The following is a 529,720-nucleotide window of genomic DNA, read 5'->3' on the forward strand; positions in this document are numbered from 1 at the left end:
ACTTGTTTAAGCACAGAAGGCAACAGGGAATCGTTAGAATGACTCATAAGGCATAGGATACCAATATTGAAATAAAAATGAGTTTTTCCAATTTCTATGTTTCAAGCAGTAATTCTGCAACATCTAGGACTGCTTTATGAAGCACAATCTTTTTCTTTAATAAGGAGATAATAGAAAACAAGTTAGCTGGGCTTGAGAGAACAAACAGTGTTTCTCCTGGCGGGCTGGGGATCATAAACATTTTTTTGACAAGGATTTAGAGAAAGCACTGGCTGGATGAGGTCATATAACAGAAGCTGGTCTTCCTAACCCCAAATATATATCTGATGTGATGATTCTACACTTTGGGAGGTGTCAGCAAAAAAACCTCTTGGGTTCTTTTTGTTACTGCTTTGACAGCAACTAGTGTCTTGAGACACTAGGAAAGAAAAAGTGAGCCTGACAGGATAGGAATGAATTGCCTCCATGACAGAAAGAAACTGCTGTGTGTAAGGAGGTAATACACCAACTGCAGGAGGGTGAAGATAAATAAGAATGTATATGAGGACAATATCTTTTCTATATTGAGTGTCTAAGGGCATTAGTCTTCCTTATATTTTTTCCTCTTGGCTCCTACTTTCTTCCTGCCACGAAGTATACTTTTTTCAAGTTTGAATGTTTGTTGTTTAAGTAGGTTTTATTATGTATATATTCATTGTACTATGTCTTTTTCACCATTTTGCATATAAAACCCATGTTGAAAAATCTCTCTTAATCCCACATCTTTCAATGCCCCTGAGAGGTTTTTAAATGGATGACATGGACATAAATCCTTCACTTATGCAACCTAAGGGAGGCCTCAGAAAGCCTGAGCTGCTCTAAACTCCACAGAAAGCAATATTATATGTCTAGAGGTTGACCTGAAAGGATCTCTTATCACCCTGTACTTGTGGGCTTGGATTTTAATGCCTTGGATTGAAAGCTTATTTTGTGATACTGCTTGGTTTCTTTAGCTCTGCAAGTGATGAGAAGAAAAAGGGAAAATACTGGTATCATTGAAGTCTGTTGGTATTTTGAAGGTGTCAAGTTGTTAGCTGGGAAGCATGAGTTCAAGAAGGTACTGTTCAAGTCATTAACAATGACTATGGTTAAGATTATTTCCATGCTTTTTTGATGCATTTGTGGTAATTTTGATTTTCCTCATTAGCTTGTTCTTCACCATGGCTTCTGCTTTGATACTCCTAAACCTTAACTCTATAAACCAGATTAATTTTGCATTAGCAATTTACCTTTGACTTGTGAATGAAATTATTTAATTGCTTTGTGATTCAGCCAGAAAATAAGAAAACAGAGATGAGAGTAGATAGAATAGAAACTTTCAAACATAGACTTGTATTTTAAAGATTGTTTATTTACAGAAATAGAAGACAAATGTGAAATATGGGGTAAAAGAGATGATACATCACTGATGTAGAGCAGTGATAGCCTAGAAAAAAGTGAAAATATCTTTGATCCTATTTTCCTGATCTCTGTAGTAACATGTCCTAAAAGCAACTTGTCTAAGACTCCTTGGGCTGTTTTCTGGCAGCAGATTTCATAAAAACATGAGCAGAAAATTGAATTAAAGTTTGATTTTTGCCATTGTGTAGAGAAAAACAAACCTCAGTTGTAAATAGGACCGCATATTTCTCAAATACAATATGGAAAAAATCTTTTTAGGCATTTTATGCCATTGATCAAAAAGAATGAGTGATGTTGGAGAAGGAAGGAAGAGCAGAACAAACAGGTTCTGTATGGGTGTGCATGCCCTCAGTAGCTCTGTCAGTCACATTTGTTCAATCTGATCTGAAGAAAATAAACCTATTAAACTCTCAGTGGTAAGAGTAATTTTTCCGATCCTTAGGTGAACAGCAAATGCATACCTGCCAGGGAAACTGGACAGTCCGTCACAGCAAGAGCAGCAAATTTGCGCAAGTCAGAAACCCAACATGGTTTCTCCCTGGACTTCAGAGCCAGATTTCTCTGACATCTCTCCCCAAGCTAGAAATTATTCAGACATTAAATGTGAAGAAGAAAATGAACTTATCATACTTTGAAGTCTTTTGGGCCCCTCTTCTCCTCGCTGTCAAGAATCAGTGACATCCTACCATCTCTCACCTATGCCTGCGTAATTAACAGATACCTTTCTTTTCAAGATAGGCCTATCATCGTGCCATGTCAATGCCTTTCTTTCCTTTTCCTTTTCTTTTTCTTTTTCCTTTTTTTTCTTTTTCTTTTTCTTCTTTTTCTTTTTCTTTTTCTTTTTCTTTTTCTTTTTCTTTTTCTTTTTCTTTTTCTTTTTTTTCTTTTTTTCTTTTTTCTTTCTTTTTCTTTTTCTTTTTTTCTTTTTCTTTTTCTTTTTTTCTTTTTCTTTTCTTTTTCTTTTCTTTCTTTCTTTCTTTCTTTCTTTCTTTCTTTCTTTCTTCCTTCCTTCCTTCCTTGCTTCCTTCCTTCCTTTCTTCCTTTCCTTTCTTTCCTTTCTTTCCTTCTTTCTTTCTCATGGTTTTTCCCTCTAATTTTTTTTTGACAGGGAGAATATCTTTATGGTTTAGTATTAATAGCAGTTCAGATGAGCAGGAATAAGCACATGTTATTCAGAATGAGTGGCTTCACTCAGACACCATTGCATTGGTTGGCATACTCATTACAATCTGAAAATTACCTTCACTCATATAACTGTGTCATTGAAATCATAGCATCTAAGCTAATAACAAAAACCTACAGAACAGATTAGTCTTACATTCTCTTCACCCTTTGGTCAAATAGCCACAATAAACAGCATCTTGTGCTAAATGTGCCACTTACGATCTTTGTACATTTTCCTTGTTCCCTCTCTGGCTGTGTTTTTCTTGTCTTTTTCTGTTTGAACTCTGTCAACACTGAAGAAAAAGAACATCTCAATCTGAACCACCAAAGCTGAGGAAGGGCATTGAAGCAAGACTTCATCACCTATGAACTGTGAGGGATGTACACTGCATACTTAATAGCACCTGCAAAGCATCAGATAGATCACCTCCATGGCAAGGGCTGTACAAACATGTTATAAAGGAAGAGAGTCCCTTTCCCACAGAAGGTTCAGCTGAAAGTCTCCTTGTTCACTTTCCTATGCCCACTCCAATTACTACTACTACTCTTGTTCCTATTCCCTGTTGACTTTCCACTCTTCTCAGGCTCCTTATGAAAAGGAAATGATCCTTTCAGACAACTTTGTTCTATCTCTTGCTCCATTTCAAGTGCCTCAGGATGGATCCAGAATGTTTTGTTCAGGCATCGCTACGGCAGACCTCAGCTGGAACAGGGAGAGCATGGTGCGGGGAAATGTCTCTGTGGGATCTCGTGTAGCTTGTGTCACCTTCTGAAAGTTAAAGTAAATAAGGAACAAACAATTAACGTGTGATCATGTAATAAGCCAAAAAAACAAAGAAATCAAGAAACAGGATACAGGTTAGATAATCAGGGAAGAGGCAGCACGTAGGTTTTACCTGCAATTTTAATCATATTTTGATGGCTGTGAGTAAAAACATAGACAAACTCTGCCCATAATTCATGCAAGATGCAATTGGTGCAGCAATGAAAACTAAGTTAATTTTTCTTTTCCTCAGAAAGGACATAATTATTAATGAGTGCTTTTAGCAATGAAACCCCTTTTGGTCTCGTTGAGTAGAATTGCTTTGGAATTGCAACTTTGCACCTTGCAAAAAACAGTGAAGGAATTAATTTTGACAAACTTGCTCAGTACCTCAGTGTGGAAATTTTGGAGGATAACACACATTGATGTTTTTAGTGGTAAAAATTTCTAATCAGTTATTTAAACCCAAAGCTAGCAGCCAAAACCTCCAGCTTTCAGGAAGCGAAAGAAAGAGCTGGAGGCTTGGTTTTGGGCTTACAAATGCTTTTCCGTTGAGATTATTGGGGGGGAAGTAGAAAAGTATTTTAAGGATTTGAGCCTTTGCTGGTTTGCTGTTTTTATGCTAAATTCTGGGAACTACATTAAAAACATGATGAGTTTACTGACTGCTGGAAATATTTCACACTAACATGTGAGTGAACAAATGCTCACAGTGAACATACTACCTCATGTGGTCCATTTATATTTATATTGTCAAAGGCAGTACAGCTTTAATCTGTCGTCTTTAGTCTTCATCTCCTTGATCCCCAAGATGGGCCACTGACAATAGTCTCCACGTCAGAGTAAAATCTCTGCAGAGAACAGACTTGGAAGTAGAAGACAGTGTGATTTAGCATGCAGAATGACCCAGGTGATGGATTCAGCAGGAATACTTTGCAGCAAGGAACAAGAACATCAACCAGCTCATGCTGAGGTACTGTGATATCACAGCAATGTACAAAAAGAGAACAGACAGTGGGACAAGAGGGGATTTAATAGATGATTCTCTTAACTACTTATGCTAGCTTCAGAACTCTTTAGGATGAAGGTATCACAGAATAAGAATATTCTGATTTCAAAGGGACCCAAAAGGATCATCAAGTCCAAGTCTGGAGCAAATGGCCCATACAGGGAATGAACCAACAACCTTGGCATCATTAGCACGATGCTCTAACCAACTCACCTAATCTCTGTGTGGTAATCTAGCTGTATGTATACTATAAATTCAGAAAAATTGTTTTTTGGAGATTTCTAGTGTACATTCAATTTTCTCCTTTTATTTTCCTGCATGAAGAAAAGCTGATAAGGAACATTTTTTCCAGGAATTAAAGACACTTGAAGGCTTAAGAAAAAATATCAGAATTAAAATATAATATAAAATCTTTGTACAAAATAAACATATATTTTAGCTATTTTTTCCATTTCACTGTTCACAGTTCATTTCTGTAGAACTAGGAGCTAGTATGTTCGTGAGTAAATTTTTTTGTTTTCCTAAGATCACAAATATTCTTTTGAAGAAGTTGTGTTCCTGTTGCTAGACTCCAAGTCCTTCACATATACCTGCTGTTCAGATACCTGTAAATTTGGTTTTCTAAACGTGTTTATTGTGTGGAACTGAATATGTCATCAAGTGTCTCTTTCAGTAAAATGATGGTTTTGACTGAGCCTGCTTTTCCCACTGTTTTTTGGTGCACTATGATGCTCATCTTTGCAAGCACAGCATGTATCACTATGGCATCATCCATTGGGGAAAAAGAAAAAAAGGCAGCAGGAAAAATTGTACTTCAGTCAATAGCTTTGACTGGGAACCTTTGGCATATTGGAAAGAAGTTCTTGGCATACCAGTGCATCTGTAAAGGAAAACAGCCTGACTCACAAAACAAGGATGTTGTATGCTACCTATTGGTCTGTTCTAGGTAAAATTATATTGAAATATAATTCTGAATATCAAATTTTGAAGAGTCATCAAAAGAAATACACTTACCTTCTGTCTAATTACTTGATAGGCAGCGGGAAATTGGATGAAAGTTCTTTTAAAAGAATTTCCATTCTGTGTTGCCATGCTAGAACTGAAAAGAAGCTTTAAAAGTGATTCTTATCTCTTTGATAAAAGGAAGTTGATTGCGACTTGTCATATATTGTCCCAAGCTCAGTATTGTGACTTCTGTGCTAAGAAAAGCAGTGTCTTGATGGTAGCACTTTTAGCTATCAAGAGAAAGAATAATTTATTGACTGCATAGAAATCAAACCTTAAAGAACAGTTCCAGTTTAAAGCCTTACTGGCTTTGGGAGCAGCTCCCTGGTAATGCTTATAGTACTGCTTTAACCTTTAAAAGCTGCTTTAAACCTTTTAAAGTCAGATTGAGTCAAGTGCTTCAGAATATATTTTAGAGAAAAATACTACTTAGGCAAAGGAATGAAAAAGATGCAATTAAGTTAACAGTAAGTCTTCTATCTGGAACTTCTTTTTTTTTATTTTTGGGAACTGTAAGATTGTAGAGGAGTTGACTTGCTCAATTCTTATTCCCTCCAGTTCTCCTCTAAAATTAGAAATAAGAAGTGGAATATGCCAATTGATGCTTCTGATAAAGTAGGGAAACATTGAATTTTATATAGAGGCACAGACAGATTTAAACTTTGAAGATAGCAGCAATCCTTCTGTTATTGGAGGAGCAACTTGTCTCAGGGCCTTAATTCTGTAGTATTTCTTGCCCTGTACTATCAGTGGGGGAATTCGAGAGTCCTTAGTAATAACCTCAGCTCCGCTGTAGCTCTTTCTCGGGGGGAAGCCACACTGTGACTTTTCTGACAACTCAAAGAGTGTAGCAGAGGGTGAGTTTCACAGCTGCTGCTGCACCATAAATATACTGTATTACTCTGTTGATGGGATACTCTTCCAGTAAGGTAAGAACTAATCTTGGTGTTTAAATACCACTGTCACCTGAAGAATATATAAAAGTCTGTGGATAATGGACATAGCTTAGGAACTAATAGAGTAATGTATACAACCAGCAGTTCTTACATTTTTGTGTATGGAAGCTGATATTTTATTAATTGTAGTGAAAATTACAGATTTTGCAGTCTTGTCTGAAGCAAGAAACAAAGGCCTTAAGCTAAATCAAGAGGTCTTCTGAAGATTTTGGCAGTACATTTCTACTAAAACAACTAAATGCAGTTAATTGGCAAACACATGCAGCCATAGCAAGAAACTTTGTAATCAGTCTCATGCTTAGGGGATGAACTGCTGCTGTGGGGCAGGCTCCAGAGCACAGAATCACACAGCATGTGTATTCACTGTATTCACAGCACATTGCTTTTTTTTTTTTTTTCACAAGGCCTTTGCATAAGTTGTGCTTTTGGGAGGAGGTGAACCTGTTTTGTACAAGCACACTGTGCTTTGTCTTAATCATAATTTTGCATTCTGTTCATGGGAGAGTATGTGGAGTAAATCTGAGGAATATGTGCAGTAGCTTTTTGAGAAATAGAAGATATGAAAGGATTGACTGTCTCCAAATTACTTTCATAGCACCACTTAAAATGCTGAGTCATCACTCAGACAGCATTTAAGTACCCAATACTTCTCAGCAGAAAATTGAGAGAAACTTATATGTCTGTGTCAACTGAAACTTTTATTGCCAACATGTAACATCTATTGACAGATCTTTGCAAGAAAGTAATCCATGAACAATACTTGATTTCCGCTGATCCTGGCCTGAAGTGCTACACTACTTTTATTGTCAAGCCTTATGATTAGAGAGTAAGTGAAGTAGCAGGTCCGAAAATGGCCTTTTTATTAAGGAGTCAGAGAGACTAGGAAATTGTGAAGGGGTTTTCTCATAGAAAATATCAACTTCAGCAAAGAGTGAAAATAATGATGATCCTGAAGTATCACAAGGATAATTTAAAGTAGTTGCACTGGAAGTCTGTGTCCTCTTCCATTGGGAGTCATCTTCCCCAGATTATTTCCCTCTTTCCTCTTTCCAGTGTCTCAGGACCAGAGAACATATTCTATAGAAGAGAGTGGGTACACTGAAACAGTTGAACTAAAACTCTTCTGTAGCACAGTAACAGTTTATTCAATTCTGCTATGAGTTTGGATGCTCTATTTTTTGGCAAAGCCTTTGGAAAGCAGATGCTTTCATATTTTGCTTCAAAGCATTTCCACAGAACATTTTTCCTTCCTTTATTAGAAAGTGACAAGTATGCTAAATTTGTTATCAGAATTTACTTTATTCAGAACATAATTTACTCTTTGCCTTAAATTTCATTTTAAAATGCTATATTTTCTGGGTTAAATTTCTATTTCATCTTAACTTTATTTTCTGGCTTACATTCCTCAAGCTGATCCATTTTATACACAAAATGTCTATCTGGTTAGATATTCCTATTTATATAATTGTAAAAAATAATGGCAGATGGAATCCTCTTGCTGTTTGCAAACAACAATGTTTGACGACGAATGCACAACATTGTCATCCAAAATTGCTGTTTATGGTGAACTGCAGCCTGTAATAAGAACTTGCTGTGTATGTTGAACAGTACCCCAGATTTCTGTAAAATGCTTCAATAAACTTGTCATGCAGATTTCTCTCCCTCCAGGAAAAGACAACTTAATGCCTCCTCTATGTTTACCTCTGTTTTGGATTTATCAGTGGAGGCATGCATGTCTATATACACGCTAGAAGATTTTTATGAATTGCAGAGTTATTGTTATTTCCCCTCATACACAGAGTAAAAAGCTCCTTTCAGCCTGACTGAATTTTAATTCCATTTCAGAGACTAACAGAACAGGAAAGCATCAGTCAGACTCTGAGAGATCATGTTGTGGGTGTCCTGTATAATCTGTGTGGCTGTGGGTGGCACAGTCTAGACTTAAGTAACCCTTAGAACAACCTGATTTGTCTCCCATAATCTTGCTTTTAGTGTTTGGAGGATTTTATCAACTCCAAACTCCTCAGGATAGAGCTTTCCGTGCTGTGCATGCACCTCCAGCTGTTTGTATCCAGCAATTTTTTGTGAAAGCTTCAGACCAACATGGCACAGTTATTTATAAGATGATGATTAGAGAAAAATATGTTTAGTTCACTTGAAAGAATAAATCTGAAAATATTTTTAAGAACTACCAGCAGCGTTCTTTCCTTCTTTCAATCCACCAAACCCCATGTTTTAGTGCCAGCACTTGAGGTGGTGAATCATTACCTGCAAATGTTCTCTTTATTTCCATAAAAACAACCCACTTTTAGCCATGTCAAAAGCCTCCGAAAAAGACTTTTTGAGCATGAGCCAATAAGCTTTTTCATCAGGCACCAAATTTCTCCAGATACGATGAGCATTCATTACACCCTGGCCTATTTGATAATATTTGCTTTTATGACCACACTGGTTCAAACTATCCAGTCTTGTTATGACAAAGTGTGGCCCAGATATTTGAGCCCTGGTGGGGGTGGGGAGCTGAGGTGGAAGCAGCTTTCAACATTGTGGGTTAAAATGTCTTCTTTTCCAAGCATTCCACCCTTTAGCCCTAAGGAGGAAGAGATACAGAGGACGTGTGAGCTCAACCTACAAGATTGTGGTGGAGGTAGGAGTGGTGTGTAAGGGTGCTAGGGCAGAAACATGAAGATACTGGGAACTGGAGATGAAAAGAGAGGAGTGGCATGGTTACAGAGGTAAGATGATATGAATTAGATGCCCACTGCATAGAGAAGCTAAAGCTGAGCTTTTGTGTAAATTTAATTATTTGTTTCTATTTTTTTCTCCTCACTGTAATGATCATTGAAATGCATGATGGTGTCCTGAACACTTATTTTACATAACAGCAGCCTCTTATTCATCTCCTACTCCAATTAGAGGCAGTTTCAGTCTCTTGAGGACATCTCTAGAAATTTCCTTTTCAGCAGCAGAACACTTCTTTCATGTCACCTAACAGCTTATTCCTTGGACAATAAGCTGAGCCAGAATTGCATCACTTGGTAGCATATTTTGAGCTCACCTGCTCTGTCCAGGAAAGTAGGAAGAAAGTATTCTGAACATCAATATTGATAGTTTAGTTTCCTTTGTGGGAATGTGGGGTCAGCTAGGATTTTTTTTCATTGAAACTGTTAAGTATGTTTCTAATTTCATGCCAAAGGTGCTGTTTCCTTCTTGGCTTAAATGGATATACATTTCTTTATTATACAGAGAAAGACTGCACTGTACAGACTACTTCCCTAAAACATCATCTCTTCCATGTCTTTCTGCTAATTTTGTGAGGTTGTTCTTTCCATGTTTGGAATGTATCCAAGTCTGTGTGCATTTCTGCTATATTTGGCAGGGGAGATGAGAAGAGGTTGTGCCCTCTGTGTAAGTGACCAGCTGGATCTCTGCCAGAACGAGGAACTGACCTAGAGCTTATGTCTCAGAATTAAAGGGAAAGCAGGGACAGGTGACAGAATGGATGAGGCCCTCTATGGACAGAGAGGAGCAGACACAATCACAAGCCTTGGTCCTCATGGGGGACTTCAACCACCTCAATATCTGTTGGAGGGACAACAGGGCAGGGCATAAGCAAAGGGAGGATCTTGGAAGATTTTGATCCTAACTTCCTTCTCCAAGTGAGTCAGGAGACAACAAGGAAGGGTACTCTGCTGGACTTTATTCTTAACAACAAGGGGCTGGTGGGGAATGTAGTCCTCCAAGGCAGCCTTGTTTGCAGTGACTATGAAATTATGGAATTGAAGGTGCTTAGAGCAGCAAGGAGGGCACACAACAAGTTTTGGCCTCATTTTCTTGGTAAAGTACCATGGAATACAGCACTGTAGAGAAGAAGAGCCAAAGAAAGCTGGTTAATATTCAAGGATCACTTCCTCAGAGCTCAGGAGCAATGCATCCCAAGGAAAAAGAACTCAGGTATAAAAAGGTCTGCTTAGATGAGCACGGAGCTCCTGAAAAACTTCAAACATAGAAAGAAAGCTTACAGAGGGTGGAAGCCAGGAGAAGTAGCCTGGGTGGAATGCAGAGAGATTGTCCAAAGAGACAAGGATTGTGTTAGGAAAGTTAAAGATTCTATAGAATTAAACCTGCCCAAGGAGGTCAAGGGCAAAAAGAAAAGCTTCAAGATGTATGTTGGTGATAACAAGAAGAATAGGGAAATGAGGGGCCTCTCTGGAGGGAAACAAGAGACCTGGTTACCCAGGATAAGGAGTAGCTTGAGGTACTCAATGACTTTTTTGTCCCTGTCTCCACCAGCAAATATTCCAGCCCAGCAAATATTGCCCAAGATGCAGAAGGAAGAGGAAGGAACTGGAAGAATGAAGAACTCCTACTGTAGGAGAAGATCAGATTTGAGAAGATCTAAGGAACCTTAGAAAACCTTTCAAAATATCTACAGTGCAAAACTATAGGACCTGTTGAGATGCATCTCTGGGTCCTGAGGGAACTGTCAGGTAAGTACCTAAACTACTATCCATCCTATTTGAGAAGTTGTGGCAGTCTGGTGAAGTTCCTATTGAGTGGAAAAGGGGAAACATAACCTCCATTTTAAGAAGAGAAAAAAGGAAGACCAAGTGAACTACAGGCCAGCCAATTTCTTCTCTGTGACTTACAAGGTCATGGAGCAGATCCTCCTGGAATATAAGCTAAGACATATTGAAAGCAAAGAAATTGTGACAGCAAACATGACTTCACTAAGGGCAAGTCATGCTTGACAAATTTGTTGGCCTTCTAGGACGGAACTACAACATTGTGGGATCAGGTGTGAGAGACTGGAATATTAATGATTCAAACAGCCATTTGCAAAAGCAGAGGTGCTTTTCTGATGTGCAAGGTCACAACCCAGGTGCAGAGGAGGTGCATGCCTAGCTCTGGAGGTTACAAGCTGGGTTTTGAGCCGGATAGGGCACATTTTTATCACACTCGATGAAAAGCAGATCCTGCAAGGTGGGATGGTGTTTTTTATCATGTCAATGTCCTTCCTTACACTATTGGCTTAGCTGTAAAACTCTCCCCCACCCCTGGAAGGTCACATTCACACACAACATTCACATTCATGCATAGGCCTGAGGGTATCCATCCTTTCTGAGGGAGCATAACTGGCTCAGCATGCTGATGTGAGAGGCAGGTCATAAATCATTAAAAATGCCCAAAGTGCCCCCAGAGTCATTTCTGGGGCCTTCCACCAGAGGACTGCATGTGATCCATGGTGTTGCAACAGATTCACAGTGCTGCAAAAGACAGGGTAAAACTCCGCTGACAGGGGAGGTGCTTGTGCATTCCACCTAAACCTAAATGATTGAACTTTGTGTTTCATGGCTTTCCCCCACGCCCCACGGAGCAAGATTGTGACCATCACTTTGACAGACAGCAAAACTGCAAATTGACCAGACATCAAATCTTGTTGCTGGATCCATGAGTGATGATATCTTTATACTCTTATCCTTTTTTCTCTTTCCTTTCCATCACAACCAAATAGTTCTAATATGAATCTCACCTATATCTATCTTTAGGAACATCCATCCTTCAGTGTCATTTCCCTCTAATCTGCCCCAAGGGGTCTATTAACAAAGGCTCTAGTTATCCTTCCCTTCAAGGGCAGGTCGTGACATAAAGGAAAGACAACTGATGTCATCAGAAACAGAGAGGGACTTCTTACCAAGGCCTGTAGTGATAGGTCAAGGGGTAATTGCTTTAAATTAAAATTTGATTTTGATTAGATATTAGGAAGAAATTCTTCACTCAAGGCACTTGTAACCCAGAGAAGTTGTGAACTTGTGTTTCTGTGTCTGTCCCTGGCAGTGTTCAAGGCTAGGTTGGAAGGGGCCTTGTGCAACATGGGCTCATGGAAGGTGTCTCTGTCCATGGCAGGGGGATGGAACTAGCTGATATTTAATGCCCCTTCTAACTCAAACCATTCTATAATTCAACGATCCCTTGTTAGGAACTGTCAGCTTTATTTACTTGCATATATCATTCTTCTGTCAACTTCTTTATTCATTTTTTAGAGCCCCTCTAAGCATTCCTTAGCTGGATTTGGTTTGGTTTTTTCACCTGGTACCTGCTTTTTCCTTGGTTCTTTATGAAGGAAAGAATTCATCTATCCATGTTTCTATCCAGTGCCTGAAGCAAAGCAAAATCTCCTGCTGTCTTGATTCTTTCACACTGCATTTTTGAGTCTGTAGTGGCTTGCAGTCTGAGCCTGCTTCTGCACCTTTTCATTTAACTTGAGCATTTTCACTGGTCTTATTTGTTCTTCTCTGTCTCCTGGTATTTCCAGTGCATGTATATTGACTACCACAAAATACATTTTTCTCCTCCTTTGACTGCTTCTTTTGACTAGTTCTGTGTGTGGTTTTCTTTATGTGTCCCATTTTCAAGACCACATTGCTAGGGAAATAGTGTTCCTATAATATCCATTGGCAACATTCATTCTCTTATTTAACCTTAAACACTGAGCTTAAAAAGCCAATGAGATTCTAATTTGTCTCCAGATGAAATGAGGAAACTGCTCTGGAAATGGTAAACCAAATTATTTTGATGTTTGTATCTTGAACTAAAAATTTAATATTGTGATTTTTTTCCTTCCCATGCAATTTCTCTGCAGATGTATCTTATGTACAGATTGTTGGTGTGCAAATGGCCAAAGTGGAAAGACCCATTTTTATTGAAAAGTCTATTATGATATTTTTTTATTAAATTTTACATTTATTATTTATATAAATGGTGTTCTCTGTTGTATTAGCTTTTCTTTCCAAGTCCTTCCACATCTAGTAAGGAGAAACTTTTCCTTAAGAAGTTGTAGTATAGACTTTGATGAAATTCTGCAGGGTATTTCACTAAAGATGTTAATTGACAAATATACATCAGGTTGTTAGCAGTGCTACAACAATCCTGTGAAAAGGCTTTATTTTGTTCCGCTTAAGAATACATCCTTATTGTGAGAATATTGTGAGTGTTGCTGCTTGGCATCAATGTAATCAAAATACTGATCAATTATTTCTTTTCTGTTTGTTAAAAAATGTGCAAGTTCTTCAAATGAAAAAATATATTGAATTCCTTTCTTTTCACAGGATTATGAATGGTTTGTATTGAAAAGGATCTTTAAAGGCCATCTAGTCAAAGTTAATCTAGTCCAGGTCATGGACTCCTTCAGTCACATCAGATTTCTCAGAGCTCTGTCCAAGCTGACCTTGAATGTTTCAGGGATGGGGCATCTATAACCTCTCTTGGAAATCTGTTATGCCCTAGTTAAATTGGAAATGCATGTTCCTAGGACAATAAGCAACCATTAAAAAACCAACAAAATGAAGAGAGCAGGTCTTCTGCAGGTACATGATGGATGGTATATCACTGTTCTATCATTCTCCTCCTTTACTTTCAGCCTTCATACAAATATAGTGTGGTGGTGTTCACAGGGGTCCCAGGATGAGGGAAGAGATGAGAATCTTGACTCCATGTTTCAGAAGGCTGATTTATTATTTTATGATATATATTATATTAAAAGAAAATGATATATTAAAACTATACTAAAAGAATAGAAGAAAGGATTTCCTCAGAAGGCTAGCAAGCATTATAAGGAATGGAATGATAATAAAATCTTGTGACTGACCAGAGAGTCTGAGACAGCTGGACTGTGATTGTCCATTAATTAAAAACAACCACATGAGACCAATCAAAGATCCACCTGTCGCATTCCACAGCAGCAGATAATTATTGTTTACCTTTAGTTTCTGAGGCCTCTCAGCTTCTCAGGAGGAAAATCCTAACAAAAGGTTTTTTTATAAAATATGTCTGTGACAATATAGTCTGCCACATCAGCTTCCTCTAGCCACAGGATATTGTCATTACCACATTACATTTCCTCTAGTTAAGTTCCTTCTCACAATATAGGTACAGAGAAGGATAAGAAAGAAATCTAATCACTTATAGAATGGGCTAGACAACATATTGAAAGGGATTAAATTGCATAATCCCCACATTAATTAGGGGAAGTTGATTTGAGGATTGAAGCAGCATCTTCTCATCTGGTATCTAGCTCATCTCATTACCAGATGAGAAATTCTGAAATTATAACAGCACTAGAGCCAGAAAGTGGAAATATGTTGCTAGAGTCCTTGAGGATGTGGAGGTTATCCAATAGAGGGCTCTGGTTAGGATATAACAAGGCTAACTGGGTTTCCTTGCAGGCACCTTCCTGGCCTGACATTTCTCTGGTATAAGGGATAGGGCAGAGCCAGAGGATGCAAGGACCTGTTATTGAGCCCACTGTTGGCACAAGGGTTCAGCACACGTTTCCTTGGCAGCTACAGATAGAGCTACAGAGAGTGCTGAGGCTTTGACAAGCTTGTAGGTAAAATGTGTTGGCCTGGCTTTTGTTCTGGCAACCTCTAAATGTCACAGCCAGCTGTGCTGGGCTTGAAATGTATGTGTGTAGGCATGGATGTCCAGGTCAATGTGCTTCCAGGAATTCTGAGGGCAACAGCTCTATTGGAGGCACAGTTCTGTTTTGTTCACTATTTCTAACACTCATCCTCCAAGCTTCCAGATAGCCTAGTTAAACATGTATATGGATCTCAGTGGTTGCATTGGAACTGTAAAGGCACTGTGCACATTTGTATTTCCTGACCTTTGCTGCTCAAATATACAACCAAGCCCATAAATTTGATTATTCTTTATGTAGAAGTATGCACTATATGCTTCTGTCTACTTTCCTTCAGCACTGGTGCAATGAACAAGACCCAAAATTCTACTGACCAAATCTTATCTAAAAAACAAAACAAAAAAAAAAAAAAAAAGAAATTGAACATAAACTTTAGGACTGAGGTGGTATCTTTACAGTTAATAAAAATTTTCTGTGCCAAGTGCCTAGTTTTCATAAACTTTAGGTTTCGTTTCTGTTCTATAATTTTATATATTTATAAAAAGATGTGCAGAGGTAAAATACTTTAACCCTTAGTTTGAATTTTAAAATAGCTTGATTTTGAAAAATGCAAGTAACTTGATAATGAAATTAGGGTTTGGGGAGAGGGTTGTTTGTTTCTGGGGGTGTTGGTTTCTGCTTTTGTTTCTGGGGTTGTTTTTTGGTTGGTCAGTTGGATTTTTCATTTTGCTTTGCTTAGTTACCTGCTGCCAAATACTAGTGTCATTTCTTAGATTTCAAAAAAAATAACAAACTTGTGGTCATTTTAACTTTGTATAGTAGGAAAAATTTCACTTGGAGGGCATATGTCTACCACTTGGCTCAATTAGATTCGAACAGACACAGCAATTCATAATTCCTGGAGGGAAAGCAACTTCTGTTTCAATAACACGGATTCAAAGAGTTTCCAAAACGATGTCCAAAGGCATGAAATATGTTTCATTTAAATCTTAAACCTTGTTCATAATCGAGTAAAATCTGTAAGAGAGTTTTTTTACTCTGATTTCTTAGATTTCTTTTCCCCTTCAGTGGGCTTTAAATATCTGTTAACAATAAATTATATCTTTGTGACCCAGCAAGAGCTAAGGTCTTTGGAAATACAGTGAATGCATGTGCATCCATGTGTGTTTTTGTGTGCACAAGTGGTTGCAATGACTGGATTGAGACTGCATGAATAGGTAAGACCCTATTTGCCAGCTCTTTGACAAAAAACATCAAGGCCATGTTTGCCTTGTGCAATGCAATATCTTAGCTAAGGTGACTCAGTTGCTCCTAATGAGGATGCCTGTGTTGGTCTCTCCATTAGAAAACATCCTCAACAGCCTTCTCAGTGAGAGCTGCCAGACTCAATGCTGATGTCCAAAGTGATCAACCTTTACCATTTTTCTGCACTGCTTGAACTGGAAGCTGGCAGCCCTGCATCTTGCCTGAAATCCAGAGACCTGTGTGATTTCACAAACAGCCCTAATGTGGGGAGGAACTGGGTGTAGTCTCCTCAGATTTTATTCAATATCCTTTTTGGCCATCACCCAGAAGTTGAGATATCTTGTGTCTCTTGCTACTGAACTTGCAACTCTCCCTTCTCTTCTCTACCTGCGGGTTCCTATGGATTCCCAATCAACATGGAGAGACAATGTTTACTGTTAAAGGTCAAAAAAATAGATGAGTGGCCTGGCTACAGGAACTTCTTCAGAAAATTCCCAGATTTGTGATTTTTTTCAAGATCTAGTCCTTTAAAAATTTACTCCTCAACATCCTTCTGCTGTCACAAACCACTGAAAGACTGGAATCTGCTGTTTTTTCTGGGCAACAAAAGCTACTCTGGACCTCACCTCATTTTTCATTTTAAATGACGTAGTCACTGGAAGCCAGAAGAAGCATAAACTCCTTGAAGAGATGTGCAAAAAATATTTTATTTTTTTAAGCTAAACTTTGCAGTGACAGTTCAGAAAGGCCTTAAGCTGCCTTGTAAGAACCCATCTCTTCTGCAGAAAATGATGACAAGGGACTTGCTTTTTAAAAGGTCAGATCTTAGGGATGAGAGATACAGTATTGTGTGAGATAGAGAGCCGTGACATCCAGGAGGCACTAGGATTAATGCATTCTACATCATGACTCATAATAATCATATTTAGTGTAAATGGTAAATACATTTTCTCCTCAGAGCTTGTGCCACAATTTGATATAAGCTTTTCACTTGGGGAATATGGTGTCAGAGTCAGAATTTGGAGAGTTTAAAGGCTTCTGACAACTTTCAGTTTGGAAATCAGTAACAAGAGACCTAAAAACAGTGATGTTAAAACCATAGTAAGAGATAGCTTAACCTTTTGATTTTGAAATGTTGACATTCATTTTATTTTTTATATAAGCTTACACAATTTTATACATAGAAAACAATAAACTCCTAAAATATAAACTCCTGTGAAATATAACTCTCATGCTAAGAATTCAAGATACTTTTTTTCCTTAGGAAAATAATAAACAAAGAATACAAAGATATTAAATGTTCCTCCATCTTCTGTTGGTGTTACTCTGCTAAATGATAACCTTAAAAAGATCTGCTTTTGACATCAGCATGAATTTTTTGACAAGAAGACCAGAAATAAGATACTTCTGGGCTTTTTTCAAACAAATAAAGTGCAAGCTACAGCCTACCTGAATTCTAATGAAAGCATGAATGCATAGAACTATAACCTTTCCTCTGTACCAGGATGCCTGAAAACTACAGCCCAAATCTTCAATTAATATGTACATGCTTATGCACAGCTCCATGCGCCACTAGTTTGCAGAGTTGCCAATGCGCAATAAGCTGAGAGTGTCATGACATTTAATATCAATATTAAAATATCAGTTCACTGAGAACCTGGGTTTTCTTAGAAATAAACAAATGAGCTTTTTGTTATAGAGAAGAATTGAGAATTAAGACTCTAAAAGTCACAGCATTCAGGGCACAGATTGAAGACATTTCTGCAGCCATATAAGCATCTATTTTCTCATCTCTTAACACCAACCTTTGATGAGATTAAATAAAAATTGAGGACTGCTTTGGAGATCCAGTACTTGACTTCTATTTTCAAAATAAGGCAGTGTTGAATTGGTATTAGCACTTGCCTAATCTTTTTTTTCAGATCCATAGAAGTTCTCATGTAATTTCTTTAGTCAGTGCTCATTTTTGTGCTGCTCATGTCACATATAGCCAGCCTCCCACCTGAGTTATGCATTTCAGGGACCACATGTATGTGTGTAGTATTCCTTTGAAATCTGCCCTAAGCCAGAAGGGAATCTTGATGAAGCCCTAATTAATCCAGATGTCAAAGTAGGTCTGACTGTAGGCTAATTACAAATGCTGTTTGCATATTTGTTGAAAGCTATCAAAATGACTGAGTTTCTTTTTTGTGTTTATTAAATTGTGCTCAACAAGTTCTTCTGCAAATTTTCTCCAATGGTTTGGGCTTTCTCTTCAGTCTTTTCTTTTGCATTCTATTGTTTAGAGAAGTCTTTCATCACATTCTTGTGGCTTATTTAAATTTTTTAAATTCAAGTTCTGTTTTGGATGTTATACTTCTGTAACATTCTTGACATGGTGAGTGATGGGACCTGTAAGCAAAGCTCTCCTCTGTCATGTAAAAATGCTTTCCTAGGGCCAGGTTGACTTCTGGAATTTATTGTGTGTGCACAGCCTTCTAAGGCATGTGAATGGCCTTATGAGATTATTCTCTAATTACAACCTGCTTGACAGAATACAAGCTAGTGATCAGGAGCTGCCTACTGTAAGATGACTTTTCACTGCTGGAGTAGAAGGAGATGAATGTAAATGAGAACTATTGCAGTACATTTATGGATAGATTCAATGATTTTTCTTTTTTATTTCATCTAGTATTAATAACCTTCTACCACTAATGTAACCTACTGAGAAGAAAATGTAGGCATAGAGTTTATTTGCTTGATGTGTCATGTTTGTGGTATTATAGAACTGAGTGCTAGCTCCAGGCTCTACAGAAATAAGTGATTCATACTAAACAAGTTCTGTCTGTGCCTTGGTATTGAGGGAAATAATACTTTTCATAATTAAAAAAAAATGTAGGGGCATGGTAGTACCTGGATAAATACTTGACTAACTACCTGCAGGAAAAATTTGTGTGCAAAGCAAGGTTAGCCCTTTCCTTAATACTAGCACACTGCCTTGCATAGCCCACTGCTTGGAATGACAATACAGGTGTCTCTCAGTGTAGCTGGCATTTCAGGTGTGTCTTTAGGAATTTCTAATGCTGAATAATCACAACCTGCAAATGGATATTTAGTGCTCTTCAAGACCAGAATGTATGACCCTAATTTGCCAAAGAAAATGCACTTGGATGTTTTTGTTGGATTAGGTGTTAACTTCTTACGTACTTGAAATTAACAGCTTGAAAGTGCTTACAAATGAAAAGCCAGTTTTTGACCCAGTTATTCCAACTGGTACAAGGTTGCTTATGTGGCTAATTAGCCTGAAGCTGACATTGTTGTCTGTGAGCCTGATATAAGATAGCATTTATTAAAGAAAAACTGTAATTTTATTTCATTGGAACTAGTAGTTTAAGTGCCTCTATAAAAAAGAAGAGCTTTCTTTGCTGAAATGTGTCTTTAAATTACAATTTTTTTATAGGATACAAATAGCCCAGAGAATACTGTTTGGTCATCAGGTCCTTTGTGAATTTTATCTAAATTCTTGATCAAGATACCAAAACTGGTAAAGAAACCACCCCAGTAGCTCCTTCAGATTAATAATGAATCTACTTTATTCTGGGAAGAAAAACTGCAATGAGTGCAGAAGTTGAATTTCCGTACAGGGCAGACTAAATCTGTGAAGTTCAGTCATTTACACTCCCCTATTATCTGGTCTCTAAGCCATGAATTAATGAGCTCTCTTTAACTGAGACCACAGCAGTCCTCATGACGAAGTTCTCTGATGCCCCTTGGAAAAGAATACTTGTACTCTCTCAAGTAAGTCAGAATGAAAGAAATCTGCATTTCCTTTGTTCTTTGAAGTCTTGTAAGACTTCCATTTACAAAAATAAATCCTTCCAAAAAACCCACAAATTAAAATTCTTGTGAAGTAATTTAATATGTGGACTGCATAGATAATCTAAATAATGATAACAATTAATCTGTGTGTCCAACATATCATTCTTACAGCACTCATACGCTCAGGCTTGTTGAAAATTTTTTTCCAGGTTTATTTTAAATTACAGATAGGCAGTGAATGATGAAGGGAAAAACATTATGTTTAAATGTAGAATTTCTAAAAACTATGTTTAAACATAGAATTATGCCATGTCTATAATTTTTTAGGGTAAGAGGATAAAAGAGTAATTTTTCTGTTTTTGTTAAAATCATGTAAGCTACATATTTGAATACAGAAATATTAAAAGTTATTGTATATGTATTTACTGGGAAATGGAAAAAAAGCTGGGGATTCCTTGGATTTATGGTAAGAAAAATTAATGGGCTTTTTCTGTTTGACGGGGTGAGAGGTGGTCAAAGGCATATGGTAGGTGGAAGAACCTGTGAGGAGAGTTATATTATGAATAGTTCTTCTTTAATAGACAGTTCAGGTACCCCTTTGGGTGTTTGTTTCTTGGTTCTTGCTCAAGCAGTTCAAATTGTTTTAATTAGTTCCTGTCTTTTTTTCCTGTGTTTTGTGTAACAGTCAAAACTAATGACAAAAAAAAACTGTAGAAAAAGTGAAGAACTCATTTTGGATGGAGGCATGAGTTTTCTCTTTTTCCCTTCAGGGATAAACAGAGTGATGCTTCCAATTTTTGTAATATTTATGTAAATTTTTAAAAGGATGCTGTTCACGTTTCCTGAGACTATCCCAGCTTCCTTCCCTCAGCCACCCCAGCTCTGCAATTAATATGCTTTCAAAGTTGCTTCCAAACTGTACTGCTAAGTGCAATCAGATCTCTCTTGATTTTTATTTTTTTAGCTGAGCTGAAAACTGCAAACAACTTCTTTCTTAAGTGAAACAGAAAGGACCAGCTTCCTTATATATCTCTTTCTCTATGCACCAATGAAAGTGAGCATGTCTGTGTATGTCTGAGAGAGATTTCTTTTCTTGGAAAGCAGAGATATAGCCATACCTGCAGGGTAAGACATTTCTATCTTCAGAGTGGAATGAATGGACAGTGTCTTATAAAGGATCTTTTACTGCAAATAGGAAGTATGTCAGTAGCAAGGGGGGATGGGGCCTTAGGTATCTCCCTAGAGCCAGATGCTAACTATGGAGCACAGGATACCAGGTCTGCACCTTATGAAGGTCAGAGAACAGGGAGGGTGAAGGGACTGTGTTGTGGTGGTTAAAAATAGCCTTCCTAAATAAACAGATATCCCATGAGGCTTCATGGCAGCAGAAGAACAGAATCATGGCCCAGGGGCTCTGCAAGTTTTCATGTTGCAAATTAGTTTTGTACCATGTAGAAAGCAACCTCCCAAACACATAGTGTTGGTTAGAGCCATCTTGAGCCATCTCCCAGGTCTGCTGCTGCCTCTGACAAAATGACAGTCCCTCTTTCTGGGGAGAACTATTCAACAGCTTGGTGGGGAAGCGGGGCGAGGACCTTGGCTAAGGTGTGGCCCTGCCACCAGCTTCTAGCTCACTCGCCTTCTTCAATGAGGAACATTTGGCTAGTGGAAATTTAATTTTATTGCCATATAAAATAGATTTGGGTATTGTGAAGTAGAAAGATGGGCATTAAAACACCCAGCTTCCTCCCTTCACCCTCCCCTCACCCCATCCCAGCTCTGGGACTGCTGGAACCAGCTGTGTTCAGCATGGGGCAGCTCATCCCCTCTTTTCATGGACATCCCTGCAGCTGCCAAACCAGAACCTGAGCACCTGCACCCAGTAGACATATATAGCAGGGAAAAATGCATTAATGGGAATTCCCAAATCAAATGTGATAAGGAGGTATGTCAGAAATGCACAGCAGCATATACTGTGTTAAAGTAAATCCCTGAATGTTATAAGAAGATAACATTAAAATTTCAGGGCTGTTCCTGAGACGTCCCAGAGACTGACTGAGAAAAGCACATGAAGTGTTCCCTCATTAAAAATAAAAAGTCACTAATGATTGGCCTTATGTGATATGGCCAATGAAATAATTTGAAAATTGTTGCTTGATATACCTAATAAGTTAAACAAAAATACTTCTCTTGAAATTAAAAAAGGAAGTTCTTCAGACTACCTGAAGTCCAAAGTGATATAGAATGCTTATTAATGTAAAGCAATAATAAATTTTATTATTGGGCTTAATAAAATGTTGAAAGGAAAAAAAGGCACATAGTAAAGAAAATTAGCTAGGAGAACCTTTATGAAAAGGGCAATGGAATTGATAAAAAGATTCTGACTTATCTCCTCAGGAGAGCTCATCTGAAAGCCATTTGTCAAATAAGAACTAAAAAGGGATGTGATAAGGGATCCTAGATCTATTAAATCTGTCCTTTAGGATTTCTATACCTATTGTGTCATATCATGTCCAAATAAAGAGTGAACAAAATCGAATTTTAAAATGTGAAACTGCCGTTTATATAAAAAAATGCAATTACATTAGAGGAAGCAGTCTCAAATGGAGACTGAAAATACTTATGTTTTAATAAAACTTTCAGGAAGTTTGCTAAAATTTTAGAAACAAGAAGGCCTTTTAAAATCCTGTGGAAGTGACAGCATCTGATCCATTGGTTTGTTTTCAAACTCACAGCTGAAGTGTTCAATATGGATGCAAAACACCACTGGCACTGTTTGCCACTGAAATTCCATTTCATTGAAAGAAAAATGCATGTTTGAAATGGATGAATTTTGAAAACCCTGAGCCCACACTAAATCACACATGCTTGCATAACTGTAACTTTTATGACATTAAAATTCTAAGATCACAATTATGTTATGCAGTGTTTCTCTGCTGAAAAATGCTTTTCAGAAATCATGCAAGAAGTCCCAACTGATTTTTTTTAAAAATTGCTCAATTGTAAGATTGAAGATTCTAGTTTCCAATCAGTTCCATATGGATACAAATGTATGTATAGCTGGGCCTCTCATTGTCAGATTTCCCTTTAAGAGATATTAAAATATACTCTGTCTAAAGGAATGAAGATTAATGTGTGGTTTGTTGCTATAAATGAGCTAGCCTGTATCATAAGGGTGGAAGATCCAGATAACCTGTTATCCATGATGAATGGAGTGCTGCTCACAGGGTACTTGTTTTGTCATCGTAACTCATGAGAGGACTTTGACTATGTTGAGTGGCTATTTTTACTGTTTTGAGCTATTTTGAATGATATGAATTCTGCCTGACCTTAGAGCACAGAAAAAATATGCTTTGTATTTTTTCTGAGAAATTACATTGTGTGTCAAGACAGATTGAGGAAAACTTTAGCACATTTTGTGGTTTATTCATAAATACTGTGACCTTCAGAAAAATCACTTAATCTACCATCTAACTCTATTGCCCATTTTATAAATAGTAATTCTCAATTTTAAGAGCATTTTTGAGAACACAATCTATCAGTAGTTTCAAAAAGGATGAGATACAATGATGATAAGAGACGGAAAAATGGTAAGGTAAATATTGTTTAACTTCCTGCTCTTCTTGCTGGGTCATATTCTGTAGCTATAGAGGTGCTACTTGGAATATTCAACAAGAACACCTTAGTTCAAGGAAGTGATGTGGGTTTGTCATAGGAATTACCAGGCCAGTGTCTATAGTCTGTGATTTGACAGGACATTGGACTAGACTATCCTAAGTGTCCTTCATTTCAAAATTTAGTTGATGTTAGCAGTCTCAGCTGACAACTGAGCAAAGGCCTGTTAATATGTGAGATGAGATATATTCCACACAGCTTTTCTTACTTTGTATATGTTCTCCAGTTCTCCTGACCATTGCCTGGTAGAGAACAAAAAAGGAGGAATAAAATCAAGACAGACAGAATCATAGAACATCCTGAGCTGGAAGGAGCTCAGAAGAATCATTGGGCCCAACTCCTTGCCCTGCACAGAACGGCACCAAGAGTCACACCAGGTGCCCAAGAGTATGGTCCAAATTCTTTTTGAACTCTGTCAGGCTTGGTGCTGTGACCAGCTCCCTGGGGAACCTGTTCAGTTCCCAACCATTCTCTGGGGGAAGAAGCTTTTCCTTATATCCAAACTAAACCTCCACTTACACAACTTCTGGCCATTGCCTTGGAGCCTGTCACTAGTCACCAGAGAGAAGAGATCAGTCTCTGCCCCTCCTCTGCTTCTTATGAGGAAGCTGTAGACTGCAATGATATTTCCCTTCTGTTCTTTTCTCCAGGCTGAACAAGATAAGCGATCTCAGCCACTTCTTTTATGCCTTCCCCTCAAGGCCCTTCACCATCTTTGTTGCCCTCCTTTGGAAGCTCTCTAATAGCTTTAAATCCTTCTTATATTGTGGCACCCAAAACTGCTCCCAGGACTCAAGGTGAGGCCTCCCCAGCGCAGAGCAGGACAATCCCCTCCCTTTCCTGGCTGGTGATGCTGTGCCTGATGCACCCCAGGACACGCTTGGCCCTCCTGGCTTCCAGGGCACTGCTGACTCACATTTAACTTGCAATCAACCAGGACCCCCAGGTCCTTTTCCACGGTGCTGCTCTTCAGTGTCTCATTTCCCAGTCTGCCCCATCCCAGATGCAGAATCTGGAATCTGACCTTGTTAAACGTCATATGGTTGGTGCTTGCCCAGTCCTCTGATTTGTCCAGGTCTCTCTTTACGGTCTGTCTGCCTTCAGGAGGGTCAACAGCTTCTCCCAATGTTATATCATCTGCAAACTTACTTAGCATACTTTGGAGATCCAAGTCATTTATGAAGATCCTGAAGAGCAGAGGGCTGAGGATGGAGCCCTGCAGAACTCCACTAGTGACAGGTCACCAGTCCGATGTGACCCCATTGACCGTAACCCTTTGTGCCCAACCTGTGAGCCAGTTGCTCACCCACTGCATGATGTGTTTATCCATCTGTATGCTGGATATTTTTGTCCAGAAGGATCCTGTGAGGGACAATATCAAAAGCTTTACTGAAATCCATAACGATTACATAACTCGCTTTGGTTGATCAGCTAGGTGGGTTACATTTTCCCAAAAGAAAATTTAACAAGCAGGACTTTCCTCTCATGAAGCCATGCTGGGTGTGACTAATGACTGCATTGTTCTTCAGGTTTTTCAATACTTTCCAGAATAATTTTCTCCCTAATTTTGCCATGAGACTGACAGGCCCATATTTCCAAGCTCATCCTTTTTACCCTCCATGAAAACTGGGGCAACATTAACCAACTTCCAGCCAAATGGGATCTCTCCAAACTCCCAAAACTATTAAAAATCATTGAGGGAGACCTTGCAATGACATCAGGCAGCTCTTTGAGTATTCTTGGATGTATCCCATCAGGCCTGACAGGCTTGTAAGGGATGCAGCTGGAGCAGTAGATCTTGCACAAGTTCAGGGTCGACTGGGAGTTGATCATTCTCATAGGCAAGCTCAGGGCACTGAAACCTCCTTAGCCCATCGTTGGTGTTGAAAGCAGAGGCAAAGAAATCATTAAACATTTCTGTCTTGTCTATGTCCCCTTTTTTGAGGTGATAATCTTACTCCTGTATGAGACTGATGTCAATAGATTCTTTACTGGACTTTTTTAAGCCCTGGCTAAAACGTACCAAAGAAGTGTCACTAATTACACCAAACAAAGACTTTAATTGGATTTTCAAGCTTTAAACAATAGTATTGGATAGCTGACTTAACTACATGCCATCAAACTTTCCTTGTGCTAAAATAGGTGGAATATTGGAGGCTTAGCCTTAAGGTATTGTATTTGCTGTTAATGCTAAATTTATCATTCCAACAGCTTTTCTTAATTAGGAAACCTAAAGGATTTGTACTTTCTAGAAAGAAAAGAATACTACAACAATTCCTGTCACTGCATTTAAAATTCTAACTTAGAACAAATGTGAAATGGTGGAGAAATTAGATTAGTAGGAAAAGGCATAAACTTCTACACTTAGAATTATTCTAGAATCAGTCTTATTTCTGGATAATCAGAGAGAAGCATAACAACATATCAAAATGTACATCAACTCTACAGAAACAGCATACTGAATTATTAGGGGGGAAAAAAGGAAATGTTTTTATGTTTCCAACTGAAAGAGGAACAAAGTGCAGCAGAAGGTATCAGCACACACAATTCTATAAGTTGAATTCATCAAGCTTGATATCAACTGAACAAACTTTTTGAAAATATTTCATCATTTTGGTCAAGATTGAGATTTTCACAACTAGCACAGCTTTAACATGGAATTTTTCCATCTCTGTAAAAATACTTGGTTTTATATTGTTGAGGTAAAGGAGATGCAAAGTCCCTCAAAAGCAATTTCTTTGTAAAAGGTAAAAATGTGAACTCTTGCTTCTCTCCCATTTTCCTTCACTGGGAAAAATAGTGAGGAAAAGGGAAGAATCTCAGAAGAATCTCACCTGGTTCAAAACAAAAATTTTTTTCCTGGAAATGTCAAGCAAAACAATAAATCTTTTGTTTCATCTTACATTTTTGATAGAAAACATACTCTTTCTTTTCTATTTTGGTTTTTTTTTGGTGGTTTTTTTTTTGGTTTTTGGGGTTTTTTGCTTGCAATGATAAATTCTGCTCTATGGGGTAAAGGCTGTGGTTCACAAATCAGGAGCCAGAGGAGATGCAATAACAGAGATGTTGTGAAATGGAAATGGGCTTGAGCAGATCATTGCTGTTCCCTGAAAGCATAGAATTACTGGTAGTTCAAATTATTGGAACAAATATTCATATAAGAAATATGATGTTCTTTCCAGGAACCTATATTTAGAATAGAGACTACTGAAATGTCAGATGCAAAACCTATTAAAAGCCAAACATCTTCTTAAAATATTTTTTATATTTTTTCTAATACAAATCTGCAGTATTTTAAGGATCAACTTTCTCTTGTAAAAGGTCAGACTCCTGAGCTACACCTTTTCAACTGATATAAACAGATTTCATTCCACCAGCATAGATGAATTGAATCAACTGACATTTGGCTTTTTCTTAACCCCATAAAGCAAAGACTGCACAGGAGGAGATCAGGACAACTGGTTCTGTTTGAGGGAACCAAAGCCCTCAAAACTCATGTTAAGTGGGACTTAGGGCTTAGATCTCTTTCTTATGGCTGGATTTAATCAATAATAAGTGCCCACTTTGTAGTCCATGGCAAGAAGTAAAGGAGACTCAGGGATTTATCTTTTCCTAAAAAACATTAAAGAACTTTAAAAACTGGAAATGTCCTTACACTGGAGGTTAGATGAGTCTAAAGATGAGCAGAGTGCAAATTGTATTTCCCATAAAGACATGCAGACAAAATTATATACTTATTAAATAAATATGTAGTTCACTAAATAGTTTTAGTAGGGGTTTATATCTGGTTCTCAGCTGTCTGAAACCAATTTTTTTAGGATTACTACATTGTGGTTAGGGTTCTTTCTATCTTTGAAAGTTACTTTACACAGTGTCTAAATGGCTGAAATAACATGTTGGCTATGTTAATAAATATGATCATTAAAAAAATGTTATTATGTATATGAGAGTTAAATGTGCACAAAAAAATTTTCTTACATTTATAGATGTGTAGGCACACAGTTTGTGGTAACTGGGAGTGGGGATGAGGCTGAGCCTCATCCCTAATGGGCTACAGCTCTGCAGGACAGGTGAACAGCATTGAAGGTAATGAGACATAAGTTATTTTTCTTATGGTCACAGTATTTATTAATAAAGTGCACTGACCAATCACAAAAGGTTGGAGAGGACTGTAAGTCTCTGTCTGAAGCTTCCCTCACAATCGTCATGAAAGAGACAGAGATTGGGACCACTGAAGAAAAAGGACCCTTGTCTGAAATTCTAGTCTTGTTGGAGATAGTTGTTTGCCAAGGCCCTAAGGCCTGAGCACAGCCTCTGGCATTGCTAAGCTATTGTTCACAGGTGTGTTTGCTGTATGCTACACTGGGCCCAGTGAAAGGAAAAAGGGGGCACTCTGCCCTTTCTGCAGCAATGGCCCTGGAATTTCCCCACCGCTTGGCTGGGCTTTTCCTGAGGTAGTTTTTGGTGGTCCTCACAGAAGACCCCTCACCTGTTTTACAACCACCGTGACAGACATACTGAGATGGGAGAAGCCTCTCCATCACGGACTGAGACATGAAATCCCCATGTGAAAAGCGCCCCCCTCCTCTTTCCAAGGACTAGGACTGAAACCCCTCACCTGGGGGAGGTGTGTGGGGGAGGCAAGCTGACCAAAGCAAGATGGATGTTGCAGATGCGAGCAGTGGACCGAGAAGACAATGGTTCTCGCCCACTGCCAAGAACATGGACCCATGTACCCTTCTTCAAATACCTTTTTTCCCCCCAGAAATTACAATAGACTATTCTGTTCTACTTTTGATTCGATTTCAAGACTCATCCCCTTCCCCCATCAAAAAAGAGTATAATAGGAGTTCGAATGGACTGGAATCTCTGAGATCTTCCCTGACATGGCCTGGTGAACTCTATCAGCTGGACCTTGAAGGACTTCACTGGTTCTACATTTGGTAGCTATATATCTTCCTTTCTCTCTCTCCCTTTTTTTCCTTATTCTTCCCTTTCTCCCCAGTTCCTCCCCAACACATTTTGCTGTGGTCATTTCAATAAAGGTGCATTGGATTTTGATTATTACTGCAAATCCCTGTGCCATGACGGTTTTTGCACTCTGAGATCAATTCACGAACCATCATGAAACCCGTTCATAAGGATGGATCGTAACAAGGACACACAGGTGTAAGACATGTAAGATGAAGGGTTGGACTGAAGAATAAAAGGTTGGACTGAAGAACAATAAAGGGTAGATGCTTGAAGCCTTCTGAAGTGGTATTGCGCTGTATGGGCTGATGCTCTCTGATATTGGATGGTGATGCTCTATGTGTCGTGGCCATCTCAACTCCGATGTGCTGTGATATATGCTGTGGCACAAATGCAAGAGAAATCATTCAGAGTTTAAGCCCAAATCTTGACTATGCTGTTATTTTAACAGAAAAAGATACTTTGAGACCCATAGACAGGTTGAATCTAAAAGCATAGTGGAGTAGTATATGCTTTCGGTAGCAGATGAAATCTTAGATCTTGGTAAGCAGCTAGGAAGAATTTTGTGTTACTTAGATGCTTCTAATTTTTTACATATTTAATTTTCCTGAATAATATGTGCTCAAGCCCCAGAGTTTCTATGACCTTTCTAACTACAGTTTATTTCTTTATGCCAGATGGCTGGATGAGCATCAGGTTGTTTTTATTTTTATTCTATAAAAAAAATCCTAAGTGCAAGTAGTAAGAACTTAATAGCAGAAGGGCAAAACAGAGATTTGCTTATTTTTAATACAGCATTTTTGGTGTTTCTTGAAATTGTTTATGCTGATATAGATTTACAGGGAAAAAAATCAAGATGGTGCTAATACTACGTAGAAAAGTATTCTTTTTAATTGGCCTGCAGGCACTTTGGTCTTCAGAATTACGTACTTCTTACTGAGAGGACCATGCCTGTGCACTCTAGCTGTATAGAAAGCCCTTATAACACCACATAAACTATAGTAATGTATGATGAGTTTTTGAAACTGCATAATAATTTAGTGGCTCAGTAATTTTGATTGCTTTTGTTGCACCCTCATAATCCTTCAAAGGATCAGCCACCTAGGGCAATGACCTATTATTTTTATGGCACAGTTGATCCATTTTCAGTTCTGTGCACACTTCTGGAGCCCTACTCATTAATAAGCTGTATATAAAGGCTAAATTCAAATAGTGTTTGCAAAGTACCTTCTCATTTACAGCTGCTTCTGTAAATTTTTTCTATTTATGTTAATTACTGCGTATTTAAATTTGGAGAAACAGTCATACAAAAAGCACCGGCATTTTCCATTTTAGGTTAAAACTGTGGAGGCTTATTTGGATGCAGGATTTCTGATCAAGCTAAGATGAAAAATAAGCTGCATAACCCAGAAAAATTAGGTTTGTTGAAAAAAAATGCTCAATTCTTTCATCTAGAATGGGAGAGACAATTAATTAATTTGGGGCTGTTTCAGGTACTGTGAAGAGACAAGGCCACTGCATTGGAATTTGACAAAATTAGGAGTGGTGTGTTAACAGTCAAAGCAAGATTCTGCTAAATACAGGTTTTTGCATTTTTTCTCTTTTTTCACACTTTTCCTCATCATTTGCAGATCATTATATTTCTGCAATACTTAGCAGACAGGAGAGACAGAGGTAATGACAGTCCCTAAGTAGAACTAGCTGGAGGAAGAGCTGCAATTGCTTTTGGATTGCTGATTAGTGGAGGAGTTTTCCCTCTCAGATTTTTTCCTTCTATTCTTAAGTCTTCCTTATGTGAATGTAGCAAATAAAGGTGAAAAGCAAAAGTACAAGTGCTACCTTTTGAAGAATACAGCAGAACATCCAAAGGGAAATGCAGCTCTGCCTATAAAGTGGAGTCCTAAGCCAGTCATCCCTGAATTACACTGTTTTCTGTAGAGAAACCTAAGCTAAGTCCACCAGATGGATTTTAATAAAAACAGCCAAATGAGAATTATTTGGGTCTGTTCATACCTGTGTAAGATTATTTCACTCTGGTTATGTACTCTATGGCTGAGGAAGAGCCTGGAGTTTGTCTTTCAATATCACTGTTCTTTTATACTGTGGTCCCATTGAGAGGATGTATCTGTCTGATCTGACTGAGCTGGAGTTCCCTTTCCCCACAGCAGCCCTCACGCAGCTGTGCTTTGCACTTGTAGCTGGAAAGCTGATAACTCCCCAGTGTTTTGGCTGCTGCTGAGCAGTGTACACACAACATCAGCACTGTCTCTCCAATGATCTGCCCCCCACACCGCTCAGCCAGAGATGGACAAAATCTTGGGAGGGGACATAGGCAGGACAGCTGACCAAAACTAACCAAAGGGATATTCCACATTTTATTGTTCAGTAATAAAAGCTAAGAGAATGGGGAAGGGCCACTTTTTCCTGCGTTTGTCTCACAAAGCAACCACTAAGCATACTGAAGCCCTACTTCCCAGGAAGTAGCTGGACATCCCTGTTGATGGGAAATAGAGAATAAATATTTTGTTTTACTTTATTTCTGCTAATGACCTTTACTTTTCCTTCATAAAACTGTCTTTATCCTGACCAATGAAGGTTTTGGGTTTGTTTTTTGTTTTGTTTTTTTTTTTTTTATTTCCTGTTGCCCCTGTCCTACTGAGGAGGGGAATGAGGAAGAGGCTTGGTGGGCACCTGGTATCCAACCAAGGTCAACCCATCACAGAGGATGTTAATAAAGCAGCTATACTTTGATACTGTTCAGTGGGAAATCCTTGTAGCTCTGCAGACTTTGTCTCATTAATATTTCTCTAAGCCCTTCAGTCTGAAGGGCAGGTTGTGAACCTGCATCATTTCTCAAGAAAAGCCTTACCTAGTCCCAAGATTGACACCAAAGAGGTGGTATATGTTTCATTGATAGTCCACTGGCCTTTTCCCAACTTCTCTCCATTTATTCCTATTCAATATAAGGTATTGCTTACTCAACTTCTCCAAGCCTGGATGTTTACAATATGGCTGGTCCTTCTTTTTCTCCCTTGCAGGAATACACCATGTGGAAAAGTGGATATTAAGCTTTGTAGGTAAAATGCTACAAGTAGATATACTTAATAAGAAATGCTTGTTCCTTTGCATAAGTAATACCTTGCAATGTTACATTTTAGATGTGTAGCTCATTCAAACAATTCTAGTTCACTCTGTCTCAGCCTCTAATTTTTTCTTTTTTTTTTCCTTTTTTTTTTTTTTCCTGTAGACACATTAATAAATAACAGATCCATTCAGGTATCATAGGTTTTTAATGTAACCCTCTATAATCTACCCCCTAGATATATTTTGTACAAAATTGCTTTTGAGCTTAGCCCATCTTAACAGTGTGCATAGGAGAGAGCAATGATCTGAATGCTTTAAAAAAAGTTCACACCTCCACTCTTAATTCTTAGCCTTTATATGACATGTTTCTTCTGAAAGGTTCTCTGAAAGGTGCTGTACTATAATTAACTCTTTAGTCTGATAAATAGTTATTTTAGGGTTAAAAGCCTAGTGGTACATTTTTAAAAAGCATGCAAGCTGTTTAGAAACTCAGAATATTCTCCCCTTCTTTCCTCTGCCTCAAAGGGAATCTGTGGCCAAATTTTCACATGTATTTAGGCCTTTTACAAGACCAGCCTAGAGAAATTTCAAAAGCCAACTTAGGTGTCCCACATATGGTTGAAAATTAAGCTGGTTCCCTGAGGCTATTTTGTGCATGCTTGAACAGCTTTGAAAATTCAGACACAGGGCATTTAGTAGTTCAGTTTTCATCGACTTGCAATAAAACCTAAGCTGTTAAGAGCTAGAGATTCTGTTTTCCAAAATGAAGAATTTGAGAAAATAAATCAAATGGGTACTTCTGGAAGTTGTGTATTATGCATGAAGTGCTACAATGGATGGCAGGGACAGAAATAGCAGTGGCCAGGGACAGAGAAGGCAGCAGTACCAGGCTGCAATGACCTCTGGCAGTGAGGGAGGGGATGGGGACACAGCTGTGAGTGACCAGTTGTGCTCTGGCAGGAATTTTCCTTTGCAGGTATGGAATAAGGATTATGGTGGGGAACAGGGCAGCAGTGATGGTGAGGAGGAAGGAAGGGCAGGAGGTGGGTGAGTGTCTTGAGGAGACTAGCAAGTGGGGTGAGAAGGAGGCGTCTGAAATGCCAGAAACCCTGGAAGCAAGGCTAATGGGCTGAATAACCTCATAACAGGCCAAGATTATGAGCAGGTGAAGCCAGATGATTACCAGATCAATATAAAGAGGAAGAGGGAAAGGGCAAAATGGGGTGATGGGGATACACACAGCCTGGTGTCAAAAAGGAAATTAGTGAGCAAAGGTGGGAACCAAGGTGGCAAAGGATAGAGTGAAGGAAGAATCAAAGCCTGGAGATTAATATGTACCTAAAAGATTCCTTCCCCTCCGTGAGAAAATGCAGTAAAAGGTGAAGATGAGAGAAGCACTGGTTAAAAAGGACAACAGTGAAGCACTGCAGTTGAGGGGTGGGTGGTAAAGGGCAGGTTACTGTGTGGAAAGGGCTGGGTAAGGGAGGTCGTGGTGGCAAGGAGTACAGTGAGGAAAGGGCAGGGGCAGGGTGCAAGGGTAGGAAAGAGCAACAACAGTAGTACAACAAGCAGTAATATAAAATCACAGATTAAAGTCAGCTGTTTTGGGAGGAAATTGTACTGGGTCTGGATGGGATGGAGTTCATTTCTCCATATTTCTCAGCCTATACAATACTACATTTTGGCTTTGTGACTAAACCAGTGTTGGTAACACACCAATGTTTTTGCTATTGCTGAGCAATGTTTGCTCAGGTTTCATCTGTTTCCCACCTAGCCTTCCTCAATTCCTCACACTCCAGTGAGGTGGGAAAGAGATTGGAAGGAGACACAGTCAGGATAGTTGACCTAACTGGATGAAGATATATCCATACAACACAGCATCATGCTTACTAACAAAACAAGGGAGAGGAGGAGGGAAAAGAGTTCTCCAAGGTAACTATTGACTTAGAGGTTGGGTGGGCATCAGTCAGCATGTGGGAGGGGGTAAGTGATTGTTTTTGCATTCTTTTTTTTCCCCTGCTTCTTTCCCTTGCTTATAAAATTGTCTTTGCTTATTAACTTCATTTATTAACAGCATTAAACTTTCCTTATCTCTAGTTTTCGAGCTTCCATTCTTCTTGTACTCTTCTCTACCCCACTGGGACAGGAATAAGCAAGAAGCTGTGTGGGAGTTTTGCTGCTGGCTGGGGTCAACCCACCATGGAGTTGAATACTGCTGCCTGGAAAGGCACCAAAGGCAGGCAGCTAAGTCAGGAGCAGAAACAGCTATGGGAAGCAATAAAAGGCCAGCTGCATTACAGCTGCAAGCTTGTAGGCAAGGGGAGTTTTGAGTGCAGTCAGTAAGGAGAATGAGGAGGCTTGCTAGGAAATGAAGTAGCAATCATAGGCAGAAACTGCTGGTGACGTGATAAGAGCAAAGGTGCAGGCTGTGCAGCAACGGGAAAGATGCATGTCTGACAGGCTGGTAAGAGGAGGGGGACAAGGGTAAAAAGTGAGAAAGAACAAGGAAAAAGAGTAAATGGACAGCAGATGCAGCTTCTGGACAAGGAGAAAGCAGTCAACATTTGGGGCAACAACCTGAGGAGGAATGTACACAGCAGATCAAGGCTTGAGAGGACACACTTAGCTCAAGGTGCAAAGCAGAGGCAGGGGGCTGGCAACAGCAGGAGTCAACAAACACGCTCCGGAACAGAGATGGCAAACATGGTCCAACACGTAAACTGACCGTGGTCAGCAAGTCAGGTATTGAAATGATGTGATGAAGCCAGGAAGAAGCAGAGTAGGGAAATGGTGATATACCAGAAAGAAAAGGTTGAGAGTTCAAACCAGAAATGTTGCTTTCAAAAGCTGTAGGAAGGATGCTTACAAGTGCAGGAATCAAGCAGTGGCAAGAATAAGCTGGCAGGACAGGCAGTAAGACCCTGTAGCTAAGGAAAATGGTGAAGGCAAGCAAGAAAAGAAGGGGGGGATTGTTCTGTGTAAAGTTAGCCACAAGCAGCAATACATGCTAGTGGCATGGAAATGAGTCCATGAGGAGAGGTGGGATGTGCAGGGGCACAAAGTGGCAGGAAGAAGTGATGTCTTAAAGTTTAGCTTTTATATTTTTCAGATTAGTACTGCTTTAGTGTATAACTCTAAAACTCCTGTCAGCTTCTGTTCTCCCACTTTATTCAGAGAAAACAATTTCTCTCTAGGCCAGAAACTCAAGGACACCTCACTGTCTAAGGCCCTGACAAATGTAAACAGGGAATAAAGGGGGGGAGCAAACTTGGAGTATGTGACTTTGTTACCTGAAGCTGTAATTCAATAATTAACCTCTGATATGCAAATAGATAGAAGACCAAACTTCTATCTATCCAAAAAACTTGTGACTGTCATCTATCTTGGGTGCAAGATGCTCTGTGAGACTCCTGTGCCCCAGGTGTACCTTTTGAAGGCCTTTCAATGAGTACCTGCCTTTATCCTTTAACTCTGTCTAGCTTCTGTTCCAGGCATCAGACGAAGTAAATGGAGGAGGAGTTTGGTGAGTGGTAACAGGCAGCGAGTGAACAAGCATGATCAGCAGATGGGAAATGAAGAAGTTGTGAGCAAGGGCTGTCTGCAAACAAGGCAGCTACAGACAGGTGGAGACAAAATGAAGCAGCAAGAACAGGCAGGATGGCAAATGGCAATAAGTAATGGATTGGCAAGGTGATCTGAGAAAGGTACCTGGTTATTTGGGGAGCAAGAGCAAGCAGTAAGTGGAACAGTAAACAAAAATAGTGTGTGTAGAGAGCAAGTATGGCTGCTGGGAGAAGAGGAGGAGGAGAGGAAACAGTAGTAAATGGGGCTGGCCAGAACAAGCAGTGAATTACAGTAGCAAGGTGTATTGGAAAACAGAGGAGTTAGGAGAAGGGAAAGCAGAGGCAAGCAGAGAGGTGTTGAAGGTGAGTGGCAAAGAGCAGTACAAAGCTCTGGGACCATAGGGGACAGTGACAATGGGACAGGAAAACAGCACATGAAGCAGTAAAATGAGATTTTGAAGTGTTGAGGGAGAGACACTGAAGGGAATTAGGTAAGGGCACACTAGGAGAAATAGGGCAAGGCAGGGACTGATGAGGCTGCAAGAGACATTGAGGAAATGATGAACAGGAATAGAGGACAGAAAGAGAGAAGGAAGTGGTGGAGGTGTGGGGGTGAGCCCAGGAAGGGTAGGCAGAATTGAAGCAGGAGCTGTAGTAAGAGATGGCTGAAAGTGAGATGGAAGCAATGCCAGATGCTGTGAATGGGATGGGGTGCCACAGGTATTGACTGGCGCGGCCAGATGGAGAAAAAGGAAGTGCAAGTGGCAAGCCAGTGTATGCCAGTGGTGCATGGGGGAGGAGATAAGCAGGTGGGCTGAAGTAATAGGCAGGAGAACAAGTGAAACCGTGAAGGTGATGAGCAAAATACAACCCTGAGCCTTGCTGGTTGGAATTTATTGCACCTTGAAAATAATTGTATAGTATTGCACCTTGTACCTTTTCTGGACTTGCTTCCCCCCACCTGACTCTCTCCTGAAGGGGGTAGGACTGGACTCTTCCTCCTCTTTCCTCTCTGTGGCTTTAAATGGAAGAGGCATTTTTTTTTCATAATCATTGTCTGCACAAAATACAGGATTCTAAATGTACTGAAAACCATTCTTAGTACTGCTGAGTAACTCTGGGATGGTTATTAAAAGAAACCAAATCCTTGAACCTAAAGTCAGCATTTCTCCTTGTCTGTGTTAATGACCTGAGGTGCTGACCTTTCAGCTGTTGTCTCTGCCCTTTTGTTAAAGGGATTTGTTCAGGCATTTGCATGTTACAGCCCCAAAAAAAAACCCCTGTGCCAGCTTTCTGGATTGGAAAAACGTATAATCCGCTAAACAGGGCTCTAGCAGGCTGGCTGGAAATGGACATTGTCTAAATCTGGCTACTACGGTGTAAAAATATTTTGAAACTGGCTGTGACTGAAAAAGTAGTTGGATCTATTTTTTTATTGGCCTAGTTGGTTTCTTAATAGGGGATTAGGAATAATTTATTGCTTAAGTCAATGCTGTGTTTACTCACACATCAAGTGGGTAGTAAAAAGGATAGATGCAGCATTAGCAAAGGCCATATCAAGGATTTACAAATAAGGAAAAAAATGAGAAAAAAATCATTATCCGCTATTTATGTTTGCACCTGAAGTGACTCTGAAATTTTCAAATTGTTCTCATAGATCAGTTACATTCAATGGCAGATGCATATATTTTATTGCAAGAGGCAATTTCAGGATTTGTTTAAAGCCAAATCACAGTAAGCAAATATCAGCTTATCACACAATATCCTAAGGAGCAGCAGTGAGGGAGAAATCCAGTGGAGTTGACTCAGCCCTTTGTCTCTCTAAAGCAGATGAATTGCATGCTGTTTGCTGTGTGGCATGTTTCAAATGAAACATAGAGGAAAGAAAACATAGAGTAAATTCAACTTTGCCTCAAATCTATGGTCCATCTAAGGAACCCAGATGAAGTTTTCTATTAACAATTTAAAATGTCGGCCAAGTTCCTTTCTCTGCTCAGTGAGAAAGTGCTGCAGCGTCTATCTACACTGGGTACAGAAGCTGCCTGTGGTGACCATATACTTACTTTTGCTCCTCCTACATATTTTGGGGATAATCCGTGCCTAAACATCATTAAAAATGGAATATGGACCCAAGAGTCCTTCATCAGCAGTTCCCTTTTGGTCTCAGTTTGGTGCCAGGCCTGCTTGCTACTGCTCACCCATGGAAGGACTGATGGATTCTGGTCATGCCATGAATATGGTGTGTATAATTAAGCACGGGGGCTGCCTGTAGGGTAAGCGATTATAACACATTTATTTCCTGCATCAAAGAGAACTCACATTTAATTAGTTTTTCCCAAGTGAAACTGATACCATGAGGGACTTTCAGGGAACTAATTTCTGATTGTACCATTGCAAGTCAGGTTTCTTTGAAATACTTAAGAAAAAAGTTTATCAAATAAAATGCCAGGTTATTGCTGGGTTTATGTCACTCTCTGCATAAAAGTAGAAATGGGAAATTAGCTCATTTTCTTCATAATTTGCAAGCTTTACTGTTGATGCATCTCAGTTTTTAAAACCCTAAAAAGATTAAGGCATCTTTGCCCATGGAAGTGTAAGATAAAAGCATTTTGGGGAGGATGTCAGCACTAATGAAGTCTGGTCTCCTCTGGATTTGCATCCTCCATTTGTTTACCTTCCCCACAATAATAAAAATAATGTTAGATTTTCATTAAATTTCTTTAACAATTTGTCCCCTCTGCTAGCTGATATGAAGTATCATCAGAGTTCCCAACTACTGCTGAGTGCTGAGGTCATAGGACAATTCAGGTTTTCAGGAGTCCCAGCAGGTCTCTAGTCCAAATTTCTACTCAAACTGAGTTAACTATGCCATCAGACCAGCTCATTCAGAGCTTCTTCCTGCTGACAAGCAGCATCATGCTTGTGATGCAATCTGCTCATCAGTGCAGTTCTAATCTGGGTCTGTCTCCTCCTCCCAGCCTTTGATTTTTCCCAAAGCTGGTGAGGATGTGGTACAGGGGGCTGGAGGACATGCATTGCTGTGAGATCATCTAGAAACCCACCAATGGCAAAAGTCCCTCATGGGGATAAGGGAGAAAAGATGAACAGATAGGCAAGTCCGCACAAGCCACATGCATAAAAGCATCCTATTTCCCAGGTGTCCTATTTCCCAGGCATCCTATTTCCCAAGCTAAAATTACATCTGCAAGCACTGAACCTCTCCACAGAAACTCAGATAGAACCATAAAATTAATTTATATTGACAGTTTCTACATTCTGAAGAAGCATGTAGTTCCCAGTTCCTATTTTAGGAGCAATGTTAAGATAAAGTGAAGCTCTTCTGCCTTGCAGAAACTGCAGCTGGACGGAATGAGCTAAGAGTGTTTTAACATAAAGCGCAAAGGAACAGTGTCAGTCACCTCAATGATCTTTATTACTTCTGAAACAGCATTATTAGGATCAGTATCTCTCATTACTGTGTTTCCATCTGGCACCTCAAAAAAGTTGCTTGAAATAGATGAAATTACATCACTCTTTCAGTCTTGTACTACTGAGAAAAAAATATCATGTCAGGTCCATGTATGCTGGTTTTGCTTGAGGAGAAGTTTATTTTCTTCACAGTGGCTGATATGGGACTGTGTTTCTGATTTGTGCTGAACACAAGGTTGATAATATGGCAATATTTTTATTATTGCTGAGCAGGGCTTACACAGAGCCAAGTCCTTTTCTGCTTTTCGTACTGTCACACTGGCCAGGAAGCTCAGGGTGCATGGAAGATTGGGAGGAGACACAGCCAAGACAGGTGACCCAAACTGACCACACTGATACGACATCATGCTCAGTAAATAAAGTAGGGGGAAGAAGGAGGAAGGGGTAATGTTTGGACTGATGATGTTTGTCTTCCCAAGTAACCATTACATGTGATGAGACCTTGCTCTCTTGGAGATGGCTGGACACCTGCTGCAGATGGGAAGTAGTGAATTAATTCCTTGTTTTGCTCTGCTTCTGTACTTAGCTTTCTCTTTCCCTATTAAACTGTCTTTATCTCAACCCACAAGCTTTCACCTTTTACCCTTCTGATTCTCTTCCCAATCCCACCGGTAGGGGAGTGAGCAAGCAGACGTGGGGCTTGGCTGATTGCTGGATTAAATCATAACACCGTGTCAGGTCATTGCTCGATCTGGTTCTTGCAAGGTCTCTGCTGCTACTTCACCGATCCTGCTTGTGGAAAATCTTAGATACAGTTCGTCTGCCAGACCATGAGTTAAGGTATGATCCCAGCCAGGGTAAAAGTGCTCTACAAATAAGCAAACAAACCTGAGTCTCTAAGGAAAGATCAGCAATGTGCAAGTAAATATGAGCAAGATCAGCCAGAACTTTATTACAATTGGCTGAAATTGCAAAGGATTCAAATAAACATAAAAATAAACAAAATGCAGCTTAAAGAAAAACGCATAGGAGGACATTATGCTTGCACCAGGCTGTACTTTTGAAGAGGTTGTCATGCAATAACAAATGAAGTTGCAATGACAAGTAGGAATGGGATAGCAAATTGTTCTCAGATGCATCTAATCTAGCTATTTAGAGGATAAGCCATATAAATCCTTGTTGTGTCATCTAACCCTCCATTGTGCAACTACTATGATCAGGATGATGTTAAATGTCAAGGAATTTTTTCATACATTACATGATAGGATGACAGTTTACTTGAAAGGCTTCCAGATAAAAGGGACAGAAGACATGTTTCTTGATTCATGCTCAAATAATTTATTTAGCCCAGATGCATTGCTCAACTTACAGAACTACAGTGAATTAATTATGTGATACAAAACAAAGTACATGTGTGCATTTTCATGAAATGAGAAAAATCATGAAGCTGGTATAAAAAGCAACCCAAATCCAGAATATTTAGCTTTTTGAACCAGTTCTAGATCTATATAAGTTTTAAAACCACCTACAGAACAGAATGCCTGGGGAGAGATTTGAGTAACTTTTGGTAATGTCTAATTTTCCTAAATACTGTGGCTGTAAATCTCTGAAAGCCATTTATTGGCAAAGACTTTTGTTCAGAGACTTTTATATGAATGATGAATATATTGAATTAAACCAGCTAGAAGATTTTAGGACAAAGTCAAATTAGCTCCATTAGTCTAAAAAGTGGTTAAATTGAAAGAACTTTCTTATAAGCTTGGAGTAATAAGAGCTATTTAACAAATTCAGAAGCTATTATCTCTTAGAAATGTATGACTTGAATGTTTTGTAATGAATCTGTGAAACATCTAAGTTGAGTTCACAGCAGAATACACAGTTTCTATTTTACTCCTGTCTTTTTCTACTGCTTTTTCTCTTTTTAGAATGTGCAAAATTATTTAATTTCTAAATTAAGGTCTTTTTTTCTGAATGTGGCATCACCTTCTGCTTTTCCTGATAAAATGGGTTACTGCCTGGTACCCCTAAGGGCTAGATATGCTGGTGTCTTGTGTGTCTTGTCTTACTAGCAAATGATGTGGCTCTATTGCAGCTCTGATGTGGTATAATTAAAAATATTGCCTTCAGTGAATTACATGGGTTTTTCATTAGGAAGTCTTTTGAACTCCCAAATGATTTTGCAACTGGTGTCTGGTTTCAAGAGACCATTTTTATGTATTCACCAGCCTTTGAGCATGCAGAAATGTGGCAGGAACATATGTTACACTGAAGTCTCCGGGACTCCTAGTGTCCCCAAGTAAATGCTGCAAATGTGGTAGGAAATGATGAAGATGTTTTGCCCCACAACAACACATTATTATTATGGTTATTAACCTTTCTATGGCTGTTATTATTTAGAGGATCTTGAGGTTAGTGCTTGATCCCTAGTGGTAATTAGTTGTATCCCAGCCAATTGGTTTCAGACTGTAGATGAGAAGTAATAAATGCAGAGGCAAGACTATGACGTGAGCAAGCTGAGCAGAGAGGGGAGGTGGCAATAATTTCTGCGCACATCTTGGTGTGTAGGAATTTGAATTTTGGGTTTTTACATACCAAATCTTTGAATTGGTATGTAAAAACCCAATTTCATTGAAAGGTGACAGTGTCCCTTGCAGCATCCTTCTGGACAAGCTGTCCAGCTGAGATGAGCGAAGGGTTGTGGTGCATGGTCACATCTGCCTGGTGACCAGTGACCACAGCATCCCTCAGGGTGCAATTCTAGGGCCAGTTCTGTTCAATATTTGTATTGATGACCTGGATAAAGGAGCTGAATGCACAGTTAGTAATTCTGCAGAGGAAACTGAACTGGGAGGTACTGTTGGCTGTCTCAGGGGACAAAAGGCCTTGTAGGGGTATCTGGATAGATTGGAGTATTGGGCAATCACCAGTGGCATGAAATGTCAGATTCTGCACACCTGGGATGGAGTAACATCAGACATGAGACCAAACTGGGAGAGAAGTGACAGGAGAACAGCCCTGCAGGAAGGGATCTGGGGGTGCTGGCAGCAAGGAAGGCAAACCCCATCCTGGAGTTCATCAAACACAGCATCACCAGCTGTTCAAAAGAGGCAATTTTCCTGCTGTATTTAGCATTGGTGCAGCCTTGAGTACTGTGTGCAGTTCAATTTAAGAAGGATGGAAAGGTGCTTGAATGTATCCAGAGAAAGGCACCAAAGCTGGGGAAGGGGCTGGCAGGAATGTTCTCTGATGAGTGGCTAAGGGCACTGGGCTTGTCTAGTTTGGAGAGGAGGAAATTGAGGGGTGACGTCACTGCTCCCTACAGCTTCCTGAGAAGGGGAAGTGGTCTCTGAAGTGTCCCACCACCAGTGTCTGAAGAAGAGCACAGGAGCACTGAAGTTTAGTCCTGACAGGGTCCTGATGGTGCTCAAAGGCCTCAGTGGCTGGGACTGGCCTCCCCTGGGACCCCCAGCCCCACCACCTCCTGCCAAGGGCCCAGGAACGTGTCCCAGCTCTGCCTGGGACCTTCAGTCCCTGGCTGAGCCCTGCTGTGTGTGTGCCCATCTCTGCCCCTGTCTCCTGGGTGGGCCTGGGACCTGCACTGCAGAGCTGCTCTCAGGGGTGGAGCCCTCAGACCTGGTAAGACCTTGTCGTGCAGAGCTCTGGGTTTAACATGGCACAACTCTCCTTTTCCTCCCCCTCCTCCTTCTCCCTCTCCCTCTCCCTCTCCCTATCCCTCTATTCTCCTCTCCTTTCTTCTCAATCTTATCAGGTGATGAGAGTGAACTTGGAAGTTGATCAACAGCGATGTCTGATTTCTGTGGTTTCTAATTAAGGTCAGGATAGCTTAGGTTTGGCAGGTTGTTTGCTTTTGGGTGGTTGCATTGGTGGGGAATTTGCTGTTGGATGTTCTGTTGGTGTAGTGGCTGGGGACCTGATCTAGCAGCTTGCAGTCCCATTTATACCTGTGAAAAAAGAAAGAACACTCTCCATACCAAAGGCTTTATTATCAATATAAATGAAACATTACAGGCAAGTAATTTCATATCTAGCCAGGAGGTTTTGTGTATTTTTTCTCTTCTGAAGCTGGAGTTTCATTTAATAATAAGGGCTGTCACCTTTTTATCTGAAGTACCATACATTTTAAATATTAATTCATGCAGTTTTACTTTTAGCTTAAAATCAATCTTTGCTTTATGTTGTTGGGTATTTTTTATATATGTGAATCAGGTCCTAATATTCACATTAGGTTGTCTCAGTTGCTTGCATGATATTAAGAGTTGTCGTTTATATTCTGTTAGTCACCCTTGGCTGCTTTGTCTTCACTAGGCACAGACCAAGAACTTTCTCACACCAGAGGTGTCTCTGAGGGAGGGTCCAGGCTCTGCCAGACACGAATTGTTATTCTTCACTGCTTTCTAAATATGAGTTGAGGGAGGAGGGACAGAGGGAGGGAGGGAAGAGCTAAATGAGACAAGCAGTGGTCTGTGCAAAGCTGAGAGACATGAGAATCAGGATCAATTCCCAGGTATGCTACAGAATTAGTTCACAAGCTTTTTAAACCAGCTTTAGCTATGCTTACCAGGTAATTTGCAATGCTGTGGAAATGTTCCCAGGCTAGTTGGGCACCAAGAAGAGGGCTGTTATTCACACAGCACTCCATTTAAGCTACTTAACCCCCTTACTGACAAGCTGAGTATCTTCCAGGCTTGAGTATCCTCAGAGCTGCATTGTATTTGTAAACATTCCTATTCCATACTTCAGCCTTTTTCTATGAAATCCTCCTTTTCTCATCACACTTTTTTGATGAACTGCAAGGAGAGGTGCTATTTCTCATGCTATGTTTGGATGGCACCTAACAATGGATGTCATAATCTGTACCCAACAGTGTGATACAAATAAACAGAAGGAGTGACCTGCTATTATTTGCTTGTACTGCTCTATCAGACAGAGATAGCAAGTCAATTTTACACCCTTCAGAGTGAAAACATACGTAAGCCTGTGGGTAGAATGATAAGATTGTAGATTGGATTAATCTTTCAAGAAGGATAGCAGGATCTGTATCACCTATCAGACATCTCAAGTGGTCTGGATGAACTGTTTTGTTCCAGTAGTGAGACAAATTAAAGGAGAAAAAAAAGAAGGAAAACCAGACAGAATATCACTTAGTGAAACAGTGACCACCAGGAAACAACCCACTGGCTCTAGTTCTCTTTCCCCAGAGCACCTGGCTGGCCTGGAAGCCTTCCCATTAGCTGTCACAAGGTGCTGCAGGGGCCCATGTACCCGTGTGCCCAAGGAACCTCTGCAGTTTAGCATTTCTTAACAAAGGAAGAAGACAGGCTGTGCTGCCTTTACAGTGATTTCTGCCTCCAGCTTGCTAATGAGTGCTTTCCCTATTCCAAAAGCTACCTGGCTCCCTCTGTCTCTTTCTAGCAGTCTGCAGTTACTCTCATTGTTTTTCAAAGGATGCACTTTAGGTGAGAGAGTCAGATGCTGGTTCAGAAATTGCATGGCTGCCCACCCTGGCTGTCCTGCATCTTATCCTTCCCCGCTGTACTTGTGGGGCTACCTACCAAGTGTTTCACCACTACTGAATCACAAACACAATGATAAATAAAGCAGGAAGGGAAGAGATAAAGCACCTGCCTTCTTGTGTTGAGCCATACAGCCCAACAGCTGGTATAGCATATTCCCAGAAGCCAGCTACCTCTCCCAGCCATGGGAGAGTATGGCACTCTACACCTAGTATTCAGAGGCATGCTGGGGGTTTATTTACAGGATTTTGATCTTATTTTTGGCTCTTCTGAATCATAACCTGAATGCTGCTGTTATACTATGGATCCAAGGGTCACAAGGGCATGCTACAATTATGAAAGATTAATGAGATACTTCATTAACCTTTGCACTTTTGGCTGCTCAGAAATATCTCATCTGTGTTATTTTAAATAAGAAGGGGGGGAAATGTCTTATTAAAAGGAAGCAAAATACTTTGGTGTTTTTAGAACACTTTTATGCCAGAATTTAGCACTGGTTTTTTTTTTTTTTTGGTTTTTTGTTTTGTTTTTGTGGGGTTTTTTTTGTTTTGGTGGTTTTTTTGGTGGTTGTTTTTTTTTACTTCTCTCTCTGCTTGTACCTTCCACTGCTCTCCTTCCCCTGCTTTCTTCTTTCACTCCTGGCCTGCTCTCATATCACCCTGCAGAAAGCAATGATCTTCTCAGTGGTAGAGGGGCATCTCATCAAAAAACCACCCAAAATTCAGGGAAGTTTATACTCTCGTGACTGTGTTTTTTTCCTTTCATTTTGTGACAGTTTTCAAACACCTCCCATGATTTAATGGTGATTTTAGAGGCAAGTTTGTTGTATGTAAAAGGAGAAAGGTAACTTCCTATTCATGTAGCTGTTTTAAGACTACTCTAAAGAAGCATGAAAACAACTCTAAAACACATATCTAAGGAAAGGTTTTCTTTCTGAGATTAAGTATTCAAGACAGTTTTAAACTATGTTAGAAATTTGCTTCTGTGTTGTAGTGAAGAAAATGAGTAAATGAGAAAAATTGCAATAATTATAAGTTTGGTCAAGCCCCATTTTAATGTGTTCAGATTTTACATTAGATAACTCATTACCTAGCTCTTGGTTGGCTATTTTTTTTTTTTGTCATACTGTACTTTGAATTTTTATAGGAATTAGAATTCACTGAATTAAGCACTGTACACATTTTCCCACAGTGCTAAATTGCTTTTTGAGTCTCTTAAATCTCATTCAAGTCCAGTAAGCCTGAGATTCCTGAATCATTTAGGTTTTTTTAAAGCTTTCCTTTAGTTTATTCTCTTTAGGGGTTACAGCCCTAACTCCAAAAGCTAATAGTTTAATATCAGACAAGATAGTGAAATAATTTATGTGAGCTTGATTTCACGGAGGGGAAAAGTCAAAGACAGAGGAGAAAGTTTCATGCATCTATCTGTATCATGTAAAGCTAACATACGTATTTTCCTGTCCTTCTTTCTTTGTTAATTTTAAGTTTTAGTGGTTTGTCCATGTCCACGCTTGAATTGGACAATAGGCACCAGTCTGAGCTCTTGCTGCCACAGTCCCTGCTGATGAAATCTCAAGCCGGTCCACCTTATCTCCATAGTCACTTTACTGTCTGTGTTAAGGAAATATCCAACATCCTGTCCAAAGCAAGCTCTTTTACCTCTGTGAAACTGTGAACTTTGCCTTTTTATTTGTTTGTGGGATCCCCTATCTTCACTGGCATTGTGTCAATAAAGCATTTCACTTTTATGAGAATTGCTCTTTTTCCTCCTATGAAAAGGAAATGAAGGAGAAAACACTGGTGACCTGTGACTCCAGAATATGCTCAGTAATGAACCTGCTTCTTGATGGAGAGAGACAGGATTTTGAAAATGCTAAGGAACCCCTCCCAGAAGAACAGGATTTGCCACTGGATAGGCATTGGGTGTAAATCACTGTCCTTAAATCTCACACCTGTAATAAGCTCCTAGCCCATCCACTCTAATTCACCTGATGTTGAATTGTCACTTTCTAGAGGTTTTCTTTGAATTTTTAGTTTACTTTTAGACATAGAGGCTCTTCACTAAAAAACAACTTTCAACGCTGAAGTACCAGTTGGTGATACCTAGTTAAGATTGCATTACTTTCACCAAAGACAAGGTAAAATTCTGGCCTCACAGAAATTACTGCATAAAACTCCCATAAGAGAGGCTAAGATCTTGTCCCATAAGAACAGACAAAGGTCAAGAGCCCTTAGCAGCCTTTTCATTTGCTAAATGAAGGCCTAAATCCTTAATTTCATTCAAAATCTGCACCTATAGGTAGATTAGTAATTTAGCAAGTACCTAAAACATGCAACATTTTTTCTCCAGAATCCTGGGCTCTGGAGAAAGGCAAATGCAGTCAAACAGTAACAAATTATTTATAAATGAGCATCAGACCTTGTGTTGCCTTGCAAAGGCCTGCTTGGAAATGCCCATCAATCACCTTTAACTGGTGTGCCTAATCTCCCACTTCAATTTTAGGGCCTTTTTTCATCCTTTTTTTCCCATAAATATACCTTTTTTTTTTTCCTCCTCACAGAGGAACTGGTGAAGGTCAAACATCAGTCCCTCTTTTTATACTGGACAATTTAAAGCCTATAGCAATGAACTCTATATTGAACGCTTGTCTTAGTTCAAGATGTTTCTAACTTGGGCTTTTCACAAACTGTTATTGATCTCCGCCTCCAAACCAGTAAATCCTTTAGTGTAGTAATTCCATAAATACAGCAGAGTTGGGAAGGCTTTGAATCTTCATTTGATCAAAAAGTTCCAAATCTCTCAGATAACTCTGTAGCTCTCAGTGGCAACTTTGAGTTTTGAAGGTGTTCAATCATCTTTCCTTGGATACTAAATGAAATGCCTTGAGTTTATGTTTAATCTTTTGCTATGCTTCCATGACATCTGTCTTAAGTATATTGTCCTCAGGTGACTGTCAATTAAATACAGTTTGCATTTATCATTATAAGAAAAGGATTATCCACTTAATAAATTTAATTAACTCTTTTCCTCTTCTTTTAATTTATGGCCACAGACAGATATTTCAGGAGGATGGAGGGGGTAAAATAATTACCTGAGTCTGCTTAATGTTTTCCTGTGAAGTTCTTCAAAAACTAGTTCAGTAAGCTCTAATCTCTATTTATTTGGACTATTTAAAATAAAGCTCATTAGAATCTCCCTTGAAATATTTTGATTGGGTGACATTAGCTTTTTATGGACACAAAAAGAGGTGGCTGGCTACTAATTTAGATAAGGTCTGAAACTGAGTGACAAGTGTTCTTCTTCACTCCTTGTTCTTTAGCTGCTTGGCACTGTGGGAAAAGTAGCTGCCTCAACAACTATAGCTGGAGTTACTTCTTCAATTTGGTAATACATGTCTGTATTCTGTCTGTAATCTGCATATTTTTACTGGTAACACATTTGTTCTGCTACCTGGAGTATGTCCTTTCTTTGCTCTGTAAGGAGTGGAAACAATATTACAGAGATATGAAGATAAGGGTTTTTTTCCTGAAGAAATGAACTGTCATCATATTCAGAATATATCTCTTTTATTGCACATCTTTTTGTCATTCGCTAAAATAAATATTCAAAAACACACCATGCAAAAAATCTCCCAATGACGCACACAAATCAAAAACTCCTTACTCTATTAGGCATTAAAAACATCTATTCATTAGTGATACTAGTTTTATGGCTTTTATACCTTTCCCTATTTCTGAAGCCTCACCTGTGTTCAACAAAAAATATCTTTCTGTTTCTGTCCTGCAGAGACAATCTTATGCCTGTCTCTCTCTGCTCAATAGGCAGTGTCCTAATGTGAAAGATATAATCTGAGTAAAATTCAGAGGAGCTGTTTTTTAGTTTGAGTTTGACTTTGTAGTTTGCTGCTTCTGTTTCAGATTGGAGAAAGAATATTTGTGTCTCAAAGTTTGTCTTCCCATTATTTGTTAACCTTTTCCTTCCAGCCTTAATTTCACTATACATTAGCATATCACAGCTATGGCAAAACTACTACTGTCAAAAGAAGAATAACTGAAGACTTTTGAAAAAATAAAGGTGCCCTTGCAGGGCCCTAGATTTGAATTGTTTATCATTCCTTTGGATAAAACCATCGGGTTTTTGGTTTCATCTAATTCACTTCTGGCCCTATGCTTTTCCTTCTGATACTCCTGTAGTCTCCCAAGACTTTCTCTGATTTTAAGAAAGCAGTTTGTTGGCCAGATAAACAAGGCCACAACTGCACTTAGCTAAATCAAGGCCTCTTTATGATTTTTCAGTTTCTTCCCCAGGGGCTTTCACTTTAAAATTCCTCTCAGTTTATCAAACAATCCCTAATTGCTCTTTAGCATCCAGTTAAGCTTAATGCTTTGTATATTTTGTACTCAAACAAGAAAGTTTTGTTGATCATTTATGCTACTTATGAAGCTCTGCTTTTTCCCTTCCTCCTTATTCCCAAATGTGAGGTGAATACAACCCAGTGAAATTCTTTTATCACAAGCAATAAAGCCAGTGGTTATTAAATAGTAGTCTATCATTTGCATTGGCTTTGTTGCACTTTTAATGAAAAGCATGATAAAAGAAGTGCAGAGGAGCCCATAATAAATGTTTTAGGGTAGTAGTTCTGCCTCGTAAAGGTTTGCAAATCCCTGAGCTTGATCACAGGGAAAATGCAGCATTTTTGTTATGGTGCCATGTTGGGTCTGGCAAATGTTCACAATGCTTGAAAACAGTCATCAGTTGCTAAAATTTCTTTCAGGATATGCTTGTGTTTAATAAAAAAAAAAAATCCATCTCTTTGTCCAGTAACCATCCTTCCTCCCAATAAAAAGAAAGCATTGCTCTGTATTTTTCCTGTAAACTAAAGGAATATATACAAACACATACAATGTCTTAGGTTGCAAGATGTGGCTGGGGGTGTGTATTATATCCCCATCTGTTAGAGGTGAGGCAGTTATCTTCTGTTAATTGGGCAGTTTTTCTTTATCTCTCCCACAAACAATCCTCCCTCGGGGAGATATCATCTGTCAATGGGCCATTGAGTCTCACTCCATGACTGATAAAATTACATCATCCCACTGTGAGAGGCTCCGCCTCCAAATCTGAGATTTGGAACACCACAGGCAGCCTTTTCCCACTGGATTCCCAGAGAAGCAGCTTTCTTCTCCACTGGATTCCCTGAGGAAGACCAGGCCCATCTACACCACCACTGGACCTTCAGAAGAAAACTCCACCCTTCTACAGGATCACTGCTTCAACAGAACCCCATCTGCCACTCCAGGAGGACTGCAGCCACCATTTAATGGGACTGCTGCCAACATCCTGACCAACAGGGTGTCAGGTTGTGTTCTGACTCTGTCAGTATTTTGGGTTTTTGGTTTTTTTGTACTACTGCATTTATATTTTTGATTTTCCTCATAAAGAACTGTTATTCCTATTCCCATATCTTTGCCTGAGAGCCATTTAATTTCAAAATTCTAATAATTTTGAGGGAGGGAGTTTACATTTTTGATTTCAAGAGAGGCTTCTGCCTTCCTTAGCAGACACCTGTCTTTTCAAACCAAGACAGATTTATATAACAGGTACTTGGAATGTCAGGTTTAAGTCCTTTGAGCCGGCAAAATCTAGGCAGGGAAGGAGCCAGACTGTGCTTCCAAATTTTTTAAATATGTCATCACATTTGTGAAGGGCTGGTTTTGCACCAGGAAGACTAGCAGTAGAATTTAAAAGACTTGATCCAGTAAGCATAACAAAGGATGATTTGAAGGACTGCATTTATAGTAAACGCGGTGCTGTAAATCTGTATGCGCCAATGAAAGGTATGTGACCACCAGCTCTCAAACATTTTGCTTACATCCAGCACCCCCACCATGTTAATCTGATGGAACACATGCTCTTTTAAACCAGACAATGTGCCAGAAACTTACCAAAAAAAAAAAAAAGAAAGACTGGATAAAGTGGGTCAAATTTGACATTCATTTGGCAGATAACAACACCTGATGTTCATCTGTCTGTATTCAAAGGGCTGGCCATCTTGCAGTTCATCAGCATTCCTTTCGTTCAGGTTCTGCCTTATGAATTACTGCCTCTGAAGTTCCAGGTGAGTGCCTTCTTCCATTTCTTTTTACAAGGGAAAGGAGATACTCAAAATAGACTCACAAGGGATGAAAAGTAATTGGAAAATAGCGCCCCTCCTGAAACACTCCTACAGCTGTTTTAACCCAGAGTACATTTGGACAGTGCTCTACACCACATTTAGCTTACTTAATGTTTACGTGACGTGACTTCTTTTTTATTCTCTGCTTTTATATGGAACCTGGCACAAAGTGGAAACCCATTAACTCTTCTACACTAAAGAAACATACACAGAGCACAAAGAACAAGAAAATGAGAAGGTTCCCCCAGCTGACTTGCAGTCTGGCTAACACAGACTGAGACAGGGATAACAACCTGGGAAACTGATATGAGCCATAACTCATCAGAGAATACATAGACGAGAATCATAGAATAGTTAAGATTGGAAAAGACTTTCAAGATCACTGAATCCAATCTTTGACCAAATGCCACTATGCCCACTAAGCCATATCACCAAGTGCCACATCTACTCGTTTTTGAACACTTCCAAGCATAGTGACTCCACCACTTCTGAGGCTTAACCTCTCTTTCACTCAAGATATTTTTCAAAATATCCAACCTGAACCTTTCTTAGTGCAACTTAAAGGCCATTTTCCCTTGTCCTGTTGCTGGTTGCCTGTGAGAAAAGACCAAGCTCCAGCTTCCTACAACCTCCTTTTAGGCAGTTGTAGAGAGAGATAAGATCTCTCCTCATCCTCCTTCTGTCCAGGCTAAACATCCCCAGCTCCTTCAGCCTCTTGCCTGAGGACTTATGTTCCAGACTCTTCACCAGCTCTGTTGCCCTTCTTGGGATGCACTCCAGCACCTCAATGTCTTTCCTGTAGTGAGAGGCCCAGAACCTGAGATACTCAAGGTGTGGCCTCACCAGTGACAAGTACAGGGGAATGATCACTTCCCTGGTGTGGTGTTTGCTGGGTCCCCAGGATGAGATGAGAGATGAGGAATCTGGCTCCCTGTTCTCAGAAGGCTGATTTATTATTTTATGATATTATATTAAAGAATGGTATACTAAAACAATACTAAAGAAAGAGAAGGATACAGACAGAAGGCTTAACAAGAATGATAATGAAAGCTAGTGACTGACTCCTCAGAGTCCAACACAGTTGGCTGTGATTGGCCATGAAGTTAAAACAATTCACATGTTTGGATAAACACTCTCCAGACCACATTCCAGAGCAGCAAAACATGGAGAAGCTGAGGCTTCTCATCTTCCCAGGAGAAGAAATCCTGGCGAAGGGATTTTTCAGAAAATATGACAGTGACACCCTGGTCCTGCTGGCCACACTATTGCTGATAGAAGCCAGAATGCCATTGGCCTTCTCGGCCACCTGGGCACACACTGTCTCCTGTTGAGTCACTGTCAACCAGCAGCCCCAGGTCCCTTCCCTCTGGGCAGCTTCCCAACAATCACTCTTCCCCTAGCTTGTCATGCTGCTTGGGGTTGTTGTGATCTAAGTGCAGGATCTGGCAATTCACCTTATTGAACCAGATCCTTCTGTAGAGCCTTCCTGCCCTCCAGCAAATCAGCTTGGTGTTGTCTGTATGTATGGCTAAGCAATAAATGTACAGATATCAAGAGTAACTTTCTGAATGCAATCTATATGGAGACTGGTATGCATTTCAGTTTTGTTATAAAGCCACTGCATTTAAAGGTATTACTTAAACTACAGCATTGATAACTTCCTTGGTTTTGAAAATGGTGGACTTGTTATTCTGGACCTCATCTAATAAAGTTAAACTGTCCAAAAAACGGGCTTCCCTATTGAAGTTGAAGCTAGATATTTATTATTATTTCCCATGGAAAATGTCACTGGCAACAGAGGTATTCCTTCAATGTACTTCTATAAATTGGCTAGAGTTACAAAACTGTTTTGTCAAAGAGAAAAGATCTGTTGTCCTTTGACTTTCTTAAGTCTTGCATGGTGGCTTTTGATACATGGTCACATTAAGGCCCTGTGCTTTGTGCTACCAATATATTTTCAAAATTCAGTCAGTATGTCTTTATGTTTTGCACTTTCCTTTCAAAGTTAGATGCTGTGAACACCTCAGGTCTTGCAATTTCAAGGTTGCAGCCCTTAAAATTTACCCTCCTCAAAAAGTGTCTTGCCAAGTGTCAAAGATCTAGAGTTAGAAGTAAACAGAGTCGACAGGACTATTTAACTTCTATTCTTAGGTATTCCTCCTGTAATAATACAAGGATGACATAAAGAGATGACAGAATCCATTATCCATTTCCTTCCCTGACATAATTTAGCTAGTTAATAATTTAGCTAGACTGGTTTATCACTGAAAGAAATCAGCTATTTATTAATGTACTTTTATTGTTAATCTTGTGTTGAGTAAGCTGGTCCTCTGTCATTTTCCACTTTAGCCCTAGTGTTTTTTTTTAAATTTGCTAATTTCAGATGCAGTTTTTTGGAATGGTAGACCCCACATAAATATGAAGTCCCTTCAAACTTTGTGGTGAGTGGAGACTGAGAAGGAGAAATGAGATAATTGTGTGACTTTGTATGAACAGTGAGTCCACATAAACGGTTGTCCACAAATCTATAGAAAACAAGGATTTACTCTCTCTGATACTGAGATACTAGTTAAAATTTTTCTTTTCTCATGTCCATGTTCGTGACTGAGAGTAAGCTGCACTCACAATTAATCTTTTCCAGGTACATGCATGCTATCAAGCTGTTGTCTCTACACAATGCACACTTGGTTCTCCTAGCAGTCTGCACTGAACATATTTCTTCAGTCTTTTATTGCTTTAGTTGCCCTCATTGGTTTCTTTCTGATTTATTTCATATTTTGGGTCAAAGCCAGTGCTTTTGCACCAGCACCAACTTGACTTACAAAATAAATCTTGGCATAACAGAAACAGAGGTAATGGCAGCACCAGAGTGGTGTGTACAAATGCAGACCTGGCCTCGCAGAGTTGATGTAAAATAGTGCTTCTATTGCTCCCTTGGTTCCTCACTGGGTAATGCTACTGTTTATGCATTTCAAAACAGTAATCACCCCTTTTTGCAGCAGTAGCTGCACACTTCATGCTTGTCTGGAGTTAATGGGCTCAGGCTGTACTGGGATCTCTTGATTAAGCTTTGGTATGGTGAAACACTTCAGGTGTACTATGTCTGAGCCCCCAGTCTGCACAACAGAGCCTCTCTCCCCAGCAAAGCACCTTGAGCATATGGTTGGGGTTTTTTTCCTAGTGTTTGCTGCAGTTTAGCTGCCTCCTTGGCAGTTTAACTGCTCATCTTAGCGTGTCTTAGGCTATTTAGGCCAAACAGCCTAATCTGGTCGTCCACAGTTACATATTTAAAGCATTAACCAAGCACTAAACAAGTAGACTGACGTGTATTTGATTTTTTTTTTCCCGTCAGTTTGTTTAAAATCAGTAGGATTCCTGAGTGCTTGAGAAGTCTGAACATCACATCACTTTTGGGGCATATAAAGTTTAAGACTGAAACGTTGACATTATCAGAAAGTGGGATTTAGGAAAAGTAAGCTCCTCAGCTGCATGTCCCTGCAGGGGCAGTGGGAAAAGAGAACCTGAATGAAGCTAAAAACAGGGTACATCCATTCCTGTTTGTTTGCCATATGTTACACCACACTCAATCAACGTAGATGGAGAAAGGGCTACCACAGCTCAGCTACTTCTGAACATCAAGAAGAACTTGACTTTAGCAAAATTTCAATTATTACTGTGTTCCTGGTGTTCCAGAGAAGAGAAAAAGTGTTAATTGCTTCCCCCGGTTGGACTGATTAGACTTCTCTTATGTAACTGATAAAGTAATCTCTTACTTCCTAAGATAAGGACTATGTCTCTAGAAGGATGAGTCTACCTTTGCTGGAGCTTGCAAAGGTAGCTAATTCAAAGACACCACTCTAAGGTACAAGGATGCCAGTCTAAAGTTCAGCAGCAGTAATATGCTGACATAGTTATTCCTTACATTTTGTATTAATCATTCTATATTTAATGTAATTAACTGTCTGAATTATTTGTGGGTTTTCGTCATGACTGCCTATATACATATATTTATTTATTTATTTATATTTGTCATATAGCGCACACAGAGCAAAAACTGATTTGTTTATATGTGTGGTACATGCATAAAATCTTGCTTTTTTTACCTTGAAGGAATATAAGCAAGGTTCCACCACCCCAAACATTTTGTCTGGAAGTTTAGGTGGATGCTCCCCATGGTCTGCCTTTCCTTTAAAACAAACTTCCAGTCCAAACTGGATCTTCTGTGAGGTGTCACCTTTTGGCGATTCAGTGCAATTCTTCATGGATGGAATATTCCTGGTAAGCTGCAACTCCCATGGAGCTCAGCAGAGCAGAAATCTTCATTTTCTTGAAACCCCCAAATGTTTTCCATCTTCCAGGTACTGCTCATAAAAATATAGCTTTTTGTAAATGAAATGCAAGTCCTGGATAGAAGATAACTCAGGAGAGCCATAGACTAAGTTTTCAGTTACAGAATGTGCTTTTCTAGCACAATGTACCTTACAATCCATGGTCACTTTTTAAGCCGGTAATTAAACATTACTGTGAAGTATGTAAGAAGAATTATACTCATTTAACACATGCCTGAATGGAAACAAAACAAAGCAGTAGCTGGAAGTCCCCAGGAGAGCCAGAACACTGCATTCATTTCCAGCTCCTGTATCTTAGCCTCCTTCATAGCATCACATATTCTCTTCCAACTGCAATTTTCACAATTATTTCTCAGTAGATCAACTTTCTTTGAACTACAGCATTTGAGAAGATGTTTTAATTCATCTTCATCACCTCAACAAGCAAATGGTCATTGTCCTTGGAGACTGTTTCTCTGAAATTTCCGGTTTTGCCTTGGACTGTGACTTCAGGAACATGCTGGTGGCCCTGTAAAAGAGCCTGAAGCATTCAGCATTGTTGCATTGATAAAACAAGTTGGCTTCTCAGGACTGGTAAAGAAAAAGCCTTTGCAAAATAGTTCCTGGTGGTAACTAACTGTTCTATTATGCAAAATGCCTTGTCCCCAAATATTTGTTTTGTCTTAATTTTGCTCATGGCTCAGATATTTTATAATGCAGTAGGCTGCCTTTCAAGAAGAATCAACCTGGATTTTTTTCTTTCATATTTCTTTACCCTATGCTTTATAATACAATTCTACTATAGGCATCTGAAAATGTCTTCTGCTGATAAAGCTTTTTTTTTTTTTTTTGTAATTTTGTGGGACAGCTATTTTAATATAACACCTACTGTTAGAGGCTTGTTTATAAAAGAAAAAAATCATCATTAATTGTTAGAGCCTTGAACTAGAAGCTGTTCTTATCTGCATTACTGTAACACCCTCAGGTCTCTTAAGAGATCTTGCACTTGCCTTTGTATTACACTAAGATATTACAAACAGTAAGATGCCATTTACCATTCCTATCCCTGAAGAGCCCTCAACCTTCTTGTTAGTTGCCTGACTTGTATGCTCATTACTTTTTCTTCTTTCCCTCTCATCCATATGCAGTTTATTCTTCTTTCTACTTCGCTATTTTTACTCACAGGATTCATCCCTACCACGGAAGTGTTTGAAAACAGCAGTTATATTATTCTGGCACTGTACAAATACCACTGTGCCAACCTGAAATACTTACCGTTTAAGATATAGGCTTGCTTCTGGGGTGGGTTTATTTAAAGAGGGAATTGTGCCTGAATATGAATATGAATGGAGCTAGGCTAGTTTTATATTAGTTTCACTGTGAAAACAAACTGTCTTACTCAATCCTACATCTCTATTTACTTTCTCTTTATAGCCATGTAATTCCATACACTTTGACAAAAATGAATTATGTCTCATGCTAGCATTAACAATAAGAGGAATAAATGCAAACAACACATTATACAGGTAAACACTACAGGACACGGCCATTAGAGGATATACTGGAATGCAAATTGTATGCTTCAGATGCTGAAAAAAGATTGTAATGTGCCTGTGTTTGGTAATTTTTATTCTCCTCGATTTAGCCCAAAGTACCCAAGATGCTCGGTGGGTCTGTTACTATGAGATAGATTACACAACACAATTCCTTCAGTAGAAGGAAGCACTTGCCTCAATCTGTACGGGAGTCAATTTTATGCAGTTCAATTTGGATTTCAAAACAGTCTCCTACATGCAGAACATAAACACCCTCCCTCTTGTCTAGGTGGAGGCAGTAAAATGAGGCTCCTAATTCACACTGGGTGGTAGGAGGCATGCTGGAACAGGGACCCACTGCTGCAGTCTGTGCAAGAGGAGGGAGTCCCAGAAACCTGGGAAAATGGAGCAAAGCTGTTACAGTTAGTACTGTGAGTTTTGCAGTGGCTACACTGATAATTGTAACATTGGCCAATAAAAGCTGGCTTTGGTTTTGTCTCCTTATTTCCAGATTTTGCCTTTATTTCACTCTTTTTCTTTTATTATTCTCCCTACTCCAGGTTGGGGATTTTTTTTTTGTTTGGTTTGGTTTTTTTGTTTGTTTTTTTTTTATGGTCCTCATCAAGCAGCTGTTCCTAGTGTGGGCGCCTGATCACTTCTGCTTTTCATTTTCCATAGTCCCTCCAGGACTCTCATGTCATCAACACCTGTTTCTTACTCTTTTGGGTGGTTGCTAAAAGGCACATTAACCAGATCCTTCGGTGTCATCCACAGAAATTACCTATTTCTAAGGTAAACAAAGACTAAGACTCCAACTCTATTATCTTCCTTTTTGCCTTTCTTTCTTGTGTCTTTTGGCTTTGCTTTTTTTTTCCCCAGCCTCTTCCATCATAGGAGGGCAAAATACAAATGGTCCTTTTCTTTTAGATCAACTGTCAATTCTTACAAATAGTGTCCTCCCTTGCCAACCCACTAGCCATTCACCCACCAGCTAGTCAACAGCATCCTTAGTACCTGCTTTTATGGTGAGAACGTGCAAAAAAATTCTGCTCATAAAACAACTGTAAGCTTAACTTTTTGGCCTCTAATTTTTTTTTATTCTTTGCTGAAATGAAGAGAAATGGACCCTTCCTCTGATTTTGCCAGTAGTTACAGCCTGCAGTTTTTACCTCTGTAAAATTTCATTCTAGTTGGTGAGCTAGATTTAATTCTTACAGTTCACACTGCATTGGTCACTGCTCTAGTCCTCCTCTGAAGTGTCATTTTAGTACATGTAAGAAAGTCATAACTAATGCTATTGTTTTAACTGTAATTATTGGAATGTTTATTATTCAACATAGAAAATATACTCATTAGATGGGACTCATTCTCTAATAAGTATTTTTTGGCAAAGCTTTTCTTGGTGGGCAGTAGAGAAGGACTGAGTTGTTTATTTTTTTTTGAAAGCCTTGATAAGATGTTTAAAAAACCGTATGGAAAACAATACGAAATCTAAATCCCTCTATTTTTAATAGGCAGAAAATGCAATTAACCATATTTCCCTAGAGTAGCAATATAGCAGGCTCCAGCAGGTGTGTTACTATTGCAATATCAAAATAAAAAGTCTAGTCAGCCTTTCACTATAAAAATAAGTGAAATGCAGAGCAGATGCTGTAATAACCATTAATTTACATTCACCAACTATATTTGTTGTAAAAGTAGATGAGGACACTGGAAAAACAAGTTATTTTTGGCTCTTCCCAGCAATATCACAAGAAAACTACTGTAATGTGTTTAGCAGAGCAATGAATACATATTGGCCAAATTTATCTCTGCTATAACCCTGCAGAAATGTAGAATGAATTTAGTTCTAAATTTTACTTTGTGGAAGGAAAGATAAAATTAAAGGAGTTTATTGAACATCACCAGAAATTTTCCTGATCTGGTACTGAACCAACTTTGAAAAAATTCACAAGGAAACTATAATGATATGCAGCTTTTACCTAAATTTTACTCTTCAGAATTTACACTTGTAACTTTCTATTAGAAACAGAATTTAATGAGCTGTGTAATAACCTATATCCAGAGGAGCTCAAAAAGAAAGTAGCAATTCTCGGATGCTGATTTCTGCAAGACTTCTGTGCTTAGCACTGGGGTCTTTGTACTGATTTTACCATGCAGTTTGTCCCTGCAGAACCACAAGTAGATGTGGGCACATCTTTCACTGGGTGAAAGGGTCAAGAGTATCTCAACAGTATCTCAAGTTCTATGGTAGGTTTTGTGTGGGGATGCTCATACGGTGCTGTATATACAATTAAATGAACTTTGCCGTAGGTCAATTTATGCTATTTATTTCTTTTTAGAGATGAAAAGAAAAAGCTGAACCAGCCTTGCCAGTTTACTAGACGGGCTGAAAGTCCTCAGTATGAAGCATACTGTTCAAATACTGAAATAATTTGCCCCTAAACTCATAGAATTTGTGTCACTTTTGTCTGTTGTATAATATTTGACACCTCTTTCTACTAAAGGCAAAGGATAAGAAGCAGGGAAATAATTTCAAAATTATTGTCATTTTTCACAAAATGCTGTTATTGAACCTGAGTTTTGGCTTCTCTGCAAAGTTTTTTTTGTATTGAGACTACAATCTAACAGATAGTGGTTCTAACACATCAAGACATTTGCCTTTTTCTCTCTGATTGTTGTTCATGCAAGTGGGTGCTTATGATATTTTTTCTATATTTTACTGGTTTACAAATCAGATTTTTTTTTAAGCCCTATTATATCTCTGCCTCAGTTTTAAATGGAAAATGCATTAATGTTTTTTACTGGTGACTTGCTAGACCTGTAAACCACATCAGTGTTTACAGGCTAGTTATGAAGATATTGTTTCAGGCTAGTTATGAAGCCAAACTTTCAGGCTTTCCAGCAAAGCAAAGAAAGCCACACATTACATAAATCATCAGAGGTTCATTTTAGTAGAAAAATTTGTAGAGGCTTTTGTTTTGTTCCTCTGATTTTTCAATGAAAACAACTGAGAAAATTCACTTCAGATTTGCTGGTAAATTTAGTTCAAGGTGGACAATTTTCAGAGAGTAAAAAACATGCTTGAAGTCTTCTTTCCAGCTGAAAGTGTAACCATTGTGCTGCATCCTTATTTTAGTGAAAGAGCCAGTACTTGAGAGTTTCATGCTGAGCAAATTTGAACAAGGTGAGATAAGTGGTCAGACAGTGACTTTCAGTGAATCTCCCCCATCAAAGAAAGGATGAGGGGGGGAGAAGAGAAAAAAGAGGGGGATTCTCAAATGAAATGAGGAGAGGTATGATGGTTTGAGATGCTTTGGGAAAGAAAGACACCTTATGATAGAGACAGGGCAATAAAGGGAGAAGATGGCCTTTATGCATGTGTCACTTTTCAGTGGTCCTGTGTATGGTTCTGGCTTTAACTCTGACACAGAGGGATATTGAAACCTGACTGTGCTGATTTTACATTGCCAGCCGCTTTCCCTGGACTCCCTCCATTGTCAGTGGAAAGCAAGTATTTCTCTGGAGAGTAATTCAGAAAAGGAGCCTAATTTAGTTAAGCAAAATTCGTCTTTGGAGAATATCTACTTTTCTCCATTGCCTATGGAGGGCATCTAAATCTGGGTTTAAAGATAAATGGTGTGATTACTTTCTCTTTTCCTCAGCAGTTCTGTTCTGACTTTAAAGGTTCCAAGTAACTGGACCATGTGATGTTTCTTCTGGAGATCTGTCAGTGCTCAGATACACACAAGAAAATGCATTTCAGATGCCAGACTTGAAGGGCCTAAATTCTTAGACCAAATGCATTTAAAAGACATGGAATCCAAAAGTTGAATCTCCATTAACCAACTGGTATTGGACTTATAAAAAGGATACGGTCACAGGGTCTATAAACAGAGTACAGGATTGATCTTGACTGACTACACAGGGTGGAAAAAACACATATTACATTCTGGACAAGTATTTTATATCCAAGTTGCTATCTGGAAAGGAAACTCTTTATTTGCATTGAGGACACCACCACAGAATGATGTTTTCAAGAAAATGTCAGTTCAACAAAAGTTATGTCTACCTCAACAGGTAAACCAAGTAACTCAACTGTAAGGCAAGTAGATGTGTGGGATAAGATACTGAGCATCTTGAACCCATTGTGCTTGGTTCACAGTGTCAGTTTGTGGGGGGTAAAGGGGGTTGTTATTTGGACTAGCTTTAGTGCATCAGTTACCTTGAATGTGTGATGCACACACACACAAGCTACACAGGCAGCAGGAGAGAATGCATTTTATATTTTTGTCATTATTATTTTTATAGCACATTTTTGTCCCTTTTGCCTTTAATTTTGTTTACACATCTCATTTATTCTTCCTTACTTTCAGCTATTTTTATCATTATTTTGAAGTTAGTAGGACTTCAGAGGAAAACTCATGTAGCCACATGGACTCCACTACCCACTGGCCAACTGAGCAATTGTATCTTGACATGCCCAGTGTCTCCAGGCAGCATGAATTGTGAAAGAAACACCCTGAAGCTAAAATGTTTGCAGTATGCACTCCCTCTGATCCTGTACATACAGCATGAGAATCTCATGGCACATATGTGCTTTCAACTTCCAATTAACTTTGGGTATAGCAAAAAATAAATTCTCTTATGGTCTTGACTGACAGTATAACATAAAAGCACAACAAATGCCGCAAACTCCGCAAGATCTTGGCTGCGTTTTCAAGCATGGGTAATTAAGGACCTGCCCAACCTTATCCGGGGCACAATTCCAACAGTACTGTTCTCCTGCTGGCCTACTATTGCTATACTCAGGAGACCAAGCCCTGGAGGAATAATCATCAGCAGATTCCATTCAGGCATTTGCTGTCTCCCTAGATTCTCCAAAGGGTGGTGAGGTTCATATCTGTGTGGTTTTTAATGTGAACAGCAGACAGGGATTGGTGACCATCAAGAATATTTGAAAGACAATGAAGCACAATCTGGGTAGCACTTCAAGCAGGAGTGACCTGAAAGTAGGTCTTTCCAAACCATGCATTTTCCTTTAGAGCTGTTCTGTTCAGGTATGATGCATTTTAATTCGAATTTGGAAAGAGTACCAACAAAAATGCAGATAGGAAAGGGAAGAACAGTTTATTGGCCTTGCCTTAGGAGAGAACTTGCTGGAGAAATGCACATTCTCATTGCACTTGCTATGCCATTTATTAATATTGCAGCAGAGGATGGTACAACTGTAATCATTTGTGATTTCAATAATTTATATCAATACACAATTCATGAACTCTGTGTTTGCACATTGTAGCTGAGAATGCTACAGCTGAAGAGGATCTACTGAAAATGTAAGAGATGAGTATTTCTAATCATATACATGTTTTTTTCAATTCCCTGGAAGAACAAGACAGCTACAAAATGCAAAGATCCAGGTAATTACTGGTATTAAAACTGCTGAAAACTACATGAATGAATGCAGGTCATAAAACAACAGAAAATTACCTGTGAACCTGAGTGTTGAAAACAGTGTGTAAACATTGTATTTTTAGCTCTTGAGTCATCAGAGAGCACAAAACCATCTCTGTTCAAATGAAATCAGCAGCCGACCTTTCTTTTTTTGGATTGTGGTACATAAGTACCTGTGTTTATGTATTTGTGTCATGTGTATAAAATACTCAATTCTCTCTTTCTCTCTGTCTTCAAAAGACTCAGTTTCCAAAGCACAGTATATCAAAATGCCAATGGAAAACTTCCTAAGAACTTGTAGCAGTTTTTGGGCCGTAGAGTTCTCCACTGGATGTAAATGAGGCAATCTGATGTCATGAGAAGTAAGCATCAACTACCACATTGTAAATCTGAGTCTGAGGTGTATAGTGGTTCTTAATATCTTTTGGAGATAATAATGTGAGATGCATGAGATTTTTTTCTCCTCAGGTTTTTTTTGTTTGTTTTGTTTGGTTTTTTTTTTTTTTTTGTATGATTAGTGGTTTTTTTAAGTTTCAAAAATTTGGGCTGCTGGGGTGTTTTCTGATGAAAGGCCAGTTCTGTGGGCATTTAGAGGTACAGCAAAGCTGCTGTAAATGATGAGAAAAACACACAAAATAAAAGAATTAACTCTGCTGCTAAACTGTCAATTCATGGAGCCAATTATGCCTAGCAAGCACATAACTGTGTAGGAAAGCAGGGCAGATTCTCCTCTGCTGGCAGACCAGTTATATTTGAAATGACAATGTGTCATCTGTCACGCTCAGTGGCATGAGAGCTTTCTTTTCTGGACATAAAATGTAATCATTGCCAGAGATTGGAGCTTGGGCTTGGCTCTTAAATTTATTTATTTATGTTATTTGTCATTAAAAAAATGACAAATTGAGGCAAACATCTTCAAAAGAAAACTGATGACCAGATCAGAAACAATAGTTGAAACAAGATGAAGAGATTAGAGTGGTTTAGATTTCTTTTGAAGAAAGATCAGCTCACACTTTTCTACCTGTCAAAATTATTGATAGTTTAATTTGTAAGTCTTTTTGTGCCAACCTAATTTTCATTGATGACATGAAAACTTTATGACTCAAAAATTAGATTTCATTTTTATAGGTGATTTCAAAGAGAATTTTTAAATAAAACTTCAAAGCTCCTGTTCAACTGAATAATTCTTGCCTAAACTTTACTGTTTATAGTCATATGTTTGCATAGACATTGCAACCAGTTTTAACAAAATCAGATAATTTGGGCTGCTGTCATTTGAAATTAGCCTATTGCCACAATTACTCTTAAGAGTAGTAAAGGTGATAGTCAAAAACCCCCTACCATGCTTATTTTGCAGTCACCATAAATGGTAGTACAACAGCAGAAATTTTCAGAAAGTGGTGCTTCATGAGAAATGGAAATATCCTGCTGAATGTGCTTCCAGTTTTCCTTTCAATAGAGAAAAAACTTATTTATATATTTATATATAGCCCCAAGAATTATTTATTGTTTGAGTATGAAAAGTGTAATTCAGAAACATGGCAACAATGGGAAGTTCTAACTTTACATACATGTTTTTCATCCAAAAAGCTAAACTTTTCAATGCAGTCATCAAGGAAAAAGAAACTGAATAACTAAAGGATCATCTTCTTGTAGAGAAGAAAATAAAACACAGTCACAATTTTTTGTTTGATACAGCTCTGCCAAAAAAATAAAAAAGAAAGCAAAAAAATCCTGGTAGTATGTGTTGTAGAGAATCCTGTTTTATAATGCAGACACTATAAATTACAAAGACAAACAAAGAGATTCTCGTAATGTCCCTATCCAGATGAGCTGTGCTCTCATGATTAATCATGTCACCAGAAACTTGCGTAATCTGTAGCTGCCTGTCGTATTTATTTGTCTATTGGGCTATCAAATGTTCCCATTTCATTAAGTGCTTGCTCTCTACTGAGACGATACTTAATATTTTGAATCACTGTGGGCTTTTTCCAGGGCTCCATGCTCCAAAGCCTAGTAGAGCCATTTAGTTTCTGTTATTTACCAGGAAACGCTCACTGTCAGCAGCTCTCAAGTTCCCACATTAGGGCCTTTTCACCGGTGAGGACAAACTTCTGATCAGAAGGCCTTCATTAGAGGGCTATACTTTTTTCATTATATATGTTATTTGTAGGAGCTGTGTAAATAAGGCCAGACATTTTTTGGAAATGTAGATGTCCCCTTTCTCCCCATTGCACCTAGCATGTGCCAACTAACTGGCATCATGAGAATGTCCCTGCCCCAGGGGAAAAACTTTCTGTCTTGAAAGAAAGAAGGTTTCTGAGGGCAGTTCAGTCTATTTTTCTTCAGGGTATGGTACTTCCCAGAGGCAAGTTCACCATTCAAGCCCTCTGTAGTCAGGGGAGAGAAATATTTCCAGAGGGCAGATCTGAGCCACAGCTAGGCTTGATTGTCCTCCGGAAATGCCTCTATGTTTCTCCTGACTGTAGCAGGAGCCTAAGATGATCAAAGCTACAGCAGAGGTGTAGAGAAGTGGAGCAACCAAAAGGGTTTTGTTTGGCAGGAGAGCTGCCAGGTGGGGGTGCAGCAGCCTCTGATCAGACTTGTCATGAAGTGACGGGCAGTGAAGTTGCTCTGACTTAAAGAACAGGAAAGGAGAGGAACACACAGCTGGAAATTACTTTTAAAAACATTACTGAACACTAAAAAATGTGACTTGAAGGATAGAACAAATTGGACAAGTGCATCCTATGTTTCTACTCTTCATTCTTGCAGGTCAAAAATTATCAATCTCTAATTTTTGTGCAATTTCCTGGTAGCTGACATTTTCAGAGGAGAAAAATGACAGCTTTTAAGGAAGGAGAAGGGGAGTAGGGATGAAGAAGCCGAAGTTAAGAACATGACAGGTTCCAAGAGATATGGAAAGTGAGCAGTGGTACAGGAAGATTTGAAAGAGCAGAGGAGAATTGTGATCAAATTAATTTGATCAAATTTGATGAAGTTAATTAGTTTTTCAAACATGAATATGCACAGGATGCATGGTATGTGTATGCACATAAGAAGGACAGAATCAAGGAAAATAAAAACTGTCACCTCCCATGGCTGTATTAGTTGTACATAAACCATTCTCAGTGAGATAACCTGTTCTTAAAGCTCCCACTGATGAAGGACCCCCAGCCTTGCCTGGAAGTGTATTATGCTGTTTAACCATCACTATTTGCTCTCCTAACAGCTACTATAAATCTTACTTGCTGTAGTTCAGTTTCATTCATGTCCTATTCATTGTAGAGATAGAGAAACAGGACATGCTTCTCCTCTGTTCTACAGCCTGCTATGTATCAGAGCAGTTATGCTCTTAGCTCTATGGTGTGAAGCCTTTTCTCCTGTCTTTATAACCCCCTCTTGTCCAGATGTATTTCCTAGGCTTCTGCTATGCCCAGCTGTTCTCCATCTTTATTAACAAACATGCTCAAAACTGCCCAAAAACCTCCACTCAAGGGCATCTATCTCAGTTTGAGTGATCTGAAAATATGTCCCTATGCTGCCAGGCAGCACTTTCATTTCCATGTCTTCTTATTCATAATAGGAGACCACTATTGATTCACATCTTTAAAATCTACTTTAACATCCTTTTTTCCCCATGGTCAAGCACATAAAGTGCCGTCTTATGGGTGGAATTTGACTGTTCCTGGAAAACAATATCATCTATTTCTTGCCATGTAATTGCCTCAGGTTTTTTTTGTAATTCTGGTCCCAATCTCTTACTGCATTGCAGTTACATGCACCCTGAGCTCATCAGACAATGTAACAAACTTCTTCTCCATTTCATCATTCTTGGTACTTGGGCAAACACTGAGAGGGCCCAGAAAAAAACCCTGTAACACCCCTTGGTACAACTACATCAATAGCCAGCCAGTTTTTCTCTGACTCTTCTTTTCCAAATACTCTTGTGACCACTTTTGAGTACTTTCATCAGGAAGCAATGATGCATTTAGACATCTTTTTCCAGGATGCCCAGTTCATCCCCAGCTCTCATTTTTTGCTGCACTTCATAATGAACATTGATATTTGTACAGCTGCCTTCTATCTTCCTGGCTGGCGAATAGGGGCCTGATTATTTTCCAACAACTTTTGTAATTACCCTTGAAGAAGTAAATTGCTATCTATTATGTACAGTCCATCTGTCATTATGATAACTGTTCCTCTCTTCATAATATTTCCACGCTGGCTTTAACTGGCAAGCTTTTGTAGACTGGCGAAGATTTCATGAACTCTGTTGTCTGCGCTGTGAGGAACAAAGAACAAATTTCAAAGGTAGGAAGACAACACTAATGAGTATAGCTACTACTCACTTGCTATAAAGGTGTCTCTCATAATATGCTCTGGGTCTATGGCTTGTTTGGTTTCTAAAAATCTCTTTACTGATGCATGACATGAAGGAAAACTGGCTTTTCTAGCAAATGTTTTCTATACAGCCACCTTTATTTGTATGAAAAAGTAGTAAAGAGCTTTCACAAGGCAACTTCATACTCTTTCCTGGGCAAACCCCGTGTTCCTTTAGAGTGCCTCATTTCAGATTGCTGGCTGGAACAAAATTTTCTACTTGTGATGTTAGCTGGCATATTGTGTTTGCTCCCACCTTGGAATAAAATAAATTCTCTCAGGAAATATACTGCAAAAATTTTATTGAGGACAGTTTAGAAGAAAAATGCCTGGAAGTGTATTAAAGCATAAATCTTTTGATAGCACCTTATAACAAAGATCTGTTATTCAAGTTGCACAGATTTAAAATCTCAAGTAGGTTTGAAGGGTAGAGTTTGAGGAAATAATGTTCACATGTGTGCAGCATGGAACGTCATCACTAATAAAATTACATGCCTTATTTCTCCATAGAGTAGTCAGACTATAACAAATCCTTACAGAATGTACCTTCAAATTTGTTTTTTCAAAGTGTTAATTAAGCTTTCCTAAATTTTTGGGATGTCCTTTGGTTTGGTTTTGCTTGGAGTTTTGCCTTTTTTGTGTTTGGGGTGTTTTCTGGGTGGGAGGGGGAGGTCTGTTTTGTTGTTGTTGTTGATCTTGATTTTTTGCAGTTTGGTCTTAATTGTTTCCGAACAGGGGTAGGAAGCTTTGCCCAGAATTGTTATGTAGCTTTAGGTGAGAAATACAGCTTTAGCTGAGGTATATGACTAGAAGAGCTCTGTTAATATCCAGCTAAATCCATCAGAGCATTTCCATCTTCTGAAGTGGTAGCCTTGTATTTCTTTGCTTTTCAGTTTGCTCTAGCAATAAAAGAGATTAAAGTAGATTATTTTTTGAAGTATGGGAAAGTCTTCATTTTAGAGAGCATTTAGGCATTGCATTGATTATTTAGCAAACCATAGTTTGCCATTTGCACCTATCTCTGTCTACGCTCTGCAACAGAATTGACACTGCCTTGATGTGTACTTGCGATTGAGGTGCTGACAGTGTTTCCAAACTACAAGGGAACTCCTCATTCTAAGTCAGGGATGAGAACTACAGAAAATCACAGTGAAAATACATGTTGAGGAACCAAATCTTTGACAACATACTCATGAGGAACTCTGACTGCTCTTAGGCAGTTCCACTGTCCCTTTTGTAAAATGCAAGATTACTATTCCTCATAAACAGGGAGCTTCAGATTTAATAACTCTAGTCTGTGTGCATTTATACTAATTTTTACTTATTTTAAGTTGATCTAGTACTTTGGATTTTTTTTTTCATTTTTTAAACTAATACCAAATATCAAAGTAACTCCGTATGTTGTTCCAGATGCACCTTTTAGTGTATAGGTTTATAGGTGAATAGTGTACAGGTGTTTTATTGGTTTTTATAAGGTATTGAAATCTTTTGCATCTAGAGCATTCACTAGTTTGAAAGATCATTATTTGTTCAATATCAGTTGGTGCATAGCACAAGTTTCAGCGTTCACTGTTCTAGACAAGGAAGATGCATTTCAAAGAGACGTAGTTGATTAGGGACTTGGTGGAACCTATTTAGATTGATTTGGATGAGGAGACTTGACAGTTTTAAACAGATACCAAATTTCCTTATATTTTCTCACTACCACTATTCTCATGGTAACCAAGAACTCTTGACTCATAATGCTGCTCTGAGGGCCTTCCAGTTATTTTAAATCTACTACTACTTTGTAACTTTTCTCCTTTTCCTGTGAACATTGCAGATTTACACAGCACTTTCTTGACTTCCTTCCCCTTCAAGCACTTGTCTGAATTTTTCTCCAAAGGATTCACTTTCCTATACATGCCAGTTGCCCCACCTTTTATTGCATCAGAATTTCCCTAGGTTTTTGAAACACTGGATAAGTAAGTTCTAACTTTTTAAGAGGGGAAAAAAGGAATTGGCTCATGGAAATACATATAGAAAGCTCTTTTTGAAACCGGTTATTTGATTGTCCTCCTCCTTGGTGAGCAGAAGGGAGCTTTGGTGGTTGCAGACAAAAGTGGTGATATAACATTAGGCATGAAGACCAGACACAAAAGATTAACAGAGACAAAGCAAAGAACTGACAAGTTCTTTACTTATACTATATAGATTATTATGTCAAAAGTAATTCTATGGAGAAGCTTTAACAGATGTTTCCTTCTTTTTTTTTTTTCCCTAAGCAGTGAGAATCTTGTCTAAATCACTTAACAACTGATCAATTCATTGGAGTACAGACAAGAAGCTGAGTCTCCAGCTGAGTACCCTTATAGGCAGCTTCAGTGTTATTGCATTATTCAGATCCTCCTCTAGATCAAACTTTGAGTGCAGGTTTAATTAAAGGGTTAAATTCTGATTTGTTGCTGCTGGAAATTAAGGGTTGACTTAGTTGAACTTGTTTTAAATAGTCACTGAGCTTAGATTACAGCTTATGATCTGCTTACTATAGAAAGAGGTTTTAAAATATATTGGGACGAGAATTAATTCCTTTCCAGTAGTCTTTGGCAGTGGTATTAGCACTTTTAAGTAAACACTAATAAAATTCTAAGTTTAAGCCCACTTTTCATAAACATGTGGATATAACTTTCTGATGAGAAGTGTCTGTAGAAATTAATAATAAGTGGGAACTGGCAAAATTTGTCTTCATTTGAATGGTGTGATGGTCCAATTTACACAGCTTCAATCATAGGATACAAATGAACAGTGATTATAATTTATTCTCTCAGGAGCAATGGTGGTATGAAGGGCTTTGTCCAAAATAATCAGAGTGTTGGCTATAAACCAAGAAGAGGGAAAGAGCAACACATGGTGTTTTGCAGATTTAGATAGTAATATAGCTTCTGACTCTGAAAAGATCTGAAGTGAATGGATGAGAGGGAGAGTGGAAATGTTCTAATACCATCATTTCAGAAGACAAACAGCCAGGAGATCAGACTTCCTGGTATATGAATCTTTAAAACACAAACAACCATCTTCTGTCTCTTTTTTTTTTTTTTTTTTTTTTTTTATTGTGCTCGGGAGGATTAAACAGTACTTTCCAGCTTTTTCTCCATATGATTTAAACATGTCTGTTCCTGGACTATGTCAGAGATCTGTCCACTGATTATGTCCTGGTCATCTCATTTCAAAGGCAGAATTTAAAGCATAAAAGATTGGGTAAAGAGATTAACTGTTTCAATCCATTTCATATTGTTTGGTGGCTAGTTGCCCATTCACGTTATCTGAAGGGATTAATACTTGGAAGTGGTCTTGAAACTCCCACTAGATAGGCAAAGAAGTGTTTCATGATCCTGCAGAGCCAGTAGAGTTCCTGCTAGATGGTACTGTTAGTGACACTGCTCTACATACGCCCTGAATTTTCTTCTCAATCAGGCATCCAAAAGAAAAAGTAATAATGTGCTGTCAGCTGGAAGGTAGGAAATGAGCACAATGAAATTTGAGCTCTTTGTGAAGGGCTGCAGTTCCCTTGGATTGGCATCCATTTTTGTTGGTTGAGGTGGACTAATTGGGAAGTTTGATTTTTTTTTTAACTACCAAGAGTTTAGTGAAACAAGCATCACGTTTATTATACAGTAATCCAGTACAAGGTGCCCTATTTATGATTATAAAGAGTTCTTTACTTACTGGATTTTCCACACTGCAGCCCTCTGAGAGCCATCATCAGAGGAAGAGGATTTTCAATCATACTGAGGATCTTAATTTTTGTAACCATTCTAGGAAAGGCTCTGGGCAACTTTTATCCAGCCTGAGGTACTATACATTAAACAGTCTTGTGAACCCTGCAACTAATGAAGCCAGATTTCCTACTTCATTAAACTTACACTTTACTTCTCATTACTATTGCTCATTTTTCAAGTTAGCTCATTGTATTTATTATGTCCATCCCTCTACAGGAGTCACAGATGAAGTTACTGAAGAGGAGCTGTGTTTGCAACAGAAGAGGGAAAAAAGGCATATTATGAGCTACTTTCTTTGTTTTTAAAATCAAATTCAGTTACAGACAAACAAGAGACAGACTTCCTGGGCATCCCACCTGCTGCACTGCAGAGATAATGTGAATGACAGCCATTGTGATATCACCTTGGGGAACAGCTCCAAACAGCCAGTCTTTAATGGCTGTCTTATCTTCATACTGGCTGATTTATATATTAATCAATTATATATGGCATAAATTGTAGTCCAGTAAGAATTATTTGGGCTCTTTTAGGACAGGGAATATGACTTTTTTTGCAATCACTAGTAAAAGGCTACAGATTTATGTCGACCTGACAGCACAGGGTCTCAGGAATTAACCGGGTTTGCATTGGCCTAGGCTTGTTGTAGCTGGCTTAATGCTTGCCAGCAGGCACCTAAGTTGATGGGCTTCTGCTGTGAACCTCATGGACAGTGAAGAACTCACAGACCTCATTGTCCCTGTGCACACAACAGCAGCCCTTTGCTTAAGTGAGCCCATCGTGCAACTTCCAAACCTTGGCTGGGAGCTGATGAAGAATAAGACTGCGAGGAGAAAATGAACAAGATTAGTCCCAAGAAGACCTGAGGCTGAACAGGAACAAAATTCCACTGTTAAGGTCTTCCCAGCAAGAACTTCACTACTGATGTGACTTCCCACCATCACTGTGAGATGAGGGAGAGAGAAACAGTCAAGCTTAGAACTCAGAGGTTCTAAACAGTAAACAGGACTGGTATTTGTCCATTTTGTACAAAATATGTAACTGCACCATCAGTTTTTCTGTATAAATGACATCATTGTAGACTATTAGACTGCTAAAGCAATAACTGGAGTAAAAATTATTTCTTAGCTCAATTGGCAACATGCAAACTTATGCTCATAAGATTTTGATACTAAAAAATAACCCAAGAAAAGTAAATTTGATTTACAATATTTTGCTGAACTAACATATTTGGACTTGCCTTTTGTTCTGATTCTAACAAGCTAAAGCAAAACAAAGCTTAGTGCCTCACCCTCTGATTAGCTGAAATGAGACGTTACCCATGTCGTTACAAGGATAAATTGGTCTTTCCCTTTCTTCGACATTCCTTGTCAAAGCTTTCATTTACTAGGTCTCTGCCCTTCAGCCCCAAACTCCATTCTCTTTTACTTGGCTGAAATGCTAAAATTGTCTTTGTAATGATTGTAAATACTTAATAAATCTTTTCTTCCATACTGCAAAGCTCAGTAAGTGAGTAGGTCCAGGAGGACTCCCTGGTGTCTTTAACATGCGAGTCTTGATTTTCTTTTTGTCATCGTGTTTTTTATCATGAAACTGGAAGAAGTCTGTTTCACTCTCAACATTAATGAAAACTCAGCTGTAAATTCAGAAATTCCTAGGGATAACCAAATGCTCTTTTTCTTAACTTTCCCCATGATTTCATGTATACAGATCCTTTCTATTTACTTTCTGAAATTCTGAAAAGCATCTTTTCCTTTGAAAAAGAGACTAAAACATAATTTTAACCTTAGAAAAGTAGCACTGAGGTTGTTTCTTCATCTTGTATTATATGACTAGGGTTTCTGAATAACAGAGACTTTTTAAAATGTTTTCACAAATTACATTCCTGTAATTTGATTTGCTATTGAGGAAACATATTATGCTCTGATGGCAAGCTTGTATTCCAGTATACAAGATGCTTTTAAATTACCATAGGCATGACAGAAAGTATGACTATCCTTTCCTCTCCTCTCCTCCCCTCGAGTACAAAGAGCCATTTGAAAACAGAACGTAAAAAACTTGCCCCTCTCCTTGAGTACAAAGAGCCATTTGGAAATGGAAGGTAAGAACCTTGCCTGCGCCGCAGCTCATCTCCCTCAAATGGCTCTTCATACTCAAGGAGAGGAGACAGGCAAGGTTCTTACCTTCCATTTCCAAATGGCTCTTTGTACTTGAGGAGGAAAAGGTTCTTATGTTCCATTTTCAAATGGGTCTTCATACTCGAGGTGAGGAGAGGATAGAAGAGGCTCCCCTACCTCCTCAAAGTCCTTTTTATCCAGGTCCTTTTCCTCAATGTTTTCCCTAGGCAGCCAACCTACCCCTTTTTTCACACATATCTTTACTCTACTTTGGTAATTAATACACCTGTGACTTATCAGGGGCCAGGCTGCCTGTTAAGGTAATTAGAGTTCATCCAGTATTTTCTAGGTTTCTTCTTTTAAACAGATTCCTAGACAGTTTCCATCAGTAAAGGGCAATGCCGTGGAAAAATATTTGGTTTGGTTTTTTTTTTTTTTTTGGTTTGTGGGGTTTTTTTTGTTGTTGTTTGGGTTTTTTTGTTTTTTTTTTTTTTTCTTTCTTGTTGTTACATTATCAGGCAAAAGTCCATGACACATTTTCACAAGGACTGCTTTGGATGTGATAAACTTTAGTTTACAAACGACCATCTGCTAACATCAACTAACACATAAGTTCACCAAAATTACATTTTCCTTAGGTACTTATGCAGTTGCAAGCTGCCACAGCTTACTGTTAGATTTGGTCTTCCCATTTGACTTCTACTTCATAGAGGGAGAGAATACCCCTGAGCTCTGTGCCAGTAACTTTACCCATATCTTCCTTTTCCCAGCTGTGCTGTCAACCTTCTGTCTGTCCTTTATGGTTCATCAAGGCAGAGCCTTGATATGTGAATAATAATGTTGCTTTACTGATCTTTAGTGATTATATTCCCATCATATGGGGATACACATATGGGCTGACACATACTGAATCTCAGTTTGAAACATATTCCTCATTGATATTGGTATTTCATGGTGAGAAGCCTCTTAGCAATATTCCTGCAGTAGAAGCCAGGACAGGGCTTGGAACTGTTGGGGTAGGAGCTACTTCAGCTACGGACACTGGAATTAAAGCATCTGAAATGGCAGGGAGCTTGGAACTAGATGATTTTTGGAGTCCTTTCTGACACAAACCATTCTATGATTCTATGAAGTGGTGTCAAGCAAACGTGAATAATGTTGTGGCAAGCTGAGCACAGTTTCTTAAAGGGGAAGCTAGAAAAAGCAGGGGTTGGGCAGGAGCAAAAACGTGCTGCATGTTTCATCAAAGGCATGAGCAGCCCAGCTGCAAGTGGTAGTTTGTCTTAAAAGGTCTTAAGATACTTGGATGAATTTTCTAAGGTGACAAAGTGCCCACGGGAAGAATGTAATCAAGTGCAGCAAAAATCTCATAGGGTTCTAATTTGTATTAGGGGCTTGGAAAAGCTGAGTTTATGCTTCAAGTAAATGGCTATTATGGAGTGGTATAAAACTCCCAAACAACTGCCTTGGTAAGTTTGTTCTACTTTAAAGATATTTTCTAGAAATTGCTTTGTACATTTGTAAGACTGCATTGTTTTTTATGCATGGAGTAGCTTAAAGAACAGAAATACCTTTTTTCTTTTTTTTAATTTTAAGCATTTTTAGGTGAGCATTGTATGTATACTGCTTTTGCACCTTCTTAGACTGTATATATTCTTTATTAACGTATTTAAGATAGATCCAGGATCACAGATAACAAAACTGACATAGATATTTTACATTTGATGTGCATACCACTTTAAAATTAAGCTTATTAAAGATAATAGAATGATCCATTGGCAGGCCTTCAGCTGCAGACTAAGAGGTGACAGGCTATTTGGTGAACAATTTACTGAGTGTCTCACTTCCCCCTCCTCCTTAACCATGGGCATTGTAAGATCATTCTATTAGCCTTAATAGGTTTGCTTTCAAAGTGTTTTACTTGGAAGATTTAAACCTGAACTCCATCATATGTCAGCCTACAGCTAACTTAAGCAACAAAACTAAAAGAAGATGCAGCAAATTTATCTATGTGCATACTTATATGTATGTCCACAAGTAGCAGCATCTAAAACGTGTGAATAAATGACACACTGTGCCTTATGTAATGCTCTTTTGCTACAGGTCTTTCATTGTTCCATAGGGTGTCTTAGGATTTTTTTTTTCCCTCTCAATTAAAGAATAGTTAATAGCAGGCATCTCCAGCTAGGCATGCACTAGTTGAGAGAGGTTGTACAAATGAGAGAAGAGCTTGTTTTCTCCACATAACAACTCCAGTAGGTATATCTGAGGGCTGCCCTCTGTCCCAGCAGGATGTCCTTTTCTCTCCACCTGGGACCCAAGGACAGAATTAGCAAGCAAGTTGTAACAGATTTAGCCTTTGAGGAAAGGGCAGGCTCAGGCAGCTGTGTTCAGATTGGCGGGACAGAATTGCAGCCATTATCTTTTCTCTATTGCTGCCTTTTAAACAGCTCCTCAGACAGTACTGCCACTTTTATGGAACCTAACAAAGACACTGAAGCAGCTGGGTGCCTCCCACCATTTCCATTCCAGCATTCCTTCTAAGTGCCTCCCCCCCAGAATAACACTGGCCCTGACAGATTAAGGTCCTTTTAGGACTCAACATTTCTTCCCTTACTTTGATGACTTCCAACAATAACTCAGAGAGGTCAATACAGTAAATGTATGCAAATAAATGTAAATGTCAGTTATCAATGGCCATACTTTCCATCACCCTGGCAAGTCACCACCATGGAGAATCCCATACAGTCCTTGGCCAAACTCAGCTCAGACAAGGCAGAAGTGACAACAATGATTAGTGAACAGGACCTTGCCCTGTTCTTATCCTGAGCCACTATTCACCTTCTGATCTCTGCAGCCTTAAGGTCAACTTAAGGCTCAACTTAAGGCTCAGCTTTGCTGCATGCTCAAATGACTAATGGTAAATGTTATCCTTCGCAGTTTTACAAGACTGCTTCACTCCCATGGGACAGGGATGAGAACCTCATAAACCCCTGTGTGGAGCTACTGCAACTTGCTTTCTATCACTTAATGCACTGGACATGGCCAGTGACCCAGGACAGTATTCATCACACCTCACACTCACTCCAAGCACACAATACTCATTTTCCAAATGCTGCTTCCTTGGGTCACCTACTGAGAAAGCTGTTTGTAGAAGAGTCAACAAAACTCAGGGTAAAGACATCAAGGACTAAAAACACAGCCTTTTTTTAGTAGCATGCACCTACAAGAGAAATTAGACTGTGCTGGAGAAAAGATCCTGAGAGGAATCTGTGGAGTGGTTCTCCACATTGGCTGTAGCACACCACTAAGACAATGAAAGTTTCAGTAAGACAATGAATGTTCCTGTCCATGTCAGTCAAAAAAAAAGACAATTCTTCTAGGCAGAATAGAATGCAGCAAATAATTGGATTGTTCCTACTTAACTCTTCTTGTGCTGCCAGGTCACCACAGCCAAGGCCTCCCAGGAATTCCTTGCCAGGTTAGTCAGACAGCTTGCCTATCATCTCAAGAATCCACAGTATCCTGACCTGATGAAGTCAAGAATATAATCATAGGTATTAGCCTGCACAATCTCTGCTTACTGCTGTCCATAGTGTCTTGATAGCAGCTGATTTGATGCAAACATTTCTAAAAGTTATCACTTCAAGACACAATCCTCTTTCCAAAGTTTATTTTTCATCCATCTTCATGACAGAATATTGTTGATTATCATAATAAATCTTTTTCTCAATTTGTATGGAATTGATTCTTAAACAAATGCCATCTGTCTTGTCATTAGTAATACAAAATCATTTGTATTTGGCTGTTGATCCTAGGTTGATTTAAAAGTACGGGTATACCTGATTGATGCCATTCTATAGATGAGGCAACAAAGGCATAGAATGCTATGAGCTACATCTTTTTGAAGCTAAGTTAATTCCTAAGCCATTATATACACTACAGGCTATGGATCCATGGGGTTTGGTTGCGTCTACACTTACCAGTAGTAGAGAGAGGATTAAAACCCAAGTCTTCTGAATGCAGTGTCTTGCCTGGTGAGCCACAGGATTATTTCACTATTTTCTTCTGCTTTACTCTGTGGCCTAAAATAATTCATATGTTTTATCTCCAGCCTACTCTATACCATTTCATAAACAGATTGCACTTACATTATATTTTTTTAAAGTTTCATAATCTCTTCAGGACTTGAAACAAAACAAATGTGAAGTTGACTCCATTAATTGTTTCAGAACCTGGACTTAACGAGTATATGTGTTAGATTCTGTCTGCCTGTGTTTGCAGGTTTTTTTTTTCCCTCAATGACTGTACCTTTCAAATTGGTGTTTGAGTTTTGAGAAGGTTGTGAGGACTTACATTGCTGGCACAGGAGAACTGCAAGGATATAATGTCTATAATAAAGCATCCCATTTATCTACTTATGCCTGCGTTTCTTGAATTATCAAGCACTTAGGGATGTATAGACAATCAGACAGCTGAGTTAGCTAAACATTCTCAACCTTATTATTCTGCATAAATGCTGGAATAGGTACCAGAATGAACCATCCCAGCTTGCTAGTTTTAACTCTGGATTCCCTTTAGTATAAAGCTAAGCTGTGAGGAGAAGGAGAAAGTATTCTTAACATTTATGTGTTCCATGAATCCTGATTGCCAGACTTGTACAGACTGTTCTCTTTTAGCAATAAAATTAGCATAGCTGGAGGAACAAATGCCCCTTGCTTTACAAGCAGCTTGTTTCAGACATCACCTGGAGGGACTTCTGGAGGTACCTGGGTAGTTTTGATTCTACAAAATTTGCAATCAAAAGGCATCAGAATGCCAATTAATGAAATCTGCCATGGCCCTTGAACAGAACCTAAAGTACTTACAGTCAAGCACAGAGATATGATTCTTATTTTGATGAAAAATGTAAGAAGGGAGGGGGGAAAAAATAAAGCATTAAATGATCATGTCTGGCACTACCAGGCCTACTTTTGTCTGGGAGAGGCATTATGCTGTGAATTCTAGAAACATGTCCTGTCATTTTGCTGGACAAAGTCCCCAAATACCTCTAAATCTTTCAATCTCAATTAGATTAGTCTATCTGAAAGAAGGAAAAAAAATCTGAGAGCAACTAATGCTACTACAAGTTAGCCTCAGCAGTGTATCTGTACCGGGATACACAGAGATTGATCATCCTAAGGAAGAACAGCAAAAACTGCAGGCTTTAGCCCCGATGTGTAAATCCCCTAGCAATTCAACTTCCCTTTTCCTTCCTTGCTAAGTCCCAGGAGATGTTATGAGTAAATAAAAGCTGCTGCCCTCTTAATTACCCTTCAAGCCTTCCTACCTGATCAGTTTTAGTGGTGCTGAAAAGCAGTGCCAGTAACACCATAACTGTGTTCCACAGAAGCTGCCCAACTGACCACTTCTCAGCATAGTTTTCCTAAAGAAGAGGAAGCTATCTGGAGTCTGCTAGGAACAAGCTTTTATATATATAAATGTATATTGTAATATATATAAATTGCATTTTCTCTCTATGCGGTCCAGTCACCAAGCCTGTACAAACTTAGTGGATAACATCTCAGGTAAGGGGCATGACTGGCTACTTAGTTACCAGAGGAAGTTTAAAGGGTGTGAACGCTCCCTCAACCTTTCCTGCCTGTCATTCTGAAACTTTCCCTGTCAGACAGCCCCATCTGTCACTCAGGAACTACATCTGCTTGCCTGTTTATTTTCTCACTTGGGGTTGAGGTCACTTGCCCTCCCTTTAGCTAATCAGAGGAGACAGTAGTAATCAAAGCACAGTATCTGTGCTCCGGGGATGTCTTTTTTGAGTAGTCTCTCTGTACGCTGTTCTACAAACCTTGCAAAGTAATGTAGACATGTACAACCAGAGGAAAAGAACAGGGGAAAAGGTTTAGTTTGAGATCCAGCTAGAGGAAAAAAGTATTGCTCAATCTATATGCTACCTGGAAAAACAGGTGTAATACTTACTGAGGAATTTCTCATGTGTGACAAGAAAAATATCACCAAGTTTATTAAATGGTAGCCTTTCACAGGATAATTCAATGGATGTCCTAGCACAGATGTAAAGTGCAAAAAGGAGTTGAAAGTGCTTATTTTTCAAACCAGCAAATCAGCCTCCTGACTGCTCAGTACTCTTAAGGGACTATCCATAAGACAACATGCCAGTCTGCATGGAGTTATTAATTTTGCTCTCTACATTTCCTCTACTAGATACCTTTGTTAGGCTCTGATAAACAGTATTAAATAGTGTCAGGTCCTGCCTTCAAAATCAGTGCATTAGAGCATCTACTAAAGCTATTCCTGGGGAAAGGATTCTGAAAAAGAGCTTTATACTCTGGATGAGAGATTTCTATCTGAAGGAAAGAGCAGTGAAAGAACAACTGGGTTCAGGGAGAGAAAAAGTGTCTGCCTTGTTTGCCCTTTGCCTAATTGTGTAGTAGGCTGGCAGTTTGCCTTACCTTGCAGACCCTTGCTCATCTTGAAAAGATTTAAAGCACACTAGTACCAGCCTGGTCTCTCAAGACTGATTTCTCTCTGCAATGCTTTTGTGATGAATCATGCATTACTATGATTAGCAGAGAGAGGTACAATTACTTTTTTGCAGCCGTGGCTGGTAAAGGATTGCCTGGAAGCCCAGATGTGACAGAGGTGGAAAAAGCGTCTTCTGGGACATGAAGGGAATGGAGAGATGGAAACTGTTGCGTTTACAGTTAAAAAAATAAACAAAGAAAAAAGAAAAAAGAAATTGAAGGGGGAACAAGAGGAGAAAGACCTGTAAATGAACACTACCAGGAACAGGGCCCTGACTGAATTGGACCTTCTCTCCAAGCAAGTATGACTCTTCTCATGCATAAGAACCTGCTTATCAGCAACTCTTTGTAACAGATGGTACCCCCTCAAGAGCGATTTAAAAAAAAAAATTATGACAGCGACACGGAAAGATACTGAAGAAGAAAAACAAGCTATCCTGGAGAAGGTTTAATAGTATTACTAGGCAACTGAAAAGCGCCTGTCAAAATTGAAAGGAAGCAGGGTGGGGAGACAGAGTGGAAGAGAATATAATTAAGAAGAGGAGAGCATTGGCCAACTGCATGGTAGCCCCCACATGGTCTCCATTCTTGGAAAAGACAGCAAGCAGCTTCTTCCTAACGCTGTTTGTTTTTAACCAGCTTGAAGAAGGACACTGAGATGATACCAATGTCCTAAGAGCCTTTGAAGTTCAAGTCCTCAATGGAAGAGGAATTTTTAATTTTAAATGGCACAAAAGCGTAACATTTTTTATTTCTATAGTGTAAACAACAGTAATCTTTTGATGCTCTTAATATCTTTTCCTTTTTTCCCAATAATCTCTCATTTCTCTCATTGCCAAGGCATGAACGCCTCCAATACTTCTAAATTTTTATCAGTCTTTGTGGACCAGAATTGCTTATACAATATAGTCCCTTATAGGTGGCAGGGCAGCTTTTCTGAAAGGTCCAAGCAAAGGTTTGGTGCTTGTACTGTTAAACCAAAGGTGCACCCACAGTCAAAGTGGTAACCACAGAATCCTGGAATGGTATGGCTTGGAATGGACCTTCAAGGTCATCTAGACCATTTCAATCCCCCTTTGATGAGCAGGGACACCTTCTACTAGGCCAGGCTGCTCAGAGCCCCATCCAGCCTGGCCTTGAACTCTCTCAGAGCTGGGGCATCCACAACTGCTCTGGGCAACCTATTCCAGTGCCCCACCACACTGTAAATCCATAAAGGGTTTCTTCCTAATATCCAATCTAAACCTGCCCTGTTTCAGGTTGGAAGGAACCACTCCCCCTTGTCCTAAAAATGTGGCCCAAACTAGCCCACCACTGAAGTCACTCAAATCATGTTGATCTGAGTGTGAAGTTCAGACTAACAAGACGGACTGAGGAGTGGGCTGACATGTTGGTCCCATTTCCCTTCGATTTGACAGGAAACCCTCACTGACAGGAAACCACATAATTAGTAGGTTGGAAAATACCCCTGTGAGCATCCAGCCCACGGACCTCGCTGACGCTTTCTCCGGGATCAGGAGACCTTGTCCTCCCGTCTCGCCCCCACCCCGGGGCGCAGTGCACGTCCGGACAGCGGCACGGCGGCGCCGAGCGGGGCTCTGCGGAGTCCCCCGGCCGCTCCGAGCCGCGCTGCCGGGGCGGTGGACAGACGGACGGACAGACGGAAGGGATGGAGGGAAGGAGGAGGGAGACATGGAGGGAGGGAGCGGCGCTCCTCTGCTGCCCTCTGCTGCGGGGCCCCGCGACGCTGCGCTCCCTCCGGCTCCCGGGAGAGCTCAGCTCCGTGCGGCCGGGAGCCGAGAACGCCTATGGGGGCGAGGCCATGCCGCGCTGTCCCTGATGGAGCGGCTCAAGAGGGGTACCTGCGGGGACAAAGGCCGCTCCAGGAGGTGGAAATACATTATTGACACATTAGAGGGGTCAAAACTTGCCCCACTATGCTCCCAGAGCAAACTGGAATTTAGCAGTGTTGTCCATTTTATGCCTGAAGATGATTAACGCCCCAATTAAGAGTTCTGAGCGAGGAGAAACTACGACTTTGACAAGTTTTGTGATGTTATTGAAATGATATTAATTGAAACTTAAGCAGCACCTGGGAATGCCGCATCATTCTGGGCGAGCTGGAAGGGCACAGGCGGGGACAGCAGAGCCGGGATGCTGCCAGCCCTCCGGCACGGCATTCCCTGCATCCCGAGGGCGCCGGCACACAGGCGGCATGCGAAGCCATGAGCACTCATGGCAGTTTTTATTTCCCTCCAGTTTCCATGGGCTGAAAGCCATTTGAGGACTTTCCCTCCGAGCAAAGCGCTCGGTACAGCGCCGCAGGTACGCGAGGCTCTTCCCGGCCTCCCGAGCGTCGCTGTACCGGGGTCGGCACTGCTCAGGTGCCCAGGGAGCCTGGGTACTGCTCCGCTCGCTCCCTGTCCCCTCCCTGGCGCTGCTGTCCCCGTCCCTGTCCCTTCCCGCTCCTCTCTCCCGTTCCCGCCTCAGGCGCGCACCGGCGCTGCTGGGGACGGAGGCTTCCCTTAGCCCCGCCCCTTCAGCGCAGGCCCATAGGGCCCCTCCGCTGCCAATCAACGTGTCCAGCCTTTCCTTCCCGCTGCTGGCCGAGCAACGGATTGGGGCGGCCATCGATTCCCTCGGCTTGTCCTGCCGCCCCGGTGCCAGGCACATCCCAGTCCCGGTCCCAAGCATATCCCGGTGGCGGTGCCTGGTCCTGGTCCTGGCCGGGGGATGTAGGAGGACGCGCGGCCGAAGGTATCCGGGCAGCGCTGCCGCCTGCAAGGGCGGGCGCAGCCGCCGCCGCGGCCGTGTGGCTGTAGGCGTTCCCCGGGGAGACCGGGAAGGGGCACGGCTGCTCCCCGCCTGGCCCCCTGCCGCCGGTCCCGCCCGGTTCTCCGTGCCTTTGGCGTGTGCCTGCCCGTGCCGCGAGGCCATGGAGCGCGCGTTCACGCCGCTGGAATGCCTCCTGCCCGCCGGTACGGTACCTCCCGCCCCAGCGCGCCCGGCAGCCGAGGGAGGCAGGGAGGGAGGGAGGGGAGCGGGGCGGCCGCGCCTCCCGCCCCGAGCCTGCCTCCCGCCCCGACCCTGCCTCCGCCGCCCAGCCGAGACCCCCGAGCTGCGGAACAGCGCCGTGTGTCCGCCCCCCTCAGGCTGAGTGTTGGGCTCAGTACAGCGGTTTGGTACCGTGTTAACTCGCTCTGGAGTCCAAATTGTCATTTAAACCCCGAGCCCTCCGGGTTCAGTCGGTGCTTTCCGGTTTGCTGCCGCCTTTTCTCGGCTTGGCCGGGCAGAGCGCTGCGGTGTCGCCTGTATGTCCCCTATCTCCTGGCTGTCCCCTCGGGCAAGGGGTCCCCGGCTTGGCATCCATCCCCCGTGTGCCTTTGGCTCCCCGCCTTCTGCCCTGTGCTTTGCCCTAGAGCCACCCTTGCACCCTGCCTTGCCCTTCAGCTCTGCACCGCAGACCTCTGAGGTTTGTATTCAGGGTTTTCCCAAGGTATCCAACAGTACTGTGGTTTTGATACTATTCTTGAGACCCGAGAGGTGAGCTTTATTAATATGCATCATTAACCTTATTACGTGTCTAAAGGATGGAGCGCCTGTAATAAGCACAGACTTATCCAAGAGCTTGTACACATTTTGGAGTAGGCACCTCTTCTTCACTCTGTGTTTGCACAGAGTCTGATTCAGTAGGGTCCAATTTGTTGTTCAGTGACACAATTATAAACAGTAAATATTTTTATTTTTCTATAACGTGACTTTAAAGCTGCATAAAAATCTTCTTGGCATAGCAGCTGAATTCTAACTGACACTGCTCTTTTCTACTCTGTTGTGGCACAGACACCAGCTGCTGCATTGAGGTAACTGTTGTTATTTATTTACTAGTAAGATCTGTAGGAAGGGCAGAGTTTAACAGAATGCACACTTTCAACAATTCAGTAAATTTTTACAGCTAGCATTTTAAAAGCATGTTTAAATTCATTCCACTGTGATACATTTTTTTAAGTCATGCTTCGCTCTGATTCTTAAAAACTGCAGGATATGGTTAAAACTACTAACAGGTAAAGCTGCACTCAAGGTATTCTTGCCAGAAATGTGTATTTGACAGTGTGTGGATGTGGACTTTGAGACACACTGTTGCTTTGGGAGGAAAGAGGGAATGAACACGTAGGTGAGATTTTAATGGTGAACTTTGATTCATTGTGACATGATGTCCTCTTGTATACAATAAGTGATTATTAAGTATGTAATAAGGCCAAGCAAAAAGCTGCCTTTAGTTGATAAGAGGTCTGGAGGGCTTGCCCTTTGAGGACAAGCTGACAAAATTGGGCCTTTCAGACTGGAGAAGAGGTTGCTGTGAGGTTGTGTGGAGACCTCATAGCAAGTGCCCAGTATCTGAAGGGGCCTATGGGGAAGCCAGAGAGGAACTCTCCATCCAGAGCTGTAGTGATAGGACAAGGAGTAATGGGCTCAAATTCAAAGAGGAAAAATTTAGGTTATCAATATTAGGTAGAAATTCTTTACTGTGAGGGTGGTGAGACACTGGAACAGGTTGCCCAGAGAGGCTGTGGATGCCCCAACCCTGACACTGTTCAAGACCAGGTTGGAAAAGGCGTCGAGCAACCTGATTTAGTGGGTGGTCTCCCTATCCACAGCAGGGAAGATTGGAACTAGGTAATCTGTAAGGTCCATTCCAACCCCTTAACATCTTGTAATTCTATAAATATGTCCCTGTGGAAGTGCCAGCATTGCTGTTTGTATTGTAAGCTAGTTGGCTTTGGTAGACATTGCAGAATGATAGGGCTACCATATGTTGTCAGTTTCCAGGAGTTGCCTGTCTTTTTCTTTGGTTATGTCTGGTTGGATTTGAAGGTTGGAGATGTTTGTTCAGTTTTCTTGTGACCCATGGCCTTCTCATACCACAGGGTCCAGCTGGATGTAAAGAAGCCTGCTTCTCTGAAAGAAAAGTCTGCTGCTTGCCTACAGATCAGTTGGTTATACAGGCTGTGCCTGTAAAATGCACAGTGGTACTTCATCAGGATCCTTGTCATCATTACAGACATTCATTACCAACTGAATTAGCCTGCTCAAAGTATTCAATGCTGAGCAGATTTATTTGGCAATTCCACCGTTTAAACTCTGGTATCCTGCTTGGGGAACTCAGAAATAAGGTTTTCAAAATCGGATAGCTAAAATGAGCCTCCCAATTTCTTCTGGAGAAAGTAGCTGCCAGTAGTTCCTCCATAGGAAGGGATAGGATTAAATACCTATCCCAATGTTTGCTTCATTGGGATAGGTATTTAAGTGTCCAAATAGTATAAAGCTAGTCAATGAAGAGCATGGCACTTCTTAGAAGCTAAACATGAGCTTACAAAATAAACCCTTTTGATGCCATTGAAGCACTCTGGGCCTTGCCCCTTTCCTTCAATACTAGAAACAGTGTTGTGTATAGCAATGTGTGACTGTGTTTATGGTGGGGACACTGTGAAAGATTCATCAGCTGTGTTTGAAAATTATTAATTACTGTATTTCTCTTTTTGAAGTTGTTCAGAAATTACTCTCTTATTGATACAGGATGGAGTAAAACACTCTCAGGTTTTAGAACATTATAGTATTAGATACCCGAATTGGTATTTCAGGGCCATGTATGTTATAAAATTGACTCAAAACGAGCAATTTCCAATCAAAGAATTTATTAATTATTGAAGCAGTTATACTACGCAAGCAAAGGCTCAGCGCTGGGCGACAGGGGAGTCTCAGCTCCACCTACTGCCGCACCAACTAGTTTCTGATTCAGTCCTTTTATCCTCTCCATCCTTCAGGAGTCCATGTTATCTCGGAGTTCTCTGCGCCTGTGCTGGTTGTTGCTAGGGGTTCATCCTTCTGTCTCCTGGTGGTCGGTGATAAAAGGCTGCGGAGTCTTCCTCAGCCGCGTCTTCTTCACCCTATGTCTTTATTTGGTGACTTCTCCGTGGAAAATTACCAAAATCTTATGATTAACGCAATATGTGCCCTATCAAGTTTCAGCAAGCAAATATCCTGCCTTGCAGACTGTTTATCTCCCCCTGCCCCTTCCCCAGCTTTTCCCTGGTCGTTATCTCTGTGAGTTATCTGCTTGTACCATTTGTCAGCGGGAAAGGTTTCCCTGCTGGGTGTTAATCTGCCCCTGCCCTTTCCCCAGCCTTTCCCTGGTCGTTATTTCTGTTAGTTATCTGTTTGTACCATTTTCTGGGTGGGACTATGTGTGGGCTCCTGCAACCCCTTCCCTGGTATCCTTGTAGCTCATATCTCATGAAGTAGTACAGAAATAGTCAGCAGAGAACTCTTGTAACACACTGGTCTCTTTTTCGTGATGAACAAAATGTAGTCCTTCATCTCAATCCCCCCTTTGTTTTGATACTCAATTTTGTTCATCAAAAAGCTCTAATTCCCTTTTGCTAAGCTCCAGAGATTCTTCTGGATCATCCATCTTCAAGGTTTCGTATTTTGCTCGTATGAGCATAAGGTGAGCAGCTTCTAATCTGCCTTTTACAATGCTAATCAATTTATTAAAAATACAAGGGCCAAACGTGAGTCCCAATAGTAAGAGAAGTAGTGGACCCGCTATTGTTGATAATAAAGTTGTAAGCCAAGGAGAATAGTTAAACCAAGATTCATACCAGCTTTGGTGTTCTTCCCTTTCTCTTTGTCTTCTTTCTAGCCCCTCCCGTAGTTTTGCCATTGAGTCCCGTATAATTCCGCTCTTGTTTACATATGTGCAGCATTCTTCTCTTAAAGCAGCACATAGTCCTCCTTGTTGCAGGAATAATAGATTTAACCCCCTTCGATTTTGTAAGGCTACCTCTGCTAGGGAATCTAATGATTCTGTGAGGTCTTTGATGGAGGTTTCGATCCTCCTGAGGTCTTCATCTACAGAGGCTCTTAGTTCTTGGAATCCTCGGTGTTGCTGTATGAGTGAGGCTATTCCTGTTCCTGTCCCGGCTGCACCTATTCCTAGTAACATTGCTACAGTGAAGGTTGTGAATATTTCCCGTTTCACTATGTGGGGTCCTATATTTTGATATTGTTCATAAACGTACTCTACGGGGTGGTAAAGGACTCTGGGTACTATCAATACTTGAATACAAAAGTCACTGGATTCATTAAATCGGTCTATATTTATACATGGGGTGACTCCGAGAGTGTTACAGACCCATTTAGTATTTGCTGCTGGCAGTATCCAGCTGGCAGGTTTCTTAGGGTCACTCAGATTCCCCATAACCTGACATAGATGTCGTTTTTCCACTGGTACTCGTCCTATACATCTTCCTCTCCCCGTTACCCTTGCCAAGGTTATCCCTCTTGATTCTTCTCCTCCTTTTTCCATAGGCACCTAGCTGGGTTGGTCCCATTTACTCGTCTGCTTTTTGCTGTTACCCCTATGGCTTCATAGAACGGGGGGTTTACGGTGTAACACAGCCAACATTCCTTAGTTAGATTTGGATGGGTCTCATTCAGGACTAGGAAAGTGGCCTGTAATATTTTCCACAAGTCCCCTTCTCCTGGGTTTTCAGGTCCTCAGGTCAAATTAGTAAAGTTTTGCTTATACATTTCTGGAAGACTAGTGGTTGGGGCTGATTCTGATTAATTTCCATTATTTTCTCCTAGCGTTTGTTCTCCAGCTATCGCCTGGTTTGGTCCAATTGGTTCAGGGTCGTGTGGCACGGTTGTCTTTTGGATTATAAAGTGCCCCCCTCTGTCTGTCCCTGGTTCCCATAATCGGGCTCCCCACATTTTCCCTAATAACCAGACTTGGTCATGTGGTTTTGTCACATTAATGTAAATCATATTGCATGTTCCATCTAACCCTCCTTCTTTCTGGGTATATGTGGAAGTGGGCTGTGTACACCCGTATGGACCCCATCCAGTTCTGATAAACCCGTCCTCGTTCCCCCCCAAAGGAGCTTACTGATACACAGTCCCAATAAGCACAGTAAAAGTGTCCTGGATAGTTACAATACCCTTTTCCTGGGTTTGAGCTTGGACAAAAATAATATCCAAACTGATTTAAACATGGATTTACAGGTATTAAATCACACAAAGTACATAAAAAGCTGGGTGCGCCAGATGTGATTTTGGTCTGGATAACATACTGGTCTTCCCATCTAATCAGTGACCATTTGAAGGGTTGATGTGAATACCCTTCTGCCCCTGAACTTGTTACAATGCACCAGAAAAGAATTAAGGCTTGTAATTTGGGGCTGTCATTGTCGGAGCTCAGGTTAAATTTTACCTTTGGTTTCCCCAGTGGTGGGTTACCAATCCTGGGGCAGGACAGCCAACATTTCCTGTACATCCCATATGGGGGTCGAGGCTTCCGACGGACTCCACTGGTTATTACCTCTCTGCCTCGCCCGACGACTCGGTTGCTGCGAGCCTCGGGGTTTATCATCTTCTCGGCAGCAGAGGTATTCTTCAGGAGCCGGATAAACCTCCCATTTCCACTTTTTAGCACTGGCGGCCCAGTTATCAGCTTTTATTAATGAGAGGTCACGCCGCAAATTGGGGGCTTTCTTCTGACACACCACTTCCAGGATGTCCAGGAGAAAGGGGATCGGTTCGTTAGGGTGGTAGCAGAACCGATCAGGATTTACCCCTTTGGAAAAGGTTTCCCACCACTCGTCAGATCTAAGCTTTACCTCCTCCCGTAGCAACTCTGCTACTAAGAATGACAGAAGTTAGTCTCCTCTCTTTCTCATAGCACGGCATGCAAATTCCCCTAGGTGTTCTACCACTCCGACAATGAGACCACCAAGGTTCGTGACACAATTTATAGGAAAAGCATACAAGGGGGTGACAGTCACAATCTAACCAGTTACACTTTAACCTTATATCTTTGTTTTGTGTTTTTTCCCCCTTCCATGGGTGCCCTTTATGTTCTAATCTCGGGGACTTAAAGTAGGGCTTTCTTAACTCGTCCTCTAAGAGTTTGCAATATCCAAGAGCCTCCTGATTCCCTATTAGCTGGGTTTGGAGATAATGGTTATCTCCAACCCAGATTACTATCCAAATCATTTATCAGTTCGTTTCAGCTTTAATTTGGTTTCTCCCGGGAGACTGCAAACCTCCCAGCTGTGAGGGGGTTTTACCGGTCCTTTTATGCGACTAGCATGAGTCCATCCTTTTTCAGCGGTTCGTATGGCTGCTTCTGTGCTGAGGAGTACTTGGAACGGTCCTTCCCACCTTGGAGTCAAGGGGTTTTCTTTACAGTTTTGTGTTTGTTTTTTTGTTTTTTTTTTTTTTTTTTTGTTTTTTTTTTTTTTTTTTTTTTTTTTTTTTGTTTTTTGTTTTTTTGTTTTTTTTTTTTTTTTCACAAGCACCCAATCTCCTGGCTGTACCTGGTGTAAGATAAAATCTAAAGGAGGCCGTTGTGCTAACATACCTTTTTCCCATAATGCCTTTCTGTACTTTGTCAATTCCACCAAATATTTTTGTGTACATGTGTCATTAATGACAGGATGTTCGTTAGGATTTTCTAGGTTATACGGCATCCCATACATCATTTCAAAGGGTGATACCCCTAAATCAGCTCTAGGTCTTGTTCTTATATTTAGCAACGCTAGAGGAATACATTTAACCCAGGTCAAATTGGTTTCTGCTACCAGTTTGGTCAATTGCTTTTTTATTTCTCCATTCATTCGTTCAACTCGTCCAGAGCTCTGGGGATGCCAGGGGGCATGTTGTTCCCACCGTATGCCCAGAGCTGTTGCTAAGTTTTGGGTAATTTGGGAAATAAAATGCGGCCCTCTATCTGAGTCAATGACTTCTGGGACCCCGTATCTCGGGATTATCTCTTCCATCAATATTTTCGTAACTACTTTGGCTGTTTCTCTTACGGTTGGGAAGGCTTCCACAAAATGTGTTAGGTGGTCCACCAAGACCAATAAATATTTGGTTCTCCCTACTTTGGGGAGCTCGGTGAAATCTATCTGAATGTGGGAGAAAGGCCTTTTTGCTAGCGGTCAGCCTCCCTCCGGTAATTTTCTCAAAAAAATTTTTTTTTTTTTTTTTTTTTTTTTTTCCTATTTACTTGTAAGCAAATTAGGCATCCTCTGGTTACTTGTTTGGCAATGTCCCAGATTCCCACACTCACATACTTTGCAGCAAAATAATCTACCAGTCCCTGTGATCCCCAATGTGTTTTTTTTTTGTTGTTGTTTTTTTTTTTTTTTTTGTTGTTTGTTTGTTTTGTTGTTTTTTTTTTTTTTTTGATGTATCTTAGTCAGTAATCTATGTGCCGCATTTTGGTGGTCCCAATGGGGGTTCTGTAGGGGCCATTTAGTGTCCGCAGCCGGGCCTTGGACATGCTGCGTGTCCCAAATACGCATTCCTTCCCTTCTTATCATATTCCGTTCTTCAGTAGAGAACAGAATGCCCAAAATGGACTGCATTTCTTCCCAGGTATAGATGTTTGGTCCTAAGAACTGGTCGACCCTCTCGGCTACCCCAAAAGGGTCCTCTAATAAATGTCCCATGTCCTTCTTAAAGTCTCGTACATCTGCCGAACTCAAGGGGACAGTAATAAATCCTATACCCGCCTGTGGTCCACCCATAGGCATCTCCCGTAGAGGGAATAGCCCCGTCTCAACCCTACTGCGGCTCCTTATAATCGGGCCTTGGTAATCGGTTTGGTTAACCTCCCCTTGGTTACCCTCTTCATCATTGTTTGGTGCAGGTGGTTGTGGAGGTGGTGGGGCATTGGGTGCTAGCGGTGGGACATATGGGGGCGGTGCTATAATTAAGTCGCCCAAATGATTGTCCCTCTTCCCCTTTTTGTCCGGATCCCCTTTCCCTTCTCTTAATTGGAAAACATACACTTCGGGTCTTGCTACCCATATTTTGATATTTTGGCATAATCACTCTCCTCTTGCGAGAAGGGCTCTTTAGAATTTACCCATAGGTTCAAGTCCTGTCGAACCCAGTCTTCAGATGATCCAAACATGGGCCAAAAAAACTTTTTTTTTTTTTTTTTTTTTTTTTTTTTTTTTTTTTTTTTTTTTTTTTTTTGGAAATCTCTTTCCCACCCCATACTTCCATACAATGATGTATCATTCTGGCCCTATCCTTAGTCTCGGTCCCTGGGTAATGCTTCCAATTACTAAGCATAAATCCTAGGGGATTGTCCCTTGGAATGGGGGGGAGTTTCCCTTGGGTTGGGGTCTTGCTTTTCCCCTGCCCCATTCATCCGGAGTGCCTTCTTTCACTCTCAAATTCCTTTCACTTCCCCTTTTTCGTGGCCCGAGCCCTCGCGGGTCTGCAGGAACCGCACTACTCAAGGGTCCACACTCACTTGGAGAGTCCAGCTGCCGGCCCTCCTCTCATTCACACTTGTCCACCGCCACACTCCGGGATCCCAACCCCGCCCGAACGGATTCCCTTTTATACTTACGCGTCCTGCGTCTTCGTCCGGACTCCGTGCACAGATAATTAAGGGGTTCACCGGTATAATTTGTCCCGTTTGCTTACTAGTATATATTTTAGGGTCGTCGGTGAGAGTGGCGGAGGTTCTCCCAGAGGGGCCACCCAGAAAGCACTGGATGAGGCGCCCCCCACTCTGGGTAGATCCTACCCGATCCAAACTCTCATCCGAGTCACGGCACCAAATTGTTATAAAATTGACTCAAAACGAGCAATTTCCAATCAAAGAATTTATTAATTATTGAAGCAGTTATACTACGCAAGCAAAGGCTCAGCGCTGGGCGACAGGGGAGTCTCAGCTCCACCTACTGCCGCACCAACTAGTTTCTGATTCAGTCCTTTTATCCTCTCCATCCTTCAGGAGTCCATGTTATCTCGGAGTTCTCTGCGCCTGTGCTGGTTGTTGCTAGGGGTTCATCCTTCTGTCTCCTGGTGGTCGGTGATAAAAGGCTGCGGAGTCTTCCTCAGCTGCGTCTTCTTCACCCTATGTCTTTATTTGGTGACTTCTCCGTGGAAAATTACCAAAATCTTATGATTAACGCAATATGTGCCCTATCAAGTTTCAGCAAGCAAATATCCTGCCTTGCAGACTGTTTATCTCCCCCTGCCCCTTCCCCAGCTTTTCCCTGGTCGTTATCTCTGTGAGTTATCTGCTTGTACCATTTGTCAGCGGGAAAGGTTTCCCTGCTGGGTGTTAATCTGCCCCTGCCCTTTCCCCAGCCTTTCCCTGGTCGTTATTTCTGTTAGTTATCTGTTTGTACCATTTTCTGGGTGGGACTATGTGTGGGCTCCTGCAACCCCTTCCCTGGTATCCTTGTAGCTCATATCTCATGAAGTAGTACAGAAATAGTCAGCAGAGAACTCTTGTAACACACTGGTCTCTTTTTCGTGATGAACAAAATGTAGTCCTTCATCTCAATGTATGACTTGGTAATTTTAGTCAGTGTAGTTAGAATGAGTTCTTAGGTTGTACATCTCTCTCTATCTCACCTGATTGATGTTCAAGTAGTAGATATTTGAGAACTGCTGTGCTAACTAAAATGCTTAGGGACTTTGAACATTATTCAGTCAAACAGCTGGAGCACAGTTGAAATCACCATACTACAGTTAGAACACAGTGCTGTGGACTTTAGAAATATGTTGATTTTCTTAACATAGTTCAGAATGGGTAACAAGGTAGAATTTAAAGTGGGATTGAGTCTAAATTTATGTCTTGCACATTAAAAAAAATATTTTTAAAGGAAATCTTTAAAAAGTCTCACAGAAGGCTTCACCACAGAGATCTGTACGCTGAGTGAAAGGGTCAGGCAGAAGCTCCACAGGCTAGGCTCTTGTAGAAGGCTCATAGTGATGTCACACTACAGCCTGTGAGTTCATGACAAGAGTAGCTTTGTTTATCTGGAGCATCCTTTGACAGACTCGACATTTCCCTCCCGCTGTTTGTACCCTTCTCTTGCACTGTCATTGCCTCCTGCTGCTTGTCCCAGACTGTGCTGCAGGCACTTCTGCAGAGAGACAAGTGTTTCTAATTTATTATTTTAATACCATGAACTTTGGGAGCTGAGTGTGCTGTGCTTGTGACTGCTTAACAGTGGAAGTACTGTAGCATCCTCTAATAAGGTTGGCCCTGAATACCACTTGAGATTTTGAGAAGGGCAGAGTGCCAGTTTGCCAGGCTGTGTTTTCTCACAGGGAACGTTTTACATTGCCTGCCACAGCATGGCCTGGATTCTTGCTCATCTCCAGATGTGATTAATCGTTCCTTGCCTTGCCCAGTCCTTAAAGTGTGGCTCAGTATTGGTTTTATCAAGTGGAGTGATGCAGAAGGAGAGTATCTTCCTCAGTTTATAATCCAACAGCTCCCAATGTGAGTGTGTTGCCTTGTAGAGGTGGAGGGGCTGCAAAGAAGTGGCAAATCTTATTTATCCCTCTGCTCTCTTCTGTGCCTTGCTGAGGGTATGGTGGAGCTGAGCTTGCTCTGAGTGACAGGGAGCCTGTGCTACCAGTGAAAGTTGGTTTCCCTGTCCCCAGTTCTCCATGCCCTGAGTCAAATGCACTCCTGAACTACACTGTGTTCAGAAATGGTGGTTAAGATGTGGTTTGCTCAGAGGTGGGTGTGCTGCCTTTATCTCACTGAAGCAAGGTCATCTATATGCCATGAGAGACAGATCCACACAGGACAAAGACTGCTTCAGAATTATGGAGAAAATATATAGTCATCTCTTTGTGCAAAGGGACTATAAAATCCTGCATAGAATTTAAAGCAAAGAGAACAAGAGGAAGCAACAATATGCTCTGAATGCTCTTCCATCATTCTGCAAGCTTGATTGTCTCTTTCTTTATGTCTTCTGGAAATGTTACTGGCTGTAAACGAGTTACCTCTTAAAGGATTGTGATTGTATCACCATATTCCTTTTAAATGCCTGGAGCTGGAACTTCTTCCTTGATGTTCCCTTTTATCTGACACTAAGGATTCAAAGTTATTTTGTGAAACAGTGACATGTTTGCCATTCAGTGACTGACCTCCGGCTGGCTACACGTGCCAATGACTGTTTAAATGTCCCGTGGTATCTATGGTGCGTTATCTTGCCATCTAATTCACAAAACTCTGTGATAGAAATCAAGACAGTCGTGGGGCTAGAAAATCAACCTGGTGGTGGTCTCTATTAGTTTCTGAATATTAAAGGTGTATGGAAAAGGTGTGGAGTCCCAAACTATTGGATAGCTCTGCAATTTTGCAGGATTTGTGCCACACCTGTTGGGTCAGGCTAGTGAAGTTTTCAGATGAATCAGGTAATTCAAAAGCTGTTACTGAATTCACTTAAACTGAAAATGTGTTAACAGGGATGTCAGTTCTTCTAAGACTACTACTGGCATTCCTTAATAAAATCAGGAAGCACTTCCATATGGCTGTTACATTGTTCTGTCTTTTTAACTTAAATACTTTCAAAATGCTTTTTTATTTTTCTGTCAATGTTGCTGACCTACTCTTATTCTTCATTTCATTTAAGTAGCAACACCATTAATCTAGTCTAGTTACCTGAAACTCATTAGTTTGTTTTTGAAGTAGCTCTTAATATTCAGCTACTCAGACCCTGCTAATTGCTAATCTGCTGTGCTGGGTCAGCATTTGTTTTGTAAGTATTATTGTGTAGATTACTACAGGTGCACTTATGAGTGAAATATTACAGGCAGAATGGCATTTAAAAGACACATTCATTGTTAACCTCACCACTTTCTATCAGGTCTTTGCTTTCGCTCATGGAAAGCTTTTGGAGTTATTTATATATATATATATATATATGAATGCTTTCTGTGCAGGTGTGTTATTTGGAATGGGGTAACAAGGCATCTTTAACCATTTTAACAAGGCACATGTAACCATTGGAGCTAATAGGAAAATGAATAGATGTTTACTTATTTTTGACTTGGTTTTGTACACACACAGGGCCACCTTTTGAAACATGTTGACTTCAGTTGCTGTTTATGTGGATTCTCATGTTCTGCAGTGTCTGCACTGATAGTTCCATATCTTGCAGTCACGAATAGGGCATAGCTCTCTTTTGTGTGGGAATATGATGGTAGAGGGGTCTGAGGTCATCTCAAAAAACACAAAAAGCCAAAAAAGAAAAGAACAAACCAAAAACTAAAACAAAATCCACCTCCAGAAGGACCACAAATAAGCAGCCTAACAAAAAGAACCCCAAACTAACAAAAAATCTTCAAGACCTCATAGAGTATAAGAGCAATAATGATGTTACTGGAATTTCTGAGACAAAAACATTCATTACTGTTTGCCCAGATAGTAAAGCACCTGGATAAATTAAATTCCTTTTGGAAGGTCTTGTTATTTTCCATCAGCTGAGGCTTAAAGCTAGGGAATACACTAGCTGATCTCCTGTAGTCTTTTTTTTCTTCTTTTTTCTCATCTCTCTCTTTTTTTTTTTTTTTTCTTTTTTTCCCTCCTGTGATTTAAGGAGGTAAGGAGATGGGAAATCCATTTGTTCCAGTCATCCAATGTTCATGTTGTTTGTATCCAGTTCCATGTATGCAGGACCACTGAAAACCATTTAAACTTGTTAGTGTTACAAGAGCAAAATATTAATCTTAAGAAGGTACAGGTAGTCAAAGAGAATAGTGGACTTTCAGCTTGTGTTTCTCCTCTGCTGTATTCTCTCAGAGATATATTGCATGTCTCTCATCAGTCCTTAAAACACTACAGCAGTTTCACAGCACCTTCAGCATTATGCTATATCTGAAATCTGTGTGTATACATATATATATAAAAGTTAGTTATACTTTCTGGAAGTGGAAAACAGAAGAGATTTTGTTTGTTTTTTATCCTGTTTACAAAGCTCATCTAAGTTTGATTTAGGGAGAAATTGAATATGAAGCATAGAAATGAAGCGCTTTTTTTACTCAGGAGAAAACATAACACTGGTAGATTTCAGAGTTTTCAAGATCCAAAATAACAAATCCCAGGCATCCTTGTGCATTTGCTTTAGGTTTGGACATCCTGAGATATTAATCGAAGCTTAATCTTTGTAGAAAATAGGTGCATCAAGAATGAAACTTAAAATCAAAGTCTTAAAAAAAGCAAACAAAAAAAACCCAAGTAAAGAAGCCACCTGAAAACAAGTTAAAGGAATAGAAGTTTCTTTTCATTAGTCAGTTCCCATCCATTAGAAGCTTTCACTTCTACTGAGTTTTAGGTTTGGATGTAAACTCAGAGGTTAGGACCTTTGAGAACAATGCTGTTAACTTTGTCCAGGGAAATTACTAGTTACAAATGTAAACATTTTTTTTTTGTGTGTGACATAAAAATAACCATGCCAGTCAGAAAGTGCCATTGTTGAAAAATGTGGATAAAAGGAGGGGGGACACTTCTCTCCCTCTGCCTTCCAACCTAACAAAAACCCCAGCTTAGCAAATAAACCAACAAACCGCAGAACCAACCCACAAATAAAATCCCAACAACCCCCTAGTAGATCTTATCTAGTACAAAATGTAGTAAATCAACAGGAGAGAACTCAGATGTGTACAACCACTTTTTGTTACAGCACAGAACATTTCCTATCTCTGATTTCTACACAGAGAGGGGAATTTGCAGTGTGTCCAGCAAGGTTAATTAATTTGATCTATAGCCAAATAACTTCAAGATGGAAAAGAACTGAATATCAGTTGTCCCTTCCACCAGAGTATAGCTGAAATATAACCAGTTCTTCAGATTTTTGCCTTACATTTTTTCTGTAAAATATAGCTGTGGTGAATTAGATGTGAGTTTATGGAAACAGGTTCTCCATTCCATTCAGGTCTGACCTTAAACATGAGGAATATGATTAACAGTGTTTGTGTAGTATTGCCTTTGCAAAATTAAAAAGAGAATTGAGAATTTAAAGTTTTACAGGAATGTTCTGTTAGTTAAATTTTACATAGAGAGCACACTTAGTTGCTTTTGGATTGCTTTAAATTAAATCTATTGCTGTATATCCAACAGCAGTTGAAGCTGCTGGAAGGCTTTTCCTGTAATTTCCTAGCTTTGAATTTTATTTTGAATGGCAGTTGAATTTTCACAGTGCTAGTGCTGATTCTTTGTGGCTTATGTTGATAGATTGTCTGCCAGGCTTCCTCTCTGGCAGGACAGGAGCTGGAGGGATGCATGTGTTTATCAGGCCAATTGAAATAAATAGGAAGCTGGCCAGTGAATTCAGTAGGAGCAGAACCTGTACCCTCACCATTTATTTATTTATTCTATAGTTGTGACTGGTGGTGTGGGTTCTGTTTGGCTTTATTTCTTGTTTTCTCTTACTGTAGCTCTTTTTTTGTCGTCTATCCTTTACCCCAAATTATCTGGTCAACACTGATACTGGGTAACACAGCAATAAGTGAGTAGTTAAGAAGTATTTATATGTACAGTTTTTGACCAGATTGTTCAGTGTCTTTGGTGGTAAGAACTGTCTGTGTGTCTGACAGAAGGAAGTTGGCTTTACTGCCAAAGGAAAATATGTTGATGTTACAAAACACTGGGGATTCGACTAGAAAAGCTTTGACTTCCATGGCAGTGTCAGTAAGGATGCCTGTGGACTTGCTTGGTGCACACACAGCAAAGTTGCCAGGAAGGGCATTTTTTCTTCTATTTCTTGTTTTTCTTTTTTCCTCCACAGACACAATTCACAATTATGTATTCTTTATAAGCATAAATGAAAGAGGAGAACTCAAGCACCAGTATGGGTTGGGGGCTGACCTAGTAGAGAGCAGCTCTGCTGAGAAGGACCTGGGAGTCTTGGTGGATGACAGGTTGATGATGAGCCCTTGTGGCCAGGTGAGCCAATGGTTTTGTGGGGTGCATCAGGAACAATGTGCCCAGCAGGTCAGGGGAGCTGATCCTGCCCCTCTACTCAACCCCAGTGCTGTGTCCAGTTCTGGATCCACAGTACAAGAAAAACTGTACTACTATGGAACTACTTGTCCAGTGAAAGATGATCAGGGGTCTGAAATGTCTCTTAGGAGGAGAGACTGTGAGAGCTGGGCCTGTTTCATCTGAAGAAGAAACTAAGAGGGGATCTTATTAATGCATATAAATATCTCAAAGTGGGTTGCCAAGAGAATGATGCCAGACTCTTTTCAGTGGTCCCCAGTCGCAAAACAAAGAGCAATGGCCATAAACTAAAACACAAGTAGCATTGAGGGTGGCAGAAACCTGGAACAGGCTTCCTGCAGAGGTTGTGGAGTCTCCCCTCTGGAGACATTTAAATTGTGCCCGGATGAGTTCCTGTGTAACCTGCTCTAGGTGACCCTCCCTTGGCAGGAGGCTTGGCCTAAATGATCTCCAGAGGTCCATTCCAACCTTAACAATTCTGTGGTTCAGCTTTCATAGAAGAAGGGTGCTGGTATGTCAATGAAATCTGTGTATGAGATTTATTTACTTCTGTAATTATAGCTAATTTAAGTGTGGCAAGCAAAGCACTGATGCATAGACCAGAGCTAAGGCTAAAGGTCTAGTTTTTCAGGATGAGTTAAAAGGCTGTTGGTTTGAAACTGCACCTGGGCAGTTTTTCAGCAGGTGATGTGACTTAAATCACTCAAAACATTCCTGGGGTTGACATGTGCCACAGAGTAGCTGTGGAATAAGCATCAGTCTCCAGTTGCTCCATTTTGAGACTTTGTACTCTTGATGAGAGTTATGTACGGGGAAATCCTGGAGGCTGAAGTGAGGTTTATACCAGGGAATTTAACCTGTGCATCAGTAATGCTTACAATGCATCAAGATCTCTGTGTGCTTTAAATGTAACTGACAGCCTCTAATGCAGATACTTTGAGTTGGGTAACACATTCATTTCAGGAAATTAGTGTTCTACAAGCTGTAGAGGGTAAAGCACAGCCTTGTGAGTATAGCCTGTGTCCTCATATGGGCATTGTTTCCCTGTCCTCATTCTTTCCCTGTTCAGTTTATCGATATGCTTAATAAGCATCTAAGCAGTGTTTTGCCATACTGTAAATCCAAAAGAGAAAACATGTTAGAGGGCAGCTTGAGAGTCAAGCAGCTAAAGATCTGCTGCTTGGACACTTGGAGTGCCAGATGAAGTGGTGCAGTGTCTTAGCTGCTGCAGATGCCACAAAAATAGCTCTTGGGCAGTGTGTGATCACCTAATTTCACAATGAGTCAACCTGGGCACAGTGGAGGTGATTAAGCTCTGATATGAAAGTGTTTGTCTCCATATTGCCACTTCCTGCTACAAATGGAAAATTTGCCTTTCAAGTTTCCTAAAGAAGAGCTTGATTTATTATTAAAAAACACAGAAAGAAAGAAGGAAAGGGGACAATACTGAGGAAACATTTGTTAAGGGCAAGTTAATGTTTGGCTTTCTGGACTCTGCGCAGCAGTGTTCTTGAAAGGTACAGCCACAAGACTTTGCCTCAAACTGATGTAATGACTCTGCTGTCATGAGACCCCCTCTGGAGTACTGTGTCCAGCTCTGGTGACCCCAGAATGAGGACATGGATCTGCTGGAGGGCCACAAAGATGGTCAAGGGGTTGGAACACCTCCCCTATGAAAACAGGCTGAGAGACCTGGGATTGTACAGCCTGGAGCAGAGAAGGCTCTGGCACGCCTTTGAGCAACCTCTAAGCTTTCCAGTACTTCAGGGGGCCCTACAAGAGAGCTGGTGAGGGACTTTTGCCAAGGACATGTAATAAGACAAGGGGGAATGGTTTTAAAGTGAAAGAGGGTAAGTTTAGATTACATTTGAGGAGGAAACTTTTGACTGTGACAGTGGTGAGGCACTGGAATAAGATTCCCAAAAAAGTTACGAGTGCCCCATCCCTGGAGGTGTTCAAGGCTAGGTTGGATGAGGCTCTGAGTAACCTGGTCTAGTGGAATGTGTCCCTGCCCATTTCAGGAGGGCTGGAACTAGGTGATCTTTAAGGTCCTTCCAACCTCAACCCTTCTATGATATAATTTTTACTGCAGACTGGTGTTATCTTCAATTCTGTCTTCTTGAGATGCTGGTGTGTTCCTACTGTTATCAAGAGTGCTTTCCTATTAGCTCTGCTTTCTTTGCACAGGATCCACTGTGGGAGTGACATTTAGTACTGTATGCATGGGCTTTGAGCCTTTCTAATGACTTTGGTAACTATGAACAGAGGATTTAAATGGTCATTTTGTAGCTGTGGGAAATAAAATCACTGATACCAGATGTTCTTCCTTGAACTGACTTGTTGGTAGGGTTTTTGCTTGGAAACTATATCTCTTAGTTCTCTGTGCCTCTGTTTGCATTACTGTTCTTACGTACTGGTTAGCAGTAATGCTGCTGCTGTTTTTACCTGATTAATAGCAACAGGTTTTGTCACTTGACCTTGTGGAAGAGGTCTTTCTTATTTTCTCTTAGTCTGCTATCCTGTCATAAGATCAAAAATTAAAGAGTTTTGTTGGCACAAAAATTTAAGTCAGTAGGAAGTTTGATCCGCTATGTAATGTTTTTGCTGTGTTTCTGTGACCGTGTTTGTCTTTTATTTGTTTCTCCTTGCACCCACAGCTGCCATAGTTGTGTTGACAAAGCCCCGGGTGTACACCCAGTTACACAAAAAGCAGTTGCCACTTGGGAGGACAATAGCAGTGCTAGACAAAAGAAAAAAAAGATTCCCTTCCTTCAGTGTATACAACACTCCATGAGCAGGGTTTTCTGACAGCAACATGGACAGAGTGTGTTGCAACATGGACATGCTTGGCGTGTCTGCTTTCACTGCAGCAGGCTGTCTTCCCTGCTGATGAAGTGTGAAGTGTGTGTGAAATTATCTGTCAGTGTCTGGCGTCCCCAGAGAGGAGAGGGAGTGATGAGAGCTGGGTTGTGGCCTTGGGTACCACTCAGTGGCGGAGGCCATATGGTGCAGGAGAGGGGGCGCTTCCAAGGGGGTCACAGCAGATGTTTTGATGGCATACTTGTTGCCAAAAGCTTTGTGTCAGCCAGCTCCAGTAAGGGGGTGTTAGAGCTGTCCCAGGGGTGCACTTAAGGAGGAATGCTCCTTAGGTAACACAGTGTAGTCTGTTATTTGCATTAGATTTAGCTGTATTTTGTCAGGCAGACAAAGGTATTTATGAGATGCAGAGGTTGGACATAGGAGCCAAACAAATTCATACCTGAATCAGGTACTGATCTTTAACATGGGGAAGAATAACCAACCGTTTGATTGCTGTACCTAGAGCAACACTGATACAGAATCTGCCTAAGTCAGTTGCAACTCAGCTTGAAACCAGAATGAGTTTCAGGCTATCCTTTATACAAAAGGCTAAACTAGATTGTCACAGCAATCCTTTCTGGCCTCTTAGTCTATAAATTTGAAACACTTGGCCTGCCAAAGGAGAGACTTATTTTCCTTTCTCTTTAAGTAGAATGGACAGACTTGTGAGGAAAGACAGGAATGGGTATATCTGAGGATGGGTGTATCCTGCAGTATGGAGTATGAAGTGGCTAGTCATGTGAAACAGAGGAGGTGTTGGAGAATAAGGAGCAGATTTCAGAGCTCTTGCAATGCAATTCAGAAATTTAGAGGATGGTACTTCTTCCTTATATCTTGAGTAAATTGCATTTTTCAAATGGGAAAAAAAAAAAACTGAAACACCCAAAAACCCTGTAATATTTTGCTATTGTTCCTAAGTATCAAGAAGAAGTTACTGCAGTAAGATTTTACTACACACTGTGCTGAATTTACTGTTGGTTACTGTGAGCTATCAAAAGCTTTGAAATTATTTCCATAGAATCTATTCTTATTTATCTATAAATATTATAATTGTGAATCCCACAAGGAGAAAAAAAAAGCTTGAATTTAGACAGTGCAATGAATAGTTATGCTAAACTTATATAACATTATGCACAACTATTCTGTTTCTTGCTGGATTTACATTTCTTGAATACATTTGCTGAAATAAATAGCTGGTTTCCTTTGAGAGCGGAGTTGGAACTGAATAAATGTAAGGCCTCCATGTATTAACAAATGGGCTGAACTCTAAACCGGTGTAGTTATACAGCTCATATAATGTAAATTAGAAGAGTAGAGAGGAAATCTAAAGTTAATACATAGGAAGAGATAGTAATATTATGTGAGAGTTTATAAACTTCTAGTTTTGTAATCTTGTCCTTTGCTGTTTAGGTCTTTGCTTTTCTTCTTTTCCCCAAGCAGCAAATACATATGGAAAATGCACTTTTTATGATACAAATACAAGATGAAAGGAATTTTGTGACTTTTCTTGAGAGAAGGAGCCATGAAAAGAGGAGAATTTAGGAAGGAGATCCTGCTGTTCTATTCAGTGGGAGAACCTTTGCAGCTCACAGTGTATCTGTACAGAATTGTCCTATTCATAGTTTCCCCAAGAGCATACATAACAGACCTTGGAAATATACACCAATTATATTATGGTTGGGTAAGAAATGAATTTCAGCTATAGCAAAGATGGCTGGAGTTAGAAATTTGGGGAAAAACATGTAAGTAGCGGGAAGAAGCACTGGAATACATTATTTGAGAAGATGAAGCACTGGAATACATTATTTGAGAAGATGAAGTCCCTCTTGCTAGGAGCCTGTCCTTTTTCAAGGGTACATGGAGAAGAATGAAGTAGAATCAGATAGAGAACTGATTCTACTTAGGGGCAGAAGAATAAACCAAATGTACAAAACTTCAGTGTACAAAACTGTAGAAAACTGAGATGGGAATTTAAGAATTATATCTGTAGAGGTAGAGGCAGTTACCTATGTGCATATTGGTCTCAGAATGAGGACAGGACATTTCTGCACACAGTCTCACTCAGGTAATCAGACTGGCTTCACCTGGGCTGCTCAGACCAGCAGTATTTGTTCTTGTGGTCTATAGTGTTCATCCTGCAAATTAATGATGCTTTCCACTGCAGTACAGTAATAACATTTCTTTTTAGCTAAATCACAGCTGATGTCAAAAGTTGACAAATTTGTGAAAAGAGGTGTGAGGAGTGAAGCTCCCTAAGTTCTGAAGTAAGGAGCAAAAACTGGGTGTAGAAATTGCTATGAGTTTTCCAGATGGTGAAATCTGTCTCTGTAATTTCATTTGATCTGTTTCCATACTACTGATAATTGGCACTTGAATTTGTAGAGTTTGAGGGATTACCTTGAAAAAAACCCTGAACATTTTCAAATTCTTGTATATTATTAGTTTTTACAGATGATCTTTCATATTGATTAGAAACACAAGTGTGTTCTATAGGCTATGATTTCCTAGGAATGTGCTTTCTCTTGATGTCCAAAAGGGACTATAAATTTTCAAAAAAGAAAGCTTCTTTCAGATAATTGCTCCTAATTTTTTTTCAAAAGCTCTAATTATGTGTTTCTAAGGGTAAAAATCAGCAAAGGAATGCATCTGTAAAGAGTTTTTCTATTGTTTAATCTACTTTATAGTGAAAGAGTTAATATATTTAGTTTTCATGCATATCACTCTTGAGAAAAATTCTGCTGTCACTGTAGTTTCTATAGTCATTATCTCCAGCGAGAAAGTGTGTCTCAAGTCACAGGATTTCTGTTGAGTTGAGGTACATCAGTTATGGAATGTCTGCATCGTGTTCATCTGCTGCATTGGCAGATGGCTGAGGTGAGCATCTACCCTCTCTTCAGCTTTAAAAATCAGAATTGGTGGCAGCTTTGTCAAAACATGTCAGCATTTGAGGGGTGGTGTGCAACAAACCAGTGGCTCCACAACACATTCTTGGCACACAAACTGGGGCTTTGAAACAAGCTATATTCTTACTATACAGCTGGGGGTTTTGGTGGGAGTTTTTTCGTTTGTGTTTTTTAGTTGCTAAATACATAAAGTTTGAGCTACTAACCTGCAGCAGTTAGAGGAAGGGTGTGACACTGAAATGTTTTCATTGATACCTCACATCATGAGATGTGTGCTTTGCTTACATTGTGATTTTTGCTTAACCCTTTAATTTGTTTTGGTAGCTCTGGACAAGTCTGTGAAATGACAGTATTTAGTAACTCATAACAACTGCTTCATAAAAATTAAATGCTTAGAGATCACAAGAGGAGAGCAGGAGGCTGGGGAAGACTATTTTCTGGACTGTTATATCCTAAGTTCCTGGATAGTCTGAAGTAAGCTGATTCCCCTAGGGAAGGAAAGAGGGGTAGCAGTAGTGCTGGTTTTTCTGCTACTCTCTCACAGTAGGCTGTGATCATAGATGGCACAGAAGGTAACGGCAGAAAACTGAGGGAAGAAATGAAGCAAGATGTAGGAAAAAATATGAGTAATCTCTAATGACATGATGATTTGGATTTACTTGGTAGATGCCAAAAGCCATTCTTTTTATTAAGGAAAGACAACATCCTACCTGAGAGGACAAAGATGACATTTCGTTCTTTAGGGGCATAAAACTAGTTTTCCTGATTATTCCTGACGTCTTGTCATTCATGCTATAGGCTTCCTTAGAGGTTAGAAACAAATAGCCTATCTCTTGTGAGAGTGAAACAGGAATGGAATGTGTTAAAGGATTGAAATGTACTCACCTTGGCACCAAATCCTAAAATGATGGTGTTGGAATTCCTGAATAAGATGATGGGGAACAGTGTGAGATACGTAGGGTATGTTACAGAGGCAGACACAGTAAACTTCTCTGAACGTAATACAGAAAAGTCTCTATTAAGAAGGCATTTATATGCACCTAATACTTCTGAGGTTTAGGTTTAACTAGAAGGGTGAACTTTAAATGTATTATTGCTGTATTTTTTCACCCTCAAGTCCTCACAGGACATCTGTGGTAGAGGAGGTAGATGACAAAATGGTATTCCTGTCTTGAATGCTTTAAAATCTCATCTTGCAGAGAGCAATCTCCTGTCTGAGCCTGGCACTTCATGGTGTCTGCTCTACATGGAGGTGCCCAGAGCCTGTGCAGAGGCACAGCTTATACAGCACTGACAGCCAAAAAAGAGCAGTTAAAATAGCATAGGTATGGAAGAGGTATTTTGCAGATCATTACACATATATAGAAATTCAAAAGATAGCTGAAACAGTCTATGTTCTACAAACCTGATAATTCATTTTCATTTTTGACCTCCTAGTGCTTTACCACATTTTGTATGTATTAGGGAGGGTTTGTTCTGACACTACAGATGTGCATTCGGGTTCACTGTTTCTCAGCTACTAAGTACAAAGTTGTCATTTTTTTCTTCATAACCATGAAATTTGTTTTTCGCCTTAAACATTAATATTGCTGGTTATTCCACTTTTATGCAATTGTCTCTGGAAAAGACTTTTGTGTGCTGCACAAACAATTGCATTTTGTCAGTTTTTTCATGTGCAATTATCATGAACCTGAAGGTACATATGTTTCTTTCCCAAGTCCTATGATGCATAATGTTGGGTAAGCTTTTAACCTTGTTTTACCTTAGTTCCTCATCAACAAATTGGAGGCAATTATACTTTTTGAAATACTATGTTGAAAAGTTCTGAAGTTTAGCCAATAGTAAGGGCACTTTTTTTCCTTTCTTTTCATGTTCATGTCAATTGTGGGTTCTAATATAATACTGTTTGCTTAGAACCTAAAGGACATTCCTTAAATCCTTGCAGAAAGGGATGTCATTGCTATTTCTTAGATTAGATCTCTGCTTCTGACAGTTTGAATGCCATCATGAGAAACAAAGCAAATACAGTTCAACAGATGTGGTATAAAAAAATATACAGGTCCTACCAAGAGGTTTTTTTTGGCTTGTTTTTCTGAGATAGTCGGTTCATAACGTTGATTCGACTGCTGTTTTCAGTTCATGGTACAGCAGATTACAAAATCTCTGACAAAATCACAGAAAAAAAGTATTTTTAGGAAAGATCACTCAGAATATTATGATATTTAGGAGCTAAATTAAGAATTCTCTTCTTTCAGAGGTAATCTGACCATTGTGGAAATGCAGCAGACTGCTGATGGGCCTCTGGCATTTCATGACAACATTTATTTAAACCTAGAGCAAGCTCTGCTTTTTTAAGCAAAGCAAAGAGAAGAGATTCATTTGCTTTGGGGATTATACCACCAACCCATGACACAGTGCTAAATGTGATGTGTCTTTTCAAGTGACCTTTATCTTAACTTTAATATTTCATAACCTCTTTGGGGAAGCTGTTTTATCTGATTCTTTCATGTGTGAAAATTTACTTTACCATCCTTTAGCACCTTTTATGCTGTTTAAATGGATATTTATGTTACTACATTAATAATAGTGTTATGAACAGACCTGACTTTTTGGGTATTTAAAATGCTTTTACAATATTAGAACAGTACTTAGGCCATTTGTGTGATGAAAAATTCTGTCAATCACAAGTAAAGATGGGATCAGAGATGCTGAGATTAGAAATCCTTTTTTGAAAGTCATGAGTTTTAAATAATAAGTACTTTTCTTATTAAGTGTTCAGTTGCTGAGAGAGAATGCAGGAACAGCACCTGTAGCCTCTTTTGAAGGTCCAGACTCCCAGGCCTTTCAGAATGAGGCACTGTAGGTGGAAATAATTGGAAAATAACCTTGAAGGTTTCTGTGCCTATTTGAGTGTGAATGGATGTATGTCAGACCTAATTAGGCCTACTGAGAAAAACATAAATGTCAATCGTTTTTTACCAAATGCATCCAGCTTCTTTTGAGATTGTGAATGGGGTCCAGTGAGCATACAGCCTGCTTAATGTCACCTTTCTGTCTTAGGTCTTTAATTCTGTCCCCTGTGATAGATGGCATTTGATTTTTCTTGAAAACAAAGTCAAAGAACTTGAAAGCAGACATTGCCACTCCAGTGCTTGCTTAGCTGATGTGTCCACATATACCTTGACTAATGCAGACCATTCCATGAAAATGGTTGTAATTTTATCTCCCAGTGCTCCATAGGATTTAACTAAATCACAAAGCTCTGTTTCTTTTGTTGGAAACTTGCTAATCCCTCCTTGTGCCTTGTTTAACCTATTTTTTTATTCTATAGCTGTGATTTTATCAAATCCTTTTAGAAGTATGAAGTATGAATCCTTTTAGAAGCATGTCTGTTTTCAGCCATGATTGTATGTAAAGGATCTTTTTCCCTGAGTTACTTGGGGTGCAGCTATTGTGCACACTTGTATTAATCTTCTTGGCAAGTGAGTTACTGTGGCATTGCTGGGTCATCATTAAATATGTACTGTCTTTCAAATCTTTTCTCTCTGAGCGGGTTCTTAAGACATATTTCTAAAATTCCAGCTGTGTGCTCCTGTAGTTTGCTAGAAATAAGTACATTTCCCTGGGGAATTCCTTAAGAGCATACTAGGAATAAAAATGATATTGTCTAGAAGTGGCATCACTCAGTCTGTAGAGTCTCTGATTGTGCTGGCAAGGAAAGAATGCACCTTGGTTTTAAATTTATTTGGGGAATTTGGAGAGAAGTGGCAGTTTGATATTGCCCGCATGAGAAAGTTTTATTAAAAGGCATGAGCCCCACTGGGTAAGTAAACTTTTACAAATCCCTTTATGGACTCTATTTTGTTATGTGAAAGCAGCTTCATTCATCTTAAATGTGTCCCTAAGCAAAATAACTAAAAAAACCTCAACTAAAGTAAAACTGTTGGGAGCTGAAGAAAGAGTATCCATGCAGCTTTTTATCCAAATATAATTAAGTTGGTTTAAAATCATACCTTCCAGATATCTATTCAGCATTTTCTTGGAAATAGTCCCTTACTGGGACTGGACAAGTGAGGGGCAAGGCTTTAATTTTGCAATGCTAGCATTCATATCATCGAAATCAGAAGAAAAATCATAAAAGGTCTCATTTTGGCCCCAATTTTAATAATAGACTGAAATTTTGGTAACTGTTCACATGGCATGACTTGTTACTAGAAAACTTACGATTTGAGCAGTTCACTGACTCCCTGCTTTCACTGTCTCACTTCCTAGAGATCAGGCAGTCCATGGAACTAAGTTCTGTGCCTTGCAGTTCTCAAGATTCAACAAACATGTGGCCAGTGCTTGTAGCACTGCATGGTCTGGAGATTCCCCTGTACATTGTGCTTCTGCCACTAGAGTTTGGTAATGATTTGTATGTGATTGTCTGTGATTCAGATTAGCAAAGCAACTGTCACACTTCTGAGGGTTGAGACTTTACTCTTTGCAGACCTGGTCATTGAGAGTAAGTGTATAGGCTGGCTAATACACTTACTCATACAGAGTGTGTATAGGCTGGCTAATTGGAATTAAAAGGGTTTTATTAATTACTGGGAAAATGCTTATTCCTGTTCTCTTGAAAACACACTGTTCAACAGTCATTATTAAGCAGTTTTATTTTTTACAATGTTATACAGGTTTGCTTGATGTTATGTGGACAATGCCCTAAGTTTTTCAAAGGCTAAATTAGCAAGGGATGTTTCTGGATAACAGGAGAGGGTTTTGTTATCTGTTTGCATTTCTTGCATGTTCTGCAGTTAGAGAATGTTGCTTTTAGGATGCTCTGTTATTACTTTCTTTGTTGTTGCTCTCCTTATTTCTGAAAATTTTCCAAAGTCATTCCATATTATCTCATTATATTTTTCAGAGCATGAGGGATGCATTATTAAGACAGACTAGCAAACGGTATGTGAAAGGAATTAAAACCTGTATTTGCATTGAAATACATCCTGAAAAATGAGGCCTCTAGGATAGGGGAAATTAATCTGTAGACTAGTTCTTACTAAAAAGAATTCACATACTAGTTCCAAGACAACAGCTAGGATATTTGTAGTACAAACTGTGTAAAAGAGCAAAGGTGTAAGCACCAAGGGAAGGTGAGACGTTTGTGGTCAGCACCATGCTTAATAAATATGGCATGCAAATCCTTCACTGCCAGTCCATGCCTGTGGAATTGTGGCACCTGGTGAATCTGAGACATTTTTAAGGATAATATATAGTGAACTTTTCAAAAAGTGGGATGTTTTAACTAAAAGCATTGGAAATTCAAATGTGGCTAATAGATCTTTTAGGCTGAAATCATTGCAGGACATCCATGAACAAGACATTAGCAAGATGTCAGTACTGACAGAGAGGAGCCAGCAGCAGAGGGTAAGGACAGCATCATCATTGGATAATGATGCCAGTAGTGGGATTGTTCAAAAATGTTCAAAACAGTTCAAAACAGTAGGCTTTCAGACTTTTGAAAGTGAATAAGCAGTAAAGAAAAAAACAAGGAAATACTTGGAAAGCAAAATAAAAAATGGAGACAGGCTCATGAAAGATGGTGAGTGACTTCCATGAGGAACATGTCAGCATTGTTAACCTGAGTCTTGAAACCATTCAATTCTATGCTTCAAAAGCCCTCCTGAAACAAGGGGAGCAAAGTGTTAGTATGCAGTCCCACCTGGTGATGGCAGAGTAAGAAAGACTGTTTATTGCATACAATGTCTTTAAGTCTAAATCCCCTGTTGTTTTATCAGGTTATGTGAATTGAACAGAAATGTGTAAGCAGAATTAGACTTGGCTTCTGTCATGCTTCTGTAGTGTCAGAGAAGTATTTTGTGAAACAATACAAGCTAATAGCTATAGATTTCATTTGCTCCATTGTTGCATGTGCCTGCAACATTCCTTGGAGAAGAATCTTCCCTTTAAGCATTACAGATTCTTCAGAATGATTACCTGCATAGCACAGCTTACTGCTTTTTCAGTACTAACTCTGTTTGCAATTACACCCATGCCTTTTAGTTTTGTTTCTGGTGCCCATAAAATCTCTTTCTAGTCTTAAAAAATAGCAGACCAATCCATGCCTCGAAGGAGGACGGATATTTCATATTTTTAGCATGTGCAAAAATGATAAACTAACACACTCTTCAGATTCTTCATACGTGCTGTGGCTTTGGACAGATTGTTTGGATTTTGAGCCTGTGAACTCTTTAGGCCTTTTAATTTGTTCAATTTTATTTTCATATTCATATCTAAATTTTCATTTCACTTTTAATTAGTTTCATTATATTTGATGGCAAAATGTTGCTTTATCTTCACTGTTAATAGTCTAATTGTTTCTCTTGCCTTAAGTAATATCTCGTTAACTTTATAACCCATCTTTTACACATCATCTACAGAATTAATTTCCCATGCATGTAGTTGTATTATCTGCAGCATCTTTCCAAAAACTTTCTCAATTAGCATTTTTATTGTTGTATTGGTTTCTTGTCTGTAAGAATTAAGCTGAGAAGCCTGTTGATAAAATTTAATATCACTAGTTCATGGTCTTTCCAGACCTTTTTATTAAAAAATCTGGTTAATTCCCTGTTGGTGAAAGAGCTTAGCATTTATGTAGGTCTTAAAAAAAAAACCCCAAACAACACAACCTAGCAAAAAGCCAAAAAACCCCAACTGCCATGCAATAACTGAGTGCTGTTTTCTAAGTTGAAATTAAAATTGTCAATAAACTTTTGATGTGTGCAAACAACAGATGTGATTGGTAGTTTTACCGGAGAACTGGTGAGTGTGGTGATTGTTTCCCTTAAGAGAGTATTTTATAGCCCTTCTCTGTTGGTTACATTCATCAGAAAGAATTAGTCTGTGTAGACTGGAAACAGGTGTTGCAAGCATGTATGGTGTAGCTTTTAAAATACTCTTTAATATTTCCTTCCTTTCATTGAAATCATATTGCAGAAATATAATGAAGTTTTTGGCCATCTTCCTTTAACATCTTTAGTGGGAATATTGTTTTCTTCTGTGTGTGTGTGCAAAGCACACTGTAGGTTGTGACATGCTCCTTGGTTTTCCCATTGTTTTAGCAGTATGCCACCAAGGTCACCTGTGGATGTGGGAAGACTGGAGGCTCTTCTTGGGAGGTTCTGTGCTTCTGCACGGGGTCTAGTTCTGCCAGGAAAATTATGTTGTTGAAACATTTATTCACTACACTTTAAGCTCTTTGTTGTAAGTTATTTTGGGGGGGATGAAGCACTGAAAAGTCAAGTTATTAGTGCATTGCTTATTATATATGTGTCACAGATTTGGGTGAAGTAAAAACAAAAAAAAATTCCATTGAAAATGGTGCTTAGTGGAAATCTGAGGCTAAAAATACAACATATATTTTTTTTTAGAGGAGAAAAAGCAAACAAACCTCTAAAAAATGGTGGTTCCCTGTCACTCAGTAGATCCAAAGGAGCAGATTGTCTGCTCCTGTGGAGTTCTAGAAGATCAGGTCTGCCCCACTCCTAAAAGAAAGCTGCTGTACTCATTATGTGTCATTTTCAGAAGAGTAAGGTTACATAAGCATCTGTGTTCACAGATACCTTGTGCCTTTACTGTACATCTGGAGTTGAGAGAAGATTAATTTGTCCTGGAAAAATAGTCAAATCTTTAAAAGATGTCTTTGTCCTAAATTGGAACAAGAAGTTGAATTCTCAGAGATGTTCTTAAATTATAGTTAAGATCAACCAAAGCATTTTAATTTAAATTATTTAAATTATATATATTATTTTTTTTTTAATTTCAAATGTGACTGTTTAAGTTTGTGCTTTAAGTGAACTTTCTTTTTCAGTGAAATATATCACTTGGAGAATTATGAGCTAGGATATTTGAACAGCTTCAGAGATTTTGAAAGCAAATGTGTTTATCAAACCTCATCTTTCCTGTGAGCAGTTTTACTAATGACTATTCTGAGACAAAAAGATGAAGATGTTTTCTCAAAAATTGTCCCAGTTTGCTCTATCCTGCTGCATGTTTTTTTATTCTGTAAACTCAGATTTTATCATTCCACATGATAAAATAAATGTGCTTCTTACAGAAATATTTTAATTCCAATGTTCTTTAAATTTAATGTCTACTTGTATTTCTTTGTAAGACAACAAAACCATGACAGTCAAGGAAAGACTACTTGGATAAATAATACAAATCTTACATAAAATCTAAGCAGTAGTTTATACCTACACTTCAAAAAGGAAGGCAGAACAAGGTAAGGTAATTTAGATAGGCATACTTTTTATATTAATTTCCATATGTTTGCTGAACAATCCTGGCATACAGAAGATTATTGTGCATTGTAAATACATTATGGGGAATCTTAAGATGGAAGTGATTCTTTCAAACTATGTATAAAAGCTATTTTTTACTAATTAAGATGTGTCTAGTGACAGATTCTCACCTAATACACCTTGGTATTTTCCTATTCATTTTGCTATTGTTGTGCCCACTCATGCTAGCACCAGTTCTGTATTTCGTACCTTTCTTTTAAGGAGTGTAATCAGTTATTAAAGTATTTCAAATACAGGTATTGCAGCATAAATATAGCTAGGAGCTTGACTTTACATCATTGAACTTGATGAATGTTTTGTGTGCCACAGGGTTGGATAAAAGCTGAATCAGATCAGACCAAACTGACTGTATAGGGCAAACAGATGCAATTTTGCATGGCTAGATTTTTTTTTAAAAGTATAGGAATAGGTAATGATGACTATCAGTGGTGTGGAGTATTTCTATGCAACGAAATTAAATGCATTAGGAATTGAGCTTGGAAAAGAAAAGACAGGAAAAATATAGTAGAAGCCTATAAAATTATAAGAAAAACCAGGAACAAGTATTTTGTGTTTGTGGGGTTTTTGTTATTGTGTTGGTTTTTTTGTTGGGTTTTTTTTTTAATGCCAAAGCTCAGGGTATAATTTCAAACATGTTCCATGTTTATAGCAAAATAAATAATTTTTGTGCAGATTGCAATTAACTTGTACACGCTCACAGCCACAGATATGGGGACAATTAAAAGTATTAAGATTTTCAGAGAGATTAGAGAAATTTATGGAGAAATAAACAGCAGTTGCCGTTAAAAGCCTGGATGCAGCCTTTGGTTCAGTTCATTAAGTACTGGATGCTGAATAACAATAAATGTTGTTTCATGCATATACAATTTCTCTATACTTCCCAAGTTTGTTTGGTTTTTTTTTTTTTTTTTCAATACCTAGTATTAATTTCTAACAAACTAAAGGTAGAGGCTTAAGTGGAGGAGCAACAGTCTATGACTTCCTCATGAAGGGCAGAGGAGGGGCAGAGACTGATCTCTTCTCTCTGGTGACCAGTGACAGGACCTGAGGGAAGGGCCTGGAGTTGTGTCGGCAGAAGTTTAGGTTGGATGTTAGAAAAAGGTTTGCTTCCCCCAGAGGGTGGTTGGGCACTGGAACAGGCTCCCCAGGGAAGTGGTCACAGCACCAAGCCAGACAGAATTCAAGAAGAATTTGGAAAATGCCCTCAGGCACATGGTGTGACTCTTGGGGTTGTCCTGTGCAGGGCTGAGTTGGACTGTCCTTGTCCAGATATTCCATAATTTTATTATATTAATAAAATCCAATCAGAATAATTTTTGATGCAATGAAATGCACTATTTTTATCTGTTACTAGAACTGTATCACTGCTACTTTTTTTTTTTTGTCATCTGTAAATACACAGTATTTGAGGTCTTAAAGGTCTTTTGACTAGTACAGTCTTTCATATTGACCTCATTTCAGATGTTAAGTATCCCTTGTGGAACTAAAGCACATCTTATAGCAAGCTAAAGGACAGAGGACATTTTTCTCTGTGATGTTTTGTAAAGTCCTTGAGCTCCTTGCATGGAAATGCAGTATGATTATATTGATGGTGATTATGGCAAAGTGCTGAGGAAAATGATACAGGAAAGTGATTAGATTCTTCTCTGCCTTACCAAAAAAAAAGCCAACAAACCCCAAACCAACCAAAACTCAATGACTGTAGAGTTCTGAGTATTTTTTTATCACTTGAGAGGTGAAAACTGTGCAGAAACAAAGCAAATCTGGCTTGTAGTGTGTAGTGTAGAATTTTAACTTTCAAGAGTTCAGTATATTTGCAGAGTGCCTACTTCATTGCTTGAACTCAGAAAAAAATAAATCAAATAAACTCACTGCAACACAGAGAATTCTACTTATATTAAAAAAAAAAAAAAGAAGAAAGCTGTAATTATAGACATGTTAAAAAATAACAAGCTTATTTTGAGCCATGGAGCATTACAGTTTGTAATACAAATTTCCCAATAGAGTGGAGTGATAAAAACTTGTTTGATAACCAATCTTTCAGTAAAAACCAAGTAAATATACTCATAACTATGTGTCAACACTGTGCTTTAACTATGGAAAAAGCTGTATTGAGTGCAGATCTCGAGAGAATTCATGACAGAACATCATGTCCTCTTGGTTTAATTGTTGTTCAGAACTCCCAGAAATGACAGCTCGTGAAGTGTTCACCTGAACCATGGAATACAATATTGGGCCTTAAGAAAGAAACAAAACCGACTTTTGGGTTGTGTCTCTATAGTGGGACTGACACAATATATAGTTAATAAATGGTTATTCTTTTGCTCTCAATTTTGGAAAGTCTCTTGGCCTTGTGTCAAAAAGCAGATGGATTATTGAAGTCCAGCGCCTCACAAAGCCCAGTCTGCAGAGCTGGAACACAGGACATTTTCCAGAGTGACTGTTTGGTTTGGATTCAGATTCCCCTGATAGTTCTCATCATAGTACATATATTCTCAAGTGGGAGAAAAAAGAATTAAATTGCTTTTTTTTTTCCAGTATTAAATTATATAATGTTATACTGGATATGGATCAAGCAGTTTTGTACTTTGCAAATGCCATCTGTTGTGGGAACAAAAATACTACTAATGAAGATTTTAAATAATGTATTTCTCTGGATATGTGGTGGGTGCAACTTTTGCAATGACTGGATAAACTAGCAAGTAGAGGTAAGAGGAATGAAAAAGGTTGGCTGGGTCATCTAATGGCCAGCAAATTTCATCCCACACAATGTAATCCTCTTTTTGCTTTCAACTAGCTCTTAATTTTTATGTAACAGCAGGTGGATTTTGTCCTTTACTCTCCCCTATTTGGCTGATACTACAACAGGCCATTGTTCTAATAACGAGGAACTGTCTTCTAATTTCCCTTTTTATGGGCAATGCATACCAGTTCATTCATGTGTGAATATTTTTCTGCATGGAATCTTCCATAGGAGGTTTTCTGTCTTTGACACAAAATTTTTGATGTTTTCTGTGCACTGAATGCAACATTGGGTTGTATTTATCATTTATACAATGATGTATATTGTTGTATAAATGATAAATATCATTTATACAATGATGTTGTCTTTGTATGACTTGGAGGGATCTTGTGACCAGTTGGCATACTTACATACTTCTTGTTCTTTGGCAGTTCATCAGCTCCCAGGGTATAGCATGTTTTTTTATTACACCCCAGAAATGCATTTCTCATGCTTTTGGTGCTATTAAGTTTCATCCTATTTTTATTTTGTGCCACAAGGCTATGCATTAAATTCTATAAGGTGTCCATCTCTTTCTTTGCCTTCTAACTTAATCATTAGTAAACTTTGTATTATGCCGCAGTTATTAAAATATTAAGGTTAGTGCTAGCACTGATCCTTGAGGATCTATCCTACTAACCTTGTCTTCAATTTAGTACATTCCCTTTTGGAAAAAATCAATATCATTTGCTTATTAGCCAATTTCTTGTCTTATTTAGCCTTCTTCTTCTGGTCCTTTTTTTCTGTAGTTAAGTGTTAAAACCCAGAACAGATTTTATGGCATATTCCTTCTCCTGAAAACTAGTAAAGAAAATAATTAAAACACCCCTCAAAACATTTGTTCTGACATGATTTTCTTCAGTGAATTCATATTCACCAAAAATATGCTTGAGTTCTTCACTTGATAATGCTGTATTTCAAAAAATAACTGCAGACATCATTGGTAGATGCTTTTAAGTCTCCTTTATGATAATGCACTATTAGCTGTACAACTGAAGAAGTTCTCACAAGGTGATTTTCAGGCAGACAATTGCAAATTTTTTCTAGCTATGTAAATCAGGACTGACTCAATAGAAATCTGTGAACTTACTGTGTTGTAAATTGTATGAAACCAAAAAGAGTTTTTTAAATATAGTACTATCATGCTCAAGAAAAATTCCAGTTGAATAGCTTGATATTTCAGAATTGCTTTAGAATGCATTATCACTAATAATTACACAAGAATAACAACACATTGTATTTTGCCAGAGTTCTTCCTACTGGGTTACTGAAATTTTTACTATCAAAAATGTTGTGTATTTCATTATACCCAATGAAGTAGGTATTAGCTAGAGATAGTGGAGAATTTTTAGGTGAAAATGGAGTGTAATAATATAAAATAGTTTTGAAGGGAGCATAGTCTGAGGTGGAAGGTCAAAACTCCTGCCAGAACAAGAGAAGTGAGACTTGAATAATACGTAGATGAGTAATCCAGTCATTACTTGACAAGAGGGGTTTATTTATTTATACCCTGCAGAAGAGCTCCAAGAGACCCACACGGAGGATTGCGCAGTACTCACTGACACACGTGTCTTAACCTTTGCCTTGGCCAGGAGCCTCGCAGGAGCCTGCTTGTTGCCTGGGAGGCAGCTGAGCACATGTGGAGCTTTAAACATACCTCTGGTTTAGCTCTCCCTAGCCTTGGTACTGATAATGTGACAGATATTTTCCTGGGTTTTCTGAGTTGTGGTTCCTGAGCCTTTGTTTTGTATCTGCACATTTTGATCTAAAGTAGTTTGCAAATGGGTATCTGCTGTGTGTTTCTAAGTGACATAAACCACATAGATGTGTACTAGTTTTCTTTTGGGTTTGACTTTTATCCAAATATTTCTCTCCAAAACACTTCAGTCTTGGTCACAGAAATATAAGAAAGATATTGAACTATTAGAGAGGGTCCAAAGGAGAAAAACAAAGATGGTGACGGGCCTTGAAGGGAAGCCAGATGATGAGGGACTGAGATCACTTGGTCTGTTCAGCCTGGAGTAGACTGAGGGGACACCTCATTGCAGCTAAAACTTCCTTGTGAGAGGGAAAGGAGGGGCAGGCACTGATCTCTTCTCTGTGGTGACCAGTGACAGGCCCCAAGGCAATGACCTGAAATTGTGTCAGGGTAGGTTTAGGTTGGATGTTAGAAAAAAGTTCGTCCCCCAGAAGGTGTTTGGGCACTGGAACGGGCTCCCCAGGGAAGTGGTCACGGCACCAAGCCTGGCACAGTTCAAGAAGAATTTGGACGATACTCTTGGACACATGGTGTGGTTCTTGGGGATGGTCCCGTGCAGGGCCAGGAGTTGGACTCAGTCATCTTTGTGCGTCGTTTCCAACTCACTGTATTCTGTGAATCTGTGATTCTTTTCTACTAACTTTTCTACTTTTCAGTCTTTCTGGTTTCATACTCTTTTCCATGTAATTGCATACATTAAAGTCTCCTTCCTCATCCCAATGTAGGTAGTACTTGTCCTTCATATGAATTCTAAATGTTGCTTTTGTTTCAGTCAGTTTGCTATTTGTGTGATTTCTGCTCTCTTCACATCAGGTGCATTTGTATCTGGCTTTGATTAAGCAGACCTATTGAATAATTTCTTAAGATTCCTTCTGCCTTAATTCTCTAGTTCTGGAGTTTTTTTCTTCATACTTGAGCTTTTACATTAAGAAATTTGTTTCTAGGATTTTATTTTTGACTTTAATGTTTATGTCAATTGCTGTACAAATAAAAATGAAATTAAAATAGAAAATGTAAAGATATATATAAATATGTTTAAAGTAAAATTTCAAAAAAATTCAAGGAGAAAGAGGATACTTAGGAAAAGTTCATTAAGAAAGTCATAGATCCCAACATGTTATGGCTGTTTTAAGAAGAATGAGAAATTACAAAACTAAATTTTTTCTGTGTTGGTTCCCTTATGACAAAATGGAATTTAATTACAGAGGACATTTTCAGCTCATTCCCTGAAACTAAGGAGGTCACATCAGTGATATATTTAACTGACTAAGCTGAACCTTCTCTAATAGAAGGACTCTCTGCAGTGCCAAGGTATCACCTTGAAGTAAGACGCAGTGTTCACTGTCATCTGTTTCTATTACACTTTCCCCTACTTCAGTTATGGAAACAGCTTTACTTAAACAAGATTCAATTCTTTGTCATTAGAGTGAGTAAAACAAAGGGTCATGCCAGAGCAATTTAAAATCCAATAAAATTTTCTGAAAGAAAGAATAGCAACTTTGTTAATTTTGCAAGGGCAAAAAAAGTATTCTTCAGTGCTAGTTTTGTCAGCTGTTTCATATTGAGAACTAGAAATTGTTTCCTACTGAGAACTTTATCTTCAATAGTATCTTACCTCAATGCAACCAATCTCATTAGGAATACACCTTTTCTTTTTAAGCATACTGACTCAGCTTTGCTATGGCTCTTCAAATCATTCTCTGAAGCAAGATTTTCATGAAAGGCTTGTGAAGGATTTGCATTTAATCACTTCTTTTAATTAAAAGTCTCTCATCCTCCATCAGATTCTGTGAAGGATCAATAAATCACAGATATGTGAGGTTAAAAGTGGAGTCTTTTGCTGTATTTGGTACATGACTACCTTGTGGTGACTTAATCTGGAATATTGTTCAGTGCTTTGGATTAAAATAAATAAATTGAAATAAATACATAAAAGACTTAAGATGAGTAATTTTGTCTTATAATGGGTCAAGAGTATCCACACAATCCCTTCAACAGAGTAGATGTGAAGTCTGGTGCATTTTTTTTTTATTTAACACTTTAGAAATCCACTCTACCTGGGTTTTTGCCAAAGCCTATAGATGGTTTTATCAAAAATACTGTACATCAATGGTGTTTGTTCTGAGAACTGTCATATGAAACTAGATATCTCTGGGAAGATAGCAAAACAAACTGAAACTCATCTTACCATAAAACTTAGCTGCTAAGTACTTTCACTGGGACAAAATGCTTATGCTTAAGATCAAAATTTAGTCTGACTTAAGGAAGCACAACTCCTAATAACATTATCTGGATACTTGCCTGTTTCTCCTGTTTCTTCGGGGCTAATTTTTTTTTTTCCAAACTTAACAAATATTTTTTTTTCACTTTGAGCAAGTAAAAAGAAAAAAAAAACCACCTACATATTGGTGTGACTCAGAACTGCTGTGAAAAAATGTTACTCAAATGCTACTAGCTCCTGGAAAAGTTGGTTGAAATGTGAGGATGTGGTGAATGAATTGATGTAAATGCCTTAACTCAATATTATACTTCTTAATAACCTTATAGAATCTAAAATGAGGCTCTTTTTCTTCTTCCTTGTTTTTATTTTTTAAGTATCAAAAATTTATTGAAGCAAATTAAGAAAAAGGCCAAACTTAAATGGATCAGTAAGGAGAGAAGTAAAAAGAGCAATTTGCATTTGTAATAGGAGTATCTGTTTGATCCTTCAGAATCTAGTCTGTTTGAAACTGATTTAACACCTTCCTTTGCTAGAGGAATGTCAAAATGAAATTTAAATTACAAGATAATGCATTATTTTAGCTTCATACTACCTGCAAGAATAACAGAAATTCCTATTTTTTATTTTAAGAATTTTATTGCCAATCATAAATATTTTTGTCATCATTAAAAAATACCACCATAAGAGAATTAACAACTTCATGGAACATGTTAATTAAGCTTACTGTTAGTGCTGGTTTACACTCCTGTAGGTGAGAAGTATGTGTAAGTGTAAGGCTTTAAATTCAGTGAATGTATTTACAATTTGAATAACTTTTTAATGCAATTTTTTTCAGTACTCAAGTATTCAATATAGTCTGTTGAAGTAATTGAAAGAATTACAGCTGACTTCTGTGAATTAGGCATAAATTTCTCGGCAGTGTCTTTCAAAAGAAGCAAATATGACCTGTTCTTTTCAGTGTAGCTGTGCAGCTCATGTACCTGTCCCACTCAGGCTTGGGCAAGGAGGGAGAAATTAAGCCTGTGTTTAAAATTAAGGGTGTGCCTCAACTGTTTTTCCTTGCAAAAAACACTTCTCCTTTTCCAGAACCTGGACATTAAGGCATTCAGTAAAGAGTATTTATAGGTACTATAGATCTCTGTGCTATGTATTATTCTTACACTGTCAAAGAGATATTTCTTCCTAAAAGCATGTTTTGTTTGTATCCTTGTATAAAACTGGTTTTGTGCAACCTTGTTTTTTATAAATGTTTTTTTTTATTACAAATACTATTTCCCTTTTTTTCAGTAAAAAAAACTCTGCTTCATTTTGGATCCAGTCATATTGCAATTTGCATAATTGAAAGTAGGTTGATGACAAAGTGTGAATTGTATTCAGAAAACAAAAAAGTTAGCTTTTTGTACTATTTCCAAATACAGGGAAAAATACTTTGAGGTGTTCAAAATATATTGAAAACATGAAAAAAGCTCCAGTTTTTTGGAACTTGCAGTTACACAAGTATTCTGTAATAAAAGAATATGCAGTCTTTTACAATTAATTGATCATACATCATATTCATTTTCATTGCATTATGCTGCTAATGCATCTCTTCTATTACAAATGTGTATTATTTTTTATGATATTATAGGAGAAAGGAAAATATGTAGAGAGCTGTAAGCAAACAAAATTTATCCTTTTTGAAGGATAAAGGAAAGGTGGTGGAGTTAATTGTGTACAGTTCCAAGTAGCTTTAGAACTAGCAGGAGGAAATTAGATGTTGTGTGAAAACAGCATGAAATGTAATTCAGAGCAGCTGTCTAATTTATCAGCAAGAACAAAGTGCTCATGTTCTTAAACTACTCAATTACTCCATTCAACCTTCTTTGACCTGTTCAGCCTGGTAGTGTTTGCTTAAAGCTAAAAACTAAGGAAATTTTGCCAACCTTTTAAAATAAACTAAAAGAATCCCCATGAGCTTCCTTTACAATATTCTTGTATTAATTTTTGAATTTATATAACTCTTGCATTAATTTTTGAATTTATATGGCACAGAAGTCAGTCATCACCTCTTTAGAAGAGATGTATGACATTCTCTGCTTAACAGTGCAGAGTCAATAAACTTAAATTCTTTTGAGACTGATTTCAAAATATTGCCAAACTGATGGCATATAACACAAAGCTAGGGGATTCTTTGCTATGGGACACAAAACTGTGAAATCCTGAGATCCAAATTGTACTTTCCTGGTAGCCCATGGGATTGCTGTTATTCTGTGATTGTAATATTTCCTCATGCGCTGACCATAGCTCTGTTCGTACTGTTCTTCAGAACAATCTTTTAAACTCTTTTCATTCTACAATCTGTTTGGAAATCAAACAAAATATACAAACCAACTACAGAACAGATGTTCAACCAGAATAAAGCAGTGTAACAACACCAATTTTTAATCCTATACTCCAATTTACACTGTCAGTCTCATAAAACCCCATCAGCTGTTGTTGCAAATACAACAACATTTCTATTAAGAAGATAAATTACTCTTTGCATTTTAAGTTTTGCTAATATATTCTTTTTCAGTGTAGATAAGACACTTGCATCACAGAATCACAGAAGAGTTTAGCCTAAAAAGGATCACTGGAGATCCTGTGGTCCAGCCCTGTCGCTCAAGCTTGGCCACCTGTAGCCAGTGGCCCAGGACTATCTCCAGACATCTTTAGAGTATCTGCAAGGAGGGCTACTCCGCCACCTCCCTGGGCCACCTGTGCTGCAGTCCTCAGTCCCCCCACAGTGAAAAGGTATTTCCTGATATTCAGAGGGAATATCCTGTGTTTCAATTGTGTGCCAATTGCTTTTGGTCCTGCACTGGGCACCCAGAAGATTCTGTATATAGTTCTGGCAAAAATTGTTTACTGACAGAATTTGAAAATAGCAAACCTGGGTTATTATCCCTCTGATGAAAAGGACAATTGCTTCTGTAGAAAACTTGTGGATCGTTGGTAATGCTGATCACAGTGAAGCTCTTTGTTGTTTAACCTAAAAAAACTCTTTCAGATTAAATAATTTTTGCAACCAAAAGGTAAAAGGAGCTTCCACATCCTTTTTGTAATTCCCTGCTTTCAGCCTTTTTCCTCTGTGAATTAAAGATCTGTTTTGCAGTAGAGAAAGCAGATGAGAATTCTGTTGAACTGTCTGTTGTTACTATAGGACATGAAACAACACGATGCGTACACACCGCTGTTCTCAAGGTGAAAAAAGGGAAGTTTAATTTCTGATTCTAACATTTATAGGTTTTTAAAAGTGACAGTGGCTTGGAGGGTGAAAGTGCCACCTCTCCAATGATACTGGTCAAACCAACAGTCCATCAAATTTCTCCTCCTCCATAAAGGAATGCAAAACAATAAGTCATTTACAGAAAGTGTGTGAGAAAGTTCGTTACAAGAATGTAAACATCAGAAGGCCTAGTAAATCTTAAAAAATCAAGGCAATGATCTATTTCAGATATATTATTGATATTAGTAGTACAACTTATACATCTTTGGACACACTTTTGGGGCATTTTTACAGTCTTACTAAAATTAACTCGGCTCTGAAAGTAAATAGATATATTTGCCTCTCTAAGGCAAATCGAAACAGTGTAATGTTGCATATAGATAAAAAAGCCATACCTTGAAAATAGTTTTAGCCTTAAATCTACAATTAAGCCAAATTCTTTTGAAGACATTCACTAGGGGTTTTGAAAAAGGTACTGTCAAGTGAACTAGAGCTTGGATAGAACATTTACAGAAGCCATTTAATGTTTGTATGGTTCTGTAAGGCATGTTTCAAGGCACTTGTGATGTAGAAACTATTGTGGCACAAAATAAGCATGATGTATCTGTGTAGGTTATAGAGTGACTGTGTGACGGATCTCAAAATAGACCCATCTATATGAGTGCACCCTAAGAAATCTTGCAGGGTTTTATGTCTTGTCATATTTTGTCTGCAATGAAAGGAAATGCAAAATCATCACTAGGAATGATTATGGACACAAAGATTGATGGATTGGGAAATAGCAATGAAGAGTATAGAGTACAATGGTATCTGGATCTCTGGGTGAACTGCACAGACTCAGATAGGGTTAAGTGATTAAAATATAATCCAGTATAAATGTTATAAACAAAATTAATTCAGAGAGGGAAGACTTTGCAGTGGGAAACAATGGTTCTAGTGAATATGAATTCACAAATTTCTGTGGGAGAGCCTGTTTCTGTGCAAGGAAATCTTCTGCTACCTCTGCTTTTGCCTTCCAGTACTAAAATACCATGTCCAGTTCTGGTGTGCACTAATTGTCAAGGGTAGTGAGAAATAAGGCATCCTCCAAGATGTAGGAAGACTCAGAGCTATATTGGTTTATCTTTGTGAGAGAAGTTTGCAGGAGAACTTTGCTCACAGAGAGCATTTGGGGTCTAACAAAGGGATACCAAGAGAGAGTGTCAGTGTGAAGGGCAGTGTGTGGGTGTTAAAAGAGTTCCCCTCCCTCCCTCCAACTGGTGCCATGTTCCATCCTGAAACTTCCAAGTGCCTTCACCTTGCATCAAACTCAACTTTCTTGTCAGTGTCTTTGTGACCTTTTCTGATTCAACTCATGTTCCGTTGGCTTCCTAGGGACTCACCCACATTGCTGAACATTTTTACATCTGTTGAATCCTTTTTCATGCTTGGAGTGTCCTTCCTTGCCTAGCCAACCTCTCTGTCTCTGTGTTTTATTTTCAAGTACAGGTTGCTGCATGGGGACCTACCACATTATCAAGTGTAAAATAATGTGGAATAATGTAATTAAACTTTTTTAGGGGAGAACACTAATCTGTGCACTGGAACTTACCTTACTATGGTTACAATGGTTTAGACCCATAGTGCTTAGTATTGCACTAAATATTGATTTTTTTTGTTCACTCTGTATCCCATTGCATTGTTATATTTTCCAAGACACATGTTGTGCAAAGCTTTTAGTTTAGCCAAAGGTGCTCCTTGTGTATCCTGCTGGAGGTGCTGGGAGGCATCACACGGTCCTGAGGTTTAATGCAGGTGGTGGCATTAAGAAAAGTTTATCCTTACTTATGCCCCATTTGTGCATAATGTGAGAATTCTGAAAGTACATTGGTATCTTGGCTGGCCTAGGCTTGCTAGAAATCAATAAGGATTATGTTTTATAGGATAAAAAAGACAAATACCAGATTTCAAACATCCTAGAGTTCCTTAAGGCTGCTGCTTGAGTTGACCAAATCCCACAAATGAGCCTCAGCAGTTTGGTTCCAAACATTTCTTCCTTACTCTTGTTTTTTTGATTTTTTTGATTTTTTTTTTTTTTTTCATTTCAGTGGTTGTTGTTCTGGGGAGAGCCTGGGGGTTTTGTTTGAGTTTGTTTGTGGTTTGAGTTTTTTTCTCCAAAAACATTAGTAATTTTCTCTTATTTGTTTCCAAAACTTTCCTGGGTCATGTGTTCCAGTAGAGTTATATGGCATATTTTTGGGGACATGAATTATTTCTGTGCCCAAGTTCTACTTTGCTATAGGAAAAACACATAATCAATGGAAACACAGGAGAAACCTTTCTCTTGAAAATAGGCAGACGAGTCTCTATTTAGTCATCAGTTAATAATGCATGAGTTCTAATTTTAAATAAAAGCACATGGCAAATAATAGTAAAAAAATGTTTACATAATCTTTTAATGATGAGTAATGAGTAGCTTTAAGTAAGAAAATACTTTTTCTTGCAAATTATTTTTAGGTGCAGAATTTGAGGCAAATCTTGATTGCAAGCATTACTTCAAAATAAAAGCACCTCATTTTACCACAGTTTTTATGTAAGTGAAAATGACTGAGAAAGGTTTCAAGTCACCCTTGGTTCTCAAAAGTGCCTGTTGCTAAAGAGAGATCAGATTGGTGCCAGATGTGTGATACTTCCCAAGATTTGTAGAAGAGAGATGCTGGAGGACTGTGGGGAATGAGAAGGACCCCAGTGGGCTAGGAATTGTAGATGACAGAATTGGCTGCCTGAAGTGGGGTGTGAGATCGAATTAACGTTGTCATAGCAGTTCTATTTATAAGATATGTGTGATGAGGAAGGGTTGGTGGACTCAACCTTTGCTTATAAATACAGGTGGTTCATAAGTAAGTAAGGAATGGCCTGAAAGCAAAATAAAGTGAGTGTTTTGTTTTGTTTTGAAGATCAGGCTTGAAGGTCTTGCATTGGTTAGGGATGTAGTACACAAGTGTACAGTACATGTTAAAATAAATCAATTTGTTACTAGGACTTCAAGTGCCTGTTCAGAAAATTGATGATGTGCCTAAATCTGCATGTTTATGTAGCTGCATTGACCTGTGTTGTGAGAAAAATGTGGTTCTTCCTGCAGTCAGCTTATAATGCTGAATGGAAATGGAAGTGATCCCAGGGATAACTTGATCACAGATGTTTTTCCTTTGAATCTGGTTGTTATGCAACTGGTTTGAGATTATTTCTGTACAGCTTGGTTAGCAGTAGGTTGGACTTCCCCACCTGATTTTCCCTCAAAAAGACTTGGAAGGTGCAGTGTAAAGCTTCTGCCAGTATTTGTGTGTTGGCCATGGGAGCAGATCAGGCAGATAAGGTCAGCGATGTTTCTTAGCAGCTCTTTGCAGAGTAACTTTGTGATCTGTGCCTTTGTCATTGACGTGTTACACATTTGCCAAGTTTCTGAAATAACTGAAATGGCAAATAATTCTAGGCTCTGATATAGACCAGACCTGACTATCTAAGGTTCATCTGGTGCAACTGGCATGCCTGCATCAAGCCAGGATAGTTGTAACCTTTAATACATCTTAAAACAGTAAGAAAAGTTGTGAAAGCTGATTGGTTTTAATTAGAACTCTCAGTGGAGAATCAAGTGGCAGGAAAAATTTCCTTTTTGTAAAGTTATATTGAGTAGATCTGTCATCATCATAGAATTTTTAAAAGTCATTTCTTCTGGAAAATGGAATTTTGTTCCCATCAACAACCTTAGTATTCCCTTGCTGAGATAAAGAATGCACAAATAAAAGGTTCTGTGTCAAAAAGAGACCAGCCTGAGAATGGTGACCATTGACAGTAGTTATGAATACAGCTGAGTCATGATGTTTAGATGTTCGAGGCATTTGGTTAGAAACAGTAGGAGTAACATGCACTGTTCAAATGATTACTAGGGCTTTTTTCTTGTTTTTCTTTTCTATGTGCTTGACCAGCTGCTTGAGAAGTATGACATGAGCTTGTCTTGATAAGGTCTCTCAGAGTGTTTTTTTAATGATCAGGTAATTATTTTTTGTTTCATGCCCGTGTATGTTGCTAGCGTGATTCAGAGTATACAACAAGTGGCACTTTGTTTCAGTGCCTTGATCAGCCCTTCTCCTCTCTCCTTTTGGCTATTGGATCTAATTAGTGATCAGCTCTTCCAATCCAGAGCACCTGTTCTTGTGTTCTTGGGCAGTACCATTACAGTGAAACTCTGATCTTCACTGGAGCTTATAGCTGTTACTTTAAAACCAGTAATAATACAAAATGAATGTGCTAACTGTTTATCTTTTTTCCAAAAGGCTGTCCTTTCCTATTATCTTGGAATGCTTTTATTTTTTATATCCAAGTACTTTACTGTACAATTGCCATTCCTGTTTGCAAGTGTGTGACTTGTTAATGACCCCTCTGTCACTTAAGGACAGGGATAACAAGGTCACTGGGGAGAATAAAAATTAGAATGGAAAGTGTTCCTTGTGTGTGTTGTTTTGCTCACTGAAGTATCTCTCCTTTCTAATCTTTATTCTCCATAAATTGTAAATAACAGGATTTGACAGAAATATAGATTGCCTTACTACACAGTAATGAATGCTTTAAGAATCATGATCATTTGGAAAACTATGCCAAGAAGCAGAGAATTTTGTCTTCAGTCATCCAAAAATGTGCATTTCAGAGCTCATGTTCATCTTTGGCATCTATCAAGCAGCTTGCTGGAAGCAGCAGAGCTAGTAAACAAAGCACGTTGCAGTAAAATGGTCCCCCATGGGGAATAATTTAAAGTCATAGTGAAGTGTTGTTTTCAAAAGACATCAAATCACATTTCCACTGGAATATCAGACATAGTAAATGCATATGTGATGGAGAGTTCAGGTTAAAAAAGAATGCTGCTTCTGCACTCACTGTAAAGCTCAACAACTCACAATTATCTCTCTCTGTCACATATGACTCTGTAAGCCCAGTACTTCTGCCAGTTTGTAAGAACATTATTTAGGATGTGTCAATATCTTTATTTTATCTTCTATTATTTTTTTTTACCCATGTGTTTTATGCATGCAGAACCAGAGGCTAGTAAGTATGTGCTGGTTTATTGTCATTCCATCTGGGCTGGTTTTATGTATACAGTATGTCCATAATATTTTGATAGACAGGATACAAAAGCCTCTAATAAAAACACAGGGAATTGCTAGTAAAATTTCCTAAGGTTGGGGGCAGGGAGGAAGCTGGTGTTAATTTTGTTGATTTGACAGCTGTCTTCTGTTTCTGTGTATACCTGGAGATTGCATTTGCCCAGGCAGTGTGGGTCAAACCCAGGCAGTGGGTTACTTAAAAACCAGATTTCTGCCCAGAACCCTCTCCAAGAGTTGTTGCATTCTCTAAACCAAACTCTACAAAGACTTTGAGGTATACATACTTGAATGTGGCTTAGGAAAAGGATGGTTGTGGGGTAGGTTTTGCTCTTCCTCTCTCAAAGATTTTATTATATTTTCTCTTCTTGACATCTGCTTAGCAAAAGGAAAACTTTGGTATGGTGAGTGCATTAACTACTGTGAGCTTGACAGAAATATGAACAGGTCTTTGTATAGGAAATTTTGGAAAATAATGTTTAAGAAAATGTTTTGTGGATTCAGCAATCTTTCAGGCCAGCAACTTGCCAAATCCATCACCCTGCTAGCCACAGTTCTAAAGAATCTTACTGTTGGTAAGCTCTAATTAGCAGAATTTCCTGTTACTGCCTCATAGACTCTTCCAATGTGGAGAGGCCTGGAGGAAGTACTGCATAATGGGTAGGCCTAAATGTGGAAGTGAAGGCTGTCAGATTTGGAAGGAGAGAGCCTGAACCTTGTAGAATAAATGCTGCTGAAGTGCCATTTTGAGGTGTTAAGGGGAGATTTTGGCCGCGGGGCAGTTTTACATCTGTCCCTGTCTGTGGTCACCATGGTTGGTGGGGCTGGAGAGCAAAATCTAAATACACCTGAGTGTAATTGTGTAGCAGCTGGGTCTGAGCTGGCTCCCTGGGAATGCTGCTGGGCACCCAAAATGTCAATGTTTACAGCTTGGCTGTCAGTTGTGGGAATCTTTAAAATCAGAGAGTTTTGGGAAAGCTGTAAAAGGCAGGCCTCAGAGACAGCAGAACTGAGATTAGAGTTAAGCAGTAGCCATAAGATTTGTCATTAGAAAAGTTATAAAAGAAGTAGAAAAGTAAGGACAAATAGAACAATGGTCTGTGTATTAATTCTTGTCTAGAATAACTCCCTAAGTTACAGAAAAGTATATCTAGAAATATATTAAGAAGTTTTAAGCATAATAATGGAACTCTGTGTATAGTGTTTTAAGGCTTACAAGTAGGTATTGTGTTCAAAATAAGCAAGCATTATTTTAACAATAAGGTAGATGTGCTTATAGTGGTTGGATAGAACTACTGTCAATATGCTTTTGCTTTGAATGATTGATCAAAAACCTTCTGAAGTAAGTTGTAATATTAAGTTCTTTGTCTGCTGCCCGGGCTGTGAGCTGCTGGCATCTTCCCATTGTCATAACCACATAATGAGACTGATGCTAGAAGATAAACAGCTTGAGACATGTTCCCCAGCAGTCCTGTCCTATTTGTGTGTTTGTACATAGATTTCATTCACCTGGGACCCAAAAGGTAGAAAAGGTACCCAAAAGCCAGGTGCAGGTATCCAACTTGAGTAAAAACTGTTCCTGGTGTGGAAACAGCCATCTCAGCCAGGTGATGTCAGTGCCATTGTGCATTTAGTTAATTTAGTGACTTTGGTTTCGTTTGGTGGGGTTTGATTTGAAGATGCAGAGCAGATGAAATGGTACACTGCCATACCCAAGAAATTCCCTAACCCTACTCATCTGGAAATCAGCACTTTTTACCTTGTATTTACTTAACTGATCCAGCCTAATTCATTGTGCAAGCACCGCAGCAGGTTGGCTGCTTGGCTCACTGGTGACCTTGTAAACATTTCCTCTTCTAGGTAGTTGCCTAGCATCAAGTTTCCACTAGAGTGCTAGTGTTTTTCAATTTTTGGAGGTCAGAACATGTTATAAGCAATTTTTGTGTTGTCACTCAAGAATGTTGGATGGTTACTCAGTTCAGATCCAAATTATTTTGAAATTCATGGCTTTTGGATTTGAACTGGATATTCAAAAAGTGGAAACACATTTCAGGTTCCCTCATTTCTTTTATGATGATAGCATTTGGTGCCAAATGAGGCATTTTAATCTCTTATTTTAATGCTGAAGTTACGTGATTTTTTTTTCACATTCCACATCCGAGAAATAAGGTAATTAGAAGAAAATATTCATTTGTGTGTCTATAGAGGTATACTTAGCAGTCCGTTGAATTGTCATTTGAATTTCAAAATGCTTTGAGAAGTACAGGTTTACATTTATTAAAAAAACCCACAAACCCAAAACAAACCAAAACCAAAAAAGCCTCAGCAAGATTTTTGCAGAGCAAGCACCATATGTAGTTTTATTGTGTTGTATATGGTGGTGATTTTAGCTTTCTAAGGAATCGAGAGTTAGAAGTAAACCTTCATCTGCACTCTGCTGTTTTGTTTTTTCACCATTGAAACTTCATTGATTTTAAAACTACAGGTGTGAAACTTTCCTCATTAAATTGCATACTGCAGTTGATAGGGCACATCCATCTAAAACATTATCTCCTCTCTGGAAAATGAAAAAAAAAAAAAAAAGTAGTGTTGCTCACCGGTTTTATCTGATCATCATTACAGCAAAAAAGGAAGTAAGGGAAGGCATTCTCTTAGAATATATGAAACATAAGAATTTAACACATTTTTTAAAACAGTAATATTAAGGGAGACTGAAACTGGCTTTCAGTGGTTCTTAAACCTTTCAACTGCAGCTATGAAGGTAAGTCTAGTGTGTGAATTGTCTTTTTGGTACTGATTATTTCAATAAGCTTAAGGTGGTAAGACTGCATGCAGGGGGGAATATTGGGGTAGGATAAAGCTAAAAGTCAGCAGCATACCAGGGATGAAGAAAAGCTGGAAGAGAGACTGCAACATAAGAGCTGCTTTGCTGAAGCTTTTACTTGTTTTTGCCTCTTTGAAAGTGAAACACTTGTGGGCACGCTTCATATCTAGAATTTCTTTCACTAGTTTTTATCCTAATAGTCAAAACATGCTGTTCTTTTACTGTGGCCCAGGAAAATGGCATGAAGACGAAGTAAAGTTTGTGGCACAGACTTTCTTACTTGGCACATGGGGTGAAACTGTGGCCCTTTAGAAAATCAACAGAGAACTTCCAGCTGCGAGTTTAGAAGCTCCCCAAAGGGCTCGAACTTAGCAAGTCATTTGACCACTGTGGCAGTCCCTGGGATGGAGATTGTGTCCATTAAATTCAGGTTTGACAATACCTGGTTGTGCCAGTGAAATATTTATCTGGTTATGAGCCTCTTTCACCAGTCATGACTGCCAGCTTGGGTATGTCTCAGTGCTTCCTAATGTGGGGGGATAGAATGTAAGAAAATAAAGATAGTGCAGAAGGCAGTCTCACCCCTGAGGAGTTGCAGCTGTACTAATCACTAAAGATTAGGAACAGGCCTGTCCTTAGCATGCTACAGCTGTGTCTAGTAAGGATGAATGCTGTAAAAGAGTGGTTTAGCTAGTTGAGAAAGGGCTGGAGTTTGTTGGCTGTGCTGTGAAGAAGGAGTCAGTGCTGTGAGGAGATGCCCATGAGAAATCACCTGGAAGGTATGGAACTTTTGGAATACAATAACAACATCCTAAGTCCCCACAAATCATACTGGTGGTGCCTCAGACAGCAGTGTCAGTATCAATACCAGCAAATGTCATGTGCCTGATCATTGTGTGCTTAATTTTGGAAAGTTGCCCTAAATTTTGTAACCCCTTTCCTTTAGTTAGGGGTACCTGAAGATCTGTTTGATTTGACTTGTCATCACTAGACTTAAGAGTGTTTACACTTACCAATGTTTTTTAAAAGTGTTCTTCAAAGCAAAACTTAATGGCCCCTCATCTGATTTAAACCATTTTCCATCATTTTTGTAGGCATATGTTTTTTCTTCCATTAGTATCCTATTATTTGCCATAGCCAGACTGCCATAGGTAGCGCTTGCTGCATTGCAAGTGGTGCCTTTTGTGCATTACAATGCCTGTGATTATTAAAGAAAGTTTCTTTTCTTTAAATAAAGGCTTTGACTTTTTTATCAGATCTAAAGGCCATTAAGTTTTAAATGCCATTTGTTTTTCATTAAAAAGGCTTTTCTATTTTAAATCCTTGACTTATTTTTATTGGAAAAGTAATATTCATATTTTTAAAAAATTATTGGTGCTTAATCCATTAGCTAAATACAGAGCAGTAATCCCATATGGCAAAGTAGGGCTTGCTGGATGTGTGGGAGTGTGCACATGTGTGTATGTCCATGAATATTTTTATGCTTTCAGCCTTCTTTATTTTCCTGCTTTAACTTCTGCTTCCTCTAACTTTGTCCTGGTGCAGAAATTACGAATGCTGATTAAAGATTCATTTATATTCACATGCAAAACTAGAAAATCAACCCAGTCCTGATGGGACCAGTGTTCAGGCTTCTCTTCTTTCATCCTACCCATATTTAGAGGTGCTCCTTGAATATGCTGTCTAAAATAAAAACTTGCATTTGATACATGTTCCTCATCTGCATTTAGTTTTAATGCTGCCTCCTGTTTCAAAATCAGACAGATGAATCATCTGCTGGAGGCATATGAGCATTGTAGACAGGATCAAACTTGGAGTTTATCAGCTGTACCCTTGTTAGGTGTTGTCATGTTGGTCGATAGTGATCTTTGTTGTGGCTTTAGGGAGGCAGTGGGAGGTGGCATAAGAAGCCCAAGAGCTGTTAAGCTGGAGGAAATGTGTGTTCCCAGTACATCATGCTGACAGGAAACCTTGATTTGGTTGTCGTACAGTTATAGAGGAATTAAAGCAAAAGTTAACACAGAAGTACACTAAAACAACAGATCACCATTCTGCTGCTTCTCTGGTGATTTTTTTGTGCAGAGCTCAAGGCTCCCCTGCACCATCTTCCCTGATGTAATGAGTCCTGTGTATAGAAGACACTCCCAGGTGGGGGGCTCTGTAATGCCCTGGCTGGGGAGGGAAAATGCTTTCACTGAGATTGCCTCCTTTAAGAGTCACTCACTGTGCTATGTTGCAGAACTGATCAAGAGCTCTTGACACAGGTGGTCAAACTGCACATCTTTGGTTTTCTAAATATCATCCAAAGGTGCTGCTCTGCCTGCCACTATCATTGACACACATTCACCTGTTATAGTTTGACCAACTCTAGCTGTAGTCAAGGTGTGTTAGAGAGGTAAATGTGTAAATAAATGCTCCTAAACTCTCCAAAAACACAGCATACCAGGTATTTCCCTGGGAATAAATAAACATGAATCCATCATGGATTTATGCCTTTACACAAAACTGAAACAGAAGAGAGAACTGATGCAGCTGGGTTTTTTCTGACAAATTTGTATAGGCTTTTCTGTGATTACAAGAATGGAAAAAAATTATTCTGTTATTAAATTTAAATTATTTAATAGTTGTTTCGACCATTTGTTTATGAATTGCAAAATTTTGCAGGGGTGTCAACATCTGTGGCAAAATCGTGTTGTGCTATAACCCCAGTTTGGTATCTCCTGGTTTTTGCCCAACATATTATAGTTAGATCAAATCACTTCTCCTAACATATTATACTCTATATAAAACATCGTAAACTATTATTGCATTAAAAACATTTAACTTTTTTATTTTTGTTTTGACAGCTCACTTTTGTTTGTTTTTTTTCCCCTCATGTGTCCAAAATTGGTTGTCCTTACAAGTTTCATGTGTACAAGCTATTGCAGATTAATTTCAGTGGCAACTATTGTAATTTTTCTGTAATATACCAGTTTTTCAAATACTTAAGGTCTCTGTTTATTTAAATTTAAAAGCCTGCAAACATGTTTTTGGCTTAATCTCCTAAATGTGTTGGTATTCTTTCTTGGCCAACTGGTAGTTGGGAAAAAAAAATTGGAGTAGTTTTGATGAGAGATTCTTTTGACTTTATTGGCCTGGCTCTGAAATTAAGCAGCTTTTTGAAGAATAGATAATACTTTTAAGCTTGAAAATATTTCTATCTACCTGTTAGCCTTTTAGCCTGAATTTTTATCATTCCCATAATTCTAAAAAGAAAAAATACCATATTGCTCCCTTGTTTTTAGCCTTTAGTCTAATGGGAAATTGGAAATGTTAGTTTAAGTTTAACCTAAGTGACCAACTGATATTTGAGAATGAAATATACTAAAATTATTTCCGTTATCAGAAAAGATGTACTCAGTATTTTCCTGACTCCTTACCACAGAGAAGTGCTTTTCATGACAAATTTTAAAACCCATTGGTAAGGTTGTTGCCGTGTGCAGGAGCTGTTGTCCAAAGGAGGAATAATATTGAGTAAGAGAAACGTTATTGCAGGGAATCGGCATAAGGTATCTTTTGTCAACAAGAGAGAAGATTTTGATGCTAGTGGTTAAGGAGTTCTCTCCTGATTAAACTCCAGGCTGTCCACTGCTATGTATCTTCTTATTTCCTTTATTCTTCTGGACAGATGTAATTTCTTTTTTTTTTTTGTGTTTGAACACTCTGATGACATCTGTGATGTCCATCTCCCCATGGCTGCAGAAAGAAAGTTTATTTTAAGTGACTAGATCAATGTAAGGCAGAAAGTCTTTTTCTCTGCGTGAGAATAGGCACACAAGCCAGGAATATGTTATGTGTTCCTGGCTTGTGTGCCTGTTCTCATGCAGAAACCCTCCAATTTCAGATGGACTGTGTCTGGTTTTGCCACTGTGGATATTGGTGTAGTCTGAAGTTTACAATTTAGCTGGGAAGAAAACCCTGGGGACGTAATTTCAGAGTCTTAACTTATTCACTAGGTGATGCTGCTTCTCATACAAATTGCTACAAATCTCTGTACTTAGTGAGGCCAACTGTGAAATGAGAATAATAATGCTTATGCACCTTTATAAAGTGATTTTAAATCTACAAATGGAAATTTAAGTTCAAAGCATTATTATTATTAACCACATTTTCCAGATAGGGTAATGAAGAAGAGAGAAGTGTAGCTCCTTTTCTAAGTATCTTCTCCCCAAGTGTACTAACATGCTGACCAGGGTGTATTTGCTGTTCCTCTCTGGATCTGATAAACAGCTGATAAGGGTTATGTTTAGTCTGCATAAATTATGCTTTGAGATATTCAGCCATTATTTCCTCTAGATCTTGGCCCAAATGTTGTTTAAGTGCTCATCAGGATAGAAATACTTAAAATAAAAGTTTTTAAGGAAACTTAAATTATGTGCCACTAGACTGACTATTATATGATCATCAGTTCTATAAATTGAATTAATCTGTTAGTCCATGAAGCAGGTGGAGAAACCTTCCTCACGCAATCATATTACAAAAGTCATTAGATTAAGAAATAGTAATAAGCATGATACTGATTCAATCACCCTTAAAGGTTTAAGCCTTTAGGATTTGCATTTTTAAGGGTAACTCCTTTGCTGCAAAGTCCAGAAAATCACCTTAACTATGTGAAAGCTAATGGTTAGACTGTATGTGGGACTCTTTTCATAATGAAAGTGGCAACATTCATTCTGTACTGTCCAGTACTGTGAGGTTCAAGCCTTTGAAGCATGGTAATCATGTTAAATTTTAATTTCTGGCTGAAAGTACCAATATGACTCAGGTTGCACTAGGTTTTCTGACTGGGTTGGGTGCTCCCTAGAGCACTGATTTTGCAGAGGTTATGGTAGAAGATTATAACCACGGTTAAAATGGAAATAAATGTGTGATTCTTTTGGAATGGGTAATGTGGCTTTGAGATTTACATCTACACCTGCCCTACAGTGCTGTTTTGGTGGATTTTTTGGACTGTATCATTAGTGTCTCAGGCTGGGGATGCTGAATGCTAAGGATTTTTTAAAGGGGAGTGCTTAAATGGTGAGCTCTTGATAACTCTTTCTCTGTATCTTTCTGCCTGAAGCTGTGAGGATGTGTGAACAGCTGTGCACACTCAAAAGTCAAAGGGACTTTAGAAAACAAGATATTGAAAGAAGCTGGAGAGAAAGGCAGTTGTGTGCAAACATGTTGGAGGATCACAAAGAGCTCTGGTGGACTTGGATGGGGTAGCAGTGTAAGCACTAGAATGTGCTTTGAGGTCCACTTTAAATAGTCAAATAAACTAAAAGACATCAGGATGAAAATACTTTATGGTAGTCTTAATATTCACTTCAGGAGAAGTAGTAAAGTTATTTACAACACAATGTTGTGTATAAAGAACTTAAATTAGGTCTTGGTAGGAGATACTGCTTATTTAAAAAGAGATGTTCACTAAGGCAGTCATTATATTTTTCTACTGTATAGATTTATGGTTTTGAAATGGTTATGCCCCATAACTCATAATTAAGCTTGACAGTTTTAGCATTGAAATTGAAGTAGTTGGTTGAAAAGACAGTCTGCAAACAAGAGCCTCTCTTAATGGTCCCAGAGCTTGTGTTTGTTTACAGGCTTTAGTGTATTGTGAGAAAAGGAGGAAAGTAACAGTTCTCTTTAATTCTATATCATGTGCAGCATGTCAAAACAAGGGACTATAAACTAGCACAAGTGACTTAGAATAAAAGCAGTTATCATAGGCTTTGTGTAGTGAGTAAACCTACCAAACTTTTAGTGTGACAGGTATCTTATGGGAACAGTTTGTCTTAATGATTTGGAGGGTCTGCTTGAGTGAGTAGTCTCCTTACAGGCATGACCTATTTTTTGTAAGCTGATCTTTGCTGGATATGGTGTCCTGTTCTCCCAGACTACAGTGATCCCAGTAATGCTATCACACCATTTACTTGCAAACAGCTTTTCAATCTTGTTTAAAAGTTACATGAATGTTAAACAACTCTCGTTACAAAATTTTCAACATTAGGTAATTATTTTTTACCTGTGGAAGAAGCATCGATATTCTGATAGTGTTCTCTCTTTGTTTCTTTATCACCCCCTAGTTTTATTCCAAGAGACAGGTGTTAGTTCCTGATTTGAGTAAGCTTATTGTAGCTATTCAGTCCACAGAACTTTGACTTTAGGTCTTATTTTTCTGCCAGATGCAGCATAATGACATATTACAGAATAAAATGTGAAGAGGAACTTCATCCAGGTTACATAAAAATTCCTTACCTGACTGATAATGTAATGCAGTTTTCATCACCTTTGTGGTTTTTTGTCTTTCTTTTTGTTTATTTTACCTTGTTTTCTCCAAGTATAGATTTATCTATTTATAAAATATATACAGAGAGGTCTTAAAAATGTTTTGTTAGAAAAAGAAGCCAGAGGTGATAAAGTTGTAGAATGTCCTAAAACAGGCAGCAAAATGGAGCTGCCTTCATATGGTAAAAAAAAAAAAACAACTCTAGAAATAATAAAATTAAGCTCATGAAATCAGAAGACATAATTTTACGAGTGAAATGTTTTTGAATGTTGGGAGATTAAAGTCATTGTCTTTCCTTCCTATATCTGTTAAAAACTCTTTTTGTAATATAAGAAAACATTCCCCTCCTCATCAGTCTTTGCCATAATCTTACTCCAGAGGCCCAAACACCCTCCCACTGCCACCACTGCTTGTGTGGGCTGTTGTTAAAACCACCTGGAAAGCCTCTTTGCTTTTCTGAATCTTCTGGATGGCACTCTGGACCTCAAAGTACAAAATAACCTGCTTTGGGAAAACAGCAAGACTGAAAATGTGGTATAGGCACAAATGTCCTTTCTGACATGCACCTCAAAGGGGTTTGGGGTGTTGCAGAACCAGCTGTCTCAGCATGGATTTTCATGAAAGCATATGAGGCACAATCCTGGGAGTCAATGGGAATTGACTCATCAGTCTCATCTGTTATATCTGAGAAGTTAATAATTAATGTTACTTGGGTCACAATTTGCTCAACTTTTTTAAACTCGGTGAACTTACTAAATACGAAATCCAACCATCTCCAAAGTACATTGTAGCCTGGTTGAAGGCTTTGTGCTTTTAAATAAGTGCTTAATTAGTACACATGAGTCTGGGACAGTGGGAGATAGCATATTTCATTTGGATGGCTGAACTGAAGTAGGAAAAGAGAAGCCTGTAATTGTCCACACTGGAGTTTGGCCAGAAGCCATTTGTAATTTGTAATGTGTCTTATCAGATAAAGCTGAAGAGCGGAAAGGAACTTTTGTCTTTTCGTATTGACTCATTTGCTGCATAGGAGTGGGATCTTCCTACAGTCATCTAATGCCTGTTTTCCCCTTTCTGAAGATGGAACTTTGCTGTGTGCCTTCACAACATTTTACTGGAATTTAGCCCCTGGGCTATTCAGTGGATGCACACTGGACTTCTAATGATGGTGTCCTTGTCCTCAGCATGGTAGTGGGACTGTATATAAAGGGAAGAGGGAGAAATTTTATACAAAGTGTACAATCCATCAGTGTAAATGTACTAAGGAGGAATCAAGCTGAGTTTGGCAGTGGGAATACCATGAGAAGCGGGAAGACTGTAGCATCTAAAATCCTGCTCTGTTGGATTTGGACATTTTATGCTGTGTTGCAGAAAGCTATTCCCTCCTTTTATGACTGCTAGTGCCAAGTCTTCTGAAGATAGTTAGAAAACCACTCTTCTTGCCTGAAAATTATCCTGCAAAACCAGAGGTTACACTGTTCTCCGACAGCATGTCACACATTAGGGAGGAAGCAGTGGATATAATTCTGTAATACCATGGTGAAGTAATTGGGGGATGTATTCAAAGTGGAAAAGAGAGATTTGAATAAATTGGAGAACAAACTTTGTTTAGGTTAGTGGACTGCAGAATCAGACTTCCACAGGCTACTCATGTTTAACTGTTTTATGAAAATAGTCCCATCATATATTTCATTTTGTAGCAGGGAGGGAAGAATCTTCTTCCCCAAGAATGATGTCGTGTCTGGGGAGGAGAGCGCTGTCTTGACTGAATTTGGATGTGAATTCCCTCTTGATAGAGAGGGAACCTGAATGTGGGTCATCAGTCTCCTGAAGGCACACACTAACTTAATCCATGCTGATAAAAGGTACATCTCCTTCTCAGTTTTTAAAAACGAGATAGCTGACATTGTGAAGCAGGATCTAATAGGTATGCTCCAAAAACAGCTACTTGAAACGTGTGCTTCCAATGAGATCAGTGGAGGAATGTCTCGTTGGTGGATAGGAGTGGTGTTTTGACATCAAGAGAGGCATCAGGTTCTGTCAGCCTCTTAAAGAGCATCTTGGTGAAAATAGAATTCAGACTTTTATGTGCATAGGAGATGTTAGTGCCAGGAACTGAAGGCTCAGTGGAGTGCTTGGTAGCAGCAAGCAGGGGTTCTAAATGCTGTGCAGTCAGGCACTTTTGTGTTCCCATGGTTTGTACTCTTTGGTCAGTACTCCAATATGTGAATCATTAAATGCATATTACATTTTGTTTATCCTGTAGAAAATATCTAAAGATATCTGTTGACCATAGAAATGGCACTGTACTGTTCACTGAGCTGAATGTTTGCTGAAGGGGTTGTGCTTTGTACCTATTTGCCCAGAGAGACTACTGACATCTGTCTGCTCTGCCTTGTGATTCCTTTAAGTCACCTTGCCCTTGCTGTGTGGAGATTGAGCTGACAATATCGACTGCCAGGGGAGCTTGTATGCCTCGTTGTCTCCTTGGAATAGAGACATCCCAGATAACAAGTATTGTTAGTGTGATGTATTCAGACAGTGTTGATGCTGTGGTTTTAAAATGCATGGGGGGCATTACATTAGTCCTGGCTATTACAGAGCAAGAAAGTGAACACATATCTTTGGTTTTCATTTAAGGTTGGAACTTCCTTGAATAGTAATTATTGTTTAGATTTTCTCAAGATTTGCTTCATTTTTGCTTTGATGCAGATTTAAGATCCAGTCTAATGGTCTGTGCCTAGAAGTTTTAAATGCTGAAGTCAATTTTACCATAAGACTATCAATATTTTTATAGCAGGACTGTTTGTCTAATTCTTGTCTTATAAGGTCTTCCAACTGGTATCAAAAGGTGTCAAATGGGTTCTGTTTCAGATGATGGCTTGCCTGTGAATAACAAAGAAAAGCATTTAGTATTTTTTTATAATGTAGTTGCAGTGAAATTAATGCATTTTAAAAGTTCACCTTAAGTGTGAAAGTTGTGTCTGATTCTGCAGCCCTGGTGACTAGCCTTCCCATTCTGCACAAAATTGTCTTTCTTCCTGCTATTGCACTTCCTATTCATCACTTCAGCATCACTTAGCTATTTTTTCCATGCCACAGGATAAAACATGTCTGAATAATATTGTAGACCTCTACTTGTCTGTGCCTGTATCAGAAATCTCTCTTTGTTGGATTGTTGGATAATTTGAGTCCAATCTTGAAAACTGGAAGAGTGTAAGTGAACAGGCAATAATAGCTAAACCAACCACTGCTGCTTCCAGTTAATTCTGACCTTTGCTGTGCTTGGCTGGAAATGAAAGTCCAGATTGCATAAGGTGCAGAATGATGGGTATGGTCTGGCCACATCCCTCGAGACAAGCACAAGGGTGTGAGGCAAATCAAGCCAAAGGCCTTGCAGTGGCAAATGGTGCATCTGCCAGTGCGTGCCTTGAAAAGCCTGTTTTATGGTTTGTGTACATTGCTGCCCCCACAAAGTGACTGGTTACTCCACTGTGTTTATTTTCAAATGAGAGTTGGTAATGGGACACAAGCATCACTTCCATGTACATAATAGTAAGTGTGGTTAGGATTTCTATTTAAATAGTAAGTTCTCATGATTCAGTTGAGTTCTGTGTTGCCCTAGAGAGTTGAATGCTGCCATGAAGTTTCTTTGTGATGCTGGACGAGTTATCTAAAGCTGAAGATTCACTACTGGGAATTGTGTGACCTTATTCTGCTTGACCAGACTGAGATGTTTTACACATAAAGAGCAGAAGTCCCAAGTACTCAGAAATGCAGCTACAGACTATAGGACTTAAGATGAAAAGAAGCATCCCATCACACACTGAAATCAGAAATGCAGCTCTCACATTCTCCAGAGAAGCACCAGCATTAATTGACAAATTTCATTGCAAGGCATGGCACCCTTCTAGGCACAGTGGTTGATGATGTGGGTAAATTATCCCATGTGTATGGCCATGTTTGTAACTTATTGTGAGAAATTAGTTCGTTTGAATTCATCCACATAAATTCTTGTAGAGTGTTCTCCAGAGGGTAACACATTGCAGCTTTTCAATAAGACTGTTTGCACAAATCCCTTCTTCTCCCTACTCTTACTGGAATTTGCCTGGAGAATTAAGAGCTGCAAAATATTTAAAAATCAATAGAATTTACATGAAAAAATGAACACTAAGATGCATTGACAGGGATAACAGTGCCTTTGCACAAAAATCAGTTGTGTATGCATATTTGATTTATTCATTCAAGAAGTTTGAGAGCATGTTTGTAAGGTCTGTGATCCTTTTACATAATTTGTGCAGGTTTATTACTGGAGTTGCCACTGTTATGAGGAAAATTAAATGGCTTGTTTGGAGGCTTGGGATTCAGTGTGGAAAAAAGCAACTACACAATGTTTTATTAGCAGTGGCTATAATTAATACAGTAGTCTAAGCCTAAGTGTTTCTCTGAATTAAAGCTGACAACTACCTTTTCAGCAGGAGCACAGATGGAGGAAGTAGATTTTACTGACTTGAAGTTTTACCATTTTCAGAGTAGTAGTTCTGCAGGAGTTGTGAAAATTTTAAAATGTGAAATGTTTATATTTTAGAGTGTTGATTTGGTCTGCATAATGATCCTAGGAAATTATCCTTTTTTATATTCCTTGGTATTGCAGCAGAGCACTGGCTTTCCCCATGAAAGGAAGTAGTGTTGGAGGAAGTCTTGGTTCAAGAAAGAGAACAGCAGTATGAGGAGTCTTTTTTGTAGAAGGTGCACTATTTGTTCTGTTCAAAGTGAGGCTTTAGCCTAAAAGATAACCTTAGAAATAGCATCTTAGGGTTTGATGTTAAGTGCTTTTTCAGGAGTTTAAAATGCTATAAGTTTTGAGTTAAGTCCCCCTTACTCCTTCCATACATGATAGATAAAGGTGTCAGATTGGCTCTTAAATATAAAAATCTTAAGTTTAGAGCCAAATTTTGATGAGTATAAAATTAAAAAAGTGTCATGTAAGTTGAACTGATCTTGCAGCATAAAATATGAATAAAAATTCAGAAGCCAAAAGCCATGTGGCTATTGGCATATTTACATTAGTATTTTACTGTGGATCAAGAATATAATTTTGAAGCAAGTCACATGATCCTGCCTGTTTGCTGTGGTTTAATTCACGTTGCATGGTAGTTTTGGAATATGTAAACTAATTTCCTTTGGATAAAACTGTGCTGCAGGAGTGCACATAACCCTCTCCTACTGCTAATAGGTCTACAAAACCAGACTAAACTTAACCTGAAGTAGCCTCCCTCTCTTCCTTTCTCCCAGAACACGTGTGATGTGAATATCATACCTTCAGCACCAACAGTTTTGCTTTACAGACTGATTTTATTCTGCTATGCCACTTGCTGAGGTAGATCTACATACTACTCATAGTGAGCTACCAAAGATATTAACTGATAAAATCAGAATCTTGTCTTGTGAATCAGAAGCCAACTTTCAAGAAGTGCTATATCAGCAAGTAAATTAAGAATTGTATGTGTGTAGCAGGTAGGAAACTACGGTTGGGTTTTTCAATGTCTAAAAAGCAAAAAGCAAACAACCATGATGAAGAAAGCCTTTCAGGAAATGGGGAATACTCCTTAGTCTGACAGACCCACTCCCCCTTAGTTTCTACTCAGTAATTTACTTCATTCCTGGTGGTGAGATTGTTCCATTTGAGTATGTTTGAGAAGTGGATGGTAGCTCTTGAAAAAAGCCCTGAATTAAATGGTCCATTTCAATAAGAATTGTATCAGTTTTGAATTTACATTTGGAGACAGGTGCTTACTTGGCAGTAAAATGGTGTAGATTTGGTGCTCATTCCCCCAAACTCCTTTGTTTTAGTTTGAAAACCCCAAGTCTGAAAACCCACAGTAACCTTGCTCTGGTGATCTGTAGCAATAGCTGGATTGATTGTCACTGTGGTTTTGTTATGTTTGCTGGTTTCATGAACTGCTTTCTCAAGGGTTTATTATGATAGGCTCACAGTACATCTGACTTATGTGGAATTCTTAGAATCACAATTTTGGTGTTAATTCTTGTGCAGCTGAAGGAACGTCAACTGCCCAAAGAGCTGCCTCAGCCCTGTTTCTGTACGGTCTTATCAGTCAGTTTTGGAACTGTGAAAAACAGCCTTGTCCCTTCCTACATACTTGGCATTTAAGTAGGCAGTGACTGTTCATTTAAAATTAATCTGAGGGGTAGGAATTTTCTGAGTAAGTTATGGTACTGGAAACAATTTTTTTTGGGGGGGGGGGTTCATTTTTGTTAATTAGTTTTTTGTTTCATTGGGGGTTTTTGTTTGGCTATTTTTTGTGGGGTTTTGTTTTGGTGTGAGTTTTTTGGGGTTTTTTTTGCTGTTATGGTATATTTATGTATATCATAGTGCATCTGTAGACTGATGTGAGAGCAGAAACATAAGCAGGAAGTTTTCAGTAAGATCATTCAGAGCTTTTTCTCTCAGAAGCTGTTGTATATTTGGTTGTCCACCTATATGCTCAGGAATGTGTATAACTGCAGTGTCTTTTCAATGGATCTTGGTTAGTATCTTGGGTATTTAGATATATTTCTATCAGCACACAAATTTTCTGGAAACTTATAACCACCTTCCAACTTTTAGCTCTGCTCCTATACTACCTGTCTCTTTCCTACTTCTTCCTCAGCACTGAACCTCCTTCTTTGTTGATGTTTGATAGATAGGAAAGGAAAGGAATGGCTTCTCTTCAGGCAAACAGTAAAATGCAAATACCAAAGAAACAAACCCAAAACATTAATTGTTTAGTGGAAGCCACTTTCTGTGGCTGAAACTTTGAATTTGAAGTCATACTTTTTCAGCACCTTGAGGCATGCCTGTATCTTAGCACAGCATGTCCCCCCATTCTGTATTAGCACTTGCATCATGTCAGAAAGTCTGGGAATAGCAGTGATCTTTCCCAAAGGTCCTCTTGTTTGAAGCATTGAAAGTTTTTTCCCCACTTCAGAAAATTCAATACCAACATCCTTGCAGTATGCAGAAAAACTCTTTAGTGATATGATTCTAACACTGAAAGGAAGCAAAGTGGCATATATTAATTTATTGGCTACCAGAGAAAAGGTTGTCTTTAAAAATGTGTTTTTACCTATGCTTTGTGATGGACATACTGCCTTAAGACTGGCATGGGGCAAAGGGAATGAATTAAAAATGCATAATGATATTATAAGTATAAAATAGCTAGGTAAATACAATATAACAGGGAGAAGCCAAGAAGGCTTTTAGAATAGCAAATCTGTGCTCTAAAATATATTGGAATTGTTCAGAGTGAGTTACCATGTGGTAAAAAGTCATTGCATAGGCAGTGCATAGGCTATCAGGGAGGTTCACAACACTTTTGATAAAAGCCCTTTTCAAAGCAACAAAAGTTGCTTCTCATGCTTTGCATGAGAAGTTTCATCAAAGAAGTTCAGCTAAATAATTTTGGAAAGAAGAAAAAGAAAAAAAAAATCAGTAAGGATGAGGTGATGGTGCCAGTGTAGAAACTTGTAGGCATTGTTGATTGATTGATTGATGGACTGATTTGTAACTTAGGAAAAGTTTCCAACAGAAATAAAAGTGATCCAGTTTTATTCAAAGATTAGGATTTTTCCAAGTCTGCCAGAAGATTTTTTAGCTGTATTTTTTCATGTAACTGCCTGTTCACATAGTTGTGCCCATTTCATTCTTTCTCAGTAAGTTATGCCTGTAAGACTGCAAGGTTTATAAGCATCAAATAGAAAAACAAGAGGGGGGGGAGAATTTGGTTCCTTAAATGCAAGTAAAATTTCCTATAGTCATCCTCCTTTTCTGTAGGCCTGTACATCACAGGCCTTACTGTGTAGCTAATTCTTCTACAGGAGGACTTTGACCATGGGATGTGACTCCATTTGTTCTCTGTGTTGATGTAAATATCAAAAATAAGCTGCAGGTTTTGTAGGGAGAAGTTTATTCTTTTCTGCTTTTGCTGCAGATGGTTGAATTTGCTCAGGCTGCAAGAGCTGCAAAAGTACATAATGAAAGAGAAAATTATACTAAAAATGGAAGAAACTATGCAAGAGAGAAACTTATTCTGCCTTTAGGAAAAGGCTCACAAAAGCTTCTTCAGTGGAGATATCCATATCTGGGGATATTGCTGGTGATTTCTTGCTTACAGAAACCTCTTTCCCATTGGTCCAAACAGAGCACAATGTCACTAAGAGTTGGGTCAGGGTGCTAATTATCTTTGTGAAAAATAGATGGATAGACAGTCCCGGAGATAGATATGTCCTAATTTGTTGAGGGCTTTTAAAGATAAATGGCCTCAAAGTAGATTTGTTTTCAAATGAATAGCCAGTAGAGTGTTCAGAGCAGTGGCACAGTGAGCTCTCATAAGTTTTTCTCAGAGCGATTAATGTTGCAAATTCTGTCTGTTGACTGGGTGTTTGCCATTAGATGTCCCAATATATTAATAGTTTTTAGGGCAATGGTTGTAAATTATTGCAGCCCAATTTTATTACTGTTTTACATCTACTGAGGACTGAGCCTCGTGTGCAGCTTTGTATTAACTCTGCAGGCACCATTAAAATATTGACATTTAGGCTCATTTTGTCAGCATTAATCATACCATTAATCATAGCATTTTATCATGCCTTAATTGTATGAAATGACTGGTTTGAAATGACTGGAGTGTTCACTTCTCTAAAAGCAGGTGAAACAATAATTTCCATTTCTCTACTTTTTCAGCCCATAACTGCACTTTAAAAAACCCAAACAACAAAGTACCCCAAAGACGTACCCCCCCCGCCCCACCACCATCTCCTAACTGTGTGTGCTGTGGGCATCTACTTCTTGACTTCTTTGCAACAACTGAATATGTAAGACCCAGCATCTCTTATGGGCCTCACTGGAAGCTCTTAGAAGTGTCATCTCTGAAAATCAGCCTCTGAAATCTCAGTGTAGACACCTGCAGCCAGGTCTTGGCTTCAAAAATGTACCCTAATATATATATAAAAAGAGTACTTCTGATGGGCAAAAAAAAAAAGCTGCAATCATATGCTGAAATGGTTTAAGGGTTTAAAACAGGCACAGAAATGCCTTTTGTGATTCAGCAAGAATAGGCTTACAGCACCTGTGCCTGTTTTGTATTACTGTACCAGTAACAGAACCTGGGATATTTGCTGGCTCTTTCAATGGAGAGCATCACTAGATGATTATGTTTAATACAAGGAGTTGGCAGCCTTTCTCACTTAACAATCATTAGGAGATCTGCTGCTGAGGTCCCATTTTGTGAGGCAGCTGGAAATTGGCACTTAGTTTGAATGTATTGTTTTCTACCTTTCTCTTAAAGTTCAAGGACAAGGCAAAACTGCGCACAGAAAAAACTTTTCTCACTTTCCTTTGTTTACTTGGTCTTTCCACCTCTCTCTATGAAAATTTATTCTCCTATATGTACATGAATTAAGTGGAAGTGAGGTCAATGTCAGCAAAGATGGAAGCAGAAGGCTTGAGGGAAAGTATTTGAAAGCACCAGGCTATGATAATCATGTAGAATTTTCACTGGAGTAAAAATCATCTAGGTCTTTATTTCTATTTCTCCTCATAGTTATGAAGGAGGACAATACTGTTGCTTCTGTTTTAGGAAACTGAGGCCTCAAATGGGTCAGTGGGGAGGGAAACCCTAAATCACTCAAAGGGAAAGGGGCAGAAGAGGTAGAATAGTGGTATCCCAGTCTGATGACCTTCACTTTGTTCTCCTAATCACGCATTTAAATAATTATTTTAAAGACTGACCCTTCCAATTCCCATCCCTAAATATTCTTTCAACTTCAGCAGTTTGACCAGCTGTATTTTCCTTGATAACATGGTGTGGCTTAGGCCACAGGCTTCTACTGTAGCCTTCTGCCTCCTGTTATACTGGATCTTCTCAAAAGACTTTCTAGTGATAGAGGATTTCACTTTTCAATAACAGTGGCTTCACATGACCAAATATTATTCATTAACTTGATTGCCTAAGGATATCAAGCTCCAGGGGGAACTTGTATTCCTATATGATTGGCAAGATAATTAGGAAGTGAAATAATGCAAATCCCACTGCAGGCAGCTGTCAAAGATTTACGTATTTACTCTTTGAATTCAAAGTGTGTCATATCATACATCCTTTCTTTCTTTTAAGGCTTTTCTAACTGTAGGTTTATTATCGACCTTCAGCATGCATGTTTTGCAGGGACAGGAGGCTTTATGAGCTCAATCAAGTTGGGCTGGTAAATCCACTGAGGTTTTTAGTCTGCAGTATCACCTAGATAACACAGGCTAAAGTACACTTTTGCTTTTACTAGCTTTTGATTTTAAGTCCTGGGTCATGGCCTTTCATTCTTTATTTGTAGAATATCTACCGCAATTAAAGCTTATACATGATATGAAAACACAGGGAAGCCACTGATGGCAGCCAGAGTTCTGCATCCTCCAGGAGGGTGGAATATTGGGTATAGGTTAGATATCTTATATGGAGTCTCCTCCAGCCTTCCCCATTAACAGAGACCAGGGTAAGCTCATATCAGTAATTGCTGCATCCAGGCAGCAGTAGCAAGTGGGAGATTAAATGAGAGAGCTGTATAGATGTGGGGTCCTGTTGAGGATGGCCTTCAGTAAGTAAAGTCACTTATAAATTAATCATGTAGCAAAACCCTACCAAGTAAAAGGTATTTTATGAAGTTCTGACAGTTTCTCAATCTGACAGTGGTAAAACTTGAGAAGCAAGGATATTCATGGAGTTACTCTGATGTGGTTGGACTAAAATACATCTGGCAAAAATAAAATTTAAAAAAAGGACAAAAAAAATCAATATTATTGCTAATGAGAGCCAACATTTATCTTACAGGGAACCTGAAGTTTTGCCTTCTGATTCTGAACCAGCCTTTCAACAAAGGTCATTTCCATTGTCTGTGGAGCAGAGGTAATAATAACTTACATGCATCTTCATTTGGTTATTTTCTTAGCTGTTACCCAGTTTCATGTCTGTTGAATTGCAGTGTGGTGACTTCCTCTTTACTAGAGCAACCTTCTGGTGAGGGTGTGAACTGGCAGAGTATGTCCTTTGTTGCTGAATGCAGCAAATGAGCTGATCATGCAAATTCTGCATCCCTGCATTGCACACGTCAGAGGGAACTTTGTGCACTGATCTGTGTAAGACTGTAGCTTTTCAGAGGCTTCTTAGGAACAATCATTGTTTTGCTGACAAAGTGTAGCAGATCAATGGTGCATTTAAGAGTCTGGAAGTGAGCATTTCTTTAAAGGTCATCAGTGAAAAGTGTTAAATTTAATCAAAATAAAATGAACCGTGTAGATACTAAGTTGTGAAAGTGGTGGGGAATTTGTGTGCTTGTTAGAAATATGCAAATCAGATTTCACTACTCCTTTGTTAAATATGCACAGTGCTAATCATCATCTCTGGTATGATAGCTTCAGATTTGCTGACATTTTGTGGAGATAAGTAAATCTTTACAAGCTTGGAGCTATTAATTCCTCCATGCAGGAATGTAGTCCTTCAGAAGCTTTCTGAAAAGCCACAGGAACTGTCTCTAACTTATTCCCAGGATAGGAACCTTGCAGAGAGATTCCTCTTAACTGACTGGAGCAGATAGAGCTATTTGGTTGCACCACAGGCAGAAGGGCTGGCATGGGGTAGCTGTATAGTTAAAAGGAATTGAAATAAGGGATGAAGTGGGCAGGATATAATACTTAATTCCAGTAAACCCAAATTAGGTACCCATATAGCCAGAGGAGTTGTACAAGATGATTCAAAGCATCTGAACAGGTGCTGTATCCCAAACAGACTCACTTTCATTCACTCACTTTCAGACTCACTTCTTGCTGATCATTTGCATAATCAGCAAGTAAGTAGCAAGCACTCAGTGGAAGGGCTGTCCAGTTATTTTATAGATGTGATTCTACTTTTTTTTTTTTCATTTAAAAAGCTGCACTGAAACACCTGCTTTGTATTAAATAGAGAAGGAAACAAGGTGAAGCCTTTGATCTTATTTCTTTGTCCCACCTTTCCTGTTTTCAGGATTGGGGTTAAAAAAAGAGGCAGTAAACCAGACACGCACAGTTTCTGAATGGCAGTATTTAGTGTCTTGTAGTACCTTGCATGTGTTGCTTTAGTGCTGTATTTTGTTGATTAGACTTTTTTTTCTGTCTCTGTCCTTTTGAATTTTAAATCTTCCTCATTTGATCAAATCATGGGGCATAGTGTTCTTACTGTAACACTAATGAGCCTTTAAACTGTAGTGCTTCTGTAAAGAGTTGAAGTAAGAAGCTAAATAAAATCGAGTAGGCCAAAGACTGTCTAATTCAGAGCTACCTCAATGGGTTCCTGCTCTTTGAGCATAACTGTTTTGAAAGTGATCACTGGTGCTGTAAACAGTTTTCCAAAGAATTTGTGGGAAGAGCAGAAGTCCTAATTAAGCTATTAAGACTTTTGCTGGTAGATTACTTTAAGAAATAGGTGGATATTTTCTAAGTAAAATGACTGATGTAGGTGGTTAGATGGTAAACATGAAATGTTTTTCTTCAAAGCATCTCAGCTGCAGCAAACCTTAGTGAATCCAGGACAAGGTTTTGGTAATGCCTGGCTTACAGTGCTAGTGGACTGTGTCAGCAGTTTTCTGGATGCTGTTTCTGGAGGAGTGTTAACACAGGGATTGTTAGAGGACTAGGAGAACCTGGGGGTTTGATATGTGAACTGAAAGAAGTTCTGAAGGATTCATCCTTAGGAACAAAGCAGTATATGCTTGAGATATCATAAAGGGGAGATGAGGAGGAAATAATGGGGCTGTTAATCCACAGAATATTGCTAGCTACACAAACCTGGGGAGAAAAGGAGAGAAAAATGCAAAGGAAAAATAAGATAAAATATTGTCCCACTTCTCTGAGTTACAGGAATTTTGGGTTGTTATACTCAGTACAGAATGCTGAAATGTGTTATTTTCAAGTAGTTTGGGTCCTATTGTCCTGGTTTAGGGCAAATTTGGGAGGAAAACAAATGATACAAGCATCATAAAGTTACTCTATGACACCTATCAAAATAACTTCTTTTGTTAGTCCTGTCAGTTTACTGTCAAGTAAAAAGTGGTGTGATGTGAGATGTCCTAAGTTAAAAAAAAAAAATCACTAAGTGGCTATTCTAGGCTAAAATTATCCCAGGTGTAACTCCTCTTGACCTTGAGAAAGAGTGGTTACAGCTAATTAACCTTTGTCTTATTACACACATATATGAAATCTATTTTTACTGACATACTTTCTAAAGAACTATTTCAGTCAGTACAAGTTTGCATGAACTTCCTTCTTTGTGCTTTGTGAAGGACGCTGAAATCAGATTTCATCACTTCCAAGAGACCTCTTTTACTATTCTTGCCATACAAGCTGGATAAGTGACAACAGTGAAGGAGTACAAGCTAAGGACTATATGATTTTAGTCTGTTATATATCATTACTGTAATGAATCAGTCTAGATTATGTACACGTGTTTGGTACAGTCATGCAGTATTAGTGCTGTCCTAAAAGCAGGATGGATGAAATGCTGGAAAAGGGACAGTTTGCCAAAGCAGGATGAAGACTAATATGGCAGACAACACTGGTTGTTCCCTGAAGGATTTATTGGGCTGCATATAGTGAGAAGGGGAAAAACCAAATGGCAAGAGGAATTAAAGAGAATAGGTCGATGAAGGGGAACAGGAGGTGATGTGGAAAATGTGTCAAAGAGTCAGGACCCTGCTTTTCTCAAAGCTGCACACTTTTCTGTCTGTGAGTTTTCTATATGGAAGACTAGATCCAGTAGGTCTTACCTTAACAACACTGTCATGCATTCTAAATCTCTGCTTATGCAAAGTTTCTAGCTCCTGGTTTGAATCCTATTTAATAAAAAAAATATGGTGGTGAAAAAATCCAGTTTGAATTAGTCTCTGGGGCTACTTCTCAGGTGATTTCAAATGTAAATATATCTTTCACAGAATTGACTGTGAGTTGAAAGTCTGAAGCTGTCTTTATATTAAGTTTGAAAAGTACAAAAGCCCAGGTTTTAGTGGCTAAAAACAGAATGGGCTTTCTGGGGAGTAAATGAAAGTTCCTGAGACTTTGATTCTTCTTTTAAAAATCTCTTTAATCAGAAATGCAATGACTTACTTATGCCAAGAATTACAGCTGTGTCTAGTGTTCAGTGCTCTGACTTTTTGATGTCTCCCTAGGGAAGAGGCAGAATTATTGAAGTGCTGAGAAATCACCTCAGTGAAATTTATCTTTAAGTTCAGGATCTGAAAATTGTTTCTTGTTTCTGAAAACATTACCCCTACAAGCTACTCAAAGGATCCAAAATCTCCTTATGTCTCTGCTTTATGATAGGATGTTAAATGGCTGTACATTGCAGAGTGCTCTCCACTCTTAAATGTTGACAATGACAGCTCTAAAGAACAAGGAGTTATGCTCTGGAAAATAAGATTATTTAAAAAGTCAGAGTGAAATGACAACATTCTATAGCAACCTGATGATGTTGGGCTTTACAGTAGGAAAATGTCTCCATATGTATTTTTTAGTTCTCACAATGGTTGTCATACATTGGCCACTGTGCCTTCCTCAAAAGAATTGTGATTTCTTTCCACAAATAAATACTTTCCATGAAAGCTTTTCATCAAACAAAACATGTTGAACAACTTCAAATATCAGCCATTCTTACTACCAAATGTCTTTGGCTAATGTGTTAGAATAAGCTACCATCATCCCTTTGGAGCAGGCTGACTGAATCCTGACTTGTGGGAGGTGTGTTTAATGTTGGACAAGTCAATAGAAAGGAGACATCTATGAAACCAGGCTGCAAAAATATCCTTCAGGGGCACATCCCTAAACAGTCTCTTCCATAGACAGTTCTTTCCAGTGAAGGAATTTGGGGTCTATCTGCATCATCTTGTGCTGCTCTACAGACAGCATGACCAGCCACTCCATATGCATAGTATATGGGCATTTTATGACACCTTGTAGATCATGAAGAGGGAGGAGCTCCAGAAAGAGGAATGTTGCTCACCCTGGAGACTCCAGCTCTATATTGTGTGTGAGGTCTATGTAGTGAGATAACAGAAAGCACTCTTCTATGGCAGCAGTGTAGTAAGTCAAATCCAAAATCTGTTAAAGTGTCTTCAAATGGTATTTTCTTAGACTATTTATATTGTGATGGCTTATCCATAAACTGAGTTTTCTCTATCAATACCCATATTGCAACTGCTCAATCAAAGCAGCTGTTGCATTCCAAATCTTCTTTTGAATGTCAGGAAACTTTCCTGTCAAGGCCAACCTACTCTTTGGTGAAAATGCCAATAATGAATTGTTGGTCAGCACCTAGAGGTGACTGCATTACCAAATATCTCTCCTAACTAAACCATCAGATAAGAAAAGGTGCTGATTTGTATGCATGATTTCCAAGTCATCTATCTTTGAATGCCACATGCTGCCATACATTTTATGTTCCATATGCTTTTGTCTGCAGTGATTGATATTTTGAATGTCTTCAGTTGAGGTTTAAGAGGGAAATAAGATATAAGTAGCAATACAAAGTTCAGGTATCAGTTCAGATTTACAGAGGGGAAGGTAACAGATCATTTGGAACAGTTTTAATGTCTGAAGAAAAGATACTGTAGTTTAATAAGAGGAGGGGAAATAACCTGACTTTCCCTGGTACTGTTTTTTTCTTCTCTATGACTAACACCTTTTCCTTTAGTCTTTGGGGGTTGAACTCACCTACACTTCCAGAATTATTAGTATGTGCAGCCATTCACTTGCCCTTTTTTACCTGTCATCCAATGAGCTTGCCTTGTTGGCATATGGTGAGCTTTTTTCTCACCTTTTATTTTCATTTCTGGCTGAACTTGCTTGTAATATATCTCAAATTTGTACTGGACCCAGAATTGGCAGTTGGCATAAAACTTGAGGGAATTCAGAGCAGCTACTATTAATAAATAGGAAAATGTTCATAAAAATGGTGATTGGGATGTCGCATGGGCTTGTATGCTTTATTGCACTTTCTAGCAGGCATCCAGACTAGCAGTAACTCTTACTGCTGGCCTCAGCTAAACTACTCTGATCTACTGAGAACAGAGGGACTCTGCTCTATTAGACTTCTAAAATGTCAGTATGAAGTTCATTTTTCCACATTTGAATCAAAACAGGAATATAATTTCTAGTTTGTATTTAATAACTTAAATTTGATGTTCTGTGACACTTAATTTAGATTTAAACAACATTTTGTTATGGTGATGTGCCTGTTGTTGGATTGCATATGAGTTAGGCCCTTCAATTTCAGGGGTCCTTCAACTACAGGAATCTGAGAGAAGTTATTTGAAGTGTTCTTAAGGGTAGGGAATCTATGATATATTTTAGGAATGAGAAAATCTGGCCCTCTCTACGGCTGGCTAGTACCATGCTTTAAGCTTGGACATGAACCACAGAATCATTTGGAACAGACCTCTAAGATCATCAAGTCCAACCTTTGATTGATCACCACCTGGCACATGGCACTATGTGCCACATCCAGTTGTTTCTTGAACATCTCCAGGAACTGTGACCTTACTACTTCCCTAGGCAGCCCATTCCAGTATTTAACAACCCTTATAGTGAAGAAATTCCTTCTGATGTCCAGCCTGAACCTTCCCTGGAGCTGTCTGAGGTTACATCTCTTATCTGGTGACTTGTTACCTGGGGAAAGAGGCTGACCTTCATCTGGCTTCAACCTGCCTTCAGGCAGCTGTGAAGAGTGATGAGGTCTCCCCTGAGCCTCCTTTCCTCCAGGCTAAACAACCCCAGCTCCCTCAACTGCTCCTCACAGGGCTTGTGTTCCAGACCCTTCACCTGCCTTGTAGCCCTTCTCTGGACATGCTCCAGCACCTCAGTGTGTTTTGTTTTTTTTTAAAGAGACAAGCAAAACTGGACACAGGACTCAAGGTGTGAAGTAGGATCTGGATCTTAGGACATGCAGTAGTTTGTACTAGAAGGGATTTTGGGAAGAGAGCTTTTGTAGACTGTGCTTTGCCTATGACTCTGTATAAGCTTGATATCTATCAGATTTTCAGTGCTGAACTGGAAGCTTAAATTTTATCTTTAGAAAACCAAGGTTAAAACTCCAGAAATATGATAAAATTGCTCTATTTGTGACATATGTATTTTTAGTGCCTTTCTGGTTCAGAATTTGGGTTCTTGAGAGACGTAGCCTAGGTGTGTGGACAATTTAAAAGGTAAGTCTCGGTATTTTTGTGAGTTTTTAGCAAAGCTAAAGGCAAAGGTGAGGACAGAGCTGATCTTCTAGGCCTTTTGCATGGTTCAAGTCACCTCACCATAGTAGAAGCTGTGACAGAATGAGGTCTCTAGATAAATTTTGAGACACAGTCGACTGAATGTGCTCTGTTGTTGATTTTAGTTCTCTGTGAATCCAGCAGCAGGAAATTCTGATCTAAAATAATTTTATTTGTTTTATGGATTTGAGATTTTGTTTGAAAAAATTAAAAAAAAAAATAGAGTAATTAAAATTCCCCTCTGTGATGCTTTGAAAAACTAAACCCTGCTGAGCTGAAGTTCAGAGTAACAGAACAATAGAGAATTACTTTGAAGTACTAGTGAGAAGCATAACAGATGATTACAGCAAAAGGAAAAAATGGGAGGTTATTACAGTGCCTTTTCTATGAAGCCAGGATGCAAATCCCATTAGGGGAGTTCTATTGTTACAAGATTTGCTGTATGGAAGCCTTTGATAGCATCGTGCTATATATCTGGTTACCAGGATGTTTCCCAGAGGACTGTTGAAAGAAGGAACTTTGGAAAATACTGTCAGGAGAGTGCTTTGGAGCACCCCAAGCAGAAAGAGAAGCATAAGACAATAGGAAAAAAAGATTATTCATGGCTCATTTTGTTAGTGATTCAAGAAGAGCAATTGTCCTGGGAATGAACTTGAGGAGCAGAGGTGAATGCATGAGGTTAGCATAAGTAAGGCCTGTGTCAGAAAAGAGCAGATTTTTAATCCCATGAAAGGAACTCTTGGATTTTCGCTGCCTCAAGCTACACAGTGAAAAACATTGTTTCTCTGGGAGTTACTACAGGGCAAAAGTATTATTTTCACAGCTAGAGCTTAGCATGAATCCATTACTAGGGTGAAGTGTTAAGGTCATGTAAAATATGGATGTTATCTAGGGTTGTCTGTGTCAGGGTCTTCTCACTGGCTCTGATGGCCTTTGGATCAAACTATTGTGTTATAGTCTTCCTTTTTCTCTTACTCCTGGGTTGCCTTAGGGCAGACAAACCTTTTTTTAATAATAAGGAAATTTAAAAAAAAAAAAAAGGAAAACAAAAGCAAAAAAAAGTCCCAAGAAGCCTACAGTGGTACAAGTGGCTCACCTTGATCCAGTGGTGATTTCAAATGGTGACTGCTTTTAAAAGTGGATTTTTTCTTTTTAATTTGCCTGAGTCTTGCTGTATTTCCAGATTTTGAATTTTAGAAGTTTTTATTACTTTATTACCGTGACTGCAATTATGAGTAACTCAGCCAGTGAACAGTTTAACTCTTCTGTAATATGTTGAAATTATGCTAGTATTTATTAGCTACTTGACTGATGGAGTGTGCATCCTTCACTGTGTTCAGTGCCTGAAGGGACAGCAGTAGTTTGAGAATATGGATGTTGGATTGCTGGTTTTCTCATCTGAATGGTATACGTGCTGTCTTGCTCACCCATATTATCAAGTATTAAAATTGAACTGTAAAGTCATATAGTCATAAAATAGATATCTTTTCTGCTCTACTCATTGTCTCTTCTCTTTTGTAAAGTACGCTGTTTTGTTAAATTTCAGCATTATATAAATGTGTTACTAAAATAGTCTGTGCATTTACTTCTAGAAAACAGCATGGTAGGATTATTTTATTTAATGTGTAATTGGTTAGATGTTAGCCAAAAATGTAGCACATATAAATGGAATAAGTATTGTGGCTATTAACATAATTTTTTCTTGCAAGTTAACAATTCTTCATCTGATACTCTGAAAAGACAATGGCGATGTATATCAGCCTGTCTTTGGTTTCATCTACAGTGAATCACATTGGAACAGAAACAAAACATTGTCATAGGTTATTCATTGGGGAAAATTCCACTGACCTCAGAAATAATGGGGACAAACTATTATTTTTAGGGTTGTTTTATTATCATCTTCCATTGTTGGAAGCTATATGACTAGCACAGCCTGATGTATAAGCTCTTGACATCAATATTCCCTCAGTTACTTTGAATTAATTTGGTTCAGACCTCCATAAAATTCTTTCTTTAAAGAGGGCTTCCCTCTATTTTCACTGAAATAAAGCTTAATGTTAACTTGGATGTCCTGGATAAGGTGTAACCACAAGAATCAATGTTGGTTCAATGTCAGCATCATTAGCACAGAAATAATTTGGTACTTTGGAGTATGAGTATCATTCTGTTGGATTTTCTTTTGAAAAACCCCAGATCCTTCAAACCTTTGCTGCTTGTGTTCAGAGCCCAAGGTCTGGCTCATTGGGAGTTCTGTTTCTGGCAGTGGAGGTCATTAAGCAGGTAACTAAGTTTTTCCTTGTCTGAACATGCACTTGTCTTTCAAGCTTCTTGATGTTACCTACAACAAACCCTTAGCTTTAGGCCCTGGCTTCCAGATGCCCATAGTTGTCCATAGTATCACCTTGGTGTTTTGTGAGGTGTAATAAGATATGACTAATTGATTATCAGGTTAAACTGCATAGTAACAGAACAGCACATTTGAAATGTGTTTCTTTTGAGGGGGAAAAGAGAAAGAGGAGCTAATTTGACACTGCAAGTCTTTGGAGAGGCCCCAAATATTTTGAAGTGCAAGAATTGGAAAGGCTCAGAATGCCTTTAGACTGACCTATTTGGCAACATAAGTGTCCTAAGAAAGAACACAAACTTGTAACATGCTGTCACAATGACTTAAAATTAACTTGGGGATATGCTAATTCTGTACATTGCTAATAAACTTCAGATTTTTACAAAGAATTATGAGTAAGTTATTTAGCCTGTGAAAATACATGCTTCAACAAAACAACAAGCTCATGTTTTAGTACAGGATTAAGGTAGGTCCGTTTGATTTTGAAGTCCTTTGAGGTAAAAGGCAAAAATGGTGTTAGTGCAGTGTGGGCCCAAATCATACCAGAATTAAAATACTTTGATTATCTCCTGGTTTTGGATGCCTAAATTGCCAGCTTAAGTGGATTCTGGTTTCCTACCCTTCCCTTTTTACCCATCCAGGACTGGGAGGGAAGCTGAGCAGCTGAGACAGGCACATCTTAACAGCTTGGCCTATGTTTCATCTTGATTTAAAACCACTGAAAGCACTGAATGTTTGAACAGTCCACTTACTGTCTTGACAGCTAATCCAAGATAAAGAGAATGAGAATTATACCTTCTATTCCTAGGAGGATAAGTATTAAGTCCTTTATTCCTTACAGAGAGCATGACTATGAATAAACCTTTACAAAGCAGCAGTGCAGTAGAGTTTCTCATTCTTTAAAAACTTCCAAACCTGAACAATTTTAGCAGCCAGAAGAATTTTATAGATAAGACTGTATCACAAAAGTAGTGTAGAAATTATTTCTTTCTAATTTTTACAGTTATTTTCTTCCTATCCCAGTTTTAAGTAAATGTGAAAAATCACGTTCTCTGTGGGGGATGCTGCATTTGAAGGCCTCTCTGGGGTCATTCAGACTTAAATCTTTTCATTGCTAAAAAGATGTGCAGTAATTACAGATCTGGAACATGATTGCTGATGAGGTTTCAAGAGAAAGTGATTAATATCAGGAAAATGTGCTCAAGAAGTCACAACATTTGGTCATTGTCAAATGAATTGCCCTTAGCATGACATAGATCACGTGTCAACTCTGTTTAACTGAGCTGTGTAATCATTTTATATGCAAGGCTGTCTTAAGGTATCAAAAGGTGTATTTAAATTGCAGGAAAGGCTTTAGCCCATCAGAAGAAGCTTCTCTTGGCAGTAGTAGTATTACAAAGAACTTTGAGCAGGTTGAACCCTCTGAATATCTCACAGAACTGTCTGGTTTGGTTCACTTCCATGTTTATTCAGAGATTCAGTGACTGTGCTTTTTGGTTTGTCTTCCAAAATTGAATAACTGTTATAGAAGTTATGGTGGGAACAGAAAGTGAGAAAAGACATGGACAGAAGGAGAAGGTTGATCAACATGTCCAAGTACATAGAGAATTACTATGTAATCCATCATTTTTGGGGAAAATAAAAGGTCAGAACAAGTGGGATTGTAGCCAATTTTAATTCCTGATAATATTAACATATTAAGGAAGTAGACTGGTTCTTCAAATCTGGCTATACATTGTTCTTGGTGGTATTATATTAATAACTGTGATTTTATCAACTGTTTGGCAAAAGTCAGAGTTTCCCCTTTTTTTAAATTTATTTTTGTGAACGTGTCTTTCCCTTTGCTTCCTGAAGGAGCTAAGGAAACATAAGAGGGTGCATGAGGCATAGTAAATGTCCACTTAATCTCACACTGACAAGGTTTAAAGTTGCTTAAGTAGTAGTGAACTGGGTCCTCCAGTTATATCTCTCTTAACTTGGGATATTTAGCTGAAGTTTTAGTTTCCTAATATTTTCCTCAGTCAATGGACAGAGATCTGAGTTGTCTTCTGGATCACCATAGAAATTTAGATATATCTGCTAGGTACCTATAATTGAGGAGGTGTGGAGGCCTGAATAGGAGCCCAGATGTCAGGTTATTTTCTCTTTTTTCTTTTGCCAATGTAGTGCAAAAAAAGGAGGCAAGTAAATTCTGTGAGAGTCTATAGTTAGTCTGCTTTATTTAATCTCAGTGTTGTCTTCTACTCTCAAGTCTTTCCCATTAGCCATGTCAAACTTTCTTTCTCGATTTAGCAACAGGAGAGGGACAATAAGGGTAAGGCCCTGGAGACTGCAAAGCTATCATCTAATTCTGAACATGCTGTGGTTGTGGTTTTCCTTGACCACCTCTTTTTCTGTAGGCCTATGCACCTTTGTCAGAGAGCAACATTCTTATCAGGACTTTGTAAAACCCAGATACATATTAACGAGGCATCCAGAGCTGACCTTTTGTCTGGAAGGGAGATTGCTATTGCTCTTAGCAGTGATTTGTGAAGTCTGCTTTCCTTGGTGAATTTAGGATCTGTTTAGTGTTTAAGATTACTTCTAAATCATGCATTTAATTTTTATTGCTTTTTGTTTAGCTCTATAGATTTGAGTGAGTCTTAATGCATCACTCATATTTCATTAGTGACTATTATGCTTCACATCCTTTATATTCACCTTCTAGAAATGCTTTGGCAGCAGAGCTGACTATGCCAAAATGCATAAGAAAGGGTAGAAATAATAAATGCACTATCAATTTGGCTGACACAGTTCAACATTTTAAGTTTTGTTTGTGACCCACTGTTCATCTCTGGCAATTTGAATATACATATGCAGTGTCCTTTTTAAAAATGTGTGGGACAATAGGGAGGCTCTAGTGTTATTAGCATAATAAATCTTTACTAAAACAGTAAAGATCTTTTATATTGCAAGGGCATGCTGCTGCTGTTCTCTTTTAGATATTAAATTTAGAAGTGTGAAAAATTTGTTGAAGTCTGCTGCGAGTCTTAGCAGGGTTGTGGGGGGAGATTTTTTTTGTGGGGGTTTTGGGGTTTTTTGTTTGGCCTTTTTTTTTGTGTGTGAGGCCTTTTTTCTTTTGTGAGTGTGCTATCTTATCCTACTGGAACTGCTTATAATAGCATGAATAACTGCACACAGAACCTTTGTCCTTGCTGGTGCAGTAGCATTCAACTGTCTAGGCCACGCCTTTATGAAGGTTGTGCAGGATGCTGTAGTTGATAATGCATATTACTAGCCATTAAAGGTTGGGAAAAAGGATCTTGGAGACACTTCAGGGCAACAAATTGACATTTTTTATGTTGTATTTGTAGTAAAGAAGTATCCAGCTCCTTCCCAGGTCCAGAAGAATGGCGCAATCATTGCTCCAAACTGAATGCACTGCTAAAAAGAAATTATAAAAGATTTTGTTCCAAATGGTTTAGGCTGTTCAAAGCCTATTAATCTTCTTACTTCTAGTTTGTTTGTAATACTTTTCCTAGCATTGTATTATAAAAGAAGAATATCACTGTTTCCCATTAATTAGTATAGTGGTCTGAAGGGGGCCTAATGGTGTGTTTTCCTTTGCTCATAGACACAGTTGTTGAACCTGGAAATTAGGAACTTGTGTGAGTGTTGTTTTTTCTTACTGAAAGGGCAAAGCCACTGTAGACATTCAGATGCGAGGTAAAAGTCATTTTTAGACCCTAGTAGATACTGGATATTAGTGGATTTGATAATTTCATGCTGAAGTCTTAGGATCAGAGAATGGTAATAAATAATGCTCTCATTAGAGTCAAAACCCCTCTGATACAGACTGAAGAATTATGAGCTTTGGTTTAGGAAATGCCTCCATGTGAAAAGATCAAAAGTCATTTGATTCTGCCCCCTTGAAAGTTCAGTGATTTATTTTTCTACCATCAGTTAGGAGCTATTGGCCTTGCCCCAAGGAATCTAGAAAAAGTGGGATGTGGAAGTGGGACACAGATTTGCATGAGGGCACTGAGTCCTGACTTCTCTGTGGAAGAACTCCTCTCTCGGAACATGGAGCAGTGATTGTTTAGCTGTATGATTCTTTAGGTCACTTCAGAGATTTTTCAGTCTAGAGGTGTTTCTGGTTCTCATGTGATACCTCATTTTCTGTTTGGGATTCATTACCAGAATCAGAATTGTGTTTCAAATCATACTGCAAGTACTTAACCTGCATGTAGTATGTCTGAAATGCCAAATGTTTCCAAACACTGAGAGAAGCAGTGGAAAGGAGCATCTGGCACCACATTCAAGTTTGAAACATACATGTTCTGAGTAGCCAATACTGTGATGACATGTTACTGGGGTATCTTCCTGTTCACTCAGCATTTGAGATATTGTGCTAAAATAAACCAATTGCCACAGTGTCTACTAGGGACTGAAAACCAACCATTTGTTTACTTGTATTAAAGCAACATTTGTTCAGGATGTTGTTTCTGTCTATTGGTAATGCTGTAGCACAGGCTTATTTTGTTTAGAAAAGGCATTCTGAATCCATGCTAGAAGCAGCTGAGGGAGAAGCTGAATGTGAAGTTTGACACTGTATTTTCATGGCAAATGTATGACATTTGAGCATTCCAGGAGAAATGTTGAAGTATAGCTAAATATAAGGAATACTTTTTCAAAGTAGCCTGGAGAAGTTACGCCATTTAAAATTGACAAGTTCAATTGCCTTCAATTCTTTGGAAAATCCTACTCAAATCATGTAAAAAATACATGTTTATCTAATTGAGGTCCCCAGACTTCCTTTTCTTGATTTACAAGTGAAAGCTGAGAAAAGATCCTGTCATGCTAAGATGTGAGTATCCATATATAATGAGTCTTCTTTTTGTGCATGGTGGTTGTTGAGATCTGTTCAAGTAGTGATGATTATCAAAGCTTATGGTTTCAAGACTTATGTAGAGTGTTTGAGTGTGATGAGGAAAGAGGTCAAAAGCCTTCATCAGTTGTGAAGGTTGTGTATAGCTATGTGGTAGTCTTCTTTTTTGTATGAGTTATTTCTGTTCAGAAGATAGAGGTGGATAAATCTTCTTTGAGCCTCTGTTGGCAAAAAAAAAGACTGCAAGTCTGGTAACCAGCTTTTCTATGACTTCATTAAATCTTGGCTTGGTGCCTATCTCCTTAAAATATGGTGGGCTGTGGATGATGAGCTGGCATTCCATTCTGGATGTCAGCTTGTGTAGGAGCATGAATCACTAATTTGCATGATGGTAGAATCTCAGGTTTCCACAAAAATTCTCATCCAGACAAACCCCAAACAGCAACACCTTCCCAAGTAACACTTCCCTTGGATAAGAATTCTTTGGAGAAATGAAATAAAATGAATCCTGAATGTTAGGAGTAATTTCTCAATTTCAGCTTTATCTACCAACTTTCTGCTGGAGTTTAATAGATTAAAGTTCCAAATGAGTGTGAATCCCATTTAATTGCCCACTGATATTATTTGGACCGTAAGACTTATGAAATGGATTTTATTGACACGTTTGAAAGTTAACCCTTTCTCCTATGCTCCTGTGCCATAGATATCCTCTGAATGTACAGGCTTCAACCTTATCAAAATCTCTAATGTAAAAACTTTAAAAATGTAAACAAATACTGATGGCTTGGGCTGAAAATAAATTACATTTGTGTCACTCAGAATTTTAATTCTTTTCAGTAGGTTCATAAGGAAGTAATTAATCAACTAATGTTTGATACCAAGGTATTTATTCAGATATTTTACAGCATTTGCTTTTATTTGCGGCCTCAGGCACTTGAGACAGAAGTCCTGTTCTTACTCATGTCAAAAGTCGTTGATTCCTTGACTTCAGTCACAGTTTCAGAAAGAAGCAAATATCTCAGCTGCCTTCACTGCCCTTGCTAATAGATCTCATCACTCTCCAGTGCAGTAAAGTCTTTGTGTGAGTTATCCTTCCGTAGGAGAAGAAGGGAGACGTTTCCAATAGGATGAGCTGTCTATACAGCATTAATAAGACACTTTATTTCTTCCCTCCCTCACCCTACCTTCAAAGATGCTATAATGGAAAACAGATATGGTCAACTGCTTCAGCTGTTTCCCATTGTTTATCTGAAAGTTACATTTTTATATAAGTAGCTCATAAAAGAGTAATAAATTCTGATTTGCTAAAAGCCATCTGGTTAATGGATTGCTTCAGAACTATTTATAATAGGATCTATCTATGTAATTAACAGTTAAAGGCACAAGCAGTTTGTTTTATAAGATGCATATGGCCATTGTTTATTAATCCTTTGCAAGCAATGTGTGGCTGCATTTTAAATTCCAGGACAGATTTTGTTTAAAACAAGTGTAATATTGAGTTAATAATTTTAAATACCATTTATAGCTGTATCATGTCTCCAGAAATTATCTCCCTTCACCAGTGTGTGCTGTTCTGGAAGGCTTACACCTTGGATTTAAATCTAGTGGTTGAAACCAGCAGAACTTGATGAAGGCAGATGCAGCAATAGGGCCTGAATTTGGTCAACCAGGTGGTTTGTAGAATGCATGGGTGTAGGCCTCATCTTCCATTCAGTTGGAAGGACAGGCACACTATGAGAGCTCAAGACAGGGATACAAGAGGCAGTGGTTTGTTCTGATGTCTCTATTGATGTGCAGGGCTAAGTTGCAGGTAGATTTGGCAGCCTTTCACCAAGTTCAGCCTCACCTCTCCTGCTTGTTTTGGCATACTGTTGCTGCTCCTCAGGGACTCACATGGCACAGCCAGCCACATATGTCAAAAACTCTTAGGAACTACCACAGTGTTGCTGCTGATTGATAGGTTGTGTGTTACAAAGTGTCCCTCTGTCATGATTCAACCACTTTCATACCTTTAGAAATAAAATGAGAAGGACGTAAAGGTATCAAGTGGTTTTTATGTCCTTCTAGGTGATATTCAAACCTTTATTTGAGAGGTGGGATACCACACACTACTTCCTTGGGCTGTGCATCCTCTTTGTGGTGCTCAAAAGTCTCTTTCAACTTAAAATTATTTTCCTAAGTGTTTCTTTAAAAGTCCTCCAAAGATCCAGCAAAATAAAAATGCTTAGCTGATCTTGTGTGAAAAGAGAAAGACTGCAGACACACAGCAATTTCAGAGAAGCTGGCAGGAATTTTTAATGTGACTGAAAGTGTCTGAGTGACAAATTAGTAATAAAAATGTCACTAATTAGACTGTAGTAAAATCTTGATAATCAAAACTACTTGGGTGAGACTAAATATATTCAGATGACGGATAGGCCAGATAATGGGAATCAGCTGAACAGAGAGACAAGCTGGCAGCTTGTTACAAAGGGAGGCTTTAGAGACATAGTGGGTGTTTTGAATAAACAAGCACCTAATATAATTACAGAACATAGTCCAAAAGTAACAATGAAAGGATAGCTGGATGAAGAATTTTAAATAGTAGGGAAAACATCATGTCCCTTGAATGAAGGAGGACAGAGGCAGTGCTAGAATTTTATGGTTTTATTGAAACAAGTAAGCCTGGCTTAAACCAGATTGAAATCTGCTCTGTTCTATCAAAATGGGTCCTGTGTGCTCAAATTGGCCTTTTGGGTTTCCTATTCTGTAACCAGCACACATTCATGACATGGACATCAATAGGATTAGAGTCTGCAGAAGGATAAATTACCTCTTTAAGAGGGTTTGGGTTAGCTGGTTTCCTCAGGTAACAGGAGCTCTGTAGTAGGAACTGGTGACATACTCCTGGGGAAAGGGAGGGGACACAGGGAGGTTTACTTTGTTTACTTTATCCTTGAGCAGCTGGGTTAAGAAATTCATTTTAGTAGAAAATGTGCATGTCCACAGAATAAAGGAAGAATCCAATGTCAGTATCAGCTACTGTGTGAGAAAGAAAAAACCTTCAGCCTTAGAGGAATGTCTTTTAAGTAGGAGTTTTTGATTCATTGGTTGATAAGTTGAACTGACTTACAGGGATGCTGTGATCCTTAAACTCATTTGTTCTGCTGGTTCTTATGCTGCCTTTTTGTCGTTCTTACCATCCCTTCTCAGGTGAGATTGTGGGAGAAGTAGTACATTAAGTACCTAGTTTAGTGTTTTCATGTGAAGCAAATTTATGGTGCAGGGTGAAAGGGCCTTTGGTATGGAAAAGAAAACAACCTTGGGAAACAGTGCTATAGAACATGTAGGATAAAATGGCTCTGCTATGAATGTCAGCTTTTTGACTGAAGCTAGTAGCTTCTCAATCGCATGTCACCCATTAAAATGGATGCAAGTTTTAGTTTCAGCTTCAAGATAATGCTTACACCTTCCAGAAAATAAATTGCATTAAAACAACCTTATTTTTTTTTTTTCATAGCTGATCCAGCTTTGCCACACCATAGCAAGACTAAACACAAATGTGATTCCTTTTGTCTTTTCCAATTTGCTGCTGTAATCACTGTGATCCTGTACTGGTATTACCAAACTATCCCTTCTATGTTGCAGTGGGATCATTTGTGATGATGGTAATCACAAAGGACATTACTGCCACAGAAGCACTGTAAAATACCTATATTAAATAGGTATCTAAAATAAAAATTCTTTAAAATACCATTTTAAAACACCATTTGATTTGAAGCATCTGCATTATCTGTCCAGGGGTTTTTCGTGGTGAAGGGAGAGGCAGAAACATCTCCAGAAAGGTGGCTCAGAGTGCTGACACTAACATACTGACCCAACTCACCCTCTTGGGTAGTCTTTCTGATTGCTGTGCAGAGATTTTTAGGATCAGTTAGGCAGGATGAATCAGGGTCAGCATGTCTATTTGAACCTTTATTCCCCCTGATACTTGTAAGACCAGGTGTTTTTTTCCTGCTTGTCTTCCATCTGACACATAGACGTTTGCCAAGAGCATCTATTTTTACATCCCCTCCATGCCCTCAGCTTGGCTTCTGACAATGCAGCTCTTCCTCACACAGGGCCACCCTTTCATTTACATTATGCTTCATAAATAGTTAATACCTGGATACTTCAAGCTTCTCCCTGGAGAACCTTGCATTCACTCACCAAGAATTTACTCACAAATTGGTATCACGCTTGAGTAGTCAGTGGATGCTTAAACCAGAGGTGGCTGTGACTTCTGCTTAAGGTCAGATCCTTGCATCTTAATTGATAACTGGAGAAGAAGATGGGATTCATATTTAAATGGACTTCTCAGGAATGTAGTCAGCTTTTCAACTAGCTATTAGCTTCTCAGTCACTATGTCACTGTAAAGGGTATTTATTACAGTGGGTGTGAGTTTTAATGCCAGCTTTAAAATAATGCTTACACCTTCTATAAAGAAGCACAGTCTTGCTTCCAAAAATGAACAGATTTCCCACAGGGAAATCATGAGTGAACTAATTGGACTTTTATGGTTATCTTGTTGCAGTATATGCAACCATAATTTATGCAACCATAATTATTCCTGGATTTGCGTCTGCCTTTCCTCCATGATGAAGTGTGTGTAGATTATTTATACACCTGGATTAACTCAGTAAAACATTGAATGAGCTTGTCTGATGCCAATAGACAAAGGTCATTTTACACAAGAACACGGTGCTGGGGATTATGAAATATGGCTTGTTCAAGTAAAAGCTGATCAAACACAAAGAGTGCTGTGAGTGCTGTGATCAAACTTACACTTCAGTTCCCTCTTGCACCAGTCCTGCAATTTTCAATTTTAATGGGTGCTTGGGTGACTTCAGCAGCTTGTGAGTTGGAACACTGGCAAGTCAGAACCTGTGCAAGTGTTTAATCTAGCACTTCATATTCCTGCATTTGTAAAAAGTATTTCGGTAAAGGATATACACTGCATAGTGCAAACTCTTTTCCAGGAATCCACATATAATAAGGAGTGCAATAATTGCCTAGAAAATTTCTAATTGAAAACAATTTACCTGCTTACTAAGTCAGTGGTGCTCAAGATACCCAGTATTAAAAAAAATATATATTTCAATGGATAGAAATGTACGGTTTTCATTTATGTTTTCTCTTATGTCCATATTGTGGCAGGGTAGCATAAGGCTTTCTATACACTAGCAATCCTTATAGCCTTATACTTGTGGAATAGTCTTTTGTTGACCAGCTTTCTAAAGTGTTTCTTCCTTGGGTCCAAGTAATTTCCATTACTAAGCAATTTATAGCCATGGAAAATTTCTGCATATGTTTGTTTAAATCATCAACAGATAAGAAAATAGGTGAAACCCACATCTAAGATAAGGATCACAAGATACTTGGCTTTTAATGATAAGTTTCTCCAACCTGGAGATACTAATAATTTAGATACTTGTATTCTGGCTAGTGGTTGCTTAATGCCAGAAATAAATTTAAGTTATGAAAAGCCACTAGGCAATACATTAAAAGGTTCTTAATAACATCAAATAAAAGTTGCAATCTGAGACAGGCTAATGATAACTGAAATCAAGCAGGCTGTTAAGGAACCTAGCTGGTTTATTTACAGATACAGGACTTTTTCCTTAATTGATCATTGTTATTGAATCCCAGTGCAAAATGAGAAGGAAGTCTGGCAACATGGATATTTTTTTAAATAATGGATAACACTGTCTGATATATGTCTGTTAAAGAAAAGAAAAAAGAGATCCCCCCAAAGTTGGCTGCCCAGACACATTGCAGTTGTAGTAAAGCATTGGATTGATCCGGCCATAGCTCAGTGCAAAACTGAGCTATAATAAAATAGCCTGTTCCTGCTACGTCCATGTAAAGGTACATCACATAAGAGATATGTAATTATGCTGTTTTTCTTTCAAAATAAGTTTTGAATTGATTGATCAATTTATATTCATGTTGAGAGAGGGATAAAAGTATCAAAATAATAAGGTGCACTAGGCTTTGTGAATATAGGAGAAATAGGAGGAGTGGTGTTACCACGAGTTTCTCATCTAGTGTCTCACTGAAATTACAGCATAAGTTCTCAACTGGACACCAGAAAACCCATCTTGTACAAAACACATTGTCAGCTACATAAAAGAGATTTTAGAAGTTTTATTCCTTAAGAAAACAACAGCATTGAGTGGTTGCTGTTTTCCTTCCTCACTCTCCTCTGTAACAGCTAGCAACCAGCCCATCCTTTTTTTGTTGTTTTTCTCGAATGTGATACATGTTCACACCAGTATTGATGAAAATAAATAAAACAGCAGCAATGGCTGACCCTCCTTTAAAAAGATGGGATGAAAATCAATGTGTGCTAAGTGCAAGTGGATAGAGAGAGTGAAGTATTGTAATGAAGTTTTGAGTAACCTGACCAATGGCAGCAAAAACCCATAACAATCATGTGCATGTTCTCTTTAGAAGAAAAAGAAAGAAGAGGTCTGTGTTCCTGAGATGAAGTGGAAAGCTCCCTTTTAAAACCTCTCTAATCTAAAAGAAGGCTGATCTGTCTTTTAGGTTGTTTTATGGTCTCTGATCTCGTAAATTGTTGCTGGAAATAATTAAAACCCATAGCAGAAGATCATAATGGAAGTTAGGACACAATAACATAATAGAGTACAATGATGTAGGCTTTTAGATATTGTTGCATATTATTGTACATTACCTGATTGATTCTTCTCCATTCTGCAAAAGGCTTCCTTAGCAAAAATAAACCTTGTAGTGAAAAAAAAAAACAAAACAAAAAAGTCCCCTGATTGTATCCCTGATTACTTACTCCTTTTATTTCTAATTCTGTGACAAAAAGTGAAAATTAAAGTTAGGGTATAAAGCATGGAGGGCTGATGCCAATCTTGGCTTAGGAAATACCCTGATATGTGTGCACTGTTGTGCTTCTGTAGTTTAACTAAAACTGGGTAAACCCTTCATAGGAGGGGAATTGGCTTTTTCTTTTTTTTTTTTTTTTAATGCAAGAAGTTTTTCTATTCATGTGAAATCTGGAAGTGCTTTGTTTTAGATTCTACTACTAGTGAGCTACTATCATAGTAGAAAATACGGGATGCGGTTGGTCTCTGTCTCAGTTTTGTGTTTGCATTTATTCCGTGGGTTAAATTTTTTGGAGGGGAATCCAAGCAAGATTCCAAAGTTCATTAGTGGTTTGAATGTACAAGAGAAGAATGCTTGTGTGCTACCTGAAGATTTATTAATTACCAGTGTATATAAAAATAAAATCAACTTAATATGATTCTGTGCATAGTAGATAATTGCTCCTTTGGTCGTCATTTGATGGACAGGCCCTTAAAACTTGCCATTGCCTGCTGGAATGTCTCACATGAAAATTTTATACCCCCTCTTGGCTCACTTTCACTGTACTTTATTATTTTAAATGTGTTCTAGCACTTGCATTCAGTGGCTAAATTTGGCAGAAGCTGTATGAGTGTGTCATGAGAGAAGATCCTACACTCACAAAAGCAACTGGTTGTTCTCATTTGGACCCCTCAGAGCTATGGAGCAAGAGGGAATGGTACTCTGCCTGGATTTCCTGATGTTGTTGCTTTGAATGAAAAAGGCTTTGTGTGTTCCCGTATATAAAACCACGCATAACAAAACCAAGAAATAGCAGAAAATCTCACTTTTCTAATTCTTTCTACTCTGCTTCTAAAATGCCATCCTTTCAAGCTGTAAGTCTCAAGCAATGCAGTGAATGAGGAGATGTTACCTGGGATGATTTTTGGAGACTCCAGTGCAGATCAGTGGGGGAAGTGACTTCTAGAGTTGAGTGTTTTGCATTGCTAATGTTGTGTACCACTCTTTGCTCTGACCTTGCTGGCAGCCAAACCCAGAAGGAGCTCTTATCTTTCCTTCTCCTCCTTCAGTCTCCATTCTGAGTCTTCTCCACTTAAAATTATAATAGATTTTACTCCCTGTTGAGAATCTGTTGAAAGCAGCTAAAGCAGCTACAGCTGGAAATTTAACCTCTAAAGGATTTTTGATTCTCATGGGGCTGGCAAAGCTGTGTTTCACTAACAGGTATCATGCACCTGTATGTGTGCAGCAATAAGGCTGTCACTCCTGGGGGAGTTTTTCTTCTTTAAGACTCAGAAGAGAATAATCCCTTTAATATGTCCACCTTTTCCTGACAGAGTGGTGTAAGCCAAGCAGCAATGAGGCTGGACTTAAACACTGAGCAGCTAATATCATTACTAAAAGAGCATCATATTAGCCTACTAGTTTTCAAAAAGGTGCTGTGTCCCAGTGAGTATTAGAAATGTTACTGAGCCTTTAGAGGAAAACATCTGCTTATAGTGCCTGTATATATAGTGTTAAGAAAAAAACATGTTAGTAGATGTAGGTGTTGTGGAAGGTTTTTTTCAGATTCACTGAATAACATCTGCAAAATTGCAACTTTGTAGTATGGTAATTAATTTTATCAAAATTATGAAGATACTATCACACCTTCCAGACTCAAAACCATAGGAGAATTTCCAATCAAGATTTTTTTTTTCTTTCTTCCTTGCACTAAGACTCATTTACAGCATTTTGCCTGGTGAGAAGAGGATTTGAAAGTGGAGTATAAATCAAATGCTCCTCTTCTCTGGCAATGTAGAAGAGATGTTACAGGTGTGAGTAGGGTGTTTGTGAAAATGCAACTGCTTTTCAAATATCTTGGTTTAGCTTATGTGCATTTTATATATATATAAGTGAATGCTGAATGTATGTTATCAGTGTTATCACTGAATAGACTGAAACTCACAAGAATGACAAAACCTAATCTGCAATGAATAAACTCTTTTGAAATAAATATAGGGGTTGAAGGAGATAAATGGGAGGGAAAGGAAGTTGTTGTTTATCTACTAAACATGCCAAAGTGTATTACTGCAAGAATGACTCATGCTGGTTCTTCCTGCTTATTCTGGTAACTGAAGCAGCTAGCAGAGCATCATCTTTGGTTTTTTTGACCTTAATTAATTTGATTTCTTGGTAGCAGTGGAAAACATCTTAATAGTTCTTCACTAATGTTATTGAGTATTGAGGGCTCTAAGTGTTCTGAAAAAATAAGACAACCTAGACCTTAGAAATGAATGCTTAATATGCACAATATCAAAATATGCATTCATACATAAATTTATCGCGTTTTTTGCCAAAAGTAGGACTACAGTCAGTCTACTGACCATGCATGAAGCTCACCACTTCCAGCTGATCTTATCTACCATAACTTTAGTGGGCCATCTACATAAAATTGAGTACTTATTTCAGTAATACTGAGTTTGCTGGATTTTCTGTGGCTAAAGCAGGTGATTTATGCCTTTGCAATTTAAGGAGGCTAAATATCTTGTCAGTGGATATTTGTGTGCATAGTACACATTAAAGTTCATGGGAGTTTCCAAATTCATATTCAGCACATAAATTGATGGAGTGAGTTGTACAGTGTGCTAATACCCTATTGCTTCCACTTATGCTGTAATCTTCATGGGAACATCTTAATGGCTGTACAAAGGGACTAAATTCCAGTTGGCTATATAAAAAGCCAATGCTGAATAAGTGAGTATGAGATTTAATAGAAATGTAATGAATGACTCAGTCAATCTGATTTGTGTAGGAAGCAAGTTTAATAAATCTTGGATTTAAAAAATTCTGGCTCCCAGATGTGGTATTAACTCAAATAGTCAATTTTGCAGGAAATGCAACATAGAAAAGAAGGATTGAGAATACTATAAATGTTTCTCATGTGGCAGAAAACAACTTGTGTGAAGGTTCTCATTGTAAGAGGAGAAGATTACAAACATCTTCATCCCACTCCCAACTTAAGTATATGGCTGGATTAAGCTGGTTACCTGGTTCTTTACTGATGGCATCCACATAATCTCAGTTTGTAAATGGCATAAAAATGGTAACATCAGGAAATATGAGCATCTATGTAAATACTATATAGCATAGCTGATAACAGCAAACAGAAATTATAGCCTTTCTCTTCTAGAGGGAGTGCCCAAGTTTTCAGCTAGACACTAAATAAATAAGTAAATCCTAGCCAATTATGTAGTAAAATATGCGCAGGGATATAAGTAATAATCAATTCAAACCTCCTAGTTTGTGCCAAGCACTAAATTTTATTTACAACATATAAATATTAATAGTATAAATAGCATGGCACAATTAAAGCAAACATTTATATTGAGACTAAGACAGTGTATTTCTTTGTTAATGTTTATTTCAAGTATTAGATCTAGATTCTGCAATTCTGATTGTTTGAATGCTTTAATTGTAAAGTGCCTTGTATTTGCTTGTGTCTTCCATAATTCTATCAGAATTTTCATAATTATTTCTCATCATTCCTTTCAGAGGAATTTCAAGGGTCTTTTGTGGTTGCATGATAATGTTAAACAAGATCTGGTCATAAGCATTCAGTGGTATCAGTAATGTATGCAGAGTGAGCAACAAAAAGGCATATTCCTCCTTGTCTCCAGCTGGCAGTGTTCTAAGAATTTCTGATGCGAGAAGAGTCATATTTGGCAGTGCTCAGAAGATATTTCGGAACATACAAAGAACAAAGTGTTTGGCTTTAGTGGGGGGTATTGTGCTTTAGCTGAGATGTATTTCAGAGAAATTTTGTTTTTTGAACATGCACAGTAACCAATCTATCAAGTGCTTTCAACGAAGAGTGGATTCCAGTGGAACTGCAGTTCCATAAGAGTGAAGGTGACTGGCAATTTCTTACTTGAAACTGTACATAGGTTTGAAATGTGGGAGCATATTGGAATAATTGCCCTTCATCCTAATGCCAGTGATACACAAGGACATACTCAGTTTTTGCAGTTGACTTTGCCATTTATCTTTTGGATACAAGTTTTGCCAATATGTGAAGGCTGAGTGACAAGAAGAAGGATTCTGTGGTTACAGATGTTAGCATTGGATGTATAACAGGGTGTAAAATCCCTGATTATTTCTAAGATCAAACCGGGTGTATGATATTGAGGGAACCTAAAACTTGATTTCTTCTTTAATATTTTTTGAGGGACTATCAAAAGGGGTGTATAAAATTATCAGAGAAAAAGAGATGGGGTAGAGGGTAGAAAACATCAGCAATGAAATCAGGAAAGTTATGAAAACTCTCTCTAAGGCAGCTCCAATGCACAAAAAATGCCTGTCTTTGAAGATTTGGCTGTTTTTCTTGCAGTACTCAGGACAAAAGCAGAACTTGCATGTTCCTGCTGGTAAACAGCACACCTCGCACTCTTCTCATCAACACTTTCTATCCTTGAGGACAAAACCAGGGGCAAACATAGAGGAAATATTCATCTGGAAAAACTTGTATCTTTAAGGCTTCCTGTCCTTAGATGCAGAGAAACATGCTAATGATAGGAACAGATGGCTGTCTGCAGGAGAAAAAAATGGGTCTGAGATTAAAATGGGGACCTGGGGAAATTGACTGTATGTGTAGAGCAACCAGAGCAAACAGGCTGCATTTGTCTTGTTAAGCATCCACAGACCTTCCACCACAAGGTGCCTTGAGAGCTTGAAATGCTGTAGTGTTAGTATGAGCTTGCATATAGATGTAATTAGCATTTGTAGATCTCAGTAGTTAAGTGTAACAGCTGAATCTCTAGTTGGCATCTTGTCTTGTTTTATCCAGTTCACAAATACATTTTTCCTAAGTTATCGGCTTCTGCATTACTGGCTCTGATGTGGTCCTATTGAAGAGACAAATCTATCTGGGGAGCAAACATGCTCACTTGTCATGGTGGGTCAGGACACACTTCAGGCATGGACCCTGCCATTGGATGTAAAAGCATATATATAACCTGTTGGCAGCTTTTTATTCAATTTATTTATTTTCTTTCCCCACTACTGAGAATCTTTGAGTGATGGTACCCACTATGAAGGTTTGAGTGCTAGCTCTTTTTCACAGCTACTCCCCTGTCTGTCCCTGAATTTCTGCTGCTGAAAGAGCTAAAGATAGTAAAGCAAAGGTGCAAAAGGTGCAAGTCCCATGAAGAATATTTTCTTCATGCTTATATATATGTCTGTTACCATTTTTCTGTCTGGACATGGTATAAAAAATGATAGCACAGTATCTTATTATTTAATTTTAAGCAATAAGAGGACTGACTCCCCTGTCTCTCTGAAAGAGCTTTTTTAGTTCTGGATGCCAGCTCTGTCTTCCTTCTCTTCTGCTTTCCCCTGGCACAAAATTCATGTCATTCAGTATGGAGAAGAGAAGGCCTCTTTATAAGAGCAGATAGTGACTGGACAAGGGGCAAAGGTTTTAAATTAAAGAAGGCAGGTTTAGTTTAGATATTAGGAAGAAATGTTTTACTTGGAGGGTGGTGTAGCGCTGGAACAGTTTGTCCAGAGAAGTTGTGGGTGCCTCATCACTGAATCACAGAATCACAAGGTTGGAAGAGACCTTCAAGATCATAGAGTCCAACCCATGCCCTAACACCACCTCAACTAAACCATGGCACTGAGTACCACATCCAAGCTTTTTTTTAAGCACATCCAGGGTCGGTGACTCCACCACCTCCCCCGGGCAGATGATTCCAGTATTTATCATCTTTCCATAAAAAACTTCTTCCTAATATTCAGCCTATATTTCCTTTGATACAGCTTAAGACTGTGTCCTCTGGTTCTGTCAGCTGCTGCCTGAAGAAAGAGACCGACCCCCACCTGCCTACAACCATCTTTCAGGAAATTGTAGGGAGTTATAAGGTCACCCCTGAGTCTCCTTTTCTTCAGGCCAAACAACCTCAGCTCCCTCAGTCATGCCTCACCAGCCCCAGGACTTGTGTTCCAAGCCCCTCACCAGCCTCGTTGCCCTCCTCTGGACACACTCAAGTGTCTCAACATTCTTCCCAAACAGGGGGCCCAGAACTGGATACAGCACTCAAAGTGTGGCCTCACCAGTGCCAAGTGCAGGGGCAGAATGACCTCCCTGCTCCTGCTGGCCAACACTATTCCTGATACAGACCAGGATGCCACTGGCCTCCTTGGCCACCAGGGCTCACTGCTGGCTCATGTTCAGTCTGTTGTCACCCAGTACCCCCAGGTCCCTTTCTGCCTGGGCACTGTCCAGCCACACCATCCCCACCCTATAACACTGCAGGGGGTTATTGTGGCCAAAATGCAGGACTTGGCACTTGGACTTATTGAACTTCATCTTAGTGGTCTCTACCCATCCATCCAACTGTTCTAGGTCTCTCTGCAGAGCCTTCCTACCCTTCAACAGATCAACACATGCTCTCAGCTTAGTGTCATCCACAGATTTACTAATGAAAGACTCAATCCCCTCATCCATGTCATCAATGAGGATATTGAACAGAACTGTTCCCAGCACAGAGCCCTGAGGGACACCACTGGTGACTGGCCCCAGCTGGATGCAGCACTGTTCACCACCACTCTCTGGGCCTGGCCACCCAGCCAGTTCTTAACCCAGCAAGGAGTGCTCCTGTCCAAGCTGTGGCTGCCAGCTTTTCCAGGAGTGTGCTGTGGGAGACAGTGTCAAAGGCCTTGCTGAACTCCAAGTAGACAACATCCACAGCCTTTCACAGACCTCATCCACCAGGTGGGTCACTTGGTATAAGAGGAGATTGGGTTTGTCAAACACAACCTCCTAAACCCGTGCTGGCTGGGTGTGATACCCTGGCCATCCTGTAAGTGCTGTGTGATGATGCTCAGTATAAACTGCTCCATCACCTTCCTGGGTACTGAGGTCAGGCTAACTGGCCTAGAATTACCAGGATCCTCCTTCCCACCTTTTTTGTGAATGGGCATCACATTGGCCAGCTTCCAGTCATCTGGAACCTCACCAGCAAGCCAGGACTGTTGGTAAATGATGGAGGGCGGTTTCACAAGCTCATCTGCCAGCTCCCTCCTCACCCTGGGATGGATCCCATCTGGTGCCATAGATTTATGAACATAAACGGGAACATAACTGTAAGCGCTCAAGGCCGGGTTGGATAGGACTTTGAGCAATCTGATCTAGTGAAAGGTGTGCCTGCCCATGGCATGGGAGCTGGAACTAGAAGATCTTTAAGGTCCCTCTCAACCCCAACCATTCTATGATTTATTCAGCAACTCAGGTTAATGTCACTCGCCAAAAAAAGCCACCCCATATTTCATAAAAAGTAAGAAAACAAAATCTGCAACATACCATTAGGCTACCTTCACTTGATATATGAAGAGTAGGAAAAGGAAAAAAGTGCCAGTGTTTCAATCAATGATTTAGGTGGATGATATCTTCAAGAGGATCAGAGGACACTAAGTGCTCTGGCAATTGAGACAGAAAAGGCCCAGCTTTAACCTCCAAGTATGTGCTTTCACTTAGGAAACTGGAGGTGTCTGCTAGTGTTGATTAGGGAAGATGAGTACCTAGCAAGAAATTTTTAATAGCAAACTTTGAGTTGAGTGTCATTTTAAAAAATTAATAAAGGGGCAAGGGGAAGGTTTCATTAGCGATAAGAGATTATTACAAGCAGTCAGTTTTGAGAAAATGAGCTTCATTGAAGAGCAGGGTCTCAGCCTCTTGTATAAAATCAGGCTATGTTTGTTTTCTAGTTCCACACTTCTGCTCCTTTACCAACCTAAGCCCCCCTGAAACTTTCTGTACATGCTCTTTTTACTATTATCATTATCAAGAAAAGGGATACATGCTTTTAAAACATTCTATGATTTTCCAAGCTACTTCTCAAGGACCCACAGAAATCCAATAAGTCCTAATCAATAGAAATTACTAATAAATCAGAAGGTAGTTATGGTGACTATCTGTATGCTAATACCGTTTTTTAAATAAACTGGCAGAGCTGACTGCTGATTGGTCAAACCTTTTGGTGTGCTGGGAAGACTGTAGTTGTGTGTGATAGTTGTGAGCCTGTAGTTGTGAGCCAGCATAGCTATGCAATTAATAAACCTTGATCTGTAGTCTCACACATCTCTTTGGAGGCTCCTCCTTTTCCTTCATGTCCATTCTGCAGCACTGACAGGAGTCTGACGAGTCCTGGTTCCTGCTCTCCATTTCTGTTAGGGATCTGTTGAAGGTACTGAGATCAGAAGTCCAGAGGGCACAGTAACACAGAAGTATTGTATGACTAATTTGTAGCAAGTGGTAGTATATGTCAGGTAAATGCTGTCAGAGGATATACCTTGGGGGTGATGTGTTTTCAGTATCATTGCTGTGTGATATAAAGATATTAATTCCTGAGGCAGTCTCAAGTATCTGATTTCCTTCCTCCAGGAGAGCTTCAGCTGCTGTGGAGCTGGCTGGCTGGCCATGTCTGAAGTTTTGCTTTCAATTACATCTAAGGAAAAATTTGCTGGGCTTTTTTTTTCCCCTTAAATATTTGAGATATAAGTTTTTAAGAGGAAAATAAATATTCATGGTGTCTAGGTGAGTGTAATGACAAAAGCCGTATCACCTACAGCTTGGCTGCCAGTTTTTCCTCAGCTGACTAAACTTCAAAAGTAGGTTGCATATTTCTGCCACAGCCTTCTTCATGCACTTTTCATCATTTTGCTAGGAGGTAGCTTTACTAGTAGTCAAAGCAGTGTGCATTGGAGTGAGGGAGATAAATCAAACTGCTTCTAATTTCTCTCCCCAAGATTTGTGACTTTTGCTTTGGAGTATTTTGGGGGGAGTTTCTGTTCATTTGTATTTAAAGGGAAGATAGAAATCAACTTGACTGTTACTGTAGGTCTGAGGAGAAAGAAGCATCACCTTTGCTCATTTGGATCTGGAATGCTATTGCTGTGCAGAGATCAAAAGGAGAAGAGAGGCAGGAGCAGCAAGTGAAAAATGGCTTTTTGTTTTCAAAATAAGTTCGTAGCAAATAAGAGGTCCTGAACTGAAGGATTTTCAAAATAGCAAAATGGTCTTAAAGCTTCTATATTTTCTATTTCTTTAGCGTTGGCCTTGAGTGGTTGCTGCTGTCTGATAGCAGCTCAGAGCTCTGCATGGCTGGATCAATAAAACATACCCAATAATGTCTGAAACCTGCAAACAAAGCACTTTCACCTTTTCTATATCTTGGTTTCTTTTCAGGCATGTTGTTGTCCACTAGTACAGCATGTCATGAAACTTAGGAGCACTCAGGGGTGTATTGAGAGGCGAAGTTAGACCATGTTCAAACAACATGTGAAAACCTCAGGGATTTCTCTTAGGAAGAAAATTTACCAGAGACAGCTGGAAGAAGAGGGGATAGGAATCATAAAAGTAACCTTTTCTCTTTTTTCTTTGTCTTTTTTTCCACATTCCTTCATTTCCAGAAGAGAACAAGACAGTAGTTACTGGTCTCTGGGTTTGTAGCTCTGTTTCACTCACACCTGTGTCTTGTATTAGATGTGAAGTGTCACAGAAGAGCCAGAAGTTGGTTTGGTTTGGATAGCATTGGATTCAGGGGCCCTGAGGAGGATGAGAAGTAAAGTTTTGCAGCCTGTGTCATTCAGGTAATGTGGGAATGGTAATGTGTGACATCTATTCCTGATTGTCTCAGACAAAATCCTGCATTCACCTGGCAAGCAAACCCACAAATTCTCTATGCAGAGCACCACAAGATGCATCATCCTTCTGTATCTGAGGGGGTTAAAGGATGATGAGACTGAATATTGCAGTGATCCCTCAGTGACTCTGCCTCTCACAATGAAGACAGCAGTAAGCAGGTGTGCAGCTTATTTTTAGGATGGCCTAACACTTTGGTTGAAGCAGCCACCACTGCTTTCTTAGCAGCTGGGAGAATGTGTGACTGTGGCAGCACAGTCACTGTTAGGTGTAGCGTGGTATCACTCTCATGCAGGAGCAGCACTGAAGCTCTGGTGGCCAGCAGGTAGAAACTTCAAGTGTGAAAGGACCATCTGAATCTCTTTCTGACGGTTGCCTTGGGATACCACAGAATGAAATCAGAACTGGAATCTGTTCAGCCCCTGTGCTGCATTTGGTGTAGTACTAATCCTTCAAAAGCCTCTGGCCAATAAAAACTTGTTTATGGCATGGTATGTATAAAGGGTTTTTGCATATCTGTCGTTTCAGGGATAATTATTGCTACATAACAGTGCATATTAAATAACAATAAGTTGTTACTACTGCTTAGGATAGCTGCTTAAGTATTCTGAATTGGAAGGACAATAAAAGGTCGAGGTGTGAAATGACTTCCCTGGAGTCACACAGGCAATACAGCTGTAGAAGAGTAGCAGACTGTAGCTCAGTACTCTCAGTTTCATCCTCATGCTGTGAAAGCAAGCTCGTTATTCTTTGTGTTCCGATATTTTTTAAACAGGTATGGTCTGTCTAGTAAGGCTTTGATGGAAATGTGTATATTCCTTCTATTAATGTGTTAATTGTGATCAGTGTTCCAAGCTCATATGCACCGATTCTCCCAGGGTCACTCTGCTTATTTCCTGTAGGTGTTCTTGGCCTGGCTACAAACTTAAACTGTTTCTCACAAGGCAAAGCTGCTCTTCTCTGAGGTCTTCCTCCTCCTAATAACAACAAATTTTATTAATCATATTTTTATTGTACCCTTTGATTCAAGGAATTTGACAAGCAACCACACTTCTTTGAATAAGTTCTGTACCAATAGGGCTATTTTTGAACTACTTTACTGTATTATTTCCTATCATCATCTTACATTTACCTTTGATTTGGTTGTGGCCTGTTAGTGACAAAACAGATTGAGTGAAAGTTCACTACTAACTTAATTATCTTTTATTCAATCCACTGGATTACTGCAATAAATGCTGATTGTTATATCAGTTTCTTTCTAACGCTTTCTGCATTTGCACTGCAGATTGTCTGCTAAAATGTGCCAAAGTTTTTTTTTAGTTTGCTCTGAATATCTTGACTGCAGCATTCATGATTGAAACGATCCTTTAGAATTTACAATGTGGAGTTGCAATATTGGTCTTAGAGTGATAAAAGGGCTGCAGTCAGACAAGTGTTTCTACCTGAGGTTGGATGTCTCCTGTACTCCTTCTGCATGACCCTTATTATAGGAAATGTCCACATGTGCCTTCCAGCATTTTAAGCTGGAATCTCAAAAGGCTCTTGTTTAGAAGCTTAATTAAGATTTTGGTGCATAAATGAATGACAGTGTGATTCCTTCTCCCCCTGTTACCTGTTTATCTCAGCTTTGACCTCTGTGGATAGAAGGTGAATGTATTAAGTCTAAAACTGGTAAGAAGGTACCTGTATTCCTTTGTGGAGTAAACTTAGTTTTACTTAGTTTTGGATCTTAATTTTGCTCTTTTTTTAATCCTACGTGCTGCGCAAAGCCAACTTTCAGGTTTTTGTCCAAGTCATACTGTTTTCCCTTCTCATCTCAGCAACAAGAAGTGCTTTCCTTAACTCATGCTGTGATCTGTACTTGAGCTTCTGAGAAGCCTGACCTGACTGTGCTGGAGCACTTCAGACTAAAAGATTGACCCATGACTGAAAGTGGTTGAGAATCATGTATTTATTTATCCTCTCATGCTGTTGTCACAGTTGGCTTAATTTCTTACAGGAAGGTTAACTTGAAGTAAATTTTCTAGGTTGTACTGTCTGTGCCACAGCTCATGTTGTACTCATAAAAAGAGCAGTTTTCATTCCAATCTATTGATTTTGCATGTCCCTGATTTTCAGTGCTAGCAGCAGCTATGAAAAAACAGTGCATGAGGGTATGCCATGAAATGACCTCCAAGAGGGCTTTGGAAGTGGCAGCCTGACACTAAGTTTCTAAAGCTGTATTTAGGAACTTAACTACTTACACTTTGCTAGCAGAGAACGCTCTGTGGCTGTGTTAGGCTTAGCTGATTCTCAGAGCAAGTCTCCTCTGATGTGTTGTTTCAGGTGTGAATTTCAATGCTTGTAATCTGAGTGTTCCTTTAAAAGAGTTTTTATTACACCTGTACATTTTTTTAGTGTGCAGCCCTGAATGTTGCATGACCAACCTTTTTGCTTTTCAAGTGTCTTTTATAAATCATGGCACATTGATATACTGTCACATCAATAAATTAAGTTTAGGGACTAACCTAAATAAATGCCAAAATCATTAGCAGTTAATTAACCTTCTGTATTTCTCTCCAAATTGACTTTGGTTTAATTGACGACGTGGGTTCAGTTCACTTGCTCTGTGCTCATACAAACAAACAAAATGTTCATGACACAGAATTGAATGATGTGGCGGGGGAAGTGGGAAAGTGAGGAAAACAATGGAAAAGATGCATGACCACATCTCCATCAGAGAGTACCAGCAGCCAAATATTAACTGTGTGGCTGGGGCAGCAGAGCTGGGAAGGAGTGGGTGATGTTTGGGACTTAACTGTGCTTACCTTGCCCCTGGCACCCAGTAAGAATTCTTGTTGGGCTGGGTGGAAAAAGTTTCAGCTTACTAGGGTTTGTTTTGGAATTGTGGTTATATTTATTTACTTTTTCTAACAACAACAACAAACTTTGAGTTTCCAAAACAGGCATGATAGCTCATAAAATATTTGCTTTAAAGTCAGCAAGGAGCACTTGAAGCTATGTTCATTCATGTGTTTTTATTGAACTTAATAATAGATGATTTTTTTTTTATTCTTGTCCCTTGCTTCCAAATCACAGATGGAGAGCATAGTTCATCTAAGCTTGCTAGAGAGCATGAACATGACTTGGTGTTGCTTCTCTGGCATGACCTTAATTAAAGATGGCATTTGTTTGATGTGTAAGGCGAAGTGTGAAATGACTGTGGAACTGCTTAGATACTGGAGTGTTTTGTGCCCTCATCTGGGAACCTGTGCTGAGTACTCAGTCCCTGTGCTGGTGTGCTCTGGGCAATGTGTTAGTTGCAGACCACAGCAGAGGTCTCTGCCTACGTTGCCCCAAGGAGGATTCCACAAGGCTCTGTATTTGTGCAAGTGGTACTGATGTGAATGATTTTCGAGATCTGACCTGAATTTGACTTCATGGTGGTGGCAGTTTGTTAATGCTTTACTGCCAAATTAACCCTTTGGAGCTGTGCGCCTTTAAGCCAGTTCTGCTCCCTTGCATCATGGGAAAACCACAACTCCCTGGTTGTGACTGCTTTGTGTGGGATGATCTTTGTACTGATGGCTTAAAGTATTTTTTAATAACTTTTAAAAAACAGAATCACAGAATCATTAAAGTTGGAAAAGACATCTAAGATCATTGAGCCTAACTTTCTACCAATCCTCACTAATTTGTCAGTTAGTTATCAATTAGACCATGGCAGGAAGTACTGCTTCCAGTTGTTTTTTGAACAGCTCCAGGTGGTGACCCCACCACCTTCCTGAGCAATCCATTCCAATGTTTAACAACCCTTTCCATTACAAAGTTATTCCTGACGTCCAGCCTGAACCTTCCCTGGCAAAACTTGAGAATTATCATCCTGTCCTGTCATCCTGTTACCTGGGAGAAGAGACTGACCGTTACCTGTCTCCAGCCTGCTTTCAGGCAGCTGTAGGGAATGAGGTCTCCCCTGAGCCTTCTCTTCTCCAGGCCAAACAACCTCAGCTCCCTCGACTGCTCCTAGTAAGCCTTACCCCCCAGACCCTTCACCAGCTTTGTTGCCTTTCTCTGGACACATTCCAGCACCTCAATGTCTTTGTTGTAGTGAGGGGCCCAAAACTGAACACAGGGTTTGAGATGCAGCCTCACCAGTGCCAGGTACACGGGAACAATCTGGTTCTGGCCCTGCTCCTGCTATTGCTGATCCAGGCCCGGATGCCCTTGGCCTGCTTGGCCCCCTGGGCACACTGCTGGCTCATGTTCAGCTGCTGGTGACCAGCACCCCCTGGTCCTGCCCTGATGGATAGCTTTCCAGACACTGTGTGCAGTAGACTTTTAGCCTGGGGTTGTTGTGGGCAAAGTGTGGGCCCTGGCACTGGGCGGTGTTGAACCTCATACTGTTGGTCTTGGCCCATCAATCCAGCCTGTCCAAATCCCTCTGCAGATAGATACCCTGCAGCAGATTGACTTGCTGTCAGCCATGAATTTATACTTAACTCCCTCATCCAGATCATTGGTCAAGATATTAAACAGGACTATGCCCAATACAGATCCCTGGGGGACACCACTGATGCCTGGCCACCAACTGGATGCAGCACCATTTGCTGTGACTCTCTTGGCTGAGCCATCCAAGTGGTTTTAATCTGGCAGAGTGCACCCATCCAAACCATGGCGTGCCAGCTTCCCCTGGAGAATGTCATGGGATACAGTATCAAAGTTTCCTGAGGTCTAGTTAGACAACATCCACACCTTCCCCTCATGCACCAGGCAGGTCCCCTGGTCGTAAGAGGAGATCAGGATGCTCAGGCAAGGCTTTCCTAAACCTGTGTCTGATCTGAACCTGGGTCTGATCCCCTTTTTTACCTGTAAGTGCCATGTGCTCACACTCGAGATAATCTGTTCCATAACCTTCCCTGGCACCAAGGTCAGGCTGACAGGACAGTAGTTTCCTAGATGCCTCTTCCAGCCCCTCATTGGTGTCACAATGGGGAGTTTAACTACCCTGCTGAATATGTATGATTCAAAAATAATTGTCAGGAACACTGTTGAAAAAACAGATCTTTCACTTGAGAGCTTTGTTTTCCTTGTTTTGCTGCCTCATAAATAAATATTGCTATACTAATGTTCTTCAACTGGTTTAGCATAATCAATTACCTTGAATTTTGCCACAGTTAATAGCAAGATCCATATGCCTAAAAGATTAATCAAAATATTTCTGAAAGAATATTTGCTGTTGAAAAGGAGACTGTATTGACAATAAATATCTATCTCTGCTTCCACCAGAAGCTTATATAAAGATAGGTTTTTCTCTTGTTAGAAAGAATGCCTAAAATATTTTAACTTAGTGTATATGTATATACAATGTTAATATGCATAGAATCGATTTGTATGTACACATATAACGAAAAAATGCAGAACTTGGCTTGGTGTATTTTTTGTTTGTTTTTGTTGGTTTATTTAGCATACTCCCTAAAGATTCTATTTGAGTCAAAAGACTTACCCTCCCAAAGAAGGGGATATCAGAATTACAGTAGAAGGTTCCAGGAGAGAGGACAGTAAAACATGCTGCTAGATCTACATGAGCAATGAAAGAATAATTTCCTTTTTTTTTTTTGCTTGGACATTAATTTTTGACTGCTAAACTTGTCTGGATAATCCTGTTTCTTTTGGAATGGGTCTTTAGTAAAGTTCTCATTGATCTAGTTCTTAATATATGGGGTTTTTTTTATTTTCTTCCTTGAGATGCTCATAATAATGTCTTGGAAGCTGTGGTGGAAATTCTACACTTAAAACTCACAATAACTAACATGTTAAAGCTGTATATTTAAATCTATGGGAATTTGCTTGCTCAGTGACTATGCTAATAATAAATTATGTACATAAATGTACACACAGAGACTCTCACCTTACTCATTTCTCCTCACTTTTTCCCTTATCCCATTTTCTAAGTTGAGCATTCCTTGAGGGAATTGGCTTTGAGTGTTCTGCAGGACTGCTGGGAAGTGGATTTGTGTGTTAATTTTAGATGGGTTTAACCTTGCTTATAACTTTCCCTTCTGTGATGAGATTTCCTTTTATTAGTTAATGCTGACTTTGCTGCATTTGGACTGCATTCTCTGTCGCTCTTTATGAGTAGCAAAGTTACAACCACCATAAAAGCAAAGAGCAGGGAGGAAGAAGAGGTGGAATAAAGAATTTATTTTCATGTATTTGGGATCACCACATAACTCTCAAATGGTAGATGAAAGTGGGTTTTAATGGTTCCCCTTAAGTTGGGGGTAGGTAAAATATCCCAAACAAAAATAAAATTATTTACTTAGACTTCCTCTGTGTCTGTATTACTGTTGTTCTTTTTTCAGGCTAATGATTAAATGGTACCTTTTTATTTATTCAGATCTGATTAGCAGGAGTGAGATTTAAATATTTATTTTTCTTCTGTGTTAATAGTAGTTTGACAAGCTCTCTTGTCTTCAAGGTGAGCTGAATGTTATAGAGAAGAAGGGGAAATTCAGGGGAATCCCTTTGAAAACCAGGAGTACTACAGGGTTCACACATGGGTAATTTGAGGCTTGCAGTATATTTCTGTTGAATGGGGAGTAGGTGGAATTGGATTAACTCCCTTTCCTCCTTTATCCAATTATATCCCACCACTTGACCTAAGTAACAAACTCCATAGCTTTATCAGAAGAAAATGAGAATTTTGGTTAAAGTTTGATTCTGGCTGTTTCCTAGATATTACTGTTTAGTTTTGCATTCAAAAGATATGGAGTGTGTCCTTCAGTCTGTTTTTCATTGCTCAGTTTTAAGTTGAAAAGCAAAGGAGAGTTTCTGTAAGATAAATTATAGCACATATGATTTTATTTTCCAATTACTTTCACTTTTGTAATAATTTGCTTGTTTTTAAAGTATTTTACTTACCCAGCTCTCCTGAACTTGAGGTGCAGTATCCTTGTAATGCAGTTTAAAGACTGAAAAGAAATTGCTCAATTTGTAGTATCTTAAATATAACAAGAAAAATGCTCGTTCTTAAGCAGTGATTTCTGGTGCTTCTTGACTTCTGGCACTTATGTAGCCAAGTTATGACACCAGATTTAACACTTATGCAAGAAAAGCATTTGATTTATGTTAATATTGAGCAAAAGAGTATATGCTTGCTGAGAAGACTAGTGAATGTGTGCAGAAGGCACAGCTGATCTCAAGTAACTGATCTCAACTGAACGTAAATAACATAAAAACCTCACTAAAGAAGGATACCATGGGTGATATTAAAAGCCACACATGCTCAGATGTTCATATCATGAAGGGCATAGCAGCTTTTTGATACAGATTATCTATTCCCAGAAATAGAGTTGAGATAAACAATTTCTTTAATTGATATTTTAAGATTATTTTGTGGGGAAAAAAAATTATGTTGCTTTAGCCTCTTGTACCTTACTTGTCCTTCTGAAATTTATTAACGTGTCTTTTCAGGCTAGGCAGATATCTTGGGAGATACATATTTATGGACTTTTCAGCTGTCTTTTCACTGTTGGTTTGAACATTCTGTCTTTGTTAAAAAATCATTTGGACTTTGGTGCAATAACAGATGGTTTAAAAATGAGAGCGGAAGCCGTGCAGTATGAGCAAACAGTGCACATGTGCCTCCCGGCAGTGGGAATTTAAATAGCTGTGGCTGTATGGACTCACATGAGCTGAAGCTGAAACTTCTCTGTTCTAGCAGAGCCTTGGAAACTTCACACAACAAACTTGTAGGAGAATTAGCACAGTGCTGCTCACTTTATCATGGAGCTCCAATCAGATCAGGATATGGGCTAAGCAATGGACCATGTCACAAGAACATTAAAGGTCTCTTGGCCACCCACTAGGCACATTTCTGATACTTTGGCAATTACAGTAACAATGTCTAGTTTCTTTTCTAGGTATGCTTTGCTCTTTGATCACATCAAACTGACTGCTTCTAAAACAGTCCATTCTACTAGAGAAAAGGGGAGAAGAAAAATATTTTTAAATGACCAAACTACTAAAAAGAATGATTTAATATTGCCATGAAATAGTAAATAAAAACCCAGGTGGTGTAGTAATTACATATCTCTGAACAGAGATAGATGTTTCTCCCAGGAAAATTCTGGGAAGCTGTGTAGAAACTGTGGAAAACTTGGACTAAAGAATTCAAACAATTATTACCTCTCCTTCTGTAACCATTGTTTATAGATATGGCTCTCCAGACTGTACTATTCATAGTTCACCAATGGTGTGAGATGTTTCTGCTTTGAGACCAATCAAGTATCACCTCAGTGAGTCACATTATAAAAAGACCTGCTCTTTTCATTAAACACTTTTGCCTTCTGATCCACCTGAAGACTGGAGCCTTCTTTGCATCCTTGACTCAACAGCGTCAAGGTGCAAATTTAATATTCTTTAATACTTCAAGCAACAGTGTACTGAGCATATTGAACATTTTGAGTGATCCTTTCTTTCTCCTTGCACACATTATGATCTCTTTTTTTTCTTACATTGTTACTACATTTCCATACATTACCACAAACACTCCTCTAAAAGTCATGCCTTTTAAAACAGAAGCATTCAGTTTGAAAAAGTTTTTTGATTCTACTACTAAATATTTTGAAACAGATTTCCCTGAAACTTGTCTGTCAGAAGGATATTGTAACCAATATGTGCCTGTTATGTATAGAGATGACCATTTCTAAGCCCAAGAAAAATTAAATTTTAACAGGCCATGCAGTTCTCTCATCATTTAAAAACAAAAAAAAATTGGGAGACAGTAAAAATTCAATTTTTAAATAAAATTAATGCTTGTTTGGACTGTAATCACTAACTCAATGTTATGCTTTATGGGAAGTAAAACTTTTTACAACCTTATTCTTCCCTGACTGCAGTCTCTACAGGGTTTTCTTTCCCCCTCTAAAGCTGCTTCAGAGTGCAGGTTTATATAAGCAGCTGTTGTGTCTCCCCTGGTTCGGGTTGTATTTTCAGAGTTCGGGCTTGGCTTCTGCCTCCTAAGATGGATATAGCAGTCCAGTGCCCCATTCCCCAGGCCTGAGCACTTCTGCAGGGCTCTGCTGTGCCTGCACCCACCCCTGCTGTAGCTGCACACCTTCCTTGGGTCACAGACCAAGTACTGCTGGGGAAAACAACTGCAGGAGTGGAGCAATGAGCCCGTCACCTCCTGCCTCGCTGGTCACAGTCTGGGTGCAGCCCACAGCACAGTAAATAAGTTTGGCACCTTTTTTTCTGGTCACAGCTCAGGGTCTTTGCTGAACTGGCAAACAAGAGGTCTTGCTTGCACAGAGGAGCAGAAGGAGATGATGAGTTTCTTTCCCAGAGGTTGTATTTTATTAGATATTGTGCAGACATAAGAGAGTGCTGCTGCATTAGGGATTGGCATTAGCAACCTTCAGGTTGCTTCCAGTGGGTATTGTGTGTTTTATAGATATTATGTTATCCATTTTCTCTCTGCTTTGTCTGTCTTGTTTTTATTAAGGTAGTACCTGGAGAGGGTTGATGTGCCAGTCACTGTAAGCACAAAAAGTCTCAGGCCAAGCTCTTGTTCATATTAAATTGGTGGAGGTGAGGGTGGAAGAGAGAGAAGAGAGGAGTAAAAGATGTAGTAAGGTACTTTGCTTGCCTGATGCCCTGCAGTCTGGTTTGTTTTAGTGTCACTAACTACCACCACGGCCTGGTGGTATCAGCTCTGGTGGCAGTACCAGTGAAATAGTACCTCAGCGCCTCATTTGAAGAGGAGTAACTCATGTTTTCACCCTCCAAGTTCTTATACTACTCCCTGCAGGAAAACTCTGAGTGTGCTTCAGAGAGGGCGGCATAAAACCTTTGCTGTAGAAGTTGTTTCAGTTTGTTAAAGAAACAAAACAAAAAAAATATCCCCAAGTATGCTCCACATGCATCTTTAAAGGCATCCCTTGATGAAAAGCTCTTTTACTGGCTTCTTCCAGGCAATGGCTGGAAACCCCTTCTTGCTCAGTTTGCTCAGCAGTTCTGCTGATCTGCACCTTCTGCCAGGCTGACAGTGCAGGTACTCAGCACATTCACAGTTTGCCCCAGTGCCCGTTTCAGGTCTCTGCACAACCTTTGCTTACTATAGTCTCTATCTGCTTTCTAAGTATTCTTTTAAAACTAAGTTAGCACCTTTAGCAGTAGATTCTGGTGGTGGTGATAAGAGCAGTGACTTTTATATCTCTGGCTTGAAGCCATTTGGTGAAGTCAAGACCTTGTAGGATCTGTTCTTAGCAGCAGCAGCCCTCTTTTCAAAGTAAATCATGGCACTGTAGTTCTAGGAATCTCTGGACTATGAGTTAGTCTTTTTCTTGCCTTGTCATTATTTAAATACTTCTCTTGCCTTGTTAGACTTGTAGTAAAAGACTAGCTCTTAATTTAGTTGGCAGTTTCTTTGTAAAATGGCTCAATGCTGTAGCAGAAAATGGTTTTTTTTGTGTCAGTGGCAGCTGAAGGCTAATAGTTCAGGCATGAAAGAGTAGAAGGGAGAGACTACTTGACAGCAGGCTGAAAACCCTTCTGGAAAAAGCCTTCTCCTCTCATAGAGACATCAGCCTCTGTAATTTCTCTGTAGCGTGAAGAGAAACATATTACAAAATCCTAAAGGACTTGAAGAGGGTCAAAAATGGTGATCCCTAATATCAGCCAGTGGCTGATACAAGAGCTGAGCTGAGGTGTCTGCCTCTTGTTCTGTGCTGGATGTAACCCAGCTGACACTGCTCCCTAGAAGATGAAATATCCATAACCTGGAATGGCTGGACACTAGAGTGACAGGAATTTATGCATGAATTCATCCTTAGAAGGCCCACTGCAGGAACTTAAAGGGACAATTTAGGTAGTTTGCAGCTGGGCTTGGAGGATTAAACGAGGTGCTGCATAGAGTTCTGTTTGTACTGAGTAGCAGTAAACTCTTTAATGTGTCGAGAGGACTGAGCGCTCAGTAAGTGGAAAACTAAACATAAAGAATGCTGCTATGCAAGCTGTTACCTTAATAGTAAGAGTTTCCATGCTTTTTTTCAGGCAGGTGTATACTAGCAATCTGCTGTTTGATCATGTTTGCAGCCAAAACACTTAGCACAAGAGGAGTGCACAGCTACCAGCTGTCAGGAATGTGCATGTTCTTCCTGCGTACCATGAAGCATCTTTGCCTGCTTCTGTTCTTGTCTGTGTCCCAATAATTTACCAATTGCTGTGCCTTTGCCTTGCAGCGACACCTGCTGCCAAGGGCAGGCTTCACAGAAAGCTGCTTTGTGGCTCAAAGATGTCATTTGCTGCTCCACAGGTGATTGATTGCAAGTAGCTTTTCTAGACTGTATTCAAGTTCCCTATCTTCCTCCAGATTCTGGTGTTATTGCAAAGGAAAAAAAAATGCCCCTGAGGATACCAGTTTAAACCCACATGGTGTCATGTACCACCAGTCCCAAACTTAATGGCTATGGCTGCTTTTCACACCAGGTATTTGAGAATTTAATCTCTTTCTATGGAATCTACTGTGCAGGTGTGATGGGATGTGTCACTTCAGCATGTGGAAGTGTGTTGGTGCGCTTCAGAACCAGTACAGAATGCACTGTAAATTATACATCATTCTGCAACAGCAAATTAGGGGGTGTGTTTGGAAATGTACTCTCTGCAGTGAATTCAAGTAATTATGTGCCTAAAACCTGAATTTTGCTGAAGTACCAGTATTTGCTAACCACAGTCTTGATCCATTAGTAGGGGGATTGATCCATTAGTGAGGAGCATGATTTCCTGGCCTGTCTTTGATAACCTCCCTAATTCATATCTGGAACTGTTTGCAGCTTATAGCAGAAGGCAGATTTTATCAGATAAGGTGAGTCCTCTCTATTCCTTTTGTAAATCCCTGTTAGAGCTCATTTCTTCAATACCCTGACAAGAAATTGGAGTGTTAGGGCCAGCTAGAGGATGTTCAAGGTGATTCATCAGTGTGAAAGGTGAATAGAAACCAGTGATCCCACTTCTTAAACTGAGAAACAAATGTTAGGATGAGGTTGAGTGCTTTGGAAAATCATGTCAGTAAAGTATAGATATGTTTGAATATAAATATAACACTAATTCCCCATTTCTTTCTCCCTCCAAGCTGCTGTGGGACTCACTCTCTCAGGGTGCTGGTAGGCAAATGGAAAGACTGAAAGGAAAGAGATCCTAGAAGGAGGCCTCTTGAGTTTTATTTAGAAAGACATAGGTCTGTCAGCTGCAATCTTTTGTTCTTCCTGCAGGCAGATTTCCCAGTAGTTTGGTCAAAGATTGAGCAAGAATAATTGGACTGGACATGCTAACTCTAGTATATGGGCTCACAGGTATGCTCCAAATCAAATGAGTTTGTGCAAAAAAAAAATTAGCAGGATGTCTGCTGGCTAGGAATTGAAAATACACCAGGAGGGAAACTTCAGTGATATCCTCTCAGATGAGAGATTTTCTTAGTTTATAGTTTAGTGAAATATATTTTCCAGTGTCAAAATAGATAACGTATATCAGTAATAGAAAAATAACATTGTTTTTTTCAGCATGAATGTAATCCCAGCAGAGATGCACACACTGTACCATGCTAATAATACAATTCTACTTTAATACAAAGTAGAAATTTAATATCATTCCTCAGATGTTACAATTGCATTATCAAAAATGAATTTCAGCAAGAGCAAAATGACTGATGTTCCAAACATTATTATTAAAATTTGCAGCATATCTCTTATAGACTGCAACAGTAATTTAAAGGTTACCTTTAATTATTTGTTGTGGGGTTTTTAAATTTATTTTTCTGTGTGGTTACTTTTAAATATTTCTTCTTATATAAGCATTTCTTTCTTAGTATTCTTATGTTTTAACAGACCAATGGTTTCTTGGTTCTCTTATTTAGGTTTGGTTTTGGGTTTTTTTCCCCAAGCGCATATTGCATCATTTTACTGTTGAATGGGTGGTCATTCCTCTTTAGAAGAGGAGGGACTGGGAATGCCCTGGTGAATTCAGCTGTGTTAGGGAGCAAATGTTTCTTTAAAACATTGCTTGTTGTTTTCACTGTAGGTGAGAAAATGCACCCCTCATGCCTGGGAAGAAAAGAGATATAATTTGATTTCCTCCCTGTCCTGTTCTTTACTCTCAAACAACATAAATGCCTCCCTGGGGGCCAGTGGTTGTGTTCTCCCCCTGCAGAGGCTTTCCCATTGTTTTGTGTTGGCTGGGAGAGCAGCATCAGTGATGGCTCGGTGTGACCCTTGTCTGCTGCTGGAAGGAGGCAGCATCTTTGCACCAGGCATAGTATAGTGTGCAATTCCCTTCTCTCCAGTGGCACGGGAGCCATTCACATGGAGAGAGTGACAGCAGTGCTGTGTCTGCAGCTCCCTGGGCACAGACTCTCTCTCCAAGGCCTGTTTGCCTCCACTGAACCTGCCCAGGGTATGATACAGTCTTTGACCAACTGCTGGCATGGGAACAGCTTGGCTTGGAGCTCTCATCCTTGGTGGTGTGACAGGACAGTGCACGAGGTTACTGCATGTAGAGAGAAATAGCGTGACCCTTACCCCTTTTATTCTTGATTATGGTATAAGAACCTGTCTTCTTTGCTTTGTTTTCAGAATTTTTTTCTACAGAACCCCAGGAGGTCCATACTCTTCTGCTTACATTTTTTGCTTTTCTCTCACAATTGCTAAATTTTAAGTAAAGTAAACTATGTGGCTCATAAAGCAGATCCTGGAATAGAAGGCAGTGGGGATGAGGAACAGCAGTGGGGGCAGAACAGAGAGGGATGAGGACCAGCTGCATGCAGGAACCTCTCGAATTATGGCTTAAAGCAAATACTATTTCATGCCCCTCCAGGTAAGCCTTTTAAGAAGTTAGGTGTTGGGTTTACTAGAGGAGAAATTAATCACATGAACAAAACCTTCTTCAGTTAGTCACAGCTATTGATTATGGTTTGTGAAAAAGCATCAAATGTTTCTGAGACTGGGAAGCCAGCTGCAAAATCAAATTTCTGAGACGTCTTTTCTCTGCCAGGGGACTATTGAAAGGCTGTGACTTGATAGTACCCAGTTTTACCTGTGAACAACATAAATGAAAGAACCAGAATCTCTAGTTCTCCTTTTTAAACATTATTTTAGTTTATAAAGGTGGCAGTTTGGTCACCTTTTAATCTTTCAGAGAAATCATTGCATCTTTAAGCAAAAACCCACTTCAAATTGCAAAATCTATTAGAAGCTCTGGTGACTGTACCAAGGAGGTAGTGAAGAATTATGCAAATCTTCTTCTACACTAGCAAAACCATGCTTGATGCCTTTATGGTGTCTGTATAGCATCTTGTGAAGCACAGATTCAGAGGTGTCTTTGCAGGTCTGTGTGAGTGTTGTGTGTGAACTCAGGGCATTGCTGTTCCTGTTCCTTGCTAGGGAGAGCAGTGCCCCAGTGCTGGATGTTCAGCTCTGCACACAGAGAGCCATCTGCTACAGGGGCTTACTCAGGTATTGTCACATGAGTTAGAGCAATTCTTTCATCAAGCCTCTTATGAGAAAGAATCCTGCCTTTAACACACCGTGCTGAGCTTGGCTGGCTGAGCTTGACCTCGAGTGTCTTAGTTAATGCATGCCCAACAGAGACATTTGGAAGTAAACTAGTAAAAAGTAGTGAGAAAATAGATATTTTACATGAAAGTCCTTTCTTACACATACTAATATGTGTTTGTTGTAGAGTTAGATTTGGTTTGGAGTTTGTTTGTTTTTTATGTAGAGCAGTTGGATGTTTGTTTATTTGTTTTTAACTCTCTAATATTCAATATTTAAGGCTCAGGCCTGGTAATCCCCTTATATAGGGATGCTATCAGAGCCTCAGTCAAGAACTGATGAGCACAGAGAAAGAAAACTGGGTATCTGGAGAAGACAGGAGTTCTCCTCTTTTAAAGCAGGGACATAAGTGCCAGGTGAAAAGACTGACTTCTGTTTAATTCTTGTGCTTCAAAGCCCAGTAGGTAATGATACTGTAGGGTCACAAAAGATGAATCCAGATTAAGCAAGTAAAAATAAAATTTTATTAATTATTTTACCAGCTCTTCACTATCAATACTGATTTAAACAAGGCTGAGTGCAGGAACACACTACTTTAAATGAAAATGTTGTGTACTAATCTGGAATCTCCAGCACATCTGGCAGATAAGGTAGCATGGGATTGGTACAGTAATTCAAATCACATTTGAACATCCTGTCTTCTAATATTTTCTGTTCCTGATAATGAAGTGTTTAGTATGGACAGAGTTCATAAATTAAGTAGAGTATTGATATTCTTTTTGGCCAACACTTGGCTGATTTAAATAAGGATATATTAGATATACTTAGGACATTTTTATAAGCCATATTTCTTGGGAAAATTAAACAGGGTGATAATTTGCAATTAAACAGCAACATTGAAATGGAACACTTTTTATGGTAGTGCTCACAGCTGCTATATAGTTCTTGGATTCTTTTACACCACACCATTTTGAGAACAAAGAGCAGCAGATACAACATGCAATGTATTACCATTTGAACAAGGCTGTGTCCTGGGGTTTTGCTTGTTTGTTTCACAGGGAACATGTTCTAAAAGCAGACTTTCAGAGTAAGCTCAGGTGTGCTGAATCTAAGGTTTTGTTTATTGAACGCACAGGTTTCAACTACAAGGGGAAAATGGCCCCAAAGAAGAGGCCAATATTTCTGGTCAATAAGGATTAAGTGGTTTAGCTTATCCTCAGGGAATGGCAAAATGCTTCTGTATTGCCATCTATTTAAAATGCTAATATTTATTTATATAATACAGTTTGGTAGGAGGTAATTTAAACAAAACAAAGAATTCATACCTGATTTGCATGAATTCACTTCTGAACTGCAGACTTCAATATATGCTAAAATCCAGTCTCTTTTCTTCAAAGGAAAAATATTGACCAAAATGAGAGGCAAAAGTTCTTTGGTTTTGCACTTTTAGGCCAGTTTGTAACACATTGAAATGGAAGGCCTGGAGCAGTAACTGTATCATTTTGATAAAAGTCATGTGCAATTTACTGATTATCTTTGTAACTGCAAACTAGACATGGAAAAATCTGCTACTAAAATCACGTTTTGAATAGTTTATAACCCTGAACAGTCCCAAAGTTGGGGTCTGGAATACCTCCTGAGCCTCTACTTTTCCATTCACTCTATGCCCTTTTCCCTTTCTGAAGCCTTAAGGAACTGCCAGAGGACAAAAGCTGTTTCTACTTCATGCAGAGATCTATAAATTAATTACCTGTTTGCAGCCTTGCTATGAGGAGAGTTGTCACATAGAAGTTTATTCCCCCTGAGAAAATACACTCAGTTTTGTACAGTAAACTCTAGATTGCCTCCTACAAATATTTTTATTTGGAAAATTCGTGTTAAAAGTTCTTTTATAGCCTTAATAAAGAGAGAGTTTGAAATCAATGCACTTGTTTCTTCATCTCTTTATGAGCTGGGACATTACTGCTATGCCATCTTCATTCATAACCAGACTTTCCATATAGATGTTGATTATTTTCTTTTAAGGATGACAGCGTTGGTTTTGCATTTGGGATTTCACATCTGAATTCTTTTACATAACACATTTAGCATTCAGAAATGCAGCTTCTAGTCTGGTCTGAAGCTGATTCTGACAGTCCAAATGAGCTTTCTTTGTGTCTTGTGATGATTTAATATAGTATTTCATCAAGATAGCTAAAAACTTCCAAAAATTATTGTTGGTGCTGATTATTTCTTTTGAAAATTCTAATGCACACTTTCTATAATATTTTAAGAATGAAAATATCCTAATTTTTGCATCCTTTGGGGGCTTTCAACTATTTTATTAAATAACAAATAATGAAAGAAATGTGTTTAAGAAAATTATATTTTAGATCTGATCTTTTATATCAGTATGCTAGCTGACCTACTTTCTTGACTATTGGAAAACTTAGCTTAAAGGAAGTGCCTAACAAGAATATTATTTTAATTTTAGATCTGTTTTGTGTGGGAAGATGTTGGAGATCAGGATTAGTCTTGATGCAAGTAGCTAAAGCTCCTCTTTTCCTAAGAGGAGCCATACATTGTAGTATCTGTTCCTTTTCATCCTTTCAACTGCCAGTACTAGAGTAAAAGCAATGCAAATCCACTGCTTCCATGAAACCACTCTGATGTAGATTTCTGCAAATTCCAGGGCATATGTACTTGTAGTTATTCCAAATATGAAATAAAGTAGGTAAGATCAGGTCTTGTCATTTTACATTTCCAGTTTCTTCAAAGAAACTTCTACTGCAGCTTAGCACTGCCCAAATCTGGGAGTTAAGACAACAGAAAAGATGTGGGGGTCAGTCAGAAACAAGGGTGAAACTGTCAGAAGTTAAATAATAAGAGTGGGGGTTTGGCCATATCTTTGGATGGTGTTACAATTGTTTGCTTGAAAAATCTATTAAACAGTTATCTGTTAAAAGTAGGGAAAATTACTAGTACAAAAATGTATGTAGCATGAACACAGGTTATGTTATCAAGACATTAGAAAATAAAGATCAGTTCCACTTGCATTAGGAAAATATATCTACTATCCTTGTCTGGTTTCTTGTTTGTCCCTCTTTAAGATACTTAATTCCAAACAACTTTTAGATCAAGATTATTCTCTTGAATATTTTAAGTAAGTTTTCAAGTTGGTGTCAAAGCATGCTTGATTCATTGAGAAATTTATGCATTGTAATAGTCTAGTTATCTTTTAACAAAATTGGAGTTTCTGACTTTTATGAGCCCTGAAATTTCCTTGGCACACAAAAGTTTTTGTTAGACTATGATATAAAATGATTGTGTGGAAATCTATTCTGCACTCCAAGGAAAGATGTGTGTTTTATTAGCAGGAGAATTAATATATTTTGTGCAATTTAAATAAGTGTGTGATTAATTTTTTATGAGTTGCTGGCTACTGCAAATCCAATTTAGGCAAACAAAATTTGAAATATAAATGCATTACTTGAAAATATTTAATCATAGACATGAATATGAACTTATCATGCTCATTGCTTTACACTTGCAAGTTGGCTTGAATTATTAATGCATTTTGTTGAGGGGAAGCAGAAGAGACAGGTGCACTGATCTGGTTGTGATGAAGAGCATAAACTTGCTGGTTGCCAGCAGCAGTAGGAGACAATTTCTCCTTCTTCTTTGCTGTTTTAGCACAGCTGACCACCCTTTTCCAAATACTGCCTCCCTGCCTGCCCCACTTCCTTCTCATTCTGGGGTAGTGATTTCATGAAGTCTGTTATTGCTCATGCAATGCCAGATAAATAAAAAAAAAAGCTTGTTTTTTTTTTCTCCATGCAGCAAATGTAGATGTATAATCCTAATAAAGGTGATTATTTTTTTAGTCAGGTTCTTTTTCCATATAGGAATAGTCAGCTTGTTGCTAAAGTTTGTCTGATGACAGTGCTGACTGGCAATTAAAATTGCAAGCAGTTGGGGTATTCCATCATATTTGTAGCTGTTTGTTTTCCTTCTGTCAGAAATCAATGCTGCAGCAATGGAAAATAGGAAATGAAGAAATAAAAAGTTGCATTCAAAGCCTGAGGTCAATTATATTATTAAACAATATGATTTTAAAACTTCAGAAATAAAATCAATGTTGAAGCCTCTCCATTTCACTTGATAACCAGGAAATGGATGCAGAAAAAGCTAGCTGCACACTCTTGCAGCTACTTCACCTTCAATTATTATTATTTCAATGTAGATATTTGCTGTAGGTATAGGACCGTCATAGACAGGCTAGAGGAAATTTTTGTTAGTGAGGTGCATTGCAGTTGCAAAGCAATGAAAGCAGGTGTTGTTTGAAAGGCTGCCTGATGGGATGGATTGTGTCTGCAGCATTGTGTCTGTAGGGGTTTGATGTTTGAGACTTGCTTGATCCTTCATCAGCAATCAGGGCTTACAGAGGCAAGGTCTGCAAGCCAGGATGCAGCCCAACCCTGGGGCCAACATGTTGCACTACAGAAAGGGCTTGTGAATCTCTGGGGAGTTCCTGGTATCAGACCAGACTTCAATAAAATGCAAATATATGGCTGTAGAGAACTTGTATTCCTTCTCACTCTGGAAAATACAGATTTAAGGTCCCAGGTAGGACTTCCTGCTTTTGTTTCAGCAGCTCGATGGATTTGTGAGGATCTTACATTTGACAAGTTATTCTTTAAATACATTCAAAACAAATAGTGTATCAGGAAAAAAAGTCAGGATCAATATTATGCACTTCAGTGCATTTTCCCTTTTTTTTTTTTTTTTGTCTGTGCCCTAATAAGCGTTTTCTTACTGTTACCTAGTAATAATAGATGTGTGCTCAGGGCAAAAAGAAAAGCTGATTAAATGTTATATTATAGCTTTAGCTGTCGTTTTTTCAAAGAGAGAGCAAAAAAAAAGTAGAAAATAAAAAGAATAAACTTCTTCCTGATTCTTCCCCCAGTGGCATCAAGCCACATGGCCTTGTCATGAAAAGGTCACTTTGATTTTAATGGAAATTATGGCAGCAAGCACTTTATGTTTAAGCTCTCTCCTCCTGGTTTTCTCTGTGAGACAGCACAGGGCTGCTTTGCCTGTGGAGCCTGTTACAGCAGTGGGTGTAAAGCAGCTCAGTGAGTACCAGAGCTCTTGGGTCTGACAGAATGGGAGAATGACAGAAAAGAGAAGACACAATCATATCTTAAGTAAGGCTTGTAGGAATATTAAATCTAACTCCTGACAAGAGATTACTCCAAACCCAGCAGCCTTGAATATGAATCATCATAATGAACTCTGCATCGAAGTGCTCCTGAAGCCAGTGCAGAAGCTCACTTTTAGTAAAATCACAATTGCTCCCTTGCCTCTGTCTCTGACAGCACATTACTGCTACTATGTTTACTGGTACTCAAGGTTTTTTTTCTTGAATTTGTGGTTTTGGGTACATAGGATTTTATTTTTTAAGGGTTGCTCTGTTCTTTTTTTTTTTCCAAAAAATGAGCATTAAGATATAAGTTTTCCTAGAATTTTCTTTTAAAGTTTTCTTTTTTTTTTTTTTTTTTTGTGACTGTAACATGTTTGACTAAAATTCAGTGGTGGTTTTTTTTTTCTGTGGGAAAAATGGTTTCTTTTTCCAAGTGTTTAATTTCTGTGTGAACTTTTTAAAGAGAAGTGTTATCTGTGTGGCTTTAGCTCAATATTGAATCAATGCACTGGAAAAAGAATAGTGTTCCTAATTCATTCTCATATTGGTTTCTTCCTTGTCTTCTCATATTTAATTGTTTAATGGATCTTGCCTCTGCTTGGCTGAGATCTCTATGATGTTTACAGCTCAAAGCAGAGTCATTAAAGAAGCATAGCAGCTTTATAGGAAACATACAATTACTTTACCAAAAGTACAGTCATTTTACATATTGAGATCCAGGCTGGTCCATATGGGAGCATAGTTCCAGTGTTGGTGAGCCATTTGCCTCAGGACTAATGGCTACCTATGTTCTTTGATATAGATAGTTTTAGGAGTCATGGTTTAGGTATAAGAGATTTGTAGCTGGTGGATCTTTCTTGGATACACAAACAGTTTTAGAATAGCAACCCTCTGAGTGTGACACCTCAGAGCTCACATGCTCTCAAGTCTGTGATACTCAAAGAACTATCACTAACAATGAGGCCTGGGCTGATACTCCCACCCCACCTCCACACTCCTTCAGGTGCAGCCTTGCCTGCTGGCAAAGGGATTTGATGTTAGCATTTCACTGAACTCAAGGGGAATTTATGATAGGTACCTTTGCACAAATACAAAGGGGTGTATGCATCATTTTACCCGTGTGCCTCTGAATTGATTATAGTATAAATGTTACCATCTCAAATCTATCGTTAATCATTGTTATAATTGTAGGGAACATGATCAAATTGTTCTGTAAATATTAATTACTCAATGACTAAGTGCTGCAAAGCCCTTTTGCACCCTTATCATTGCATCCAGATCCTTTGCACCCTTACCCCCTCTAATATTCCCAGCTTCCATATAAATAATTTCAAATTGCTTCTAATGTGATCTTCTTTTGTATGCTTTCATCTTTGCAGCAAGTAGTAGAGTGAACTTTCTCACCAAACTATATGAAGTTGATGAATATGAATTGAATTTTCACAAATTCATATTAAACCCTGCTTTCACTAATGTCTTTGATAGTGTTTCTTTAAGTAGCCAAACCACTCATTTGCAGCTTTAACATAGACCTACTTTAAATAGCTAAAAAAGCCTCGTAGCAAGACCAATGTCCAACCATAAAGCAGATAACTCTTATGGACTGGTAGCTGATTTGCTAAACAGAGCTGCAGCTGACAGAAGAGGGATGTCTGCAATGCCCTGTAATTGAAGTGGAATAGCAGTTACAAACAGTCCTGATAACACAGGTGGAAACACGTGGGTGGGAGGCAATAGTTTGAGATGCAGTTTGATACCCTTTCTAGCAATCTGCAGCTGTACAAAGCCATGGGTTTGTTAAATTTATTTTTGCAGGTTCTGCAGGAAAAAGGAGAAAACGAGACAGCACATAAATACAGATTATGCATTTTGTTGTTGGTAACTGCTATTTTTTAGTAATACTGGGACAAATATGTGTTGGCCCTATGTATCAAGCCAAGCAAGCAATTCTCTGTGTATCTATCATTTATTTCACATATGTATTACTACCTGCACTCCAAGTCATTAATTAAGCGGAGTTCTCTTATGCGTAGATTTTGCTGGCAGGTTAATTATGGTTACCAGGCTACTGAATCAATAAAGGAATGAGGGAAAGAGATTGCATACCTATGTTGTGTGAAATTAGAAAAGGAACAGAGGGGCTATACTAAAGCAGTTTAAGGATAGTTGTCACAAGTTTGAATTTAAGCAAAAAAAAAAATTTATTTCAAGATAGGTTTGGATAAGAATAAATTTTAAATGCTAATTGGAAGGAATAATAGAATAGGAATAATAAGGTTATGCTTTTCTTTCCCAGGTATTGGTAATGTTTATAAATGTATTCCCTTTCTATGCACTCATCTTAGTCTGCAAGAGTTGCATCTCTTCTGTGGAGTCTTTTGTCCACCTGAATTTGCAGGGCTGTTGAATACAATAATATACTTGCTCCTTTTCTGCAAAAAGTATCAGTACTTGTTAGCTCACAGCCAAGACCTCCCTTTTTTGTGTTTCATATGCTGCTCATATCCTGTCTCACAGGGACAGGAAGATTTTTATATTTGCCAAAGGGGTAAATATAAAGTAAACTGTTTCCAGTGTTTTTGTTGTGTTAGAATAATTTTTATAAGAACTAATAGTTAGCCCTAAAATGGTGCCTCAAACTCAGTCAGTAAAGGGAAATACTTCACTGGTTACTAGCAGAAGATGCACCATTTAAAAGGAAGGGCATTGCTCAGAAAGGCCTCTGTCTCTTCATTCAGGCTGCCTTTGAGAAACTCTTAGATAGGATGGCTTGATAATATGCTCTTTATATAACTCTTCCTTGGCATAGATGGGGCTGAGGGGTATTTACTCTTGCCATAATTTCAGACATGGCAAGAGTTGGCTGAACTGAACACATGCTGCTCCCAATAACTTGGGAAGCAGTTATTGACAGTGTCATTGAGTTCTCCCTCCTGCACAATAAAACAGTTGATTTTTTGATTATATCTCCATGCCCTAGTTCCCTGACTGACACTGGAGTTATATAAGAAAGGAATCCAACAGATAGAAAAGGTGGTAATTTGGCAGACAGAGCTATTTCTGAGCAGTGGAGCTTAACACAGAATATTCAGATTGTAAAGGTGGTAATTTGTGGTAATGCCAAGGAGTGCAAATTCACATGCTAACCTGGGGCTGCAGTGCACTTGTGTCCTTGTCCTCTTAACATCATCTCTTCTAATAACAGAAGCATGAAATGGTACCATGGGGCTCTGCAGCTGAGCTGGGTAGCCAAAAATCACAGGCCTCCTCTGCTTCCAACTGTGCTGGTTGAAAAAGCTACTGCATATCACGATGTTTTTTTCTGGAAGTGTTGGTCCTCCTGACCCACCAGAGCTCAGTGAGCTACTTGGACAGGAAGTTTTTTATATTTGCTAATATCAATAATATAAACTAATATTATATTAGTTAAATATAATATGAACTAATTCCTTAGTATGTGTCACTTCACAGAGGCCAGGTTAACTGCCTCTACCCCTTAGATAATGTCTTTGGTGACTTAGATTTTTCTGACGTACATAATCCAGAGCATGTGTAGCCCACCTAGCAAATTTGAGGGGTCTGCCATAATATAATGGTACCCTTTGGGGCAGAAGAGAGGTAAGAGCAAGACCTTTGGTGTTCTGACTGGCCACTTAAGTTATTCTTCACTTTATAAGCCTCACCATCCACTTTGGTCACCCTGGAGGATAACTTGCCTTTGACCAATTTGTGACCCTTAGCACTTCATCCATGTCACTTTCCACCTTTTAATTTTTTTTTCATCATTTGCTTTCATGTTTAAATTGAAAACATCTCAGAAGAAGGTGTTTCTGTTTTCAGAATGCCAACCAAGAAACACAAAGCCCAAATCTTGTTCAGGTCCTTCAGTTTCTGCTGAAATAATTAATGAGGTTTTGTGTGAGCTGTTGCTAAGTGCCTAGAGATTCTTAGATTTGCCTACACAGTTGAGATGGTGCACCTTGGCCAAATAATTGTTTGTAAAGCAATTTTGTCTCTAATAAAAAAGGCACTGCTAAAAATCAGTTCCTATTATTTTTCATAGAGAATTTTCCATCCAAACTGTAAGCTTAGAATTGCTGACCATCTCCTTAAGCACTTCCAGGTAATAATGATACATATTCTTCCAGCTAAGATATATCATTAGTTTTTGTCAAGCAAAGCTTAGTTCATAGCTGTAGAAATATATGATTTACTGGCCTCCAGCCAATCTATTAATTACCTGCTAGTTCCTTAATGCAATTGAGGCTTTGTTTGATTTCAGTTGGTAAAGGATCAGTACCTCATAAATTGTTTCTCTAAATAACTTTACAATGCTATGGAAGTTTAATTTTTTTTTTTTAATAAATAAGAATAAATATGTAAGGGACAGCTTTAAATTGCAGTTATATAAGGCAACTCTTTCGATTTGAGATATAAAATAGTAGCACCATATCTGTGTGAAGAATATCTAAATGTCATAGATCTGTTACTTAGGCACCTTCCTTTCTTTGGGAGAATCTCAGTACTTTTACACGTACCAGACTGAAAACTGGTTTGTTTTTGTCCTGGGTTGGCTTATGTGATGCTTGTATCCCCAACTGTCTGTTCTGTTGAAGCTGGGTAATAAGTTTTGCACCTTTAAGGGTTGTTCTGAGAGTGATGGACGAGAGAGAAGAAGCGCAGACTTTGTTATCAGAAACTGCACTTGCTCCCCCACATCCTGCTCCTGGACTGTGTTGTCTGCAGCATGGACAGACAGCAGGGCAGATGTCTCCTTTGCTTTTTAGTTAGTTTTAGCTAGCTGAGGCAGAGAAGTTCCCTGGACACTCTGGGTTTTCTTTTTCTTGGACCTGTTTAAACCTGCTCTGGACTGAACACCCAGAAGAGCACCAGCAGCTCACACCTGTGGCCCACTGGGCTGGGCCTGGGCCTCAGCATTTCCAGTGCTGGAGGGACTGATAAGAGACTGAGTGAGCCAAGCTACAGCCCATGAAGGGGACTTTCTGAGTTTGTCATCTCCTTTGGAGTTGGAAGAGGTTTTATTGCTTATTATTGTTCATTTTTTTGTGCTGGTGAATGCTTTGCCTGTTAAATAAGCAGTTTTTTCCACTTTTCTCCAAGGAAATCTTTTCCTGAACCAGTTAGGGGAGGGGCCACTTGAATCTGCTTTCTAGAGGAACCCCTTTAGAGGCTTTTCTCCCAAATTTGCTCTAAATCAGGACAGTTTTGTACTGCTTAGTTTGGTTTGGGTTTTTTTGGTCGCATTGTTTTAAAATTGTAAGATCAGATGAAGAGATCTTGGGCCAGGTTTCACTAGTGGTAAGTCAATTGAGAGAATATACAATAGTTAAGGCTCTGGCTGTGTTAAAATATTTGAGACCAATAATAGATTTTAATCTCTTTTAATGTATCTCATCCCAATTTTTTTCCCAGAAGTTATAAGCTACTTATATTTATTTTTTTTTTAAGGTGGGAGAATAGATGGAAAACTCACCATTTGCAGAAGGAAAAAGCTGTAGCTGTCTGGAAATGTCTAGGAAACAAGCTTTAAGCAGGTCAAATACCTTAGATCCTAGGCCTTGCTTAGATGCTTCTATCTGCTAAATAAGCCAGTGGACAGGATTGCTGAGTTAGGACAGGTATTACACACTCTTGCAATGGGCCATTACTTTGTTTTGTGTGAGCTGAACTCCCTGAGAGAACAGGTATGCCCAGGTGAAAGGAAGTATATCAATCCATTTTCAGCTGTAACCTCCAGTGAAAGAAGTTAAAATCTTCCAGTCAAACACAGCAGGCAAAAAGTAGTGTTCTTGTATTGTGATGTTGTATTCATCAGACTGGATGAGGCACTTGCCTGAAGCAGGGAATCACCATAGTAAGTGGCTGGCAAGCTTCTAGAATAATCTAGAAATTATTTCACCTAATAAGATTTCTCAGGATCAAATCTTCTTGACCTTGGCTTGTTAATATGGGTTTGGGTGGAGGCTGTGAGGAGTGGGTGAAGTGGTTAAGGGGACAGAGAAGTGCATGGTCTGTACAAGAAGGCTGAGGCCAGTAGTGCTTGCTATGGTGGGTACTGGAAAGAGCAGCAGCAGAAGTTGTGCTAGAAGCAGTACAGTGCTTGCTCTCCTGCTCTGCTCATGGCTTCAGCCTGAAAGAAAAATAGCTGAGGTACCCAAAGTCACCTGTGATGAACTGGTAGCTTTTGCTTTGTCCTGCTTCCTTCTTTCTCCCTGCCCCCCAAAAAAATCCTCAGCCAAGGTTACTTGGTACTGCACACTAGATATTCATTTACAAACACTCCCTGTGGGATTTTAGCACCCACATAGGAAAAAATGACTTAAAGATGAGAACAGCTATAGAGGTGATCTCTGTTGTCCCAATTCGTATAGGCTGGCTAAGTAGGGGGGAGGTGGATTGCCCATTGAATGTGCACAAAAGGAAAGATTCAGGTTTGTATCATTGCTGACAGGTGGTTCTGACTGAAAAATAAACACCAAAGGAAAGCGGCTTTGGCTGAAAATTGGATTCTTAGCAACAAGAAGTGCCTGATCTGATTGTTTGTACCTTTTTTTACTTATGTCTCCTCTTTTTTCCCCTTGGCCCTGTGACTTTCAGCCCTTTCAGTATTGCCAGTCAGTCTCTCTGTGCCTGGAAGGAACACTCTGCCCTAGCATGGAAGCAACAGCTTCTTTTATCTTGAGTGCTATAGGTATCTAACTTGTGCATATCAGAGCAAAACTGATAAAGACTGCTAAGACAAGATGGTCATTTTCAATTTTTAATAGCTTATCAGGTTTTAAAAGCCTCATGAAAGAGCTGTGTGTTAGTTAAATGATGATTAATAGGGAAGCTTATGAAAAAAGATACAATTAATGTTTGATTTTGTAATAGTGTTAGACTTGTCTCTTTTCTCTGACTTTATTCTGTATAAACAAAAGGATCACAAGAGAGCAGCTTGTCTCTGCTTGTTTAAATCAACTGGAATTAGTGGCACATGCCCTTTGTGGCCCCCAAGTTAGGTGAAAGTGCTGAAAATTATTGTGGTTTTGTACCAGGATAGTCCAAGATTTAAAGCTAAGACATAAACCACTTACTTTATATCAGAAGAGTCAAACAGTCTGTGGAAAAATATAGGAACTGTAATAAAGTTAACATTTTTGTGTCATAGGAGCGGGGGGAAAAAAGAAAAAAAAAGGTATTGTGATTATTAACTCTTGGTTATTTTTCTTTCCCAATTGTTATCAGATTGCTGTAGAGCCACCATAGGGGACTTCTGCCTGAGTGAGAAGATAGTTGTGTTTACAGTGCAAGTTCTCACCTGTGACAAGGATCCATCTGTAGATGGAGGGTGGCCTTTTCAGGTTTTAATACTTGCCTGTCTTGTAGTTTAAGCTGGCTGGGCAGCAGGTTCAGATAGATAGAAATGTAATAAATGAATCTGATCCGTGCTAAGAATTGTAACTATATCAATATTTTAGAAAATATTTGTTAAAAAGTAATAGAGGGAAAAAAAATAGAATTAGTGTCACAAAACAGATGTTTTCAGATGTTCAAGAGAAAATAGGATTCAGGATGTAGTTTGAGATAAGTAAAATCCCAAAACGGAATAGGCCTTGGGATAATTAGGGAATCAGCCTTGAAATGGACAAAATTGGGATAATTCCAGGTATCTATGAAATAATAAGGCTTATTTTTGGGATATAATGCTGGCTCCTATAACACAAGACTTGGGGCGCATGTGTAACCTGTGGGGCTGTTCAAAGGACACTGACAATGAGGAGAAGCCTTCGTCAGAAGAGACCACCAAAAGCCAGAAGACCCCTTAGAAACAAGCGGAGCAGGTGCTGTGCAGTACAGTGATGTAGATTTCAAGAATCAAAAATAGGAGGAGATTTATGGGAAAATATTGATGAATATGTATTAGCATACAGTATATAAGTTGTGTTTGGATTCCTTTGTTTTTTGTACAGGAGGCAGGGTGAGACCCCCCCCCCCCCCCCCCCCCCCAGTACCCCGTTCGGGTTTGTACCCCGGTCGGTTTTGCTTATGCTTTATCCAAACCATTGCCAAATTATTTTTGTATCTGCTTGATTATATTTGATTGTATTATTTTATATAAAATCGCTGCTCAATTAAAATTGTTGCTAAATTCAACTTTGTTGTTTGTTGAATTAGACATATAGAATTTTATTCATAACAGAAATAAGCTATTTGCAAGTGCCGTGGCACAGTCAGATGAAGATTGGCACTAGTCTGAACAAAACAGTTCAAATTTCTATTTAGAGAAACAGGGAAAGCAGTCAAGTACCAGAAGCTAAAAGCCATATAAGATCTCAAGCTTATTCCCTATGCCACTATGAACAATTAATTTAGCACTGTCAACTAGTTGTGGGTTTTTATTTATAATGCAAATGTGCTGATGTTCTCCTTCTTCACTTGCAGCTGCCCTGAGAGCTTGTGCTGATGGAGGTGCCAATCTTCTCTACCACATCACAGAAGGGAGCCAAGAAAGGTATGTCAGCAATACATTTGAAGTCATTGAAGCCATCTCTTCTCAATGAAAATAAAATGTGGAGTAGGATTTGTTCAGTTACTTAAGTAGCTGCTTGCTTTGTGCGTGGTACTTTAATGAACTGTGTCATGTAGTATAATATTTTCTCCGCATTATCCTAAAATTTTATTCTCAGCTCCAATTTATAAAAACACAGGTAGTCTGAAACACCATTTTCCCTGAAGCCCACTGGTCTTTTTTTCCTCTTGAAAGCTCTGCTCTCAGTCTGTCTTATTTTGTGCATCCATCAGAGTTAGGCCTCTGAAAAAATTTGCTGTGCCCCTAGCAAGGGTTGCCTAGAGGAGCATCTGATGCTTGTCATCATGAGCTGAAACAAAGTATGTCCTCTTCTTTTTTCATAAGGCCTTAGAGGAAATCTACTTACTTAGACTTCCTAGGAAGTCTTTTTTGTGAATTTTTTTTTAATTAGCATCAGGGCATTATAAATGACCAAAGGCAAGTACAGACACTATAAATGTGTACACTAGGTGAGGAAATATGACTGAAAGAATATGGTCTTGTTTTCTGCAATGGCATTTAAAATTGCAAAACATCCCAGGTTTCTGCAACAGAGGTGTTGAGTGGGGGTTGTGATGCAAAATGATTCAAATGATTTCTTATAGTTGTAGTGGAACTATGAAACATTGTGCAAACTTAGCTTACTAAGGATTCTTTTTGCTTGTCTTTAGGATTTTCAGGTTTTTTGAGCAAGAATTCATAAATAAGTATTTTTAAAAAGTGATTTGATACACTGACTCTTGGAGCAAAGTAATGAGAAAGGCATCTGGTAGAACTTACAAGCTTATGAACAGTTTTATTCATACAGAAAAATCTGACACATAGTTTGCTTTTCATCTAATGGAAAGTGTATGATGGGGACAAGAGGAAGCTCAGTTTCCTCCTCTCCTTCAGAAAAAAAGACAAGAGTTAGAGAGGAAGGCTGTAGTCCAAAAGTAAAAATTAAAGTAAAAATTTCTTCCCTTGTCACCTGTGAAAAGTTTATCTAAAGTTCTCCAACTGCTAAGACTGAAGCCTGGGAAGCACTATTGTTGTAGACTGTGTTTTATAAAATTCTCTTTGTCCTTTTCTAGTAGTTGGTCACAGAGCCATGGAAAGAAAACTTAGGCAGGTGTCTGTTTGAATTCAAGACTAACTTGCAGCAAACAGTTCTCTTTGATAATGGTGATGCTCTCCAGAGAGCAGCATTTGAGAGCTTTTGCTTTACCTTCTCTGGTAACCCATTCATCTGTTCTGCACATATTTATGTTTGCATTAAATAAATATAATTCAGGGGAAAATGGATGATTATACTTTGACTTAATAGTCCTTTCAGTCTTACATACTTGGCCCTTGGAGTACTCTTTTCCTCTATCTTTCTTCTTCTCATCTTAATTGCTTTGGTTGGATATATTTTACCTTCAAAGCAGTTCTTTTGAAACAAAAAAAAGGAGTGCATAATTTGGATTTTTGTCTTTAAAGAAATCATTCTGCTGGAAAGAATATCCATTTACTTCTCTGAAGTATTTTTTCTTTAAATTCCCTGTCCATTGTTATTAAAGAGCTGTCTGCTCAGACTGTACTGACATACTAATAATTTTTAATGCTGTCTTAACATTTTAAAACTATACTATATTCAAAGCCTTGATATCTGTGTTATATCACAACCCAAAAAAACAATAGTCCTTTAATTTTAAGGATATTATAATATACAACAGACATAAACAAAGAATTTGATTGATATTTTGGGCTTGATTGTCTGTGACACTAAATTTTATGAAGAATCCTTTAGAATGGAAAATAGTGATAATAGTTTGGGAAAAGAATAGCTTGCAGTATGGGGCTCTTGTACTGGAGATAAGTGCTGTGTACTGATGCTCTTCCTTTGGAGATAAGTTCATATTACAGATTCACAGAATAGGTAAAGTTGGAAGGGACCCCAGTGGATTGAAGAAGCCCTTCTTGTCTTTGACAGCCTTGGCCAGCTTTAATTCCAGATGGGTCTTGACCATTTTTATCTCATTTATACTCACTGTGACAACCTCCCTGTATTCATTCCAAGTGTCCTGACACTGATTCTATTTCCTGCCTCTAGTTCTCCATTTTCTTGCCTACACTCAAGTAAAGACAGGAGTTCCTTGATCATCCACAGGCCTCTTTCCCCTCAGCCTGATTTCTTTCTCACTGGGATTCAACATGCCTGGGACTGGAGGAAGTGATCCTTGAATATCAACCAGCTTTCTTAGACTTCTATTTCCTGCAGGCCTCATTCCCATGGGATTCTTCCAAGAAGATCCTTGAAGAGGCTAAAGTTAGCTCTTCTGAAGTTCATGGTTACAATCTTACTGCCCTGCTTCCTCCCTTCCCCAGACTGAACTCCACAGTCTCATGGTCACTACAGCCAAGGCTGTGCCCATCATTCACATCTCCAACAAGGTCTTCTCTGTTTGTTAGTATGAGATCAAGCAGCACACCATTCCTTGTGGGATTATCCACTTCTTCTGTCTGGAAGTAGTCATCAAGGCTTTCCAGGAACCTCCTGGATGGTTTGTGCTTCACTGTGTTGTTTCTCCAGTAGATGTCAGAGTAGTTAAAATCTCCCACAAGAGCCAGCACCTGTGACTTGGAGGCGTCTTTGAGCTGCCTGTGGAAGGCCTCATCAACCTCCTCCCCTCCTGCCTGGGCAACCTGTAGCAAACACCCACAACAGCATCACCCTTACCAGTCTCTCATTTCATCCAAGCTCATAAGCCCTCCACTCCCTCATCATCCTCACCAAGACAGAGCTCAATCCATTCCAAGTGTTACCTCACTCATAGAGGGTGACTCCACTACCACACCTTCCCAGTCTATCTCTCCTAAATATTGCATAGCCCCTCATGACAGCATTCCAGCCACAGGAGTTATCCATCTCTATAATCACAGTGGGATCTGTGACTGCACACAGATCTCTCCTTCCTGGTTTGTTTCCCATACTGTGTGTGTTGGTCTATAGGCACTTCATAGAGGTACTTGATTGTGTCCATATCCCAGAGGGATGATGCATAGTCTTTCCACTGCTTGTGTCTTTGGATGCTTGTGTTTAATTCAGGTATTCCCTCTTAAGCCTCCTTTTGCTGCTCCCATGGTTGCTGTAGTTCTTCAGTGCTGAACAATTCTTTAACTTGCTTTTCATTATGTTGGCCTATGCCAGTGGATGAAAAGCAGGAAAGGGTGATTCAAGAGCCCCCCACCTCCATCTGTTTCCTATTTCTCCACTGATATCTTGACTTGCTTTTGTGCTAGACCCATCAAGCAAAGGAAGTTCACACCTTCCTCTCTATAGCATTGCACAGGCTGACATAGCAATGAGACTTTGTCATGGGTTTAACATATGTAAGATGTTATCTGTCTTCCTCTGTTTTTGTGGTGTCATTTTTATGACATTTTTATATTGGTTTTCCCATTTTCTCAAAAGATCTGAGTTGCAATTATTTTTGTTTAAAAACAAACCTGTCCAAGAAAACTTTAATTTTTGTAAGTGCTAACAAGGAGAAACCATGCCAGGTTTTTTCAATGATGTGTTAAAACAAATTGCCTTTTAGAGCATGCGGGCTAAGAGGAATAACCAAAAGGGGAGGATAATTTTCCCTTAAAGAGGTTGGTCCTTGGGACCCGTCAGTACTGGGGACATGGGAAAGGCAGGAGTGGAAAAGGACAGAATGCTGGTGCTTTTCTCCCTCAGAATCTACAGTCCAGAAAGGTAATTTTCCTTAGACTGTTAACACCAATTCCCACTTAGAAATAAGGATTACTGCTAAACCATTCTTGATTGCTAAACATTTGTTACTAATCAGAGTTACAGGTGAGTTGCTGATCTTTATGGGTTCTTTGCTCATTCTGTCTGCCTTGCCAATCCAATTTTGAATTTTCTTGAGTCATTATGAAGCACTGCTTTCCACTTCAGCATTAAGCTGTTGTTTATCTGTATCACACTGCAGAACTTGTTTCTCAACACCTTGTGATTACATCTCAGGACATTGATTAACCTGGGTGTCACTGGCTTTGGGGTATACACAGGTGAAAATGCATTGAAAACTATCATCACATTGGAACTTTTAAAACCAGGCACTAGTTCTTGTGTCTTGGATGCTGTTTCCCAGAGAGATATCAAATCCAATGTGTACTCAGGTTTTGCATTGTTAAGAGCATCAGGTCAAAGAGGGGAGTGGTGAGCTCTACAGGAAGAAGGATAAACCAATCATGAAAAATACGGTGTTTCTGGAGTTCTGGTTAGTATTACAGACTGACTGTGTGACACTAGCCAATCATGAAAAATACTGTGTTTCTGGAGTTCTGGTTAGTATTTCAGACTGACTGTGTGACACTAGCTGACTTGCCTACAGTCACAGAGAACATCACTTTCACTAGCCTTTCAGTTTCTCTCTGTGAACTATATAAAATAGAGTAGCAGTAAAACTGGAAAATGGTAGCATTTTCTACATATTAAGCATAAATGAGGTGAACTCAGGTAATGCATGAAAACACAGCTGCTACTATACAATTCTTCTCTGAACTGACTGTAAATGCAGGCAGCTTCCAGAAGCTCTATGGGAGTTTTTAAAAATTAGGAACAAATTTTGTAGACATTTCCAGTTGATGCAGCTGCTAAATTTCAAATACAGACCTCAAAAATACAGTTTTACAATCAACTTGTATCTTTGAAATCCCTGTCATGATATAGTTCCACTTCAGCTTTAGCTTGCCTAACTTCACCCATCCCTAGGCAGAGCTGTGTGCACTCCAGCTTCTCTCTTAAAGAATGGGCAACTCTTCTTCCCCACCTTCCTATCCTGTTCTTCCTAAAAAGCCTGCATCCCTGCATTGCCACACCCAGTCATATCTCTGTGATCCCAACAAGATTGTAGATCTGCAACTGCTCACAGATCTCTTTGTGTTTCTCCCAAGCTGCATGCATTTTTCAGGGGGTTTATTTTGCATCAAAGTTTGAAAGCTAAAGAAAAGTTTAACCTTTGAATAGGAAAACTAAGCTAATATAACTTCCATGAGGAAAGGTAGCTATCATCATATACTTGCCTGTGTGAAAAGTGGAAAGAGGAATCATAATGTCTGTATATTTTGAAGGTTTCATGTGTGCATTTTAGCAATTAATGAGGGTTAGTAGTCCCTTGGCTACTTCAGTTGGCTATTTATAGTTTACACTGAATTTGGCTAATCTAAGAACCAGTGCCTCCATTGACAAGACAACCAAAAAAGAAACCTCTGGACAACAGCTAGCAAAACCCATCTGCAAAATGAGATCTATTTTTCCTGAATGATCTTCTACTTGTGGAAAAGTGGGTCCCTAATAAGATTATTAGACTGAGAAATTCATGCATACTTTGCTGTATTCCATATTGGATGAGAAATAGAGTACTTATGAAGGTAATTAGCCACTGACATAACTTAATGTACAGTTGAGAGAAATTCTTTGCTTGAACTCTTCAGATTAAACTGAGTATTGTTTTTAAGGCATCCTATATTCAGGCAAAATTTAGGGCGCTGATGCAGAAAACACTGAATAAGATTATCTGAGTTCTACATGAAGAGTCCTATGATCCTTTCTTGTCTTTAAAACCTATTCATTGTATGATTTGGGGAGGATGTGAGACAGTTATATTCATGAAATTTTTGCTTTATTCGTGTTGATATGAGAATATGTTTTAGTACTGTTTAAAAAAAATATAACTGCTGAAACTGTGAGGTCAAAGCCAGCCCCTTTGCTGCTAGTAGTGAAGAATTCTTTGATTTGAGGGATTACAATCCAAAAGCCAAGAAAGTTGGAAGCTCAGGCAGTGCTTTATTTGTCAAATGGCTTAAAGGAAATCTTTTACATCAGACATCTTTGCCTGACGTAAAAACTATAGCAGTGTTTAAAGATCAAAATTAGAGTCTTGTGTTTATCCTAATAAATTCTGCAGGAGTGTTCAGGAAAAAAAAAAACCCTATCCACAGTTTCCTCCTTTAGGAAATACCTGACCTGGGATCCATTTTTAGAAAACAGCCAGGCACCAACAAATTTAAAGAAACCAAAGAAATCTATCTCTTAGTGTTTGGAAGGATTAATACATTTGAAGTTACATAATGTGTTTGCTTCAGGTAATACAGATGAGAAATTCTCAAGATACTTCAGAATTGTGTAATTTTTTGCTTTTTTCATTTATATCTTCAATTTAATTACTTTCACTCGATTGCATTTTCAAATTCATTTATATTCCAGTAGCTGTGCACTGTTAAGTCAAGATTTGTTTCAGAAACAGTGAAGAGTTGAGGTAGCAAGGCATGAATATCATGAAATATGCATAGTTTCAGTCCTCAATTTAAACCAAAATTAGCTTCCTATATTGGAAGGGGTTTCCTGAAAGTATTAGGGCAATAACATCACTAGGCATATCAGACTTTTTTGGTCTCTGAATCAAACGCTTACAGAAATTATGAGAGTTGGAAATCACTGGTCTATTTTTTTTTTTTTTTTTTTTTTTTTTTTTTTACTGCTAGGTTCATCTTCATGTTAAACAGCTGTATAACCCAGACTCGGGAGTATGGGAGTATGTATTCTTCTGGAGTAAAGGAGTTATTTCTATTCACTTAATCATCTTATGCTATAAAGGAAAAATCTGGGAGCTACACCACCATTGGTTGGGATTCACTTGAGAATTTTAGGAGGGGCAGAAGTACTCTTTTACATATCACAAGAAGTGGAGATATATTTTGAGAGAGACACCAGCAACTGGGTTTACTTGGAGGTGCTTTTAAGTGAACTTACTGCATAAACCATAACAGAAAATGAGCAAGTTTTTGGGGTTTTTTTATCATTCTCTCAAACTGAAAATCAAATGGCAGATAATAAAACATATGGTCTCGTAAATATTAGCAGTATCTAGGTGAGATTAAATTGCTCTTCATGTTGAATTTCTATTGCTTTTGCTACTCAAGATGGTAATTGTAGAATCATAGTAATATTTATGACTGAAAATTATGGGAGGTGACAGCACTGCCTGTTGTGACCCATGAAATTTAGATCTCTAATAGAAAAAAGGTTTCGTAGCATCATGCCCTTGCAGAAGCTGTGAAATGCCTGGCTTTTCATCCCTGAGGTACATGTGTGTACGTAGATGTATGAATGCCTTGTTTCTTTTATGTCAGGAGACAGTGCAAGCAGGTAACTACCTTACTAGAGGAACCTGCTTTCTTTACAGGAGAAGGTAGAAAAGAAAAAGCAGTGCCCAGTAGAACCTCTGGATATGATTCACAAGAGGCAGATGTAGATGTAGCAGGTTTTGTGTCAAGCAACAGTGAGAGTATTATCTACAGGTTAAAGTGGAGAACTGGGAAGCAAGACTTTTGTTGTGTTCCTTTATTAATTTGCTCTAAGTCATGCATTGAATTACAAAATCACCTCACATTCTCAGTTAGTCACCTTTAAAATGCAGGAAAATAGTTCCTAATAATAAATAAAATGCTCTCCTCATTCACATGATCTCATCAGATTTTCTGATACTTCCTTGTTAAAATATGAGCCTTTGTATCATTCCTCATGAGATCAGTATTTAATAAGGAATATTAAGTCCTGGGTGGAAGCTGACTTGCTCTCCATGAGTGCTCCAGGGATCTTCATGCTTTAGTATAAATCCACTGATTTTTTTTTTTTTTTTTTATTTTTCACATACCTCAAGATATTCAAAGATGGCATTAGGACCCTCTTTCAGTCACTCAACAAACACTAAGCATGAATCTCTGCTTTTTTGAATAATTCTAATCTTGCTTAGGAGTAGATAAGAAGGACCAAAACATAAGTCTGGGGAGATGGAGTGATGAGCAAATACAAAACAGGTGAACAGTTCAACTTTAGAAACAAGGTCTCCTGGCTGAAAGTGATGTGTTTTGCCCATAAAACTGCTCTGTCCCAGTAAGAGCACCATAAACCAAGTTTAAATTTCCAACCAGGAAACCAAAGGGCCATGATTTGTCCAGAACAGTAGTTCTAGAGAGAAAAAAAAAGAAAAAGGCAGGGGGAAAAAGGGGGCTAAGAAAAGGAGAATAAAGGGACACTTTGAATTAATCCCAGGTCTTTCAATCAGAGGGTCTGTACTGCTTCATCGTAGTCTTCAAATAGCTGCATCTCTGCCCCTAGTGTACTCTAAGCAGAGGAATGTCATTGCCATCTGGGTGATTTCTGGCTTTATGACATGGTAAAAATCATTTATGGCCACACCAATGCTAGAGGTTAGGACTTTGCAGTGATAAAATATCCGTGCATTGAGTCACATCTGGAGCAAGCAGCTTCAAAAAGACTTCTGAGCTGGCTAAAGAGTACTCAGCATGTTATAGTGGTTTGGTCTGTTGTGCATAAGGAAATTCTCAGGATTCAGGAGAAGCTGGCTTTGTGTATAGTGTTAGGGTGAAATGTATGCCCTTGCTTCCTTTGTATCTCTGACTATCAATAGAAATTAAGGATTAAGCCAGCAATGCTTGTTTTTATAGAGCAATGCTTTCTACAGATGTTAGGGGCAGTCTGGGGACTGGGAGTTTTCCTGTTCTTGAAACAAAGCAAAACTAGAAAGTTCTTACAAGCCTCAAACCAAGCTGGGTCTTTGCTGCAATAGTACTTGTCATTTAAAATTTAAAGTACAGATTTTATATTGAACATGTCAAGAATGATCTTAGATTTGAAAGAAGCTCTGTTAAAACCTGAGAAGAAGGCCAAGAGCAGTATTCAATTAGGGAGCACAGAAATCCATGTGCTATCAATGCCTTAAAATGAATGTGTGTTAACAAATGACCTTGAAGTTGGCTAATCTGCTCTGTTGCACTTCAGACATTTAGGTGGAGGAATTACTAGTGATATAAGACCCATTCATTCTCTTTTTTGGTTTTTTTGTTTTCTTTTTTTTTTTTTTCATAGCCTGGAAAATCTTGGGGAAGAGCGGGTATAGTCCTTTGCAGCTGACTTCAAATTACAGTATATTGCCTAATGGGACTGAACACAAGAAATACCCATAGATAAATTATTCAGATTAGTTTTTGCCATCTCTAAAATGTTCTTTTACTAAACTTATTAGTGATTGTTGGAGCATAAACATATTCTGGGTGTTTATTGCTTGGTTTTCTTTCCTATTCTCTTTCTTCAGTAGACTCTGCTCTCTTTCTATAAATATGTGAATGCCAGAAGTTCTGACTTTTAACAATTTGCATTCAAATGGACACTTTTATTTTCAGAACAGATGATTCTATTATTCAAATCTGTTTAAATTTAGTGTTAGTGAAGTCAGAAGTTTGTGAAGGGGAGGACTTTATGTATTGTAGAATATGATGAGAAGTAAAACTTGAGAATATAAATCCATTCTTTATTTTTCTTAGTTGTTCTGGTAAGATTTTTTTTTAAATCTAATTGTATTCCAAGAGTGGTTTCGTTTTACAAATGGACTCTTTTCATCTTTTCATTCAAAAATGTATTGTGCCACGGTTGTTTTCACAGAAAATGCTATCAAGAACAAGGAACTGTGTTCTAAAACTGTGATCAAGGCTCCTTTTTACAGTTGATAACTGAGAATATTTAATAAATTTACTTTTTAGGGTCAAGAGATGAATACCCTGTGCCTCTTCTGACAAGGATAAACTATAGAGCAAAAACTGCAGAACCAGTTGCAAAGCCATCCTCATGAAGGGTTGAGCATCAATTAATCTCTGGTTGATGGAAAGTTGGACTAGATAAGGTTGCCAGTCAACCCAGCAAATTCTGTCATTTAAGACAGGAGGGTTAATCCTTATTAAAAAATTGGAGCTCTGAGCTGTCACAGAATAAGTTTTGTTCTGCTGCCAGAAATAACTTGCTCAAGCATGTGGATAATGTGTACAGTGGTACCTCCAAAGCTGCTCTTGGATACACTTATATTCCGAGAAACTCATATCTCCTTCAACTAATAGTTCATACAAAAATCACACTCCTGGGTGTGCACACTCCTCTTCAACCACCATATGGCCTTATTTAGATAACAGCCTGTGCTTCATTCTTGCAAAATGGTGGAGAAAAAAAATCTTGTAATGCTTTGAGTTAGTTGTGTTAAATAAAAAAGGAGATAAATTGCTGTCTCTTGCATACAGACTTTAAAAAAGAAGTTTTAGTCAAGATAACTAAATGTAGTGAATGTCAGTTATAGAGAAATGTAGAGAATTCTGATTTTTGAGCAAGGGAAGAAAGATCTATTTTTGATAACAGATAAAATGAAAATACATCAGGCATTAGTGTTAAAAGATAGTCAAAAACCTGTTGGAAATTAGATAAACTGTACAGAAATAAATAAATAAACAGAAAAATGTCTGATCATGCAGCAGGTAGATTAGATCCAAGATTACAGTGTCTTAAAAATAATGAAAATGAATCAAGGTCCACTGGGGTTGTGTTTTGATGCTTTTCTGCCTGTGTGGAATATTCCTCATGAGCAAGTCTAGAGGCTATTTGCAAACGGGTTTTGGTGTCTCTGCACAAGTCTGGACCAGTATCAGCACATCTTTCAGCTCTGACTCATTAACTCAGCTATGAAATAGGGAATGTTTCAGCTCAAATATGTACTAAGGCACTAAGATGGTTTCTGATACCAGTGTGAGCATCTTCTGTGTGCTGTGGGCATTGCCTTTACTTGCAAATATTTTCCATTCTTCTTATCTTTTTGTAAGCACTTGTGTGCTTACAGCACTTCAGGAAAAATTAACACTGCAAGGATGTGAATAGAAGAGTGAACTTTAGAGAGATGAGAGAAGAGAGCAGTAGATAAAGGGCTGGACAACAGCTCTAGCACACCACCAAAATACCTGTATGTTGCAACACAGTCTGAACATGGAAACATTCAGAATAAAAATACATCTGTCCTGCACCAGTTCTTTGTGGCTCAGATAGGGGTATGTGTATGTACTGTACAAAGAAATTATGGAAGTGAGCTACGGAAGAGACGCATTCAGCTTCTATTGGCTTTGGAGCGATGTCCTTGTTTGTTCCTCTGAGTACCGAGGAATATTAAACTGCTTACTAAATAAAAAGGGTCAGACAAATAATACTTGAGAAAGAATACAGCTGAATGTGGTTGAAAGTTATGTTTCATTCTAGAGAGAGAAGAAACAAACCAAGACTGACCAGTGACTATCTCGGTGGGCACACAGCATGAAGATCCTGTAGAAATTCTGTTGTGGCTTTTTTCAGGATTTTGAAACTAACCTGGTGAATGAGGGGAACTGCAATTCCATGCAAGCTTGTCAGTCTTGTTAACTTTTTACTGTTACTTAGTTATTTTTCTTTATTGTCACAACACAGAAATAGATGGGGCCTGTGCTTGTTGAATAGGGACACAGATTGCCTTTAGGACAAATTCAGGACGTTCTATTGACTTAATTGGTAACATACTAAGCACTAGATGCCTAAGCAATTATAACCTCTCCATGTATTGCCCTGAATTCTTGCATTATAACTAATGTTTTACATAATGCATCACTTCTCCATGGGGATTGCAAGCAGAGAAATCACCACAGCTGGATCTAATGTTTTCAGCAACCTGGTATTGTTCCAACAGCCTGTGAAATAGATGGAACAGCAGTGAGAGTCCTACTGTTGCTTTGTCAGTAACCACATCTTCCAGAGACTGGGATATCATCCATTTTTATCCCTTTTGCTTTAAAAAAAAATCCCAAACCAAACAAAAAACCTTTTTACTGTGTAAATATTGTTTGAGCATCTATTCCAGCATTGGCAATAGTTGGAAATTTTTACTGCTTACTGCATGTGAAGCAACTTTGAGGTGCCCACAGAGTGATCAAAATATTTAGATTATTTAAAATAGTAGCAGTAAGATCAGGAATGAAATTAATCCTGTAGCAAGAAATTATTCTTGGTCTAAGAGGAATTCTTGGTTTATTCTTGGTCTAACTCTTGAGGGATATCCCACCTACACAGAGTGCTTAACTCTTAAACTGCCTGGCTTTCCCTGGTGGTTAAGAAACTCCATCTGGAATAAGTTTCTTTCTTTTGAAGAAGAGCTGAGTGGGGAGATGAAGGTACTCATATCACTAGTGACTAATGGGGATGTGTAGAGAAGATGTTTTGTATCAGAGTACACATGTGCATGCAGTTTGGTCTTCGTTTTCTCCAGTGTTTTGATCTCTGTGTAAAAAGTATCTGGCAAATTAAAAAAAAAAAAGAATAGAAGCAATAAAAAAAATATAGCTCTTCCCCTTCATTTGTTCATTGTGTTTTGCACAAATTAGAGTGACTAAGTGAAAGGAAATGTAGGGGTTTGCAGCTTGAGACTAGATTAACCCATTGGTGTGGAGAGACCTAATAGGATACCAGAGAAGAAGATTGATAAGGATCAGCAGGTTAGAAAAGGTGTATTTTTACGGTGCTTGATGTATGAAGCAATGACAGAGGGAGTAGCAATGGTAGTGGATAAAAGTTTGTGCCTTTGGACTTCCCCTTTTTCCTTCAGCATAAAAAAGAGACTGGTATGTGAGTGTAGCTCAAAATATATTCTACTATGAGACTGGTAGGATTTTTAGGTCAGCTTTTGTTCTTTTGGGTTTTTTTTTAAGCTTTTGAGTGGGTAGTAGAGTGATTGATTGTTTCTGCAATTGGTGTGTGTTACAAGTCCAGTGACATTCATTGTTCAGTGGTGGACATGCAGCTGTGGGCCAGAGCAATGCCTGTGGCTGTCATTCCCTCTGCACAGAAGTGAGGCCACTCTACAAAGGCTTGGAATCATAGAGTCTTTACACACCAATGCAACAGAACCGTGAATATCTCTGTTTCTTTGTCAGCAGGGTTTTTGCCTTGGTGTTAGGTGGATCTAAACAGGTTAGGGACAGACCTAATCGAAAAAAGGCGAAAATTGGAAGGGAGGGAGAAAATCAGGGCACAAGGAAAAAGATGGAAAGGGAGTGAAAATGTTTTTGATACTAAAGCTGAGAAGGAGAAAAGTGTCTGGAAGAAACCTAGCTAATGACTCCAGTGGAGCAACTGTTGTTCTGTAACAAGAAAGAAAGAAAGGCTTTACGATTTTCCTCTGCAAGTTCCAGCAGTATCCGTGGGAGGATTGATGTTTTCTAATTTTGTAAGCTGCAGCAGGGGTGTTAAATATTGGTGACAGATCAGATTGGAATCGTGCACATAAAGGTATTTTGAGTGGTGAGAGAAAGACAGGCTGTCCCAAAAAGATATCTGAAAAGAGTCAGTAAAGAATTCAGTGCCTTTTTCTTTCTTTTTTTACTAAAACATCATCTGTGAGGTTTGACAACAAATGGTTGTAATTAATGAAGTCACAGTGCAGATGTCAATATCTCTTCTTTCTGATGCATTCAATTGTAGGAAAAAAAGAAAACTGTGCAAAAGGTGATTTTGGGGTAGTTTTGTACAGGAGGGAATTGTATGAGGAGCATCCATGGATTGATGTGATTTTTAGTTCTCAGAAGGAATTCTCAGGATGATGAGGAATCCATTTTGAGGAGTTAACATTCCTAGCAAGTGAGTTACTGGACCAGCACCTGCTCTGCAAGCACCAGTCTGTTCTGATTGGCACCAAGGGGCCAACATGAATGCATTGTTGGAAGCTTTGCAGCAAAGCAATGAAAGGAGTTGTACAAGCTGTGGTTCTGCCTCTCATCTCGGAATGGGGTTACTGCTCTCCAATTTCCATTCACAGTCACAGTATTTCAGCTTGAACAGCACTTTCTGACAAAGACAGGAGCTGACACTGTACTGCACTGTCATTTGGCTTAGAGGGATACTTAAGCTTCTGCTGGCTTAAACAAATAGGAAGTAAATGGACAAATCCCTCCTCATTTCATTACTCCCTCTTCTGTGCCCCACAGTGAAAGTAATCGGGAAGAGCATTCATGATCATGTTTACTGTAATGACCCTCTCCTCTGGGGATACTCTTGTGGCATCTTCTAATGTTAATTTAGTATTGATTTATGATTCTAATTGATATGCTCTAGCTCTTGTTCATTAAGTGACCACATGCAGGGTTCTCGTATTTTGTGTGTTCCCTGTAAAAACCTGTGCACTTCATTAAATCTCAGCATTAAAGAAAGTGTTTCCAGGCAGAGCAATATTCCAACAGCACATAGCAAATGTGCAGGAGGGTCCCAAGGTCACAAACTCCTTTCAGAGGTTAATTAAGTCTGAAAGAAAGGTATGCTGTTGTAATTAAATAGTAATGAATGAGAGGCCAGGAATATTTGGTGCATAATGCAGTACCATGAGGCAAAGCCAAAATCATCTGCAAATTTATTGTTTTATTTTGTATTCTATTATAAAATACCCTTGGGTGTCAGTGTAATTTTTATTCTCCAACTTTCCTATGACAGAATGGGGATTAAGTGGTCAGCCCTGTCATGCATATATGTGATCATAATACACCTCAGTAGGGGTTTCTAAAACTGTAATAGCATTCCCAGTATGCTGAAGAGGGCTTTCATCAGGAGTGTGATGCCTTCCCCATTCTGCGGGATCACATTTTTAGTCAGAGGGGAAAGTGCTTCCTTTCCACGTTCACACTGGAAAAGCCATGGCAAGTTTTGTTTTCTTTTAGTAGCGCCAGCAGAAATACAGTCATGTTCATGACCCTTTTTAAGAGTTCATCAAAATTCCTCTTTTAGTTCCTGTGCTTCTAGGATTTAATATTTCAGCGTGTTCAAGTGCATTAGGCTGGATCATGACACAGGACCATACACAAGTTGTCAATCCAAGTGTACCTTTTCTTTGTTTTCCCCAACCTTCTTTGAAAATGAGCCAATTCTGACATTCACACACTGACTTGTTCCACTCTGTTATCTCTGAAGAGTTAATTATTTTAATCTCTAAATATATTATATGAATCCAGAGATCAAAAGCATGAGTTACCAGGAGGTTGTAGCTTTAATTCCTTATTTCTGTGTTTAAAAAGTAATTTTAATTATTTTATTTTCTCATCTGAAAGCTGCATTTGCAAACTGTTTTTCCCACATTGTAAAAGACAGAAATGGGGAAAACTGCTCCTACACACTCCTCCTCCTTGGAGCTCTTCCATGCACCACCATCAGCCAGGAGCACAAATGAAAAGAAGTGGCCCTTTTATTCCACAGCTTGGCCTCTGGAAAAGCTGTATTGTTTCATGAATGCTGCAGCCTGCCCTTCTTGGGCCTTAGAGCTGATTGTGACCCTGTTGCTTGGAACAAAGATATTCTCCACCTCCCTCTCTATCATGGACATACCTATCTAGGTAAGGGAGGTGGTGTTTTTTAGAATTAGGGAACCACATAGCCTGAAACACTCCAGATGGGATCCCCAAAAACTGTTGCTGTGTCAAGTGCACCTGAGGGTCATTGCTGCCTAGAGAGAGTGGGTGTGCTGCACTTCCTAAAATACATGGAGCTGGATTTGAAGGTGAGAATGATCCAAAATCTTGGTGCCTTTTTATCAGCATGTAAGTCCAAATTCCAATTTATTACCAGTTGGCTGGCTGTAGCTGGCTGGTGCAGGCTTGTTTTGCATTGGAATTTAGCAGGTATTTAACAGAACTTAGGCAATGGCTTTGCTTACAATGAAGTAGAATTTTCTGTTAATCTTCAGGAGGACTTTCCATTCCTCTCCAAGAACAATTACAAAAGTAATCTCAGTCACAGTTTTTCTGCCAATAAAATATGAATCTCTTACCTCATTATCAGGCAGAGAGGTCTAATCCTCCTAACTTTACACATTTTTCAAAAACTTATCAACCTGAGAATTAATGTATTACTACTACCTGCTGGTATTAAAATGTGTGGAAAGAATTATCTTGTAGTGAGTTTTAGACTGAAGGAATGTGCCACACTGTCATTCAGATGAATTACATCCTGTGTTGAATGACATCTCTGATGATGGTTACACTCCATGTCACCTGTGGTAGTCTTCAGGCTACTCCCAGAGCATCTCAATATACCCTAATTCAAAGTGTCTGATTCACAGCTCATCTGTGTCCAGTCTTTTCCAGAACATTTCCAATGCTGCATCCATTCAGGGTTCTCCTCTCCCTTCTTTTAGTGCACATGGTGCAGATGGCAGCAGGGATATTAGACCTCTGAATGTCTTCCCTAAGGAAAAATTACTATAACTGTATGTAAAGGGAATTGCTTTTAATAAGAGCTCATCGTTGCACTTGTATTATTTATAGGCAGCTCTGTGTCCTTAAGATCTAGTTCTCATCCTATAAGAAAAGGTAATTAATATGTTGAAATTTAATAAAAGATTAAGTCAAAGTGATTATGACAATAATAGAACTTAGTAGAATAGCAGTTAAGGGTTATATGATTTTTTAATCACAATAAAATGTGAAGTTCATATGGGGGTATTATTACATTTTTTTATAATAAGCAGGGCACCAACAGCATCAGTGTTAACATCAAATTATTTTCAGCTACTCTACTTGATAGACAATTACTTGTGCAGAGGCCAAGACAGGAATTTTTTGAAATATGTGTTACTTATCAAGAATCAGGTATTTTCTGTCTGAGTGCTTTTAACCCACACAGACAGAGGGAAAGGAGGAGGATTGAGGAGGTACATGTACGTTTGTAATGTTTTTAATGCCTCAATCCAGTGCACAGGGTTGGTTTTTTTTCTGTGATTGCCACTTACAAATAAGAACAAATCTCTACATTGACCTGCATCTCATATCTGTCAGGTAGGTAGTTATCTCAATGCTTTCATTTGTGCTCTGAAGTGGCAGTAAACTAAATGCTGCAGACACAAACAGGAAGACTGCCTCAGGTTCTTTTCAAACTTTCCCTCCATAGCACGATTTCCTTGCTTTAGATGAAACATTAATAAGGACAGCCAGCTTAAGTAACAGGCAGTAGGAGCTTGGTAGGTAGATCCTAGCCACAGCCTGGGTATTAAAAGCTTAATAATAAGCAGGAGTAACACAAACCTACTTTCTCAGCTGAAAATTTGCTGTAGCACCTTAGTCTGACAGGTGGGTGGGGAGAGATGGACAGACACACACATTTGTTTCTTGAACACAGTTAAGACCCTTACATGTGAAGCTGGCAGTGTTCTGGAAACAAGCACAGCACGCACTGCCATTATAACTACTACCAGTCTCTGAGCTGTTTTAAAGCTAGCTCAGATTTGTATACACTTCAGTCAACCAAGTTCTCAATGTAGCCTTGGAGACCCTTCACAATGCCCTTTAGATTTCTCTTGGTCATGCTTGCAGGTTTTTGGGGTTTTTTTTCAGATTTTTTTTTCTTTTTTTGTGTGTGTGGTTTGCATTTTAGTTGGTGGTGGTTGGTTTTTTTTCCTTAGCAAAGATTATCTGGAAAATTGCTCCGTTTTAAATGTATTAAAATATAACAAAATAATTTTACATCCTCTTCTGCTCTACCAATTCTGAATGCAATGATGAATTTGCTTCTGAGCTTGAGTTTTGCATTGGACTCCTTGTGTGTTCTGACTCACCAGCTGTGCTGCCAGCTGTGTTGTGTGTAGCTGTGCTGGTTTCAGATGGAGCTGATACAGAGCTTCCCTCTCCCTGGAGAGGAGAGATGCTGGCTCTGTGTGCCAGGCAGGGCTGTACACGTGCAGGGTTGAAGGACTGGGACCTAGGGAGGATTTTAGCACGTGCTTGCAGTTTCTGGTGCTTGTCAGTGATAGCTATAGTCAAGGCCTCACAGTGGTAGAAATATATTGTGATCTGAAGGAAGGATTACTTGAGGACCTTGACATCTTCCAGAATTTTGCTGCCTTGATATATTTGTGATCCCTGGAATTGTTCAAGACCAGTCTAGGTGGGACTTTGAGCAACCTGATGTCATGGAAGGTGTCCCTTCCCATGGCAGTGGAGTTGAAACTACCATGATCATTAAGGTTCTATCCACTGAAATCCTTCTATGATTCTGTGAATTGCAGTTAGCTTTTTCTCCTGAGTTAGGACTGCCAAGTCTGTACCAAACATAAAAACCAGCACAGACTCCTGTGATTATGAAAGCCATTTTATGTTGAGCTGAGGATCAGTATTTCCTTGGTAAAATTAATTTAATAAGCAGAAGGTGACATTTTAGTAGGTCAAATGAGAGTACCATGTGTCCACACTAGCCACTTCCCAGGTATGAGAGGTCTGAAAGGATATGGCTTGCTTCAGCCTTTTATCACCTGTGAGCTAAATTGTGAAATAACTAATATAAACCAGATCTTCAGCTTTTGTAAGTTACCTTGGCTTGATTAGTTGCTGATCAGTTATTCCAGCTGAAAGGAAAAGATTTTATCTTCTGAATATCTCTGTGACAGCTGGTGTTTTTGAGTGGTGAAGGAAGCTCTGAGAAGCAAGAAGGACTTCAGGTTTTGACATGGCCAGTTCAAAGTTTAGGGTTTTTTCCCTGAAGGGGTATTTCCCACCCTTACACTGGATATATGGTTGTGCAATTACACCGTCTTCTTTTCAGGTTAGCCATCCAGGGAGCTGCAGGGAGTTCCCTCTGGTGTTGGGGGTGGCAATGGCTAACTTCTAAAACAGGCCTTTTTTTCAGGAGGCATTGGAAGCTGACTGCCAGGGGGAGTGTGGTATTTGCTGGGTCCCCAGGACGAAGGAGGAATTGAGAATCTGACTCCATGTTCTAAGAAGGCTACTTTATTATTTTATGATATTGTATTATATTAAAGAATGCTGTACTAAAACTATACTAAAGAATAGAGAAAGGATACACACAGAAGGCTTAACAAGATATTAATTAAAAACTCCTGACTGACTCCACAGAGCCCTGACACAGCTGGACGGTGATTGGTCATTAAGTAAAAATAATTCACATGAAACCAATCAAACAACCACTTGTTGGATAAACAATCTCCAACCACATTCCAAAGCAGCAAAACAGGAGAGAAAAATGAGATAATATTGTTTTTCCTTTTTCTCTGAGGCTTCTCAGCTTCCCAGGAGAAGAAATCCTGGCAAAGGGATTTTTCCAGAAAATATGACAGTGACAGAGGAGGAACTTGACTGCAGCTAAGCTAACGGAGAATTTTACAGCTAGAATAGCATTTACTTGTACTTGGGAGTCTTTGGGAAAGCAGACAGTTCATATAGTAGCCAGGGTAACACTGCAGCAGGTTTCCTTACATTACTGTATTTCATTGCAAGTAGGTTTGTTCACTAATGAGCAGTGAAAAGAAATAAAAATTTAGGTCTGTCAACCAAGTCACTGTCAACCAGACATTCTTTTGCATCTATTAAGGTGCAGAGCATAGGTATGAACTTACCTGTTTGGTACAGCAGTTTAAATGTTTTACAGAAGAAAATGTCAAGAGAGCTGATTTTTCCCTTGATGAACACATTTTGTCAGTCCCTCATTCTTTATCCCTTATAAAAAGTTTAGCACATAAAACCCTGGTAGAAAAACTATTTCAATTGAGTACATCAGGCTGTGATCAGAAGGCAGATTTATTGATACGTGAGAGTAGCAGCTTTATTTGTTTCTTAATTTCATCCATATGTCAAGTAACTATAAAAGGTGGTTTTATTCTTTAATTAGAGCTTCATCAGAGGCATTTTAATTGCATCTGTGCTCATGAAAATAGTTGTTTGAAACACTTTTAATCTCTTGAAAGAGAGAATTGCTTGTGTGCATTCATAACTGTAAACCTGTTGACTTTGCTAACTAAAATATGGCATTGGTACCTTGACTCTGTAGAGGCTGTGACAGAGCCAGAAGAGCAAAACAAGGATTAAAGTGAGAAGGATCTCTGCCAGGTGCAGGAGCTTTACAGAGCTGTGATGCTCCAGCCCACTGAAGACAGAAACCCTGGTATACTAAACAGTTTTCCACCAATTCCTTCAGAGCTCTAAGCCTACTTTTCATCTTTTCAATTAGTACAAACCTTAAAAGAATTTCTATTAAACTTTGCAATACCTTGTTGTCTAAATCACAGAAAATGAAATACAGTCATCCATTGTACAGCTAAATTGTGGAGAAGTGGGAGAATTCTCCCTTGAGTTTATCTGATGAAAGGGAGGGTGCTTTTTGGTAGAGGTTACTCAGCATCAAATAGAGCCCAAGTCTCATTTTGTATGCGCATTTATCTTCTGCAGTCTCTCTAATTAATGCTGCAGTGCTGTGCTAGGCAAGAGGTGCAGGTACCTTTTGAAATGCTAATGCTCTGCTGGAATATCCTGCTTGTCTGTCAGCTCTGGAGAAGCTGCAGCAGAGGTCAGCAGCAAAAGGTTTAATAAAACTTCTGCCTCCTAGTGACTTACCCAGTTTCAGTCATACAGAGACAACAGACTTCAAACAGCTCTCTGCTGTTCTGGGTCTTTTCTCCATTCCTTGCCACGTGGGCTCACAATTCCTAAAAACATGAAGTGATAGGTTTTGTTCCTCTGCGTAGTCCAGGTCTGCAAATTATTATAAACCTTATCAGTGTAAGGGCTTGAAACTTGAAGGAATTATGTTAATATGTTTAAGGTACTCAAGCCCATCTTCACCAAAAATAAAAATGGTTTGCTCAGTGGCTTCTCTGCAGGCAATCAGAGCCTAGGATAAAGAAGCATATTCAATAACTGTACAAAATCAACTTTGCCTTTCAATAATTGTGTTGCAATCAGATGTTTTGGTTTTCTTCTGAAGACTTTTTCTACGAGTAGGTGTTCTTTAAACAAATTTTTATATGACAATTCACTTTTCATGGCATCCTACTCATAGGTAAGTGTAGAGGTGTCTCTTTGTGGCCACAAAACAGAATATCCATCTATAAAATGATGTGTATGTGAAAATCAGAAAAGAAACTGCAGGCCCAAACAGAGGAAGCATAATACAGACTTTTGAAAACCTGCAGATTTCCTCTTGTTTGCTTGAAACAAGTTGCTCAGTAAGGGGATAAATCTCTTCTCATTGCACTCATTGACTCCTCATGTAGAAAGGGCTCTAGAGGATTGCTGCTGCAAGCTACTTACTTCAGTTCTGGAAGCAAAGGGCTTCTTCAAGCTCAACCTCCCCTGCAAAGATGTTCCTCCCCATTTTTCTAAATATGTAAACAGATGCTAAACTCAGAGCAGGTACTTAAGGTACTTCAGTGAGAGTAAGTAAAGTAATGGAAGCAGGGAAATCCCAATGACCATCTTTCACATGTAACTCCATACTGTTTGATTGTGCTTGACTTTTAAATGTTCTTAGTGATGTGAAAGTTCACAGAAAGGACACCTAGAGTTTAAATACCAGTCATCCAAACTGACTTTTGAAATTGTATAGTTCATTTTTCAAGCCACACTGAAGATATTGTTAGTAACTCTCTGATTAGGTGGAAAATTATAATATGCATGTTTCTAGCATTTCTGGGAAAGAAGAGGAATTGTTTATCTTGTCTTGGAAAAGTCTGTTGCCTTGTAGCAGCAACATCTAACTTGGCATTCCATGAAGCCCTGAGCCTGCTGTGGCTTCTAGTGCCATCTTTTTGAGACTAGTTTCTAAATATCTTTGTGTAGTTTGTGGCTGCTCTAAGTTTACCACATTTTAGGTCACATCCTTTTGATTCTTCATGCAAAGTATAAAATGTTAATAAATACTTTACACTTCTTTAATGACTATTTTTCCCCAATTTTTTGAGCATATTCTGCCATCTGTTGCTTTGAAATGAAAAGGGAAAACTGTTTCAAGGGTCTTACCAGCCTCTATCTTCTTAATGAGTCAGATGCCCTCACCTGTCAGAGGCTGCAGTGCTTATCTTCTCCCCCCTTTCTTCTGGCTTTGACTCCTAGAAGATTGGAGTCTGGCACTTCCAGACAAGTGTTTGTACTTTGCTTGCATTCAAAATCATGTGCTTGTGGGTGACTGAGGCACTGGAGTGTTTTTTGCCCCTGCTTTAATGTGCATCCCTCAGCCACACTGCCCTATGCAAGGATGAAAACTCACAGCTGCTCAGCTCCCTTTTTTAAAATTCCATTTGCCAAGGATCCAACAGGAAGATAAGGTGCTTGAGCCTGTGCAATGCTGAGTTGTGCTGAATAGCTTCAGCTTTAAGTTGCTCTAAGATCATGTATTGCCGTCAGCTATCCTTTATTTTAAGAAACACTTCAGTTTGTGTGTTATATAAACAAGACCACAGGTACTTAGCTGCAGTCCCTGGGAGTTGCTTGTTCTGAGCATACTGAGTTTTTCATTAAGTACATGTACTTACCTGAACACAGGAGGATGTTCAGCACCATGGCAAACAAGTGAGTAGTTCTTAAATCTCATAGCATGATTTATTTTCATTCTCCATCAGCTGCAACTGGAGAAAAGCTTCAAATATTGACTATTAAAAAGAAAAATGCAACAGTTGTAGCTATCATTAACTCTCATCTTTGTCACTGAGGGACAAGGTTTTGAGGGAGGGTGTAAGCTTCTTTGGATTTGTAATGATAATGGGAGAAAGTTGTGTCTCTCCCCTCTGGAAGATGTCCCCCTGATGTGTGCTTTGCATAGCAGTTTGAGCTGAAGATAATATGTTCTTCAGTTTATTTTAGATACTTTTTTGTTATTTGCAAGGTGACACTGCATACCAGACAAGCATAAATGAATGCATTGTTGCCTTCATATCTTCACACACTTTTATCTTTTTCTTTAAATCATAGGGTTTGCAAATGAAATAATACTTACATGCTCGTTAACACTAAGCTCCTTAAAAAGTAAGGAAAAATAAAAGAGGCCGTTTTTCAAGGTTGCCTAATATTCCAAGTACTTTTAACCCCATAACTATCTGATTGTAATATGCAGATATGCTAACAGTCTGTGCAAAGAGTTTAGCTTATCTGTGTATAGTTTGAGGTAGGCATACACTCGCTTTCTTTGTTAAATTGTTAAGTGTTTACAGTGCTGGTGTTGTACCTCCTCCCTTTTTTTTTTTCCTTAGGTCTTATTAAATCACATCTGGGTTTATTGTAGTGTGCTGTTTGGGAATTGTTTTGTGAATTGCATAATGAACATTAGGGTTTATTAAGGCCTGTGAAGAAGGTGTGGGAAACGGTTGGGGTTTTTTTTGTTGGTGTTGTTTTTTTCTCTCTGAATTCATACAGAACTAGCACATCATTATCAGTGACACCCTGCTACAAACATTGTATAATGATAAAGGAGGTTTGGGGGATTGAAAGAGCAGTGGTGGGAACCATGGAGTCAGAAAAATTGTAAGCTTACTGTCTTCAAGAGAGTCTTGTTTGGGAGGTAGAGGGTGGACAAGCTAAGGACTGGGGTTCAGCTGTTTTTTAAAGCCTCTTGATAATAATAAGTTATGGAATCATTTGTGTCATCTGTTCAAGATCTATCAAACCGAAATTCTTTTCTATGGTCAGTTTGAATTGATTAATTATATTGGTATTTTTGTGTTGGGCTTCTGAGCTGCAGGTGTGAGTCTTTCTTGTGGTAACCTTGTAGGTAATGCAGGAAGGTATTTATAGGTTGAAAAGACATAAACTCTGAATATATCTCACTCTCTGACATTTCTCCTTTACCCAGGAACTCACCTCTGTGCAGCTACTTGGAGCATCCAAATATGCTGCTCTGACACAATATATAAAGGGTACCTGCTTGTGCTGTACATGTCTCTGAGAGTAAAAAGGCACTTTGATCTTCACAGCAGATAACAGTATACTTTTGACAGATTTAAACAGACCTAACACCTTTCTGATGAGAACAGCCCTCACTTACTCTTTCTGTCAGGACATCAGGAGGGCAAGCTGAAAGTGCAGTTAGCAGTTAGCAAATATAGAGTGGAGACCATTAACTTTTGTTTTAGCTTTGGGTGGGTTTTTTTGTTAAACTGTGATTTTAATGCTTATCCTGAAGTAGTGCTAGAGAGTTTTATCTTCTGTATTCCCAAGTGCTAGATGCTTAAAAAAGTCAGAGCTGACTTTGCTTCATGTTCATTCTGCAGCATTTTATCCTCACTGGTTTTTATTCCACAGGGATGTAGCTTGTGTGTGCCTATCAGTCCAGGGTAAAAGACACCCATTTTCAAATTTATTTTTAGTAGTGAAGAAAAAAATATAGGGAACCCACTCTGAGCCCTCAGATGATACAGCTGGGAACACATGGTTTGTCTGCATGGGATTATTTTCTATGCTGTAGCTGAAGAAATAAAAGGGTCTGCAGATACTGCCTTTAAATGCTCATGTCTCTGATGTTAACATTTGTTTAAAAAAGGTTAATTGCATGCAATTATGTGCTAAAGGAGCTGCATCACAAGAAAAGTCAATAGTACTAGGAAACTGTAACTTTGAATTAATGATAGAGCTGAGCAGTTAGCCCAAGCATTTTATTTAAGAAGGCAGCATGGGTTTTTCTTTAGTATAAACTGCTAAAGTGTGATCATTTTGTGTGGGTTTTTGTGGTTCTTTTTTTCTTTTTCACAACTGTGTGAAAACGCATATTTTACACTTCACACTGAATTCTTAAAATGAGTGAATAAAGAAGCAAACATTCTGATGTTTTAAATTTAACACTGGTGTTAAATATGCTAAATGTTAGTGTACATTAGTGCTGAATATTTAAAAACAATATTGCTGTGTCTATTAGATGTATCACTTGAAGGAAAAAGGCACAGTTGTGCTTGTTTGCAGAACCTCAGAGTATAATAGCTTTTATTTATTTTGTAATCTGTCTATGATAAGAATCAATTCCTGCTTTATGGTGCTGGTGACTAAAAATTTACTGGGGTAAATGGAAACTATGTCAAACTTGCTGGAATCTCTCTTTTTTTTTTTTTTCCCATTTTCCAGCCCAGGGTCCTGGGAGTTCATAAAACTGTTCAGTCAACATTCAGCCTTTACCCAGTTTGAATAAATCATCTAGCTGGTATCCATCTCCTAACTGCTGAGAAATAGTGTTGTTTTTCCTTCCTAAGCTAGGTAAACTTTTAAAGGTTTCATGTGGAAATTATGGGGGTTTTATGTAAAAGAAGTTAGATAAAAGATAAGCAGTTTGACATGGAAGTGCCTTTGGGTCCTTATCTGAAAGTAATCCTGGCCCTCATGACTCCATACTCATTTTAGATGGATGTAGTATGATTCTAAAATACCCTGATGAGGAAAAAAAATGGCAAGTCCAAAGAACAACAGAAAGCACACACCTAAATCCAAACAGAATAAACCCCTCAACATACAGAAAAACCAAAAGAGATTGAAAAGAGTAAGAAAAACTCCAGTTGGCTCAAACCTCTGAAGATTTTTTGTTGCCCAGTGCCTGGTGTTATCCTTCTTGACAGCTCTAGAAAAGACTTTGTAGACTAGGCTGATCTTACATGAATTTTGTACTTTCAGTCCCATTAGGATTAAGGATTTGGCTCACTCCTGATAAATGTCAATATAAAGCAGCAGAGAATCAAGCCAGCTGAGCTGGTCATGACCTTATATGCATAGTGATAATTAATAGCTAATGAGACTGATAAAATATGGTTCTGAAATGCAGTAGACTGCATCATCAAGACTGTTTAGAAATTAAAATTTTAAATTGCACTAGGAATTAAAGACATATTTTGCCATCATGGGCAAAAAGTTAAACTCCTTCACTAAAGGATGTGTGTCAGATATGTCACTGAAATATGTCATCTTCAATACAGTTATGCATCAGAATAAGAATTATTCATTAATTTTAGTTCAGAGGGCAGGAAAACATGGGTTAGACTAATATAATACCTGGTTTTAATCTGTACTTTAAATAAGGGCAGCTGTTTTAACTTTTATGGAGAGACTTTTCTTGTTACTTTTCTCCTGACATCATTTCTTCCACTCAAATAGATGTAAGCTTGATGTGCGATTCTCCCAAGCCTGTTCTCCTGCACCAGAGCCTGCACTCAGGAGTAAATACAAAACTATATGAAAGCAAACAAGTGAAAACCAATTATTACATATATTCTTGAGTTACTTTAGTATGAAGTTTTTTTCCATAGAACTCTCTCAACTATTTCCCCTATTTCTGTATCAGTGCTAATCTCTGAGGTTAGTCAGTCAAGAAGAATTCTTCGCACAATAAACTTTGTTCAGTTGTGTTTGTTGGAAAGAGCTTTGACTCAAATCTGCTCACCTGGATCAAGAAATTTGTTCCACAGAACTCAAAAAGGACTGTGTCAAATGCAGCCTTTGACTCTATACTGAATGTTCCCTTACTTTTGTATCATAGTTGAGACAGAGACAATACAAAGAAGCACACTCCTTTTTCAGAAGGCTTCAAACCTGTTTTTATTATAGCATGCATGCTTTTTATGCATTCTTACAAAACTCATAAGTTTCCACTTTACTCATTGGTCACGGGAGACAAAGTGCTTATTGGAATAAGAAGGTTTCTCTTATTTATCCTTCTTTCTTTCTTGGTTTCTATGTCAACGACCTTGGTAGAGAATTCTTTCAGGGGTAAACGTGAATCCTCTTATCAAACTTCTCTCTGTAAAAACTGTAAAACCTCTTCCACACTTTTCCTAGTTTGCATAGTCAATGAGCTACAAAGAGCAGCCATCCTCCCTCTGAAGATTAAGCAGACATATTTTTTCATGTCTATGAGGCAGACAGTGGAGTTGAGATTTACTAATTTTTTTTTTTTTTTAATCATTAGGCATGACTTTCTGAACTTTCCTTGTTTCTGGTGTTTCTAAAAGGGAAGGAAAAAAGAAGGAATTCTTCTCTTCATGATCATTAATAGGAGGTTTAGACATCTTGAAATTTTGAAGTCCCCAGCCACAATTCTTTATTCCCTTTAGTCACTTCTGGTTTTGTGGTTGCTTCAAGTGAGTGATTTAGAGAGGATATGTTGAAAATGAGCATAGAGCTTCCTGGAAGAGGAGATGTGTTCAGGAAGCACAGCCAGGAGCCCCAGCCGAGCCCATGGAAAGTGCAACTGAAATGCCTGTTCCTTCTGCTTGGAAAAATTCAAACTAGCTTTTGATTGGAAATAGTTTCATTTTGGATGAGAACAAAAGCTCTGAATGAGCACTTGATTCTTAAAAGACACTTTTCTGGGTTTTTTTGGCTAATTCTTCTCTCACTTCTATCTCTTGAAGCATTCAGGAGAAATAAATAGTTGATTATTTAAAAGCACTGCAATTTGTAGCTGGTGTAGAGAGGGAAAAAAAAAAAGACACTTTTAGATTTATGTATGGCATTTTCAGTAAGATAAACAGCTTTTTCATCACAGTGGATGTCTATGTCATACCAAGCTGGCATTCCGTGACAAATGGCCGCTGTTCTTCCTACCCAACCTGCTGGAACACCTCCAGGTCTTGCATTCAGGGCCACCACTGAAATGCCTGGAGTGAGTTTACTTTTAATGGCTCTGTTTCAATCAGGAATAAATAATTGTAAAATAACAAATTGAAAGAGAATACCTGCAAGTTTTTAGGCTTGTTGTATTCAGTAAATATTTCATTAGGAAACTACTTATGGAAAGGTAAAAAAAAAAAAAAAAACTATTTAAATTTTAACTTTAGAAAATGTGGTATTTTTTGTACATTGGAAAGGTCAGTCTTTACAATGAGGGAGAAAACCTAATTTTCTGTTTAGTTTTGAACCATACTGATGGAGGCATATGAAACAGCACTGAAGCATTTGCATTTCTCCTACTTGATTCCTGTGTCCTCAGTCAAACCCTGTGCAGCAGGGACTGCCCTTCTCACTGCAGTGAGTGTTGGACCATCACTTCTGGAGGGATTCTTTTTAGAACATATCCTTTTAGAACAGCCTTAGTAATGTTGGAAAACAGGGAATTTGCAGTGCCATAGTTGCACATGACCTAACTCACAGCACTTGTACTTACCAGCTTCTACTGGAGCAGCTTTCAGTTTTCAAAGAAAATGGTTGCCAGTGATCACATCTCTTTTGAAATCTCTGCACGGACACAGAATATGAGATTTTTATAAGTTTTACTGATATGAGAAGTTTCTAGACCCTGCAGCATTCTTCTGAAATCATGTGGTAGGAAAAATATGTCCCAATATACTCTGCTCAATTCCTTGTAACACAGTTTAAACCGGAAACTAATTTGCTGATGAACTGTCATCCCCCTTGTAAAGTATAGTAGCCATGGAGTTAACTAAAATCACAGCTTTACTTTCAGAACTCAGTGCAGCCTTATCTGTTGAAACAGTGGAAATACTCTTTCACCTGTCAGCTGCTTCTTAAAACTCAAGAATTTGTGCAAGTTGGAAAGCTGTGTTGAGTGGTTTGAAGGGCATTGATATTCTTTCAAAAGATTTTCTTACGCTGTTCTTTCTATAGCACAGGGGAAGTTTCATTAGGAATTTGACATGAATTTATGCAATAAATTTTTTTAAGCATTCTGCAATTAAAAAGCTACATGTGGCAAGATAAGATAAATACCACAAAATTATTTCTATGTTCTCTGCAGCAATATTACTGTACAAATGATGGTTAGGAGTTGAAATTAAGTTCATGTGAGTTAAAAATCACTGAGCATTTGGCTTCCATATTTTGGGAATATTTTTAATAATTGAGAAGAGTAGAAATGAGATGACATCACTAACAACTAAAATACAAATCCTTGAAACATTTATGGCATACCAGCTGTCCGAGAAGCATCATCATCATCTTCTGACAAATGATATCCTCTGAGGCTTGATATACAGCACTCAAATATGCTATTTCAAACACTTTGCTGACTGAATGATACATTTGAAAGATATTTGAAAGTTGTCTTTCTAGGACCAGGCAAATAGAAGTCTTACTGACCCAGAGAGATATATAAGCATCTTAGTAAGAGAGATATATAAGCATCTAAGTAATGTGCAGCTCCCTCAGCAAAGGGACAATAGATTTACCAGTTTTACATTTTGTTTTGTTACCTTTTTTTGTATCACCTCACATCACCTTGTTTGAACATGCCTTTAAGGAACACATATTCCTTTATGAAGATAAATGCTTGTAGCCCATAGTATTCTTGAGAAAATAAATACTAAATATAGTAAGATGGATTAATTTTTCATTTCACTGCTCATTGCTTTCCTTTCAGCTTCTTGCCTGATTACATCAGTGGTGATTTTGATTCCATTCAGCCTGAAGTCAAGGAGTACTACAAGGTCAAGGTAAATTAAATCCCTTTGAATTTTTTTGTCATAGAGCATTGTAAGATCCAAGCCATTTGTGCTCCAGTTGGTCATGAAGTGATTCTGGGTTCATTGCTTCCTTTGAGGCTTCAGTTGTAAACACCTGAGAAGCTCTGAAGTTGTGCTTTGTGGTATGGTACTAAAATAAACACAGGAGGTGCAGTCCTGCCAGAATCCTGGGTGAGTTTTCATAGTATTAGGTGATGAAATAGATCATATTGTGGTAGAGATTACAGCACCTAGAAACTAGAATAAAACTTCCTGAAAAATCTGTGACTTCTTTTGCATGGTGAGATACAGAGAAATAAAGATTAAGTTACCATCATTCTCACCTGGTGGATATCCACATACTTTCTAGAGAGAGTTTCTCAGTGTGCTATTTGTAGGATATGATTTAACCTTTTTAGAGGAAAGCTGCAGATGGAGAAATCCATACCTTTCCTCACCCACTGAAGCACTGAATTACAGTCAACTACTTCTGCTACACTGGTGGAGTGCCCTCCCTAATGAGTTATTGGATAAATTCCTGCTTATGTTAATTTATTTCCAGTGAGCAGCATAAATGTAAACTCACTTTTCTCAGGTCTTAGGGCTCAAAGTTCTGCCAGTACCTGACCCTTGGGTATTTAACACTTCACCTGCCTCCTTGTTTAGGCTTTTGTGATGAGCACAGTTCTTCACCCTAGCATCTTGGACAGCAGGCTTCTGCAAATTCAGAGATTGCCTTGACATGCCAGCTTACCTTTGCAGCAGGCTGCACTTGCAAGAGAAGTGTTTGATCCTTCTGAAGCAGTTGACTTAATCTGTTGCTGATTCATGTATAAGAATGAAATTTGCCTAAAATCTTCCCTGATGGACTTGGGATCAAATGGTTAGAACAAAAGGTTTCAGACTGTGAGGGGAGGGCTGGAGTAGTGTGTAGAGCAGGGTTATATTCTCTCTCTGAGCACTGTGGGGTTTTATTTCCATATTCTACCCCATTTTTTAGGATGGAGAAATGAGTGATGGCTGTTCACCTCTAGGAGAACGGCTCAAGAAAAATGCTCAGGAATCTAAATTACAGCTTGGGAAGTGAAAATAGAATAAAAAAGCTTTGGGTTAATACTATTCACTACAGACTGAAAATTCATGATCTGTAAATAAATGAGTTCAATAAGTATTTGGACAACAGTCTTGGGTGCATGGTGTGACTCTTAGGGATGATGCTGTGCAGGGCTCAGAGTCGGACTCACTGATCCTTGTGGGTCCCTTCCAACTCAGCTTCTGTGAGTCTGTAAAAGGGGAAACTGCAAAATGCTCTACTCTGTTTGGCATAGACATGGGCAAGCCCCAGTACCAGCACAGGCTGGGGGATGGACAGATGGAGAGCAGCCCTGGGGAGAAGGACCTGGGGGTGCTGCTGGATGAGAGGCTGGACATGACCCAGCCATGGGCACTCACAGCCCAGAGACACAAACGTGTCCTGGGCTGCCTCCAAAGCAGCATGGCCAGAGGGTGAGGGAGGGGATTCTGCTCCTCTGCTCCTCTCTGGTGAGAGCCCACCTGCAGTGAGGCATCCAGATCTGGGGTCCACAACATGGACCTGCTGGAGTGAGGCCAGAGGAGGCCATGAAGATGATCAGTGGGGTGAAGGGATCAGGAGATGTGAAAAGGCTGAGAAAATTGGGATCTTCAGCCTGGAAAACAAAAGGCTTCAGAGTGACCTAATTGCAACCTTTCAGTACCTAAAGAGAGCATAAAAGAAACATGGAGACTTTTTACAAGACTATATAGTGACAGGACTAGTGGGAATGGCTTTAAATTGATAGTAGGTTTAGATTAGATATTACGGAGAGTTTCTTTATTGTGAGAGTGGTGAGACACTGGAAGAGGTTGCCCAGAGAAGCTCTGGTTGCCCCACCCTTGGCAGTGTTCAAGGCCAGGTTGGATGGGACTCTGAGCAACCTGGTCTAGTGGAAGGTGTCCCTGCCCATGGAACTTCATGTTCTTTAGGGTTTCTTCCAACCTGAACCATTCTATGATTCTGCAATTAATGCTTATATAGAACAGCATGCTGGTAGGTATGTAAGTCCTACCAAAGAATGCAAGTTAAGGATCATTCAGCAGAGAGAGGGGAGATGGAAGAGGAAGGAAGTGGAAGAATACAGTAGGTATTACCCTTTTTCAGAGGGATTACTTTTCTGGCCATAGCATCCTTTTTGTCAGCATAGTTGCATCTTGGTGATGCACAGTTCACATCTTTATGAACACATAATGGATCTTTCTGTTTCATACAGAGTTAATACATCTGTGCAAGGACTGAGCTGATAGGTTGTAAAGGAAGAAGTAATAATGAGGTTTTTAAAGGTGTAATGAACAGAATCATCTAGCCTACAGAATCCCTGCCTGGGGTCTTCATACAAGACTGAGGAAAATGCAGATAGACTTCAGAATTTTAAGTTTTAGCGTACATGGTAGGAAAAAATAATTTTTTGCATTTTTAAATGAACTTCCCGTAGTCAGAAAATTAGAATGGTAAATATGGATGAGTGTCTAAGGCAAGCAAAAAATGTAATAGAACACAGAAACTGGAGAGAGGTGTATATTTATTTTCTTGTAAAGTATCTTATTCATTAAAGCACCCTCTGTACTCCAGACAATTTCCAAAGTCCCTGTCTTTGGAAATGCTGTATGTGTTCATAATATATATGTGACCCAAAATATATTAGCACTGCTTAAAACAGGCTGTGGGAGACCTTCAGCTGAATAGATCAGTGTAGCACCGTTGACTTTAGGGAAGCATCATGTTGTCAGTTAGGGTTGCTTCCCATACCATCCTTCCCTACCCATGTGCAGATTACACCCAGAGACCAAGGTAAGCCACTATCATTAGATAATATTACTGTGTTGTTTCAAGTATTCTCTTTTATCGATTGTCTTTTATCATTTTATAAAAGCTACCTATATTGGCAGAAATTAATGCATTGTAACATTTTCTACCTATCTAAGAGTTACTTTTTCATAGTAAAGCTTATGGATGTTAATTGCTGAGCTATAAAACATATCATATGCAAGGGTTTGTGTCAAAGACAGCCCAGTGTAGTGCTGGGTAAGTAGTGGGGTGTATTAAATTCAGTGCACCAAACTAATGGTTTGGGAAGAGTTGTCTATAGCAGTTGTGTCATCCTCTCAACACAGCAACAGCCTGACTCTTCATCACACCAGCTTCATGGCAGGATGTTGCTGCTGGACTTGGAAGTTTTTCTACCTCATTTAAGTGAGAAAGCAAGGAGATTTTTGTCACTACAAGAAGACATGACATACAGATTCCCAAAGCCAAGGGGTTTTACTGAATGGGCTATATTTAAGCCAGTTGCTCTGGTGTTTTTATTTGAGTAGGGATTACAAGGCAAGTGTTTCCATTTTCCCTTGAGGAGGACAATCACTATTGTATTGGGAAACCTTATTTAAACAAAGTTCATAACCATGAAGCAAATAAATCCATTTTATCTCTGTTAGGTGTCGTATGCCACAGTGAAGAGACCTAAAGGCAAAAGTTCTATTTTGGAAAGTAACTGTGTAACAGACTTCTGAGTGGGATGTGTAAGTGAGGAGTTAGGCATTCCTTTTGGGAGAGAATAAGTAAGCATGTGTCAGAGGTTATTCAGCTTTACTTTTTATTTTCTGCGGTCTTGGTTTTGCCTCATTGGCTTGTCAAGTATGTATTTGTAGTCTTCTATTAAAATTTATTAAAATATTAGAGATTATTTCCCCCATTTCTTAGAATTAAATAATGTTAAAACTGGATAAAACTGCACCACAACTGAAAATGAAATGTCATATTTTAAATTTCTTTTTAAAATCATATTGCACTATAAATGACGGATAAAGAATAGCAATTTAGAATTCTTTATTCTGTGTATCTTCTGTCATTGTTAAAGTAGAAATTGAGAAGAGGTTTTGTACTTTCATGATAAATATGCACGTTCATGTGATCCCATAATAGATGCACTGGCATTCTTTCTCTGTACAGTCTGAAGTGCATTGGAAATGACACTGCACAAAGCAGGGAGGATTTGTGGTGATATTTCTGTCATTGGAGTTTCATCCTTTTCTTGCTTTAGCTGAATGTTTCTATTATTGAAACCTTTTAAACATTGCTCTGAAGTTAAAGCAGCCATTTGTATTGTTATGCCTCAAACAAGGTTCTGTTTCTGAAGTCTTAAGTCCAGAGACATCATCTAAAATTACACCAAATCTGTACTTACACCAAGAAGCAGCAGGTTGAATCCAATGTTCTTTTAAATCCAGGCTGTGCTATTTATTAAAAATTCAGTTTGGCTTTCCCACCAAGCAAACTTCATGTGCCTTGAAAGGCTGCTGCAGGCTTAGCAGGCTCTATTTCAGATCTGCAATTAAATGCTGTGAATTTATTTACAAATCCACTTCTTTTCCTATTCTTTTTTCTTTTTAAGTCCCATAGAGCTGCTTATTTTGCAGGCAGTTCTGCACCTGTAGCACTTTCTCTTTCCTATTTTCATTTCCAGTGCTAATGGTTATCAGGGCTGTAAAAAGGTTTATTAGGTAGGGTGTAGGTATTGTATTTTTGTTCTTCGATGATGCACCTATAATTAGATTTACAAAATGTATTGGTAACACTGATGTAGTGCTTTTATGTCTCTCTAACTTCTGCACTTTCTGGATAAACTCCACGTTTTAGGCCATGTTTCCTGCTTGCTTTCCAAGGCCAAACATTTCAATAATTTTATGAAATCACAGTGTTAAATGATTTGCCTGAGTTATATTAATATAATTTAAACAAAGAAAACCGATAAGTTTTTATATGCCTATTTTAATTTATCTTTTTTCCCTGAATGTTACATTTCTTTCTAGTGCTAATTTTTAATACAGGATGAGACTTCAGATATTAAAATGCTTGACTCATTTACAGCATTCTTGTTAGACTGAACAGTTATCTAAGAAAAACATGGTTTATTTTAGGGCCTGGTTCCTTTGTGAAATGTTTTAAGGTTTCAGAAGGAACTCTAAAATTTGTGCAAGTGGATCTGAAACAATTCAGTCTTACTGTTGTACTGGCTACTTCTGCTTGGCATTCACTACTTAAGCTTCCAAGCAATCTCTTGGTTAATATGTTCTACTGACAACATTTTTCACAAGTAAAAAAATTTCTGTGTATAAAAGCATATATACTTTTATATGTATATATAAAGTGTATATAAGTATATATTAAGTATATATTAATACATATATACATTATATATACATCTATTTATATGTATATATTAAGCATATGTAAATATATATACTTTTGACAAGTATAAAAAGCATCATCTGCTTCTGATGTGTTGAGGGTGCCTACTACCACCTGGACTTAAATCCAAGTTGTAGTTTTTTTCTACTGATGTACATTTATTGAAAGAGTCTTAGTGCCTTAATATAGATAGAGGTTCATCAAATCAAAATTATTTGTAAATTTGGTATGGTCCTGCTATTAATAGTTCAAACTGTATATTACTTTATATGCAGTTTAGGATTTCAGACTGGAAGCTTTCTGGATGCCTTAGTCATGTAATTATTCAACAGGAGCTTTCACAAATGGTTCCATTCTTGAATAGTATGTCAGAGGTTTTGTCAAGATTGTGTTTTCAAGTGACTTGTCTAGGTGAGTCTAGTTATGTGGATTTCTTATTCATGCTAAATGAAAGTAACAATATCTCAATGTTCCAGATATGTCATAAATTTGTACGAGATTCTGTGCTTGGTGCCACTTTTGTAAAGGTGAACATGACAGACAGTCACACTGGGTCAGATCAAAGGTTCATTCAACTGGGCCAGAACAGAATACTGTTGAAAGCAAAAGTATGCACAGTGGGGCTCCTTTGATACAGTTTTTCATCATGCTCTAACGTATTGCTTAAAGATTTCCTACGTCTTTGTGTTTAATAGCCTCATAGATTGATTTAATTTTCCCCAAAATTAGTCTACTCCCTTTTCTTCACACTACATTGATGAGAATGCAAGTATCCACCAAAAAAAAAACCCAAAAAACAAATCAAAACCAAAAAAAAACCAACCAAAAAAAAAAAAAAACAACCTTGGCAACATGTTTCCTAGTTGGTTGCAGTTAAGAAAAAATTGTCTTTTGGAAGTTTTTTTGGCTTTAAGCTTTACTTTTTGATAGTTATATTTGAGTGTCCTGTATTGTGATAAAGAGTGGATAAATATACATCAACCTCCTTGTCAGTGCAGTTCTGCTTGTATTGAAATGATTGTCCCTAGTGTCTAGTATTCCCATAGGTATGCAGGGGTGTGTGCACAACTAAGCCAGTGAAATATGGCATATGCCATCAAATTTCCAGCCTAAAATTAAGTACAGTCTGTACAGATGTTTTATGTCCTGCTGAGTTAATATATGTAAAATGTCTGGAAACTCCTGTTGAAAAGAATTTTTCTTAAAGCAAAGAATTTCAGGACTCTGAGCTTGCACTGAGCTGTTCCTTATGTGCCTTTAAAAAACAATCTCAAAAAATATCTGTCCAGTTCTAGATCACTCTTTATGCTTTCACTATAGTAGCAGCTTACAAAAAGCTGTATCTGTTTAAATGCAGATGAGATTTGGGAGGAGGGGATGGGGAAGTCAAAATAAATTCAATTATGTAGGCCTGCATCTTTCTAAGTAATGTTTGTTCTTTCTGAGTTGCACATCACTCCTTTTGAACCTGAAGAAACAGCTAAGTCCTACTTCTATTGTAAGATGTAATATCAGTGAAATTCTCATGGTTTTGAGGCCATTGAGAGCTACTATATCTGTTTATTAGAGCCTGAGTCAGTCCCTAATTTACACAGGAGATTTGAGAATTTAATTTGGCCAAGTTCTCATTCCTTAAAAAAGTATAACTCTATTTTCCTTTGCAGTATTTTGCAGTTTATAATTTAGCTTTTGGAGACAGTATATAGAAATTAAGAGATCAAACTTTTATTTGAGATGGTTTGTCTTTCTTTAGCTTAGGTTTGAAATGACAATTATTTCCTTATTACAAGTTGCTTGCTTTCTTCTTGCAAGTGCTTTAGCTGGAGCTCAACTGCTTCACAGTAGAATGTGGAAGAAAACAGTGCACCATATAACAAAAATGATGGTGGTGGTATTTTAGTCTTGCATCCAATTTCAGTTTAATATTATGTTGCAGTATAAGATTTATTTCTCCCTTCCATTGGTTATGGCCCGAGGAAGGGAAAGGGTAGAATCTATATTGCATTAGACATTTGAGTTACTTTCAAGAGTTTTAAAAAATTTAATCTGGTGTTAATCTCTGAAAGAAGTCATTACTCTGATCTGTCACCCTGTGGTGGAGAAAATAACAGAAAAGTTTAAAAAATAGAAATGCATTGAATGAACTTCATTTCCAGTACAAGGAATAAAAAAGGTATTTTAAATAATGACAGCTTAATCTGGAGAAGGAAATTGAGCAGTTATTTTGTGATTAAGCCTCTTCACACAAAGGAGACAACTTTGATATGGTACCAGAGGCTGAAGACTCAGATTACAGGTCATTTTAGATGTAAATGGGATTTATACATCTATCTTTTTTTATAATTTTTTTTCTTTAGAGAATTTAAGAGAAAATTGTTCCCAGAGCACAGGGCTCAGTGCCCTTGCCTATGGACTCCTAATTAGACCAGACTCCAGCAAAGCTGCAGAGCCCACAACCTCATAGCTCATCAAATGTTGCTGCAAACTCAAGATCTGCCCAAATGTCCTGTGGGATTTATGAGCTTGATTCTGTTGTGTGGCAGCTCACGAGCCAGCCAAAGCACAAGTCTGGCCAGAAACAGGTACTCAAACATGATCATTAACCCAGAAAAGTGATGCCTAAAATCCTGATGTTACCATTTTTAAGTATTTTTAGAAGCAGCTTGTCAGCCTGTGCAAATGATTCCATTGTGCATCTTGTCAAAGAGCAGTCAGCTCTCATTTCAGAAGCAGAGTGAAACGATGCAATCTGTTGCTCGTTTTGAAGTAGGAAGGTTTGTGGGTGGGCTGGAGGAGAAGGAGGAGGAAGAGGAGGAGGAGGAGGAATGCTTCTGATGTGCTTTGAGGGACCTGTAGTAATTGTGGTGGAGAGTGAGTTCCCTTGCTTTAAAAGGAGTGTGTGGGCTACTCGGGATCATTCTCCCTCACCTCCAGACTCCAGAGGCAGATTCACCAAGGCCACCATAGCCTTTGCTTCTTCATCTTTGATACAACTATGAACTTTAAAAGGCCCAATAAATTAGGACACATGAGCCAGGGATGGCATGTCTTAACTTTCCATAAAGTTGCCCAAGTGGTGCTTATACTTCACATAGAAATACAGTTACAAAACCTCAAGAATGACAGTCCAGCTGGAATAAGGTTGGATTTGTTCTGTTTGTGTTCACACAGAAGATGAGTGCTTCACCAGCCACCAAATGGAAAAGAAAGAAAATTATGTATATTGTCCAAGTAGAGAAGTGCTTTGTAGCTTTACAGTGAGACAAAGAATGAGCTAAAGCTGCCAAATTTGCACTTGCCTGTGTTAGTTCACCAAGCCATGGAAGTTTATTTATAAACCAAGACAGAGGTAGAGTCCAACAGAAAAATTCAAATATGGCTAATGGAGCACAGATAGTTATTTTTACTAATTGAATTTTGAGTTGTCAAAAACATGCAAAATACAAGGTCTGTTTTTATAGCTGCACTCAGTCCAAGATGGTAAAAGTTACATTCAGATATACCAGGAAGAAATTTAATTAAGATGAAATTTTTGAAAGAAGATATTAGTGGCAAAGAAAGGCCATTTACAGGGGGTGGAGGGGAAGGAAAGAACTTCAGTTCTGGCAGATTTAATTACAGCTGGGCAGGGAAATTTCTGCAAATTGGATTATTTCTCATACTTACCTTTTGTGGTACTTTCTCCTTTTATTTTTCTGACTGTAATATACTTTTGGATCCTTGCTGTTTTCCCTGTCATCAGCAAGCTCATTTGAAGCTCTGTTTGTCTGTTTCAATTCTTCTGTTTTCCTTGAGTGCTCAGCAGAGTCCAGTAAACAGGTCTTGGATGAAGCTTTGATAAGCTGATGTGCAAGAAAATCAGCTGAAATCTAGCCAGTCTCAAGAGTGAGTTAGTTTGCATTCTGGTGTGCTGTTGGACTCCCTTCAGTTGAAGAAGCTATGATGGTCTTTGATAAAAAGCTCTGTAAGTGAAATAGATTTGGAGTTATAATTAGAAATGGAAACAGTACCCAATGTGATGACAGGAATTAAGAAAAAAATGAAATGTTGGGGAGAGGAAAATGAGGAATGAAAACTGAGGAAAAAAACAGAGACTCTTTAAAAAGTTAGGAGAATGTAAGCATTTTAAGAAAGAAAAATAAAGGTAGGAGCAGAGAGCAGGAAAGAGAAATGGATAGAAATAGAAAAAAATTCCCAGGCACATCAGCAGATTAAATCTGCTGTCACTTTTTTGTGGTTGTGAAGAGAAGTGACTGGGATAAAATAAGCACACACACATGGACACATATTTTTTTAATCTCAAAGTAAGATTTTCAGTTTATTAGGAAGGAGTGCAGAGTGGTTGGTTTTGGTGGTATTCTTTGGGTTTTTTGGGAGTTTTCTTTTGTTTGTTTGTTTGTTTTTGAAATATTTTTGTTTGAAGTTAAAATAGGACTTAAATATGTTTATTCCATCCTTGACTAGGCTTTGATGGGAGAATCATCTGTGAAGAATAAAAAATCCTACCAGGAGCTGAAAATGTAACAAACTACAATGAAAGTTTGAATGTATTTACAGTAAATTTACAGGTGTAAATCTACTTTGCAGTTAATTGATAATAACCCTTCAAGGAAGGAATTTTCAACTCACCAGAAGTTGCCGATTAACATTACCAGAACTCAGTTAACCAGTTAACAATCTTTGGGATTTTAAGATACATTTTCTAGTGAAAATATTAACAGTTACAGTAGTGGAACACACTCAAGCCTCAGAGGATGTTCTATATCCTGTATTTTTGCAGGTTTTTTGGAGCAAATAAATGTACCCATGAATACCTAACATACTTGCAGAAGTACATTTCTGGTCTGGCAGCAACAGCTTTTACAGCTGAATGTAAGGAAGGTCTCTAGAATGATTGAACAAAATCTTTTCCTCAATAAGGTTATATTCTTGATATCTTGAGCTCATCCCAGACCAGAAGTGGGCCATAGGGGAAGAGAAAACTGTGACTATTGCAGGTCAACTTCTGTTGTATTCTCCCACTCATAAGATAAAACAAGAGAGAGGGTTGAGGAGGTCTGACACTCCTTTAGGTGTTTTTCCCTCTTAAGAGCTCCATTGAGATTCCAAAAGAGCTCTGGTCCCACCTGACCTTGAGCAAGTGTGGTATGGTGTGAGGGGCAGGGTGTTGCAGGGAACATTTTTCTCAACAAGAGTGTAATCAATTAACACATATTCCAGCTTAAAAGTATGTTTGGCCTAATCTTGGACAGGGGTGGGGAGAAGTTTTCAAATGCTTTTTGTAATTTGTGGTGTTTGGACAAGCCAACTCCTCCTCTCTCCAGGCAGGTACAGATTCAAGCACATACTTTTCCTTTACTTACTGAGTTTCTGTTTGTTTCAGTCCTTGTGCCACCCTCACTGGACTGCCCTGGCTGTGGTTTGCAGCTCTAGGCTGCACACAGTGACTGCCAAAGAGCCATTCCCACAATCCAGGAACAGTTAGAAACAGCCCAGGCAAAAGAGACAGCCTTCCCCTCTAATTTTACCATTTTCACATACCCTGAAATGCAAATAATTCATTGTGGCCAGACTCAGTTTTGCTCCCCTTCTGTAGAAGAGCACCCTTCTAGCTGTGAACCATCAGAGTTTCAGTGCCTTAAATGCAAAACAACCTTCTTGCTTCACTGGACAGTCTTTCCAAACACTTTTTCATCAAAAAGAATTGTTTTCTTCCAACTGACTGCAGCTTGTGATGAAGGGTTTGTTGTAGTCCTTAGCATCAGATAAAGTGCAATGCCATGCAGCAGTGTCCTGGTGTGAAGTGCTGTTCCCATCCAAGTCATGCCAGTTCTCTGATTGTGGCAGGATTTTCAGGATGAATCCTCCCCAAGCCAGCCATATGCAGAGAGAAGGCCAAAAGACATGGTGAGATCTCAGATCATCTCTTGGAGTTAATAAAAGGAGGTAATTGATAAATTTTCAGCTGATTTAGGAGAAATTATTTAAGACAGATTTATGACAAACGGTGAGGCTTTCAGGATTTTGTACAGGGAAATAGGTTGCACTGCTTTAAGAGTGAAAGTCAGTGATTCTCCAGTGGTTGTGTCCTCCTGGACAGAATATAGGACAGCCCTGTGTAATGTTTTGATGTGTCAGTGCCATGTCTGAATGCCTTTGCAGACCTGAAGTTTGAGCAGATTGATAGGGCGAGAATGAAAGTGATATGAGAGAGAATAATTGCATTTGACATTTTTTGACAGATTCTTCTTGAACTTGGTTCTATATAGTGTGAAAAATATAAGTGCAGGTTGACAGCTATAGATGCTTTGGGATAACTCAGAACTCCCTGTGGCAGGAGGAAAGTGTGGTGGACTGGTTAGATTTGGGAATGAAATAGTATAAAAACTTTAAGGTCCCTTAGGGAGCATTATTTATCACTTTTATGTACTTTTAGTGGCAAACTGAAGATGTTTTGAAGGGTTAGGGTAAATATGATATGGTTTGATAAATTCTGGGAAAATTTGTAAAGATGAGGTGTTCCCATATCATATAACTGGTGGTTACACTGCCTGTCTTTTAGTTAAATTCACTTTTAAAGAAGTTGCACAAAAGGTACTGTAAGGTCTAATGCCTTCCAATCCTGTTATCTGTTAATAGATTGAATATTTCTTTTCACTACAGGCCATCCCACTCTCCTATCTTTTATTTTCTCACTATTTCTAGTGATTCACTAGTTTAAAATAATGGATCCTGAGATCTCTTGCTGAGAGTTTTGTCTGAGGTATGAATAGAGTAAGAGCATTATAGCTGGACAAAAAAATCTGAATTAAAACATTACAGGAGAGCCAGACTTTGAAATTGCACCCTCAAAAATGCCTTCATTGAATGTATTTGTGTAATAATGAGTGGAGCAGCACACAAACATGCTTTCTAAAGTCCTAGTTTACTGCATCCTTGAAAATTATATTGATGAAGCTACGAAATCCCAGACATTTCAAGCCCAAATTGTGTGCCTGAGAGTAGGGAGCCCAACTTTGGTCTTTGATGGTTCAGTGGAAGGGTGTTTAGGATGCCGTTAACCAGGACTGCAGGCAGCAGGTGTGATGAGGCAGAGGGTCTCTTCCAGTTGCTCTGTTGGCAGATAAGACAGTTGTTGAAGTCTGCTTGTCAGACACTTGTGTGAGTATCTGATTTAGAAACATAGAGTGCCATCTACCTTCTTTTCAGCAGTTAATAAATATATAGCAACTACCTTTTGTATTACTATCACAAATTTAAAACAACAAACCTGATTTGAAAGATAAAACCAGAGGGTTTATATTTCACTAAATTCATACATTTCTCTTGAAAAGTAGACTTAATTGAAATTAATAATGTGGCACTTCTTGATAAATTTGTCAGTTTGGTTTAAAATCATAGTAAATAAAATCAAAGTAAATGAAAAAGCTTTTTAAAATATGAACTGCTGAAAGTTAAGGGGAACAGACAGAACTGGCCTCCTTACTAGCTCAGCATTTGAATATATAGTAAGCTAAAGAAGCTTTTGATGGGGGATTACTGTAGAGTCAAAGATTTTTTTATTATTATTATTTTATTGTAGCCATTTAACTTCAGTTCCATGCTTAGATTTGAAAAAAAGTAAAATGGTTTATTTTCTCTTTCAGTGTATCAATAAAAATGAGTTATGAGATGATGATAAAATACTTCGTGATGAGGAGTGATCAACATTATCTCTAGCTCCTGAGTTCAAACAACAAATCAGTTATTTTTTAAATGCAAAATGTGGTTAGATAAGCATATTTGTGTCTCTGTAGCATATTTGTCTCTGTAGGATATAAAATTGCTTTATTTAGTAAAGGGTAAAGACCCAAACTGGGGGCCAGAGCATGGAACAGAAGGAAGTACAATAATATGTGGATTGGAGTGGTAGTTGGTCAATATATGTAACCCAGCTAGAAAATTGGATGAAGTCAGCAAGGACTAACTACAATGCTTTGTTGACTATTGTACAAGAAACTTGGCAGCAAAATAGCAGTACTAAGCCAATTATTATTGCTATGCAGATAGATTTTTTTACGTCTTTACTGGAAATACGGTGAAGTGGCAGGCAAGGATTAAATAGAGATATTATGTTATTAAAAAGAAAAGAAGGTTAATGTGAAATTACTTTGCATGTTTATGATGGACTAAAAATCAGGTCAGCTGGTTTGAACTCATGTTTATGGGCATGAGGGGAAAAAATGCAATTTAAATGGTAAAACCCAGGTATACCTGATTGGTGGATGGCAAATAATATTTCAGCATGCAGTCTCTGAGGAAATGAGATTATGTGGTATTTTCAGTATTGTTCTGGTAGACAGTAAAACATTTCTGGTACATTTGGGGACCAAAGTAATTTCTGGACAGAATGATAAGAAGTTGATTTGTGAGCTGTGGAGATGAACAGTAAGTGTGTGAGGTCTGTACTGTACTTCAGTTTTGGGGGTTTATTTATAAATCTTATGTAAGTGTATTTCAAAAGGAAAATGCCTTGAGAAGTTGAAAACAGAAGGCCATCTGTAGAGGAGCTTTAGCACTAAACAAAAAGAAGGCAAATTTTCATTCTATTTGTCTTAACAACTTCTACCTGGAACTGGTTTTTAAGGAAAAGGTAAAAGACAAGGAAGACTTCCAATATAACCATGTGAACTCTGAAAGGAAACTAAGAAGTGTGAAGCATGAAAGAGGAGGAGGGATGATGAGCAAAAAATACAGGTGAATTAGAGCTCTCTTCTGTCAGCTCCACATGTAGCAATGGGTACTTCAGTTACCTAGAAAATGCAGAAAGGTGAAGTCAAACTGACTCACGAGGGCAGCATGGTTATTGAAGATAACTCCATGGCAAAACAAAACATGCCCAAAGCTTTGGGAAACAGGACAAGAGGGGAAGTCAGGGAAAACTAAAATCTAACTAAAATCTTTAACTGCTTTTAAAAATAGGAAATAGTGGTTGTGGCATTTTATTTTGATTCCAATTTCCATCTGAAAGCAGCTTGATTTTAAACAAAAAAAAAAAAACAAAGCAAAACAAAAAGCCAAACAACAACAAAAAAAACCACTCCAAAAACTAAGACGCATTATTCACCATTTTCTAAAAGAATAAAAATATACATAAAATTAATAAACTGACTAGAAGCATATTTAGACAGAGTTTTCTGGGAAGCTAAATGTGTCATTTAAGAATACTAACAAAATTGCTTTTGGGGTTGAGCTTATGCTGAGTACCTACTGAGAAAAAACTTTTCTTTTAGAAGATACTTTTTTGTTTTCCTTTTTGGATGATCAGTTCAGATACTTCTGTAAACTTGATGAAACCAGCTTGACTCTGAACAAAGAACCCAGGCATATGGTTCTCAAGTTGTAACTCTAATCATTAGACATAAAGAGCACAGGTGATTGTTTTGTTTGCTTCCTTTTTAAACCTATTTAATCTGCAATAATAGATAGTCTAGAAGCAAAACTGGATTTTACAATCATTGGGTTATGATTGTTTTTAATAGCCAGTTTAATGTGACCTGATGTGATTTGCATCTGTTGTGGAAAGAGCTTGTATTTCATATTAATGACTTCATTGGTAAATTTGAAAATTGATAGGCTAAATCTTGTTTAAAAATATGGTATAAGAATGGGCCTAAATCAAATCTTGATACCAATGTTCCTTCTTCAGTATTTGCATATTGAGTTGATTGTTGCCACTAATACTGTTCTAGGATTTTTTCCCCTCAAATCAGATGCGCCTCTTGGGAGCTCCAAATGAAAAGTTCCTCTCCAGAGGAAGAGTTTCACAAGGGCATGCATTGAGAGGACAAGAGAAATGGCTTTAAAGAGGGCAGGTTTAGATTAGATATTGGGAAGAAATTCTTCTCTGTGAAGGTGGTGAAGCAATGGAATAGGTTGACCAAAGAACTTGTGGATGTCCCATCCCAGAAGGTGTTAAAGGTCAGGTTAGATGAGCATTTGAGCAAACTGCTGTAATGGAAGGTGTCCCTGCCTGTGGCAGAGGGGTTGGCACTTGACAGTCACTAAGGTCCTTTCCAACCCAAACCATATTATGATTCTCATGGTGATTTTTAAGGAATACAGCAAAAGCTAAAAATAATAGGAAAAAAGCACTATGTCCTAATTTTTTACATAAGCATGCATCTGATTCATAGATTGAGGTCTTAGGCATGATTTTCTGTATATTCAATAAACTGACAATTTTAAATTGTACGCTATTTTTTCTTTTTAATCATTTGTCCTGCATTTTCCTAACTGCTGATATGTGCATTGCAAGACATAACATTATATTTTTCAAGAAAAATACGAATTTTCATACTTACAGAGCTGAAGCTTGCTTTTCACTTAGCTGTATGCACCAATACAGGTGAGCAATTATTGCAGTGAATGTGTTATTTTCAGAGGAACTTCTAACAGTTGTGCCTTTGAACTACAAAAAGTACAAACAAAATTTCAGATCAAATCTCCTGTTTGACCTCCAGACAAACCAGCCACTACATTTCATGCAAATGTTAGGTAAGAAATTCAGACAATCCATCATACAGGACAGTCCACAGATAGGTTAATCTGATTATTCTAGATAAGTATCCTGAGGAGACTGTACTCAAAATTAGGTGGAGATGCATCTTTGGTGTAAACAGATGCAGATTTTTATCTGCTCTCTTGTGTCCTTCTATATCAAGCAGCTTCCTCATCAAACATCCAGTTTGTGGTTATGGAGTAGGTTACAAGCCTGTAGTTGTGACTGATATTTTAATGCTATTTATAGTTGATGTTAACTTTTCTCCACTGTAGAAACACAATGCAAAAAGAGGGAATTGGTTTTCCTTAATTAAGGCAGGACTTGCTTATAGAGTGGTCAGGAGGATAAGAAAGACAATGACAGAAATATTGATTTTTCCCTTGGTAGAAATATAAATATAAAAATACAAACTTTTCTTGCCATGCTGGTTCCAGAACCAAGTCAGTCTGATGGATCTGGTTTCTGGTTGAATTGCAGGTTGCAGTGCTCCTGGCTAAATTCCCTCAAAGACACTATGATGTTTTGTCTTTCCTCCTGACTCCTCTTCTGCTGCCAGCACAGGCTTCCTTTCCTACTTTGAGGCCACCTTGATGAGGTGTCCCCTGGGATGTCTTTATCCTGATTAACCTGGATGCCTCTGCAGTATGACCCGGGTGCTTCCTACCCTGAGAATGGCACAAAGGTCCCTGGAACAATTCTCCACTGAGATGTCATGGAGGGATCACTGCTTGTGTGACTGGGTTTCATTTGTCATGTGCTGATAACTCGAAGGCTTGGAGTTATCAATAAAGGAAAAAACCCTTAACAGCTGCCTGAGAAATATACAAAGTGTTTAGAATTCAAAGTACTTCCAGAGCATTGCCATGCCCTTGACAATTGGTTACTGTATGTAATTATAGCATAATGTAATTATTCCAATAGTCATCTTTATCACTCTATTATGGAAAGTAATAAAATCTGCTGTGTCTAATTTTTCGTCCGGAAAAGCCATCTCAGTAAGTGAACTACTGTGAAGTAAAGCTACTGTTGTACTACAATCAGACAGTGTTTATGCTCCCTGCCCCCTGCCTCCCTTGAGTGTTACTAATAGCTTACTTAAAAGCAGGTGCTTGATTTAATCTTGTCAGTGCTATTTTGCATCTCTGTACAGAAGAAGGCTGGCCCAAGAAAAATCAGTAACAGAGGAAGGTATGGTGTTAGTTTAGGGATTAGGCACAGTTAAAGGAAGTGGGATAGTGCAGATTCTCACTAGCATTTCAGTTTATCAGAGATGCCTTGCAAAAAACCTTTGCCCAACATTCCAAGGCCAATTTATTAACTCACTGATCCATGTCCATGCATTTCTGAGTACTTTGTTTCCCTCATCGCTTTTGCTTTATTGATTTCACTCTGCATCCTGCACTTTAGGAGTCAAATATATGATTTTTTGTAATCATTTGTGGTGTCACAGTACCTGTAAGCCCCATATGTTTAGCCCCAGGTTTTATTCCCTGCCTCTCCCCTCTTCCTGACTCATACAGGTGAAGGCTCTGGCTTTGAGCATAAGACTGCTTGTGAAGAGGTTTACAAAGACTGGTCAGGCACTCTGCCTTCCCTGTTTTGTTACCATTTGTTTGCCTCATTGAGTGCTTCTTAAGATTCAATTCACACATTGATGTTCTTTCAGAGTCACTGGACTAACTGAGTAAAGGACATCCTAAGGGCTTGTGTGGAGTGTAACTGTCTGTATGTGCTCTTCCGTTCCCCCCTCCTTGCACTGGCATGTACAGGTTCAGTACTGGACTAATCAGTATCTGGCTCAGTCTGCTCCATCCAGCTGTCTCTTCTTAAGCCAAGCCAGAGGTTGGAGGCATCTTCCAAGTGTTAAAAAGCATGGTCTTGTTTCAGAGCTTATTGTGAGGATGGGTGACTCTTCTGCTGTCAGGGACAGAGCAAGCTGGCAGTGGGAAACCAGGTTACCCCAGTTGCTTGTTGGGCCAAGAGGCACCAACATGGGAAATTCAGAAAGGTGACTGGAATGACAGCTTTCAGCTGGAAGCCAGGGCAGAGAATGGATGTAATTGCAATAATGTTTGGTTTTAATTATAATTACATGTCAATATCTTAAATTAGATTCCAGGTTTCATTTTGCATTAAAAACCACAGCATTGGTTGTATTCTTTTAAAGCTCATAAAGCATCAGCAACTGAAAGCACAGCTTCAAGACAGTTGTGAGGAACTTTCAGCTGAGTTTGTGTTTTGTTCCAGTACAGGGACATGAAAATCTAAAGGAGGATGACAGTTGCATTTTTCTGTGAGGACCCCTGGGAAGGAATTGTTACTTAGTAACAAAGTTTCTTTTCTCCTGGTTTGTTTTGAATGAAAATCAAATTTTGCTCTTTTGCCCTTTGCGTAAGGCCAACTCTGGCTTTCAGGTTATATTTGTGTAAAAAATGTGGGAAGAAAGGATGTTTTGGAGTGCAGTTGTTGACAAAGGGGCTGGCCTTTTCCACCGCCTGCCTGGGGCACTGAAGTACTGCCATTGGATCCTGCCTGCAGCAGCCCGTGACCTAAAGATTTAGGCAGAGAAACTGTGAGAAACAACTGCTCACTTGGAAAATTTAAAGAGGTTTATTAAACCTTAACAAAAATACAACAAAGGACTACATAAGGAGAAAGCTGCAGCACTGGGAACTGCCCCTCATGGATACCACACAGCCAGTTCATCTACAAGATGTATGTTCAGTCTTTTATACCCCGGGGGGTTGCATCAGCCAACCCTGGCACCTCCCATATTCTGTCAGTCAGCTCTTGTTTGCCATTTATCAGTGGAGACTGCTTTCTTGTGACTTGATTGGAGATCAGGTGTTGTCATGCATGTTGTCATGCACCCCCTAAGCACCAAGCTTTTCCATTCCCACCTGCCCCAGGTAAGGGACACATGTGCTGCCTTCTCTCTACCTGTCCCAGACAACCCCGGCTGTCTGGTGGCAACAATACAGGGGGGAAAAAGGGAACTATGGGGAGAACAGAGGACATCTAAACTACAGTAACATAACTATACATCACTAAAGCTTTTCTTAATATTCACACAATAGTTATCCCTTAATTGCAAGAGCCAATCATCTCATTATCCATCTATTACAAAACTATATTATGAGAAACAGAAATGAGCTGCTAGTGAATAAGGAAAGGCCATCATTGGGTAGAATTAGGCTGCTACTTTCCTAATAATTTGTGGTTTATACTGTCTTTTTTCCTTTTCTGAGCTAGAAATCTGGGAAGGTGGTTAGTGAGTTAAAATGAGGAGAATCAAATTACTGAATATTTGGAACAGAAGAGGAAAGATCAAGAGCTGGGTGGTGTGGCAGGAATATCCACTCAGATCATTTATTTCTGTCTTAGTCACTGGAGATTTCCAGGGCAATAAGGGGTTCAGCACTAAATGGCTACTAGGTTTGTGACTTTGAAAGGAAAGGAATTTGTGTAAGAGAAGCAGACAGTATACCAGCCTTCTCAGAGATGACCTCTACAGTGATTGGGAGCACTTGCAGGACTCTTATTGAGAGGAATGTGATATGTAAAATAATTATCTGAGGCAATAATTCATTATTTATTCAAAGCAGGTGAGATACATGAAAAATTAAGTAGAAGATGAATGTGGAATGATGCAAATCTTGGTAGCAAATCCAGCTGAAGTTTTCAGATCTCATACTGCCTTTGGACTTTCTTGGTATGTTCCCTGCTTTGCCAGCCCTAGAAAAGTCTGTACAGCAAAGCCTTCCTGTGCATGTACCTATTGTATGCTTATTGACTCACAAATTCTTTATTTATATACACGGTTTCCAATCTTCCATGTCTTCAGAAAGAAGCAGCTGAATTCCTTGAAATGTAGCTCTTTGGCCCTCAAGTCTAAGCAGGTCTTTCAAAGAGCATGGATGCCTCATGTCTCTCAGACTAGAACCTGTTCCTTACATAAGTGTTGGCATAAGACCAGTAACAGGATGGGACCAGAATTACTGTGCCCTCCTTGCAATGATCTGTACATAAAGAAACTCTAGTTTGTTAGCTAAGAAACTTGGAGAAAATGGAATTTATTCCTGAAGCAAAAGGAGATCTTGCTCTTAGTTATTCCAGCTCAGCAGGAGAAGGGCTCAGTTCAATGTTGCATCATGCAGAGCATAGGTATTAGTTGAGTTCTGATTGCAGACCCTGGCAGGCACTCAGAGTACGGTACAAGAATTTGATTTTCAAGATGAGTTACAAAAGATGTACCTTGAAGTTGAACTTTACAGTATGCAAGTGAATAAAATCCTTGTCTCCATTTTTTATGTCAATTTAATTTTTTACAGAGATGCTTTTCTGAGAATAAAAACCAAGAATTTTGGGTGCTGAGAGCCTTATGCAACTACATCAAACATCCTAATGTTGACTAATAACAGCAATCTGTCATACAAACATATCAAAATTGGCTGTGCTTCATTGGTAATGTTAATCAGACTGCATGGCAGCACCTTCTGTCACCAAAATAATTTACAGTAAGTGTGCAGATATTATTTATAGTGACCTACTATTTCTTCTTGCATGAGGAATTCTATTTCTCCTCACACATGATAATCTTGGCTCCTTTAAAAATGAGCTCTGTTCACTCTCAGACAAATTATTATGAACAAATAAGTCATTAATTAAAATGTCTGGAACTATAACACTGCCTGATGTTTAATATTAGCTAAATTTTGGCTGAGCTTGCTGAGAGTAGAGGAAAATGCTCTACTGTCAGAAGAGATGTGTTATGGTCTTTTGCAAAACACACTGAACACAAAGTTTTTTCTTAATGCTTGGTCTTACCTAAATCTGTGATTGTTCTCTTCTACTTCCATTGAAACAATCTAGCCAAATCTTTACTTGCCTTATCATAATTTGAATGAAGTGGTCACAGTGGTTTTAGGTTTTTTCCAGTGACTCCATTAAAAACAATGTATTTTATGTTCCACTAGACTGCATTCAGATACCAATTTTAGTGTTAGACTGCCACATTCAAAAAAATCTGATTGAAAGCTGCTGATTTGAATTTCATTTGTATTACATAGACAAGAGTTGAAAAGAGTTAAAGGGAATAGAAATACTGACCACATACAATGTCTGGAAATATAACAGTAGTTTGTGAAGTTTACATCAAGAAGGTATTAAATAACTGTCTTCTTTTACTTAGTAATAATATATTTTAATCAAAAAAGCTCAGCTTTTGCTTTAAATCTGCTGCAAAATAATTTCCACTGTGTATCTCCAATGTGATTCTTTCAAATGAAGAAATAAGTGTGTTGCATACTTCCTCTGTTGTGATATTTTTATTTTTACTTGATGCAGCATGTAATTCTAGAATGCTTAGTTTTTGAATTTCCAAAGGAAGGAAAAGCTTCTCTGGTAGCTAAAACAGGGAGGCAGGACAGATGACGACTGCTACCTTTTTAGCCTAACTTCTTTTTGTAAAAGTCAAGGTAAAGAAACTAAATATTTAAGGAATTTTAGTATAGAGAAAGCACAGTTGTATAAGCATAGCTATGTCTTCAAAAATTGTGGAGGAGAAGTAGATGTTTGCCTTAAGTAGTTGTTTACCCAATTAAGAAATGGCCACTTCGTGTACACTTTATGTATGTGCCATAGAAATACACTGAATGTATGTGCCATAGATTGCCTCTTGAGTGCTTATTCACTTATTTTCTCAGTGCATGCCAAAAGTATTAATTTATTGCACACTTGCAGGACTGAGATAGACCAAAACCTGCAAGACTGAGATGGAGAGAGACCAGACCTTGCAGAACTGAGGTGAAGAGAGGCCAAAATCAAGCCTAAGACCCACAGAAGCTAGGAAGAATTTAGTGCCCAAATGTCACTGACTGCTTGCCCAGGTCACACCAGATTGTCATGGCAGTGTAAGTGGCTGATCCCTTACTTGATGAATGTTTTGTTGCTGCCTTGATCTCAAGATAGTTTCCTGGTGACCATTTTGGATTTGGATTATAAAGCTGCAGGCTGCAATGTGTGGTGAAAGCAGGGCATTGTCTACATAAGCTGTGTGTGGATATCTGCTAATTAGATACAGAATGAGAGGTATTGGGTGAGGTTTTGCATGCAGAGGGGAAAACTATTAAATGTCTGAATGTGCTGTAATCTGTTGGCATTTTAGAACATGAACTGCAGCTTGAAAAGCAAAGCCTCTTAAAACATAATTTTTGTAGTACGATTCAGGCACAGGATTGCCATTCCAATAAGTAAGAAAAAGCACAATGAGTTCCTGCAAAAAGGAAAGCAGCTCTAATGCTTTTTGTCAGTAGAGAAAGGCTGCTTTCTATATAGCAGGTATTGCTTGTGTATTTGCTTTACCTTTATATTTTGTGATGCCAGGGATTTTAAAGCATGAATTTGAAGGAAGATTAAGAAAGAGATAGAGCATCACATGGACTGGGGAGATATACTTATGTAATACCTGTGTGCAAAGAGGGATATGGCTGAATAAAAGACTTTTTAGTAAATATCAGGAAAAATACCTAGAGAGATCAGCTGGGGTGTGGTAGTTTTGGGTTTTTTTCTGTAAAGACGTAAAGCTTCTGAGGCTTTGAAAAATCTTTTAATTAAACTGAACACAACACTTGAGAAAGAACAGAGAAAAACTTTCTCTTTAGAGGTATGGACAAGATAATTGAAGGTTAGTTTAATCTCCATAATTTATCATCTGATTAGTGTATATATATTGCCTTCTCACAGGAAATCCAAACCTGGAGAATATTAGGAAGAGTTTTCCTTGCAACTGTCCTCATACCTTCGGAAGTGTCTGGCAAACCTTTAACAGAATATTTTAAAGGGCAGTCACTAATGTTCATCTTTGTTTAAAACTACTGTGCATGGAGAGCTTTTTGAGTGGCAGAATAAGGTGTGGCAATAGGGCTCATAGGGCTGTTCTGTGCCTGCTCAGTGCAGACATAGCCTGCCTTTTACTGAACTAGTCAACCTTCCTAGCTCTGAACCAGCCAGTTGGCCTCCCAGGAGCAGTGGCAGGATTTAGACCTGTTCAGATTGTGAGACCCACCAGAGAAGACAAGAGGCTTTCAGGTACAGCCTAGGCTGAGCTCTGTTGTCCACTAAAGCTTGGTTAGGTCCAGTCCCAGCACTGGGTGCAGTAGAGACATAACCATTTGTCTACAAACCCCAGTTAGTAAGTGCCAAATACTCTGAAAACTTCAGAATCTGGGGGACTGTGTATCTTCTTGTCTTGTTATCTCCATGTGGATCTGCTTTCAACTTACTATTCAAGGAAAATTTAGTGAAAATAATATGTTTGGAAGACTTGATTGAGCTAAAACAAAAATTTAAAAATGTTCACATATGGCCTTGGTTAGCTTCTGATGCATCTTCTCACAGCTTTTTGAAGCTGTAAGGTTTTTTTAGGTCTCTGATCAAAATGCACAAGCATGTCTTGATATTTTTTTTTTCCTTTTCTTTCTAACAAGAGTAGTTTAAAATAGAGTATGGGTAGAATGAGGGAAAGCAGAACAGGAGAAGCTCACAGATCCCAAGAGATCTAATTATGAGTTAGAGTAGTGCGTTATGGAAATTTTATATTTATTTTTAATAAAAAAGAATTACTGTCTTGAGTACTGGTCAGTGAATGTTAGGTCAGGTTCCCTCAGCAATCATGTTAGCCTGGGTAGCTGATGAGAAGGTCAGAGCACAGCTGGATGCTCTGGAGCTTTATGCTTCATCTGGGCAGTAGTCAGGGAAATGTCTTGCATCCTTGCATCTTCCAGGTAGTGTGTTAGACCAGTCTGCCCTGTGTGTGCACCCAGCTCGTTTTCTCACTTGCATTTCTGTCTTAGCACAATGTGACACTCAGCTTTTTTGCTTCATTCAGTTCCTGCAAACCCATTCCAGCTCTTTGCACAAACAGCAGTGGCTTGCGTTTTGTGTTAAGAATATGCCTGACAGTTCCATTGCCCTTTGTCAACAGAAGATGCAGGAGGCCAAATCCTGTTCTCAGTCATGTAGGGGAAGATCTTGGGATCCGATTTTTCATATAGATTTCAGTTCAGTGTAATTTGCTTTAGGCATACCCTACAGCATTAATAAACATGAGAGTGGGACCCCTGCTTGCTGGAGATGAACATTCTGTTGCTCTGTGATTTATCCCTTTAATATATAGGCTATGCAGGGCATTGTGATCAGTTCTCAGAGAATAGTTACTGGAGTGGGTTCTGAACAGAACCTGTTAAAACAAGAAGTTGACTATATAGTGCCTTTGTAAAGCTTGTACCCATTATGTTGTGCTAGCTTGCTTTTTCCTGGAATCACAGTAGTCTGTAAGAAGAGCTAGAAGTGACACTTCAGAAATCACTGTTGCTATGTAGAGCAAAGGAATATCCCACTAGGAGAGATCTAGGGTACACCAATGCAAAATCTTATGTTGCAAAGCTCTGTATTACTTGCAGAGTAATTGAAGCTAGTTGGGCATATTTTATTTATTTTATTAGATGTCATATTTGTCACCTGTTCAAAGCTTGAAGCATGTCACATGTAACGGAACTATTTTCAGTACAGTAAGCTTGTATTTTCTGATTTCTAATTGAAGTCTCCCCTGAGTACTCATTTATATTTCATGTGGAAAAGAGAGACAAGGAGAAGGATATACAGCCCAGTTTCTAGGTGTTCTCTGTCTTTAAACCCACAACCTTTGCCTATCAAAAAGCAGGCCTTGAAGATAAAACTGGTGTCCAACTTAGCAAGTAATCAAGTGCTCTCAGATCTAAGTACTGAATATTTGTTCAGCAATTTCACTTGAGATTTGAAATCCTCCACAAATAGAAAATGCAGCAACTATGTGAATATGATGTGTGACCTATTATTATTCAAGAATCGACCTCAGTTCTGTGGAAATACGGCAAATAGCCTGCATTTCACTTGGAAATGTGTTCATATTCAGTGGAACACTTGCTAGTGATGAAGTCAGAACTGCTCTGCTGGGCAGTGCTTTAATTTCCCAAGCTTTCCCTTATGTCTGTCAAAATGTCAGCATGTCAATTATTTCTGTTCATTGCTCCTAGATAATTTGATGTTCTTTGAAAAGGATTGTAAAGCTGAGTGGTGGTTGTTGCTGTTGCTGCTGTTATTATAATTATTATTGTTATGTATTTTCATTGCTGTTAGCTTTGCAATATTTATAGTTGTTAAAATACTGAACAATTTAATTTTATTTTGAGTTTGTGAAACCTGTTTTCGCTGGTCTACATTAAGATTGAGCATTTGCCAAACCTATGCAGCCTTTCTCACTCTTGGAGCCACAAAATTCTTTTCAATACAGAAGATGTAACTAAATTAATAGCAGTGCCTTTGAGTTTGGCATTCTTAACAACATTGCTACTTCTGACAGGAAGCTGTTGAGGTATGGCTAGGAACTTTCCTCCAATAAGTTCCCAAAAGCAACATCTCTTTGGTGTGTTAATTTTCTACCTGTAGTTAATATGGCGTATGTATGGATAACAACAAATATTTCCTTCATTCTGCCTTACTTTTTCTGGTATCCTATAAATATGCAGGAGGATGCAGACCTGGTGTGGCAGTGTGGGGAGATACTCAGTTTTCAGCAATGTAAAGCTCCTGCCTCTCTCAGGCACCAGCACATATTGGAAATGTTATATAATCTGCCTGTCATAGACAATCTGCCTAAAGAAAGCAAGAGATTTTCATAAGTTTAAATTTGCCATTCCCTTCATTGAAAAGACTGGAAAGAAAAACTGGAGGAAGAGAGGACAGGAATATCATTTAAAATTTGGAACACAGAAGCTGACCTGCATTGTGCTGAGGATTTGTATAGTTTGGCATTCTCCTTTTGATCTATATTAAATGATCCTGAAATGATGGGGTATTACAGACAATGAATAAACTCTCCTCACAGAAAGTTTCTTCTATTCCTTGTGATATACAGCTCTTACACTGAGGCTGAGAGGTTTTAGAAACTGTCAGACAGAACAATAAGAGGGAAAGAAAAGAGTATTATCTAGTTACATATCTAGCCAAGTTAGAGCTTAAGACACAAATTAAAGGCAGGCAGCAATTCATAAGAAAACTAACAAGCAGTGGGAAGTAATTAGTATCTTTCCTGATGGATCAGTCTTGAGACTAATTTTGCTGGTTTTATTAATATCCCAATACCAAAAAGAAAAGAGGAGCTACTGAATTGTCTTGATAACACAATTTTTGGACTTTTATCCATGATAGGGACAATATTTCTCCTTTCAATTTCCTGTCTTCAGGTAATCAAAATCTTCAAATCCCTTTTTACTCATCTTGTACTCATAGACAGAGTTTTGTAAGAATACCCTTATGGGGTTTTTTTGCCCTTAGCACACATTTGGAGCCTGGTCTCAATAAAATCTGTCCAGTAATCAATATTTAAAATGCACCTCTACTCTCACAATCCAAATTCTTTTTTGGCAATTACATACCTTTGAAAGTAAGGACATACTGGGAAATACTAGCTAAGGAACAAAAATTCTGCTGCATAAAGTCTGTCCAAATGCAAGAGAGAAGAACTAGGTGTACTAGTCATATATATTTAAATAAGATTAATGATTAGAAATGCCTTGCAGGGAATTTTATGCCATCCAAGTTAACATCTCTTTGGCTATTTTCTATGCATTTTTCACAGTCACAGTGCTCTTGGATTTCTTGGCTGCTGGCAAAGGAACATGTTAAAATAGTGTTTAGGATGTCTAAAATTTGTCAGCCCAGATCTTTGAAAACACCTCAGTACAAGCCATGCTGTTTTCTCCTTGTTTTTCTTACCTTGAGATGTTCTTGAGAATTGGCAATTAGTCTGGAAACTGAAGTCGATTCAAATACAGTGTCTGCTTATTAACTTTATTTCTGTAGAGTGTCTGTCATCCTATGTGGTAAAAAGCAAGAGTTGCTAACCTGAAGCCCTTATAATTAATAAAAAAAAAGAACAAAACCACCACCACCACAACAACAACAGAAGCACAAAAGCCAAAACAAAAACCTGTTTGGTTACTGCAATTAAATTGGTGTGGGATATGCTCTATTTCTTCAACTTTGTGGGGCACAGATAGAATTTGTGGTTAAGGCAGCTTTTCTCTTTCTTGCTTTATTTCAGAAGAGTGCTTGACTCTAATATGCACTGGTGTGAGTGCCAAAGACAGTTTTAGCATGTATTTAAGTGTATTTGCCTTATTTTTGAAAATGATACAGTTCTTTGTCTTGGTTCAAAGTGCATACAAGTCAACAAAAAAGACTGTCATCAACACAACTGGGTAGTGGCTCTTGCTCTCTGCAATCAGTGGCACATGCTTCCCTTTTGTCAGACACTGGTGCAGTTCCAGCTCTCTGATTTCCCTTCCAAGAGCTACCTCATATCTTAGCACGTAAATGCACACAGAGGGGCAATTACTGTTTTCAAGCTATTTTCCAAGAAAAGCAAGATACTGTAATCAGACTCATCACTAGGTTAGGATCCAAAGGGCATAACCATCTTGGTAGACAAAAGCTTTTCACAGTGCTGATTACAGAGAGAGACTGACCATCAATTAAAACTCCCCTTTCTGAACCTTTGTTTTTCAGAAAAGGGCACATAAGGGATATTTCAGAGAAGATCCAAAAATAGCAGGTGGCTGTCACTGTTGTACTGTGCTCAGTTTTAATCATCAGATTGAAAAAATAACATGTTTGGGTTGCACAGGGATGTACAAAAGTAGGTCTACTGTTTAAATGCAAGAAATGGGTATGGAGAGATATGGGTTTAATATGAGACTGCAACTCCTGACAGACCTTTCTCACGCAACACTCTTACTTCTCTGCTCAGTTATTTAAAAGTTCTAAAATATGTTAGTGGCCTTCTGATAAAGGTATTGCAGTGATGTGTATATCACTGCACTTTCTGACCTGTGAGCATTTCTTGCTTTCATTCACCAAACTTAATACATCAGAAGAATTTGCTCCAGTACAGATAAATACTGGGAATTTTTCCAGCAAATGGAACATTAACTGTGCTTGCTGGGGGGCTTTTGTCTGCTTGTGGGGTTTGTTGGTTTATTTTTTTTTTAATTTGGGGAGCAGGGGGGCAGATTGCTTCCACGTGTTGTTTTTATTTTATATTTAGAAACGTTTGGGTTTCTTGGTTTTGGTATCTAATAGGTGGCAAAGAAGGTGCAGTGGCTTTCTCTGCTATCAGTCAGATACCAACTAAACAGACTCATATTTTGTTCATTTTAAATAATTGCTATTTCATGAATAGACTTTTCTTTTAAAAGGGGGCAGATGAACTCTATTAATGCAGATGAACTCTTTCATTGCTATTATCTCAACATAAAATGTATGATGTCAAAAAAAATCCTCCACCAGAAGCCACATGCTAACTCGTTAAAAACAAAAACAGGAAACATTTTATTTACTGTGGAAAAGATCACATCAAAATAGAAATAGGGAAAGGGAGGAGAGGTTGCAGCTGTTGCAGTCAGTTTCAACTACAGAGCACTTTTATTGTTGTTGTTGTTTTGAATGCTTGTCAAATTTGACAAGTTCATGTAGCTTCTGGGTTGTGGAACTGTGCATATGTTTACATATATTTACTGATTTTGTTTCTGCCACTAGATAGTACTTGTTTATTAAACAAAGTGATGTTATATAAGGTTATAAGTGATAGTCAAACCTGGACATTCTTGGTTTGCTTTTCAGTAATAAGGCTTTCACCTGAATGTAAATTTCAGTTATTTGGCTTTCAGAGCATAGGTTTCAACATGATTAATGAATTATTTTAGTCAATCTGAATGGCAGTGTCCCTTAATGTGCAATTGGATGAGTGAAAACACCATGAACCCTAGGACTGGAGGTGAAGCAATCCATACAGTATTAGGCTTTTACTGATGCCAGGAAGTCAGCCAAATTTGAGTCCAAAAACTAGAAGAAAATTAAATTAACTTAATTAAGTATTTTGACTATTCAAATATCAAAAATAATTTTCAACAATTGCACATAGTTGGTTTGTTCTCTATTTCAAATATGAAAAGAAAATTCACACAATTAAACTGAGTTAAAGAAAAGCTGTTCAACACTTTTGTTCAACAGTATTTGAAATTCCCAAAAGAAGCCAGTGAACTTAACTGCTTTGCCTTCCTTACTTGCATCCTACTCCCCAAATGCAAAAGGTTTCAGTTCCCTCGTTTCCTGCTGGTTGTAATTCATAGACATAAACCAGCCATGTTAATTTGGTAATCATACTAACTCAATCTTACCACCTATAGGAAATCTATGCAACTTTTATGCCTAGAAGTAGTTCAAATTAGAGGTTCTTGTTCTGCCTGTCTATAATCCTGTATCTTTAAACATTTTCAGAATGTTTGAAGTTACATTCCAGCCTGTCTCATCTTCCTCCCATGCTAGACTCGGTTTCGATTCTGGTAGAGGTGTTTTGGATCAGCTGTGGAATACAGGGCCAACAGCCACTGTCTGGGCTTCTGCCATCTCTACAAACAAATTTTCCCCAGCTATGGTTGTTTTGGTTTTTTTTTCCTTTTTGATACTGATTGAATGCTGTGGCCTCAAAAACCACCCTCCTATTACAGATGAGGTGGTAGAACATAATGTTTGTCCTCTGTTGAACTTGTAGGGTTATGCATCCAGATATTTTATCTTCTTTGCTAGAACTGGTCCAAGACCTGCAGTCACATCCTGCAATCCATTTCTGTTCCTCTTTCTGTACATAGAGCAGTACTTTGCTTCAATCCATGTATGCTTTTTCATAGAGTTGTGTTGTATTCATGAGGTCCCCAGATGGAGGAAGGAATGATGAATCTGACTCCATGTTCTCAGAAGCCTAATTTATTGTTTTATGATACTATATTATATTAAAGAATACTAAATTAACTATACTAAAGAATACAGAAAGGCTACTTACAGAAGGCTAAACAGTAATAATGAAAAGTCGTGACTCTCTCCAGAGCTCTGACACGGCTTAGCACTGATTGGCCAAAGAATGAAAACAATTCACAGCAGAAACCAATGAAACAACCACCTGTTGATAAACAATCTCCAAACACATTCCACATGAGCAAAACACAGGAGAAGCAGATCAGATAATTATTGTTTTCCTTTTTCTCTGAGGCTTCTCAGCTTCTCAGGAGAAAAATCCTGGGTGAAGGGATTTCTCCAGAAGATGTGAATGCCACAGAGTTGTTTTTCAGTATCAATTGCATTGAGTCCAATTCAGGATGTAAATGCTTGTCTGCTGTACATTTGTGTATGAAAATGTTGGGGAGGCCAAAACTTTCAGGTGGCTGCAGCTAGTGTATGAGGAATGTGAAGGTTGGAGTTATTTTGTGAGTGGGCTAAAGAGGAAGAGGATACCAGAGGGGCAAAATTAAATTCCCTGTGGCCAGAAATTTACTTTAAAAGGAAGAGATATCTGGGAACCCTCTGCCTCCTTGCTCTTAAATTATGTCTTCAGACTCTCAAAGGTGGAATTACTGCATGCCAATACAGTACAAGTGAGGGAAATACATTTTAGGGAAATCTAGAACATATGACATGAGAAAAGGCTGATGTGAACTGTCTTGTTCAAACCTCCAGAAGAAAAGGTGAGCAGCAGATCATATTGCTGTCTTAAACTTCCTAATGGAAGGGCAGAGAGAAAACAAAAAGAGATTCTTCCTTAAGTTGAGGTAGGAGAAGAAGCAACAACCACAATTTGCAATACAAGAGATCCCCATTTGCCACTGGGAAAGAAAATTTCACAAGAGTGGTCAAGCACAGGAAGAGGTAGCCCAGGGAAGTGGCATCTCCATCTTGGGAGATGTGACTCCATTTCCAGCTAAACCTGGACCAGAAAGGGCCTTGAGAAACCTGAGCAAATCTAACATACTCTTAGCAAGAGATCAGACCAGATGACTTTGAAAAGTTCCCAAATGAAGTAGTTCTGAGAATCTATAGCCTTACCCAGTTGGTCAGTGAAATATTAGGGTAAAGAGGGTACATTACTGTTTGTGAAGGTGAAGTCTAGGGGAAGGAGAATGTTTGGAGATAACATTTAATTTATATAGGTTTCTTAAAATTTATTTGTCAGTGCTGTGATTTTGAGAGAATCTACAGGCTGTCTCCTTTCTCCTTGTTTTTCTTGAAGATGTGTGGCATTAGCACTATACATAAGCACATCTGTTTGAGTTTGATAGCTCTAAGTTGAGCCTCTGTGCTCAAGTATTGTTAAAAGACTGAACTGAATGTCACTGGTGCACCCACTGAGCACAGCCAGATACAGGTTTCAAAAGATAGTGTTAAATGGTTTGCCATAGGAAGACCTGGGAGATAGAGACATATTAGGATATTTTATGTATTCTGTTCTAATTATGTTCCCATACTCAAAAAGGTTACAGAAAGAAAAAAAAAAATTACATTCTCTTAATAAAAGATTAAGAAGAACATGGGAGAATGGGCAACTACATACTGCTTTCTGCAAACACACAATGTCCTGTGATTTGTAATATTTCTTAAAATGGGGAAATGCCGAGATGTTCAGATTGACATTTCAGTGCCTCTCTGAATTCAGTGTCTGTCTGAAATATAGGGTTCAACAGTCCTATTAAGTGTGTCTGACACACTCCTTCTTTAGCAAAGTGCCTCCCATAGCTGCTATAATATGACAGGATAGCAAAAGCCTCATACTCTGTCTCATCCTATCATTCACCAAAGCTGTATCATCATCAGATGAAATCTATTGTTTTCTTTCCTGCTGTGTGCTATTGATTTTTCTAACCTTTCCTAATGTTAAATTTGTTTGGCTTTTAAACTTTCTTACCAAAGGTTAATGTCATTAAGTTGAGCGGGTATCTATAAAACTACATGTGTTATTGCCTATCTTGTGTTGCTATACTGTCCTTTCATTAAACTCTGACTGCATTGGATAGCTCTGTCTTGAAGATTTTTGTCATTCCAGAATAATGCAGTGAAGGTTGAAAGGAACTGCATTACAATTGTCATCCAATTCTATGGCATAAAATATTGGACTTGATGTGGCAGGAGAGCAGATTTATCTGAGGCTCTTATACCATCAGCAAACATGAACTGCACAGGCATTAATTTCAGCAAGACTGTAAAGAGGATGGAGGATCCAGTTCTGCTGCTTGTCCCCTCCCCTGTTCAATCTAACCATACCAGTCTCTTTGACATTGTGGCAAAAGGAGCAGTACTAAAATGTCTGCCAATTCTACAACTGGCTATCTCTTTGATGTGGAAAGAGAATGAGAAATTACAGTTTAATTTGAAGAAAGTGGTGGCTTTAATGGTAGCACTCTATCAACATTTTTTGACATGATGACCTATAGCAGTGCTTGTGTAAAGCATTAAAGGTATGGGTGAGTAATGTAGTCAGTAAACAGCTCCAGGCACTTACAAGCACCAGCTCTTACTGTACTCACAGGTACTGCCTTTAATGAATAGTGCATCTGACATCCCATTCACATATTCACACTCCATTCCAGTGCTAGGTGTTTGAGGCCTTTTATTGTGAATTTGCACAGAAGACAGTAGCAGAACATACGTTGTCTATGCATGGTGCAGCAGAGTTTTCTCTGGGAGCAGAATGACCTTCAGTGCCCTCCAATCACTATGCTAATGTTATCTTGCCTTGGTAGTGCCTTGCAGTTCCTCTAGAATAATTTTTTGTCAAAGAACATCCTGAGATGCTAGGCAAGAATTAAACTTAAGAGTAATGTTTCTAGTAGTGGCATAAAATCATAAAATAATAAGTCATAGTTTAAAGTGTTGTAGGACATCATTAAAAAAAAAACAACCCACAAAAAGAAAAACCAAAAAAAAAAAAACCAAAGAAAAAAAAACCCAACCAAAAAAAAAAAAACCCAGACACCTTGATATTCCTTATGTGGAAAGTAGAATTGCAGCCTACCTTCTGCTGACAAACCTAACTGTTCAAGATCAGGTGTGTTAATTTGTTAATGCCTGGAGGAAGAAGTATTTTGCTAAGGGAGAATGGGGATTAAATTTTTCATTCATAAATTGGTATCTATAAACTGCTTGCTTCTGCCAATGCTGTGAAGCCAAGGAATGGCCCTGGCAAAAGATAAAAGGCTTGACTTCTCTACTGCTAATTTAAGAGCTGGCAGCTGAGGTTGTGTCTTCTCCCACACTCAGCAGTACCTGTCCCTGCTGCTGATTTAGTCTTCATCTGTCATGTTCTCAAGCTGCTCAGAGGCTGTCTGAGAAATACTGAGGTCCTGTCTGTCTGTTTATGGTTTCTCACAGCTTGGTCTCTCTTCCCACTATCAGTGCTGATATCAAGACTGTTTGAGAGCACCCCATTCTTAGTGAATGGGACACCTTTTCATTTAGAGTAGCTTTGATAAACAAGTTCCCTTCAGTGGTTTTCAGATCTGACTGAGCTTTCTGAGTGGGACTGAGTGGGACTGAACAACCCTCTACCTTTCCTGGGCTCCCTGGGTATCTCTGGCTGCTGTTGCCAAACTCACATGTTCATTATGGGCTCCAGATAGCCTGTGTCATGTGCCCCCCCTGCCAATTTTACATTTTTGGTCTTTTCCAGAGAAAAGTGAAGCTATGGCAGCTTTTAAAATAGTTTTGTGCTTAGCACTGAGTGCAGAATCCACGCACCTTTTCCCTCACCACTTTGCAGGGGAAGCAGCATCACTTCTGCAATGGAGGTCTCTGATTACATGTGCTGTTGCAGCTACATGATGCTTCATCTTGGCAAGCCTATTATTACTACTTGAAAAAATATTTAGAGCAATATCAGGTCTCAGAAAGAGGCTGCTACTTTTGACCAGCTTTCTTTCAGAAGTTTTTGAGAAGTGTAATAGAAAACCTGTTATTATCTTTTCACTTTTCTCTTCTACTTTATCCTAATCTCCTACTGCCTGATGACTTTATTTGGTTTTATATGCAGTCTGGCTGTGTGGGAAAGCATTTCAGTGATAGTGTGTCTTCCTATTGGAGGCTTGTTACTTTGTTGCATGATATTAACTAAATTCGGTGCCTTCACTAATCTTGGAAATTTTGTCTTCTCTACCTTTATTTTTATCACCAAGGTAAAGGCAACTTTAACATTTTTATGTTGGCTTTGTTGTTTGGGGTTTTTTCTGATGCAACAGAGTGATGTACTTTATACACAGAGGCACACATACAAAGATTCTGTATTCTGAATGCTTTTCTCTTATCAGTTGTTATTGTGTATAGCAGAAACATAAAATCTGTCAAGTAAGACAAAGCTAGGAGGCTTTTAAGGGAACCTTGAAGTAGTAGGAGAGGGAAAGTCTAAATCCAATGTGTATGATTCTAATTTTAATTCATAATGCCATATTAGATATTTTTTATTCCTTAAACCTCTTTGAATAGTGACTTTATGAGGTAGATACACTTCCCTTCTCCTGACTCAGCTTTTTATCAGAGGCTTAGGAATTGCCTTAGCTTTCAGTTAAGAAATCTGAACTCCTGCTCTTCTCTAACATGTTCTCAGCCATAATACCCCAGTGCAAGGAAATTGTTGTTGAACCACTGCAAATTGACTGCAGTACAACTGCACTGTTTCTGGGGTGCTTGAACAATTCTGTGTGCTCACATTTATACAGATTTGAATGTATGTAGCAGAGACATAGTAAGTGCAGCACCAGAGAGGACAGTCATTTTCCTGAAAATTACCAATCACCCAGGGCTCACTACACCAGAATTTGTCCATCCAGCAGACCACTGTAAAACATACTTATCCAAATTCACAGATGTACTCAAATGGCTTTGAGTATATACTCCTGGACCTATCAAGCTGCTGGTTCATAATAACTAGTTGAACTGGGACCTACAGTTACTGGGCTCTGTAAGGGTCTTTTGCTTAATCCTGCATCTCCATGCAGAGACTCTGAGTGGTTGTCTGCAGTTAATTTCACCAAAGATGTCATTAGTTCTTAAATTTGAAAAATTACTGACTTTTTTTTCTCTCTCTGTTTTGTTGCTTCTTCACTAGGGATGTGAGTTAATTGAGACCATGGATCAGGACCTCACAGATTTCACCAAGTGCCTTCAGATACTCCAGAAAAAGATAGAGAAGAAGGGCCTCCAGGTAAAGACAACACTTTTTTTTCTTTCTGTGTTTCTTAGTAATTACTCTTTTTCTCATTGTATTTAGGTTAATCTTTCAAGTTTGCACTGAAATGAAACTATTTTCCATAGCCTTGACATCCTGTAGTTTTGCCATAATTTACTGCACATTTGTAAGCATTGATGCTTCTGCTAAAAGGAATTACAAAGTGTGTCGATGAACAAGTGTTAGCTTTCTTAAAAGGCAGCTTGTATTGATTTCTGTTAATGAACTACCCAAAGTGCAGAAGGCTGTTGTGGCTGGTGTTCAAAGCAAGAGTTCCACTTTGGCATGTAAATATATTTTCAAGTCTTGGCACACTAAGTCTTAAAGTTCATGTTCATTCCCCTTTCTCTAACCTTTCAAGGGTGAAATGGAGAGGGGAAGTCTTGTCCTACCAATATTACAAATGGTAAGCAATACCTCCTTCTGCAAAATGTTCCCTTGGAATCAAAGGCAGACTTTGCAGAGCAACCAGTGCACTAAACTTAAAAGAAGCCATATGGAGTTGTCCATCTCTTTTCATGGGAAAGGCAAGGGAGTCAACATTCCCTCTACCCTTCCACAGGAGGCCCCTTGTTTTGTCTCTGAGATGTACAGGTGAAATTCCTTGGGAATTTTCAAATGTGATGAGTCGGCGGCAGATGAGCTCTTGGGATTGCTGCCCTTTCCTCTCAATGGAATAGTGATTCATAAGAGCTGACCTCTCTCTTCTGCTCTTCATGTATGAGTGAAGAGAGGGAGCAGCTGCTGCATCCTTCACCCACAGTGAGGACAAGAGGCCTGTAGGAAAATTAAAACAATAGCACAACATGGAAAGGGATGTGTAAACCTCTTTTCCCATTTTCATTGTAGCAGGATAAGAAGGTTGTCAATTTCCTGATATCACCATTCTCCAACAAAGCAGCAGGGGATTGAAATGCCTATACCCTTCTCTCCTTCTTCCCTCCTCACTCCAGGCTGATAAAAAATTCACCAGTTTTTGCTTAAGCTGCTTTAAAACTTCTTGTTCTTCTAAAGACAATAAATGTCCGTGGGACACTTTGGAGTGCTGTCACAGAATACCCATCTGCAATTGCATCTCAATAAAATGCTGTTGTTCATCAGGGGTTTTTTTTCTCCATCAGTATAGACAGAGATGGGATGGTTTCACCATACACTTGTCTTACTGTCTGGCTGTGAGCCAGGAAACTCTTTATAAAACAGTTTATTTTCTTTCCCCCTATAATTTTTCATCATGAGAGCTCAGAGACATGTCTTTGCATCTAGGACAGGAATGGTAATGAGTGCCATTGGAACAGATGAGCCACCTATGCCTAGGATTTGTTTTGAATTTGGCAAGTAAGGTGCTTTCCTCTTAATAGAAATGCCCTTTCAATGAAGAAGAACTTAAACACTTCTTGGATTCAGTTCAATCCCAGCTATTACTAGAGAGCAAATTTTTTTAAGCTGTTACAAGAGGTTTTATGATGAATAATCAATGTGTGGTTAAAATGAGAGCAATGGGAATATGACAGCTACAGCAGGTGTGTTTAAACAATAAGTAGTCTATTTGTAAAAGTTAGAGTTCTGTGATCACTCTCACAGTAAAGCTGTGTTTAGTTGACTAAAGGAAACCACATTGTGATCTTTGAGGATATTTTTTAAAGTACAAGCCTGAGTGTAATTGCAGCAATTGTGCAGTGTTCATGCCAATGCACTAAATCTAAAATTTCAGTTCAGTTATAATTGTATGGTGTTACATGTAAGAGATGTGCTTTAAATACAATCTGAGTTCTTCGGAGGTGAAAGAAGTAACACAGATATATTTTCTAAAACTAAGCACCATGTTCATTAAATGCTAGCTACTTCTTGTTTGCTGTGCCTGTTCCATAAAACATAATAAGATGCTATCTTATTCATGCACTCTAGATAAAGCATAATGCATTTCTGCTTCTGCTCTTCTGCATTCTCTGAGTAAGGAATTTGAAGAAGTCATTGACTCCACTTAGGGAGATAAAATGTGAAACTTAAGCAAATGTAAGACTAAACTGTATCATAATTCTATAAATTATTAGTTCAGTTTCTAATTTGCCCTTTGTTCAGAAGTATTGGTTGTAATTCTTTAGTAGGAGGTTTGATGGTTCTTCAGAATGTTCTGATGATGCAGAGAGTAACTTGATGTCTGGTCCCTGAATGACAGAGATTCTGAGCGCTTGCAAAATACACTGGCCTCAGTTTATGCATGCAACCTCTTGGCTCTTCTGAAACTCTAGCCTCTTTAAATACCTAAATTTGCACTTAATTTAGGTTTCTTTATGGGTAACAATTCTGCCATAAAAAATGTCAAGTGGTATGACAACAGACTGTTCCAGCCATAGACCTAAAATCTTTGAGGAGAATGCAAATATTTTCAGCAAAGAAAACTGCTGTTGAATTCTGTGTGTCACCTGAGAGGTACACACACAGCTGAGAAGAAAAGGCAGTCCAGGGTCTGAAAATTAGAAGTGGATACAGAAGGGGTTCTTCATCTGCATTTGTGTTTTTTGACCTCAAGGACAAACTTGCATGTCACAAAGTGGAGTTATCTTCCTTCTGCAAAATGTCATAAAAGCTTTTTCTTTAGCAGAGAGTATTAACTAAGTGGAATATGTCTTCCTGGTGCCAGAAAAAATATGTTTGTCTCCAGTTTTGTTTTTGTTTTTTTCCCCACTCTATTTAAAGCACTTGTCAAAGAGGAATAAGACAAAGAGACACTACAAATTTGTTTTCATGTGATTTATAGTTGAAGTTATGAAACAAGGAAGGTATCTCTTTAGTATCTTTAAAAAATTGATGCCACACTCCTGCTGTGTTTGCTGCTATTTCTGAGTAGCAATATGTTAAGCTGGGAAGTTAATTGCATTCAGTGCATACCTTGGATCCACAATCCCACAAGGTAGTTTGTCTGGATGAAATTCAAGTGTGAGTAGCTGAGGTGTTTAAAACAGGCCTCCCTCCATTGGTCAGAGAATAAATTAGCATTTACCTGCTATACTGAATGGATTAAAATTTCTGCTCTGATTTATCAGTCACCTCTATGGAAGTTCTATGTCATGGAGGTTTTTGAGCTCACTTGAACATATGCAGATGGTATTTTGTTCCGAAGGGATTAGGTTTGTGTAATTTACTTTCTATGTCTCTGTGCCTTTATCCTCCTCCTTTTCTTTCTTCCTGTTCATCCAAATAGCTTCTGAAGAAATAACTTTTGAATAGAGGAATAACATATTGAAAGACAACTGTGTCAAACAGTTTTCTTGGGGGTCAGCTGAGTGAGAATGCAGGTGAGGTAGACACTCAGTGCCCCTACTTGTAAAGAAGGATGCAAAAAAAGCTTAGATTTTTACTGGTAGTTAGTTTGATAAGAGCCTTAGAAATTTCTTTACCACAAGGAAATATGTAGCTAGAGTTGATGGTCAGCTGAGATGCAAATCAGGGAGAAAATATACCTTGTTAGTTTTTGAACTCCTTGCTCAACATAAAGAGCAGGAATTCTGTCTTCTGGAATAATTAGCCAAATTCATGACTGCTTTTTCCTTATTTTTCAAATAAACACTCTTAGAATAGTTTCTGAATCCTCAGGGTAATTAATTTCTGATTTACATTGCATATTTTGGTTGCAAAGCCAAGTCATGCAGAAAGCAGCATTGCAGTCATTTTGTGAGATCTAAGTCACCTAATTATATGTATATATAATTACATACTGCAGTGAATTTTAGAAAAGGCAGTACCCTGCATATGTGCAAGCTAGAATCAGTCTCAATCTTCCCTCTCCACAGCCCTAATTCATTTGTGAATTGCATTTCTATTGGATGGGTGAAACAATGAAGTAACACCAGAAGAATTTGTCTCCTGAAGTTTCTTTCCAACCTAAAGGCTCTTAGATATTTTTCTTTCTCTTTCTGCATGACTGTGAGTATGCATGCACACACATGCACATGCAAGTATGTATATAAATGCACATCTTTTCTGGTAGTGTTCCTTCCTGGCCCTAATTGGTGCTTTTTAAATGTCCTAATAACTCTGTCTTTATTGCTGCTGTGTGTGTCTTTCACATTGTTTATGGTCTATTAGGTGTGCACATTTTGCTTTACTGCTTTAATCACTATTTTATTCATTCTGTAGTTATGTGAGTGCTTTCCTTTCTTCATTACAAGACCTTCAAATAAACTTATGTCTGTCTGGTACTACTTTCTGTTCTTAATTTTCTCTCATCTTAACATAAGCTATTTCAAGAAACCAACTGAACAGGCAAAATGATAGGCAAGCTTACAATAACTCTTATTTAGGGATCAACAGATCTTGCATTAGAAGTGTGTGCTATTATCTTTGATTTGCAGATTGGAAAGCAGAAATACAAAAGCACTTTGTCCACAGCCTACCAGCATGCTAGTGGTATACTTGGGAAAGATCCTCCAATTCCCAATATTCATCAAATGCTCTTTCAATAACAGCATCTCTGGTCTCAGCTTGTAGCAGCTAATGCCAGTGAGAACTGAGAGGGTGTTTATCAATTTTGCAGCTCGAAGAAGAATACTCATAATATAAAGATAGATTTAAGCCATTATCTTTATCTCAGAGTTACAAACTGTACTTTCCTTAACTGTTTCATCTAAAATACAATTTAGTCTTAAAACTAAGCTCTGGGACTTTTAATTTAGCTTTATTATCTTTTCTGCTTAAAAAAAGTTAAAGCAGCTCATTTGGTTATATGGGCTGAAGATATAAAAAATGAGTTTTATTGAAACCCACACGCCTTTTAGTGGTTTAATGTTAGTGTGTTTAAATTGATAAAAGCACCAGTGTCAGTATGAAAAAGGGAAAATATCCAAACCAACTCTTCCTAAAAACCCTTGGCAATAAAGGGATACTCTACTAACATTTCCATTTTAAAATCACGCTTCAGAGGTTCAATCAGTCAGCAGTCTAGGGTATTAATTCTTTTAAGTGAATGCAAGCCTTCTTCCCTTTCTACTTTTAAAAAAAGTGTCAAATCAGTCCATTTTCTTTTATATTGAGCAAGGCTAAACAAGTTAGTGAAGTCCTGTGTTTATAAAGTGCCAAAGAGAAGACAGTGATGTTTATGTATCACCTTCAGCCATGCAGTGTTCAAACACCCTACTAAGCCCTCTTTGGTTTGTCTTTATATGAGGAATAAAGGCCCTGAAGGAAAACCCAAAGTACCCTAAAACAAAAATCAGATGTTATTTTAAAAGAGAGTAATTTTTTACATAAAGACAAGTCCCACAGAGAAAAGGTATAATTATTGAAATACTGGGCTCTATTTGGTTTAGTTTTGGTTTTGGCTACCAGCTGAGCTTATTCCTGATATGTGGCTTTTTTTAGCAGCAAATAGATCAGTTTCCTTTCCTGAATAAATCATAATTTTGCTGCTCATGTTGGTAGCTGGTAATTTCAAGATGGAACACTACCTGTTTTCATTTCTGAAGACTTTTGGGTATCCAGAAGAGTAGTGGGAATGGCTCTTAAAGCAAAGATGAGAAATGAGGATAGTCTGTTACCAGGATTTGAGAACAGGGAAGTTACAAAAATACCAGACTAGGGGGGAGAGGCAGACTGGAAAATCCCAAAGCTGACATGAAGGTGAAATGTGAAGCTTTTGTAAGAATCACAGAATCACAGGATGTTTTGGGTGAGAAGGTATCTTAAGGATCATTTAGTTCCAACCCACGGCCACAGGCAGGGACACCTTCAGCTAGACCAGACTACTCAGGGTCCCATCCAGCCTGGCCTGGAGCACTTCCAAGGATGGGGCATCCCTAACTTTTCCCTGGAACCGGTCCCAGTGCCTCACCACTGGACCTGAAGGACCATAAGGACACTGAAGCTTGTGGATTTATTGCCAAATCCTATCTAGAAGGAAGGGCTGAGAATAAAGCTGTTCTCTTTTGGTGGCACTTCTGAGTTTTTCTTCTTAATGCTTCACAGGAGAATAAAAATGCAAATGAGATATATTTTAGGGGAAGTTAAATATGTGTAATGAAAAGGTTCTTATTCTGTCAAGTGTTGCATCAAAAGATTTTTCATGAGTTATTAATAGTAATCTTCTTCATAAACCTTTCCTGTCCAAAAGAAACAAATGAATCTGAAGTGTTTCCTGCTAATTCCACTTCTAAAATGCAGAATTTCGTAATACTTTTCAACAGCAGTAAATCCCTCCTTTAGGGCGTGTGGTGGTTTGACAGGAAATACGTTTTCTGGGATGCTGTGGTTAGGCCAATGGATGCTCAGATTTTAATATTGGCACCTAATGTGGCCATTGGGACATTGGATCCGCCTCTGAGAACACGGGCTTAAAAGCAGGGCTCTCCCCTGGGAGGCTCTCTTGGGTTCTGGTCAGGGAAAGGTTCAGAGCTCCCCTGCCCGGCTGCGGGCTGGGCGGGGCAGGGGCAGCCATGGGGCCGGGTGAGGTAGGCCGGGCCCTGGACAGAAGGGAGGGGAAGGCCCCTGCAGGGTGGAAGGGTGGAGGAGGAGCACTGAGAGGCATCGGGCAGCCCCCCCCTCCCCAGGAGAGACAGACAGAGAGCCTGTGCCTGTGCTTGGCCGGCCGAGAAGGAGAAGGGGGTGCGGCGAGAAGGTGCCCGGCTGGGCAGCCGTGGGAGTTCTGGACAGACAGAGCCTCAGATTTTTAACCCTTGTCTTGGATGATGGAAACCCCACAAATGCTAATCCTCCTGGAGCTGAATGAGAAGAGAGATAGAGATGAGATAAGAGGAAATGGGCCACGAGAGAAATAGAGAAGAACTCAGGTGGAAGAGATGATGGAGTGGCTTTTGCTGGATCTTTTTGTGTAGCCATGGACAGAGCCATGTTCCCTTGTGATACAGAGACTGCATTCTAGGGGGAGGCAATGCCTCAGAACCAAGAGGGTTCGGTGTGGGTACCCCTCGGCCCCAGGGGATGAAAAATATGGGGGGGACAGATGTCCCAAAGTTGAGACTGTGCCTTTTTGGAGTGGGATGAAGCATCCTTAAAAGTCGACCCTAGAAGCAGCTCTGGTCTGTGTTCAGTGGTGAGAGCGCTGGACATGAAAGGAAGAGGTCACCATTGGCACAAGAGGGACTCCTTCTCCTCTTGATGGACTGAGGATTGAGTATTCTGAAGGGTGGTGCCGGACTGAGAGTCAATGATTTGGGGGATGTATTGTATTGGGAATTTGGTGGGGAGGATGAGGAGATGTATTTGTGAAGTTTTCATTTTCCTTGTGTGTTTCTTTTTTTCCCCTTTCCCTTGTAGTTTAGTTAATAATTTTTTTTCCTAAGTAGGAGCCTGCTTTGCTTATTCCTGGTCACGTCTCACAGCAGAAACCAGGAAGAGAGAATTCTCATGGAGGCACTGGCATTGTGCCAGTGTCAAACCATGACAGGGCATCAGACATATCCTTGAAGACTATTTTAACTCTTACGGTCCAAGTCTGCCTTCAAGGAATGCAGTATTTAATCCATCTTTCCCACTGCTGAATTATTTTAATGCTTCCCATTGTAAAGGGATGGCAAAATCCATTTCTTATAATACAGGATATCAGAACTTGCCAGTTCCCAAAGAGAAACCCTAATATGTAAAGTGTCTTCCTGTTCCTCTATAGCTGTGAGTATCAAGGCACACTGAGTATCTTTGCCTTCAAATAATTTTATGCAGTATGGGTGTCTGCAAGAACACAGTGCATCACATACCAAGAAATTTTCTGATGTAATCCTTGTATGCTCTACTGGGGCTTGTATTGGACCTATGGTTATAATTTTTTTAAGACATAAACAGGGCAGGGATTCTGGAGAACACATTGATTTCAGTTCGTTTATTTAAAAAAGTTAGATCCCATATCAAGCTTTGGGGAGAGTAAGAGCAAGGGGAAAAATACTGTTTATTTAGGCAGTTCAAGGGATTCAAGAGATCAAGGATATGCTCATTAACCAGACTGCAGAAGCTAATGAGGAAGCTAGCAACTGTTCTCTCAACTTAGTTAAAGGCTAAATATGTTTGAAGCAGAAAGCGTGTGGTTACTACAGGCAATGTACTGTTCCCTTTGCAACCACCAATTTTGCTCTGTTTGTGACTTTCTCATAGGAGATGTGATTCTCCTCCCCCTTTCAGCCCCTTCTGCTTTGCAGGAGCACAGCTTCCCTGAGAGCAGCTATTGCTGATCTAACTGCCCCCATGCTGGGAAAGTGGTTGGGCTACAAGGACATATCATTATCCTCAAAAGACTGTCATACTTGCATGGGCACGGTCGAGATCATGGATATTGTAGGGGGAGATCTTGAACAGCCACGTCTTTTGACACCAGCAATTTTTTTGCAGTTCAAGGACTGAGACCTCAGGTTGTTGCCTGAGATTTTCATAAATAACTTGGGTTTGGCTTTTTCTTTGCTTGACACATGAATGCTGTGGTGTAATGAAATCTCCCATAAGTTACAACTGTTTTTATTAGATTCTGTTTAGTTAATGGAATGTAAGTTTATTGTTAAGCATATTAAGAAATTTGAGCTAATATGATAATTTTTAACTGCAGATTATAATAGAGCATTTTTTACAACTCAAATTGGTTTCTTTTTACTAAATTGAGATGCCTGTCGAGAATGACAGGTGTTTTGGCTGTTGCAGAGATAGTTTCATAAAAACTTCTAGCAGTTTTCTACATTCCTGAGTATAGGAAACACTGGCTTTAGAGAGCACACTTTCATAACTTCATGAAAGTGATCTGGTCCTTAAAGCAGAGGGTGAATCAATCAACAAATTGACTTTTTCTGTGGCTTCTTTTTTTATCCTATATTCAAATAAATGGCTATTCAAATAAAATTATTTAACCTAAGTAATGTATATCAGAATTCTTCCTTACTGGTTTTGGATTATTTAGGGTTTTTTTGCCATGACATATTCCCTCTTTTTATAATGTTGTATGGCCTTTGAACAGCCTAGAGAAACAGTGAAATTGTAATATTGGTAAAAGCTTTTGAAGCAGTGGTGGCTCTTCCTCTTCTTTTCCTTTCCTTACCTAGAAAGGAGTATTGGCACAGAGGGGAGAGGAAGGTATTAAAACCATTCTGAAGTAAAAGTGTGTGGCTGGTGCTACACAGAAATGTTTTAGCCTGAGGCCTCATTGTTTTCTGCAGTCCTTTGGCTTTTCCTGACATTTAACTCTGCACCTCTTTGCTGATACCAGTGCTGTTCAAGAAGGGGCAGAGGGGTGTATAGTAATTTAACTCTTAAAAATATTGAGAAAATGAGGCAGCCTGGTAACATATGAAAGGCCCCTACAGTATTCCCACAGTAAAATAAGGCAGCTCAACAAAGATAGGGACTTGAAGGGTCTTCATAGCAGAGCTGCCCTGGCAACCAGGCTTTGCTAGTTCTGATGCTCAAGATATTCCTTATTAAATCACCTGCCTTTTACTTTGCCACTGACAGGGGATGGTCTCTTCAGCTTGACTAAAGAACCCATCAAATTTCTTTTTTAAACAACTAACAACTAAGTACTGAACAATTAAAGCTCAATATTTTCTGCAAATTAAATGTGAACATAAAAGGTTTACAGCTTCACAAGCGCCTCCAGTTAAAGAAATCATGCTTCATTTCTTTTTAAGTGTGTGGCTAAATTTATACAGTCTAGAGGACAATGTAGAAAAATAAAATACATTGTATATTTGCTCAGGCTATGTTTAACTTACCTGCTATAAATACTGAAACTACACTGACGAGGAAAATTGACATTCAGATCATAATGTACTTCCTTGAGTATAAAAATATGTCCAGCTTCTTTGAAACAAATGTATAAATTCAAGACTTCTCTCTGCAAGTCTGAACTCCCTTAGGAAAAAAAATGTCATTGTGTACTGCCCAAGTATTCAGTGAAATCACTCAAAAGAGGAACCATTCCCAGAATGGGGCCTAAGAGACACAGGAAAAAATTTCCATCTTTAGTTTCAGGTCTTCTATTTGTCTCTAGAGTATAATAGGACAGGTTATTATTCCCTTGTTCATCATGAAGATTAATGTTCAGACCAACTGAAAATATTACTGTTCTGTTGGGACCTATTGGGAGATCTTCAGACCTGTGTGAACCTGAGTTTAAACATTTTAAATAGCAGAGCTAATACCTCACCCTAGCTAGACACAAGTGCCTCAGGCTGTTATGTCCTCTGTGATGCTGCTGTGGGAGAGTGAAGGTCCTCCAAAGCTCTGCCTTACTTGTGACATCTTTTATACAGACTTCACTGCTAAATGTTACAGTGGGAAAGTGCCTGAGTCGTTACTCTTAACTCAGATGAAACAAACAAAAAAAAAGTATATCTGTGTGCGTGTGTATGTCTATATATACATATATACGTATATATATAAACTATCTATATATATATGTAGTATTTATATATAGTGTGTGTGTATATATAGTGTATATATATAGATAGATATAGATATATACTATTTATATATATATACTATATATATATATATATAAACTGTAGGAGAACATGAGAAGGAAGGAGCAGCAGAGAGGAGCGGGTATGAACTGACCACAGTCCCCTGTTTCCCTGTGCCACTCAGGGGAATGGTGAGATAGAGGAGTAAGGAATGAAGGAGTGAAGCTGAGCCTGTAAAAAAGGTGAGTGATGGAAAGGTGGGTTTAGTTTTGTATTTTTTTTTCCTCTCTAATTTGATTTTTAATTGGTAGTAAATTAAATTAATTTTCCCCAAGTCAAGTCTGTTTTGCCTGTGATGGTAATTGATAATTAACAATTTCCCTGTCCTTGTCCTGACCCATGAGCTTTCTCATCTCATTTTCTCACCTTGTCCTGTTGAGGAGAGGGGGTGAGAGAGGCTGGGTGAATGCCAGGCAGCCAGCTGAGATTAACCCACCACAGAGCTGTAAGGGAAATCAAAGGGAGGTTGTCAGGGCTCATGGAGATGTGCAAAGGTGCACAGACTCTCACTGATACAGGATATAGCTCATGTTTGTGGCCAGTAGGCAGAACTTGCAGTGTCTGATCCATCAGGTCCTGAGTAGCCAGGGACCTTCCTGTACAAGACTCTGCCAAGCAGGCTGCAGCAGGAGCCACAGTCCACGGCAAGGCTCCCTGGTTTGGATCATGATTTATATCCACTGGGGGAACAATAGAAGCTTTGAAGAGACACGCTTTGCAACTGAGAGCCTCTTCCCTGTGCCATGTCCTTCCCACATGTTGATGCTGCAGGACTGGGTTAACCTCCAGCACGGGCTGCAGGCTGGCTCTTGTTGAGGGGTGTGGTGCAAGAGTCCGCGTGTCTCTGAGCTGTTATATGAGTCCAGTCCAGCTAGCTCAGACTCTAGCCCATACGGTCTTGCATAGACAGAAATAAAGGACGAGAAGCGCTCTTCTCCACGTGGGGACGAGTATCCTGTTTATTGGCTTGGGACAGGACACTGCTGGTTGCAGTGACCACCCAAGTAGAAAAAAGGGCACGGCACCCTTGCAGTGGAGTTTTATACCCCAGGGATGGGGGCGGGGGAAGAGGACCGCAGCCAATGGGATACCATTGGGGAGGGGCGAGGGGAGGGGTAACCAGGGAACCGACCACCAGGGTGTATTGGCAGGGGGGTGTATGAGGGAGAGACCATGTGATGGGGGAGGGGAAATAACCATCCACATGACATAACATACTCAGTACAAATTTCCCATCACCCAGTGCAAAACAACAACTAAAGAAACTATTTAGTGCAATACAACAGTGTGGGATCCACACAGGATAAGGCATCAGCACAGGTGGTGGGGGTCCTGATGGCTGAGAAGCAGTGGGTTGTGCTGGTGTTGTCCTGCTCATCTTGTGACAACATGGAAATGTATTGGAGGGATAGGGAGAAAGGCTATTATGGTAAAGACTGAGAGCCAGAGTTAAAAGAAATGTGGGATACAAAGCTCACAATGAACAGATTCTCTTGAAGAAGATTTTTTTCCTTCCTTGAATTCTCATTGATGAGAGTTTGTAGTTATTTTCTTATTTTAACTCCTGGAGGCAGGATTCAGAATGAATAAAACCACAGCATGTGCCAAACAAAGCTTTTGGCACTGGAATTAAGTGGCTATTAGATCATGGAAGATATTTGCTTGACCATTTTAGTGTAATCTTTCAAAAGCCTTTTGCACTGCTCCTCATACAAATCCAGGACTTAGTTTCTTAGGGATATGACAGTTTAGTTATTGATTTCACATTTCCATGGTGGTGATACCACAGTGCGCACTGTGGATTACAGTAGTTCAGTTATGGGAAGAGAAAGGTTAGCTTGTGAATGTTTTATCATACTGCTTTAAAAGATGAGAAGATTTTACGATTTTCCAGAAGACAAATGATTGATAGTCCTGGAATCCTTGTTCATTCACAAAATAAATGTGTCTGGATCAAAATCAGCACACATTTTCCTCCAAAGCATCAGTAAACAAATGCTTGTAGAGGTGTAGCTTTTACCTTCTCAGCACAGCATGGTAGCAGTCAGGAGTACGGACAAACCCTTCACCAGAAAATCTTAGGCAATAAGGAATTCCACTGACCCTGGTCTCACACACAGAAAGAATTGTAGAGCTTTGCTCCAGTTGACCAGCAGTAGCAGAGCAGGAGTTGTTGGTGTCCCCTCACTACCTCAGGCACAGTGAGCATTGTTTGACCAAGGTCAGACACAAATATTCAGCATGAAAGCAGGAAGTCTAGTTCAGATTGCTTCGAATCCAGCAGTTCACAAGGATTTTGTTGATTAGGTTTCTTTAAGTAATAAAGAATTAAGTCAATGGTTATGAAATTCATGTTCCACAAAACTAATGCTGGCTTATGTTATATACACTCTCAGACATTCCGTTTACCTGCAAAAGAGGGCAAAGCCAAAGCTTCATTTTTTAAAATGAAATAGTTATTAAACCAGAGAAGTAAACACAAATCGATAGTAAAACCAACCTTAAAAAATGTTTCCAGCAACTCAAGTCTGTTTCTGGATTTTGAGATTATCTTTTTCATTTCCATCTTACCATCATACATGTTTCTTGCTTTAAGCAGACAAATGCAATCTGTCTGCATACTTATTGTCGTTACCAGAGAGAATTAGTCTATTATTCGAATAAAAAGCATTACCAGTAGAGAAAGCACTTGGGTGAAACGGTAAGAAAATGATGATAACAAGCAAGAAATGCTTTGTGAGGGAGCTGGAACAATGTAATATATAGATTAGTGGAGTCAGTGAGGTGAGGATGAAGCTGATTGAAGGTTATCATCTCAGGTACACAGACAGGATGGTAGCCTTTGACTGAGAGCTTTTGTTCCCAGAAAGAGTCACGTGACTGAAGCAACAAGAAAATTCTGGCTAAAGTAAAGAGGATTCTACCTGAGCAAAGTTCAGATGCTGCTGTGTGGTTCAGCATCTCATTTCTGCAGAAATGAATGCCGTACCTTTTATGTAAAACACTGAGCTGGGGAGCCAGTACATTGTCCACTCAAGCGAACAATATCTTGCTACATATTTAACATTGGATTGTGGGATTTTAGTAGTCCATGAAATTTACATTGCAATTTTGAGGATGATATAAAAAATTACTTATGTGGCCAGCACTAGAGCTCTGGCACACGCTATGGGCAAATGAGTTAAAATCTACTCTGGCCCATTTGTTATCAAGGGAAATGCTTGGTGTGTTTTTATGTCTTTGGTACTGAAGCTGATGCAAGGACCAAAAAAAACTTAAACCACATCCTGAGCTGACAAATTGCCTAATGAAGAAGAAAACGCTTTTCTTGTAAACTGCCCAAAACTGATGAAGTGACAAACCAATAAAGCAATAATAAATGTAACATTCACACTACTGCTTAATTGTTCGTTTTTCAATGTGAGATACTTATATGTATGTGTGCATATATATATATATATCTCTATATTTCAACATATAATAAACTTCCAATATGCTATGCATATTACTACAATAATTTTGTTGTCTATGTCATATTCCTTTAAAAATTAAATTAAGGAAATCATCTTATGAGTTCTAGAAAATTAAGAAAGGCTGTGGAGATGAAAGGATTTTAGCAAAGTGAGAAGGTGCTAATAACCCACTATGCTCCAATCAGATACCTAACCTGAAATTGGCATACTAATATCTTGGATATTAGCAATGGGTGGTCTCCATGATCTCAGAGCAAGGGGAGGTTTAGTCATGACTCCAGAACTTTTACAAGGTCTTGATTACTCTTGCCTTCTTTTTTTCCTTTAGGGGAGATCTTCTTTGCAGTTTGTTCAATGCTGCTGGTTGTTGTTAGTAAATTTGTTTCCTTTCATCTGCCCACCTCCCTGAGACTTAGGCATTTTTGTTTGCAAGTTGTCAGGCTAAAAGTGAACTCATGGGGAAGAAAGTCCTTTGAGTTGTCTGTCCTCTCCCTGGGGAGAGGATTTCTTATCAGAGATAATGAGCATGGTTTTGAAAAGGGTGTGCATCATTTACTGTCAGTTTGAGCATTGGACTTCACTCTTACAAGTCATGGTGATGCTGTCATTGCAAAGCTAGGTATTGCTCTCTTCACCCACTCCAGGCAGTTCCCAGCTTCCTGTGTCCTTAAATGCATGTTCCTCAGTCATAAAGTGAAAATCTTCTTTGTATTTAGCCCATTTATACTAGAAAGAGGAATGTCAGCTGGGCCAGCTTTCACAGTGTCTAATTTAGCAAGCCTGCAAAGAGTTTACAGCAGGTTGTCCATTTCAGTAGTCTCTGAGAGTGGAAGCAGGAACCTGAGCAACTTCATTCTGATGTGGTGAGAGCCTCAGCTCCCCCTGGTTACTGCACCCTCTAAATTACAGTTTGCAGGAGAACAAAAAGATATGTCCCTGAATTGCCAGCATAAAGTTTTACTCTCTGCTCTCCTCCTTTTAACTGCCCTGCTCTTTGATAGTGACTTTTAAAACTTTCTCAAGACATACTAACATTTGGGTGTATCTTTTAAAGATGACTGGATCCTACGCTTAGATCTTCAACTATTTCTAAGTTAAAGCTTGATAGCCTTTAAAGATACTGTGCATTTTATTCAGATTATAGATAGCCCAAGAGAATGTGCCTGCAATGATATAAGGTGTTCTCTCTAGTTATTTATGATTTTATGTCCTTTTTTCCAGGAAATGAATGACACAGAGTGAAAACAAATTGTGTAAGGGGACTGGTGATGGAACATTTAAGTGAAGCATGGACATTTCAATTGAAGTACAGAGTGTTAGTCAAATGTTGCCTGCTGGGCTCATTAGCAGTAACAGGATTAATTCTGTGTCCTGTGGTATGCAGGAAAGCATAGTGCAAAAATGAATGGCCTTTATTCTCTGTAGTGTGGGAATATCTAAATGTACCCGTCCTTGGGTATTCACGTTGTCTTAGGTTCTAGAATGACACAGAGTTGTGTACATGCTTTCATGGCACATCCATTTTCTTAAGTTCTTGGTAGAGTGACAAGAGCAGTGATTGCAGGGATTGAACTGATTGTTTTGTTAGTTTGTGATTTTTGTGTTGTGTTTTTTAGGTTGTTTTTCTTTTTTTTAGCAGAGGTGATAGCTTTAGAATAAAAAGGTTCTTGAGGTTTTGGCTGCACTTAGCCTTTTTGTGGTTTGTTTTTTTTTTTTTTTTTTTTCAATAAACAAAGTGTGAATGCCTAAACCTTCAAATAAAAGCTCTAAAAGTCCTTTGATGTCTGGATTCCTGTCACTTCTGCCAAGATTATGCAGTGAAAGGTGGTACTGTAAACTGTCATAGAAGTGCAGAATTTTAGCTTTTCTCTTTGTCTGTTCCTCTCATACTCCAGCTGGGTTTGTTTGCATACCTGCCACATGCTTGTTTTTCGTTTTCACAATCCATGCAAACCCTAAATAATAGATATATTCCCTTTTCAGATATCTTTATTATCCTTCTCCCAACACAACTCAACCCCGTACCTCTGATTTATGAATGCCTTTTCAACATGCCTCCACTCCATGCTATATTGGTTTTATTTTCTTCCTTTTTGGTAACCAATCCACAAGACTGCACTGTTCCAACTGAATAAGGAGTAAGACTTTGAGCAGGATTCTGTATTACTTGAAAATAGAAGAAGTGGTTCTTTTGCTACATTTTTCTTCAACTTGCAGCTCTCTGGCAGTCTCTGCCACAGAACTCTGAGGTTCTGTGAACTTCATAACTTGATCTGGGTACTGTACTTCATGGGAAGCACACGTGTGGTAATAACAAAGGGTTTACAAAGGAAAGAAGACACCTCTAGAATGTTATTGCATCATTTCAATTCCAAGCCAAAGGAGCTATGTATCTCCTTTATTCCTACCTTTTATATTGGTACCAATCATCAAAGCCAAAAAAACTTGTTCATATATGGTGAGGCATATATACACCAAGAAACTATTACAGTAGTTGCTTGGTTTCTTGAAGACTAATCTAGGCTAATATTTGAGCTTCAGTCCCATTGCTTAGTAGAAAAACAACATACATGTGGATGCTGATCCTTTGTCAAACCACCTTAAGTTCAGTGTGGTTCCAGGTTAGTAAATCTGATTTTCTCCATGGCCTCTCTTGGGGAAGGAGAGGAGCATTTTACTGCTGGCTGTCTGGTAGGGAGCTGATGGGTGTTGGTGGGTCATATTAGTAGTATTATTTTCAGAGAATCAATCCACCCTTTTAACTCACAGTCATCACCAGTTGAACAAAAGCAGTTTGTTTCTAAAGTGGAATCAATAAAAGGGAAAATATATTATGGTATTATGGCTTAGCTGGAAACACACGCTTTTTACCTTTTGCTATTTTGTCTTCTGTTTAAAGGTAGGTTTTCTTACCATCCCTATTCTCTTGGTTGTACATTTGGCCTGTGTGATCCATAATCTGCACAGAAAATACATGCTGTCAGCAGTACAAGGATAGGGTTTTTTTGTTTCAGGGTTTGCTGCTAGTGTAATGTGTTATATTGATCCACTCTGGCCTCTGAAGAATTTTCCAGGTGGTGATGAGAAAGATGGTGTATCTCTTCAAGACCTTAATTTTCATGCAAAACAATATTCAACAGAATCATAAAGCCCTAGACGTGGTAATAAAAATAGAAGCTGATGCTATTAATACATCATTCCAGATACACAGAGCACCATTATGTGGCTCTTGGGTTGAGTAAAATTTCATTTAATCACAGAAACCGTAGACTTAAGCTCTCGAAAGTTGGAAACTTAACCAGATGGCCATTGTCAAAGCAGCTTCTAAAGACTTCAGAGCTGCAATGTCTTAGGGCCCTAGATATGACTTAGCATTAGCTTTTTAAAATACAATTGCTGAACATAACTGATCCTCCTTATGGAAGTAATAATAATAATACTTTGCACTCAGTGACCTTTTATTTAAGTACCTAAAAGCTCTTAACCAAGTCTTTTGAAGACTACTTTTCTGCTTATAGGAAATGAAGTGTTCAGAGTCTGGAACACCTGTGTGAGAGAATTGAGCAGGAGCATGGCATATTGGAAGCAGTCACAGGTGTTTTCTGTGTGACTGGGACTGGAGACTGCTCCTGTGGCTGTCTGTCCCTGACAGCTGGGAGGTGATGTCCTAGTCACTTGGGGCAGAACTTTCTATACGGTGCTACTTTTAATCTTGAACAGGGGCTGCCTTTGAGTGGTATTGCTTGTACATTGAAATGCTGTATGGCAGGAATGAGAATGACACATAATGGCCTAACCTGTTGTTTTCTTTATTTGCTCTGTGAACTGTGAGTATAATAATGAAATGATGCAAAGAACTGAGGGTTCTGTGCTCATATATGCCACACTTACCCAAGGAGCTTCCGTGTAGAATGATATATCCTAGATTCTATATATTCAGGACAGGCAGGTTAGTACCTTCAAAGACTGGCCAGCATTTTAGGGAGAATGGTTATGATCTTTTAAAAAGTGCCACATGTTGGCCATGGATTTATGGTGCTTTAATACTCAGCTTAAAAATCACATAACGGTATTTATCGGTAATGGGAGTAAATAACTGTATTTGACATTTGCTTTTCTACAGTCAGTAGTTTCGGGGGTTTTTGTTGGTTTTTTTTTCCCTCAAAGTGATTTTATTGTGGATTTTCAGCATCCAAAGACCACTCCTGAGACTTTTCTTGGTGAGTCTTTTTGTTCTGTCTTTTAGGTCGATGTGATTGTGGCTCTGGGTGGACTTGGAGGACGCTTTGACCAAACAATGGCATCGGTGGAAACGCTTTTTCATGCAACAAATATCACTCCTTCTCCAGTGGTAGTTATCCAGGAGTGCTCGCTGATTTACCTGCTTCAACCTGTAAGTGTTGTGGAAAGTTACTTTGTAATAAAACTGACCTTCCACCCACGCTGACACCATAGGTCTTGCACCATTAAATGCTTGCTTTATCAGCTGTGTTCTGTAGGGTCAGAGCTGAAATATAAAATACATTGCAGGCAAGTGGACAGCAAATGATGGGCTCTGAATTCCTCCTTTGGAAAAGTTTACGTTTAATTTGTTCACCTTAAACTTGTTTAAAAGGGGAGAAACTAGAAAATCAGAAAGTATGAAAACTGAATTGGATAAATATCAATTTATATTGATTATAAATGGGAAAAAATATATTGATTATATATGGGGAAAAAATATTAATCTTTTAAATTAGATTCCAGTAAGTCTAAATTTAGCACACACCTTTTTGCATGTTGAGTAGCAATACAGATGTCTTCAATAAGAGGAACAAAGAAAAGATGTGAAAGGATTTGTGAGGGAATTCCTGCCATACACATCAGCAGAGCTTGCATGCAGTCTGAGTGGCACAGTTCATTATGATGGGAATCCATCTAGCATCAACGAGGGAATTTATTTAAGATGTGTTATTTCTGTGGATTTTCAGATCTGTTATTGCATTTATTGATTCATAAAACAACACACACAAAATATCTTGCTGATCTTCTGCTTCTGAGATTTAAATTAAAGGCAAATCTAAACATCAAACACTTTTCTCTAACAGTGATTCATTTATTATTTTGAAAATATGTTTTCCCTTTGGCAAGGTTTCTAAAAGCTTGCCTAACTTTCCCAGTTTCTCTTGGAGGGCTTATTCTATTAAAATAAATAACATTCACAGGTAAGTTTGACACAACCTTGCACCTTGAAGATGTGCTTCAGTGTAATTTGAGAAAAGCATTAATGAAGTTCTATGAGATTATAGATTTAAAGCCACAGGGGCAGGTGCTCTATTAACAGTTTGAAACACTGTGGCTGCAGGAAAGGTAGTAGGCACAGGAGCTGTTTTGCCAGTATGATGAGGAATTACTCTGATCATTAGTTGCACAACTAAATAGATGGAGGCAGCAAGAGTGAGGGGGAAAGAGAAATAAAGGGTAACTCAGGTAAAAATCTAAAAGTCAGGAGTAACTTGCTTGTAATTGATCTGCGAGTGCGGTACTTTGCTGACAAATGTAAATTTCTTTTAAGGTATTTTTAAGAACATGTTGAAGAACTGAAATAAAGTGGACAATTTCCTGTTTAACTTACAAAACTCTTACTAAGACTGGAAAGATTTATAATTATTTTAATTCATCTTTTCCATAAGCAGCTTTAAAATGCAATGCCTAAGGTTGCTTTCATGAGTCTTCCATGAATAATTAAAGCCTTTAAAACTTGAAAAAAACAACATGATCTGTGCATTTAAAATAGAAATGGGAGGTTGCTAATTGTTTTGTTTTCTGGAAACTTCTTTGTTCTATTTTTAATAATGCTGTACAAAAAGCTTTTAATATTTTTTTGTAGATGGGCAGAGTTCCACAGGAAACTTCAGGCTGTTTCTAGCTTACAGAAATAAGGGGTAGATATAGGGGCAGGCCATTTAAACAATCTGAGTGCTAACTTTGACACAAAATTGCTTTTCATTGTTGGTTTAAACTTGTCACTGTTGGCATTTTCAGTCAACTGTTGTGGATAATAACAGATAATAACATTAATCCTGCATAGCTGATAGTTGGTTTTCTTTTCAAAAGTGAGTAGTTTATAAGCTGAGAGACACAAGGATCCTAAGTTTGAAAGTACTCTCATTTTTTGTTGGTTTGGTTTTTTTGGGGGGGTGGGGGGGGTTGGGGTTTTTTTTGTTTTGTTTTTTGGGTTTTTTTTAATGGAGTTCAGTTTGATATTTTTCTCTTCCAAACAGCCACAATCATGACATTCTCTCTTTTCCCTCTCTTCCCTTTGTAATTTAAAATCAAGGTAGGAGGGAGTTTAACACAGTGGGAGACCCACTGACTGTTAGAAATGCAAGTCTGGAAACTGTGCAATAAATGAAGCAAGGTTTTGAGCTTCAAATGCTGATGCAAATTATGAAGTTGAGAGCATGTTGCTTTTTTTTGAATGTAGAGTGGAAACATTTCTATAAATGTAGAAGAGAAACTCTCTCTCTTGGGAAGAAGAATCTGATCTTTATTGGATTCTTTGGGTAAAATATATGAGCAAAACATAATTATGGTTTTGTTTGCAAATAATGTTAGCCTTTGGTTCATTATAGCAGGAGAGTGGTTCTCTGTCATGTGTACCTAGGCAGAGTGTAAAGTATCTGGATACAGCACATAGACTGGTAATTCCTTATGAGCCCTAGGAAGGGTAACAAGGGGAGTAACAAGTCAAGTTGCTGAATTTATAGTTACCAGTGCAGAAACTAAGAGGAGGGTGGTGTGAGTAGATATCTAAGGCCACCAAAAATCTATTAATTGTTTGAAAGAGAGAGATTTCACATTGTTACAATGTTGGTGTAGAAGGTTATGGTAGAAGAAATACATAAATACTTAACACACTTGTAAAGGGTCCACAGCATTGCAGGAAATATTATGGGCTTGCTAAAAGTCTTCAGGGTTGGAAGAGGAAGATGGCAAGGACAATGCCTGATTTGGGATCCAGTGCAGACTACCAGGCAAGGTGGACCGGGTAAACAATGCCTTTTTTCATTAGCCAATAACATTATCCAAGTGCTGAATCCAAGTACATTATCCAAGTAATTAGAACTTTGACTATTGAGGCATTTCTTGGGAAATAGACAGACAGTGCAAGTTTTTGAAATATATAGATAAAAATGTTTTCACATGGAAAGCAAAGAAAACCACAAGGAAGTAAAGTCTCTTATGTTTATTTCTGACTTTTAAGGATGAGCTCCTGTAAGGAAAAGAGGAAAAAGATGGGAATAATTACATCCCATAAATACCTGTCTACATGATCTCTATGGAGAAACTGGGTGGGAGGCTGAAATGTAGATATATAGACTGTAAATATGTAAATTCAGATAAATTAATTTCAATATATGTCAAACCACTAATAAAATATTGAAGAAAAGAAAGCAGGCATGAAATGACTTGCACCTATGGAAGGGCCCACACAATGAGAACATAGTTTGTAGCTACAGTATTTATAAATTGACAGTGAAAGATTTTCTTTTGTCTGAATGGGAAAGGAAAACTAATGACAAGCAGCCTAAATGAGCACATTTGCTCAAAGCAAAATATTCCTTTGAGCAGATAACCAATACAGTTAAAATCAGTGCCAAAGTCTGAGGAATTTAAATTGCTTCAGAGAAAAAGCAAATAAAAGATTGAGCTGCCTTTGATTCTGCCAACTCCAAGGGCTGTTATTTTTTGTGTGCCATGCAACACTAATTAGGATAGGAGTCAGAAACAGGGAAACTTTGTAAGAATTCTAGGATGTGATGCTTGTTATGAAGCATTTCCTTATCTGATGACTGGAGTTTGAAAAAAAATAAAAAAGAAAAAAAATGTACCTGTGTACTGAGTAGATGTCATATTTCATTCTGTAGTGGGGGAGGGAGGAAAGCTTGAATTTTTAATAAGGAGTAATCAGTCTTTATAAGCAGGACATTTTATGCAAGAGTTCATACATTTTATGTTAGAAATTTGGTAATATCAATTACCATTAGACTATACCCTGGCTGAAGAGCATAATTCCCTTAGAGTCATGTTTATCATGCTAGCCATGCTCAATATGAATGGCTTAAGGTTTCACATACATACTTTCTCATTTTCTGGTTGTGTGCTTCTCAGGAGTACAGAAACATTAGCTTCTGTACACTGAGCATAAATTATCTTTTATCTGTGAGTTTTATGGCAGTTTGTAATACAAGGTAATAGGATTTATGACCAAGAAATGAGAAGATGTCCAAGAGTTAATGAGGCCTGTCTTTTACATATACTGAGCAGTTCAGTTTTCCCCACACAGGATTCCAGCCCTAGGATGTAGAGGAGAATTGCTGCCTACACATGAAAATGCATTACAGCAGCATATTTTTGTCAGTTAACTAACTCTTGAAAGAGTGTGTGAATACTTTGATAACCCTTTTTCTTGCACCCAGCTTCTCTTTTGAGCGTGTGCCTGCCTTCCCTGTGAGAAACGATGAATAATTTAACATCATAGGTAGCAGCCCAGCAGCTAAATGTGAGCAATAAGAATCTGGAATTCCATCCCTTATTCTTGGCTCTTTACCATCATTTCCTTGAAGAGAAGTATATTGGGTAGTCTTTTGATCCCATGGTCTCCTAGATTGTAAATTGGGTAAAAACCATGTCCTTCTCTGAATGGGTACTGTGAGGCTTGTTTGGTTATTTACAAAATGCCATTACACCCTCTGCCCTGCACTGGGTGGAACATAGTGTCATGGTAATAGTAACAACAGTATTAGCAAGGCCCTTAATTAACATAAATATTGCCACAGAGGAGGCTGTGCAGATAATTAGTCAGCATGGTCCTGAGCACAGTTTCAGTGGGAGCCAGCCATCCTTCTCACAGATGGCGTCTGGGCATGCCTCGGGTTTAGCACAGGCCAGGAGCTGCTTCCCAAACATTTGGAAGGGACCACCTTGTCATGGGGCCAAGAGAGAGCAGCCACATGCACATGAGCCCTGCTGTGCTGGTTGGCTTGAGCTCCAGGGCTGTTACCTGAACTGATTTACAGGTGCAGACAGAGTGACTTGGCATGAAGATGTGCTCCTAGATGGAGACACTGCAGCAGATGTGAGAGAAGGTACAAAGACCAGAAACTTTGCTGGGGTTTGTTGCTGCAATTCTCTGTGCCAATGTTATTGATTTGGTTTGTGTCCATGCTTGTAAAGTTTAATGGGAAGTTCAGGGTATATACCTTCAGCTTGTGAGTTTTCTCTAGCAGCCAGTAATTGAAATTTGCAGGAACCTCAAGAATGAGTTATCCAATCAGTTTTGTACTGCCTCGTGTGTAAGAAGCAGATCTGGTTTGCACTCAATGGAGAAAATCCCTGATGAATGTGTCTCCTATGGGGGCTAATTTTGGGATCTGGAAATTTAATGTCTCCTTTTCCTAGATATGTATTTTTGATGGGTAAATTCAGTTTCAGTTGTAAAGGAAGGCATTTAAACATATATCTAATATTTAAACATGCATTTAGTACTTACAGTGTTTATTGTCCTGAAAGGCTCTCTCCCCTGTTTGATATCTTCTCTCAAAAAACACTATTGGAATTCAATCTATTTGACAAAGCAGTCAGTCTCTGTGCCTCAAGTTCCTTGTGGAATTCACAAATATACAACTCCTTGTTCTTTGATAAATACCACTTTTTCTGACTTTTTCTATGAGAAAGCCAGCCATTCAGCTGGACAGAAACACTGCAATGTCAAAAATATTAGCTGAGGAAAAGTCTTAATCCAACCTTTCTCTGGGAGCCTGAGTGCCTGAGTTCTTCACAGAAAACCTTGCAGAAACAGATTTTGTGCTTCCAGAGGTTTAGTATTACATTGAAGTGGCTTCTCAGGGAAAAAAAAATAAAATTCTATATTGGTAGTTTAGCTGCCTTAGTTTCCTTCTTTCGTAAGAAACATTGAGGACTTGGTTATAGCTCAACTTCTGTTCTTAAAATAAGACCTAAACTAGCCTGTTTTTTTATTCTTTCCTTGGAAAATCAGCTGGACCAATTCATTCTTTTCCTGTGGTAATGTAGTGGGCCTATGTAAATGTGACCTACAAAAGGCCACAGGTCTAAAGGACTTAGGTTTATTTCATGGTAATTCATGGCTTAAAGTGGTGTTGCTTCATGGTTTTCCACAGGATTTCTCTGTTTTACTGAATATCAGTGATCCAAAATTAATTCCTATTTGTCAGTAACATTCTGACCTGGAAAATATCGACTTGCTATCTTGCTTCTCACTGCTACAGAAGGAAACTTTTGGGTGGATTTTCTCTTAACAGCTACATTCTTTGTAACTTTTTCTATTCCAGCATCAGCAGATGTGTAGTATGAAGTATACCAAGATTATATAGAACCTTGGAAAAAATAATTAGCTTTTGAAATAGTCAAATCCTTTAAACAGTTTATTTAACATCAGTTTAAAGTGCAACCTGCATCAACTTTATGGATGACATCTAATACTTATCGATTTCTTCTTTATAAGGAAGACAAACTGAAAACAAAAAAATCATATGTCAATTTGTTAGCTTGCAGGTAACCAGTTTAATAAAGTACCTATCATTCAGAGAGGAAAGGAAAGTACCAAAACATCATTACTAAGTGAAAAAAATAGTCTTTATTAAATGAAATTTTCACCTGTTCATAATTGTTAAGAAACAAGTCATATTCTATAGCAGGATATGATAATCACACAGCTGGTTTTGAATTCACATCTTAAAGGTGTCTGCAAGAGAAGATGATGTAAGGAGGTAAGGAGTCTAATTGGATTACTTAGATGTTTCTAAATTCTGAAGTCATCCAGTGTGATTCTCAATCAATAGTTTGCACTTGGAAAGTGTCAACAGTTCTGCTTGCAACTTTTTTCAATATTTGCCCAGATTTTTAATTAGTTACTGCAGCTGCTGATGGATGATCATCGAGGAGAACCTTGGCCCTAAATAAAACTCTTCCAATGAGATTCCTGCTCTCTGTTGTTGCCCCTAGCTGCTGTGATATGATCTTGTCAATATGATAATACCTATTTTTTTGGTTTATGGAAACCACAAGAAGTTTTTGCTACAAAGCTGATTATCTTAGAGCTGTTTTGCTGGAGTTTTTTCCCCCAAAATTGTCAATTACTTTTCTTTCCTTCAAAATCTTAATCCATCTTTTCATCCTGTCCTTTAACAACTTCTTTTTGCAGTGGCCTGATACTTTGGGCTTTTGTGTGCAATGTGGTATTAATAATTTTGTGTACTATAAAACAGTTCTTCTGCTTTCCATTAAATGGTCAGCAGCAAAATACAAAATGTTTGTCTTTGCCATTTGCTTATGGGTAGGAGCTGATATATAAACTGGGATCAATAGGAAGCTGGTAAAACTTTATCTTGTTTTGACAATATTGCTAAGCTGAGGAAGATCACAGCAGTATTTTCACTTATCTTTATTCTGTAACTGAATGGAAGAAAGCTGGAGAATGTGTGTATGTGTGTGTATGTTCTTTCCAGTTGGAAATTTTTTTGGCCCAAAAGGAAAAGAAAAAAAAAGACAAAAGCACATCAAAAGACTGTTAATATGGATTCTAAATCTGACCAAAAGATTTAAATATTTTGTACATAATTCAATAAGCTTTCTATTTCTACAAGGTACCATATTTTTATACTTTGAAAAAGGAACATTATGCAAATGCTTGTCGTATGAAGGTGTCATAAACTGGTACATAGCAGATCAATTTTGTAGTATTTTTATGATTATGATTTAAATTATTTGTCTATCATCTAACACCTAACATTACTGGGAGGAGTAATGCAATATTTTGAATTTCAAGGTCAACCATTAAACATGAAGACGTAGGAGAACTCAGAGGAATAATTATTAACACTTTCTGTGCCTGGCCTTATCAGATGCCATCCTCCTTACTAAGTAGTCATCATACTGCAAGATCTTACTTTCTTTATCTAATCTTGTTTCTTCCACTTTCCCTTTCCTTTCCCTCTGGATTTTCCCTGAATCCCATCAACTGTCTTTTCCCAGCACATCATCTTATCTTATTTTTTTAGTTCAGTTTTGTCTAAACTCTTTTATCTTTAACTTAAGCAGCCACTGCTACTCTGAAGATTTTTCCCAGGATTTATCTCCTCTCAGCAGTCATAATTGTGTGCTATGAAGCATTAATCCATCAATCCCCAGTCATTCTGGCTTCATCTATTAATAGAATCATAGAATCATATTCCTCTTGGGTCTCACAATGTTTCATCTTTTGTTCATTGTACCAATGACCAAAGCAGCCCCATATTTAGTACTGGAATCTGCTGGGATGATACCTGCTGCAGTGTGCTTTTGCATCACCCTGAAATCATTCTGTGCTCTAACTCTTTGTTCAGCTTTATTATGCTAGCACAAATTTCTTAAGTCCTGGGATTCTGTTCTACCCACTAAGTGACAGTGTCTTTCTGAAGGCACCATACTGCCTTGCTTGAGGTGAATTTCACCAGAGTTTTGCAGTAGCAACTTTCCTCTGTTAAGTGGATTTCAGTGATAGTTTAGGGGCGTGCAATTTTTTTCACTCCCTGCCTAAGTTACAGAAAGTTCTGTAGGGAAACTAACAAATATCAGAAGTCTGTAATCTGTGACAGAACCTTATCTGGAAAGAAAATTAATTAAAAAATATTTTATTTCATACAATCAAAAATATAGCAGGGAAAATCAATATTATTGTTCCTATCCTGAATGTAAATAACAGTCAAAATTGAAGTGATAGTAGGTGATAAATTATTTTCTACTACAAAATAAAAAAAATTAAAATGCTGAACACTTAATTGTTGACCCGAAGGGCTTATAGAATCCTTTAGAGGTAAATTTAATAATGGACTTTTCTGTTCACATCTGAGTGCTGGTAATAGTTAAAGTTGTAGAATGTGAGCATCTGTATTCTGGCCTCAGTTATATTTGAAAATGTGTTATCTCTTCAATTCAATCCCTTTGTGAAATGGCTTAGGTTTATGCAATCCCTTACAGTATCACTGTTAATTCTGCATCTGCCAGGGCAGTGGTGTCAACTGTATGGATTTTCAACATTTACTCTTAATATTAAAAAAGGGTCAGGGCAGAAGAGTGATAATATTTGGTAATATCAGAGGTTCTAGGGAAAATGCTGTACTACACTGATAAACAAGATTTAGGTAGAAGTATTCAGCTTTGCCATGGGAAGTGATTGACTTGGCAATCCGAATTTTCTCTATGTTGATAACAACTGATTACATTACTTCAGGACTCTCTCTGCTCTAACAGAACATCCCAAGAGCAGATGGGAATCAGGGATTGAATTCTTCATTGTCTTTAAGGCTGTAATGTGTCTGTCACTCTCATGACAACTCCAGTCAAAAATACTTGTCAGCACTGCAGTTGGGCCAATGACCTTCAGGGCACTGCACAGGCTTCCTACTCTTAATCCTAAAATTAAGGGATTTGGAGTGAATATCTTTCTGTTAAAAGGAAGAAAAGGAGTCTGGAAACAATCTTCCAGGATCTGTGAAAGGGGTTTCAAGAAAATGAATGAAGCTAGGTTTATTCCTGAGATGCACAGCAGAAGAATGACAGACAGTGGCCCTAAACTGAGATTCAGGGTAACTATAAGGAAAAGTTTCTACTCTGAACATAATTACAAATTACATACAGGAATAGGTTGCCCAGAGGATCTCTGTCCCTGACAGTGTTCAAAACCTGATGGGAAGGCTGCACCCCCGAGACTCCTTTCCACCTAAGTGATTCTGGGACACTTGCAGAGACACAGGTAGAGTGAGTAAGTGTGTTGGAACCATTGTACAAGTATCTGTTGAGAAGAATTTGGAATCTCCTGATACAGAAGGAGGCTGTGGCCACATCAAGAAATAGTGGTTCTGTCCACTCTGATCTCTTTTTATGTTTTTGTCACCTTACAAAGGGAAGTGTTGTAGTTTCTCATGTAACCTCACAGAAGAAAATGCTGAAAGGAGAAATGATTGCTGTCTCTGAATGCACTAAGTAAATGCCAGGGAGATAAACCAGGACTGGTTAAGCTCAAGACCAAAGTTAGAAAAAGAGTAAATTCCTTTAAACCAGTGATGGATAAATTTCCATCAGAAATTATGCCATTCAGAGGGAGCTGGACAAACTTGAGAAGTGGGCCTACAGTCTTCCTCATGATGTTTAACAAGTCCAAGTGCACCTGTCCCAGTCATAAGTAGAGGCTGTAAGAAGAAATTATTGAGAGCAGTCCTGGGGAGAAGGACCTGGGGGTGCTGCTGGATGAGAGGCTGGACATGACCCAGCCATGGGCACTCACAGCCCAGAGACACAAACGTGTCCTGGGCTGCCTCCAAAGCAGCGTGGCCAGAGGGTGAGGGAGGGGATTCTGCCCCTCTGCTCCTCTCTGGTGAGAGCCCACCTGCAGTGCAACATCCAGATCTGGGGTCCACAACATGGACCTGCTGGAGTGAGTCCAGAGGAGGCCATGAAGATGATCAGAGGGCTGGAGCACTTCTTCTGTGAAGACAGGCTGATGGAGTGCAGTCATTCAGCCTGGAGAACAGAAGGTTTCAGGAAAACCTTGGAGCACCCTTCCAATATTTTACAGGGGCTCATAAAAAGGAGCAAGAGGGACTTTTTACATGGGTAGATAATGACAGGACAAGATGCAGTGGTTTTAAGCTGAAAGAGAGGAAAGGAAATGCCTCTCTTTCCTATTAGAAAGAAATTCTTTGTTGCAAGGCTGGTGAGATACTGGAGCAGGTTGCCCGGAGAAGTTGTGGATGCCCCATCCCTGGAAGTGTTCCAGGTCAAGCTGGACAGGGCCCTGAGCAACCTGGTGGAGTGAATGGCATCCCTGCCTGTGGGATTCTATGACTCTATGAAGTTAGAAGGAAAAGTCCCTAATCATTCTTTGGGTGAGATTGCACAACAGGTTTACAAAAGGGAAAACTGACAAAGAGGGTGGCATAATCAGAGCTCACTTATGCTGAGTTTATGTCCTCAACTCTATGCCCACCAAAAGCAAACACAAAACTTTCAAAAGTTGTTAATATGTAGGCATTGTGTTTCCAACTGTCCTTAATTTGCTGTTTTTTAAACATGAAGCCTGAAAGTGACATTAATCCATTTGAACCTTGAGTCACATGAGCCGTACTGGTTCTGTGATCAGCTTTTCAGCAGTTGCTGGTTTGCAAACAGTGAGCAGGAGTTCCAGCCCCTCCCATGGAGTCTTTTTCACAGATGTAGCTTCCTTTGGCCTTTTATTTACTCCAGCTGGAAATACACTGTCTCTCTGACCATCATCACAGGTAATTGTAGGAAGTGTGGGTTAGATGGATGGACAGTAGGGTGGACCAAGAACTGGCTGAGTGTCAGAGCTCAGAGGGTTGTGGTCAGCTGGAAGCCTGTGGTGAGGAATCTGCTGAGTCCAGTCTTACTGAACTTGTTTATCAGTGACCTGGATGAAGGGATAGAATGTACCCTCAGCAAGTTTGCTCTTGGTGTGAAACTGGGGGGCAGAGGCTGATACAGCTGAAGTCTGGGCTGCCACTCAGTGGGATCCTGATAGGCTGAAGCACTGGGTGGAGAGAAAAGTAACAAGGGCAAGTGTAGGATCCCAAACCTGGGGAGGAATAACACCAAGCATCAGGAGAGGTTGGGGGCTGAACTCCTAGAGAGCAGCTCTGCAGAGAAGGGCCTGGGAGTCTTGGTGGGTCACAAATTGTGGGTAACAAATTGAGCCAGCAGTGCCAGGAGGGGCAATGGTATCCTGGAGTGCATTGGGAAGAGTGTGGCCAGCAGGTCAAGGTAGGTCATCCTGCCCTTTTACTCAGCCCTGGTGAGGCCACATCTGGAGTGTTGTATCTGGACAAGTTGCTACTGAATGTCCAGTGGAGGCCACAAAGATGATCTGGGGTCTGGAGCATCTCTCTTATACTGTGGGAGCTGGGCTTGTTTTAGAGGAAAGCGAGAGAGATGATCTTGTTAGTGCCTGCCTATAAATATTTCAAAGGCAGATGCCAATAGGATGGTGCCAGACTCTTTTCAGTGGTGCCCAGTTACAGGATGAGGAGCAATGGCCATAAACTAAAGCACAGGAAATTGCACCTCAGCATGAGGAACAACTTCTTTACATTGAGGGTGGCAGAGCACTGGACAGGCTGCTCAGGGAGGTCGTGGAGTCTCCCTCTGTGAAGGCATTCAAAACCCTCCTGGATGCATTCCTGTGTAACCTGCCCTAGGTGACCCTGCCTTTATAGGGATGTTGGAGTAGATGATCCCCAGAGGTCCCTTCCAACCTTAAATATTTTGAAATGTAGGCATTGCTTTCATGTATGCCATAAGAAATCAGATATCCAAAGGTGGTTTAGCAATCCGGGAGAATGCACTACTGTGAAATCATGAACCTTTTGGCTAGTGATGTTACCCATACAGAATAAATGTAAGCATATGGCAAAGCAGATTAATGTAATCTAATCTGTGTTTAAGCACTTCTTTGAACAGTGGTCTGCAGATGTAAGTATAGTTACCTCATCTGGTGTGTAATTCCAAGTTCAGATGTCTCTGCATTTTCCCATCCACATGACAGCCAGTGGTGCTTCATGGGGAGTATCGACATTTCTGTGTCATCAACATCTGTCTCTGAGTGGTTAATTTTCATTAAGAGTTCCCATCCTTTGTTAATTGAATTATGGACTTCAATTTCAGCAATATGAGGAACCTGAGGGAAAAGAAGGAGGTGCACCCAGAGGGGAATCCTTTTATTCTGGTGAAAGAGCAAATTATCAGATTGAAGAATAATTAGCTTGCAGAATTCTCTTCTACAAACCACAGTGTTGGCAATGAAATGTACCCTTGTGTTATGAGTCTGAGGTCTTCCTACCTCGTACCTTAAGGGTTTTTAGATGCAAGCATTTAAAAGCTGCATTGCAGTATGTATATATCTCTCAATAATGGGGCACATTATTCCGTTCTTTCTCACATATCACTTTTCTTTTAGGGCAGGGAAAAGAGGAAGACTCTCTGGTAAAAAAAGAAAAAAAGAAAAGGTGTATTTTTCTTCTGTTGTTAACCATCAGCAGTTTTTCCTCAATTGGAGGACACACTTCAGAGTGAAGCAAGAGCAGCTGAAGATCTGGAATTAGTCTTCTGTGTTAATGATGCCACAGGCAGACAGTCTCACTAGCTGCAAGCTTAGTGATGTTTTTAAGGAAGAGCTGCCCGTTTCCTTTATGTTAGAGGAACCTGAGAACTGAGAATAAAACTGATAAGATATTAACTCTACCTAGGGTATTGACTGAAGCTTTAAAGCAATTAGAGGAGCACCAAGAGAAGAATCAGTAGGTCTCTGAGGGGCCAGTATGTCTCTGCATAAAGTCATAGACCCTCCTGTCCATTCAGGATTTTGTGGGAGTTATTTCCACATGTTGTAGGTGTGTAAGCTACCACACGCAGCCTTAACCCATCCATGCTTAATGGTTCTTGAAATCCTTGTGGAATTTGAAGAGTCTGGTGTATTCCTGTTGAGTGAGATGGATGGCCAGAGGCAGAACTACTCTTGAGCAGCAGCCTGAGGTCTCATAAACAAATCCAGCCATTCTGGTGTGCCAGAAGGCGAATGCCACAAAAGAGATGCACTTCAGAACCTGTGCAGATAAAGGGAGTAGCTCATCATCCCTATTACACATATTTTATCAATTTTCTGTAAGCCTAATGATATGACCGAATTAGTAATGCTTGTGTCATTTCTTGGTCTTTCATCTCTCTGACTTCTGGATCTTCTTTCCTGTTCACAAGCACACAGTGAAGTTGCAGAAATATCAGGGCAACATCTAATTTCCAGTTTATCAATAGTAATGCTCTTCATGAACATCTCTCTTGTTTTTAAATTCTTTTTCGTACTTAAACCTAGTTCCAGATTATTGTACTAAATTCATTCTGTGTCTCCTTAGGGGAGAGGTATTATGAAGCTATTGTTTTAGAAAATTAGTTTTCTAGCAATAGTGTAGGAATTTTTAAGTATTTCTAGTATTAAAGCCCACTGAACTGTCAAAAAGTCCTCAAAAACTCTTAAGGAGATAAAATACTAAACCTTCTTTATCATTCCAAATCATCTGAGAAAGTGAAGCAGTTTTAATTATTTACTGCAGTCTGTTAAAAGTCAGAGAAGCTGTTGTGCCCCATCCCTGGAAGTGTTCAAGGCCAGGCTGGATGGGACTTTGAGCAGCCTGGTCTAGTGAAAGGTGTCCCTACCCAAGGCACAGCCTTCAGATAATGAAGTGAATGCAATCACTCATTTCTGTAGCCCTTGGAAACCCATGCATGATGATGTTCAAATCTCTCATCTTGAAAGACAGTAGGAGCTCGTGTTTCTGAAACAGCCTGAGTCAACCCCTGCAGTTCAGTGGAGCTGACTCCCTGCTGGTGTCTCCCCCTGGAAGGCCATGCCTGCCAAATGCCTGCATCTAGTTGCTCCCATGCAAACTTCACTTTCAGCTGGGGGAGTGAGAACAAGATTGTCTCTCCTTGAAGTTTGGCAGTATTTCTCCATAGAACTCTGGAAATGCAGGTGATTTTAATACCACTGTTTTATAATTGGACTTTTCTTTTTTTTTCCTATTTGAGGGATAAAAATCCAATGTTGAGTCAGCAAGAGGTTACCTGAAGCTGATTGTTTTGATAACTCCTCCTTTGTAGTCATCTTGGAGAGGGGGAAAGTGAAGTAAATCTGATAATCAGCTTAGTATTTAGATGTGCTTGATAGTGGCCTCTATGGTGTTAAATTGTACTGAACTGTCATACCATGATCCTTTCCTTCAGCCTGTACACCTAAAATCAGGTTACTGTGGCTGTGTATTCTCAACATTTTCTATTGTGAAGGGTAACTGATGTACAAAATCTTTTTTGGAAATAGTTATTTTTAGAAGAATCCATAAGATGACAAACAATAACATGCCTAGGTTTTCATATGGGCTCTGATCTTCTGTTGGTGAATCTTGGACTACATGTCATGTCACACTCTTTAGCTGGATCTCAGGGTATATTACTCCTATATTGCAGAGGGGGAGAGAGAGAGACAAAGGCATGAGGAAGGGAAATTATTTTCTCAGGCACTCAGGGAGTCAATACCATACTGAAAATTGAATCCAGTTTTCCAGGTTTCGATTTCCAGGGACCTGTCAACTGGGACCTATTTCCTCCTTGGTCCTTGTGACTTTATTAAGAATGACCTTTAGAGATGATGGAGATTTTTTTTACTGAAAGTGCTTAATCCTTTCAGAAAAATCAGAGAAGCTCACTTTTCTATAGTAAAACTCATCCTAAACTTCATTAGGAGAAATTATAAAGAGATGGATTTGTATAAATAATCTCATTTCTTAAGAAGCCTGAAAAAAAACCCCATATGCTTGAATCTGAGAATGCCATGGCTTAGAGTGGCCAAATATATATATATGCCAATTATAACAGCTGATTATTTCTAATGAACAATTTATCCAGGAAAAGAAGAAACAAAGAGTTAGTCAAAGTGTGGCAGACAATTATTAGAAATAATAACTTCTACATTTTAACATCTTCCAGCTTTCTGCCCCTGTGCATGACCGCTGTGCCATCCAATAAAACATTTCTCATCTCATCAGAATTTTACAAGTTCTATTCCAATTGTCATCAGAACAAGCAGTTCACAGGAGACATCAGAAGATGAATGTTTTTTCCCCCCTGCCTTTTTTAATGTGTTAGAGATGTGTAGGTTAGAGATGCAGAAGGGAAAATGACTATAGCTATCACAGTCTTTCATAGGTGAGTGAGCAAAAGAAAATCCTGGGGTATCACATAATAGAGCTTACAGCAAGGTTTGTTCTCATTCTCTGAGGTGTCTACAAAATACATATATCATGTCCCAGCACAATGAGCTGTCATGAGCACAGCTTACTCAAGCATAGCAGGAAGTTGTAGCTCTGTTAGTATGTAGCCAGACAATCTTTAGTGGTCGGATGGACAGGCACACCTTCCCCCTCTCTTATCCAAACTAATCTGTAAATGTAGATGTATAAATCCCTAAGCAAGTAGCTGATTCTTTCATTTCTTGGAAGAGCTGCTGGCCTGTATTTTTAGGGAGGCCAAGTTTCTTGAAATTAGTTTAAAAATATGTAGTTGAATGCTTATTCACCACAGTTGTGTAGAACTAGCATACATTTCTTTATCTTTCTTTTTCCTGAAATAAAGACACTTCAAAAATTGTGTGTCAAATAAAGTATTGAATTGTAGCATTTAGCACAGGGAAGCAACGGAATACACCATGAGAAAATCAGAATCATGCCTGTCCTTCTGTAGGGAGAAGGTAGAGTAGGTTTTTAAGTTTTTGTTTAGGTAATCTAGGCCAAGTTAGGCATTAACTTTGCAAATGGAGCAAAAACATTTGTACTTAATGTGCTGCAGGAGTGAAATTGGTGAAAAGATGCAAAGAGAAGAGAGGCAATGCAGATCTTGCAAATTATATATGGACTGGAGAGTGCTGTAGACTTTAGACAGGCTATAAAAGGAGAGCATGAAATGAATTACTTGAAGAACTAACAGAGTAAGGATATGGTGATTATTTACTGGGATAAAAATATTAAACATTTGTTTTCCTATTGTACATTTAGGAAAAATTTCAAGACATGCTCATAAGCATTATCTGGATCCATAGTAGATTGAAAAGGAGATTGAAATGGTCTCTAAGTTCATAGAAGAGTATCTGTTGGAAGTCTACACACACATGCACTCACTCATTCACTCACTCTACTTGTTGGGTTGACTGCTCCCCCAGGCAGAATTTATTCATGTCAGGCACAAAATTTTTCTCTGTTTGATTTATTTGAGACAAAGGGAATGATTCTTTGAGATTCATTGCTTTGGGTTTTGGTTGTGATTTTATGTTAAAGAAGTGCAAATATTCACAAGTACACTACACTAGAGCAGAGGCACTGTGACAAGTACAGGGTGGTGTGGCAGGTGGGGAGACAGCCACAAAAAGATTGGAAAGGAGTTGGAAAGCAGAGGGAGATACACTGGGAGGATGAACATTTTTCTTACCTGAGTTCTGTTTCTGCATCAGAAAGCAATGAGTTTCCCAAATCAGCTATAAACAAACTCTTCCATTTCTAAGGACAGGGAAGGTCATGCAAGGCATGCCAGTCTTTTCAAAAGCTATAATTGGTACTAGCTATAATTGGTACTAGCTAGAGCCTTAATATTCATTACCTGTAACTGAGGGTCAAATGATAAGTGTGATTTCTTTTCTTCATCTAAGAAATATTCCAAGGAAATAAACACACTGCTTCCAGTGTGTTCCTTGCTGTTGAATGGCCCTGGTCATAAGTGAAGGTTCAACAAATGCAGAGTAAAAGGCAGAGCTTCTCAGAAGTAACTTTGTATCTGAGGAACTGATGTGATTTCTGTGACTTATTATCACATAAACATGATATATCATGTAATACATAATGAGGAGTGTTTGGTTTAAAGATTGTAGCTCTGTGTGTGTTTGACTATAAATATATCACAGTCACACATGTGTTTTCCCCTTCCAAAACTCCTGACCTTTTTTTCTGCTGTGTAGCTGGGCTCCTGTGTACCTGGACAAAATTGCATAGTTCTAAAAATTAAAAGCTATCTAATAAAGAACATTTAGCCTAGTTTCATAATAGATCCATAATATGTTGCCAAAAATGGAATATGATTTTTGAAGGGGGTATTATTAACCATAGTATTATAACTGTTATGCTTCCAGGAGGGATGGATGGATGGATGGATGGATGGATGGATGGATGGATGGATGGATGGATGGATGGACAGTATATTATAATAGTCATTTGGGGATGGTGTGTCTAAATGTGCCATTTATTGTTATAGGAGAGAAAAAGCAGTATATTGATATTTATTGGAGAGTATTTGAAAGCTACTCTGAATTGATTGATGTTTTAAAAGGGTATTTCCATTTTAAGATATTAAGACAGATTAGGTAAAAACTGAGTAAGTGTTTGAAAATCCAGCTTTCATCTTGATGGAAATGCAAAGATGAGTCTGTTCTTGTAATCTGTAACGTAACAGAACTAAAAAACTCTCAGAGTCTCCTCCAAATATCTGTCTGTGTTTTTAAGAGAAAAAAGAAATATAATATTGGCTTTAGAACAGAAATATCCCAAAGACATATATCCTAGAAATATCGGTGCAACTTCAGAATTGTGTACTCTGCCTGTTACTTCATTAGACTTTTTAGAAGATTTAGTTGTTTCATGTTTGACACTCTTTGGATCTAAGTCACTGCTCAGACTAACAGACATGTTTTATGCATCAGCAGGAAAATGCATGTGTTTATGAGAAAGCTAATTGGAAAGTGGAAGGAGAGTATTTAGCACTCTCTGAACTTTGGTGCCCACATGGATGAGAAATCTTACACTTCTCTAAGACTCTTCGTAATTGTACTGCCCAGAAGAATGAAGCTCTTTCAGGGGGACAAGACCTCATTTGCAGGAGTTAATTTTTCAAAAGGCTACCTGAACCCTTTATCAAACATTGAATTATCAAACATTGTTCCTGACCCCTCAACTGATTTAACTTACTATCTTAGCAATGCTAGAAATAAGCACCTGCATTTCTGTATGTGTGAGCACTGAATGGTGATAATGAAGATTACTGCAGTTGTTGAGAATGGCTGAGGAGGAATTTTAATTCCTTATTTCTCTCCTGATTGATATTTATGATGGGTGGGAAATGTGGGTGTGTTTGCGTACACAAGTAATAAAACCATATAGACTTTTATAATAAAGCATTGAAGTTTAAGAGCATTTGTGAGTTCATCAGCAGATAACTAGCCACATTTTGAGCAGGTACAGGCAGAACATATTCTGGTAGAAAAACATTCTCTTAGGCAGCAAACACACACTGTATATGTCATGCATTTTTATTATTGCTTCCATATTCATTAAAGTTTAAGGCCTTAAATGACTTGTCAAAATGTTATGTGCCAAGCTGAAAAACATTACCTTGATGTGCTGTAGCATAGCAAGTCTTATTGGCACTTCTAGTGCTCTCAGTAGACAAGAAAAATCCCTACATTTTTGAAGTCACTTGTATGTTTGTCTCCACTGTGCTTCATTCTTGATATTTTTTCTGAATCTCATCACTTTTTGTATGTAACTCTCATCTAAAATGTGATGGAGTTTCCTTGCACATGTGTATATATGTCCAAGTTCCAGGGAGGTCAGATTAGAGGCTTAGTCCAAGACCATCCCTACTGTTTCTTTTATTTCTGAGTAAGAGGGATTTGTGTAGGCTTGAGTCTTAGCGTGGTTTGACTCATGTGTTTGACTCTACAGACAAATAGAAAAATATGCTTAGAATAAAGAGCATAGTGGGAAAAACAAAGAAGAAATTAAGGGGAAAAAAGAGAGGATAAAGGTGTGGGAACACTATTCCCTGTGTGCTTGTGCATAGACTATATGCCCTGTAGCATTTGCCAGCAGTGTATAGGGATGCTTTATAAATATGCTACATTGAAAATAAGTACCTGCTTCTAGCAAATCAACTTTGATTGTGGCAGTTTCTTAATTTTTAAAGAATATAAAGAAGCTCTTAAAGGAATTTTGATAGGATTGAGTCTGGGATAGAAATGAATGGGGAAAATGTTTTGTAGGCAGGCTAGTGTATCATACCTTTATGTAAATACCCTGTATGTATAACATTACTGTACAAAAACTGTGATTTTAAAGATCACTGTTATAGCTATCTATGGATAATTGTATTGGACAAAATAGGAAACCAGTGTTTTTAGACAGTTGGTCAATACATCTGAAATAAGAAAGAAAAATACATGGAGGACAGACAATGATGTGGCATTAGATAGATGAACACTCCTAGTTTTAAACAATATTCTGAAGTCATTATTAAAATGTTTTCTGAAAATGTTCAGTGTGATTCACCTGAGTTCCCACTGGACTCCAGGGGATGTTAGTGATGGTGATATTGATGCCTTGTGAAAGCTGACCTAGAACAGAGACTTGATGGAGCTAAAGAATAAAGTAGGTATTTTTTAAGAGGCCTCAGTAGATCCACCTTGGGCAGCACAACCCAAAATGGCCACAAAAATGGACAACCAGTCTCACATTTTTATAAGTTTTGGTCCATTGGATCTAGTTATCCATCCACAGCTTTAGCCCATGAAGTTCCATCCTTCTTGTTTTCTCTTTTCAGTCCCCTGTTGTTTATACTCTTGGGCCTGAGATCTGGATCAGTTGTCCTTGGGTCCCCAGCTAGAGAAGGAATTGTTTTGTCTACCTGTTCTGTAGAGAGAGCTTATTATCCCCTAATATGAAGCCTAGACTTGTACACTAAAGCAGAACAGAATCTGAAAAATATAAAAGCCAAAACCTGAGGCATCAATATTAGTGAGAGGAGAAGTAGGTGGGCACTGAGTGCCCTTGAAAACACTATTCTCACTTTTCACTGATGAGCAAGAAAAACATTGTGATAGCATGACCTACAACAGACTTTCTTCCCAGTGACAGCTCTGCTCTGCAAGATCTGTAAAAAGGAATCTTTTGTAATAACATCTCCCCCCTTCTCAAGAAAAGCCTTTTCTGCCAGACTTTACCATTCTCTGAAGTATCTCAGACCTCAAATAAATATCAGAACAGTTAGGCATCTTTACACTCTGGTTAGCAAAACTTGGTTTAAAAGTAAAAGCAATTTTTATTGGATCCACTGATGTCAATGACTTAAGAGTGCTCAAATGTGTTTTTATTATTCTGGAAACAAACTAAAAGCATTAACTTCTGTTTTGTACTTGTCTCTGCCTAAAGCAAATTTTTATGGTCTAGTTAGGTTCCCTTGAAAACAGGCTTTTATAAGTAAATACTCATGGATGATTAACCGTCCTAAAATAAAACTGTTGTCAGATGTTTAAAATGTGTGATGCATAAGAGAGAAGGTATGTACATGGTGACCTGAAAGCTAATTTCTGCATTTCAGTGCATCTGCATTGATTAGACCTGCAGATATAGTTCTAAGGACTTGAGTTTGGGGGAAGCATGTCATTTTAATTTAGTTGATTCTGGGGTTTGGGAGGAAAAAAAAAAAAAAAGTTGTGGCATGGTGAAGTGGTTTCCTACTCTTTTGCAGAATAAAAGTAAAGATGTCTTAATCAAGGGAGACCTTTCAAGACAGAGTATTTTTAGAAAGTATAAGTGGAACTCATATCAACTGAAGAAATAGCACATGAAGAAACATGTGTAAATGAGTCTACAGAAAATGTTTTTATATGTTCTTTTACTGTGCCCATCAATAAAATACCAATATACTGGTGGCTGGTTACTTTTCACTGTAGGAAGAAACAATTGCATTTTTGTAAATTGATTTTCTTAGAGTGGCTTCTAAAGGCATTTCTCTTAGTTTCAAGAGAAATCTAAGTTTCAGATAAGCACCTTGCACATTAATTTTGCTTTCCTCTTTCATTCTTATTTCAAGCAGTATATAAAATCTGTAATTAATGCAATGGACTTGGTTGAATAATTTTGTAACTGACAAGAGATGGTCCTTTTTGACCTTCATTTTAATATTGAAAAATTAGGAAAAATGAAACAACTTCTGCCAAAGAATGAATAAAAGATGGTTTGGGAGGTGTCCTTTTTCAATAAAATAGCAATATTCTATTAGATAATCCATTAGTCACTGATAACTGGTCTAGTAGAGAAAACAAATCATTTTTTGTGACCTTTATTTCTGTTCGACTTATAAGAGAATCTCAGTTTTTAAATTATTCTTATCTTCTGTTTTAGAAATATTAGATCTCACTCAGAAAGATGTAGAAGTTTGAATTGCAACTTTCCCCCCTTGTATGTCCCAGTTTCATGAGCCTTTTTCACTTAGCAGTAAGATGAAAGCAGACACCCAAGGTGCATTGGCTCAGGCTCCCTGGACACCAGGAGGTGACTGGGGGGCCTGGCAGCCCAAGCCCTTCCCCAACCCCAGCCCCAAGAACTGGGCACCTCCCTGGGGATGGGGACAGGAGAGGGTGTGAGCCCAGGAGGGCAGGGCCATGGGGACCTGGGGACACTGGGTCAGGTCCTGATGGCTCCAGGTTGTGGGCAACAAGCAGAGTGCAGGAGCCCCAAGGGGCTGGGCTGCCACAGTCAGAGGTGGCACTGCCTGAAGACCCCCAAGAGGGTGATGTGAAGGAGGTTTAGTGTGTAAAATTAGTGATGGGGCAGTCAGTGAGTTCACCTGAGAGGCAGTTTCAGGTGCCTTCCTGTGGGAATCAGGCCCTTCCCTCTGCATATACAGCTTTCCTATAAAGGCCCCCAGCCTAGGGTCTGCCTGTGACTGCTGGTAAAATGGTTTGCTGATAGAACAAAGGTTGGCCCCTTTACTCAGCCTTTCTGGGCACTGGAGCACAGACAAAATGTTGTGGGAGGTGGACAGAACCTGCAAGAGCCTTGTGACTGCTAGCGAGAGATGTTGCATTGCCTTGACAGCAAGGACCTTTTCAGGCTGCTGATTGACATTTTGCTTGCTTCTTTTGCTTATAGTTTCATGAAACCTGCTGTTTTTCAGGCAATGGAAAGAGATTTTGTCAGGAATGTGAGCCCTGGGTCAAAAGAGTTATTTACTCCAGGGATTAAAGCTGAGCAGGCTTATGCTCTGCATGGAAGCAGAAGGTGCAGCAGCAGTAGCATGTTTCATGGTAATTACCAATAATCTTATTTGAGTATGAGGATGAATAGTCATTCATGTTTCTCAGAGTAGGTTTGGGGTTTTGTATTTCTCATTTTCCAGTGACTGAGGGAGCTTTCCCCATCAGGCAGGCATTGTGGAGCTGATCTTTAGGCAGCTGCAGAAAAAGCATCCTGGAGTGCCTGTTTTCAGCCTCTTGTTAATAATAGCTAATCTGAAAGTGGGAAGGGATTGAATACTTTTCCACATATCAGCTGACTCTCTTGTTTATGCAGGGATCCCTGTGAGACTTTTCTGAGGGAGGGAGATTTTGGTTTTAAATCAAAAACAACAAACAACTCTTCTTTGGGCTAGGCAGGGGCTGCCAAAAGTAGAAATGTAAATGCCCTGTAAGGGTCTAGGATGCATTGATTACCTCATTCTCCTCACGTTAGCTGAAGCCTCTGCAGCATATTTCAGTAGTGATTCAAATTCATGATTGTTGGATAAATCTGTGGAAGTAACAAAAGAAACTCCCTATCTTTCAGCCATCTAAATTTATAGTAAGATGTTGCCTTGCAATGAAATGAAGATTTGGTCTGTAATCTGCTGGGTGTTGTGCTACATTACTACACGCAATACTAGTCACATAAACTGAGACCAACTGCATGGTCAGTAATTTGCAGAAGTCATTAATGAGGTTTTTGCAGAAATACTGAAAATTAAACATGATCAGATGGATGGTTAATGGGTATTTACTGCATAGTCTAGTCACTGAAACATAGAATCTTTCATTCACCAAGTCAGAACACATTTGTTCATTTTGTTCTGGCTCTGCAGATGGCAGTGTTAAGAGATTATGCATTTTTGTAAGTGTCTTGAAATGTTTTTACATGATGATATGAAGGCAGCAATGAATAAGAAATTCTTGAAGTACAATAGCAATGTTCTATTTACCTATGAAGCAGAACATACTTTAAAATTTTGGGCAAGCTTATCTTAATAAATTCCTATGGTAAACTCTACCTTTGGCTGCTCTCCAGCCTCTCAGTCTTACAGTCACCCGATTTTTTTTTTAACCAAAGTCAGAAGTTCTTTATTATGAAAGCAAAAGAAATTACCCTTATTTCTCCCTTGCCAAATAAATAGGTGCCTACAGCAAACAGTTATTCATCTCTCAGCTCTGTAGAGGTGATCAGCTGGTGGCCTGATTATCCTCTTGTGCTTCACATTACACATCCCCAGTAAATAACCTGTTTTTATTGTTCAGCCTACATCTGTGTTCAGGTTAAGCTTCACTGTACAGTGAACCAGTTCAACATGTAACCAGAATTTCCTCTTTTTACACAGCATAGCAGCCTATCTTTAACTTAGAAAACATTAGAATTTATCTTTCTGAGCAAGGGATTTTTTTTCTTTTCATCATGGGAGTAGTATTTAAAAATGTGTGCAATGTGAATGAAATTATAGATATATATCTGTGTCATAAGACACAGATGCTTAAGGGCTTTAGACTTCATAAGAATCTCAAATGACATTCCAGATATCTTTAAATATTTAAAATTGCAGATTAAATGTATTTGCAATTTTTAAAAGGCATATTTTGGTAATGTACCATTTATCACATGTCCTTTCTGGGATATAGACAAAAATTCGATCTCTGACTCCATGGTGCAGAAAAGTCGTACTTCAAAAGTTGGCATTTGGTTTTAGAGAGATTGCCTTCCCAGATTTAATTACCCTCATTTTATAGAATGGGCTGTTGAATTAATGAAAAAAAATCCTTATTCAATGGATTGTAGAGATGTATATTAGTAAACATCACATGTGATCACAGTTCGGTATGTCATACCTGCATACACTGTGGAGAGATAAGTGATTCAGAATATATGCAGTATAATTTCAGGTAATACATTCCACTAGATGCATTTACCTCTGATCTTAGAATGTAGGGAAAGGGGGTAATTGTTCACAAAATCTGTCTGCTTTTGGAAAGTTTCAAAAGGGAAGTTGCTTATGTACACAAACTCTCCAGTAGAAAGCACAGTAGTAGTTGTCCAGAGATTTAGTATATAAACTTGTAAATGACATTACCTTCAGTGACAGTTGGAACAGTTCAAAGGAATATATGAGAGGCAAAGGTTTACTTGCAGCTCTTTCTGATTCTTCTGATTTTAAAAACAAACATAAGTTTTGGCTACATAGACATTTCATTGAACATGCAAATGAGATACGTGGAGTCTGAAAATATTTAAATCTTATCTATATGCTTCCACGTATTGAGACCGAGTACAGAAGCACAGAAGAGAAAAAGTTGTGCCCCAAGCACTTGGTATTTAAAACAAACTCTCCAAACTTAGAGTGAATTTAAGGCTGCCTCAGCTGCAGACATCAGGAAACACAGTGGCATTTTTGGCTTCACCCATTAGGAGTATAAGATGCAATATCCTGAAAGCAAACTTGCTGCTTTGAGCATGAAACTTTAACTACTGCCACATTTCTTTTGGATATATCTGCAGTAGCTCTAGGTTAGGGGTAATAACTCAAATTTATGTTTTTGTTAGATCTTGCTCTTTCTTTGTTTTCCAGGATTAAAGTAAAAAAAAAAGGTAAGAAAAAAGGATTTTTTTTTTTGGATTCACGGCAAAAATAGTAGCTGCTCTGATGAAAACTGTCTACCACTTATGTATTGTGGAGGAAAAGCTAATGATTACACAGTTTGTAACTGCAAAGACAGAAAGTAGAGAAGGGCATAAGCAATGAAGCAGCTAGTAATTCTGATGTATGGAAAATTAACCCCTTTGCAAAACAGAATCACCACTAGGTTTATAGCCAGAATTCCCAGATGCCAATGGGCCCTCAGAGCTGTCTCTTATGAGTGATGTCTAAACTGAGGGCAGTCCATCATCCCAGGCAGTCTCTAATAGAGGTGTTGTTTCAGTTTCAGCAGCTGTTTAAAGAAATGAAAATACTACTCATAGACCCAGCAGATAAGCAAAGAGGCTGTATGGAAGCAGTAGGACAGAAATGTCTATTTTATTTTTGTGCATGGAAGTCTGGAGCATTGACATTTTCCCACTTTTTTCCTGTTTCATTAATTTACTCTAGAACTAAAATAGATGTAAATGTCTTCCATAGATATCTCTCCTGTGCTGGTCTGAGAGCAGATTTCTGCCATGAGTCATGTTTTTGGAAAGCTTGGATCTAAGTTTGGATTTGAGCTTTTTGATTGTACCATATTTGCCTTTTTCTTCCCCTGCACATAGGTATAACCATTTCCTAAGACAAGAATGTGTTTGTTTCTAGAATAAGTCAGTACTATGTATGCTATGTTTGAAATGAAGTAACTTATACAGTTAAAATTCAGGAGAAAAGGAGAGGGTAGAAGTTTAATAAACAAGAAAACTCTTTATTTATTCTTTAATCTGATTATTTATTGGTTCCTTAGGTAAACTTGGAATGGTGAATAACAGTGATTCTATTATTTAAATCTATATATACACTTGTAAGTAAGATTACAGTGGTTGCTTTTTTCAACATGTCTTAGTAGCCATACACAGCTTTAGTAGTAAATTTGAACTACCTAATGCAGCAGAGAGATTGCAGATCTAATGATGTATTACTGGAGGTTTTTCGGTGTGTCAGTATATTTTTTAGCTTCACTTTGTTTCTGGTTTGGGAAGAAAGTTGTTTATATGAAAAGGGTGAGAGCAGATCAAATAGAGCAGAAATACAATGTGCGAATTTGGTTTATTAACTTGTAAGCAAGTCATGAAATGATACATTTTTAAAAAATTTGTGTTGAGAAGGTTAAATTTCAGTTTGGAGCTGGGGGAGGGTGGATTATTTGCTATTTCTAATCCTGTCAAACAGCCTAAATCTTCTCTGGTGGTGACGGACATATATCATATATTTGAAAATACCCTCAGCAGGTTCCTCAACCAACAGCTCCTCCAAAGTGCCCCTCTTCCTTGCTGGAGTAGCAGGTCCTTCCACACAGCCAGAACAAAATTGTTTGGATCCAGAATTTTATCTGGCATCTGCTGAGCCAATATCTTTTGTCTTGAGTTAAAAGGTAAAACCTTTGCAGTTGTTCATCTCTCAATTGTATTATAATAAATAAATAAATATCTTCTACTCAAGAAGAATTTATCCTGAGATAAAATTTTGTTGAATGCCTGTTTTCTGCAAAAAATACTAAGATAAAATGACAGTATTCATAGATTGTATCATGTGACTGTACAGCATTTAAAAATTTATGCCAAGAACAGCAAGTTGTTTAAAGAATTTTCTTTCCAAAATCTTGCTGAATGTAATAGTTTGCCACTTTCTATGGAGACCTGTTGTCTTAGCTTCTATTACCACTCTTGTTTTAGACCTTTCCAGACCCTGTGTCTCTGATAAAAAGCAGTGCAGACCAGTAGAAGGAGGCTCTTAGTACTGAAACACTTTATGGTGTCTGATGTCCCCATTGCACACTTTTCAGGGTTTTATTTCAGACTTGTCCTAGTCTGGGTCTGTGACTCTGTGAATGCCCATTAGTGGGTAGAGGGTTTTAGGTGCTCTTCTGAAGAGATCTTCCAGTTTAATTTTGTCCAGAAGGAATTTTCTGTGTGTGCTCAAGTCACTGTGGATCCCAGTGTGGAGACAGTCCAGTATTAAAAAAAAATTAATTAAAAAAATATTACTGTAAACATACAGTAAATTGTCAATAGTAAAACCTTATTAGTATGTATGGGGTTTTTTTACAGCTTTTTCTATTCTAAAGCTTTAACCCCTTTAAGTTTTCTCTCATTTTATATGTGCCAAAACAGCATCATATGTAGGTGGACTTTTATTTAAATTCATTATAATGCTAATGGATTTTTTAAAATTATGATGGATGCTTTTTCTCTATGTAAATTACTTCTATGATTTCAGCTTGCACCTCCTTCATTTCAACTCTAATTTTTTGTCTTGTCCTCCACTACTGGATTCAAAGTTACTTTTATGTTGTTGAAGTCTCTGGCAGATGTCTTTGTCTGACCTGAGTGCTCCTTAGCACCTGTCAGCCTTCTTTCTCACTCTTGTTTAAATTCTCAAAAGCTTCTTCATTTTTGTTTGCCAGCAGTTTCCCTCCATTTGGATAAAAGTTCTGCTGGCCCAAAACTTCTGGTGCCCCAATAAACTCTGCTTTAAATCCTCTAGTCTTACTTAACACAGTCAAGTCTGGAATTTCTGCTGCCTGTGTTTGTATTTGCAATGGGAAGCATTTCAGACATCTGAGTTCTTCATTTTTTCATTTTTTTTCTGCATGAAACCAAAGTGCAAGCTTCCAGTTAGACTGATATAAAGTAGATGGGAGAAACAACTGCATCTCCAGTTACACTACCAAGAGGTAACTTAGCTAAAATTGAAGATTTGTGGATTTTGGATAAAATTTAGCATGGCACTTAAGGACCAGATGTGAAAACAGCAATGATACAGTTAAACAGATATGTATATTCATGGGCTTTTATAGTGTCTTTACCAAAAGACTAGGGAAGTATTTGAATGAAGAAAATGAAAATTCACTGGCTTTTGATGCTCTCTTGGAATTTTCAGGACTTCTGGTGAGTCATAAGTTGGTGGCTGAGTGCAAACAGGTAAAATGGTTTTACCTGTTTGAACTACTACTGAGAAGACAGCAATGACTCACCTTCACAAAAAATAATGTTTTCTTTAAGTTTAACAGAAAATACTAATATTAAAATGGAATTTATTAGTCCTTAAGGCTGATAAGTTACTATCCTGAAATTATCCTAAGAAAGGAAAAGGCGAGAAGGAGAAATTGAGAAAAACAGGCTGTATAAATTTAGATGACAGACCTGTTGTTTTTTGGGGTTTTTTTTTTCTTCCTTGTATTCCAAAAAGTCAAGTTACAGTTTTTTGGTGCAAAGTTTTGTTGTTCACATTTTAACATAGTCATCAACATTTCTTTTCCAAAACTCATTGTATCTACAAGCTAAGACAAGAACATAAAAGTTTATTTTCCAGACACTAACATTTCCTGTTATATGGAATCTCAGATTTGACTTCTGATGAACTTAATTTAAAAAAAATACTGATAAAGTAATCTCCATTAATTTCTCATATTAATTAGTTGAAATGACATGGTTTTGGACACTTAACAAGATATATTTTCTAAATTAAGCTCAAATATCAGAAGTAATTTAGATTAGTAGCATATTTTAGAATATACAGAAGCATGCAGCCCCAAGTGAATGAGAGAACATATTAGCTAACTATTTCAGAATTAACCATGCTAAAGCAAAGCCAAATTAACTTGCCTTATTTATTAATATTATTTATATTTAAATATTCTTTCACAAAGTGTCCATATAAAACCTCCTTATGCATTTCATCCACTCTAGATATTCAGTAATTATCTAAGCAAGTGATTCTCAAGTAACTAACCAAGGGTATTGTTACTATTTAAAATGATTTCATTGATTCTTTATATATGTTTTATTTTGTTTGGATGAGTGTTTTGTTAGAGTTATACCAGGTTAGAGAGGGCTTGTCTTCCATTCACTTCCAAAAGAAATCTGGGGTGCCTGTTTTATAGTCTGTTAACAAAAACACACTATTTTCCCCACCAGTCAAGGTGAATTACATTTTAAAATGTCTGATGTTTCTCTTCATGTCTTGAGGGCATTTTAAAAATCTGATGTGCTTAATATTTCTTGGCCATATTGACTAACCAGTATAGTCTTCAGCAAAGTCTGAAACTCTGCATTTGTCTCCATTTGGTTTCTTGCTAATAAAGTCCAAAACACCCCAGAAGAAATGGATGATTTCTCTCGAGATTATTTCTCTTGAGATTATTTCTCTCTGATTTCATCCTGCCACTATGCTCGGCCCTGTAGCCAGAACGTGTAGCTAATTACCTGTGGCTAATTATCTCTGTTCAGCCCCCCTGAAGTGCCATCCAGGGATTGTTAGCTATTAACTTTTTGGAGACACATCCATTGAAAGGTTTTGTAGTGCTGTGGTGATTGACAGCCGCCTGTCACATGTCAGTTCCTGTCTTGTATCTCTATTGTCGGTCTTTAATTCCTGTTTTAAATGGGAAAGTGAATTGTTGCTTTGTGTTTGTGCAGAGCCTGGCATGTGGCAGGAGCTGCTGGAACTCATTCTGGTCATCTCAGTGCAAAGGCTTCCTGATGATGGTTCTGTGTCCCCAGCTCTCTAAGTGGTGAAATGCAGCCAGCAGTGGCCCATGAATGCATACAGGAATGTTTCCCACTATGGAGGCCTGTCAGGAATGAGTCTGACCTTTTCCCCAAAACCTCCTGAAGAAAACAGCCATGAAAGTGGTTGGTTTTTTATCTGGAAGGTTATGTGAGTGTCTGTCCTTCCAGTGAACCATTGTAGGCTTCTCTACAGCTGGTCTCAAGTCGTGGTTCTTAAGAAGCAGATTCTTAAGGCTTTGCTGAGTAGGAAGAGCAGCTGGGGATCAGGAAGGGACTAAGATACACATCATAAGCATCTTTCAGAAGAGCTTCATGTCCTGAGCTTCTCATTTGTAAGAAACAGTAATCTCTGCTTACCCTGATTTTGGAAAGGGTCCCTCTACAAATCCTGTGTGTGAACATGAGTGTCTGTGCAAGGGCTGCTTATTTTGAGCCAGGAATATTTACTTCTGCCTGTTTCAAAATATGATGATAACACATTTAAGATTTTTAGGGGGGGGGGGGTTTGTTTGTTTGTTTTTAGATATGCTTTTATTGAAATTCACTCGATCAAGTCAATGTTTCAATATACTCCACATAGTTTTAAACCTGATCTTCTGAAATGAAAAGTTGGGAAAAACTCGAGAAATTTTTTTGCTTTGTCGTTGCTGTGATTTTACAGACTCCTTGCAAAATCAGTTGTGATTTATTTGTCTATTATTTTTTTTTTAAAAAATAGGGTTCAGGTGGCTTGGAGAGAAAAGTTCTGGTTCAAAACTTTCTTCCTCATTAGACATTTTCAGATCATATTGAGTTAAATGGCTTTCTGCATATATCTTCTATGAAAAATGCTGAGAGTTGGGGTTGTTCAGCTCTGGAGAGGCTTTCTTGTGGTGTTTTCCATATATAAGGGGTCTTATAAGAAAGACAGAGAGAGATGTTTTAACAAAGATTTTTGTGACAGGACAAAGGGTGATGGCCTAAACAGGAAGAAGGTAGGTTTAGATTTTTTCTGTAAATTAGACGGAGACATGAACAAATGGATAGGTACATTGACAGATGCCCAAGCTTAGTTGTTTTTATATAATGAAGATGGCTGTTATCATAAATAGTTCTCAAAGCATGAAATTTGGCTGAAATGTTCATAAGTATACACAAACATGGGGAAATTATTATACCTGTATGTATTGCATTTCATTCATCATAATGAGGAGCAATTTAAATTGAGGAGTAAAGTGGGTAATATTTGAGCATCCAAAATCAACACTAGGAAATAAATGCTTATTTTTAAAAGATTACTAAATCTCTAGTAGTGAAGATTTTACAGCCACCTTTTCCACTTCCTGTTCCCAAGAATTAGCTAGTTCTTTTAAAACCAGACAAAAATGCACCTTCAAATTCCTCTTTGTACCATGTGTAGTCCTCAGAGATTTGATGTAGGTAATCTATTTTTTTATTAGTAGAAAATTTCCCTTTGTCAAGGGGGACTGGGTTAAAGAACACCTAGGCCAACTTGACATCCACAAGTTCCTGGAACCTGACAGGATGCATCTATGAGTGCTGAGAGCTGGCAGACACCATAACAATGCTCTTTGAAAGGCCCTGGAGATCAGAAAGGATGCCTGAGGACTGGAAGTAAGAACAAGTCACCCTGGTCTTCAAAAAAAGGGCAAGAAGGAGGACCCAGGGAGCAACTGACCAGTCAGTGATGGAGCACCTCATTTTGGAGACCATGTCTATCCACATGGGTGCAAGAAAGTGCTTGGAGTAGTCAGCATGGGTTCACTACAGGGAAATTCTGCCTGACCAACCTGATGGCCTATGATGAGACAAGTACTTGGATGGATGGGGGAGAACAGTGGACTTTGTCTACCTTGACTTCAGCAAGGCTTTTGGCTCTGTCTCTCACAGCATCCTCATGAACAAACTCAGGAAGTGTGGATGAGTGAGATCAATTGAGAACTGACCAGCAGATCCCAGAGAGCTGTAATCAGTGGCACAGGGTCTGTCTGCAGGTCCGTCACTAGTGGTGTCCCCAGGGTTCAGTACTGGCACAGAACCGTTTAACTTATCCATCAATGACTGAGCAAGTTTGGTGATGTCCCAAAGCTGGCAGAAGTGGTCAGTACCCAGAGGGCTGTGCTGCCCTTCAGAAGGATCTTAACAGTCTGGAGAGACAGACAGAGAAGAACTGTCTGAAATTCAGCAAAGGCAATTGCAGAGTCCTATGCCTGGGGAAGAAAAACCCCCTGCACCAGTGCAGGCTGGGGGCCAAACTGCTGGAAAGCAGCTCTGTGGAGAAGGACCTGTAGGTTCTGGTGGACACCAAGCTGTCCATGAGCCTGCAGTGCTCTACCAATGCCTGTCTGAAGGGAGCATGTGAAGAGCATGGAGCCAGGCACTTCTTGGTGGTGCCAAGCACTAGGACAAGATGCAGCAGTGTCACCAGAAACCAATTTACTAGGTTAGAAAGACAACATTACTACTAGCACCACTGATGCATGGGGAATTCTCCTCAAAGCGTGCATGCCTAGTAACTCAACAGACCAGTTATATTCCTGAAATTGGCACATATTCATCACATTTCCTCAACCATGCATATATGCTAATTATTTACATGGACTTATTTGAATATGGTTCTGGATCTTCCGATGAATCTTTTCTTTTTCAGACTGTTTCAAATCTGGGATCAGGTTGTAATGTATTTCCTCTACCATGCTTTGTTGTGACACACAATCTGATTTTTTTTCTAAAAACTAAGATATCTGCTAGTACATATTGATCACTAATATAAAGGAAATAAGGAATAAGGAAGCATTGGCTGGCACAAGACTTATTAGTCACAGATGTAGAGAGAGTTAGCACAAGGCCACATTAATCTCTGGTATTTGTACTAAGTACTGTATTGTTAAAACCAAGCATTAATGATGAGTATAGGGATTATACACTATTGTGCTAAAGCTAAAAAAATTTTCCAACATCTTCCCCCGCTGCTGCATAGATTTATTAGAGAAATTGGACTTGTTAGGTAACAACTGGCAGAAACTGATGCACAGAAAGTTCCAGCAGAATACAGGGAAAAACTTCTTTACTGTGTGGGTGATCAAATACTGGAACAGATTTCCCAGAGAGCTTGTGGAGTCTCCCTCACTGGAGGTATTCAAGAACTGTCTGGATGCAATCCTCTGCCATGTGCTCTAGGGTGACCCTGCTTGAGCAGAGAGTTTGATGATCCACTGTGGTCCTTTCTAACCTGACCCATTCTGTGAGAAGTTCTTGTGCTCTGCAAAACTCCACTTTTGTGGCTGGTAATGGTTTGATCTAAGTGTAGTGGGTTGATGCTGGCAGGATGCCAGGTACCCACCAAAGCCTCTCTCCCACTCATCTCTGCAGCTGGACAGGGGAGAGAAAAATATAATGAAGGGTTCATGGCTTGAGATAAGGATCAGGAGACATCACTCATCAAATACCATCATGGGCTTCCAGCAGCTTCTCACAGAAGCCACCCTTGTAGCTTCTCTCTGCCAAAACCAGGCCATGCTAAACCAATACAGCAAGCAATAGGCTTTTTATTCTGAAATCTTTCATGTCTTAATTGCAGTTCTCTCCTAGTATTAACCCAATGGCATCTCATTTCATGGAGCAAGAGTAGCAAGGAAATCACATGCTTTCCAAGAGGGAAATGTAGCTAGAGAAGTTTAGGAAGGCAAGAAATCAGTATGCAGTAGTAATGCACCTAATTCCTTAAGCAATCCTTGATTATGTATTAAGTTTATTACTACTTTAAATAGCTTGAAATTGATAGTTTAGCTTCTAGGTTTTTCAAGTATTTGGCTATATGTTTTCTTCTTGAATGGTTTTGATCCTTTTTGATACTTTTGTGAGATATTTTATTCTTCTATCTCATTAATAAAGCCTACAAACAGGTTTGACCTAGCAAGTTCCTGTTTTATGGAAGGATTCAGTTCCTTTATCAGAAGATGCATCCTGACTTTCTACTGTGTGAAAGAGACTGAAAACTTTTATATACAGAAAATGCAACAATATGCATAAGTCAAAGGGTCTAAATAGGCAGTATTACTTGTTGCAACCTTTCTGCTTTTGCGAGGGTGAGCCGTGAGTTTTAACAGCAACCTGTCATTCTGTTGACCTTCATTTTATGGTTTTTTTTATGTCAGTGTTTTCCATCTTGCATTATACTACTCTGTTTTTGGTATAGACTTGATATGCTGTGGTCCTGTTTCATGGGTTCAAGTTCTATTTTATTCCCAGACAGTAAATTGAAATAATTTAATAGAATACAATAGAATAGGTCAGCTGGAAGGGACCCACAACAAGCACCTAGTCCAACTACCTGACTACTTTCAGGACTGACCAAAAGTTAAAGCATGCCTCTTCAACACTGACAGGCACAGGGCACTGACCACTTCTGAAGGAAGTCTAGTCCAGGGTTTCACCACCCTTTGGGTAAGGAAAATATTTGCTTATGTCAAGTCTGAACCTTCCCTGATGGAAGCAGCTTTTAGCTGTTCCCACATGTCCCAGCACTGGGTGCCAGGGAGAAGAGCTCAGCACCTCCCTCTCAACTGCCCCTTTTCAGGAAGCTGTGGGGAGCAGTGAGGTCACCCCTTGGCCTCCTCCTCTCCAAACCAGACACACACAAAGTCCTCAAGGACATGTCTGCTGTGCCCTTTGCCACCTTGGTGCCCTCCCTGGGACACACTCAAGTATCTTCACATCTTTCTTAAATGGAACTGCAGGTGCTACTCAAGATGGGGTTGCACCAGCACTAAATACAGGTATGACCATCCAGTCACCTCTTTTGACCAGCTGGTGATGCTGTGTTTGGTGCACTCCAGGATGGGGTTTGCCCTCCTTGCTGCCAGGGCACACACTGCTGACTCCTGTCAAACCTCCTGTCAACCAGCACTTCCAGATCCCTTTCTGTAGGGCTGCTCTCCAGCCACTCCTCTCCCAGTTTAGTCTCATGTCTGGCATTGCTCCCTCCCAGGTGCAGAGTCCAGCATTTGGACTTGTTCAGTTTCATGCCACTGATGATTGCTGTAATTTAGGATTACAGATACCCCTGCAGGGCCTCTTGTCCCCTGAGACAGCCAATAGCACCTCCCAGTTTCATCATTTCAAACTTACTAACTGTGCATTCAGCTCCTGTACCTAAGTCATTGATACAAATATTGAACAGAATTGGCCCTAGAATTAAGTCCTGAAAAATACCACTAGTCACCAGTCTCCAGCCAGAAGTTCTGAGCAGTAAAATATTCCACTCCCCTACCATATCCTTCAACAAAATAATAGATTTTTGTGAGAGCTGTAATCTCCAAGTGAATACCGAGCTTTACAAGAGAGAAGAAAAAATGTGGGGGGAAAAAGAGGAGAACAAAAAATATATTTGAATAGCCAACTTGAATTTTGTTTAAATTTTTTAATTTTTTAAATTTTTAATTCAATTTCAATTAATCTTTTTTTAATTTGTTCTTCTTCACCTGGGCAACATGTCTTTGAGTTTCACAGGTGTAGAAAGAAGTCAGTCAATCAATCATTGTAGAAAGGAGCAGTCAGTCATTGCAAGCACCAGATCTGGGGCATAACATGTCTTCAAAGCCTGCTGTTACAAAGCAGAAGCCATTTTCCTGTCTATTGAAAGTAGATATGGTTTCTTATCCTAGGTCAATGAATATCTTTATAATAACAGCAAATTATTTCTTCCTGTAGCAGAGATCAAAAAGGAATGCAAAATTATCTCCTAAGTTCATTTTTGCTAGTTCCAACCTCTATCCTTCTTGCCTAGAGGTATATGAAAGTTACAGTCAGAAACAAAAGGGAGAAAAGAGCATTTATGAGATTCCCCCACTCCATGAAAGGAATTCTGTTCATCAGTTTGTTTGCACCGAAGAAATTAGAGAGGTCAGGCTTTTATGAAGCCCTAATCCTAACATGAAACCTCCAAATATGAAGCCAGTTCTACTAAAAGGATGATGGTATATGAGAGAATCTGTGGGCTCATGATTTGCTGCCATTGTATAAAACATTAAAAAAAAAAGGCATCCTAGGGATTGAGAAGTACAAGAAACTAAAAGAAGGTGTTGACCACCTTCTTTTTTGTTGACCTGTTGATCATTCTTCTTATTTATGCAGTATAGAAGATTTACAAGTGAGACTTTGGAGTAGGAGAGCTACAGATTTGCCAGTTTGCCTGGGAACAGATAAACAGATTTGAATTTTGTGTATTCTTATGTAGCATAAAGGTGCCTTTCTGTAACAGTCAGTGATTCAGTGCTAAGAAGAAGAAATTGTTTCTTACCACAAGTTAGGTGAACATTACCCTGTCTTTTAAATTAATTCACACGCTTCTTTAATACCCGGAAAAATAAGATAGTATAGTCTAGAGAGAAGGGATCCTACAGACTCTTCCCCTGTAGAAATACACAAAAAAGGAAGGGCAGTGACACTAAATTTATTATGAACTGATTCATAATGAAAAAGATTATGCTGCATTTTTATCACTTAAGAATTGCAGAGTATTAGTGCCCTCAGTAAAGGCCCCTCTAGGCTGACAATTTAACTGCAACACTGCATAATAATTATACAGGCAATATGAAATCTTCAGCAGCTTGTCTACTTTTCACTCTTATCTGCAATCTATTATACTCTGTAGTCTCATAAATGGATATAAAGAAATGGTTCTGATTTTTTTAAGGCATCACTAAAAATGCTAATTAAACCTATAATGATGAGCCTGCTGAGGATAGGGCACCAACTGCACAAGCTCAAGGATAAAATGTCACACTGGGCCAGTCTAAGGCTTGCTTAAATTTAGAAAGGGACCAGGGATATCTTGATTATTGTAGTTTTGCTCTGTATTTGTGGTGTATTTTGCACTGATTTGTGGAAAACTGCAGAAAATGTTGTGGAATCTCATTTGCAAGTGGGAAGTTTAAACAGAATGAGTTTCTCTTTTTGGTGGTGTTCATAGTAGAACAAGAATTAGTATTTATGGCATTTGTCAATCTTTAAGATATGTCTGCGAAAAAGAATTAAACTAATGAAACTCCCTTTTAAAGTATCTTTTGTGTTCCCAGATATCTTTTTAGGTTGAAAAAATGTTTTCATCCCTTTATTTGTGTGCATGTTAGCACACATGCTGCTGTCACATTTAACTGCTTGCAGCATTCTGAGGGAAGTATACTTTCAGATTTTTTGCGCCTGTGGTTGCTGGGGTTTTTCCACCCATGTAGACTAGCCTGCAGAAGATAGAGAGCTGTTTCACAGGCTCATGCTACTACAAGTGATGGGCAAACAAGGGATTTGCTCCCTGTGCTCAGAGACATGAAAAATGTTCTTTCAGGCTGGTTTTTGGTAGGACTGTAGATGTTCATGTGTAAATGTGTGAAATTCTGCAATCGTTTGCTCTCTGTGGATAATTTGTACATTAGATATACAGTAGCAACCATTTAAATGTATAACCTCAGGATATAGTAACTCCTTTTGGTTTACTGGCACTCACCTCCATGGGAATTTCCTTCTGTACCCTTATCATAAATTGGTTTGAACCAGATCTGTTCATTAATTGGGTCTACTAATGATTATAATATATTGTGTCTTTCCTACCTGGGATTTTATTCACTGTAAAGTCTTTTTATTTTAAAGTGCTACTCTTGAAGGGTAGCCTTGGTAGGGCTCTGTCTTGCAAATAACTGATACACTGAAGTCTATCCATTTCAGCACAGGATCAATCTAAGCTTTGATAGTAGGGATTGGCAGGATTGGGTCCAACAGTTTTCAATATTATTTTGAAGTATAACAAATTTGCTGGTTTTTTTCTATGTGTTTAAGCAGTCATTGATATGACATATGAAAGCTTTTAGACATACAAGTTTTTGCAGGAACTGTGGATGCTTTTATCTTCAACAGCAACCAAAAGCCTGGTTGGCTCAGAAAACATTCTCTGAATAGTGTTCACATAATAGCTACTTGGTACTGTGTCTATTTGTGTGAAATGACAATTGATGATATTTTAGGGTTATAACAAAACAGCTCTTCTTAAGTACATCCTTTTAGAAAAAATGGCTGTATTTGTCTTGCTCAAAATCTCAGCCTAAAAGCTTTTATTGTTGTTAAGTCAAGCTCTTACACAATTAATGATTAGTAGAAATATTTCTGGAACTTTGTTTTTACTTTATTGCCAGTCATATTTGATTTTAAAGATAAATGTTCTCAGCTTTGTTTCATCCTTGTTCCTTTTCTCTTCCTCCCTTCTGCTGCTGTCTTTGGTGATTGTGTTGATTTCCACCCCTTCCCTAAGTCTTCTTTCTGCATAGCATTTTCTGCACCCAGATGTTTATGTTCTAAAACAGATTGTGGTCTTTCCCTTTCCCCTGGGTAACACTCTGACATCTGTATTTAGTTTTTTGCTACTGTAGTTGCTTTCAAGTGTGTGCTGCCATCTATGGAGTAATCATAGAAATAAAGCTGGTATAAAAAAGATGTTTTATCAGAAGATCATGGAAAACAAGATCTAGATAGCGGAGGAGGTATTGTAGAGCTGTTGGTCAGATCTCCAGAAATTTTGTTTCTCTGTAGTCCTGGATCTCACAGCAAGCATGGCTGAAAGTACACCTTTTAGAAAATCAATGCTTTCTAGTAATGAAATTATTCAGTTCTTTCCTTTAAATCAGAATAAGTTTGCTTTGTCTTTCAATCTGGTAACTCATTCCTTTTTCTTTTCCTTCCCTGTTACCTTTCACATGTCCTAGTTATTCTGCAGTTTCCAAGATCTGTTTACTATATCTTCCTAATTTGTTTTTCAAAGCCTAATTTTAATTCCTTATCCTTCCCCAGCATCTTGTTAACTGGCTTTATGCCTCTCCTCAGTGTTTAGCTTCAGCCTGACAAGTTCCATGTTTCCCTCCTTCAGATCCCTTCAGAATGCATTACTGAAGATTAGCCCCCATTCTGTCTCTCTTTCATAATATTTTGTTCCTTGATATCTATTTTAGAGTGTACATTTATTGCAACACATCTATTCAAGATGGTCTGAAAAGCACTTGGAGAAGTAATTTTCTCTGTGCTGGGGTATCCATGCACGTAGGGAAGCTGCCACTTTTGTCTTGATGCTGTTCATGTGCGTTCAGCTTGCAGATTTTTGACTAAGGATTTTAGCATCTCACAACCTTGAATGGGGTTAGGTGTATGAATTCCTGGCAATCAGACTTCTATTCATTTCAGCTGTCTGTAGCAAATAACAACTATGTCTCTAGGTCTTTCCTTAGCAAAAAGAGTGTTAGAGTGGGTGTATATTTAACCACTACTTCTTAAATGCTTTCTTATAACACAAGGCATTAGAATCAAAAGGAAAAGTTGTGGATAAAGCATTCTTAAAAATATCATCTGACATTTTCTTCTTATTGCTGAACTCAAAAAATTGATTTTATTTTCCAGCATCAAAACAAAATGAAGGAAAAAAAATCGATGCTGAAGATTGATCAATGTTTTTCAAAACTGACTTAATAAGATAAAAATCAATGTGGCTGTATTATTTGTCATTCTTTCATCACCAGGAACATTCAAACATGGTAATATTTGATTCTTAAGTTAAATGTGAAAATATTTCAGTTACCTCCTACAGAGGCAAAAAAAGTATAACAAGGGATTTATTTAGTCAAAGTTTAGTTTTCTTTTTAAACCTAGTTTTGGAAATTTGAGTTCTGCAGAAATTGAAAACAGTTTGATATTTTAAGTGGCAGTATATAATTATTCCTTTAATCACACAGACTTAAATAGAACAAATTATTACTTGTATTTGCAAATTACAAGCTCTGATCATCCCTTCCTCCTGCAAATATCAGTTCCATCTTGCTTGGTTGAGAGATCTTTACTCAAAAAATTGGAGATAAGCTTAGGAACTGAATTTCCCTCATGGCAGTTTCACAGTGCTTTGAATTTAGAGGTTTACTGTACAAATGCACTGGCTGATGTTTTTGGCAAAAATGAGTTGTTTATATGTAATTTATTTGTTTGTTTTTATTTTTCCAACATTCATTTCCCTTTTCTGCTCCTGCTATCCCCAGTACTATTAAAATCTCTTATTGATTTATTTAAAGAAAAGCCTTAGAAACTGACTTCTGTTATATTATTGAACCAATCCTTAAAACATAAGTTTGGCCTGACAGTTGAGAGGGTTTTTTTAAAAAAAATACCTGCATTTCAATATTCCTGTTCACCTACCTGCTGACTTGGGTTTAGCCATTTGGGCTCCCTGTTTGAAATTCCTCTTAACTACTGAGTGATAGAAAATGTCCTTTTAGGGAAGAAAATCATTGGGCTCACATAATCACTGGAATGTGTGAACTGGGATTTTCATGAGGTATCAGACATTGAAAGACTCCTGATAAAATCCTAGATATTGGTGAGCCTCTGGTGCTGGCTTCTTCTGTTTTAAAGATTTATTTCATGAGCATAGAAAGACAGCTATCTGCATAAATTTCTACTGAATTGATTCCTTATCTGCAAACTGGGCCAGAATGTCATACAATAGGAAATGCAAACCTGGTATTAGTTAGACACAGACTTTGAGAATATGGAATTTAACCAGGTTCTCTGTGGGGCCAGCTACTTTCTCATCTGCTTTTCATATTCCCTTACTGATTGATTAATATGGTGAGTTTGCTCCTCTCCTCCAGTAGCTCTGAGCAGCAATATGTGCATTCACTGGGATCAGACAGTCCCACCCCTTCATCTCTCACTCATCATCAGCTTCATTATCCACACTATCTGTAATCACACAATGAGAGAACTTGTACTTGCAGCTCTCCTCTTCCTTTCCTTCTCCCTCCATGCTGTGAGGGAGAGGTGGCAAGGCATATTGCATAGCTAAAAGCTTATCAAGCCTGAATTTGTTACACCTCTGAATTTGGCAGGCAAGCATTCACAACCACTACACATATACATGGCTCATCACTGTGTGAAGCTGGACACCCTGAGAAGACAGATAATATTGGATTGGTTTTCTCATTGCTCTGCAAACAATCAAATAGACTTAAGCTATGCAATCTGATATTCCCTAATTGACAGCTTTTCCAAGGTTCATTTGTTAACTGAGAGCATGACATGTATTGAAGTTGTTTCTTCATAATGCATTTGACATTAACAGGAGAAGCTGCTGAATGCCTCAGACATCAATGTCTCAGCAATAAGATATTTTGCCTACAGTTTTGACTTTCTAACTAGTGACTTTGTATTTGCAAGAGCATGTAAAATGAGCATAGGACAGGACAGGGCAGGAGAAAAAGCTTAAAAATGCATTCTCCTAAGAAAATTTGTGGGACTATTTTTGCTGCTTGGGACATTTAGTTGACTTTTATGGTTCAACTGTTCTTCATTTCTTTTGGTATAAAACCTTGATATCTTGCTTAACAAAGTGTTCACTGAATAATCATAGGGCTTCAGTGTCCATATATTTACAAATAGGCATAGCTGATTTTATTTATAGTGATGAAGAATTTGTGTGTAAAAGACATACTCAAGAGTTTTGCTTGCCTGCATCTACAAGAGAATAAAACAAAAATGGAAAAACAATCCTCTATTTCAAAGAAGCTTCTCCCACATGAAGCCCAGGCTTATTTAAAGGAATAAATTTTCTGTGTAGAAGAGACCAGAGGATGATTTCTCCACTGACCTTGTCACTACTTTTCATTTGCTTCTTGCTTGTAGCTAGTTTCCATCAACACTTTCCTAGTTTCTTAGAACACAGATTGTGCTAGAACTGTAACACTCGGCACTTTTCATTCTGTTAAAGATTTCCAGTTTCTACTCTTCCTTGTAACTGTTCATGGGATGTTCACACAGGAGCTGTAGGTACTAATGAAGAGATTTATCACAAATACATCATCTGTTGATGTATTAATAGCTGTTGCTTCTCCTGCATCCCATGAATGTTTTAGTTATTAGATAAATGTATCTTGGATGTAAAAAAATCTTTTAATTTCAGTTTTTTTCATTATTTATTGTAAGCAGGTTACTCTAAATATTTAGGTTCATTTCTCTAGCACCTAGTTAAATTTCTGCATGTATTCTTCCTTCTGGGTAGAGTACATGCCTGGAGAAGTACATGAAATTTTACAGATGTTGTCAAAATAATTGAAGCATTTCAGTGGAGCTTTGACTAGCACTGTTTAGGAGGTGAAACACAGCTGTTTAGATGAGGAAAAGATGTGTGAATGGATCAGGATGCCTTCATTTCACAGGAATAAAGAGCCTAGGCTTGACAGAAGGACCTATTCAAATAATGCCAGGGAAGAATGAGCAAGGCTAGATTCTGCTTAGAAAAGCCTAGAAACAAACTTTTGAAAAGCCCTAAGGTCTAGAACCTAAGCACACATCTCTCCTCCCTCTGTAAACATCAATGGCCTGACTTCTTGCTGCAACCAAATATTCCTGAACCCTTTGGGGACATTCTGGAGCTGTCCCCAAGCACCTCCACTTTGGTTTGCAAGGTCTGGGACCAAATGCCATTTGGGCAGGCACTGACAGCAGAAACACTTCTGTCTTGCAGGGCAAGCACAAGCTGCATGTGGACACGGGGCTGGAGGGCCCCTGGTGTGGCCTCATCCCCATCGGGAACCCCTGCGAGAGTGTGACCACGACGGGCCTCAGGTGGAACCTCAGTAAGTGAGATGCCTCTGGGACAGGGGCTCTGCTGTGCTCCTCACCCTGCCTTTAGAGCAGCTTCACCAGCCATCAAGGGCCTTACAAGTGGGAAGGTGAAGCATAGCATTGAATCCCTGCCAGGCCATTTTTTTTCCTAGAAATGGAGGGATTTATACAAAAAAAAAAGCAAGAGAAATACGTTTAAACCTGAGATCTCACAGGCAGAAACACATTTTCCATTTGGGAGTCATTGTGCTCTTCAAACAGAACATTTGTTGAGGTCATGATACATTACCATCTTGATACATTGCCCTCCAGGGAGAAGAAGCCATGAGTGTCTAAACTCCTGCTTATAAGCCATAAAGTTACAACAGACAAATACTAACAGGATACAGATTAGCAAAGCTACCTCACTTCACCTGAACTGCTTCATGTATATTGTCTATTTCTCAACCCTGAATGAACAGATCCTTTTTCTTACTTTAAAGTGGAAAAGAGTTCATTTGATCTAGAACCAGGGACATTTATCTGTAGAGAAAGGAGGTTTTATGACCCAAAAAATCAAAACAACTTTCATCCTCCTGACTCTTCCTCCCACACTGAGCCATTTGGGATGTATTTACACAGGAAAGTAATGGGATATTTTCAATGAACATTCATTAAAACTTAAGTGGGAGCAAAGCAGTAATTGAGAGGCTCTAGTCTCAGTCTGATTGACATGTCCAGGCTTTAGAGCCATTCCATGCAGAAAGGGCGTGCTGTTCTCACAGTTTGCAGTGCAGTGCCTTCACTGGCTAAGAATTACTGTGAGTGACCCACTGTACCAGCCAGTAGATCATCTGCTGGTTCCACTGAGAGCCTGACAAGTGCAGTTAAGGTGGTGGTAGGCATTAGTAGCTCATTAATGATAAAATATATAAATATGGCATTAGTTTTGGATTGTGGGAGAATTGCCAGATGAAGGGCTGTCTAGCTAGCAATATTTCTGTCCTTTTAAACTGGATTGGAAGAGCTGAATATATTGCATGAGAGACATTCCCTTAATTTGAAAGAGAGTCAGATATTTTCATTTGTATGTATAAATACAGTTGACATATACAATACAGAATTTTCATCTGCTCATCTCCTGTTGTCCAGCAAATTCAGTGACCCATTGCACTGAGGTACTAATTTCTCAGAAAATGTTCTATCCTTCAGAATGAGGTAGAACAAGCTCAAGACAGCCTCATGTTAATGAAAGAAGCATCTCTGAATCCTGTGTTGTATTGCAAAAGGCTACTGTCTGGATCAAAATGTGGTAGATGCAATGAGGTTGCAGCCCTTTCTTCTGATTTTTATTAGTTGAAAAAGCCATTTTTCAGATACAACAGAATTTTTTCAGTTTAATTCCATAAATTTCCTCAGATTTACAAGGTGCTCATTAGAAAGTTGGTAATTTTAAAGATGGTCTGTCTGGTCTGTTTCTTGGTTACTACTGAATTATGATTGCCTCATCTACTAAAGCTAAAGAGAAAGGGATTGCAAGTTAGCTGTGCCAGCTGGAGGAGGATGCAGGGGGGAGATGAAATGGCAGCAAATATTTTTTCTCTCTAGGGTTGGGTTGAGATATCAGTTTCTTAAATGTTGATCATAACTAGATACGGACCTGCAGGGATTTTAATACTCTTCATTTCATCTTTTTTTTTTTTTTCTGTTTTTCTGGGGGACAAAATGTATTTATGTGACTGTTTCCTGCTTGTTTCATCTTAACACAACACCATCATCTCTGCTTCTCCCTGCCCTTGTTACTGTTATTTTCCAGGAGGAAAGAGAGCAGACCTTTACAGTGTTTTTCTTAGTGATGTATAGATTGCATCCTGTTACAGGCTGTTTTCAGTCTCAATACTCATGTTTCTCCCAGCTTGTAGTTCTTTCATTTATTTCCCCATATTAATCACAGATATATATGTAAAACCAAAAAATGATCTGGTCTTCCTTGAAGAGCCTCAATCTATGAGACATAAAGGCCATTACAACCTGAAACTGCTCTCTCACCCAAGCCACTAGAGCTCAACTTTTCACTCATCCAAATGCAGAATAACCATTGAATTAGGTTATTGTTCAGACACTGATTAAAAAATTGAAGTGCAATTACATTTCCCAAAAGGGAAACCAACAGCTTCAATTCAGCATGTGGTTAGTTGTGACTTGGTTGGATTTTCTTCCCTAATAAATAGGACCTACATTCTGATAGTTAAAGTTTGATGCTAACTTCCATTGTGTTACTGGACTTTTATGCTGCCTGTAATTTTGCACTTACTTCAAAAAATATTAATCCTCCTGTAAATTGGGATGGAGAAGCAGAGGATCAAGTTGGAGGAAATAGAATAATAAGAATGGAAGCTGAAGTGTGATATGGATGTCAGCCTTGCTGCTAATGGTTGGCAATGGCAGAGCTTTACCACTTCATTCATTAACAGCAATCTGAGCAGACACCTTTGTAAACCTCCATGTAAATATATTGCAAACCTCAGTGAATAATTTTTTGTGGTTATAAATTCATTTTCATGTGTAAATCATAAAAGGAATTAAATTTTTAAGCCAAGCATGACATGAAAGGCCTATTCCTCAAGTTTGTTATGGAATTAATTGGATGTGACCTAACAAGTTGGGTTTTAAAAAGCAATTTTTGAGCTCTCAGGATATTTAAGTATCTGGGCAGTAAACTAATTTCAGAATTTTAGTTCAAACAGCGATGCATTATGTGGTAGGGGAGCCCTCATTTTTGCAAACAGTAATTTCTAGCAAATCAAAAATCAAATAACACTGCAGCACAAGAAAGAGCTGGCTTTGCATCAAGGTTTTTGATGTTTAACATCAATTTCTGCCTGAGCATATCTGGATTACTCTGCCAATTAAATTGTAAAACCTTCAAGAGGTAGTCAAACCTTATCTGTGTCCAGTGTACAGGTGCTGTCATGATAATTCATAGGTTCTGAATAGAAAAAGACATGGATAAATACCTAGGACAAAAGCTGTATTCAGGTTAAGAATAAGCTACCAAAGGTCTCATTTCAATGGCTGAATTAGATAAACCCGAAATCTGTAAGTTATTCTGCTAGCAGAGAAACAATGATGGCTTTTAATATTACAGAATTCAGTATTTTTTGTATGTCTGTTTGAGAATGCAGCATCTATGCATGCTTTTATGCATGCTTATCTTTGTTATTTGCTAGCACTTGCCACAAACAGAATTTTCATTTATTTCAGTTCTCATCTTATGGGTGAAGGAACTTGGAGAAGAAAGTGGAAAATTGATTAGAAAAAATATTTTTATTCATACTTGCTATTGTGTAGCACATACTCAGAACACATTATAAACATATTCTTTTCATTCCCAAAGTGATACTTATCTTTTCTCTATTAAAATCTGATTTACAGCACAGGAATCAGATAATGCTTTGTCTGATTTGACTCACCTGACTGCTTGCTGATAACAGCTCTCATGTCTAATAAATAAATAACAAAAAATCCAATAATGCCAGAACTACCAGCATTCTTCATTAGGTCCTCAGTGGTGCTTTCATGGAAGGTAAATAAAAATGAAGGCAGAAATCAGCTGCAGTGCTCATCAAAGAAGAGGTTGGAGGGTAATGGTAGGCTTTTTTAGGAGATGGTTCCTTTTCTGTGAAATTACTTTAGAAAATAATTTTGCCAAGTAATTTATTCTTCATCCTTATGGCCTTTGATAATGCTGTATGTGACGCCTGTACTGAAAATGCCAGCATATGTGTGTATGTATGTGTGTGTGTGTATATATCTATATCTATCTATCTATCTGTATAAACTCTGTGTATATGTGATTGTGCTTTCCACATAATTTTCATGGCAGTTTGCCTTCTTTAGGCAGGAAGTTAAATTGCTGTAAAATGCTGCCATTCGAAAGAGTGCCACTGTCATTTCACTTCAAAAGGCAATAGCAATAACAATGGGAGCAAGACCTTTAACTGTAGCAACAGAGCATCCACTGACTACTAATGTCACAGGTAGATGAACAGGATCCCAAATCTTTTTTATGCTGTTTACATTGTTAGTAAAATTGAAATGTTTGCATTGTTTTATACTTCACTGGGGTTTTATTGATGTTGCATTGTGAATTGAGCAAAAAGTTTACAAGAGCTGTTGTGGTTTGTGTTTTAGGAGAATTCATAGTCTAAAAGATGAAAGAAAATTAATAACTTCTTTTTAAAAAGAGAAAAAAGAGTTTTTTTCTGGGAGGCTGTTCTGGGAAAGGTTGTAAATTAAAATGGACAGGTATCTGTGCTAGTGAGGCTGCTTGTCTAAGCACTCTCTAACCTGTTTCACAACTGAAATAGTTTATATCACACAATTTGCTACCCCAGTTCCGAGTGAGGCAAACTAAGTGGTGCTTCTGGGAATAGCTTTGTTTTCAGTGGCAGAGTAAATAGCTTCACAGCTGGATTCCCATTCTCCTCAGCTTTCCTCTCTTCCCCTCCCTTCTCTTGTTCTTTACTGGCAGAAGATATATTATCAGCGATGTATTTTTCACTTATCCATTGCAGCTCTAAGACTCTGGGTAGGGGTGGAGTGGACAGAAATGATGTTGCTGGTCCCAAAGTGTTGGGTGGCTTTGACCTTTGGCAAGCTGTTTGCCCACAGGAGTGCTGCTGTCAGCCTTCCAGGGTCATATCATTTATTACAAGGCATGGCCTGCTGAAATCCTTTTCCAATGAAGCAGATGTTCTGATGGTGGCAGCCTGGCATCCCACTGGCTTACTGCAAGTCAGCAAAAACAACGAGGGCCTTGCTTAGCATTGCATAAAATTATTTTGAACTACAAAGACCATTTGGTGTACATTAAATGACTGATGAACACAGAGATCAGTTGTGCTGGGCCTCTAAGCCTGTATTTGCATTTTTTTGCTGAACAGCAGCTTGAAAACTCAGTCAGACTTTGTGAAAAGGCTTGAAATGGGAATTTGAGGTCACACATTCGGTTTGTTTCAATAAATAGTTCAATAAATGTTTGGAATTACTGGGAGAGAGATTCAGATCCAGCTGCTCTTTAGCAAGGTAGCGGGATCCCTGGCATTCACTTTGGAAAGGCTGCTTTAAGGTGATAAACAGATATGCTTTTCTAGATCACACTGTTGGGGCAACATTACTACTGTGGGACTCCTCTTACAGAAAGATTCCTATGAGTACCTTAGTTCTGAAAAAGCTCAAACCACTTCCAGTGGTAAGTATAGCTCAGCTGGAAAGCCATCTTTAATGGAATATTGAGAGTGTATATATGATCCTTCTATGCAGCAGTAATAGGCAATAATTGCCAGGAAGGAGTAGAACAAAAAAATCCTAGAGAGACTCTAGCACAGCTCTACACAGAGTAGATGAGTCTCCAAAACCTGATAAATACCATGCTGAAGTAACCTGAAGACATTTAGAATCATAATAGAATGTCCTGAGTTAGAATGGACCCATCAGGATCATCAAATCCAGCTCTTGGCCCTACACAGGACAACCCAAAGAATCACACCATGCCTGAGAGTGTTGTCCAAGTAATTCTTGAACTGCATGACCCTGGAAAAAATCTCTTTATTTTCTTGTAGGTTTCTACTGGAAGGCTATAATTAGGTTCCTCTGGGTGGCATCCCATTACTCAGCTGTGTCAACTGCACCACTCAGTTTGGCGTCATCTGTAATTTTGCAGAGGATGCGCTTAGTCCTTTCATCTACATCATTAATGAAGACATTAAATAGCAAAGGTTCAATAGGGATCCCTGAGTGACACCTCTTGTCACTGATATCCATTTGGACTCTGAGTCACTGACCAGCACCCTCTGAATGTGACCATACAACCAATTCCTTATCCACCTAACAGTCTACCCATCAAATCCATCCCTATCCAGTTTGGAGAGAAGGATGTTGTGGGGAACTATGTCCAAGACTTTTTGCAGAAGTCCAGATAATTGACATCTGTAGCCTTGACCACTTCTCTGGGGAGCCTTCTCCACTGCTGTTGTCACCCCATCATAGAAGGCCACTGGGTTGCTCAGGCAGGACTTGCCCTTGGTGGAGCTGTGCTGGCTGTATCAAATCACCTCCCTGTCCTCCATATGCCTCAGCATGGCTTCTAGGAGGATCTGTTCCATGATCTTCCCAGGCACAGAGGTGAGGCTGTCAGGTCAGTAGTTCCCAGGGTCCTACTTCCTACATTTTTAAAGATAGGTATGATGTTTCCATTTTTTCAGTCACCTGGGACTTCACCTGACTGCCAGAACTTTTCAAATATCGTGGAGAGTGGCTTGGCAACTACATCAGCCAATTCCTTCAGGACTCTGGGATGTATCTCTTCAGGTCCTGTAGACTTATGTAGATTCAGGTTCCTTAGATAGTCATGGTCTTTACTTACAGGGGGAAGTACTTTGTCTCCCAGTCCTCATCCTGCTGTCCATCCATCAAGAGAGGCTGACACCAAGACCAAGACAAAAGATGTGTTGGGTACCTCAGCCCTCTCCTCATCCACTGTTACCAGTGTTCCACCACTGTTTATCAGGGGTGGGTGCACCTTCTTTGACCTTCCTTTTCTGGTTAACACACCTGTGGAAGCCCTTTCAGTTATTCCCTGCATCCCTTGCCAGATTTGGCTTCCTTTGCCTTCCTCAGCTGTATTTCATCTCTGTACTCTTCCCAGGTTTCCTGTCCTTGTTTTCACTGCCTGTGCATTTGATTCTTTCCCTTTAATTTGACCAGCACTTCCTTACTCAGCCATGCCCATCTCTTGTTTTCCCTGCCTGATTTCTTGTTCCTGGGAATTGCCAGCTCTTGAGCTCTATGGAAGGTTTCCTTGAAGATCTGCCAGCTCGACTCTCCTCACCTGTCTGTGAGGGCAGTTTCACAAGGGATCCCACTGACTATCTCTCTAAAGAGCTGGAATTTTGCTTTCCTAAAGTTCAGAGCTTAGCTTTACTCCTTGCCTGACCTGTACATCTCAGGACTGGAAACTCCAGCTGTGTGTGGTCACTGCAGCCCAGGCTGTCCCCAGTTAACTCACTTCACCTCTCCCGACCAGAACGCTTATGTATGTGCAGCTACATTGTTGTGGCACATTGCAACTAATTTAATTGTTAATATAGAGGGGAGAGGGTTGTCAAGAGAGCAGAATGCTGTTATTTCCCTTGCATTCCCTCTGTTACTTCAGTCCCTTCCATCAGCTTCTGCTAATGGAAATCTAACCCAGAGGTATGAAGAGATAGGTGCTCTGCCTCAGCCGAGCATTGGTGCAGATAATCTTCAGCACTCTGGTGGCTGTAGGTTGGTGAGAGTACAAAAAGTCACAAGAAAATCAAAAGCAGTCTGCTGCTACTGAAGGATACCTGATGTAAAGTCAGAACACCTTTCTGAGCAAGAGGGAGATCTGCAGAGAGCCAGAGAGCTACCTTTTAGATTGATGTGGGTCCAGATTATCTCTATGGATTTCAGCACTGACTCTGAATTGTCATCAGTGAGTCTGGGGGCTGAATTTGTCCAAGAAAGAGACCTCATAGTTTACACTGGTGACATTTAACCCTAAAGGCATTCTCATCAGTCAACCTGTCCACATGGATACTGGGAAATAATCTTTTTTAGACAACAGCGGAGTCAAAGCTGGAACTTTCAAAGCTGGTGTTACTTCAATTAAAGTCAGTATAACATTGGCCAGAGTACAAATGCCCATTTGCCACATCCCTTGCAAATATACTTTAATTGTTTTCATCCTTAAATGCCCAGAACCAGCCATATTAAATGTAAATGTCACACTGCCTGGAGATTTCCAAAAACAAAAAAGCTCTCTGCGGCATGTGGTGAGTTATTGCCAGTTCCCAATGTCTTCAGAACCACAAAAGGGTAAGGACCAGTAGGAGGACAAATCAATCACATCTGGCTAGAGTAGTCCAGAATTAAAAACTGAAATGTGTTTATCTGTGTTCTTCATTAACTCAGTTAATGAATATGTTCTATTTAGATTTTTGGGGGGTTGTTCAAGTAGGTAAGTGTTACCATTAAGCATTGACTCCTCCTTTGCAATTTGTTTGTAGACGTTTTAGTTCTGTTTACATTTTTAGTACATACTAGTGTATGTGATTGATCTCTTCTTCCCAAAAATATGACACTGAAGGAAATTATTTTCTCTGCAGTGATCTATTCCTGTACCCTAATGGCAAACAGTCCTGGATATCTCTTCTACAGTGTCTCAATTCTTCGTTCGCTATTCCCTTTGTAAACATTTTGCATATTGTATCTGAGGGATCACTGCTCTCTCCCAGTTTTTGGCTCTACATATTTGTGGAAAAGATGCTTCTTTACTGCTGTTATATCAAGTTCCACAGAGGATGAAAGTCTGGTGGATGTCATCACTGACTTTTGTTGTGTGTTGTAAAAACTTACATTTTGGCTGTAAGTTGTTTATGGCATCCTGATGTGTAATTAATAAGCCATTAACAACTGACTGTAGTGAGTGTGCTGTGGAACTATTAATTTTAGACATGCATACCAATTACAAATCACTAAGAAAAGCTGTTGTTTTCAGGTGAGTTGGGAAATACAAATTTTTGATAGATGATTCCACGTCTTGCCATAGAAGCAGCTGTGACTTCTTTGGGGCAGTAAATTCATATGGCAGGGGGGAGTCAAGCCAAGTCTAGAGGAAGAAAAAAAAAAAAGTGGCAGAATAGCAATGAGAGATTGCATTCAGGATTAGAAACATGTTTTGGAGAAAAGGCAGATAGCACCAAAATAGGCAAAGATATGAATACAGAGATTCAGAAAATGAGAATGGGGGTGTTTTAAGTAGACTGGTGACGTCTTCCTTTTTGGAGCACTGAATTGAGATGAAAATTTCTGTCTTCTGTCATTTCTCTGCTGTTTGTGATCTCCCTCATTTTCCACTGCTGTCCAGGCATTATAACCTACTTCTACTGTCAGTAAACTGGAAAGCTCAAGTGATGCATCCAGGTGTCCCTAGGACCTGCCTAGGTATTGTTCCAACAGCAAAAGATGGCATTAGACATTTGATTTGAAAACAACTTGCACTCCTGTGGATATAAATTCAAGACTGAAACTAAGGAAAAACCAGAAACAGAGAAATAAAATTAATTAGTGTTTGGATGTCGTGGTACTTACAGATTTGAGACATTGGCATCACTCAGTGTCCCAGGTGTGTTCTCTAGAAATGAATCTGCAGTCACAGTAGACAGTGCAGGTATGTATAACCTCAGCTTTTCCCTCTGCAGGAAAAGAGACACCTGGGAGGAATAAGGTGAAGCACTGCTGATTTTCTTGTGGTTCAGGCAGTTGATTGTCTGGAGTGTTTACTCTATGCAGGTGCTTTATCTACTTTTAAGTTAGCTATTCATCTGACTTAGCACTCAAGCTGTGTTTTCAAGCACCCTAACATTCCTGAGAGCTCTGCCTTGGTTCTGGAAAGCACAGGATGCTCCAAAATCAAAGCTGTAGTATCATCTTTAGGATGCTACATGAGATGTTAATATGTCTGTGTCATTGCTCTAGAACAGTTTCACATGGGCCAATGGTATCATCAATTCTATCATAATGAGCAACACAAACCCTTGAGGAATTCAGCATGCATGCATTCAATGCAGTTTATACAGTAAGTAAGGCATAAGAGCACCATGATTAATTAGGACTCAGAGGGTGTCAGTTAAGATAATACTATTTGCCAAAATTAATCTGGCCTGCTTGGTTAATGGGACTCTGTAATTAAAGGATGAAGGCTAAAGAAACTGCATTAAAATTGCACAGGCAAACATTAATTCTGGCATCCCCTTGCTCTCAAGTCTATCACTTTGCAGCCTCAGCATTTCTTAAGAGTTGTCTTCCATGTGTATTATTTTCAGGTGAATGTGGGTTGATATACAATTGGCAGGTAAAACATATGTAGCATGTCCCATTGTATCTATAGAAGTTTAGGTCAGCATGTGGCAGCAGACTTTTCTGTTATTTATTTTTTGAAGCTTTTCCTTGTATTTAGTACGAAAAAAACCCTAAATCTTTCAAAAATTCCAAGTATTTGTAGTACATGTTAAGTGGTAATACATGTCATAAACCAAGCATAAATACAAATAAATGGAAGTGGAATGAATGCCAAGAGATCCTACAATCTGTATAGCTTTCCTATGGCATCACTCCTGAAAAATCTGAAAAAAGGCTCCTCTTTTGTGAGCTTTCAGTTCAACTTTGGGGATTCCTTTATAACAGCATCTTAAGAAACTCTGCTCCAATTAATATTTTTTTCTGTATTCTGCAGATACAGTATGTGACAAATATATTCTCAAGTTGTTAAGCATTATAACACAGCATTTATAATCTAATTGCCAATAAGAAATCTCAGAATTGTGTGTTTAACTTTCCCAAACATGGGGCATAGCTGCAATTTACTGAGGCACCAGCAATACCACTGTATCACTGCTGATTGACAGGCCACTTCATGATGCTGTTTATAAGGCAATTTTCTAATCAGCTTTGTGAACGCTCATCAGGAGCTTGCTTCTTGATTTAAAGCAGAATTGGAGTGATAGCATTTGTTTTACTTATAAAAACAAACCAGAAAAAAAAGCAAATTAAGAAGAGAAATGACACAAATATAGAAAGCTTTGATTTCATGAATCTGGATTATGTTTTCAAAAGTTCAATATAGGCCTAAAAGCTCTGGCATGAATGAATCAGTATTCATCAGGCTATTTCTTTTGTGCATTTTGAAACTGGATGATGATAGTCTAAAAATTAACATTGTTGTTTTTAACAGTTATTACATTTCCAATCATTGTTTGATAATAATTATGTGATATAGTAGATATTCTATTGGGTCTAGTCAGTTGAAACTGAGGCATAGGTAATTTTCCATTTATTTCACATTTCCACTTGAAGAATAATTAATTATTCCATGCTTTCCTCCTATCTACTTCATTCTTTTGTTCCATAATAGAAAAGCCTTAATTTTAAAAATGTGATCTAAATCATGTGTAAGCCGGGTCAAGTGTGTCTGGCGTGGAAGCAATTCATTATATGATTTAAGAGGTTTTAACAAGGTGAGCTTCATTTGATCTGTCAAATTTATGAATAGTTTTGACCAGCACAAATAAAGTACATTTTCCAGATTTATCCCCAAGTAATCATACTAAAACCCTTGTAAACACACCTTGTAAACACAATTCTTTAGGCTGTATATCCAGTATATGTTGAAAAATTCATGTTTTATGAAAATCTTAGAGCTTAATACCAAGCTTGTGGAATTAATGGGAGAATTGCACACTGACTTTAATATTAATATTTTAATCTGGAAATGCCTCTGTCCCTTCCTTACTAGAGTTACTTAAGCCTTGAATTCATCAGAAGATTTAGGCATTCATGCATTTTTATACATGTTACTAGTTCCATTGAATATATGGGGATTATTCAGTGGGTAGAGTTAAATATGCAGAAGTACTTACTACGAGTTAGACTCTGAAGTGGAAGTTCAAAAATGTCTGAAAGGCTTTTCTGTATGTAAAATAAGGTGGTACTGACTTTAATCTCAACTTCCAGGGTTAGCTGCCTGGGCTTGTACCTATTCTAATCTCTCTTCTCACTCACCAGTGCTATAAAGCTCCCTTTTTTAGTTCTGCTCATTTTTTATGTATTGATGGTGGACTGTAGTAATTTACACAAATTCCTCCTGATTTTACTGTTGAGTGCCTGGGCAAAGTATGAAGACATGGAAAGACAAATAACTTTGAAATATTTCTCACATCTGGTTTCTTTACCTGTAATTCAGCAGTTCTGGTTTCCTACCAGTACAGCTGTCAAATCCATGTATCAAGTAAATTTTTTATATGAGAATTTTGGAGAAAAGGGTTTCTGGATACCTACCAGAATCCTTAAACAATAATAAACTTTTTATAAATTGCCAAAAATGTTAGAATATGGTGCATGTCTGCTATAGTTGTAAGAGAACAAAATACTCATGATGGAGTAAATCAACCACAGAGGATATGAGATTTTTTTTTAATAATTTTTTTTTAACCATGATACAAATTTGCCACACTTTTGTATCTTTCTCTGCCATATGTGAACCAAGATTTTCAATTCACATTAAAACCATGAATGCAGCCAATACAAGGCCCTTGCTAGGGAACAGGGAATGCTTCCCCCATCATATTTTGGGCTAGAACGTGTGAAATATTATGACATAAATCTTTTTGTACTAGTATAATTTGGTATTGTACCTGGGTTTTTTTTATTATTTTTAAATATGAAGTGTAGCTATGTTTACCTTTTAACATTCCAAGAGCCAGCAAACTCTTCCTTTGGTGAGTGCAAATCAACAAAAGCTGGCAGCATCCTGAAAGACAGCTTTCTGTTGTGAGCTGCTGTAGAGATTTGTACTGCTCATTTGCAGTGTACAGTAGGAAGGTTGGTTGGTTATTCAGAGCTTGTGTGTGCCACTTTTTTTTGCTGCTGCCTTTTTTAGCCTGTGTGTTTATGTTAGCATAGTTCTGGACCATTTAAGGCTTGTGTTGGATTTTTGAGAGCTCTGCTGCTGGAAATTAATTTTACATCCCAAATATCTCAAGAAAACATTGTTGTCAGTGAATTTGTAAATTAGCTTGTGTTCCTTTTATACCATAATTACTGTAGTGTCCCACCTGACAAAATCGCAAAAGAATTTTCCTGACTGTTGAGAGATTCACTCTTTCCAGTTTACGCCATTCTCTAACTTCCCAGAGTAATGATTCCCTAGATGTTTGTCAGTCTGCTTTTTGTACCCATGCTTCCTGAGCTTCTCTGCCAATTTTGTGTTCTCTCTGCTTTCTCATGCCAGTTTCAACAAATTCTTTAAAAGTTACAAATAATGAAGACAGTCTCTTAAAAAAACTAACAAACTCACAAGCAAACAAAAAAAATCAACCCAAAAACTTATATTGTTGTCATGGCACAGCACCACTTGCTGACTCAGTGGGTAGCACACCAGGCTGGGGATCCAGCAGTGTGGCTGGAATACATCATTATGTCTCAGTAGTACACTGCCTCACTTGTCCTACTGCTTATCTTGTTAACTCTTTGGGGCAGGGAGTACACACACAGGGTCTCTGTCCTTCCTGGTAGTCAAATAATACAGGGATAAACATAATTAATTGGAAATGGGAGGTGACTTCTGGAGTTATAGTTGAAAGCTATTACCATGGAATGATTTCTGATTTAAAATAAATGTATATTCTGTGAGTGTAAGAGACTGCATCTGGATTATTATCTTCAGAAATGGTAGTGTGGAAAAATAAGAAAATCATTGTTTAACATACAGTGCCATCTACAGAGCAGGCTATGTAATCTGCACTTACATGGGGGGTTTTGGTTGGGTTGTTTTTGCTGTTTTTTTTTTTTTTTTTTTGTCACAGTCCAGTTGGCATTAATGGCTAGAGAGTGTTTGCAGAGTTTTTGTCATATGCTGGCAGCATTGGAGGATGAGGATGAGAGAGGTTTGTGCTCTTGTCTGTTTTGGTCATAACCAGCAATATCCATGGGCCAGGCTTCAGCAACAATAGCCACTCTTAACTTTCTCTCAGAAGCCTATATTGTTGTGGGGGGGGGTTTTGTCTTTTTTAAAATGCAGCTATTTCTAGAAATGTTGCATCTGCAGCCAACCTTCCTGGCAATCACATGACCTACCCCAGCAGTCTGACAGGCAGGCAGAGATGGAAAAAGGAGGAAAGGGGCCAGAGAGGAAAAAGTCCATCTGTGAACATGCAGTATGTTAAGGCAACTTGTCAACTGTCCTCTCTGTTTAGAGTCAGTTTAAATGTGGGGGTCAGGGGCAGTGGGTCTTCCCATATTGATACCTAAGCACATGCTGTAGAGAAAGCTGTTAAGCAGTGGTTGTGTGTTTGCATGGTTCACTGCTTAAAATGACAGTGCAAGAAGAGTTGGATTAAACCCTCAAAGTCTTCAGAGTGATCTTCAGATAAATGTTAATTTTGATGCAGAAAACTGGACTTATTTTTAAAGACAGAAGAAGTGAAAGAACACCAAGTATTACACCTTCCACTCTTAGGAATCCATTATTTACCTAACATAGCAAATTAAGTTATTGTGGTCACTGCTGAAAAAACTGTTGTCTGTCCTCTTTTGGCTTGTGAACATGGCAAGTTATCTGATCTTTAACCTGTTACTAGCTCAGGACCCACTTTTTGCCACCTCCAAATTAGTGAGTTTGAAAAACAGAAATGGGAAGGGAGGGCTGAGAATGGATTTTGACATCCAGGGCTGAGATGAAATAATCTTTTGGCAGATGATCTTGCACAGGCAAAGAGGGAGAGGGAAAAAGAGAAAGGTCTCTGTTTTCTTATATAGTTACATGTGAAATTCAGTGAATTTAAAGTAGCAGCAGAGATGTACTGGGAGTCTGAGTGTCTGAGACAGCTGAAGTTGCACGTTAAATAGAGTTTATGAGACTAGTCTGCCATTTGTCACCTGCACTGTCATAGTCAGCACATGTGACTGTGTAGGTGAATGGGGGTGTATGCAAATAATAATTCCTCTTTATTTAATATGCATTAAAACTGAAAAGGGATAGAAATATGAGTTAACAGAGTGCTACAAAATGTGAAGTTAATTATGTAGTAGTTATCCTCAACATTTCCATCTTTAAAGCGGTTTTGAACTGCATAAGTGCAGCAGTTACTGCAGACTGTGATTAGATAAACAGATGCAAATAGTAATTGTAACTGATAAATGATTGATGATGGCTTTATATGTTTATCATTATATACTGTTGTAAACACTTTTTACTCAGTGAGGATGGATGGAGTCTGGAGGAAAATTGATGATGGGTGAAATATGGATTCAAACTATAGTGCTTTTAAGAGTATAGAGGTCCAATATTGTAGGGCCAAAACAGAGTTATTGCCTGAGGAACTGGTGCCCTTTGTCATTGGCATCATCGGGCTGAGCACCAAACATCTGCCAGCTGACATCCAGAGCCTGGATACAAAGTTTACAGGAGAGAGCCTAAAAGTAGAGATGAGGAGGGTGAGCACTGTTGAATGATGACTTGTGGTGTGGAAGACCTCCTGATCCCCTGCTCAAAAGAAGAGGAGATGCCATTTCCCTTCATTTTTCTATTGCTTCCCATGGCTTCTGCCTTATTTCACAACTTCCCAGTGTCCTGTCTCCTGTGGATTGATGAAACATTTGTAATGCATTATTTGACAGCCACAGAGTGACTGTGTTACACCCAAGTAAGTAGGAGCCATTTAGGACAGAACAAGTGTGTTTGGATCACTAGAAGTTCATGGGTACAAGGAGACAAATATTCATGTCTCTAGAAAAACAGGGTGGGATAAGAGGTTTGTCCACTGTTAATGGTGCTATAATTCTATTTGGTTTGTCACCTGCCACTTGCTAATTATTAATCACTGTAACAACATTTTTTAGTTACATTAATTGAAAGGGAATTTTATTGCAGCAGCTTGAGTTTAATATCAGCTCTTTGTGTATCGAACAATGCAAAAAGTAACCTGTGGTAATTAATTACAGGCTAAGTCTTCATTCTGCATAAATTATTCTATTCACTGAGGAAAAAAATAAGCAGGATATTGCCAAAGAAAAGGCCCAGATCATTAGCAGCCTCTACTCCCTGCTCTGTTCACTTCACTGGCAGTGCTGAAATATGTCTGTTACTTTTCCTGTGGTGTTGTAGAACAATGAACTTGCCATCTTTTCTGTCATGTGCCTGCCCTTGGGCTTGTACAAAAGAAGGGAATTAGGTTGTGTTCTGTTGACCTTTTAGATGCAAGAGAAATGGTAGTCCTGTTTCCTTACACATGAAATGCTGCCAGGCTGTTGTCTGTGTTAACCTTTGGGGAGCACCCCGATGTGATCGTTGCCCTGGCGCCACGACACAGATGTCAGAGAGAACTGAAAAGGGATAAATTGGAGGTGCCATGCAAAACAGCTCAGCTAAAGACATTTTTCTCCTGCACTGAAGAAAAGGTATTCTGTGTTTAACTACTTAGCTGCTCTGTGAGTCCTTTAATTTGCTTAGCCAAACAGAACTTCAAAGCAGATGGTTTCTAAATTTGGGGAAAATAACCATTACAGTATTTTTTCCCCATGCAGTCTGCAGTTATACTTTAGTGCTGAAATTATTTGAAAATTAAACAGGAAAATAAAATTTGGATCTTTACCAACTGAATAGTAATTTCAGGAACATACAGTTTTTAGTATGTATTAGGTTTTCATCTGCACATTTAGCCTAAGATTTGTTTATGCTCTGATTTAGTGCCTCTTGCTGCTTACTTGCATAAACACTACCAAATCAGTCAGTTGGAGTCACCAGAGTATTTAGCTCCCAGCTGCATTTGCTCATAAAAGGAGGAATGACAAGTTTCCTCCTTTGCAGAGGAGGAAGTGGAGAAACGTAATTCATTGCACTTACACAGCACCTGCCACCAGCCACCTCTACAGGAACTTTACCGATAGTGAGTGCGCTGCCTTGTGCGGAAAGCATTTCTTTGTGAGAAACTGCTCCATTCCCAATCTCTTGATTGAGGAAACTGAGGTGCAGAGCATTTTTCTCATCCAAAATTGTAAGTGAAGTTAATCAGAAGGCAGGAATCTGAGTATCCTGGGCTTTGGAATTATTTTCTTATCATGATAGAAATAAATTATGACAAAGGAATTAATTCTTTCATATTTAGGGTTTTTTAATATATTTGTAATATTATTGCACATAGTCAATATTTTCAAACTGTATCTAAAAAAATCATATTTAGAAACTCTGCCTTTCTTTTAGAATATATGGTCAGCTGTTGTTCATTTTGTGCGTGTCCATCCCTGAAGATAAAGAGGGTTTCTAGGTGTAAAAATTGAGCTCAAATTGGTTTGCTGAAAAGCCAAGCATATTATTTTGGTCTCCACTTCAACAGAATTTTAACCATTAGTTACCAGGGTGAGAGCACCAGCATATTCTCGGGTAGCCGTTGAGATAACTCATTACCCAAGAACAGAAATTATCTTGAGTTGGGCATTCCTAGAGGGAAATTTAGATCCATGATCCATGTGATTCAAGTCTTTGCTCCTTCAAGGAGGCAGGCTGTGTGATGCCCAGCCATACTCCACTGCACAAGGCTCAGCTGGGCTTTGGAAAGCACTGCCACAGAATACTGTGAACCATAGCAAACAGTGATATAGTCTCCACTTCAAGAAATCCCTAAGCTGCAGGTTTTTGGGAAGGGTGTGCTGAGAAAAATACTGCTCCGTATTGCCTGGTCTTTTAAAATTCTTTCCTAAATACCTCTTATGGACCATTGCCTGAGGGTCCTCTTGTCCTAGCAAGATAAATCCTTGGGATGACAATAATGGCTGCTTTTGTGCTCTTTTGACCTGTGCTCTCCTGAGAGCACAAATATGTTCTTCCATTTGGGCTTCTCTCCAAGCTGTTTTGTCCTCTACCTAGATTAGGCACTTAGCTTTTAAATGGAAATTATCCTTTCTTAGACAGAGGACTAGAATTATATGCCCTTTGTCAGAGAGCACTCCCTTGTACAATGTACCACCTGTACTGTGGCAATAATATGTATTTATCTCTGCTGAAAATATCTAGCCAGCTACATGTTTTTACCATCTCTAGGCTCTTTCTGCTAGTGAGATGTAAAATACAACCTTTGATTTCTTGCTAAATTGTCAAACTCAGTTGGCAATTGAGAGTCTGCCTCGGCATTTTAATGGACTTTGGCTACAAAGGTTTCAGAGTAGGACTTTTCTCCTTTACTTGAATACCTGCTTTCTAGTTGGGGTTTCTAAAGGTGGTATTGTAGATCTGCAGGCACCAGTGGAAGTGGGTTTATGGAAGTATGGATTCTCAAGCATAGAACAAGATGTCTTTCCTTCATACACTCTCCAGAATGTTCAGACTCTTTAAGAAGGAAAAGCGTTTGGGTTCCTTTGTTGGTTTTGTTTGGTTGAGCTTTTTTTAAACTGGTGAGTTGTTGCTTCCCTGCCAGAGGCTTGTAAGTAAGTGCACATGTCCCAGAGTATGAAGGTGCTTAAGGTCTCGAGCTGTAAGAGTAGTGGTTCATCTAACTGAAAGCAGTTGTCTGCTGCTTTTTCATTAAATGCTCTTGTTGAGCTGTGGTTGCTGGCCATAAGTGAATTCATAGCATCTCGCCTAACAGGTGGAAGCTTCTCACTGCTTTCCTTAAGCCCTCTTTGAGAAAGAATTAAATTACTATTAATTCTCTTGAAATTCATCCCATTTGTATCTTCTCTGATGTATATAATCTCTGCTGACTCAAAGGGAATACTTTTGGGCAGAGTATAGCCACAAACTAGACTTTTGACTAGCCCATGTTTGCTTTTAGACTTGTGGTTTTTATGTGAATCAGTTTTAGACTGAAACTGCAGTTTGGAAGTTCCATCAATACCTTCCTGGCATGTTGCATCACTGACTTGAAAGGTAAAACTACAGTATAATAGCCACTTGATGGTGCTTTCTAAAGACTGTAATGTCTCTTTCTTTAGCTGCAGATACAGTAGCAGCTGGCAGGAGCATAAGGTTCCGGAATTCTTATGGCTGCCATTATAACTTTGTGGCTTTTATGTTACTACATAACATTTATATAGAGGGTAATGGGAAAGGAAGGTGAGTGAAACATCTTTGCACATTTTACTAACAATATCCACTATTGGCAGGTTTTTTTGTTTGTTTGTTTTTTTTTTTTGGGGGGGGGGTCATCTGATGTCCTAATTTGCAGCCTGATTGGTCATTGTGATTGTTAGCCTGTTGTATTATAACCAAAATTTCAAGATCCTGTTTGTCTTGAACTTCCTTGTCATGAGTTTACACCTAAATCTGTAAAATATTTCAACTTCAAATTCAGAAAGGTAATTGAATTATGCTGTACAAAGCAAAGTGCATAATTTTTCACATCTTTCTGAAGGAGCCTGATTTTTAGCACCTTGTCTCCAGGGAACATCAGGGGCATGATACCCTTCACATCGATAAACGTAGCCATTGCCATGCAAAAGAGAACCTTCTCTCTTCAGTCTGATTTTTCATTCAGATGGTTTGACTAAAGCATTACTGAGCTAATGTAGAAATTAATTGAAGTGATATCCAGCAAAGGGTTGTGAATTTTTCCTGTATGCAGAAGAGAAGTATTATGGATATGAGTTCTGCCTTTTTTTTTTTTCCCCTTCAGTCTGGAATGTGCGCAGTCTATTCTCTACAAGAAAAGACAAAAAGAAAAACAAAAGGAAAAGAAACCCAGATAGTCTCTTGTGGATGGAAACATATATATGTGTGTGTATATATATATAAAAGTAACATGAGAGTTACAGAGTAGTGGATTCAGATTATCAGGCTGATTTCATTATATAATATTTAGAGTAATAGGCTTTCAAGTAATTAATGTTAAATTTTGTTTTGAAGTAGATAATACCTTTTTTTTTTCTGTTTGCAACATCTAATTCTGGCAGAAAGCTTATTTGCCAAAACTAAGCCCCTGAGGGTAAATACCTAATCATAGAATCATTAAAGCAGGAAAAGAGGCCCAAGATCATCAAGTCCAGCCTTTGAATACCACTGTGTCAACTGAACTGTATCACAAAGGGCCAGAAATCTGCTCATTTTTTTAATACTTCCAGGGATGGTGACTCTACCGCAAGTCCTAGGTGAGAAGTAGAGTGATGACTGACCTTGAGCAGATCCAGTCTCTAGTCCAAAAGTGGTGCTTCTGGTGAAAGTGGCTTTTTGCAGTGTTACTTCGAGTTGCATGAATAACACCATTCTCATCACATATTTGCCTGTTCTTTACGCTTCTGTAGCCTAAATTACTCTGTCTAGCCACCATTTAGGTACAATCTTATCTTGGAAGAGAAATGGCCCATGACTTGCAAGTTACAAAACAAACATGAATGGTTCAGTCTCATGAACCCCTTACAGAAAGTTAGGAGATCCTTTGTGGGAAATAAAGGCAGTGCTCTGCTCAGCAGGACAGTGAAAAGTCTTGGGTTTCAGGAATCAAGTTGCCCCTGTTGGAAAATTGATGTGCAATGAGTGGCCTGAAAAAAGTGATTTTTCCCATGTGATGAATTGAAAAGAAATTGATGGGAAGAGATGATGTGGAAGTTCCTGCCTCCTAATCAGGGGTTCAGCTAACGTCCTGTACTAGCAGGAAATCTCCAAGCTGCTGATTGTATTGCTTCAGAAAATGAAAAATCATTTCTTGAAAACACAGTGTTTTGTCTTGGAAAGAAAAATGCATTACATTATAGTGCTAAGTATTTTAGACCTTCTGCCTTTTTGTATCAAGGTTCACTAGAGCTGGTGGAGGCTGATTCAAATAGACAGCTTTTGCCATAGCCTGCAGATGACACTATGGTCTCCACTGTCACTAATCTGGCTGGGAATGACAATCACAGTGATAATTACATGGATACTCTGGAGACTCAGAGGCAAAGCAAAACAGATTCTACTGCACAGAGAATTTGCTTCTTGAACAACCAAATTCAAAAAATCAAATCCTCCTGATGCAGGTTGTCTGATACTATTGGATGACATATTGTATCAAAGCAATCTTAATTATTAGTAGAATTGTATTGCCTTGCGTGTTTTAGTTTTGGAACACATACATATTTATTATTCCATCTGCTCCTGAAAGGCTTAGCAATTGGTTATTACAATTAGATAATTACTAAATATATTCTGTCCTTCTGGAACTTAAATGGAATGCAGACTTGGGAGCCAGCAGGGGATACTCAACAAAACTGAACTTCAAACTAAATTGAAAACTGATGAGAAGGCACCACTTTCTGCAGTGCATAATTTCACTGTGGAGCACGTGGGCTAGGGTGGTATCAGGATTTGTTCAGCACTGGTTGTGTGTTCCTTCAAAGTGAGTGCCTGGGCAGCAGCAGGTGATCCTGCCTGACTGCTTTGTCCTTGGCTGCAGATAACATAATGACATGCAGTGTGCAACACCCACCCCAGACACCAACCATCCTGAATGCTCCTGATGTGAGAATGCTGGAAGAAACAGTGAAGGACTTATTTGAGTAACAGAACATTAAAACAGCATAAACACAAACACTTCTCAGAAGTTTGGTGTTTCCATGATTGTACTCAATCTTTAGAGGTTATAACAATATTTCCCTGGGGAAATGCTCTAACTGTGTCAGACTGCCTAGATTATGCGCAGGGGAGGGCTACCTTTGAATTTGGTTGGGAAGTTACCAAAATTAAAACCAAGAGGAAAAGAGGCTTCTGGTGAGATCAGTGTGCCTTTTCCCATAACTACTCCTAGTTCTGGTTTAAGCCTTATCTCTCAAACCAATCGTATAGAATGTTACCAGCTCTTGGTTGGCTGTGTATTTTTAAACTCTAAAAGAATACATGCATGGGCAAACATAGGTGCAGTGAAATGTTGCCTATTAAAAACTAAACTCATAAAAACTTGTCCTAAAAGTAATAGACCGTCAGCATCTTCTTTTATAGGGGAAAATCAATTTAAAAAGAAACAACTCTGAATATAATTAAACATCGTAACTCTGGTTTATATGTGCTTAATAGGTACAATAATACTTACCTACTGTATCTCACAGGAGCCTTTTGAAGTTTAATTAATTAACATTTAGAAAAGTGCACTGAAATTCTAGGATGAGAATAAACTCCAAGTACATTGTACCACTGCTGCTGCATTAAGCAGTTTTGAGAAAAACCTAGTAATTCTGAGATCCAGAATGTGTGTTAGCATTCCATTTTAATTTTACATTCACATAAAATTAGTTTCTTCCTGTTTTCATAAGATTTTCCACCTCCTAGAATCAACACTTAAGGTTGTTGTTTGCCTCAAACCCAAAACATGTATTTAACATAAGTTTTAATGTTAAGTAAATACCAGGTCTTTCCTTAACCTTCTTTGTTTTACTTCCCTTCAGAAGCAGGAAGCATAAATCAGAAGTGCTTAAAGAAACTTACAGCCAACCTCAGTGACAGTATTAACATAAATTCACACCATGCAGTAGAGTGGTACTCAGGGCAGCCTAAGTAGTGGGAAGATTGTTAAAAGTCTTGTGATAGGTCTCTGTAGTTTATATTTCCCCATTACAGTGTTGTTTTTCAAGAGGAAGTATTGCAGGAAAAATAAGCAAACCATTGCACAGCCTCAGTATTCAGCAGGAATGGAGATTGGGGAGCAAGAGAGATCCCCATAAAGGTTGCTATCACAGCTAGTTTATTAGCTATTTTAAAGATGAACTGTTGATCAGTTCTGAAATTAGACCACATCCTCAGTTAACTGGAGAATCTAAAACCTTTATCACTGTGTGAAAGGAAGAAGGACAGAGATGTCAGACATGATGGCTAAGTAGTAGGCAGGTCTATTTTTATTTGTGTTGCGTAGATGTTAATTTTATCTTGGGTTCACATTTGTGACAAAATATTTTTAAATCCAGGAAATCCTTTTTAAGTTATCTAAATCGATATACTTTTTTCCTTGTTATAGCTACATTAAAAATATATATCTGGATTAGGTTGTGTTGAAGATTATTTTTTCATATATAAAGTCAGCCTGATATTTTTGTTCCACTTTGGTTTTAAACTGACATCTTTACCTTTTAACCTGTTTTTGTTATGATTTGCCACTGCCCACAGAGTTTCATGTACACATATTCAAAGTTATAACTTCCTTAGTTAATGATGCTAACAAATAATTTCTGTCACAGGTCTACAGTCTGAGGCAGGAGGAAGGAATTACTGCCAGAATTAGCCAGCTGAAGGCTTGGGAATTGCTGGGTGGTTTTGTCACCTGAGGGAAAGCTCTGATAATTATGAGTTATGGAGGATCCTTCAGTTTGAAGTAGTTCTGTCTTCAACACTGGGTTATCCCCAAACATCTCACAGTTATGAAGTGGGGTAGACAGACTTCATTATGTACAAAGTGTTTAGCAGCATAAGCAATCATAAAATTCTGCAATTTTTATGAGCTGATGTCAACACGAGTATCTGTTGTCATGAGTGTCCACTGCCTGTATTCCGGATAGTTGTTCCAATATTCTATCTGGACTTGACCTCTTAAGAAAAAGACCTTTCTATTATACTCTAATAAAGTTTTCAATTATGTTTTAGATTAGAAACATCTTAGTCCAGCAGATGGGGAACTGAGCTAGGAATCACTAGACAGGCATTTTCTCATGTTCTGCTGGGTTACCCGGGGCAACTCCAAGCATACTTCTCTGTGCTTCATTTTCTCCAGCTCAGAAACAGGAGTGGTGCCACTGGCCATCCTTTAAGTGCTGTGAGATCTATTGGTAAATGTTTCTTTACAGAGCTGATGGTGCCACTGTTATTCCTGCCTGGGTCCTTCCTGGATGTGCTGTGTAACTGTGGCAGAAAGTTGGTTTGTTTCTTTTCCCAACATTTCACTGTCTCTGTTCCCCACATTGGTAGGTTTTTTTCAGGACTGGGACAATTGTGTAGTTTTTCTTTGCACAGTGCCCAGCATAATGAAGTCTGAAGGCAATGACTGCTATTGCACTGGTAATTAAAACTGAATTTGGTAAGCTGATGAGATGGTTAGGTTAATAGCTTGTAACAGGGTGGTTATTACGTTAATAGCCTGTAAATCCCTCCTGCACAGAACTGGATCACTCTTAACTTGTTGGATTTTTGTACTTATGACATTTTGATCTTGCAGGTTTTCTTAATATGTAGAATGGAAATTGCTGATTTTTAGGCAAGCTGGAATTTTCTCTGTTTTGGAGAGAAAACACAGTAGTTGTGGGTCAGTTTTTGAAGTATACTGACTCCGTTGGTTTCACGAAGCTGGTCTTAGGTATTTTTTTTCTCAGTTTGTCTTGCTAAATTTACAAGCTTCTTTGCCTTTTGAAGTGAAACTCTTTAAGACCTTGTAATCAAACCACAGCTAACTTGTTCTTTATTTAAACTGCAGTGTTTGCATGGGCTGTGCTTCCAATTGCAATGTATAATTTATATTCTGGGAGGGGAAAAAAAAATTGCCACTGAATATTTTAAGTTGTAGTTTGGGCTGTAGGCATACAGGAAAGAGTTCTTCTGATCACTGTGTTTACACAAGTATTTATATAATGACTTTAAAATGCTTCAGTTCTCATCCGATTTAAGAGCAGTGCTCCTGAAAGGATCTTGCAAGCTCTAGGGATTGGGTATGCAATTTTAGAAGGGAGAATATTAAGCCCATGGGGTCTGCAGGCAGTAAAACTGAACAGACCATCAATCTCCACAGCCCAAAAGCTGCTCCTCTAGTCCTCAGCCTCTCAGAATCTCTGCTGGTCAGAGTGACCCCGAGATATGTCAGAAAGTCTCTTTTCCCAGCCCAGTGGTCGAAGAAGGAGTCAGAGCTCTTCATTTCTCTGTCTCAAGGTTGTTTATTGTTTCTTATCTATAAAATTCTTTCTCCTGTCCAGCCAATGTCTACTCAGCAGGGCAGTCAGAGGCATTCTGCCTGCCCCTGGGTGGTGTTATCTTTTTATACTAAAAACTACGTGTACAATATTTACAGTTACCTTCCAATACCTATCACCTATGTTAGACAGTGAGCTTCTGCTCTAAACCAATCTAAAAATGCCAACATTACCCAGAAGATGGAGACTAGGAGAAGGAAAAAGGACAAGGCATGCCCAAATTCCTCCATCTTGGGACCCCGAGCCCCCATTCTAAAAACCTTAAAAATTTATTTTTCACCCCATGACAAACTAATTATTATTCTGCTTAAACTTTCTTGACTTGTAATTCTTCATATAAAGGTTGGTAATTGTTTTTCCCAAGGGCTAAATCAAAGGCACAGGGGTCTTGGGCTCTGTGCCAAGGTCTCTGAGCCCCCTGGGCAGGGGCTTGAGCCCTCCAGGGCAGCCAGAGGAATTTCCTGAGTTCCAACATCAGCCAGCTCTGCACCTACAGGGGCTGGGTACTCCTAACCCAGCCTTGCATTTCCAGGGAGTCCCAGTGCTTGGCACTGCCCCAGCCCCTTCTCCATGGCAGCACTGAGCCCTGAGCACAGCCTGAGACATTTCAAAGAGGCATCCAAGCAGAGATGCTGAATGGGTAGAAGATTTGCCTCTCTCTGATCTCTGCTGCTGTTCCCTGAGTCTTTGAAATTCCTGTGACACACACAGGTTTTTCTGAGGTGACCTATAAATATATCAGACTCTCTGAAGATATGTTGTCCTATGCCAGTAAAAAGGATAAAGACATACTATCCTTACTAAGAATAATTGGAGACCTGCCAGTGAGGAGCCAATTTAGAGAAATTATTGCAGTGAGATAGATGCCACATAATTGATATTTGGTATGGGCAGATTTATGGATGTGGCTGTTACAATCCTATTAAATACTTAACTGAAGCACTTAGAGCTGTCACTTTTATTAGCATACTTTTGCACACTCATGCAGTGGTAACCTGAGCTTTGCAGTTTTCATTCTTTATGTGACTTCCTGCATTGCAGAAAGACATCTCTAGAACTCCCATCATCTTCTTTTGAACTCCTGGTAGGCAGATTGCGTTGACATGGTCTTCATACAGGATCAAGCACCTTTTTCTTGTCTTGCCTTTGGCAGTACTTCCCCCCTCCATCTGGACAGATCTGCTGTTTTATTTTTTCCTCACTTCATGCCAGAAACATACTGCATATCTAATATATTGTGTTAAAAAAAGCTGAATTTCCTTTTTTAATACAAACTCTTATCTCTTACCAAGAACGGATCTGCAAATACTGTACTGTGTCCCCTGCAGCTATTCTCTGTTTAGAGATTCTTCATCATGTGTTGGACAGATGGCACAATCAGTGGGTTGTATCAGAGCATTAAAAAAATAAATTCTTTCTCACTGCTTCTACCTAGACTGTTTTGAATTCAGTGAGATGCAACAGCTGTAACACAATCTTTCAATGACAACACTGAACATGGTGGGGAGGGTATTGTTTCATTTGAAAGTCAAAAAATATGTAGGAAAAATGTCATTTAAAAAGAAACGTAAAGGGCTTTAACAGAGCAATGAAGGTTGCAGGGTTAAGAAACCTGACTTTTCAGTTTTTTACTCTCTCAGCTGTCTCAGATCACAGGTGGTTCTCCATTTGCAGCTGCTTATACAAACAATACAGCTCTGTTTTTCCTTCTGTCAAGTACTTCTTAAGACTGCTCTGCCATTTGTTATTTAATAAGGTATCTGTACTTACAGGCTTGCAAAAGCATCAAAGATACTTGTGTTCTTGGTGAGCACAACACAAAAAGTAGCATTAATAATCAACATGTTTACTGAGAGGACAGCCCTAAGCTTCTGTACTGGGCATCTGTTGTGCCTGACCATTAGCACCTGAAATGTTTGATAACTGTTAAATTGTATTTTGGGGAGAAAAAATTAAAAAAAAAAAATTAAGATCTTGTGTTTTAGTCCTCATCCTAAAAAACCATAGTAACCTTTTCCTTGCATGGTTTGTCCCTCCCATCTCTGTCATTTTTGCCCCCAAAAGAGATGGTCCTAGTGCAGCTCCTGTCACAGGTGCCAGCTTCTCTCAAGGAAGAAATGCAGTCAGCAAAATTGGCAGTGAAAAGCTGCCAATACACAGAGAGTAACAAGTAGAGTTTTGACACAAGGCTGGAGGAAAGATGAAGATCACTGCAGAGCTGGCAAGGAACTGTACTGGAGATGAGGCTGGGTGGAGGTGGGAGGCAGGAGGTGCTGGGGAGCTCCTGCCTTTGGACTGCCAGGTGAGTGGTCCTGGGAAGGCCCCTGACTGCTGCTTGTATTCAACTCCTGGGAAGAAAACCAGACATGACATGTTTGGAAAGAGCATCCTGTTCCTTTGTGTCTCCATTTTACAGGGAGGAGATACATCTTCTCTCTTACTTGTGTCATTAACCACTTTCATAGAATCATTGCATCATTTAGTTTGGAAAAGGCCTTTAAGATCATGGAGTTCAGCCATAACCCTCAGACTGAGGGTTAAATCCACCACTAAACCATGTCTCTAAGCACTAGATCTAAATGGCCTTTAATTCTGAACTTCAACTATTGTACTTAATCTTCTTATATAATCATATTTCTACCCTAAGAACATTTTCATGGCTTCTTACTTCAACATCTGTGTTCCCTCGTTAGATCACTACAGCCAAACTGCTCATGTAATGCTGTTTTAGGTGCTTTTATTCCTTAAAACTGCAGCTTTTAAATCTTATGTCCCAGCCCAGGTAGACTTGGACTTGAGAAAGTGCTGTCCACTAATATGGGGAATTACATAAGAATAACTGTATTAGTTAAAATTCCTATCCTATTTAAATAATTTTTGTAGTATTAGCAAGTTGTAAAAAAAAAAAAAAAAAAAGGAAGTTTTTAATTTAATCTTTTAGCAGGGGGGAAGATGAGAGTACAGACTAGAAAAAGACATTCTTCCCCTGGTGTTGTTGCAATATTCAATTTTCTATCTGGCACTGTGTGGGAGGCAGTTTGGATTATAGGGCAGACTTGATATTTCTGCTAAACGATCAGCAGCTAAATGATTGTGCTGATATTTAATTGTCACCTTTTATGTTCAATAGTTTAACAAGTCACTGTGACTGATGAGGTGTCTGTTGCATTGGGTAGCATTTACTTTGTCTCACTCTGTGCACTTCTTCTAAGCTGTCTTCTTAACTGTGATGACTGGAGAGGGGAGCAAGGAAAAGGAGAGGTTTGTGCAGCTGTGGGTGCATCTGACGTCTGCAGAAGGGCCTTCCAGAGGTTCTTGACAGAGGTTTTGACAGAAGTGTACATTGACCTGTGTAGTGCTGGGGTATTCTTTGAAGCCAATGCACAACTTAATGAGAGATGGGACTTCAAGTCACCATGAGAAACATCACCCAGCAGTTTGACAATTCAGTGTTCATTGCACTGTCCTATTTCTACCCATACTATTATAGTTTTCCTAAGTAATTATTATTGCCCTCCTGGGCAGCTGGTTAACTCTCTGTAAAATTCTGCTACATCAGAAGCAGGGGAACTTGCCCTTTTCCAACACGTTCTGCAACATTGACACCATTTCTTGTTGGCCTGTGCATTTTAATATAATTATTTCCCTATGACAACATGAAACAGTGAGCAGCTGGCCAGCTGCAGAAGTGCTTGTGCAACCAGAGAAGGTTAGGATAAAGGAGGGTAGGGAGTCTGGTTGAGAATTAGCTGACAGCTTTGCTGCAGAATTATGATAAAAATGTTTTGTTTAGAGTTAAATATATGTGCACGTGAGGGTCAACAAAACAGCTTGGGCTGCCTTCTGTTTCCTTCTCTATTTATTTAGCATACAATTTCTCAAATGTCACATTTACTGTAATCACTCTCCTTTCAATTGTATAATATTAATCTGACTTTTGACTCTCCCTTGCACTTCAGATGAGCTCCCAGAGTGACAGCAGAGCTGGGGGATGATTTAGTTCTTCCTTGGCATAGCACTGATCCCACAATACTTCTTGTGGACTTGTTCTACATAAGCAATGTGGTGAACAAGTGGAAATGACATTTCCAATGGAGGAGCCTGTAATTCCTAGTGCAGAAGACACAAAGGGGCTCTCTGGGAACTGAGGTCACTCTTTTAATAAAAAGGCTATCAATACACAGCTCATAAACCATCACTAGCTCTTTGGATGGATGTAAATCAGCAGCTGTAGTTTATGTTACTCAAAATATTGCAGGCTGCTTTTAACAATATTTTAGACATTTTTATGATATATGTATAATCAGGTGGAATACTATTGCATCCTTGACTTCACAGCAGAGGATCCAGAGATCCATCTATCTATACACACATAATCCATTACAAACAATTTTGATGTAGGTATTTCAGACTTGTAACAGTTATTGCATTTCTCTGGAAATATAACTGGGAAAATATGTAGGAAATATAACATTTGCAAGCAGAGAAGGGACAGGGGATTAAGGGACAAACTGTCTGTACTCAGTGGTGCAGTTAGGAAAATGTAGCTACCCATACTATGATTCATCTTGCCAAACATTGTACTTCTGCAGCTAGCAAGTCACAGTTGCTCCTTTTTTGCTCAGAAGATGAGTGGGCAGTTTGAAAGTATCATTTATTTGATTTATTTCCCAAGTCTAGCTTGAGTCACACCCCCTATACAGTTCCAGCCTTAGGGCATTGTAGGTGTTTAAGTTTACTCACATGAATCTCACCCCCATTTCCTCTCCTGGATGAAGGATTTTTTTCAGAAGAAGAAGTATTTTATGAATTACATTCTTATTTCTTTGTATGGTCAGAGGATTTTCATTGCAGATGCAAATGTGCATGTTTGTAAGTCCATACTTTATTTAGAGATTTTTCCAAGGTTAAACTGTTTCCTTTTCCTGTTTGCAGCAGAATTTGAAATTGGCTGCTTGGGGAATGCTTGCTATCTCACACATCTGATGAACTCTAAAGATGACCATTACTGTGCTGAAAAATGTTTTCTTAATGTTTTCTTAATGCAAATCGCTTATTTTCTAAAGTGTTTTGTTAATAATTGGTGCAACTCAAAAAACTGAAAAATGAGTGCACTTGTGGCATTTTCATGCTAGCCAAGATACTTGCTTTTCTATGTTTTATACTGCCTGTAAATCAGATCATTTAATCAAGAGCCTTTTAAATAAATTTTAAAGATCGCTCTTGCAAAAGACAAAAAATTCCAACAAGATAATTTGAAATTTATTCCTCTGAATTTTTAATATTTTTTTATAGAACAGAAGGTCAATTAATTGCTCAAGCTTGATAGCAGCCCTGCTTAGACTCCCCTCTGTTCCGAGCTCAGCACTGTTTGTCATTTTGAATAGTTATTAAAGCTGTCAATCTTTGTAAAATCCATTTCTGAATTCAGAAGATTTTTACATTGAAATCTGGGATAAAGATTGAAAATATAATTATATAATTTGTATGAAAAATGTGGAGGGGACCGACCCTTGTTTTTCCCAACTTTTTTTAAACTCCTTTTCTTCCTTACAATGAATAGTTGCTGTGTTGTAATTTTTCTTCTATTTTTGGTAGGCTCTTTAGTTTGTTTGTTTTAATCCATGGCATAATGAGAGTGAGCACTAGAAAAGTGAACAGAGAATTAAGAATTAATTTAGCAATCTGACTGTTAGCACCTTCCTCATTTTCAGCTTTGCTGGAAAGTAATGAGCACTATTTGGTGCCCTGCTACACCTTCTTAGGGAGGTGAGGAACAGTCCTCAAAGTAAAGGGAGTAATTTGTTCCCCTTTCTGAAACTCAGTCTCTCTAGCAGCTTTATTATTTAAAGAACAAAATCTGTTATTATGCATCATAACCTGAATTATATCATGTTTTTCTAGTTCTGAACTACTGATAGTGTGACCTATGAAAATTTTAGGCTTAGTCATTTGCCATAGTTATAGTTCCAGCTTTCTGAGGTTTCTTGAACCAAAAAGAATCCTTTACTTAGGTAATATGATGATCCTGATTTCTGGTCAGGATTATTAGATGTCACTGTATTCTTCAACTTTTTTTCTCTTTAATTACATGATACCTTGGAAATTTCCATGCTTGTTTGGCAACTCTGTCCTCAAAATTCTAGTTTTAAATTAAAATTAAATGTTGTGCCCTAAACATGTCCTTTGACTAAATCTTTTCATTTCTTGAGCATGTCCACTTCCTTGGAGGAAGTAGAAAAAATGCACTCTGCATGTCTGCATTTGAATGGCAGTAAAAGCAAAAAGAAAGTTTAATATCTGGAGGTTAATTACTGATGTTATGTGTAGCAATCATTTGACAGACCCTAACTTGCTGCATCAGCAGGTTTTCCAAATACAACATTCTGGACAAATTTCTTGTTGTTTTCCCTTAATGCAGAAATTTGGTTCTGATTTAATTTAGCCTCCAGGACATCAAATTTTGGCACTTTAAAGTCTCTATTTCTCCTACTATTTTCATATTCCACATATTCTTATGATGGCTTGATGCCACCTAGTTTGGCTGTACAGCCCTGTTTTTTGTGCTCTTCTTTCCTATTTCTCCAACGAGTACCAGAGTACTCTAGGAAACCTTGGACAAGTAAAAGAGGCACTTTTTTCATGAAGTATTACTGAACAACTTTTTCAGTAGTAATAACAATGGCCCATAGCTGAGGACACAACACGTACTATCATGGGATTTCTATGCATTCCTGCAAACTGAATGAAAACCACTCATGTGAAACATGTCTTCCTCAGGTAAAAAGCAGCTGATGTTCTGCATGAGCTTCTACAGTGTGTTAAACCTCAGTCAGAGAGCTATAAAATGGATGCAAAGCCTAAGAGTCTTAAGGAAGCAGGGCAGCTTTGCTAGCCAGAGAATCGATGCTGCAGGTAGGAGACCTGTGGGCCAAGAGCTGCTGATGTACAGACTTCAGTATGAGCATGTGCTGGATGTGAAATGTGACTTTGAAACATGCAGTTCACAAAGTAAATATTTCCTCAGACAAAGAGGTTGGATAAGCTTTCAGAGTCACACATATTTACAAGGAATACATGAGCTCTGGGCTACAGAGGTAACTGTATTTTGCTTTGCTTTGCTTTAGCTGATACAAATCATAAATGACTCGCTTCACCTCAGCAGGGTACCTTTGGGTTTATGTTGTAACCACTAGAAGCCAGGATGAGTATGACATTGATTTTATGCACCGTTGAGGAAGAGGTAGTGTTTAAACTGCAGCACCTCGGGAGCATCCGTGCTGGCTGTGTATCCGTGTGTGCCTGACACAGGGAGATGTGTGGTGACCCTTCCCTTCTCTACAAGGAAAGAGCAACACTCTCCTGCTTATACATCACCAACACAAAGTGGAAACCAGCATCTTCCTGCTTATCTCAGAGTTTGTGACATCTGAATGGGTCACAAGAAAGAAGCTAGCCAGTATCCCTCCCACTCTCCCTGGGATATACCTCAGTATTACGGAGTACAGTTTTCTTACTCTTTCATTAGACGTGTAATCTGTTGGGAAGGATGAAAGTTTGACAAGAATGTCTCACAGATATGTATGCTTAGCAGAAAGATTTTTAAATGTAGAGTCTGATGAAGGAATAGAGATGGAAGCAAGTTTTGATATAGAAGAAAAGAATTGCTGAGCCAGTTTTACTGGATAACCAAGAAGGGAAAGGGTATGTTACTTAGAAGGGGATTTTATGACTTAGAGCAAAGGATAAACCTACCTCAAAGAAGAAGATGTTTTTTACCAAGCAGAAAGATACCACAGGCAAACAAATCAGCAAAGTTGCAAGTAAAAAAAAGGTCTCCGAATTTTCCACTGCAAGAAAACTGAAAAACACCTTCTAGCTTAAACTGTAATGTACTAACTTTTAGTGATTGGAAAATAGTAACATGAATATGGTAATTATAGCAGTTATGATAGGCTGTAGATAATAGTTAAGGTATAGATTGGTTCTACTCTATTAAGATGCTAAGCAAAGAAAAGTATATAATGCATTGTAACCAAAGCCAAAGGGTCTCCAGGCCTGCCTGCAGCTGGAGCTGACAGCTGTAGGCACAGGCTCTGTCACCCACAACCCTGGACTGCTGTAACCTCTTGGATGGAATAAACTGCATTTTGGAGAGCCTTCTGGAGTCCCACATCTCTCATTTAGGCTCTTACAGTAATCCCTGTCAAACTCCAGGCTTATAGCAACTTTTCTTCAAATCTTGGTGAATAAATATGTAACAATGCTTATGAATGAGACCGTTCGTCATGCAGTTGACTTAAAAGATAAATAAATAACAAAAGTGGGAAACCTTTGTTTAAATGAACCAGTGTATCCAAATGCAGTGTAAAATAAAGGATGGCACTAGAGTGCAATTATCCTGCTTAGTGATCAGTTGCCAACATTAGTGAAAACGACATGGGAATCTGAAGGTTTCTGTCATGAAAGAAGAATTAGGACTGGACAAGTCCAGGATTCATTTTAGGAATTTTATTTTTTCCCCTAAGTATTGTTGTGAAAGAAGGATTTTTCTACTCTTTCACCTGTTTAGTGCTGTGTAAAGGTTGCTTAACTGGCATTACTATATAGGTATTACTATATATTTTTTAGCAGGAAAGAAGATGCCTTGGAAAGTTTTCCTGTTTACCTTTTTGTGCTGACTTTTGGCCCTGCTATATACTTTTGACATTTCTCAGCTGCACATCATTAACAATTTATACTTCATGTCAAGATTTAGATAAGCTAATGACAAGTCAGATAATGTATGTGCTCATTTGCACACACATAAAAATATTTTGGATAAAGAAGTACAGCAAACTGCAGAAAAGTTTCTGAATACTTTATGGTTACTTGTGCTTTATTGCTCACTTGACATCTTGAGAATAAATTGTCTTATTTTGTAGTAGTAAGAAAGTTTTCCATAGGCATCTGCAATGTCTTTTCTCATAGGGAAAAGCTGTGAGGTCTGTATTTGTGGTGATTTTCTGTTTTAACACACAGAAAAAGCTTGATGCTATGTTCTACGATCACTTACATTATATATAAGTGGATATTTGCATACATAAAAATGCACATTTAGGTCCTAAAGTTTCCAGGTGTAGTGAAGGTATGTGTCTTGGTGACTAAGAAAGTTTAAATGTACACTTTCATCATGCCATCAGGTAGGCTTATAATGAGAGAAAACCTGTAGAAATATCAAAAAAAAAAAAAAAAAACCAAGAAAACTATTCAAATACCCATTTCCAATGCAGTAAACTTGTATGATAAATGCAGTGATTCTTATCTCTCACCTTGAAGAGGAAGACCAAAATATCTCCCTCATCCTGGAGCACTTTACATGTCTCATGTAAGAGTGTGTTCACCACCTAAGTGATTGTGATTTGTTACATGTTGTCCAAGTTTCCTCACCTTTATTCATGTATGCAGAAGAAAGAAAACCCCTGTCCACCTCCCCATGCCTCTCAGTGGGCAGGTGGCCTTGCCAGGCAGGGGTAGTGAGAAATAGCAGCTTTGGTGAACCCTCACATGGTTTGGATGGTCTTAGTGTTAAAAAGCAAATTGGTGAAGTTTGACAGGTCGGTAATTCTGTCATAGCTGGCTTTTCCTGAGAGAGTTTTATAGCAGGAGTGCACTCTATATTATTAATGTCTAAAGACATAGCTGCCCTTCCGGTGCAGGCAGCCTCCCAAGAAAACATTAATCATGTTTGCTTGAAGGACCCAAATTGATTTCTTGGGAGACAAATTTCTTTGTCTACTCCCCAGCCATTTCTGAGCACATCACCAGCTTACGGTGATCTGAGCAGCTAATGAACAAATAATTACTGCTTGTTGATCACCCAGGACAAAGGGTACAAATATTGCTTTAGGTTTTAGAGTAAGTGACTTCACTTTTACCAAGGTATAGTGACTGTTTTGTTCTGTCACCTTTTTTGTTTGGATTTTTTCCTCTTCTCTTTTCAATCCTTGGGTTAAATGGAAAGTATTGTCATATTTACAATGCTAGGAACAGCTTACATTTATTTATTTTAGTTTTTATTATAATACCTGTTGTAGCATCCTGTGTAAGCCTTTACAAACAAAGGAAAGCTGTTTAATTTTTGTTCACTTTGTTTGTATTTGTACAGTTCTCCCCAAGATGTAGCTCAGTTCTGCCTGGCAAGTGAGAAGATGGCTGAAAATGGAGTCCATTAACCCGAGCAGAGCCAAAGCTCCATGAGCTATAGATTGAGGGTAGGAGAGAAAAGAAGATGGGAAGCATAAGAGCAACTCAGGTAGTGTGATGTGAACATGAAAAGTATTGAAAGACCCTTTGTTGCAGGAAATATGCTGCTCATTTGTTAACGAGGACTTTTTTAAAACCCTCTGTGCATAATTAGTACCCTACATACTAGGATTAGTAGAGTGATATTAGAGAAATTCACATATGTAGCTCAGGGTCTCTCTATTGCTCACCCATCATAAGAATATGGAGCAGCCTGCTGATTTGAATTAGAGCTTCTTGCTTATGTACTTCTGTGGTTTTTTGGAAAAAGAGAGTTTTTCACTAAAGGTTGTCTGTGGGTTTCAAGCATTTACCTGGACTGTGTGCATGGGAATTAAGGCTGGTCTGTTTTACCCAGGCTCCAAATGCAAACAAGGAAGAAGTCTTGAGGTTGTCCCATCATGATGGATTAGCACAGCAGGCCCTTAAAATGGACCCTTGCATTTTCCCCTGAGGCTGTGGCCCCTGTGGACCTGATGCAAGCTGATGAGAGAGGTGCATCACTACTCCCTCGTCCTCCTCTGTGGGACTTGCTGCTCCATCACTGCTGCCAGAGCAGGGCACCTGAACAGTTCCTGATCTGCTGCAGGCCAGGCTGGCTTTAGCAGTTCCAGTTGTCGGGCTGAGCTAACCTGATTTATTTTTGTGTCCAGAGGAAGTAAGGGACAGTCAATTTAAAGGCCTGCTGTGCCAAGCAGGTGAATGAAATGAGCATCTGATTTGGAGACAGGCCTGTACCTGAAAAGAGATGTCTGCCTGCAGTGTGCGGATCTAAATGTCAGAGTCTGCCACTACTCAAAGCCTGACCAGTGGAATTTTCATTTTGTATTGATTTTTTTCCAGGTTTTGATCAACACAAACTGTTCACATACCAGGTTGAGTTAGCTTAAGTCATTCTCTCTAAAATCACATCATTTATACCAGACTGCTTTGATTGAGCTCCTGCCTACACATAGGAGACATGCCCCAGGTGAGCTGGTTATTGCAGTCATGATTCACACCAGTCTCATTTAAACTTCACTTGTGTTTTGGCTCTCTCTTCATTTTTCCACTCCACAGTATCTGCAGGTAAGGTGGCAAGAGCAAATATCAGCTGTTATTTCTTAGCATAAGATATTTAGTGGTCTGCCCCCCCTAGAAATTTGCCCCTCTGGATGACACCAAGCTGAAATCTCTTGAAATGAGAAATGTAAGCTGCAATAGAGAAGAACATGTCCCCCTCTTCACTGCTGGCCTATCCTTCTTGGGAATACAGGTTTCAGGTCAGTTTAAAGGTTATGAAGAGAATTACTTCACTTTCAAGATGGACACTGCAATTATTTACAATTCTCTCTGTTGCTGTTGTTGGGCCTTCCATTTCAATATGCTCATGATCTGTGATCTTAAAGAAGGTCATGAGCAGTGAATCATCAGTGGCTTAGAAGTGTCCTCCAGAAACCTCTTTTAGGGCATCTCCACTACCTGTTTCGAATCTCTTTATGCTTCCAGTTTAGGTATGATTTAGAGCTTTTAAAGTTAGGCAGTCAGTTCCTCCATGGTGCAAGGCAGTGCTGGGGTTATTCTGTGCAATTCTAGAATTATTTAGACATCAAATTAGATGTCTAAAGAAAATTTTATTAATATTTACTCTTGGGACTATTAGAGGAAGTTTCATTATTTGAATGCATTTGTATTGTGCTTGTTTGTGAGGTGCTAGAGCATGATGCAAGTAAAAAGTAAAAGCTAAAACAGTATTAAAGAGTTTATGAAAGTGTTATAAAATATATACACATTTTTGGCTGTTGACACTGGTTGAAGTCCTGAGGTCCTTCCTTTGCTTATCTCCAAATCTTCTTTGGGCCACATAAAAGGAAGCTGAACCATAAGTTTCATCATTTGGAAGTAAATAGCAAGTCACAACTGATGCAAACTATCTTTGAAAATAGATTGCTCTATATGTCACTTACAGGCAAAGCTGCAACTGAATTAATACTCAATGATACAATGGCATTATTTATACAGGTCTGATTCCATGTGGGAAACCCTTTGGTCTACCATAAATAACTTTTTTGTTGTTTCTTTTCCAGTATAGCATGAGTTTTAAGGAAAACTGGTTTTGTCTTTAATACTGGAAGCATACTCAATGAGTTATGCTCTCATAAATATATTGCCTTAAAATATTTAAGAAGGAACGATCTCTTTTCCTTGCATTTTCCTAGCATTTACTAGGGGAAAAGTGTTAGAGTTGTTTGCTGATTTTACTTTGCAGAGGTGATTTCTTTCTCTTTTTTATTTATAACATGCTCATTACATGAGCATGAGAGGTGCCTTATGGATTTACAAGATAAGTAAACTTGAGGAGTGATACTGTGCAAATTTCTTCATTTCCATCTCTCCATGTTCACATTGCATAGGATTGATTTCCAAAAAACTAGATAAATACGGAAAGCTGACAGCTGAAAGCACCATACACTGGGAACTCGTGTCCTGATTACATTGTGGAGAAAGTGATGTTTGCTTTATTCTGATTTATGAGCAGGGCAATGACTGGCCAGGTGCTGGGCTAGCATCAGCTATTTACTTTCCTACATAAAGAGTGATGAAAAGCATCAGAAAGCAGAAGGAGCAAATTTTTTTTCTTTTTTTTTAATGCCTCAGCTAAGTGGATCACAGGGCTACTGACAAGCAGCAATCTATCTTTACTGTGTTGAAGAACTTGTTAACTTTTCTTGAGACCACATCTCACTGCAGGGTTTTGGTTCAAAATTTCTCTTTCCCAATCAAAATCCTCACCACAGTGCCTGTTCAGTCAGGGGTGAACAAAAAGGCCTGAATACCACGATCAAGCAAGCTTGTGCTGTTTCTCACCTAGTGAGATTTCAAAGCAATTCAGACACCAGGGCTGAATCACCACCAGCATCACCACAACTTGAGCTGTGTTGGACAAAAACCTCTCATCACTGCTGAAATAAACACAATACAAAATCAGGTCCAGAACATTGCAAAGGCAAAACCATTCACAGAATCGTAATTCAAGGGTTTGAATAAAACACCTCAGTACCAAAGAGGCAGGAAATGGGAGAAAAAATAGCTCCTGTGCAAGTGTTTAAAATCATATCTTAATGTACAAGTAAAACAGGAGGCAAAAAATTCTCATCAGCATCAGTTGAATTATGACTAGATGATACTGTTAATGGTGCTTTTGGTTTATTTTGTGATATACTTTCATGTCTTGTATGTGTGTATGCAAAATCCATGAATGTGAGGACTGACATAGGAAAAATCACTTCAGCATTGTATTAATGAGCAGCTAATCATTTCAAGCTGGCAACATCATCATGCCATTCAAAGCATTACGGACAATTCTTTTCCTCCACCATCTTTATTTTATAACCTAGACCAAAAAACTTTGAAAACTATGAGAAGATATATTGATATAGCTCTTCTTTGGCTGCCTGGTGGTACAGCAAAGAAAGTGTAAAAATATACTTGCTAATTTCAGATTTGTTTTGCTGTTAAGCTAAAACACATTAATTACAAGCATAAAGGACTCATCACACAGAAGCTGGTAATTGCTTCTCAGTGTCTGGTGTTATTTTTCATGTGCATAAGGAATTTGGAGTAGAATTTGGAGGCTGAAATGGAGAATAATAGTACAATGGTTTTAAATTGAAAAAGGTATTAGATATTTTTCCCCTAACTATGCATTTTCTATGCCACTGTGACCAAAACGTTTACAAGCCAAAATTAAGCCTTGTACTAAGTGTCCTGATTTTTCAGAAATACTTAACAAATTCCCTCTGCTAACCATGTTTAACAACCATTTCAGATAAAAATATCCAAAAGTCCTGGAAATATCACCCCTTAATCCATTCTAGTTTGTTTAGTTGTAGCACAAATTACTAAAAAATCTACTGAAGTTTTTGGAAGTATTGGATTTTTACTTCTAAAATCAAATTATCTACTTGGATACCTATCTATGTTGCATCTCATGGATTATATTTCTGAGCTGATGAAATTTCATTTTTCAGTCATTGCTGTGACTACAAACAAGGCTTTGAAGCTTGTTTAGAAGCTATAAAAAAGGCTTAAAGAAGTATTCTATGAACATATAGCATATACATAATACCTGCTTCTAAAGGCTCTCAGTCTTACAAAACAAATTGAATATATTGAATGACATAGGAAAATAAAGCAAGGAGAATGAAGCAACAGAAGCAAGTGGATTTGCATTAGCCAAGGGTTACAGCTAGGGAAAACAGTTTCCTTTTAAAAATTTAAAAGGAGAATTAATTTAAACAGCATTGCTGTTTGCTCTGTCTCCTAGGTGATACCTTTCTTTGTAATGTTAATAAGACATACTGGTTTGTGGGGGGGGGGGGGGGGGAAAGCAAAGTATGAATCTTCTTACCTAATTGGTTTTTAAGTTGTTTGTACACCGAGAGAACATGGCAATATCACCTCATGGAGTCTTCCTGCCTTTTCTCTACTCAGAAAAGAACTTCAATCTGTGGCATATAAATATACTTTTATTTTCTATTGGTTTTGCATTATTCTAGGGTTCTAAGAATGTTTGAATTGTATTTTTCACAGTGGATGATCTCTTATGCTCCATCCATTTGGTGAATTAAACATTATGATTACTATTAAACTTCATTACAGGTTTCAGTGTGTTTTAAGGTGGTGGTGCATTTTTCACCAACTTTTATAGTATTGATTACAGAAATTACAATATAAAATATTTGCTATAGTTGCTCATTGCTTTTATGGCAGAAATTAATATTTGCTTTCTGATTCTCTTATGGGCTAATGCAGTATGGTAAAAAAGTTTCATTTCAGTACAAAGTGTGAAAAAGGAAAGAAGATCTTGGCTGTCTTCTCATATGGACAGGATTTGAGAGTAAATTTTGTCCAGACTTGTGTCCTTACAAAGCACTTTTTTTTCAGCTGTATGAGTTCACAGAAAATGGGCAGTAAGTGCCAGGAAATACAAATTTAGAGCTGAATGTGCAGTTCTTCAGCATCAGAGTCTGATCAAACCTGATTTTTTTTAGCTCAGTCATTAGTACCAGCCAGAATAATCTCTCGAGACTTGATAAAATTGGTTTGCATATCAGTGACTACATTAAGTACAAGACTGAAGAAGGCCAAGGTGAATCAGATCATGCAAGCTTAATTTTCCTTTGTTTCAAATGTTGCCATGAAGTGCAGAGGCAGTAAAAGTCATTATTTCACTGATTGTGTATTAGCTTAAAGCTCACATTACACTGGGCCCCGTCCTGGTTTTGTCATCTTTTAGAGCATTTAATATCACGCTGCTTGGAAGTCTTTCTGCAATCTACAGAACTAACAAGGCATGAGGCAGACCACTGTGGAAGGCATTAGGAATAGCAAATGATTTGGAAAGCTGAAACTCTTTCTAGAACAGCCCTGTCTGCACATGCTTTGGGCAGACTTCCTTCTCACTTGACAAACTGCAGGTGCTGAGTAGCTTGGAAGATTCATGTTGTTATTTTGCTAAAAGACAAAGCACTTCATGGTGTGGGGAAGGGAGTGTGAGGTGGCTGAATGTGGTAACTGGATGAGGCAAGAGCTTGCCTGTGACAGCGTTCACAGGGGTCTTAGGATGAGGGAAGAGACGAGAATATTAACTCCATGTTTCAGAAGGCTTGATTTATTATTTTATGATATATATTATATTAAAACTATACTAAAAGAATAGAAGAAAGGATTTCATCAGAAGGCTAGCTAAGAATAGAAAAGGAATGATAACAAAGGCTTGTGACTGACTGAGACAGTCCAGACAGCTGGACTGTGATTGGCCATTAATTAGAAACAACGACATGAGACCAATCATGGATCCACCTGTTGCATTCCACAGCAGCAGATAACCATTGTTTACATTTTGTTCCTGAGGCCTCTCAGCTTCTCAGGAGAAAAAAATCCTAAGGAAAGGATTTTTTCAGAAAATATCATGGCTACACTTGCCAGCCCTCCCAGGAGACAAGGGGAAGACCAAAGGCTGGGTGTGAGAGGGAAGAGGAATGGTCAGAGCACCTCAAGGGCACCATATTGAGGGTGCCAGGGAGCTCAGCACTGATGCAGGGAGGTGAGGAGCAATGCCCAGGCACTGCATGCCCACAAGCTGACATGAAGTAGTGCACATTTTAGAATAAATAAGATTGGTATTTGTCCTTCCGTTGTGTGGATTTAGAATGTCCTTCATTTTCTGCAAGTGGCATTGTAAAAATAGTGCAGAACCCAGTGCCTCCCTCAGGGGTGTTGGGGTGACTGGCATGCACTGCAGAGGTCCCATCAGCCTCAGGCACTGAGGGACACCACGGGGCTGGATGTCCAGCCCTGCTGCTCCTCAAAGACAGGGAATGGCGTTAGTCCCCCATTGCTGCTGGGGTGACTGGAGCTTCTGCACTCCTTTCTTAGCTTTGTCACTTCAAAACCAGTCCACCCTCTGTTATGTCCCCAGTGAGGCCACCCATAAGGATACAGCCTGAGGCACACTGTGCTGGGCTCTCTGGGAGGAAAACAGAGCAGCTCATAAAGGTAAAACATCTCCAGATGAGAACATCACTTCTGTATACATAAAAAGCATTCAAGATTTTAAAGTCATTTATCTGTGGGTCATCCTTGGCCCTATGTAGATGCTTTGTAAGCTTATAAATTCCTTCTCTCTATTGGTAAAATAATACATTAATACTAACTATACTGGACTGTATACCTGTCATAGGTCCAGACCTTACCCTGACATTTTCAAGTTAAGGCACTTGTACAGAAAATCTATTATCAGTCATTTATAAAGGCTTCTAAAATTTTATTGGTGATAGTCTTCTTCCTTCTCAAATCACTGTATGGCCTCACCAATGGCAGCTGAAGTACAGACTCAGTCTTGCAAGCAATAGCTTCCATAAAAGTTTGCTAAATTCCTTTTCATAAATTGGTGCTCCTGCACTGTGCAGTTTCCTGTGTGTGGTGGGAAAGTTTTATTAGCCTTTCTTTAGGATGATCTGCACTATGCAATTACAGCTTTCATGGGCATAATTAATATATTCAGCCCAAATTCACTGCAAAAATGCCACACCACCTTCCATGTGTTTGATGTACTGTATATATTTTTGTGTGATAAATATACATATCGAGTGTAATTACAGTGAACATCTGTGAGTATATGTACACTGCTTTTCTTCATGATCATAACAGAAAAAATTGAGGTAATTGATGATGATTTTTTTTAAAATTAGTTATCCCAGCTTCTAATCCCAGCTACTAATCCCTAATGTGATCACTTTACACAAGGACAAAGGAAGGGTGTTTTCCCCAAGCATGTTATAAGAGTCATTCCCACTACCAAACTATAGTTATCTGAGCATAAAAGGAAAAACCCTAATAACACAGTAAATTTACACCCTTATCTGTGCTTGACAAAATTCTAGAGGTAATTTGATTTGACCATATACACAATATATGTTTTTATTTAAGTAATAATGGCTGAGGGATAGAACATTTCCTGAAAATTAATGGCTGGCTGAAAAATTTTATAGCCCAGATTCAGCCAAGGGCCATTAATCCCAACTGGTCAATTCTCCATGAAATGCCTTATGTCAGGGGTCATTTGTTACATTCCCATCCCTCCCACCCACCAATAAAGAAGTAAAATTAAGTGTTACTTTCCTCCTATGGCATTGCTGAGCCTTGAAGCAGCCACTGGAGGCCCCTGCTAGAAAGTGCTGCAGTTGCTGCCTGGTGATGAAGGTTTCATAGTGGGTGAGTGATGGAGAACGTTTCAAGTATGGTCTTTCAGTGTGTATTACTTTTCATTTCTAAGTGAATAAAGCTCTTCAGGTTGCTTCTTGGAGCTGACAAGGGGATGAAACAACTGCTGTGTTTCCCTTGCCACTAGACAAGTTGTGACATTAGGAAGGTGAGAGGAGTTTGCATTCCACATGTATCATAAATCTGTCTCATCTACGATGGCTGCCCTCCTTCTAGGATCTTATGTTTATTCTTCTGTATTTAGTGACCAGTGTACTTGCAACTCTAGTTTATTCTCTCTGAATACTTCATTCACTCTCTGGTGCATTCATTGGGGCTACATGATACTGTTTCAAACTGGAGAGCTGAGGTACATGTAGTGGCTGTGGAAAAAAATTAATGAGAAAACAAAGAAATCATTACATTAAGCTTTCAAGAAAAGTATTGCTAAGTATTCAGGGTAAAAAAAAATCCTTGCATTTTTTACATTATTCAGAATTGGGTAAAAACACTGCATTTCCTTTTGCAAATCAGAATGAAAATCACATCTGTATATCATTATATGTGGCAAATCTGTCACCAGGATCTGTCACCCAGCACTTTCTCTCTCTTGCTAGCAGACACACCTTTACTGAGGAAATAAGCTCTAATGACAAGGAATGACAACTCGGGGGCGGAGGGAAGGATGGCAACAAAAAGCCCAACACCTCTTTGGCTGAACTGGTGTAGCTAATCATAGCTCTGGCAGCCTTTCACTGTCCTTCCCAGGATATACTGGGGCAAATTGACCCACTGGGGGCATTTGTTGCTACTTTTCAGGATTAGGGAAGAAAAGGAGCCAGTCAGATTGCATTCAGCCTGACCAACCTTTGGAGATGTACACTCTAAGTTATAATTACCTGTCTGCTTTATTATGAGGAGGTTCCTTACATAGCTTCTAGTCTTGGAAGCTATAGATTTAATTTTAATTTCAGCCTGTAAGTACATGAAAGAAATACTGCTAGGTGTCTTGTGGCCCTCCCTGGAAGTCTGCTGTAGGGATCATGGTTTCAGAATATTGGATGGAAAAGGTACAGTGAGCTAAGGTGAGCCAGAACATGTTTGACTCTGTTTCTTTAAGCAAAGGGACTTGGATAATTTGAAACTTCTTCCATATCCTGTACAAATATATTGTTCATAGCACTAATCTGAAAAGCACAACCAAGTAAAAGTGGACTTAATTCCACATTATTTTTATTAAGATGGATAATTTTTTTAAGTGTTTTGTTGTGCAAACTCTGACTAGAGCCTCAGTCTTGCAAACAGTTCCACACAAGTGGTCCCATTGTGCATTAGCCTATTCACATGCATGGTTAAGCCTGTGGATGCTGGCATTTGCAGGATCACAGCCATTTTTGCTAAAATTATTTTTCATCTTTAAAGCAAATCACTTCTAATGAAATTACATAAGCTTGATAGCAACACCATCACCCAGGCTGGATTTGCAATCTGTTTTTTTAATTATGGAATTTAATTATTTTTCTTCTAATATTTACTATTGAATTTAATTTTTATTTTGTTTTTATCACTTCAACATCCTAAATTTCAGGGATTCACTAGAATGTGTCACATCATTATAACCTTTATTATTAATTATTCACAGTAATTACTGAGTTGATGCAAACTTCATTGTGAAATTTAAAGTACCAGAAAATCTGGTGGTGATACCGTTTTACTCTTTGGATGTTCTTAAAATAAGTCAGAGTCAACAGATTGCAAAAATATGCAATTACAAAGTTATTAAAATGCAGATTTTTGGCAGGAAGCCACTGTAGTCTCCTGTGTTCACAGCTGCCTATTTACAGCAAAACGGCCCTGAGCAGCCTGTGGTGGCTTCTTTAAGCAATTACAGCTGATGGGTCAGGGCAGTGGCCTCTCTGAGGACCAGGTTCAGTAACCTTTTACCTCCTGGGTCATAAGCTTCACTCAAATTTTTTTTTTAGGCAAGAGGGGTTGGCAGTGGACCGTCATCTTTTGTTCCCTGTCACGCTGACAATAAGTCCAGGGTGCCTCTCTTGAGACAGTGCATGTACTGTACCTACATCTACACAGATGGTTCCTCAGATTAGAGTGTAGACCATTCAGCAGCATAAATTTTGAATTACACTTTTGAGGTCAGTGTAACATGCATTTTCCCCAGTGGGAGCTGCCTTTAATCATTGCTGCCTTCACAGTTCTCTGGGAGCAGGGCATACTGGAATATTAACAAAGTGGCAGATGCTTTGCTTTAATGAAGAAATAAGCACTGTCATTTTACCTTCATCCTATCCCCCATAATGTCACTGGATGCCCCAGTGATTTTTTCTTTGTCTCTGCGCAGTGACTTGGGAACAAAAATTATGACCCACTTAGTGAAAAAAAACTTTCAAAGTTGATGCTCAAAGGGTTGTGTGCAGACACTCAGCATCACTGCTGCCAGCCAAAAACTGCTTTGCCTGTGGTTTAGCATCCAAGTAGGACCAATATGTGCTGGATCTTTCTCAGTGTCTATTTTTGCAAGGTGCTTAAAGTATGGACTTCTATTATTCATTTGTGCAGTTTCTCCCAAGAAGCAAAGTTCTTTTTCCTCCATGAAATTATGAGACTGGCACAAGCTGTGAAAAGGAGGGAGAAGGTTATGCAAAATAAGGTGTGTAGCATCTAAACAGTAGGAGTGAGCAAGTCATCCTTGCTGTGAAATTGGGGTGATGTTCTCAGAGTGTGGAGAGGCAAAAGTTTACATTGTTTGTGATAAAGTATAGTGAGAACATCTCCCCTTCTAAAGCTGTCTTGTGATGTTGGGGGCTTGTTGGCTGTGTGAAGCAGATGCCATCAATATCACAGAGGGTCTGTAACAGTCTCTAACAGGACAAGTGACATTTTGGGGTTCAAGATTGAAACAGAGCAGGACCAATAGAGAATATATTCGAAATGGTTGGTGTTATACAGTCCCATTATATATGGGCATACCTGGTAATACTTTAACTTGCTCCTCATAGAAATACCTTTCTTCTCTCTCAATAAAGTCCAGTCCGCATTGGCCCAAAAAACTCAAAATGTGTTCACCCTTTTCATAGATTTTCTTAGCTGATAATGCAGAGCCTAAAACTTTAAAGACATTGTCATCATTTAAAAGGTGTGTGTCCTGGGAAACCTGTGTGGGCAATAACAGAAAATCTTACATTGATTTCTTAGAAGGAGGAAGATGCAGGGGAAATCCAGAGCCCTTTAATCTCCGCATGGCCGGTGCATTTCCCGTTACACAGGAGGAGGCATTCTGAGGTTACCATGAGCAGGCAGAAATAGATCAGAAGAGCTTCATTTTGAGGCTCCCTGGAGGTGCAAACATACTTGAGGAACTGCAGAGATGCCAAGCAGTGGTGTCACTGAATTGTCCTTCCCTGTGCAGGGGTCCCTGAGCCATCTCAGAAGGCAGGTTGGATGCCAGCAGCTTGGCACTGCTTTAGTTTATGCCTTTAGCCACAGCCCCACAGGCAGTTCAGCTGAGTAGGAGTGGTGAAGCCCAGTGTGCTTTTCTTCCACCCTGGTGGACCATCTCCTTGGCTGCAGAATGAAATAGTGAGAAGGAATCCAGCAGGGATCCTCCAAGGATACAGGACTGTACCCTCAGGAGCAAAGGCACAATACCCTTGCTCTTGGTCATTTGGTGCAAGCATGATGCAATTAATGCCAAGGTCATGGGCTCAATCCCCTTATGGGCCATTCAGTTAGGAGCTGGACTTGATTGATCCATCTGGGGCCCTTCCAACTCACACTGTTCTGTGATTTGCACAAAGGGCACTCCACTGATTTCTGTTTTGTGGATGGAGAAGTGTGCCTCTAAAGACAGTGGTGGGCATTTCCTATGCTGCTGGTAATCACAATTTTCACACGTGGGAAGAATACTATAAAAATCAAGACTGATTTTTAGGTGCTGTAGAAGATGATGCACTTCCCTTCATAATTTACTCCCAGGCACTTTCATGTATGTTTTTCCTCATGCAGTTTTAAATGTCCTGAAACAAAAGAACATTAAATATGGGGCTCAATGTCTGGTACCATGCAGAGGACTCACCCAGAGGGATTGAGGAATGAGATAGAGAAAGTCTTTGCTATATACTGTAACTTAGAGACTGAATGGCCACAGGAGAAAAGACAGGTAATCAGAGTGCTTATCCAGAAGAGAGTAGGTTTTGATTCCCAGAGAAAATAAAAAAAAAGAACTGCAAAGCAGGTTGGGTATGGGATTTCAGGAGCTCTTGGGCAGGTGAGTGATGATGCTGGAACCAGCAAAATGTGTTTTGATCAGGGAGAGAAGAGGAGCACAGGGTGCTTGAGGAGATGCAGGGGCAGGCTGATGACACTAAACATCATGTGCTCCTGCATCAGTTTGGTTGGTACAGAGTTAACAGCAGCTTTGGTCATTAGATATATTTTAGGATTAGACCAAAATAGAAGGAGGAGAACTTGCTTAGTATTCAGTAGGCCCCTGTCTGGGTGCTCTTCCCCATTTTCTCTTGAAGTAATCTATTACCACATCTCAAGAGAAAAATGACCCCAATCTAAAGATTAATAGAGCAGTGTGTGGACATTTCCAGTGATGTGTATGAAACTCAATTTTTTTTGTCGCTGTATGCACTGAAGTGTCCTTTATCAGCAAATCTCTAGATCTTAAAAAGTAGGCTGATTATTGGAGAGGGCAGCAGGCAATTTAGGGCACATGGTGTTTTCTTATGACAGGAGCGTTGCTGTGAAGTACAGTAATTTATGTTGATAAATTGTGGCCATCAGAATGTCTTAAACACTTCATAGGATGAATTTCTAAGCATACATCTCTCATTTTGCAGAGGATGGATAGAAAAGAGGTATTTGTTTGAGAAATTGGGGAAAAGATAACTCTTGCTAATACTATTTCTTGAAAAGTAGCAAGGGACTTTCATGTGTTCCTAGAATCAGCTCATTGCCATTAGGGTCAGACCAACCCTATTTTGGTTTAACGTGTTAAACAAGTTAAGGAACTTTCCTCCTTCATAATGAAGTTGCAACAAAAATGAAGGAGCTCATATAGTGTCAAGACTGAGTACTTTTTGAACACTAGATCTTTCTTAGCAAAGGTGTTTTGGTTTTGAAGTTCTGTATGCAATCCAAAATGTAAAGCTTTTTATATCCATAATTAAAGACACTGTGGGGTCCATATGTTATTTTGAGAGGCTGCAAATTTCTCTGTCTTTTTTCCATCATCTTATATGATCAGAAGTTTTAAAAGGAGTTCTTTGGGCTTCAATTCAATACAACACAGGGGGGTTGCTGAGGTTTCTATGGTAAGTGTGAGTTAAGCACATTATCTAGTTCTCCTCTGAATTGTAGCCTGAAGAAATGAGCAGTGAAGTAGACTGAGTAGATAAGGTCCAAATTAGATATGAATTTACACTAAAGATGTGTGCATGTGTCTTGCAGTTGCAGCTGTCCCTGAACATGGTAGTGAATGTACTCAAGTGGCCTGAAGATTTGTACTAGTTGAACCCCATATCCCTAAGGAATGATAGAGAGACACCCGAGGTGTTTCCAAAGCAGGAAATATATTCAAAGTTTGACCTGTCATGACCCATCTTGACTTGCAGATCTTTTGCAGAGATGACCCTGGATTACAGAGTTCTAGTATTTTCAGAGGGATAGATCCTGAAATTAGTCCCCTTAGCAATTAAAAGGTTTTGAGGAGATGTTTTGCTTTAGTGCATTATGATTGCATGCAAAATTTCTTAAAATACTGATATTAATGCTACATCAAAATGAGTGTGCTGTGGTATGTGGTCTGGTATTAGTAACTGTAGAATATTGGGATTTAAACAAAAAATCCCCAAACCATTTGTTTGTGTTCTGGAAGAAAAGGTTTCTGTAGTGGCAGACAGACAACTACTGTGCATGTCATTTCCTAACCTTATTGCCTATGACTTTGTTGTACTGAGCTGCTTGCATATAGGCAGCAGGAGGAAAACCACAGCATAACCTGTTTACTAATGATGGGAGTTCCTTTAGGCTGAATGCAAGCATGGCATATTCCTATGAGACACTTGCCAAAGTTTCCAAAAAGCAGCAACAAGTGGTGATTTCTAGCATGCCTCCTGGAGTTCTGGAAAAGGGTCTTTTTACTCATAACTAAGAATAAGAGCCAGTTGGGATTTGTTCAAATAACCCCTTTCCTCGTTGGTATATAATCGCTATCTCTAGTTTTGCCACAAGTGCCTTCAAGTTTCAAGTTGTTATAATTTCTGCCCCTCCCTTTTTCTTTTTCCCCAGAATTTCAGCTTTTCATGCCAGTGGTCCAAAACCTAAGAGTCTGCTGAAGATAAACGAAGATATAAACTAAGATAGGATGTCTCTTGGGAATGTACCTCTCCTAAAGACAAAAAGTGAGAGACTCTACATTTCAAGTTCATTTTTCTAGTGGAAGGAAGTTTCTCTGTGCTTTAACTTTTGTTTCAATACAAAAAAAGCCCTGCCATGCTGATAGAATCAATTATAGCCTTTTCTTCTGTTTTCAGACCCAAACTCAAAAAGCACTAAAGCATCAGTGCACTTTTGCCTGGTACCTGGCAGTGTAATTGTGTCATTCACTAAAAATTACAACTGACTTCACTATAAGAGAAGGAAATGAGAAGCTGGCAGGCAAGTTCTGACTCGTCTTAAATATACACATGAGGAGCACAGTGTATCAGTGGAAGTGCAGATAGGACCAGACCCTGGGGTTTCTATTCACATTACATGGCCTGTTCACAAATGTGAAAGGGGAGTACACTGTCAGCCTCCTACACTTATTAATTGTTTTCTGTTTGGGGAAGATTAAGTTTTGAAGAAAAACATCCAGTAATCACTGGAGTACTATTTATATCATCATAAACTTGTGTCAACTTAACTGACTTTAATAATGTGATTATTATTATAAAACCCAGCAACTCTTATCTCCCCCACTGTACACGTCCTGTGGTAATGAGGAATTCTCCTTCTTTTCCTTCTCCCTTCTGCTTCTTCACACAATACCCAACTTAACTCAATTTTCCCCTGCTCTTCTCCCCTAGCTGTCAGTCACTGTCACATTACTTTGCATCATATGCATCAAGTTTTTCCATCAAGTAAGCCAATTCTAAAGCTGCCTTCCCAGAGGCTACACAGATTGTGCAAGCTGGAAGAGCTCAGGAAGGAGTAAACTGGACAATAACAAAGGCTCCCAGAGCTGCCTCTGCCTGCCAATCTCTCATGCAAGCATACACAGGGTGCTTTATATAGGCCATGCCTCCAGGGCCAGAATCGTGTGTGAGCTCGGCCAGCAGACCTCCTGTCCACACCATTAATCACAGCAGGGAGGGGGAAATGGCTCATTGCACTGCATCACTGATGTTGTCCATTCTGTGTGCTACAGATTACAGTGTTGCATTCAGCATCCCCCGACTTCTGAAGCACATGATTCAAGAGAGGGAGCAAAACTTCTTAACAGGAGTATTTACCTGTGGGCAGCAGAGGTTAGGCTAAGAAAGCTGCACTTAGTGAGTTTAGACAGCTACAGCAAGGCAAGCTTTCCAAGGCATGTTTTTTCTACTGTTAAATCTTTGGTAGTTTTCCTTCCCTCTCCCAAAATGATAGATTTGAGGGACTTTTCTGTTCTGAAGCATTGTTTTCAAAGCTCTCAGTCCATTTCCAGTATAGTTTTTCTGTGAGACTTGTGTAAGCCATCCTTCATGGCTGACTAACTTCAGGTATAATTGAGTAAGAGCTTCCTGCAGTATTCTGGCCTTCCTTAAAGGTCCTGTGCTTTGCTGGAGAAAGCTATGGCTATTTATGGATACCCTTTCAGAGCAGCAGAGATTTATTTCCCTGGCTGCCAGTGATATTAGAAGTTGTATAACTACATTTTTGCTCACAGCTTTTAAACATGATACTTTATTGATCTCTTTTATGCTTAAGCAGCTATAAATAAGCCCTTCAAAATCTGCATCATCCAGGTTCCACTCCTGCACATGACATGACAAACTTCTTGCTGTGCCCTGACCTTGGTGCTGCAAGGCTCATCAATATCAGTTCTGTACAGAACTTGCAAGGTTCTCCAGGTCTTCCTGGAAATGTTGGTGTTCAACTCAGTGTTTTCTAAATCCACCCTCCAGTAAGCTCTAAGCTCTTATCAGACTTTCTTGCTGATTTTGGGCTTCATGGTGAAGTGCTTCCCTTGGTCTCAGGCTGCCTTGTAGTGGGCACACATGAGATTTTATTTTGACGTTCTTGAAACAAGCCTGCCTGTTTGTAGAAGAGCAGTGCTGCCTATTCTGGAACAGACACACCTTTTGGTAGGTGGCCATGCCTTAAATTACAAAGTAGATGTATCTGTTCAGAGATCACCAGGCTTGACGTTGGGTTCAAAGCTTGCATGAGACATCTCTAGGTTCTGAGGCTTATCTCAGGGTTACACCAACTTCTTCCTCATCACTGGATGTCTTGTAGTGATATGTAGTAATATCCTTCCAAAGCTGTGATATTAAGGAGAATATGTGCCTATATTCACATCTTCCAAGAGGTGGAATAGAGCTGTAGGGCTCACTTGCTTTGAGACTTCTGCATTTGGCTAATTATAAAGTGTCTAGTCTGGTTGAAATATCTGAGGATTAATCTTCAGATATGTCACTATGTTCTTAGGTAGTTCTGTTTACTTTTTAATCACATAGACATCAGAGATGGGGTGTTTTCTGGGTGTTGTAGTTTGTTTGGAATAGTACAGCAAAAAGTGCTATTTTTTTATCCTTTTCAGTACTTTTAAGAAAGATGTCAGTTTAAGAGGAATTTAAGCTGCTAGCATTGTTTCTAGAACTAACAGAAATCTGTAATAGTAATTTAAGGTTTGCTTTTCCTCTGAGATAATTTTGCTTTCACCAAAATTTTCCATATCTGCAAAATAAAAAAGAATTTCACATCTAGTGATTTTAAACAATCAGTGAAATAATTTATGTCAATGAAATTCTGCTATGTATCATATTTTTTTTTGTGAAGTGACTACAAAACAAAAAAAAAAAAAACCAAACAAACAAACAAAAAGAAAGGGTGGAAAATACTGAGTACAGCAAATGGCCAGGATGGCAAAAACAATCAATAAGATTGTCAAATAAGATACAATCATATTTCATAGAATCATAGAACAGTTTGGTTTGAAAGTGACCTTAAAGTTCGTCTTGTTTCAACCCCACTGCTGTGGGCAGGGACACTTCCCACTAGACCAGGCTGCTCAAAACACCATCCAACCTGGCCTTGAACATTTCCAGGGGTGGGACATCCACAACTTCTCTAGGCAACCTCTTCCAGTGTCTCACCACTTCAATTTTGAGTTCAAAATATAATTCAGAAATGTATCTTTCTTAGATGTTGATGGGAATGTTTCTCCTACAGTGTGCCCCAGACACTGATAATTAATGAGGAATTACAAATGTTTTAATGTGACAGTAATTTCAGGTAAGATAAGGAACATTCTAGGCTAAAGACAGATTAACCTTATGGAAGCTCCATGAGCCTAAAAAAATAGGCTGTTTGAGGACATATTTCCTTTCTTGGCAATTGCAGCCATCATGTTCTTTTAACACCAAGTGCTGTTGGCAGCACACAAGCTGTAGCGTAGTTGGTGTAGTCTTTTATTTTACATGTGACTGTTGGATTTGTAGTTCCTTTTCCTTCCCACTTCTTGCAGTGTGCTAGGGTAGTTTATTGGTAAGTTAAAAGCCAATGTCAAGTCCTCTGTACAGTAAAACTGGGAGCCTGCTGACATGCATCACTGTGCCATGGCATGACTGTTGCAATCCATCTTGACCAGTGTGTTTGAAAGTTGAGCTACATGTAATCAATTGCACTCTTAAACTTTAATGTCTTTGACTGCACCATGTAGCACTGCATTAATTTAGTGGTGCATTCAGGCTCTGCATTTTGGGTCCAAGGGCCTACACCACCTGGCCTGGGCAGTGCCTGACACGGCGCTGTGTGATTAATGCAGAAGCCTTTCCTTCCTCTCAGCCTGGGCAGGAAGCTTGGTGCAGCCCTGCTGAGGCACTCCTCTCTAGAGAAGAAGAAGCCAAAGAAAAGATCCCCCAAGCCACTGAATCCTTGCAGGGGGCCCAGAAGTGCATGGCATGTTTCTGAATGAAAGGGATGAGTAGCTGAGCTGGTTTGCAGAGGGGAGATGAGGGTGGGGGCAGGGCTAAAAAGGCTTTTCAGGTCAGGAGGAGAAAGCACACCAATATGAAGAGCACTGTTCATATTGGAAATCATTACTGGAAATCAATCAGATTTTTTCAAGAGTGCACAGCCAGCTAACCGATTCTCAGTAGCAAGTTTTCCACTTGAATGAAGTTTTTGACAGTCAATGACTTAGGATTTGCCTCTAATGACAAATCTCTTTTTTCATTTTGGGACAAACATTATATAGGTGCTGTTTGTATTCAGCAGCATCAGTAACAAATTTTAACCTTGCATCCACGAAAAAAGCCACTGTAAAAGCAAACAGCCAGGAACATTAAATGAGCCATATGCAATGACTTACTAATTCATATACATGGCAGATACCCCTCCCATGGCCTTCCTGAAGCAAAGGGATCTAATGGTGGGTGAAGTGGAAGAAGTGGGTAATACTAGCTAAAATAGGCTGGGCTGTGTCATAAGTTACATTTTCGTTGGATTTTTTTTTTTTCTGAAAAGCTGACTTTAAAGATTAGAAAGAAGGGAGATCGAAAGATGCAATGGGCAGCACTGTTTCAAAAGCAATCCTTTATTTTTTGGAGGACATGGAGAGCCATCTAATCCAATTGAGTGCCTCTGAGCTATAAACAGTATAGCTTGCAGTCTCCTGTCGAATCACATGTTCTGTCTCAAGGGTTGCAACACATAAATGGTGCTGGACTCCGATGAGCAAGTTTGGAGGAGCTGCGGTTCCATGAATGTCAACAAATGTTTTAAGTTTAAGATGCCAGTTTGAAGATAAATGGAATAGAATTAATAAGCAGCAGTAATGGCTTTGTAATTGAAATTGTATAGACATTAGAGGTACATAGGGTGTTAGTAATCATGTTAATTATTTGTTAACAGAAAGGCAAAGTAATAAAATGAAAAATCAAAAAGCTTAGTTGTTCACATGCAGGGGGACATTTTGTAACAGAAATAACTGCTTTTGCTTCATCCTCAGGGTGATGCTATATGTGTCGAATTGGTTTTTTTCTCAAAAAAGCAGAGCAATCTAAAATTCTAAGTATAGAATATACTTAAAATTATACTTAGATATATGCTTAGAATATACTATACAGCAATAGTAGGGGTGAAAATAGCCACATTTTAGAAACCTCATACAGCATCCCTCCCCAACACTGAGAGGAAGCACTGCTGCTAGGAAGGGTAAAGATAAATGGAATTACTTTTCTATCAGAAGTATAATACTCTTTATTAGTTAGTTATGTGTGCCTAGAATAGATCAGCTGTCAGGGAGAGCAAGTAGATTAACATGTACCTTGTGAGCTGTCAGGAGCAGATCAGTGTGGGTTTTTTTAAATAATAATTACCCCCTTCCAGAAAAATATTTCAGACAAAAGCACAGCTGCTTTATTAAGGGTGCCTTTTGTGCATAAGGATGAATATTCCAGTTTGTTCTCTTCATTTTTTGTGTAAATATAATACCATATTTACATAAAACTCTGCTAGGAAATGGTGCCATTCTCTGTTAAAGCTTGCATAATAAAATTGTTTGTCAGGGATTTAATTTGGTTGAAGTTTGTTATTTGTGCTAGCAGCTCAGAGGGGCTGCAGCTTGCTTTGAAGCCTGGCGATGCCCTTGCCCTGGGCAAGCCATAATGCAAACAGCTGTCCTGGGATTCAGTGTGGCAGGGCATGTATCTTTTTTTTGCACCTTGACCATTGCTCAGAGGTGAAGGCAGCTGTTTGCTTCCCTGTGGTCAGAGGAGCTCTTTGAGCACCAGGTCCACCATTCTGGCACATTGCAGTAGTCTCTCTGGTCTGGCAGCTTGCCTGAGGTCTTGGAGCAAGTAACTCTTGGTGGTCAAGAGGGTGTGGGGCTCCTGGGAGCCACCCAGGAGTCTGAATGGAGCAGCTGTGAACGAGGTCAGTTCTGGTGGGAGCTGGACTTGGCAGGGGAAGGGTTTAAATATGCAATGTCATAAATGTCATAAATATGCAATGTGTTGGACCCCTCTGTGGTGGGTTGACCCTGGCTGGATGCTAGGTGCCCACTAAAGCCTTTCTATTACTCCCATCCAAAACTGGACAGGGGAGAGAAAATATAGTGAAAGGTTCATTTATAAGGACCAGGAGATAACACTCACTGATTACTGTCATGAGCAAAACAGACTGAACTTGGGGATATTAATTTAGTAATATCCCAAATAATATCCCCAAGTAATATAGTAATATGCACTGATTTTTTTAGTAATAAAATCAGAGCAGCATTTATTGAGAAATAAATTGTAAAAACACTGTTTCCTCCCAACGCCTCCCTCCTGCTCAGGCTCTACCTCATCCTCACTAGCAGCACGGGGAGCCAGGGAATGATGGTTATGGTTGGTTCATCACAAGTTGTTTCTGCCAGTGCTGAGGTAGAGGAGCCTTTCTCCTGCTCCAGCATGGAGTCCTTCCCACAGAGACATTCCTCTGCTAACTTCTCCAGGAATCCATCCCACAGGCTACAGTTCTTCACAAACTTCCCTAGCCTGGGTCCCTGTCCACAGGTTGCAGTCCTTCAAGGACTTGCTGCTCCAGAGCATGTCCTTGGGCATGGGTGCCCCAGAGGGTCACAAGCCTTACCAGCAAACCTGCTCCAGCATGGGCTCCCCTCTCCATGGGTCCACAGATCCCTTCCAGGTGCCTGTTCCTGCATGGGCTTACCCCAGGTTCACAGCCTGTTTTGATCATCTACCTGCTCCAGCCTGGGACTCATCCACAGGCTGCAGATGGATCTCTGTATATCCATGGACCTCCATGGGTTGCAGGGGCACAGCTGCCTCCCCATGGTCTGCACCACAGCCTGCAGGGGAATCTCAGATATGGCACCTGAAGTACCTCCTGCCTCTCGTTCTTCACTGACCTTGTTGTCTGTGAAATTGTTCCTCTCACACATTCTCATTCCTCTCTGAACACAATTATATCTATGTGCAATAACTTTTTTTTAACCTGTCTCAAATCTTTTGTTACAGAGGTGTTACCATAATTTCTGGTTGGCTCAGCCTTGGCCAGCAGTGCATCTGTTCTGGAGCTGGCTGGAGTTGGCTCTGTTGGACATGGAGGAAGCTTCCAGCAGCTTCTCACAGAGAAGTCACCCCTGTAGCCTCCTGCTACCAAAATCTGGCCATGCAAACCCAATATACCCTCCCAGAGTTCAGAAGGTCTACTTTGATCTTTGCCATTGTAACTTTGCATGTTGGAGTTAAGAACTGAGATTTTAGAGAGCTTTGTCAAATCATATTTAATTTAATTTTGACACTGAAGCCCAGTGATGGAGCAATGTGTGCAGCAGAACAGGACTCTGGATATGGTGCTGAGCTAGTGCTGGCAGCAGCAATAAGAAGACAGCCTGCTTAAATTTGTTTTTCAGGGCTGGCTAAGGAACTGGCTTTAGATCAATTCCCTTAGGAAAATCATATTCCCATCACAGAAAGCAGAGAAGTGCTAAATTCTTGGGAGACTTGCTGCTTGGGACTCGTCCTACACAGGGGTAGGTGATATAAGCAGTTGGCCAAGACTGTTGTGAAATATTTATGACATTGCTGCTGTTCTCCTCCGTGGAGTGATTGAATGAGAACCCCATTTCACCCAACATGTGTAGGTATTTACTGAGCAAATATCCATATACCAATATTTCACCTACAGGCCCAGTTTGATTGATACAGAAATAATCATTGTGTCTGCACATTTTTGCAAATGATGGGAACAATGGTATGCATACAGAAGCTAAAAAATGCTATGAATGTTTTAAAATCCTCTTTTGCTGCTTCTTCTTGCAAATATAGTAATCTAAATGTGACGGGATTTAGCAGGAGCTCAAAGAATAGAAGAGAAAAATAATTGTGTTCTGTTCATAACTAATATCACACTTTAAAACCTGTTGAAGGATTGTAGGGGTTTGTGAGAGAGTGTTTTTTTTTAATTTGTATATGAAATGCTGGAAAATTACTGTAGCTAGAGGTGAATTGTTGATCTTGGTCAGTCCTGAAAAACTTGTGCTGAAACACTTTTCTGGTGCTATGCTATTCAAAGCCTGAGTACATGGGTGTAGTCACCTAGACCTGAGATTTGGGTGAGGAAGATTTGGGATGGGAAGATTCCTCTTCCCATCTCTCCTCCCTGTCTCCAACAGCCCAGTCATGAGAAATGTAGGGGGAATTTCACTCCTTTCTGCAGCACTGTCTGTGGTCAATTGCTAGGATCATTTGGATATCTTTCTCTAACCAATTCAGTAGATTTCACTTCACATGCATCATATCAACTTGACAGTGTAGCAGCTTTCAAAATAGCAAGTATTTTTAGGTACTTTGCTGTCATGTCAAACCAGAGCTTCAGACCTAAATGCTGTGACAGAACACCATTGTTTTGAGCTAATCTCAGGTTTCATTGTTGCACCAGATTGCCATCCTCAGCTTTGTGTGACGAAGTAATGCCTCTAAAGATGACAATGTAATAGGATGATATGTGCTATGAGGTGTCTTATGGACAAGTTAGCAGTAAGACAATTCATTAGCTGATGCATCTCAGTGTTACTCTTGCCCTTTTTCTCATGAGAATAGTGTTCTTTATCTCACAACATTAAGTAGAGACAGACCGAAATAGCAACAAGTTATTTTGTCTAGCTTATATGCAAAATCTCTACAGCAGGGACTGTCAAACTGAAGCTACATTTTATTTCTGCAGCTGTTTCTTCAGTGCTCTAACACTATTATTAATAGTACCTGTCACCTGTACAGCACCTCAGAGTTGTTAGCAGTTTGAGAAACATACAAACTTAGTGGAAAGCATCAAAAATTAAGTAAACACCCTACTTCTTACTGGCTAAACTCAATTCTAAAAATTACTTTGTAGCCTGGCTTTGCCTTTAGCTTAGTGAAACAGTCTTCCAGACAGCTATTACTCTGACTTACTTTATGGTTTTGCTAGATCACTCCTGTTACAACTTTATCATAACATCTAGACTAGAAAGGCACTACTGAAAACAGTATGTAGAGTTTCCTTGTTTAACTTTCCAGGCCCCTTTAATTAAGTTAAGATGCTAATGTGATTTTAAACAAACACAGAAGCATATCTTGCTGGTAGTGCTAAAATCCTGTTAATAGCTGTAGAAACTCCATACAGTTAATGATTCTTGTTGATCTTGGTGAAGCAGTAGTAGCAGTAGAGACCTTAGTGTAGAAAGCAGTCTTTCTTAGCATCATTTTTATCAGCTAATCCTTTTTAATTGCCATCAAGCGGGTGATGTGACAGGAAGACTTTGAGCTATTCTTGCAGTACCACCATTATTACAAAGCTGGAAAAAATATGTGGGAAAAAAAAGTGTGCTCGAAATAAATTTGAAAACTTCTGACATTCATTTGCATTTCTGAAGGCTCTCTCAACATGGGTGGTTTCTATCCAGGGTAGAACACACGGTTCTGTTTATATATTTTTTAAATGAAATTGTGAAGCTTTGACAGCCTTTAAACTTTTGTTGTAGCCTCCTAAAATCCCCCCAGTGTGAGGCCAAGCAGCCTGTGCTGCAGAGCCCTGGCCAGGAGTCTTTGCCAGCACCTGAACTGATGGAAAAGCCACCTGGCCCTGCCTGCTGGCCCCCCTTCCTCCCATATCCTCTCAACCCTTTCATAAGTCTGCTTGTATGAATGCACTGAGATTATAAAACCATTGTTCTGTGCCACAAAACCGGGTGCCCAAAGTCACAATAGTTATAAAAAATGCCCAATGCAGTTTCTGTTTATTCCAAACTCCCTTTGGCCCTGAGGGAATCTGACTACCAGGCTAGTCAGCCCCTCCCAGCAGACTCAGCAAGCCTTTATGGTACTTCTGTTGTATCACTATTGAAAATAGTTCATGTTTTACTGTAAATTACTGTTATTTGCAACTTCTGGTTTCGCAGTTCCCACTGCACAGAGATCAAGCACCCAATTTTTCCTTTGTATCCATCAGTGTAAATCAAAATTAACTCCAGTGAAATCAGGCTAACCACAAGTGTAAACCTAGGAGGAATGAAAGGAAGATCAGTCTACAATCTACTTGGGATTTTTATTGGTAAATAGCAAAATTAATGCTGCTGTTCTGCAGACACAGGGTGACCTGCAAAGTACTAGCTCATGCATTACTAATGTATCTCCATTTAAATGCAGATTTTTGCTCCTAACAGAACTTCAGGGAAATCCTCTCCAGATAAACTGTAATAGGATACAAAATGGTGATTCAATATTTCACTTTAGCTTGTGTTTCAGCTTATTGATCTTAATTTTCTATCATTTTGATGCAGCATTTGCCTAGGGGGAAGAGTATTACATTCACTATAATACGGCTTTTAATTAATAATTAATAATTTTAATATTCCCCACATTCATGCCGGCGGTGGCAATCTGCTTGTATTCCTTTCCTTGTTTCTATTTTCAGTGGTGGAAACCAGCAAGGTGGGACTTTACATATTTCAGGAAGTAATTGAGACACAGTTGAGAAAAGGCAGCATAGCATAAGTATCACAGTGTCCATGTGGAACATGCTTAACATGATAGTCTTTGGTCCTTAGCCATTTGTGGTGACAGTAGTGAGACCCTGTCTTGATTTGGTTTTGCCATATATGACAAGTTTAGGATGAAATTTTTCACTGCCTCCCTCAAGCTCTGCTTAAATTCACCTTCTAAGATGCACATGAAACCTTGATTTTTTTTTTAATATTTTTTTTTAGATAGATTAGCTCTCTTTTCTGCACTAAACTTTAAGTGTCCTAAATAATACAATGGAACATAGAAATTATGTTTATCATTCTACTAGATCATGAATACATTCATTAAGAGGAATTACCTGATATTGAGAGTATTTTTGCAGCACTTGACATGATGACCTCCAATCTAGTTATAATTAGGCCATACTATTTCTCAGTTTCCAGGCTGAAAGCCAGCAGCACAAAGATTACAAGCAAGGCTTATGTACCAGCCACTCAAAGATAACTGATTTTCAGTACCAGCCACTCAAAAATAACTCCCCACTGTGGGTAGAAGTATAAATGGGATGAGATTTTAAAATAAATGTTTAGGTTTTGGGTTTTTGATTATTTCTGTAACTTAATTACCTTAATATAGGGTGCATTCTGTTATCATTTCCAGATGTTGTTCTTACATCCATAAGATTAATGAATTTTCAAAATTTTACTTCTGAAATTAAAATTTTTCATATAGCATCCTAGGATTTGTATACTTTTTTTTTAATTATCAGAGTAAGAGCAATAAAATAGTGGAAATTGCCAGTCTTGTGGTTACTGAGATCTCTTCTGTCATGTAATTTGGTCAGCAAAACAGATGTCTAAGAAGTAATAATCTTTGTGATTATGCTCCTTTGGGAAGCTCACCTATATGCCCTCAGTTTTCTTCTTTTAAATTATGTCCAACATTCTCAAACCCTGGCAGATTGAAACACCATCTAAACAAAACAAAAACTGCTAGAGAAACATTCCTCCACTACCCCATCAAAGTCAGTCCTCTCCATGCCCATGTTTAGGTCTGAATAAGTGGTATGCTGCAATTCATCAGACAGAAATTTGGTACTGGTAAGAACATAAGGCACACCATAAAAAACTGTCTCATGGTAGATTTTGTTGGGTGGGGAGTTTGGGGGGGGTGGGATGGGGCGTGGGTGGGATATTGGTGGGGTTTTTTTCCTCCCCCTCCATAAAAAGGCAGGAACGGCATTTGCTTTTAATATTGGGAGTCCTCGCTGACTTGGTAAATGGAGAGTAATGGAAAAATGGTATAACTACAGTGGAGAAGCTGGGTATTTTTCTCATCAACAATCCATTATCAGTAAACTCAGTTTGCTTGGAACCAAAGCACTAAACAAAACTTCTAATGGTGAGAGGTATTTCAGGTAATCACTTATGGATTTAACAAAATCAAGATTTTAAAGAGACTACTATTGGTCAAAAAGAAAGCTTTCAGTGATCCAAAGTAAGATTTCTTTTAATTGGAAAATTATAGAATTTCCAGGAGTTTTGAGTTTTAGATTTTTTTTTAATCGCAGTGTGGAATCTTTTATTAAAATTGGATTTGGTACCCAATTATAGCAAAACTATTTACTAAATAGTAAAAAATAAAAAGGGGGTTTTCTTCAGAATCTGTTTCTTGAAAAGTAAGCATTGTAGTGAAAATGAGTGTTGTAATAGATTGGGTTTTTTCCCCCAAGATGTAAGTTCTTGGTAGGACTTACAAATAAAACTGAAATTCATTTTAAAAAAAGGGAATGGATCAGGTGTGAACTAATAAAACTTACCACTTCTCTGACCTTGTAAACTTCCATCAGAATGCATGACACAGCAGAAGTTTACCTAGCAGCAGTAGGTTTGCACATCCTCTTATTTCCTTTACCAGCTCAAAACTAGGTTTTTACATTAATTACTGTTCATTTATTGAATGGAAAACATACATTTTTAATTATGTTAGTTGAAATGTTGGCTAGTGTGAAACCAAGTGCTTGGAATTGGTCCATTTGATCAGCAGTTGGCCACGTGAATCAGCAGTACTGTTTAACAGTTTTTGCATTTTTTTTCATTTCACTATTTCACACTGTGATCCTTGCCCAGCAGAAAACCTGATAAAGATAAAAGGCTCCATCTAGTGGGCTAGAATTTTCTATTGAAAGGGAAAAAAAGGCTCTCATTTTCACTTGATTTTATGCACTAAGAAATATGGCTTTAGATTTAGTTTCATTAAGCTGCCATGTTGTTGTTAATTCTTGCCTTCTGCAGAGCCATTATTTTATATGCAAAGCTGCAAAACATTGAGTATTATTCTGAGTCTTGAGTAAGAAGCAATAAATGATACTAAACGAGTGGGTTTATACAGCAGTTCATCAAAAAAGTTCTTCCTCCCCACCCCCTTCAAGTTTCAATATATAGTAACCAAAAGAAGATAATTTGTGTGTCAGTAAATGTTTTAAAGTATTTAAGCTTCTTTCCTACTTAAAACTGACTGGAAACACTCATAGCTTGACCACAGCACTTAACGCACTATTTTGGGAGTATTTATACTCAGGGAACTCTACCCATGTGTTACCTCAGCACTAAATTACTTGTTTAACTACAAATTGGGAAATTTGTGTTTTCTGGCAAGACACAGTCCCTGTGGCCTCTGCTGTGTCTTCCAAAGGCAAACACCAAAACTCATCCATCCTGGCATCTGTCTAGGAGCCTGCCTGGTACTGTTGTGTATCCAAAAGAATCTTGATGGAATCTAGCACCTTTATTTTAGGTACACAATTAATTTAGTACAGTAGTACTGGGTTTTTTTTTCCTTTTCTCTTTGCTGGATTTCTGCACTGCATAGCAGTTATGCTCCCCGCTCCTGAACTTGAAATGGCAGGATTCTTCCATTTGCAGTAGTGAAACTTGGGTGTTACTCTCATGCCAACAAATTCAGCTAGCAGCTGAAACCTCCTTTTCAGTTCACTTCAAGCTCGTAACAAGTGTAGGAGCAGGAATAAGTAGAGCAAGCACAGATTTGGCAAAGAGACACTGAACTATATATCCTGGCTTTTGTGTGAACGTCCTTCCTTTTAAAGCAGTAGAGTCTGGCAAGATCAGTTCCTCCTGTGCAGCTTCCAGCAAGTGCCAGACAGTGCATGCATTGTAGTAATGCACTACACCCAAGTTTACTACAGCCAGCATTCATATCCAGCACTGGAAAATGTGTCTCCTGTGCAAATCACAAAATAGAGCATACTAAGTTGTTTTGCACTCCTTTTGACCACAGGGAGATCCTCCTTTGCATTTGGTCACTTAATAGCAAATCCAGAGGATTTTTACTTTGGTAGCAATGCACAATTTGGCAATTCTGATAGATCACACAGACTTGCTGATCTTCCAGAACAATCCTCCCCATCTGCAGCTATCATTGTATCCTACCTGGAAATGTTTTTCTGAGCTGCCAGTGGGAAAGAGCTATAATTTGGCTTGTTTTACAAGCTAAATCAAAGGATAGTATTAGAGTTCTTACTCTGAACCTTCCTATGAGCAAGGACTACCACAGAACTGAGTAATTCTAGAGTGCCTTTGAGGAAGTTGATATGTTTGCAACATGCAAACAACGCTATCTCAAAAGAGAAGAAATGAAAGGCAGAACTTAAACTGTATGGTTTGCTATTTGTTATTTCTAATGTACACAAACACCTACCTCACATGCAATAGAAGAAAAGATTCAAGTCCCTTAACTCAAAGTTGCTAAATATCACTTTTCACTGCTGGCCTTTGTTTAGAACTGTTCATGTTTTAAAAGATTATAGGCTTGTTGCTGAGCTAAAGCAAATCCCAAGTTTGGAACAACAGTAAGATTCTCTTTGTTTTACATTTTCTAGCACTAGTATTTGAACTGATTCAAATGAAATACAAATTTCCAGATGTGAAACCCTGAGGATTATCCAACACACTGCTTTTGTAATAACCTGGTGTAAACTCAAACTGTTAATATGGGGATTAATTTATTGCCTCTTAGGGTCATTGAAAAATCTCATACAAGCCTTCTAACTAGGTAATGTTTATCCAATTTGAATTTATTTAGCTACTTTTTTGTTCTTTGTGGGAGCAGTGGTCTTTCAAATCAATGCACTGATGTCGTTTTATTGTTGTAGAGAACCGCTCAGTCTTTTCCTTACTTTTCACAGCTAACCAGGTGCTGAAGTTTGGAACACTGGTCAGTACTTCCAACACCTACGACAACTCCGGGATCGTGACCATCGAGACGGACAAACCTTTGCTGTGGACAATGGCTATCAAGAGCTAAGATCAGCTACAGCTGCCTTTTCTGATCTGACACGACTTAAATTACTACAAAATTTCACTGAATTAAGACACTAAAACTGCTGCAAGATATAAACAGGCACTGATTTTCTGTATTGAATGAAAAACAAGTATGAAATAAAAGTCACTTGAGACTGAATCAAAATTACTTGCTGTTATAGAGTACTTCATTCTGGTACATCTACTTAATCAGAAGATGCATGAGCAGCCATTCAGTACAACCACAAACCGAAATGAATGTAAAGAAACTGCTGCTGCTTATCTGGTTAGTTCAGGCTACTTTTACAAAGTATTTTATTCCAATACTCAACTATTATTCCTGTCCTGCCAAAAGGAAATACAGTATCCAGTTGCACATAGTAAAACTGTATCACAAGGTGATAGCACCAAGATTAACTAATCTCATTTTTCTGTCCTGGTTTGTTACATAGGTAGGTGCTGGTGAAGATTTCTCAAGAATAATAATTGAACTTTTCTACTTAGGAAGCAAGTTAGTGTACTGAAGAAGCTTCAGTTTTGCTGCAGTACCAGTATCAGATGTCCCAGCATTAAGTGCTTTTAAAGTCTGTAACAGAAGTACCATTGTACCTTCTGCAAATACTAAATGCTTACAATAAGATTTTTAAGTGAATTAAATGTCTTAATCTGAGGAGGAAGAGCATTGCATCTACCAGAGCTTTTGCAGGCTTAGCTCTTAAAATCAAAATATGCAATAATATAAAATAATACAAACTTCCAGGTCAACATGCAGGGGGCCAATACAATTCTATGTACAGAACATGATCCAAAATGGGTATATATCCTATCTAATGGCGTGAGCAAGTTGTGGATTTGCTGAAGGACTGCTTAGTGTCTCTGACAACTAGATTATCCTCAAATGGTATATCTCAGTAATCAATTATGTTTGGGTTTTTTAATTATGCCATCAGAATAAGGACTGGCAATGCAATTTCTTTGTTTGACATGAGATTTTTTTCCTGTCAAGTACATACTACAACCTAGTAGCATGACCTCCAAATGCAGAAAGGAATTAGTGATAATGATGGTGATTCCAGAAATGACTGACAGGAATTCCCATACACTTTTACACCACTTGAAAGAAAGGCTGTTTTCTTGCAATCCGCTTTTGCTAGAGCAATGCTGTTCCAAAGCTTGATTTACTGCTTTGTAAACAGCCCCTGAAGAGGGGTCATACAGCTTAGGCAACCTCATTAGAATGCAACACCGACCCAGCTTCAAGCAGGACATTGGACTAGAGATTGTCCAAGCTTCCTTCTCACTTGAATGATTCTACTATTGTTAAAAGAAGTAACAAAGCAAGTAAAGCACACAACTACTATAACCAAAAAAAAAGAAGCAAGCCTGCAGAGAGGTATGATCACATACACTTTAAAAAAAGTAGTAAGATAACAACAACGTTTGAAAACGCAAACTGAGCTTGTTTAATATCAAACAAATTAAAGCTGTGAAATCACTGCAGCAGGTGTCACAACTGTCTTCTTCATGATGAATATTCAGCCACCTCTGTTGAGAGAACAAAGGAATCCGTTTCAACTAATGAAGTGTGATCAAGTGATCCCACCTAAAGTCTTATCCTCCCACCACTGCCTTGTTAGGACAATCATTACAGCTTATCTCCCATTTTCAAACACTCCTTGCCTAGATGACCACTCTTACTCTTATAAGGGAGTCACATATTACAGACACAGAATGGTCTTTAACCTCTTCCAGTGCTGGAGAGGGGATGACATTAGCTCTGGAGAATATGGTACTGTTAGTATGTCACTACCATGGGGCCAGTCACCCTGAAGTTCAAATTCTTCATGATGTAATATTCATTCCAAAAGGGATTTTACAGGATGCAGTTACACCTAAAACAACATTTCAAACATATCTAGCACTCAGTAAATGAAACAAGGCCAACCTTGTTCTGTGCCCTCTCTTCCTACAGCATACCCACTCAGTTTTCTTTACCTTACCATCCATTATCCATTTACTTTGGATACCCAGGCTATAAAGTGGAAATAGTAAGAGCATTTGAGATCCAAATGAGGTAAATGTTCTGTGGTCAAACATACACTGAGGAACTGGAAATCAAAATATCTAACGTTCAGTTTTGAAGCAGAATAGTCAGAAAAAAACTGAGAACAGTGGTTCTAATACTTTGCAGCATACTGAATTAACATGAAGTTCATTAACATTGTTCATAAAGTCCTTTGAATCAAGTAATACTTGTCATATTACACTAACATGTGAAATGCAGACACAAAAACAACATGGGTCCCGCAGGGCTCACTAATGTCCTCCGTTTAAAACTGAGGACGTAAAAATTTAGTGAAACTGAAGGCCATATTCACTTACACAATTATATTGTTGATGGGGATATGGATCAATTTGACAAAGAAACCAATAAATCCCATTATTGCAAAGCCTATTGCTGTTGCCATGGCAATCTTCTGGAACTCTGCAAAATAACAAAAAGAAAATTTGTTAGGATGTCTCATGTATGGCATACATATGTGCACTGCAGAGACCAAAGGAGAGATCTCTCTTTACAGGACTATGTTAATACTGGAAACACTTCAAAGTCTGCACAGATGCTGAGAAACAAATCCACTTTTTTAGAAGACAGATGAGATTTTCAGAGAGAAGATGGAGATTTCCACAAAGAATGGCTAATCACAATCTTTTTTTACATAAGCAGAATCAAAAATACCCACTATGACGATTCATAGTACCTTTATCCCATTATGTTTTCTTTACATCCCTACAAGCACTGAAAGTAATCTTTAATACAGCATCAAAAATAGAAAATCTGTATTTATGTCTGTCACAGGAGGACAGCACTCTAAGACCCCACAAAAATCGAATACTTGGGATATTTTCAATTACTTTAGGACAGCAGCCATGAAATTAACAAAGGTCAACAGCCCCTCAGAAACCCTGCCAATCTGACAAGGAATTAAGTTCCTTATGGATCTCAATAGCAAACTTAAGTCCCAGACCTGCTCACTCTGAGCATGTAAATAAAGCACTGTAACTTTCAGAGGACCAGCTGTATTCTGGTATTAGTTATAGCTTCCCTCCAGGGCCTTTCTAGTCCAAAACCTCCTCTTCCCTACTCCCAGCAACAAAATTGTTCCTGTTGCAATCAGGCAATGACTGACAACTGTGGAGCACTGAATTTCAGCTACTTAACCTCTCTCCTAAAGTGAATTTTAGTACCACTCACACACTTACATACATGCGTTTACAATAGCCAGAACCTTAAACACACTGACATTTAGACAACTGAAGCTCAAGTTTAAATCTCACAGTGGCAGCTGAGAAACATCCACAGCAAACAAATCAACAGATGTGACGTATGGAAAGACACGTGCTAAGATACAAGATGAAATAAGGATTGTGTTCTGGTTTATTGTGTGCTTTACCTTTCCTGTCAGGCTTGGTGCATCTCTTAACAAGTCGTATGGAATCTTTCACAAACTGACGGCTGGGTTCCACAAATTGCATTACCTGATCCATGATTGCCTGCAAAGACGTACACATTTAGCATTGATGGTTCCATTGATGGTTTCCACACTGAAAATCAGACTTTTTCATTACATTAGTAACAGTTACCTACAAAATTTGTTAAAGGCTTAAGGTAAGCGTTATATTCCAACCTAAGATACTTCCACTTTGCAGGAAATGAAGACACTGTTTCAGTAAATAAACATGAGGGCCTATTTCTGACTGCTAAAGAAAAAAAATATGGAAAACTGTGCCTTTCAGCCCAGAAGAGGAAAACAGCCCCATCACAGCTGGGCTTTCAGCTCACGCCCTACGCCGTGTTCCAGAGAGGTCTAAATAGACAAAAGCCGCCGGTTTGAGGGGATCTCCACGCCAAAAGCTGCCGAGGGCTGGTGAGCACGGAGAGAGAGCGCCGTGCCCGAGCCGTATCCTCAGAGCAAGCGTGTACCAGCATTACCACGGCACACAGGACACCACCGGCGGGATCTGCTCCCACTAATCCCTACGGACCCCCTGGTAGGAGCTGGCAGAAGGCTCCCGGTGTGATGCCGGCCCCTCTCGCGTCCCAGCGACCCCCTTCCCCCTCGCTCCGGCCGAGGTCCCCCTGCCTGCCGCAGTCCCGGCAATGCCCCATCCCTGGCCCTATCCCAATTCTCGCTGCCCAGCCCTGATCCCCGTCTCCCCGGGCCGGGGAACACCCGGGCCCCCCGAGCCGCCCTCACCGCGGGCCGAGGGACACGTCGCACTGAGCGGCGGAGCGCGTGACGTAACCACGGCGGGCGGGGCGGGTTTTGGGTGGAAATTGAAGGGTTTTGGGGGCGGGGTTTCACTTGGATTTTTTTCCTCCTTTCCGGTTTCCGGGGGCTGTCGCTCCTCCCGCCTCGCCGGCGGGGCGGGCACAGCCGGGAGGGCCGGTCCGCCCCCGCAGCGCCTCTTCGACTCCTGGCAGCGCGCCTGCTTCCCGTGCCCTTGGAGCCTTGGGACCCCGGGGCGTCCTAGCGGGAAATTAAGGAAAGAATTCACCTTTCTGAAGGTGTCACTATTCTCCCAGGCAAACAGCGACAAGGATGAGAGGAGTAGTCTCAAGCTGGGCCACGGAGGTTTAGGTTGGACGTTAGGAGGAATTTCCTCATAGCAAGGGTGATTAGATATTGGAATGGGCTGCCCAGGGAACTGGTGAGGTCGCTGTCCCTGGAGGTGTTTAAGGAAAGACTGGATATGGCACTCAGTGCCATAGAATAGTTGTCAAGGTGGTGTTAGGGCATAGGTTGGACTCCATGATATCAAAGGTATTTTCCAGCCTAATTGATTCTCTGGATGTGCCTGTAACAAATGCTCTTCGGTGAAAAGATGGTAAAAAAAATGCAAAAACAAAACAAAACAAAAAAAAAAACCCCACAACCAACCAACCCCCCCCCTCCCCAGTGTAAAACTTGGTTTTCAGGAATGCTGGAGCCACTGTCAACTAAGGGAGTTCATCACCTTTGAAAACACGGGCTTTTTCTTGCACTTTCTTGAGAAGTGTGCAGTGCCCAAAGGTGGGAAAGCTCGGTACATTTCAGCTCCACGGGTATAGCATAGGACAATTCCTTGCCTGAGGGGGAAAGAGGCCGTCAGTGCCTGAAGGGAGCGCTTCCCTGCTGCTTCAGTTTGTAACAGATAAAGGAAGAACAAAGACAAAATGGATTTACTGTTTTTATACTTACTTTGTTTTTGATGTTATTGATTTTCCTCTAGAGCTCTATTCCGAGTTGACTCCACCTTTGAGTTTATATTAAGCCTCCAAAGTTTATTAATTATTCATCAGACTGTGGGGCCTCTGCAGCCAGTTTAGCGAATGCTTTGCTGATCTCAACTCCCTGTTGAATCTCAGTGTGCACAAAATATTTTTCTGGGCTTAAATTTTTGCTGACAATCTTCACTACAGGTAAAGTGCCATCACATCACAGTGGGGAATTGTTGGTCATTCCATGGGGTTTTTGGCAGCCACCTTCTTTGTCTCTGGCCACAGGGCAGGTCCCTCAGTATTACTGACCTCCTTCAGAGATGAGCACTCTAGGTGGCATTGGAGGGTTATTGGCTTGAGGTCCTCTACAGGTTTTCTCCAAAAGTCTGCCTTTGGATTTTGTTTTGAATGAAAATTCCTGCAGCACTGCTTCTCAGATGGGGCCATAATTTTGGTGGCCAAATTCTGCTGGACCTCTTCCATTGGCACACCAGCACAGAAAGATTAGAGTGTCAGTGAGGCCTCCCACAGCAGATTTGTATATGACTTGGCTCTTGTTTTTGATGCCAGTCTGCAGTCTGCCAGGAAGGAAGGAAGGGGAGAGGAAGATCCCTAAGGAAAGCAGCAAAGGGCCAGATAGCCATAGTGCATGATGTGTGATGGACAGAGTAGATTGCTGAACCTTTGAATGAGATTCCATATGTAGAGGCATTTTGGTGGGCTTTGTCTAATTTGGGTTTTTTCCCTTCAGTATCACAGCCAGAGACTCTATCAACAGAGGAAACACACATTTCCAGCTGTGCTGCATGAGGAGCCTTGCTGTGAACCATCTACACAGTGGGTGTAGCCAAAAGGCACTGACTGGGAAAAAAATTTAACCTGAAAAAAGAAGACGTGTATGAAACAAATCATGACACGGATTTCTGGTTGGATTAGATTTTTGTTTTAAAAAGCATTTGTTGAAATAAAGCTTTGTTTCCCCAAAATTCTCTATTTTAAGTTGTTTTTCCTGGGGAGAAATGTTCTGGAGAAACATAGCATATCTTGCATGTCTTAACAATGCAGCTTTCTCATAAGTTTGTGCTACGGGTTCTCTAGAGTGGGGTAGAAGGTATCCATTGTCCTATCTCAGCTTCCTCCACTCTGCTGTGATAAGCTCTTGTCTTTGCCTGCCAGCTTGCAAGTTTGGACTTCAGCAGCTTAGGAGAGAGGCAGAGTCCTGATTTGTGCACAGAAAGCATTGGCTGTTCTCCTCATAGGATTTTCCAGCTTTTATGGGGTTTTTAGTGCCCTTGAACTAATACATGGTTACTTAGACTCAGTCCTTATGGCAACTATGTTACTGTTCTAAATATATTTACAAAGAGCCGTTTGCACTTACAGAAGATAAAAAAAGGTTTACATCTCCTCAGCATGTGTAAATTTTTTTCATTGAAAGCTAGACTGCTACTAGGGTGTTTTGTTTCTACTTCTTTATGGCTCTTGCAAGGTCGGCGAAGAAAGCGGTGTGCTTGCACAGGTGAATTTTTATGGCAGTGTTTCAAGTCTGCTTTTATGGCAACATCTAAGCAGTACATAACCATTCCCTCAACAGTAAAAAAGACCATTGTTATCCTATGCAGTATGTGCTAGCGCTGATTTGCTTCTGAATATTGCATAAACTGGAGCCCACTGGGGGGAGGGTGGGGGGAGAAGGTTTTCATCTGCTGTGTGCTCCAAGGATGAGAGACTTCTTTTGATGACATTTTCACTTTGCATATTTGCACATTTTAGTTGTAGTTTGTTCTTGTCCTTTTGAGGACATGCAAGATAAATATCTGCTTTTAACTATTGGCATATTAGACTGTTGTATGACATCCATCCCTCTGGATCTGGACACTTGGACAGTGTGATCAGCCTCCTCTTTAGCCTTTCCCATTCCATGCTGCCAGCCTGCCACAGCACAGATCCCACTGCAACCTGCAGAACATTGTGGGATACCAGGAGCCAGAGAGCTGCTGGCAGCTGCAGCAAACAATTTTGGGATCAGCTGAGAGGAGAAAAGACACAGACTTCAGTATGAGAGGCAGCTCAGCCTCTGTATGCTGGGATGGCACATGTGTGATCCCCAAGTGGTTGTGGGAAGGACAGAGCAGTAGCTCTCTCTGAACAGGTTCCCCAAGCCTCTCTGTTCCCCTGTGGGGCATAACCCCATTTTCCCTACCCTGACTCTGCTCCAGCCCCAGGCAGGTCCTGCTCATGTTCCCATGAGGCTGGTGCTGCCTGGTCTCAGCAGCAGCTCGATGGCAGGGGCAACACTCCATTCTCTGCATCCCAGAGTGGAGAGACCTGCCAGTCTGGTTCTCTTGTTTGAAGGATTACTCCCCATGTGCTAGAAGAAAGCACTTGCAGTGGTCTTGGCAGGTTTCCTGTGGCTGCACAAAAAGTGGTACTTTGGGATATGAAGTCTTTCTGAGTTATCTCCTTCCCATCTCATGATGGACAGCAGGAACTGAGCTGCTCCCGTCTAGGAAGAGCCAGAGGGATGGGTGGGTGGGCAGGAGGCACAGCCAGTGCTGTGCCCAGGATCCAAGGCATTTGAACTGGAGGAGGCAAGGCAAAACATTGGCTTCTTCCCCAAGGGGATTTTTGGGAGGGATGGACTGTCTGAGCAGGAGTAGCACTGGGGGACAATCTGACTTTCCTTTAGGAATTTAAGGGGCAAATGGTTTTCCAGAAGGACAGCAAAAGCAAAGAAAAAGACTAAGGAAACAGGGAGGGTGGCCACTTGTGGACTCATGTATGCAAGGAAGGTTGGTCACTGCAGGCAGTGAGCATCTGAGCATGCTTTGGGTCAGAAAGCAGCAAAGACCACACAGCAGCAGGGATTTGCAGCCCAAACCAGGGAATAATGTAGAGAAGGAGGAAAGAGAGGAGAAAGCAAGGTGATGTTGTGGGAAAGGTTAAGGGACATCCTTGTTGAACAGTGCTGCAGGGAGCTGCCTTCTCAGATTTTCAGAGGCAGCAGCAGAGTAACCCCATGTCATGCTAATGCTCTGTTGCTTGACAGTCAGTGTTGTTGGATAACTAAATATCTATAAAATTCAGTCTTCAGAAATTGCAAAGATATATGAGACCTTTTAATTTTTAATTCTACATTATCATAAATGTGTTTGATTAATTTATATTTTGAAAAGACATTGGAATATCTATGTGCTTCTGACATTTAAAAATTAATTTTAGCTTTTCATTCCCCTAAACAATCCAGAGACTCTGTTTGGACTTGATAAGCTCATCTGCATGATTTACGATAGGAAGAAAGATTATTTCCCTCTTCAGTATCTGTACAGATGCAGGGGAAGAACATAAATGGGAAATTAATGTTAAGAAGAAAATGATAGCTCACATTTGGGGGTCAGGAGAAAATGATGGAGTGCTTGTGGTCCATGTCTTGGGGTTTAGCCTCAATAATTGCAGAAATGCCACTAGACCACTCTTCAATGCTGTGGTTGTGAAAGGGAATGTCTCTAGTCTGAAGCAGCCAACAAGCCCCATCTTTTGATTTGTGCTGCTTAATATTCAATGGAGATGAAATGTGGGATGAGGGAGAAGTGCTGTTAAATAGATTTTTCCTGGTGTTGAATTTATTGTATATAATTTTAAAGATGACCTTTTTAAAAAAAGCCTGTGTTCCATTTTATTTGAAAGAGAGCACTTGGGAGATTTGTGACTGTATAATGATTTGTGACTGTATAATAATAGACAAAATAGGAGAGAAACAAAGGCAGTATACTAAAGTGGCATTGCTAAATGATATTTCGGACTAAAAAAACATCTGAAGATTCCTATCTAGCAAAAGAAATACAGGGAAATTAACAGAGGAATAATAAATCCTCCATCAGCTGTTCAGGTCTGAGATAAAGAAAAATCAAAATCTCTGATGCAGTGCTTGTAAAAGTTTGTTTTGTCTTGCTCCAATAAATAGCAGCTGATGATATGGGCCTTGTTCCTTACTTTGTAATTTACACGTGAAGATTGTTGTGTATATTAACAAATAAATCACTGAATCCTTCTTAAAAAAATGCTAGTAGTGGTTGTGGAAATACTAATTAGCACTTCAGATTAAAAAAAGAAAAGGGGGGAGGAAATTAAAATTGGAAATACTCTTAACCTTAATATGATTTTTCATTATAAAGTCTTGTTTTAATTTGTTTTGGCAAATCTGCGCTTAGTTTGTGAAGTATGTCCCTTTTTGGGACATGGAGTAAACTAAACCTTTCCCTTCTGTGGTGTTCCAACACACCTTCTACTCCATTAGTGGCTCAGAATGTCTGTTCCATTCCATGTAACAGGATCATGACCCATGATTGGGGTTGGCTGAGCTGGACCCCAGTTCCACTATCATTATATGCATTTGGTACAAAAGCTGTTTCATTACACGTTCTGCCCACTGAGGTCCAGGATCCCAGCTGGCTAGGAGTGTGGGCCAGAATGCTTTTCTTGTGAGTTAAAAAGGTGTTTCTTCAGCTTTTTCCTGCTGTAAAACTAAAAATTTGAGAGAAGTTGAGAGACACTTTATAAGGGTGAGAACCATTTGAGGGGTAGGGAAAATTGAGCAGCTGAAAGGATGGAGCTGGACAGGTAGAAAAAAAAAAACTTTCCTACTACTGAAAAGCAAAATAACTTCTTGGCCCTAGTTTTTTTAAACTTTTTTTTTCCCCAGTTGATCTATATAGAGTTGGTTGTCTTTTGTTCCTACCTTCAGATTAAATAGTACATTTCCCTTTGGCTCAGGTTAAGCTTTTGTGATACTGCTGAGGTCTCCTGAATTTTGCCAAGTGCCTGTGCTAAAGCAGACATGTCACTGATTTGTACGGGAGCCATGTGCTTCAGGCATGCTGGCGGCATGTGCTTTCTCAAAGGGTGCCTTGGAAACACACTCTAAATATGCAATAACTTGAAGGTAAAAGAATCCAGAGGAGTTTGGGTAGTGGAAGGTTTTACAGGGATGGGAATCATTCCTGAACTTCAAAAAGCTAGAATTGCAAAGTTTCTTTTTTTTTTATGTACTTTTTACTACTCTTTTGAAGATATTTTTAAATGCTTTCCCTTTCCTCCTTTCTGCCCTCACAGATCTTTGCTCTCTGTGTTAGAAACTTAAATGGAAACTTAAATTCCAGTCTTGCTGAAGAACCTTGATAGGTCCTGCTGTTCAGTGAGTCAGAGACAGTGTCTCTGAACTCCAGACAGTTCATCTTTAAAGGTGATTTGAGAACTGAAAGGGGTGGTCACTAGAGAAGCAGTTTTGCTTGGGATCTTCCTCACATGCAAAGCTGCTCACAGGACAAAGCTGCTTTTCACAGCATGAAGAAGCTGCAGGCCTTCCTTGCTATTCTTTGCATCTGCAGCATTTTCAGTAAGATTTGTTTTGTTCCTGCAGAAGGAATAGTAAGGTTCTGTTGATTATTCTGCTTGTCTATCTCACTAGTACTGGTCTGACTCTGCATTAGTGAAAAGGATTTGGGGAATCACCTGTTCAAGTGGCACAAATGTATCCAGCAGTTTTTCAACACAAACTTGCCAGTGTTCCTGAGTCCTATCAGTAATTGCTGCAACAGGTAATGAAATGTTTGTAAATCTAATTTCTCTCACTTCCTCTCCTAGTAAGATAAAAATCAATTACTTTCATTATTGCTGAAAAGATAGAATCCTGCAAGGTGGTGTTGGTTTAAAAAATAAATATCTGAAGATCTAGCACTTTCTGCTAGCTTTATTACCCAGGTGTCACTTCCATTTAATCATGGATTTAATATTGCAGAACTGTCCAAAATGTTGCAATAATCAGATATAGGAAGTTTTAAAAGTGAGTTCTGCTAACATCATGGTAAGTTGGTGTCTGTTTGCCTGAACCAGTCCAAGTGCTTATTTTAATAACAAAGTGGAAACATTTCAATGGAGCATCTCTGCAGTTTTGGCAGCAGCTGACAGCCCCAGGCACATTTTAATTAGCACCTTTTTCAAATTGTTAGCTAAATTAGTCAAGTATTAAATAGTCTTCCCCAAATGATATCTGCAAATTTGAACCTTGCATCTGTCTCAATGTGTGGACACGCCGCTATCCTGGTAATGCTCTTTACTGAATTGTTTATCTTCTAGCAAATTCATGGTACATAATTGGAATGATATCTGGGTTACCATTATAAATTCATTTGTAAAGCACCTGCCAGCTGTTTGGTACTGGCATTTGTAATGTTACAGTTTTCAAGTCAACAGCCGTAGTCACAGCACTTTTCCTGACAGAGAACTTTATCTCATATGTATTTCATAAGTATAAACTTATGAAATTACTATATTTTCATTATCCTGAATTTATGCAGCTAGAGTAAAGATGCCTGCTCTGGGCCTCTAAGAGCTGTAATCCTGATTAGAACCTAATGCTGAGTCAAGCCATGAAAAAGGCATTTTTGTCCTCATCTTTGGAGTTCTTTTGGATTTACTATTTCACTCTTCTTGCATAAAAATAAACCTGTAGGAACCTAACGTTGTAAAATAGTAATTGTACGTTATGCAGCAGTGTTGCTGATAAACATCACCTGAGAGGTTTCTCTTGGCTAAGGAGCCTATAAGTAGTTTCTTTACACTTTTACCCATGCCAGGCACAAGCAGAGCAGGCTCTTAACTGCTCAATCCAAACTCACTTCTGACCCTCTGTTGCAGAGCAGAATGAGTTAAACAACATGAGCAGTACGCTTGAAATTGCTGGAGATTGTACAGCAAGAGCTGTGAGAAAAAGCTGTGAGAAAAAGCTGCAGAAACTGAGAAAGATACATAAAGAAGGAACTGCAGAAACTCTGTCCCCCTCCCAAAGAACAGAACAGCCTGCTGTGGCAGGTAATTGTGCAAAAGAGAAAGTATACATTATGGTCTGCTAAGTACTAAATCACACGTGGGACAGGACAATTGGAAATTGTTATGCAGAGGCTAAAACAGTACAAATATCTCTGCCTTTTGTCAATAAACATCCTTGCACCATCACACTGCTTGGTCTGTCTTCCAATCACTGTTAACCCTCCTTTCCACAACCATTCCTTTAGGACTTTGTCATCACTCAGTCCTAAAACTGATTTTCACTATAAAAGAATAGTCTGCCCTTAACTACCCTTAGTTAGCTTCTGAGAATTCATGTGCTTAGGGAAAAAACCTTGTTTAGTACATTCTGCCTGTAGGACGGGGATAAGGAGGTGTTACTCTGTGTTTCCCTGCAGTGATGAAACCAGGGAATATTCAGGTGTGGTACATAATGTAAGTAGTGGGGGAAAAACATGGCATGGTGGTGTGAAGGATCTGAACTAAAGGGAAGGATGAGCTGAGGAGTCAGAGAAAATGCAAGGTAAAGCAGTGATGGACTGGTTACATTGTCAAAGTACAGGAACTTTTTTGGTTTTTTGTTTTCTGCTGCTTCTTGATGCACTTTGACTTCCTTTGACTCAAGGGACAAAAGTGTGATTTATCTGTTTCAACCTATCTCCTCTGGTTATTTAGGTGGCTCAGTTGGAAGAACTATGGATCCTGTTCTACCTTGGGTGCAAGATAAGGGTGCCTGGTGGGTAGTATTCCAGCTTTGACTGTGTTAGCTACAAGGTCTGACCTGTACATTGCAGAGGTTCTTGTTATTCCTTTGGGGCCGCAGTCCAGGTAAACTGACATTTAGATTCCTACAAGTAGCTTATAGGCATGAACCTGTAAAACATACTGGCCACTGAACATGCTGTAATCAATTGTCTGTTAATCATTAAGCTGTTTAAAATTACATTAAATGCTGAAAAATCTATGGCTTGTCTACCACACAGATTTAAGGCTTTTAAAGGCTGACAAATCTTTAAAATCTTTATTGTCAGTTCAGCGTTATTGATGCCTTTGGCCTTTAAAATACACAGCTTCAATTACATAAGTTATGGTCTTTTATTGCATCAGCAGCTTTTCAGTGCTAATCTTACTGGTGGTCTGAAGTTTGTCATGGATTGGGAGAGGTGATGCTAATAAAACTTCTGATTTTTAAAATACTTGCAAAATATGTTTCAGAAAACATCCAAGATTACTTTTTCTGTTCTTTTACCCTACAGCAGTGAATGCCTTACTTCTCAGGGGTTGCAATATGAGAGAGGGCCAGCAGATATGGAGTATAGTATTAGTAATCCAGTGAAGCTGCTCTAGATGAATGAGATTTGAATAGAGAACTTGAGAGGACTTGAGCAATTTGGGCTCTTCTGCAGCTGTCTTAGGCTCCATGTCCTCTCTTACAGGAGAAGATAAAGAATCACAGTTGGAGTCACTTGCAGCTTTCCTGTGATTAGCAATGTACTCTGGAAATAAATGGCAAATACCACCTTGTTCCAGTCTTGCAATTGTTAAGACACTGAAAAATGGTAATACGATTTTGGCTGGCCTGACTTTTAGACTGGAAGAGTATAAGATTAAAGGTTTTGTACATAACTCCTGTCTTTTCTGTGAAGTGAATCTTAAACATCCATAATTCTGTGACACCACTGCACTACAGGGCTACCTGCATATGAGCACTGAGCCAGGTAGTCTTTGTTGGCTGCAATAACAAGGCCAGTCCTTTAATTCTGAAATTGCACCCACCCAGCATGAAACTGAAACAGAGGGGAATGTGCTTCTGCCTCAGTTCATCTTATTTTCTTGGACCATTTTTGTTTTCTTTTCTGAGAGTTCCCAGGACTCCATGTTATTCCTGGATGTTAGATCCTGGCTCAGCCTCTTGTCTCCAGTTTAATAGTCATATGGCTTTAGCCTATCTTACTACTAGTTGTCAAGCAGAGTGTATCTGCATTTTTTCTTATTAGACACCCTTCGTTAAATCACTTACAGTACTGTCTGTGATGGTGTCACATTGTCTGCCACACCTTGAGTGTCACATAGAATGCAGAGGTTCTTCAGTGCTGTGTGGTTCTTAATTACCTCTACAAGTTTTTTAGCAGGATAATCTTTACTTGTCTATCCTTAGACTCCTGAGCTTTCTTAAAGCTGCTTGTAATCTTAGCACTTTCATTAAATATCTCACTAAAGTCCTTGAAACTGTCCATGGAGTGGAGAATGTTTTATTCCATTCCTTAATCCCAAACCTTAGGTGAAAATGCTACCCCGCTATCCACAGCTAGTACTGTTTTCAAAATCCATCTTCTGGCTATCCCCAGCTCCAGTGTTGTCCTAGCCAGGCTTGGGAGTCATAGCCTTGGAAGGTGACAGGCAATCTCAGAGCATCTGACAGCTCCAAGCTCTATGAACATACAGGCAATACAGAGGTTAATTTATCAGCCGCTGTGCACCTTCAAGTTTTGTTTCCCCATGTGGGTCCTCAGGGTAGTGAGCCATCTGTAGTTTTGTTTCTCTCTGGACTTTTCTCTGAAAATTTGAAGTTTACAAGATGTTACTTTTTAAAGGTCATCTAGCAATGGTGACTCCCTTGATCCTACTGATAGGTTGCCTATGCCAAGCTAAAACTGTAATCCTGGGAGGAAATTTGGTAAGCGCAGGTTTTATTATCTCAAAGCATTGGTGGAGGAGTGAGTGTTTCAGGATAGGAAGTCTACTATTGCTTCTATTCTGTGCAAGGCTCCCTAGCTACAGCACACACACATCCCCCACCACCACCCACTCCCATCCCTGGAGTATTTCTGTGTGCCACAGGTGGAGAAAACCTTCTCACTGATCTTTAACACTTGCAAGATCTCAATGACATTTGGCACCAGCTCTGTCCTATACCTAGTGTTTACATGACTTCAGGAAGAGCAGGTCTGTTGGATTCTGACTTTGCTGAAATCAGCCTACATCTTTGGGGGGTGTGGATAGAGCTGCACATTTGGGAAAAGTTCTCATTATTGTTTTATTCTCATCATTGTCTCATCATCTAGCTTATTTCTAGGAGACTGGCTGTCAGTATATCCCAAGGAACTGTCAGAGTGGTTTGGCTGTCCAGACTTTGGCTTTCCAATGCTTTCTGCAGTGTCCCTTGCTGATTGTTTTTGCAGGGACTCCTTTCAGAAAAGCCCAAGAAGTGAAGATTGTACTTCATTTAGGAGATCACAACAGGTGTTTTTGCTCTGGGTCAGCAAGTTCTTTGTACCAAAGGATACTAAAGATTGGGTGTGGAGATCCATTGCATGTTGTAAAAATTGGACTATGTATATTTGGAAATGTAAATTTAGGTTTGCATCCTTGGTGGCAGGGATTACTTTTTCATAAAGTGTTTCACAAGACATTTCTAAAGTTCCAGGTATTTGGATTGCAAGAACCGATGCTTTTTCACTGATCAGGGCCATTTCCAGATGTTTGAAGGAACAGTTGGAGTAATTTGGTTGCCCTAAGGCAAATAATACTCATGTTCCTTTTCCCAGCCAGGTCAGGGTGGCTGCTGTGTGACATGAGGCCTCAGAGGAGGGGCCTGCAGGTCTGCTCAGTGTCCCAGGATATCCCTTTCTTGATGTGACTGTCAGTGTGCCTGTGGCACTTCTGAATTGCCCAGAAGTGATACATCCTAAGGCACTATGTAAAGGGGCACCTGTCATTCTGTGAATATTAAATGTGAGGACCAAGAGATGCCAACACAGCAGACATAGAAACATAGAAAACAACCTTTGAAAACCTTGACTTTATCCAGAGAGTCACATATGATTTACATTTGGGAAACTGAAGTTTTCTATTTGCATATGCATCTCATTCCATAAACATTCAACAGATTGATTCCCTTTTAGATTTTAAAATACTTAGGCTATTTCAGCATTATTGCCTTTTAAACTGTTGTTTGGAAAATGGTTTTGTTTGTTTACATCTGAACTTCAGATTGCTTTGCAGTTCTGCATTTCACTACAATAGCAGATGTTGGTGACATTTTATAGAGCATAAATAACAGCTGTGAGCTGTGAAGTCATAATTCTGTCAGGGGATCTTTCTTACAGCTTGTCAAAATAAAAGAGCAAATTTTGAGTGACAAATATGTATGTATTTGCCAGAAATCTGTTTCAGGCATTGCTGGATACCCGCTGTTTTCATGGAGCCAAATACCATGACCTGTAGAGGCTGCAACAACAAACTTGAAGGTGTCCTGGTATGTACAATTTGTTCATCTGAGAAGATGCAGAGGACCTTGCTTGGGAAGAGTCAAGAAGTGAACAGCATATCACTGTCTCAGGGAAAAACTGGTCACCTCACATGGTTTAAAACAGGCTCAAAAGAATGTTAAGGAAAATTCCTGGTCTCACCATTCTCGAGCCTCTCTGCTGGTCACATTCCCAAGGCCAGAGACTTTCACCGCTGGGACTGAAGCCCCTCCACAGAGGGCAGCTCCAGTGGAAGCCCAGCTTGACTCCTCACATCCCCCACTCACATGGTCAGACCAAGTTTCCTCACCAGTTCAACCCTGGGTTTCCCATGGCAGTGTCAGATGTCTCGTTCCATAAAGCCATTTATTCAGGGCACAGGTAACACACTAACAGCCCCAACTGGTGCCTCCAAGGAGGATCCCCAGCAAAGGAATCCCAGGCTTTTCTCCCTTCACAATCTACCTGCTCACAAGTCTCACTCTTCCTCCCAAATCTCTCAGTCTACTGAGATTTAATAATGACAAGGAAGTGGAAATCTGTGAACTAAACTTTTGGGATCAATTATACAACAGGGCAACCTGTTGCAAGATGCAAGACATGAATAAACAGCCACAAAGGTGTTTAGGTTTCTAAGCACTTTTCTGCAGCTCATGCTAAACACATACATGAACACATATTCACAGTAAGATATTCACAGTACACCCCCATGGTACTGTGCCTTGGGCTGTGAGACACAGGAGTGCACAGGGGTTACACATGAGCAGTGTCTGACTTGCCTGAGGTCTGTCCTCTACAGATAATTAAGGCATCACATATTTTCTTCTTTCAGACATATTCTATTCTTTTGCCTGGACTTTTTCTCTGTGGAAGTTGGACTCCTTCAGCTTTGGTCTAACATCTTATGGGATGTTTGCCTGTATATACAAATGTATTTTTCATATTTTCATAGATTTATCAGTGCGTAATCATACATAAGAATTTTTTTAAGTACCAAACAGGCAGACAGGTGTCTGTCAGACTTTGTTGGAGTCAACAAAGCAATAGGATTTGTTGCTATTGCAAAGCAAAATCAACTTTGAAACCTGTTTTAATCTGATCAATTGTCATTGTAATCACTTGTCATATAAGTTCTTGAAGGCAAAACACTGAAAAAATTACTGCTTATTTTAAAAAAACAGTCCATAATTAAAAATATTTCCAGTAATTATGAGTATATGTGTATAATGGGGAAGCCAAGAGATAAAGAAATCCTCCCATAGAAATGAATATTCAGATGTTGCTAAAAAAATCCGTTTATGTCTTTATCAAAAAAGTGGCGTCACAAGAAGGCTTTTATTTCCTGCAGTGCACCTTTTCAACATTTCAACCTTTCCAGCAGGTAAATTCGGGTGTTCTGTATTGGTGCTGCGGGATCTAAATGGTGCAGCGAGTCCTTCCTCTCGCTAGATGGCACCGCTGCCCTCCGAACAGCGTCCTTCCTCCACGGACCGCGTTTTTGGGCGACGTTTCCAAAGTGCTCGTTCAGTTTATGCGGATTAACTGTGCTTTGTTTGGGTCCTGCAGATGTGGCAGGTTAAACAGATTCCTGTTGATTCAATGTTAATTCCTGAGCCTATGTGGACAGCTCATTTTTGCTCCAGACTTGCTGGTTTTCCCTATCCACACACTGAACAATATTGCAGAGATTGTGCAAACCCACTTGTAAGCTGGTGTGGTGGAAAGGGTGGTTCAAGGACTGAAATAAAAGTAAAGTAGTCTCAAGTTCACATGGTTTGGGTTGTTTCAAATCTGTAAGATATATGGACTCTGGAGAACTGGAATTTTCTCATAGGAATGACCTGAAAGAGCAAGCAAGCAGTTGTCTTTGTGGCAGTTGGAGAGAGACTGGGAGAAAGAAAAAGAGGAACAGAATGTGAGGCCCAAAAACTGCACTGGAGGAAGGGATAAGCCCTGGGGAAAGCACAGACCAACCAAAATGTTCACTGAGACCACCTGCAAAGACCTCTTGGAACTCCTCCAAATCAGAGTGGTTCTCAGAGGTATGATTTGCTGTCTGACCCAATGAAAAAACTAACAAGAAATGTTTGTTGAAGAGCTGAGCTCAGTTTGGAGTCATCTGCAAGTGCACTTTGCTTTAAAGCAAAATTCCAAAGGCACACATAGAATTGGTACTTTTTTAAAATGTATTTTTTAAGCAAATATTTGTAGCATTTCCCATACTGTATTTTGACCCACATACAAGTTCACACATGAGACCCTCCAAAAACACCCCAGTTGTTAAGGTTCAATTCTTGTGCAGGTTCAATCACCTTCTATCTGTGTATGTGTTTGACTCCTTATCCAGGAGAATGAGAGGCTTAGGCATTAAATAAAAGTCAGGAATCATTGCTGAAGGAAAAGAATGGGCATTCAATAGAGAGTTGAAAATGGCAAAGTGAATTCATGGTGTCAAGAAAAAATGAAATTGTGTATTGCTTCTGGCATAGGGTAGTTTGAGGGGATCACTGTCTGAATTGCTTGAACTCTCAAAAGGATTCCAGCTTGTCCAAACTGCTCTCTGCAGGGGGAGGACATTCTGATGTCAGCAAGTCCCTTTATAAGTGCTGTATTTCAGCCACCTGGGGTACAAACATTGTGTTAGTGGCTTGACACTCAAACTCTAAGCTTGTTTCTTAAAATGCCTACTGCACAGTTGCTGAGACCTGCAGCCACTAAAAAGCTAAACAACAGGATTTGAGCCTTTACGGTAAAATCCAATCAAATAATGGGATAGTTGTAAATTAATTAAAATTCATGTGTTCTGAACCGGTTTTTGGCTGCCTTTATTTATTTAAATTCTGAACTTTTAGTCAAAATGGCTTTTATTTTCAAATTTCTGGGCTGTGAGTGCTGGAAACATCTAATGCAATTTATTTTGAGGATTAAGGATTCAAGGGATTAGATGGATGTTATAAACTCCGTGTACTCTAATAGCAGACTGAAAATATTATTGGGTGCTTTATAAATGGAGGAGCTCAAAATAAAACCAAGGGAATAATCAGATATCCAAATACACATGGAGAGAAGAACCTCGGGTGCTATGGCTCCAGCTACTGGTTCATTGTGGCAGGATGCCCCTTAAAGTGATGCCTATTAGCAGGAGGGGGATTTGAAGAGAAAGGAGCAGCAAGGCTGTTTTCAAGTGATGAGAATGTTTGGGTTGGATGGGGTTTTCTGAAGCTGTGTGAATGCTGAAGGAATGGATATGAGCTGCTGCAGTAATTTGGTAGAGTACTAACATCTGTTCAATTTAAAGGTTGTTTTATTCAATATTTGTGAGCAGTAAGGACCTCATTTAGAATGGATATTCTGTTTTACAGAAAGTTGCTCCTCTCTTTCTTTACTTAGCATGAAAGGGGGTGGGAGGGCTTCCTAGAGAGGAAGAAACAGAAAAAGAATGGAAAAAATGCTAGGCAGCCTTGTGTGTGTCTCAGCCTTCTGCCGGCTAAATGACTACTTTTAGTTCCCCAGCATACACTTCCCTGTGCCTTTGGGGGCCCCTGGCATTGTGCAGACACTGATCAAATAAGAGCTTTCTTTGAAGATGGAGGCAAGAGAACACTGCCCACAGTCTTCTTCCCACCTGCCCTCCAAACTCTCTCTCTCAACCACTGCTCTTACATCCAGCCTCCCATCCTGGCTGCTCTGCAGCGCAGGTGCAAAACCAGGCAATGGCTGTCCCCTCTCAGATGCAACAGCAATAAAAGACTGCAGCAATGTAGAGAAAAGGTGAACTTTATTCATTTCAACTTCTCCTAAGAGCTACAGCTAGACGGTGCGAAGACTACAGGGAAGAGAACCTTATATCTAAGACTACATCAACTTTTAGCAACTTGAACTCTCTGAGATACTACAACTTCTGTGGCAGCAGACTGCTGGGAACCCTATACCTAAGCCTAAGACTGGGGGACTTCACTAACACCTATCGTGGGGGATGTTGCAGTGCCTGGGCTGAGCACTGGTCATGCATCCCCAACAGAGACCTACAAACGGAGAGCCGGGCTGGAGAGGCAGCGTGAAAGGGACAAGTAGCGTCTCTTCCTGTTCCAAATGCCCCATTTCCTTTGTCTCTTCTCTCGGGGCCTCTGCACAGGGCGGTGGCGCACACACAGCCGCATCAGGGCACGGTTGTCCTTCAGCAGCTGGAGCAGCTCCTTGCCGCAGTCGTGTCCCTGGCAGCCCATCCCTGCAGAGGCCGAGGGTCTCCGGTGCTTCTCCTGGAGGGCACAACACAGAGAGCCTGATGCAAGGGGGCAGAGGGACCTCGGGGGGCTGAGGCCTGGGGGGCTGCCTTTGGCCCCTGTGGGAGACACTCGCGCCCGGCTGGGCTGCCCTGGGCGGAGGCTCTGCCGGGTGTCCCTGGGGCTCAGCCCAGGCCCAGTTCATGCCCAGGGGCTGAGCCCCTCCAGCTGCCTCTGGGCCTTGGGCAAAGGGCTGCCCAAGAGGCCCAGGACCCCAGGGACTGCCCAACTTTTCTCCCCCACGGAGGCGCTCAGGTCTCATTCAACACTGGCTTGGCCCAAGGCCTTGGACAGCTCCCGGCCCCATCCCACCCGCCTGACTTCCCACCCTCCCTGACCTCTCGCCGGCATCTCCGGAGCCTTTTGCGCATCCACCATCTGACTGAGACGCCCGTCACCAGCAGGACCAGGGCTGTGCAGCTCCAAGCAAGCAGCGCCATGTGCCCAAAAGCGGTTGTCCCTGGGCCCACGTCCCACTGCTCCGGGACCTCGGCAAGCAGAGCCAAGGTGGCCCTGTCCCCAGCAGGACGACTGGAAGTGTCCAGAGGACGGCCCAAGATCACCACCAGCAGTGCAAGCAGCTGGAACCAGGGGAAGCCGTGGCCAGCCATGGTCCTGCTGTGCCACCAACCACCAGCTCCACACAGGCTCTGGTCTCGCTCTGTGCCTGGGCTCTGGGCACGGGCTGGCAGTGGATGCAGCCACCGTGCTGTGCCCAGGGGCTGTGATGTCACAGAAGGATGGCATTCATCGCCTTGCAAGAGCCCTGTTGACGTCCAACCGGTGACCCAAACCCACCATGGCAACTGGAGCGCAGCACTGGGTACCCCACCCAGGCTTTCCTTTCCTGGCCATCTCCCACTGTGGGGATTCCACCCTGGCCCTGGGCAGCTCATTCCAATATGGAATCCCCCTTTTCAGGGAAAAGGTTCTTCCTAATGTCCAACCCAAACGTTCCTTGGCACAGCTTAAGCCTCTTCTTGCTGTCTGCTCTCTCTTGTCCTTGCCCACCTCTGATGAGGTTAGCACTGCCTCATCTGTAAGTTGCCTGTAGGCAGGAGCAGAGGCTGTGCCAAGGAGTGTTGCTCAACTTTTGGGCCATTGCAAGGGGCTGCTTTCCTATCCTTCGTATATTTGCCTTGAAGAAGAAATCGTCCCTTCAGGAATTAACTACTTCATCTAAGAGGCACTTGGTATCAGAATAAGTGTCCATAAATAGAATGGGGAAAAGGCTGAGGCTGGAAAATTGAAGCGGACTAGTAGCTGTCTGAAGTACAGGGTTCTGGAAGAGCTTTTCAGTCAGCAGCACCTTGAGTTTTAAGATGGAGCTGGAGCAGCACACAAAAGGCAGTTCTACCATGCAGCTGCTGTGATAACAGGGCAATCTCAAGGTGTCTTCAAGTGCTGTAGCCTTCCAAGCAGAGGAGAATGGGACTCAAAAGGGACAGAACTCATCTCTGAAAGGCTAGGACTGGATCCATGCCCAGGGAACAAGAGCAGGGAGAGAACAAGCACAGGCAGTCAGCTGAGACAGGTCTGAGGAATTGTGTCAAGGAAAGCAGCACAAACTTGGAGCTTAGACCAAAGCCTCTGTAGCCCCTGAAGAGGAATTCTCTAACAGAGGAGTGCAACAAAAGAAGAGGTCTGGCTCCCAGGGATCTGGGGAGCTAGAGTGCACCCTGTGCAGACCAAGGGGTAGGAACAGTGCTCACTCAAGGATGGCTCTGCTTGAGGCTGCCCAGAAATGGCAGGGATGTGCCCCAGGTCTTGGTGCCAGCAGCTGCTGGATCTGGAGCCATGCACAGAGCCCTGCAAGGAAGGATGGAGCTTCTCAAGTCTGCCAGGGCTTCAGGCTGTACACGCTATCTGTGCCTGGGGCTGTCGCTGGTGGGGGCCTCCTCAGTTAGTGGGACACATCTCATATTTGAGGCTCTGAGCCAGTTGTGCACTGACCTGTGCAAGGCAGAGAGCAGGCTTTGGAGCACTCAGAAGGTGCAGGAGGAAATTGGTAGGATCTTCCTGGAGACTCCTCAAAGAAAGGTCACATACTGGAAATAGAAAAGGAGTGCCCAGAAGGACAGCAGGACAAGGAGAACTTGACCATCTTCTTTCCCACTGCCATGCCCATTGTCAAATCATTTGAAGTGATTTGACACAGATACATACAGGATGGAAGAGAAACAGGGAGTTACAAGTGTGGGCTCAGTCTAGAAAGTCTGAGTTTGCTGTGCTGACTGACATGGAAATGTCAGCCATGCCCTGGCAGGTGGGTGTGCCACCCATGTGCCACCCATGTCCTGAGGAGTATCGGTGTCAGACTAGAAACACTGACCTGGCAAAGGAGGGGACTGTCCCTCTCTGTCATTCACTTGACAGGCCTCACTTTGGCTATTGTGTGCTTTTTTGGGTGCTAAAACAGAAGTAAGATATAAAGTTGTTGGAGACCTTCCAGGGCAGACCTACGAGGATGGTGAAAGGCCTTGAGGGGAAGCTGTATGAGGAGCTGCTGAGCCATAAATTACCAAAATATCTCTTAGCTGAGGGTACTGGGTTTTGGGGTGTGACTGTGGTACCTGAGAAATCCTGTATTCATATGAGCCTGAGCACTTTATTGGAGTGGAAGACTACCTAGTTTGATGCTCAGGGCCAGAGAGTAATCCCTGCTTTTTTTTCCTAGACAATCATTTCAAGGCAATGAATCACCATCACTACTGTCCCTGATCTATAATCAGTCTGGTATGTAGCAGAAGCCTTTTATTTTTACCTTGCATTTGGTAATAGGTGCAGTCTGACATTTATCTTACCATTTAAAAAGGATAGGAGAAAGCAGATACCTGGCCAAGGACACAGATTTTCCTTTTTCTTATGTTTGTGAAGGAGAGGTATCTTCTTTGACACCTACTCCCTACCATTTTATGTACCAAAGGTGCTCACTGGATGGGATGAGAGGGCACTGAAGAAGAAGATTTGCGTGTGGCCAGGGCAGGGACTCGTGCCTGTGAGTGTCAGCAGGGTCCAGGACAGAGCAGGTGATGTGCTCATCAGGAGCTGGGGGGGTTTCACCACAGCACAGCCATGGGCTGTGGCTGTGGTTGGCCCCAAGTAGATGTAAGGAAACTCTACCGTAGAGTTGCTCCAAAAAATACCATGACTGCCTGGATGTTACTCACTGTTAGTCTGGATGCCAGATTGTGGTGTGGCTTTGTGATGTGGCATGCAGATGGAGTTAGCCCAAATGAAAGACCACCTTCAGAGAAAAAAAGACAGAAATTGGTTTTTGGCATTTGGTAGAAATTTGCATTACTGACATCCTCTGATGAAACCTGTGGTCTGACTAAAAAGGAGGGGAAAATGTGTGTAATATTCACTGCCAAATCATCTTTATTAACATACTAAAGCACCACTTCTGATATTGCTTTTGGTAGTTCTGTACTCTGCCTCTCTAGAGAAGGAATGAAGAGGCCTGAAGCAGTGTCAGGTTAAACACTTCATATTGAAGGAAAGGAAAAAACAAGATAACTATAGGAGTAATACTACAGTACTGGCTGTTGTACAGGGGGCAGTAACTTAGACCTATTAAGAATATTATTAGAATTATTGGAAGAATAAGAATAGAATAGTTATTTTGTTCACAGGAACTTGTCAGATTATATGGGGTCCTTTTGCTTCAATCTGGATTGCTGTTACACCAGAATGAGGAATGAAGAGAATAGTCTCTGCCTCTTCCTGCCTGTGGGATAAAAAGAAGCCAATCTCTTGTAGATGCACATCTTGAGAGGCTGTAGGGTGTCAAGTTTTCTCAAGCAGCCTGTAGGTAACTGCCATACCCTGAGCAATCAGTGAATCAGAATTCTCCTGATTAACTGAGTGCAAAATTTTAGGAAGAAGTCAGCCAGGGCACATTTTAGAGAGTTTCACAGACCTGATAGTATTGCACAACTTACAGTTTACTAAGAAAGTCTCTCCTTTCTTCCCCACACTCCCCTTTCTGCTTCCACCCAAAAGCTCTAATCCTGCTGTGGTTAACAGCTTGTCTTGGGGAAAACCCCTTGTTGATAAAACTGCAGCTCTGCACACATCTGAATTTCCAGTGAACCAAATGGGATTTATTTCTTTGGGTTTTCAGGGTCAAAGGAAGAGCTGTAGTCAATCCTACCAATGGAGCAGAGGTTTTGCATACCTTGGGAGCAGTTAAATTGAACTGCCAGGAGGGTGGTCTGGCTGGATATAAACTGGCCCTTTTTAGGTTATGCCTTTTTTGGGGAGATTCTTATAATTTCTGATCTGTGCTTTGTCAGGTCTCACAGGCTATGTGATACAGACAGCAGTAACTCCAGCATCTTAGACTGACAGTAATGTGTCTGTGATGGCAAAATGAACTGTGACCCCTGAGGAAAAGGATTATCCCATAATCCTGCTAAGGCAGTGGAGGGGCTCTGTTAAACCAGCTGTGCTCCTTGGCAGAGCTGGCTTTTCTGGAGGGTCTGCAGGATGCTTGCCCAGCATCTCTCCCATGGCACAGTAGTGCCTGGGGCTAGGTACAGACACTGCTGTGAGAACAGAGACCACACTGCTGAGCTTCTGACCACATTGGCTGATTCTGCTTTTTAGTGGTTATAAAATCACAGTTCCAACTGCAATGTGTAATCTCAGATGTGGGCAGGATTTATCATGGAAACAATTGGATTTTGGCTGCCTTGCTGAATAATAGCTCATGTTGTGAGTGAGAAAGTTGCATCAGAAACCAACAGCTGGTTGGCTTTCCACTGGAAAATGTAAACTAATACTGTTGATATAAGAAGAAGGACATCACCAAGAAGTCTTCTATACACTGTTGAAGTAGATCTGAATTATTGACTCTGTCAACAGTTGAAATACTGAATTTAGATATTTCCCAACTACAAACGGGAGAAAATAACCATTAGATTCCTTAGTATCATTTCTTCTGATGTTCTCAGCTATGTGATTTGGTATCTTCTGTCTCCTTTCTGTACCGAGACATCAAAACTTGGGAAGATTAAAATATTAACCATGCTGAATTTTAATTCTACTCTGTTTAGACCTAATCTAGATTATGTCTGTGTTTTTGACTTGGACAAGAATGAATTTTTGAGCCAGCCTGTCCAGCCACAGGCATGCAAATTACTCACTCACATGAGGTTAAGATCCTAAGAGTGAGAGCACACCAAGAAGGCTTTTCGCCCATAAAGTATCTCGCATTTTACACAGAAACTGTCTGCATGCTAAACACTGGCCCTTCCATCCTAATACTTGTTCCGTGTGCTGTAAATAAGAAGATGATTTTAAGTGAGGAACCTATGAAAGGCTGAGTACAAGGAAAGACCTTTCATGTTCCTTCACAGGATCCCCCGGCAGAAGTTTGGTGCCACCTCTTGGAAACACTTGTTTTCCACTTCCTCATTTCCTGGTCTTTCAGCCTGTTCCACATCCATTTGTATCAGAGAGGATGAAGACTGGAGTGTCACATTTAAGGATAATTAAATAGACCCCTCGTCATACTTGTGGGCTCCTCTAGATAATGAAAAATGAAAGTTTTGTTAAATTTAAAAGATTTTCCCTCAAAAAAACTTAATGGATTTTTAATTCAGACCTAGTAACTAATTGGAAATTTGTCTTAAGATAGGAAAGTCATGGCAGGTGTTTCCTAGCTAGTTATTCTGCAGATAACTTTTTTTGTTGGGCTTTTTTTTTTGTTTCCCCCAGACAGCACTAACTGCAATGTATGGCAGATTTCAGGGCACACTGTTCTCTTCATCATGAATTATTTATATAGCCTTCTGACTTTATAAGGCAGCATCTCCGTGTCAAGCAATGTAATACAGCTCTACATCATGCCCTGGGACAAAAACACTCTACTGCCTTGAAAGCAGAAAGGAACATTGGGTTGGTAGGACATCCTAATCTCTAAACTATAACTGCAGTTGGACAAAGGAATCTGCATTCCTGCTACAATAGCAGAGGGGCTTTTAATCATTGTAGTGACAAGAGTAAGACAGGCTTTGGATTAAACAGTAAGGGGAGAAAATGCCTAATAAGAAGAAAAATTGATCCCTAGTGATGGGGACAGCCTACTTCAGTAGAGGAATTAAACAGGTTAGATGAAATGTCAGGTGTAATCATGCACCAAATATGATGTAATCCAGGGAGGTGACCCAAGCTCACTCTCTCTTCATGGTCTTATTATCCAGGGTCCTATTGTGAACCAGTGTTTTTACCACATCAACTGACTTCTTAATTTGGTGCCAGGTTGTATCATTACCATCTGTTATTTGGTGCTTTGGGTTTGGATAGAGAAAAATGTCACGGTCAAGGACAATGTGTTCTATAAAATGTGTGTGCATTGTCTTTTTTGGATCTTGCAGCAGAAAATCTTTTCAGCCTTCATAGTGAGATGCCAGTTGCCCAAAAATGTGACAGGTACCACATTGCCTTTCACCTTGGTGAGCTGAAGGGATGGATCAGCTGGGAAAAGTCCACAGGCAACATTTGAGATACTCTTTTAACTGGAGATAAATAAATATTAAGGTAGATCCTGGATATCTACTGAGTTTTCTCTGCTGAGTATTGCTTTGCTGGAAATGCAAAATGTTTTGCTGGAAATGCACAATGACAAAATCCTGATGAAAATGGTGAGTGTCACAGCACAAAAGAGCATCTGGAAGGGTGGAATATGAGACAATCTTGTTTGAGGAGAGGTAGCAGCAGGTAGTTTCAGTGGTGTGTAGGTGAATGCCAGGAAAGGAGTTCCACACAGTCTTTGAGAAGAGAAAATGATCAAAGGAACATAACTTTACTGACTTCAGTTCTGGTTCTACACAAAGAAATTTTCTGGTTTCAGTTTTCATTCTTCCCTGTTCTCCCTTTACCCAATATTTGAATCTTTGATAAGAGTATGTAGACTAAATCTTCACTGGATGCATGAACCTGGACTTCAGCAACATGTCAGGTTTAATGGGATCACTGTCTGCAAATCCACCCTCAGCAACTGGTCACAAGTCACAGGATTTCTACCTCATCACAGGAACTGGCAGAAAACAAAAGGGAGGTGGAAATTAAGAAAACAGCTCATCAGCCTGCAGATAGGCTGTTGAGAAAATAACCACAGTTCCACAGACGGAAGCACGCCTTTGCTGGGGCTCCAGAGGTTTGCATCTGCAGCTAGTAGGAACTTGCCAGCTTGAGTGGAGTTACCTTGATATTAAGGTAAAGAATGTTTCTACCAAATTAACTGATGGAAGGAAAAACAACCTCCTGCCACACACATACCATTTTATACAACATTTTTCCACACTTTATGTGTTATGTTTTTGCCAATTGAGCAAAGCCCTTCTTTGGGGCTGCTGGACTTAGACAGTTTGTCCTTATATTTACCCAAAGAAGAGATGCATCTTGATGGTAAAAATACAGACTTTTCTACACTGCCCTACCATTGTTGGGGTTTTTTAACCATTGTCTGGACAGACCAGATTTTAATTTCTGTATTGCACTACTCTTTGTCTTATATGCAGTGTTTCCATCTGATGGGTCAATACTAGTCACAGCAGTGACTTTAGTGATGTGGATGTTTGCTCACAGGAATTGCAGTCCTAAATTAATTTAACAGTGGTCACTAAAATTACTTGCATGAAAAATATAAACTGCTGAAACAAGAGGTGGTGACAGGAAAACCTGAAAAATGTGCTTTCTCTGAAGACATGTTCTTAAAATATCTGAAAACATTCAAATAACCTCAAGAAAAAGTGTTGCAAGACTTATACAGATGCTTCTTTCCTCTTATGGGAAAATTTTTAATCTTAAAACCTGTGAAAAATATGCATATTTGCTGTGTTCAGCATAATTTCATATTTCTGTGTGTGGGAAGGAAGGTAGAGGATTAAATAACTTTGCTGGAGGCAATTAAAACAGAGGGAAGGAACTACCACAAACCCCAAATAAGGAGAAAAATCCCTAAAGTTTCACTGAAGCCAGCTAGGGAGTTGGAGAAAGAAATCCCTATGAAGCATGAAATCTGCTTTTGTCCCTGTAGTTTACAGTGGCATCAGAGTATTGCACTGCTTGGGACAACACACAGAGTATTGCACTGCTTGGGACACTGTGTGGCTCTTGCCTTGGTGAATGCTGAGAGAGGATGGATGCCATGCCTGTGCTAGCCTCAGTTCTCTCTCTAACCTCCAGCCTGCATGTTTTCTCACTCAGGAGAACAGAGAGCTGACAAGAAGGCTGTCCTCTCGATGGTCCTTGCCAGGAGATAGTCACAGCAGGTGGGAGGGAACAGCAGTGAGCTGGCTGGGGGCAGAGTATTGCTCAGGAGTAGACAAAGCTCTTGTTTCACCACAATTCTGAGCTGTCTCTGCCCTGAGCTGCCTCTGCTCTGCTCTGCCTTGCCCTGAATTCTTTAGCAACCTCTGGGCTAGCCATTTGTTTGTCTTGAGAAACATGGGGGATTATTCTTTAAATTTTTTGGTCACTCTGATGCCTTGTAACTTCCCAGAAGGGGCTTTTATAAGTTTATTTGAATTTTGACTGCACGGGACTTAACTGCAATCAATTATTGCATTAGCAATGAAACAAGCTCAAGTTAAATTTAAAAAAAAAGAAAAAGAAAAAAGGAAAAAACACCCAACCCTTGTAAGCTTTTATTAAACACTCATTGTCTGCATCCAATGTTCCCACATTGATTGTGACCATGCTGGCAGGAAATCTGCCTGCAAGGCCACTCCAGCAGTGACTGGGAAATAAATCCAGTGCCTGAAGGCGGAGAGATGCAGAGCTCTGTTCACAGCAGAGGGACAAACTTCACACACTGTCTGTAAACGGATGCCCTTTTGTGGGTTCTTTCTATTGAATGCCAAAAACAGTGGTAGCAGCACAGACTGGCATTTTCAGGGGAGCATGGGATTTTTAACTGGCAGAACTACACAATGCTGCTGCAAGTAACAAATAGGCAACTTCTTTGATTTTCTGCTCTCCTGTGTGTTTCTTCTGCCTCCTCTGGCAGCTCCAGCATTATTTGTAAGGATGCTACTAACCCTGAATAATTCACTCATTGTGGCTCTAATATTTTTGCACTCAAATTTGGAACAGTACTGTGAGGTACTGAAGAACCAGGCTCTGTAAAAGACCATCGTCCCCTTTTAGGGTGTTTTTTTCCCATTCAGCTCTGAAACTCTACTCTTGTGTTTCCTACCTTTTTTCCAATTTTGAACTCTGCTGTGCATCCAAAGGGACATGCCTTTAAATAGACTTTGAGAATGATCTTGCTTTCTGGGAACAGTATGCTTATCCTGTTATGCATTTAAATTAATTTCTGCACTGTGGTGGTTTTCCTAACTGTTACCCACTCAAGCTAAGCCTGGGATTTTCTCATCAATATACTTTGTTTCTATCTTAGGCCAATGCAAGTCATACATTTGGAGATTGATCTGCTAATTTTCTGAACTCAAGAGGAGTTTCTCTTAGATGTACTAATCCAGCCCCACTTGAATGAGCCACAATAAATAAACACAATAGAATGAATAGCCAGATACATTGATTACTTGTGTACATGGAACAGAAGTATTCTTTTGAAAGGGTTCTACATTTCCAGTCTGTCTTCTGCGTGCAAGCAGCGTGGGACCCTGTGGATGGGCCAGCGCCCTGTTCTCTCTGCTAGGCAATGCAAATTGGAGCTGCTTCTGTAGGCTTGAAAGGATTAGACTGAATTTCCATATTACAAGTGAGAAAATGCAAACATGCATTAAAAGATTCAGTGTCAGGGCTTCATAATAGAAGTTCTTGGCTGTTTGTCATCTTAAATGCCCTTTAGATAAAGGGTAAGGGCTAAAAATTAATGTGACCTTTTCCTTCTCCCATCTAGATCTAGATCTGTGCCTATGTAGGGAGTGTGCATGTGCCTGGAATGAAAACAACTTACTTCTGGAAGAGCATGTTAAAACTATGGTGCTAAAGACACTCTAAGAAATCTTAAACTCACGCTTGAATCAAATCTGCACTTTCTCAGGATCCATAAAATTCACAGCTTGACAGTGAAATGCTACAACTTATGTAAATATGAAGAGTCTCATTGGCAGGTGTTTCAGCTCACAAGTGGATATATATAATCTCTACTCTTGTACACACCTCGTGAGTCAAACAGGACCCAAATCTTTAGAACTGTGTTGGTTTAATTTTCATGTAGTTATATCGGAGGTTCTTTATCTGAACTTGTTTTTTCACAAGGTGAACCAATGATTTCCTTGCCCTTGGCTCCCTTGTTAGACCACAGGATCAGAAGTACTTGCTCACACAAGAGGTTGCTTCTACTGATACTCTAAACACCTCACAGTCTCAGTGCATGGATGCCAAAGTGCAGGTCTACAACTGCTAATGGTAGTGTGAGGAAAGCCTCAAGGATAGTTGTATGAAATGGGATACAGCCCACTGCTCGGATTGCCTTAGAGCTTTCCTCTGGCATCCACAGCAGTGTGGTACCCTATCCTTCTGCTGCCCTACCACACTGAAGAATTTGAGACAATCTGGTTTCCTTCTGAAGTGGCACAGGCCTGGGGCTGAACCCAGACCTCCAGTTGCTTATATATGCACATGCATGCTTTGCTTTTGTTCTGCTCTAATCAGATTGGCAGCATCTCCTCAATTAGAAGTGATCAGCAGCAGCAGGCATGGGTAAGGAGGTGACATCTAGATGGCAGTGTTACTTCAGGAGAACATTAAAAGTCATCCCAGCTCTGCATGGACTGAGCCTGATTGACCTTACTTAGCAGGAGGAGAACACGCCAGGAACTTATCTTGTACAACCCGTTAGTAAGCTTCAAGGTTTCTTGAACCTTAGAACAGTCATTTTATGTCTTTACAAACCTGTTCCACCTGTCTGCAGCTTGTCAATATTTATCCTGTGGCTTATTAAATTCTCAGGCCTCATAAAAGGCATTGATTTGTTTTGCTTAACTATTTCTCTGACTGTTTGTCTCCTAGTGTAAATCACAATGTGATATTAAATTACACCAGAGTAGATTCACAGTGCTGCATTCATTGTATATATATGTAGTATTTTCATGCTAATATCTTAATAGGCCATTTTGGAAAAGGCAAACATCACTAAATATTTCTGTTTAATTTTTACTTTCCTCAAAAATTTGTGAACCAATGATTATTCTGAGAGCATATGAATCCCTGCCAAATATTGTCTGCCTTCTGGTTTATGGTTTTAAAGAGCAAGTCTCATATTAGCATCTGGAAAAGCCCTTGTGGTCACAGTTGTGCCATTCCATTGCTATTCTTCTCAAGCACTGCAGAGTCCTTTGAAGTATTTCAGCAATGTCCTATGTTATTCTAAACCTCTGCAAGCTTGATGTATACCTAGATTCAGATATGCAGATCTGCCTTTGGGTTTTGAGCCCAGGATATGCCTGCTCATGCTTTTAGGATGTGTGTGTTGGCTTTATTTTTGGTCCCATATTTCACCTAGCCAAAGACATCCAATCTTTGTTGTCTGGCTGTTGTTGTTCCACACCTATCTACTTCAAGTCTTCCTTTAGGTGATGAGACAAGACAAGCAGATCTTCACACCAAACTGTGAAATCCCGTTTTTGCAGTGCCTAGCCTTAGCATGAAATTCCCAAAAAAGGTCAAATGAATACGTGTCTGGCAGAGTAAAAATTATGATAACACAGGCAGCTGTTCAGATTTGCAAAGATCAGGTAGAGCAGGTTCAGAGACTGTGTGTGTGTGCTGTGAGGTGCATATATAATACAGGGTTGTCCTTGACTACAGCAAGTGTTTTATTGCTCTGCTGTGTTTCCCTAGAAGAGGTGTTCTTTATAAAGGATTTTAAAACCAGCAGTCCTTCCTGTGCTGTCCCTTCTTGTCTGTGCAGTCAGGAGTTCCTGTCAAACTTGTTATAGCTCACATTTGGTAATTTTCAGGTCCAAATTCCACCACACCTCCCCACCCCCCATCTTCTTCTGCCCAAACAGGGCAGAAATCATTGTTCTGACCAATCATTATTTACTGAGTTTCATCCCTTTTGTTGGTTGTTTTCACTTCCCTCTGAAAAATGGACTTCAGGCTCCTTTTATCTCAGCCGAAAGTTTATCCATACCTACCCTACTGCCAGTATTCCAAAATCAGAAGTCCTCCTCACCCGCCTTTCTAAAGAGGAGAAGTCAAACCCTCAGCAAACTACTTTCATGAATGTCAGTTTTATGTAACCAGTGTTAACTACAAAAATTCATAAAGATATTTATGGAGATACAGAAAAAGCCTGTGTTTCACTTAGCTGTTTGTCATTCTCTGAAACAACAAAGTTATTTATCAGATGCTGTATCTTTATAAATGTATATGAATGTGTGTGGTTTTGCTATGTCCTGTGTCAAATTATAATATGTATTGATGTGTGTATTATCTCTGAGTGAAGATAAAACTCCGTTGATCAGCAGTGTTTTTCTTTTCAAGTCTTGCTAAGATCAGGAAATTAAGAGTGACTCCAATGTAAATAGCACTAAGAGTCAGCAGAGTTGTGTTCCCATGGGCCTCATTAGCTTCTTTAGCATGAGGACACAACCCTTTCCTCCTGATCCTTAAAGTTAAAAATGTCATACCCTCAGTATGACAACAAACGTGTTGGGGGTTTTACATAACTCTTTCTTCTTTTACTGACCCTATGAAGATTATGAAAATAAAACCTGCAAATGGAAACTCATATAATGAAAGGAATAACTAATATTCAGCAAATTCAAATTTTAAGCACTTGCCAGAGTTTGAAATTTTATTTTAAGGTTTCTTTTCTCTTTCAAAGCATTTGTTCTGAAATTATTTTGAATAGACCCAGGAGAGCTTCTCCAATCTTTAAGGGTTTATTTCCCCCACTGGTACTGCAGTTTGATAGTAGCACCTGCCAACAATCAGTAAAAAGGGTCCTAACTTTCTGAAAACAAATTTTAAAAAATGCAAGCTGAAATTGCAAATGGACCCTGAATTCACCCCAAGTGCTGCTCCTTACCTGTGTCCTGAGCTGGAAAATGTGGATTGCTTGTTTCACATAGTTTTGAATAAAAATAAGTATTTTACTGGCTATAATAACAGGCCACAGTCATAGAGGCCTTTTCTAAATATCTTTTCCAGCATTTAATCACAAGCTTTAGGCAAACCAGGAACTCTCTCCATCGATGGGTTTCCTGTGACATGGGTGTTTGCCTTTGGGAGTGACTGGAGTGCATCCCTGGGCTGTACACATGATTCCATGCTGCCTGCATAGCCCCAGGCATGCAGAAAAGCTCAGTCTAGTGTGAGACCTACAGATAATGTTATGAAATTCCTCAGGCAAAGGTCTATTCTTTTTTAACATAAGTATACACATTGACACGTTTCTTGTTATATATACATATATACATGTATATGGCACATAACACTGCTGCAGTGTGAATGCTATATATATATATTTAATTTTCACATATAATTTAATGTATGAATATACTGATTATATTAACAGTCTTGTTGCTTTATTGCTATATTAATATTTCTGCATTGTGTGTGGTTTTATATGCAGCAAAGCAGTGCTAATTTCTTCCACAAATGAGAGCTATTTCAGTGTCTAGGCTGAGTTTCTGTCAAAGGTTAATGCATTGGGGGTTGGGAAGATGGGGAGGTGTTAATGTGGGGTATGGGATTTTTTTCTTTTTTCACCTCAGAGGCTGGGTGAGCACTGCTGATTCATGCTGCTGGATACAGTTAAAAAACTTTTAAAGGTCAAGTCTTCAGTGAAACTAGGTTTCTGTGTTTTCACCCCTGTAGCAAGAGAGTGAGATACGAATTCTCAATATAAAAAAGTCAAGAGACTGTGGTCTGATAAAGAAGCTTAATTGAATTTTAATGACGAAATGAAAAAATCATCCAAGACTTCCTGATTAACACAACAGATACCTTTTCATCTTCCTCAGCAGATAACACAAAAAATAGCGTGGATTTCTACATCAGGTTTTAAGGTTGTTCTGTGGGCAGACCATGCTGGAACAGACCTGGCTGCTGCTTCTCTTGTGTGTGAGGTCACAGGTGCCAAGGAAAAGGTTGTCACAGTCACCTCTATCTGCAGGGCAATATCATTTGAGCCAATTCAGCAGTCACACATTGTTTATACCTCACAGCAATGATCCTCAATCAAGCAGTCTCGAGTGCTCACCCTCTTGCCTCTTGAGAGGATTGCTGCCCTTCTCCCAGTGCCTGTAAATACATGAGCAGAAAAACACTTCCCATGTTTCAGCATACCCTAAAAAGCAAGCAGGGGGTTGAAGGGGAAGTGTGATACTCAAAACACTGGCTCAAATGAGAGCATGTGAGCAGAGGCAAACCCAGCCATAGCTAACACAGCTCAGCTCCTCATTAACTACCTGTGGATAGTGTTGGGAAAACAAATCCTTGCTTTGCCCTGAGGCTGGAAAGGTTTTCTAACTCTTTTACTATTGTTTTGTGGATGTTCATTTTGATTTGTGCTCACATTGAGCAATTTACCTTTGCTAATGACCTAATGACATTAAAAGGGTTTATCTGAGCATGATTTATGATGCTGGATAAGGGACTCTGGTTCAGTACCACCAGCTGTGTCTACATCTTTCTGGGTCTTGCTAACAGAGGATGTTTCTGGAGATGGTGGCAGGCAATCCTGTGTAGCGATTTCTGTGACTACAAATTCTCTAGCCAACAGGACTGCAAGCATCCAAAATCTGCAGATTTCCTTTTCTTTTGAAAAGCAAATAATGGCCAACCTGTTTGTCTCAGTCCTCTCTTTGGTAACTTCTTGCTATGCTCACATTGGGAAGCAATGAGACTTCTTGCTATGCTCACATTGGGAAAGGGAGCAGTTCAACAATTAAAATGTTTTAGTGCCTTCCTTTAGTCCAGCAGATGATACCCCATACTAAGTGTCCATCCTGCTCCAAGTGTTCATGCTGTTCTGGGTTTGCCTTCTTTTGAGAGGTCTTTTAGAGTGCATTTGTTTAACAGCACATTGAATGTGATTTGCAGTTTCCTCAGCCATATTCATTCATCTTGTTTATAGCCTTTTTATTTAGGGTCATTTACCAAACAAATAAAAATTAATTTAGACTTGTTAAACTGTAGAGAACTGCCAGGATGAGACTATTACCTGAACTCTGAAGAAAGAAGTCATCAGCAATGTATATTTGAAGGTCTTAACAATCCCAGGATTAGCTCTTTTTTTATATACAGAACTGTGATTTTTTTTGTGTCCAATGGCCTAGTCCTAGCAGGGCAACTGGCATATGTTGTGTCCCATCCTTCTAGTGGCATTAAATTTATGGGTAACACCTCTCCCAGCCTGCCCCACTGTTCCTGAGTTTTGTGTCCATCTAGAAGCACAGATTTTCCTCAAGTCCAGTTCACTGCTGTGTGGGTTTCTCTTTCAGGACAGCAGTTGTATGGTTGGCTGCACACCATTTTCTGTTTATCATCAAAGTGAAGAACATGGGCACAGCTTAAGCTTTATTCTTGTTATCACATGAGTCCTAAATTCTTGTGAGAAGCACCATGTTGACATCATCTGAGGTGCTTTCTCAGCCATGTGGTGCTACAAGACCACTTTGATAACAGAATAACAAGCTGAAGATGACCTCCTTGATAGAAAGTCTCGGCAGAGATAAATCCCAGCCCATTTTGCTGTGCTAGAGCTTTGGAGAACTCCCCTGCTGAAGATGTATGGCTCAAGGTGTCTGCCTTGACTGAGGTAGAAATGGACTGTGATTAGTCTCCACTAAATTCCTCTAGAGAGATATTTTGTTTTAAGAAACACATCTTTTGTTAAAATAATACCATTGGAAATACATTCTTAAATTCTATATGGGAACAACCTGGTTTTGTAGGAATTGAAAGCTGATTCACCATTTGAGTTGCAGAAGCACCTCTGAGGAAGGTTTGTAAGACCTCAAGCAATAAATATCTGTACTGATTCAGGATAAACCCTTTCTTGATGTACAAGCAGGGAATTATAGAATGGCTTGGGCTGGGAGGGACCTTAAAGATCACCTGGTTCCAACCACCCTGCCATGGGCAGAGGCACTTTTCACAAGATCAGGTTGGTCAACTCTGAATCATTGACCACGACTGTTCAACCACTTTCTTCTCCTCTAACAGTCCACTCCTCAAATCCATGTCTCTCCTGTTTGGAGAGAAGGATGCTGAGGGTGACCATGTCAAAGGCATTACAGAAATCCAGATAAATGACATCTGTAGCTTTTCCCTTGACCACTGATCACAGATGGCCACTGGGCTGGTCACTCAGGACTTGCTCTTAGTGAAGCCACGATGGCTGTCTTGAATCATGTTGCCATTCTCCATGCGCCTCAGCATGGCCTCTAGGAGGATCTGTTCCATGATCTTCCCAGGCACAGAGGTGAGACTGATGGGTCAGTGACCCCCAGGGGCCTCCTTTCTACACATTTTAAAGATGCTAGTGTGTTTTCCCTTTTCTAGTCACGGGTACAATGTTTCCCATTTTCCAGTCACCTGGGACTTCACCTGACTGCCAGGACTTTTCAAATATCATGGAGAGCAGTTTGGCAACTACATCAGCAAGTTCCCTCAGGACTCCGGGATGTATTTCATCAGGTCCATGATGCACATTCAGGTTCCTCAGGTGGCCATGAATCTGGTCTTTACTTACAGTGAGAGGCACATTATCCCCCAGTCCCATCATCCTTCTGTCCATCAGCTCGAGAGAATATGGGAAGAGAGGTTGCCATTGAAGACTAAGGCAAAAAAATTGTTGAGTACCTCAGCCTTCTCCTCTGCTGTTACCAGTTTCCCAGCACTGTTTATCTGGGAAATACATAATTTCTTCTGGGAGAAGAAATTCAAGCTCTGAGAAAGGTTAGATAACACCATAGTTGATCTATTTGTTTCTTCTAAATGTTGTTGAGAGCTTTCCTGATTTTCAACAGCAGTCTTGAAAATTTGGAATATTAAAGGTAGCTTCATTACGATGTGATGATATATGTAATAAAGTATAGACAGTATATGTCACAATATTTGGACATGTATGGGTACCTGTAGTTGCTAAATGATATATTTATATATATATATTACAAGATATGTCATTAAGCCATCAGATTTGAGTAACACGTATGTTTAAAAAGAAAAAAGTTCAATTACAATTTTTCCTATCAGTTTGTTTGGTTTTTTTTAACAGCTTGCACCCCATACCAGTAATTCAAGGAAGGAGATACCACTACTAAATTAGGTGTTGTTGGATGCAGACGCCTGAAAATGTCTCTTTGTTCAGTTTTAGGAAAATAGAAGGAGACTCATCTATTCATGACAGCTGTATATATTTGATCTAATCTGGCTTGTAGGAAAAGGGAGAGAAATATTTTAGGCATTCATGAGTCAAGAATTTCTTTGCCTGGATAAGCCAGATGAGGTGTTCATGTAAACAGAACAGCTTTCTTCCTCAGGATAAACCTGCAGAGCAAGCTGACATATCCTTCTTCATGTTTGGGTGTACTGGTGGTTGATAGTGCTTTTCTTGTTTTTTGTAACACTCAGAAATAGAACCTCTCCAATAGAACCTCAGAAACACCTGAGAGGCAGCTACCACTTGTGTACTTGAAAACAATAATTTATGTCCTTGAATAAGACTTTTTTTAAAAATTAATCATGTTCCAGAGAAGAGAAAAATGAATCTCTCATTCTTTTTTGACCAGTTAATCCTAAGAATTACAGAGATTCATCAGGCATGAAAGTGTGAAGGGCAACATAGGTGTCAGACAGTAAGAGGGCAGATAAAATTAATGAAAATAGGGATATAAAAAGGAGAAGCCTTCTGGTGAGCCAGAAATGAACCTGGAAAGGCCAGTGAGATTAATTATTTGTTGTCTGGAATTTCTTTTTATGCTGTTTGTGCTTTTCTCCTTTCCTGTACATCTCCTAGGAAGTGAACCTTTTTCTGTGCCAAAATATTTGCACCCTTTTTGTCTGAGCATCAGATTAGCACACTGCTGTTACCCACCCTCATTTACTCTTCAGCAAATCTCCACTGCTTATCAAAACACTCTTTTGTGTGTGTATTTCCTGCTTGGTTTGTTCTTTAGCTTTATAACTATTATAAGGTTTTTCAATCAATATTCATGACACAGCTTTCAAAAGGTGCAAGAAAAAAAAGTGAGATGGGTATGGAAAGCTAACAGTATTTTACAACAGAAGAAGTCTTAGAGTCATAGTTTCTAGGCTTGAATAATGGAATACTTTTTTATTTTCTCAGAAGAAAAACAATTGGAAAAGTAATTATTTTGATTTGTTTATTAATAAACAGTAATAAAATAAGTGCATGTTTATGCTATAATGGCAAGGCAGCTGATACGTCACCTTTGGAGTATTTATTTTTGCTACTTCTTTTTCTTTTCTCTGCTGTCTTGGGACTTGTGATCCAAATAAGTCCAAACAGGAATTTCAGCTTTGCAATACCTGGCAGCCTCTGTAAAACAAAAGCTGCTTGTACTGGGAGGCAGTTCCATCCAGATGGACAGAGGTTCCCATTAAGGGAGTTCGTCCAGTGGGTGGGATTTTTATTTTATTTTTAAGTAATATTGCATTGGTGATAGGGACACAACAGTGGCTTCATTCCAAACATTCTGCTGGAGGAAGCATTTCTGGTGGGGATAAAAGGTTAATGTCTTCCCTCTCTCTTGTCAGTATGTTGTTGACTTCTTTCATTGTGGTGGATGGTAACAAAAAACAAAAACACCACCTCTAGTGATCTGTTCCCCAGTGTGCCATGTTTACGTGTTTTTTGAGTCCAAGGACTGAGTAAAAAGAGCCATTCAAGTCTGTTGTAACTGTGTCAAGACACAAAATTTCTGTCCTAAAGGGAGCAGATCATGGTTGCTGACTGATTTATATGTACTTTGTAGAAGGGGGAGAATATAGTTGGAAGTCATGGAACAGACTAAATGGTTTGGGGTTTTTTTGAAGCTATGACTAAGAAACTTAAGCATAGAAGATGGCTCATTACAGGTGGAGTTTAAGTCATCAAAGGAGGCAGAGGCAGTGTGAGGAAAGAATATTAATTATGAAGAGCAGTGAGGGTTACTATTTAATTTGGTCCATTTCAGTGTAACCATAGGAGACATTCCTGCTTCCAATTACAGAAGAAAGGGCAGATCTCTGCTGCTGCAAAGGGAGAACTTGTCTTCAGTTCAGATACACTCATTGTACCACACTCAACTGCCCGTTTTCCCTCTAATGGCAGGTCTAAAATAGATTAATCACAGAATTCTGCAGTGCCCTTTTGTAATAATGCCACCAAACCCACAATATGTAACCTTCATGTGCCACTTGCAACTGGGGCAGAAGGCTCTGCTTCATGTTGAAATGAGCCTTCTCAGAAAGACATTGTGAGAAACTTGTTCAGAGAAGGCTGGGAAAAGTGTCATCATTGGACAGACCAAGGAATTGAGCAGAGTATGGCTGAATAATTTGCCACCCAGTGTAGTAGATGAGGCTGGTAACAGAGCTAAAATTATAATTCATCCTAGATCAGAGCTGTGTTGCAAAGGAATTAGATCTGGTTCCCATTTGTTAGGAAGCACAGGAAAAATATTTAGGGTGAAACAGGTCAGATTTCCCTAAAGTTTTGCTTAAGGTAAAATCTGAACAATGTGATTTGTGGTTTACTTTATCTCTTTTTTCCTTTCTTTATTTTTCTACTTACTCATCCGTGTGGCTACTTTAGAAGGCATAGCGAACATTACTATGACAGGTTAATTAACAGGAAATTCTCCTGTTACATTTTTTTACATTCTGTATCAAAGTGTACACTCCTTTCATGTGTTTTTTGAAATGTTTTTGCTCAAATTCAGTCTACATCTACCTAGATAGCCATGGCCAGCTGATGTGTTCCAGATGCTGATTATGCCTCATTAAGTGATGTGGCATTACTGCTGCAGGTCTCACAGGGCACCATGGCAGGCACAGGCATTGCTCTTGTGGGAAAAGAGATTCTAGATTTGCTAAAGATTAAGTTAAAAACAAAAAAAAAAGGAGGGCTGTTATCAAATCTGTGTCATTATCCTGCACACCCCTGCTGGAAATGTGCCTCCTGCTCTGTGGGTCATGGCAAGGAGGCTGTTTTTCAGCCATGTAGAGCCTGTATGGTAATTTTTTATCGCCAGAGAAGCAGCAGGAGTATGTGCAGAAGAGGAGCAGGAACATGAGGGAAGGGGCCTATGAATCCAGTCAGGACAGGTAAACATTGGAAAGGCCATCCATTGCTCTGCTCTCTGGAGCTCAAGGGTGGGCACACTGGAAGGCTGGCAAATTATAGTGGAGGAGGAGAAGGGTCTTTATCTTGGGTTATTCAAGCTGAGGAGTGCCTTTTAATTTGTATAAGATGTAAACTGATGCTGATCCTCTTTGGGTCTTTGAGGTGATGCTGAAACACATAAGGAGGAAGCTCGTGTGTAAGACAGAGGCTTCAGAGGAGGACTGGTCCAACCCTGAGGCACCCAACCGGCTGTTTCTGAGCCCTGGGGGAGAACAACTGAGCTCCAAGAAACACTGGAGATAAATGTACCTGATAAATAACAAATTGTCTTCATCCACAAAGGCTCACTCTGTTCACATTGTTTATCAGTTGTTAGTCAGATATGCACGAACATGCCATTCACACCTCAGCAAGCATAAACCAATAAACGTGGGACCTATTTTAATGGCATAACCTAGAGGCACAAGCTGTGAGGTGCAGAGTATCATTTAGTAGAGTCTGGCTCCACATGTTTTCATGAAGTATGACAAAGGATATATATGCCTTATAATAACCTTAATTTTCAGATAGAAAATGAGAGAAATGGGTACATTTGCTAGCATGCACCAACAAGACTGCTGTTGCCTTTCTGCCCTGAGAAATAAATTTTTATTGTTCCCCTCCACCCTCCCTCAGGTGACTAGTTTAATCTTGCTTGTAATTTTAGGTTTGCTTCCAAATTCTCAGGCAGTCTCCTCTAGCTCACGTGTTAATAATTACACCTCCTCTTTAACTGTATTTTTCATGTTGAGGAGTTGCGAAGCCTTTCTCAGCCCTATGCCAATAGCTGCTCTTTCACCAGGGAGAATGCAGGGTAACTTAAACCCATGGAAAATCAAGTGAATGGAGGAGTTGGCTCTGTATGTAAAGAGGTCTCTTCACCTATAGCCAAAATTGAGAGAGAGCATGGTGGGTGCTGTGCTCTGCCAAGTCAGTTTCCAGTCTCTGTTGGCAGAAGGAAGACAAAGGCTGTTTCTAATGGAAAGTATTTAAATGCTGAGGACTGGGAAGACAAAAGCGGAAAATGTGCCAGGACAGCTGCGTTAATACCTTTGTCTTGACAAAGGTATTGTACAGTTCTTGATTGGAGCTGGCAGTATTGTAATTTTATGTTATCAGTGTTTATCACAGATGTAAAAACTGAAAAGTCAGGCTTATTTTTGGGATTGGACCTTTTGCCCTACTGATTTTGAACCTTAGGGATTCTATTTTCTCCCTCCCATTTTTCTTCTCTGTATAGCTATGAGGTTAGAAACTGTTCCTTATAATTTCAATTTATGGCTGAATTGCTCATATAATCACTTCTTTCCTGGAGCCAAGGCTTTAAGAAAAACATCCTAAGTCCCTTCACTCTTAAAAAATAACACCAACAAAAAAAGCCTGTGAGAAAATGACAATATTCTCATATGTAAAAGACTGAATTCCTTGTGGCTTTTTTTCAAGAAGATTAGCACTGACATCAGTCCTGCCTTGGGGTAAAGTAGAGGTGTCCCACTTCCACCTTCAGGGCTGGAGACATAAATGCTTTCCATGCTACTTTCATCTTCAGTGCAACAAGGCTTCCCTTACTTTCTTTCTAGGACTGCTTGCCCAAGTTAAGAAAGAGATTGTCTTATGACCCTGACACCTCCCAGCATCAGGGACAAGCCCCACATCTTTGATTAACAAACTGTATTTGTGTCAATAACCTTCGCACATCACTGTATCTGATCTTTTCTCAGCTTTGACCTTTCTGTAGGAAGGAAATTACTTGACTTGCCTCACACTTTTCACTCTATGTTTTAATAACACAACCTGGAAAAGGAATTAGCACTAAGCAGTTAGTGCTGCTACATCTAGCAAAGCATTGTTCAGCTTCTCATTTTGATGGTGATTAAGTTCACTTAACCAAGGCAGGCCTTGGGGCTGTGAAGTGTCTGAGGGGTTATCAGAGGCTATGCAGGTGGGGCATTCAGGGTAGGTAGAATGCATGCAACCAAGTAATGCAAGGATAAAGATGATCTAAGTATATAAATGGTTAAAAGAAACAGAAATCTGAGAAGACTGGACGCCATACTCGCTAAATAAAATCTGTTAGCCAGCAGACCTGGTCTGAGATAGTGTCCTGGTGTGCACTTCCACACTGTGTTCTGACTTGATTGAAAGTTAATTCTCTGTGGTCACTCTCAAGCTCTAGATTTCTCTCAAGTGTCATAAATCTTTGCTTATTTAATATAAATAAAAAAGTAAATTAATCCATTCTATTTGGATAAAAAGACAATTGAGATGCTAAAAAAACCCTCTGATTCTAATCAAGCTCAGGCGTGTGTGGTTTTTACTGGCATATTTCCTCCAGGAGCTTAATACCATACCCAGCACTAAAGTTTTGGGACGAGAAAAGTCCCCTTTGCCCAGTTCCCACACATTCCCCAGGCAGCATCCAGACTTTTGATGGAACAGGCTGGTTTCCATACCTCTCTGCATGAAATGCAAAGAGTGTAATCACTCACTTGCAGGCTCATTTGTGGGAATCAAACCAGTCTACATGAGGAAGGAAAAGCCTGGACATGTAACAGAAAGGTGATCCCAGGTACTAACAAGGCAATGCCTTGGCAGTGGGGGAGGGGTTTTTGTATAACTCCATGCTCTGGAGTGGAAAGGTAAATATGTTTTATGATGTTGCGTGATAGCATAAGATAATTTGGGGCTGTACAGATTTATTGTACACCTGCCGATTGACAGCCCTGTCCCCAGGACAGTATTTCAAAACCTACTTCAGAGTGTACTACTCCTGTTATAAACAAAGAAAAGCTAATCCTTATTGAGGTGAGTTCAGTCACATTACGAATTTCAGGTGGATCAGGACTCCTTTCCTTGTGGCTTTTTCTCAATATCCAGTAAGTAGTGCACCTCATCGGTGTGTGAAGAGCTGAAGGGTTTCTCTGTAATGTTATTACACCTTCTCTACCTTCATCTTACAGGTTTACATCATTACATTCATACAAATAATTTGTCTTTGTAACATCCCTATCTACTAGATACTTTATCATCACAATGCATTTAAGACAAATAAGAAAATAAAATTCATGACTTGCTTAAAATCCAGGGTGAAGCCATCACAAAGTGGGCATCCTGTGAGTCTTGAGTCTCGGGCGGAATTGAAACCACTGACTCATCTTTTTCTGCTAGATCAGCCTACAAAGAATAAGTATTAGGAAAGAGCTCAAAATGTAGAAATTATTAATTTAGAAAAGCAGTATCTCCATTGTGGGAAGAGTAAAGACAGTGTAGTTCCAGAAAGTCACCCTCTTCAAATAAATGCTGAGTTTTTGAGAAGTGCCTTGTGATCCTTAAGAGTTCCTCTTGGTAATCCTCCAGATTACTGTTCTTTGATTGATCTGTCACATGGAGGGTCTTACTTCTATGGGGCATATTCTGAGTCTGGTTCTTAAGTTACAGACACCATGTAAACAAACCCTGGGGAATATAATGAAGCTTTTCAACACTCAACAAAACTGAATTTACAGTTAAAGAGAGAGAATCATGCAGCATTGTCTCTGTATTTTGGCAGAGGTGGCCCCTGCTGCTGTACCTGAATGCAGGTAATATTATTCAGTGTATTTAGAGGCTTAATGTTGCCTTAACATGGTCACAACATACCTGTCCAAAATAATATCTCCCTGACAGAGCATGAGTTTGTTACAGGTGAAGTGCAACATGGAGCCCAACTAAACTCTGGAAGCCCTGAGCCCGAAGCAAAGCAAAATACTTTAGTGGGGGTTAGAAGAGGATTTGGTGTTTATATAGATAATGACAAAACCCATAATGTTATTCCTTATTTCTAGAAAGGGCATAATCTCTCATTCTCATGGCATGAGGCAACTGCCAGCACTTGGAGATCAAAAAGGAACTGGGCTTGGGGTTTTTTGAAATGTGTGTGTTCTCATATGAATATGGAAAGAGATTTTGAGTTGTCTTTTTCCCAAGTGGCATTGCCCACTTTTTGCTAAGGGCCTATATAGAAGAAAGATCCTCTCTGGCTTTGCAGTTTGCTTGCCATTCCTATTACTTACTCTGACTGGCAAAGAAGTTATATGCCCATTTATTGAAAAGTCTGGTAAAGATCCTGGGGATTTTTGTGTCCTCATATAGTTGCTCAGTCTGGGAGGCAGGTCCCTTCAACCTCTGTCTTTCCTTTCAGCTCATTGTCTGCACTGTTACTCATCCTGAGCATTCCTTTGCCATTCACAAGCTGGCAGTGCTTCACCTGTGACTCACATCTCAGTCCCTTGTCCAGAAATGAAGCTGTCCCAGGGGCTGTGAAAAGTGCAGACAGCCCTGGGATGATGAGTAAACCCCCTACACTGAACTTTCTCCCTTGTGACTGGTGTGATGTGAACTTAAGGTCTGGCTTTGGGGAAGTCACTCCAGTAACAAAAAACAGCTCATGAAAGTGCCTATGAATCAAAGCTGCTGAGGTCTGTGTTGTTCTATGTAACTTGAGTCTTAGCCCACAGAAATTTGCCAGTTTAACCTGAGATGATTTCCAGTCCTCCTTTGTGTGCTGCAATGGCACTGAGACGTGACTGCAATGATTGTCATGTTGTGGAATGACACAGGTTCTCATGACTTGTAGAAAAATCCCTGTGCAGCCCAATGCAGTGAGACAGAGCAGAGAAACACTGCTGTCACCAAAATCCAGAGGCAGAGAGAGATTTCATGAAAGTGTTCTGAGGAGTTTTATCACTTAAAAGTTGCTCAAGCAAGGCATCTTTCTTTAAAATTAGTAAAGTCTCAATTCATTCACCTTGGCATACATTGTGGAAGTTTCCTGACCTGTCACTGAGAATTTGAACAATCATATTTTCTATGTCTGTTCTTCTAAATACCTGCAAATGCTGTCTGGTTACAGGGTTAACCAACATTATTTTTACACAGTAGCAAATAGAAAGTGCTGTCATAGAAATATAATTTCTTGTCAAGATTGTATCTTCTTGTTTTCCTAATTGGAAAAAAAAATGCATGCCCTTGCTTGCTTTTTGAGTATGGGGAATGTTTAGCAGAATTTGAATGGAAATGTAGGGGCAAAGATCAAGGTTATATAAACTATTTAACTTAGTGCATAACTAAGGAAAACAAGATAAAATAATTTTTAGCCATAGCAAAGATAAGCAACTCCCAATAGATATAGAGAGAATTAAAAGTGGGTCTCATCTTAATAATTTAGGGTTCTTCAGTCCAAAGTGAATTATTAAATATAAGAACCTGGGCATAGTACAAGACCGGTACTCTTAGGAGTAGATGCTCTTACAGATTAATAATTGATTAAAGACTGAAAATTTCTCCACTTGATTTTTTCCTTCACTGGAGAATTCTTCTGGGATATTGAACAGGAACTTAGATTCATCAGATCCTCAAGGGGATTTAAATGTCTCTATCTGGATACAGCCCAAATACAGAGCAACAGGCAAGCCTCTCTCCAAAGAATTTAGGGTCAGCCTGCTTAGCACCTTATGTAGCACTACAGCAGTTCAGAAATGAGTCAGAGAGGGGTCTGGGCTAATAAGGCTGAAATCTCTGAACAGATTAATGTCATTAGAGGCAGAAAGCAATTGGGAACAAAGCTCAGCAACCGGCTTCTTGCTGAAAAATGAGGCAGGAGCTCTATTTCCTGTGATTTGTATAATTGTCTAATAGTTGGAGCATTTACCTATGAATGGAGCTATCTGCATCACTTCCTGTCTCAGGGCAAAGGGATTTACTCCTGCACATCCCACGCACTCTGAAAGAGGGACCTCATCTCCAGGTTGTGCTTGGTTAATGTACAGCCAAGGGTGTAAACAGGGAGCTGGAAGGAGAGAGGAAAAGGCAAAGACTGTAGGTGCAAAGCAGGGTGGTGCTTGCTGCCTGGAACTATGCTTCTTCAATGTCTAACTATCTAGGACTAAGCAAGCTAAGCACATATACCTGTATGAGTAGCAACAGCTCAGAATGAACCCCCTAGGATTTCAAGTGCTGCCACTTCCAGGTTATATTTAGTTTCCCTTTTTGCTCAGCCTCCTCTGCCCCACAGCTCCTGCCAGCTGCACCACTACCTGATTTCATCCCACAACCTAAACAGGGATGGTTTCATGAGTATGTGGAAGAAAGCACATTCCTAGGAAGTGGGAGAGTATTTTGAATTTGTAGCAGAAGGATCTGGATCTGGATCCCCTGTTAGGTAATCTAGCCACTATGATCATGCAACTAACATCGAGTGACTAGTCTGTTGCTCAGATGGAGGCTTTCCAAGTCAGGCTTCGTGCTCTGGATCAAGGATTGTATGGAAGAACCTGCATGCCAGAGAGATTACAATCCTGACCTAGCTTCAGAAGTTTTAATAACCAGCTCCCAGGACCTACTGTGAGCTTCCTGGACCACCAACAATCTTCTCTGGCTCTGTACTGTCTCCGTGTTAAATTTAATGGCACCGATTGAGGCAGGAACATAGCTGCATGTTGGGTGTACCTACACTGCCAGCCCTGCTGCCAGCCTTCACTTTCTCAGCTGTCTCATTTAATCCTGCACAAATAAATCTTTCAACTCTAAATTTTTAAATGTCTTGGCAAATCCAATTTCTTCTGTAAAAGTGGTAAAAAGGTTTATTTTTTTAATCCCTGTTTCATGGTGCCAAGATGTTGAATGAGCACGTAGATTCACATCCTTCAATCAGTGAAAGAAAAATGCATTTCCTACTGATGCAAACCTTTGCTGGGTTTCACAAGCCCATACATGTAAGCAGTGATTAATTCTCTTTGTCAAGGTTGCAGTTTTCACAGGTTATTATAGTTCTAGTATGGCCAGCATAGAATTAACTTCCCTAGCTTCTGGCTTTAATTCAGACATAAAAGGGATTAATATGAAGGAAAAATCTCTACCAGACACCACCACATTTAGCTTTCCCAGCTACAGCTGCATCTCTAAGAAGTAATTAATAATAAACCAGACTGGAGCAGATGAGACCAGGTATCATAGAGAAAATTGTACTGCTTTATGTGGAAGGCTGTGTTGTCCAGTTCAGGCAGCTTTTTAAAATAAGATTCTCATGAGCTTATGATACCAGATCAATATTTCATATTACTTACAGTCTAATTTGCTGGAAAATTATTTCTTTCTTGTCTCTTTGCTCTCAGTCAGTTTTCAGTGGGCTAGTGCAACATTTTAGGAAGAATTTCTAGCAGTGCTAACTTGTAGAGTCTTGCATGTTGCACTAAAAATTCTGTACCTAGAAAGGTGTCAGAACTTTACATGGTGCAAATACTACTCCTAAGCAGAAAGCACTTTCATTCTTTGCACATGATGAATTCCAAAGTCCCCACGATATTGGAAATAATTGTATGTATTCTGTATGCATTGTATTGAAATATCTGTATTTGCTTTGGTAACAGATCTGCCTTTTCCCAGCTGCTGTACTCAGAACCCAAAGCAAGCCCTCTGTGTCTGTATGAGGGACACCAACATTTTGTTTCTTGCTACAGGCAGGAGACAGGCATTGGGAGAACAAACCCAGCAGATACAGCCCTTGCTTAAAAAGTAACAACATTTAATTGTTTACATAGCTCAGATTTAGGGGTGACATGCACTGGAAGATTTTAGCAGACTGCATAAATCCAAATTACCCCCAGGCCATAGAGCTGCATAGTAGGTAGCACAGATAGCATTTAAACTTCAAAGGGGTGTGAAAATAACTTTGCTTAGAATTGTTCAGAAGGATCTAAAGGATAATCCTTAATTTGTGCCTTCTTGCACAAATCTTGCACAGATGCAATTTTTACTCATCAAATAGTTTATTCATTTTGTATTATAATATCAATGTAATACTTTTGTGTTGTCACAGATTATATAGAGTAATAGGAATGCCTCTTGCATCAGTAAATAAAAAGACAGATAAATAAAAAAATGAATAAAACCCAATTGTTCTAGCCCAGGCAGGAAATCATGGCCATGAAGCCTAATGATCAATAACAACCTTTCCCATTTTATCTCTTCCCCTGCATGGGATAAATATCAGATTATTTAATGACAGAATACATCAAGTTGATTTCATGCAAGACTTGCTTTGACATGAGAAACAATATGACAGACATAGCCAACAATAAGTGGTTTCTACCTGTAGATTTTGGTGCAGAAAGATGGAGGAGAGGTGATGGAACTGACGGATAGCATCTTTTAAGGGTACAACAGAGATCCATACAATGTAAGCAGAGCATTTCTTCTCTGTAAGTATGTCAAAGTTCAATTAGATATCTACTTTTCCTAAGAGGCCTTTGGGTTGTGCAGTGTTAACATTGAAGCAACTAACAATAAGAAATGTCACACTATGAAAATTAAAATACAAGCATTTGTGAAGTAGATACAGAAGGTCAAATACAGTGAACTGAAGCACCTTTCAAAAAAAAAAAAAGCAATTTAGAGAAAAAAGAGATTTTTCTTCTTTAATAAAGGATTTGTTTAATGTTTTGTGCGAAGTAACAGCCAAGGGGTTAGATAGAAGTTACTTAAACAATCCACTGCTTTTTGGAAGATGCAAAAAACTCTAAATGTATATAATTTACAGGCTTCTACAGCCCTGCTTTAGTTGTACTGACTAGCTGGTTCTGCACCTGCAGTTCTGGAAATTAGCTATGGTTGAACTGCTTGGGTCTTTATATGTGTAAAGAGATATAAACCCTGTGTGATGTCAGCTGGGAGAAAATTATTCTTGTCTTCCTATGGCATGTGCAGACAAGAAATGAGAAAACTAAGTTTGTAAAATGAAAAAATTAAATTATATTTTCTCTTTCTAACATGTCGATATACTTGCAGGATGAGCTCTTATTGTGAGCTTAGCTGCCCTGTGGAAGGAGGAAAAGGTGGTATTACCACAAGGGAAGTCTGCTTTCATACACCATCTCTTGTCAAATGTGTGGATTGAAAGCCGAAACACACGAATGGCATCCTTGCCCCAAAGGTGAATCCTCTGGAGGAAACACAGCAGCATAAAGCTGATTCATACTTTAAGCTGGCTCACCAGTTCCCAACAAGCAGCTTTGTATATAAAAGCAGTGTTTGAGGTCTGTGAGCAGCCTGAGCTGCTCTGCAGAAGCTTAGGAATTTCTGCACTGGCATCTCTGGGATGAAGGTGCAGGAGGAAGGAAGGGAGATCTGGCTCCCTGCCACCTCCCAGCCTCTCTGTGGGGCTGGCATGTATAAGCTGCAGGTGTGTGCAAGCAAACTCTGAAGGAGGAGAGCAGAGAATAGCCATGCTTGGAAGCAGAGAGCTTTTGTACCCTCAGTAAACCAACCCCTTGGCTGGGGTAAATGGCCTAGCTGTCTCTTTTGTGAGAGCTGGCCATTGCTGCTGTGCTAAGGTACTTGACAGCATTCTGTCTGTGCCTATATCCTGCAATCCTAATATCCCCAGGATCAAAATTTGTGAGTTTCTAAGACACTAAAGATAAGAGTCACTCCTTTAGTGAATTGATTTCCCACCCAATTGTGTTGCCATGAACCACAACCTTTCATTTGAGGGCCTGGATAACACACAGGCAAAGTGGGCCAGCCAGTGACCAGCTATGGCTGAACCACAATTTTTAGGAAAAAAAAGATGTCTGACAAATACTTGCTTTCAGGACTTCTTCAGCTACTATAATGGGCATTCTGTTTGATCAACACACCTAACATTTGCACTCCTCATACCCTCCTCACTGCATATAAACCTTTCTGAGGGTCCATCAGGTGCATCTGAAGGTGACTGACATGAGACCACATACAAAACCATAAGTTAATTCTGTCCTGCTGGGATGAATTGCTCCAAATATTGAATGCCCGCTTCTTTACTCCAGGCTAATGCATAGACAACTGCAGAAAGCAGGTTTTTTTTGGTGAAGTTATTCCTTTTCTGCATCCTTAAGTACTTCAACCAGTTTCTGAAGAGACAGGATCTTCCTCTTGAGAGTAGTACGTGATATTTGTGCATGTCAAAGACTCTTTTATGAATGGGAATACATTCTCAGAACTAACAAAGCAATATAATGATAGACTGGATTTCTGTGTTGCTTTTTAATTTCAGATCTGAGTGGCATATGTCCATTTTAATTAGCATAGAAAATCTTGCTTAGACAAACATACTCCATTGATTCAATGTGGCAAGTTGCTTTTGTAGCTTGGTGAATGCAGTGCCCTTGGTCTCCACCAGTGATGTCTGGCAGCACAGTAAGACTGTCTAACTCCTGTATCATTTCAGGATGAAGAGCAAGGACTCCACAGAAAGCTGGGCTTTCTGTAGCTGTGACCCTCGAAGTACTGGCTCACAACTAACCAGTGAATGGTTGCCAGGCCAGATGTCATTACACTTGGTGACACTTTTGCTACTGAACTAAGCAAGCACACATGTAACCTTGGAGTGAGGTACAACTACTGATATTAATTTAAATCTCATATATCACAGTGCCTTTTGTGATTAGCCTGTTTTGTTTCCAGAATTTATTGTCTCACTAATGTACCAAGTTGCAACAGAAAATGTAAAGTGACGTTGGTTGTTAAAATACATCCATTTACCATAAGTTGTATTGAGATTGCCAGTAAATTATCTGGCTTTTCTAGATAACTAAAAATTTTGACTTAAAATTTCACTTATTGATTTTCAGTGAGTGACAGATAACAGAGTTTTAAGTGCTGGATGAAAACTCCTGAAGTAATCAGTCCATCTGATCAGTACAAGAGAGGGGGTATTTGTATCTTCAGTTTAAGAAGTGCCTTGGAGAGTGAAAGATGGGAAGGGAGCACTGGAACCACAGGTTGGTGGTGCTATGGAACACCCAGATCCATTGCCTTACAAACGTCTCTACCCCCCACACTGACAGCCTGTAGCTCTGTGCCTGCGCACATCCTCACAAACACTGAGGGAGGCAGGGAATCACTGCCTGCTGCTTTTTCCAAAGGGGAAGCACAGTGTCTGACTAGTCCAAGATCACAGAGGGACTGAAGAGAGGACCAACAAATTGAGTGCAGTTTCTTTAAGATGGAATCCTATGCTGAAAAATGCGTGTATCAATCTTGCTCTCCATCATCTGATACAAAATCGTTGTATTTTAAATCAGGACATTCCTTTCCTCATCATCTGTCAGAACTTTTGTCTTCCTGCTGTAGCATTTCTGGTCAAGAGAAAGAGGGGCAAGGACTTGCATTTATGTTAGCATAATACAAAACATGTACACAATTTCTGCACTTGGCCAAGAGCCTGATGTCCTCACTGAAGCAAGAGTCCTTTGTTTTTATGATTTCCTAGATTTTTGCCCTGCTCCTTGAAACCAGTTCAGCAGGACCTTTAGCCAGGCTCTGCTTCTCCAATGGCAACCTTCAAAGGATTGCTGTAAGGTACTTAATAGTGATTGCCTTGCCTTAATAGCTTGTCTTTCTTTGCAGATGACTATTAAGCTTAGTGACTCTAATAATTCAGTAATATTTGGAGTAATAATAGAAATACAATTATCCAGGGAAATGCATGTGCTTCTCTGTGAGCTCTTGCTCCTGCATGCGTGATCACTGGCTTCAGCCTGTAACCTGGTGTGACTATTCATCAATGGTACATAGACCTTATGAAAATCTTTGCTATGTTGCTTCTTTTATGGGGCTAAACATCCTTTTGCTCCTGTGTTGGTTGCTCATATCTTGTGCCCAGAACTAAGAGAAAGTTTGGCCGTACTGTTGTCACTGATGGCAGTGAGGCCAAGCTAATGGTGCTCAGGGAGCTCCTCACTGTCAGAGCAGGGCAGATAGCTGGGCATCTTGGGAAGGGTAGGCATCACAGGAAGAGCAACAGAAGACAGCCACTGGACTGGATTTCATTGTTACTGGTCTCTTTGAAGGCAAATCTGCCCTACAGTACCCCATGCTTTCTAACAAAACAGATATTTGAGAGCTCTGTTTCTCTGCTAGGCTTGTTTGATCTAAGGAATTTGACTTCTATCATCAGGAGGGACAGGTGGAATGGTAACACATTTCAGTCTCTACTCAGCACCATATAAAGGAGTATATAAACCTGTTCAAAACAAAGCACCAGAGGAAAGAAGAGCAACACAAAATATCATTACTTATCTATTTGCAATGACATTGCTATTTGAGATAAGCATGCACACCTTAGACAAGATGTGAGCACTTTTGGATCAAAAGAATTCATAGTGACAATTGATGCAACACTTGGGGCTGTAGCTAAGCTACTACATGCTGGAGCACTAACAAAGACATTGTTCAACATGTGCTGTATAAACTAGGCATGTGAAATAACTCAGACAATAACTTACCTCTGTGGCAATAAACTTGATCAAAATAGAAAAGGGCATTACAATAAACCAATCCAAAAGAAGGATGGAACAGCTTCTCTGAGGCATTAGCTCCAGGGAAAGGAAGAGCGCTCTCTAAATGAGTTACTGCTGTGTGCAGGGTTGTTGCCCATTATCTGTTTTGAGTACCTTGTAATTGCAATCTAAGGAAAGTGCTGTCTTTTCAAAGAAGCTGAGGCAGTGAGTCTCAGGGCATCCCCACAGCATCACTTGTGTTTCTAATCATCCACCTTAAAGAACCTGTTGTGTCAAGTATTCTTCATATGCTCACCATACCAACAGCTGAAGGGAAATTGCTATTGTAAAATTGCCAGGGAGAAGGAGGAAGCATCTGTATCTGTGATTGCAGTGTCAGACTGGCAGAGTGTTTCAACCTAAGTGGACAGGTTAGCTCTGGGCTAGAGTGGACGTGAGGAATTAATCTAGACCAGAGAGGGATGCAGTGTCATGAGATCTGCTTGGTCTTTGTCTGATTTTCTTTTTGGCACTCTCTTCAAGCTGAAATGTACTAGAGAGTCTTTATTATTTGGCCACCTTAACCACAGGTGGCTCCAGGTTTCTGATGCTCCACAGAACTGGTTGGAATATGCATGAGGAGGAAAAATTAAGCAAGATGCTTCTCATGAATTTAAATGCCTTGCCTGAAAACTGAGTTTGGTTTGGGGCTCATGCCCATGTGCTTTTAGAGAGGAGGCACATGAAAGGGATGCAATACTACTCATGAAACCTGCATGGACCAAAGTGAGGCATATATTCCCAAGAATTAAGATCCAGTGCTGTGGGGACGTTAGCTCTGTTGTAACCTTGAAATTAGAAGACTATAGGTGAGCATGAGGTTTTCTCAAGTAAAATATAAAAAGGAAAACAGAAGTTCATCAGGAACTTTAACAATCATGGTATTATCCATAGTTTCAGCTTTGCTACACCCAGCTTTGTGCCACTGGAGGGAGAGAACACCACAGACACTGGAAGGATACAGGAGAAAAGGACGTCTCTTTTCAGGTCCAGATCTGTTCCCCATCTTCCAGGTGTCTGTTTTATAGTTATTTTGCATTGTTTACTTTGACTCTCAGTGTACTTTGTCACTCAAGTATGCCTCTGCAAAAGGCATTTGCCCTGGAGACTTGCAGGCAACGCCTATGCAGTTCTCCAAGCATCCTTAACCCTGGCAAAACTAAGCAAACAGGAGTCACCAGCCAACTTTGTCCCAGCTGTACATTTATTTTGGCTGCAAGAGTCAACAACACAAAATTGAATTTGGCTGTGCAGCAAAGGAAAGTATATGACAGTGCTCGTCTCTATTTAATCTCATAACTCATCTTTGATACCTATTCTGCCAGGGAAGTTGCCCTGCAAAGCATGCAGAAGATTTTATGGTATATCTATTTTTTTCTTCATAAGAAGGAAATTTGTTAAGGTGTCTACACTACCTCGGTGACAACTGCTTTTGTGTTGGTGTAATTAGCATTCAGTGCTGGTGGATTCACTTCATTGAGTGTCTTTGATATTACCAGCAATGAGTTGACTTCAGGTTAGAAGGCTCGCCCCTCTTCTTTGGATGCTCCAAAGTGTATGTCCCTCATTGTCTACAAGCCCATGAGGGTGAAAAGAATTAAAAGCTGTAGTTTACAAGAGGGGGATATACTTATTGAAAGGGGAGAAAACAGAATTTAACCTTTCTAGCAAGTCTTGTCTTAATGTTACAGAGAATATCAAACTCTTCTCATCAGTGATTTATTTGGTTATGTCTGGTCTAGAAACGAAGAGGAAGAAAATGCTACCACACTGCTGAATGCATCTAAACTAACCACATGATCAACAAGGAAATAAAACAATCTTCCAGAGCAAAGAGATTAAAAGGCTCCTGAGTCTGTGGAAGGCTTCCACTGGATATCTATATGAACTGGGGAGAATCAGTCAGTGTGGTCCACTGGGAGGCTGCTATTGAGCAAAAGTCTGCACTGAGCAATTTTACACATGGGCAATATTACACATGGGCAAGTGTGTAAAATTCACTTTTCACTTTTGTAAAATTCACTTTGAATTGAATGAATTTTATTTTGAAACAAATGTGCTGTTTCAAACAGGATTCTCACTCTTCATTAAAAAGGACTTGATAGCAACAAACAGAAGATAAAAATCTCAGAAGTCAAAATGTGTTTTCTGTTTATTCAAAATTAAAATGTTGAACAATTTCTTTCAATATTTCTCAGGAAAATTTTTATCCAGAAAAAGCAACAAAATATTTCCTTCTAACTCACATGCTAATGGAGGAATTTATTTTCTTTATTTTTATTTTTTACAAAGGTCAAGACACTGAAAGTAGGCATTAAAATGAAGATTCCATTTATTTGCATATCTTTAGTTGGAGTTACCTTCTGAGTGGACATTATATCCTACAAGAACTTGAAGATCAGCAACTGGCAAAATCTATTGCACATATTATTGGTTGTGGCATTTACCGTGAAGTAACCAAAATTATAAGGAGGTGTCAACAGCAAGTTATTTTTTTTCTTTCCATGGAAATGTGCGCCCTTATTTTCCAATAGATGCGTATTGTTACTGCTCTTGGCAAGGGAGATGGTGCTGACATAAAAAAAATTCATTTACTCATCAACAGTATAAATAAGATGATGACTAAACCTGTAGTCAGGCAGCAAAACCTTCCATGCAGGTTTCCAGGATAGAACTGGAGGTCACAGCACTGGGACTGGCAGCTAAGTAGGGTGGTTGGGTCTTTATCCTCTACCTGCAGAACAACTGGAATCCAAGGAAGACTGCTGCTTATCCAAGTCTCCCTACAGGAAAAGAGGCTTGATGATTTGCCAGCACTTGAGTGGAGCAGGTGTGTGTAAGAGTTTGCTGCTTTATTTTTCTTGGAACTCAGAGACCCTAGAAATACCCAAACTTTCATGTGCCTCAGCCAGATTAGAGTGTTGTTCCTCTGGGAAAATGTCTGAGCCTCTCAAGATTTGCTGTAGGCCTGGATTAACTATGTTTTCTTGCCAAGAGCAGTTGGAAAGGGGAAAGCATGGTACTACAATACCTAAGAAGAGGAATGTACCTAAGATAAGGTAAAAAAAAGTAAGGAGGGCAATATCTAAGACATGGGCCTGTCTCACCGTGTTGCTCTTGTTCAAAAATGCCGTTTTGTTCTTACCTTTTTAGAAGCTTGAGGTATTTTTCACTAGGGTGCTGTAGCTAAAATTATTCCACAGAAGCATTTTCCTAATTATACTTCCCTGTGTGTAATCTATGCCAATAGGAGAAGCTGGGAGTTGAAAGTCTGGCAAATGACAGTCTGGCAAATGGTCAGTTAAGCTAAAGGAGACATAGAGGATTGTTTTCCTGTAATTCCATCACTTATTCAGTCATCAAAGTGGGATTCTATTTTCTCTCAAAATGTAAAGATTTGCTGATGTTTCCAAAACACAAGGTTTTAACAGGAACACTTAAAATTATTTGTAAAGTAAATATGTAAGAACGATAAGCATAGGTATGACAGGCCAGCCCATCTGCCAGCTTTGTGCCCTCTTTTCTATTTTCGTTCCTTCACCCAGAAATAACCATTCCATTGAAAATTTAGACTTGAAGTGACTCCAAATGTAATATACTTTCTTCAAAATCTGTGCTTACATAGCTATATAAGCCAGGAATATCTTAGCTATCTTACTAAATATGCAACATCTTTGACATTTACAGCCACACTGGACAAAGTTAGAAAGATTGTGGTAAAAATGGAGACAACCTTACATAATTTCTCCTTCTTGTAGGATAGGAATCAAAATATTTAATAAATTTGAGGCTATCTAAGCAAATCTGTGTGTTGTAAATCTCATGTTCTCAAGCCCAAGTAGTGCCACTTTCCTGTAATCAAAGTTGTTTAAGATGCTGTGTCTGTTCTGTGTGTTCATGATTGTGAGTCAGGACGACACAGCATTTAAGCTGTTCTTTTTCCTTAGCAATAGTGGATTGAGTTTCTGTCTTCCTCTTATAGGTACATGTGGGCTTGGAGAGAATGTCCTTTCCTTCAGCTCTCGTGAAAGTGTGAGTCGAGCAGAAATAGTCAAGAGTAAGGTAAGAGAGTGTCTAGGTTTGGAAAGACAGGAGTCTGCTAAGGAAGGCAGGAGCTTCCCCTGAAATGGAAAAATGTAAACCCCCTCCCTCCGATTTGTTATAAATTTGAAATTAAGGGCATTTCAGGCAAAAATATGGGAGCAGGAGTAACAGTTCTTTATTAGGGAAGAAAATAAAAGGACAAAATAGACAATGCAGTAAACTAAAACAACACTGACAGAGTCAGAACTCAACCTGACACCCTGTTGGTCAGGGTGTTGGTAGCAGTCCAATTGGAATTGTGGCTGCAGTCCTCCTGGAGTGTCAGGTGTGGTTCTGTTGGAGCAGGGATCCTGTAGAAAGGGTGTAGTCTTCCTCTGAAGATCCAGTGGAAGAGCCAGCTGTTCCTCTGGGAAATCCAGTGGAGAAGCCGTGCAGTTATTCCAGAATCTCAAGGTTATATCTGGGTAGGAATGCTTGGCTCCTCCCTCTGGGTGGAGCATCTCACAATGGGATGCTGTAGTTCTTATCAGCCATGCAGTGACATTCAATAGCCTGTTATCAGCAGATGTCCCCTCCTGAGGGAGGAGTGGTTGTGGAAGAGATAAGGAAAACTGCCCACTCACAGAAGACAACTGCCATACAAATGGCAAATAGAATACAATTTGCTTGGCAATCCAGGACAGAGAGACAGAAAAAGAACAAACAGGTAGATAGCATACCTCAAAGAATTCGAGTTACAAGTTACCAGCCATCTTTTCTTTCTCTGGAGATGATCCACATGTCTGCATTCTTCAGAGTGCTTGAGACAGTATACCACACTCAGAATTACCAAGAGGTGACTTATAAAGACTGTCATGAAGAAATTGAGCTTGACACAGTTCTACTAATTGAGTACTGCTCCTAAATACCTCTGTCTAATATTGAACAAAGAAACTGAAAAAAAAAAAGATCAGTCAGGTGTCAAAGCAAGATAGTGTCCCTTCCTAATGGAAATTACTTATGCAGGCCATGAGGACTGGGATGAGATAACAGCAAATAGTTCTGAAGCAGAGAAGTGCTGCACAGAAAAAGCTGCCACAAACATTTTGATGAGATTATAAGCCAAATGGAGCCTGGAATAAGTAGGGAAGTTTCACATCTTGCCATTCCTTTGTTCAAGATTTATTTACTTGTGACAAGCCAAGGCTACTCCTCTGAGAGTGGTGGTGTCAGAGAAGTATGATCTGACAGGTTCAGCCCATCCTCTTTGGCAATGAGGGGAGTGCCAGCATGGCTTTCACCCTGGGAGCAGGGCTGTGTCAGCATCCAGGACTTCTTGGTCTTGGGATGTCAGTCCTGGGATTGAGGCCTATCCTTGCTGTCCCACAGCAGAAGATGAGGGGTAATGTACAAAGGGTTTACCAGAGCCCAGCTGCAAGAGGAAAGCTGTATCTGCTGGAGCTGGTGTGTAGGCTCTAGTGTGCTACCTGAATGCTTTTTGCCACTTCCTGATGAGACATGTCAAGTATCCTGATGCTGAGACAGGATTGATCCACTGAAAACTGAGTGATAGACTGCCACACTTCATTTATCCAATCATCCTATGATCCTGCAAACCTCTGTTCCTCAGAACATCAAATATTTTTGTGGTAGTTGCTTTTTGCTCCTGTTTTGCATCTTTTTTTACCTAAAGTAGTTGTAGCCACAGAGGCCATGACATTTTCTTAAAAATCTCTCAAGCAGTGAGATGTGTAGGTGATATTTTCTGAGTTTAGAAATCTACAGGCTAAATGGCCACCAGCAGGTGGACCACAGGTGTTCAGTGGGGTGATTCTTAGGAACATGGTACCAGGAGCAGAAGTGAAATGCCATCATGGGACTTTCACAGCATGTACACAGCAGGAGGAGGATTAGGCCACACACTTTGCCACATATGAAGGCCTTGAGGATATCTAAGGTCAGAACTGTGTCAAAATGAAAGAAGAAAGTGGTAAGGTGGGAAAGGAATGGCAAACTGCAGCTGTTTGTTGACTGATGGCAGCTAAAGAAAAGGCTTTTACTCATTCCATGGAAGCATGAGGGAGGCATGTCTTGAGTAATGGGAGTGTCACGTTTGGAGCAGAGCTGTGACCTGCATCCCCGATAAGGCTAATGGAAGAGAAATCCTTGGCTCTGAGCCTGTGTGACTCAAAACAGTTCAGAGTATAAATGGATCTGTGCTCCATTACCTGAAGGAAAAACCATAAGCTGTTTATACGGTTACCTAGAGAGAGGTTTTAATTCCATATGACTGAACGAGCAATAGTTGCTTTTTTCAAAATATTTCTGATTTATAATCCTGATTTCTTGTCTCTGAACACAGCGCACACTGTTTTTGCTAGGAGCAGCAGCAAGCAATCCTAATCACCTCTGTAGCCCTGGGGTGGCCTTGGGGTTCTGAATGGCAGTAGCTTTGACCCTCATCAGCTGCTGCACACTCCTGGGCTGGTGAGTCCCTCTGGCAATGGCTTGGTTGAAAAGAAATACTGTTCTTGTTATTCCCTGGGACATCTTCTCCTCACTCCTCCCCAGCTGTTCCTAGGTGCAACCCTCTGTTTCTAAGAACATCAAATATGTTTGTGGTTGTTGCTTTTTGCTCCTGTTTTGTATCAAAGAAAGGTACAAATAAGAGGAACAAGAGAGCAGGCTGAACACACTCCGAAGAATGGATATAGGGAACAAAAGCAAAAAGAGTGCTGTGTGGAAGGCAAATCAAATGCCATAGGAACTGTCACTCCCCAAAGCAACTGTGGAAATGTTAATGTGCAAATTAAAATAATCAGTGACTGCATGCCAAGGTATTTGACTAAAAGTGACTTTTGGGAGGTAGGGGTGCAAATTTTTGTAATTATTTAGACCTGGTTGGATGTACCTCAATTTGACTTAGATATCAACAATTTATCTTAAACTGTAGATGCTCAAATTCCTTTTTTATGTTACTTTTCAAAACAGGTTTAAAATAACAGCTAAAGTGAATCTTAATGGGTTAATTCAACTCTTTACATATAGATGCATTTCAACCAAACCTTGGAGTCAAACATCTGTGAGCTTTGGGGAAATCCACGTTCATGCTTTGCAGCTGAAACTCATCTTTGTTTTAAATACATTTTTGAGACAGATGCCAAACCTTCCCATGAGCAATTTCCCCCTGATTCCACACCCAAGTCAAAACAGAATATAATTACAACTTCATTATGGATCTTTTCTTTACTTGATTTTCTTACGTAGTAACTTATGGCCTTTTATTAAAAAGTTGTAATCCAAACTGTCCCTGAATGTAACATAGATAATTCCCTGCTTATGCATCTCCCCTGCTTGAACTGCAAAAGATAATTAGTGTCTCTTCTGAATTGCTTTGGTTTTCCTTTTCTTTTCCCCTACTTCATCTTGCTGCAGTGAATTCTGGCTTGGTATGAGTTACAGCTGGGTATCAGACCTAAATGTTTAGTAATTTTGTTTCTGGCCTTGTAACCTTGTTTTATTGTATATTGTATAATGGAACCTCATGGAACATGGTGATATGGGTTAATGTCAGGGACCAGGTGTGGTGCCTGTTAATCACCTTAAATATCCATTCAGTATCTCTCAGTGCTATTAAGATGTTTGTCCTTTGTTTCTATATACAGTAGGGATGAAGACTAAGATAAAACATCGGAATTAATAGAAGAAGGCTGAAATTAGTACATAACCTTAGGGTGTCCCTCACAAAAAAGCAGTAAAAGAAGTAAAATGGCAAAAACAAAAAACCTCTCCCAGATGATTGGATTTGCAGTATAAATTCAAATTCTATAAATGGATTATCCAGTGTATTTATCCATATTTACATATATGTGGCACATATACCAGTCTTTATAAGCCTACAGGTCTCCAGGAAAACCTTACAGAAAGTTTGTTCATCAGTACGTAGGTAGTTACAGCACTAAACTGCACATTCAATAGCTCAGTCAATGAGACTGAGTCAGTGCTTGTATTGAACTGGTTCCAGTTTTGCACTGCGGGGTGGAATCCAGGAGTTTAAACTATCAGGATGGTACCAGTACCTGGAACACAAAAGGATTACTTCTACACATTTCATGGTTTGCTGAAGCAGCTCTGCTTTAACATGCTTTATGTTGGCTGTAGAGCCTAGCTAAGAACTAGCTAGTACTGCTGCTGCAGCCTGCTCTCTAATAATCACCTGTAACCATAATGTAAAGGATAGAGTGGATGTTTGCAAACATGAGCTGGTGGCAGCATGGGACTCATTTACAGAAAAGTTGTAGCTGCAGAGGAGGCCCCATACCAGCTGCAACCACAGATCCATTTTTTGTTGTTTTGGGTTATTTTCTAGATTACCACACTTTTATCTTTGCAAGTTAATATGGCCTCCATCATCCTTGTACCTGAATGACTTGCAGATTGCAATATTCTTATCTTCACAGCCACTTTGTGATGTGAAGGGATACTTATATTCCAATCTCCCCAAAGATACACTCACTGGGATCACAGAGATCAACTTATTACTGCCATTCATTGTCACTATTGGCTCCTCTGTTATTAAGTCTTTATTTGATCTGAAATATTTTTGGTTGTTCTCTTTAATCACTTAAAATATTGTTTACTCTCTTCCTCCTTTCCTCATTTGCAGGGTTTATTACCCTGTTTGAACTTGGCTCTTTGGAGCATGCACCAAGTAACATTCTAAGAGGTTTCCCATTAAAGGGCTTCAGCAGCAACGGTGCCTGTGCATTGGGTGGCATAAGTGAAGGTATTCTTCTAAACCCAGGTACAACAAGGAGGATTGTTAAATCCATGACCCCAGGGTGGCATTTCTAAGAGCACAGTTGTGTCAATTTAATTAAAGTGTGGTTAACTTTCTTCTTTTTGCTCTGCTCTTCCCTTACCCCCTTGTACCAAGTTTGATTAAGATAACGCAAAACTTTTGGTTGGCATTGTTTGACTTAAAGGGGCATCTATCAGTTTAGCTCTGTCAGTCTGGGAAAACAGTTGCTGTCAGCAGATTACCATACTCACCATTTATGGACATCATTTCAATCAGAGATTAATTATTTCATTATATTTTTGAGTATTTGAAAGAAATAAAAATATTTCATAATCTTTTTTTTTCATTCCACATTTCTTTTCATCTTTATGGTTCATGTCTAATAGCAAATATATTTTATTGTCCTCATTGCAAAGGAAATCACCCACTCTTTACTTTGGCTCATCTTCTGTAAGATCAGTCATGCTGGCAGGGTGACATACGACAGCAGTGAAAGTGCACAACATTTTTTCCAAGCAACTTCTTTGCTCTTTTGGATCTAATTCCAAGCTTTTTAATGCCACAGAGAAAATATTATTAATATATTGTGATTCTTGGCACTCATCAAACATGCTGTTGGTGTTCAACAAGTGACTTTCTCTCCCCACACAGCATCTGAAGTTTCAGGGCCTGGCTCCCATTCCTCTGTGTACATGTCAGATCAATGTTAATATGATGAAGCCAAATAATGACATAGTTTTCCATAGTTTCTCAGGGTTAGGTGCTGCATGACTGCAATGAGAAACCAGCTCACAATGTTTGCCTCATCTGACAACGGTTTCCAGTAGCACCGACATAAAAGAACAGGCCAAGAAGAGGCCAAGAAGAGGCACTGCTGAGCTCAGTGGCAGATCCTTGGCACTGCTGTGTTTGTGAAGGCTTTGCTTCCTTATCCTGTTCCTGATACATCTTAAATTTGTTTAGCATACAGCAAGTCTCATTATTCTTAATAGGAGTTGTTGAAAGTCTGCCTGTTCATGCTTAATGAACACTCTCAAGGGAAATCAAACATTTGGGATTCCTATTGAAATTCCTCATTGAACCCCAAAGAATTTTTTTAAGTAGAAAGAACAGTTATTTCATGCAGAAAATATGTCTTCTATGTGCCTTGCTCTTTCTCAGTTTCTCAATTGCTATGTGAGAGTATTTTCACTGTGTTTTTAAGATATTTTACCTATATTTTACTGCCAATAGGAAAATAAAACTATATGGCAAAATCCATATGTGGTGTACCACTGGTTCAACTCACTCGAGTTACTACCATTTGGAAATCCAGGACAGGTGCTGGAAGTGCCCATTTATACCACAGTAAAGTACCTGTCTTCTTCTACATGTTCCAGCAACTGACATCAAGGGTTTTTTCTGCCATCTTGCATAGATGGTAGTTTTTTTTTCTGATCAGGACAAAAGGCATCTCAAGTTATAGATCCTCTATGCTGTACCACTTTCCATAGAGTCCATATTTTAACTCATAGGGATTCATAATGATCCATGTCCTTATTTTCCTCCTTCTGCATTAATTACTAGGAGAAGAGGAAAGGAGGGCATCTTTCTGCACTAGCACAGTGTGCTAGGCTTGGTGAGTTTCCAGTATGATGCCCAGGTGAGCACGAGTCTCTTTTCTCTGTTGCACCTACTATGTCCTCATAGTTGGAGGTAATGCCAACCATTTTTCTCTAAAAATAAAACTTTTGATACCTATAGCAATATCATTAGTGGGCAGTGATTCTGTAAAGATATCAAAAAAGTCAAAGTGATATTGGATGCTATGGTAGGAGAGCAAAAGTGAGGAACCCTTGCCTCCTCAAACAGATTGGATCCTTGCCTGTCTGGTCTCTGCACTGTGATCACTGCAATTGCCTTGTTCTGACGTGGACAAAATGACCAGGAGCATTCAGCTGGGAAAACATCTGTTCTCCTGCCTTTATGCATGAATCACTGTCTCTGCATACCTGCCAGAAGCACCTTTCTACAGGGTTTACCTGTCCTAATGGTGATCTCAGTGGAAAGCATGAGTCACTTCCAGTATTTGTGAGTCATCCCGCCAAGTTTTAGATAATAGCAACAGTGTTGTGGAAAAATTACAGCATGTAATAGAAAACTCTTGAATTAATTCCATTAATTTTAAATCCATCTGTAGATTATAGTAGCAGGGTGAAATTTTCATTGTACTCTAAAAATTACTTTAATATTTTATATAATTATTATTATCTACCAAATTCCATAGACCTTTGATCTCACTAAAGCCCTAGCTTTGTTTAGGATTGTTTGTCACCTTCTAGGGACATCTTTCAGAACAAAATGTCACACAAGGATGTTTAATTTAGACTCCTTCCAACTTAACTCGCGGATGAGCTCCTCCTTCATCTTCACTGGTTTACATGATCTTGGGCTGAAATGATCATGAGTCTTTGGTTTTAATTTAAGCAGAGCTGGGATTTTAGCTTCAGACTCTTGTATCTATCTCTGATGAAAATCTTGAACCACTTGACATATAACCCCTGAATTTAGTCTATCATTTTAGCTGTTCAAAGGGCTTTTCATTTGCTGAAAACAAATGAAACTTGGGCTTCCTGTTTGTTTTTTAATTCAAGCTGGACTAGAAAAATTATAAAAGCAGACTGAAATAACAAAGCTACTTCTCTTGTTTTACTTGTAGATCTGAGAAACTACTAAGTAAATGTCAGCCGGATTTGATTCAAAAAGAAAAACAGCTTTCTATCTTAGGTATTAAACTTCACTTTGAATAATAATGAACTCCTGAAATTGCTGATAGGTAGACCCTCTAGCTGTAAAATAAAAGGGGGGGATGTGGACAGTAGGATCAGGAACTATTATTGTAATTCAATGAACGATTATTGTAATTGATGAATTACACAATAGGGAGCAGCTCTGAACAGTTAATAACAAGTGATGAAATTAGATCTCTGGATTGAAAACTGCTACTGTATCACTTGTCCTCTCCTGGGAGCATGGGATAGATGTCCTGGGTGCTCTGCATCCTGGTTGCCCAGCAGAGCCCTTCATTTCAGACACACAAAGTGTGCAGCACATTGTGTCTGTTTTAGCAGATGAGTGGACATGACGCACCAGAGTGATGTGCCAGAAGTACAGTGGGAAAAGAAAACCAAACAAAACCTTTCTATATATTGACTTTAAGCTGCTCACGCAACAGGCATTTAGAAGATATAAGAGTACAACCATGCTTTTCTTCTTCACTGTTTCTGCCTGAGAAGGTAATTTTTCTCAGGGACAAATGAGGGAAATATTTAATTGCACTTATGAGAAAGGCAGAAGAGACAAGCAATTTTACTCTCTGTGTTTTTGGGTGTATGAATACTCTGCAGGGAGGAAAAAGGTCTTCTCAGCTTCCCTAGTTATTCATTGCTTGTCTGAAGCTTGCCTAATTGCACTCCGAGAGGTTATAAATTCTAACAAAGCCATCATTAAGGGATACTGATTTTTTTTTCCCAATCAACTTTCCCAGTGGCTTAAAATTGTTAATATTTATTAAAGGAAGAATGTCAAGGCAGAAGAAGAAAATCAATCTGTGATCTAACAGTGGGGGGAAAAAATCCCCGCTAGTACTAATTCTTGGTATTGTTAGCTATTCAACAGAAGTACCCCAACGGTGTCTCTGCCTCATTCAGAATAGTGTTTGTGATAAATGTGGTGCCCAGAGAAGGTCCAAAGATAATGGTGAGAATTAAAGACTATTTTCTTCCAGCTCATTGCACAGCCTAGGAAACTAGGTTATAACTGTATCTGAGAATATTTTTGTGAGACAAATGCATTTTTTTAACTGTCATGTCTTGCTTTGTTGCTAAACAGAGGAAGAGATAAGACTTATCTTTTGAATACATTTTAATGGAAATCCTATGGATTAGACTGCAGTCATCACTCAGATTAAATTGGAGTTGAGTGTGTGTGCCTAAATAGTGTTGGTCGTCCATGCCAATGCTGAATTCAGTATAATGGGATGATTTTGACATAGTGAGGGCTTGAGGACTGGCATGTATTCACAGCTTTATATTCTGCTTTGACTGTCACATTCCTATCAATATCATTGGGTGTTGAGCAATTAAAACCAACACGTCTTGATTTGAAGTTCTGTTCCTGATTGTCATGGTAGATTTACAGTTTACTACATGCCATACCAAAAGGTTATATCCAGGGCATGATGTCCATCTGTAATCATCCAGAAATACAGACACTGGGATTTCTTCACAGCTGCAATAATATTACTGTAAGATGTAATGTGTGAGAGCAGTCATGTCAGCTCCATAGATCATAGAGAGTCCCTGAAACAGGATGCCAGATCAGATTCCTAACTCTGTCCCCTTAGGTTTGAATGTGTTCAAACTTTCAAAAACCTTCCCTGAAGAAATCTGGGGGAGAGGGAGAGTGAAAAGTAAGCATTAAGATACTTTTTCCTCTTCTTTTTAATCCTATCACCTTCATTAATAAGTTTTCCAGGAGAGCTGGTACCATGTCCCTGGTCTCTTTTTTCTTTATGCCTTTGCACTGTCTTCTGAAAGTTCTGTGCATTTATTTACCTGTCTAGTTTTGGCAATTCCATACAGTGCCATGTATGATTATGGTTAAAACAAGTTCAGGAGTAACTCACTTAATATGCTCTTGGTTTTTCTTATTGATAATTAATTTGCCCTGAACAGAAGAAAAACACAATATGATTGTAAATAACTTGCTCCCTTTTGGTTTTTAGGCAAATAGTAGATTTACATTATGGGAAAAAGTCACAGGGAAGAAAAATTGCAATTTTCCATTGCATATATAATTATTTTCACAGCTTGTGAGAAGTGACATAGGATAAGAGAAGCTGAGTACCAAGGCCAGTGAAAATCTCTGAATTTGTTTAAACTTTTAATGCTGGAAGGTCAAGCTCCAAAGCAAACACATGCTGCCCTATCAGGTCACTCCACAGGATTCCATGCTGCTAATATTGTTTTTAAATAATAAAATGCCTCTGACTGATATGACTTCTGTTAATTCTGCTTCCTTAAGGTCAGACAGACACCCGTCTTCTAAGTGTTGTATAACAGGATTTCCTGAATTCTGGACTGGGCAAAATATTTCTGTACAGTGAGAAAACACCTCTTTTTACATTTCAAAACAAGGGCTGAATTCTAGACTGGGTGAAGAGAAATCTTTTCCAGAAGTAGGCCTTACATGTATGATAGTTAGAAGGAAATGTTTTGGTACTTTTATCTCCCTTCCTAAATCAATGCCCTTTGGAACAGATTCTGCCACTTTGGCTGTCAGGATTTGATAGTGTTGAGGTTTCTTGCTTAACAGCTCTGCCACAGCAGCCATCCTTCCTCATCTCCCCAGCTTACTCCCGGTGCAATTTAGTTCCTCCAAGCTGGCCAGCAAGGCCACTTGGGAGCTCTGACAACTCCTGGCACAAATGGCCTTTGCAGCCAGCCCTCTGCCTAGCAGGAATGAACACATCATAAGGATCCTAACACCATGAAGTTTCAAGTATAATTTGCAGCGTAAATTCAGACTTGGATGTGGCATTGAGTTCTTTCTCATGGTTATGACATCTGATTATTTTTACACAGGGGCTGCAAAGTACCAATCTTTTATTTTTGTCTAGAAGTTGATGTATTTAACAGCTTGGAGAATGAAAATAATGCCAGTTACATCTGTACTTCTTAGCCACGTAGAAGATGTGTAATACACCAGTACAAACATAGCCGTCTATATCTGGAAAATTTGTTCCAAATCTCTCCTGAGGAAGTTGCAATGCACAAGAGTTAACGAAAAGATCCTTTTAGCTTAAGCAATTCTAATCAAAACCTTTCAAAGCACCCCAAAGAAGCATTATTCAATTCATTTAAATTTTACCTGAGCGTTGGCAAACTTCCACAGGCTTGTTCTGAACCCCACTATGAATGGCTTTTGAATCTGGGAACAACGTAGGTGTTGAAGTGGTGTTTGGATCTGCAATAACAGCACATGTGCAGCTGTGTAAGAGCAGAGCTGGAAGGCTGAGCAACTTAACACTTGGTTCTCCTTGCACCTAGACATGTGGGAAGATACTTTTGTTTGAGTTTACTAGCGTGGAAAGGAGGAAATATTGCTCAGATTCTGAGAAACTTCTGCCTGGAATTTGAAAGGATGATGCTCTCTGGTAAATAAAAAGCAGAAATACCAGCAAGCTCTAAAGGAATTAAGTCATCTTATCTGGGATGAACTCAGATTTATAGTACAGTTTCATCTCTGCTTGAAGAACCCACATTGAGAACATTCCATAGCTAACAAAGTGTAGTATCTCACCCCACAGACCAGTAGGCAGAAAGGTCCAGTCTAGCATTTTTCCCTTGTCTGCCTGAGGTTAAAGTGCTTTTCACCCCAGAGCTTAACAATGGGAGTCTGTTCATGCATAGGACCCCACTCAGGCAGCACAAATTTTCTGGGATGGATTACAACAGTTCCTCCTCCTTTCCTCAATAGACCACTACTTAGGTTGACTATCCCTTCCCAATGCTCCCACCAGTAGCCAAGTTCCATGAACTATTGTGTGACTAAGTTTTAAAGCTCCTTTCTGCAAGCAGGAAGGCATTTGCGATTATCTCTGACTTGGGGATATTGCTTTAGTCACTTTTTAGGAGAAATCACTTTTTAGGAGAAATTCTTGAGAAATCAGACTGGAATTTCCAAATGTTTGTTGGATGAGAAGTGTGATGGCTGGTGAGGTTACTGAGGACAAAGATTGCTGCACTAGAGAGCATCTGAGGACCTAAAGGTTAAATCCCCACTGGCTGTAGAAGACCAACAATGAAATCCCAACAGCTATATAGTAGGCCATCTTTCATAAGACTATTGTGCAAACAAACCACTCTCACAGCAGGGTATCTTAGACTGCATTCCTCACTAGCAGCTGGTTTTGAGTGAGTTCTGTCTCCCTTTCCCCTATGGAGGACAGGCTGAGGTGCTTTATGCCCTCACCTGAAAGTGATTGGTCCTTCTAATACCACAGACTCTGAGCTGTGCATTGTGCTTCTGAGGGCGATGAGAAACACCAGTGCTTTTGACCCAGAGACTAAAATCTTCACACTGGACTATTTGCCATGACAATTCTATGGTCCAGCTATGGGCAATTTGCTGATATGGATTAAATAATCAGTTTTATTAGAAGCCCCCCTTTTCCACGGTTAAACATTTTATCCATGAAATTATTGTTTTGATTTTCCTTTAACTCTGGCCAAGAATTAATGTATGTGTAAAGTTCCAGCAAATGTATTCTGTTTTTTCTCCAAGCTGCCAAGAGTGAAAGGTTTGCTACAGGGAACAAGCAGCATGTGGTGTCTGGTCAAGGCACCGGACTGAACGCCTCAGACAACAGAAAGATGATTCCAAAGCAACACTTAATCTTCACAATCCCCAAACTTCTGGGAAACAGATTTAAAATCCCTTTGCTGCAACCAACTCCCATGCCTCTCCAGAGCAGAGTAATTCCTGCTCTTACATATCTAAAGGTCTTGTGATTTGACACAGTTTGGGATATAAAACAGCACAAAATGCAGTTCATGGCTTGGTACCACAATTTGATGTGTCTATGGTATCTTTTAATTTCACAGCTTCTTCACTGCTTCTGTAAATAATAAAAATAAAATTTGGTTGATGTAAGACTGTATGCTGCAGATATCTGATACTGAAGCCCTAAAAAAGTAATTGAATATGTTCCTGAGAGTGACTACATTGAGGTCTTACTCCTGAAGAAAATACTAATCAGCTTTCTAAGGCTGCAGACACATCACAGGCAGCTACAGTCTGATTAACTCCTTCCCAGATTTAGAGCAATCCTCAGAATACCAGGGGAGGACTGGCCCTGAGGAGCTCAGTTTGGCTGCCTTGCAGCATGCTGGACAGACAGCACACCCGGAGCCTGTCATCTGCTCACCGGCTGCCAGAGACCCCCACTGCCATCTGCCTGCAGCCGGGCAAACGCCAGGGGGGAACCCAGCCCATAGGATAAAGCAGCCCCAAAAGGCTGTGCAGTGCAGCCCTGGAAAGCATTTCCTCTTCACATCAGTTGGTAAAAGCCTTTGTGGGGAAGACAGCACATGAATGAGCAAGCAAAAACACTTATCAGAGGTGGTTCATACAGATGAACTACTTGGAAGGAAAACAGTCATGAGTAATGTCTTGATTTGAAAGGATGCAGAGCCTTCCCACACACAGGATTTAAATGAACCTCCACAGTGACACAAATAACTGTGTTCCTGTTATTCATTATAGATTTTGTTTGGTCTATGAATTTGGCATAATGGCACTCTCTGTTGATAACCAAAGGCTGAATTGATTGCCCTCTAACATCACAATGGCATTGGTATCCTAGTACTGGGTTAGTGGCATTTTAGGCATAGCTCAGCAGGTCAGGTTGGCTAGCGACTGTTGCCCAGCTGAAGCTTGGAGTTTTTGATACTGCTGCTCATACATGTAGTATCTGTCTGTGTGATTTAACTTCACTAGCATTAACACAGGCCCTATTACTACGAGCTCCTTTCCATTTGGGGTTGAATTTTCTGTTTAGCAAGGCTGTGTAGATACTGTTAGTTTGAATGCAGCATGGGTTTATCAGTACTCCCTCACTCATCCTCACACTGAAACAGTTTTTTCTGATCGAATGTCCCTCTAATTTGTCAGGTATAGCCCAAATACTTCTCACTTTATTGTTTAAGTCTGCTGCTCTAATTACAGCTGAACAATACATTTTGCTATTTGCAGGCAGTTCTCTTATACATTGCTAGAAGATCTCAGTTCATTCAGAAGCTTGTCATTCAAAGTTTAGTCCAAAAGCAGTTTATTTGGAGACAAGGTCTCCAAATGCTTTTCCAGATGCTTTCCTCAAATGAAGCACCACCTTTTATTAAAAAATAATAAATAGCTGAAAAAACAATTAATTCTGACTTGTGGCAAATTCATGTCATGATGTTTCATTCCTCTTTTAAACACCAGCAGACACAAGGCAAGTGTCTCATTTATATTGGCACTTCAGGCTTGGAAAGGCCTGTGAGCAGGTTAGCTAGAGGTGGCTGGGGGTGAGCTGGCAGAGCAGGGCTTGTCAAAATGTGCACATCATCAGCTAGGCAAATCCTAAAGGGATGCCCCACTCCAGCCCCTGCTGACTGAGGAAAGTTACCAGTCTGTTAAACAACAGCATTATGCCTTTGGGCTGTGCTGATGACTGTAAGGTAGTCACCTATTTTACTGAAAAAAAGAAAAAAAATACTGTTTTTCAATGCTCATTCTGAACATATCTTGTTCCCATGACTAACAAGACCAGATAACCAGGATCATCAGCCCATGACCAAGAAAATGCCTCCTTCCAAAAATGTGTATTATTCCTTGTAGTGGCCTTTCCCCGAAAGGAAGAGGCCTGAAACTTTGTAGGCAGGTACATTTCTTGTGAAGATGCTAGATCTAATGGCAGTTTTAAGAGTACTTTCTCTAGAGGGTCTTGCTTTATGCATTAGTTAAATTGGAAACAAAAATTGCAATAATAGAATAAAATTCATTAACACTCTCTCCTAATTTTTCTCTTGGCTGGATACTTCCTTCCATCAGGCAGACACCTCAGCATGAGAGAAGAATGATAAAGCCTTTGCTCTTTCCCCCTCCCTCAACCTCTTCTCCCTCTCCACTCAGTTGCTGAGCACTCATATCTGTTTCCCCCTCCGTGGATGAAAAGGGCAAGGTTTAACCTATGAATTTTGCTGAATGTAAAATGAAAGTCATTCATGTGTGAAGAGCAGCCATATGATATGTAAATCACAAAATCACAGACCATGTAGGGCAGCCTGAATTTGTCATGGCTTTGGAACCAGGAGGAGATTTCAGTAGCTGGGAAGAGAAGAACAGATGACTGTCACTCCCAAAAGGAATGTGTGTGACTGGTTTGGTCCAGGGGACAAAGATGCCAAACTACAGCAGAGGAGGGGGGTGCAGGCAGGAGTGCATGTGGGTGGTAGAGATAGCTTGGCAAGGTGAAGGTATTATTAATCTGTTTTACAGGGGTTCAGAGAAATGGAGAATCAAGAGCAAACGTGCCAATATTGCAACTAACCCATGTTCCTGTTCTTTTTACATAGGTTGATGGTTGGTTGTAGCATTATAAAGTGTTTGCGTGCTTATGTGGGTAAGGGCTCAAGAAATGCCTCGTGCAGGGATTGCACATCATGGTAGGGGAAAGGGTGGCAATCCAAAGCAGACACATTTCCATATCTGGGTACAAATCTCTTGCACAGAAAAATTAATCTCTATTTACCAGTCACAGAATTTGCAAAAGAGAGTGTCCATTTCAGAATGGCACGTATTTTTAGCTTACCAAACATTCACAAACAGCAGAATATACATTTAAAGCAGCTTTAATAAGAAGCTTAGCCAAACACTTGCCATTTTTAGGGTGGGTCCTGACAAATTCTATGAGCTGACAGTATCTCTAGTCTCACTTGTTGAGATAATGAGGAATTTTACTGAAATTGGTTCAGTTAGTATGCTGAAAACAAGCACTAACAAGTATTCATACTCTCCACTCCTCCTTCTTCTCTCTTCTTCTTTCTGAAAACAAACTAAGCAAAAATCCCTCCTAGATATTTTTTAGCCCTGTTAATGTTTATAAGAAGATGAACAAGCCTCAACATTGTCCATACTGAGTAAGCACTGGAGTCTTGGCTGCTATTTGCAAATATTTTTTACTTCTCTCTGAGACGCCATGAATGTCCTAATTTTCCAAGGTCCCTGTTTCTCAAGGTTCCAGCTGATGCTTAAAGCAGGGGTGCACTGCTTTGCACATCTGAGAAGCAGGTTATTTATTCAATTCAATACAACAATTTCTACAGTGACAGATATCAGATGAGCTAATTTGTTTAACATGTTCTAGACATCCAAGATAGCTGATGAGCTTGCTCTCTGGCCACCATCAACTTTGTCCTTGGAAAAGCAGTAAAGGCTCCTACAGAAGTAAGTGGAAAAATGATATAACTCTGTGCACAGTCAGGGTCCACATTTTTATGCCCATCTTGGAGAAGAAGATGGGAATGGAGGCACTGTGCCTCAGGCTTCTCAAGTGTTCATTGCCAGGCACTCTCCATATTCCTTCTACAGGGCTTACAGAAGTGAAAAGGAGAGGGAAAGGCCCCACAACCAAAATCTGCTTCCAAAGACCTGGTTATACAGATTGAGCTGCCAATGGCTTCCTCCAAATATATGTATTAATCTTTGTAGTGGTCACCTCAGCTTTACTGACAAGAAGAGATCTGAGGCTTAATAGCCAGATATGTTTCTAAAGAAGATGCCAGAGCTAATGGCAGTTTTAAGAGCACTTTCAGAATGGACCCTGCTTTCTACATTGAGTTGCACACACAGTTGCAACAGTGGAATAAAATTCATGATTGGCCTTTTTTCATCTTACCACCACCACAATTCCTAGAGACAGAGCCATCTGTGTCTAGATATGTTGGTTGGATGTGCAGAAACATCCACATACTAAGTAGTGTGGGATCAAATGGAAGGCAGATAGTAAAATCCTTCTGAGAAGAAATGGCCTGTCAGTGACTGAACAGTTTTAAAGTTCCCTGTAACTGCACTGAACAAAGAAAATGCCTCCAAGATATTTTCATCCAGCTTCTGATAAGATAGCATGCTGTCTGCTATGTACAAAAGGAAAATGTTTTCTCCCAAGTCAGCTTTTGCTGAGGAAAATAGTTACTTCCATTTTTTTTCATGGAGCAGCTCAGATGGAAGGAATGAGATTTTAGCAAGTCTGCAGAAAAGGGTGGGGTGTCCTAAAGAGAACGCTAAAATGGAAAAATTGACTCCCTTGAATTGAAATGATTCCATTATCATTTGGATATGATATAACCCGGCAAATCCCTTCTGTTTTCATAATCCTGGGAATTGTTCAATTTCTCACTGTAAAGGAGAGAATTGTAAGACGGAGTTCCCTGAAAATCCCAGAAAGGCCTTCACAGTAATTGTAAGCAAATTATGGCTTTAGGTTTTAAATTCTGACTTTCATTTGAAGGGGGAAAAAGGGGTCACCCAAGAGATTTCTCAGCTTTCCACTCTGGAATTTGGAATTCTTTGGTGGGCCCAATTTTTCTAAAGCATCAGCTAGATTAGAAACAGTTTGGTCTGTCTGTTTTCATACTGAGCATTAATTATAGCCTCCCTCTTCTGATCATGGTTGCCTTTGTGACCAGAATTGGGTAGATGTGTAGGAAATAAATTGTAATTCCCATCTTCATGTTACCCACTTGGGAGGTGTGTCTTTCTGTGAGGTGACAGCATTTGGGACCCACATCTGGTGACAATGGCTCTGAAGAATGCCTGTAGCAGGAACTGATAAGAGGTCCAGGCTATAGAGAAGCCTCTTCACATCTGCAGACATTTTTATCTCCTGTGGGTTTGGGGGTCAGTGGGACCAAGCTGGTAGTGTACAGTTTTGCCCTTCAGCTTCACAAATGCCTCTGTTAATGCTGATTTAATCAACAGCATCTCATGCTGACTCCCTCCCTTATTATTTCTTCCCACTAGGATTTCTTAGAGTTGCTTATACCAAACTCAAAACAATACAAAATACTTTAGTCTCAATGACAGAATAAATACCATGTACTTCTTCAGGGGCCAAGAGTCTAAGGACCAATGCTTCATTACTTGATACACAATTATTTTTCATTCTTTTCAAATGCAGCAAAATTCAACTCCTCTGAGAGAATAATTTCATTATTAAGAAGTTTTGAAGTGGGTATAAATGAGAAGCCAGAAATCCCAAGTATTTCAGTGCAAGCCCCCTAATAAAGAGCCATGTGGGAAAATTAAAGCTGGTCTAAGGCTTCATGTAGCACTTGAATGTGGCCAAGCTCTAAGCATTCTCAAGAAACAGAGAGAGATATAGGGGGTGAAAAGCTTTAGTTTTGTCCAGTAGTTCCTCATCAGTCCAGAAGGAAGTCCAGTCTGTCCTTGTTCTTTGATTAGTAATTCAGATTTACCTATGTGGATTTTCTTCTGCACAGCAGAAGAAGCAGCAGTGGTTCTCACTCTTGTTATGTATAAGTAGTGCCAGCAGTATCTTCTGCCACTTCTGGCTTCTTTTCCATTGGTATCTGTCTTCTTAAATCAGACACATGTTGAGAATCCCTAGCAGTAGTTGCTAACGCAGCCTGTTACGCAAAATGCAGAGACAGAGCTGTAAACAAAGTGATGGAAGGAATTACCACAAGCAGGCTCCAGTGTAAGCCAACCTGCAGCCATATGTGCATGAGGGTTTCAGGCAGCCCTCCCAGGTGCAGTGCTTATCTTTCCATCAAATGGATACGCAATCAATACATTACAAGAGAAATAGAAGCTAACTTTCACTTGTGTGTTGGTGCCATTGCGGGTACAGCTGGTGCAGCAGAGAAAAATAACAGACTCTGGAAACTGGCAAAGCAGATGTGATTTCCTGCTAATAAAGTGAGGCCTCTGGAGTGGTAGGAGCCAAGGAGGAGCTAGCAGAGACAGTACCTCCCCTGAGGACTCAAGGAGTACAGCTGCCATTGCAACTCAATCTTGCCGCCTCAGAGCTTTGCTCCTTAGCAGCCAACTCCATTAGCAGTGAAAGAGATCCCATGGTGTTTCACTGCCTTCTGAAACCAACTGCTCACCTCTCGCCTTTGGAGTGGTGGAAAAGTTACATGTTTCAGGATCAATTCTCTGAAAACCACTAGATAACAAAACTTTTACCACACCCCTGTAGCCACATTTCTCTTCACAGAGAAAAGCAAGGCACAATTCTACCCAAGAATATTTCTGAGATTCATGTTTTCTGAACCTCAGAGAAAGGAAAAACAATTCTTATCATTTGCTGTGCCTGTGTTTGTGCAAAAGTAGAGTGCAATATGGAGATTGGTTACCCAAAGCGATGGTGTTTTGTTTCCTTAGCCTATCAGGGCCAAGCATGTGTGTGTATCAGGACTGTTGGCTGACAGTCATGAGATTCTGGGCAGTGAGGTGCAGTTGAGTGCTTGGCAGATTCAGTTTAGACGTAATGTAACATAGTATAATATAGTATAGAGTAATATAGTATAATAAAGTAATTAATTAGCCTTCTAATAAGATGGAGTCAGATGCATCATTTTCTCCCCTTCATCAGGGGCAAAAATATCCCCTATATACCCCTAGCATGCTTCAGCCCACGACTGCCCTGTCCCTGCAGCCACCAGTAGCCAGTGACAAATTTCTGGCTGCATTGATTGTGTGGCTTGCACCCATTTTATTAGTCAGAAGAGAGCTGTGCTTAAAAGGAAGAACAGTTTAGCTATGATAAGAAAAGATGTGGCTGGGCCATGTTTCTGTGCCAAACAAGAGAGCTCTGCTGCCTCACCTGGCCACATATGAACAAAGCCCTGTGAACCTTTTTTGTGAAGGAGCTCCAGGATCCCTCCTCTCAAAGGTGGCAACAGTGATAGCCCTCAGCAAACTTCTTGCCATGGAAAAATGTTTACAGCCAAATAGGAAATTAGTTTATCTGCCTAAGACACTACTATGGTTAGAAACTGAATTGCTTTACATGCTTCTGCCTCTCCATCCCTTACCCTTTGACATTAAATGGAGACTATTCTTGCACTTTGAAATACTCCGTGGGTGTGTCACTTGTAACTGACCAGCCAAGAGGAATCACAGTCCGGGGCTGTATCCCAAAGTCTTAGCCATTTTATTCCAGAGTTACAGAAACCAAAAACAAGGGGGACATGTCTGTCTTTCCCCATCAGCTACTATTCCCACTTTCCCTCTCCTTAAGCCAGTTTATTCATCTAAACTATTCACACGTGAATTGCTGTTGATGTCTTCTACTGCAAGTCCAAGTGATGGCACATCTCCTTTCCAGGTATATCAAACTGAGCAGTTTTCCAGGCCCTGGGCATCTGGTTCCTGCTGTGCTCTGACCTACTGAGCCACGGCTCTTGTCCATTCAGGGGCCTCAGTCGTCTCATTACTCAGGATGTGAACATTCAGGAAACACCTCAGCATTCATAATTTTCATTGTTCACTTGATCATCTCACCCTTTAGTGCTTTTCTTCTCTCATCCACTCTCCCAAATCATTTCATGATCCCCATGTACATGGATCTCCTGTCCCTTCCAGCAAAAGTCCATATATCTACTTTATTTGGTTTTTAGCAATAGGTTGAGGAACTTTCTGACTTTTCATCAACCTTAGGTCATATTTTTCCAAATAAAATCAAGCAGATGGCAGTACTGTGCTTTTAAAAATTGTTTGTTCTGCTTTCTGCCAAGAATGAGACCTGGGGTGACACAGATTAGGTGTAGGTTGGGTTCAAGAGCATCTGCATGTCCCCTTCAGGATGGAGCAAAACTGGCAGGATAAATGTTAGCAATGCAGTTTGTGTGTATTTCAGGTAATCCATCTTTTTTGTGAGCAGTGAGAACACACCTGTTTAGGGACCTATGCCCTGGATTCTTTGTTATAAGCACTTAATTATGCTGATCAACTCTCCTTCACCAAAAGTAGAGCACGTGACAAGCTTGGGAAGAGGTGCCAAGCCATTAGGACTGTCTAAAGTTCAGAGATGAAATTTGATTTCAGGAAGTTCTGTTCAAACCTAACCTTAAAGAAAGCTTTTCTTTAGTTTGGGTATAGGGAAGCTATACATATATGTGGCTCAAAGACCACAAAAACAAATCACTCAGTAGGCATCTCTCATCCCTATCTTCTAACCCCAGAAGATCTTAGAACAGTCCGGACAATTGTAGTTTTCAGAGCTTTTAGAGAAGGAGCCCTGAATAACATAAAAATTGTGGAAAAAATGCATCATATAAGCAAAAAGAATGGCCTCTCCTATTTTCCAGTAAGTCTGAGTAAAACCCTTAATTTCCTTACCCCTGCTCCCTTGAATGCTAAATAGTAGTTGGGTAGGCTGCATACTGGTCTGAGTGAAAGAATAGAAACTGAAAGAATAAGCATTGGAAAGATGATTAACTGAACACTTGTTCTGAAAACTCACTCATTATTTTAAAGAAGTGCGGAGATGATAATTTTAAAGTGCCAAGAGTTACGGGTGAGCAGCAGAAAAGCAGGAAGATAAAGTAAGCCAACAGAACAGCATTTGATAAATAACAGATATAACACATTGAAGAATAACTTGCAAAATATGTTTACTTTAAGCTTAGGTCTTGTTAAGAAAGAGATTATTTTGGTGATTTGGCATCTGATGAATTAGGAGAGCTCACTTGACTAGCACCCCAAGCCAAGTGGCTGGCAGGTGAGAGATGAAATAGGCTTCAACTACTGATTGACTCTATATAGAAATAGTATTTTAAGTGTATGAAGTTTCATTTGCTGCTGTGCACAGCTGTGCTGTGTCAATAGTACAAACCGGGTCAGGGTGGGTGTTTACCCATGGGAAGGATTTCAGAGGTCATGCTTCCCATTAGAACAAGGCCATTATTGCAGTTTCTGGTACAAGGCTAAAAATGGTCTAGTAGGTGTCAAATGTTAGGTCCCTGAGGTCAGGAAATGAAGCTCAGCAACAGCTGGAATAAGTTGCTTATAGATGAGAGACCTCCAGGTTCTCTCTCTGTCACATATGTCAAAATGCCCTTACACAAAGCCTAAAAAATGGGTCCTTCTCTGAAGTATTGCCTGTTTTAAAGCAATATTTTCTAATCTGATAGAGTCTGTCCTACCTGCTGAGTCTGCTGCTGAGAAGCGCACTTTGCTTCTACTGACTGCTAGCAGCTCTTTTGCAAACCACTGACTCCCAAACTCTAGCCAGCTCCATGTGGCAAATCTGCAAAACCAGTGACAGTGAACAAGCTCTTCTGAGGCCACCACTCAGTCTGCAACCCCTCGTGACAGGTGGCCAGACAGAAGGACCTGGCTATTGGTCATCAGAGACCTGGAAGCAACAAGAGTGATGATCACAAATTTTGCTGTCCCAAAATTACAGTATCCCAGAACATCAATTTAATAATCACTTGTCAAAACTGTGGCTTTGTTGCTTTTGGCCTCCCAAGCCTGGTGTTTTGGTTTTGGTTCTTTTTAAGGAATAGAGAGAAAATGCACCTGCGCTGCCAAGCACTAGGAAGGTTCAAAATGGTTGAACCTAGTTCAAAATGGAGAGGCCAGCCTCATGTGCATCCATGCATAAGCCCCAAATGTAAAAATTGTACTGGACAGTGTGTGTGAAATACCAGACCTACCTCTAGGGCTGGTAGTGTGGTTCCAAGACTGTCAATGTCTTCAGAAAGCACAGCCATCACAAATGCCCCATCAGTCAAGGGTTAGCTGGTCCCACAGCTGTCACTGTGAGTGCCTCTCCTGGGTTCCATCTACAAAGGATTCACTTGCCAACACCAGTCTTTCATGGAGAAGGGGGCAGTGGGGTGGCAGGACCATCTGCTTAGTTTCAAAGGACCAAATCAGGGCCAGAAAGTAATTATGAGTGTGTTACAGGGAAGATGTAGCACAGGGCCATTTTGCAACTCCCTGAAGAGACAGTGGACCAAGCTGTGTTTCTAGCTACACTGAAATTCACTGTGAAGAACTTCATCTTCAGTGATGATACTTGGAGGTTACACTGTCTGAAAAAGGTAAATATAACTTCAATTTCTACAATATTCTGTGGTAACCTTGAAAATACCATTTTCTATATGTGTGTGTAAAGCTATACAAAACCTTCACAATGAAAATGAAATGTACAAAGTGTTATAGCAATGGAAATTAATGCCTGGATATTTAAAACTCTATGTCAAAATTCAGGATCACAAAAGAGAAGCCAGACTTTAAAAGATGTTAAACCACTCACAGCAGTCAGTGAGTGTCAGAAGTCAGCTTAGTACTTTTACTTCCTCGCTTACACAGCTCTGATATATACACTGAAAGACATTTTCTTGAATTTCAACCTAAATTTCAATGGTTTCAGGGGGAATGTGCTTGCTCAGTAACATAATTTTAATCCTATATCTTATAGCCTCTTGAAGCTATAGGAAACATGGAATAATAACACAAATCACCACATACTGAACTTTGACTTTTCTCATGGGTGCCATTCTCACAAAATAAGTGAAGAAAAAAGAAAGAAATTAAAGCAAAATTTTGGTAAATAATTGTTTTGCTGAAGATTTATGTATTATTTCTTTGGGAAGGACTTAAATATTTCAAAAGCCCAAACATTTTATCTTCTCCATAGAAAATAAACTTTTTGCTTTCATCCATTTGCCCATTTGCCTGATCTCTATAAAGTACAAGAGAAGTATACTTTTATGCTCTATGTTAGCACTCTAGTGCCAAAATATTTCTGCTATTTCATATGAAATACACAATTACAAGTTCTTTTACATAAGCCTCTTGGAGTTTATTGCTTGTAAGTCTGAACTGAAGACAGTAGACACTTTTTGTTTTGAGTTGCTATATATTTTGACATTTGTCTAAGGAGATAATTCATTTAGCACTGTAGGACTGTTGTTTAAATTCCAGCAGGAAATATGTCTTGTTTTGAAAGAAAGACTTGTTTAAAATCACAGATCTAGAATAAGAAGCCAAATAATAAGGCCAAAAAAGGAAATAAAAACAATTCTTACAAGATGGACCTCTAGGCTTAGAATTGCCTGATGTATGAGCTGTCAGAAATCCAAACTTCACCATGTGCAGATAAATGTTTTGCAAAATCCCTAAGTTAGGACTTTCTTGGCAGTATGTGTTTCCTGAGCAGCTTTTTGAAAAATTCAATTCCTTACAATTGCAAAAAGCTTGCAAAATGATGTCTTCCTGCAGCAGAAGTAGAAATTCCATGATAGGGCCTATTTTCAACATTTTGCTTGTGCTGGTATAATGCCTTATTTCCTTGCCATTTCTACAGCTAATAAAGGCGTGGATCCCTTTGGTTCAGCTGTGATACATGAAGCTCCTAAGCATTTTTGTGTCAAAATTATTGAGTATTTATGAGGTAGAATACAGCATCTGAAAACTTTGGTGGATCAGTCACTACTAAAGAGGTGAATCCCAGGTGCTGGGTATTCTGTATGGGAGGATAATGTGAGCGATGAATGACCTACAGTAATATGAGAAACAGGAGTTTTAAGACTCTATGCATTCAAGACACCTGTATTTTGTATTTGCCTGCAAGATTCACACCAAGCCAGGAAGGTAAGTATCAAACATTTGGAATATTTTAAAACCAGTCCTGCACCTTAAACAAACTTTCAATTAGGGGATTTCTTTTGCAGGATCTAGGACAGTAATGCGGAACACCTTTGGTCCCATTATGCTGTTTCTTGGGGAAACTCCTTATTGAATTTTCCCAAGTAGGAAAGGGTTATGGAAAAGAGGGATTGGGCTTTGGAGGCATCAGTCCACCCCAGACTTGTACTTAGATGGAGTATAGCAGGGCCTGGTTTCTGAAGATGGTTGGCCCATACTGTCCTTCACCTGCTAAGTCTCACAAGATCATAACCAGCTGTATGCAAGTGAGAGGTGTGGGTGGCAGGGACTGCAAAGACAGAAGGCTCAGCTGATGTCTTTTCAACAGGAGGGTGTCCTGCAGCTTCAAGGTAGCTTAGCTTATACAAAGAGGAAGGTTTGCAGCAGAAGTTATATGATGCCTCTCTGGCAAACAGATGACAGGCTTGCCAGCATGTCTTGTGGAATTCTGTAGTTTCTGAGATGCACATCTTTCCACTGGATTAAGAAGGTCTGTGTATTCCAGTTCTCAAGTTGTTGGGAAAGCTAGTTGCTGAGAACTGGAGATGCAACTGCAGTGAGTGCTAGCTAGCTGAGAGCACAGAGCAGTAGGCCCCTGGTTTACTAGCTTCATGCAAATTCATTGGTACACTGTAGGCCTAGAAGGAATGCCATGAACAGTAACCTCATGGTTGTGTGGAGAACTATTCACTCAAATGCTAGGGAATGCTAGATCAAGTTCTGTATTGAAAATAAATAAACCTTTTGTATTCACTCCTCCGGTGACATGACAATTTCAGATCCTCTCTTCTCTGCTTGTTAGAAGCCTTATTTCCCATCTGAGATGTAGTTACAGCTCATTTATGCTCAGTCTGAATTGAACACCTAGGGGAAATCAAGATACATGATACATGCAGTGCTTGAGATGGACTGCAATTGCACTGAGGGAGCTGCCAAAGAGGTCTGCTCAATGGACAAAGGTGTTTGGAGAAGGGTGGTGCCCTTGCAGTTGTGGGAGAACATTTTTCCATATTATCAAAACATAAGCCTCTAGCTCAGCTAGTCCCAGTGGACGGTGAGGGTAGGAAAGTCTCTTGTCTTCTAAGCCAAATTTATAAAATTTCCAAACATCTTTTGCCTCTTAAGCTCAAGTAACAATAGGCTTCGTTTTCTCAGCTTCAGGTCTGTTCACTGAAATGAGAAGTATTGGTTCCCCAGGGGAGAGCTGAAGCAAAGTAGAGCAAGCTGTGTGCAATTACTGCTTTCTGAAAAGCAGGAGTTGGGCCAATAAAAATGGTAAGGCTCAGTTCTTGATAAGAATTTTTCAGAACAGTACTGAAGGGCAAACCCCACAGCCCTAATTCAGCTAAACCACTCCATGTCACATTCTTACCAAAAAAAAGACTGAGCACTTTGTCTGAGAACTACATTTTCTTTCTCAATCACTTTTAAAAACATTATCTAAAATACAGCATTTTCTTCTGCATCTCATTTTGCTGTAGCATTGCTGGTTGCCAGAGAAGTCTTCACTGGTGATAAATTGCAGATAGTAAGTCAGTGGTGTTTGAGGACCAAGCAATACCCTCCACACACCCCATTTGTGCAAATAAGGGTGCAAATACTTGCACCATTTGCAAATGCTTCCAGGTTTGTGAAATTTCCATCTCTTCTACTATTCCTGCCCCAGTGCCCTGCCCTACACATGAATATCCACAAAAGTCTGTGAGGAGAGGGGAGTGCAGCAGAGGGGTTGTCGCCGAAATCAATTTATTTTTTTGCATACAATGGGTTCATACTCTGGTGATTTAGAATATAGTCTTTATGGTCTTCCAGAATGGCTCCTAATTTCCATGTCCTGCTATTTCTCTCTCTTTAGCCTGGACAGCCAAGGAACCATGCATCTCTTTCTAAGAGGCATCTGGGCCAGGAAAGATTCTTTATTTTTCATGGAGGCAAATATACTTGTCCTTCTCACACTGCACATCTCTGCAGGCATTGTTTCAGGACTTCCAGGCTGCCTGTGAGCTGAGATCCATCTGAGAAACTGTACTCAGCCTTCCACTACAGTGGAGCTGCCTATTTTGGGCATTTGCAAAGTGTCCTCTGCTCCCCTGACTGTCTTCCTTTGCTCTCAGGGGGGCTTTTAGCACTGGTGGGGCTTTCAGGTGTTTAGTGTGAGGTTTAAATCCTGCTGAAAGGTGTTCTTCCTCTCCCTTTCTTCTGAACTGTATGGATAGGTGAACTATTCTTCACCTATCCATACAGTTGATGAGGAGGGGGCTTGTTCTAGAATGAATTTTAAGAAGAACAGAAGTACTTTAATGTGCATTGAGGTGATTTTAATAATTACTGCCCAAGCTCCTTGTACTTTTGAGGAGGGAAAAAAAATGGGCTCCTTCAAGTTCTGGAAGGATGGCTAGTTTTAAAGTTAAATTATACAGCTCTACAATTGTCAAAACACATATGTGTTTATTGAGTATCTTAATGTGTTAGTGCAGTTTTTAAAAGGCCTCTTCTTCCATTCAAGCTGCCAGGGATAATGTCAATATACATTCAGAGTCCTAACTGAAAATACTGCTGATGAATAGTGCCTCTCACAGAGCCTATGATGGAGAGCAAGTTAAACTGAGTAGCTAGACTAAACTTTGCATAGTTCAGAGGTTCCTATTTAGGACACTACACACTGCTTTCTTGCTTAATGGTGCCATCTATTTTTATATAAAAACAAAACAAAACAAACAACACTTGTTTCCATAGTTATTAAGCTTTTGAAAACAGAAGAAGCAAACTCTGAAAACACAGTAAGAGCTGCTTCACGCAAGGCAAACACTGACGCAGCAACCTCACTGCTTACTCTGTATTCAAAGCACAGCATGCAGCCACAAAAGCCTTGCTGCAGCTTACTAGAACAGCAGCTTACAAGAGGATGAAATATTTTATAAAAGGGATTTAAAGAAAATGAGAAAGGAGTACATGACCATGCAGTGGTTAGTGATAACTGCTCCTCTTAGCTCCATGCTGAGCTTCAAAGGAAATATCCAAGCCCTTCTAGCAAAAAGAACTGCGATTGCTGAACAAGTACATGTGTGGGAGGCCACTCTTCCAGTTACAGCAGGTATCCTTATGTTGTATCATTTCATTGTGAGGCCAAGAGTTGTGTATTTGTTTTAAGATCTGCAGCAGTTATGGATTTAGAAGCATTTGGTATTTTTTCTAAATAATTGCAATAATTACTTCATCTGTCGGTCCTCTTCAGCAAAGAGGACTGAGGGACATGCTCTCAACTTTCTGGTCTGGGCTGAAACATTTCCTTGTATAAGAGGAGGTGCAGTCTCACAACTCTTCTGATGGAGAAGGAGCTGAACCTGGTTCTCTCACATGGCAGATTATCAGACTGTTGCATTACTGCTACGCAAGGGCCTGGGAACATCTCCCCCATAATCACCATGTACTCTTTCCTCTCTAGCTGTGCTTGGTTGGAGTTAACCATGAGAGACAGGAGTGTCAGGGTAATAGGTACAAGGTCTTGGTGGGACTTGAGCATGAGTAAGGTATGAGCTGGGTGGTGACATCAGGCACTGGTGTGTGTCAGCTGAGGTGTATTTCATGGCCAAGTGAGTTATGTCCTGTCAGCTGGGCTGGTAACTGATTACCTGCAAAATACCGGGTAAAATCCATGACCTTTTATCTCCTTGCTTTGCCAAGGGGGACTTGCTCACTGCCAACACAGCACTGCTGAGAATAAATGTCATCAAGCATCTTTCCCCTCACACTTTCAAGGGGTTGTCCCAAACTTTCTCTCAGACTGATACTGATACAAGATACTGAAATGAGAGCTGCATGTTGCCTCACAAAAATTGGCCTTTTGTACAGAGAAATTGTTCTTCTCCCATGGCAAGGAACTCCTTTTTTGGATGGGGGATTTTTTTAGTTCTTGCCAATATAATATATACAATCTATGAAACTGAACCTAGAGAATATACTCATGCTAAAGTCAGGATAGTTATCTTTTTATTCCTCGTAGTTTAAAAAGAAATTTTGTGTAACTCGGCAAATTCCTTTAACTGCTAAGGCCACAGCTTTCCCATGCTGCTCCCTGAGCTGCAGCAGTAAAGCTATTTGTGAGGCTGGGCCATGAACCATATTACAAATTGATTTTGAAACAGGGCAGGGGAGGGGTAGAGTAGAAAACCACCCAGCAAGAGCCGCTATTTTTTTGCCTCCTAGAACTACAGAGAGAGTTGCACACTCCTATACAAAGTGAATGTCCCATGGGCAGTAGAGCAGTTTCAATTCAGTGACTTTTTACAACCACCCCAGAATCACTTTGCATAGAGCACAAGAAGAAACCAGGCATTCAAGGAGTGAGGCAGCAAAGAATTAAAGAAGAGGTCACAAAATCTGAAATAAATGTCATTGTGGGAAAATGATCAAAGCATACACCCAGGGAAGATAGATGTAGACCGCCTAAAACAGCAGTGCAATCCTTTAGGGACTGGGGTTTTCACTGGATCTATGTTGCAATTGTTCTCATGGTTCATGCTTTCTAAATCCATAGCTTGCTCTGACTTGTAGTGGTGTGAACTTGATGAACTGCTGCTTGGGTCATTTGATATTTATTTCAGTAATTTAAACTTGGGCAGTTTTTTCCCCTCAATAAAATAAAACTGAAAAGAAACACTCCAGGCTCTTCTGCAATACAAATTTAATCCCACAGATCTAAAGATCAGAACTGAATAATAGACATAGAAAATGTACTTGAAAAGATTAAAAGAATTAAATAAATAGCTTTCTATAGAAATAATTTTTTTAAATCTTGTGGAATGTGATAGAAAACTGAGGTGCAATCTGTTTATGACCATCAACGGAGTGCAGTTCAAAGGGCTTAAGTGCATTCTGAGGGATTTTTTTTTAATAGGAAATCTGCAGGTCATCTTCTTCTCAGTGCTGCAGTCCCCTCTGCTTTCTCCTTGCCAGCTGTCAAAGGAGTGACTCTCTTCTCCAAATCACTGTGTGTGTTTGATTTTGGTCCCTGCTCCAATTTCTCAGCTGTTTCTTGAAGGCCATTTTGAGGTTTGGAGTACCTTCTCTGCCTCCCTTGTTGAGCCCACAAAAGTCCCTGATAAACTGGGGGATTTGCCAAAGCATATAGGCTCTGAGAGAGTCCCCAAACCCATGGCTGCCCTTGCAGAAAGAGCAAGCTTGGCAACTGTGACCAGGCAGGCCTGGGAAGCAGAGCCATTTGGTTAGGTGGGGAAACAAGAGCGTACCATGAATCTTTTTTTTTTGCATGCTAGGATTTGCCGCTTGTGTTGCTCAGGTCAGTGGCTCCATCTCTGCAGTGTCCAAATGGTTCAGCCTCAACAATCCCAGGCACTACACCCTGGTGTTGTTGCACCCTCCCCTCATTTCTCTCAGCCCCTGCCTTTGCTTGTATCCCTGCAAGAATGTTGAACGTTTATTGGACCAGATGAAATTGAGAAAAACAGAAGGAAGGGTGCAGTGATGATGCTCTGCAGTAGAACTTCTAATTTGTTAGACATCCAAAGTCAGATAACCATCTGACAGTGTGTTCGGGTTTAGGCGCTTTTTAAGCTAAAGGGTGAAAGCAGATGGATTCATGGAAATAGCCACTATTCTGTTTGCATTCAGTCATGAGACTAAGACCCTGAATGAAGTTCAGCAGATGAACAATTGTCCCTGTCTGAGGATCATAATCCTTAATTAATTATCAGTAGTTAGTCTGTGGGAAGTTGTGGTTGTGGGAGACATGTCCCATCCAAAGATAGCTCTCCTGTGTACCCCCTTGGAATGCATTTGATGGATTATTTCAGTTTCTGTTTCTGAAACTCAGAAAAGTGAAAACATTATTATACCTCTCTGCCTGCTATATCATCTAGCCATGTCCTTGCCCAAGCAGCACAAGAATGTTCAGTCTACATGTGGGGCTTTTGTGTATGCATCTCGTGTGTCGTCTCCTCACATTTACTCAGTTGCAAAAGACTCATAGTAACCCTTTTAACTATTAGAAAACAGGGGCCTTTTAGTGATTGTCACTGTACTAGTGTGGAAGACTATCCTAAGCACTATTTGTGTTTTGTATCATAAAAAAAAACAGCCACCCAAATATCATAGCAATGTGTTGCACCATTTCTTGCATAAATCCTGAGTTTGAGGCTCGTGGGCTGGCATTCACTTTGGACCATTCATAACTTAAATGCATTAAGAGATTTTCTAACTTAAAAACCTAAAAATAAAATCCATCTGCTCACACCTTCACAGTATCTATCCAAACCATACTGAAATAATGTGTAAACTTTGTGTGAAGCCCAAGGAGAGGGAGTGACATCACTTGAAATTCAGCCCAGATTTGGTCAGGACCTGGCCCCAATTTACTAGGTTGGTTCAAGAACTCCAGAGACCTGGTTCAAGTTGCAGCTGATGAATACTGTGTACTATTATCCACATGTAAATTGTCACACAAAGAGGCATTTTTGCTCCTCCCTCCTTTCTTGAGCTCTGTGTCACCATTTTTAGACTTCCTTTGGATGCTATTGGTGAAAATAAGGAAACTATTGTGCAGAAAACTGGAAGAGAAAATTTAATGGTGGGGGTTATGTTAAGAACTGAGTATAAAGCTCAGGTGGTAAACTGGGAGAAACAAGATATGACATGTATTACACATGCCTCTGGAAATAAATGTCAGGAAGATATATGTTCTTCTTCTGGCTCTGCCAGCTCAGATCTTGTGTTTAGAAGTTACGTTGGTCTAAACTGTTCCTTTCTGTCATAGCTGATCCCAGCTGGTTCTTCCCACGTTATCCTTCCTCACCTTACATGCACACATTTGTTTTTCAACAGCAGTTGCAGCTCAGAGAGGGGCTGGAATAAACTCCTTTCAATCTTTTGCAGTATGGTTCATTGATGTAGTTCCTGATCCCAGCCCATGCATGCATGAGTTTAGGAGTGTGACATCATGGAGCAAGACCAGGAATTCCCTTAGCTGGCACCAAATCCATGAGACAAAGGCTGTGGACTGCTCTGAATTGCCACCTGCCCATGAGCAGATTGTTTTATGTCCTGTCCCTATTGTGCTTCTCTCTAAAGCCAAAAGACCTTGCACATGACCATCCATCTCTCAGAGATGTCTGGGGGATTTAAAAGGTAATGCTGTTACAGGGCAAGTTTTCTCAAACTGATACTAGGGTGATAAAATTGAACTGAGAACCTAAAGAGTTCCAAAATAATACTCTGAATATTAGAAATGGGGCATGTTTGACAGTGGTTGTATGGAAATAACTAGATTTATGCTCACTTCCAAAATCCTCAACATGATTGAAAAAAACACCACATTTCCAGGTCATTTGAGCTTTCAGAGATGGCCTGTACTGCCATTATTTTCCCCCATTTCATCATTTATTAAAGGAATTAAAGAAAAGTTTAAAAAGTATCCCACACAAGTTTTTAAACAGAGAAATATAAGCCTCCTTAAAATGGGTCAGCATAACACCTTTAAAATTTCAGAGAAATCTAAAGATTTTGGCATGTCATGCAAAAGAGTGGAATTATTGTTATCATTTTTCATCCAACTCTGAAAAGCAGGCTTTGTTATCTGCTGTCTACTGATGCTCAAAATATCCACCTTCAAAAGTGAACTTTCCATTTCCAATGAGAAGAGTGATCAGAATCTCCCCAGCACTCTCCTTGTTCCCATGCTTCTGCCTCTTACTGCATCCAAACCAAATAAGATGTTAATGAGGATTAAATCCAAGTCAAGTTAAAAACTCAGTTGTTTTTTCTTCCAGCATGGTTGGATTAATTTACAAGACCATTGTCTCTTTTTCATCTTTATTACACTATTTATGAGCTGACAGAGCTGTGCTTGTACTTTTGAGCAAAGACCAAGAATGGAAAACATAATCTTCAAGGTGCCTTAGAAATTTTAGATAGAAAACCATTCCTGTTTTCCATACACACCTTGCTATAAGAGTCAGGATCAAGTGTCTGGAAGTATTTGCTTTTGACAATGAGATAAAGATATGTTTCTTTCACATAATGGAAGAGTTAATTTGTTTTTTAATTAGGAAAAAAAATCTATCTGACTTACCAGTTATCAGAACAAGACTTTTAAGTTGCAAATGAAGGGGCATAGGTTGCTCACATCTTGCACTTCTGTCTGCTGCCTTTATCTTGATGAAAGACACACAAAAAATGTAGATTGAAGTTTGGTCTTCTGATGGGTAGAATAGGGAAAGAATCCAGTGATGTCTTGTTCGGAGGAGTGGGCATGAATATAAATAGGAGATTTGCCTTAAGTGTTTAATTTGTGTTTGTTTATCATATTTACAGCATTTCTGTAGTAAATATAAGCCTATCCTAAAGTAGAGCAATTTCATGAAGTGTAAAAATGACAGTCAAGCAACCACTTCTAAGCAGTTCTGGGGTCATCTTAATGCAGGGCAATAATTTGCACCTTTGGAGTGCAAAAACTGGAGCCTGAGAGAAAAGAAAGTGTTTGTAAAATGTCACATCTTTGAAATGAGAAAGCACTTGCAAAGTGTTGCCTCTCTGAAATGCCTGTCCTTAGTCTTCACTCCACAATTCTTGGAGAACAGGCAGAGCAGAGGAGCAGGAGATTAGCTGCAGTGGCCAGCAGAGGAGGAGCAGCTACCTAGGGTGGGCTGGGGTCCCACGATGTGACATCACAGTCCCCCAGTTACTGGGGATTTTACTGTTAAAAAAAAAAAAAAGAAAGAGAGAAAAGAGAGAGAGAGGGAGAAAATACCATTACATGGACAGTTCATTGTACTAATAAAGTTACTGTAAGTTCTTTTGTAACTAATATTTTATGGATTTTATCAAAAAAACCCTAATCTTTGTCATCTCTGTGGTTCTAAGAAAAATTTGGTGATTTGACTCCTTAGAAAGATGTTTCTTTTTCATCTGCTCTTTTTCTCAGACTTACTTCATGAGGGAGACTTGTCAAAAATATTCCAACAATACCAGGCAAAGGACTGAGTGTTTTGAATATAGTGATATATTTCTTTGAAAATCCCTGAAGCAGATGAAATGATAGACAGAGATGTTTCACTGTAGCTTCAGTGAGAACTTTCAGAACTTGTCATTTCAGAGCAGCTGGAGCCTTGGCACAAGCTCCCATATAATGTTTTTTCCTTTAACTCTTCCATGGAAAGAAATTTTTTTCTCCCCCAAACTATTTCATTGTTAACATTATAATGAAAGTAAGCAAATTTACTACACACTTAGAAAAATATAAAGCCTTATCCTTGCCTTATGCAAACCTCTATTCATATTCATAAAACTGAACTAATTTGCTTCAACTAAGGAAGTAGCCTTTAATCTGTTCTTCAACTAATAAATGAAGAATTATTGCCTATGTTTCAGATCGACTTAAGTGTGAATGCACCATAAATCTTTCCTCTCTCTTTTTTTTTTTTCCCTAATGCACCCAGTAGTGTCTATTCTCCAAGCTTTAAATTCACCTTGTCTTCACAGAAGTTAACTTTCCATGTAAGAGGCAGAGAGGCATGGTCTGTATTCTGTTCCTAAATATTTTCCATGCCTTTTGGTCATCTCTTCTAAGTAAAAATAGCAAGAAATAGTGCAGTCATGCAACCTGCCTGAGCATAGATCAGTTTCAGGGATTTCTTGCACAGACTGTGCACTTCACTTTAATGCCAAAGGAAGGTCTGAGCTTTGTTTCAGTATTTCACTTTCCTTACCTGCATGTTTCCCTACTGCTGACTGAGGATTCAGTAGCAAATGACAATTTGAAGGCGACAAGAAGCCTGCCTGAAACAATCAGGACTGGGCAGCTGTTCCCCTAAGCCTGCATTATTTTGTGGGATAGAGTTTAGGCAACATACATTAATACAGCTGATGCACTGCAATTAAAGAGAAAAAGCATAAGACCATGATCACCATTGCTCATTATTAATGATCATGTCTGTGTCAGTGGTTTTTTGCACCTCTGCCTATTAGCTTTTGAAGTTGAACATGCTTAATGGGCTTATTTGAGGGAGGAAAGATGACAATAAGGTACTGGAGAAAGCAGATCCATGAAAAAATAATGATGATGGAAAACACAGTGAGTAGAAGGAAAGTAATTCATAAGAGAAACAGATTAGAGACCTTTCCTTGCCTTTCTCATTTTCCCTCCTGAGAGTAAGGGAGTACATCCTTCAAAACTTTTTGTGCACCATTTTTTTTCCATTTCAAGGACAAAATGGACCATTGCAGTAAATCAGTCTGATTTTCTTCATAACACTAGCCACAAAACTTTCCCAAATTAAGCTTTGATCAAAACCATATGTGGAGGAGAGGACAAAAAGGAACCATGCCATGAAAAATCAGCTGTTCTTTCTAGGTGACATGTGCCTGTGGTCCATCCTATTGCTTGAATTTGATGCAATTCAGAGCCCTGGCAAGGCTGTTGCCACTCAGTCAGGATGGTGGCCACATGCTGAGGCAGTGAGACATAAAATAAGGTGGTAAGGTAAGGGATAGTTTTGCTTTATATAAGTATCTGTTGGTTTTCAGGTGTCTTTTAGCTTGAGCTTCCACTCTCTGTACTTTTAAATCAGGACACTGGGCTAGACAGATCTTTCATCAGAGGCAGACTGAGAGATCTTATGTTCCAGGATCTAGAGGAATTCTTCCACATACATTTCAGAACATTTTCATTGTTTTTCCCCCAAGAAAGAGGTAAATTTTGCAAGTTTTATAAAAATAAGTTGACAGTTTTCTGGTTTTCTTCCATGTTTTCATTTTCTTCAAGTGAATTAATCTTTGCAATATCCTCTACTAAAACCCAAAAAATGGTACTGAGACTCAGAGACTTTAGTCTAGGTAACTGTATGAAACCTGCTGGTTCCAAAAGCTTGCTAAATATTCATTCAAAGTAGATTTTACAAAGTTAGGAGCATACTGGCAACTTACTTTCAAAGATGAGGCTTTTCAGCACTCATACATCTTCCTGAGTCCTTCTTCGTGCTTCCTTTGGTGTCCTGAAGGAATAAAACTGAGAAGACAGGTTTCATTCCTGGGAAAGCACTGTGAACTGTTGAATTTACAGGGTATTTTGAGATAGCAATGTGCAAATAAATTTTAAGTGAGAAGAAAAATATAGGCTATCAGACTAGATGAACTATAGATTTTTGTTTCAGGAATAAACCGTATCTTTGCTTAGACCCTAGCAACTCTGTTGAGCCCTCTTACTTAATCTATCTAAAAAAATCCAAAGGAATGCCATAAAAACTTAGCAGTAAGTCATTTCAGTATGATGAGCCGTTCTGAATTTAAGGAGAATTTGGCCAACCAGGTGAAGGCCTCCCGCTGGCACTCAGCAGCCTTTCCAGCTCTGTGTCTCCCATTTGAGTTTGAACAGTATTCCACCTACGCTTGTTGCAGTTCTCTAAAGGTTCATGAAGTGCTTGCCTGGGAAGTGCACAAAAATGGCAGTCATGCACTTGAAGTATCCCTTTGTGGAGAGAAAATCCCCAGGGCAGTTGCAGTCCCTGCAGCGACACTGATGGCGCACGTAGGATGGGAAGGCTCAGTGTGGAGGTGTGTGTGGTGCCAGCAGATCATGCAAATTCAATATTCAGTCCCTCTTATTTCACTTGTGTCAGTGATTTCCTCAGCCAGGCTTCAGTGGTTTTGAAAGTGCAAACCTGCTGCTTTCTTCATCACTGGCAGGGCCGCTGGGACCTGCACTTGGCATGCTCCAGGAGAGTCAGCAGCTGCTTAAATCAGGGAAGGCATGTGGCTGATTGAATCACCTGTCACATTGATTTATGGAGCTCCAAGGTCATCTCTTTGTGGCTTGTAAGTGATTTTCTTTGGATGAAAAATACAAAAGAAGAAATTGTAGATGACCTCTTTATTAAGAGAAATGTAAAAATAATGAATAAAGACAGATTTAATTTTTTTTTAAATATAATTCTAGAGGAGGGAAAAAAAACCGTCTGTCATAATGACATCCCTAGCTAAAAAAACCATATATATATAGGGAAAAAGAACATCTTGGTCCCTTGGACAACATCTTTACAAGTTACTGATCTATGTAGTGGTTTTTATTTGGTGGCTAAGTACATTGCCACTCCTCTTCAAACTGAACTTAGGTACTTGCTCTGCAAGCTCCAGCCAGAGGTTAAAAAAAAACCTGCTTAAATGCACTGTAGATGCCTGAGCTTCTTGTTCTAGTTTAGCTGTTGTTATTCACCCAGCTAGCATCCAGCTCTTCATTTCATGCTCATTTTCAGGGCATAACTTGTGGAGTAAAATGCTTTACTAGAAAAAGAAAGAGGAATCTTTTCTGTAAGAATATAGCAGGCATACCTGAAGTACTACTGCAAGAGTTCTCTTGCACTTTAATGAGGAATTATTTCTTTGTCTGGAAGAATTTATCTTTTTAAGCTTTTAACTGAGAAAAAAGAAAATATGAAAAGCAAAATAAAGCATTTTTTTATTTATCATCATTACACTAAAATGAGTATGTCTGAAAAATCAGAAAAGGTTGGTTGGGTTTTTTTCCTGGCATGCTAGAAGTCATGTGAAAGAGCAAAACTTAGTCTATTTGTTTTATTCTTTATAAAGACTTTTCCTCGTGCCTTTCATTCCTTTCACCTATCACTCCTGAGTAGGAATGTTGTTGATCACACGGATAACACTGAGAGCAAAGTTCCACAAAGACTCCCAAGCACAGAGTTTCACCCTTGGTCTCCAGGTATCACATGCATCAAATATCACTTCTATTTTCAAGAAAGCAAAGAGCTTTTAAAGAGTGAGACTCCTGGTCACTGACTAATGTGGAAATCAGGGAAATGCCATGGTTCTTACCCATCAGAAATTCTCAGAATAACCAGGCATTCCCCATAGGAGACTCAGAGCTAAAATAAGTTAAAGCTCAAACTATGCAGAAAATATTTCAGAAATTCGAAGTGTACTTTGCAGAAAGGCCATTTACCACATAAATAAAGTCATTTTTTTCTGATTTTTACCTTGTTAATTAATGAAAGTATTTTCTTGGCACACACCAGGAAATTTTGTTCCACAGACCTGTGCAATTTCTGCCTTAGCAGCTGAGATTAGGTTCAGTTCTGGCAAAGCTACTAAAGGGATCCACAGGGAAGAACTGCAGAATTACAGAATTTATAGAACTGCTTACAGCTCTACAATTAAACTCTGACAGTTTAAATTAAAAGTAAAGGATGGATTAATTGTATGGGTACACACCATTAATATAGATTTATTTCTTTATCATTTTGCAGATAAGACAAAGCTGATGATAAAAAAAGAAAATGTATCCTTTCAAAAGAGCTCATTGGGAAGCCTTAACAATTGCTCTGGCTGACAGCCCCTGGGAACACAAAGTCAGGCAAAGTGGATGAACTGATTTGAAATGCATAATAATTTGTACTTTTAGAGAAAACTCAAATCAATATTTCCCTTTTTTACTTTCCAGAAATGTTCATCATAGCTTTTCCATTATTCTATGCCCTTTTGAAATTCTAGATTCCAAACAGGACAAGAAGCAGAAGTGCAGTAATGTTGTGAAAGAAATGGTTATTCCAGCAATTCTAATTTCTCGGGAAGGAAATAAGTAGTATTGTACTTTCTGTATAAAAGAATAAACATATGCTTGCAGTGGCAGTGACCTTTCAGATTAAGCAAACAAGACAAGAGCAAAAAGCACTGTCTTTGTGAGAGGCTGGATGGTGTTGACCCAATTGCTTCTGTCTGAAACACTGCTAAATAATTTATGCTTGTGCAAAGTGGATGTACAGCACTACCAGATTGCAGGGGCACATTCACTTCCACTGCACAGGAGTTCAAATGTCAGCATAAGCACCAAACTGAGGAGGAGGAAAAAAGTGAAAGGAGCAGAGAAAAAAGAATAGACATTTTTTAATGGCAGTCAGTGTACCAAATAGTAGCTGTCTATTGGACTTCTGTGCACACAGGGAGTCAGGAAAAACAACTTTGAGTTCCTTCCTACACTCCCTGTAGTAGTGATAACCTCATACCAGGCAATTGCCTTGGAAATTTCATGGCCCATTTGCCACAAACCCAAGAGAGTTTGAATAGACCCAGACATCCAAGCCCTTAGCTCAAGCAAAGCTGCACTTCAGACTTGCATTTTCAAGACTTGTTTCCTTTTATCATCTTCCATGCCACGTGTTGCAAGTGACTTCTAATAGGGAGAGAAGGCCTCTCTCTCCTTTTCTGCCCCTGGGAGGAGCCCTCAAGGTCCTGCTGCAGGGAGAGGGCCACCAGCTGGAGCTGCCATCAGGAGCATGTGCCTCCCAAGAGGAGCCTTGCTCAGAGGCACACGCTGCTCCACTGTGGGCAGGTCCATACCCACAGGTGCCAGGGATGTCTGGCTCATTGGCAACTGCTCAGCTAGACCTGATGCCTGGTATCCCAAAGCTGGAGAGACTATGGTATTTTATCACAAGTGGAAATATCACTATTCAAGAAGATGAAATGTCAAAGGGATGAAAGTCTTGCTTGGCATTCAGTAGATTGTCAATTTTGCCTGTTCTTTTCCAAAATGAGCATGTCTTTGGAGGGGGAGAATCAGCAAAATTTTTCCTCTTTTCTTGAGCAAAAAATGTTTTTCCTCAAAGTTTGCATCATTTCTTGAACAAAATCCAAACATCAAATAACTACAGTTTACTTTTGTTAATAATAATAATAATGGTAATAATAATAATAGTAATAATAGTAATAATAGTAATAATAGTAATAATAATGTTTTAATGCATAATCTATTCATATTGAAATATATTTTCTGGTTGTTACAATTATTTTTGGCTTTTCTCCCGGAGGAGTTTTGCTTTAATGGCTGTTCAGCAGTCTGTGGTAACATCTTGCAGAGTTGCAGGTCTCTTCATGGATTGACAGACATTTTACATTGATAAGAAGTTATTATTTTCTTCACCTTGCAGATGAAATGCAAACAGCAGCATGAGAAGGGTCATTTTTTGTTGGTTTGTTTGGTGCTTTTTTCTTGGGGTTGCTCAAGGAGTTGGTGCAGGGCTGAGATTGATGATGGTGCAAGCCATGCCCAGGAGCTCAACTCCTCCCAAATGGGTCTGTTGTTTTTCAGCTGTGGGTGAAAGCAGAGATTTGCTGCCTCTCTGAGTAAGATACTGCAGAGAAATCCTTCTGCAGCAGCCTGTGTTAGGGAGAGAAAGGCATTTTTTAAGACATTGAAGGTATCAGCACAGAAATCTTGATTACTGGTTACTACTTTGTAGTTCATGTGAGCCTGTAACAGATATAATCTGCCTGTGGTATTTGCCATTTTGAAGCATGGCTTTTAACCAGTGACCTTAGTGGAGAGCAGAACTCCCTTCCTGTGTGTTGTGGAGTTTGAAGAGAGAGGGTGGCTCTGGTTTTTGTCCTGGGAAAGCAGGAATGCCTGCAGCAGACACAAGCATTTTGGAGCAAGCATCTGAAGCCCTTACGGATGACAAGTATTATGTAAATCAAAGGTGGTGAAGATGTGACAAGATAGGAAGTAATAAACTCTGGAAATAAGTTGGTTCACTTGAATACAAAGTTTTTGCTATGTTTATTGTAGGATTTATGTTGCAGTGTAGAAGACCAGGGCATAAAATTCCTTGACAAGCAGCTCTCCAGAGAAGTGGTTTCACTCTGTTTGCCAGAGCCCTCACAGACCATGTGGTGCTTCTGAGGACATGAATGACAGGTAAACAAGAAATCAAGTTGTTGTCAATAAAGCAAAATTTCACTCATCATAAGGCTAAAAAAAAAATGTTAAGAGGCTGAGAATGAATTTAGTTGAAAATTTTTGACCCAGTGTATGCTGTGCTAATGTGTGTAGGAGAGTAGCAAGTGGTGGGGATGGTTGAGTTTTTTCAGGGATAGACCATGGCATTTTTTTCTCATCTAAAGTAAATGTAAGGAGCCAGTAGCTCATAAAGCCCAACTACAGAATCTTTTTCCTGGAATTGCTGAGCTGGAGATGAAATAGTTTGGTATGAAATGGAAAGGTTGCTGTTGTACCAGGATTTGGGACACCCAGATTTTGTTTTTAGCACCATGTAATGTCAGACAAGTCACCTTTGCTTTGCCCTATAAACCAGAAGTGTTATATGGTGATACTGTGGAGCAGGGTCACCTCAAAGCACACTTCTTACATCCTCCAGCTCAGGAAACCAGTCAAGCATTTATCCCACAGACAGTGGGAGGAACTCATAGCTCTCTCTTATATATTCCTTGTTAGAATATCAACAGTGACTGACAACTCTTCATGATCCATGTTGTCATTCTGGAAGCTGACATGGTAGCTGAAGCTAAGATAGTGAACCAAATCAGCTGAAGTGAATTAATGTTTTGTCAAAGCCACATCTGACATAGTGTTTATGACTTTCCATTACACGACCACTTTCCTGCTGCATTGTGGAGAGACAATGGCAGCCTTGAGAATGAGTACTTCCATAGTGGAGCTGTAATTTCTATTTTTACAGTCACATAATGTTGCTGTTTTTCACAAAAATAAAGCCCTGCTACCATATTAGGTGTACTTGCTCCTGATCAGAAGGGGAATACTCATTTGTGTCTGAGAAGAAGACTCTGAAGAAAACCCATTTAGCTCATGTAGTAATGTGCATTTGAACTACCATATATGGATTTCTTTTTAATTATTATTCCTTCTCTTTAATTATTTTTATTACATTTCTTTACTTTTTCATGCAGTTCTGCCATTAAATGCTCAGACATTAAGCCAGGGAATTTATACGACAGTGTATGCCAGCCACCATTCCTGGTGGAGCAGTAGACAGCTCATGAGTGAGTTTTCTACAGTAGCTGCAGAAACCATAGGTCTTTTCCCATGAAATGCAACTATTTGGAGTACCTAATTAGGGATGGGATAGGCAGGCAGGAAGGCACTGTTCTGACCTTGCCAGTCAGATTAACTGAGCCAGAACCAATTTCTTAATAAATCATCATTTTTTTTATGGCAAGAGAGAAGGAAAGCTGAGCTGCTAGTGTCCCTGAATTGCTTGTTTTCTTCCAGGATATCTTTACAGTCACAAGGAAGTCCATGTGAAATATGAGATAGTTGCTTTCTATGGATAAAAAAATAATAATCTGGATTTCAACAGATGTTTTATGCATGGGAAATAAAATACATATATGCAAGGGTTAAATAAGTCATTATTACTCTGTAAACTGTAAGGAACTTATGTAGGAAGGAGCGTCAGGTAGTGCTCACTGTAGTGCCATAAAAATTTAAGTGAATTATGGATTCACTTTGATGGCAATTACGGATTCTTTGATGGCAATGGCAGCAGGAAAGTCTGACCTGAGAGATACATGGCAGCCTTTAAGCTGTAGCCAAAGATCTAATTAATAACAAATCCCATTGCTGCAACCACAATCTACCCTCCTGGACCATGCAGTTTTCTAAGAAGTAACCTGGTATCATAAAAAGTCAATATGTGGTTTCTTCCACACTAATACACATTTGTCTCAGTCACAGAGCCAACCACCACACCAACTAGGAAGCTGTGATTCTCCTCAGCACAGGGGGTAAAGCAGAAATCTTCTTGAGGCCCCTTCCTAACTGACTTTGCCATGATTTCCTCTGTGGATGTGGCTTCTGAAGTAAGAATGCTGCTTTTCCATAGGCAATTGCCCTGAATTCATACATAACTTTAGAAGTTATGTAAGGGACTGGAACTCGGAACCAGATACAGCAACTCATACCTTCAGCATATGCCTGTGCTTGCCAAAGTTTCAATTTGGTCATCTGCAGGCTTGACTGCACATTTCTATCCCTGAAGTAAGAAACCCATATCCTAATGTGGCATGTACTGTACATTTCACACCTAATTTAGGAAAAACAGAGGGTCTCTTTAAGGAGGTAGTAGAGAGGAGTAGCTTTTTTTATGTCAGTGACTGACATAAAATGCTGCTACCATTATAGCTTCACCTACTGAAATTGCTTTCTGTGATCTGGGAGGAGGCATTTCTTGTAGAGTATTGACATTATACAGTTTTGATCCTGAAAAATGGACAATAATGGTGTAGAAAGCCCACTATTAATAAGTCCAATACAACCTGCACTTTATAACAAAGTTCCAGAACAATTTTGGCCAGCTTTAGAATGATGCTCTGTTGAAAGGGGTCTCATCATTCCTAGCCTGATCTTAATACTGTCACTTAATAGAGCTGCCCAGTTTGACCCTGGGTTTCCCATGGCAGTGTCAGATGTCTCGTTCCATAAAGCCATTTATTCAGGGCACAGTAACACACAAACAGCCCAGGCTGGTGCCTCCAAGGAGGATCCCCAGCACAGAAACCCTGGGCTTTTCTCCCCTCACAATCTACCTGCTCACAAGTCTCACTCTTCCTCCTGAGCCTCTCAATGTCCATTCACTGGCTGCCGCTGCTCTTTGTGCCCTTTGTCATGAGAAGGGCTGGCAGCTCACAGCCTCCTGTCTCTCTGGGCTCCCACCCAGAGCTCGACCTGCATCTCACACTGCAGCTTGCAAACCAGGCTGCCTGCACCAGGTGTGTTCCTCAGCACCTGCTGTGCTGCAGGGCTCTAGACTTGGGCAGAGGGGTGGGACTGGAGTAAAATACAAATATTGCAGCATAAGATATTGCTCCTGGCAGCTTTTTTCCAGGTTGGACATCCCTGGCAAGGGCTTCAGCTGCTGATGTGTCAGACAGGACTTCGGGAGACACATAACAACGTGCCTTGCCCAAGGTAACCAAGAGCTGTTCAGTGACTGACTGAGAGGATGCTGCTGCTTTGAGAGCATGTTTGGTTTCTGTTGCCACAAGGATTTCTATGTAGTGACCTGTGGGATTCACATGCCCTGAACCTGAGAAAAGCAGAGAAAAGTATGATCAAAACAATTCTTCTCTCATTCACTGCTCCTGTGTTGTGCCAAAGTAGAATGCAATATGGAGATTGTTTACCCAAAGTGATGGTGTTTTGTTTCCTTGGCCCATCAGGGCCAAGCGCGTGTGCTGACTGTCGGTCAGCAGACAGTCACAAGATTCTGTTCAGTTGAGGTGAGTGCTTGTGCAGATTAGATGAAGTTCAATATAGTGTAATATAGTATAGAATAATATAGTATAATAAAGTAATTAATTAACCTTCTGATATCAGTGGAGTCCTTGTCATTCATCCCACACGTTGGGTGCTCTGATTTCCGATGGTGACGTTGACCCATCCCCTTGCAGGGATAAAAGCCTTGTGGTGTGCTCAGCACTCTGGGGTCCTAACTCCCACTGGGTCGTCACAAGCTCTGGTGAATATTAATAATTAAAGACACTTTTATGATATTTTTCCCCCACACATGCATCATCCCCCTCCTTCTCTAGCTGCTGTAGGCAGAACCTCAGCCTCTCCACATCTAGCTTCCATATGACAGGACTCTGAAAGTTCAGAAGTCTTCTTCCAGCTGAGAGTCAGGATGAGACTGGGCTAAATGTGCTTTTCTGGGCAGTCAGAGGTTTGTAGGGAGAGTTTTCCAAAGGAAGTGTCCATTTTTAAGGATCTGGAGTACACTTCCATTTCGAAACAGTAATTCCAGACTTACTGGTCATGTTGCAGTGCTATCCAGGGCCTGCTGAAGTCTTTTGGTAACCAGCTGATCTACTCTGAGAGGATGGAATTTAACCCTAGAGACCTTTGTGATGATTTCTCCAACTGTGTTTCTAGGAGAGAGGAGTGACTGTGATATGAGAAGCCTATTACAATTCCTTTGGCAGCAAAGGGAAAAGGATGGGTTTGGTTTCTACAGACTTCTGGCAAAGTACTGCCCTGGGCTATTGCCCAGAAAACTGGCTATTTTTGAATAATAAGTCGTACTTTTGGAGCAGAGATTCATGATTATATAATGAGACCCTGGCCGTTTCTCTCTCACTGCCTCCCTTATCCCACGCACATGGCAATGTTGATGTCAAGTCCGACGGTTCCATTGAGGTGGAGACAAGATTGGGCTGCATGGAGGGAGCCCTCACTAAATGAGTCCCTGTTAACTCTGTGGTGTGAAGCTGCTCTCTTCTGCTCACTGCACCCTTGATCGGGTGCTTCAGCTCATCAGTCCCCATTGCTGTCATTGCCAGACACTTTTATTCACTGCCTGCACCCCTAAGTTGTTTTCTAGTTGCCTGTATTGTGAAGTGGGTGCCCCACAGATGATCTTTAGTCCATCTGGAAGACCAGAGTCTTACTACTGGTTCCTTGTTCTGGGGTTTCTGTGCCTTCAGGCTATAAACCTTGAAACCTTGCAGCAGCAGGAGTCCAGCATTTTCAGGAACAGCTGGCTCTTTCACACATTATTTTGCCAACTATAATTTGCTCCGTTTTATAGTGTGGATCCAAGACCATTCAGACTCTGCTGGTTTCTCCTCATACTCTCCCTTCCCTCTGCCCGTGGTCCCACCCTTCTTGGTTGCCATTGCCCTGCAGGTTTCAGGAGCAGGATATCCTTGCTCACTCAACCTTCTGCTATTTTTCAGGTGGCTTTGCCCCAGATATTCCCTTTTTATTTCTTGGCTGCTGTTCCCTCCCCCGCACTTCATCCCTGTGTACTGGAGAGTCTTCTGCATGCAGAGGAGCTCCTGCAGGCTGGGTCCAAACTGTGTCAGTGAACACACTGAGGCAATTTTCCCATGTAATAAATGCACCTCACGTGATGCTTAAATCAGATTAGAATCATGCCCAAGGTGTCTTTTTAATAAACAGGAGAAGAAAATGCTATCCCCTCCTACCACCTTACCCTCTGGTTATAAAGTATTTCTTTTAAGTTTGTCTTTCAAGACAGCTTTAAAATGGTCTTTTGGCCTGTTGATTCCCTTTCATCAAGGTGTAAGAAAACCACTCTGATCCTTTCAATCCTGGTGAGCCCAACTGTGCATATGCAGTTGTAAATAAGGAAATTTTGGTCATTTTGGGTTTTTTAAATTTAATCTGACTTTGACATCCTTCAGTTAAATTCAGCCACAATTCAAAGCAAGGTAGATTCTTGTTTAATTTCTTGGTTTAACTCTGCTGTGGGGGTAGTGCACAATTTTCTGTTGGTATTAACTGCTGGATGTCCCTGGAAGTGTAAAACAGGTGTGTAGTACAGTAAATATGGCAATAAGGGTCTAAAAGACCTCCAGCTGAGAACTTTTATCAGATATCTATCTGTTTTGCCTTATTTTCTTTCTTACATGTTAATACTCATCTGTTGTTAACTGCCTTAGTTCTATCTGGCTCATGGCAAGGAGTAAAGGAAATATTCTCCTTTATTTCTTACCTATGCAGAGCAGTTTCAAAGCCTCAGCCACACTGGGCACCCCTGTGTGTCAGGTCCACCTGCAGGATTGGAGGGGAAGGCAGAGAGTGGACCCCAGGGAGAGCTGGCAGAGGGGCAGAGGGAGCACCGGGTCACAGCCCCACATCCTCTGCCTCCCAGCCAAAAGCACCTCCCTCCCCATCTCCTGTAACATGAGCACAGGTTTTATTCTGATCCCTCAGTCAGCACAGTGGAACAGCAGCCCAGCCTCACAGGAAATATGAAGTGCAGTACCTCGGCAATTCTTACTTGCTATGTTCCCTATATTATTTTTTATGAAGTACTTCTAATTTCAAGGTGCAGCTGACAAAGCAGAGGGTGACTTTGCTGAGAGGAGGAATTTGCTACAGGAGCAAAGCCCATGCTTGCTACAGCCTCAGCTTAAACATGTTTGGTTTTGTGTGCCAGCCCAAGGAGGGCTGCTTTGGAAGGTGATGCTGGTGGCCCTAGACCAGAGGAAGATGAGACACTGCAGGAAGCACCACCATGCCATGAGGATAGGGACTGCAGGCAGCAGGTCCTTCACCTTCCTGGCCTAGCCATGATAGGCAAGGCAGGGCTTGGACTCTGTCCTCTCTCCAGGAGAATTTTGTTGGTGCCAACAAATCCAGGCACCTGGGATGTGCATGCCAGGCCCCATAGGACAGCCCAGCTGACTCCTGTAAAGAGCAGGAAGATGGGTGGACCATCCCATGTCCTTCCTTTATCCACTCTCAGTACTTGTCTTGCAAAAGGTGCCACAGCGTTGTTGAACATTTTATTTCTATATTATTATTTGTGTGTAGCTCAAAAAAAAAGTGTGTGGTTTGTGGAGTCTGATGTTCAGGGAAGGAGGATTTGGAAGAAAAAAGGATCTTAAAAGAGACTTTTCCAGTAGTGAAGTGCTGAGGATGACTAGGGTCACCTCGTGAAGATGTCCCATGGTGACACTGACCCCTCTGTGTGCATACATCACCACACCTCTGGACAGCAGAGAGCTTCCACACCTCCTTTCCCTCCCTTCCTTGAGCTGTTCTCTCACTCCCATGGCCCAGCCCTTGCTGCCACAGGAGACCCTCTTTAACCCCACACTCCCAGCACTCTGGTGGGCTGTCCAGGCAGGCTCTCCTCTGCTAAGCTGGGGGAAGAAGGGAGAACCTCAGAGTCCCTTTCATGTTGCCATGAAATAAAGTTTAGGTGGGAGACATGCAGTGGTGTAAGGCAGGCAAGGAAAACACTGAATGAGCTCAGAGGAAAGCCCACGCATGATGGGAAGGCAGAAGGAAAGGGAGGAGGGGTGTGCTTGGGACAGATGCTCAAGCTAAGGATTTCTTGGCTATTTTTATGTTAAATTCCTATACTTAAAAATGACTCAGTTGTTCTTCCTCATATGATATAATGGGCCCCATGAGAAATTTCCTAGGTTAAAAAAACCTTGTGCTTGCATAACATCACTTCTTCAATATGTGCTTCTCCCCAGTGAGCATCTGGGGGAACAGAAAGGTTAAATGCCATAACTGCCAGAGGACTTGCCTTGATCCAGGATCCCAAAGAAAACAAACTTTCTTGTGCAAAGTCCCGCTGGAGCACTGCTCAATATGATAGAGAAAAGCAGAGGCTGGGTCTGGTTTTACAGTGCTAGAAGCAGGGGTTGGCTCCTGTGGGGAGCAGGGCGTGCTTTGACACATGCCAGACACTCTCACGCTGGAGGAGGGCCTGATCCTTGGAAGTCTTTGGGGACTTCATGCACTGTGGGACTAGGTTGAGTTGTATGTGGCACAGTATCCTATGCCATGATCCTGGGTTCCATTAGAAGCCTTGTTTTGAGCTCCCTGTCTATATAAATGTATTTTTCCAAATATATTTTTCCACTGAAATACCATCAACCAGAGACTACCTGTCTGCGCAGGGCAGTGACAACGATCTGTTTCTTTTGTCTGTGAACGGAAACAAGGCCTTTCCCTGTAGTAAATGAAATGGGAATTACAAAGTAACTGCAGGCCTAAGCAGGAATGTTTTGTTCAAGAGAAATAAAAAAAATAAAAAAAGAAAAAGCACTAAAAGGGATAGTCAGGGCTGGCAAAATTGCAGTGTGGGAAGAATGGGAGAGAGAATTCAAAGAGCTTTTGGTTCATTAGCAGGCAAACATGCTGTGACAGCTCATTGTGAAACAAATTCTTTTCTCCATATGAAAATGCAGGTGTTTATTTAAAACAAAGGCTGAAATTGCTTTCTGTGGCTGGCTGCCTGGGTGCATGTGGTGTCCTCAGCAATCAGTGCTTTACCTGCTCACTCAAGAGCAGGTAAATCTAATGCCCTAAAAATAAATAAATAAATAAATAAATGTGCAGTGTGTGGCATGATAGGGACTCGGGGCTTCTAGGAACTACTGCAGCATAAATTATAACAAGAGGATGTGTATCTTGCTGTGAGCAAGCCTGGTTGGTTTTAAATTAAGATTTTTTTTTTATGGGTGGGCTATATTTTTTCATACATCTAATTTTGAGAACATTCAATTCCCCAGCTTAAACTGCGCAACTTTTCATTGCTTTTCACTGCAAAGAGTTGATGTATTTCCAGTATTCATTTACTCCCAAAATAATGTGCATTATTTCTAGGAGTGGTTTTCCTGAAATTCCATTATGAAGATATCCAGCTGCTGCTTCATAACGTGGAACCATGGAACACGCAGCCCAGGCTCTAGTTATTGTATAAGAAACACAAAGATCAATTTCTGCAGCACTGTAGAAACTGAATGGAATGCTGAAGGCAGGATAGACATCAAGATTTGTTTTATGTGCCTGCATCTACAAATAGTACAGGTTGGTTGGTTTACAAACAGCTGGAAAAAAAAATTAATTACAATCTGGGTTTTTTTGAAACTGGAAGTGTTTCTGGGGATTGTCCTGGTTTTATAGTGCTGAGAAGAGAAAATATCTAGATGGAGAATTCATTTTTATTTATTTGGAGGGCACCAACATGTTTTCCTGTGTTTTTTTCCATTTCTATTGATCTTGCAGGGATTTCTTTGAATTTATGTATTTCTATTTTGTAATGGTTTACCTGTCAAATCTCTTTGAAATTGCTGACCTTTGCTATAAAAATTAATTGTGGAGTGTTTCTTTTGCAAAATATTTTCATCCTATCGCACCATTTCAAAATGGAAAAGAGTCAAAATATCAGTATTTGCTGGGAAGTAGAATTTTTCATTTCGTGACCTCCTATGTCCCAGGCCCATTATGCAAAGCCCTTTGAAATATTTTGAAGTTCAACTCAGGTTATTGGGGATTTATGCATGTGTTTAATTACTTTGTTGCAGAGACATAAATAGAAATTAATAGCTTCACACAGTGCCAAAAATTCTGCTGCGGTCCCTTCTCGAGCCCATATATTATTATTGTGAGTATAATTTACAGAATTATTGCAAGTGTCCATTAATTATTTTCTTGGCATGGAGAGCAGCCCCATAAAGATTGGTACTTTCTCAAATGTTATTCAGTGCTATATGCATATACATACATACATGGGCATGTATTTTTATATGTATAAATATGTACATATCTGTGAATGCATTTAACTGGTGATTTTGAAGGCATTTTCTTGAGTAGGCTTCCAATTGTTACATATTGTTTTCAACCATGAAAAACATGTTCATAGGTGTCTTTTTATTGTAGACTTAGGATCCACTGCATGAATATATTTACATACAGATGAAAATCGATAGTATGACCTTAACTACGGGATGCATACTTATAAATTGGTGGGTTTAATCCTTAGAAAAATCTCTAACATAGGTTCAATAAAAATTCAAACGGTTTTTTAGCATTAAAAAGAGTTGAGACCTGCCAGGTGGGAAAGTGTGATGCCTGAAAAGCTACAATTCTATTTAATTGATTAGATTTCCCATTGCAAATATTTTAATAAAAATAATATCTCAAAATCTAAAAAATGCAATTATGATAGTCACCAGGAGTATTTTAAAAATTGCATACTGTAAATGAGGCAAAGTTTCAATTTTGATTTATAAGAAGTTCTTAATCTCTGAACAGGAAAAGTAAATGTTATGACCTAATTAACTTCACATAAATAAATGTAGCCCATTTTGTGGAGGTCATTCAGCAAGAAAATGCATTTGTTATTACTTTGGTAGGAAAGGAGAATGTCCTGTTTGCAAACATGTTTACTGAATTAGGCATTTTCACACTGAGTTTGCTGCATTAATCTATAAGGATCCAAACTTGAAGCAGCTGGCAATGGGGTTTTCCTATGTTTTATTTTTTTTTTGATGGACAGACTGTAAGGGATAAACCAAAAAACACTGCCTCTGAGAAAAACATTAAAGGGACTGGGGAAAATTTATATGATTGCTACAGCCAAAATTTTCAGTTCTACTGAGTCCTGACAGACTTTCATTCAAAATGAATGCCTCTATTGGTTTAATGGGGGACATAATTTACAAAATCTTTATTGTCATGCTCTACTTAATCAAAAAAAAAAAAAAAAAAAAAAGAGGCTCTTCTTTTGGGCTTCTCAAAAGTTCAAAGTTATAGTAAGGATATACATGTACTTTCAAGTGTATTACTGACTTCAGGCCATAGTAATAAAGGAAATAGAATGTCAGGATAACCACAACAAAATTAATTAAAGTCTTGTGCATGAATCTGGGGGGTCAAGTCAGGTGGCCTAAATTTCCCCACCAATCTCTGAGCCCAATGTTTCTGGCTATTGCCTGACTGTTGGCCTTGAGGAGCAAATATCAAGATTATTGCTGGCTGGCTCCTGCAGACATGTAACACAAGATGGGCCAAGCTACTTGCTCTAGAGTTTAGAAAGATTCCCCCAATTTTTTGCTTCTTCACGCTCTCTTTTAAGTACTTCCAGGTTTTTTTCTTCATTATTTAGAATTTTCTTTTAAGGAATACACAAGATTTGGGATTGAACCAGGAGGATTTGGAATCTCTTTCTTACATTGCTCATTTATGCATTGCAGCACTGAAATGTGAGATCTTGATTGCTGATCACTGTAAATTTGTCTAAGCTTCTGTAGTGACAGGAGAAAGTTACTTCTACATAGCATTAATGGGCCCAAAAATTGCACTTTATGCTTACTTTCTGCTTTCCTTGACTGATTTGATCAAGCACAGTCCCCTCTGAGTTGCATTAGAACTAGCTGATAATTTGTCCTGGTGTGCTGACAAAACTGCTTCCAGTTCTGGAGAAAATCAAGACATTTAATACTGAGAGTGCCACACACCATGCAGAGGCTTGCAGGGTAATTTCTAATTTCAATTTAACTTGTCTGGATTCTGATGAGAATCCAACTTTTATTTAATTTTCTGCAATCAAGCTGGGAGCTCTGCTGGCTTCACAATGTTCAAAGCCATTACTCTCTCAGGGTGGTTGCAAGCAGCTTCCAGACATCCCCCTTTCCTAAGGCAGAGCTGTTGGATGAGTGAGTTTGGAGCCAGGAGCACTCAGGTGTCAGGAGCACTCCAGTGCTAGCAGCTCTGGCAGCAGGATGGGGATGTGGCTGCAGACCAGATGCACGTGGGAGGTGCTGTGAGGCCAAGGGACTCCAGGACCTGACGACCACTGGCCTCAAGCAAACTCTCCCTAGACCCATGTATGGCCCAAAGTCTTGGATTTGGTAAAAATTCAGTGAAAACAAAGTGCTTGATTAAAAGCTGTGTTTTATTCAAGGGAACTTTTGTTTCCTTGTAAGCCATCCAACCTGTGCCACCAAAAAAAGTCTATTTATGTTTTGATTTATTACAAATTCTTGGAACACACATCAAAAGTCTTCATGGATGGAGCTACCATTTACTTTGAGGAGAATCTCTGTTGTATAACTGATTATATAACGAAATGTAATTACTTCTCCCAAAGTATACACAACAAAATCTCAGCATTTTTTGCCTATCAGTAGATCTTGGTTATTAGAGTTTATATATTAACTTTTATCCTTGCCAAGCACAATGTGACCAGGGCAGATGTTTTCAGACCTACCCCTATTTGAGGAATATATAATAGCACAATTCCAAGTCTGTACTCTGCATAGTGAAAATCAGGCAACAGGAGCATGAGAATTTTTTTTCTTCTTCTCTGATGTTTCTCTGCATGAGTCCAAACAAATATGGGCTATTTAATGGCTTTTTAGCTGGAAGGAACTATAAGAAGCAGTATGCAGTAGTAGTAATGTCAAGACTGAAAAACATTTCAGTCTTTCTTCCCACCACATCACTCCTCTTCCCCATCATATGGAAAAGTTAGATGTATGACACAGAATCTTTGTGGTTCAGCTTTGAAAAATACATTAGTAATAATAGCTCCATCTTTGTCAACAAGATTTACCCTCTGGCCTATTAGGTTCATGCTTGGACTGCTCTGATAATAAATATCTATTTCTCTCTTGTCTGTTCAGAAAGGAACTAGAGGTCTGGGCCACAAAAGGTGACCCTTTGGGTGATTGTGCATCACCTGGGGAAGGAACAATGTTCCAGAGCAGGACCATGTCATTCTCCCAAGCTTCTGCTTGGGCTAACAGGCTCAGGTCTATCCAGTGCTTTTCCTCCAGTGTGCCAAGTGTTTGCAGATACTGCCACTTTCAAACTGTAAACTCTGTCACAGGAGAGGCAGCTCATCATACTGGGGTAAGAACTGGGCTCCTGGGACAACAGAAAGCGACTTGGCTTATTTTTTTAAGGAATAATTTACAATTCATCTTCCTAATCTGGTCTGAGCCTGCACTGTTGAAGGCCAACTTTGGAAATGCAGGAGGTGGCTGCCTGCATATTATTTCAATGGCCTGAAAGAAACATCTGACTAAATGTGTGGTGAGAGCTCAGCTTCTTTAAATGGCACCCTTTGAATTGGTCTGTGCAGACTTAGCCCAAAGTTTGTTTGAAGGTAACTGGTATGTCATGCAAAGCAAGTATGCTGGAATGCAATAATGCAGGCTGAAGCTGGGCAGGCATGTTCATATTTGGAAGGCTGCAAAAACCAGACAGAGAGCAGACACACTCAGATTTCATTATAAAGCTGGTGAGCAAGGCGTGAACAATACCATGTTGCTCACACAGGCACTCAGGGCTAATATTCACTGATATTCATCATTCACTACTGTCACTCAGCAGGAAAGTGCTGTCTTCAATAGAGGCAATGCCCCAAAGTGAATGTGAACTTCCCATAGCTTCCAGGTTGTTTACCAACTTCCCCCAGTCCTCCCATTCTTTAATACAATACACCATTAGATTTTCACTTCCACATCCTAGGTACAAGTGAAAAGCAATGTCTAACATAAATATACAGTCCATCTAAAGCACAGCTACTGAAGGTTGAAGTGCAACAATGTATTTTTCTAGCAATGCAGGTGTTAAAGACAAAGGTCCAAGCCTAATCCAGGCCTCATGCAGAAGTGTAGGTGTTCAGACCACCCAAATTTAGCCACCCAATTTGGCTGGTTATGTTAGCCAGCTGGGCTCTCCAGGTTCCCCCTGGAGTCAATGGAAAAACAGGGGGAGAGAGACACACTTCCAGGAGCAATTCAGTAAGCCTGTGTCAGGCTTCTGTTCTGTATTGCCTCTGGGAGAGCTTCTCTATTAAGGAAATTCAAGGAGGCAAGCCAGGTAACTAAACCAGCCAGGCTGGGTGCCTAAATTCAGTGCTTTAGCAATCCTTCTTGTGCTGTAGAAAATGGTGTCACATACATTTACATCTGTACACCGTATCCCATGAAGCTTTGAAAAAAGTCTCTTTACCCTGCTTGGCTCTAGATTTTGTGTGTGTGCTCCCCTTCTTTCCAGAATCCTTTGTCCCTCTCTCCCTTGGACCCCAAGTGACCCACAGACCATCTGCTTAGGAGCCTGGAGAGATCATTCTCATATAGTTTAAGTGCTGTCTAGTAGTAAAGGAAATTAGTTTTTATTCTGTTCTTTGTCTTTATGTCTTTCTACAGAATGATACTGTGGTATTCCATAATAAAAAAATGTATAGCTGTAATTGTCTGGCATCATGGAGCAGTTTGGAAATCTCCCCATCAGACAGGAGTCTGCTGGAAAGACAGTGAGTTGGTAGAACTGACATGCTTTATTGAAACAGGTCAATTTTTTTGGTGTTTTAAAGGAAACCAGCCACAGCAAGTAGCTTCCTGGCTCATCAGCAGGTCAGCCAGCAGGCAGACAGGTCCTGAAAGACTTTGTTTTGTCAGAACCACCAGGATGCCAGCTTATCATTGTGACACTGAACATAGCAGCTCCTCAGGATTTATCACAAAGTGAAAAATGTTATTCTGGTCAGTTATGAGCTACCTAAAGCTGGATGGTTTTGGTTTCTTCCTTTTCTCCCTTGTCCTTCTTCCCTACTACAAGGAAAACCAGTTCAACTGAGGATCTGTTTTTATGGTTTGTTTTGTTTTCCCCTCTCCTTGTTCTAGTTCCTCAATTATTTCCGATCTGCATGTTTATTGTTTGGAAGCAAACTTGCTTTCCTGCTCTTTCACCCGACATTTCCTTTCTGAAGGTCTATCTTTCTGGCACTTTGAGAATGTGATTTCAGCTCCAGCCTTGCCAACAGATGAGCTGCAGGGAGCTGCTGCTAACTCCACTGCTTCCAGTTTTGCAGTACGTACTCAGACAAAGCAAGGAAGGGACAAATCAAGCATATCTTTAAGATATATTTTCATACTCCAAAACTAAGTTTATCAGGCTGAATCAGGTAAGCAAAAAGGACATGACATGGAGAGGATGGCAGAACAGCTGAAGTAGTTGGTTTGGAACCAGAGAACCAAGACACTGCAGGCACATCCCATTGGGAAGTGTCACTATTTCATCCAGTCTGGGGAATCAGAGCCAGCCTGGTGTGATAGCAACATCCAACTCCTGTCTGCTGCTTGCTGTGAAGTTGGTGAGCCTTGGCCTCAGTTATATAATGGAGTCATAGGGCTCAAGAAGGTTTTTGTCCTGGGCCAGTGTGACTCTGTTGACAACCAAGGCAAGCCATTATGCATTGAGTTACAGCTTCCCATGTAGCCCTGAAAAAGGAAAGTTGTCCAGAATGCCTGTATTTTTCTTGAAATCTCTACAAAATGCATCACTTGGACTTTAAGAGCTCTCCAGAGATGAGAGCAGGAGAAGTGGTGCCATGCTGAGGGCCAAAACATACAAAAGCCCTTATTAGATATCATTTCAGTGGAACATAATCAGTTTAGCTTATCTGAAGGAAGGCAAACTATTTGCCTGCCCTTCTGCCAGGGAGCCCGTCTCTCTGGCTGGTGTAAATTACGAGAACCAGCTTTATTAGGAGGATCCCAAGTTGGTTTTTGTGGTGGGGGGGTCAAATGGTAAACACCCTGGCCCTGTTTTGCCTCTCATCCTGGGCTTGCTCATCTCATAATAAAGACAATGTAAAGGTGTGCAGGAAAAGTGTTGACAGCTGTGTATCTGTTATGCCTAGCTCGACACACAACCTTATTATCTGTGAACCATTATTTTTTGATTGTTTTCTCTCTGCCAGGAATTCAAGGCAAGAAAATCCATTTCAATCTGAATAAAAAGACAGGCTACCCCAATTTAGTGGAGATCTCATCAGTTCAGCCAGGCAGGCAGTGTTAGAAAATTATGCAGGGCAGGTGCCCATAATAGATCAGCTTAGGCTTCTCTGCCTTCAATGCATTTATAATGATGATGGTGATGTGTATGTGCAGAGCACTTTTCAACCAGAAATCTCCCACACTTTGCAAACTATATAAAACACATAATGTTACATCTGTGCAACATTGAAATACTTGCATATTTTAATAGCGACTTTGTTCTAGAAGCCTGAGAAACACCGGTGGCTTGTTGTTTAAACAGGAGACCTTCCAAAAAAATTCCTCTCTGATGCAAGACAAATTCATTGCAATCACATGCTTTCAGAGTTGTGAACCAAGTGTATTCCAGCCTCCACCCCAGAAAGCACTTCAGCACACACTAAACTTGGCAAACATGTACCACCCAGCTGAGTGCAATCCATTAACTGAAGATAAGCATGTGCTTAAAGGCTCTCCTGACTGTCCCAAAGACACTGGGAAGCTGTTTCTTAAAGATTCAAACAATCAGTGGAGAGGGAGGAGAGGCAGGGATTCTGCTCACTGGGTCTCAAATTTAAACCTATTGGCTGCTGCTGTAATTAAATAAAAATGCAACAAATCTTGGCAAGCTAACCCAAGCTTGCTGTGCTGGCTGCAAATACACTTTCATCCTGAAAAGAAATATTCTGGATACATTAAGGCTTTTTTGTGTCACCCTGCTTGTGTGATGTGAAATGGATAGCATGCACAGAGGCAGGGCTGGCAGCAGGTAGCTTGTTTAAAATCTCCTGCTGTTACCCTGCTTTTTCCCCATCATTTCTTTTTTTGGCACAATCTGATACATTCCAGAACAAGACTGATGTTGAGCCCTGAAGGTAAATAGTCTCAGGTAGGAATGAATCAGCAGAGGGGAATTTTAGCAGCCCCATCATCCTCTACAGCTTTGCATACACTACAAAGAGGAACGGTCAGGTCTCCTAAAGGACCAGTATTATCCCACCAGGCTCCTAGGGACAGGGTGCTGCCTTGTCCTCATAGCACGGGCAGGGATACCTCTGCTCAGTGAAAATACAGCCTAACTGACCATAGATGTGGTAAGAAAGGAGATGTGCTCACCTTCTTCAGATGTCTGCACCCCACAGCCATGGTGTGATTGCAGCTCATGCAGCACCCAGGGGTGCTCTGAGATGTCTGAGGCAGCTGCAATGGTGGAAGGCTGGTGGTGAAGGCACCTGCCTCTCCCACTGCCAGCACCTGTGTGCTTGCTGCCTTGATGTGGGAACCTAGGACATCCCTCTGGCTGTCCTGAGCAGCCAAGACCCCTGCCAGGGGTCTCAGAGACCCTGGCACAGAGCCCAAAAATGCCTGTGGTTTTGATTATGACCCATGGAGCAAGTTACCAACCTTAGATGAAGATCTGCAAGCCATGAAAAATTAAGTAGAATGAGAGTGAATTTATCACAAGGTGAAAAAGTAGCTGTTGGGGTTTTTAGAATGGAGATTCAGGGAGGCAAGATGGAGGGATCTGGACGTGTCCTGCTTTTCTGCTTCTTCTTCTTGGCCTCCATCTTCTGCTGTGATGTTGGCACTTTTAGATTGGTTTAGAGTAGAAGCTCACTGTCTAACATAGGTGATAGGTACTGGAAAGTAACCGTAAACATCGTATACGTAGTTTTTGGTATAAAGACATAACACTGACCCAGGGGCAGACAGAGTGCCTGGAACTGTCCTGCTGGACAGACCTCAGCAGGACAGGAGAAAGAATTTTATAGATAAGATACAATAAACAACCTTGAGACCGAGAAATTAAGAGCCCTGAAACTTTCTTCAAGCGCCAGGCTGGGAAAAGAGACTTTATAACATTTCTTAGGGTCACTCTGACCAGCTAGAGACCCCGACACCTCCACTGATGAGCAAACCCAGCTAGCCCTGGCATGTGGCTCCACAGGCTCTGAAAGTCTGTGTTGTTTGGTGCCGTTGCTGAGGAGGTGCCAATGAAGTGAATTTAGGGCCTGGTTATTTGAGCAGCTATGAGTTTGCTTACTTCATGTAAACAGGAATAAGAGGATTTTAAGACCATTTTTGAAGGACAAACTAGCCAGCCCCCAGATCTTTCCGCCTCTTGGAGTAGGAGTAAGAAATATGTCACTGAACTGAAACTGCAAGAAGTTTTTAGTAAACAGCATGCTGTACTAGCCTGGGGCTTGGCTGGAACCTTGGCCTGATGCCTCCACTCCCACCACAGCTGTTGTGACCCTGGAGGACTCTCCTTGGCAAAGTGCTCACATTGTTTGACACTCCTCACACACAGGAAGACCAACTCAGCCAACTTGGCACAGCTACTTTTAGTGAGACATTCCCCTCTTTACTGTCCTGCATTCCCACCTGAAACCCAGCATGTGGCCAGCTTCTCCCCTCATCTAGTCCTCAGGTATGCCTCCCTCTGAAAAAACACTTTGGTTCTGCTGTTTTACATTTTTGAACATAGGAATGGATGTAACTTCACAGCTGCACATTTCTCATAGGTTTGGACTAACGGCAAGAAGTTTTGTTTGGACAGAAATACAAAAGTAATTGGAATTTGGCTGAAGATAGACACAGTCTAAAGCAACTTGGATTTTCTTATAGCACAAAGCTACCCAAGATAAACAGACCTAAAAAAAGCCCTCAAGGAACACAGATATTTTCCCTCTCAAGGCTTCTTCAACACTGAACTTCTAATTAAACAACAAAGGTGCACTGATCAGCTTGTGTCACCCACTAGACACAGCTGATAACTCAGACGCACCCAAACACCAAAACACACACAGATGTAGGAGGCTAAATTCGGAATAGACTGAGTACAGTTTTCTAGAGTGCTTCACCAGTGCACGTCAAATAAACACTGTTGCCAGGATATGAGTCAAGCATCATTTTTAGCAGGCAAGCTGGACTGATCAAATGTCTGAAAAAATCAAACTAGCACAGAACTATTTTATGGAACCACATAGGATTAAAACATTAAAGGAAATAATTGGCAAACAGTTGAATCATGAGCAGCATTTCCAACAAAAGTTGGCAATTTTCGTGGCTAAACACATGGTGATATTAAAAGGATTGGTTTTGCAGGAATGTTTGTAAAAAAAAGAAAAAGGAGGGGAAAATGGAAAAAAGAACCACAGAGCCTGTACATGAAACTAGAACATAATGTCCAATTTTTCACATACATGTGCAAAGTGATAAATGATGTATGAGAGCCCCTTAGGTGCTCATGATAGGCGCACACTCTCAGAAGCATGAGGCATCCAAATACCAATTAAAAACAGAGCTTGTGGCAGGACTGAGTGTCCTCCACCTTGCAGGTATTATGGCCAAGGAGGATGGGCATGTACCTCATGTACCTTTACACTTGCTTCCACCCCTTTTGGGGTGGGGATCTGGTCTTCCTTCTACTCCTGCTTCACATTTTTCAGAAACAAGAAATGGGGTCATAAGAGAGCTGTAAGTCTCACTAAAGGTGTTTAGCATTAACCCTTACATGCCAATAAATGTTCATACAGAAGCACTTAAGTAGTTTGGGACTCAAGCCTTGCAGGCATCATCTACACAATGGAAAAGTGAACCCTGAAGTTACTGACCAGCTACAGAAATGCATGGATAAAAGTGCATATATGCTGATATATAGGAAATGTACACTGATTGGTCACAGAACTACCACTGAATTTGGTTTGGTATTAATTCTAATCTAACAAGATTACTTACATTAAAAAAAAAATAAAAAAACCTAAGGATGCGTGTGAGTACATTTCTCCAGGACATAGTTTAAATTTGTTGGTCTATCTACTTTTTTATTCCCATTGCTGATCCCAGACAAACTCACAGTATTAATGTATTTTTAAAGTTCTGTTTGAAAGAATGTTCTGTAAAATGTTGGCTTTTCTTGGGGCTTATACCAGCAAAAAACTTTATGACATCACACTGATTTCATGAGTATCATTGTATTAAATTATGAGCATCACATCCTCACAGCCAGCAAAATATCCCAATATATATGAGAACTTGTTCTGGACAGAATTCTTCAGAACTTAATGACTTGTACAGATATTCAAACTTTTCATCCTTATTTTTCCTCTTCTCTTCCAAAAGCATTCACAGTTCTCTGGAAGAAGTATATAGCAGGGTGGGGAAAAAAAACAGTGAACACTTTCCATGATGTACTCAACCCTTGTCTTCAGCTCAGGGAATTTCAATCCTGCTTGCTATATTATCTACAACTAGACCAACATCTACAAGTGCCAAATTGGTTCTGGAGAAGTAGATTTACCTGAGAAGTCAGGTGAGGCTTCAAACACTGTTGTACACATTGCAAAGGCATGGGGTAGCCCTGCCTGGGCAGAACCTCCTCCCCTGATTCCTGCACAGCACACAGCACTTGTTAAGAGGGCTTCAGAGCCTACAGATCCCCACGTCCCTCCTTTAGTATTTGCAGCAGCATGAAGGCCTGTTAAACTGCTATGCCATCCTGAGAACTTATGGTATGTTCATGGTATCCCTTTCCTGAGAGTTAGCATGCTTTGCTCTCAGAACACAGGAAGATTTCATAGTAATCTGTGGGTTTTATATTTAATATTAAACAGGGACGGTATCTTTTGAGTTATTTAAATCTTTTATTTGTCACTTTGCAGTACATGCAAATTGCATTCTCTCTTGACTCCTGCTTTCTGGAGCAATACAGAATGTTTCCACAGAAGCTATGCAGCCCTGAACCACCTGCCAGATTCCCATGTATTATAACATTTTCAGCCAGCTGCTGTGGTAGCTGTTCATGCCAAGGGCAAGAATTCCCCTGCTCTGGTTTTAGCTTTCACACAGTCCAGAGCCTGCTTTCACCAAGTGCCCAGCTGTGAGTGTGCAGTCTGAGTCAGTGAGAGCCAAAATGAAAGGTCAAACTTCACAGACCCCATAACCAGCTGGTGGAGCCCAGGTATTGTGTCCTGCTCCGAGTCAAGGCAATGCTTCCTCCTCTTCCCCTCTCTCGTGCACTATCCCAGTCCTTTCCTGGGGGCATTCTAGGAAGAATAGCATATGTATAGGCATAGTGATCCCAGAGGAGACATTTGCAGCAAATACTGAAGTGGCTGATTGCTGAGAGCTGGTTGTGTACCCCTGGCTGGGCCACTCCTAACCCCAGTTCTGCCAGGAACATGCTGCTGAACAATTTGAGTCAGAATTTTTTACTATTTTAAGAGCTAATAATGTTGTGTTTTATTTTGGTTTATTTTGGTGCAGGCTTTTTGTTTGTTTAGGTTTTTTAATTTTTTTTTTTTTAATTTACCATTGGATCCCAAATAGGCTTTTCTTAATGTTCCCTTCTTGTGCTTGGCATTTCTGAATAGTTTGCAATTTTCCGTCGGACACCTCACTTCCTCAACAAAGTAGTCAGAGTTATTTGGGAGTGTTCAGAAAACAGGAGCCTCCTTCCAAGAGTCCATTTGTTTTGGGTGCCCAGTTCAAAACATATGCTGGGTATGGGGTTTTGATTCTTCAAAAATTCCTGACATTCTCCTCTGGAAGTCAGATGTCTCAGATGAGACATCCAAGATCATTAGCTGCTTTTCTGGGAAAAAAATCAATCATCAGTCGTCCAGGAATATATTTAATCATACTTTTGTCCTCAATGCAGGCAAAATACCATCACTGCCTAAGGAGCTTGTTTCTGCAGACTGCTGATGCTAAAGAAGACCTCAATCTGTGACTCCGTAGGCAATGTCAGAAAGCATTGTAAACATGCACACAAAGTTTCCTTCCCAAAGCCTTTGTATCTGAGAAAAGTTTCATGCTGAGCTAACAAATCTTGGTGATTATTTCCATCTGAGTTCTGATCTCAGGAAAGGTACAATAGTCCAGAAAAAGAGAAATCCAAGTGGAATAGGTGGATGATCTACTCTTTGGCAGGAAAAAACACTCTCATGAAAATATGCTGTGAAGAAACTCTGAAATTCTGATCAGGAGGTTAAAAACCTTAACTCTTACTGGAGGAGAGATGGGAAAAAAGGATATGCTCAGCCATGAAAAAGGCACAAGTGGAGAAGAGGACTTCTGGGAATAAATTACATACTGCCACTTGTAGCTGGAAGCTGGAGAGGCTCTGGTGTTGTAGAATGGACTCTCAGCAACACAGCTGGGAGCTGTGAAGAAATGGCAGAGACATAATGTATTCTGGGAGAGTTTTATATACAATTTCTTTAGTATCTCTGAATTATGCAGGGTGTGGAAGGTCTGAATGTGTAGGATTCCTGTACATGAAGTTGGGAAGAAAACATAGCACACCTTATACTTACTGAAAAGAAATATATTTCTGACTGCAGAATTAGAAGATTCATAGCAGTAATGCTTCAGTCTTTGATACCATATGTCAAGATATTCATGGCTAGCCCCTGAAGAGTTATAGATCTGATAATGAATTACAAGCACATTCCTTCAGACAGCCTTAACTTTTAAGTAGAGTCCCTTGCTGCTCTTCAGTTGAAGAGGGCAGAGAGAGAGATATCATCTACAATTTCACTTGCTTTCTAGGAGCTGTGGAACAAGGACATGAGTTAGTGCTCAGCAGCACCTGGCCAGTCTTATCTACCCCAGAGAGACAAGGGGAGTCGTGGGGCAAAGTTAAGGGCAGGTCCAGATGTTCATTTATCTGTTGATTTTTTTCAAGGCCTGAATGGCCAAGTGTTTGACAACTGCTGCCTGTTGAGGGCCTTCTCAGGTGACAGAGATTGAGGTTTTGGCATAACAGGATAATTTTGTTATGACTGTGGTGAGCAACAGATTTGATAGGTGTGTGTAGTCACAGCAAAACTACACAAAAGGGAGAGATGCCTCTGAAGTAGAAGGGTTAAAAGCCCATCCCTTTTTAAAGTGGTTGCTGAAATGGGCAGTTTCCCACTTGCTCTTTTGTATTGTTTTGGTGCTGATTGACTCAGAAGTTGACCTGGGTGCTCTGCTGCTTCAAAGAAGAAATTTGGGGGAAATGACTGTAACAGCTGGACAGGTTTCACATAGTGTTCATGTTTCACAACCTCTCATTCTTGTTTTTCAGGCCTTTTCATCTCAGTAGATCTCCCTCAACCATCCTCCAGACTGAGGTCTTTGCCACTTCTGCAGGAGCTCTGGAGACATCCCTTCTGTGAAAGCCATGCAGAGCTAAGGAAGGTTGAGCACTTGGACTGTAAACACAAATGGTGTCTTTCTCTTTCTTGGGGGTATGTTAATCCAAACAACCCATCAAAGACCTGAGCCAGTTCTCACATATTTAATTTGGTGTCTGATTTGGGGTTTGTTTGGAGCTTTTTGCTCTGCAAGTCTGAACAACTGGTCCTGCTCATTCTCACCTAATTTCCTGTTCATGCTGGTCCTGACTTTTTCCTAAGAATCATGACTCCCTTCTGAGGTAAGTGGTATTTTGAAGGGAATTCTTCAGAAGCACAAGGGCAAAAATAGTATGATCATTTATCTTGATATGCAAAATGAAGCTCCAATTTCTCTCTTGAGAAATTCTGCATGTTTGACTACTTTTTCCATGTAGTATTTCCTTGTGTCCTTCCCTTCATATCTCCCCCAACCCAGATATGTTTTGTTAAATGAATACCAAAGTATTGTGTTCTCCTTGTACAATCAAAAAAGCAGTGCATGTCGTAATGATTGTATGCCACGAGAGTGATACTTGAATAAAACAAAATAGAATATTATTTATATTACATAGGAGCAAAAAACAGAATACCTTTGAAAGTGAGTGCATTTTTTCTGCCAATTTCCATATACTTTAGATCAAACCAAAAAGATGTGTCTCTGCTGATGTCATGGCTCATAGTCATAACAAACTCATGGCAAACTGGACTGGATTCTTTGGGGAAAGAATGTGTTTAGTCACAGAGTAACTGGAAGGTAAGACACCTGCTTTCATCCTGCCAACCTGCAAACACAGAATGTTTGTGTAGAGAGGTGCACAAATATGCATAACTGCATTTTAACAGCAGATCTCAGATCCTGTGGTACTTACCTTGAGTAGGATTTACTCCATCAAGAGGCTTGCTAGTTTTGACAGAGCTTTTGGGGTAAGGAACTAAAGGACACAAGTAAAGCTAAAATACAGATTTTTCACCTATGTTTTGAATGTGCATGAAAGCACAAAATGAACCTCATGGAACAAGTCATTAGCATGGTTTAAATTGGAGCAGGCTTCTGCAGGTTATCTAGTCCAAAAAAATAGTCTAGGTAGCATTTTGTTGTATAGCTTTAACTCTGGCTTCATTCTAATTGCTTGGTTCTGGGAAAAATTCAGGTACCCCATTATTTGGATATACCATGCAAAGTACTAAATGAAGGCACCAATTAATTAGAACTTATTGACACTTGTGTTTGATTATAATCTTAGGTTGAGAGCACAAGAAAAGAAAAGCAGTTTCTATCTTGATGAACTGCATCAAAATATGTGGACTGACTGTAACTCCTCTTCACCAGAAAGTAAGTTGAGAGCTTGAGGCCTCTAAGAAATTTCAATCATAATTGCAAAAATTAGTAATTCTGTTAGTATGATAATTGCAAAAATTAGTAATTCTGTTTTTTAGTCCTATGTGTGATGACAAGTAACACAGAAAGCCCATCTCATTTGGAAACAGACAGACCTTTCTGCTGGTCTCCTTTAACTTTCAGAGAGGATGAGAGATGCCTTCTGTGACATACCTTAGCATGTATGATTAGAAGGCTGTTCCTGGTTACAGTGGTGCAAACCAGGGCTGGCAGTAGAGTTGTGCATCTGAAAGGTGTTTGGCCAGTCTTTCTTCTCAGACCTTCTTGAAAACACCAAACTCTTAAAATGACAAGTGCAGCTCCACATCTCCAACTTCTGTTGGAGTACTAACTTTTCTTTTCTTGCCCACTGCCAGGATTTATTCCTCCACAGCACAAACATTCCTGGGCAGGAAGGTTCATGTCTGCCCAGCCTGTGGTTATTCTGATTTGTATATTAAATCTAGAGGGACTAACTGGTTTGATGGATGAGAGGTGTCAAAGTTAGACCATAGGGGCCTCTTGGTCTCTGCCCGTGTCTGTGAATACAAGCAAAAATATGCTGGAATTTTTCTCCCTTTGGAGTTTCTTTCAGGGATTCCATTACAGACTGTTACTTTGCAGAACCTATAATAAGGGAGAGCCAGTTAAAATAAATCCTTGGGATTTTAATCTGGAAGCTATAGTTTGCCTGTAGAAAGGGCTGTAAGAGAACTAGGCTTTCTTCTCGGGCTCAGTGACATGACAGCAGCTGAGGACACAGCTCCTGCAGCCTTCCTCCCACCCCAGACCCTTCTGACACTCCAACTTTAGTTCACACACCAGCAATGTCTTTGATCAGACCTTATTTTTTTGTCATAGATCTGTCTGTATCACATGGACAGTGCAAGACAGTCAAAGGGTATGCAAAGAAGTTTATAAGTAGCTGTCCAACTTACAATGCTGATTAACTAATTTGCCTCTTTTTAAGGCAGAATGAGCCTTCCTGAAGTACAGCATTGGGCAGTCCTGCCTCAAGAGCTTAGCAGAGCTGTGGTGGTAGCAAGCATGAAGCCACAACCTTAAAGATGAGAGGACAGAATCTCTGGGTAGCAGAGACATTCTGCAAGAATTTAACTACAATTTCATACAAAATAATCTGTGTTTCATGGGCTTTCCTGCACATCCCCAGCAGTGGCTGTGCACTGGCCATTAAAAAGATACTGCCTCAGTGTAACAAACACCACTCCACCAGAATCTGTTTATGGGAGAACAGGCATCATGCTGGGACAGAAAAATTAATTGAGCTCTTTACAATTCCCTTTGATTTGCACCAGAAATATCCAATGCAATATCTCCAACCTGATTATATTTTAAAGCTTAGCTCCTCAAGCATTTGGTCTCTGCACTGTCCTCCCAAAAAGCAAATGAAGGCTCAGTACTTTTTGGGACTTTGCTTGTATCAGCTTCTTTATTACAAAGTCACTTAACTATTACTTGGCCAAATTAGTGTTGCTAACACCGAAAGATGGTGTTTTCACTTGAAGAGAATGTAATTTGTGGTAACTCCATCCATCACTTTGTCACTTACCCAAAAGATACAATTAAATAGCTATTAAAGCTTTGGGTTTCCGGAACACTGATCTTCCACAGATCATTTCATCAAAAGGCTCAGATAACTAATTTATTGTAAGGAGGAAGTGCCAAAGCTTCTGGTGAGTATATATGCATGTATAGAAAAATGAACTGTATGGGATTCTCATGATTTCACAGGCAGAATCTTTTATTTTTCAAAGGGTTAAACATAGAATTAAGTTTATGTGTGTTTGCATGGTCCTAGTTGTTCCATTATATAAAAAAGAAAAAGAAAGTCTCAAGGGAATATTTTTCACTCAGGTCTAATAATTTTAAAAATTACTGACATTTCATCTCTTAAAGGTTTGCAAGCAGATGGACAGTCAGTTTTTCTGCAACAAGAAACTATGTACAGATTTTAGTAAAATATTTCAGAAACCTGTATATCTGAGGAGAGAAAAACTTCAACAAGCAAAAAAGCTATCTTCATTTAGAATTCATAGAAATTAAAGAATTATACATAAAACATTCTTTACCATTTTTCAAATTCATGTATTTAGAAGCACATCATTAGAGTTTCTTTCATAAGTAAGAGAAAGATCTAAAATGTGTTACTATCCATGCCACCAAGCAGAAATTACTTCAGTACTTTTGCTACTTTATAAATGTACTTTACTGGTTCGAGTCCAAAGGAAACAAGTGGCCCTAATTAGATTTGCTTTTCTAAAAAATGAAGAGATTTCCTCTGCACTAACATGTACATACCCAGTTCATGGATCTGTTCCCTTTCTCAGTGTTTGCTCTCAGAGGACATGCTCTGTGCACATAAATACACATGCAGGCAGCAGTGCACAAGAGGGGGAAGCAAACACAGGAAAAGGATGTTCCTGAGGTGCCAACTGTTTGAGCTACAGCCTTTTGGGAACCTGGCAACCCAATGCAACACCTGCACTGTTTTTGCAATGGAAGTTCTGCCCCAGTGCCTGAATGTGAGATTAACATCTACTTTGCATAGATATCTTGACTATGATCACAAAAACAATGCAACATATTTACATGTGTAAGTATGTGCATAATAATGCAATTCAGAGCACATACACTGCAATCTTTGAGCACAGCTACTGCCACGTGACTGGGAGTGGATATACCTCTCACAGGAATGCACCAGGCATCACAACATATGTTTTCTGAGTGCTGCACTCAGTGACAAATAAATTAGGAAGGAACTGTCTTGGTCCCACTCTGGTCATCATTAAAGAAATGGTTCTCCCCATTTAGAACAGGATGATTGACAGTGTCTCCTATGGCTCGTCACCATTCGAAGGTGTTGCACTTGACTTAGGGCATGAGGAATGTAGAAGAGAAGGGAACATTGGGAAGTAATTCCTTTAAATTATTTTTAGAAAATATGGGGCTGGATTGACAATTTGATGTCTTGTCATAGGAAAGGAATCTCTGAAGGTGCAAGAAGTACACCTGCCCACTGAGAGGAGAGAGAGTCAGAACAGATGGAGGGTTGTACCACCTCCCTGCAACTTTGTGTGTCTTCTTTCCAAAGGGAAACTCTTGTACCTGTGTCTATTTAAGGGCAAGGCTGCAGGTGCAGATGTAGGGAGATATCCACACTCTCAGTTAGCAGCTCATTCAATGCTCTCCTGACGGCAAGCTGTCATTTTTGTGTTCAGGGTGAATGAACTAATGTGAGGACTGCATTGTGTTCTTCCTAAGCATGTAGTCCATCTGAGGGCATTTCTTTCATGCCCTGATAAATGGCATGGGGATGTGATAAAATGGTTAAGGGTACAAGACCAGATGGGATAGTTTGGGAGCACAGTGCAGAGTGAAAGGAATCAAAATTAGTGCATCCTAATACATACCAGCTTGTGGGAGGCACTCCTATCCCAAACTTTGGGAACAGCCAATTGCAGCAGAACAAAACAGAGCTGTGCTAAGGATCTACTGCTCAGGTTTGCTCCTGGCACTTCTTACACTTGTTTCTTAGGAAATATATCCATAGTTTTTACTTCAGGCCTTGTCTAAGCCTCTCTGTCTCAGTTCACAAGTGAGGGTAATATCACTGTCTGCACCTCAGGCTGGAGGTAACCTTCTTCCAGGCAGATGTAAAAGCATTTGGTACACAGCATTGTCTGTTCTTTTTCTGACCCTCCATGAGGATGTGCTTTGCTTGTGTGCAGGGTCTCCTTGCTCAGGCTACTCCTGGGTCTGGTGTTCTCAGTTGTTTTAGAAGACCTTTGAGACAAGTTAAAGCCTTTTTTTGAGAGCTTCCTCTTTACACATGGAAGAATAACCTCCTTTAAAGCATCTTGTGATGGGCCAAAGCAAGGGTAGAACTTCTCTCTTACACTCTCTTCAGATCTTACCACAAGTCAGGCAAATTTTAAAATAACTTCAAGATTACTTAAACACCTATTTTATAAGAGTCTTGAGTTATTCAGTTTTGTACACTTATTAAGACCTGTCAATTCCAAATTCTTACCTTGCAAGGCATTCAAAAGCTAGTCCAGCTTGATCTTGAATGTTTACAGGGATGGGATATCTACAGCCTCTCAGTCAACTTGTACAAGTGTTTCACCAAACTCATCACAATTTGGTTTTCCTTATATCTAGCCTGAATCTATGTAGTTTTTCAGTCTACAGACATGACATCTTGTCTCATCACAACAGGCTCTATTACTAGAAACCTGTCCCCATCTTTCTTCTAAGCCTCCTTTAAGTATTAAAAGGCCACAGTAAGGTCTTCATGGGGCATTCACTTCTCCAGGTTCCACAGCCCCAACTCTCTCAGCCTGTATTTGTAGGAGAGGTGTTCCAGCCCTCTGATCATTTTTGTGGCCTCCTCTGGACTAATTCCAACAAGTCCATGTCTTCCCTGTGCTGATGACCCTGGACACAGCATTCCAGGTGGGGTCTTAAGAGATCAGAGCAGAAGGGAAGAATCACCGCCTTTGATCTGCTGGCCATGGTTCTGTTCCTGCAGACCAGGAAAAGGTTGGTTTTCTGGGCTACAAATGCACATTGTCACTTGTTTACTTCCAAACTGGAGAGCTATCAGCTTCACTGCTGATCCTGGCAAGTGAGGTGACATTTTTCGTTTGTCTTCTCTTGCTCTTTTCCCTAGAGTCACAAATCCTCTCTTTTCCCTAAAAGCTCCATATACCTTCCCTCCCTGATGTTCCAGCAGCCACCAGCAGCCAGCCTGAAGTCCTGAGCTCCAGAGCTTTCCTTGTTGTAATCTCTTTGACTCAGGTGTGGTGCAGTGGTCCCCGGACACAGGTGTCCCATTACAGACATCTCCAGTCTGCCTACCCATCTGCTCCCTCTAAGGCCAGCCAGTTTCCCTGCTGCAATATTGTTTAGCTGCAGGATGCTCTGACTCCCTCCCTAATGTGTCTGATAACTGGCACAAGCCATCTGACACCCCAAACTACCAAGATCACTTGCTGCTAATCTGCCTCAGAAAAGCCTGAATTTGACCCCCCTACACTAACCCTACACTATATTCTAGTAAACCTGTTCTAGGGATTTTGTATTTTTTTCTTCATTAAAGTTCAAGGCAAAGAAAGGGGAAAGGTTGTTTTCTGAAAAGGCTGACAGCCAGTCTCACGGGCATAGTCCACAAGTACTTGGTACACCAGCAGTTCTATTGCTTACACATTTAATGAATGCACAAAGGTTACATGGTTTCAGATTTCCCAACCATAACCCTTTCTGGGAACACAAAGTCAAATTTTAGTCTTTGGGAGGCCACTAAACCCCCACAGAAGTCAATGCATTTGGAAATGGGACCAACATTTGACCTACCTCCTATGATTGCTTTTTATAAAGAAAATAACTTCTCAGGTATTATTTTCAGGTGCATGTGAATTTCTGTATTTAAATACACATCTGAAAAGCAGAAGAATACAAAAGTAACTTCAGGGGGAAAATACTCTTTCTATGCTTCTGCAAATCTGAAGAAACACTGGACATGTGCCCAGCAATAACTTCAGACTCTTTAAGCAAATTGGGTCCTTACAATGTTACTCAAGCTTCCCTAATGAATGATGATTTGCTTACGTATTACTTGGCAGTGAGCTAACAAAGCTCCATTAAACAAAATGCATATTAATATTGTCCTAAGTAATGGTTTTTACAGTCCACTTTCATTATGCTGAATTAGCTCTGTAGAGAAAACTTGAGGAAATGCATGTTCAACAAAGTAGACTGTAATGTGTGCATCTTTGTGCAACACATATATGGCAGACATTTGAAGGGAGAGTCTGTTCCTTCATTAACATGCCCTCACAAAAGAAAATTCTTGAATCTCTAGGGCTCCTATACTGCCATTTATTTTCCATCAGCAATACATCTGTGTAAATCCTGGCACTACTTTTTTGTAAATATGTGTGTGTGTGTGTGTGTGTGTGTGTGTGTGTATGAAAGATAATAAAGGGGGAAAAATGTGTCAATTTCCAAAGACCCCCAGCTTTAGAAGGGACAAATAACTGGTAGTGAGGTTTTGAGTGACTCTTGGGATCCATCATGTACCACCCTTCAGGACACGTATTTCCAGTTATTTTTGATCACCCTGTTAGGTAGCTTTCGTGTTTTTTCATGCTTTGCCTTAAGGGAAAAGATTATTCAACTATTAGGTCATCTTGTACAATTGCTTTTCTTTCTCAAGAGCCTTCTTTTTCCAGAAAGGTACTCCAACTGAAATTGTAGCAGAGATTCCTAAAGGATGAGATACTGTTGATAAGATTACAGCCAAAGCCAGCATGACCTGATACTGTCAGACCATGAAAAGAAAATAAGGTAAATTTTTTCTGCGGTTTTTCTACATGGCAGATTTTTAGAGATTTCCTAACCGATAAAAGGGGAAAGTTTTTTTCTCTGCCTTTCCAGTGTTTAGATTCACACAAATATTTTTTTTTCCATTAGCTATAGTGGCAACAAAGCTCCAACACAGAGGCTAATTCTGGGGGGGGAAAAATTAAGTCCATTTAAATGTATGGTTTTGTCATTCAAAGTTCTGAGTTAGAAAACCCCTTCATCATCAAATGAACATGACACTGCCAAAAGGTTAATTCCTGCTCTGGCTTTTAACCTTTTTACAGCAGCACCACTTCACCCTATGATAGCTTTAATGTTCAAATACTAAGAAGAATCTTGCGGTGATGCTTCAGGGTGTGGGAGGTATTCAGTGGGTGCCATTCCTCACTCTGTGTTGATGTGGTATCAAAGTACAATATGTAAACTCATTTTCATGAGTTTCTTGCCCTCCTATTGACTTTGGAGATTGGATAACCACAACTACTGGGTATGTTGTGTTTCAGCACCCATGGTTTAGAAGGCAGTAATGCAATCAAATTTGGTTTATTTCTTTGCTGGTTACTCCACCCTGGTTACACTATCTGTCATGGAATTAGCTGGTTCTGTGTGTTTTTCAGTTCCTGGGATTATTATCTATCTCCCTGAGGTAGGCATAAGCTCTGGACACGTCCTGACACTGAAATGTCCATGCATTCTTCCCCCAGTTCTCCCATGCCTCACATCTCCACACTGCTTTCTACTGCAAGAAAACCTGGGTTTGCAGGCTGGCTCATCTCCAAGCTGAAGAGCTGATCAATTAGCAGGTACTCTTTGCAATAAACCTGCTTTGCTGACCTAGAAATCAAAGGGCATTTCATTTATCAGGCACAGATGTGTCTTTGTCCTGCAGGTGGTTCCCAGTGCTGGGTGGTGATGCATCACCTGTGAATCACTCTTTCCCAGCTGGTGTCACTGTCTGTGGCTCCACCCGTTGTGTTGGTAGTGGCTTTTCCTGGGTGCAGGTGCACACTGTCATTACTCCATCACTTCCTGCTAGTCTTGGATTAGAGAAGATTTTGTGGGAGCTTCTTCTGAGGGCCTGGATGGACAGACAAAAGCAGAGAAGACACTGCATGAACAGTTTAAGTTGTTTTCCTGATACCTGACTACAGGGTAAAATTTTAAGTTCTTCCCAGTGCCCTTAGGGCACTATTAGACCTCAATAGCTCAGATCAGACTCACCTGGGCCTCTCCCACACCCTCTGCCAGTAGACCCAGAAGATCAATTCAGGCACAGCTCTGACTTTTGGCTCTTGTCTGACCTATACTGTGGGTATGCTTGCACCCAGTGCTGGCTCTGACTGTTCATCTGGTTGGACCTCTAGCTCTGCCTCCTGCTCCTTGTGACTGGACTCTGAAGTGTCCTCTGGACCTGATCCTTTATCTTGCCCTGTAAGGGATTGTCACTTAACCATATTATTCCTGCTCTGTGAGGTGGCACCCTAGGTGGTGATGGCATTTCTTGCACTGGGATCATGCTTGGGCTCTGGCTTATCCTCTATTGAGAAGCAACCTTTCTCCTGCTGATCTCTGACATGGTCAGAGGCTTTGGCAGAAATACTCTTTTGAAATATGGATAAGGCATCATTTTGTGTGCTGTTTGGTTATCTAATTTTTATGCCTCTTGTTCAGATAAAACACAAACTATGCTTATCATAAAGCAATATTTAGTCTCCACTCATCCCATGTAAAATAGGTAAAAGCCTCTGGAAGTCAAAGCAAACACTGATGAAGATGATGGCTCACCAAGGTTGGAGGTGTTGCCAAGGTTAACTGAGCAGCTGTCACTGGGCTTGTTCAGCTTAGACAAGGCTGAGTGGAGACCTCAGTGGAGCCCAGGACTTTCTCAAGGGGACAATGGGAAGGGAAGTGCTGATCTTCTCCCTCTGGTGCCCAGCAAGAGGACTGGAAGGAGGCTGCATCAGGAGAAGTTCAGATTAAACATTAGGAAAAGCTTCTTCACTGAGAAGATGATTGGGTGCTGGAGCAGAGTCCCCAGGAAAGTGGTTGTGGCACCAAGCCTGACTGAGTTCAGGCAGTCTAGAGGATTCTGTCATATATTTTAGTGTAAAATAGTCCTATGAGGAGCAGGGAACTGAGCTGAATGATCCCTATACGTTGCTTTCTATTTGAGATATCTTATGATTTATAAAGCCCAAAACACTTCCTACTGGCTTTATGAAGGCATTACTATTTATAGGAACAAGGTATTCCCAGGAGGAAAATGAACAAGATGGAAGGCTACATTTGCTGATCAAACTCTAATCATGATTTCAGAAAGACAGAGCAATTTGCAGCCAGTTGAGTATGAGGAAGTAATGCTGCTTGGTGAGTTGGCAGGACTTGCATGCTCTTTCCCCAGCTTTGCCAGGCTGCTGATGGATCAGCTGTGCTGCTAACAGACAACGTGGCCTCTGACCACGGGTGGAGCAGCCCAACAGCCCAAAAGGTGTGCTGTTGCAAGCTGATTAGAGAATTGGAAAAATTATGTTTCACTGACTTATAGACAGGGCCTCTGTAGCCTTCTTAATGTAGTCAATTCCCTGGACTGCAGAAAGAGTTGAGCCCCCCAGGTAAGCTGTTTGGAGATCTAGGTTATTAATAGCTGTCATCAGCCAAGGCAGACTGGGTCAAGGAGCTCTCCTCTCTCCTCCTCTGCCTCTGAATTCACAGCCATAGCTTGGAACGTGCTGCAATTGTCAGTCATTGCATCAGTAGCAAATTACTGAGCACCTTAAATATAGAAGAAGGAAAACAGTATGTACCATCTGAGGTTAATCTGTAAACCATGATTGCCATTGTGCCTACAGAAGGGCTCCACATCTTCAGGGGTACAGGGTACTTTTCATGAATGTTCATTAGACACTTCAGGGATGTAAAAATTGAGTTAGGGGTCCCCTGAATGAGGAACATGGCAGTGGTTATATCTCAAGAGCAAACCTAAACCTTAACCCATACCTAGGTGGTGCCCAAGTCATCCAAGAGCTGTGGAGGCGGTGGAGCCTGGTTTCCTACAGTTTTGTCTTGTAGTGTGTTATCAGCTATCTCATTAGATGGAAAATCCCACTGTTTTCCCAGGAGTAGAGGTCAGGACATTTCACTCTTTGCACCCATCTAGGGCAACCCTGCTGTCTCCTTCTCAGAGGCAGAGATGATGAGGGAGTTTCTTCTCGCTATCTGCTGGCCTACTTTCCTCACTGGAGGAACTGAAAGTATCTGAAGCTGCCATGTGTTTGTTACATTGGACTGGCAGGCCGGCAGGGTTGAAGGTTGCTGGGAGGAGACTGAGTCAAGTGATGTGTGCACATAAACATACACACACAGTGCACAATTACCTCATTGCCTTAGGAAAGCAAGCTGCAAGTAGCGTGAGGTGTAGTAGGATTATATGAAAAATGGTATTTTCCTCAAATAGCAAGGGAGTCAATAAAGTTTGGACACCTGGTGGTTCCATGACATCTGAACGTGGACATATACAGAGAGAGAAAATTATAAGCAGAACAACAAGAGACAAAAGAAAATCACCTCAAAAATAGGCACAGGTCACTAAGACGTTTTTGATGTGTGAGTGTGCTTGTAATATAGAATGCACACAGCTGTACTGAGCAGTGGGCATAATTCAAGGTATATTTCTTTTAAAAAAGTAGAATTGTTTTTATTCTCCTTGCAGAAATACATCACAACATATTCAAGGCTGATGGTGGAATTCCATTTTTAAGCCTACCTAGTGGAGTACTGTCCCAGCTGTAAAGGACAAAAAGTTGTTCTGCAGTGCTTTCTTTCAAAAGAAAAGAAATCCATTCAAAACAACCATCAAGGTATTTTTTGTTTGGTTTGTCACAAACAGCCCCGTGCAGATGATTACAAGCTGCGTTTGTCTCTGCTCCTTGTTTCACATGGAACAAGGTGCTGTGGCTGCTCCTCTGACCTCTACAAGGTCATAATGGTCACAACACAGTTACAGAATTCCCCACTGCTACAGAGATGCTGTGTGGATGGTAGATTAGGAGAAGGTGCTGCTCCCAATGCTCAAGTTTTGCTTCATCATAAGGCTATTTTTCAGCAACATAAGGTGAGTTGCTCCTCCATAGGGAATTCCACTCCAGTGTTCAATATGCTTCAGTGAGGTAGGAATGGGGTGTCAGGTGAAATCCTGTCTGATGTAACTGTAAATCACTGAGTTAGGTTGTAGATGGCAAGAATCAACTACTTAAATTAATTGTGGCATCTACAATGCTTGGTAGGTAGAGGAATAATTACTTGTAACAGCAAAGATGGGAGTGTTTATTTCTGAACTATATCTATGGAGCTATTTCTTTCCTTTAAAGTTTAAGTATTGAAAGCACTAAGTACTTGTGCACAGTTCAGTTCAGTGTAGACACTTCTGAAAGCAGCTATAAATATATTTACCTCTCCAAATCTGAGTAAGCATCTGGCAAGTGCAAAATATTTTTTGCATTCTCTTAATGTTTTGATGTCTGGCTTCTGCTTTATGCTACCACAGAGTTGGCAAGGCATAGACAAAGCATTTTTCACAGCTCCCAACCATATCATAAACTCCACAGGCTTATAAAGCAGTGTTAATTCTGGTGGCATTCCCTAATGTTGCAAGTATAAAGATGCCTAACAGAGAAAAGAGATACTTTTGTTACAAATAACTGCTAATAGAAAAAGTTTTACTGTACTGTGCTAGAAAATTGCCAAGGGCTTAATGGCCACAGATTGCAACTTTTCTTGCAGAAAAGCTGCTTTGAACTGAGCATGACAATCTGACTCCATGCTTGGGACTGCTTGAAATGAGCAATGGTCCCATGATATTCCCCAGAGAACCTTTCTTGGCATGGCCTGCACTCCAAACCTGGCCTTCACAGAGAACCAGACAAAAATATCATAAAGGCATCTACAAAATGCTCCTGGTAGCTGTCCTACAACTTAATTAACTCTGTGCAGGACGTGAAAAAGCCTCTGTGTGGAAGGTGACAGAGAGTCCCCAGGTCCCAGGGATGAGACACCATAGTACCTTTCCCTCCTCCCCTTCCTCCCTGTGTCTGCTCAGATGCATTTGTATCTGATATTGCAAGCCACAAACATTCAAAACTCTGTCACTTAGGAACAGTGTGATTGGTTTTAATAATCAGGTCATCTTAATAAATATGATTTTGTTTCTTTGCTTTCTGTTGTTGCATATACAGATCACCACCTTTTATGGTTTTGTGGTTTTTTTATTTCTTTCTCATTATTTATTTGCCAGTCATTTCAATACCAATTTTTAAAGTTTTCATGCAGCACCAATGAGCATGACATTTTCCTTAAAATAGTAGATTGAAATTCTCTGTTAAACCAAGGTAGCAGATTTAAGAAAGATATAAAATACCACAGGTTCACACGAGAATGACTGTTGTCCAAATTATTATTTATAAACATGTAATAAGTAAAATATGACCAGTCCAATGATTAGGAACAGCTCAACAGCATGGGTCAGAGTCAAACAGGTTTCACACAAGGATGCCAGACCGCAGGATAGAAAGCAAATCATTCCCTTATCAGGTGATGCCCTCAGAGAAGAGCTTCATGACCCTAGAGTACTGAACAGCCCTGAAAAACTTCAAGGTTGCAGGAAAAGTAAAGAAATAATGCTCTAGAGATCAAAAGCCCTTAAAGAAAATTTGGCATAGCCAACCTAAAAAAAGATTGGTTAGGAGTTGGATTCCGTCTTTATATGCTACAGACTGTCTTCAGTCAAGATGTAATTTGTACTCTCTGAGTCACTCGGCTGAACTGTAGTTTTGGATTGATTGTAGAAGTTTTAGTGGTTTGTACCACTTGAATTAATATTTTTGAATAGCTGTGCAACTGATAGGTGCTTCTGCAGGGCTCAAATCCTGACATGGAGAAGAACAACTCTCTTGGGTCTCACAGGCTGCGGTTCAGCCCCCAGAACACCTCAGCACTTCATTTGCCTGCTGTCCTTTCTCAAGCTGAACTTCCTGAAGAAGCGATGATATGCAAGTATCTCTGTCCCAGAACAGTACAGCTCAGAGCAAGACCACCAACACTCAGCAAATGTGCCTGCCTCACCACAACCCTTCCAGCAAGAAGCCAGGTAAGGGCTAAATTTCCTAGATGAGGTGGGCAGGACTATTGGCAAGTCCTGTGCAAGAATCACAAGCATTCTTTATTCTTAAATCATATGCCTTAGGTTCTTGGAAGCAAATTATTGGTCTGTGCTGGTATGTAATCACCTTTTAATCAAGTGACTGAGACTTCTACTTTGTTGTTTAAAAATTCAGACCTGGTAATGAACTGTAATGATTCACTTTTCAGGTAAAAGTCTCAAGTAGCATCCTTAAAAGTTCCCAAAAGTCTTGTGAGGTAAGCAATAATGTCTGACTCTACAGATGGGTGCATCTTGCTCTGGGAAGGCAAGAGGCCAATTCCATATGGACAACTAGACCCTCACAGCACCCATAAACTTTGGCAAACCTGGGCTACAATAATTTGCCCACAGTGGGAATGTGGGGTGACTGGTGTTCAGTTGCCCAAGTGTTTTGCCTGCTAGCCATATTCTTTAGCCACTGGGCCTTTGCCTGGAGTGTCTGAGTGCTGTGGTCAAGGTGTGCTGCAGGCTACTGCAAGTTTGAGAGACCTGGGCTCTGACTCAAGGCAGCCTGGCTTTTGTTTGTTTTCTTCCTCAGATGGCTTATTCCCTGGTCTTTGGCTATTATATCTAGGCAGTGAACTGAATAAAATTAAGAACTCCTAATAACAGTCACATTGGACTGAAAAAAACCACCAGCTTTAATCCTTTTTTTCCATGTCTTTTCATTTTCCAGCATCTATAAAACAAAAATATTAAAATACAGCCAATGTCAGTCAAGCATTTCTACAGACTTGAAGCTATGCTTCCATAACCATCTATTGCTTCTGGAGTGAGAAACTGGGGAATGGTTAAGCTTTCTTGAGAGTTCCATAAAGGCTGTAAGCCCCATGGTAGCTGTTTTAAGGGCAAGTCCTTTGTCAAGATGTTTAGTGGGGAAAGCCTCTGTACACAGAGGGTCACTGCAGTCATCCCATCTCTTGACGTTTGTTGTCTTAGCACTGGGTCTGATGTCATTTGGGAATGTTTGCTTTTGTTTTTGGCAAGCATGTTTGCTAAGTCCATTTTACTTGACTTCTTGCAAGATAGTGTTTGTGCACCATCTCCTTATGCTCTTTGTATCGTGGTCACCATCTGATTTCTTGTAAGAGTGCATCAAGCACCTCGACTAGTTATCACATTTGTGCACAGGAATATTTGAGGGGAGTTTTACTTCTCCAGACACAAGTGCTAATCTATTCATTAAATGCATTTACAAAAAAAAAAAAAAACAAAACAAAAAAAAAAAAAAAAAAAAAGAAAACCCAAACAAAAACAAACACAAACCAAAAGAACAGGAAATTATTTTGTGCCAAGGTGAGTATAAGAACTGTTGGTGAATTTGATTACTTTTTCCCCTTAAAATCATGACCATTTATATTCCTATATAGAAAAAGCCAATAATATCTAGAGAGCATGTTTAATATGTCTAAAGCAGACTCTTTCTTAGAGGATTCTCTTTTCCTTATCTTTTTCTGCATGCAACGTGCTGTGTGCTCTTCAGGCACTGTTTTTGTATGTACAGGCTGAGTCATCCATTCAGGGAATAGAAGTCATGTTCCCCTGCTGAGTCATGCTGGCCAAATACAGAGTATCAAGGGGCAAAAAATGAAGAGCAGCCTTTGCCTCAAAGAGCTTCTGGAAGTGGAATGTGTCTTAACTATTACAAATATTTGTTGAGCAATTCTGACTGATCTATAAAATTCATTACTATCCTGAGAGTAGGAAAGAGAGTAGTTCCAAGAACGAATGAACTAAAGAAACCTAATTTCCTATTAATCTGTTTCATTAAAGAAATATGTAGGAATCCTGAATTAATCTAATACATTATTTAAATCTATTTATTTTTCTTTTCTATGGTTTGAAGAGGATGAGAAGTTCATTGGAAACCTCTGTCACTGCAAAACATTTATCTCTCTCTGAGGGGACTGTCTAGTATCCAACAAGACTGTTTCATCTCAGAAGCCAGGTTAAAATAATCTTCTATTTTTGGGAACTAGCAGTCACCAAACTAGAAGCAGTGCCTGAAGGGTTAGTAGTAGCAGGGAAGGAGGTGCTGCTGAGGCAGAAATGTAGGAAGATCCCATAATGTCTAATGTGTTGAAAGACAAAACAATAGAGCAAGTCCAGGTGATAAAGTTATTTGCCTGCATATGAAACACTGTAAGTCTCCTTTAAGTACACCTTGGATTGCATTGCCTGATAAAGCAGTTTTATTCAGGGTCAGATGCAACCTGGGAGCTTGCAGAGTAGCATCCTGTTTGAATACAGACAATGAGACATTAGACTCCTTTGTTTGGTTATGGAGCAGCCAAAAGCATGCTGAGGTGCTTGAGTTCAGGCATCCATCATTGTTGGCATGCTTTTGGTTTTGGTTTGATTGTACAGAACTGCTACAAATAGCTCCTGAATAACTTCTGAACTTGAGCCCTGTTCATGAACCAGGATGGGTCCAAAGTTTCACATACTCTTTCACTAACGGTTCACTAACAGTGCTGTTCACATGTGACTGAACTTGTATCTGGGCAAGATCTTAGATTGAGGGGAGCAGTGTGTGGTAAGCCTCTTCCTCCTGGGATGGAGTAAACTTCAGCTTATGGTTCTAACCAGAGCACTGTGGATGCAGTAATTTGACTGGTGCTGTTCAGCATGTGCTAATGGGCTTGGCAAGGACAGCTTGGAACACTCTGCTCCAGACTGGACAGGAACCCTGCACCTTTGTTTGGAAGAAAGGCTCCATTTGGAGGAAAGGCACCTTTGTTTGGAGGAAAGGCTCCATTCATAGAGAGCAGGAGCATCACTGGAGCTTTTTCTTTTAAGGAACAACAGTTCCACTTCACAAGTTTGTAGGTCATCTAGCAAAGAATACATGAAACAAGACTCAGTTGTGAACCACACATGAGCTGCTGTAAGACTTGAAGCTGACAGACAGTGAAGGAGTTATTGCTTGGCTTAACCTCTCAGCAGAGCGAGGTGCAGTGCTGTGTACTGAAAATATGATATACCTGTGAAATTTGTTTCTGGTAAAATATATTAATGACCTGATATCCTGTGGGAGGGCTCTGGTAGTTCAAAAATTACAATGCGTGGGCCCATCTAGAATGAGCTATTTCTGATTGCTTCAAAATTGCTCTTAAATTTGGGGAACTAGAAATTCCCCACAACTGATTTTCCTTTTCTTTTCTTGCTCCTCCCAAGGCTTTTCCTTTCCACACTTCCAAACACAGCAGTTGTAAACTATGCAGGAGAGGCCAGGCCCTTCATCAATGTGGGAAGTGTTGAATGAGAGACACTTCTGAGACTTCACCACCAGCAACACCACATTTGATCTAGCAAGGCTCCTGATAAGTACATATGGGCTTTAAATGAAACAGCAGCTTTGATAAATAAGTAAATAAATCCCCCAGCTCTCTAGAAAGTGGGAACTGTTGTCCCCATTCCTTACTTGTGAGTATAAGCTCTGCCCTCTCAGGCTAGAGAAGAGCTAGCAGAGCTGCCTGCCCAGCAGCATCCCAGCAGCTGCCAGCTACCCCAAATGGCTCAGCATGCCTGGGAACATCCAGGCTAGCCAGCCTCATGCAAAAAGGCTCCCTGGCTGCCTGTGCAGACCTGCACAGCTATTTGAGTGTGTGCTCTGCGAATGCCAGCAGTACCACCCAGACTCCAGTCATTAGCCTAAGGTCATCAGTACATTTCTCTGCATGGGAGTGTCTGCATTTTATGTATCACTATGGCTTGTCTGGGTGTGTGTTATATTTGTTTGTGTGCTTGCTCTGTAATGATCCAACCTATCTTACATGTATATTTAAAAACATTTTTTAAAAAGAGGGTAGATATCATTATCTAAAGGGAAGCGAAGTGCAGGGTCGGAGGTTATGCCCTTTGCTGAAGGATGCAGAGCAGAGATATGCACTGGGGCACCAGGTTTCTGACACGAAGCCTGCAGACTTTACTTAGCCATGTTACATTCTTTGCCTCTTCCGCGTAGGAAGCATTCTGAATTGTAGATTATCTAACATGCATTCGTGCTGTTGTGCTTCAGAAAGCCCTGTGACAAAGGAGAGGAAATTCTACATCTTCGCCTAAGAGCCTTTACTACTTCTGGTGTTACCGACAGCAAGGCTTAAGCTCAGCAACAATTTACACTGACTTAAGCCTGAACAGCAACCAGCTGCTAACAAGAGCACTCAGTGCACCCTTCAGCAAATGTCTGCCAGGGTGACCAGCCAAGTCCAGCTGCATTCATTTCCAGTGACCAAAGCAGGGGGTCAGGGACCCAATTATGACCTCCAACACTAAATCAGAGTCTACAGATTACCTGATTCAA

At 39.5% G+C, this 529,720-nt stretch overlaps 2 protein-coding genes across 8 annotated transcripts; one reads left to right on the plus strand and one right to left on the minus strand.

Moving 5' to 3' along the window:
• The first annotated feature begins 80,907 nt into the window (after positions 1–80,907).
• TPK1 (thiamin pyrophosphokinase 1) lies at positions 80,908–392,160 on the plus strand. 5 transcript variants are annotated; one of them, XM_071429756.1, is made up of 8 exons: positions 80,908–81,316; positions 145,437–145,511; positions 203,789–203,858; positions 232,912–232,984; positions 267,824–267,919; positions 286,111–286,257; positions 328,347–328,458; positions 391,877–392,160. In XM_071429756.1, exons 1-8 carry the CDS (start codon positions 81,274–81,276, stop codon positions 391,993–391,995), a joined length of 735 nt encoding a protein of 244 aa, XP_071285857.1. In that variant the 5' UTR covers positions 80,908–81,273; the 3' UTR covers positions 391,996–392,160. The 5 variants fall into 5 exon arrangements, with proteins under 5 accessions (XP_071285857.1, XP_071285859.1, XP_071285858.1 ...); XM_071429758.1 differs by lacking the exon at positions 391,877–392,160 and adding an exon at positions 363,063–363,190; XM_071429757.1 differs by lacking the exon at positions 145,437–145,511.
• A 1,225-nt stretch (positions 392,161–393,385) lies between these two features.
• On the minus strand, positions 393,386–396,360 carry SEC61G (SEC61 translocon subunit gamma). 3 transcript variants are annotated; one of them, XM_071429763.1, is made up of 4 exons: positions 396,248–396,360; positions 395,444–395,543; positions 394,374–394,476; positions 393,386–393,536 (listed from the first exon to the last, which is right to left on the minus strand). In XM_071429763.1, exons 2-4 carry the CDS (start codon positions 395,535–395,537, stop codon positions 393,527–393,529), a joined length of 207 nt encoding a protein of 68 aa, XP_071285864.1. In that variant the 5' UTR covers positions 395,538–395,543; positions 396,248–396,360; the 3' UTR covers positions 393,386–393,526. The 3 variants fall into 3 exon arrangements, with proteins under 3 accessions (XP_071285864.1, XP_071285865.1, XP_071285863.1); XM_071429764.1 differs by lacking the exon at positions 396,248–396,360 and adding an exon at positions 395,638–395,756; XM_071429762.1 differs by lacking the exons at positions 393,386–393,536; positions 396,248–396,360 and having other exon boundaries at positions 394,370–394,476; positions 395,444–395,561.
• Between the last annotated feature and the right edge of the window lie 133,360 nt (positions 396,361–529,720).

The sequence above is a fragment of the Agelaius tricolor genome, unplaced genomic scaffold (assembly GCF_023055355.1).
Source record: "Agelaius tricolor isolate 1412-34295 unplaced genomic scaffold, bAgeTri1.0.p SCAF_6, whole genome shotgun sequence".
In the NCBI taxonomy this organism is placed as follows: Eukaryota; Metazoa; Chordata; class Aves; order Passeriformes; family Icteridae; genus Agelaius; species Agelaius tricolor.

Bases quoted from the DNA above. Each gene is read 5' to 3' on its own strand.
- TPK1 (XM_071429756.1), top strand. From the start codon at position 81,274: ATGGAGCGCGCGTTCACGCCGCTGGAATGCCTCCTGCCCGCCG. The intron at 81,317-145,436 runs GTACGGTACCTC...TTTATCTTACAG, and splicing joins GGAATGCCTCCTGCCCGCCG to GGAACCTGAAGTTTTGCCTT. The intron at 232,985-267,823 runs GTAAATTAAATC...CTTCTTCACTAG, and splicing joins AGGAGTACTACAAGGTCAAG to GGATGTGAGTTAATTGAGAC.
- SEC61G (XM_071429762.1), bottom strand. From the start codon at position 395,561: ATGTGTACGTCTTTGCAGGCAATCATGGATCAGGTAATGCAATTTGTG. The intron at 394,477-395,443 runs GTAAAGCACACA...GTTATTTTGCAG, and splicing joins CACCAAGCCTGACAGGAAAG to AGTTCCAGAAGATTGCCATG.